A 576,716-nucleotide genomic window follows, 5' to 3' on the forward strand; every position below is an offset into this window, starting at 1 on the left:
ATCAAATGATTGGCTGGGTTAGATGCAGAGCGTCTGGGTTTGGTTGGGGGTCCCCACAGTCTGCCTAGGCTAGATGCAGTTAAAAATTCTCATTAGATTCCCAGGCGGTGCAGCTTGCTTCGCAGCTGGGCTAATACGCCCAAAGTATTGGTAGACTCTATACTAAATAAGGAAGGATTCACTGACTGTGGTAGAAAAAAGAGAGGGGTCGCTCACTGGTCTATTCGGGTGCTCTGAAGAAAATAGTAATCTCAATTGCAAAAAGAACTTCGGCACTCCATACATTAAAATATAAGAAATATTGTATCTGGACTAATGTCACTTTGAAAAATGAAGGTTTTTTGCGCATAATTTGGCCAATTTATGTGTGCCCATCAACCACGACAAGGTCACCTTCGTATGATGGGAAACTACGCTACACTACCACTGGATATGCCACTCTTGGGCTGTAAGCCTGTATGGACAATATGTCTCTGCTTGGGCTTTTAACCTACAATGTATGGGCTTGTAGAGCTAGTTAAAACCACCTGTGACTGAATGGGAGGGACACATGGTCAGAAAAAAGGCTGTCAAACTTCTAATAGTGTGAACACGTACCTGCTGCAATGCTCCAGGAGCGGGATCCCAAAAATGATTAATAGAAAAAAGAGAGGGGTCGCTCACTGGTCTATTCGGGTGCTCTGAAGAAAAAAGTAATCTCAATTGCAAAAAGAACTTCGGCACTCCATACATGAAAATATAAGAAATATTGTATCTGGACTAATGTCACTTTGAAAAATGAAGGTTTTTTGCGCATAATTTGGCCAATTTATGTGTGCCCATCAACCACGACAAGGTCACCTTCGTATGATGGGAAACTACGCTACACTACCACTGGATATGCCACTCTTGGGCTGTAAGCCTGTATGGACAATATGTCTCTGCTTGGGCTTTTAACCTACAATGTATGGGCTGGTAGAGCTAGTTAAAACCACCTGTGACTGAATGGGAGGGACACATGGTCAGAAAAAGGCTGTCAAACTTCTAATAGTGTGAACACGTACCTGCTGCAATGCTCCAGGAGCGGGATCCCAAAAGTGATTAATAGAAAAAAGAGAGGGGTCGCTCACTGGTCTATTCGGGTGCTCTGAAGAAAAAAGTAATCTCAATTGCAAAAAGAACTTCGGCACTCCATACATGAAAATATAGGAAATATTGTATCTGGACTAATGTCACTTTGAAAAATGAAGGTTTTTTGCGCATAATTTGGCCAATTTATGTGTGCCCATCAACCACGACAAGGTCACCTTCGTATGATGGGAAACTACGCTACACTACCACTGGATATGCCACTCTTGGGCTGTAAGCCTGTATGGACAATATGTCTCTGCTTGGGCTTTTAACCTACAATGTATGGGCTGGTAGAGCTAGTTAAAACCACCTGTGACTGAATGGGAGGGACACAGTTTCCCATCATACGAAGGTGACCTTGTCGTGGTTGATGGGCACACATAAATTTGCCAAATTATGCGCAAAAAACCTTCATTTTTCAAAGTGACATTAGTCCAGATACAATATTTCTTATATTTTCATGTATGGAGTGCCGAAGTTCTTTTTGCAATTGTCACTGACTGTGGTGACCCCTCCGTGGGCCGTGGCGATTGGTGGAGATTTGGTGGATGATTATAGGAGAAAGCTCTTTAATAGAGAAAGTTGGTGGATTTATACTTTAAATACACGTGTACCAGCGGGTTTAAACATCAGTCATGATTTGATGTATCATTATGTGTGATCATTTATAGATTATTATTATATATATATGTTCCTTTTTTCTTCTTTTCTTTTTCTAATTGGTTATTTACATTTATATGCATTGTTTCTATGCTATATGATTTTAACATGGTATGTGTGTTTAAATTTCTGATTAACTCAGCCTTGAACAGGTGCATAGCAGGACATGACATATAAATACCACTTCCTTGCTGTTTTTTTGCTATGCAAAGATTAAGAACTCTTATATATATTGTGCAGAAAGAAGGGTGAAAGTCCGCGCAGGTGAGAGGAAATTGGAGTTTCATAACACATATTTGAACTGGAGAGGTATTAGAGGCCTGCAATGGCCACAGGTACTAATGGAGGTAATCAAGGTACGGAGAGAGGCAAGAGGTCCGATCATCTTAGTTATACAGGCCGGGGAAAACTACATAGCTTATCACAAGAGCGCATAACTAATGGCAATAATGAAACTAGACACTGAGCGCTTCAGAGAATTTTTCACAAAACTAACTATAGTATGGTCAGAGATTGTGCCGAGAATGGTATGGCAAGGTGCGTGAGAAATCACGGCCATCGAATGGACAAGGCAGGTAATAAATATTCGGATGGCAAAATTTATAAGAAACAGAGGCTGTGTAGTGATACGACACCGACAACTGGAAGGAGATAAAGCAGGCCTCATACGGCCCGACCGTGTTCACTTAATGGATATTGGACTGGACATATTACTGTCAGGACTCCAGGATGGAGTGGAACAAGCGTTAAGAGTGATGGATGGGGGTCGGAGTCCTGCATACGAGTAAGCAGGATCCTCCGTGGCCTGGAAAAAGAAAGGACATGTTGGAGAGTTACACTTGTTGGCCAACTTGCCGTTGTGGAGACTGGAGACACAGGGCATGCTGCAACAAGCTGAATTATTTTAGAAATAAAATGCATTTCTAATGGAATGAGTATAAACAGTTAATAAAGCTGTGACTGATCCTCACCCATGCAGTTGGTAGAGTTACATGATTGTATTGTCAATGAAAGGGGGGGCATTAGGGGGCTGAGCATCTGGGTTTGGTTGGGGGTCCCCACAGTCTGTCTAGGCTAGATGCATTTAAAAATCATTATTAGATACACAGGCAGTGCAGCTTGCTTCGCAGCTGGGTTACTACGCTGACTAGCAGACACTGAAGCTTTGGAGCAGACCTCTGAGTAAACAGCTCTTCAGACTCAACCATCTGAGTTACCCCAAGCCATAGTGTATGTATTTTCTTACAGTTAAAAGGGGGGAGGGAGACCCAACCCACCTCTAATTGACGATGGCAACGTCACTTAAAACAAAGCAAGGGGACTCCAAAAAGAGTCTCCATTTTTTCCAAAAATTTGTGGCACAGACACCACTTAAGTGGCATCAATTGCCCCAGAGTTGCTTAAAACGGTTGGTTAGAATGAGTACCACACATTGCTACTATGCCCAAAATTATTTTCCAGACAAGATGCAGCTAAAAATTATTTGTAATTTGCAAGCTGGTGGAGCTTAGTATAGATGGCCTAATAGAATGAGTCCCACACACTGCTACAAGCCAAAAATTATTTTCCGAGCTAGATGCAGATAAAAATTATTTGTAATTTGCAAGCTGGTGGAGCTTAGTATAGATGGACTAATAGAATAAGTCCCACACACTGCTACAAGCCCAAAATTATTTTCCGAGCTAGGTGCAGCTAAAAATTATTAGCAATTTGCAAGCTGGTGGAGCTTAGTATAGATGGCCTAATAGAATGATGCTATGCCCAAAAGGTTTTACTTGGCTAGGTGCAGTAAAAAAAATTGTATTCTATACACAGGTGGTGTAGCTTGCAACACAGATACGCTACTCCACTGACTAACACACACTGCAAGAGGCCAAAAAGGATTTGCTTAGCTAGATTTAGCCAAATGCTGTGAAAAACACTTGCACAGCACTGGCACAGACCTGCCTGGCTAAAAGTCCTAGGAAATGCTGTAACCTAGTCCTCAAAAGGACAGCAATTACAACTAGTCCCTACTCCCAAGCTGTCTATTTAAGAGCACAGACCTGCCTGCTAAAAGTCGTAGGAAATGCTGGAACCTAGTCCTCTAAAGGACTGCAATCACAACTATTCCCTACTCCCCAGCTATCTGTATATTTCTGAGAAAATTGGCTTGAAATTAACACTGAAAGTATAGCGCACACAGCAACAGCAGTGCCGTCTAACACGCAGCTGCAGCAGGGAGAAAATGGTGGCAACGGGGAAAATGGCTGGGTTTTATAGGGCAAGGACATGTGACATACACAGCCAATGACACATGCCCTTGCTTGTGTGAAAAAAAGCCGTTCGCTCCGTGTGTGCGCTGCTGATAGGCTGACAGATTGCACCTCCCCACTGTAAATGCGGGAAAGAGAAAAAAAAATGGAGATCTTCATTATTCCTGCAGAGATCCATCCCCTGCCCCTCCCCCCGCCCCACTGTACACTCAAACTGCGTATTAACATTGATTATCAGCATTACTGTGAAAAAATCCAGTTATGATTTTGGTGCACGAACAGTTATCGAAGATAACCTCGAACAGCCGAATTTTTTTCAAATCGTTCGTGTTCGCCGAAAGGCTCGAACACCGCCCAAAACAGCTCGAATTTGAGATTGGTGAACAGTTCGAGTCGAACACCGCTCATCTCTACTGTGGAGGACCAAACCAATAGGCTGAACTTAAAGGGGTGGACCGAAACCAAAGGTGAATTTCATACTAAATGTCTTTCTATTTCATGTAATTATCCAATCTGCTTTTCTAATATACTTCAGTTAAAAACTTCCTAACGTATCCTCTCCAGTCTAACTTCCTGTCAGATTTTTATTTTTTTTTGTTTCCGATTGCATTTGTTTGAGAAACCCCAGTGCATGCTGGGATACTAAAATAAGCCGACATCAGGTTGCGATGCCTGCAGTCTCTGCCGCTGCCTCGGCTCCCTCCCTGAAACAAAGCGGCATCAGTGACATCAGTTTAAGGTGCTGGGAGAGTCCCTGCTCTACTGACCATGCGTCAATTGTAAATTCTGACTCATGCTCATTATGAGCCCCCTATGCTATATTCCTTTAAATGCACAATGACAGTGCACTCCCTTTCCGGCTCTAAAGAGAAGTGATGAGCCAGCAAGAGAGTGCACTACTCTGAAACCTGAAACAGACATCACTGATGACTAGTGTTGAGCCACCCCCGTAGTGTTCGAGTTCGGTGCGGTTCATCGAACACCCGTGTGTTCGCCGAACTGTTCGTCGAACACTAGAGATGAGCGTTGTTCTACTCGAACTGTTCGCCAATCTCAAATTCGAGCTGTTTTGGGCGGTGTTCGAGCCGTTCGGCGAACACGAACAATTTGAGAAAAATTCGGCTGTTCGAGGTTATGTTCGATAACTGTTCGTGCACCAAAATCATAACTGGATTTTTTCTCAGTAATGATGAAAATGAATGTTAATACGCAGTTTGAGTGTACAGCGGGGTGGGGGGAGGGGCAGGGGATGGATCTCTGCAGGAACAATGAAGATCTCCATTTTTTTTTCTCTTTCCCGCATTTGCAGTGGGGAGGTGCAATCTGTCAGCCTATCAGCAGCGCACACACGGAGCGAAGTGCTTTTTTTCACACAAGCAAGTGCATGTGTCATTGGCAGTGTATGTCACATGTCCTTGCCCTATAAGACCCAGCCATTTTCCCCGTCGCCACCATTTTCTCACTGCTGCAGCTGCGTGTTAGACGGCACCGCTGTTGCTGTGTGCGCTATATCTTGTTAATTTCAAGCCAATTTTCGCACAAATCTACAGATAGCTTGGGAGTAGGGAATAGTTGTGATTGCAGTCCTTTTAAGGACTAGATTACAGCATTTCCTACGACTTTTATCAGGCAGGTCTGTGCTCTTAAATAGATAGATTGTGGGAGTAAAGACTAATTGTAATTGGAGTCCTTTTCAGGACTAGGTTACATCAGTTCCTATCAGTTTTTGCCAGGCAGGTCTGTGCCAGTGCTGTGCAAGTTTTTTTCACAGCATTTGGCTGAATCTAGCAAAGCTAATCCTTTTTGGCCTATTGCAGAGTGTGTTAGTCAGTGGAGTAGCCTATCTGTGTTGCAAGATATACCACCTGTGTATAGAATACCAATTTTTTTACTGCACCTAGTGAAGTAAAATCTTTTGGGCATAGCATCATTCTATTAGTCCATCTATACTGACCTCCATCAGGTTGCAAACTGAATATATTTTTTTCTGCATCTACCTCTGAAAAAATATTGGGCTTCTAGCTGTGTGTGGGACTTGTTCTATTAATCCATCTATACAGACCTCCATCAGGTTGCAAACTGAATATATTTTTTTCTGCATCTAGCTCTGAAAAAATATTGGGCTTCTAGCTGTGTGTGGGACTTGTTCTATTAATCCATCTATACAGACCTCCATCAGGTTGCAAACTGAATATATATTTTTTTCTGCATCTACCTCTGAAAAAATATTGGGCTTCTAGCTGTGTGTGGGACTTGTTGTATTAGTCCATCTATACTGACCTCCATCAGGTTGCAAACTGAATATATTTTTTTCTGCATCTACCTCTGAAAAAATATTGGGCTTCTAGCTGTGTGTGGGACTTGTTCTATTAATCCATCTATACAGACCTCCATCAGGTTGCAAACTGAATATATTTTTTTATGCATCTACCTCTGAAAAAATATTGGGCTTCTAGCTGTGTGTGGGACTTGTTCTATTAATCCATCTATACAGACCTCCATCAGGTTGCAAACTGAATATATTTTTTTCTGCATCTACCTCTGAAAAAATATTGGGCTTCCAGCAGTGTGTGGGACTTGTTCTATTAATCCATCTATACAGACCTCCATCAGGTTGCAAACTGAATATATTTTTTTCTGCACCTACCTCTGAAAAAATATTGGGCTTCTAGCTGTGTGTGGGACTTGTTCTATTAATCCATCTATACAGACCTCCATCAGGTTGCAAACTGAATATATTTTTTTCTGCATCTACCTCTGAAAAAATATTGGGCTTCTAGCTGTGTGTGGGACTTGTTGTATTAGTCCATCTATACTGACCTCCATCAGGTTGCAAACTGAATATATTTTTTTCTGCATCTACCTCTGAAAAAATATTGGGCTTCTAGCTGTGTGTGGGACTTGTTCTATTAATCCATCTATACAGACCTCCATCAGGTTGCAAATTGAATATAATTTTTTTCTGCATCTAACCCAGCCAATAGTTTTGGCCTAATGCAACAGTTTGGCCACTCAGCTCTGCTCGGTTCCCATCCATTGTTTTTTTGTGCAAACAACTCCAGAGTTGTGAATTAGTTAACCACCAAAATTCGTGGAAAAAGGCCTGCTGCTGGTGGAAAGGGGAATAATCATGTTGGGAAGGGGAAAAAAGGTTGTGTCCGTGGGGTAGGTGTTAAAGCAACAGTAACATCTGCAGAAGAAAGACCATCTTCCAGCCAAACTAAAATGTCTACTTCTTTTAGCGGACAATGTGATAAGATCCCTTTCTTACGGCCATGCCAATCGCTACAAATTCCAGATGAGGCACAAAAACAGCAGGTGCTTCAACGGATATCAAGTGCTCCTTTAAGTGGGCTCTCCTCCACATCAACTTCAACATCACAAATGCTCCAGTCCTCAATGGTGTCACCCCAATCTCACTTGCTTCCTCACAGCTCCCAAATCTCCAGCTGCCCGTCTGAGTATGAGGTAGAACAGATGGTTGAGTCTGCAGAGCTGTTTACTCATACTATAGCCTGGGAATCAGAGGTCGAATCCAGCGCTTCTGTGAATCCAGACGAGGAAATGATCTGCACTGATGCCGAGAATCTTTATGAGTCGGATCCAGGACCAGACGCAGAAGGTTCTGACCATAATGTAGACCCTCATTCCCAAACTGTAACTCCTGTTGGTGGAGACAATGAGGAAGACGATGATAAGACTCAAATACCTGATTGGAGCAACAACTTTAGTTTTTTGTCAGGGCAGGAACAGGTTGGCTCTGAGGACGACGGGTGTAATAACGCACAGGGTGATGATGATGAGGTTGGAGATCCCACTTACTGTCAACCCACAGTCAGCCAAGAGATGACGTCAGCAGAGGAGGTGGAGGAAGATGCTAGTGACGACGAGGTCAGGTTGCGCCTTCCTGGACAGAGACGTAGTAGTGGAAGCACGTCAACAACTGCATCCTCAAACACAACTCTGCCTCTCACCACAAGTCGTGGTGGCTCTTCAGGTCGCATGGGTGCTAAGCCTTGCATAGCCTGGGCATTTTTTCAGATCGATAAAGATGACCCAACTCGTGTTATCTGTAACATTTGTCAGCAAAAGCTAAGTAGAGGCCAAAAAATCCATAGTTTGAGTACTTCATGCATGAACCGGCACATGGACATGAAGCATAAGTTGCAGTGGGAAGCTCAGTGTGCTACAATGCGGCCTAGCCGGCCGGGCCAACCACCGTCTGCCATATCTTGTGCATCCGCGGCCTCTTCATCCTCTGTGACTGGGGGGACAGCAGTCACACCTGTTTTGGGGCGCAGACCTGCCACCTCTTTACCCGCAACAGCCAGCGTGATTGGCAGGTCATCAATTTCTTTGGAGGTGGTAACACCAGCTGGTGTTGAGCGCTGTCCGACATCGATAGCACCACCTTTGGATCAAGGCAACCTAACATGTCCGCCTGCATCTTCCTCACAGACCGGCAGTTTGCCGGGGACACCCTTATCAACCCCGTCTAAGCACAATAGCCAGCCCTCGGTCGCTCAAATGTGGACAAGTAAAAGACCATTTCCTCCTAGCCATGAGAAAGCTAAGAGGTTGAATTTCACCATCTGCAAGCTCTTGGCTACAGAAATGCTGCCTTTCCGCCTGGTGGACACAGAGGATTTTCGAGACCTTATGTCCGTTGCAGTGCCCCAGTACCAGATGCCCAGTCGGCACTACTTCTCAAAGAAAGGTGTGCCTGCGCTCCACCAGCATGTCGCACACAACATCACCGCTTCTTTGAGAAACTCTGTGTGTGACAGGGTGCATTTCACCACAGACACTTGGACGAGTAGGCATGGACAGGGGCGTTACATGTCGCTGACTGGGCACTGGGTAACTATGGTGACAGCAGGACAAGGGGCTGCTGTCCAAGTCTTGCCGTCCCCACGAGTTGTGCGTCAATCCTCTTTATGTCAAAGTTCCTCCACTGCTTCTGCCTCCTCAACCTCCTCTCGGTCTTCCACCTGCACCCAAAGCCTGTCTGGTCATGCCACAAGCTTTCTAACTGCGCAGAAGGGATCCTGCACACCTCCTTACTATGCTGGCAGTAGGGCTCAATGTCATCAGGCGGTTTTTACATTGAAATGTCTGGGAAATGTGAGTCACACAGCTGAGGAGTTGTGGTCAGCTCTGGAGAACCAATTTCATGAATGGTTGTCTCCACTGGACCTGAAACCAGCGAAGGCCGTGTGCGACAATGCTGCAAACCTGGGTGCGGCCCTTCGCCGGGGCAATGTCACACACGTGCCTTGTATGGCTCACGTGTTGAACCTGGTTGTCCAGCAATTTTTAGCCCACTATCCCAGACTAGATGGCCTTCTGCAGAGGGCACGGTCGCTGTGTGCTCACTTCCGCCGTTCGCATCCCGCAGCTCAGCGACTTACATCTCTACAGAAGTCGTTGGGCCTGCCACTTCACCGGCTAAAATGCGATGTGCCTACCCGGTGGAATTCAACTCTGCACATGTTGCAGCGACTGTGGCAGCACCGACAAGCCCTGGTGCAATACGTTCTGACGTATAGCCTGGGCCAACGAGATTCAGAGGTGGGGCAAATCACGCTGGAGGAGTGGTCTCAGATCAGGGACCTATGCACCCTTCTGCACAGTTTTGAAATGGCGACGAAGATGTTTAGTGCTGACGATGCCATTATCAGCATGACTATTCCGGTGATTTACATGCTGGAGCACATGTTAAACAGAATTCGGAGTCAGGTGGTGGCACAAGAGGAGGTGGAGGAATTAGAGGAGGAGGAGTTGTATGCGGAAGGGCTAACATCTGCAAGGTCCAGACGGTCGGCAGCACCAAGGCGGCAGGCATGTGAGGGTGGGGGAGATGGTTTTACCAGGGCGCATGGTAGCAGCCAAACTAGTGAGGAAGGTGCAGGAGCCCAGGAAGAAGTGGAGGACGAACTGATGCAAGACTCATCAGATGAGGGAGACCTTGATCACATTTCTGTTGTGCGAGGTTGGGGGGAGAGGACAGAGGAAGGAAGCATGATTGTTACCTCGCCACCAACACAACAGGGACTTGGTGCTCATGGATGCGCAACACACATGAGTGCATTCTTGCTGCACTACCTGCAACATGACCCTCGAATTGTGAGAATTAGAAATAATCCTGACTACTGGGTTGCCACACTGTTAGATCCCCGGTACAAAAGTAAATTTGCAGAAATTATTCCTGCCATAGAAAGGGATGCACGCATGCAGGAGTATCAGCAGAGACTGTTGCAGAATCTTACATGTGCTTTTCCACAAAATACCAGTGGTGCACGTAGTGAATCTCACAGTTCCAACTTGCCAACCGTGGGACCGTCAAGTGTTCAGCACTCAAACCGCAACAGAACCACAGTATCTTCTGGTAACATCAATTTTGCGGAATCATTTCACCACTTTTTTAGCCCATCCTTTGCAAGGCCACAGGAGACAAGAAGTCTGACACATAGTCAACGCCTAGAGACGATGGTACAGGAGTATCTCCAAGTAAACATTGAAGCCACGACTGTGTCACTGGACCCTTGCTCTTTTTGGGCTTCCAATCTGGATAAATGGCCGGAGCTAGCCACTTACGCCTTGGAGATCTTGTCATGCCCCGCAGCCAGCGTTCTGTCTGAACGTGTGTTCAGCGCTGCTGGTGGTGTGCTGACAGACAAGCGCACGCGGCTCTCCACTGATAATGTAGACAGACTCACGTTCATAAAGATGAACAAATCATGGATCCGAAACTACTTTTCTACCCCTGTGTCATCCTGGGGAGAGTAAAAGCTTGATGATTGGTTAAAATCACCCTACCAACCATTTTAAGCTTTCAAATTACTAATCATGTTTATCTGTATCTTGGCTGGAAAATAATTTGGGCTTTGTAGCAGTGTGCAGCACTGATTCTATTAGGCCATCTATAATAAGCTCCACCAGATTTAAAATTACTAATCATGTTTATCTGTATCTTGACTGGAAAATAATTTGGGCTTTGTAGCAGTGTGCAGCACTGATCCTATTAGGCCATCTATACTAAAGCTTCATCAGATTTAAAATTAATAACAATTTTTAGCTGCATCTAGCCCGGAAAATAATTTTGGGGCTCCGAGATGCGCAAGACACATAAGTGCCTTCTTGCTGCACTACCTGCAGCATGACCCTCATATTGTCAGAATTCAAAGTAATCATGACTACTGGGTTGCCACACTCTTAGATCCCCCAAACTTTTCGATCAACCTTTTCATTTTAATAAAGACCAAAAAAATGGTCATTTTTGAAATTATAAGCATTAGCAGGTTGTTAGAAACTGAAATCAAACAGTTTTCAACTCAAAACTTTATTCTAGGTGATGTTACATTTTCACATAGGACCCCTTGTTCGAAAGGAGCTTCTGAACTCTCTCGTCCATTGAATTTGTCAGGTTTTGGATGGTTTCTGCTTCAATTGTTTTGCATGAGGACAGAATACCCTCCCAGAGCTGTTGCTTAGATGTGAACTGCCTCCCGCCATCATAGACACTCCTTTTAATGATGCTCCAAAGGTTCTGAATGGGGTAGAGGTCAGGGGAGCATGGGGGTCACACCATAAGTTTGTCCCCTTTTATGCCCATATCAGCCAGAGATGCAGATGTTTTATGTGCAGCATGGGATGGTGCATTATCATGCAGAAAAATGATCTTGCTGTGAAATACACGGTTCTTCTTCTTGAACCATGGCAGGAAATGGTGTTTGAGAAAATCCACATACATTATGGAGTTCATCTTTAGCGCCTTCAGGGATCCTAAAGGGGCCGACAATCTCTCTCCCCATGATTCCAGCCCAAAACATTACTCCACCTCCTCCTTGTTGGCGCTGTAGCCGTGTTTGCGTGGGGTGTCCATCAGCAAGCCATCCTCCACTCCATCCATCTGGACCATCGAGCGCTGCACGGCACTCATCCGTGAACAAAACAGTTTTGAAATCAGTCTTCATGTAATGTTTGGCCCACTGGAGCCGTTTCTGCTTGTGTGAAGTGGATAGAGGAGGTCGACAGGATGGCGTATGCACAGCTGCAAACCTCTGAAGGACCCTGCATCTTGTTGTTCGGGGGACGTTGGAGGCACAAGCAGCTTCAAAAACTTGTCTGCTGCTATGACAAGGCTTTTTTGCCGCTGCTCTTTCAACCTGACGTAATTGCCTGTAGGAAAGAGTCCTCAATTTGCCCTTATCAGCACGCACACGTGTGTACTGTGAATCAGCTACATACTTCTTGATTGCCAAGACACTTCATCCTGATCATCGCACAATGTTGATTGTAGTCATGCCTTGACCTAAACACTCCACAATTTGTTGCTTCTCAGCAGCCGACACATCCTTTTTCTTTCCCATTTTGGCAGAAAATGTAGGCTGCTTAATAATGTGAGACAACCTTCTTAAGTAGTCTTGCCTTTCATTGGACACACCTGCCAAACTAATTAGCACAGGTGTCTGCAATTGCTTACAGTGATATAAAGAGACCTGACACACATCACCATCAATGAGTTTAACTGACAAACAAACAAATTCTTCCCTTATCACTCCTAAACACTTTTTGCATAATAATTTCGAACGCAGTGTACATGTGCTTTTCCACAAAACACCAGTGGTTCACGTAGTGAATCTTACAGTTCTAACTTGCCAACCGTGGTCTGTATGGAGTTGTTCAATAAAGGGCCCAAAATTAAGATAACATAGATGGGAGAGGTCTCTATGAATAGGAATTCCTAAGTATTTGATACCCTGTGAGGGCCAGGCAAAGGGAAAGTTGGACTGGATGGAATCCTATATGGATTTGGGGAGGGAGACATCAAGGGACTCAGACTTCGCTGCATTGATTTTAAAATTTGACCATGTAACAAAGTGATCTATTTCAGCCATAACAGCATGGATGGATATATGTGATTGAGTGATATATACTAGGACATCATCAGCAAATAGAGAGCACTTGTACTCGGTGCCTCCCACCTCAATCCACCTAATATTGGGGTTATGGCGAATTGATGAGAGCAGGTGCTCCGTCACTAGGATGTATAAGAGAGGGGACAGAGGACATCCCTGCCTTGTCCCATTGGTGATTGTGAAAGGTGATGAAAATGTTCTGATGCACCCCCTGGGCCTTGGGACACCCGGAGCCGGACCCTTTTTGGTGGATGCTGGTGGTTGTAGTCTTCGTGGCGGCGACCCGGTTCCGTGGCTCAGGGTGGTCAAACCAGTGGCGGAACTATTTATGTGGTTTTGATGTTTAAATGTCCGACTACGCCACCCGTGGATTGCGGTCAGAGTGAACCGCCGCTGCAGGGCAGACCGCTGAGGCTGGTGTTGTGGGTGCAGCAGAGCGTAGCATAACTCCCCACGGGAGGAGTATAGCCTCAGGGCAGTGTATGCGGAGGATGGGGGTGATGGTGCAGGGCAGCAGCAGTAACGACACGGAGTCAGTGATGCAGTCCAGGGCCTTTACTCACAGTTCTTATTATCCAGACCACGTCTGCAGGTAACGGCTGCCCACGTCGTACTGTGCTCACCAGGTGAGGGGCTCAGACAACTCCCAGATAACTTTGGAGCACTTCACAGGACCCCCTTTGTGTGTCCTTTGTCTGGCCTTTCTTACCAACCCTTCTGTCTGGCTGCCTCGGGCCTCCTCTTGGTAAACTTGGCGCCAGTTTCCCTGACCCTATGTGGTGCCTTCCTAGCGGGTGTAGCGAGGGGCTGCGCCACATAAAATGTCACAGCCTCCGGTTTCTAGCTGAGGGTCGTTTCCTGCCTCTACTAGTTTCGGGGACCGGTCTCCCCCTTTGGCCTGACCCCTCCACGCAGGTGGATTCGGGCGTGCGGTGGCGACTCGCCCGTCCGCACCCCTGGGATCCCTTCATTCCTTGTTCCTGGAGCCTTCTCCGCTCCTCTTCCTTCCTTCTCCCTCTTCCAGGCCTGGGCCTCTGTTAATAGGCCCGCCTCCGGAGCAGAGCTCATGCAGAGCCCCTGCTCCCTGCCACTTCTGCTCAGACTTCTCTGCACTGAACTAAGATGGTGCCCACCTTTTATACTCCCTTCTCAATGCACCCAGGAACTGCTTCCTCCCTGCTCCTGCACTACAGGGTTCCCCTTCCTCAGTGTTCCCTCCCCCCACTCCAGCCAGGGACAGGGACTGTCATGCCAATCTCAGAGGCATATTGGTCGCCCTGCCCCACGGCAATGTGGTGTAATGCATGCAGGTGTCGGGTCCTGATCCACACTCCATCCTTACCTGAGAGTGAGATATCACACCTCTGGGTGAGGTGCAATACCTCTGTAGCAACCGAGCCCTCAGGGTGCTACAGTTCCATTTATCTTCAGCCAAGGTGACGTATTGTGATACAGGGCCGTGATTTTGGCTATAAAAGGGTCCCCTAGACCCCTACCCCAAGCTTTTTAAGAGAATCATATATGACGTGCCAGGAGACTCTATGGAATGCTTTCTCAGCATCCAACGAGAGTATCTAATTACAAATTTTTAACTGCATCTAGCCCAGGAAATACTTTGTGCCTAGTAGCAGTGTCTGCTAGTCAGCGGATTATCCCGGCTGTTAAGCAAGCTACACCACCTGTAGTTTAGACACTTAATTTTTTCAAAGGAAATGCTTCGGGACCATGGGATACTCAGTGAAGAGCATCAGGAGGCACCCCAAGGCATAGGGGCTGGGACTGGCAGTAGGATGCCTTGCGGTGGACAGCCGAGCTCGATCCTTATAAAAGCTTTTTAACTGCAGCAGCTTTAGTGGACGCTACTGGAGCTGGAATTACGTGGCTGCTGGCATGAGACTTGCCCTCCAATAGATCCTTGTAAATGGATTTAAAGTGTATTCATTCAAATTAGAGAGACAATTTAAATTAAAAAGCTTAGAGCTGCATCCACCACAGGGGGGCTCGCTCGACCCACCAGCAGACAGGCACCAGTATTGGGAGAGGGGGGCTGGCCATCAGGGTTCACCGCGGCTCTGGCACAAACCCGGCGACACGGAGGTGGCACGGGCAGGAGCGGACTGGCCGTGTCGGCTTCTCACTTTTTGGATTTTAGAAGGGCATGACATGCCTATATCTGTGTCTCCCCCTCCTTTTACTCCTCCACCTCTTTTATTTTCGCATGACTATATGTACTTGTCACTTTTCCATGTGTTAGTTATGTCTTCTGAGCAGTTTGTCAGCTTTTGGACACCTTTGAAGGTGTTTTCTATGTGTTTCTATGTGTTTTTGTTTGCCTGCCATTGGTTTTAACGGTGTTCGAAGGTGTTCGACGAACAGTTCGACGAACAGTTCGGCGAACACACGGGTGTTCGACGAACCGAACCGAACTCGAACACTACGGGGGTGGCTCAACACTATCGAACACCTTCGAACACCGTTAAAACCAATGGCAGGCAAACAAAAACACATAGAAACACATAGAAAACACCTTCAAAGGTGTCCAAAAGCTGACAAACTGCTCAGAAGACACAACTAACACATGGAAAAGTGACAAGTACATATAGTCATGCGAAAAGAAAAAAGGTGGAGGAGTAAAAGGAGGGGGAGACACAGATATAGGCATGTCATGCCCTTCTAAAATCCAAAAAGTGAGAAGCCGACACGGCCAGTCCGTTCCTGCCTGTGCCACCTCTGTGTCGCCGGGTTTGTGCCAGAGCCGCGGTGGACCCTGACGGCCAGCCCCCCTATCCCAATACTGGTGCCTGTCCGCCGGTGGGTCGAGGCCCCCCACGGTGGGGGGCGGAGTAACATCTGCAGAAGAAAGACCATCTTCCAGCCAAACTAAGATGTCGACTTCTTTTCGTGGACAATGTGATACGATCCCATTCTTACAGACACGCCCATCGCTACAAATTCTAGATGAGGCACAAAAACAGCAGGTGCTTCAACGGATATCAATTGCTCCTTCAAGTGGGCTCTCCATCACCTCAATTTCAACATCACAAATACTCCAGTCCTCAGAGGTGTCACCCCAATCGCACTTGCTTCCTCACAGCTCCCAAGTCTCCAGCTGCCCGTCTGATTATGGGGTAACACAGATGGCTGAGTCTGCCCAGCTGTTTACTCATACTATAGCCTGGGAAACGGAGGTCTGCTCCAGAGCTTCTGTTAATCCAGATGAGGAAATGATCTGATCCGATGCCCAGAATCTTTATAAGTTGGATCCAGGACCAGATGAAGAAGGTTCTGAGCATAATGTAGACCCTTGTTCCCAAACTGTAACTCCTGTTGGTGGAGACAATGATGAAGACGATGATGAGACTCAAATACCTGATTGGAGCGACAACTTGACTTTTCGGTCAGGGCAGGAAGAGGTTGGCTCTGAGGGCGACGGGTGTGATAACACACAGGGTCATGATGACGAGGTTGGAGATCCCACTTACTGTCAACCCACAGTCAGACAGTCGATGAGGTCAGCAGAGGAGGTGGAGGAGGATGTGACTAGCCCTGGGGATGGGGATAACTCGGTACCCGGGCATTTGCCTGGCCTTGGGGATGTCGCGGTGGTCGGCTCCCTGGCCCGTACCCTGGGGTCTCTCTTTAAAAGGGTGGATAATTGTTAATTTTATAAGAGTTCATGACGCCACCTGTGGTATCTGGTGACAAGCACCAGCGCTGCAGCAGTCCACTGAGGCCGGTGATAAGGCAGCTCGATGGTATAGCTCCCCACAGGTGGAGCTAGGTCTCAGGGCAGCGTATGCAGTTGGAATGCAGGACAGGAGAGACCCAGCTGGTTCAGAGCAAGAACGGGAACGGACACGGTAGTCACTTCAGTACCTTTTACTGGTGGAAATTCAGGCACATCCCGGAGCACTGTAGGGTGAAGGGTGCATATCAAGATCCTCCCCAATGAGCGGGTGTAGGGCCTCCTGTTTCTTGCCTCTGCGTAGTAAGTTTCTGACCTGCCTGGAGCTAGGCCTAACTTTGTCTCTGTCCTGCGCTGGCTGACCTTGTGGTAGGGCCTTCTCTTGGAGTTCACGCTCCCAGTATGCGGGGCCTAAGCGTCTCCTGGCTCTGTTACATATCAGCACCTTAGTGATCCTGGGACTTGTAGTTCTCCAGGGATTCCGGTTATGCCTTACTGGGTCATAGAGATACCGGTAAGCTCGGATCCTGTGTCCGGTAAATGCTTCGGGGTGAGCTGGTTAAGCTCCTCTGCCCCTTATGTACTAACTCGCCACTCGCCTTCGGCCTACTCGGGCCCTCACTAGGCTATACACACTAACGGCAGCTTGCCGCGCTTCACTGATCTTACGGCACCGGCACACCTTAAGCTCTATCTGGGCTCCCTGAATCTAGCAAGCAGGAGCCTCGTGCTCCACTGCTGAACTATTAACTGCGTTATCTAGACTAGACTGAGCTCCACTGCAGACTGACCTCTCTTAGGCTTCCCTACTGCAGGAACTCTTCAGAGGAACTGAACTGCCTAGCTCCATCTTCCCTATTTATATCCCTAACGGGCTCCCTCTGCTGGTCTGAGGTGGAAGGTGGAGATTTGTGAATGTTTTGGGGGCCTCTTGTGGAGGATTCCATCAATGCACTCTTGTAGGATCTGTGATACCAAGCGCAGTGGGGCATCACAGATGCTATTGACGACGAGGTTAGGTTGCGCCTTCCTGAACAGAGACGGAGTACTGGAAGCACGTCAACAACTGCATCCTCAACCACAACTCTGCCTCTGACCACAAGTCGTAGTGGCTCTTCAGGTCACATGGGCTCTAAGCCTTGCATAGCCTGGGCATTTATCCAGATCGATAAGGATGACCCAACTCGGGTTATCTGTAATATTTGTCAGCAAAAGCTAAGTAGAGGCCAAAAAATACATAGTTTGAGTACTTCATGCATGTACCGTCACATGGATATGAAGCATAAGTTGCAGAGGGAAGCTCACTGTGCTACAATGCGGCCTAGCCGGCTGGGCCAACCACCGTCTGCCCCATCTTGTGTATCCGCAGCCTCTTCATCCTCTGTGACTGGGGGGACAGCAGTCACACATGTTTTTGGACGCAGACCTGCCACCTCTTTACCCGCAACAGCCAGTGTGATTGGCAGGTCGTCAGTTCATTGGGAAGTGGAAACACCTGCTAGTGTTGAGCGCTCTCCGACATCGAGAGCACCACCTTTGGATCAAGGCAACCTAACATGTCCGCCTGCATCTTCCTCACAGACCGGCAGTTGCCGGGGACACCCTACTCAACACCGTCTAAGCACAACAGCCAGCCCTCGGTCCCTCAGATGTTGAAAAGTAAAAGACCATTTCCTCCTAGCCATGAGAAAGCTAAGAGGTTGAATTTCACCATCTGCAAGCTGTTGGCTACAGAAATGCTGCCTTTCCACCTGGAGGACACAGAGGATTTTCAAGACCTTATGTCCGTCACAGTGCCCCAGTACCAGATGCCCAGTCGGCTCTACTTCTCAAAGAAAGGTGTGCCTGCGCTCCACTAGCATGTCGCACACAACATCACCGCTTCTTTGAGAAACTCTGTGTGTGACAGGGTGCACTTCACCACAGACACTTGGACGAGAAGGCATGGACAGGGGCGTTACATGTCGCTGACTGGGCACTGGGTAACTATGGTGACAGCAGGACAAGGGGCTGCTGTCCAAGTCTTACCGTCCCCACGAGTTGTGTGTTAATCCTCTTTATCTTGAACTTCCTCCACTGCTTCTGCCTCCTCAACCTCCTCTCAGTCCTCCACCTGCACCCAAAGCCTGTCTGGTAATGCCACCTGCTTTCTAACTGCGCAGAAGGAATCCTGCACACCTCCTTACTATGCTGGCAGCAGGGCTCAACGCATCAGTGTTTACTTTGAAATGTCTGGGAAATGTGAGTCACACAGCTGAGGAGTTTTGGTCAGCTCTGGAGAACCAGTTTCATGAAAGGTTGTCTCCACTGGACCTGCAACCAGCGAAGGCCATGTGCGACAATGCTGCAAACCTGGGTGCGGCACTTCGCCGGGGCAATGTCACACACGTGCCTTGTATGGCTCACGTGTTGAACCTGGTTGTCCAGCAATTTTTAGCCCACTATCCCGGACTAGATGGCCTTCTGCAGAGTGCACGGTCGCTGTGTGCTCACTTCCGCTGTTCGCATCCCTCAGCTCAACGACTTACATCTCTACAGAAGTCGTTGGGCCTGCCAGTTCACCGGCTGAAATGCGATGTGCCGACACGTTGGAATTCAACTCTGCACATGTTGCAGCGACTGTGGCAGCACCGACAAGCCCTGGTGCAATACGTTCTGACGTATAGCCTGGGCCAACGAGATCCAGAGGTGGGGCAAATCACGCTGGAGGAGTGGTCTCAGATCAGGGACCTATGCACCCTTCTGCACAGTCTTGAAATGGCGACGAAGATGTTTAGTGCTGACGATGCCATTATCAGCATGACTATTCCGGTGATTTACATGCTGGAGCACATGTTAAACAGAATTCGGAGTCAGGTGGTGGGACAAGAGGAGGTGGAGGAAGTAGAGGAGGAGTCGTATGCGGAAGGGATAACATCTCCAAGGTCCAGACGGTTGGCAGCACCAAGGCGGCAGGCATGGGAGGGTGGGGGAGAGGGATTAACCAGGGCGCATGGTAGCAGCCAAACTGTTGAGGAAGGTGCAGGAGCCGAGGAAGAAGTGGAGGACGAACTGGCAATGGGCATGGAAGACTCATCAGATGAGGGAGACCTTGATCACATTTCTGTTGTGCGAGGTTGGAGGGAGAGGGCAGAGGAAGGAAGCATGATTCTTACCTCGCTACCAACACAACAGGGACTTGGTCCTTCTGGATGCGCAAGACACATGAGTGCCTTCTTGCTGCACTACCTGCAACATGACCCCCGGATTGTCAGAATTCGAAGTAATCCCGACTACTGGGTTGCCACACTCTTAGATCCCCGGTACAAAAGTATATTTGCCGAAATAATTCCTGCCATAAAAAGGTATTGACGAATGCAGGAGTATCTGTTGCAGAATCTTACATGTGCTTTTCCACAAAACACCAGTGGTGCACGTAGTGAATCTTACAGTTCTAACTTGCTAACGGTGGGACTGTCGAGTCTTCATCACTCAAACAGTAACAGTAACACAGTATCTGCTGGTAACAGCAATTTTGTGGAATCGTTTCACCACTTTTTTAGACCATCCTTTGCAAGGCCACAGGAGACAAGAAGTCTGACACATAGTCAATGCCTAGAGAGGATGGTACAGGAGAATCTCCAAGTGAACATCGAAGCCATGACTGTGTCACTGGACCCTTGCTCATTTTGGTATTCCAATCTTGAAAAATTGCCGGAGCTCGCCACTCACGCCTTGGAGATCTTGTCATGCCATGCAGCCAGCGTTCTTTCTGAACGTGTGTTCAGCGCTGCTGGTGGTGTGCTGACAGATAAGCGCACGCGGCTGTCCACTGAGAATGTAGACAGACTCATGTTCATAAAGATGATCAAATCATGGATTCGCAAGGACATTTCTACCCCTGTGTCATCCTTGGGAGACTAAAAGCTTGGGGATTTGGTAAAATCACCTCACCAACCGTTTTAAGCAACAGTGGGGCAATTGATGCCACTTAACCCTAGAACGCATGACCATAAAAATCTACACTTTCACATACCTGGGGCCCTTTAGGCCCGTGTGCAAATAACATGGAATAACTCAAACTCATATGACAAACAACTATATACATGAAGAATACCTAGAGTTTCAAAATTCTAACTAAAGCAATCTTGCAGAAAATAGAAAACAATTAACTGGGCGGGCCTGCAAGGCCACAGGTATGCGTTCTAGGGTTAAGTGGTGTCTGTGCCACAATTTTGGGAGTCCCCTTGCTGTGTCTTACGTGACGTTGGCATCATCAATTCCAGGTGGGTTGGGTCGCACCCCCCCTTTTAACTGTAAGAAACTACATACACTATTGCTTGGGGTAACACAGATGGTTGAGTCTGAAGAGCTGTTTACTCAGAGGTCTGCTCCAAATCTTCAGTGTCTGCTAGTCAGCGTAGAATTGTTAACTGCATCTAGCCTAGGCAATACTTTGGGCGTAGTAGCCCAGCTGCGAAGCAAGCTGCACCGCCTGTGTATCTAATAAGAATTTTTAAATTAATCTAGCCTAGGCAGACTGTGGGGACCCCCAACCAAACCCAGATGCTCAGCCCCCCTACCGCCCCCCTTTCATGGACAACCCAATAATGTAACTCTTACAACTGGATGGGTGAGGATCGGTCACAGCTTTATTAACTCTTTATACTCATTCCATTAGAAAGGCATTTTATTTCTAAAATAATTCAGCTTGTTGCAGCATGCCCTGGGTCCCCACTCCGGCAAGTTGGCCAACAAGTGTAACTCTCCAACATGTCCTTTCTATTTCCAGGCCACGGAGGATCCAGCGTACTCGTATGCAGGACTCTGACCCCCACCCATCACTCTTAACGCTTGTTCCACTCCGTCCTGGAGTCCTGACAGGAATATGTCCAGTCCAATATCTATTAAGTGAACACCGTCGGGCCGTATGAGGCCTGCTTTATCTCCTTCCAGTTGTCGGTGTCGTATCACTACACCGCCTCTGTCTCTTCTAAATTTTACCATCCGAATATTTATTACCCGCCTTGTCCATTCGATGGCCGTGATGTCTCGCGCACCTTGCCATACCGCTATCGGCACAATCTCTGACCATACAATAGCTAATTTTGTGAAAAATTCTCTGAAGCGCTCAGTGTCTAGTTTCATTATTGCCATTAGTTATGCGCTCTTGTGATGACCTAGGTTGTTTCCCCCGGCCTGTATAACTAAGATGACCGGACCTCTTGCCTCTCTCCCTACCTTGATTACCTCCATTAGTACCTGTGGCCATAGCAGGCCTCTAATACCTCTCCAGTTGAAATATGTGTTATGAAACTGTAATTTCCTCCCGCCTGGGCGGACTTTCGCCCTTTTTTGTGCCCAATATATATACGAGTGGCCTATCACTCACACTGTTGGCTTAGTGTCACCTGTAAAAGAAACAAACCACGTTAGGATAACAAGTCCGGTCTTATGTATCTCGCCAAACACGTGGATCGCCATCTCCCTATCCTCTGAACTTCCGTTTCTGACAGTCCTGCTCTTGCTGCTTCCGTGGCCGCACCTATGCGGAATGAGTGTGTCCCGTATTCTTTGGGGTGGTTCCCTGCCGATGTTATGCATTTATTAAATATAGCTTGGAACAGGTATCTTGATAATGGCGTTCCATCAATGTGTGATACGAAGAAATTACTTTGTGATCTGTTGGTTAGATATGTTTTTACTATTGTTACCCGACTCAGTGTACCGTTTGTGGGTTGTAGAAGTACCCAAGTACCCCTGCCCGCTGGAACCGTTTTCGATTGGTGTATGCGTACACGTATTGCATTATTGGCTATGACTACTTCCTGGTGTAATAAGCGTCCACTGGTGGTAATTTTGGATTGAGGGACTAATTCGCATATACATAGCGCCCCGAAGAAGGCGATCACAAATGCAGTAGACATTAGTGTTGCTTCAAATTGTGAGTGTCATGTTAATGGTGTTAGGGATAAGATGTGAGAAATCAGTTTTAGTGACACGGGACGGGACGTCTACATTCCTGACTTGGCTGACCCCTTTTCCACCCTTTTATGGATTGTCTGATGATGAATCTTTGTCACATCTCCCCAATTCAGTAGTTGGAAGTGAAATGCTACTCCGGTCAGACACCGCTGCGCTGACGCCCCTGATATGCCCCTCATCATTAGCTGGTGGAGAAATTCTATGGTGACTTGTGATCTGGCTTGTTCACATTGGTCAACCCGTCTGCCTGCTACTAGTCGTGTCCACTCTCCCCATGCCTTACCGTATGCTTGCCACGTTGACAGGGCAACTGACGCTCTGATTAATGGCATCAACTATTCGCCACTAGATCCCATAGGGAGGGTGGGCAACTGTTGCCCGATGGGTGGGCGTTGTGGAAGAGCTCTGTGAAAATCTGCCAATTGAATTGTTATAAAGCGTTAGCAGCAGCTTTATACCCCTCAGCATAGTGGCTAGCGCGGACCCATACATTGTGTTTTAGGCACAGGAATACTAGCCTGCGTAGTAGGCCTAGCACTGGGAGAGACGATGATGCCATCTTATTAATGCAGTGCGCTAGGCTGGTGTTTTGTGTTATGAAGCGTATATTTTTGTTAGCCAGGCGCTCGCCCCATATTTCTATTGCTACCACTATTGGGAAAAATTATTTTCAGGGCTAGATGCAGCTAAAAATTATTATTAATTTCAAAGCTGGTGGAGCTTTGTATAGATGGCCTAATACAATGAGTCCCACACACTGCTAGAAGCCCAAATATTTTTTCAGAGGTAGATGCAGATAAAAATTATTTTTAATTTGCAACCTGATGGAGGTCAGTATAGATGGACTAATAGAGAAAGTCCCACACACTGCTAGAAGGCCAAATATTTTTTCAGAGCTAGATGCAGATAAAAATTATATTCAATTTGCAACCTGATGGAGATCAGTATAGATGGACTAATAGAGAAAGTCCCACACACTGCTAGAAGGCCAAATATTTTTTCAGAGCTAGATGCAGATAAAAATTATATTCAATTTGCAACCTGATGGAGGTCAGTATAGATGGACTAATAGAGAAATTCCCACACACTGCTAGAAGGACAAATATTTTTTCAGAGCTAGATGCAGATAAAAATTATATTCAATTTGCAACCTGATGGAGGTCAGTATAGATGGACTAATAGAACAAGTCCCACACACAGCTAGAAGCCCAAATATTTTTTCAGAGGTACTGTAGATGCAGATAAAAATTATTTTTAATTTGCAACCTGATGGAGGTCAGTATAGATGGACTAATACAACAAGTCCCACACACAGCTATAAGCCCATTATTTTTTCAGAGCTAGATGCAGACAAAAAATTATTTTGAATTTGCAACCTGATGGAGGTCAGTATAGATGGACTAATAGAGAAAGTCCCACACACTGCTAGAAGGCCCAAAATTTTTTCAGAGGTAGATGCAGAAAAAAATATATTCAGTTTGCAACCTGATGGAGGTCTGTATAGATGGATTAATAGAACAAGTCCCACACACAGCTAGAAGCCCAATATTTTTTCAGAGGTAGATGCAGAAAAAAATATATTCAGTTTGCAACCTGACGGAGGTCAGTATAGATGGACTAATACAACAAGTCCCACACACAGCTAGAAGCCCAATATTTTTTCAGAGGTAGATGCAGAAAAAAATATATTCAGTTTGCAACCTGATGGAGGTCTGTATAGATGGATTAATAGAACAAGTCCCACACACAGCTAGAAGCCCAAATATTTTTTCAGAGGTAGATGCAGATAAAAATTATTTTTAATTTGCAACCTGATGGAGGTCAGTATAGATGGACTAATAGAGAAAGTCCCACACACTGCTAGAAGGCCAAATATTTTTTCAGAGCTAGATGCAGATAAAAATTATATTCAATTTGCAACCTGATGGAGGTCAGTATAGATGGACTAATAGAGAAAGTCCCACACACTGCTAGAAGGCCAAATATTTTTTCAGAGCTAGATGCAGAAAAAAAGTATATTCAGTTTGCATCCTGATGGAGGTCAGTATAGATGGACTAATAGAGAAAGTCCCACACACTGCTAGAAGGCCACATATTTTTTCAGAGGTAGATGCAGAAAAAAATATATTCAGTTTGCAACCTGATGGAGGTCTGTATAGATGGATTAATAGAACAAGTCCCACACACAGCTAGAAGCCCAATATTTTTTCAGAGGTAGATGCAGAAAAAAATATATTCAGTTTGCAACCTGATGGAGGTCAGTATAGATGGACTAATACAAGTCCCACACACAGCTAGAAGCCCAAATATTTTTTCAGAGGTACTGTAGATGCAGATAAAAATTATTTTTAATTTGCAACCTGATGGAGGTCAGTATAGATGGACTAATACAACAAGTCCCACACACAGCTAGAAGCCCAATATTTTTTCAGAGCTAGATGCAGACAAAAAATTATTTTGAATTTGCAACCTGATGGAGGTCAGTATAGATGGACTAATAGAGAAAGTCCCACACACTGCTAGAAGGCCAAATATTTTTTCAGAGCTAGATGCAGAAAAAAATTATATTCAGTTTGCATCCTGATGGAGGTCAGTATAGATGGACTAATAGAGAAAGTCCCACAAACTGCTAGAAGGCCACATATTTTTTCAGAGGTAGATGCAGAAAAAATATATTCAGTTTGCAACCTGATGGAGGTCTGTATAGATGGATTAATAGAACAAGTCCCACACACAGCTAGAAGCCAAATATTTTTTCAGAGGTAGATGCAGAAAAAAATATATTCAGTTTGCAACCTGATGGAGGTCAGTATAGATGGACTAATACAACAAGTCCCACACACAGCTAGAAGCCCAATATTTTTTCAGAGGTAGATGCAGAAAAAAATATATTCAGTTTGCAACCTGATGGAGGTCTGTATAGATGGATTAATAGAACAAGTCCCACACACAGCTAGAAGCCCAAATATTTTTTCAGAGGTACTGTAGATGCAGATAAAAATTATTTTTAATTTGCAACCTGATGGAGGTCAGTATAGATGGACTAATACAACAAGTCCCACACACAGCTAGAAGCCCAATATTTTTTCAGAGCTAGATGCAGACAAAAAATTATTTTGAATTTGCAACCTGATGGACGTCAGTATAGATGGACTAATAGAGAAAGTCCCACACACTGCTAGAAGGCCAAATATTTTTTCAGAGCTAGATGCAGAAAAAAATTATATTCAGTTTGCATCCTGATGGAGGTCAGTATAGATGGACTAATAGAGAAAGTCCCACAAACTGCTAGAAGGCCACATATTTTTTCAGAGGTAGATGCAGAAAAAAATATATTCAGTTTGCAACCTGATGGAGGTCTGTATAGATGGATTAATAGAACAAGTCCCACACACAGCTAGAAGCCCAATATTTTTTCAGAGGTAGATGCAGAAAAAAATATATTCAGTTTGCAACCTGATGGAGGTCAGTATAGATGGACTAATACAACAAGTCCCACACACAGCTAGAAGCCCAATATTTTTTCAGAGGTAGATGCAGAAAAAAATATATTCAGTTTGCAACCTGATGGAGGTCTGTATAGATGGATTAATAGAACAAGTCCCACACACAGCTAGAAGCCCAAATATTTTTTCAGAGGTAGATGCAGATAAAAATTATTTTTAATTTGCAACCTGATGGAGGTCAGTATAGATGGACTAATAGAGAAAGTCCCACACACTGCTAGAAGGCCAGATATTTTTTCAGAGCTAGATGCAGATAAAAATTATATTCAATTTGCAACCTGATGGAGGTCAGTATAGATGGACTAATACAACAAGTCCCACACACAGCTAGAAGCCCAAATATTTTTTCAGAGGTACTGTAGATGCAGATAAAAATTATTTTTAATTTGCAACCTGATGGAGGTCAGCATAGATGGACTAATACAACAAGTCCCACACACAGCTAGAAGCCCAATATTTTTTCAGAGCTAGATGCAGACAAAAAATTATTTTGAATTTGCAACCTGATGGAGGTCAGTATAGATGGACTAATAGAGAAAGTCCCACACACTGCTAGAAGGCCAAATATTTTTTCAGAGCTAGATGCAGAAACAAATTATATTCAGTTTGCATCCTGATGGAGGTCAGTATAGATGGACTAATAGAGAAAGTCCCACACACTGCTAGAAGGCCACATATTTTTTCAGAGGTAGATGCAGAAAAAAATATATTCAGTTTGCAACCTGATGGAGGTCTGTATAGATGGATTAATAGAAAAAGTCCCACACACAGCTAGAAGCCCAATATTTTTTCAGAGGTAGATGCAGAAAAAAATATATTCAGTTTGCAACCTGATGGAGGTCAGTATAGATGGACTAATACAACAAGTCCCACACACAGCTAGAAGCCCAATATTTTTTCAGAGGTAGATGCAGAAAAAAATATATTCAGTTTGCAACCTGATGGAGGTCTGTATAGATGGATTAATAGAACAAGTCCCACACACAGCTAGAAGCCCAAATATTTTTTCAGAGGTAGATGCAGATAAAAATTATTTTTAATTTGCAACCTGATGGAGGTCAGTATAGATGGACTAATAGAGAAAGTCCCACACACTGCTAGAAGGCCAAATATTTTTTCAGAGCTAGATGCAGATAAAAATTATATTCAATTTGCAACCTGATGGAGGTCAGTATAGATGGACTAATAGAACAAGTCCCACACACAGCTAGAAGCCCAAATATTTTTTCAGAGGTACTGTAGATGCAGATAAAAATTATTTTTAATTTGCAACCTGTTGGAGGTCAGTATAGATGGACTAATACAACAAGTCCCACACACAGCTAGAAGCCCAATATTTTTTCAGAGGTATATGCAGAAAAAAATATATTCAGTTTGCAACCTGATGGAGGTCTGTATAGATGGACTAATAGAATGATGCTATGCCCAAAAGATTTTATTTTACTAGGTGCAGTAAAAAAATTGGTATTCTATACACAGGTGGTATATCTTGCAACACAGATAGGCTACTCCACTGACTAACACACTCTGCAATAGGCCAAAAAGGATTAGCTTTGCTAGATTCAGCCAAATGCTGTGAAAAAATCTTGCACAGCACTGGCACAGACCTGCCTGGCAAAAACTGATAGGAACTGATGTAACCTAGTCCTGAAAAGGACTCCAATTACAATTAGTCTTTACTCCCACAATCTATCTATTTAAGAGCACAGACCTGCCTGATAAAAGTCATAGAAAATGCTGTAACCTAGTCCTTAAAAGGACTGCAATCACAACTATTCCCTACTCCCAAGCTATCTGTAGATTTGTGCGAAAATTGGCTTGAAATTAACAAGGTATATCGCACACAGCAACAGCGGTGCCGTCTAACACGCAGCTGCAGCAGTGAGAAAATGGTGGCGACGGGGAAAATGGCTTGGTCTTATAGGGCAAGGACATGTGACATACACTGCCAATGACACATGCCCTTGCTTGTGTGAAAAAAAGCACTTCACTCCGTGTGTGCGCTGCTGATAGGCTGACAGATTGCACCTCCCCACTGTAAATGCGGGAAAGAGAAAAAAAAAATGGAGATCTTCATTGTTCCTGCAGAGATCCATCCCCTGCCCCTCCCCCCACCCCGCTGTACACTCAAACTGCGTATTAACATTAATTTTCATCATTACTGAGAAAAAATCCAGTTATGATTTTGGTGCACGAACAGTTATCGAACATAACCTCGAACAGCCGAATTTTTCTCAAATTGTTCGTGTTCGCCGAACGGCTCGAACACCGCCCAAAACAGCTCGAATTTGAGATTGGCGAACAGTTCGAGTAGAACAACGCTCATCTCTACTGATGACGCTTTGTTTAAAGGTGGGGAAAGCAGCTGTGGCAGTGACTGCAGCCTTTAACCCTGAGAGTGAGTATATCAAAATGCAGTAGAATTGTCATACAAAATATCATTAGAAGTAAAAAAAAAACAAGCAAAAAACAAGCAGACAGGAAGTTAGAGTACAGATGAAATGGTAGGGAATTTATAATTGAAGTGTATTAGAAAAGTGATTTGATTATTGAATTAAATTGACATTAATTATGAAATTCTCCTTTGAATTTGGACCACCCCTTTAATTCTGCACAATACTAATTGTATCATTTTATAAAAACCAGTTGATTTTATGTTTAAGGGTATGTTCCGATGATCAATGTTTGTTCAGGCTTTCACACAGCTGAATTTTTGTGTGAATCCGGCACCCCAACTCACTTGTTTGTGTTTTTTCTTTCATTTTTGTATGTGTTTGTGCAGCATGTATTTTTGCCTCTCTTTGGTATGTTATTAGATGTGCACAGATATAGTAACATAGTAACATAGTTTTTAAGGTTGAAGGAAGACTAAGTCCATCTAGTTCAACCCATAGCCTAACTTGTTGATCCAGAGGAAGGCAAAAAAAACCCATGTGGCAAACACTAAGCTCCACATTGGGGAAAAAAATTCCTTCCCGACTCCATACGACAATCAGACTAGTTCCCTGGATCAACGCCCTATCAAGGAATCTAGTATTTATAACCTGTAATATTGTACTTTTCAAGAAAGGCATCCATGCCCTTCTTAAATTTTAACAGTGAATCACTCATTACAACATCATGCGGCAGAGAGTTCCATAGTCTCAGTGCTCTTACAGTAAAGAATCCCAGTCTGTGATTATGTTTAAACCTTCTTTCCTCCAGATGTAGAAGATGCCCCCTTGTCCCCGTCTCAGGCCTCAGAGTAAAAAGATCAGTAGAAAGGTCTTTGTACTGTCCCCTCATGTACTTGTACATAGTAATAAGATCACCCCTAAGCCTTCTTTTTTCCACAGTAAATAACCCCAAGTGTAATAACCTGTCTTGGTATTGCAGACCCCCCAGTCCTCTAATAACCTTGGTCGCTCTTCTCTGCACCCGCTCTAGTTCAGCTATGTCTTTCTTATACACCGGAGACCAGAACTGTACATAGCATTCTAAGTGTGGTCGCACTAATGACTTGTATAGACGTAAAATTATGTTCTCCTCATGAGCATCTATGCCTCTTTTAATGCATCCCATTATTTTATTTGCCTTTGCAGCAGCTGCCTGACTCTGGCCACTAAACATGAGCTTGTCGTCCACCAATACACCCAGGTCTTTTTCAGTTACAGTTATGCCCAGTGTTTTACAATTAAGCATATAATTATACATTTTATTTCCTCTGCCCAAGTGCATTACCTTACATTTATCCCCATTAAAGCTCATTTGCCATTTATCAGCCCAAGCTTCTAGTTTACATAGATCCTCCGATAATATAAAATTGTCCTCCTCTGTATTGATTACCCTGCAGAGTTTAGTGTCATCTGCAAATATTGAAATATTACTCTGTATGCCCCCTACAAGGTCATTAATAAATATGTTAAAAAGAAGGGGGCCCAATACTGACCCCTGTGCTACCCCACTGTTAACTGAGACCCAGTCTGAGTGTTTTCCATTGATAACCACCCTTTGTTTCCTATCACTGAGCCAATTCTTAACCCACATACATATATTTTCCCCTATCCCCATTGTTCTCATTTTATGTATCAACCTTTTGTGTGGAACCGTATCAAAAGCTTTTGAAAAGTCCATATACACAACATCCACTGCATTTCCTTGGTCCAGTCCAGAACTTGCCTCCTCATAAAAACTGATCAGATTAGTTTGACAGGAACGGTCCCTCGTAAACCCATGTTGATATTGGGTCGTGAGGATATTCTTCTTCAGATACTCTAGTATAGCATCTCTTAGGAAACCCTCCAGGATTTTACCCACAGTAGAGGTTAAGCTTACCAGCCTATAATTTCCAAGTTCAGTTTTTGTCCCCTTTTTGAATATTGGCACCACATTTGCTATACGCCAGTCCTGTGGTACAGACCCTGTTATTATGGAATCTTCAAAGATTAAAAATAATGGTCTATCTATGACTAGTGTTGAGCCACCCCCGTAGTGTTCGAGTTCGGTTCGGTTTGTCGAACACCCGTGTGTTCGCCGAACTCTTCGTCGAACTGTTCGTCGAACACCTTCGAACACCGTTAAAACCAATGGCAGGCAAACAAAAACACATAGAAACACATAGAAAACACCTTCAAATGTGTCCAAAAGCTGACAAACTGCTCAGAAGACACAACTAACACATGGAAAAGTGACAAGTACATATAGTCATGCGAAAAGAAAAGAGGTGGAGGAGTAAAAGGAGGGAGAGACACAGATATAGGCATGTCATGCCCTTCTAAAATCCAAAAAGTGAGAAGCCGACACGTTCAGTCCGCTCCTGCCCGTGCCACCTCCGTGTCGCCGGGTTTGTGCCAGAGCCGCGGTGAACCCTGACGGCCAGCCACCCTCTCCCAATACTGGTGCCTGTCCGCTGGTGGGTCGAGCGAGCCCCCCTGTGGTGGAGGCAGCTCTAAGCTTTTTAATTTAAATTGTCTCTCTAATTTGAATGAATACACTTTAAATCCATTTACAAGGATCTATTGGAGGGCAAGTCTCATGCCAGCAGCCGCGTAATTCCAGCTCCAGTAGCGTCCACTAAAGCTGCTGCAGTTAAAAAGCTTTTGTAAGGATCGAGCTCGGCTGTCCACCGCAAGGCATCCTACTGCCAGTCCCAGCCCCTATGCCTTGGGGTGCCTCCTGATGCTCTTCACTGAGTATCCCGTGGTCCCGAAGCATTTCCTTTGAAAAAATTAAGTGTCCAAACTACAGGTGGTGTAGCTTGCTTAACAGCCGGGATAATCCGCTGACTAGCAGATACTGCTACTAGGCACAAAGTATTTCCTGGGCTAGATGCAGTTAAAAATTTGTAATTAGATACTCTCGTTGAATGCTGAGAAAGCATTCCATAGAGTCTCCTGGCACGCCATATATGATTCTCTTAAAAAGCTTGGGGTAGGGGTCTAGGGGACCCTTTTATAGCCAAAATCACGGCCCTGTATCACAATACCTCACCTAGGCTGAAGATAAATGGAACTGTAGCACCCTGAGGGCTCGGTTGCTACAGAGGTATTGCACCTCACCCAGAGGTGTGATATCTCACTCTCAGGTAAGGATGGAGTGTGGATCAGGACCCGACACCTGCATGCATTACACCACATTGCCGTGGGGCAGGGCGACCAATATGCCTCTGAGATGGGCACGACAGTCCCTGTCCCTGGCTGGAGTGGGGGGAGGGAACACTGAGGAAGGGGAACCCTGTAGTGCAGGAGCAGGGAGGAAGCAGTTCCTGGGTGCATTGAGAAGGGAGTATAAAAGGTGGGCACCATCTTAGTTCAGTGCAGAGAAGTCTGAGCAGAAGTGACAGGGAGCAGGGGCTCTGCATGAGCTCTGCTCCGGAGGCGGGCCTAGTAACAGAGGCCCAGGCCTGGAAGAGGGAGAAGGAAGGAAGAGGAGCGGAGAAGGCTCCAGGAATGAGGAATGAAGGGATCCCAGGGGTGCGGACGGGCGAGTCGCCACCGCGCGCCCGAATCCACCTGCGTGGAGGGGTCAGGCCAAAGGGGGAGACCGGTCCCCGAAACTAGTGCAGGCAGGAAATGACCCTCAGCTAGAAACCGGAGGCTGTGACATTTTATGTGGCGCAGCCCCTCGCTACACCCGCTAGGAAGGCACCACATAGGGTCAGGGAAACTGGCGCCAAGTTTACCAAGAGGAGGCCCGAGGCAGCCGGACAGAAGGGTTGGTAAGAAAGGCCAGACAAAGGACACACAAAGGGGGTCCTGTGAAGCGCTCCAAAGTTATCTGGGAGTTGTCTGAGCCCCTCACCTGGTGAGCACAGTACGACGTGGGCAGCCGTTACCTGCAGACGTGGTCTGGATAATAAGAACTGTGAGTAAAGGCCCTGGACTGCATCACTGACTCCGTGTCGTTACTGCTGCTGCCCTGCACCATCACCCCCATCCTCCACATACACTGCCCTGAGGCTATACTCCTCCCGTGGTTATTTATGCTACGCTCTGCTGCACCCACAACACCAGCCTCAGCGGTCTGCCCTGCAGCGGCGGTTCACTCTGACCGCAATCCACGGGTGGCGTAGCCGGACATTTAAACATCAAAACCACATAAATAGTTCCGCCACTAGTTTGACCACCCTGAGCCACGGAACCGGGTCGCCGCCACGAAGACTACAACCACCAGCATCCACCAAAAAGGGTCCGGCTCAGGCTGTCCCAAGGCCCAGGGGATGCATCAGAACATTTTCATCACCTTTCACAATCACCAATGGGACAAGGCAGGGATGTCCTCTGTCCCCTCTCTTATACATCCTAGTGACGGATCACCTGCTCTCATCAATTCGCCATAACCCCAATATTAGGTGGATTGAGGTGGGAGGCACCGAGTACAAGTGCTTTCTATTTGCTGATGATGTCCTAGTATATATCACTCAATCACATATATCCATCCATGCTGTTATGGCTGAAATAGATCACTTTGTTACATGGTCAAATTTTAAAATCAATGCAGCGAAGTCTGAGGCCCTCGATGTCTCCCTCCCCAAATCCATATAGGATTCCATCCAGTCCAACTTTCCCTTTGCCTGGCCCTCACAGGGTATCAAATACTTAGGAATTCCTATTCATAGAGACCTCTCCCATCTATGTTATCTTAATTTTGGGCCCTTTATTGAACAACTCCATACAGACCACGGTTGGCAAGTTAGAACTGTAAGATTCACTACGTGAACCACTGGTGTTTTGTGGAAAAGCACATGTACACTGTGTTCCAAATTATTATGCAAAAAGTGTTTAGGAGTGATAAGGGAAGAATTTGTTTGTTTGTCAGTTAAACTCATTGATGGTGATGTGTGTCAGGGCTCTTTATATCACTGTAAGCAATTGCAGACACCTGTGCTAATTAGTTTGGCAGGTGTGTCCAATGAAAGGCAAGACTACTTAAGAAGGCTGTCTTACATTATTAAGCAGCCTACATTTTCTGCCAAAATGGGAAAGAAAAAGGATGTGTGGGCTGCTGAGAAGCAACAAATTGTGGAGTGTTTAGGTCAAGGCATGACTACAATCAACATTGTGCGATGATCAGGATGAAGTGTCTTGGCAATCAAGAAGTATGTAGCTGATTCACAGTACACACTGTGCGTGCTGATAAGGGCAATTTGAAGACTCTTTCCTACAGGCAATTACGTCAGGTTAAAAGAGCAGCGGCAAAAAAGCCTTGTCATAGCAGCAGACAAGTTTTTGAAGCTGCTGGTGCCTCCAACGTCCCCCGAACAACAAGATGCAGGGTCCTTCAGAGGTTTGCAGCTGTGCATACGCCATCCTGTCGACCTCCTCTATCCACTTCACACAAGCAGAAACGGCTCCAGTGGGCCAAACATTACATGAAGACTGATTTCAAAACTGTTTTGTTCATGGATGAGTGCCGTGCAGCGCTCGATGGTCCAGATGGATGGAGTGGAGGATGGCTGGTTGATGGACACCCCACACAAACATGGCTACAGCGCCAACAAGGAGGAGGTGGTTTAATGTTTTGGGCTGGAATCATGGGGAGAGAGATTGTCGGCCCCTTTAGGATCCCTGAAGGCGCTAAAGATGAACTCCATAATGTATGTGGATTTTCTCAAACAGCACTTCCTGCCATGGTTCAAGAAGAAGAACCGTGTATTTCACAGCAAGATCATTTTTTTGCATGATAATGCACCATCTCATGCTGCACATAAAACATCTGCATCTCTGGCTGATATGGGCATAAAAGGGGACAAACTTATGGCGTGACCCCCATGCTCCCCTGACCTCTACCCCATTCAGAACCTCTGGAGCATCATCAAAAGGAGTGTCTATGATGGCGGGATGCAGTTCACATCTAAGCAACAGCTCTGGGAGGGTATTCTGTCCTCATGCAAAACAATTGAAGCAGAAACCATCCAAAACCTGACAAATTCAATGGACGAGAGAGTTCAGAAGCTCCTTTCGAACAAGGGGTCCTATGTGAAAATGTAACATCACCTAGAATAAAGTTTTGAGTTGAAAACTGTTTGATTTCAGTTTCTAATAACCTGCTAATGCTTATAATTTCAAAAATGACCATTTTTTTGGTCTTTATTAAAATGAAAAGGTTGATCGAAAAGTTTGGGGGATCTAAGAGTGTGGCAACCCAGTAGTCATGATTACTTCGAATTCTGACAATATGAGGGTCATGTTGCAGGTAGTGCAGCAAGAAGGCACTTATGTGTCTTGCGCATCTCGGAGCCCCAAAATTATTTTCCGGGCTAGATGCAGCTAAAAATTATTATTAATTTTAAATCTGGTGGAGCTTAGTATAGATGGCCTAATAGGATCAGTGCTGCACACTGCTACAAAGCACAAATTATTTTCCAGTCAAGATACAGATAAACATGATTAGTAATTTTAAATCTGGTGGAGCTTATTATAGATGGCCTAATAGAATCAGTGCTGCACACTGCTACAAAGCAAAAATTATTTTCCAGCCAAGATACAGATAAACATGATTAGTAATTTGAAAGCTTAAAACGGTTGGTAGGGTGATTTTAACCAATCATCAAGCTTTTACTCTCCCCAGGATGACACAGGGGTAGAAAAGTAGTTTCGGATCCATGATTTGTTCATCTTTATGAACGTGAGTCTGTCTACATTATCAGTGGAGAGCCGCGTGACAAGATCTCCAAGGCATAAGTGGCTAGCTCCGGCCATTTATCCAGATTGGAAGCCCAAAAAGAGCAAGGGTCCAGTGACACAGTCATGGCTTCAATGTTTACTTGGAGATACTCCTGTACCATTGTCTCTAGGCGTTGACTATGTGTCAGACTTCCGCAAAATTGATGTTACCAGCAGATACTGTGGTTCTGTTACGGTTTGAGTGCTGAACACTTGACGGTCCCACGGTTGGCAAGTTGGAACTGTGAGATTCACTACGTGCACCACTGGTGTTTTGTGGAAAAGCACATGTAAGATTCTGCAACAGTCTCTGCTGATTCTCCTGCATGCGTGCATCCCTTTCTATGGCAGGAATAATTTCTGCAAATTTACTTTTGTACCGGGGATCTAACAGTGTGGCAACCCAGTAGTCAGGATTATTTCTAATCCTCACAATTCGAGGGTCATGTTGCAGGTAGTGCAGCAAGAAGGCACTCATGTGTGTTGCGCATCCAGGAGCACCAAGTCCCTGTTGTGTTGGTGGCGAGGTAACAATCATGCTTCCTTCCTCTGTCCTCTCCCCCCAACCTCGCACAACAGAAATGTGATCAAGGTCTCCCTCATCTGATGAGTCTTCCATCAGTTCGTCCTCCACTTCTTCCTGGGCTCCTGCACCTTCCTCACTAGTTTGGCTGCTACCATGCGCCCTGGTAAAACCATCTCCCCCACCCTCACATGCCTGCTGCCTTGGTGCTGCCGACCGTCTGGACCTTGCAGATGTTAGCCCTTCCGCATACAACTCCTCCTCCTCTACTTCCTCCACCTCCTCTTGTGCCACCACCTGACTCCGAATTCTGTTTAACATGTGCTCCAGCATGTAAATCACCGGAATAGTCATGCTGATAATGGCATCGTCAGCACTAAACATCTTCGCCGCCATTTCAAAACTGTGCAGAAGGGTGCATAGGTCCCTGATCTGAGACCACTCCTCCAGCGTGATTTGCCCCACCTCTGGATCTCGTTGGCCCAGGCAATACGTCAGAACGTATTGCACCAGGGCTTGTCGGTGCTGCCACAGTCGCTGCAACATGTGCAGAGTTGAATTCCACCGGGTAGGCACATCGCATTTTAGCCGGTGAAGTGGCAGGCCCAATGACTTCTGTAGAGATGTAAGTCGCTGAGCTGTGGGATGCGAACGGCGGAAGTGAGCACACAGCGACCGTGCCCTCTTCAGAAGGCCATCTAGTCTGGGATAGTGGGCTAAAAATTGCTGGACAACCAGGTTCAACACGTGAGCCATACAAGGCACGTGTGTGACATTGCCCCGGCGAAGGGCCGCACCCAGGTTTGCAGCATTGTCGCACACGGCCTTCCCTGGTTTCAGGTCCAGTGGAGACAACCATTCATGAAATTGGTTCTCCAGAGCTGACCACAACTCCTCAGCTGTGTGACTCACATTTCCCAGACATTTCAAAGTAAAAACCGCCTGATGTCTTTGAGCCCTACTGCCAGCATAGTATGGAGGTGTGCAGGATCCCTTCTGCGCAGTTAGAAAGCTTGTGGCATGACCAGACAGGCTTTGGGTGCAGGTGGAAGACCGAGAGGAGGTTGAGGAGGCAGAAGCAGTGGAGGAACTTTGACATAAAGAGGATTGACGCACAACTCGTGGGGACGGCAAGACTTGGACAGCAGCCCCTTGTCCTGCTGTCACCATAGTTACCCAGTGCCCAGTCAGCGACATGTAACGCCCCTGTCCATGCCTACTCGTCCAAGTGTCTGTGGTGAAATGCACCCTGTCACACACAGAGTTTCTCAAAGAAGCGGTGATGTTGTGTGCGACATGCTGGTGGAGCGCAGGCACACCTTTCTTTGAGAAGTAGTGCCGACTGGGCATCTGGTACTGGGGCACTGCGACGGGCATAAGGTCTCGAAAATCCTCTGTGTCCACCAGGCGGAAAGGCAGCATTTCTGTAGCCAAGAGCTTGCAGATGGTGAAATTCAACCTCTTAGCTTTCTCATGGCTAGGAGGAAATGGTCTTTTACTTGTCCACATCTGAGGGACCGAGGGCTGGCTATTGTGCTTAGACGGGGTTGATAAGGGTGTCCCCGGCAAACTGCCGGTCTGTGAGGAAGATGCAGGCGGACATGTTAGGTTGCCTTGATCCAAAGGTGGTGCTATCGATGTCGGACAGCGCTCAACACCAGCTGGTGTTACCACCTCCAAAGAAAATGATGACCTGCCAATCACGCTGGCTGTTGCGGGTAAAGAGGTGGCAGGTCTGCGCCCCAAAACAGGTGTGACTGCTGTCCCCCCAGTCACAGAGGATGAAGAGGCCGCGGATGCACAAGATATGGCAGACGGTGGTTGGCCCGGCCGGCTAGGCCGCATTGTAGCACACTGAGCTTCCCATTGCAACTTATGCTTCATGTCCATGTGCCGATTCATGCATGAAGCACTCAAACTATGTATTTTTTGGCCTCTACTTAGCTTTTGCTGACAAATGTTACAGATAACACGAGTTGCGTCATCTTTATCGATCTGAAAAAATGCCCAGGCTATGCAAGGCTTAGCACCCATGTGACCTGAAAAGCCACCACGACTTGTGGTGAGAGGCAGAGTTGTGTTTGAGGATGCAGTTGTTGACGTGCTTCCAGTACTACGTCTCTGTCCAGGAAGGCGCAACCTGACCTCGTCGTCACTAGCATCTTCCTCCACCTCCTCTGCTGACCTCATCTCTTGGCTGACTGTGGGTTGACAGTAAGTGGGATCTCCAACCTCATCATCATCACCCTGTGCGTTATCACACCCATCGTCCTCAGAGCCAACCTGTTCCTGCCCTGACAAAAAACTAAAGTTGTCGCTCCAATCAGGTATTTGAGTCTCATCATCGTCTTCCTCATTGTCTCCACCAACAGGAGTTACAGTTTGGGAATGAGGGTCTACATTATGGTCAGAACCTTCTGCGTCTGGTCCTGGATCTGACTCATAAAGATTCTGGGCATCAGTGCAGATCATTTCCTCGTCTGGATTCACAGAAGCGCTGGAGTCGACCTCTGATTCCCAGGCTATAGTATGAGTAAACAGCTCTGCAGACTCAACCATCTGTTCTACCTCATACTCAGACGGGCAGCTGGAGATTTGGGAGCTGTGAGGAAGCAAGTGCGATTGGGGTGACACTTTTGAGGACTGGAGTATTTGTGATGTTGAAGTTGATGTGGAGGAGAGCCCACTTAAAGGAGCACTTGATATCCGTTGAAGCACCTGCTGTTTTTGTGCCTCATCTGGAATTTGTAGCGATTGGCGTGGCCGTAAGAAAGGCATCTTATCACATTGTCCGCTAAAAGAAGTAGACATTGTAGTTTGGCTGGAAGATGGTCTTTCTTCTGCAGATGTTACTGTTGCTTTAACACCTACCCCACGGACACAACCTTTTTTCCCCTTCCCAACACGTCTATTCCCCTTTACACCAGCAGCAGGCCTTTTTCCACTCATTTTAGTGGTTAACTAATTCACAACTCTGGAGTTGTTTGCACAAAAAAACAATGGATGGGAACCGAGCAGAGCTGAGTGCCCAAACTGTGGTATTAGGCCAAAACTATTGGCTGGGTTAGATGCAGAAAAAAATTATATTCAATTTGCAACCCGATGGAGGTCAGTATAGATGGACTAATAGAACAACCCCACACACAGCTAGAAGCCCAAATATTTTTTCAGAGGTAGATGCAGAAAAAAATTGTATTCAGTTTGCAACCTGATGGAGGTCAGTATAGATGGACTTATAGAACAAGTCCTACACACAGCTAGAAGCCCAAATATTTTTTCAGAGGTAGATGCAGAAAAAAAATATATTCAATTTGCAACCTGATGGAGGTCAGTATAGATGGACTAATAGAGAAAGTCCCACACACTGCTAGAAGGCCAAATATTTTTTCAGAGGTAGATGCAGACAAAAAATTATTTTTAATTTGCAACCTGATGGAGGTCAGTATAGATGGACTAATAGAGAAAGTCCCACACACTGCTAGAAGGCCAAATATTTTTTCAGAGCTAGATGCAGAAAAAAATTATATTCAGTTTGCAACCTGATGGAGGTCAGTATAGATGGACTAATAGAACAAGTCCCACACACAGCTAGAAGGCCAAATATTTTTTCAGAGCTAGATGCAGATAAAAATAATTTTTAATTTGCAACCTGATGGAGGTCAGTATAGATGAACTAATAGAGAAAGTCCCACACACTGCTAGAAGGCCAAATATTTTTTCAGAGCTAGATGCAGAAAAAAATTATATTCAGTTTGCAACCTGATGGAGGTCTGTATAGATGGATTAATAGAACAAGTCCCACACACAGCTAGAAGCCCAAATATTTTTTCAGAGGTAGATGCAGAAAAAAATTATATTCAGTTTGCAACCTGATGGAGGTCGGTATAGATGGATTAATAGAACAAGTCCCACACACAGCTAGAAGCCCAATATTATTTCAGAGGTAGATGCAGAAAAAAAAATATATTCAGTTTGCAACCTGATGGAGGTCAGTATAGATGGACTAATAGAGAAAGTCCCACACACTGCTAGAAGGCCAAATATTTTTTCAGAGCTAGATGCAGACAAAAAATTATTTTTAATTTGCAACCTGATGGAGGTCAGTATAGATGGACTAATAGAGAAAGTCCCACACACTGCTAGAAGGCCAAATATTTTTTCAGAGCAAGATGCAGATATAAATTATTTTTAATTTGCAACCTGATGGAGGTCAGTATAGATGGACTAATAGAGAAAGTCCCACACACTGCTAGAAGGCCAAATATTTTTTCAGAGCTAGATGCAGAAAAAAATTATATTCAGTTTGCAACCTGATGGAGGTCAGTATAGATGGACTAATAGAACAAGTCCCACACACAGCCAGAAGGCCAAATATTTTTTCAGAGGTAGATGCAGATAAAAATTATTTTTAATTTGCAGCCTGATGGAGGTCAGTATAGATGGACTAATAGAGAAAGTCCCACACACTGCTAGAAGGCCAAATATTTTTTCAGAGCTAGATGCAGACAAAAAATTATTTTGAATTTGCAACCTGATGGAGGTCAGTATAGATGGACTAATAGAGAAAGTCCCACACACTGCTAGAAGGCCAAATATTTTTTCAGAGCTAGATGCAGACAAAAAATTATTTTTAATTTGCAACCTGATGGAGGTCAGTATAGATGGACTAATAGAGAAAGTCCCACACACTGCTAGAAGGCCAAATATTTTTTCAGAGCTAGATGCAGAAAAAAATTATATTCAGTTTGCAACCTGATGGAGGTCAGTATAGATGGACTAATAGAACAAGTCCCACACAAAGCTAGAAGCCCAAATATTTTTTCAGAGGTAGATGCAGATAAAAATTATTTTTAATTTGCAACCTGATGGAGGTCAGTATAGATGGACTAATAGAGAAAGTCCCACACACTGCTAGAAGGCCAAATATTTTTTCAGAGCTAGATGCAGACAAAAAATTATTTTGAATTTGCAGCGTGATGGAGGTCTGTATAGATGGACTAATAGAACAAGTCCCGCACACTGCTAGAAGGCCAAATATTTTTTCAGAGCTAGATGCAGAAAAAAATTATATTTAGTTTGCAACCTGATGGAGGTCAGTATAGATGGACTAATAGAACAAGTCCCACACACTGCTAGAAGCCCAAATATTTTTTCAGAGCTAGATGCAGAAAAAAATTATATTCAATTTGCTACCTGATGGAGGTCAGTATAGATGGACTAATAGAATGATGCAATGCCCAAAAGATTTTACTTCACTAGGTGCAGTAAAAAAATTGGTATTCTATACACATGTGGTATATCTTGCAACACAGATAGGCTACTCCACTGACTAACACACTCTGCAATAGGCCAAAAAGCATTAGCTTTGCTAGATTCAGCCAAATGCTGTGAAAAAAACTTGCACAGCACTGGCACAGACCTGCCTGGCAAAAAGTGATAGGAACTGATGTAACCTAGTCCTGAAAAGGACTGCAATTACAATTAGTCTTTACTCCCACAATCTATCTATTTAAGAGCACAGACCTGCCTGATAAAAGTCGTAGGAAATGCTGTAACCTAGTCCTTAAAAGGACTGCAATCATTTCTATTCCCTACTCCCAAGCTATCTGTAGATTTGTGCGAAAATTGGCTTGAAATTAACAAGGTATAGCGCACACAGCAACAGCGGTGCCGTCTAACACGCAGCTGCAGCAGTGAGAAAATGGTGGCGACGGGGAAAATGGCTTGGTCTTATAGGGCAAGGACATGTGACATACATTGCCAATGACACATGCCCTTGCTTGTGTGAAAAAAAGCACTTCGCTCCGTGTGTGCGCTGCTGATAGGCTGACAGATTGCACCTCCCAACTGTAAATGCAGGAAAGAGAAAAAAAAATGGAGATCTTCATTATTCCTGCAGAGATCCATCCCCTGCCCCTCCCCCCACCCCGCTGTACACTCAAACTGCGTATTAACATTAATTTTCATCATTACTGAGAAAAAATCCAGTTATGATTTTGGTGCACGAACAGTTATCGAACATAACCTCGAACAGCCGAATTTTTCTCAAGTCGTTCGTGTTCGCCGAACGGCTAGAACACCGCCCAAAACAGCTCGAATTTGAGATTGGCGAACAGTTCGAGTCGAACAACGCTCATCTCTATCTATGACGTTACTTAATTCCTGCAGTACTCGCGGGTGTATCCCATCCGGGCCCAGGGATTTGTCAACTTTAGTTATTTTTAGACGCCGCCGTTCTACCTGCTGGGTTAAGCAAGTGACATTTACTGGAGAATTTTTGTTATCACTAATCATGTTTTCTGTCATGCGATTTTCTTGTGTAACTACGGTTGAAAAAAAATCATTTAGCATATTGGCTTTTTCCTCATCCTCATCCACCATTTCACCCAGACTATTTTTAAGGGGGCCAACACTATCATCTTTTATTTTTTTACTATTTATGTAGTTAAAGAATATTTTGGGGTTATTTTTACTTTCTCTGGCAATGATTCTCTCTGCCTCAATCTTTGCTGCCTTGATTTGGTTTTTACATAATTTATTTGATTTTCTATATTTATTTAATACCTCATCACTACCTCCTTGCTTTAGTTCTCTAAATGCTTTCTTTTTGTCACTTATTGCGCCACTTACAGCTCTATTTAGCCATAGTGGTTTCCTCCTATTTCTAGCATGTTTATTCCCATAGGGTATATATTGTACACAGGTCCTATTCAGGATGTTAATAAATGTCTCCCATTTGCTTTGTGTAGTTTTATGTCTCAGGATATCGTCCCAGTTTATTGCACTAAGATCATCTCTTAACCTTTGGAAATTTGCCTTCCTGAAGATTAGTGTCCTTGTAACCCCTCTACTACACATCTTATTAAAGGTTACATGAAAACGTATTATTTTGTGATCACTATTACCCAAGTGACCCCCAACTCGTATATTTGATATGCGGTCTGGCCTATTGGTTAATATTAGGTCTACCAGTGCCCCCCTTCTTGTTGGGTCCTGAACCAGTTGTGAAAGGTAATTGTCTCTCATAGTAGTCAAAAACCTATTACCTTTGCTGGAACTACAGGTTTCTGTCCCCCAATGTATTTCAGGGTAGTTGAAGTCTCCCATAATAATGAGTCGCTGCTTCATCTATTTGCTTTACGAGGATATTCTCCGCTACTTCCATTATTTTTGGAGACTTATAACAAACTCCTATCAGTATTTTATTAATTTTTCCCCCTCCCCTTATCTCCACCCACAGGGACTCTATATTTTCATTAGATTCACATATATCCTTCCGCAAGACAGGTTTTAAGGATGATTTTACATATAAACACACACCCCCCCCTTGCTTGTTTGTACGGTCATTTCTGAACAGACTATAGCCCTGTAAATTAACTGCCCAGTCATGGCTCTCGCCCAGCCACGTCTCAGATATCCCTACCATGTCATAATTATTTTCCAACAAAATTAATTCTAATTCCTCCATTTTGTTGGTGAGGCTTCTGCCATTAGTGTACATGCATTTTATGTATCTCTCTGTACCTCTATTCCTTCTTACTTTATTGACTGTTCTAACCCCACCCCCAATTTCTTTATTTGTGCCCAGGTCACTATCTGCACTATCTTCCCCACCTATAAAATGAATACCCTCCCCCCCAATTCCTAGTTTAAACACTCCTCCAACCTTCTAGCCATTTTCTCCCCCAGCACAGCTGCACCCTCCCCATTAATGTGCAGCCGGTCCCTAGCGTAGAGTCTGTAGCCAACTGAGAAGTCGGCCCAGTTCTCCAGGAACCCAAATCCCTCCTTCCTACACCAGTTCTTGAGCCACTTATTTATCTCCCTAATCTCCCGTTGCCTCTCTGGTGTGGCTCGTGGTACCGGTAGTATTTCAGAGAATACCACCTTGGAGGTCCTTGCTTTCAGCTTGCAGCCTAATTCCCTGAAATCATCTGTAAGGACCTTCCACCTACCTCTAACTTTGTCATTTGTGCCAATGTGCACCATGACCCCTGGGTCCTCACCAGCCCCTCCCAGTAATCTGTCAACCCGATCAGCGATGTGCCGGACTCGAGCGCCAGGTAGGCAGCACACTGTTCAACGATCCCTGTCTTTGTGACAGATTGCCCTATCTGTTCCTCTAATAATTGAGTCCCCCACTACCAGCACCTGCCTGGCCTGCCCTACTCTCCTATTTCCCTCTTTACTGGAGCTGACACTCCTCCGGCTTTCAGGGGACATGCCTTGCTGCTGTAGTGCTACCCCTGTACCTTCACTCCCCTCATCTGCCAACTTTGCAAACTTATTGGGGTGTGCCAGATCAGGACTAGCCTCCCTGGCACTCTTTCCTCTACCACCCCTTCTAACTGTCACCCAACTAGCGACCTCACTGTCCTGCAGCTCCCGACTACCACCCTCCTCCACATCTACCCCAGTGAGCTGCTGCTCAGTGAGCAGCAGACTCCTTTCCATGTTGTCAATGGATCTCAGTGTTGCCAGCTGCTCATTTAGATCCAGTATCTGGGCTTCCAAACGCACAATGTGCACACATCTCGTGCAGCAGTAAGCAACCTCGACCGGCTGTTCAAGGAATACATACATGTGGCAAGATGTACACTGGATAGCATTGTCAATAATGGAGCTCATTTCCTAATGGTGATTGCAATATGCAGAATGTTAAGTAAAAAGTAAAGTAAAGAATTAATGAAATACAGACAGCAATTCAGTCCAAAGTCCTCCCTTCCAAACTCCCTGAATACAAAGTCACTGAAAAACAAGTCACACACTTACTTTCGTTCTCACTTAAGCTCCGGACACACGCAGCTCGTTCACACTCGCAAACTAAGAGATTTAAAGAGGTTTTTTTTTTTCCCTTTTCCAGCAATGCACCCTTCACCTCAATGCACTTCCCGATAGATAGATAGATAGATAGATATAGAGTAGATAGATTGATTTATTTCCATGAGATATATTAGTGCCTTGCGTGTGTAGTTTAATGTACTATAAATGTACTAACCTAATAAAGAAATAAATGAATTAATGAAAGAAATGACGTGGGGTCCCCCATATTTTTAATAGCCAGCCAAGGTAAAGCAGACAGCTGAGGGCTTATTTTATCAGTCTGGAAAGTTCCTTGGTTATTGGGCCCTTCCCAGCCAAAAAATACAAGCTTGAAGCCGACCTAGAATTGGTGCATCACATTATGCGTGGTAATTCTGGTGCTTTTCCCGACTCTTCCAGATGTGCCCTGGTGCGTTGGCAATCTGGATAATGGTAGTTGAGGTTGATGACAGCTGTGATTTGTCAAAAATCACAGCTGGTATCAAGCCCTGGGATTAATGATGGAGAGGTGTCTATCAAATGTAAGGTGCCCAAGAGAGTTAGTCATGGGTGAGCTGTAGCCCCTGCTCTCTTTGGCTCTTTGGCACCCTACAGACAAATTGTGTCCTCGTCCTGGTGTGCTACTGTGTATGTTGTGTCTCCCACTTACTTTTGGCCTACAGGCTCTTTTGACTCCAGGAATCCTTATTCTGGAACCAGGACCGCAATCAATTCAGAGGACACAGGGTTCATAAAAACAACCAGAACTTTACTTGGCAGCATTGACAGTATTTATAGGCAGGTATAAAGGATAAGACCCAATGGGTTGTCATCTTTCCCACAGGTACCGGATACAATTTCACCCCTGGTTCCCGATCTAGGTGAAGCATCTCTGTTGCTTTCTTCTCTACCCCTAGAGATTCTTCCTCACCAATGACAGTATATCTGGATCCCATTTCACTCAGCCTCTGAAAGTTTGAGTCCTAATTCGTCTGCCGCCTCGCAGACAGAATCTGCCCTCGGGCCTCGACTTCCACCTCGAGGTTCCCAGGCCAGCAAAGGGGACTCGTGCTGAGGGGTTCTCTGGCGATACACTGTCAGGGATTCTAGGCCCATGTCTACCCTAGCAGCCCTTAACAAGAGCCCGCTGTTTCCACTGTACTGCACAACACTGACTGATTAAACTCACTTCCTGCTTCTGGAAACTACCAAGAGAATCCTAAAGTGCCCACCCACTATGGGTTGTCCTCACACATAGTTAACTCTCACACTATCTAAATGCTTGCTATGTTACTGGCAAACTTCACCTTTCACCTACATTCTAGACAGTGACATCTTGTGGCCGTTTCTTAATACTTCAGCCCACAGAGAAACAAAATAGGAACAAAACATTATTCACATTCTGTATCACAATAGCATTGATGTCTTCAGGGAGAACAAGGCAGCTGGTCATCTCTTTACACAGACACCCCCATTACTAACCCAATAATAACAAATAAAAACACACATACCGGAAAAAATACTTTATTTCAATAATAAATAAATAATAATACTTCCTCACACGATCCCTCATTCAACAATTTATTGAAAAGAATCCCGTGCAGGTCCGCCTTAATCCACCGAATCTGGTGTAGTCCAGAAATGTAGTATTTGTAAGTCAAAACTAGGAGTGGGTGAAAAATGCAGAAGTTGTGACGTCTTTATTATACTTTTCCTGTGATTGTTCCACTCCTGGATTTGGCTTACAAATACTGATGTAAAATACTGACCAAATACTTAATGTGTGAACGTGGCCTAAGAAGAATAATTCACGTGTTAACTAGCAGCCCATTCTGCACGGGTACAGTACCACATGGAAAACCATCGTCAAGTTTGTACATCTCTACGACCTTCATCTAGTCATGTACAGTATATGAGGCTTAAGAATAATTAGGTAATTGCTAGTGATGAGTGAGTGTGCTCGTCACTGCACATTACTCGACCAAACATCATGGTGTTTGAGATGCTCTTTACTCGCCGAGTATTTTTTTAATGCTTGTGCACAAGCTCGAGTCCCCTCCCTGCATGTTTGGCGCTTTTTAGACAGCCAATAAACATGCGGGGATAGCCTGCCAGTCACTGTAATGCCATAGCCATGTTGGTAGTGGAATTATTGTGATTGGCTGGCCTCATAGCGTTATCATGTTTATATAAGACCCGGCACCCTATGCTCATCACAGTCAACCCTTTAACTAGGCAGAGTAGGGAGAGCTGAACGAGGGAGAAAATTTTAGCTACGTATAGTCAGGGACTCGATCATATTTATACTTCTTTCAACTTCAACAACAGTCCTTCTTAGGACTAATTCGAATCAAAATGAATACTGCTGTTATCAATAGTTAGGGAAAGATTGTCCCAGAGGCAGAGTGTTGGACAGGGTAGGGTTCATTGCACATCCTTTCTGCTGCTGGAACTCATATCAATAGCCCTTCTCAGAACTATTAATATTACTTTTGCTCTTAATCCTGCAAATTGTTGTAAAAATAGATATTATACAACGTTTAGACTGCTCAAGTTGTGCATTAAAAGCATACAACCAGACTTGGTTGATTGGAATAGCATTGCTATATAGTGCAATCAGTGGAAAAGTCCTTTTGAGGTGTAGTAAAATTGCTGCAATACAAATATTGCACAATTTTCTCAGCCTCAAAATATTATACGCCATTTGAACTTTGACAGTTGTGCGTTGAAAACACACATACAGACTTGGTTGGTAACCATTACCATCACTATATTGCTACTGCAGTGTAAGAAGCTCACCTGAGGTGGGCAAATTTCACTGCAATAAAAATCCTGAAAATTGTTTGAAGCAGCAAAATATTATACGCCATTTAAACTGTGATATTCGTGTAAAATCCTGTAAATTGTATGTAATTTAAAATGGTCAAGACGCGTGGTAAGGAACGGGGAAGTGGACGTGATGCTGATGGTGAGTCCAGAGGTCAAGGCCGTGGGAAAGGTGAAACTGTGCCTGCTGAGGGAGCACAACAAACACACACATCATGTTGACCTAGCTTTTTAAGGGGGCGCAGAATGCAACTCTTGAAGCCAGACCAGTGTGAAAGGTTGTTTGTTGGACAGTAGATATTGCTTCCAGTCAGTTTGCCTTCACTTACTTGTCTTCCACACGGTCCAGTCTCTATAGCCATGAGTCTGGACCGCATATTTCTCACCCTGATCCTCATTCCTCCCACCATGCCGAGTACCCGGGGACAAGTGATCTCACACTTGGACACTCCGAAGAGCTGTTCACATTTCCATTTATAGATTCTGGCCTCTTGCCCTGACCGCATCAAGCAGGGCAAGAGGAGATCACATGTAGTGATGCCCAAATATTTGAGCAGCCATGCTCACAAGAAGGTGACGATGGGAAAGTGTAATTACTGTCATAAGAGGTTGGTGATGATGAGACACAATTGCCAGCTAGACAGGTTGAATACCAGGGTGCAGAAGTGGAAGACGAGGTGGTGGACGATGAAACCACTGACCCAACCTGTGAATGTCACAGGCAGAGCAAGGACAACAGCACACAGGGGGAGGGATTCACCAAAACTATGAGGAACCGACCAAGATGGTGAGCTGCGAAGACGCCATAATGTCATAAATCTTCTCCATTCATGCAGTATGCTGTAACACTCATATTTCCACATTTCTTGTCACAGTTTTCTTTTTTTCTATGTGTGTTGAGCCAACACTATGAGTAGGAAGGAGCCTTGAGATCTGTGTCTGATTTCTAAAATAAACCAGTTGGTCTCCTGATGTACCATAATGTACATGAGCACCATAAACTGTCAAAAATATGTTTAGGAGTCAGATTGAAGGAATCTTCAGAAGTGTTTACATGTATGTGTTTAGCCCCATCTGTTCATGTATGAGGAGATCTAGATGTAGTTGGCATACAGAAGTGTTATAGAGGAGGAAAAGTCATGCTATAGGGATATCTCTTCAGTGAGTGCAATGTAAATAACTAAATAACAGTGAGCATTTTCATATAACTATAAAAATTTCACGAGTAAATATATAAACATGTTATAGTCCTATATTAATACATTATGTTCTTGATCGCTGACGCATTTTGGGCCTTCTAATGCAGTATAGTTGAAGGAAAAGAAACAATTTGGCTTAACTTCTATTACATTTTTGGACTCTTGTGTCTCCACAAAGACTTGGAAGTTTAAAGGGGTGATACAAAACTAATATTAATATTCATCTTAAATGTCTTTCTATTTATTTTAATAGTATAATATAGTTTTTCTAATATGGTTTAATTAAAAAGTCCCTACCCTTTGCTCTGTAATTTGCATTATTTTATATATTTTTTTACCTATTTACATTTTCATGATGCATTATTTGAGGACCCTCAGTGCATGCTGAGATACTCAAATGAGTCGTAATCAGGGGGCTGTAGCTGCAGTCACTACCACAGCATCTGTTCCAACCTTGAAACAAAGCATCATCAGTGACAACCTGCTGTAGTGAGGTTGCGACGCTTGTCAGTTCCAATGTATGTGCAGTATGAGCTCCCTTACTATGTAATATTTTTCTCAGTGCACAGTGACAGTGCACTTCCTCAGTGGCTCTAATTAAAAGCAGTGAACCGGCAACAGAGTGCACGGTAGATGCGCATTATAAGGAAAGAAAGTGAGAAGCAGAGATCAGTACCACCCCTGAAACAAACATCACTTGCAGGGGAGGGGCTTGTCTCTGCTTGCCACATTTCCTCCTTACAATGTGCACTGGAAGTGTGCTCTCCTTCCCGCAGGTCACTTCTAATTAGAGCCAGCGAGGGAGCCCACTGTCACTGTGCACTGAGAAGAATATTTCACAATAAGAAGGGAGCTCATACTGAGCATACATTGGAATTGACAACAGATGCATATGTTCAGTAAAGTAGGGACTAGCCCAGCTTCTAAAACGAACATCACTGATGATGTTTTATTTCAGGTTGGGGACAGAGGTCATGGCAGTGACCCCAGGATCTCTTCCCTGATGGCACCTTTTTTGAGAATTCCAGCATGCACTGGGGATTCTCAAACAAAGTGTCATCAAAATGGAAATGGGTGAAAAAAAATAAAGCAGTTAGATTACAGAAGGATATGGACTATTAATTAAATCCTATTTAAAAATCTAGTATAATATTAAAATAAATAGACGGACATATAAGATAAAAATCAATATTAGTTTCAGGTCACTCCTTTAAAAGAACATTTTTTTTTTTAATTCAAGAACAAGGCAAGGTTGGGATAATACAATTTAATATGACACACAGGGACAGACCTCCTGGGAAACTTCTCAGTTTGAAACCCCACCCCCCTTTTGTAGAACATGCCTTCTCCATGCTCTATTTTTTTCATACTAGGATGCGTACACATACTGGTATCAGAAGAGAGTTTTAGGTGATATCCGTGAGGTTTCACTACTTCTCCAGGAGTGTATACCTTTTTACAGGCAGAAGAGGGCCCCTGTGCAAAAACAGTATATGGGCCATTTACTGTGCAATAACTCATCATAATGTACCATTTATGTGTCTGTGACATAAACTGCTTGCAGCTATGGAGGCAGAAGTGGGCTTCCTTATCTCCTGGGCCCATGTGCGATTGCACAGACTGTATCACCATGTCCTGTATACGTCTGTGTGTGGTGGCTCTTAAAGCAATGACTCCAGCAGCAGTCCATTCCTCGTGAAAGTCCCCCAAATTTTTGAATGGCCTTTTCTTAACAATCCTTTCAAGGCTGCGGTTATTCCGGTTACTTGTGCACCTTTTTTCTACCACTCTTTTTCCTTCCACTAAACTTTCCATTAATATGCTTGGATACAGCACTCTGTGTACAGCTGGCTTCTTTAGCAATGACCTTTAGTGGCTTACTCTCCTTGTGGAGGGTGTCAATAACTGCCTTCTAGACATCTGTCAAGTCAGTAGTCTTCCTCATAATTGTGGAGCCTACTGAAACAGACTAAGGGACCTTTTTAAATGCGTAGGAAGCTTTTGCAGGTGTTTTTTATTAATTATTCTAATTTACTGAGATAATGACTTTTGTGTTTTCATTGGCTGTAAGCCATAATCATCAACATTAACAGAAATAAACACTTGAAATAGATTACTCTGTTTGTAATGACTATATAATATATGAATTTCACTTTTTGTATTGAAGAAATGAAATAAATTAACTTTTTGATGATATTCTAATTTTGTGAGAAGCACCTGTACTTCTGCCTTTTTTTTCTAGAATATTGTGTACATTTGTTAACTTATGTCAAGCAAGGTGATATTCTATTTATTTCAAAAGCCAGCCACAAGCAAATATACTATCAAATAGTGCACTGACTCTGAGAAGGAATGTTGTGCAGAGACCCATATGTTGTTTGAAAGCTTTCAACATTTTAGAGTTTTGTACTAATACATATACTTTGTAATGAGCTATTAGCAGTCTATATGACCTTACCATCTATTTACTGTACAATGCATAAATAAATGCACAAGGAAAAAAATCTGAAATTATTGGGGTTTATCGGGAGGTTGCAGAGGTAACAGTTCCACTTTTACCTTGATGCCCATTTGCATTTTACAAACAATTGCAAGCAGGGGTGGATTAAGAGTAGCCAGGGCCCCGGGCAGTTTAGAAGGTGTGGACCCCCCCCCCCCAGGTACACGATGTATCACGTGACATGTCACATGACCCCCTTTGATAGATCATGTGATAGGGCATGTGAGCAACACACAGATGTTCGGATCACATCTATAGACAGAGATTGGCGAAAAAAAAATTCTATTATGTACAGCTCTATACATAACATAGCGCTATATATAATAGAGCAGGGGTGGGAGATTAATGTTCCAGAGGGGCCATATGAGAGACCGTGACTGTTGTGGAGGCCGAATCAATAGGCTGAAATTAATTCTGTTTAATATTAATATTAACAAAATAATTACAAAAAATGATATTAATTGTATGACTTAATATTGATCAGATTTAAGTATGCTGACATCCCTCTATATACAGTATGAGCCTGCGCATAGCTCCCTAGATACAGTATGAGCCCCCGAATATCTCCCTAGATACAGTATGAGCCCCTGCATACCTCCCTAGATACAGTATGAGCCCTAGCATAGCATTGTTCACACAGTATGAGCCCACACACAACCCCCTACATACAGTATGAGCCCACACACTGCCACCTACATACAGTATGAGCTCCTACATAGCCCCTAGATACAGTATGAGCCCCCACATAGCCCCCTAGATATAATATGAGCCCCCACATAGCCTCCCAGATACAGCATGAGCCCACGCATAGCCTCCAAGATACAGTATGAGCCCCTACATAGCCTCCCAGATACAGTGAGCCCCCACATAGTCCCTCTATATACAGTATGAGCTCCCACATAACTCCCTATGCACAGTATGAGCTCCCACATAGCCTCCTATATACAAAATGAGCCCTCGCATAGCCTCCTATAAACAAAATGAGCCCCCACATAGCCTCCTATTTACAGTATGAGCCCTGCATAGCTCCCTAGATACAGTATTAGCCCCCATATAGACTCCAATATACAGTGTGAGCCCCCACATAGCCTCCTATATACAGTATGAGCCCCCACATAGCCTCCTATATACAGTATGAGCCCCGCATAGCTTCCTAGATACAGTATGAGCCCCAGCGTAGCCTTGTACATATAGTATTCGCCCACACACAGCCCCCTACATACAGTATGAGCCCCTACATAGCCTTGTGCATACAGTGTGAGCCCACACACTGCCACCTACATACAGTATGAGCCCCTACATAGCTACTTAGATACAATAAGAGCCAGAACATAGCTTCCTATATACAGTTTGAGCCTTCATATAGCCTATGTACAATAAGAGCATGCACATAGCTCCCTATATACAATATGAACCTGCACATACCTCCCTATATACAGTATGAGCCCTCACATAGCTCCCTATATACAGTATGAGCCCGCGCATAGCCCCCTATATACAGTATGAGCCCACACATAGCTCCCTATATACAGTTTGAGCCCTCATATAGCCTATGTACAATAAGAGCCTGCACATAGCTCCCTATACACAATATGAACCCGCGCATGCCTCCCTATATACAGTATGAGCTCTCACATAGCTCCCTATATACAGTATGAACCCTCACATACCTCCCTAAATACAGTATGAGCCCACGCATAGCCCCCTATATACAGTATGAGCCCACACATAGCTCGCTATATACAGTATGAGCCTGCACATAGCTCCCTATATACAGTATGAGTCCACACATAGCCTCCTGTATACAGTATGAGCCCACACATAGCTCCCTTCTCTGATCGACTGTCAGTTCCACAGCAAGCTCAGGGAACGGTTGAATCCCACTCTGGGGGTGGCAAAATGCAGCTGCCTGTGAGACACCTCTGACCACCATATGAGGTGGCCAGAAGGCACCCCCTGACGGCTGTACCCAGGTCACATGCCCCTCCTCTTCCCCTAGGTACGGCCCTGTACTGTCTATATGAGAATACATGACTGGTATCTACTATATAATCGGCTTATCCCATCTGTCTGTCCGTCCAGGAAATCCCGCGGCCAATCAGCGATGTGGGATTTCAGAACAAGATGGCGGCTCATCTTCCACACGGAGGTCAGCGGCAATGCAGCCGGGAGATGACCGGCGCTAGCTGGTCATCTCCCGGCTGCTCGCAGCAGAAAAGCAGCAGAAGAACCCCGACCGGCGGCCTAAGCGGCGCCGCTCCCCGGTCCTCCCTTCACACTTGTCATCGGGAGATCAGCGGCCCTAGCCGCTAATCTCCCAACGGTAGCCGCATGGGGGTCAGCGGCGATGCAGCCGCCGGGAGATGACCGGCTAGCGCATGTCATCTCCCGGCTGCTCACAGCGGAAGTACCCGCACAGGCAGCACCGCTCCCTGGTCCTCACTAACACGGTTCGCTGATTAGTCGCGCCCGGTCAGCCGCATACATATTCTAGAATACCCGATACGTTAGAATCGGGCCACCATCTAGTCTATAATATAATCGGAGATGTGTCCGTCCGAAGCCTCTATAGACTGTGCATGCAATGCGCCTGCGCTGTCTGGCCAGAGACAGAAGAACACATCAGACGTTACATGTGAATGAGAGAAGGACGAGGATAAAGGATTGTGATGCCCGAGATCATGGGGTGCGTAAGCACTGACCGCATACTGCCATCTTTGGAGCCATTAGGACAAATACCTTGTTTTCTGTTGAGGTTGAAGAAGTGTGGTGTCGTAGTTCATGCATGCGCAGGTGCGAACTCCGGCGCCACACTCCTCCAGCCAGTTCGAGGATGCACTGCAAGGGAGAGGGGAAAAGGCGAGTAGGAGTGTTTTTTTTTTTTGTATGGATGGAAGAATAGCAGAACAGGCAGGACGGGGAAGCATATACCAGGATGGGGGAGCATAAACCAGCAGGTCTGTAGAGTCGGAGTCTTAGAGTAGGTGCCCATTTTAGTGGAGTTGGAGTCGGTATAAAATGGACCGACTCCTAAAATATATAATAAATTGGGTACAATAGTTCAATGCAGTTTGTGGGGAATATTTTTTCATAAGAATTTGAGAAAGTTATGAAATGTCCTATAAATGTCTGTCCTATTCCTGATCTAATGGTCTAGAGTTTTAGCTGAGATGAATCTGTGCTACATTAAATTTATCAGTTACACATGAGCCATGTATGAGGGAGTCGGAGTCGTGGAGTCGGTGTCATGGAAATTGAGGATTCGGAGTCGGAGGTTTGGCTTACCGACTCCACAGCTCTGTATACCAGGATGGGAGAGCAATATACCAGGATGGGGGAGCATATCCCAGGATGGGGGGGACTGGGAGCATGTACCAGAATGGGGAACTAGGATGGTGGAGCATATACCAGGATGGGGAGAGGATATACCAGGATGGGGAGAGCATATACCAGGATGGGGAGAGCATAAACCAGGATGGGGAAGGAGCATATACCAGGATGGGGGAGCATTCGGTTTTAGTCATGGGGTCAGGCCCGGAACAGGTTCAGTCATTACTTTGAGTATACAAAGCAACTGCTATAATCCTGGCCCTGACTGACAGCCGACCTCAATGTAGAGCCAGTGTCAGTCAGTGCTGGGGGCTCGGTTACAGGGGACGCTCTGTATACTCAGAGCGGTGACCGAACCGGCACTGCCCCCATGACTGAAAACGAATGCTGAAGAGGAGAATAAAGTTCATTTTCTCCTCACTTCACTCAGCTGCTGGGAAGTATAATAACGCTTTTAACCTGCAGGTTAATAGCGTTATTTCTGATGAAAGGATCTCTTTCATTTTGTAGCACAATGCTTAAACGAAATGGTGCCGGAGTCAGTGCATGCACATACCACGCTATCCGGAGCCATTTTATTGAAGACACTGTATATGAGAATTCGCAGACACAGTGTCTTAAAAAAAAAAAATGGCCCAAGAAATGTACCACTAAAAATGCTCGTGACCCAGGTGTAGAACAAGTTCAATAGCTAGTATGATATACTGTGATACAGACATTAGACGTTATATACTATACACATTGTTATATCCCATCTGATGTCTGTACCACAGTATACCATACACTAATCTGTATACTGGATGTGACATTTTGTACAGGGATATACACTGTATCGATCAGACCTGGAACTCCACACAAGACCTCATATATTATACTGTATACGGAGCAGTATAGTATGTGATGTCCTGTAGGTTCAGGGTTGATCAGTCAGTGTAGGATCCTGTATGCGATGTCTGTGGTCACTCTGCTGGGGCTCAGTGTGATTTATTGCAGGACTCTGAATCTTCCTGATGATCTGGTGATGCTGGAGCCGATGACCCAGAGTGACCTGATCTGCAGCTAAGGTCAGAGTCCTGCAATAACTTATACAGAGCCCCAGCAGAGTGGCCGCTGAACTGACACTATGAAATCTTATGCAAACTCATCAGGAGGAGAGCAGCGTCCTGCAGCCCCCTCCTCACTCCAGACATCCTCTCCAGACCTCGAATTTACCACCATCCACTGAGGTCTGCTGCACCAGCTCCTCTCCGGCAGGATGATGCAGTTCCAGGCGCTGCTGTGTGATGTCAGTCCTGGTGACGCAGCACACAGCGTGCAGGGGGCGTGTCTGCCTCCCTGTGATGTGGCCACCCGGCCAGCGTCAGGTACTGTGTGGTCCCCCTGCCAAACCTGCCCCTGCCTCAGCACAAAACATTATAATGAGGGCAATCTGGCCATGGGCCCCTTGGGCCTCTCGGGCCCTGGATGGTAGCCCAGATTGCCCTCCTTATAATCCGCCTATGATTGCAAGCTTTCCAGTATTCAGAATCAAGTAAATTTATTTGCCACAAATCAATTTTTTGGGGGAAAATTCAGGGTAGTTGGCGAATTACAATTGCAAAAGATCCCTCATCGCTTATGCCACATTCACATATTCAGTATTTAGTCAGTTTTTTACATCAGTATTTGTTATCCAAAGCCAGGAGTGGAGCAATCAGAGGAAAAGTATAATAGAAACACGTCACCACTTCTGCATTTTTCACCCAATCCTAGTTTTGACTTACAAATACTGATGTAAAATACTGACCAAATACTGAATGTGTGAACATGGCCTTAAAGTAAGCACTAGTTGTATACAGTATGTATGTCTTTTGGACATGCTATTGTCCATTAATTAGAGTGTTGGGAGCGACTGAATAAAATGGAACATACAAATTGGAGGCCTATATCATATTTTTGTATTAGGGTCCCTGAGTTATCCCTTTGAGTCCCGCTATACTTGGCTAACGACAATGCCACTGTAACCTGAACAACTGGCTCATCTCTAATATCATGGATGCTCTGTACTTCAAAAACTGAATAACTGTAACCTATCTATATAGTAAAAATGACCTAATAATTGTCACTGACCTGTCATAAATAACTAATAAATGGAATATAATAGTATTAGTAGGCTTAATGTTTCATATTTTATTGCTTAATACCAGGAAAATGTTGACAAGCTTTTACCATTGTAACACATACTGTACGTATATAGGGGGTAATATACCCTCCATAAATCTGTATGCCATGAGTGAAATGTTGTTCGGGTTCTTTAGATTTATTTAAAAGTCGCTTGTCCCGTTGACCTCTGCTAAACCACGAGTGTTCTGCTCCTGTCTACCTCTTGTAGCTTACCCGAGACCACTAGGGACTTATGCAAGAGATGAATTAATGTTAGTATTTTTGGCAAAGCTGTTACATTCATATTCCCCATGGTGACTTGACTCAACTATAGTAAGAGGTTTATTTGTTGGAACACTTACAGCAATCTGAAAACTTGTATTGAAGGTTTTTATTATGCCGTTCCAGAGCTAAAGCTAAAAAAAAATGACACAATAGCAAAAAAGGTAAAAAAAAACATGGAGACCTCATAGTTGTAACTTTTACAATGAACATACTTGTGACCATACAATACCATTGCATTGGACTGGGTATTACTGAATGCATTTTTATCGGAAACCTACAGGTCTGTTAGGACATGAGTAGAAATTTCTTATATTTCAATTTCTTATCCTGTATTTAAAAGGGTTGTCTGATGGGGAAAAATTGATTTATTGTATATCAAATGTAACATATCAAACATGTATATCAAACATAGAAAAACAACTTACATAATTTATCAAAATTTGTCAAATTTTCTATTTCAGACTTTCTCTCCTGGTACAGAATAGAGATAAGAAAACTTGTTCGGTAAATGTTCGCCAATCTCAAAGTCAGCACGAACATTGCACATTCAGATTCGTGTTCGGATCCCCAAGCATTTTCCTCAAAATCAGCAAAAATCGGCCAGAGTTCGGTAAATGATTAGGACTCCTAGCAAAAGCATAAGTGAAAACTCTAGGAGCACTTTGGCTAGGATAGTGGTGTTGTATAATTAGCGGGGGTGATGTGTTTGATCACAATACTGATGCTGGGTAATCAATGGTACAGCTCGCACTGTTCCTCTGCGCTAGGTGCTGAAGTTAGAGGTAACAATGTTACCACCGGGCAGAGCACTGCGTGATTCATTACTAACCTGGGCTACATGTGAGCTGCCAATACAAGGCTGACATGGACTTCAATGCTATTACCTCACTTGCCACCGCTTAAGGGCGAGTGGGAAGAGTGAGGCTAAGCAACAGAATTGGCGCATCTTATTGATGCGCCATTTCTGGGGCCGCTGAGGGCTGATATTATTAGCCTTGAAGTGGAACAGTGTCCATGGCCCCTTCCCTGGCTATTAATATCAGCTCACGACTGTCTGTTAAGCCTTTTCTGGTTATATGTTATAGGAGGACCCTATGTTAATGTTTTTCTGGGGTCCCCATGTAATCTAGCCAGTAAACGTTAAGCAAACAGCTCTGGGCTGTTATTAATAGCCAGGGAAAATCTTTAGCTAATGGCCCCTTTCCCTGGCTAGTAATATCAGCCCCCAGTGGTCGGCTTTCTCTTTGCTGGTTATGAAAATTACACTGGAACCCACGCGTTTTTTTTTGTTTTTTTTTTTATTAACAAGTAGAGTATAATACACACCCAAGGTAACCTTAGTTCACAGTCTCCAGGCGTTTTAGCAGCTGGATACTCCAATGAACTTTAAATGTCCCTCAAAGTTTCCCATGAGTTTTGTGGGCCTTGCAGTTGCCGGGAGACCAGTTGGCTTTGAAGTCTGGTAATCTTAAAGGTTACTTGAGTTCAAGCCACTGGATCTCACGGTAACTCTAGTGCCAGACTGTTGAATGCCAGAGTGCCGAGTGCCGGACAGGCACCGGGTAACGAGTGCAGCTCACATCTTTGTCACCTGGTCTCCCTGAGATCAGCGCAACCAGGCGACACTGTTGGGAATTATATGCCTATTTATGTTCCTTGTCCCATTTGTAAAGCTTTTAACTTTTTTTTCAGCAGTTTTTTTCTCACATCTTTGTTTTCCTCCCAAAAAATGTTTTTTTATGTTTTTCAAAAAGAATAGAAATGTATTTCTATGTCGATGCGATAAATTTTAGCTTTCAAGACAATGGGAAGTTAATTAGATTGACATGTCTCTCATATAAAGGTCAGTTATTTCACCTACATTTTTTATGTAAAAAAAAAGCAGTGAATAATGCCGGATGAATTACTCCTCCTCTTCCTCTTTTGTATCTCCTACCTCTCTCACCTTGGGAAAGGCCTAAATAAGAAGGGCCAAATTCATTTTCTATATACACCTGAAGAAGGCTGCAAACAGCCGAAACGCGTTGTGTGTATAGTTTTTATTTGTTTTATGTCAGTGTGAATAAAAAATTTATTTTCAAGCAACCGGAAGTTCCAGCACCTTGATCTCACTCGGTGGCAAAGACAGTGCAATTCCCTGGTTCTCCATTTTAGCATCCACGCTGTGGGATACTCCTGTATCAGGGTTCAATCCCACCTCACTAAGTCGGTGTCAGTCTTTCGGAAATTCATCCATACTTACAGCGGGGGTTGCGTCTCTGTTTGCACAACTGCATCAGGTGAGCAATTTCTTATAGATACTCACCCTTTCAATTGATCAAATCTTACTACACCTTTTTTGTCCTTTAGAAAATGTATCTCTGTTATCATCAAGCTTGTTTATTCCCCGTAAAGTTGTTAAACTGTTAATTGTGTAAATTTACGTTCCTTCCACCATCACTGCTTGTATTTTTTGTATAATGTGCATGTATACCTACAGTTATGTGCCAACAAGCTGCTTTTCCTAATTATCTCAATGGTCACAGAAAAATTACAGTCCCAGCTTCATTGAGAGAAGCAGGTAGAGAATGCACCTTTCTCCCCCTCAGGTAACAAGCTCTGATGACCACTTCCACTGGAATTGTTACCTTTTTCACAAAAATACTAGCAAAAGTAAAAAGGTGGTGTAATTTAGGGGTGAGGCTCAACAGGGAGTGGATTTTCAAAGTTAGATATAGAATGAATTATTGTTTGCAGACCATTTACACAATACCACGGAAAAATAGTGAAATTCATCCCGGACATCCTATATTTTAAATGTCAATCCCAAGGACAGTAATAGAAGCTAATATAACGTAACTATAATGGGGGCAATTTGGTTTCATTTAAGATGTCCAGCATTTGATGGATACCCTACCCTAATGGAAACTGAACAGACCCTATTATAAATAAAGGGAAGCATATGATGGGTTTTACCATCAGGCAAAAAATACAGTTTGCAACAAAACTAATAGTGATTCTGGTGCAATATTCCTGTGCGAATGGTGGTTATGGTGACTTATTCATTAACTACTGATTGCTCTAGTGATATATTCATGTAGTGATGATGGTTCAGGTGCTGTATTCATCACCAGAACCAACATCAGTACATGAATAGGAAAACAAAATAATCATTGGTACATAAATAGAACAATAGAGTCATCAATAGTACATAAATACGGCCATCATCAGTAAATAAATAGTGCACTAGAACCACCATCAGTTTATGAATGTTATCAGAACCACCATCAGTAGATAAATGCATCACCAAACCATCATCAGAACATGAATACATCCCCAAGCTTAGTACAACAATCAATTGTAATGTCAAGTCAGCCCCATATACATTTGGATTTCATGAACCTACAACTCTCAAAATGTCCTTAAGAATGGTAAGGAGATGCCGGGAGTTTTTATCAGTCATTATCAGACTGTGTACCATACAGGAACACATAGTCAGTGTCACAAATAAACATGTGACATCCATGTGCCTTATATGTGACATCTTCTCTGATTGAGACTTTTTTTTTTAAATTTTCACCTCCATCTTGTCCAGATGCCATCATGATTTTTCACATACACAGCTCTTCTCTGCAGGCTTCCCTCTTCTCCGCTCTATCTGCAGCACATCCCCACATGGAGCTCTTAAAATTAAGAGTGTTATTACTGTTGTGTATAATGTGTGTGAATACTATACTATGTGTGAATAATGTGGTTCTCCTGAGGAAGAAGTTGATTCATCTTCGAAAAGCGCATAGAATAAACCGCATGAACCTTTCATTGCTATTTCTTGGTTTCTTGCCTTCTACATCGGCAGAGCAGACTATCAGCCTCATTCTCCTACCAATTGTTTGATACACAGGGATTCCCATTCTGTGGGTGCTGCAGCAGCTGATTCATCTTGATTCCTTCATTGTGGGTTAATACAACCCCGATAGGATAGCAGTTCCCTATTTTTGCCTAATATTTTATTCTTCCCTTGGATAAGACCCAATTGCGCTTGGTGTCCCCTACATTTTCTAGCTCCCCAATAACACTCCTGATTTTTCATCTCCATTGGGGAGATGAAACCTTATAACCTTATCTCCATTCAACTCCTCTGCAGGACAGGAGTGACATTAGTAGCTTGATTAGCTGACCTGGTTATGCTGCTGATGTCGTGATGACCCAAAAATGCTGTCAGTCAGAACTTCAATTGTACTCGCATCGGAAAGCTGTGAGTACAATTGAATGCTGGTACTCTTAGCCAGCTTTTATTTCACAACCGACTCGGAGAACAGTCGAATCCCACTCCTAATGGGGTGGCAAAATATTGACACCTAAGAGACATATCCGACCACCGCATTAGACGTACAATGGACATCCCTCTACTGGCTGCACCCAATGCCACACCTGCCCTCCCTAGATTCGCTGCTGCATTATTGCAACTAAAATGAATACAAGTTCAATGTCAAAAAGTGTCCATGAGCCAAACCAGCAAGGAAATAAATGCAGTCCTTTCCTTAGAGGAGCTCAATAGAAAACCCTATCTTGCATTATCTTGGAGTCTAGCATCAAAACGGAGTATCCATCTTTTATTCTGCCTATCCCGCTACATATGAAACTTTCAGTTTTCCAGTAGTTTGACACTTTTGTGGCATACTGTATTTTTTGGAAGTGTACTCATTATGTCTGTAGTTTACACCATGCCTCTTTAAATTGAATTTCTGACATGTTGTATCGAGACTTTTTTATTATACTGGACAAAAGAAAGACTTGAAAATAGAAAAATTGACTTTTCAAAGACTCTTTCAAAATGTGCCTGAAAAGATGACCATCCAAATGATGCTATTGTGTCATTTCAAAGTAACAACACTCCTCCTTTTTACCAATATGAAAAGAAAGAACGACAAAGCAAAAATAAAAGTCAATATCAATGACACTATGCTTTTGCTTCATCACAATGTTGGATACGCTTTGAAGTTACATGTGAGCTATTTCAATAAGTACTAGGAGATTAAATTAAAGAAGAACATGATCCAAAATGTATTATTTGACTTGTTAATCAAATAAATAAACTAACTCTTCCAATATCTTTCTAAGGCTATGTTCACATATCCAGTAATCATACGTTAGAAGAGATCCGGCAGGAATCCGTTGACAAAAAAAGTTGTGCAGACACAAATTTTTCGTCCAGTTTATAAAAACTGATTTCAGCCAGATCCGTTTTTTTTAACATTGAAGTCTATGGAAAACCATCCGTTATCTTTCATTTGAAACTGATCCACTAAGCAAAAAATGGATCATTTTCAAATGAAAGAAAAATGAATGGTTAACTGATCTGTTCAATGCTAAAAAAAAAACGGATCCAGCCGAGATCAGTTTTTTAAAAATGGACAAAAAAGTTGCGCCTGCACAACTTTTTTGCCAACAGATTGCTGCTGGATCCGTTCTAACAGATGATTACTGGACATATGAACATAGCCTTATTCATTACTGTATCTATGAGTGTCTGAAATAAGAGAAAAAGTTTTAACCATGCCTTTTTAATACTATTTTTCTTTCTGCTGCCTAACATATGGACTGTGCAATGACCTGGAATATATATGTTCAATACCTTAGCACTTTCCAACAAGTGTAAATAGAAGTTTCCTGACAGTAGCTGATACATTCAATGTTTTGTTGACAGATTGTAACACATAGAGTGACCTTTTTAATGTGAGAGAGAACAAGGGAACCAGTATGTACAATGCTACCATTTTGTGGACTCACTGGTAGGCATACTAAGCTGGTTTTAGGACAATATGTATTATTCAGATACTTATATCATCACTTCTAGTGATTAACGAGCACTAAAATGCTCGGGTACTCATTGCTCGGGTCGAGCAAATTGGAATACTCGGGTGCTCGACCCGAGCAACGAGCCCAATGTAAATCTATGGGAAACTCGAGTATTTTTCAGGCGGCTCACCCCGGCGGTCTGCAGAGGGCCTAAAAATTGCCCAAATCGATAGGAACAATGCTCAAATGACATGAGGACAGCATAGGGTAGACCCCTGGAAGCATCTCTGACTTCCAGATCACTGCTGTCAGCAACGTTGTCAGAGTATTACGTCACTTTTAAGGACTCACAATAAAACATACAAAAACAAAACCAAAATGGATTTTCCTGGGAAATATGTTAAGGAACATCCTTTTCAGGATAATGACTTGTATATAAGGCAAAATAAATAACCTAAACCAAAAATACTCCTCCACAACTTGGGCTATGTTCACACGTAGCGTTTTTGATGCGTTTTTGCACTTTTACATTGCTTCAACCAAGACAAATGCATTCACCAGGAAATGTAATTTTTACATTTTACAAACTTATCTGGCCATGTGGTGTGTGACACATCATCAGACACATGCATACAGTCCTGAAAAGACATGGGAACAGCATGGGGAAGACCTCAGGAAGCATCTCTGACTCTCAGGTCTCTGCCTAAAAGTGTGCCCATCATAAGTGATCCTTGGTGCATGCAAAGATGCCTCCCACCATGCACCTGTCATTGCAGACTTGCAATAATCACCGTCCACGTCCTTGTCCCTGTGCAGCGTTCAGTTGTCCCTACTCCATTCCTTGGAATGCAAGCGCAAGTATGCACGCAGACACCCACCCAGCTACAGGGTGCAATACTATACTGCCAAATTTTTGACAGCTGCTTGCACTTGAAATGTGGCCTTTTAGGCTCGTGGAGGCGGAAGCTTTTCACAACCTCATGACGGCGGCGGCCGGGTGTCCATACTTGGTCCCCTGCCGGCACTATATTTCCCAGAATCGCCTGCGCCTTCCACAAGCACGGGTCCCACAACATTACCCGTGCCCACCCCAGTGCACTTACTGGGAAGGACCACCTAACCACAAACATGTGGACAGGAGAATGTGGCCAGGGACGGTACGGAGCCAGTCCACAACTTTTTTTTGCTGAGAGTTGTATTTAGCTCGGTGAAAGGACTGGCATAGAGGGAAACCGTATCTACCCTGCATGTCATTTCTCCCAGAAAGTCCTCTAAAGCTGCTTGCACTTGAAATGTGGCCTGAACATTACTGCTGGTACTTTCTGTTGGAATTTGCTTGCTTCCTACCAGCCTGGAATATTTCCAGCAAACTATGGTACAACACCATGGTATTAGCACTGCCCCCAGTACCAGTAGAGTAGCCATCCCCAATTTCCTTCTCCGGAATTTTATTTGGTAGACTGAGTGGCTGCCCAAATACATTTTCTCATAAAGGAGGTGAAGATAGAGTGGCAGTAGGTGCAAGTTTCTCCAGCCTGTTAGATATTAGAGGGTGAACGGCAGCACATTGGATCAGTGGCTAGCACTGAAGACTTGCAGTGCTGGGATCCTGGGTTCAAATTCCAGCAAGGACAACATCTGCAAGGACTTTGTATGATCTCCGTGTTTGCGTGTGTTTCCTGCTCAGTAAAAAAGCAGCCATAGAGTGTCCGGGAACCTTCAAACACACTTTTTTTAGCAAGGACTACTTCTCTGCAGGGTTGGACGGTCCTACCAGAGAATCCTCTGGTGTGCCTTGGCTTCTACATCAGGAGAGTTTATGATAGCGCTAACTTTGCAGCTGCTATGGGGCTCTTGAGCGGGTGAGAAAGGTTAGCCCTCAGAATCAAATCCTATGGTGGGCACAATGTTTTTCAATCTGAAACATCTTCTCAGTGGGAGTTGTATTTCACCACAGCCATATTTTTTAGCTCGGTGAAAGGACTGGCATAGAGGGAAACCGTATCTACCCCGGCGGTCATTTCTCCGTCACCAGGTTCCGCCCATTGTCACACACGACCATGCCTGGCAGTATGTTCAGCGGTGAGAGCCACAGATCAGGCTGCTGTGTTACAGCTTTCAACAACTCTGCAGCGCTGGGCGGTTTGTCAATTAAGCATTAAGCATGTTATCTTCAGCACAGCCTGTTGTCGCTTGGTCAAGGCAGTGCTGCAGTGCTGTCAGGTTGTGACTGATGTGGTCATTTCGGAGATGGAAGAGGAGTTGAATGAGCTGAACAGTGTGATTACATTGAGATTAAATTGGTGATGCTGTTTTTTATACTAAAGAAAGATTTTATTGTTTTGTTTTTTTTGCGTTATTTTTTAAGACAAATGCATTCACCGGGAAATGTCATTTTAACATTTTAGAACCTTATCTGGCAATGTGGTGTGTGACACATAATCAGACACATACTTTTTTATTTATGATGGAGGGATTCTAAAAGTCATAAAGCCTATTTTTATACGGCCATCAGACGGCCCTTACTAATCTTAAAAGGCCAGCAGTCGGCCCTCTCTATTGTTAGAGAGCCATCAGCCGGCTATGCTTTGTTGTTCCCATAATTAACAAGTGGGTCTCCTCTACTGTTATTGCGTATCCAGTGACTGCAAGGGCTGCCAAAAATTTTGACGCAACCCAATACCCCTTTGAAGAGACAGAGGAGGGTCTCAGTAAAAAAAATGTTCCCATTATAAAGGAGCTGGTCTCCTATAGTGGTAATGCCCATGCTGTGACTGCAAGGGCTGCCAAAATTTGGGAAAAACCCCACTAAGAATTTAAAGACACACAGAGCAGGGCCACAGTAACATGGTACGACATGTTACCATTAGAAAGGAGAGGGTCTGCTATACAGTTATAGGGTATGCAGTGAGTCCAACAGCTGATGAATTTTAGGAAAAACCCCACTAAGAATTTAAAGTCACATAGAGCAGGGCCACAGTAACGGCAAATTCCCATTAGAAAGGAGAGAGTCGTCTCCCATACTGTTGGCCTATGCAGTGAATGCAAGGGCTGCCAAAAATTTGTAGGCACTTCAATGCCCCTTGGAAGAGAAGTGGAGGAGGGCCTCATAAAAAATTTTTCCATTAGAAAGGAGCGGGCCTCCTATACTTGTAATGCCCATGCACTAAGTGTATGGGCTGACAAACATTTACCCCGGGGGGGTATACATGAACATACTGCATAAAAATTTTTTTTACGGGCATCATAAACACCCTTTAAAAAAATTACGTGGGTGTTGCATCACGGACCATGGTCACCCTGGTGATATCGTGGTGGAGGATGAGGAGAAGGAGGAGGACAAGAGCAAATAGCCAAAATCAGGAAGCGTAAACCCATGTGTGGGTGTGAAAAGGTGCATGGGAATACACCTCCCAAGAAAAGACACTGGATTTGAGTTTATGTTACGCTGCGATCATTCAGTGGTGTTGAGAAGTCTGGCCCAATCCAGCCCTTGTTCATTTTTACAAGAGTCAGCCAGTCAGCATTTTCAGTTGACAGGTGGATGTGCTTCTCAGTTATAATTCCACCAGCAGCACTAAAAACCGGCTTCAATAAAACGCTGGTGGCAGGGCAGGCCAGGACCTCCAAGGCATAGAGAGACAGTTCATTCCACATATCCAGCTTGGATACCCAATAAGCATAAGGCACAGCGGAATCACGGAGGACGTTGGTACGGTCAACAAGGTAATCCCTCAGCATCTTCCCAAACTTTGCACTCCTTGTGAGAGTACCCTGCGCCTCAGGGCCTGTGCGATGGGAGGGTCTGAGAAAACTCTCCCAGAACTTTGACAGTGTTCCCCTGCCTCTGCTGGATTAAAGTTGTGTCTCTCTTGCCTGTACTCCTTGGTTGTCCAACGAAGTGTGCCCTCTGCCGCCAGCGTTTTCAGATGGGATTTTTTTTAATAGTTCCGCAACAAGGGCCTTCTGGTACTGCCCCATTTTTGTACACCTGTCCGCCTCAGGAATAAGAGATAGAAAGTTCTCCTTGTAGCGTGGGTCTAGAAGTGTCACCAACCAGTAATGACTGTCACCCAAAATTTTGAGAACGCGAGGGTGATGGCAAAGGCAGCTTAACATAAACTCAGCCATGCGTGCCAGACTACTAACAGACAAGACTTCCATGTCCTCAACAAGAGGATGACTGACCATGCTCTCCTCCTCCTCCCCCTCACGGTCCTTTGGCCATCCACGCTGAACAGACGGTATGACAGCTGTGCAGGTAGTACTGTCTATAGTGCATGAAACTAGCTCCTGTCCTTCCGCCTCCTCCTCCTCTTCCTCATTGTCACCCAATCCACGTTGGGATGAGATAAGGTTTGGCTGTGTGTAATCACCCTGTATGGTTCCTTGCTCCATCTCATTTTGCTCCTCCTGCAATGCATCCTCTTTGATTGTGAGCAGAAAGCGTTTCAGAAGACAGAGAAGCGGGATGGTGATGCTAATTATGGTATCATTGCCGCTCACCATCTTGGTGGAGTCCTCAAAGTTTTGGAGGATGTCTGACATCCATGTCCACTCCTGAGGTCTTATGTGTGGAGTCTGAACTGAATACCGAGAGCCTTGTTGATGCTAGTACTCAACAACTGCCCTCTTCTGCTCACAAATCCTTCCCAACATCTGCAGTGCAGAGTTCCAATGCGTGGGGACATCACACACCAATCTGTGAGCGGGAAGCTGCAAATGCAGCTGAAGCACGGCAAGGGCTGCGGAAGCTGTAGCTGACTTTCTAAAATGGGCACACAGGTGGCATACTTTAACAACCAGATCTGGCAACTCCGGGTAGGATTTGAGAAACCGCTGAACCACGAGGTTAAGCACATCGGCCAGGCATGGTACGTGTGTGAGCTCTCCTCTTCTCAGAGCCGCCACCAGGTTCGGGCCATTGTTACACATGACCATGCCAGGCTGTAGGTTCAGCGGTGTGAGCCACAGATCTGCCTGCTCTTTCAGAGCTCTGCACAACTCTTCAGCATTGTGTGGTTTTTCAGTTAAGCATATTAGCTTCAGAACAGCCTGTTGCCGCTTGACCGAGGCAGTGCTGCAGTGCTTCTACCTTGTGACTGATGTGGTCATTTCGGAGATGGAGGCTGAAGAGGAGGAGGAAGAGGCTGAGGAGGATGAGGTGTAGGAGCTGTAGACCATGGGGGAAACCCTGATTGACCTAGGGCCCGCATTCCTTGGCGTCGGGAGGACGTGTTACGTCCCAAGGTCCGACTGGGTCCCAGCTTCAACTAAGTTAACCCAGTGTGCCGTTAGCGAGATGTACTGTCCCTGCCCACAAGCACTTGTCCACGTGTCCGTGGTTAGGTGGACTTTACCGGTATCTGCGTTGCTGAGAGCACGGCTAATGTTTTGAGACACGTGCTTGTGTAATGCGGGGACGGCACACCGGGAGAAATAGTGGTGGCTGGGGAATGAGTACTGAGGGATGGCCACCGCCATCAGGTTGCGGAATGCTTCTGTCTCCACGAGCCTAAAAGGCAACATTTTGAGCGCAAGCAGTCGTGAAATGTGAGAATTTAGTAGTGTGGCCTGTGGGGCGTTGGCTGCATATTTGCGCTTGCGTTCCAATGACTGTGGTATGGACAACTGAACACTGCGCTGGGACAAGGACATGGACATGCTTCCTGATGCTGCTACTTAAGAGTGTGCAACGACAGGTGCAGGGCAGAATGCAACTTCGCATGCACCATGGACAGGGGATTGGCTTGAATGCACAACAGTGGAAGAAGCAAGTGTCTTTAAAAAACAACCAGACTCGGGAAGACCTAACAGTAGTACCGGCAACTTCCTTCGTGTTGGTGTTACAGGGAACGGTTGCCTGCCTTCTGTCTGCAGTCACCACACTGCTTCTTCCTGCCTGTTGGGGTGCTCTGCCTCCCTCCCCCTGTGTGCTGCTGTCCTCGCTCTGCTTGTCCTCCTGCCAGGTTGAGTCAGTTACTATATCATCCACCACCTCGTTTTCCACTTCCACACCCTGGTCCTCCTCCTGACTTTCTGGCAATTGTGTCTCATCATAGTCCACCTCTTGTGACACTTTCCCACTGTCGCCTTTGTGTGACCGTGGCTGCTCAAATGTTTGGGCATCGCTACACGTGACCTCCTATTGCCCCACTTCAAGTGGACCAGGTGAGAGGCCCGAATCTATAAATGGAAAAGTGAACAGCTCTTCAGTGTCCAAGTGTGGGATCTGTTGTCTCTGGATACTCAGCATGGTGGGAGGAAGGAGGATCAGGGTGAGGAATATGCGGTCCAGACTCATGGATACTGAGTAGTGTTGAGCCACCCCCGTAGTGTTCGAGTTCGGTTCGGTTCGTCGAACACCCGTGTGTTCGCCGAACTGTTCATCGAACTGTTCGTCGAACACCTTCGAACACCGTTAAAACCAATGGCAGGCAAACAAAAACACATAGAAACACATAGAAAACACCTTCAAAGGTGTCCAAAAGCTGACAAACTGCTCAGAAGACACAACTAACACATGGAAAAGTGACAAGTACATATAGTCATGCGAAAAGAAAAGAGGTGGAGGAGCAAAAGGAGGGGGAGACACAGATATAGGCATGTCATGCCCTTCTAAAATCCAAAAAGTGAGAAGCCGACACGGCCAGTCCGTTCCTGCCCGTGCCACCTCTGTGTCGCCGGGTTTGTGCCAGAGCCGCGGTGGACCCTGACGGCCAGCCCCCCTATCCCAATACTGGTGCCTGTCCGCTGGTGGGTCGAGGCCCCCCACGGTGGGGGGGGAGTAACATCTGCAGAAGAAAGACCATCTTCCAGCCAAACTAAGATGTTGACTTCTTTTCGTGGACAATGTGATACGATCCCATTCTTACGGACATGCCCATCGCTACAAATTCTAAATGAGGCACAAAAACAGCAGGTGCTTCAACGGATATCAAGTGCTCCTTCAAGTGGGCTCTCCATCACCTCAATTTCAACATCACAAATACTCCAGTCCTCACAGCTCCCAAGTCTCCAGCTGCCCGTCTGAGTATGGGGTAGCACAGATGGTTGAGTCTGCACAGCTGTTTACTCATACTATAGCCTGGGAAATGGAGGTCTGCTCCAGAGCTTCTGTTAATCCAGATGAGGAAATGATCTGATCTAATGCCCAGAATCTTTATAAGTCGGATCCAGGACCAGATGAAGAAGGTTCTGAGCATAATGTAGACCCTTGTTCCCAAACTGTAACTCTTGTTGGTGGAGACAATGATGAAGACGATGATGAGACTCAAATACCTGATTGGAGCGACAACCTGACTTTTCGGTCAGGGCAGGAAGAGGTTTGCTCTGAGGACGACGGGTTTGATAACACACAGGGTGATGATGACGAGGTTGGAGATCCCACTTACTGTCAACCCACAGTCAGCCAGTCGATGAGGTCAGCAGAGGAGGTGGAGGAGGATGTGACTAGCCCTGGGGATGGGGATGACTCGGTACCCGGGCATTTGCCTGGCCTTGGGGATGTCGCGGTGGTCGGCTCCCTGGCCCGTACCCTGGGGTCTCTCTGTAAAAGGGTGGATAATTGTTAATTTTATAAGAGTTCATGACGCCACCTGTGGTATCTGGTGACAAGCACCAGCGCTGCAGCAGTCCACTGAGGCCAGTGATAAGGCAGCTCGATGGTATAGCTCCCCACAGGTGGACCTAGGTCTCAGGGCAGCGTATGCAGGGGGAATGCAGGACAGGCGAGACCCAGCTAGGTCAAAGCAAGAACGGGAACGGACACGGTAGTCACTTCAGTACCTTTTACTGGTGGAAATTCAGGCACATCCCGGAGCACTGTAGGGTGAAGGGTGCATATCAGGATCCACCCCAATGAGCGGGTGTAGGGCCTCCTGTTTCTTGCCTCTGCGTAGTAAGTTTCTGACCTGCCTGGAGCTAGGCCTAACTTTGTCTCTGTCCTGCGCTGGCTGACCTTGTGGTAGGGCCTTCTCTTGGAGTTCACGCTCCCAGTATGCGGGGCCTAAGCGTCTCCTGGCTCTGTTACATATCAGCACCTTAGCGATCCTGGGACTTGTAGTTCTCCAGGGATTCCGGTTATGCCTTACTGAGTCATAGAGATACCGGTAAGCTCGGATCCTGTGTCCGGTAAATGCTTCGGGGTGAGCTGGTTAAGCTCCTCTGCCCCTTATGTACTAACTCGCCACTCGCCTTCGGCCTACTCGGGCCCTCACTAGGCTATACACACTAACGGCAGCTTGCCGCGTTTCACTGATCTTACGGCACCGGCACACCTTAAGCTCTATCTGGGCTCCCTGAATCTAGCAAGCAGGAGCCTCATGCTCCACTGCTGAACTATTAACTGCGTTCTCTAGACTAGACTGAGCTCCACTGTAGACTGACCTCTCTTAGGCTTCTCTACTGCAGGAACTCTTCAGAGGAACTGAACTGCTTAGCTCCACCTTCCCTATTTATATCCCTAATGGGCTCCCTCTGCTGGTCTGAGGTGGAAGGTGGAGATGTGTGAATGTTTATGGGGGCCTCTTGTGGAGGATTCCATCAATGCACTCTTCTAGGATCTGTGATACCAAGCGCAGCGGGGCATCCCAGATGCTATTGACGACGAGGTTAGGTTCCTGAACAGAGACGGAGTACTGGAAGCACGTCAACAACTGCATCCTCAACCACAACTCTGCCTCTGACCACAAGTCGTAGTGGCTCTTCAGGTCACATGGGCTCTAAGCCTTGCATAGCCTGGGCATTTATTCAGATCGATAAGGATGACCCAACTCGTGTTATCTGTAATATTTGTCAGCAAAAGCTAAGTAGAGGCCAAAAAATCCATAGTTTGAGTACTTCATGCATGTACCGTCACAAGGATATGAAGCATAAGTTGCAGTGGGAAGCTCACTGTGCTACAATGCGGCCTAGCCGGCTGGGCCAACCACCGTCTGCCCCATCTTGTGCATCCGCAGCCTCTTCATCCTCTGTGACTGGGGGGACAGCAGTCACACATGTTTTTGGACGCAGACCTGCCACCTCTTTACCCGCAACAGCCAGTGTGATTGGCAGGTCGTCAGTTCATTGGGAAGTGGAAACACCTGCTAGTGTTGAGCGCTCTCCGACATCGAGAGCACCACCTTTGGATCAAGGCAATCTAACATGTCCGCCTGCATCTTCCTCACAGACCGGCAGTTTGCCGGGGACACCCTACTCAACACCGTCTAAGCACAACAGCCAGCCCTCGGTCCCTCAGATGTGGAAAAGTAAAAGACCATTTCCTCCTAGCCATGAGAAAGCTAAGAGGTTGAATTTCACCATCTGCAAGCTGTTGGCTACAGAAATGCTGCCTTTCCACCTGGAGGACACAGAGGATTTTCAAGACCTTATGTCCGTCACAGTGCCCCAGTACCAGATGCCCAGTCGGCACTACTTCTCAAAGAAAGGTGTGCCTGCGCTCCACTAGCATGTCGCACACAACATCACCGCTTCTTTGAGAAACTCTGTGTGTGACAGGGTGCACTTCACCACAGACAATTGGACGAGAAGGCATGGACAGGGGCGTTACATGTCGCTGACTGGGCACTGGGTAACTATGGTGACAGCAGGACAAGGGGCTGCTGTCCAAGTCTTACCGTTGTGCGTCAATCCTCTTTATCTCGAAGTTCCTCCACTGCTTCTGCCTCCTCAACCTCCTCTCGGTCCTCCACCTGCACCCAAAGCCTGTCTGGTAATGCCACCTGCTTTCTAACTGCGCAGAAGGAATCCTGCACACCTCCTTACTATGCTGGCAGCAGGGCTCAACGGCATCAGTGTTTACTTTGAAATGTCTGGGAAATGTGAGTCACACATCTGAGGAGTTGTGGTCAGCTCTGGAGACCCAGTTTCATGAAAGGTTGTCTCCAATGGACCTGCAACCAGGGAAGGCCATGTGCGACAATGCTGCAAACCTGGGTGCGGCACTTCGCCGGGGCAATGTCACACACGTGCCTTGTATGGCTCACGTGTTGAACCTGGTTGTCCAGCAATTTTTAGCCCACTATCCCGGACTAGATGGCCTTCTGCAGAGGGCACTGTCGCTGTGTGCTCACTTCCGCCGTTCGCATCCCGCAGTTCAACGACTTACATCTCTACAGAAGTCGTTGGGCCTGCCAGTTCACCGGCTGAAATGCGATGTGCCGACACGGTGGAATTCAACTCTGCACATGTTGCAGCGACTGTGGCAGCACTGACAAGCCCTGGTGCAATACGTTCTGACGTATAGCCTGGGCCAACGAGATCCAGAGGTGGGGCAAATCACGCTGCAGGAGTGGTCTCAGATCAGGGACCTATGAAGTTGACGCGTCCCCTGGGCCATTGGGTACCCTGAGCCGGGCCGGTAGACGCTGGGGGTTGTAGTCACTGTGGCGGTGACCCAGTCCGTGACCCAGGGCGGTCAATCCAAGGGTAATTTGTATATATGGATTTTATAATGTCTGACTACGCCACCTGTGGAGTGCGGCCAAAGGGGCCGTCGCTGCGGAACAGTCCTCTGAAGCTGGTGGTTTTGCAGCAACGGTATTATTACTCACCACAGGAAGGGTGTAGCTTCAGGGCAGTGTGGGTGGATGATGGTGGTTGTAGTGCAGGGAGTCAGTAATGAACACAGAGTCCGTGTGATGCCGTCTCAAGATATTACTCACAGTTGTTGTAGTCCAGATTACAGGTACCAGAGCAATCTCCCCCGTTGTGCTGTGCATACTCAGTGAGGGGCTCAGTCCACCCCCAGATAGCTCCGGAGTACTTAGCAGGACCCCCTTCTGTGTGTCCTTTCTCTGGCCTTCTCCCTGCACCTCACACCCAGTGACACTTCTATCCGGTATCCTCGGGCCTTGGCGGGTGACGTGTGTTCCGTCCCCTGGGTCCTATGTGGCTACCTTCTTAGTGAGACTGGTGTGGACTTTGGCCTGCAGTACATGAAATGCAGCAGCCTCCGGTTTCTAGTTGAGCCTTGCTGTTTCTCCGCTAGTTGAGGGACCGGTTCCCCTTATCTGGCCTGACCCCTCTACCTCCTGGTAGCAGCGGGAGTACGGCTGGCCTTCTGCACGGCCCGTAGCCGTAGGGTCCCTTCGGTTCCTGGAGCCTTCCAGCTCCCACTCCTCTCTTCTCTCCTTCAGTCCTGGGCCTCCCAGGCTAGGCCCGCCTCCGGAGCAGAGCTCATGCCTAGTCTCTGCTCCTGTCACTTTTCCTCCTCTGTCTGGCTTGCTCTTTCTAAGATGGCTTCCTATTTATACTCTCCTTGTCATGTGCTCCCCTAAGCTGCTCCCCTAAGCACCCACTACATAGGACCCTCAAACCAGCTAGGGACCTGGGACTGTGCTCTCCCTTAAGAGCAATCTCGCCCTACCCCCACTGCGGGTATGTGTTGGATGCAGGAGTCAGGGTCCCGAGCCATACGCCTTCCTTACCTGAGGGTGAGATACCACACCTCTGGGTGAGATGCAGTAACTCTGTGGCGACTGAACCCTCAGGGGAGCCACACACCCTTCTGCACAGTTTTGAAATGGCGACGAAGATGTTTAGTGCTGACGACGATGCCATTATCAGCATGACTATTCCGGTGATTTACATGCTGGAGCACACATTAAACAGAATTCAGAGTCAGGTGGTGGGACAAGAGGAGGTGGAGGAAGTAGAGGAGGAGTCGTATGCAGAAGGGATAACATCTCCAAGGTCCAGACGGTTGGCAGCACCAAGGCGGCAGGCATGGGAGGGTGGGGGAGAGGGATTAACCAGTGCGCATGGTAGCAGCCAAACTGTTGAGGAAGGTGCAGGAGCCGAGGAAGAAGTGGAGGACGAACTGGCGATGGGCATGGAAGACTCATCAGATGAGGGAGACCTTGATCACATTTCTGTTGTGCGAGGTTGGAGGGAGAGGGCAGAGGAAGGAAGCATGATTCTTACCTCGCTACCAACACAACAAGGACTTGGTACTTCTGGATGCGCAAGACACATGAGTGCCTTCTTGCTGCACTACCTGCAACATGACCCCCGGATTGTCAGAATTCGAAGTAATCCCGACTACTGGGTTGCCACACTCTTAGATCCCCGGTACAAAAGTATATTTGCCGAAATAATTCCTGCCATAAAAAGGTATTGACGAATGCAGGAGTATCTGCAGACGCTGTTGCAGAATCTTACATGTGCTTTTCCACAAAACACCAGTGGTGCACGTAGTGAATCTCACAGTTCTAACTTGCCAACGGTGGGACTGTCGAGTCTTCATCACTCAAACAGTAACAGTAACACAGTATCTGCTGGTAACAGCAATTTTGTGGAATCGTTTCACCACTTTTTTAGACCATCCTTTGCAAGGCCACAGGAGACAAGAAGTCTGACACATAGTCAATACCTAGAGAGGATGGTACAGGAGAATCTCCAAGTGAACATCGAAGCCATGACTGTGTCACTGGACCCTTGCTCATTTTGGTATTCCAATCTGGAATAATCGCCGGAGCTCGCCACTCACGCCTTGGAGATCTTGTCATGCCATGCAGCCAGCGTTCTCTCTGAACGTGTGTTCAGCGCTTCTGGTGGTGTGCTGACAGATAAGCGCACGCGGCTGTCCACTGAGAATGTAGACAGACTCACGTTCATAAAGATGAACAAATCATGGATTCGCAAGGACATTTCTACCCCTGTGTCATCCTTGGGAGACTAAAAGCTTGGGGATTTGGTAAAATCACCTCACCAACCGTTTTAAGCAACAGTGGGGCAATTGATGCCACTTAACCCTAGAACGCATGACCATAAAAATCTACACTTTCACATACCTGGGGCCCTTTAGGCCCGTGTGCAAATAACATGGAATAACTCAAACTCAAATGACAAACAACTATATACATGAAGAATACCTAGAGTTTCAAAATTCTAACTAAAGTAATCTTGCAGAAAATAGAAAACAATTAACTGGGCGGGCCTGCAAGGCCACAGGTATGCGTTCTAGGGTTAAGTTATGTCTGTGCCACAATTTTGGGAGTCCCCTTGCTGTGTCTTACGTGACGTTGGCATCGTCAATTCCAGGTGGGTTGGGTCGCACCCCCCCCCTTTTAACTGTAAGAAACTACATACACTATGGCTTGGGGTAACACAGATGGTTGAGTCTGAAGAGCTGTTTACTCAGAGGTCTGCTCCAAATCTTCAGTGTCTGCTAGTCAGCGTAGAATTTTTAACTGCATCTAGCCTAGGCAATACTTTGGGCGTAGTAGCCCAGCTGCGAAGCAAGCTGCACCGCCTGTGTATCTAATAAGAATTTTTAAATGAATCTAGCCTAGGCAGACTGTGGGGACCCCCAACCAAACCCAGACGCTCAGCCCCCCTACCGCCCCCCTTTCCTTGACAATACAATAATGTAACTCTTACAACTGGATGGGTGAGGATCGGTCACAGCTTTATTAACTCTTTATACTCATTCCATTAGAAAGGCATTTTATTTCTAAAATAATTCAGCTTGTTGCAGCATGCCCTGGGTCCCCACTCCGGCAAGTTGGCCAACAAGTGTAACTCTCCAACATGTCCTTTCTATTTCCAGGCCACGGAGGATCCAGCGTACTCGTATGCAGGACTCTGACCCCCACCCATCACTCTTAACGCTTGTTCCACTCCGTCCTGGAGTCCTGACAGGAATATGTCCAGTCCAATATCTATTAAGTGAACACCGTCGGGCCGTATGAGGCCTGCTTTATCTCCTTCCAGTTGTCGGTGTCGTATCACTACACCGCCTCTGTCTCTTCTAAATTTTGCCATCCGAATATTTATTACCCGCCTTGTCCATTCGATGGCCGTGATGTCTCGCGCACCTTGCCATACCGCTATCGGCACAATCTCTGACCATACTATAGCTAATTTTGTGAAAAATTCTCTGAAGCGCTCAGTGTCTAGTTTCATTATTGCCATTAGTTATGCGCTCTTGTGATGACCTAGGTTGTTTCCCCCAGCCTGTATAACTAAGATGACCGGACCTCTTGCCTCTCTCCCTATCTTGATTACCTCCATTAGTACCTGTGGCCATAGCAGGCCTCTAATACCTCTCCAGTTGAAATATGTGTTATGAAACTCTAATTTCCTCCCGCCTGGGTGGACTTTTGCCCTTTTTTGTGCCCAATATATATACAAGTGGCCTATCACTCACACTGTTGGCTTAGCGTCACCTGTAAAAGAAACAAACCACGTTAGGATAACAAGTCCGGTCTTACGTATCTCGCCAAACACGTGGATCGCCATCTCCCTATCCTCTGAACTTCCGTTTCTGACAGTCCTGCTCTTGCTGCTTCCGTGGCCGCACCTATGCGGAATGAGTGTGTCCCGTAATCTTTGGGGTGGTTCCCTGCCGATGTTATGCATTTATTAAATATAGCTTGGAACAGGTATCTTGATAATGGCGTTCCATCAATGTGTGATAGGAAGAAATTACTTTGTGATCTGATGGTTAGATATGTTTTTACTATTGTTACCCGACTCAGTGTACCGTTTGTGGGTTGTAGAAGTACCCAAGTACCCCTGCCCGCTGGAACCGTTTTCGATTGGTGTATGCGTAGACGTATTGCATTATTGGCTATGACTGCGTCCTGGTGTAATAAGCCTCCACTGGTGGTAATTTTGGATTGAGGGACTAATTCGCTTATACATAGCGCCCCGAAGAAGGCGATCACAAATGCAGTAGACATTAGTGTTGCTTCAAATTGTGAGTGTCATGTTAATGGTGTTAGGGATATGATGTGAGAAATCAGTTTTAGTGACACGGGACGGGACGTCTACATTCCTGACTTGGCTGACCCCTTTTCCACCCTTTTATGGATTGTCTGATGATGAATCTTTGTTACATCTCCCCAATTCAGTAGTTGGAAGTGAAATGCTACTCCAGTCAGACACCGCTGCGCTGACGCTCCTGATATGCCCCTCATCATTAGCTGGTGGAGAAATTCTATGGTGACTTGTGATCTGACTTGTTCACATTGGTCAACCCGTCTGCCTGCTACTAGTCGTTTCCACTCTTCCCATGCCTTACCGTATGCTTGCCACGTTGACGGGGCAACTGACGCTCTGATTAATGGCATCAACTATTCGCCACTAGATCCCATAGGGAGGGTGGGCAACTGTTGCCCGATGGGTGGGTGTTGTGGAAGAGCTCTGTGAAAATCTGCCAATTGAATTGTTATAAAGCGTTAGCAGGAGCTTTATACCCCTCAGCATAGTGGCTATCGCGGACCCATACATTGTGTTTTAGGCACAGGAATGCTAGCCTGCGTAGTAGGCCTAGCACTGGGAGAGACGATGATGCCATCTTATTAATGCAGTGCGCTAGGCTGGTGTTTTGTGTTATGAAGCGTATATTTTTGTTAGCCAGGCACGCGCCCCATATTTCTATTGCTACCACTATTGGGAAAAATTATTTTCAGGGCTAGATGCAGCTAAAAATTATTATTAATTTCAAAGCTGGTGGAACTTGGTATAGATGGTCTAATACAATGAGTCCCACACACTGCTAGAAGCCCAAATATTTTTTCAGAGCTAGATGCAGATAAAAATTATTTTTAATTTGCAACCTGATGGAGGTCAGTAGAGATGAACAAATAGACCCAGTCCCACACACTGCTAGAAGCCCAAATATTTTTTCAGAGCTAGATGCAGAAAAAAATTATATTCAATTTGCAGGCTGATGGAGGTCAGTATAGATGGACTAATAGAACAAGTCCCACTCACTGCTAGAAGCCCAAATATTTTTTCAGCGCTAGATGCAGAAAAAAATGATATTCAATTTGCAACCTGATGGAGGTTAGTATAAATGGACTAATAGACCAAGTCCCACACACTGCTAGAAGCCCAAATACTTTTTCAGAGCTAGATGCAGATAAAAATTATTTTTAATTTGCAACCTGATGGAGATGAGTATAGATGGACTAATAGACCAAGTCCCACACACTGCTAGAAGCCCAAACATTTTTTCAGAAGTAGATGCAGAAAAAAATGATATTCAATTTGCAACCTGATGGAGGTCAGTATAGATGGACTAATAGAACAAGTCCCACACACTGCTAGAAGGCCAAATATTTTTTCAGAGGTAGATGCAGGTAAAAATTATTTTTAATTTGCAGCCTGATGGAGGTCAGTATAGATGGACTAATAGAGGAAGTCCCACACACTGCTAGAAGGCCAAATATTTTTTCAGAGCTAGATGCAGACAAAAAATTATTTTTAATTTGCAACCTGATGGAGGTCAGTATAGATGGACTAATAGAGAAAGTCCCACACACTGCTAGAAGGCCAAATATTTTTTCAGAGCTAGATGCAGATATAAATTATTTTTAATTTGCAACCTGATGGAGGTCAGTATAGATGGACTAATAGAGAAAGTCCCACACACTGCTAGAAGGCCAAATATTTTTTCAGAGGTAGATGCAGATAAAAATTATTTTTAATTTGCAGCCTGATAGAGGTCAGTATAGATGGACTAATAGAACAAGTCCCACACACTGCTAGAAGCCCAAATATTTTTTCAGAGCTAGATGCAGAAAAAAATTATATTCAATTTGCAACCTGATGGAGGTCAGTATAGATGGACTAATAGAATGATGCTATGCCCAAAAGATTTTACTTCACTAGGTGCAGTAAAAAAATTGGTATTCTATACACAGGTGGTATGTCTTGCAACACAGATAGGCTACTCCACTGACTAACACACTCTGCAATAGGCCAAAAAGGATTAGCTTTGCTAGATTCAGCCAAATGCTGTGAAAAAAACTTGCACAGCACTGGCACAGACCTGCCTGGCAAAAACTGATAGGAACTGATGTAACCTAGTCCTGAAGAGGACTGCAATTACAATTAGTCTTTACTCCCACAATCTATCTATTTAAGAGAACAGACCTGCCTGATAAAAGTCGTAGGAAATGCTGTAACCTAGTCCTTAAAAGGACTGCAATCACAACTATTCCCTACTCCCAAGCTATCTGTAGATTTGTGCGAAAATTGGCTTGGAATTAACAAGGTATAGCGCACACAGCAACAGCGGTGCCGTCTAACACGCAGCTGCAGCAGTGAGAAAATGGTGGCGACAGGGAAAATGGCTGGGTCTTATAGGGCAAGGACATGTGACATACACTGCCAATGACACATGCCCTTGCTTGTGTGAAAAAAAGCACTTCGCTCCGTGTGTGCGCTGCTGATAGGCTGACAGATTGCACCTCCCCACTGTAAATGCGGGAAAGAGAAAAAAAAATGGAGTTCTTCATTATTCCTGCAGAGATCCATCCCCTGCCCCTCCTCCCACCCCGCTGTACACTCAAACTGCGTATTAACATTAATTTTCATCATGACTGAGAAAAAATCCAGTTATGATTTTGGTGCACGAACAGTTATCGAACATAACCTCGAACAGCCGAATTTTTCTCAAATCGTTCGTGTTCGCCGAACGGCTTGAACACCGCCCAAAACAGCTCGAATTTGAGATTGGCGAACAGTTCGAGTAGAACAACGCTCATCTCTACTACTGAGACTTGACCATGTGGAAGACAGGGTGGTGGTTGCTAAGTGACTGGAAGCATTATCAGCTATCCAACCAACAACCTTTTGACACTGCTCTGGGTTCAATAGTGGTGTACTGCGGTCCCATAGAAATTGAGACAGGAAGGTCAGGCGAGAAGATGTGGGTGTTTGTTGTTGCAAAATTTTGGCTTGCCCACAGCCTTGTCCTCGGCCTCTGCATGCACCATTACCATCTCGTCCAGTTCCCCGTCCCTTGCCATGTGCCTTGCCCATTTGAAATGGATGACAGTATCTTCCACTCTCACTACAAATGACTGAGTTTGGAGCGAACTTATATGTGACCCGTCTGATAGAGAAAACAGAGTTTTAAATACCTGGCCTGTAGGTAAGTAGTTTGAACAGCAAACTGCGGTGAATTGCTTCAATGACACACTAAAGGAAATTTTTAATGGAGGCCAGAAATGGCAGCATTTTCTGACAACGTATATGTGATCCGTTTGACGGAGAAAACAGAGTTTTAAATACCTGGCCTGTGGGTAAGTAGTTTGAACAGCAAACTGCGGTGAATTGCTTCAATGACACAGTAAAGGAAATTTTTAATGGAGTCCAGAAATGGCAGTATTTTCTGACAACGTATATTTGATTCGTTTGACGGAGAAAACAGAGTTTTAAATAGCTGGATTTCTAGCGCTCTAATATGGAAAGGACCTGGCTGTATTCTGCAGTGCCAACAAGCAAAGGGCACAGAGAAAATGGTGTTCTCTGGATTGCTTTTTAAGCTAATAATGAGGATTAAGATCCAAAGAAAAGTATTCCTGGCCCCTGAGACCTGGGCCTTTGTATAGAAATATCTAACAGCAGCAGAAGGCAGAATTGGAATTGAGCCCTTGTGCTATATGCACTGCAGTCTGCTATATACACTGCCTATCAAAAGGGATATTAGAACCGAGTATCAGGTTGCTATGTATATATATCATAGATATCTGAATAATCTCCATACTACAACCTACTCTTAGGACCATATATCTAAGGCCATTCGTATACAGAACAATATATACCGAGGTGCCGAAGCAAGAAATACTACGAATGTATGGCCAATATCTTGAAAAAATAGAAAATCACTTTATTGAGAAAAACTTTTTGAGAAAGATAATTAATGTCATACAGGACTTCGGTGGCACAACAGATGTCTAAAAAAAAATACACATAGATAATTAAAACATACTTAAGAACAGACACCAGGTGTCACCACAGGGTGCAGATATCACATCCATCATTATATTCAATTGCATTTATATCACACAAGGGGACACTGTGAGGATTGTATGTATATTCATATATATTCATATATATGGGGGCTGGAGGGAGGTATCATAACAAGGTATACATGGCCACAAATAGAGCCTCACTTATGGACCTAAACCTAATATCCACCCGCCATAAATGTAAATAACTCACAGAACATATATCAAAAAGAGAGAGAAAACATGATTCACCTTGTGTTCACAAAGAAGCTGCACGCTTTGTGGCTCCCCGACGCGCGTTTCGGCGCTCCTGCCTTTGTCAAGGGGATGGCTGTGACAGAAGATGAGCAGTGCTTTAATACCCCCATTGAAATTAATAATTAGCTCGCATACACCTGTCACGGGGGCCGGAACTATGTAGTCATGTGACCATCACCATGGAAGCGCATGGTCACATGACCGTTACTATTGTAGTACCCGACGCTACCCACTATGCACCGCGACCCGGAAGTGACGCAGGATGCGTCCCTGCAGCCCGGCAACGGACCACATCGGCGTCGCAGCAGCAAAGCTGCCCAGGGACACCGAGGGAGTCAGAAGCCACGGAGCAGCGACGCATCCGCGTGCAGAGTCATAACGGTGAGTAGACATACTGCAAGAAGAGACTGAGAGAACTACGGGATGGTATCCTATTGATCTCAGAATGGTCTGCCAAAACACAGAAAGAGGAAGGGGGAAGGGGGAAGAAAAAAGGGGAAAGAAGGGAAAAAGAAACAAAGTTTCTTGGTATATATTGTTCTGTATACGAATGGCCTTAGATATATCGTCCTAAGAGTAGGTTGTAGTATGGAGATTATTCAGATATCTATGATATATACACATAGCAACCTGATACTCGGTTCTAATCTCCCTTTTGATACTTTGTTTGCTGTGTGCAGCACAGCGTCTCTGATTAGAAATATGGACTATAAAGCCAAAGAAAAAACTTGGCTAAACCAAGTGCAACAGGTTTTTGGGGCCGATGGTGGCACTCCTCGGCAGGATGGTGAACATATATGGGAAGATGATTTTTCAGCAATATAGGATTTGATTATAAAACGGACACGCTTCTGGTGGAATAGGACTTTCCTCGCTACCTACCTCAATAAAAAGATGATACCAAGGGGCCTACGTGTAAGAGTGATCCCTACTTTTCCAGTAGAGGATACCACGTTTGTATCTAAATGGGAAGCTACATGTGTTGAGTGTTCGTATAAATTAATGCAACAACTAAGTGAACTGAATACGGGCAAAATTATGGCCTTAGATCTATCTATTGATACTGCTCAGAAAGCATTTAGGGCAAATTGCCCTCCGGATAAATTGCCCATGTTTGATTCCAAATTGGAGAATTCTGTTGATGGTATTGTTAAGAAAATTCAGGAGGTCCATGTCAAAAAAATCAATAGAGATGTACGCGACTACAAGTTGAAAAGGGTCTATTGGTGGCGAAAAACATATGTTCAACAACCTCGTTCACCTCGTACATCATCATTCTCATTGGGATCGTCACTCAGTGAATCCTGCGATGAGGCATCTACTTCCAGAGTGACTAGGTCTGGCTCAATGACCCGGAAACATCGTGACCTCAACTATCACCCTTATAAACGGCAGAACTTTAGGCCTCCGACGAAAAAGAATTCTGACAACAAGGTAATCAATCTGAGTCAGCACTTGCTTTCTGAATCTGACCTCTCCCTTCTCAGTAGAGGCCTGTCTTTCTCACCAGTTATGGGTTTTGATGCGTTTACTCATATCAAGGACCTACATATTTTTGCTAGATCCCTGATTTTTAAACATCATTTCCATGATTCTCACCTATGGCAATTATTCCCCTCGGAGGAGGAGCAAAGAGCCGTGAGAACTCTGGAAGAACTGGGGATTGAACATACATCTACTGATAGTACCAAAATACCTCCATCTATTAGACAGGGCTCCAAGCGGTTCCCCCCTTTATCTAGCCATCCCAATGTAGAGATGTTTGTACAAATAGTCTCCAATGAATTATGTAAAATCTCCAGACATGTTTCCTGTGATAATCTTAATAGGGAGGAGAGACAGAGACTGTTAAAAAATCTGCCAGACATTGTAATCAAACTGGCTGACAAGGGTGGGAATCTTGTGATCTGGCCACAGCAGATGTACGAGGCCGAGGCATTTCGCCAGTTACGGGATAGAACATGCTGCAAAAAATTGACATACAACCCATTACATACTTTTCAGGAACAATTAAAGAATATTTTGGGTCAAGCTGTTAGCAAAGGTATTATTACTGGCGAATTGTCCTCGGCCTTGTGTGGTAGAACCAACAGTGCCCACCCTTTATCTCCTCCCTAAACTTCACAAGAATCTATGTAGACCTCCTGGATGCCCCATTATATCGGGCAGGGGTAACTACTTGGAGCCCGTCAATAGATGGATAGACTCTAAAATCAATCCATTAGTTGAAACTCTTCCATCCTTCCGTAGAGATACAGGGGACCTATTGAGAAGGATAGATGGACTATATCTTGATATTGACTCTTTAATGGTTACTGCGGATATAGAGTCGCTATATACCAGCATTAAACATAATGATGGGTTACGGGCCACCCAATATTTTCTGAGAGGGTCATCAATACCAATTGAGATACAAATACTAGTGATGGAGTTGCTAGAATTCACACTTACCCATAATTTCTTTGTTTTTAAGGGGTCCTTCTACCTACAGCTTCAGGGGACCACGATGGGGGCGGCTTTTGCCCCCTCATACGCCAATCTCTTCTTGGGGCTGTGGGAGAAGGACCTCTCTCTGCCAGATCAGGCGTCCTCTCTTGGACGCGGTACATCGATGACATATTCCTGATCTGGCAGGGGTCACGTGAACATCTAGAGATGTTTATTCGTGACCTAAATGTGAATGTCCTCAATATACGGCTCACATCCAACTGTGATCCAGATCGAGTTGAATTCCTTGATGTATGTTTAACTCGTGGTCCGGACAATGCCATTCAAACAAATATCTTCAGAAAACCCACCTCATCCAATACTTTGTTACATGCCTCCTCTTCCCATCCATCGCACATTATTCGGTCTGTTCCGGTGGGGCAGTTCCTGCGGCTTCGCAGTATTTGCTCCAGCGATCATGATTTTGAATTACAATCCCAGGAACTGAGTGAGTGCTTCTATGCACGTGGGTACAGCCATAGAAGTGTCAAGAAAGCGTATAATCGCGCTAGACATTCTTCTCGCCATGAACTCCTGTATAAATCTAGTGCTAGGATAGAAAATGACGTTGTGAGGTTCATTACCACCTTCCACACACAAATACCAGCAGTTAGGAAGGCCTTGAGTAAAGCCTGGCCAGTACTTAGAGCTGATCCTGTGTTAGCGAAATACATTACGATCAAACCCACTATTGTATTCCGCTGTAGCAAAAATCTTCGCGACCATCTAGTTCGGAGTCACTATGAAGGAGGAAGGGTTGGTACCTTTCTTGACAATTTTAATAGTCATCTTGGATGTACCTCATGTGGTAGGTGTGTGGCCTGTCCCAACATAGTGAGAAGTACTAATTTTGTAGACTCTACGGGGAGACATTCATATGAGATTAAAAAACATATAACATGTAATTCCCGGAACGTGATATATTATGCTACATGTCCTTGCAACCTCATCTATGTTGGGATGACCACACGCTGCCTAAAAACACGAGTGAGGGAACATGTTCTGGGTATAATAGCGGCTTCCAAACAGAATGAAATATCTACCTTAAAGACACTTCCAAGACACTTTAAAAGATACCACAATTGCAATCCCAAACTTTTAGAGGTAAAAGGGATTGACATGGTAGAGGTGGGTATACGTGGTGGTCCTATTTCACAAAGACTTGCCCGTATTGAGACAAGGTGGATTTGGACCCTCCAAACAATACATCCGAAAAGTCTGAACGAATATAATAGTTTCGCCCCATATTTGTGATCCTGTCCTGGGTTTCCATCTTACGTATGTATCAGTTATTGTATAGAGTGCATTCTATTTTTAATTGTATATAATATATATTTTTTACCAGGTGCTGTGAATTTTTGGCCTTGGCTGCATGTGTAGTTTGCCTCTTCACCTATTTTATGCACCGGACTATCTCTAGTATGGATGTGACGCCCTAGAACGTGATTCTATTCCAACCTTGCTGGGAAGCTTCGTAATACAAGGATTGAGAGAACGTATATATATAGCCATTTGGTCCTACGTAATTTAGCTGCAATCAATTGATGTAATCATGTCTTACATATATTCTCCTGATGATGATACCTTTTCCCTCTGTGATTCTCTGTGGTGTAATATATGTGCATTCTAAGAATCGATTTAACACTGCTAATAACATCATGACACAATGTTCTTTTTACAATGTATGTGTACCATATTGTACATTGGCGTTTGGCCCAATATGACATAATGTATATTAGTGTGATTCTATATATAATCATTTAGATAAATTGATGGGGCAAGATGCGATTTATAATAATAGGTAATCAATCTGGTACATCAAAATGTAGCAAGTGGTAATCTTGGGAGTTTATGACTAACGAGGCAGCTATTTAATACCTCCGTACACCGACACTATTCTCTGTATATGGGAGCTACTTATGGGATTAATATATGTATCTTGTGATAGACATTGGAGATATGGGATCTTTATCTATGTGATGATATATCAATTTGCAGTATGTGGTATATCTCCTTTATTTCCCTGTTTCTCCCCCCCCCCTTTTTTTCTCCCCCCTCCCCCCTTTATCCCTCTCTCCCTTTGGTCCCTTCCCCTTTCCTCTTCTTTTCTCCCTCTTTTCTCTCCTTTCACTTTGTTTCTTTTTCCCTTCTTTCCCCTTTTTTCTTCCCCCTTCCCCCTTCCTCTTTCTGTGTTTTGGCAGACCATTCTGAGATCAATAGGATACCATCCCGTAGTTCTCTCAGTCTCTTCTTGCAGTATGTATACTCACCGTTATGACTCTGCACACGGATGCGTCGCTGCTCCGTGGCTTCTGACTCCCTCGGTGTCCCTGGGCAGCTTTACTGCTGCGACGCCGATGTGGTCCATTGCCGGGCTGCAGGGACACATCCTGCGTCACTTCCGGGTCGCGGTGCATAGTGGGTAGCGTCGGGTACTACTAGAGTAACGGTCATGTGACCATGCGCTTCCATGGTGATGGTCACATGACTACATAGTTCTGGCCCCCGTGACAGGTGTATGCAAGCTAATTATTAATTTCAATGGGGGTATTAAAGCGCTGCTCATCTTCAGTCACAGCCATCCCCTTGACAAAGGCAGGAGCGCCGAAACGCGCGTCGGGGAGCCATACAGCGTGCAGCTTCTTTGTGTACACAAGGTGAATCATGTTTTCTCTCTCTTTTTGATATATGTTCTGTGAGTTATTTACATTTATGGCGGGTGGATTTTAGGTTTAGGTCCATAAGCGAGGCTCTATTTGTGGCCATGTATAGCTTGTTATGATACCTCCCTCCAGCCCCCATATATATGAATATATATGAATATACATACAATCCTCACAGTGTCCCCTTGTGTGATATAAATGCAATTGAATATAATGATGGATGTGATATCTGCACCCTGTGGTGACACCTGGTGTCTGTTCTTATGTATGTTTTAATTATCTACGTGTAATTTCTTTTTGACATATGTTGTGCCACCGAAGTCCTGTATGACTTTAATGATCATTCTAAAAAAGTTTTTCTCAATAAAGTGATTTTCTATTTTTTCAAGATATTGGCCATACATTCGTAGTATTTCTTGCTTCGGCACCACGGTATATATACACTGCCTGCCTATACACCCTGCCTGCCTGATATCTCTGCAGGTGGATTAGTCCTCAGAAGGACTGTTTGTTATGATGGATATGTGTAATGTACGGTTTTTCTCCCTACACTACCTAATACACAATCAAATCTGTCCCTGATGCATCAGCACCTCTCCCAAAACAAGCAAATGGCGCAGAAAAACGGTGTTCTCTAGATTGCTTTTTAAGCAAATAATGAGGATTAAGATCCAAAGAAAAGTATTCCCTGCCCCTGAGACCTGGGCCTTAGATATTTCTATACAAACAGCAGCAGAAGGCAGAATTGGAATGGAGCCTCTTGTGCTATATGCACTGCAGTCTGCTATATACGCTGCCTGCCTATACACCCTGCCTGCCTGATATCTCTGCAGATGGATTAGTCCTCAGAAGGACTGTTTGTTAAGATGGATATGTGTAATGTATGGTTTTGCTCCCTACACTACCTAATACACAAGCAAATCTCTCCCTGACACAGCAGCAGCTCTCCCTACACTGTCTGATCCGGAGTGACTGTGACGAGCATGGCGGCGCCAGGTCTGATATAGACCTGATGACGCTGTGCGGCCAGCCAATCACTGTAATGCCCACAACCAACATGGCTACGGCATTACAGTGCATGGCAGGCAATCTCTGCATGTTCATTGGCTCTCTAAAGAGCGCCAAACATGCAGGGAGGGGACCCTTGTTCCCGCTCGAGCAACCCAGAAATACTCGGCGAGTGCCGAGCATCTCGAGCAGTGAGATGCTCGGGCGAGCACCGCATGCTCGCTCATCACTAATCACTTCTAATCCTTGTAGCATGTCATTAATTCTCTAAGACTTGTTTGAATATTGCAATAGCATGGTACAGTTTTTGGATCATACAAACAGAAAACTTCCAAGTTAAGCCATGTAACCATAAAATTCAATCATTACTACTGAATGGGAGAAGATACAGATTAGATATTAGAAAACACTTTTTGACAGTGAGGATGAACAATGAGTGGAACAGGCTGCCACGAGAGGCGGTGAGTTCTCCTTCAATGGAAGTTTTCAAACAGAGGCTGGGCAGACATCTGTCTGAGATGGTTTGGTGAACCATCTTGGACACGATGACCCTGGAGGTCCCTTCCAACTCTAACATTCTATGATTCTATGATTCTGTGACACCCTGCTGCGCACAGGTACCACAGGACCCAGGGTGCATGGACGGACTTCTCCACAAGAGGCCCTCACTACATACAAACACCTCCACCCTTCCACCTCATACCACAAGAGGGAGCCCGTTAGGGATATATATATATATATATATATGGAGGGTGGAGCCAGGCAGTTAGTTGTTAGTAGTCAGACTGAGAGGGAGTCTGAGAGCATGCTGACGCTGAGAGCAGCGAAGACGGAGCACGTCTGCTGCCGAGTTCTGAGGGTCCCAAGTGTGGCCGACGGCAAGAGGAGAAAGGACAGAGGAGTTGAGGGGGCAGAGGAGCATCATAGGCTCACCCCAGTATACAAACCGGACACCGGGTCCGCGCCTACAGGGTCCCTTTATACCCAGTAGGGATCACCGGCATCCCAGGAGGACTACAAGTCCCTGGCTGACCTGAAGCTAGACCCATTACAGGACCAGGAACCACAAGGCCCCAGTGTCCAGGGAGAGTAGTTGCCAACAGAAGGTCCTACTACCGAGCGACAGGTTAAGGAAAAACACAACACATAAGCTAGGCCCAGTTGTAGGCTGGCCAGGAGCATACAGAGAGGCAGACACGAACCAGGAGGCCCTATAACTGCTCACTGGGAAGAAGTCCTGAAGTGCACCCATCCTACTGAGTACCCTGGACCGTACCTGACATCCGCACCAGTAAAGGTATTGAATCGAATCCCCTGTCTCTGTCAGTTACTCCTGCTGCGCCATCCGCCTGCACTACAAGTCCCAGCATCACCACCCACCAAACTCCACACTGCCCCGGGGGCCCGCTCCACCTGTGGGGAGCAGAAACACCTCAGCTGCCATCCCATCACCCCCCGGAGGTCTGCAGCAGCGCTGGTAAACCTTACCAGGTACCACAGGTGGCGTCACAAACTATTTATTTTTATCCAAGTTTCAATTCCCCCTTTTTAGTTGACCGCCCAGGGCCACGGACCGGGTCAGCCACCGTGATATCCCCCACCAGCATCCATAGGCCCGGCTGCCGAGTACCCCATTGCCCCGGGGGCCCGTCAATTCTACTTGTAAATATTTATTGCATAGACTCTTCACGGCTGGACGGTGTGATGGAGAAAGTCACCATGCCACATTGGCCACACTAGTCATGCCTTCTTTATACATGACCATGCTGCAGTCAGGTCTGGTTTTAGGCAAAGTGTAGCCCTGGGCAAAAAATAAAAGTGGGGCCCCCAATGCTAACATATTTGCACCATTGCAGAAATAATTAGGGTATGAGCTGATTTCAGACTATAAAGTCCTTTAGAGCTTGTTTACCGGCCTCTTTAAACAGACTAACAAAGAATGATGGGGTAAAACAATCACTAATATATCGCTCTGTCCCCATACATATCATGCTATTGGCAACACATCTCCTGTTTACACCAAGCGATGTGATGTGTTGCCAAGAACAATAATTTTTATTAAATGATATAGAAAAAACAAGACCAATATTACCATCATATGGAGACCGTACAGTGGTAGATACCAGTTCTGAAGAACATGTTAACTGATTATAGTGCAGTTATAGATGGTGATTTACAGGTCATGTTTTTTCTCATGGAGTCATTCACTCCTGTTTATTCCATCTGGCTTAGATCCTCATTACTTCTTCAGTTATTACTCATTTGTAGAGTTTACAACAAAGATATCTGACATCTCACTTTTCCAACATTGTCCAATTTTACACAAAGTTTCCATCCTACTGATACTACAATGCTGATCTACTGCTGCTGTATTAGTCCCTATTATTGTTTCTGTTGTGTAGCATTTTAACAGTGCTCATCTTACTGTCCCACTAATGTACACCCCTGTGGCCCTTATATATGCCCCCTTTGTGCCCTTTAGATGATAAATTTGGCTCCTATAAAATATTAAAGCCCTCTGTGAATGCTCTAGAAAGCCATAGTATCCACATTTTGCTGCTAGGAAGTAGAAATGCTTCTTATGTGCACCTTTGACAGTTATAAAACCTTGAGTGTTCCTTTAATATAATGATGCCTCTTAAGGCTATGTGCCCACAATGCAGAAATGCTCTGGATTTTTCCTGAGCGTTTCTGCTTCTCCCCTGGCAGAAAAAACGCATGCGGATTGTACATGCGGATTGTACATGCGTTTTTCCTCTGAGGCAGTTGTCAGGGCAGCTAAAGATGGTACGGCTCCCCACAGGTGGAGCGGGCCTCAGGGCAGTGTAAAATAGATGAATGGTGCGCTGGGCATTGTAGTGTGGGGGAGGAAGAATGGCGCCGGTGAAGAAACAGTCAGAGGCTGTTCGATGCAGTCGTCCAAGATTTTACTTACAGTTCTTAGGCAATTCACAAGTGCACTTTACAGGTGAAGGCCTCCCTCGTCGCGCCACGTTCACCGGACAGGGGTTCAATCCTTCTTCAAGCAGCTTAAGAATGCCTGGCGGAACCCCACTTTCTCGTGTTCCTACTTTGACCGTCTTCACACTTGGTCCTTCTCTCCGCTGCCCTACGCTGCCCACTCTCAATCCCGCTCGGGTATGCTGAAGTCCTTCCTGTATGTCGGATCCGGGACCAACCTGACCCCCTAGAGATTAGAATGAAGCAACCAATCCCTCCTGACACCTGGCAGGAGCGGGGCGTACGGGTGCCATCCTGCATGTGACGCGCCCCCTGGGCCTGTGCTGTGCAGGGGATACCCGGCGCCGGATCGCTGGGGGTTGTAGTCTCAGTGTGGCGGTGACCCGGTCCGTGCCCAGGGCGGTCAAACCAGTGGCAGTCTTAGTAAGGTGACAAATGTCCGACTACGCCACCCGTGGATTGCGGTCAGTGGGGACCGCCGCTGAGCTGCAGACCGCTGAGGCTGATGTTGTATGCGCAGCCAAGTATAGGATAACTCCCCACGGGAGAAGTATTGCCTCAGGGCAGCTAGTGTGGATGATGGGAGTGATGGTGTGAGCGTCCCAATACTGAAGGTGCTGGTGCGGCGATGAAACACAGAGACATGTGGTGCAGTTCAGGGTCTTTACTGATGGTATAACGCAGACCCTCCCGGTAGTACTGGTTAGCAGTAGGGGCCTGGTCAGTCTGTAAGCAAGTAGGATCTCCCCTGGCCAGGTGGAGTTGTAGGCCTCCCCGACTATCTGCACTCTTTCCTGGCTACCTTGCTCTATGCGGGTAGAAGTAGCCCACGTCCCTGAGTATACGGTGTGGTGCTCACCCGTATGGCCGGTGACTTGGGGCGTTCCGTTATCCTCCGCTTCACGATGGCGGTGCTGGTCCCTTGCTTGTGACCGTGACTCCGGGCTTCTAAGGCCAGAGGACATGGAATCCCCTGCCGGTTGGATTCTGCTGCTGGACCTGGATGTCCCCACAGCCTCGGACTCCGTGTCCGGGTTTAGTGTCTTCAGCCAAGGTGAGCTTTCTAGCTTCCAGCCTCTGGCAATCTCTCCTGCTCCTACAGAGCTCCTAATTCTTGCTTTCCCTGTGTCTGCTGTCCTCCAGACCTGACTGCGTCTCTGTCTGGGACTTCACTCTGACTCTGACTGCTCTGCTTGTTCTGCAGGCTCTGTCTGTCCTAATCCCGCCCCAGACCCAGTTTATAAGGGCAGATTCCTCCCCTCCCAGGTCTGGGTGGGCCGTGTTGCATTCTTAGGGCTCCTGACCAGAGAAACCTCCCACTTGCTCTCAGACATAATATTTCTATTACTGTGGCAACCAGACCCTGGGGTGCCACACATGCACTGTACCCCTGGGATCCTTTCCTTAGAACGGAGCCTACTCCCTGCTCCCCTCCGGGGCCTCTATCCTGGGCCCTAAGTTGTGGAGCAGAGCTCCTGATGAGCCTCTGCTCCCGGACTGTTCCTCTGAACAGCCCTCACTAAACTCCACTCACTCCACCACTGAACTCCCTCAAATGGCTTCCCTTTTATATCTACTGTATAAGTGCTTCCTGTATCTGCTTCCTCCACCCACACCCACTATTGGTTCCCCCTACCTTTGGGTTCCCCCCCACTCCAGCCAGGGCCAGGGCTCAGCAGAAAACTACATTGCGTCTTGCCCCTCCTGCTGGCCTGGAGCAGTGTGATGTTGGATGCGGGTGTTTTGGGGTTCCGTGCAGCACTCCCATCTTACCTGAGAGAAGGGAGACACCACACCTCAGGGTGAGGTGCAGTATCTCTGTGGCGACTGAACCCTCAGGGGCGCCACACCATCACATGACTATGACATCAGCGCAGGTACTTCAGTCCATCGCGAGCTGCCAGCATGGGAGGACGAGCGCAGCGGGGGCCATTAGAAGGTAAGTTTAATGTATATTTTTTATTTTATTCTTTTTTTTACAGGTTCTATGGTACCCGGATCCAGAGGAGAGTCTCCTGTCCTCCAGACCCAGGTACCATCCGCACATGGGAACGCATGGATTCCGCATGTACAGATCCAGTGATGCGGAATCCATGCGTTCCAATGAAAGTCAATGGCGGCGAAAATGCAGCGCTTCCGCAAAATAATTGGTAGTGCTGCGTTTTTTTCCCCAATGATAATCTGCAGCGGAAATTTTCGCAGCATGTGCACAGCACATGCGGATTGTCATTGGGGAACATGGCAGGTCTTTCACCATGCATTTTTCAAGCGTTTCTGCAGCGTTTTTGCCGCTGCGGAAACGCTTGAAAAACTCATCGTGGGCACACAGCCAAAGTGCTTAAGTGTCAAATTAATATTTAATATTCTCTCCTGAGTGCTCCTAATAAGTAAAAATGTCCACTAATGCTCCAACAGTCCCCCTAAATACAGTATGATGTCCCCCACAGCTCCCTATATACAGCATGATGTCCCCCACAGCTCCCTATATACAGAATGATGTTCCTGTCCGCTTTATATATGCAGTATGATGTCTCCCACAACTCTCTATATACAGAATGATGTCCCCTACAGCTCCCTATATACACTATAATGTTCCCCACTGCTCCCTATGTTCAGTCTTATGCCATAACAGCTCCATGTACACAGTATTGGGACCCCACAGTCTTCTATATACAGTATAATGGCCCAACAGCTCCTTATATACAGAAAAATGTCCCCACTTCCCCTGGTATATAAAATTACACCCATCCATATAGTGTATGGTGCCCTTACAGCTCCATATATACAGTATTTTAGCCCTCACAGAAATCTAAATACTTTACAGGGTCTCATACCTCTCTGTTTACAGTATGATAGCCCCTGTAGAGAGTATGATGTTCCCCACAGCTCCCTATATAGAATATGATGGATTTCACAGCTGACTATATACTGTACAGTATGATGACCCCCCTGCCCCCTATAAGCAGTATGTGGCCACCAAAGCTCTCTATATACAGTAATAGGCTCATACAGCTGACTACATACAGTATGCTGTCCCCACATTCCTGTACAAGTACTGATGAAAGAGTGATGGGCTGTTCTGCTGTGTTCCTACCCCTGAAGACAACAATCATGCTATGTGTACAGTGTCATGCTGTTTTATGTGTAATGTGAATAGTGATGTGCGTCTTTTATATTGTGTGATGGTAATGTACAGCGTATAAGTAATGTAAAGTGTTATGCTGCGTGCCCACTATGCGCTTTTCAAGCGTTTTTGCCGTGGAATTTCCACAGCAAAAACACTTAAAAAATGCTTGGTAATACGTGCCCCATGGTCCCCAACGATAATCCGTATGTGCTGTGCACATGCTGCGGAAATTTCCGCTGTGGATTATCATTGCGGAAAAATATGCAGCATGTCCATTAATTTTGCGGACACGCAGCGTAATTACCGCCATTGACTTGCATTGAAACGCATAATATCCGTGTCAGTACATTTGTTCACACACATATTATGCGTTTCTCTGTGCAGATGGTACCCGGGTTTGAAGAAGAAGAGACTCTCAACCAGACCCGGGTATCATAGAACCTGTTAAAAAAAGAATTTTAAATAAAAAATAAAGATTATACTTACCTTCTGATGTCCTCCCGGTGTTTTCTCCGCTCCGTCTGGTCTGCTGTATGGGTCGCGGTGTTGTGAAGGACCTGCCATGACGTCATTGAGTCATGTGACCTGACACATGACTCAATGACATCACCGCAGGTCCTTCACACCACCGCAGGTCCTTCACACCACCGCGAGCCGCCCAAGACACCGGACAGAGCGGAGAAAACACCGGGAGGACATTGGAAGGTAAGTATAAAATGTATTTTTTATTTTTTACCATTCTTATTCTTTTTTTTTAACTAACTTGGTCACACTACTATAAATCCATGCCAGTTGCATGGATTTATATAGTGTGAACAAGTTGTCAAGCACTTTCCAAGTGATGCTAAAATTGCTTGGAAAAGCGCTTGATAACCCTCATGCAGAAATGCATGCAAAAACGTTTGACAAACGCTTCTACCTGGCAGGAAAAACGCATATAAAATCCGCATGTGTTTTTCCTGCCAGGGAGAAGCGAAAAAAATATGCAGCATTTCTGCATCGTGGGCACATAGCCTTAATGTACAATGTGAGTAGTGTATAGTGCAGGGTAAGCACAGGGTTAGACTTGGGATAGTATAAGTATTGTTCATACAGTCAAGTGGCTAAGTAATGGTATAGGACATAAGATAAAGACAATAGCTTTAATCTATAGGATAAGATATAGTTAATGGATAGAACTGGCCCAGTGGGTGGGGACTAGTGTTATTAAAAAGTGGGCACTTCCTGGTAGTGACTCAGATAGGGAAGGTCAAGTTCAAGAACAGTGGGCTGCTAGTGCCAGCATGAGCCAATCATTTGAGGCAGTGGGTGGCCGTACTGATATCCCTTGCTGATATTCCTGCAACGTCCGGAGCCTAGGGTACGGTTCAGGTACTAGGGAGAGTGCCTGGTCTTCTGCCATACAGAGGTTGGTGGACCCGGAACCACGTGAAGGGCAGGTGGCTGGTTCAGGGTGCACTGCTGATGTGGACAGGAAATTCCTAAGGCTGTTGGAGTCAGTGGGCTTATGGATAGTTCAGGATGAACGAGTGGTGGGGCTGAAGATGCAGTGTACTAAACAGGTAAGAAACATGAAGTGCTGTGCCCTATCCCACATGTTACAACCTGATGAACTTGAACTGACCAGTAAACATTTCCTTATTGCAATGAACTTTGTGTCTCCTGAATTGTGTGTGGCTCCTGAGGATGGAGGCCTGGAGACAGCAGAGTCCTGCAGCCTACAAGTGAGTGTGATGCACCCCACACCCTACATCACTCTGGGACTGGAACACTGTATTTCTGTAAAGTGCCAAAGCACAACCGGACAGCAGCTTAGTCATGACTACCGCTCTCGGCCACTTTACACTAACTTAAAAATAAAAAATACATAAACACTATAACACTATATACTCATTGTTATGCACACGCCCGGGCTAAGCGGCGTGTGCGTGTGATTGGTAGTGATTCCACTGGACCGTGCCGGAGAGTGAATGCCTGGAGGGGCGTGACTAAGTATTCACCCGATCCGACCAGGGTCGCACGACGGCATACGACGCCAGTGCACCAAGGAGGAACCGAGCAGAGGGACCAGGCGCCACTCCAGGACAGACCCCGGACACGGCTGCTGACCCACACAGGGGAATACAGGAACAGGCTGGTAGGCTGGCACACAGACTGGTGGGTATAGGCAGGCACGACTGGCATGCAGGCAGGCGGGTATGCAGGCAGGGGGGTAAAGGCAAGCACAGCTAGAGTGCAGACAGGGAGGCACCAGCAGGCAGGAACACAGGCGGGATAGGACCCAGTACACACCGGGACTCAGGAACAATACAGGCAGAGGGTTACAGGCAAGCACAGCTAGAGTGCCGACAAGGCTGAGCAGGGAGGACAGGGCTCTGTTCACACGGAACAGACAGGAAGGGAAAGACAGAGCCAGATACTCACACAGTACTTGCAGAGACAACAAGCAGGAGTTAGGTACGAGTTCAGACTCTGCAGAAAAAGGAAGGGAACGGACGTAGAGGCAAAACAGGTAAAGGACAGGAGAGAGTTCAGACTGGAACTGAGTGTACGGAGGAGACCGACACTGCAGAGGGATACAGGAGCGGGTCTGGGAATACGGCCCCCAGAGAGGCGGAACGAACAGGCAAGGAGCGTGTTCAGACAGGACAGACCAGAAACAGGAGCGGGTCTAGGAAATCGGCCACTAGAAGGCGGAACGAACAGGCAAGGAGCGTGTTCAGACAGGACAGACAAGAGAACACAGAAAGGACTCAGTTCAGACACGGGAACTAATACCGCAAAGCAGGAGACATACAGGACTTAGTTCAGACACGGGAACTAATACCGCAAAGCAGGAGACATACAGGACACAGTTCAGACACGGGAGCTGATACCGCAAAGCAGGAGACATACAGGACTCAGTTCAGACACGGGAACTGATACAAAAAGCAGGAGACATACAGGACTCAGTTCAGACACGGGAACTGATACAAAAAGCAGGAGACATACAGGACTCAGTTCAGACACGGGAACTGATACAAAAAGCAGGAGACATACAGGACTTAGTTCAGACACGGGAACTGATACAAAAAGCAGGAGGCATACAGGACTCAGTTCAGACACGGGAACTGATACAAAAAGCAGGAGACATACAGGACTTAGTTCAGACACGGGAACTAATACCGCAAAGCAGGAGAAATACAGGACTAAGTTCAGACAGGCCTGGAAATACAGCCTCCAGGAAAGGCAGACAAGGAAACAAAGACGGGACCTGGCACCTTCAGAGTGCAAGCACACACTGAAGGAAAACACTTTGCTCAGGCAGGGATAGAAGGGAGCTGCTGAGCTATATACCAAGTGTCAGACAGCAATAGGCTGAGGACGCACAAGGGGCGTGACCCACAGCAGGTACAAAAAGCAGGAAGTGATCGGGCGCCGCCCTTAAGCAGCAGAAACAGACACAAACAGACAGCATGGAGGGAAGCCAGAGAGACATTCTGGACAGGAGATCAAGTGCGCTCTCTTGCACAGTGGGAGATGGACCACCATGCAAGGACGCCGCCAGGTATGTTACAGTACCTCCCCCCTTACGCCCCCTCTTCTACAGGCCTGCCAGAATCTTCCGCAGGGAATTCGAGGACCAGTCGTTCACTGGGTTGGAGGGGGACAGAGACTTGAGGGTAATCTCTGCTTCGAGGTACATCTTGTCAAGCTCACAGGAAAAAATAGACGGGTTATCAGGTACATAATGAGGAAAAGTCACTGTCTCTTTGTTATCTGGTGGTACCCCGGAGGATTCAGGAAACAACTGGAGGTCCTCCGCCGGGTCAGAAGAGTGCAGAGGCTCAGAGAAAACAACTGCTTCAGAGTACACTAGGTCGGACTCACTGGAGGAAGCAGGCGAGGTATCGGGTACCGAGTATAGGAAAGTCTCTGTCCATTCACCACCAGGTGGCACCCCGAAGGGTTCTGAACACAACTGGAGGTCCTCCGCCTGGTCGGAGGGGTGTAGAGACTCGGGAGTAACCTCTGCTTCGGAGTACACTAGGTTGGACTCACTGGAGGAAGCAGGCGAGGTATCGGGTACCGAGTATAGGAAAGTCTCTGTCCATTCACCACCAGGTGGCACCCCGAAGGGTTCTGAACACAACTGGAGGTCCTCCGCCTGGTCGGAGGGGTGTAGAGACTCGGGAGTAACTTCTGCTTCGGAGTACACTAGGTTGGACTCACTGGACGAAGCGAGCGAGGTATCAGGTACAGAGTATAGGAGAGTCTCTGTCCTTTCGTTACCAGGTAGCACCCCGAAGGGTTCAGGAGACAACTGGAGATCCTCCGCCTGGTCGGAGGGGTGTAGAGACTCGGAGGTAACTACCACTTTGGGGTACCCATTGTCAGGCTCACAGGACGAAGCGGACAAAGTATTGAGTACCGGGTGTAGAGAAGTCTCTCTCCATTTGTCATCGAGTGGTATCCCGGAGGGTTCAGGAGGCAACAGGGGATCCTCCGCCAGGTAGTAGAGGTGCACAGACTCAGAGGTAACCACAGCTTTGGAGCATCCTTGGACATGCACACCGGTTAAAGAGAGAGAAGCATCTGATGCCGGGTGCAGGAAGTTCTCCTGTGTGGAGTCTGGATGGGCAGAAGTCTCTTCGGGCAGGAGAACTGGTGCACTACCCACGCACATTACCCATTGGGGTTTCTCCGGGATACAGGGAGATGAAGCTTCAGTAGGGACTTCAAGGTTGGGGTCAGGAGGTCTCAGGGAGGACAGACCCTGGCGTGACGGCTTGCCTCTACGTCTAGCACGTCTGGACTGCCTCTTGAGGTTGAGAGAAGTATTCCGGAAAGCGTAGTCACCCTGTGAGGATTCTGGGTGGGCAGTAGTCTCATTGGGCTGGAGGACTATTGCGCTACCCACACACATTACCCATCGGGGCTGCTCCGGGATATTGGGAGGTGAAGCTTCAGCAGGAGCCTCCGGGTTAGGATCATCGAAGACCATTAGAAAGGCCACCAGGAAGGCCATTAGGTCCCGGAGGATCGGATCCTGTGTTTCATATAGGGGGTTGATCCATTCCAAGGCATCACCCGCCAGGTAAGACATCATAAAGGCCACTTTAGCCCAATCGGAAGGAAAATAAAGAGGGTAGGCCTTAAAGTGTAGCATGCATTGCTCCACAAATGCACGACACTGTCTTGGATCCCCATAGTAACGTGGCGGATCCGCAGGAACGAGAGCTGATAGATCCATCTGGACGGTGCGTAATTCGCCTGGAACTCAGCTAAGGGAAAAAAAATTTATTTATTTTATTTTAATGCATGTATTCGCTGGAAAAACTTCTCAAAGAGCGAAGGCCGTGGGGCTCAACGGGAACCATGGCCTGAGCATGCTGTTATGCACACGCCCGGGCTAAGCGGCGTGTGCGTGTGATTGGTAGTGATTCCACTGGACCGTGCCGGACAGTGAATGCCTGGAGGGGCGTGACTAAGTATTCACCCGATCCGACCAGGGTCACACGACGGCATACGACGCCAGTGCACCAAGGAGGAACCGAGCAGAGGGACCAGGCGCCACTCCAGGACAGACCCCGGACACGGCTGCTGACGCACACAGGGGAATACAGGAACAGGCTGGTAGGCTGGCACACAGACTAGTGGGTATAGGCAGGCACGACTGGCATGCAGGCAGGCGGGTATGCAGGCAGGGGGGTAAAGGCAAGCACAGCTAGAGTGCAGACAGGGAGGCACCAGCAGGCAGGAACACAGGCGGGATAGGACCCAGTACACACCGGGACTCAGGAACAATACAGGCAGAGGGTTACAGGCAAGCACAGCTAGAGTGCCGACAAGGCTGAGCAGGGAGGACAGGGCTCTGTTCACACGGAACAGACAGGAAGGGAAAGACAGAGCCAGATACTCACACAGTACTTGCAGAGACAACAAGCAGGAGTTAGGTACGAGTTCAGACTCTGCAGAAAAAGGAAGGGAACGGACGTAGAGGCAAAACAGGTAAAGGACAGGAGAGAGTTCAGACTGGAACTGAGTGTACGGAGGAGACCGACACTGCAGAGGGATACAGGAGCGGGTCTGGGAATACGGCCCCCAGAGAGGCGGAACGAACAGGCAAGGAGCGTGTTCAGACAGGACAGACCAGAAACAGGAGCGGGTCTAGGAAATCGGCCACTAGAAGGCGGAACGAACAGGCAAGGAGCGTGTTCAGACAGGACAGACAAGAGAACACAGAAAGGACTCAGTTCAGACACGGGAACTAATACCGCAAAGCAGGAGACATACAGGACTTAGTTCAGACACGGGAACTAATACCGCAAAGCAGGAGACATACAGGACACAGTTCAGACACGGGAGCTGATACCGCAAAGCAGGAGACATACAGGACTCAGTTCAGACACGGGAACTGATACAAAAAGCAGGAGACATACAGGACTCAGTTCAGACACGGGAACTGATACAAAAAGCAGGAGACATACAGGACTCAGTTCAGACACGGGAACTGATACAAAAAGCAGGAGACATACAGGACTTAGTTCAGACACGGGAACTGATACAAAAAGCAGGAGACATACAGGACTCAGTTCAGACACGGGAACTGATACAAAAAGCAGGAGACATACAGGACTTAGTTCAGACACGGGAACTAATACCGCAAAGCAGGAGAAATACAGGACTAAGTTCAGACAGGCCTGGAAATACAGCCTCCAGGAAAGGCAGACAAGGAAACAAAGACGGGACCTGGCACCTTCAGAGTGCAAGCACACACTGAAGGAAAACACTTTGCTCAGGCAGGGATAGAAGGGAGCTGCTGAGCTATATACCAAGTGTCAGACAGCAATAGGCTGAGGACGCACAAGGGGCGTGACCCACAGCAGGTACAAAAAGCAGGAAGTGATCGGGCGCCGCCCTTAAGCAGCAGAAACAGACACAAACAGACAGCATGGAGGGAAGCCAGAGAGACATTCTGGACAGGAGATCAAGTGCGCTCTCTTGCACAGTGGGAGATGGACCACCATGCAAGGACGCCGCCAGGTATGTTACACTCATCTAACCCTGAGTTTGCTGTCACAGTCAGAATCCAAGTGCAGTCAGAGCAACACAGTGGTTACATCACACCATATGCACAAGGATGCTGACGTCCTTTGCATGCCCCTGGTGTTAAGTAGGATGTCGAGGGCTGTCTTAGGGATTGTGGCCTGGGGAAATTGACTACTTTGTCCCTCTTCACTCAAGATCGGAAATGGGTGCAGCCCCCTTACTGTTTTATATATTTCAGTGCGTGCATGAGACCCACTCCAGATTCTTGACTTCTTGATTACAACATATTCTAGGATGTGTTCTATTAATAATTTTGGGGATCAATTTTCATAGACTTTCTTTATGTCTTGTTTGATTTTTTGGTTTATACTGCAGTTTATGTACAGAAGGATCGCACATCCTTTTGACTAACAAATGTTGAATATTAGTAGAGATGGGCAAATCTGATAAAATTCGAATTCAACAGATTTGCTCAAACTTGGCTTGGAAATTTGTAGGCATTGAAAATGCCTTATTATGAGCTGAGATCCTCACAGACCCCAGAGTATAATGAATGTAGAGTTTTAAAAAATATTTACATATGTCCTCTCCCTGACCGTTGCCTGTCCTTCAGCAGATCTCCCTGTTGAGTCCTCTGGTCCTCTTCTAAGTACTCTAGAAACTTTTCCAGCTTCACAATAGTGTTTTCCTCCTCTGGCATTAATTGGGTTTTGGGTGACATCATTATGTAATTTGCCCCTTGATGTTGTGATATTGCAAAGCTTAGTTATTGCTTGGGAAAAGATGGAAGAGAACCAGAGGCGCCTAAAAAAAGGACTGGAAAAAACTGGGAAAGCAGCTGTGCAAAGAGATATGTGAGGGCTGGAGAAAGTTGAGTGAGAAAAATAGCGACTGGCCAGAAGCAAATTGGAAAGAGATTGGATTCGGTCAAATTTAAATCTTGGGGAAATTTTGAAGCCAATTTTATTAGCCACAAATCGATTTTTTCATATGTAAATGTAATTATTAAATAAATGACTAAATAAAATGAAGCAAGGTAGAAAGTTCAAGAGAGAAATTAACAGAGAAATTAAAAGTTCAGCAACCTCGTCTTTTGCTTCCAGGTAAATAGCAGGGTTTCTTTAATTGGTTTGAGCTTCTGTTTCAGATGCAGCATTACTTTATCTATAGTAAAACACTCCCTTGTCAGCTTACCTGGAACTCACATTTCCAAGGCACCAGTGCCAAACAGCAAGCTGATGGACGTCTGCCAGGATGCACAGCAGTTATTGGCAGATGGGTAACCACCATGGTCCTCAGAAAACACAACAGCAGGCCAATATTAACCTTTTCCACTTGGAAGCATATGCAAAAATTTGATGGTATGGGAAAAAAATCTGACCTTTGAGAGGAATGAATTCAACCTGTTAATGGAATATGAGCATGCCTGGGAAGATTATTTATTATGGCTGCGGTGAGTAATTTATAGGTGAAGATCCATTAAAACGGAAATATCTATCTAGCCTCGTGTGCTAGATTGTTGATATCTATTCCAGACTTATGTATGATTTTCAAATCTTCATTAATAAGATGATGTAATGAACAAAATAAATATATTTTCGATGGATGTGTCGGCATATTTACCCTTGCAGAATGTTTAATATAAAAATCTATTTGCAAAATAGCTCAGGATCCGTAAAGATAAAACCTGTCTCTCTAGACCAATGTCAAACTCCTGAAATTAGAATGCTCACCTCAAACATCTGCTCTTTATCCATGCCATAAATTTGCCCAGGTGTTGAAAACAAGAGTCCTTTGACCCCTGTCCTGTTCAATGAAGTGGCCATCATACCAAGATGGACAAATAATGTAGATATAGCTACATATTTGCATTGGCTTTTTACATTCTTTTCTATCAGAGTTAAAAACATAGCCGAAGAAATATTCTTTCCTCAACTCCCATTGAAGTTAATGGAGAGACAAATGACGCGCCCCTTGGGGCCGTGGGGTACTTGGTAACTGGGCCGGTCAGTTCCACTGGGGTAGTCACGGTGGCAGTGTCCCGGTGCGTGGCCGAGGGCAGTCCTTAAAGAACAGTCAAATAACGGAATAAAGAAAAGGGGATAAAGTTTGTGACGCCACCCGTGGTATGCGGCTATAAGTGGCGGCTGCTGCTGTTCAGATCCACTGGGGCTGTTGGTGATGCAGCAGAGATGGTTCAGCTCTCCACGGGTAGAGTTAGGCCCCAGGGTAGTTAAATGGGAGAATTTGGGATGTGGGTGTTGTGGTGCAAGGCAGGTGACGCAGCAATTAAGACAAGGACACAGCGGGGTGCAGTCTTCAAGTTTTTACTCACAGTTGTTAAGTTGCTCCAGGTTACAACGGCCAGATTATAACCTCCCGCCGAGTCCTGTGTCCTCCGGAGAAGTGATCCAGCCAACTCTCAGATAATTTGGGTGCACTTGATCGGGACCCCCTTCTTGTGTACCTTTCCAGGTCGTCTCTCTGCGCTGGCTCTTGCCCTCCTGCCCTGCGCCTCACACAGAGTCCCGAGCCAGTGGCCCAGGGCCTTGTCGGGCGATGTCCTCTCTGTCCCCTTGGTCCTATATGGCCACCTTTTCAGCGAATGTGTGTGGATTTTGGCTATGGCACATGAAGATACCATAACCTCCGGTTTGCTAGCTGAGCCTTAAAGTACTCCACTAGTCTGGGGCCAGTCCCCTACTGCGCCTGATCCCTCCACGATCAGCATGAATTCGAGCGCACGGGTGGCATCCCGCACTCGCCGGGACCCTAGGATCCCTTCTATCTCTGGAGTCCCTCTCACTGCTCCGGTGTTCTCTCCTCACTCTCCCCCTGGGCCCCTTTTACTGGACCCTTTCACTGTCAGGACCTTACTCCTCACAGTCCTCTGAACAACCAACTGAACTCCTGCTCCAAGGACTGGAACCTGGAAAATGGACCCTTCTAGATGTTTCTACCCTTCTTTTTATACTCATCCTTCAGTGGTCCCCTAAACTACTTCCTCCACCGACCTCCTCTACTTAGTTCCACCCTCCAGTCAGGGACCGGGTCTGTGCTCTCCCTTAGGAGCTATCTTGTCCCTCCCTATGGAGTAGTGTAGTGTTGGATGTGAGTGTGTGGGTCCCGGGTAGTGCTCCCTCCTTACCGGAGAGTGGGGTACCACACCTCTGGCTGAGATGCAGTACCTCTGTGGCAACTGGACCCGCAGGGGCGCCACACAAAGCAACTACTTTTTTCCTCATGTATGCGGTGGCGAGAGTAAATCGCACAAGGAGAAATAGAGTTCTTATATTCTCAAGATAGGTTCAGTTTTCAGAAGTTTATGGCATATTCTATGGGGGTGAACAGATCTGCTCTCTGTCATCTTGTCACATGGTGGAACTGAGGGCCATGGTCCTCATCATTCTTAAAACCAATGCTGACAGAATGATCTCCTTGAAGCCCGAAGAACTGACTGGTGAGCTCATCAGCTTGGGTATTTGGGGTCACTGATCCTCAGACACTTCATGAAGTTTATTGCCAATGAGAAGAATCTGGACAGTCTTTTCTTCAGATCTAACCCATATTTTGGGGCAGTGAAGGACAATGAGCTTGCAGCTAGATGCCTACTGGCTCCATGTTATCTCCATACCATTCCCTGTCATCTGGGACTCCCATGATGGCACTAAGGAGAATCTAAGGAGAATCTTCCTACAATCCACCATCACCATCTTGGGCATCTCCCTGGCAGAGACTCTTGCTCTGTGAGCAAACATTTCCATACCCTGATGAAAATAAGCCAAAGTCCAAGAATGGCTACCACTTATTCCATGACCCTTTCAATTATCAAGTTATAGAGCTGAAATCTCTCAACATTGCCTGCTGGTTCATACTCTGCACACACCCTGAATTTTGGGAGGTGTAGCCTCTTCATTTTTGGTACTGTATCATAACAACTGTGTGTCAGTTGACTATGTGCCGTAAGAAGGAAATTACTTAATTAACAAAGCTACGCTCTGTAATAATTATTGTAAGTGGATGGAAATGTTTATTAATTGAAAGATGAGAAATCAGCATTTTCTAGAAATAAAGAATGTAAGAAATAGCTATGAAACACTATTTGGGTTTTTGACCAACCAGAAATTTTCTTTTTTTTTACACTAATTAAATTTAATATGCTCCTCATCAGTATAGGGTTCTGATTGGTGGTGTAAGATGCTATGTGGACATCATCTCATCACTGGGTCATGTACCACCTCCTTAGGTACTGCACTGAGTATTAGCATCAGTTTTGCTTTGAGTCCTCCCTTAAGATTTTGGCTGCCTTTACCTCTGCTCCATGTAGGTATTGCTATAATCAATGACTTTATTTGAGCATAATGTCTATGGGAAATCCACTTCCTAACTTATCACAGACTGCAGGTTTGCAAATATCTGCCCACAACCCTCCTCTCTGTCATTTACATTACCAGAAGCCAACCAAAGCTCAGCTGTCTCACCCCTTGGCCTCCATTTTATACAAGTTATAGTAGTGCTTACAAAACAGAGCAAAACCTGAAATGGAGTATTATGAGATATTGTTTTAATCAGCTTTTATCCCCTAAGAACAGTGCCACTTTTCTCAGTAGGTTGAATCTGGAATTGCAGCTCATTGTCATTATTATGTTTGTGTCTGAATTTCACCCTAACTATATCCAAAATCCTCCTCTTTGTGGGGAGATAACTAGGGATCAATACTGCTTTATTCTGGTTATTGGTGAAAGCATACCATATGGCCTCCATTGATGTACTGTTCATCTCTACAGATGAGTGAATAGATTCATAAGAAACTGAATTAATCATTCATTATGATTTCATCTGAGTGAATGCAGCACAATGGCACCCTACTGGAAACCATTTTGCTGATCTTTTTTAAGGGCTTGGAAAGTGTTTAAAAAATAATAGTTCCTTCACATGTCCACCTTCCACAGCTTCCCGATCAATCCTTTGGTCTTTGGTTCAGGATCTTCTGGCATCCTGTCTACAGGTCTTCTAGCACTGACTAGGCCTCACGAGGTCACGAAAGACGCATTGTTATCAACAATAAAAGAAAAAAATTCTGTGACAGGAAAGATGAGGGACTGGACCAAGAAAAATGCATTTAATGTTTTAATGGGTTTTTTTTAAACCCTTTCCCTCCTTTCCGTTAAGGCCACGGTCCCACTATCAGTATTGGGTCAGTATTTTTTCTCAGTGATGGGAGTCAAAACCAGGAGTGGGTGATAAATGCAGAATTGGTGACTTGTTTCTATTATTCAGTTTCTCTTATTGTTCCTCACTTGGTTTTGTCTCCCTTTCCTGAGGAAAAAATACTGACCAAATACTGATAGTGGGGTTGTGGCCTTATTATGATTTGTGGTCTGGAGAGACTTCAAAGCATAATAATATCTACTCTGGGCACTTTAGATTCGAGATTCTAATTTTCAAGATTCTAATTTTTTGAGTAATTCAGATTAATCAAACCCCAAAAAATGTTAAAAATTGTCTCATCTGTATGTTTTACCTACCTAGTGAATTTGTAACTGGCTTGAATACCCCTTTAGTCATCATAAGTGAAATGAGAAGCACTTGATTACATTGACATTGAGTGGTTTCAACAGGGTCTCGATGCCTAAAAGAGCCCCCCACCTTCTGGTATGAGGAAATCTATAAATTGACAGTGCATTTAAAGTACCTAAATCTGAAATCATACGATAATATAGATTTTGTTTTCAGGCCCAGCAGCTTCAAATGATGCTTATTGCTTATGCTTGAGCGCATGAGGTCAATGAGTTGAAATCCATTCAGTGTGGATATTTTTGTCCTTCTAAGAAAAGGATATATTTTTATAAATTTCCATGCCAATATTCTGAAGGGGAATCAACCTTCTATCTCCGATTTTGAGATCTTGCTCTTGACTTGAGTATTCTTGGCATCTGTTTCTCATCATACCTCTAATATCATCTGCCCTGAGTTTAGCATTAACATTTTTCTTTCCTAAACAAGTCTTCTCCACTTAGCGTTATCACCTTATCTGCTCCTCTATGGTTTTTCTGGTGATATTAATGCTCTTTGCATCCTCTGACTCCTATCAATCTTAAGTAGAAAGCACTTTAGACCCAGCATTTCCATTTTACAGCATTTCTATTTTCAGTGAACTGTCTCCCTTGTTTGGAGCACCTGTTCCTATTGACTTTGGACATTCTCATAACAGCAACATTTGAATTTCATTTCGTAAAGCTCTAACATGTAATCTGTGCCTATAATATCACCAGAATTAATAAAATAACATCTGTCCAGTCCGATATTCTTTTCCAGCCAAAAGAATAATTTGATTGGCCCATTGACTCATTTCAAGGTGACCTTTGATCATATCTCTACAAGATTTCACAACTGGCCTCCATAAGAACAAAACTCTCCTCAGGGTATGTGCCCACAATGCAGATTTGAAGCAGAAATATCCTGAGCATTTCTGCATCTCTTTAGCAGAAAAAATGCATGTGGATTTTACATGCGTTTTTTCAGCGTTTTTACATGCGTTTATGCATGCGTTTTTTTCAAGCGTTTTTCCAAGCGATTTTGGGCATCACTTGGAAAAGGGCTTGAGAAGTTGGTCACACAATATAAATCCATGCAACTGGCATGGATTTATATTGTATGACCAACTTAAAGCCAATTTCTACTTCAAATACTGCATCTAAAGTAAAAAAAAGAATTAAAAAGTAAAAAGAAATAAAAAAACCTTATATTCACCTCTCCGGCAGCCCCCGGTCTCCTCCCGGCAGCGTCCTCTCTCCTCAGCATCCCGTGGTGTACTGGCAGGACCTGCGGTGACGTCATTTAGTCAGCTGATGGTCACGCGACCATCACCTGACCGCTGACGTCAGCGGTCGCGTGACCATCAGCTGACTAAATGACGTCACCTCAAGTCCTGCAAGTACACCGCGGGTCTCTGAGGAAAGAAGACGTGGCCGGGAGGAGACCAAGGGCCGCCGGAGAGGTGTCTATGAATATATTTTTTTATTTTTTACTTTATAATTCTTTGTTAACTTGCAGGTACCATGGTACCCGGGTTGGAGGAGAGTCTCCTCTTCTCCAGACCGGGGTACCATCCGTGCATTGATCGGCATAACATCCGCATGTATACATGCAAATATTATGTGGTTCAATGCAAGTCAATGGGCGCTATTTCACAGTGAAATTGCGTCAAAATTGGTTGTGCTGCGGATTTTTCCACAATGATAATCCGCAGTGGAAATTTCCACATAATGTGCATAGCACATGCGGATTATCATTGGGATACATCCAAGACCTCTTACCAAGCGATTTTATTGCGTTTCCGTGGAGGAAATGACACCGCGGAAACGCATTAAATCCGCATCATGGGCACACAGCCTAATAGTGCCAGAGTGCCTCAATCAATTAGAATGCCACAATCCCCAGTTCCAAAGTTCCTTTACTGAAAAGGGTAATGGCTTGAGATGAGTCTATTAATTCAAAGTGATTCAAATTCACTAATTTTACAAAGAATTTAGATTCACCCAAACCCAATTTTTTTGTGAATCCCTTTGGATGAAACCAGAAGAATGGAGAGAGAGACTATTTTGCTGAATTATGAAGGGCTAAAAAAATAAAAATATAATACTTACCTATCTCTAACCTTCTCCTGTCAAGGAGCAGTATGTCTGATAAAAATGGTTAGGGTCCCATCAAAAGAAGGTTGCCTTGTCGTTGCTGGTGGGCACAAATGAACTGGCCAATGTGCGTGTAAGTACCTCAGCTTTTCAAGTAGATTCTATATGGCAGTAATCCAGTATAAATTTAAAGTATTTAACATTTGCATTTGTCTTGGCTCACACGGTGTACTTCTTGTTATATATGCTGTACATATAATAGAAATATAGATACACATATATATATATATATATATATATACATATACTTGTGTGTGTGTATATATATATGCATATATATATATATATATATATATATATATATTTGTATATAAATATATATATATATATATAGATATATAGATATATAGATATATATACAGTATATTGGTCCCTTTAAAATAGATTTACCTATAAAAATAGATTTACCTGTAAAAATGTTTACAATAACTGAAATTGAATACTATTTTATTGAATCACTTAATAAAGATTGTTTTAATTTCATCACTTTCGGTATATGTATTTCCCTCTTTTTGGCTGCTGTATTAAAAAGGGTTTATGGGGCAAATTAGATTAACGTCAACTGTAAATTAACTTTTTTCTACAGTACTGCGTGAACAACTTCCCATGATGCACTGTACTATCATTATTGATCAACTGGTTTCCAACCACCGAAGAGTATGGGGGGGGCTTTCCAACATCTGGTTGATGGAGAGAAGGATCCACCAGCTGAAATTCAATATTCCGATTTGTTTGTAAGAGAGGTAAGCTACACTTTTAAATTCAGAAAATACATAGAAAGGTTTTTAAAAGTTTGTGAACCCTTCAGAATTCTCCATGTTTCTTCATAAATTTGACCTTAAACTACATCAGATTTTCACATTTTTGGCATGATAAAGGCCGTTATTGCTTTTCCTGTGTGTACACTGTTGTCAATAAAACTTTTTTTGAAAGAGATTAACCAATGACTTGGATTTTTGGATTGGGTCTCTTTGCCTACATCATGGTGCTCTTGGATGAGTTAGCAAAAATCTGGTGACAGATTCCCTTTAAATGATTTGGGGGAATGAACTATATTTAAAGGTTTAAAGAATATGTATTCTAGTATATAATCCGTATGCTATATATCACTTCCTCACCTCTAACTTTCATATGCATTTTTGCATTTTTCAATTTCCAATGTTTTCATAGTTTACATTTTTGACTTATTCAAAAAATTGATACTTTATAGAAGTTAGAACATTAGAAAATAAAAATATCCCACCATCTGGTATTCAATTAAATATTTTTTACATGTTTGTTTTGACTTCAATATTTTCTCCTATGCTTTAGATTGTCATCTGCTGTTGTTTGTATTTATTTAGCCTCATGGAAATCATCAATTCAGGCTTTTGCATCCAATTTTTTGTTATAAACATCGACAGAAAATAAACAGCACGGCAATAGTTATGAAACAGTAATAGAACCGTAGCAATGTGTTTGACCCTTAGATTCTGTCATTTATGTAACTACATTTATACTATAATTAATACATTCTCCAATCAGCCATAGCGTTAAACTCACTGACAACTTCACTGACATGAAGTGAATAACATTGATTGTCTTGTTACAGTGGCACCTGTCAAGGGGTGGCATATATTTGACAGCAAGTGAACAGCCAATTCTTAAAGTTGATGTGTTAAAAGCAGGAAAAATGGCCAAGCATAAGAATCTAAGTGACTTTGACAGAGGTCAAAATGTGATGGTTAAATGACTAGGTCATAACATTTCCTAAACGACAGTTCTTGTGGAGTCTTCCAAGTATGTAAAGATTAATAAATATCAAACGTGTCCAAGGAAGGACAATTGGTGAACCTGCCAAAGATTAATGGGTGCCCTAGACTCATTAAATCATTGGATTTGGTCTGATCCTACAGAAGAACAACTTAACACAAATTACATAAAAAGATAAAGCTAGTTAGAATTAGATACAAATGTCATAATGTAAGGAGGTGGACGAGAGAGAATACGAGTACAGTTGATGCTTAACTGAGTCGCTGTAAGCGAACATTGCCATCTGCTGGTCAAAGGTAAAAGTGAAAGTAAAGAAGTAATTGTAGTGGTAAGAACCTAAAGAGTGGAAGTGCTTGTTTGCAGAGAAGAGATTGAAGACGATGCTGGGTCAGGTGACATCTGTGTCGCAGTAACTAATTATAAATCGCCTAACCAGGCCGAGAAGACGATCGTTGGTGCCAGAACCTTTACCAGGCAGGTCATGTGGCTGTTAGGTAGGCTTACAAGCCACCATTGCCACAGAAGGGTCCAAGCGGTCATATGCCTGAGAAGGCCTCAGCTGTGAGGAAGATCCGTGACCAGCGCCAGTAGAAGTCCATGATCGGAGACAGTAGGAGGCCGTAAGCAGCGCCAGTAGAAGTTCGTGACAAGATCCGAACCTAGCAATGGAAACGATCCAGCTGTAGCAGAGGACCATTCCTGTGGGCCATTAGTTCCAGCATAGACATACGGTACAGGATGTGGGCAGGGGCAGGGCTTTAGGGAACGAAGACAGATAGTGCAACACGCAAAATGTATATCTTGTTACTCGTATATAGAGATGAGCGGTGTTCGACTAGAACTGTTCGCCAATCTCAAATTCGAGTTGTTTTGTGCGGTGTTCGAGTTGTTCGATGAACCCAACGATTTGCAAAAAATTCGGCTGTTCGAGGTTATGTTCGATAACTGTTCGTGCACCAAAAGTGTGTCCTGCATGTCTGGCGCTATTTAGAGCACCAATCATGCAGGGATTGTCTGCCACTCACTGTAATGCCACAGCCATGGTGGTTGTGGCATTACAGTGATTGCCCAAATCGATGGGAACAGTGCTCACAGTGAAACATGAAAAGCCGGCAATTCATCAGCGGCATACACCGGTACCCGACAATTTAGAACCGAAAGAATAGAGTATCTCACATAGATTAGATAGATAGAAACATGTCAGTCACATATATAAGAAGTACAGTGACAGTGTTGGTTACTGTACTTGTCATTTAGTGTAAAGGATTTATTAAAAAAAATATTAGCGTTTTCATTCACCGTCTCTTTAAAAAAGCCGGCCGGCAATTCAGCAGCGGTACCCGACAATTTAGAATAGAAGGAATAGAGAATCACACATAGATTGGATAGATAGAAACATGTCAGTCACATATATAAGAAGTACAGTGACAGTGTTGATTACTGTACTTGTCATTTAGTGTTAAAATAAAGGATTTATCTAAAAAAAAATTGGCTTGGGCTTCCCCGTAATTTTAGTCTCTAGCGGAGGTTAAGCAGACAGCTGGGGCAGATGTTTGAAGCCTGGGAAGGGGGATAATACCCACGGAGCTTCCCAGGCTACTAATATCAGTCCCCAGCTGAATACCTAGCCTTTACTAGCTAATAAAATGGTTGACTCCCCAAAAAAATGACGTGGGGTCCCCCCTATTTTAATAGCTAGCAAAGGCTAGGCAGACAGCTGGGGGCTGATATTAATAGCCCAGGAAGGGTGCCATGAATATTGGCCCCCTCCCAGGCTAGAAACACCAGCCGTCAGCCACCCCAGAAATGGCGCATCCGTAGGATGCGCCAATTCTGGCACTTAGCCTCGCTCTTCCCACTGCCCTGTAGCGGTGGCAGTGGGGTAATAGGGCTGGGGTTGATGACAGCTGATGACAGCTTATAATGCCAGCTGACATCAAGCCCAGGTTAGTAATGGAGAGGCGTCTATAAGACACCCCCATTACTAACCCCATAGTCAAAGTTAAAAAAAAACACAAACACCCAGAATAAAGTCCTTTAATTGAAATAAAGACACAATTCTTTTTTGTTCTAAATTAAACTCTACTTACCATCACGCCCATTCCAGCTGAAGGCAATGTCTTCTGCAATAAAAATAAAAAAATAAAGCAACATCATCCTTACCTTTCCATGGTTCCCACGACGGCTTCAGGCCTGCTACATTCACATAACAGGCTGGATCGCAGCAGAACGCTGCCATCCAGCTTGCCATGCCGCACACACTGAGAAGCGCAGGCATGCTTGCGCTCCTCAGTGTCTGTCTGTGACGGCATCCAGATGTGCCGAGTTCATGTCCAATGAACACGGCTCACCTCATGCACGTCACTGACAGCGTGGGAAAATTCTCCTGCACTCAGCGCTTCAGCGTGAGAATTCTCCCACGCTGTCAGTGACGTACATGAGGTGAGTTGAGTTCATTGGACATGAGCTCACCTCATGCACGTCACTGACAGCGTGGGAAAATTCTCATGCTGAAGCGCTGAGTGCAGGAAAATTTTCCCACGCTGTCAGTGACGTGCATGAGGTGAGCTGAGTTCATTGGACATGAACTCACCCCATGCACGTCACTGACAGCGTGGGAAAATTCTCACGCTGAAGCGCTGAGTGCAGGAGAATTTTCCCACGCTGTCAGTGACGTGCATGAGGTGAGCGGAGTTCATTGGACATGATCTCGGCTCATCTGGATGCCGTCACAGCCTGACAATGAGGAGCGCAAGCAAGCCTGCGCTTCTCAGTGTCTGCGGGATGACAGGCTGGATGGCAGCGTTCTGCTGCGGTCCAGCCTGTCAACTCTATGTAGCAGAGCTGGAGCTGTCCTGGGAACCATCAAGAGGTAAGGATGATGTTGCTTTATTATTTTTCTTTTATTGCAGGAGATCGTTGGCTTCAGCTGGAATGGGCGTGATGGTAAGTATGGTTTAATTTAAAACAATTAAGAATTGTGTGTTTATTTCAATTAAAGGACTTTATTCTGGGTGTTTCTGTTTTTTTAACTTTGACTATGGGGTTAGTAATGGGGGTGACTTATAGACGCCTCTCCATTACTAACCTGGACTTGATGTCAGCTGGCATTATAAGCTGACATCAACCCCAACCCTATTACCCCACTGCCACCGCTACAGGGCAGTGGGAAGAGCGAGGCTAAGAGCCAGAATTGGCGCATCCTATGGATGCGCCATTTCTGGGACGGCTGACGGCTGGTGTTTCTAGCCTGGGAGGGGGCCAATATTCATGGCACCCTTCCTGGGCTATTAATATCAGCCCCCAGCTGTCTGCCTAGCCTTTGCTAGCTATTTAAATAAGGGGGACCCCATGTCATTTTTTGGGCGGGTCCCCCATTTTAATAGCTAGTAAAGGCTAGGTATTCAGCTGGGGCCTGATATTAGTAGCCTGGGAAGCTCCATGGGTACTATTACCCCCTTCCCAGGCTTCAAACATCTGCCCCAGCCGTCTGCTTAACCTCCGCTAGAGACTAAAATTATGGGGAACCCCACGCCAATTTTTTTTTTAGTAAATCCTTTATTTTAACACTAAATGACAAGTACAGTAAACAACACTCACTGTACTTCTTATATATGCGACTGACATGTTTCTATCTATCTAATCTATGTGTGATGCTCTATTCCTTCTTGTCTAAATAGTCGGGTACCAGTGTATGCCGCTGCTGAATTGCCGGCCGGCTTTTTTAAAGAGAGCGTCTTCTGAGCAGTTTGTCAGCTTTTGGACACCTTTGAAGGTGTTTTCTATGTGTTTCTATGTGTTTTTGTTTGCCTGCCATTGGTTTTAACGGTGTTCGACGGTGTTCTAAGGTGTTCGACGAACAGTTCGACGAACAGTTCCTCGAACATCCCGGTGTTCGACGAACCGAATCCGAACACTATGGGTGTGGTTCAACACTACTCGTATACAGTACAGACCAAAAGTTTGGACACACCTTCTCATTTAAAGATTTTTCTGTATTTTCATGACTATGAAAATTGTACATTCACACTGAAGGCATCAAAAATATGAATTAACACATGTGGAATTATATACTTAACAAAAAGGTGTGAAACAACTGAAATTATGTCTTATATTCTAGGTTCTTCAAAGTAGTCACCTTTTGCTTTGATGGCTGCTTTGCACATTCTTGGCATTCTCTTGATGAGCTTCAAGAGGTAGTCACCGCAAATGGTCTTACAACAATTTTGAAGGAGTTCCCAGAGATGCTTAGCACTTGTTGGCCCTTTTGTCTTCACTCTGTGGTCCAGCTCACCCCCAACCATCTCGATTGGGTACAGGTCTGGTGATTGTGGAGGCCAGGTCATCTGGCGTAGCACCCCATCACTCTCCGTCTTGGTCAAATAGCCCTTACACAGCCTGGAGGTCATTGTCCTCTTGAAAAATAAATGATTGTCCAACTAAACGCAAACCAGATGGAATAGCATGCCACTGCAAGATACTGTGGTAGCCATGCTGTTTCATTATGCCTTCAATTTTGAATAAATCCCCAACAGTGTCACCAGCAAAGCACCCCCACACCATCACACCTCCTCCTCCATGCTTCACGGTGGGAACCAGGCATGTAGAGTCCATCCATTCACTTTTTCTGCGTCGCACAAAGACACGGTGGTTGGAACCAAAGATCTCAAATTTGGACTCATCTGACCAAAGCACAGATTTCCACTGGTCTAAAGTCCATTCCTTGTGTTCATTAGCCCAAACAAGTCTCTTCTGCTTGTTGCCTGTCCTTAGCAGTGGTTTCCTAGAAACTATTTTACCATGAAGGCCTGCTGCACAAAGTCTCCTCTTAACAATTTTTGAAGAGATGTGTCTGCTGCTAGAACTCTGTGTGGCATTGACCTGGTCTCTAATCTGAGCTGCTGTTAACCTGCGATTTCTGAGGCTGGTGACTTGGATAAACTTATCCTCAGAAGCAGATGCAACTCTTGGTCTTCCTTTCCTGGGGCGGTCCTCATGTGAGCCAGTTTCTTTCTAGCGCTTGATGGTTTTTGGAACTGCACTTGGGGACACTTTCAAAGTTTTCCCAATTTTTCGGACTGACTGACCTTCATTTCTTAAAGTTATGATGGCCACTCGTTTTTCTTTACTTAGCTGCTTTTTTTTTTGCCATAATACAAATTCTAACAGTCTATTTAGTAGGACTATCAGCTGTGTATCCCCCGGACTTCTGCACAACACAACTCATGGTCCCAACCCCATTTATAAGGCAAGAAATCCCACTTATTAAACCTGACAGGGCACACCTGTGAAGTGAAAACCATTTCCGGTGACTACCTCTTGAAGCTCATCAAGAGAATGCCAAGAGTGTGCAAAGCAGTCATCAAAGCAAAAGGTGGCTACTTTGAAGAACCTAGAATATAAGACATATTTTCATTTGTTTCACACTTTTTTGTTAAGTATATAATTCCACATGTGTTAATTCATAGTTTTGATGCCTTCAGTGTGAATGTACAATTTTTATAGTCATGAAAATACATAAAAATCCTTAAATGAGGTGTGTCCAAACTTTTGGTCTGTACTGTATATATATCTATATATCTATATATATATATATATATATATATATACAGTGAAGGAAATAATTATTTGATCACTTTACTTACTGTTTTTATAAGTTTGCACACTGAAAAAGACATGAACTGCCTATTATTTTAAGGGGAGGTAAATTTTAACATTGAGAGATAGAATATCCCAAAAAAATCAAGAAAATCACATTGTATAAATTAGAGTCCAGAGTAAGGCCGGTTTCACACGCTCCTGATATTTCCAGTACTGGAAAAACCAGCACCGGAGATGTCCGTGTGTCCGTGTGCATCTGTGTGGTATATGTGTGGCAACCGTGTGCCGCCCGTGTGCTACATCAGGAGCACACGTATCAGCACCTGGGAATCAGCAGTACAGTTAGGGCTGTTACCAAGCGCCAGGTGCTGAACGCTGCCCTCATCATTGTCCCCATACAGCACTGCGATCAGCGCAAGCAAGGGACAATGTTGAGATTAGTATTCTTCTCCCGCTGTGCCCTGGTTTAATAATAAGAATAAAATAAAATAATCCTTATACTCACCTGTCCAAAGATGTCCCTTGCTGTAATCCATCTGACCAACCACGTCGAGGAGCCAGGGAGAATGACTCGCTCCAGTGAGTGAGCCTGAGAGCTGCATGCGGTGTCCTGTCACTCATTGAGCTCAGGGCAGCTCCGGTGCTCGGTCACTGGAGCAAGCCATTCTCCCCAGCTCCTCTGTGTGAACAGTCAGGTGGATTATAACGGGGGACATTTTCGGACAAGTATGAAGATTTTTTTATTTTATACTTATTTTTAAACCAGGACACAGCGGGAGCAGAATACTACTCTCATCATTGTCCCTTGCTCGCGCTGATTGCATAGCAAGCAAGGGACAATGATGAGGGCAGTGTTCAGCACCCGCCACTTGGGAACAGCACTAACTGTTCACTGATTCCTAGGAGCCGGTACTTGTCACACTGATGACATACGGAAGTCATCCGTGTGTCATCAGTGTGGGACGTTTTGCGGTCGATGCAGCACAAAAAATGGACATGTCAATGTATTTTTCCCATGGACACATGGTCCGTGGAAACACACTGACATATGCACAGACCTATTCATTTGAATGGGTCTGCATGTGTATGTGTCTCCAGTACATGTGGAAACTGTCACCACAAGTACCGGACACACTGATGTGCGAAAGAGGCCTAACTCTGCTGCTTCATTATAGTGAATGGATCCCTCAGGGGTTCATCTGAATGGCATAGGAGCTGTGTATATGGAGTCTGCATACTATTCTAGGAAAATCTGCGTTCCAGAAGATAGATAGCCCTTCGCCCTTCCCGAGTCTCACCGTGTGGCTAAGCAATACTGTACATATGGGGTATTTCTACATTCAGCAAAAATTGTGTGACAAATTTTGGTGCCATTTTACCCATTTCTCAGGGTGAAAAATGTAAAATCTGGGGCTAAAACAAAACTTTGGTGGTAAAAATGTAATTATTCTTTCATCGCCCAATGGTGTAAAATTCTGGGAGGCACATGTGGTTTCAACATGCTCACTGTAGTTTTCGAACACATATGGAGTGCTCAGGAAAAATTGCACATCAAATTTTGGGGTCTAATTTCTCCTGTTACCCTTGTGAAAATAAAAAATTTGGGGCTAAAAGATCTTTTTTTATTTTTTTTAAAAAAGTGATTTTTTTTTCACAAGTCAACGTTATCATTTTCTGTGAAGCACCTGGAGGTTCAAGGTGCTCACCACACATCTAGATAAATTCATTGGGGGGGGTCTAGTTTCCAGAAAAGGTGCACTTGTTGGGCATTTCCACTGTTTAATCACAACAGGGGCTCTGCAAACACAACATGATGCCTGCAAACCATTCCATCAAAGTCTGCATTCTAAAACGTCACTCCTTCCCTTCCGGGCCCTGACGTGTGCCAAAACAGTGGATTTCTCCCACATATGGTGCATCTGCGTACTCAGGTCCAATTTCTTCTGTTACCCTTGAGAAAATAAAAAAATTGGGGCTAAAAGATAATTTTTGTGGAAAAAAAGTGATTTTTTTATTTTCACAGCTCTACATTATAAACTTTTGTGAAACACTTGGGGGTTCAAAGTGCTCACCACACATCTAGATAGGTTCCTTAAGGGGTCTAGTTTCCAAAATGGTGTCACTTGTGGGGGGTTTCCACTGTTTAGGCACATCAGGGGCTCCCCAAATGCGACATGGCGTCTGCTAATTATTCAAGCAAATTTTACATTGAAAAAGTGAAAAGGCACTCCTTCCCTTCCGAGCCCTACTGTGCGCCCAAACAGTAGTTTTGCCCCACATATGGGGTATTGGCATACACAGGAGAAATTGCACAACAAATGTTTGGTCCACTTTTTCCTGTTACCCCTGCGAAAATAAAAAAATTTGAGTCTAAATAAACATTTTTGCGAAAAAAAGATAAATGTTCATTGTTTTCTTCCACAGTCCAAAAATTCCTGTGAAGCACCTGAAGGGTTAATAAACTTCATGAATGTGGTTTTGAGCACCATGAGGGGTGCAGTTTTTAGAATAGTGTCACTTTTGGCTATTTTTCATCATAAAGGCCCCTCAAAGTCACTTCAAATCTGATGTGGTCCCTAAAAAAGGGTTTTGCAAATTTTGTGGGAAAAATTAGAAATCGCTGGTCAACTTTTAACCCTAATAACGTCCTAACAAAAAATAATTTTGCTCCAAAATTGTGCTGATGAAAAGTAGACATGTGGTAAATGTTTTGTATTAACTATTTTGTGTGACATATCCCTCTGATTTAAGGGCATGAAAATTCAAATTTTAAAAATTGCAAAATTTTCAACATTTTCTCCAAATTTCAGATTTTTTCACAAATAAACACCAGTCATATCAAATAGATTTTACCATTATCATGAAGTACAATATGATATGTAAAACTGTCTAACAATCAGTGGGATCTGTTGAAGCGTTCCAGAGTTATTACCTCAAAAAGTGACAGAGGTCAGAATTGTAAAAATTGGCCTGGTCATTAACGTGCAAACAGCATTGGGGGGTAAAGGGGTTAATATTTATTTTCCTCATAACTTATTGGCACCTGTCCGATAACAACTAATGACATTGGCACAATCATTATGCTCACCTTCTTATGTAAGTACCAACAGCGTAACATGTTCCTTTGTAACAAAAGTTTACTGAGTCTTTTTTTTACACCACTATGAAAAAACTAAGGTTTTGGTATCAGAGGGATAAATCGTGACTTTTGGATTTACAAAATAGCCTGACAAATTTCCTATGATCCTGCCATAAACCTTAGGATCAAAGATTTGGAACTAAAGGCTTAGCTATGTTGGGGAGAGGAGAAAGGAGGAGGTTGAAAATAAAAGGTGAGAACTGATCCAGATTACTGATATAAAAAGAGATATACAAATTCTGTTTTTTTCTTTTGTATTGAATTTAACATTTTGTAAGAGAGATGTCAAATGAAGTAGAGGCCTAAAATGAAAAAGAGTAAAAATCAATCACTACAGTTTATATAAGCAACAAAGACTAATTATATATCAGTGGCTTGCGAAAGTATTCACCCCCACTACCACGCCCATCTCGTTTGGCATTTTTAGTGTTTTGCTACATCACAACCTGGAGTTTGTTTTGTTTTTTTTGAGGATTTGCATCAAACTTCACACGCTGAGGAGCAGAGGAGAATGACTCGATGCAGAGAGCAGGCCCCGGGACTGCGCTGAGTTTAGCGAGTGACAGGACACCCCTCTGTGAGCTCAGCGCACTTCTGGGGCCCACTCGCTGCAGCGAGTTATCATCCTCTGCTCCTCAGCGTGTGTGGTCACCTCAAGCCACCGCATAAGCTGATAAAGAAATGTTTGTCAGTTGGATTACAGAGTGAGACACTGGATTATTTCAAATTTGGACAGGTGAGGGATATTTTTTTTCTGTTTTTAGTTTGTTTACAGGAGACAACGACTTCAGGATATTAGGTATAAAGGTGAGTATAATGTTTTTTTTATTTTATTCTTATTTTTACACTTGATGTAGACAGTGGGAGCAGAATACTGCTCTCAACATTGTCCCTTGCTCACACTGATCACAGCGCAAGCAGGGGACAATGATGAGAGATTCCTTCAGCACCCGCAGCTTGGAAACAGCACAAAATGTACTGCTGATTCCCAGGCACCGATACGTGTGATTCTGATGCCGCACACGGGAGGCACACGGTTGCCACATGTATGCCACAGAGGTACACATGGACACACTGACACGCATATCTCCAGTACTTTTTTTTCCAGGACTGGAAATATCAGGACATGTGAAACAGTCCTAACACTGTGCTCCTTTGATAGGAGAGGTAGAACAGAGTGAGCAAGACAAACAACAGCTAGAGGCTGTGTGTGGTACTGGCATCTATGTTAGAAGCAGCATAGCCAGCTATGTAAAGGAGTAGCACATACATCAGCAAAATGGTAGGATATTTTTAAAAAGTCTATTACAAAAGTAGCTTGTTTTTGTATTTGATTTAGCAACTAAGAATTAAAACTATGCAACAGTAAGATAGGTCATTCACTTTTGTTTTATTTAAAGGGCGAAAAACATAATCAAATAATACATTTTCTAAAATAAATTTTATATTTATTTATAGCCTAGATTATTCATTGTTTTGATAATATCCTCTCTTTAAAAGTCTGATTGTTTCATTACAATAACCTCTTTCTATTCCCTTATTTAGTGAAATATGTTTCAATACCAGACACAGCCTACCAAGAAGAGTGGCACTGTCTGAAGAGAAAACAGTTCATTTTTTCTAATCCTGGCAAATCCCTTCAAACTGGTGGTAGCTTAAGAGTTTGGAGGTCAACCCAAATGCATTTCAGAACTATCACATTTATTCCCCAATGCAAATACCCTTTAAGGAAATCACTTATTTGATTGCAACAGTCACATATATTTTTTTGGGTTGGGGCACTCACATGGCTTCAAATACAATAGTAACTGGCAACAGCTAACACTTTCAGATTAATGGTGTGGGAATAATGCCAAATTAGAGACGAGAGACTCGATTAGGAGGACTCTGATTCATCGGACAGGTCAGTAATCTATGACCACTGGATTGGAGACCTGAGCATCTCCTTACCTTGACAACTCTTTTGATTAGCGTGATCTCTTCATAGCGACTTTGCGCCAGCTCTGTTAATTAAAACAACAGCCAGGAAATACCGGAAGGTAAGGGAGTTTCTCAGGATGTCTCGACAAGTGGTCATAGACTACTGAGCTGGCTAATGGACTGATCTCTTGAGATTCGATTCTCCCTTCTCACCACGATTGGTGCTAGGTCATTTAAAGCCCAGGCAAAAAATATATGAAACAGGTCCTAATTATTCAGCAACAACCAGAGGAAAAAAAGACCTCTAAAAACTAACTTTTATTAATTAAATCTAAAAAGGACTGAAAAAATCCATACATGAACAACAATGATACTCATAATAATGGGACATCAGATTCAGGTCTTATACCGATAGGAAGGAATACAGACTAATACTGTCCCTATTTTCCACCTAATTCCTCTCCCTTCCTGACAGCTGAGGTTGGCACCCTAATTTGTACTTCGAGCCGCCCCGGCTCCACATCGGTATCCCTTATGTCCCTACAAGGACCCTTTTCTTAATATTAAAAAACCACAATGGTGAGAAAAAGGTAGAAAATGAAGTGAACGTATAGGTTTAGAAGCCGATATATAATAATAAAAATGACCAAATCTGTTCTGTGGGACATAGACCAGCACCTGGAGACTAGAGATGAGCGTTGTTCGACTCGAACTGTTCGCCAATCTCAAATTCGAGCTGTTTTGGGCGGTGTTCGAGCCGTTCGGCGAACACGAACGATTTGAGAAAAATTCGGCTGTTCGAGGTTATGTTCGATAACTGTTCATGCACCAAAATCATAACTGGATTTTTTCTCAGTAATGATGAAAATTAATGTTAATATGCAGTTTGAGTGTACAGCGGGGTGGGGGGAGGGGCAGGGGATGGATCTCTGCAGGAATAATGAAGATCTCCATTTTTTTTTCTCTTTCCCGCATTTACAGTGGGGAGGTGCAATCTGTCAGCCTATCAGCAGCGCACACAAGGAACGAAGTGCTTTTTTTCACACAAGCAAGGGCATGTGTCATTGGCAGTGTATGTCACATGTCCTTGCCCTATAAGACCAAGCCATTTTCCCCGTCGCCACCATTTTCTCACTGCTGCAGCTGCGTGTTAGACGGCACCGCTGTTGCTGTGTGCGCTATACCTTGTTAATTCCAAGCCAATTTTCGCACAAATCTACGGATAGCTTGGGAGTAGGGAATAGTTGTGATTGCAGTCCTTTTAAGGACTAGGTTACAGCATTTCCTATGACTTTTATCAGGCAGGTCTGTGCTCTTAAATAGATAGATTGTGGGAGTAAAGACTAGTGTTGAGCCACCCCCGTAGTGTTCGAGTTCGGTTCGGTTCGTCGAACACCCGTGTGTTCGCCGAACTGTTCGTCGAACTGTTCGTCGAACACCTTCGAACACCGTTAAAACCAAAGGCAGGCAAACAAAAACACATAGAAACACATAGAAAACACCTTCAAAGGTGTCCAAAAGCTGACAAACTGCTCAGAAGACATAACTAACACATGGAAAAGTGACAAGTACATATAGTCATGCGAAAATAAAAGAGGTGGAGGAGTAAAAGGAGGGGGAGACACAGATATAGGCATGTCATGCTCTTCTAAAATCCAAAAAGTGAAAAGCCGACACGGCCAGTCCGCTCCTGCCCGTGCCACCTCCGTGTCGCCGGGTTTGTGCCAGAGCCGCGGTGAACCCTGACGGCCAGCCCCCCTCTCCCAATACTGGTGCCTGTCCGCTGGTGGGTCGAGCGAGCCCCCCTGTGGTGGAGGCAGCTCTAAGCTTTTTAATTTAAATTGTCTCTCTAATTTGAATGAATACACTTTAAATCCATTTACAAGGATCTATTGGAGGGCAAGTCTCATGCCAGCAGCCGCGGTAATTCCAGCTCCAGTAGCGTCCACTAAAGCTGCTGCAGTTAAAAAGCTTTTATAAGGATCGAGCTCGGCTGTCCACCGCAAGGCATCCTACTGCCAGTCCCAGCCCCTATGCCTTGGGGTGCCTCCTGATGCTCTTCACTAAGTATCCCATGGTCCCGAAGCATTTCCTTTGAAAAAATAAAGTGTCTAAACTACAGGTGGTGCAGCTTGCTTAACAGCCGGGATAATCCGCTCACTAGCAGACACTGCTACTAGGCACAAAGTATTTCCTGGGCTAGATGCAGTTAAAAATTTGTAATTAGATACTCTCGTTGGATGCTGAGAAAGCATTCCATAGAGTCTCCTGGCACGCCATATATGATTCTCTTAAAAAGCTTGGGGTAGGGGTCTAGGGGACCCTTTTATAGCCAAAATCACGGCCCTGTATCGCAATACGTCACCTAGGCTGAAGATAAATGGAACTGTAGCACCCTGAGGGCTCGGTTGCTACAGACGTATTGCACCTCACCCAGAGGTGTGATATCTCACTCTCAGGTAAGGATGGAGTGTGGATCAGGACCCGACACCTGCATGCATTACGCCACATTGCCGTGGGGCAGGGCGACCAATATGCCCCTGAGATGGGCACGACAGTCCCTGTCCCTGGCTGGAGTGGGGGGAGGGAACACTGAGGAAGGGGAACCCTGTAGTGCAGGAGCAGGGAGGAAGCAGTTCCTGGGTGCATTGAGAAGGGAGTATAAAAGGTGGGCACCATCTTAGTTCAGTGCAGAGAAGTCTGAGCAGAAGTGGCAGGGAGCAGGGGCTCTGCATGAGCTCTGCTCCCGAGGCGGGCCTAGTAACAGAGGCCCAGGCCTGGAAGAGGGAGAAGGAAGGAAGAGGAGCGGAGAAGGCTCCAGGAACGAGGAATGAAGGGATCCCAGGGGTGCGGACGGGCGAGTCGCCACCGCACGCCCGAATCCACCTGCGTGGAGGGGTCAGGCCAAAGGGGGAGACCGGTCCCCGAACTAGTGGAGGCAGGAAACGACCCTCAGCTAGAAACCGGAGGCTCTGACATTTTATGTGGCGCAGCCCCTCGCTACACCCGCTAGGAAGGCACCACATAGGGTCAGGGAAACTGGCGCCAAGTTTACCAAGAGGAGGCCCGAGGCAGCCGGAGAGAAGTGTTGGTAAGAAAGGCCAGACAAAGGACACACAAAGGGGGTCCTGTGAAGTGCTCCAAAGTTATCTGGGAGTTGTCTGAGCCCCTCACCTGGTGAGCACAGTACGACGTGGGCAGCCGTTACCTGCAGACGTGGTCTGGATAATAAGAACTGTGAGTAAAGGCCCTGAACTGCATCACTGACTCCGTGTCATTACTGCTGCTGCCCTGCACCATCACCCCCATCCTCCGCATACACTGCCCTGAGGCTATACTCCTCCCGTGGGGAGTTATGCTACGCTCTGCTGCACCCACAACACCAGCCTCAGTGGTCTGCCCTGTAGCGGCGGTTCACTCTGACCGCAATCCACGGGTGGCGTAGTCGGACATTTAAACATGAAAACCACATAAATAGTTCCGCCACTGGTTTGACCGCCCTGAGCCACGGAACTGGGTCGCCGCCACGAAGACTACAACCACCAGCATCCACCAAAAATGGTCCGGCTCCGGGTGTCCCAAGGCCCAGGGGGTGCGTCAGAACATTTTCATCACCTTTCACAATCACCAATGGGACAAGGCAGTGATGTCCTCTGTCCCCTCTCTTATACATCCTAGTGACGGAGCACCTGCTCTCATCAATTCGCCATAACCCCAATATTAGGTGGATTGAGGTGGGAGGCACCGAGTACAAGTGCTCTCTATTTGCTGATGATGTCCTAGTATATATCACTCAATCACATATATCCATCCATGCTGTTATGGCTGAAATAGATCACTTTGTTACATGGTAAAATTTTAAAATCAATGCAGCGAAGTCTGAGGCCCTCGATGTCTCCCTCCCCAAATCCATATAGGATTCCATCCAGTCCAACTTTCCCTTTGCCTGGCCCTCACAGGGTATCAAATACTTAGGAATTCCTATTCATAGAGACCTCTCCCATCTATGTTATCTTAATTTTGGGCCCTTTATTGAACAACTCCATACAGACCACGGTTGGCAAGTTAGAACTGTAAGATTCACTACGTGAACCACTGGTGTTTTGTGGAAAAGCACATGTACACTGCGTTCCAAATTATTATTCAAAAAGTGTTTAGGAGTGATAAGGGAAGAATTTGTTTGTTTGTCAGTTAAACTCATTGATGGTGATGTGTGTCAGGGCTCTTTATATCACTGTAAGCAATTGCAGACACCTGTGCTAATTAGTTTGGCAGGTGTGTCCAATGAAAGGCAAGACTACTTAAGAAGGCTCTCTCACATTATTAAGCAGCCTACATTTTCTGCCAAAATGGGAAAGAAAAAGGATGTGTCGGCTGCTGAGAAGCAACAAATTGTGGAGTGTTTAGGTCAAGGCATGACTACAATCAACATTGTGCGATGATCAGGATGAAGTGTCTTGGCAATCAAGAAGTATGTAGCTGATTCACAGTACACACGTGTGCGTGCTGATAAGGGCAAATTGAGGACTCTTTGCTACAGGCAATTACGTCAGGTTGAAAGAGCAGCGGCAAAAAAGCCTTATCATAGCAGAAGACAAGTTTTTGAAGCTGCTTGTGCCTCCAACGTCCCCCGAACAACAAGATGCAGGGTCCTTCAGAGGTTTGCAGCTGTGCATGCGCCATCCTGTCGACCTCCTCTATCCACTTCACACAAGCAGAAACGGCTCCAGTGGGCCAAACATTACATGAAGACTGATTTCAAAACTGTTTTGTTCACGGATGAGTGCCGTGCAGCGCTCGATGGTCCAGATGGATGGAGTGGAGGATGGCTGGTTGATGGACACCCCACGCAAACACGGCTACAGCGCCAACAAGGAGGAGGTGGAGTAATGTTTTGGGCTGGAATCATGGGGAGAGAGATTGTCGGCCCCTTTAGGATCCCTGAAGGCGCTAAAGATGAACTCCATAATGTATGTGGATTTTCTCAAACAGCACTTCCTGCCATGGTTCAAGAAGAAGAACCGTGTATTTCACAGCAAGATCATTTTTCTGCATGATAATGCACCATCTCATGCTGCACATAAAACATCTGCATCTCTGGCTGATATGGGCATAAAAGGGGACAAACTTATGGTGTGACCCCCATGCTCCCCTGACCTCTACCCCATTCAGAACCTTTGGAGCATCATTAAAAGGAGTGTCTATGATGGCGGGAGGCAGTTCACATCTAAGTAACAGCTCTCGGAGGGTATTCTGTCCTCATGCAAAACAATTGAAGCAGAAACCATCCAAAACCTGACAAATTCAATGGACGAGAGAGTTCAGAAGCTCCTTTCGAACAAGGGGTCCTATGTGAAAATGTAACATCACCTAGAATAAAGTTTTGAGTTGAAAACTGTTTGATTTCAGTTTCTAACAACCTGCTAATGCTTATAATTTCAAAAATGACCATTTTTTTGGTCTTTATTAAAATGAAAAGGTTGATCGAAAAGTTTGGGGGATCTAAGAGTGTGGCAACCCAGTAGTCATGATTACTTCGAATTCTGACAATATGAGGGTCATGCTGCAGGTAGTGCAGCAAGAAGGCACTTATGTGTCTTGCGCATCTCGGAGCCCCAAAATTATTTTCCGGGCTAGATGCAGCTAAAAATTATTTTTAATTTTAAATCTGGTGAAGCTTATTATAGATGGCCTAATAGGATCAGTGCTCCACACTGCTACAAAGCCCAAATTATTTTCCAGTCAAGATACAGATAAACATGATTAGTAATTTGAAAGCTTAAAACGGTTGGTAGGGTGATTTTAACCAATCATCAAGCTTTTACTCTCCCCAGGATGACACAGGGGTAGAAAAGTCGTTTCGGATCCATGATTTGTTCATCTTTATGAACGTGAGTCTGTCTACATTATCAGTGGAGAGCCGCGTGCGCTTATCTGTCAGCACACCACCAGCAGCGCTGAACACACGTTCAGACAGAACGCTGGCTGCGGGGCATGACAAGATCTCCAAGGCGTAAGTGGCTAGCTCCGGCCATTTATCCAGATTGGAAGCCCAAAAAGAGCAAGGGTCCAGTGACACAGTCATGGCTTCAATGTTTACTTGGAGATACTCCTATACCATCGTCTCTAGGCGTTGACTATGTGTCAGACTTCTTGTCTCCTGTGGCCTTGCAAAGGATGGGCTAAAAAAGTGGTGAAATGATTCCGCAAAATTGATGTTACTGGCAGATACTGTGGTTCTGTTACGGTTTGAGTGCTGAACACTTGACGGTCCCACGGTTGGCAAGTTGGAACTGTGAGATTCACTACGTGCACCACTGGTATTTTGTGGAAAAGCACATGTAAGATTCTGCAACAGTCTCTGCTGATACTCCTGCATGCGTGCATCCCTTTCTATGGCAGGAATAATTTCTGCAAATTTACTTTTGTACCGGGGATCTAACAGTGTGGCAACCCAGTAGTCAGGATTATTTCTAATTCTCACAATTCGAGGGTCATGTTGCAGGTAGTGCAGCAAGAAGGCACTCATGTGTGTTGCGCATCCAGGAGCACCAAGTCCCTGTTGTGTTGGTGGCGAGGTAACAATCATGCTTCCTTCCTCTGTCCTCTCCCCCCAACCTCGCACAACAGAAATGTGATCAAGGTCTCCCTCATCTGATGAGTCTTCCATCAGTTCGTCCTCCACTTCTTCCTGGGCTCCTGCACCTTCCTCACTAGTTTGGCTGCTACCATGCGCCCTGGTAAAACCATCTCTCCCACCCTCACATGCCTGCCGCCTTGGTGCTGCCGACCGTCTGGACCTTGCAGATGTTAGCCCTTCCGCATACAACTCCTCCTCCTCTACTTCCTCCACCTCCTCTTGTGCCACCACCTGACTCCGAATTCTGTTTAACATGTGCTCCAGCATGTAAATCACCGGAATAGTCATGCTGATAATGGCATCGTCAGCACTAAACATCTTCGTCGCCATTTCAAAACTGTGCAGAAGGGTGCATAGGTCCCTGATCTGAGACCACTCCTCCAGCGTGATTTGCCCCACCTCTGAATCTCGTTGGCCCAGGCTATACGTCAGAACGTATTGCACCAGGGCTTGTCGGTGCTGCCACAGTCGCTGCAACATGTGCAGAGTTGAATTCCACCGGGTAGGCACATCGCATTTTAGCCTGTGAAGTGGCAGGCCCAACGACTTCTGTAGAGATGTAAGTCGCTGAGCTGCGGGATGCGAACGGCGGAAGTGAGCACACAGCGACCGTGCCCTCTGCAGAAGGCCATCTAGTCTGGGATAGTGGGCTAAAAATTGCTGGACAACCAGGTTCAACACGTGAGCCATACAAGGCACGTGTGTGACATTGCCCCGGCGAAGGGCCGCACCCAGGTTTGCAGTATTGTCGCACACGGCCTTCCCTGGTTTCAGGTCCAGTGGAGACAACCATTCATGAAATTGGTTCTCCAGAGCTGACCACAACTCCTCAGCTGTGTGACTCACATTTCCCAGACATTTCAATGTAAAAACCGCCTGATGACGTTGAGCCCTACTGCCAGCATAGTAAGGAGGTGTGCAGGATCCCTTCTGCGCAGTTAGAAAGCTTGTGGCATGACCAGACAGGATTTGGGTGCAGGTGGAAGACCGAGAGGAGGTTGAGGAGGCAGAAGCAGTGGAGGAACTTTGACATAAAGAGGATTGACGCACAACTCGTGGGGACGGCAAGACTTGGACAGCAGCCCCTTGTCCTGCTGTCACCATAGTTACCCAGTGCCCAGTCAGCGACATGTAACGCCCCTGTCCATGCCTACTCGTCCAAGTGTCTGTGGTGAAATGCACCCTGTCACACACAGAGTTTCTCAAAGAAGCGGTGATGTTGTGTGCGACATGCTGGTGGAGCGCAGGCACACCTTTCTTTGAGAAGTAGTGCCGACTGGGCATCTGGTACTGGGGCACTGCGACGGACATAAGGTCTCGAAAATCCTCTGTGTCCACCAGGCGGAAAGGCAGCATTTCTGTAGCCAAGAGCTTGCAGATGGTGAAATTCAACCTCTTAGCTTTCTCATGGCTAGGAGGAAATGGTCTTTTACTTGTCCACATCTGAGGGACCGAGGGCTGGCTATTGTGCTTAGACGGGGTTGATAAGGGTGTCCCCGGCAAACTGCCGGTCTGTGAGGAAGATGCAGGCGGACATGTTAGGTTGCCTTGATCCAAAGGTGGTGCTATCGATGTCGGACAGCGCTCAACACCAGCTGGTGTTACCACCTCCAAAGAAAATGATGACCTGCCAATCACGCTGGCTGTTGCGGGTAAAGAGTTGGCAGGTCTGCGCCCCAAAACAGGTGTGACTGCTGTCCCCCCAGTCACAGAGGATGAAGAGGCCGCGGATGCACAAGATATGGCAGACGGTGATTGGCCCGGCCGGCTAGGCCGCATTGTAGCACACTGAGCTTCCCACTGCAACTTATGCTTCATGTCCATGTGCCGGTTCATGCATGAAGTACTCAAACTATGGATTTTTTGGCCTCTACTTAGCTTTTGCTGACAAATGTTACAGATAACCAACCTGTTCCTGCCCTGACAAAAAACTAAAGTTGTCGCTCCAATCAGGTATTTGAGTCTTATCATCGTCTTCCTCATTGTCTCCACCAACAGGAGTTACAGTTTGGGAATGAGGGTCTACATTATGGTCAGAACCTTCTGCGTCTGGTCCTGGATCCGACTCATAAAGATTCTGGGCATCAGTGCAGATCATTTCCTCGTCTGGATTCACAGAATCGCTGGAGTCGACCTCTGATTCCCAGGCTATAGTATGAATAAACAGCTCTGCAGACTCAACCATCTGTTCTACCTCATACTCAGACGGGCAGCTGGAGATTTGGGAGCTGTGAGGAAGCAAGTGCGATTTGGGTGACACCTTTGAGGACTGGAGTATTTGTGATGTTGAAGTTGATGTGGAGGAGAGCCCACTTAAAGGAGCACTTGATATCCGTTGAAGCACCTGCTGTTTTTGTGCCTCATCTGGAATTTGTAGCGATTGGCGTGGCCGTAAGAAAGGGATCTTATCACATTGTCCGCTAAAAGAAGTAGACATTTTAGTTTGGCTGGAAGATGGTCTTTCTTCTGCAGATGTTACTGTTGCTTTAACACCTACCCCACGGACACAACCTTTTTTCCCCTTCCCAACACGCCTATTCCCCTTTCCACCAGCAGCAGGCCTTTTTCCACTCATTTTGGTGGTTAACTAATTCACAACTCTGGAGTTGTTTGCACAAAAAAACAATGGATGGTAACCGAGCAGAGCTGAGTGGCCAAACTGTGGTATTAGGCCAAAACTATTGGCTGGGTTAGATGCAGAAAAAAATTATTTTGAATTTGCAACCTGATGGAGGTCAGTATAGTGGGACAGTGTGTGGGACTTGTTCTATTAGTCCTTCTATACTGACCTCCAGCAGGTTGCAAATTGAATATAATTTTTTTCTGCATCTAGCTCTGAAAAAATATTTGGGCTTCTAGCAGTGTGTGGGACTTGTTCTATTAGTCCATCTATACTGACCTCCATCACGCTGCAAATTCAAAATAATTTTTTGTCTGCATCTAGCTCTGAAAAAATATTTGGCCTTCTAGCAGTGTGTGGGACTTTCTCTATTAGTCCATCTATACTGACCTCCATCAGGTTGCAAAATAAAAATAATTTTTATCTGCATCTACCTCTGAAAAAATATTTGGGCTTCTAGCTGTGTGTGGGACTTGATCTATTAGTCCATCTATACTGACCTCCATCAGGTTGCAAATTAAAAATAATCTTTATCTGCATCTAGCGCTGAAAAAATATTTGGGCTTCTAGCAGTGTGTGGGACTTTCTCTATTAGTCCATCTATACTGACCTCCATCAGGTTGCAAATCAAAAATATTTTTTGTCTGCATCTAGCTCTGAAAAAATATTTGGCCTTCTAGCAGTGTGTGTGACTTTCTCTATTAGTCCATCTATACTGACCTCCATCAGGTTGCAAATTCAAAATAATTTTTTGTCTGCATCTAGCTCTGAAAAAATATTTGGCCTTCTAGCAGTGTGTGGGACTTTCTCTATTAGTCCATCTATACTGACCTCCATCAGGCTGCAAATTCAAAATAATTTTTTTCTGCATCTAGCTCTGAAAAAATATTTGGCCTTTTAGCTGTGTGTGGGACTTGTTCTATTAGTCCATCTATACTGACCTCCATCAGGTTGCAAACTGAATATAATTTTTTTCTGCATCTAGCTCTGAAAAAATATTTGGCCTTCTAGCAGTGTGTGGGACTTTCTCTATTAGTCCATCTATACTGACCTCCATCAGGTTGCAAATTAAAAATAATTTATATCTGCATCTAGCTCTGAAAAAATATTTGGCCTTCTAGCAGTGTGTGGTACTTTCTCTATTAGTCCAACTATACTGACCTCCATCAGGTTGCAAATTAAAAATATTTTTTTGTCTGCATCTAGCTCTGAAAAAATATTTGGCCTTCTAGGAGTGTGTGGGACTTTCTCTATTAGTCCATCTATACTGACCTCCATCAGGTTGCAAACTGAATATATTTTTTTTCTGCATCTACCTCTGAAAAAATATTGGGCTTCTAGCTGTGTGTGGGACTTGTTCTATTAATCCATCTATACAGACCTCCATCAGGTTGCAAACTGAATATAATTTTTTTCTGCATCTACCTCTGAAAAAATATTTGGGCTTCTAGCTGTGTGTGGGACTTGTTCTATTAGTCCATCTATACTGACCTCCATTAGGTTGCAAACTGAATATAATTTTTTTCTGCATCTAGCTCTGAAAAAACATTTGGCCTTCTAGCAGTGTGTGGGACTTTCTCTATTAGTCCATCTATACTGACCTCCATCAGGTTGCAAATTAAAAATAATTTATATCTGCATCTAGCTCTGAAAAAATATTTGGCCTTCTAGCAGTGTGTGGGACTTTCTCTATTAGTCCATCTATACTGACCTCCATCAGGTTGCAAATTAAAAATAATTTTTTGTCTGCATCTAGCTCTGAAAAAATATTTGGCCTTCTAGCAGTGTGTGGGACTTTCTCTATTAGTCCATCTATACTGACCTCCATCAGGTTGCAAACTGAATATATTTTTTTTCTGCATCTACCTCTGAAAAAATATTGGGCTTCTAGCTGTGTGTGGGACTTGTTCTATTAATCTATCTATACAGACCTTCATCAGGTTGCAAACTGAATATAATTTTTTTCTGCATCTACCTCTGAAAAAATATTTGGGCTTCTAGCTGTGTGTGGGACTTGTTCTATTAATCCATCTATACAGACCTCTATCAGGTTGCAAACTGAATATAATTTTTTTCTGCATCTACCTCTGAAAAAATATTTGGGCTTCTAGCTGTGTGTGGGACTTGTTCTATTAGTCCATCTATACTGACCTCCATCAGGTTGCAAACTGAATATAATTTTTTTCTGCATCTAGCTCTGAAAAAATATTTGGCCTTCTAGCAGTGTGTGGCACTTTCTCTATTAGTCCATCTATACTGACCTCCATCAGGTTGCAAACTGAATATATTTTTTTTCTGCATCTACCTCTGAAAAAATATTTGGGCTTCTAGCTGTGTGTAGGACTTGTTCTATTAGTCCATCTATACTGACCTCCATCAGGTTGCAAACTGAATACAATTTTTTTCTGCATCTACCTCTGAAAAAATATTTGGGCTTCTAGCTGTGTGTGGGATTTGTTCTATTAGTCCATCTATACTGACCTCCATCAGGTTGCAAATTGAATATAATTTTTTTCTGCATCTAACCCAGCCAATAGTTTTGGCCTAATACCACAGTTTGGCCACTCAGCTCTGCTCGGTTCCCATCCATTGTTTTTTTGTGCAAACAACTCCAGAGTTGTGAATTAGTTAACCACTAAAATGAGTGGAAAAAGGCCTGCTGCTGGTGTAAAGGGGAATAGGCGTGTTGGGAAGGGGAAAAAAGGTTGTGTCCGTGGGGTAGGTGTTAAAGCAACAGTAACATCTGCAAAAGAAAGACCATCTTCCAGCCAAACTAAAATGTCTACTTCTTTTAGCGGACAATGTGATAAGATCCCTTTCTTACGGCCACGCCAATCGCTACAAATTCCAGATGAGGCACAAAAAGAGCAGGTGCTTCAACGGATATCAAGTGCTCCTTTAAGTGGGCTCTCCTCCACATCAACTTCAACATCACAAATACTCCAGTCCTCAAAGGTGTCACCCCAATCGCACTTGCTTCCTCACAGCTCCCAAATCTCCAGCTGCCCGTCTGAGTATGAGGTAGAACAGATGGTTGAGTCTGCAGAGCTGTTTACTCATACTATAGCCTGGGAATCAGAGGTCGACTCCAGCGCTTCTTTGAATCCAGACGAGGAAATGATCTGCACTGATGCCCAGAATCTTTATGAGTCGGATCCAGGACCAGACGCAGAAGGTTCTGACCATAATGTAGACCCTCATTCCCAAACTGTAACTCCTGTTGGTGGAGACAATGAGGAAGACGATGATGAGACTCAAATACCTGATTGGAGCGACATCTTTAGTTTTTTGTCAGGGCAGGAACAGGTTGGCTCTGAGGACGACGGGTGTGATAACGCACAGGGTGATGATGATGAGGTTGGAGATCCCACTTACTGTCAACCCACAGTCAGCCAAGAGATGAGGTCAGCAGAGGAGGTGGAGGAAGATGCTAGTGACGACGAGGTCAGGTTGCGCTTTCCTGGACAGAGACGTAGTACTGGAAGCACGTCAACGACTGCATCCTCAAACACAACTCTGCCTCTCACCACAAGTCGTGGTGGCTCTTCAGGTCGCATGGGTGCTAAGCTTTGCATAGCCTGGGCATTTTTTCAGATCGATAAAGATGACCCAACTCGTGTTATCTGTAACATTTGTCAGCAAAAGCTAAGTAGAGGCCAAAAAATACATAGTTTGAGCACTTCATGCATGAACCGACACATGGACATGAAGCATAAGTTGCAGTGGGAAGCTCAGTGTGCTACAATGCCGCCTAGCCGGCCCGGCCAACCACCGTCTGCCATATCTTGTACATCCGCGGCCTCTTCATCCTCTGTGACTGGGGGGACAGCAGTCACACCTGTTTTGGGTGCAGACCTGGCACCTCTTTACCCGCAACAGCCAGCGTGATTGGCAGGTCATCATTTTCTTTGGAGGTGGTAACACCAGCTGGTGTTGAGCGCTGTCCGACATCGATAGCACCACCTTTGGATCAAGGCAACCTAACATGTCCGCCTGCATCTTCCTCACAGACCGGCAGTTTGCCGGGGACACCCTTATCAACCCCGTCTAAGCACAATAGCCAGCCCTTGGTCCCTCAGATGTGGACAAGTAAAAGACCATTTCCTCCTAGCCATGAGAAAGCTAAGAGGTTGAATTTCACCATCTGAAAGCTCTTGGCTACAGACATGCTGCCTTTCCGCCTGGTGGACACAGAGGATTTTCGAGACCTTATGTCCGTCGCAGTGCCCCAATACCAGATGCCCAGTCAGCACTACTTCTCAAAGAAAGGTGTGCCTGCGCTCCACCAGCATGTCGCACACAACATCACCGCTTCTTTGAGAAACTCTGTGTGTGACAGGGTGCATTTCACCACAGACACTTGGACGAGTAGGCATGGACAGGGGCGTTATATGTCGCTGACTGGGCACTGGGTAACTATGGTGACAGCAGGACAAGGGGCTGCTGTCCAAGTCTTGCCGTCCCCACGAGTTGTGCGTCAATCCTCTTTATGTCAAAGTTCCTCCACTGCTTCTGCCTCCTCAACCTTCTCTCGGTCTTCCACCTGCACCCAAAGCCTGTCTGGTCATGCCACAAGCTTTCTAACTGCGCAGAAGGGATCCTGCACACCTCCTTACTATGCTGGCAGTAGGGCTCAACGTCATCAGGCGGTTTTTACTTTGAAATGTCTGGGAAATGTGAGTCACACAGCTGAGGAGTTGTGGTCAGCTCTGGAGAACCAATTTCATGAATGGTTGTCTCCACTGGACCTGAAACCAGGGAAGGCCGTGTGCGACAATGCTGCAAACCTGGGTGCGGCCCTTTGCCGGGGCAATGTCACACACGTGCCTTGTATGGCTCACGTGTTGAACCTGGTTGTCCAGCAATTTTTAGCCCACTATCCCAGACTAGATGGCCTTCTGCAGAGGGCACGGTCGCTGTGTGCTCACTTCCGCCGTTCGCATCCCGCAGCTCAGCGACTTACATCTCTACAGAAGTCGTTGGGCCTGCCACTTCACCGGCTAAAATGCGATGTGCCTACCCGGTGGAATTCAACTCTGCACATGTTGCAGCGACTGTGGCAGCACCGACAAGCCCTGGTGCAATACGTTCTGACGTATAGCCTGGGCCAATGAGATCCAGAGGTGGGGCAAATCACGCTTGAGGAGTGGTCTCAGTTCAGGGACCTATGCACCCTTCTGCACAGTTTTGAAATGGCGACGAAGATGTTTAGTGCTGACGATGCCATTATCAGCATGACTATTCCGGTGATTTACATGCTGGAGCACATGTTAAACAGAATTCGGAGTCAGGTGGTGGCACAAGAGGAGGTGGAGGAAGTAGAGGAGGAGGAGTTGTATGCGGAAGGGCTAACATCTGCAAGGTCCAGACGGTCGGCAGCACCAAGGCGGCAGGCATGTTAGGGTGGGGGAGATGGTTTTACCAGGGCGCATGGTAGCAGCCAAACTAGTGAGGAAGGTGCAGGAGCCCAGGAAGAAGTGGAGGACGAACTGATGGAAGACTCATCAGATGAGGGAGACCTTGATCACATTTCTGTTGTGCGAGGTTGTGGGGAGAGGACAGAGGAAGGAAGCATGATTGTTACCTCGCCACCAACACAACAGGGACTTGGTGCTCCTGGATGCGCAACACTCATGAGTGCCTTCTTGCTGCACTACCTGCAACATGACCCTCGAATTGTGAGAATTAGAAATAATCCTGACTACTGGGTTGCCACACTGTTAGATCCCCGGTACAAAAGTAAATTTGCAGAAATTATTCCTGCCATAGAAAGGGATGCACGCATGCAGGAGTATCAGCAGAGACTGTTGCAGAATCTTACATGTGCTTTTCCACAAAACACCAGTGGTGCACGTAGTGAATCTCACAGTTCCAACTTGCCAACCGTGGGACCGTCAAGTGTTCAGGACTCAAACCGTAACAGAACCACAGTATCTGCTGGTAACATCAATTTTGCGGATTCATTTCACCACTTTTTTAGCCCATCCTTTGCAAGGCCACAGGACACAAGAAGTCTGACACATAGTCAACGCCTAGAGACGATGGTACAGGAGTATCTCCAAGTAAACATTGAAGCCATGACTGTGTCACTGGACCCTTGCTCTTTTTGGGCTTCCAATCTGGATAAATGGCCGGAGCTAGCCACTTACGCCTTGGAGATCTTGTCATGCCCCGCAGCCAGCGTTCTGTCTGAACATGTGTTCAGCGCTGCTGGTGGTGTGCTGACAGATAAGCGCACGCGGCTCTCCACTGATAATGTAGACAGACTCACGTTCATAAAGATGAACAAATCATGGATCCGAAACGACTTTTCTACCCCTGTGTCATCCTGGGGAGAGTAAAAGCTTGATGATTGGTTAAAATCACCCTACCAACCGTTTTAAGCTTTAAAATTACTAATCATGTTTATCTGTATCTTGGCTGGAAAATAATTTGGGCTTTGTAGCAGTGTGCAGCACTGATTCTATTAGGCCATCTATAATAAGCTCCACCAGATTTAAAATTACTAATCATGTTTATCTGTATCTTGACTGGAAAATAATTTGGGCTTTGTAGCAGTGTGCAGCACTGATCCTATTAGGCCATCTATACTAAGCTCCACCAGATTTAAAATTAGTAATAATTTTTAGCTGCATCTAGCCCGGAAAATAATTTTGGGGCTCCGAGATGCGCAAGACACATAAGTGCCTTCTTGCTGCACTACCTGCAACATGACCCTCATATTGTCAGAATTCGAAGTAATCATGACTACTGGGTTGCCACACTCTTAGATCTCCCAAACTTTTCGATCAACCTTTTCATTTTAATAAAGACCAAAAAAATGGTCATTTTTGAAATTATAAGCATTAGCAGGTTATTAGAAACTGAAATCAAACAGTTTTCAACTCAAAACTTTATTCTAGGTGATGTTACATTTTCACATAGGACCCCTTGTTCGAAAGGAGCTTCTGAACTCTCTCGTCCATTGAATTTGTCAGGTTTTGGATGATTTCTGCTTCAATTGTTTTGCATGAGGACAGAATACCCTCCCAGAGCTGTTGCTTAGATGTGAACTGCCTCCCGCCATCATAGACACTCCTTTTGATGATGCTCCAGAGGTTCTGAATGGGGTAGAGGTCAGGGGAGCATGGGGGTCACACCATAAGTTTGTCCCCTTTTATGCCCATATCAGCCAGAGATGCAGATGTCTTATGTGCAGCATGAGATGGTGCATTATCATGCAAAAAAATGATCTTGCTGTGAAATACACGGTTCTTCTTCTTGAACCATGGCAGGAAGTGCTGTTTGAGAAAATCCACATACATTATGGAGTTCATCTTTAGCGCCTTCAGGGATCCTAAAGGGGCTGACAATCTCTCTCCCCATGATTCCAGCCCAAAACATTACTCCACCTCCTCCTTGTTGGCGCTGTAGCCGTGTTTGCGTGGGGTGTCCATCAACCAGCCATCCTCCACTCCATCCATCTGGACCATCGAGCGCTGCATGGCACTCATCCGTGAACAAAACAGTTTTGAAATCAGTCTTCATGTAATGTTTGGCCCACTGGAGCCGTTTCTGTTTGTGTGAAGTGGATAGAGGAGGTCGACAGGATGGCGTATGCACAGCTGCAAACCTCTGAAGGACCCTGCATCTTGTTGTTCGGGGGACGTTAGAGGCACCAGCAGCTTCAAAAACTTGTCTGCTGCTATGACAAGGCTTTTTTGCCGCTGCTCTTTTAACCTGACGTAATTGCCTGTAGGAAAGAGTCCTCAATTTGCCCTTATCAGCACGCACACGTGTGTACTGTGAATCAGCTGCATACTTCTTGATTGCCAAGACACTTCATCCTGATCATCGCACAATGTTGATTGTAGTCATGCCTTGACCTAAACACTCTACAATTTGTTGCTTCTCAGCAGCCGACACATCCTTTTTCTTTCCCATTTTGGCAGAAAATGTAGGCTGCTTAATAATGTGAGACAGCCTTCTTAAGTAGTCTTGCCTTTCATTGGACACACCTGCCAAACTAATTAGCACAGGTGTCTGCAATTGCTTACAGTGATATAAAGAGCCCTGACACACATCACCATCAATGAGTTTAACTGACAAACAAACAAATTCTTCCCTTATCACTCCTAAACACTTTTTGCATAATAATTTGGAACACAGTGTACATGTGCTTTTCCACAAAACACCAGTGGTTCACGTAGTGAATCTTACAGTTCTAACTTGCCAACCGTGGTCTGTATGGAGTTGTTCAATAAAGGGCCCAAAATTAAGATAACATAGATGGGAGAGGTCTCTATGAATAGGAATTCCTAAGTATTTGATACCCTGTGAGGGCCAGGCAAAGGGAAATTTGGACTGGATGGAATCCTATATGGATTTGGGGAGGGAGACATCGAGGGCCTCAGACTTCGCTGCATTGATTTTAAAATTTGACCATGTAACAAAGTGATCTATTTCAGCCATAACAGCATGGATGGATATATGTGATTGAGTGATATATACTAGGACATCATCAGCAAATAGAGAGCACTTGTACTCGGTGCCTCCCACCTCAATCCACCTAATATTGGGGTTATGGCGAATTGATGAGAGCAGGCGCTCCGTCACTAGGATGTATAAGAGAGGGGACAGAGGACATCCCTGCCTTGTCCCATTGGTGATTGTGAAAGGTGATGAAAATGTTCTGATGCACCCCCTGGGCCTTGGGACACCCGGAGCCAGACCCTTTTTGGTGGATGCTGGTGGTTGTAGTCTTCGTGGCGGCGACCCGGTTCCGTGGCTCAGGGTGGTCAAACCAGTGGCGGAACTATTTATGTGGTTTTGATGTTTAAATGTCCGACTACGCCACCCGTGGATTGCGGTCAGAGTGAACCGACGCTGCAGGGCAGACCGCTGTGGCTGGTGTTGTGGGTGCAGCAGAGCATAGCATAACTCCCCACGGGAGGAGTATAGCCTCAGGGCAGTGTATGCGGAGGATGGGGGTGATGGTGCAGGGCAGCAGCAGTAACGACATGGAGTCAGTGATGCAGTCCAGGGCCTTTACTCACAGTTCTTATTATCCAGACCACGTCTGCAGGTAACGGCTGCCCACGTCGTACTGTGCTCACCAGGTGAGGGGCTCAGACAACTCCCAGATAACTTTGGAGCGCTTCACAGGACCCCCTTTGTGTGTACTTTGTCTGGCCTTTCTTACCAACCCTTCTATCCGGCTGCCTCGGGCCTCCTCTTGGTAAACTTGGCGCCAGTTTCCCTGACCCTATGTGGTGCCTTCCTAGCGGGTGTAGCGAGGGGCTGCGCCACATAAAATGTCACAGCCTCCGGTTTCTAGCTGAGGGTCGTTTCCTGCCTCCACTAGTTTCGGGGACCGGTCTCCCCCTTTGGCCTGACCCCTCCACGCAGGTGGATTCGGGCGTGCGGTGGCGACTCGCCCGTCCGCACCCCTAGGATCCCTTCATTCCTCGTTCCTGGAGCCTTCTCCGCTCCTCTTCCTTCCTTCTCCCTCTTCCAGGCCTGGGCCTCTGTTACTAGGCCCGCCTCCGGAGCAGAGCTCATGCAGAGCCCCTGCTCCCTGCCACTTCTGCTCAGACTTCTCTGCACTGAACTAAGATGGTGCCCACCTTTTATACTCCCTTCTCAATGCACCCAGGAACTGCTTCCTCCCTGCTCCTGCACTACAGGGTTCCCCTTCCTCAGTGTTCCCTCCCCCCACTCCAGCTAGGGACAGGGACTGTCGTGCCCATCTCAGAGGCATATTGGTCGCCCTGCCCCACGGCAATGTGGTGTAATGCATGCAGGTGTCGGGTCCTGATCCATACTCCATCCTTACCTGAGAGTGAGATATCACACCTCTGGGTGAGGTGCAATACCTCTGTAGCAACCGAGCCCTCAGGGTGCTACAGTTCCACTTATCTTCAGCCTAGGTGACGTATTGTGATACAGGGCCGTGATTTTGGCTATAAAAGGTTCCCCTAGACCCCTACCCCAAGCTTTTTAAGAGAATCATATATGGTGTGCCAGGAGACTCTATGGAATGCTTTCTCAGCATCCAACGAGAGTATCTAATTACAAATTTTTAACTGCATCTAGCCCAGGAAATACTTTGTGCCTAGTAGCAGTGTCTGCTAGTCAGCGGATTATCCCGGCTGTTAAGCAAGCTACACCACCTGTAGTTTGGACACTTAAATTTTTCAAAGGAAATGCTTCGGGACCACGGGATACTCAGTGAAGAACATCAGGAGGCACCCCAAGGCATAGGGGCTGGGACTGGCAGTAGGATGCCTTGCGGTGGACAGCCGAGCTCGATCCTTATAAAAGCTTTTTAGCTGCAGCAGCTTTAGTGGACGCTACTGGAGCTGGAATTACGCGGCTGCTGGCATGAGACTTGCCCTTCAATAGATCCTTGTAAATGGATTTAAAGTGTATTCATTCAAATTAGAGAGACAATTTAAATTAAAAAGCTTAGAGCTTCCTCCACCACAGGGGGGCTCACTCGACCCACCAGCGGACAGGCACCAGTATTGGGAGAGGGGGGCTGGCCGTCAGGGTTCACCGCGGCTCTGGCACAAACCCGGCGACACGGAGGTGGCATGGGCAGGAGCGGACTGAACGTGTCGGCTTCTCACTTTTTGGATTTTAGAAGGGCATGACATGCCTATATCTGTGTCTCCCCCTCCTTTTACTCCTCTTTTCTTTTCGCATGACTATATGTACTTGTCACTTTTCCATGTGTTAGTTGTGTCTTCTGAGCAGTTTGTCAGCTTTTGGACACCTTTGAAGGTGTTTTCTTTGTGTTTCTATGTGTTTTTGTTTGCCTGCCATTGGTTTTAATGGTGTTCGAAGGTGTTCGACGAACAGTTCGGCGAACACACGGGTGTTCGACGAACCGAACCGAACTCGAACACTACGGGGGTGGCTCAACACTACTGGAGACTTGAAAGCACGATCTTAGTATTACTTAAATAAATCAATTCATAGATAGTTGTACTTTAGTAACTAGTATCCATTGTAATGATCCAGTGCACAACTATCTTGATCAATCTCTCTTATCTTAGCTATACAACAATAAATCTCCAGTGTGGGTTCCACACAGATGGGTATCACATATACAGCATAATGTTAGATCAAAATTATTCATCAGCGCAAAAGATTATATATAGAGTGCTGCTTCACGCAAATGTCTATAGGTCTTCAGTCCACAATTTGAACAAACAGTCTGACAATTCATACAGACAGAGAATGGCACTTCAAACTTAATAGTCCCATATATATAGTCCCAAATGGAAATGACACTAGTAGAGATCTGAGGCTGTGGGTTGTAAGTAATCACCTAGGCAGGTTAACGATGCAACAATATTTTATTGATCACAGCCATGGTAATAAAGATAATTCCAGGTAAATGGCCAAAATACAGTTCTCTCAGTCCTCAAGTTCCCAATCTGAGTTCAGAAGTTCAACTGGCTTTGTATAAGGCCATGTCTCCCAACTCCCAACTTTTGGTTGGCCCACAGATTTCGTATCTCCAGCCAGTATAGTCTGTAGCCACAGTCCATGATCCTCTAGACGGCAGATAAAACGATGAAAGTACATGTATCCAGTAGCAACAGTCCTTTTAAGAAAGTTTAAATCCAACCAACATAATCATTAATGGTAACATGTTTATCCAACCATCCTTCCAAGTCCACGGTCTCCATCCTCTTCCTTTAATCCTTCCACACAACTTTGACTAAAACATGTCTCTCCTTTCTTTCACTGGGATCAGTCCCCTCCCAGGTCAGAAGTGATCACACACTCCCCCTTAAACATTTACTGTTAGCTAAAACAATGAAGAATAATTTAGGACCTTCATCTGAGACTGCATGTAAGACCCCCTGTAGTGTCGGCTTCACTGTGTATACAATCTACATACACATAATGAGATTATTGGCTGTTGGAATAATGGTTAGATACTTCTGAGATACAGATATCTTGAGATACAGATTAGTGGAATGCTTGACGTTTTACAAGTGAATCTAGTGCACATACTGACAAGTTAGCAGAACTATATAAAACATTACAAGTAAATCAATAATAAAACACTATAATAATATTGACAAAAATGGAGGTCCGTTGCTGGAAAAGTATCATAGTCTTCAGTAAGTGAGCAGCTCCTCACAACACTTATCATTAGTAGTCCCTTAGTCCCCCTGGTTTCCACCAGGGTTCATCAGAGGACCTGAGGAGGACATCAATCTCTCTCCTCAGATAACCAGTCAATGCTGCGTACACGGAAAGAAACATCCACATCCCATATACTGTATATATATAAGAAAAGAACCCCCACCCAAGTTTAATTAACATACCCCTTTTATGACTCCCATTGAGCACATGTCTCACGTTTGCAGCCGGATAACAAGTCTTTGGAACGCACAGTGCTCATGTTGAATGCACACCGGCGGAAATGACAACTCACTGATGACGAAAACCGAAAGTGAGATCACTGGAACGCATCTAGGGAGCGCACAGATGCAAAGTAAACAAGGCGGACAGCCTGACATCTAGTGGTACCTGCCAAAATGACAGAGGAGATGCCAATAACCACCCAGGAAGCCAATACTTTACAATAGACTGTCCTGCAATCTGCAACTAACAGTCTTCTTGAGTGGGGGAGTTTCCATCCTCCCCCTTTGAAGAGGGATATCCCTAAGAGACAGTTCCTCCGGGTTCGGAGGAACTGTTCCTCGTGGAATGATTTCCAATCTTAATCACACAATCTGGGTAATAGGTTTCGTGTGAGGGGATACCCTGAAGGGGTAATAGATAAGGCCTATCAACAAGCAAGGGCAGTAGATAGATCAGAGCCCATCACATGGTTGATAGGTACTTACAATGATCAGTCAAGAAGAGTCATGGAAATCCTTAAAAGACACTGGGATATCCTACAGGCAGATTCGGATGTGATGGGTCTGATTTCAAAGACACCCGCAGTCACTTATAGGAGGGGGAAGTCTGTGAAGGACATAGTTGTGCATAGCCATTTCGCTCCCTAGAGGAAGGAGGGTACATGGCTGCAGAACAGGTCCAAGGGTAATTTCAGGTGTGGCCACTGTTCTTTTTGTAAATTCATCACCCCATCAAAAAGTTTTGCGAGTACAGTGACTAAACGGGTGTATGACATGAGAGATTTTGCCAACTGTAGGACATCGCAGGTGGTGTATCTCTGCACGTGCACATGTCCGATGGACTATATCGGGAAAACAAAACGTGAATTACGTGTTCGGATTGGCAAACACCTTGGAGATGTGACATAGCAGAGATACACCACTCTCCAGACATGTAATCTCTAAACACGGGGGTGATGTTGGATGTATTTCATTTAGGGTCCTCGAGGTTGTGAAACAATCCATCAGAAAAGGAGATTGGAATAAGAAAATACTCCAACGGGAAGCCCGTTGGATCTTCTCGATGGAATCGATGGCCCCGTGGGGCCTGAATGAGCAGCTGAGTTTTTGAGCTTCATCTGATTTAAGAGTGTGCTATAAAGGGCCAAATAGAACCAACCTTAATGTGATACTGGCCTCTGGCCATTACTTATATGTACCTATTAGGGTTACTTCTACATCTATATTTTGGGACTATTCTACATATCCATTCTCTAACAACCTTGAATTTTTTGAAGGGCAAATGAGAGGATAAATGTGGACAACAATTACATTTTAATATAGGGAGATATCTGCATTCCTTTCTCTATTTTGTGATATGTTGACTTCTTTATTTCCCCTTATATTTATTATTCTCCTCCTTTGGGGAGAAATGTGAATACACTATTTGGGATGACTCTGAAATTGTGCCACCTGTATCGCTTCCAATGCACGGTCTTTAGGACAGTCTATTGTAAAGTATTGGCTTCCTGGGTGGTTATTGGCGTCTCCTCTGTCATTTTGGCAAGTACCACTAGTTGTCAGGCTGTCCGCAATGGGAGTCATAACAGGGGTATGTTAATTAGAGATGAGCGTTGTTCTACTCGAACTGTTCGCCAATCTCAAATTCGAGCTGTTTTGGGCGGTGTTCGAGCCGTTCGGCGAACACGAACGATTTGAGAAAAATTCGGCTGTTCGAGGTTATGTTCGATAACTGTTCGTGCACCAAAATCATAACTGGATTTTTTCTCAGTAATGATGAAAATTAATGTTAATACGCAGTTTGAGTGTACAGCGGGGTGGGGGGAGGGGCAGGGGATGGATCTCTGCAGGAATAATGAAGATCTCCATTTTTTTTTCTCTTTCCCGCATTTGCAGTGGGGAGGTGCAGTCTGTCAGCCTATCAGCAGCGCACACACGGAGTGAACTGCTGTTTTTCACACAAGCAAGGGCATGTGTCATCTAGCTCTGAAAAAATATTTGGGCTTCTAGCAGTGTGTGGGACTTTCTCTATTAGTCCATCTATACTGACCTCCATCAGGTTGCAAACTGAATATATTTTTTTTCTGCATCTACCTCTGAAAAAATATTGGGCTTCTAGCTGTGTGTGGGACTTGTTCTATTAATCCATCTATACAAACCTCCATCAGGTTGCAAACTGAATATAATTTTTTTCTGCATCTACCTCTGAAAAAATATTTGGGCTTCTAGCTGTGTGTGGGACTTGTTCTATTAGTTCATCTATACTGACCTCCATCAGGTTGCAAACTGAATATAATTTTTTTCTGCATCTAGCTCTGAAAAAATATTTGGCCTTCTAGCAGTGTGTGGGACTTTCTCTATTAGTCCATCTATACTGACCTCCATCAGGTTGCAAATTGAATATAATTTTTTTCTGCATCTAACCCAGCCAATAGTTTTGGCCTAATACCACAGTTTGGCCACTCAGCTCTGCTCGGTTCCCATCCATTGTTTTTTTGTGCAAACAACTCCAGAGTTGTGAATTAGTTAACCACCAAAATGAGTGGAAAAAAGGCCTGCTGCTGGTGGAAAGGGGAATAGGCGTGTTGGGAAGGGGAAAAAAGGTTGTGTCCGTGGGATAGGTGTTAAAGCAACAGTAACATCTGCAGAAGAAAGACCATCTTCCAGCCAAACTAAAATGTCTACTTCTTTTAGCGGACAATGTGATAAGATCCCTTTCTTACGGCCACGCCAATCGCTACAAATTCCAGATGAGGCACAAAAACAGCAGGTGCTTCAACGGATATCAAGTGCTCCTTTAAGTGGGCTCTCCTCCACATCAACTTCAACATCACAAATACTCCAGTCCTCAAAGGTGTCACCCCAATCGCACTTGCTTCCTCACAGCTCCCAAATCTCCAGCTGCCCGTCTGAGTATGAGGTAGAACAGATGGTTGAGTCTGCAGAGCTGTTTACTCATACTATAGCCTGGGAATCAGAGGTCAACTCCAGCGCTTCTGTGAATCCAGACGAGGAAATGATCTGCACTGATGCCCAGAATCTTTATGAGTCGGATCCAGGACCAGACGCAGAAGGTTCTGACCATAATGTAGACCCTCATTCCCAAACTGTAGCTCCTGTTGGTGGAGACAATGAGGAAGACGATGATGAGACTCAAATACCTGATTGGAGCGACAACTTTAGTTTTTTGTCAGGGCAGGAACAGGTTGGCTCTGAGGACGACGGGTGTGATAATGCACAGGGTGATGATGATGAGGTTGGAGATCCCACTTACTGTCAACCCACAGTCAGCCAAGAGATGAGGTCAGCAGAGGAGGTGGAGGAAGATGCTAGTGACGACGAGGTCAGGTTGCGCCTTCCTGGACAGAGACGTAGTACTGGAAGCACGTCAACAACTGCATCCTCAAACACAACTCTGCCTCTCACCACAAGTCGTGGTGGCTCTTCAGGTCGCATGGGTGCTAAGCCTTGCATAGCCTGGGCATTTTTTCAGATCGATAAAGATGACCCAACTCGTGTTATCTGTAACATTTGTCAGCAAAAGCTAAGTAGAGGCCAAAAAATACATAGTTTGAGTACTTCATGCATGAACCGGCACATGGACATGAAGCATAAGTTGCAGTGGGAAGCTCAGTGTGCTACAATGCGGCCTAGCCGGCCGGGCCAACCACCGTCTGCCATATCTTGTGCATCCGCGGCATATTCATCCTCTGTGACTGGGGGGACATCAGTCACACCTGTTTTGGGGCGCAGACCTGCCACCTCTTTACCTGCAACAGCCAGCGTGATTGGCAGGTCATCATTTTCTTTGGAGGTGTTGAGCGCTGTCCGACATCGATAGCACCACCTTTGGATCAAGGCAACCTAACATGTCTGCCTGCATCTTCCTCACAGACCGGCAGTTTGCCGGGGACACCCTTATCAACCCCGTCTAAGCACAATAGCCAGCCCTCGGTCCCTCAGATGTGGACAAGTAAAAGACCATTTCCTCCTAGCCATGAGAAAGCTAAGAGGTTGAATTTCACCATCTGCAAGCTCTTGGCTACAGAAATGCTGCCTTTCCGCCTGGTGGACACAGAGGATTTTCGAGACCTTATGTCCGTCGCAGTGCCCCAGTACCAGATGCCCAGTCGGCACTACTTCTCAAAGAAAGGTGTGCCTGCACTCCACCAGCATGTCGCACACAACATCACCGCTTCTTTGAGAAACTCTGTGTGTGACAGGGTGCATTTCACCACAGACACTTGGACGAGTAGGTATGGACAGGGGCGTTACATGTCGCTGACTGGGCACTGGGTAACTATGGTGACAGCAGGACAAGGGGCTGCTGTCCAAGTCTTGCCGTCCCCACGAGTCAATCCTCTTTATGTCAAAGTTCCTCCACTGCTTCTGCCTCCTCAACCTCCTCTCGGTCTTCCACCTGCACCCAAAGCCTGTCTGGTCATGCCACAAGCTTTCTAACTGCGCAGAAGGGATCCTGCACACCTCCTTACTATGCTGGCAGTAGGGCTCAACGTCATCAGGCGGTTTTTACTTTGAAATGTCTGGGAAATGTGAGTCACACAGCTGAGGAGTTGTGGTCAGCTCTGGAGAACCAATTTTATGATTGGTTGTCTCCACAGGACCTGAAACCAGGGAAGGCCGTGTGCGACAATGCTGCAAACCTGGGTGCGGCCCTTCGCCGGGGCAATGTCACACACGTGCCTTGTATGGCTCACGTGTTGAACCTGGTTGTCCAGCAATTTTTAGCCCACTATCCCAGACTAGATGGCCTTCTGCAGAGGGCACGGTCGCTGTGTGCTCACTTCCGCCGTTCGCATCCCGCAGCTCAGCGACTTACATCTCTACAGAAGTCGTTGGGCCTGCCACTTCACCGGCTAAAATGCGATGTGCCTACCCGGTGGAATTCAACTCTGCACATGTTGCAGCGACTGTGGCAGCACCGACAAGCCCTGGTGCAATACGTTCTGACGTATAGCCTGGGCCAACGAGATCCAGAGGTGGGGCAAATCACGCTTGAGGAGTGGTCTCAGATCAGGGACCTATGCACCCTTCTGCACAGTTTTGAAATGGCGACGAAGATGTTTAGTGCTGACGATGCCATTATCAGCATGACTATTCCGGTGATTTACATGCTGGAGCACATGTTAAACAGAATTCGGAGTCAGGTGGTGGCACAAGAGGAGGTGGAGGAAGTAGAGGAGGAGGAGTTGTATGCGGAAGGGCTAACATCTGAAAGGTCCAGACGGTCGGCAGCACCAAGGCGGCAGGCATGTGAGGGTGGGGGAGATGGTTTTACCAGGGCGTATGGTAGCAGCCAAACTAGTGAGGAAGGTGCAGGAGCCCAGGAAGAAGTGGAGGACGAACTGATGGAAGACTCATCAGATGAGGGAGACCTTGATCACATTTCTGTTGTGCGAGGATGGGGGGAGAGGACAGAGGAAGGAAGCATGATTGTTACCTCGCCACCAACACAACAGGGACTTGGTGCTCCTGGATGCGCAACACACATGAGTGCCTTCTTGCTGCACTACCTGCAACATGACCCTCGAATTGTGAGAATTAGAAATAATCCTGACTACTGGGTTGCCACACTGTTAGATCCCCGGTACAAAAGTAAATTTGCAGAAATTATTCCTGCCATAGAAAGGGATGCACGCATGCAGGAGTATCAGCAGAGACTGTTGCAGAATCTTACATGTGCTTTTCCACAAAACACCAGTGGTGCACGTAGTGAATCTCACAGTTCCAACTTGCCAACCGTGGGACCGTTAAGTGTTCAGCACTCAAACCGTAACAGAACCACAGTATCTGCTGGTAACATCAATTTTGCGAATCATTTCACCACTTTTTTAGCCCATCCTTTGCAAGGCCACAGGAGACAAGAAGTCTGACACATAGTCAACGCCTAGAGACGATGGTAGAGGAGTATCTCCAAGTAAACATTGAAGCCATGACTGTGTCACTCGACCCTTGCTCTTTTTGGGCTTCCAATCAGGATAAATGGCCGGAGCTAGCCACTTACGCCTTGGAGATCTTGTCATGCCCCGCAGCCAGCGTTCTGTCTGAACGTGTGTTCAGCGCTGCTGGTGGTGTGCTGACAGATAAGCGCACGCGGCTCTCCACTGATAATGTAGACAGATTCAAGTTCATAAAGATGAACAAATCATGGATCCGAAACGACTTTTCTACCCCTGTGTCATCCTGGGGAGAGTAAAAGCTTGATGATTGGTTAAAATCACCCTACCAACCATTTTAAGCTTTCAAATTACTAATCATGTTTATCTGTATCTTGGCTGGAAAATAATTTGGGCTTTGTAGCAGTGTGCAGCACTGATTCTATTAGGCCATCTATAATAAGCTCCACCAGATTTAAAATTACTAATCATGTTTATCTGTATCTTGACTGGAAAATAATTTGGGCTTTGTAGCAGTGTGCAGCACTGATCCTATTAGGCCATCTATACTAATCTCCACCAGATTTAAAATTAGTAATAATTTTTAGCTGCATCTAGCCCGGAAAATAATTTTGGGGCTCCGAGATGCGCAAGACACATAAGTGCCTTCTTGCTGCACTACCTGCAACATGACCCTCATATTGTCAGAATTCGAAGTAATCATAACTACTGGGTTGCCACACTCTTAGATCCCCCAAACTTTTCGATCAACCTTTTCATTTTAATAAAGACCAAAAAAATGGTCATTTTTGAAATTATAAGCATTAGCAGGTTATTAGAAACTGAAATCAAACAGTTTTCAACTCAAAACTTTATTCTAGGTGATGTTACATTTTCACATAGGACCCCTTGTTCGAAAGGAGCTTCTGAACTCTCTCGTCCATTGAATTTGTCAGGTTTTGGATGGTTTCTGCTTCAATTGTTTTGCATGAGGACAGAATACCCTCCCAGAGCTGTTGCTTAGATGTGAACTGCCTCCCGCCATCATAGACACTCCTTTTGATGATGCTCCAGAGGTTCTGAATGGGGTAGAGGTCAGGGGAGCATGGGGGTCACACCATAAGTTTGTCCCCTTTTATGCCCATATCAGCCAGAGATGCAGATGTTTTATGTGCAGCATGAGATGGTGCATTATCATGCAAAAAAATGATCTTGCTGTGAAATACACGGTTCTTCTTCTTGAACCATGGCAGGAAGTGCTGTTTGAGAAAATCCACATACATTATGGAGTTCATCTTTAGCGCCTTCAGGGATCCTAAAGGGGCCGACAATCTCTCTCCCCATGATTCCAGCCCAAAACATTACTCCACCTCCTCCTTGTTGGCGCTGTAGCCGTATTTGCGTGGGGTGTCCATCAACCAGCCATCCTCCACTCCATCCATCTGGACCATCGAGCGCTGCACGGCACTCATCCGTGAACAAAACAGTTTTGAAATCAGTCTTCATGTAATGTTTGGCCCACTGGAGCCATTTCTGCTTGTGTGAAGTGGATAGAGGAGGTCGACAGGATGGCCCGTGTTACTAGGCCCGTCTCTGGAGCAGAGCTCATGCAGAGCCCCTGCTCCCTGTCACTTCTGCTCAGACTTCTCTGCACTCAACTAATATGGTGCCCACCTTTTATACTCCCTTATCAATGCACCCAGGAACTGCTTCCTCCCTGCTCCTGCACTACAGGGTTCCCCTTCCTCAGTGTTCCCTCCCCCCACTCCAGCCAGGGTCAGTGACTGTCGTGCCCATCTCAGGGGCATATTGGTCGCCCTGCCCCACGGCAATGTGGTGTAATGCATGCAGGTGTCGGGGTCCTGATCCACACTCCATCCTTACCTGAGAGTGAGATATCACACCTCTGGGTGAGGTGCAATACCTCTGTAGCAACCGAGCCCTCAGGGTGCTACAGTTCCATTAATCTTCAGCCTAGGTGACGTATTGTGATATAGGGCCGTGATTTTGGCTATAAAAGGGTCCCCTAGACCCCTACCCCAAGCTTTTTAAGAGAATCATATATGGCGTGCCAGGAGACTCTATGGAATGCTTTCTCAGCATCCAATGAGAGTATCTAATTACAAATTTTAAACTGCATCTAGCCCAGGAAATACTTTGTGCCTAGTAGCAGTGTCTGCTAGTCAGCGGATTATCCCGGCTGTTAAGCAAGCTACACCACCTGTAGTTTGGACACTTAATTTTTTCAAAGGAAATGCTTCGGGACCACGGGATACTCAGTGAAGAGCATCAGGAGGCACCCCAAGGCATAGGGGCTGGGACTGGCAGTAGGATGCCTTGCGGTGGACAGCCGAGCTCGATCCTTATAAAAGCTTTTTAACTGCAGCAGCTTTAGTGGACGCTACTGGAGCTGGAATTACGCCGCTGCTGGCATGAGACTTGCCCTCCAGTAGATCCTTGTAAATGGATTTAAAGTGTATTCATTCAAATTAGAGAGACAATTTAAATTAAAAAGCTTAGAGCTGCCTACACCACAGGGGGGCTCGCTCGACCCACCAGCGGACAGGCACCAGTATTGGAAGAGGGGGGCTGGCCGTCAGGGTTCACCGTGGCTCTGGCACAAACCCGGCGACACGGAGGTGGCACGGGCAGGAGCGGACTGAACGTGACGGCTTCTCACTTTTTGGATTTTAGAAGGGCATGACATGCCTATATCTGTGTCTCCCCCTCCTTTTACTCCTCCACCTCTTTTCTTTTCGCATGACTATATGTACTTGTCACTTTTCCATGTGTTAGTTGTGTCTTCTGAGCAGTTTGTCAGCTTTTGGACACCTTTGAAGGTGTTTTCTATGTGTTTCTATGTGTTTTTTTTTGCCTGCAATTGGTTTTAACGGTGTTCGAAGGTGTTCGACGAACCGAACCGAACTCGAACACTACGGGGGTGGCTCAACACTAATGTTAATTAAACTTTGGTGGGGGTTCTTTTCTTATATACAGTACAGACCAAAAGTTTGGACACACCTTCTCATTTAAAGATTTTTCTGTATTTTCATGACTATGAAAATTGTACATTCACACTGAAGGCATCAAAACTATGAATTAACACATGTGGAATTATATACTTAACAAAAAAGTGTGAAACAACTGAAAATATGTCTTATATTCAAGAGAATGCCAAGAGTGTGCAAAGCAGTCATCAAAGCAAAAGGTGGCTACTTTGAAGAGCCTAGAATATAAGACATATTTTCAATTGTTTCACACTTTTTTGTTAAGTATATAATTCCACATGTGTTAATTCATAGTTTTGATGGCTTCAGTGTGAATGTACAATTTTCATAGTCATGAAAATACAGAAAAATCTTTAAATGAGAAGGGGTGTCCAAACTTTTGGTCTGTACTGTATATATATATGGGATGTGGATGTTTCTTTCCGTGTACTCATCATTGACAGGTTATCTGAGGAGAGAGATTGATGTCCTCCTCAGGTCTCCTGATGAACCCTGGTGGAAACCAGGGGGAAATGCGTTGGGGCTACTAATGATTAGTGTCATTTTCATTTGGGACTATATATATGGGACCATTAAGTTTTAAGTGCCATTCTCTGTCTGACTGTTGGTTCAAATTGTGGGCTGAAGACCTATAGACATTTGTGTGAAACAGCCCTCTATATATAATCTTTTGCTCTGATGAATAATTTTGATCTAACATTATGCTGTATATGTGATACCCATCTGTGTGGAACCCACACTGGAGATTTATTGTTATATAGCTAAGATAAGAGAGATTGATCAAGATAGTTGTGCACTGGATCGTTATAATGGATCATGATACTAGTTACTAAAGTACAGCTATCTATGAATTGATTTATTTAAGTAATACTAAGATTAATCGTGCTTTCAAGTCTCCAGATGCTGGTGTATGTCCCATTGAACAGATTTGTTCATTTTTATTATTATATATTGGCTTCTAAACCTATACGTTCACTTGTTTTTCTACCTTTTTCTCACCATTGTGTTTTTTTAATATTAGGAAAAGGGTCCTTGTAGGGACATAAGGGATACCGATGTGGAGCGAGGGTGCAACGAAGTATAAACTAGGGTGCCATCCTCCGCTGTCAGGAAGGGAGAGGAATTAGGGACAAAATAGAGACAGTATTAGTCTGTATTCCTTCCTATCGGTATAAGACCTGAATCTGATGTCCCATTATTATGAGTATCATTGTTGTTCGTGTATGGATTTTTTCAGCCCTTTTTAGATTTAATTAATAAAAGATATTTTTTAGGGGTCTTTTTTTTCCTCTGGTTGTTGCTGCTAGGTCATTTAAGGGTCTATTAGGCCTGCTGTCAGTGTAAAACTCACAAGTTCTGTAAAATTTAAAAGACAAAAAACAAATAAAATACAGAAAAGCATTTTGCCATTAAAAATGCAGCTTTTATATAAAATAAACAAAAACACCTACACATAATTTCTATCGGCATGTCCAGAATGACACCAGCTATACAATTGTGATATTAATTAGCCCCGATGTTGAGCACTGTAAAAAATTTAATTATACTATGTTTTTTCATTATACTGTCACACAAAACATGGTCTAAAAAGTCATCAAAGTTACATGTAACAAAAAAAATTATCACTGAAAATGTCAACTCATCCTACAAAAAAAAAGCGTGTTCTAGAACTTCCCAGGGCTTTGCATCTTGTACCTGCAAACTATGCCAGGAAAAGAAGGCTCATACTCTTCCAGTTCCTGCTATGTGTCCAAACGGTAATTTCCGACCAGATAATGAATATTATAAAATTTTGTGAAGAATTTGTGGGTTCAAAATTCTCTCTATACACCAAAATGAATTATTTTAAGGGAACCTGTCATGTAAAAAAATGGAATTAATCTGCAGGTATGGGGTTAACCTGCAAGTTAATAGCGTTCTGAAACCTCGGGCTCTCAGCTATAGGGATGCAGCCCGCGTGGCTTCAGTCACGCCTGTCAGTCAGTAGTGGGCGCGATTACAGTTGCCACTCACTATGTATTGAGTGATGACTGAAGCTGCACCGACCGCACCCCTATGACTGAAAGCCCAAGGAATAAAGTTCATTTCCTCCTGCCAATGGGGCTCTTAGTGTGGGGGCGCAGAGTAGCTTCAGAATTCTATTAACCTGCAGATTAACCTCATGTCAGTAGGTTAATAGCGTTTTTCACATGACAGGTTTCCTTTAAAGGGTGTAGTTTCTAAAATGGGGTCATTTGCCAGCAACATTTTAGTAGAAAAAAATGAAATTTTTCATTCCATTCATTCCAAAGTGCATCAATTCCTGTGAAGCACCTGAAGGATTGAAGAACTTCCTGACAGCAGTTCGGGAGAGTGGACTTTTTTTAAAATGATGTCATTTTAGTGTCTTTTACACCGATGGGTAGAGAGAATGACATGCCCCCATGCCGACCTGTGCGAAATGTCGCTGTCAGAGATTGACAATGGCATTTAACAGATTAACATTTGCAGCAGGTCCTGGCTGTAATACACAGCCATCACCTGCCGGGTATTGTGCAGGCTCACTGCGTGAGCCCGCTCCATACGCCCGCTTCAGACTTGCACCATACATGGACGGCGGATGTCGTAAAGGGGTTAAACCTAAATAGGTCCATAAAAAAGGTTTTGAAAATTTACTTGAAGTAAATGAAAATTTCAGATATTTTCATAAGTAAGCGCATAACATTTCCACCTAAATTTAGATCTATCATAAAGTACAATGTGTCACGAAAAATGAAGAATCACTGTGATTTGTGGAAGCGTCCGAGAGCTATATCCACATAAAGTGATTAAAGTGACACATGGCAAATATGAAAAATGAGACTTGGTCACCGAGAACAATATTGGCTGTTATTAAGGAGTTAAAAGACATTCAGTCAATATTCCTCAATGCCAAGACTAGAGATGAGCGGTGTTCGACTAGAACTGTTCGCCAATCTCAAATTCGAGCTGTTTTGGGCGGTGTTCGAGTTGTTCGACGAACCCGAACGATTTGCAAAAAATTCGGCTGTTCGAGGTTATGTTCGATAACTGTTCGTGCACCAAAAGCGTGTCCTGCATGTCTGGCGCTATTTAGAGCACCAATCATGCAGGGATTGTCTGCCTCTCACTGTAATGCCACAGCCATGGTGGTTGTGGCATTACAGTGATTGCCCAAATCGATGGGAACAGTGCCAACAGTGAAACATGAAAAGCCGGCAATTCAGCAGCGGCATACACCTGTACCCGACAATTTAGAACCGAAAGAATAGAGCTTCACACATAGATTAGATAGATAGAAACATGTCAGCCACATATATACGAAGTACAGTGAAAGTGCTGCTTACTGTACTTGTCATTTAGCGTAAAGGATTTATCAAAAAAAATAATAGTGTTTTCATGCACCGTCTCTTTAAAAAAGCTGGCCGGCAATTCAGCAGCGGTACCCGACAATTTATAACAGACAGAATAGAGCTTCACACATAGATTAGATAGATAGAAACATGTCAGTCACATATATATGAAGTACAGTGATAGTGTTGGTTACTGTACTTGTCATTTAGTATTAAAATAAAGGATTTATTATTAAAAAAATTGGCGTGGGGTTCCCCTTAATTTTAGGCTCTAGCGGAGGTTAAGCAGACGGCTGGGGCAGATGTTTGAAGCCTGGGAAGGGGGTAATACCCACGGAGCTTCCCAGGCTACTAATATCAGCCCCCAGCTGAATACATAGCCTTTACTAGCTATTAAAATGGGGGACCCCCCAAAAAAAATGACGTGGGGTCCCCCCTAATTTAATAGCTAGCAAAGGCTAGGCAGACAGCTGGGGGCTGATATTAATAGCCCAGGAAGGGAGCCATGAATATTGGCCCCCTCCCAGGCTAGAAACACCAGCCGTCAGCCGCCCCAGAAATGGCGCATTCATAGGATGCGCCAATTCTGGCACTTAGCCTCGCTCTTCCACGCTGCCCTGGTGCGGTGGCAGGGGGTAATAGGGTTGGGGTTGATGTCAGCTTATAATGCCAGCTGACATCAAGCCCAGGTTAGTAATGGAGAGGCGTCTATAAGACACCCCCATTACTAACCCCATAGTCAAAGTTAAAAAAAACACAAACACCCAGAATAAAGTCCTTTAATTGAAATAAAGACACAATCCTTTATTGTTCTAAATTAATCCATACTTACCGTGACGCCCATTCCAGCTGAAGCCAACGATCTCCTGCAATAAAAGAAAAATAATAAAGCAACCTCATCCTTACCTTTCCATGGTTCCCACGACAGCTTCAGCTCTGCTACATCGAGATGACAGGCTGGACCGCATCAGAACGCTGCCATCCAGCCTCTCATCCCGCAGACACTGAGAAGCGCAGGCTTGCTTGCGCTGCTCAGCGTCTCTCTGTGACGACATACAGATGAGCCGAGTTCATGTCCAATGAACTCGGCTCACCTCATGCACATCACTGACAGCGTGGGAAAATTCTCACGCTGAAGCAGTGAGTGCAGGAGAATTCTCCCACGCTGTCAGTGACGTGCATAAGGTGAGCTCATGTCCAATGAACTCAGCTCACCTCCTGCACGTCACTGACAGCGTGGGAGAATTCTCCTGCACTCAGCGCTTCAGCGTGAGAATTCTCCCACGCTGAAGCGCTGAGTGCAGGAGAATTTTCCCACGCTGTCAGTGTCGTGCATAAGGTGAGCTCATGTCCAATGAACTCAGCTCACCTCCTGCACGTCACTGACAGCGTGGGAGAATTCTCCTGCACTCAGCGCTTCAGTGTGAGAATTCTCCCACGCTGAAGCGCTGAGTGCAGGAGAATTTTCCCACGCTGTCAGTGACGTGCATGAGGTGAGCCGAGTTCATTGGACATTAACTCGGCTCATCTGGATGCCCTCACAGAGAGACACTGTGGAGCGCAAGCAAGCCTGCGCTTCTCAGTGTCTGCGGGATGACAGGCTGGATGGCAGCGTTCTGCTGCGGTCCAGCCTGTCATCTCGATGTAGCAGAGCTGAAGCTGTCATGGGAACCATGGAAAGGTAAGGATGATGTTGCTTTATTATTTTTCTTTTATTTCAGGAGATCGTTGGCTTCAGCTGGAATGGGCGTGATGGTAAGTATGGTTTAATTTAGAACAATAAAGAATTGTGTGTTTATTTCAATTAAAGGACTTTTTTCTGGGTGTTGTGTTTTTTTTAAATACTTTACTAGAAATTCATGGTGGTCATGTCTAATATTGGCGTGACCCCATGAATTTCGGGCTTAGGGCCAGCTGATAATGCCAAGCTGGCCCTAACCCCTTTATTACCCAGTGAGCCACCGCATCAGGGCCCTGGTTGAGTTGGGTACAGCGCCAGAAGATGGCGCTTCTATGAACGCGCCATTTTCCGGGGTGGCTGCGGACTGCAATTTGCAGCGGGGGTGGCCCAGAAAGCTTGGGCCTCCCTGCGCTGCGGATTCCAGCCCCCAGCTGCCTAGTTGTACCTGGCTGGACACAAAAACAGGGCGAAGCCCCACGTCAATTTTCTTTAAATTATTTCATGAAATAATTAAGAAAAAAAGGGCTTCCCTATATTGTTGTGTCCGGCCAGGTACAAATAGGCAGCTGGTGGTTGGGGGCAGCCCGTTCCTGCCTGCTGTACCTGGCTGGACACAAATATAGTGCGAAGCCCCACGTCAATTTTTTTTAAATTATTTCATGAATTTCCTGAAATAATTTAAAAAAAATTGAAGTGGGGCTTCGCACTATATTTGTGTCCAGCCAGGTACAGCAGGCAGGAACGGGCTGCCCCCATCCACCAGCTGCCTATTTGTACCTGGCCGGACACAACAATATAGGGAAGCCCTTTTTTTCTTAATTATTTCATGAATTTCATGAAATAATTAAAAAAAATTGAAGTGGGGCTTCGCACTATATTTGTGTCCAGCCAGGTACAGCAGGCAGGAACGGGCTGCCCCCAACCACCAGCTGCCTATTTGTACCTGGCCGGACACAACAATATAGGGAAGGCCTTTTTTTCTTAATTATTTCATGAATTTCATTAAATAATTAAAAAAAAAGTATGTGGGGCTTCGCCCTATTTTTGTGTCCAGCCAGGTACAACTAGGCAGCTGGGGGCTGGAATCTGCAGCGCAGGGAGGCCCAAGCTTTCTGGGCCCCCGCCGCTACAAATTGCAGTCCGCAGCCACCCCGGAAAATGGCGCGTTCATAGAAGCGCCATCTTCTGGCGCTGTACCCAACTCATCCAGGGCCCTGGTGCGGTGGCTCACTGGGTAATAAAGGGGTTAGGGCCAGCTTGGTATTATCAGCTGGCCCCAAGCCCAAAATTCATGGGGTCACGCCAGTATTAGACATGACCGCCATGAATTTCTAGTAAAGTATTTAAAAAAAACACAACACCCAGAATAAAGTCCTTTAATTGAAATAAAGACACAATTCTTTATTGTTCTAAATTAAACCATACTTACCATCACACCCATTCCAGCTGAAGCCAAGGATCTCCTGCAATAAAAGAAAAATAATAAACCAACCTCATCCTTACCTTTCCATGGTTCCCACGACAGCTTCAGCTCTGCTACATCGAGATGACAGGCTGGACCGCAGCAGAACGCTGCCATCCAGTCTGTCATCCCGCAGACACTGAGAAGCACAGGCATGCTTGCGCTCCTCACTGTCTCGCTGTGACGGCATCCAGATGAGCCGAGGTCATGTCCAATGAACTCGGCTCACCTCATGCACGTCACTGACAGCGTGGGAAAATTCTCACGCTGAAGTGCTGAGTGCAGGAGAATTCTCCCACGCTGTCAGTGATGTGCATGAGGTGAGCTCATGTCCAATGAACTCAGCTCACCTCCTGCACGTCACTGACAGCGTGGGAAAATTCTCCTGCAATCAGCGCTTCAGCGTGAGAATTTTCCCACGCTGTCAGTGACGTGCATGAGGTGAGCCGAGTTCATTGGACATGAACTCGGCTCATCTGGATGTCGTCACAGAGAGACGCTGAGCAGCGCAAGCAAGCCTGCGCTTCTCAGTGTCTGCGGGATGACAGGCTGGATGGCAGCGTTCTGCTGCGGTCCAGCCTGTCATCTCGATGTAGCAGAGCTGAAGCTGTCGTGGGAACCATGGAAAGGTAAGGATGAGGTTGCTTTATTATTTTTCTTTTATTGCAGGAGATCGTTGGCTTCAGCTGGAATGGGCGTGATGGTAAGTATGGTTTAATTTAGAACAATAAAGGATTGTATCTTTATTTCAATTAAAGGACTTTATTCTGGGTGTTTGTGTTTTTTTTAACTTTGACTATGGGGTTAGTAATGGGGGTGTCTTATAGACGCCTCTCCATTACTAACCTGGGCTTGATGTCAGCTGGCATTATAAGCTGACATCAACCCCAACCCTATTACCCCCAGCCACTGCACCAGGGCAGCGTGGAAGAGCGAGGCTAAGTGCCAGAATTGGCGCATCCTATGAATGCGCCATTTCTGGGGCGGCTGACGGCAGGTGTTTCTAGCCTGGGAGGGGGCCAATATTCATGGCTCCCTTCCTGGGCTATTAATATCAGCCCCCAGCTGTCTGCCTAGCCTTTGCTAGCTATTAAATTAGGGGGGACCCCACGTCATTTTTTTTGGGGGGTCCCCCATTTTAATAGCTAGTAAAGGCTATGTATTCAGCTGGGGGCTGATATTAGTAGCCTGGGAAGCTCCGTGGGTATTACCCCCTTCCCAGGCTTCAAACATCTGCCCCAGCCGTCTGCTTAACCTCCGCTAGAGCCTAAAATTAAGGGGAACCCCACGCCAATTTTTTTAATAATAAATCCTTTATTTTAATACTAAATGACAAGTACAGTAACCAACACTATCACTGTACTTCATATATATGTGACTGACATGTGTTATGCACACGCCCGGGCTAAGCGGCGTGTGCGTGTGATTGTAGTGATTCCACTGGACCGTGCCGGAGAGTGAATGCCTGGAGGGGCGTGACTAAGTATTCACCTGATCCGACCAGGGTCGCACGACGGCATACGACGCCAGTGCACCAAGGAGGAACCGAGCAGAGGGACCAGGTGCTACTCCAGGACAGACCCCGGACACGGCTGTTGACCCACACAGGGGAATACAGGAACAGGCTGGTAGGCTGGCACACCGACTGGTGGGTATAGGCAGGCACGACTGGTATGCAGGCAGGCGGGTATGCAGGCAGGGGGGTAAAGACAAGCACAGCTAGAGTGCAGACAGGGAGGCACTAGCAGGTAGGAACACAGGCGGGATAGGACCCAGTACACACCGGGACTCAGGAACAATACAGGCAGAGGGTTACAGGCAAGCACAGCTAGAGTGCAGACAAGGCTGAGCAGGGAGGACAGGGCTCTGTTCACACGGAACAGACAGGAAGGGAAAGACAGAGCCAGATACTCACACAGTACTTGCAGAGACAACAAGCAGGAGTTAGGTACGAGTTCAGACTCTGCAGAAAAAGGAAGGGAACGGACATAGAGGCAAAACAGGTAAAGGACAGGAGAGAGTTCAGACTGGAACTGAGTGTACGGAGGAGACCGACACTGCAGAGGGATACAGGAGCGGGTCTGGGAATACGGCCCCCAGAGAGGCGGGACGAACAGGCAAGGAGCGTGTTCAGACAGGACAGACCAGACACAGGAGCGGGTCTAGGAAATCGGCCACTAGAAGGCGGAACGAACAGGCAAGGAGCGTGTTCAGACAGGACAGACCAGACACAGGAGCGGGTCTAGGAAATCGGCCACTAAAAGGCGGAACGAACAGGCAAGGAGCGTGTTCAGACAGGACAGACCAGACACAGGAGCGGGTCTAGGAAATCGGCCACTAAAAGGCGGAACGAACAGGCAAGGAGCGTGTTCAGACAGGACAGACCAGACAACACAGAAAGGACTCAGTTCAGACACGGGAGCTGATACCGCAAAGCAGGAGACATACAGGACTCAGTTCAGACACGGGAACTGATACAAAAAGCAGGAGACAAGAGACGGGACCTGGCACCTTCAGAGTGCAAGCACACACTGAAGGAAACACTATGCTCAGGCAGGGATAGAAGGGAGCTGCTGAGCTATATACCAAGTGACAGACAGCAATAGGCTGAGGACGCACAAGGGGTGTGACCCACAGCAGGTACAAAAGGCAGGAAGTGATCGGGCGCCGCCCTTAAGCAGCAGAAACAGACACAAACAGACAGCATGGAGGGAAGCCAGAGAGACATTCTGGACAGGAGATCAAGTGCGCCCTCTTGCACAGTGGGAGATGGACCACCATGCAAGGACGCCGCCAGGTATGTTACAACATGTTTCTATCTATCTAATCTATGTGTGATGCTCTATCTTTCTGTTCTAAATTGTCGGGTACCGCTGCTGAATTGCCGGCCGGCTTTTTTAAAGAGACAGTGCATGAAAACACTATTATTTTTTTAAATAAATCCTTTACACTAAATGACAAGTACAGTAAGCAACACTATCACTGTACTTATTATATATGTGACTGACATGTTTCTATCTATCTAATCTATGTGTGAAGCTCTATTCTTTCTGTTCTAAATTGTCGGGTACAGATGCTGAATTGCCGGCCGGCTTTTTTAAAGAGACGGTGCATGAAAACACTAATATTTTTTTTAATAAATCCTTTACACTAAATGACAAGTGCAGTAACCAACACTGTCACTGTGCTTCTTATATGTGTGACTGACATGTTTCTATCTATCTAATCTATGTGTGATGCTCTATTCCTTCTTGTCTAAATTGTCGGGTACCGGTGTATGCCGCTGCTGAATTTGCCGGCCGGCTTTTTTAAAGAGAGTGTCTTCTGAGCAGTTTGTCAGCTTTTGGACACCTTTGCAGGTGTTTTCTATGTGTTTCTATGTGTTTTTGTTTGCCTGCCATTGGTTTTAACGGTGTTTGACGGTGTTCTAAGGTGTTCGACGAACAGTTCGACGAACAGTTCCTGGAACATCCCAGTGTTCGACGAACCGAACCGAACCCGAACACTACGGGGGTGGCTCAACACTAGCCAAGACACATTTTGATATTTCTTACACGAATAAACTCCAGTGGTATTTTTGGTTGATCAGTTTCTCTTTTTTAACATTTACAATTAGTGTTGGTGTTTTCACAATGTTTTTATAGCTGCAGGCTATCAATATAAAACCAGTTTTGTGCGTTATAATATAATTTATATGACTAGCGGGTGAAATCTGTTTAATATTATGAAAATTTGTTAATGATGCTGCTTGTTTAATTGAAGTGTGAAGTTGTAAAAAGGCTTTAAAGCCTCTTGTAAATCATCATCTACAATGTTCTCTTAAAAATTTATGTTCACCTGCTGAAAAAAAAAGACCTGTGGTTATTTGTTAGGGATACAAATTGAATCAGATGGCTTTATAATAACTAAAATGCATTTAGCCTGTTTACCATTTTACTTTGTTATCTCCCTTTGATATTTAAATGATGGTTAATTACAAAACAAACTTTCCTGCTACAGTCCGTAGAATATAATATAGGAAAATTTGTGATATCCCTACAACAAAACACTGATCAGATGTGAAATTAATGCTAGCAATAGGTGAGATGAATAATACTGATGATCTTGTGACAATACAATGGTGTGAAAAATGTTTGCCCCCTTCCGCATTTCTTATTATCATGCATGTTTGTCACACTTAAATGTTTCAGATCACAAAACAAATTTAAATATTAGACAAAGATAACACAAGTAAACACAACTGTTCTCGGAATTGCCGGGGTGCACAAAGGTCGTAGAGCATGAAGTTCCGACGGAGCCACATGTGCGCGTAAACGTGAAGCCCTATGGAATTCCAGAGGCCCGACAAAAATTGATCTCAAGGAGGTGGAGCGTATGTTGAAACTTGGGGTCATTGAGGAATCCAAGAGAGGTTTGTCGAGCCCCATTGTCCTGGACCCAAAGCCCTATGGTGAATGGAGGTTCTGCAACGACTATCGGAAGTTGAATGAGGTCTCCAAGTACGACACCCATCCCATGCGTCGATGAGCTGATTGAGAGACTTGGGCCAGCAAGGTACATAACCACCTTGGATTTGGCGAAGGGATATTGGCAGATCCCCATGGCACAGGGAGCGAAGGAGAAGACTGTGTTTTCTACTCCAGACAGATGCTTCCAGTATTTCCGGATGCCTCTTGGATTGAAGGGGCCCCTGCAACCTTCCAGAGAGCTATGGATCGAATGCTTCCACCCCATAAGCTATACGCCGCGGCATACCTGGACAATATTGCTATGTTCAGCCCGGACTGGGAGAGTCATCTGGAAAAGGTTAAGGCGGTGTTTGATGCTCTAAGGAAGGCAGGGTTTTCAATAAACCTAAAGAAATGTGCTATGGGGAAAGAAGAAGCCAAATACCTAGGTTATGTTGTGTGTAGAAGCGAGATCAAACCCCAAATCAGTAAAGTGGAGGCAATCCAAACCTGGCTGAGACTGATGTCAAAAAAGCAAGTTATAGCCTTCCAAGGGATCGTGGGATACTACAGGAGGTTCATCCCAAACTTCACCATGAAGGCCGCACCCCTGACTGATCTCCTTAAGGGGACGAAATCGGCAATGGCCAAATGTTCTGAAGAAGCAGAGACGACCTTTGAAAAAATGAAAGGGGCTCTGTGTAAACAACCGGTTCTGGTGGCCCCCGACTTTAAGAAAGAGTTTATATTCCAAACGGATGCCTCAGATGTCGGTTTATGAGCAGTACTTTCTCAGTAGATACATTATTATTATTATTTCGACAACTCAGGACATCATATATAAAAAGAAAAAATCACCCATACAATTTCAGGGAAAAGAAAATAAAGAACATCTAAAGGTAATTAATTTATCTAAATATGATTTATCTAAGTCACAAATTGAGGTGTTATATAAGGGCCTCTCTTTTTCACCAGTAGAGGGGTATGATTACTTTACTACTATTAAAGATCTGGAGCTATTTGCCCATAAGCTCATTTTTAAAAAATACTTTAGCCCCTTATCACATAGGCCAGACACGCTCTCTTCGGCTGCCGAAATCCAGGCCCTACAGGACCTTGAATCACTGGCAGCAGAAAAGAACAATGATGATGCAGTGGAATTTCCTACACACCTGTATAAACATTCATGTGTGTTCCCGCCCCTGTCCGCCTGTTCCCAGGTTGATATTTTTGTTGAACTTGTAAAAAAGGACCTCCTTAAATTGAAGGAAGGTGTTGCTGGTGATAATTTATCTCGATCACATAGACAAGCCATTTATGAACTTAAAAATCTTAGAGATATCATAATTAAAAGGGCGGACAAGGGCGGGAACGTCATACTATGGCCTGTTCAAGCATAAGAACTAGAGGCTTTCAAACAGCTTAATAATGCTGGATGCTACAGGAGGCTGGAAGTCATCCCCATCGTAGCCTTTATGAGAGAACTCTCACATCTGTTTGATGATGCTGTGGAATATTCAGTTATCTCGCCAAAAATGAAAGAGGCCTTGCTACCAGAATACCCAATTGTACCGACTTTCTATCTGCTGCCAAATGTTCATAAAGACCCCCTCTGCCCGCCCGGTAGACCTATCATGTCGGGCATCGGGGGTCTTTGTGAACCTGTGTGTAAATTTGTGGATTTCTATCTACAGAGATGTGTGGAGACTCTTCCATCCTTTCTAAAAGACACCACTGATGTCCTGAGACGTTTAGATGGGATTACCCTTGAGGAGGACATGTGGCTTGTCACCAGCGACGTGGAGTCCCTATACACCTCAATACGTCACGACCAGGGCATGACGGCTGTGAAATTTTTTCTGACCATGACTAAGTTAGACCCAGATCTTGTATCCTTCATTCTCCCTCTTCTGGATTTCATTCTCAGACATAATTATTTTGTGTTTAAGGACTGCCCCTTCCTACAGCTCCAGGGCACGGAGATGGGGACATCTTGTGCGCCATCATACGCCAATTGGTTCCGGGGGCTGTGGGAGAGGGAAACGGTCCTTAACACATCGGGTCATGAAGCTGTTGTGTCCTGGTCGAGATATATTGACGATGTATTTTTTATCTGGCAGGGCTCTACGTCGTGACTAGATGCATTCCTTAATAGTCTGAATAACAACGCTTTAAACATTCGTCTTACATGGAAATACAGTCAGACATCAGTTGACTTCTTAGACCTACTCATTACTAAATCTAGAGACAACAAGATCGAGACTGATATTTTTCAGAAAGAGACTTCTACTAATGCTCTGTTACACTATTCATCTTCACATCCACCCAAACTCAAGAGTTCCATTCCCGTAGGTCAATTCCTACGAGCGCGACGTATTTGCTCTAGTAATGATAAATTTCACAAACAAGCATATGATTTATATCGTAGGTTCCATGATAGGGGCTATCCAAACCAGGACATTAAACGTGGCTTCTTGAGAGCCAAAACTACTAACAGACAACATTTATTATCTGGCCCTAAAAATAAATTAAGTACTACTGATCTTAAACCAATATTTATTACAACATTTAATGCTAATTGGATCAACATCAAAAAAATTCTTTCTAAACATTGGCCTATCTTGCTCTCGGATCGTGACCTACGTCACCAACTTACCAAACAACCACTGGTAACGTGGCATAAAGCCAAAACCTTAGGAAACATGGTCTCCAGCAGCCATTATGTCCCCCCTAAGAATCAATTTCTTTTTGGTAGCAGGGGTCCACCATGGGGCTGTTTCCCCTGTGGTAGATGCTCAATATGTAAATACATCACTAAAACAGCGGAATTTTCAAGTTCTGATAAAGAAAAAAAATTTAAAATTCTGCATCACATCACTTGTCAAACAGAAGCGGTCATTTACCACATTAGATGTCCTTGTGGTCTTGTCTATGTAGGCATGACCACAAGACTCCTAAAAATCCGCATTCAAGAGCATATTAGGGACATAAAAAAATGCTACTACCTGTCTGGAACCCCAACAACTTAAAACTATCCCCAGACACTTTTTCGATGTCCACAACTGTAGCCCTAAGGGTCTTTCAGTTTGTGGCATCGACAGAGTGTATATGGGGATAAGGGGAGGTAATGTTAAACAAAAACTTCTCCAAAAAGAGACATGCTGGATTATTGTGTTGGATACGGTTACGCCCTCTGGTTTGAATGAGTCTGTTAGCTTCAAGTCTTTCTTATAATCTTTTAATATCAACGCTGTTTTTATGATGCGATCATGGATGTGTGTTTTTATCATTTTTTGTTTTCTGTATTGTTAATTGATTATTAATCACTAATGATGTGCCTTTTGATATCTCTAGCACCTTGTTATATCACGGCTGCTGCCATATTGTTACGACTCCCCATCTCTTTATGGAGATCTGACGTCTCATCAAGTCTTAGAGAATGTGTCACACATTATTTGAGGGAACAATATCCGCATGATCTCCTCTATCAAGATCTATATCTGATGAAGATACTTATTTCTATGTTATTGTAATTATTACATTGTGATCCTGTTTGGAGCTGTTATTTATGTAGTCATTATATTATACCTGATGATTTCAAACTCTTTGCCATTTTATGGCCTATTATTTATAACTAGATGGTGGCCCGATTCTAATGCATCGGGTATTCTAGAATAGGTATGCGGCCAACCGGGCGCAATCAGCAGAGCGGTATTTAAATTTGGCGCCAAAATCGCTGATTGGTCGAGGCCGGCAACCGCGGCCAATTAGCAAAGCGGTGTGAAAATTTGGCGCCTATATCGCAGATTGGTCACGGCCGGCGGTCGCGACTGATCAGCAGAGCGGGGTTTAAATTTGGCGCCAATAATGCTGATTGCTCGCGGCCAGCGAACGCGACCAATCAGCAGAGCGTTATTTAAATTTAGCGTCAATAATGGTGATTGGTCACGGCCGCGACTAATCAGCAGAGCGGTGTTTAAATTTGTCTCCAATAATGCTGGTTATTCGTGACTGGTAACCGCGACCAATGAGCAGAGCGGTGTTTAAATATGGCGCCAATATCGCTGATTGGTCGCGGCCGCCCACAACAACCAATCAGCAAAGCGGTGTTTAAATTTGGCGCCAGTATCGCTGATTGGTCACGGCCGGTGGTTGCGACTAATCAGCAGAGCGAGGTTTAAATTTGGTGCCAATATTGCTGATTGGTCGCGGCCGGAGACCGCGACTAATCAGCAGAGCGGGGTTTAAATTTGGCGCCAATACTGCTTATTGGTCGCGGCTGGCAGCTGCGTCCAATCAGCAGAGCGTTGTTTAAATTTGGCGCCAATCTGGCTGATTGGTCGCGTCTGCTGTCCGAGACAAATCAGCAGAGCGTTGTTTAAATTTGGCGCCAATCTCGCTGATTGGTCGCGTCTGGCGTCCGCGACCAATCAGCAGAGCGTTGTTTCAATTTGGCGCCAATCTGGCTGATTGGTCACGTCTGGCGTCCGCGACCAATCAGCAGAGCGTTGTTTAAATTTGCAGGCCATCTCGCTGATTGGTCGTGGTGGCCGGCTGCGACCAATCAGCAGAGCGTTGTTTAAATTTGCCGCCCATCTCGCTGATTGGTCGCGGCCGGCTACCGCGACCAATCAGCAGAGCGGCGTTTAAATTTGCCGCCCATCTCGCTGATTGGTCACGGCCGGCCACCGCGACCAATCAGCACAGCGGCGTTTAAATTTCCCGCCCATCTCGCTGATTGGTCACGGCCGGCCACCGTGACAAATCAGCACAGCAGCGTTTACATTTGCTGCCCATCTCGCTGATTGGTCGCTGTCGTCCTCCGCGACCAATCAGCACAGCGGCATTTAAATTTGCCGCCCATCTCGCTGATTGGTCACGGCCGGCCACCGCGACCAATCAGCAGAGCGGCGTTTAAATTTGCCGCCCATCTCGCTGATTGGTCGCGGCCGGCCACCGCGACCAATCAGCACAGCGGCGTTTAAATTGCCGCCCATCTCGCTGATTGGTCGCGGCCGGCTACCGCGACCAATCAGCAGAGCGGCGTTTAAATTTGCCGCCCATCTCGCTGATTGGTCAAGGCCGGCCACCGCGACCAATCAGCACAGCGGCGTTTAAATTTCCCGCACATCTCACTGATTGGTCACGGCCGGCCACCGCGACCAATCAGCACAGCGGCATTTAAATTGCCGCCCATCTCGCTGATTGGTCGCGGCCGGCCACCGCGACCAATCAGCAGAGCGGTGTTTAAATTTGCCGCCCATCTCGCTGATTGGTCGCGGTCGGCCGGCCACCGCGACCAATCAGCACAGCGGCATTTAAATTTGCCGCCCATGTCCCTGATTGGTCGCGGCCGGCCACCGCGACCAATCAGCGTCGTATTAGTGTGGGCCCGGGAGCGGCGCTGCTTGTGCGGCTCCGTATTAGCGAGGACCGGGGAGCGACGCTGCCTCTGCTGCTCCTTCTGCTGCGAGAAGCCGGGAGATGAGCGGCTGCTCGCAGCAGAAGCATCCCGACCGGCGGCGCCGCTCCCCGGTCCTCCGTTCACACTTGCTGTCGGGAGATCAGCGGGCCAAGCCGCTGATCTTCCAACGTTAGCCGCATGGAGGTCAGCCAAATGAGCCGCTAACGGTCGCCATCTTTTTTCAGAAATCCCGCGGCGCTGATTGGCCGCTGCCGGACCAATGAGCGACGTGGGATTTCCAGGACAGACAGACAGACAGAAAGACAGACAGACAGACAGACAGACGGGATAAGACAATTATATAGTAGATGCGATGTACTTATGATTACTACTTGATGATGAATTATAATTGTTTTGTATCCCCCTCTTTCCTCTTTTCTCCCCCCTCTCTTCCCTCCCAACCTTCATATGGAGAGGGTATACCCTTTAGGGTGGTAATTAGGATATGTTAGATCCAATGAGCATTTATATATTCCCAACACCCTTATCAAACAGCTATATGGGATGTCCTCCTCTACTATGTTATACTTACCTAATATTCTATCTTGACTTGTCCTCGTTGATGACGGGGGACTGGCCACCCCCCGTCCGCAATGATGCCATGTAAGAAATGGGGCAAATCCTTCTCGTAGCCTTTAATCTTTTACACATGGACGCGCTTTCACTCGTGCACTGTGGCGCCCCAGTGGCATCGTGGTCCGTGCGTCGCTGCCGGGGTGATGGGGGGGTGACGTTGTTCCTCCTCCTCATCTCGCTGGCTGCATGCCGGGCCATGGTGTCACGGGGGCGTGGCATCGTGACTGACTACGCGCCGATTGGTGACCTATACACCTGCTCCACATAAATGGGACCCACCTTTTATTCTAACCACGCCTCCTGACGAAGCTGAGGCAAAACGCGCGTTGAGACGTTTGGTCTAAAGCTCTCACAAGTCCCAGGCTCTTCATCATGACTCAAGGTATTCATATCTAGCTTACATCTACTCTATTGCTTAGCATGCCAGAACATCACCACTAGATGGCCACATGGCACGCCAGCCATTATTTCACATGTACTACAAACAGCTCCATATATATGATGGATCGAGCTGAATTATCATGTGACATTTGTTGATCCCTTATATCTATAGCTGTTACGCGATATTTATGTATTGACATTTACTGAATCATATTTGAACTTGTTGGTCTTTCTGGTATCAGCTGTAATTGATATGCCTATAGAGTGTTTGCAATGACCTGGGACTGTCAGTGCAGTGCTTTTTGTCACTTACTGGGATTCTGAACCCTGTATCCCCCTACTGTTTTAGCTGTCCTTCTCCCAACACTTACTATGTGATGTTTTTTATATATAAAAATATTTGTATCTAAAAAAATGATGGCATATTTCTCATATCTCTGATGTGTCTGAGGTATTCCTTATATAGTTATCACTGACATAATCACCTTTGTAATACCTATTAGACTTTTAGTTAGGCTTTTGATTATTATTATTATTTATTATTATAGTGCCATTTATTCCATGGCGCTTTACATGTGAAAAAGGGGTATACATACACGAACTACGCTGCTCAAAAAAATAAAGGGAACACTCAAATAACACATCCTAGATCTGAATGAATGAAATATTCTCATTGAATACTTGTGCTGACAACAAAGTCACACAAAAATTATCAATGGAAATCAAATTTATTAACCAATGGAGGCCTGGATTTGGAGTCACCCCCAAAATTATAGTGGAAAAACACACTACAGGCTGATCCAACTTTGATGTAATGTCCTTAAAACAAGTCAAAATGAGGCTCAGTATTGTGTGTGGCCTCCACGTGCCTGTATGACCTCCCTACAATGCCTGGGCATGCTCCTGATGAGGTTGTGGATGGTCTCCTGTGGGATCTCCTCCCAGACCTGGACTAAAGCAACTGCCAACTCCTGGACAGTCTGTGGTGCAACGTGACATTGGTGGATGGAGCGAGACATGAGGTCCCAGATGTGCTCAATCGGATTTAGGTCTGGGGAACGGGCGGGCCAGTCCATAGCTTCAATGCCTTCATCTTGCAGGAACTGCTGACACACTCCAGCCACATGAGGAATGGCATTGTCCTGCATTAGGAGGAACCCAGGGCCAACCGCACCAGCATATGGTCTCACAAGGGGTCTGAGGATCTCATCTCGGTACCTAATGGCAGTCAGGCTACCTCTGGCGAGCACATGGAGGGCTGTGCGTCCCTCCAAAGAAATGCCACCTCACACCATTACTGACCCACTGCCAAACCGGTCATGCTGAAGGATGTTGCAGGCAGCAGATCACTCTCCACGGCGTCTCCAGAGTCTGTCACATGTGCTCAGTGTGAACTTGCTTTCATTTGTGAAGAGCCCAGGGCGCCAGTGGCGACTTTGCCAATCCTGGTGATCTGTGACAAATGCCAAGCGTCCTGCACGGTGTTGGGCTGTGAGCACAACCCCCATCTGTGGACGTCAGGCCCTCATACCACCCTCATGGAGTCAGTTTCTAACCATTTGTGCAGACATATGCACATTTGTGGCCTCCTAGAGGTCATTTTGCAGGGCTCTGGCAGTGCTCCTCCTGTTCCTCCTTGCTCCTTGCTGGGTTGTTGCTCTCCTTTGACTCCCTCCACATCTCCTGGTATCTACTCCATGCTCTGGACACTGTGGTGACACACACAGCTACCCTTCTTGCCACAGCTTGCACTGATGTGCCATCCTGGATGAACTGCACTACCTGAGCAACTTCTGTGGGTTGTACTGTAAACATCGCCTCATGCTTCTGTACCTCAAAGGTGAGAGCAATGGCAAAATGAAAAAGTGACCAAAACAACAGCCAAAAAGGATGAGAACAGAGAAATGGTCTGTGGTCACCACCTGCAGAACCACTCCTTTATAGGGGGTATCTTGCTAATTGCCTATCATTTCTACCAGCTGTCTGTTCCATTTGCTCAACAGCAGGAGAAATTGATTCACAATCAGTGTTGCTTCATAACTGGATAGGTAGATTTCACAGAAGTGTTATTGACTTGGAGTTACATTGAGTTGCTTAAGTGTTCCCTTTATTTTTTTGAGCAGTGTGTTACAAAGATCTATAACAAAACGTGATGATGACTGGTACAGGAGGAGAGAGGACCCTGGCCGCAAGGGCTCACAATCTACAAGGGATAGGTGATGATACAGTAGGTGAGGGTAGAGCTGGTCGTGCAGCAGTATGGTGGAGCAATGGTTACTGCAGGTTGTAGGCTTGTCAGAAGAGGTTAGTCTTCAGGTTCTTTTGAAGGTTTCCATGGTAGGCGAGAGTCTGATATGTTGGGGTAGAGAATTCCAGAGTAGGGGGGATGCACGGGAGAAATCTTGTATGCAATTTTGGGAAGAGGAGATAAGAGGGGAGTAGAGAAGGAGATCTTGTGAGGATCGGAGGTTGCGAGTAGGTATGTACCGGGAGACTAGGTCAGAGATATAAGGTTGTGGATGGCTTTGTATGCCAGAGTTAGGGTTTTGAACTGGATTCTCTGGGCAATGGGGAGCCAGTGAAGGGATTGACAGAGGGGAGAGGCTGGGGAATAGCATGGGGACAGGTGGATTAGTCGGGCAGTAGAGTTTAGGATAGATTAGAGGGGTGCGAGAGTGTTTGAGGGGAGGCCACAGAGCAGGAGGTTGCAATAGTCGAGGCAGGAGATGGGGAGGAGCACCCTGGTCTCTACCTGAGTGGGAAGCTGTCCTCATGTGAGAGGAATTATTTGGTCATAGAGAAGGAGTCCTTGGCCATAAAGTGGGAGGTGGACACATTACGATACTATCTTGTAGGATATAAGTTTGGATTGTTATCCGATCATGCCCCACTCAGATGGTTGAGGGAAACAAAGGGTAAAAATGCTAGGGTCACCCGCTGGTTCTTAGCCCTGCAAGATTTCAACTTCCAAGTAGAGCATAGAGCAGGAAAGCTACATGGTAATGCCGATGCCCTATCGAGAACCCCCTGTCTGGTAGTGGAAAGTGCCAAGCCCCACGGCTTTAGGCAGAGGGGGGTGGTATGTGAGGTGGTTATTGGTTGCATAGTCGATGGGAGGTATGTGTCTCAGAGATGGTGATGTAACCCGGAGTGTTTCTCTAGTGCACGTAAGCGCTAAGAGGTTCATTTCGTGCACCTGGGAGTCGGGTTATGGGTAGTTTAGAGAGTTGGGCGGGTCTAGCTACCCACATACCTCACCTCTGTGTGTGGTTAACAGCCTATACAATGTAGGCTGTAGTATGGCACATGGTCTGTGTGTCTGGAGGGAGAAGGACTCCTGTGTGTGGTCGTCTCCAGTTTGGGCTGTGTGCTGGATGCCTGCCAGCCTGTGTAACCACAGGGCTGGCTAACGAGAGTATTTGTTAAGCGGACTGTTTTCTTTGTTTTTGCCTGAACTAAAGGCTGTTTGTTTGCATTTTGCTTTTGATCGGTTTATGAAGCCAATAAACCATTATGGACACTTACAGGAACATGCCTCCAGTTTGCCTCCTATCGCACCCAAGTGAGAACGATCCCTACAGTGATTATATTCACATTTTAAAGTAGTTGAATGAAAATGGATCACACACTGAAGTAAAAAAAAACAGACACATAGATGGCACATGGATTAAAACCTGATGTAAAAAATCGTCCAAGTTTTCTGGTTGAAATTCAGGTGATTTCTCATACATTTGTCTGAAGGCGCCCTTAGACTGTCAGCCGAACCTAGTGATACTGGCGAGTTTTTGAGACATTAGTCAGGTATGCATGGGGGACTTTAACTACTATCTAAAGGGTATGGGAACTTTTTGTCTGACTTATCAGTAGGGGGTGTCACAACTTAGAGTGCCTAGGGCAGCATGAACACCAAATATGGCCCTGACCCTCGGTGCTGTCTCTCCCAATATATTAAACAAGAAAGCTATTTTAGAATAGTACAAGTACAAAAATCCAATCGTTTTTTATGTCTTTTTTCACTTTGTAAGTCAAATAACCTTCATATATACTTTTTCTGATATTTTACAAACACTCATAAACAAATACCAAAATGCATTGTTGCCTTGTAAATTACAGCATTTAGGACGCTGAGAACTAGTTCTCACTGTTTAAAAATCTTCTCTTTAATCCATTGAAGTCTGTTGTTCATTGCAGCTTTTCCAGAATCCCACTGTTCATAAATTACTGCTCTGAAAACCCTTATTAATGGGTTTTTATCTGATTAAGACAATATTTACCAAAATTACATTGGAAATTAATACACTGCAAGATCGTGTAAGACAGGTCTCTGTCTCATATCTCATTATCTCCGGCTGAGTCAGCACCAGCAATGGAGAAGGAGAAATCTTGGTTGTAATTTGCCGGCAGAAACATTCTCCCGCTGTCTTAATGACTATTGCGAACTAGTCCATTTTAAACAACAGATTAAGAGCACCCATGTCGCCTAGTAGGGTAATTACCTGTGAGTCTTCATTTTAGAAATCAAATCCTTTTTGTTTATTTATACAGGGAAGGCTGTAATTGGAACAGTGGAGGGCAATTAATGTTATCGTTTTTAATTTGCATTCTTCCTACTGTATATCGTCTGCATCAGTGTTCCCAAATGGTATCTCAGAAGCTACAAGTGAATCTTGCCTCCTTGCAGGTGGCTATCTTGGTCAGTCCTATAGACAATGAATTAAGTTGTGGTACTTTTATTGGTATTAGTGAGGGTTGCATTAGTTGAATAAGTTATAAATTTGCACTATTTAATATTGTTGAGGAAACCCCTTTAATGGAGCATAGTTTTTCAAACCACATGATTGTCCATTAACACTAATGCCAAAGACACAATCCCTTGGCGAACCTCCGGTTTCTTTCCTGAGAGCGGAGCGACATCGCCCCAACCTCCATCCGTTCTCTGCCGTCTGAGCAGAATTTCTGGGGACTAGTACCTGGCATTAGAGGAGTCTTTATCTCATTCTGCCTAGATCTCAGCCTCCAATCCACACGAACAGCTAATTGCATGGCATCCTGCAGAGTCTCAGGTGCGGGGAATGCAATTAGCAAATCCTTAACCCTTTCACTCAGACCAGAAAGAAATAAATATTTCAGAGCAGAATCATTCCATTTGACTTCTGAAGCCCATCTTCTAAAGTGTGTGCAATAATTTCCATCATCTCCTGACCCCTGATTCAAAGGCCTGAGTTCTGCCTCAGCAGATGAGATTCGATCAGGATCGTCTTATAATAGACCCATAGCAGAAAAAAATTCTTCTACCGACCTTAAGCATGGATCATTAGGTTGGAGAGAAAAGGCCCACCCTTGTGGTTCATTGCGCAAAAGTGACATAATAAAACCAATGCGCTGTGATTCATTCCAAGAGGACCTTGGCTTCAAACGAAAATATAACAAACAAGCAAAAACAAGAAAAAAAAAATCTTGCTGTTCACCATAAAAAACATCAGGCAGTCCTACCTTGGGTTCCACAAAATGCGCTCCAGTACAGCTACTCACGTGTTGCTGGAGCTCGGCCACCTCCAGAGACAATTCCTGCTGGCATTGAGCCAAATCCTGGACGGAAGCCATACTGATCCCCGAATTTCTTTCCTTTTAGTTTTTTTGGGCTGGACTTACTGTTATGATCTGCAATAAGTACTAAGGAAAGAAAGGGGAAACCTATTACTACAGTAAGACTAAGTTGAATCCCTGCAATGTAGCGGGCTGCCTGTTCCTTGCGAACAGACCCGCCTTAGTCCTCGGCTAGTCTGAACGAAGACCTATAGCATAAAGGAAGGGGTCCCTAAAAGAACTAAGGACTGGAACAAAAACGGGACACCTCCTGAACAGAGAAGGTTGTTGCAGAACACAAAAAGATAAACTAACAAAAAGGTACTAGAGGTCCCAGAAGGACCAAGCAAACTGACAGAGATAGGCACAGAAGCACCTGGCTAGCAAAACAGTCAAACAACACTGAAGTCCAGCACTGTCAAAAGGGCAGAGCTGGAATATATAGGCAGATGGTCACGTGACCGCAACACAAGATGGAAAAAACAAACAGGATGGTTCTAACAATATGGGGGCCAGTATTCTGTATGGAGCATTATATGGTGGCCAGAATCCTGTATGGAGTGCTATAAGGGGGTCAGTATTCTGTATGGAGCATTTTATGGGGGCCAGTTGTTAGAACCCTCCTGTTAGTTTTTTCTATCTTGTGTTTTGCGGTCACGTAACCATCTGCCTTTATGTTCCAGCTCCGCCCTTCTGGCTGTGCTGGACTTCAGTGTTCTACTGTCTCTCTAGCCTGGTGCTTCTCTGCCTTTCTCTGTCAAGTTCGCTTGGTCCTCTGGGACCTCTAGTATTTTTTGTCAGTTTGTCTTTTTGTGTTCTGCAATAACTTCTGTTTAGGAGGTGTCCCTTTTGTCCCAGTCCTTAGTTCTTTTAGGGACTCCTCCCCTTAATTCTACAGGCCATCGTTCAGACTAGCCGAGGACTAAGGCGGGTCGGTTCACTAGGAACAGGCAGCCCGCTACATTGTAGGGATTCAGCTTAGTCTTACTGTAGGGACAGCTTTCCCCTGTCTTTCCTTAGTACATGTTGCAGATCATAACACCAGCATTCTGTATGGAGCGATTCGCCGATTTCTGAGCTATTGTGGAATTTACAATAGATATCGCTCATGTAATGTAAGAAGTAAAAACTTTGGCCTTGTACTACATATATATTTCTCTGCGGTATCTGTGCATCATGAATCGTGGCATGTGTTAAAGGGGCCCACTGAGACTCTTTCGCCAAGGACACAAAAACCTGGAGCCGGCCTGCCCCATGCCTCCATACATAAAAAAAAAAAAATCAAATACTCACCTCATTTCTCACCTGCTGCCGCTGCTCTGGACTCCAGCGTCGCCGGTGTCCTCCCGCTCTGAGCTGTGACAGCTCTGGAGAGAGCTCGGTGTAAAGACGTCACCGCACCCTCTGACCTGAGAAGTCACAGTCCGAGGACACAGAAGACGCAGGGGAGGCACGGGGAGAGGTGAGTATTGTGCCGGCTGCTGGGGCCCTGAGCAAGTGGGGGGTAGCGGGCGCTGACACCGCTTTCCTCCGCTCACGGTTCCCATAGTGCGGTGAGCTGCTCAGGGCCCCGGCACTTGCCCGGGTGCATCGAGTCCTGACGCCGGTCCTGCTCTTGAGTTTTATTAAGCGTTGTGGAAGTTCTGAAAACAGATAAGCCTAGAATACCTCTCCAGAAGTGTCATATTGATGCCACAGTGCTGCACCAAGTACCAACCAAATAGTGTCACATGTCACAGCGTAGTGCAAAATACCTCACCCAGCAGCACCAAGTACCGCAATGCAGCATTAAACACTTCCCCAGAAGAGGCCAATACCACAGTGCAGCACAAAATACCTCCTCGGAAGAGGTAAAAAAATCACAATGAAGCACTAAATATCTTTGCAACAGTTCCACGTACCATTGTGCAGCACTAAATACCTCCCCAGAAGATCCAAACAAATACCATAATGCAACACTAAGTAACGCCCCAGAAGATCCAAACAAATACCATAGAGCAACACTAAATACCACCCCAGAAGATCAAAACAAATACCATATTGCAACACTAAATACCACCCCAGAAGATCCAAGCAAATACCATTGAGCAACACTAAGTACCACCCCAGAAGCACCAAATACCACAGTGCTGCACCAATATCTTTCAAGCAGAAGCAAATACCACAGTGCAACATTATATACTTTCCCAGCATCACCAGATGCTAAATAGAGCCAAATACCACAACAAAGCACAAGGTACATCCCATTAGCATAAAAATACTACAGTGCATCACAATATATTACCCTGGCAGAGCTAAATATCTTCCCAGAAGGGATGAATGTGACAATGCAGCAATAAATACCTTCCAAAAAGAGGCAAATAGCATTGTGCATGACTAAATACCTTACCAGCAGTGTCAAAAAATTGACAACAGCCCTTGCACAAGTCCCCTTCCTCCTCCCAGCAGGGGCACTTACCCATCCGCGCTCCCTCGGCATCTGTTTCCTCCTAGGACATGCGCACAGAATGCACGTCTCCTGGAATTGTGCTTAAGGCTCACACGCTCTTTGCCTCTTAAAAGGGCAGCACGTGCTTCCGAAAACATCCCCAGACAATAGTTGTGAGACATCTGATATTTATGGCACCCTCCTCTAATGGTAGCTGCCTTTGCAACTTTAGTATTCAGTGAGTTTCCTGCTATCTAGTTGTAAGGTTCCTGCACCTCTCCTCTCTGAACCTGATCCTGTCCGTCCTGTCTGCACCTGATCCTGTCCGCCCTGTTGTAACCTATTCCTGAGCCCTTCCTGCCTCTACCAAGTTCAGAACCTGATCCGTCTTTTCTGCACCTATTCCGCTACCCTCACTAGTCCAGTCTGAACCTGCATCTGTGATCCTGTACCTAGTCTGTCCTGTGTTCCTGAACTTATCCTGTCCATTCCTGACTCAGTACTTGTTCTGTCTACCAGCCATATGTCTTCCTATTAATCCATTTCTTGCCGGTCTTGCTACTCTGCCCTTTGGGGGTCAGATGCCATAGCTCCGGGGTCTGACCTGGAGTAGCACCTGTCATCCAACTTGGTTCAAATCTAACCACTCCATCAGGGACCCTAGTGAAGAACCAGGTGGTCACTCAGTTATGCCTCACCAGGCTTTCACCGGACCGCAGCACATTGGTCCCACAACCCCGTGTGTAGCACTAATGAAACAGCATGGATGGATCAAACAGCTAATACTACACATATGTGATCCTAATTCCTACTGTGTTTCTAAGAACTAAGCATTAGGCGTAGACAGAAGAGATTTTATGAATCTTGACAGGCCTGACGCGTTTTGCAGCATTTGATTATAAAATTTTCCTGTTTGTTTCCATTGGTTTAATTATTCTGAGCTTCCGATGCATGGAATTTATTCTCTAAGCTTTGGAACTTAGATTCTAAGCCCGTGGACAAATGCACTAAACATTATACAATTATATAATGGCTGTGTCTATTATGTGTTTTATTGTTTGGGGGCCTTAGAGCAGCTGTATAAAGGAGGACATATTGTCTTACTGACTCACTCTTCAGGCCAATAGAATATTATACAGTAGAATGTAATTAAAACAAATCTCTTAAGCACACAAAGAACTATTACATTAGAATTGGAAATATATGCATATCCTGTAGAATAGCATTATGTAGCAGTATTTCCATATGAAATTGCAGCCTGATGATTCTCGATAGGAAGTCCTTGCAGCCATTATTTGTCATATGCCTATCTGACCTTGCTCCAGCGCCGATCCTCTCTATGAACTACTTCCAAGCACTCTGGGTGGTATATGTGCAATGTGTGTGGGCATCTGACTCGCCCCCTGGTCCATGGGGCACGCGGATCCGGGCGATAGGGGAACGATGGGGGTAGTAGTAGTGGCGGCCCGGTCCCGTGGCTCAGGGTGGTCAGGCCAATGGTAGTCTGCTATGCGCTCCAAATAATGTCCGACTACGCCACCCGTGGATTGCGGTTATTAGGAACCGCCGCTGCAAGGCAGTCCGCTGGGGCTGATGATGGGTGCAGCTGAGGTGATGTGACTCCCCACGGGAAGAGTGCAGCCCCAGGGCAGTGTAGTGGATGTTGGGAGTGATGGTAGTGCGGGTCCCTGTGCTGATAGTGCTGGAGGCGCGAAGGAGCACACAGACAACAAGTTACAGTCCATGGTCTTTACTCACAGTTCGTTTGTTCCAGGTCACTTCGGCCAGCAGTGACCGCCCGAGCCGTGCTGCGCCCACCAGGTGAGGGGCTCGGTCAACTCCCAGGCAGTTCAGGAGCATGGCACAGGACCCCCTTTTATCCTTTCTCTGGCCTGCCTCACCAGTGACCCACTTTTGTCCAGCTGCCGCGGACCTGTGCGGTTAAACGTGGGCCCCGTCCTCCGCTGTCCTATATGGTGCCTTCCTAGCAGGTTTGATGAGGTGTCGCACCAATATATGATCACGACGACCGGTCTTTGGCTGATTGTTGTTTCTCCTCCACCAACTTGGGATCCGGTACCCTTAATCTGCCTGACCCTGCACCCTGGATTCTCGTGGGTTCTTAGGGTCCCTTCCACCTTCTTGTTCCTGAGCCCTTCTGTTTCTCTGTCTCTCCTTCTTTGCAGTTCCTTTCTGTTTCTGTTCCTTTCTCTTGGAGCTGAGATGAGCCAGAATCTCAGCTCCCCTTCACCTCCTCCTTGGCCTCTTCTCCAGGCTCACTTCTCCTTCTCCTCTCAGGCCCCGGCCTCTTCCCTAGGCCTGCCTCTGGAGCAGAACTCAGCCTGAGCTGCTGCTCCCTGTCTTCTCCTCTCCACAGAACGAACCTAGATCTAAGATGGTGCCCACCTTTTATACCTCCCTCTAGCCATGAGCCCAGGTGACCAGCAACCAATGGGCTCCTTCCTACGCTCAGGAACCGCCCCCTATCTGCCCCTACAGCACTGGGTGTTCCACCCCTCCCTCCCCACTCCAGCAGGGACATGGTCGGTCGTGCCTGCACTTATGTCTAGTGGGAGCACCGTTGAGGTGTCCCTCGGAAATGGGGTGTGTGTGCTGTATGCAGCTAACTGAGCCTTGGTCCATACTCCATCCTTACCCGGGAGTGGAATATCACACCTCCGGTCTGAGGTGCAATACCCCTGTAGCGGCCGAACCCTCTGGGCGCTACCTTCCCCCCTGGTAAAGCACAGCACGTCCTCGGGCTGGAAGAGAGCAAAAACAGTTGATTACAGGACATGCAAAGACTTTTTCAATAACTTTTTACATTAGAAACAGACATTACGGTTCAACTCCCTTTATGGGACACACTTTTCTTTTCACTAGACATTATAGAAAACTTTTCCAATACTTCCGGAACTCTTTTGTATGAAACATTATAGAAAACTTTCACATGACTATTTAGCAGCATATAAAACCTTTTCACATAAAACATTTTTTTAAGTAAAGCACATTCTTGGATTCTTGGATCTCGACCAGGTAAAGGTGCAACAGTCCAGTAAATCTTGAGGTAGACGTTGCGGTTTTTGTATAAAACCAGTAGGGGGCTCTTTAAGAAGCGCAACTATATACATGGAATTGGCCGTTCCCAGTCCTCGGCCGGTGGGGATAGGGGAATGGCTGCTCACAGTCCTCAGCCTGTTAGGGGAAGAGGGATGGCTGTTCTCAGTCCTCAGCCAGGTTACTTAGGGGATAGGGCATAACGTTCACACAGTCCTATATCAGTCCCAACGGGGACCACACGCAATTTGAAACAGTCCCACACAGTTCCTTTGCACCCTTACGGGTAACTATTTACAATGCCACTTGACCGTTCACTGGTAACGGTGTCTTCGTGACACTCCTTCTTCCTCCTCATACGGATCTTCAGGCCCGTCCGGGCCCTCCTGGTACTCAACGTCCGAGTAGTGCTGTTCCTCCTCCTCTACTACTCGGCGGACGTGTAGGGCGTACCACCCCTTCACGCCTTGGTGTCGGGTGTAAGACACCACGTCGCCTGGGAATAGATCCCGCCCACGATGGCCTTCCGGTAGGTGACTCTCCACATCTCTCCTTGTCACAAACACGTCACTGATGGTCTCGGGGTCTCGGATGAAGCCCCAGCCGCGCTCCATCTGGAACTTCACCACAGTCCCGGTGACTCGGGGTCTGCGGGCAGTTCGGGGATCTCGTCGCGCCTTAATTTTCTGCTCCGCGCTCTGGACCTGCAGCTTCTCTTGCTTCACCCGCCGCTCTCGCTGCTCCTTCTCGAACATCTCCAGCTGTTGGCGGCAGGCCTCCCGCCGCTCAGCTGCGCCCGCTCGCGTTTCTTTCGTGAACCCCATCAGGGCCTCCCCTGTGGGGTCCCATTCAAACTGGGCATCTTCCAATGGCAGCTGGGGGATTTCCTGAGGCGCCGGAGCAGGTATGAGGGGCTCAGAGGGTACTTCGACCTCCGCGGATGGGCTCCTCCGGAAGCGGGGGTTGACAAACTCGGGGGGCCAGATGAAAGGCAGCCCATCCGGAGTGGTGTATTGGGCGAAGAGATCTGCGCCCAGTGGTGGTACTGCAGCAGCAGGGGGCGCAGGTGGGTTGGCGGCGCCCGGGGGCACGTGACCTTGCGACCAGGCCCGCGCTGGTTGTTTCCTGGTTGCTCCCAAGGGCGGTACAGCAGGTGCAGGGGGTTCCGTCGGGGCAGCGGCGCCCGGGGGCGCAGGGCCTTGCGGCCGGGCCTGCGATGGTGGTTGGCTGAGCACGCCTGGGGTCAGAGGGCACAGCGTGGGGCGGGGCTCACCGGCAGCGTCGATGGCCTGGGGGCCGGTTGATGGCAGCAGGGGCACGGTGTCGACGGCGGGTCCCGGTGCGTTGGGCTCCGTGACGGGGTGCAGGGGCAGGTCGGCGGCCTCAGGATTCAGTGCAGGGGCGTCTCTGTTACCTGCCTCTGCTGTCGCGGCCTCCTCCGCGGCGTCGTCCTCGGCCTCCGCTCGGCCTTCACTGCCCTCGGTGGCTGGTGCGCTGCTCGTCGATGGTGCCTTCGGCTGCAGGATCACAGCCCGCCGGGCCACTTTCTTCTTCCATCCGGCGATCACGTCCTTCTGCCCCCGGACCATCCTCCGGTCCAGCTCTTCCAACGCCGCCCGTGTATATTCGGGGTCCTCCTTGGGGAGATGGGCTAACAGCTCGGTGAGGCTGCATGGTGGTGTAGCTTGCAGCAGGCCCTTTGCCAGGGTACCGGAACTGGTTTCTCCCTCCATCTCTGGGTGCGGCCTGGCCAGACTGATCCAGACTGCGCCCTGCCCCACAGTTTTCTTCTCTCTCCGTCCCCAGAGGGGGTGGTCCTGGGGCATTCTGCTGACAATCACTTTCAGGGGCAGCCCCCCCATGTTGATGGACATCTCCACTTCTGCATTCATGGCTGGTGGGGGCGGGCTCCTTCTTTGGCGCCATTCTGGGACCTGGCCCACGATGGGAGGTGGCTTCCTGCTGTCTTTTGGTGCGCACATAATGGCGTCCGCTCTGCCAGGGCGGGAAAGACGGATGAAGATGGCGGGAAACGGTCCAAGATGGCGTCTGATGGCGGGAATCGGCTCCGGATGGCGGGAAACGACTCCGGACAGTGGGAAACTTCTTTTTAAGGTACATGTGCAATTTTCTTCAGGCACGCAATACCCGCTTGTGGCGGGTTGGTAATGATCCTGCCGACTGCACCAAAGCTGACTCGCCCCCTGGTCTATGGGGCACGCGGATCCGGGCGATAGGGGAACGATGGGGGTAGTAGTAGTGGCGGCCCGGTCCCGCAGCTCAGGGTGGTCAGGCCAATGGTAGTCTGCTATGCGCTCCAAATAATGTCCGACTACGCCACCCGTGGATTGCGGTTATTAGGAACCGCCGCTGCAAGGCAGTCCGCTGGGGCTGATGATGGGTGCAGCTGAGGTGATGTGACTCCCCACGGGAAGAGTGCAGCCCCAGGGCAGTGTAGTGGATGTTGTGAGTGATGGTAGTGCGAGTCCCGGTGCTGATAGTGCTGGAGGCGCGAAGGAGCACACAGACAACAAGTTACAGTCCAGGGTCTTTACTCACAGTTCGTTTGTTCCAGGTCACTTCGGCCAGCAATGACCGCCCGAGCCGTGCTGCGTCCACCAGGTGAGGGGCTCGGTCAACTCCCAGGCAGTTCAGGAGCATGTCACAGGACCCCCTTTTATCCTTTCTCTGGCCTGCCTCACCAGTGACCCACTTTTGTCCAGCTGCCGCGGACCTGTGCGGTTAAACGTGGGCCCCGTCCTCCGCTGTCCTATATGGTGCCTTCCTAGCAGGTTTGATGAGGTGTCGCACCAATATATGATCACGACGACCGGTCTTTGGCTGATTGTTGTTTCTCCTCCACCAACTTGGGATCCGGTACCCTTAATCTGCTTGACCCTGCACCCTGGATTCTCGTGGGTTCTTAGGGTCCCTTCCACCTTCTTGTTCCTGAGCCCTTCTGTTTCTCTGTCTCTCCTTTTTTGCAGTTCCTTTCTGTTTCTGTTCCTTTCTCTTGGAGCTGAGATGAGCCAGAATCTCAGCTCCCCTTCACCTCCTCCTTGGCCTCTTCTCCAGGCTCACTTCTCCTTCTCCTCTCAGGCCCCGGCCTCTTCCCTAGGCCTGCCTCTGGAGCAGCACTCAGCCTGAGCTGCTGCTCCCTGTCTTCTCCTCTCCACAGAACGAATCTAGATCTAAGATGGTGCCCACCTTTTATACCTCCCTCTAGCCATGAGCCCAGGTGACCAGCAACCAATGGGCTCCTTCCTACGCTCAGGAACCGCCCCCTATCTGCCCCTACAGCACTGGGTGTTCCACTCCTCCCTCCCCACTCCAGCAGGGACATGGTCGGTCGTGCCTGCACTTATGTCTAGTGGGAGCACCGTTGAGCTGTCCCTCGGAAATGGGGTGTGTGTGCTGTATGCAGCTAACTGAGCCCTGGTCCATACTCCATCCTTACCCGGGAGTGGAATATCACACCTCCGGTCTGAGGTGCAATACCCCTGTAGCGGCCGAACCCTCGGGGCGCTACACATCCAGCCAGAATTACTACCCCCTGGCTAATGACAGCATCGAGTCAGAGGAACTTGTCAACTGAGCAATAACAGGGCAGTTTGGGCAGCCAATCAGGGTTTTGGGTAAACTAAGTAGCTTCTCCAAGCTAAAATACTACACTGGTTTTCTTATTGTCTTGATATTCAAGCATTCTCAATGGGCTCTCTGTCTATTTTTCTGGAGTGATCCCTGAATGCCCATTGTGTTATAACCTAAGAGTGTCTGAGTCGTATCTTGGACTACATTTTTGGATGTGATTTGGTCCTTTTCATTCTCTAGTCAGAAGTTGGCTTGTTTGCTCCACTGGTTGGTGGCTTCTCTGCAGACGCAGCCTAGGGGCCCCTTTCAGAAAGTGAGAAATCCAGGGTACTTCTGACTCTGACAATGTTAAGCTTAACTGTGAACGTTTGCTGTGAATTGACAGATTTGTTACTAAAAGTAAATATTGACCCTTTAATGAGCTTTTCCACTGGAATATTTGTTTTGCAGACACATGTTTTGCAGTGTTGCCCCTCGTCAGTGGAAAGCATGAGATCTGATTTGGCAGATTTTCTCCTTATCCCTTAGACTAAAGAGGAGAGAGAAATGCCCACCTGATACCTCCGTCGTCCCCTGGATCTCCTGATCCATCCCCCACCCCGCTGTCATCTTCCTTGGGAAAAAAATTGTGAGCGCATGCACATGCGTCTGATGAGATCTTCCGGCTGGTGCTCGGCAACAATAGGGAATTTTTCCTATTGGTTCCTTTTGATGACTGTGATAGACCCAATCAATTCCCCTTTTGTCATCCTCTTAGTTAGATAAAATAAAAAATATATATTTTTTCCATACCATGCCATTAGAGTTAGGGTTGGGGTTAGGGTTAGGATTAGGACTGTGTCAGGGTTAGGATTAGGGTTGCGTTAGGGTTAGGGCTGTGTTAGAGTTACAGTTGTGTTAGGGTTGGGGTTGGGGTTAGGGTTGGGGTTGAGTTAGGGTTGTGTTAGGGTTTGGGTTAGGGTTGTGTTAGGGCTGGAGTTAGCGCTGTGTTAGGGTTGGGATTTTTTCAAAAGTGAAGAAGAAATAATTGATCACAATATGACGACTAGTGTTGATCGCAAGTGCTCGCTACTTGAATTTGCATCGGGTGCTCGGGTATACACCGAGTATTGAGTGACATGCCCGAGTCCCCGTCCCACATGTTTCGCAGCTGTTATACAGCCAAAATAAACACGTGGGGATTACCTGCCATACTCAAGCAATCCCAGCATGATTTTTTAGGGTGTCTAACAGCCACAAAACATGCAGGGCGGAGACTCAAGCATCTAACTCGAGCGCCCGTGATACTCAGTGCTTTCCCAAGCACCTTATGCAAACTGAAGTAGAGAGCAGTTGCGCTCAACACTAATGATAACATATTCAATATGACGACCTAATGTTATAAACTTCTGTGTCGTATCTCTGGGTTCAAAATGCTCACTATACACCTTGATAAAATCCTTGACGGTTGTAGTTTCCAAACTGGGGTCACTTGTGGGGGTTTCCACTGTTTAGACACATCAGGGGCTCTCCAAACTCAACATGGCGTCCGCTCTCATTTTCAGCCAATTTCGTTTTCAAAAGGTCACACAGTGCTCCTTCCCTTCCTAGAACTGCCTTGCGCCCAAACTATTGTTCCCTACATATGGGGTATCAGCGTACTCTGGAGAAACTGTACAATAATTTTTGCAGTCCATTTTCTCCTCTTACCCTTGTGAAAATAAAAAAATTGGGGCTAAAAGATAATTTTTGTGGAAAAAGTTATAATTTTTTATTTTCACGGCTCTATATTAAAAACTTCTGTAACGTACCTGTGGGTGCAAGGTTCTTACGCCACATTTAGATAAGTTTCTTGAGAGGTCTACTGAAATAGCCATGTATCAATTAAAATATAACTTTTATTATTATTTATAAAATGATTAAAGTGCAAGTGCTCACAAACTAACATGAATACAAAATATAGGAGAGTGATCCACTCATACACTCCTTTTCTCCAATGTCACACCTGATATGAAGACATCAAATGTTCAAGTGACCTCTCATGTGTTACTGGTCATCCAAAATACACAAATTTCCAGTATTAACAGGAGAGTATGTATTGAATAGGATAGTCCTGCTTACAAGAGTCAATAGTCACTCAGCAAAAAGCACCTGATGATACAAAGCAATGACCATACGGAACCTTAATAACCTCAACATTAAATGAGCATAGAGGTCAGAGTCAAATATAATATGAGATGCCGATTGGACAGGAGAAATACAAAGGTAACATGAATATTTATCAGACACGCAGCAAATCATAGTGTTGGGATTTTCCCATTGTTAGCCCTCCTTCCCGGTTTGATACTCAATTTACACAAACAAACCAATAGGCAGGGAATTGACCCATACACTTCTTAATAACCCTTCAACAAATATCCCCAGTTAATTAGATATGGGAAAAATAGTAGGAAGACATAAGTTTATCTATGTAAATGGGACAATCTCACCCATATTTCTGGAAACGTCTATTGTCCAATCTCCATTCTGGTGAGCATCACCTTATACAAACCGCCTCGACGTGTTTCTTCATATTGATTCTTCAGGGGGATAGGGTTCATAAATTTCCATTCATGCAGGGGTGACAAAAAATTTTCCCCTAATCTGCGCTGCTCAGATTTGGCGCTTTAAAAAATTTTCAGTTTTTTTCACAAATGAACACAAGTCATTTCAAAGAAATTTGCCACTATCATGAAGTACATTACGTCACGAAAAACAGTCTCAGAATCCGTGGGATCCCTTGGAGCGTTCCAGAGTGACTCTGAATTGTAAAATTTGGCTTAGTCATTAATGACATAATTGGCTCCGTCACTAAGGGGTTAACTGTTCAAGCAAAGTGGATGTGATTTCATGCAAACTGTGCCCCCTGTGCGTCTAAAGACGCTGCTGAACTATGCATTTTTGGTGCTTTTTTTCTTTCGTGTCTTCTATGTGGAGCCTAAAAAAACGCATGTAAAAAACTGCAATTACTTTAAGTGCAGAATCAAAACTTTTCTGTACTATAAAAACACATTAAAAATGCGGCTTCACATCTAAAGCAAGAATGCATCAAATAAGGTGGAAAAAGCATAAAAAATTCTGCAATAAATACAGAAAATTGTTTGGTGTGGATACTGCAGAAAACAAAAAACAAAGTATTTCTGCAACATGTGAACACGGCCTACAGACATAAAAAAGCCGGATGTCGTGTAGTGAATCTACATAAAGATGAGAGCTTTTTATTCATTCACAGAGCTGTCGGCTCTGTGAATGAATAAACAAAAATTAAATCCACATGTCCCAACTAGAGATGAGCAGGACGCACAGATGACGTTCCTCCAGCCCTGGCTAATCAGAAGCCGTGCCGGGGACAATGGAAAGTTAAAGATCTGTGGCCTCCCATCAAGCTGTCAAGTAGCACTGACCTGAAACCCATGAATCGATCCTCTCATCTCTAGTCCCAACTGTCCCGGATACAGCAGACAGTCCTGGATTTGGGTCTACGCCCTGCATCTTCTGAATTGTCCTCACTACCACCGCCCCATTGACAAATCCGCCTGCCAGGGGAGAAAGAAATGGTAAATGGGTGTGGATTTGGGTGTGGCCAGGGGTGTGGCCAAAATTTGCTGCAGTGCCCTACGTGCGACACATGATCTGTCCCTCTTTCTGTTCTTCAAAAGTTAGGAGATTTGCTGAAAGTACAAACAATGGATAAATAGCAGTTATTAGGGAAACTGTATGGAGAACAATTGTTTAGTCCTTATACAGTTTGCATCAGCCAATGTAAAAGATCCTTAAACCAAGCATGATTGACTTGTTATTGTAAGTCACTTGTCCCAGTCCATTTGATTTTCTTGTGCTTCACGTCGGGCATTGCAAGTAGCCCGATGGTCTCCCATGTGTTATATTTCCTGGGCCTATATAATTCCTCCCAAGTCATATACCTTTGTCTTGATATTGCTCTAAGCTCAATTGCTCTTGCTGGTAACTTTTTTAGCTGTCTGTGCACAGTCCCAGTCCACAGTCATCAGGACGTCTCCTGGCTGTCTGTGGTTTCCAGTCCCTAATTTATTTGTCTGCGTTTTCCAGTTACCTTGCTACTTGGAGGACCTCATCCAGGGGTGGAATTCAGCCAATTCTCCCCGGTTCGATGAAACTGCTTGCTAGAAGAGCAGCCGGTTCCCCAAACCGGGGAGTTCCAGAGCCGCGATCCGGTTAAGTGACACAGTGGCGTACCACCAATAACGGCAGGCCACGCCACTGCTATGGGGCCCATGAGCCGGGGAGCTCCATAGCAGCGGGGGAGGGAGGTTGCGGCGTGGGAAGAGCGTGGCACACGCTGTAGCCGGCTTCTGCAGCTACCACGTGTGCCCGCTGCTAAAGGGAAATGAATATTCCCTCTTCTCCATGCCCATGGGCATAAAGAAAAGGGAATATTAATTTCTCTTTAGTAGCGGGCATGGAGGAGTGCTGATCAGCGGCTCCTGCTGTCAGTGCCCACTGCTAAAGAGAAAGTGTATTCACTCTTCTCCACGCCCATAGGCCTGGCATGGAGAAGAGTGAATGTGCTGGCGGCAGCTCACCTCAGCGTCTGAGAGCGCACGCTGCTCAGATGCCGACATGAGCTGCTGGCAGACAGGACACAGCAGTGCTGGAGCAGAGGTGAGGAAGAAAGGTGAGTATAAGTGTTTTTATTTTTATGTGTGCAGTGAGGGGACCATACTATGGGGGATGAAGAGGCCATACATACCAGGATTGGGGGATGAGGGGGCCCATACATACCAGGATTGGGGGATGAGGGGGCCCACACATACAAGGATTGGGGGATGAGGAGGCCATACATACTAGGATTGGGGGATGAGCGGTGCCATACATGCCAGGATTGGGGGATAAGGGGGGTATACGTACCAGGATTTGGGGATGAGGGGGCCACATGTACCAGGATTGGGGGATGAGGGGGGCCACACATACCAAGATTGAGGGATGAGGGGGCCATGCATACCAGGATTGGGGGATGAGGGGGCCATACATACCAGGATTGGGGGATGAGGGGCTCATACATACCATGATTGGGGGATGAGGGGGTCCACACATACCAGGATTGAGGGATAAGGGGGTCCACACATACCAGGAATGAAGGATGAGGGGGTCCACACATACCAGGATTGCGGGATGAGGGGTCCCACACATACCAGGATTGAGGGATGAGGGGGTCCACACATACCAGGATTGGGTGATGAGGGGGCCCACACATACCAGGATTGGGGGATGAGGCGGCCCACACATACCAGGATTGGGAGATGAGGGGGCTATACATACCAGGATTGGAGGGATGAGAGGGCCCACACATACCAGGATTGGGGGATGAGGGGACCCACACATACCAGGATTGGGGAATGAGGGGGCCCACACATACCAGGATTGGCGGATGTGGGGGACCACACATATTAGGATGGAGGATGAGGGGGTCCACATATACCAGGATTGGGAGATGAGGGGGCCCACACATACCAGGATTGGGGGATGAGGGGGCCCACACGTACCAGGATTGGAGGATGAGGGGTGCCATACATACCAGGATTGGGGCATGAGTGGTGCTATACACACCAGGATGGGGAAATTTACCAGTAGGTGCTGCATTTCCCACCCTAGGCTTATACTCGAGTCAATACGTTTTCCCAGTTTTTTGTGGTAATATTAGGTACCTCGGCTTACAGTTTGACTGCGCCCCTACTTGTATATGTTTGAGGAAAGGGTGTGTGTAAATGGGTGTGGCTTAAAAAGGGTGTGGCTTTAAAATGGGTGTGGTTTTCCTACACACAAACACAGAACCTGTTGTTATAAATTTGAATCCCACCCCTGACCTCACCTACTTCTCCACCTGTCAGTGGAGGACCTCACCTACTTGTCTGTGGTTTCCAGTAACCTTGCTACCTGTTAGTGGTCTTCAGGACTATACCTACCTGCTTGCGGTTTCCAATATTGCTACCTACTTGCCTGTGATTTCCTGCATCACAACCTGCCTGCAAATTCCAGGATGTCTTCCTAGCTGTCTGTGGCTTCCAAGGTATTCAGACTTTCTAGTTTCTCTGGAGTTCTGTCTGCTATCTGTCCCTGGTCTTCTATGGCCCTTCTACGTGTCCGCCTGTGGTTTTAAAGATGCTTTCCTGGCAGTGTGTGGCTTTCATGGCATTAGACTTTCTAAATACTCCAGAGTTTTGTCTGCTACCTGTGTCTCCATGATGCCTCCTGTCTATTCGAGGTTTTCAGTAACTCTACAGTCTGTCTGAGGTCTTTAATGACTCTGCAATCTATCGAAGGTCTCCAGTAACTCTACTATCTGCCCGATGTCTTCAGTAATTCTGCTATCTGTCCAAGGTCTTCAGTAACTCAGCTATCTGTCTGAATTCATCAATAACTCTGCTATTTGTCCAAGGTCTTCAGTAAGGCTATGTGCCCACGATGCAAAAATGCTCCGGAATGCTCCTGAGCGTTTCTGCATCTCCCTAGCGAAAAAAACGCATGCGGATTGTACATGCGGATTGTACATGCGGATTGTACATGCGTTTTTCCTGCCAGGGACAAGCGGAAGTGAAGCGTTTTTCACATGCATTTCTGCATGCGGGTTGTCAAACGCTTTCCAAGCGATTTTAGCATCACTTGGAAAGTGCTTGACAACTTGGTCACACTATATAAATCCATGCAACCGGCATGCATTTATATAGTTTGACCGAAAGAATGGTAAAAAATAAAAAATAAATATTATACTTACCTTCTGATGGCCCCAGTGTCCTTGTCTGGACTTGCCGACGTCAGCGGTTGCGTGACCCGTCACATGACTAAATGACATCACCGCAGGTCCTTTTAGTCCACCGCGTGCTGCCGGCAAGCCAGGACGCATCACTATGGAGACCGGGGGCCATCAGAAGGTAAGTATAATGTATATTTTTTATTTTATTCTTTTGGTACCCGGGTCTGGAGGAGAGTCTCCTCTCCTCCACATCCAGGTACCATCCGCACATTGAACCGCATGTTATCCGCATGTACAGATGCAGTGATGCAGATGATATGCGGTCCAATGCAAGTCAATGGCGGCGAAAACGCCGCGATTCCGCAAAATAATTGCTAGTGCTGCGGATTTTTCCGCAATGATAATACGCAGCGGAAATTTCTGCAGCATGTACACAGCACATGCGGATTATCATTGGGGAACATGGCAGGCCTTCTACCAATAATTTTTTAAGCGTTTCTGCAGCGGAATTGCCGTTGCGGAAAAGCTTAAAAAACGCATAGTGGGCACACAGCCTAACTCTGCTTTCTGCCCATGGTCTTCAGTAACTCTGCTATCTGTCTGAATTCATCAATAACTCTGCTGTTTGTCCGAGGTCTTCAGTAACTGTTATCTGGCCGAGGTCTTTAGTAACTCTGCAATCTGCCTGTGGTCTCCTGTGTGTCTCCCGCCTGCCTGATGAGAAGCCTAGCAGTCAAAATCCCACCAATGAGAAAGCTTAGAGACATGCCACTAAAGATTTTTTTATTTCGTTAATAACTTTAGGTATATGAACGTCTTCATTGTGAATAATGCTCTCTGACCTGCAGTTAGGCTGTTTAGTCCCTAAATGCACTACTACTTCTAAGTGTGCAATCTGTCAGCACTCAGCTTTTTTTTTTACCTAAGGCACCACACCTACTTACCTAAGGCAATCCGAACCTGTCAATCTAAGTTTTTAAAAAGAACAGACATATGTAGGAACAGGGAGTAGTGTATGCTTTTCCATCCATAACCAATAAAACTCTCTGTATGACTTGTCCTCCGGTGTCTTCCCTTCCTTTAAATATTTTAAATTTGGAGCACAGCAGACAAAGTTTACAACAGCGATAACATAGCGAGTAGTAAATCATATACGTTAACAATAAAACCCAAGCAAACAGTAACTCTTGGAACCAAATGAATAAAGAATGCCAGCTGGTGGTCTCTCCCTGACAAAAGCAATAACCGTAACAAAACATGTGTTAGAAATATTCTTCCAATGTAAATTGATATTTTCAATGTTGATCTATTGTTTGTTTGTTTTTTTGTGTCATTTCCAGGTGATTTTTTTTTTTAATGTTTCAAATTGAAATTTACTTGAAATGCTTAAAGCGTAACATAGTTGCAAAAAATGTGAATATACTTGTAAAAATCTTCCGCACCTACTTATAGTATGAATTTGCATATATGCTCCTTGTAAATGTTAAATAGCAATTAAACTTTATTTTATTCAGTAATTTAGTCCGGCATAGAAAGTTAGGACATTTTGCAAATTACTTTATTAAGAAAGTTCTCATTTGGAGTACAGATGATGGCAGTGAAAGGGCCATATCAGAACCTGTGTCTCACTAACCCTGGAAATGAGATGCTATAGGAGATTGTACTGTTAAGCACAGCACTTTGAGGAGAAGACAGATGCTGACCATTTCACTGCCATCATCTGTACTCCAAATAAGAATGTTCTAATATCAATGTAGTGAATACAGGCAAACAGAAGAAAAACAAGGGTTTGGAAGCCACTTACATGCATTTTTTTAACAGGAATGGAGACAAATTTACAATAAAGTGATTTGCAAAGTTTCAAATCTTCCCATGCTGGACTAAATTATTTAAAAAAATTGAAAGTTTAGATCATTTTTAAGAAATCTTCTCAGTCATCCAAAATAACCCATCTTGTGTGAACTCATGCTTTTTATCTGCCTCTGACTTTATCCTACTTGAAGAACAGATGCCTATATGTGAATTTCTGAGCGCGCATTTACTTATGTTTTAAAATTTCCACCTATTCTGACCTCAGCTTTCATACTGTTAGTTATGTATTTGCCTGTTGTCCTGATACAGGGCTTAGGCATATGTTCCAATATTTGAAACTCTATTTGCAGGAATACAGTGCTGATCACCATTATTGGCACCCCTTCATTTTTTTCATAGACTGTACAATATCTTCAGAAATAAATGGAAATGTACCAAAGTTTTATCCTCAGGATTTTTTAATTAGTGGTCCAAAGTAATACAACAATAAAGCATTGTTTTTCAACTTCCATGTTGCAATTTCAAAGAAGAAATAGAATAAACAGCATGTGCAGCAATAAATGCCCCCCTAATTAATACTTGGTTGCACACCCTTTGGCATTGCTGACAACCTCCAAATGTTTCTTGTAGCCATCTATAAGCTTCTTGCACTTCTCACCTGTAATTTTCTCCCACTCTTCCTTTGCAGTTTGTTCAAGCTCTTGAATGTTCGCAGGGTTCTTTTTCCCAGTGGCAGATTTCAGCACACCCCAAAGATTTTTAATGGGATTGTGGTTAGGACTAGTGTTGAGCCACCCCCGTAGTGTTCGAGTTCGGTTCGGTTCGTCGAACACCCGTGTGTTCGCCGAACTGTTCGTCGAACTGTTCGTCGAACACCTTCGAACACCGTTAAAACCAATGGCAGGCAAACAAAAACACATAGAGACACATAGAAAACACCTTCAAAGGTGTCCAAAAGCTGACAAACTGCTCAGAAGACATAACTAACACATGGAAAAGTGACAAGTACATATAGTCATGCGAAAATAAAAGAGGTGGAGGAGTAAAAGGAGGGGGAGACACAGATATAGGCATGTCATGCCCTTCTAAAATCCAAAAAGTGAGAAGCCGACACGGCCAGTCCGCTCCTGCCCGTGCCACCTCCGTGTCGCCGGGTTTGTGCCAGAGCCGCGGTGAACCCTGACGGCAAGCCCCCCTCTCCCAATACTGGTGCCTGTCCGCTGGTGGGTCGAGCGAGCCCCCCTGTGGTGGAGGCAGCTCTAAGCTTTTTAATTTAAATTGTCTCTCTAATTTGAATGAATACACTTTAAATCCATTTACAAGGATCTATTGGAGGGCAAGTCTCATGCCAGCAGCCGCGGTAATTCCAGCTCCAGTAGCGTCCACTAAAGCTGCTGCAGTTAAAAAGCTTTTATAAGGATCGAGCTCGGCTGTCCACCGCAAGGCATCCTACTGCCAGTCCCAGTCCCTATGCCTTGGGGTGCCTCCTGATGCTCTTCACTAAGTATCCCATGGTCCCGAAGCATTTCCTTTGAAAAAATTAAGTGTCTAAACTACAGGTGGTGCAGCTTGCTTAACAGCCGGGATAATCCGCTGACTAGCAGACACTGCTACTAGGCACAAAGTATTTCCTGGGCTAGATGCAGTTAAAAATTTGTAATTAGATACTCTCGTTGGATGCTGAGAAAGCATTCCATAGAGTCTCCTGGCACGCCATATATGATTCTCTTAAAAAGCTTGAGGTAGGGGTCTAGGGGACCCTTTTATAGCCAAAATCACGGCCCTGTATCGCAATACGTCACCTAGGCTGAAGATAAATGGAACTGTAGCACCCTGAGGGCTCGGTTGCTACAGACGTATTGCACCTCACCCAGAGGTGTGATATCTCACTCTCAGGTAAGGATGGAGTGTGGATCAGGACCCGACACCTGCATGCATTACACCACATTGCCGTGGGGCACGGCGACCAATATGCCCCTGAGATGGGCACGACAGTCCCTGTCCCTGGCTGGAGTGGTGGGAGGGAACACTGAGGAAGGGGAACCCTGTAGTGCAGGAGCAGGGAGGAAGCAGTTCCTGGGTGCATTGAGAAGGGAGTATAAAAGGTGGGCACCATCTTAGTTCAGTGCAGAGAAGTCTGAGCAGAAGTGGCAGGGAGCAGGGGCTCTGCATGAGCTCTGCTCCGGAGGCGGGCCTAGTAACAGAGGCCCAGGCCTGGAAGAGGGAGAAGGAAGGAGGAGGAGCGGAGAAGGCTCCAGGAACGAGGAATGAAGGGAACCCAGGGGTGCGGACGGGCGAGTCGCCACCGCACGCCCGAATCCACCTGCGTGGAGGGGTCAGGCCAAAGGGGGAGACCGGTCCCCGAACTAGTGGAGGCAGGAAACGACCCTCAGCTAGAAACCGGAGGCTCTGACATTTTATGTGGCGCAGCCCCTCGCTACACCCGCTAGGAAGGCACCACATAGGGTCAGGGAAACTGGCGCCAAGTTTACCAAGAGGAGGCCCGAGGCAGCCGGACAGAAGTGTTGGTAAGAAAGGCCAGACAAAGGACACACAAAGGGGGTCCTGTGAAGTGCTCCAAAGTTATCTGGGAGTTGTCTGAGCCCCTCACCTGGTGAGCACAGTACGACGTGGGCAGCCGTTACCTGCAGACGTGGTCTGGATAATAAGAACTGTGAGTAAAGGCCCTGAACTGCATCACTGACTCCGTGTCGTTACTGCTGCTGCCCTGCACCATCACCCCCATCCTCCGCATACACTGCCCTGAGGCTATACTCCTCCCGTGGGGAGTTATGCTACGCTCTGCTGCACCCACAACACCAGCCTCAGCGGTCTGCCCTGTAGCGGCGGTTCACTCTGACCGCAATCCACGGGTGGCGTAGTCGGACATTTAAACATCAAAACCACATAAATAGTTCCGCCACTGGTTTGACCGCCCTGAGCCACGGAACCGGGTCGCCGCCACGAAGACTACAACCACCAGCATCCACCAAAAAGGGTCCGGCTCCGGGTGTCCCAAGGCCCAGGGGGTGAGTCAGAACATTTTCATCACCTTTCACAATCACCAATGGGACAAGGCAGTGATGTCCTCTGTCCCCTCTCTTATACATCCTAGTGACGGAGCACCTGCTCTCATCAATTCGCCATAACCCCAATATTAGGTGGATTGAGGTGGGAGGCACAGAGTACAAGTGCTCTCTATTTGCTGATGATGTCCTAGTATATATCACTCAATCACATATATCCATCCATGCTGTTATGGCTGAAATAGATCACTTTGTTACATGGTAAAATTTTAAAATCAATGCAGCGAAGTCTGAGGCCCTCGATGTCTCCCTCCCCAAATCCATATAGGATTCCATCCAGTCCAACTTTCCCTTTGCCTGGCCCTCACAGGGTATCAAATACTTAGGAATTCCTATTCATAGAGACCTCTCCCATCTATGTTATCTTAATTTTGGGCCCTTTATTGAACAACTCCATACAGACCACGGTTGGCAAGTTAGAACTGTAAGATTCAGTACGTGAACCGCTGGTGTTTTGTGGAAAAGCACATGTACACTGCGTTCCAAATTATTATGCAAAAAGTGTTTAGGAGTGATAAGGGAAGAATTTGTTTGTTTGTCAGTTAAACTCATTGATGGTGATGTGTGTCAGGGCTCTTTATATCACTGTAAGCAATTGCAGACACCTGTGCTAATTAGTTTGGCAGGTGTGTCCAATGAAAGGCAAGACTACTTAAGAAGGCTCTCTCACATTATTAAGCAGCCTACATTTTCTGCCAAAATGGGAAAGAAAAAGGATGTGTCGGCTGCTGAGAAGCAACAAATTGTGGAGTGTTTAGGTCAAGGCATGACTACAATCAACATTGTGCGATGATCAGGATGAAGTGTCTTGGCAATCAAGAAGTATGTAGCTGATTCACAGTACACACGTGTGCGTGCTGATAAGGGCAAATTGAGGACTCTTTCCTACAGGCAATTACGTCAGGTTGAAAGAGCAGCGGCAAAAAAGCCTTGTCATAGCAGCAGACAAGTTTTTGAAGCTGCTTGTGCCTCCAACGTCCCCCGAACAACAAGATGCAGGGTCCTTCAGAGGTTTGCAGCTGTGCATGCGCCATCCTGTCGACCTCCTCTATCCACTTCACACAAGCAGAAATGGCTCCAGTGGGCCAAACATTACATGAAGACTGATTTCAAAACTGTTTTGTTCACGGATGAGTGCCGTGCAGCGCTCGATGGTCCAGATGGATGGAGTGGAGGATGGCTGGTTGATGGACACCCCACGCAAACACGGCTACAGCGCCAACAAGGAGGAGGTGGAGTAATGTTTTGGGCTGGAATCATGGGGAGAGAGATTGTCGGCCCCTTTAGGATCCCTGAAGGCGCTAAAGATGAACTCCATAATGTATGTGGATTTTCTCAAACAGCACTTCCTGCCATGGTTCAAGAAGAAGAACCGTGTATTTCACAGCAAGATCATTTTTCTGCATGATAATGCACCATCTCATGCTGCACATAAAACATCTGCATCTCTGGCTGATATGGGCATAAAAGGGGACAAACTTATGGTGTGACCCCCATGCTCCCCTGACCTCTACCCCATTCAGAACCTTTGGAGCATCATTAAAAGGAGTGTCTATGATGGCGGGAGGCAGTTCACATCTAAGCAACAGCTCTGGGAGGGTATTCTGTCCTCATGCAAAACAATTGAAGCAGAAACCATCCAAAACCTGACAAATTCAATGGACGAGAGAGTTCAGAAGCTCCTTTCGAACAAGGGGTCCTATGTGAAAATGTAACATCACCTAGAATAAAGTTTTGAGTTGAAAACTGTTTGATTTCAGTTTCTAACAACCTGCTAATGCTTATAATTTCAAAAATGACCATTTTTTTGGTCTTTATTAAAATGAAAAGGTTGATCGAAAAGTTTGGGGGATCTAAGGGTGTGGCAACCCAGTAGTCATGATTACTTCGAATTCTGACAATATGAGGGTCATGCTGCAGGTAGTGCAGCAAGAAGGCACTTATGTGCCTTGCGCATCTCGGAGCCCCAAAATTATTTTCCGGGCTAGATGCAGCTAAAAATTATTTTTAATTTTAAATCTGGTGAAGCTTTAGTATAGATGGCCTAATAGGATCAGTGCTGCACACTGCTACAAAGCCCAAATTATTTTCCAGTCAAGATACAGATAAACATGATTAGTAATTTGAAAGCTTAAAACGGTTGGTAGGTAGTGTTGAGCATTCCGATACTGAAATATCGGGTATCGGCCGATATTCGCGGTATCGGAATTCCGATACTTAATTCCGATACTATTGCAATATCGTATACCGGAATCGGAAGTTCCCATAATGCAATGAGACATTTTCATTTTATTCAGCCAATGAGGATCCTAAGAAGTGTGGGCACATCCTGTTAGGCATGTAGGCATCTTAACTAATGGCATGGCTGTGATTGGCTGCTGAAATGATGTCATGATGCACTATAAAAGCCACCGCCGCCATTTTGAGCTCACTCTGCTGTGAATTCAGTTAGGGATAGGACGCTGTTGTTCTGAGGGACAGTTTTAGCTACCTATTTGCTCTATACTGCTTTACCCAAGCTACTTTCTAAATCACTGTGCCTTGCAGTGCTAGTGCACAGTTCCCTGTGCTGTTCACCGCTATCTGCAAGGTCTGTGTGTGTGAGTGCAGCTCACCCTGTAGTGTGTGCTTCAGCCAAGTCTGGTTGTAGTGCACTCAGTGTGTGTCACTGCCTCATACATTGTCCTTTTTTGCCAATTCATAATTTTTCCTGATATCTCCTATTAGTGTGGTGGTTCCATCTGTATTCAGCTAAATTGGTTCCAAACACACTATATAGGAGTAGATAGAGAAATTTTTTTCCGTCTTGCAGCACTAGTGCACAGTGCTCTGCATCTGTACTGTTCACCGCTGTCTGCAAGGTCTGGTGTGTGAGTGCAGCTCACCCTGTAGTGTGTGCTTCAACCCCGTCTGGTTGTAGTGCACTCAGTGTGTGTCACTGCCTCATACATTGTCCTTTATTGCCAATTCATAATTTTTCCTGATATCTCCTATTAGTGTGGTGGTTCCATCTGTATTCAGCTAAATTGGTTCCAAACACACTATATAGGAGTAGATAGAGAATTTTTTTCCGTCTTGCAGCACTAGTGCACAGTGCTCTGCATCTGTACTGTTCACCGCTGTCTGCAAGGTCTGGTGTGTGAGTGCAGCTCACCCTGTAGTGTGTGCTTCAACCCCGTCTGGTTGTAGTGCACTCAGTGTGTGTCACTGCCTCATACATTGTCCTTTATTGCCAATTCATAATTTTTCCTGATATCTCCTATTAGTGTGGTGGTTCCATCCATATTCAGCTAAATTGATTCCAAACACACTATATAGGAGTAGATAGAGGAGCCTTTCTGCAGCATTGGGCCCTGCAGCCCCAGCCAGATTAGTATTAGCCTATTTTTTGCAGCCTCATCTATTGCATTGTAGGTTACCTTCCTACATTGTAATAGCTACAAAAAGTTTGTGATACTATCGTTATTACATCTTTAGGCACATCCAGTGTCTTTTTGTGACAAAAAAAACCTAAATAAAGTTCACCAAACACTCCACTTTACAGTTGTGTAGGCCACATTAGCTCATATTAAAGTCTAGTCCACACTTTATAAAATTAGTGTTTCTTATACCTGTTAGCAGCTGTTCAGGAATAAGCACACTAAGCCCTTAGTAGTTTTCTGCCTATCTTTATCAGTCTACCAAGATGAAGAAGGCAGGGAGTAAGGCATGTGGTCGTGGTCGTGGGCGTGGGCGTGGAGTTTCTGCAGGGAGAGGACGTGAGGATTCTGTGCCTGCAGGGAGAGGACGTGGGGATTCTGTGCCTGCTGCGGGCACCAGTGACTCAGCATCCCCCAGTTTTACCAGGGAACAGTCCTTTATGCGCAGCTTTGTAGGAGCTAGCCGTACCCCACTGCTGCGCGAGGACCAAATTGAAGCCGTTGTCGGATGGATGGCAGCTAACGCATCGACTTCAATTAGTTCCAGATCCTCTCAGGTCCTGAGCACTGAAGAGCACCCATCTGTCTCTTCACCACCTGCCAAATTGCCCAGGCAGTCAGAGAGCCCTGGACAGGAGCCATCTCTACTTCTGTTCTCTGAATCTCTTGGCTTGGAAAGAGGGGGCCAGCCAAGCAGAATTCGAGAATTTGAAGAAGAGGTAGTATGCAGTGATGCGCAACCGTTTTGTCTCTCTGAATCTGAAGAGGCGGGTGGGCCAGTGCCTATGGTCAGCAGCACACCTCAGTACGCATCTGATGATGAGACTCAGGTGCCACTTTCTGGTGCGTACTGTGCTGTCGAGACTACCCAGGAGAAGCAGTTGTTTGAAGAGGGTGGTGTAGATGATGAGGTCCTTGACCCATCATGGCATGAGGGACAGGAAGGTGGTGGGAGCAGCTCTGAGGAAGAGATTCCCCGAACGGCCCAAAAAGGAGGGAGAGGGAGGGGGCAGACTTGGTTGCCTGTAGCCTCCACTTCGGCACCCATTAGGAGCATGGCTCTTCCAAAATCCAAAGCGGGCGCTCCCAAGACTTGCAGTGCCTGGTCCTTTTTTGACACAGTTGCAGATGACATTTGCTTTGTCAAATGCAAGCTGTGTAATCAGAAGGTGAAAAGAGGGAAAAGTGTCAGCAACCTCAATACCACAAATATGTGGAAACATGTGCGGACCAAGCACGTGGTGGAGTTACACAAACACACTGAAGACCTAGGCCAACCTACAGCGCCACCTACCACCTCTTCAGCTCGTGTTGTAGCCTCTTCCTCCAGCTCACACACAGCTGGTTCGGCTTCCTCACAGGATCGCCATGGAAGAATCTCTGGCACTGTTGTACAGAGACACAGTGTAATTCCACCCACAGCACCACTTTCCCAGTCATCCTCACACTCCCAGGCCAGTCTACAGCCATCGTTAGCACAGGCATGGGAGAAAAGGCGCCCATACTCGGCAAACCACCCCCGAGCACAGGCTCTGAATGCTGGCATTGCTAAACTACTGGCCCTTGAAATGCTATCATTCAGGCTGGTGGAGACTGACACATTCCGTAACTTTATGGCATTGGCAGTCCCACAATACAACGTGCCCAGCCGCTTTTATTTCAGCAGGCAAGCCGTCCCTGCCCTGCAACATCATGTGGAGGGAAAAATTAAACATGCGCTACAAAACGCCGTCAGTAGCAAGGTCCACCTGACCACTGATGCGTGGACCAGTAAGCATGGACAGGGACGATACCTTTCCCTCACTGCCCATTGGGTAAATGTTGTGGAGCCGGGTACAGATCTTGAGAGTGGCGCTGTACGTGTTCTGCCAACTCCAAGGATTGCAGGAATCCAGTCTGTACACATTGACTCCTCCTCATACTCCAGTTCCTCTGAATCAGCGCTGCAGGAGCCGTCACGGTCTACCTCCACATCGACCCGTGAACGGTTACCTGTTATGATGACCGATATGAGCACAGCCGTGGCCAAACGTCAACAGGCCGTATTAAAATTAATTTCTTTGGGGAATCGAAGCCACACAGCGCAGGAGCTCTGGAATGCCATCAAGCAGCAGAGTGACGTGTGGTTTGTGCCAGCGAATCTCCAGCCAGGCATGGTAGTGTGTGACAATGGCCGAAATCTGGTGGCAGCTCTGGGCCTAGGCAACCTCACTCACATCCCATGTCTGGCACATGTGCTCAACTTGGTCGTGCAGAGTTTTTTGAGGGACTATCCGGATCTTGATGCACTGCTTCACAAGGTCCGCATAGAGTGCGCTCACTTGCGGCGTTCCAGCAATGCAAGATCACGCATTGCAGCTCTGCAGCGCCGATTATGTCTTCCGGAACATCGCATCATATGTGACCTACCCACCAGGTGGAATTCAACGTTACATATGTTGGAGAGGTTGTGTGAGCAGCAGGCAGCAGTAATGGAGTACCAGCTGCAGCAGGCGCAAACAAGTCGCAGTGCGCGCCGTTCACACTTCACCACCACTGAGTGGGCCTCTATGAAGGACATTTGCCACGTTTTGCGTGCCTTCGATTATTCCACGCGGATGGCGAGTGCAGATGATGCACTAGTCAGCATGACTATCCCCCTTATCTGCCTGCTTGAAAAAACACTGCAAGCACTAAGGGACGAGGTTTTGGAAGAGGTGGAGGATGAGGAGTCACAAATGCCATCTGCTTCTCTACAGTCTGCGCAACGTGGTTCCTCACAAAGGCCTAGGCAGGGGACACTTTGTGAGGAGGATGAGGAGGAGTCAATGGATGAGGAAGACATCTGTCCAGAGGAGGGAGGTACACAATGCTCTAGTAGTCAGTATCTAGAGCGAGGGTGGGGTGATGCAGAGCAGGCAGAGATCACGCCTCAAGCAGGGGACAGCGTTTCTTGGCCAGTTGGCAGTCTGCAGCACATGGTTGATTTCATGCTGCAGTGCCTCAGAAACGACCGCCGCATCGCCCACATTCTCAACACGGCTGATTATTGGGTGTCCACCCTCCTAGATCCTCGCTACCGGGACAACTTACAAAGCCTCATAACACCATTGAACCGGGAGCGTAAAATGCGGGAGTACCAAGACGCACTGGTGCATTCCATCATGTTCTCCATTCCAACCGAGAGCAGTGCTGCTAGTGCTTTACAAAGCAGCTCAGTGCGTCGAGGCAGTGGAGGAAGCTCTGCACAAAGAGGGAGCAGAAGCAGCGCCTCAGCACAAGGCAAGACCAGTATGGCCGAAATGTGGCAAAGTTTTGTGTCCCCGCCGCCACAAATGTCTACACCATCACAGACAGCTCCAGTCAGCAGGAGGCAACGTTTCCGTCAGATGGTGACAGACTACATGTCTTGCCCTCTTAGTGTACTCCCAGACGGCTCTTCTCCCTTCAAGTTTTGGGTCTGTAAGCTGGATACATGGCCAGAGCTTAGTCAGTATGCACTGGAGGTGCTAGCTTGCCCTGCTGCTAGTGTATTATCGGAACGCGTCTTTAGTGCCGCAGGTGGTGTACTAACAGACCGTCGCATGCGACTATCCTCCGATAACGTTGACCGGCTTACTTTTCTCAAAATGAACAAGGCCTGGATCTCTCATGAATTTGCCAGTCCTCTTCCAGAATAAATAATTGGTTGGCAACAGTATCCAGGTCTCCTGTTCTGTTCATGTTTCTACCACCTGAACTGTAATCCCTGAGCTCCAACACCGCCAGTTGGCGCTCGGAAGTGCCGTCTGCACAGTCAACACTTGCTGCCGTGTTATTGGGGTTCAGTAACGTCAGCTGTTCTCCTGCTGTGCGGACGGCAATTTCTCCTGATTTGTCCACATCCACTGTACTACACATTTTAAAGTTGCTCCAATTACTCCTCTGGCTCCTCTGTTTTCATTCTTATCCCTGGGCTCCAGCACCGCCAGTTGGCGCTCGGAAGTGCTGTCTGCACAGTCAACACTTGCTACCATGTTATTGGGGTTCAGTAACGTCAGCTGTTCCCCTGCTGTGCGGATGGCAATTTCTCCTGCTCTGTCCACATTCTCACTACTACAGATTTTAAAGTTGCTCCAATTACACCTCTGGCTCCTCTGTTTTCAGTATTATCCCTGAGCTCCAACACCGCCAGTTGGCGCACGGAAGTGCCGTCTGCACAGTCAACACTTGCTGCCGTGTTATTGGGGTTCAGTAACGTCAGCTGTTCTCCTGCTGTGCGGACGGCAATTTCTCCTGCTCTGTCCACATTCTCACTACTACAGATTTTAAAGTTGCTCCAATTACACCTCTGGCTCCTCTGTTTTCATTCTTATCCCTGGGCTCCAGCACCGCCAGTTGGCGCTCGGAAGTGCTGTCTGCACAGTCAACACTTGCTACCATGTTATTGGGGTTCAGTAACGTCAGCTGTTCCCCTGCTGTGCGGACGGCAATTTCTCCTGCTCTGTCCACATTCTCACTACTACAGATTTTAAAGTTGCTCCAATTACACCTCTGGCTCCTCTGTTTTCATTCTTATCCCTGGGCTCCAGCACCGCCAGTTGGCGCTCGGAAGTGCCGTCTGCACAGTCAACACTTGCTGCCGTGTTATTGGGGTTCAGTAACGTCAGCTGTTCTCCTGCTGTGCGGACGGCAATTTCTCCTGATTTGTCCACATCCACTGTACTACACATTTTAAAGTTGCTCCAATTACTCCTCTGGCTCCTCTGTTTTCATTCTTATCCCTGGGCTCCAGCACCGCCAGTTGGCGCTCGGAAGTGCTGTCTGCACAGTCAACACTTGCTACCATGTTATTGGGGTTCAGTAACGTCAGCTGTTCCCCTGCTGTGCGGACGGCAATTTCTCCTGCTCTGTCCACATTCTCACTACTACAGATTTTAAAGTTGCTCCAATTACACCTCTGGCTCCTCTGTTTTCAGTATTATCCCTGAGCTCCAACACCGCCAGTTGGCGCACGGAAGTGCCGTCTGCACAGTCAACACTTGCTGCCGTGTTATTGGGGTTCAGTAACGTCAGCTGTTCTCCTGCTGTGCGGACGGCAATTTCTCCTGCTTTGTCCAAATCCACTGTACTACACATTTTAAAGTTGCTCGAATTACACCTCTGGCTCCTCTGTTTTCATTCTTATCCCTGGGCTCCAGCACCGCCAGTTGGCGCTCGGAAGTGCCGTCTGCACAGTCAACACTTGCTGCCGTGTTATTGGGGTTCAGTAACGTCAGCTGTTCTCCTGCTGTGCGGACGGCAATTTCTCCTGCTTTGTCCACATCCACTGTACTACACATTTTAAAGTTGCTCGAATTACACCTCTGGCTCCTCTGTTTTCATTCTTATCCCTGGGCTCCAGCACTGCCAGTTGGCGCTCGGAAGTGCCGTCTGCACAGTCAACACTTGCTACCATGTTATTGGGGTTCAGTAACGTCAGCTGTTCCCCTGCTGTGTTCACGGCAATTTCTCCTGCTCTGTCCATATTCACTGTGCTACTTATTTAAAACTTGCTCCAATTACACCTCTGGCTCCTCCGTTTTTAGTATTTACCCTGGGCTCCAACACCGCCAGTTGGCGCTCGGAAGTGCTGTCTGCACAGTCAACACTTGCTGCCGTGTTATTGGGGTTCAGTAACGTCAGCTGTTCCCCTGCTGTGTGGACGGCAATTTCTCCTGCTCTGTCCACATTCTCACTACTACAGATTTTAAAGTTGCTCCAATTACACCTCTGGCTCCTCTGTTTTCATTCTTATCCCTGGGCTCCAGCACCGCCAGTTGGCGCTCGGAAGTGCTGTCTGCACAGTCAACACTTGCTACCATGTTATTGGGGTTCAGTAACGTCAGCTGTTCCCCTGCTGTGCGGACGGCAATTTCTCCTGCTCTGTCCACATTCTCACTACTACAGATTTTAAAGTTGCTCCAATTACACCTCTGGCTCCTCTGTTTTCATTCTTATCCCTGGGCTCCAGCACTGCCAGTTGGCGCTCGGAAGTGCCGTCTGCACAGTCAACACTTGCTGCCGTGTTATTGGGGTTCAGTAACGTCAGCTGTTCTCCTGCTGTGCGGACGGCAATTTCTCCTGATTTGTCCAAATCCACTGTACTACACATTTTAAAGTTGCTCCAATTACTCCTCTGGCTCCTCTGTTTTCATTCTTATCCCTGGGCTCCAGCACCGCCAGTTGGCGCTCGGAAGTGCTGTCTGCACAGTCAACACTTGCTACCATGTTATTGGGGTTCAGTAACGTCAGCTGTTCCCCTGCTGTGCGGACGGCAATTTCTCCTGCTCTGTCCACATTCTCACTACTACAGATTTTAAAGTTGCTCCAATTACACCTCTGGCTCCTCTGTTTTCAGTATTATCCCTGAGCTCCAACACCGCCAGTTGGCGCACGGAAGTGCCGTCTGCACAGTCAACACTTGCTGCCGTGTTATTGGGGTTCAGTAACGTCAGCTGTTCTCCTGCTGTGCGGACGGCAATTTCTCCTGCTTTGTCCAAATCCACTGTACTACACATTTTAAAGTTGCTCGAATTACACCTCTGGCTCCTCTGTTTTCATTCTTATCCCTGGGCTCCAGCACCGCCAGTTGGCGCTCGGAAGTGCCGTCTGCACAGTCAACACTTGCTACCATGTTATTGGGGTTCAGTAACGTCAGCTGTTCCCCTGCTGTGTTCACGGCAATTTCTCCTGCTCTGTCCATATTCACTGTGCTACTTATTTAAAACTTGCTCCAATTACACCTCTGGCTCCTCCGTTTTTAGTATTTACCCTGGGCTCCAACACCGCCAGTTGGCGCTCGGAAGTGCTGTCTGCACAGTCAACACTTGCTGCCGTGTTATTGGGGTTCAGTAACGTCAGCTGTTCCCCTGCTGTGCGGACGGCAATTTCTCCTGCTCTGTCCACATTCTCACTACTACAGATTTTAAAGTTGCTCCAATTACACCTCTGGCTCCTCTGTTTTCATTCTTATCCCTGGGCTCCAGCACCGCCAGTTGGCGCTCGGAAGTGCTGTCTGCACAGTCAACACTTGCTACCATGTTATTGGGGTTCAGTAACGTCAGCTGTTCCCCTGCTGTGCGGACGGCAATTTCTCCTGCTCTGTCCACATTCTCACTACTACAGATTTTAAAGTTGCTCCAATTACACCTCTGGCTCCTCTGTTTTCATTCTTATCCCTGGGCTCCAGCACCGCCAGTTGGCGCTCGGAAGTGCCGTCTGCACAGTCAACACTTGCTGCCGTGTTATTGGGGTTCAGTAACGTCAGCTGTTCTCCTGCTGTGCGGACGGCAATTTCTCCTGATTTGTCCACATCCACTGTACTACACATTTTAAAGTTGCTCCAATTACTCCTCTGGCTCCTCTGTTTTCATTCTTATCCCTGGGCTCCAGCACCGCCAGTTGGCGCTCGGAAGTGCTGTCTGCACAGTCAACACTTGCTACCATGTTATTGGGGTTCAGTAACGTCAGCTGTTCCCCTGCTGTGCGGACGGCAATTTCTCCTGCTCTGTCCACATTCTCACTACTACAGATTTTAAAGTTGCTCCAATTACACCTCTGGCTCCTCTGTTTTCAGTATTATCCCTGAGCTCCAACACCGCCAGTTGGCGCACGGAAGTGCCGTCTGCACAGTCAACACTTGCTGCCGTGTTATTGGGGTTCAGTAACGTCAGCTGTTCTCCTGCTGTGCGGACGGCAATTTCTCCTGCTTTGTCCAAATCCACTGTACTACACATTTTAAAGTTGCTCGAATTACACCTCTGGCTCCTCTGTTTTCATTCTTATCCCTGGGCTCCAGCACCGCCAGTTGGCGCTCGGAAGTGCCGTCTGCACAGTCAACACTTGCTACCATGTTATTGGGGTTCAGTAACGTCAGCTGTTCCCCTGCTGTGTTCACGGCAATTTCTCCTGCTCTGTCCATATTCACTGTGCTACTTATTTAAAACTTGCTCCAATTACACCTCTGGCTCCTCCGTTTTTAGTATTTACCCTGGGCTCCAGCACCGCCAGTTGGCGCTCGGAAGTGCTGTCTGCACAGTCAACACTTGCTACCATGTTATTGGGGTTCAGTAACGTCAGCTGTTCCCCTGCTGTGCGGACGGCAATTTCTCCTGCTCTGTCCACATTCTCACTACTACAGATTTTAAAGTTGCTCCAATTACACCTCTGGCTCCTCTGTTTTCATTCTTATCCCTGGGCTCCAGCACCGCCAGTTGGCGCTCGGAAGTGCCGTCTGCACAGTCAACACTTGCTGCGGTGTTATTGGGGTTCGGTAACGTCAGCTGTTCCCCTGCTGTGTTCACTGCAATTTCTCCTGCTCTGTCCATATTCACTGTGCTACTTATTTAAAACTTGCTCCAATTACACCTCTGGCTCCTCCGTTTTTAGTATTTACCCTGGGCTCCAATACCGCTAGTTGCTGCTCAGAAGTGCCGTCTGCACAGTCAACGCTTGCTCCAGTGTTATTGGGATTCAGTAACGTCAGCTGATCCCCAGCTGTGTGTTCGGCAAATTCTCCTGCTTTGTCCACATCCACTGTAGTACGGATTTAAAACCTCCTCCAAATACACCTCTGGCTCTTCTGTTTTTAGTATTTACCCTGGGCTCCAGCACCGCCAGCTGGTTCTCGGCAGTTCCATTGGCTCTTGTACCTTCTGCTACCATCCGGGTTCCAGTACCGTCAGCTGGTTCTCGGCAGTGTCTTTGGCACGGGTACTCCCTCCTGCCCAGCCTGGTTCCAGCACGCCAGCTGTTTCCGGGTAGTGTCAACGTCACTTTGCCTCCAATGCGTTGTCCTGTCGTGTTGCGGTCGGGTTAGCCGACTCTATGGTGCCTGCAGTTTAGGTGACTCCTATGTGGGCTGCGGGATCTGGCAATGAAGGCTGGTTCCATAGTGCCAATAGGACAAGCACCCTCTGTAGGACTGTGGGTTTTGGTAACTGCGGCCGGCTCGCGGCCTTGAACTTTTTTTTTACATGGGTACCTTCTGCTACCCATCCGGGTTCCAGTACCGTCAGCTGGTTCTCGGCAGTGCCTTTGGATTAGGTGCCTCCTTCTCGGTATCCAAGTTCCACCAACGTCTGCTGGTCCTTGGTAGTGCTTTCTGGCACAGGTACCTCCTGCTTAGTAACCGAGTTCCAGTAACATCAGCTGGTCCTCGGTAGTTCCATTGGCTCTTGTACCTTCTGCTACCCATCCGGGTTCCAGTACCGTCAGCTGGTCCTCGGTAGTTCCATTTGCTCTTGTATCTTCTGCTACCCATCCGGGTTCCAGTACCGTCAGCTGGTTCTCGGCAGTGCCTTTGGATTAGGTGCCTCCTTCTCGGTATCCAAGTTCCACCAACGTCTGCTGGTCCTTGGTAGTGCTTTCTGGCACAGGTACCTCCTGCTTAGTAACCGAGTTCCAGTAACATCAGCTGGTCCTCGGTAGTTCCATTGGCTCTTGTACCTTCTGCTACCCATCCGGGTTCCAGTAACATCAGCTGGTCCTCGGTAGTTCCATTGGCTCTTGTACCTTCTGCTACCCATCCGGGTTCCAGTACCGTCAGCTGGTTCTCGGCAGTGCCTTTGGATTAGGTGCCTCCTTCTCGGTATCCAAGTTCCACCAACGTCTGCTGGTCCTTGGTAGTGCTTTCTGGCACAGGTACCTCCTGCTTAGTAACCGAGTTCCAGTAACATCAGCTGGTCCTCGGTAGTTCCATTGGCTCTTGTACCTTCTGCTACCCATCCGGGTTCCAGTAACATCAGCTGGTCCTCGGTAGTTCCATTGGCTCTTGTACCTTCTGCTACCCATCCGGGTTCCAGTACCGTCAGCTGGTTCTCGGCAGTGCCTTTGGATTAGGTGCCTCCTTCTCGGTATCCAAGTTCCACCAACGTCTGCTGGTCCTTGGTAGTGCTTTCTGGCACAGGTACCTCCTGCTTAGTAACCGAGTTCCAGTAACATCAGCTGGTCCTCGGTAGTTCCATTGGCTCTTGTACCTTCTGCTATCCATCCGGGTTCCAGTACCGTCAGCTGGTCCTCGGTAGTTCCTCAGCTTTCTTGTACCTTCTGCTACATTTCCAAGTTCAAGCTTTTTGAAATGGTTCTTGGTAATCACTCTGGATCTCCCTGACGAGGACCCTGAAGACGAGGACCCTGAAGACCAACCCTAAGAAGACGAGGACCCCGAAGACAAGGACCCTGAAGACCAACCCTAAGAAGACGAGGACCCCGAAGACAATGACCCTGAAGACGAGGACCCTGAAGACCACCCCGAAGAAGACGAGGACCCTGAAGACCACCCCGAAGAAGACGAGGACCCTGAAGACCACCCCGAAGAAGACGAGGACCCCGAAGACGAGGACCCAGAAGACCAACCCGAAGAAGACGAGGACCCCGAAGACGAGGACCCCCGAAGACGACGACCCTGAAGACCACCCCGAAGAAGACCAAGAAGATGACCCTGAAGAAGTTGACCAAGAAGACAAAGAAGAGAAGACAAGCACCAAGATACAGAAAAACAAGAGACAGAAAACCAAGAAGCAGAAATACAAGAAGCTGCAGAACAAAAAGCGGAAGAACATTAAGCATAAGACTAAAAATCAGAGCAAAAGATAATATCTAAATTATAAGCAGAAGATGACTAAGCAGTGTATGGGGGTGAGTCCGTTCCTCCTCGTGGTGCCCCTGGAAAAGACCTGCTGCTGCAGGCCAAACTGAACGCGGACAAATCCTGTTGTAAATCTTTTGTGACGGGCAGAACGAAAGGTGTAATGTCCAACCTTTTATAGATAACAACTACAGGAATGCCTGTCACAAATAAGAATATGATGAAGAAGAAGAATATGAAGAAGATGAAGAAGTAGAATATGAAGAATGTAAAAAAAAGAATAATACGAAGAAGGTGAAGAAGAAGAAGGTGAAGAAGAAGTGGATGAAAAAGATGCTGAGGATGATGAAGGAGAAAGTGTGGGAGAAGTAAAAAAGAAGGTGAAGAGCATGGAAGTAGTGAAACATAAATATCTGACAAAATATAAAAATACTTAACATAGTTAATATTTCCGTAACTCAGAACATAATAAAAAAATATTAATTCCTGCTATTCCATTTGACTGGGCTAAACCTCTATGCCTTTATTGTCTCCCCCACCTCCCCCAATACATTCTACATTATTCTTAGTTGTTTTCCTTCATGTAGAAATAACCTACAAGGAAAGAAAGGGTTTATTTTAATTCCGATATTTATGTCCCATTGACTTGCATTGGTTTCCGGTATCGGAATCGGCGATATCCGATACTTTTTCGGTATCGGTCCGATCCAATCCGATCCGATATTTCCCGATATCGGAAGGTATCGCTCAACACTATTGGTAGGGTGATTTTAACCAATCATCAAGCTTTTACTCTCCCCAGGATGACACAGGGGTAGAAAAGTCGTTTCGGATCCATGATTTGTTCATATTTATGAACGTGAGTCTGTCTACATTATCAGTGGAGAGCCGCGTGCGCTTATCTGTCAGCACACCACCAGCAGCGCTGAACACACGTTCAGACAGAACGCTGGCTGCGGGGCATGACAAGATCTCCAAGGCGTAAGTGGCTAGCTCCGGCCATTTATCCAGATTGGAAGCCCAAAAAGAGCAAGGGTCCAGTGACACAGTCGTGGCTTCAATGTTTACTTGGAGATACTCCTGTATGTAACATACCTGGCGGCGTCCTTGCATAGTGGTCCATCTCCCACTGTGCAAGAGCGCGCACTTGATCTCCTGTCCAGAATGTCTCTCTGGCTTCCCTCCATGCTGTCTGTTTGTGTCTGTTTCTGCTGCTTAAGGGCGGCGCCCGATCACTTCCTGCTTTTTGTACCTGCTGTGGGTCACACCCCTTGTGCGTCCTCAGCCTATTGCTGTCTGTCACCTGGTATATAGCTCAGCTGCGCCCATCTATCCCTGCCTGAGCATAGTGTTTCTTTCAGTGTGTGCTTGCACTCTGAGGGTGCCAGGTCCCGTTCTGTGTTCTCTTGTCTGCCTATCCTGGAGGCTGTATTTCCAGGCCTGTCTGAACACGCTCCTAGCCTGTTCCTCCTGCCTTCTAGGGGCCGATTACCTAGACCTGTTCCTGTATCTTGTCTGACCTGTCTGAACACGCTCCTAGCCTGTTCCTCTCGCCTTCTAGGGGCTGATTACCTAGACCCGCTCCTGTATCTTGTCTGTCCTGTCTGAACACGCTCCTTGCCTGTTCGTCCTGCCTCTCTGGGGGCCGTATTCCCAGACCCGCTCCTGTATTCCGCTGCAGTGTCGGTCTCCTCCGTACACTCAGTTCCAGTCTGAACTCTCTCCTATCCTTTACCTGTTTTGCCTCTATGTCCGTTCCCTTCCTTTTTCTGCAGAGTCTGAACTCGTACCTAACTCCTGCTTGTTGTCTCTGTACTCCCGTTTGTGAGTTTGTGGTCCACTCGCTACTTCACTGCAAGTACCCTGTGGGTGTCTGGCTCTGCTTTTCCCTTCCTGTCTGTTCCGTGTGAACAGAGCCCTGTCCCCCCTACTCAGCCTAGCCTGCTCTGACTCCTTTGCTCACCGCTGCGGCGGTTCTAGCCTGCTCTGACTCCTTTGCTCACCGCTCCGGCGGTTCTAGCCTGCTCTGACTCCTTTGCTCACCGCTCCGGCGGTTCTAGTCTGCTCTGACTCCTTTGCTTACCGCTCCGGCGGTTCTAGCCTGCTCTGACTCCTTGCTCACTGCTCCGGCAGTCCTGTCCTGCCCTGCTTCTGCCCGCTGCTCCGGCAGTCCTGTCCTGCCCTGCTTCTGCCCGCTGCTCCGGCAGTCCTGTCCTGCCCTGCTTCTGCCCGCTGCTCCGGCAGTCCTGTCCTGCCCTGCTTCTGCCCGCTGCTCCGGCAGTCCTGTCCTGCCCTGCTTCTGCCCGCTGCTCCGGCAGTCCTGTCCTGCCCTGCTTCTGCCCGCTGCTCCGGCAGTCCTGTCCTGCCCTGCTTCTGCCCGCTGCTCCGGCAGTCCTGTCCTGCCCTGCTTCTGCCCGCTGCTCCGGCAGTCCTGTCCTGCCCTGCTTGTGCTCGCTGCTCCTGCAGCCCCGTCCTGCTCTGTTCTTGCCCACCGCTTCGGGCGTTCCCTCTCTGCTGTGGTTGTCTACCGCATCTGCGGTTCTGTGACCCAGTCTGTACTGGGTCTTAACCTTTCTGTGCTCCAGCCCGTCCTTTCGGCCAGTACCTCCCTGCCTGCATACTCGCCTGTATCCACCCATCTGCATACCTGCCGTGTTTGCTTATATCCACCAGTCTGTGCCAGCCTAACCTGCCTGTTCCTGAGTCCCAGTGTGTACTGGGTCCTATCCCGCCTGTGTTCCTACCTGCTAGTGCCTCCCTGTCTGCACTCTAGCTGTGCTTGCCTGTACCCCTCTGCCTGTATTGTTCCTGAGTCCCAGTGTGTACTGGGTCCTATCCCGCCTGTGTTCCTACCTGCTAGTGCCTCCCTGTCTGCACTCTAGCTGTGCTTGCCTGTACCCCCCGGCCTGCATACCCACCTGCCTGCATACCAGTCGTGCCTGCCTATACCCACCAGTCTGTGTGCCAGCCTACCAGTCTGTTCCTGTATTCCCCTGTGTGGGTCAACAGCCGTGTCCGGGGTCTGTCCTGGAGTAGCACCTGGTCCCTCTGCTCGGTTCCTCCTTGGTGCACTGGCGTCGTATGCCGTCGTGCGACCCTGGTCGGATCGGGTGAATACCTAGTTACGCCCCTCCAGGCATTCACTCTCCGGCACGGTCCAGTGGAATCACTACAATCACACGCACACGCCGCTCAGCCCGGGCGTGTGCATAACACTGTACCATCGTCTCTAGGCGTTGACTATGTGTCAGACTTCTTGTCTCGTGTGGCCTTGCAAAGGATGGGCTAAAAAAGTGGTGAAATGATTCCGCAAAATTGATGTTACCAGCAGATACTGTGGTTCTGTTACGGTTTGAGTGCTGAACACTTGACGGTCCCACGGTTGGCAAGTTGGAACTGTGAGATTCACTACGTGCACCACTGGTATTTTGTGGAAAAGCACATGTAAGATTCTGCAACAGTCTCTGCTGATACTCCTGCATGCGTGCATCCCTTTCTATGGCAGGAATAATTTCTGCAAATTTACTTTTGTACCGGGGATCTAACAGTGTGGCAACCCAGTAGTCAGGATTATTTCTAATTCTCACAATTCGAGGGTCATGTTGCAGGTAGTGCAGCAAGAAGGCACTCATGTGTGTTGCGCATCCAGGAGCACCAAGTCCCTGTTGTGTTGGTGGCGAGGTAACAATCATGCTTCCTTCCTCTGTCCTCTCCCCCCAACCTCGCACAACAGAAATGTGATCAAGGTCTCCCTCATCTGATGAGTCTTCCATCAGTTCGTCCTCCACTTCTTCCTGGGCTCCTGCACCTTCCTCACTAGTTTGGCTGCTGCCATGCGCCCTGATAAAACCATCTCCCCCACCCTCACATGCCTGCTGCCTTGGTGCTGCCGACCGTCTGGACCTTGCAGATGTTAGCCCTTCCGCATACAACTCCTCCTCCTCTACTTCCTCCACCTCCTCTTGTGCCACCACCTGACTCCGAATTCTGTTTAACATGTGCTCCAGCATGTAAATCACCGGAATAGTCATGCTGATAATGGCATCGTCAGCACTAAACATCTTCGTCGCCATTTCAAAACTGTGCAGAAGGGTGCATAGGTCCCTGATCTGAGACCACTCCTCCAGCGTGATTTGCCCCACCTCTGAATCTCGTTGTCCCAGGCTATACATCAGAACGTATTGCACCAGGGCTTGTCGGTGCTGCCACAGTCGCTGCAACATGTTCAGAGTTGAATTCCACCGGGTAGGCACATCGCATTTTAGCCGGTGAAGTGGCAGGCCCAACGACTTCTGTAGAGATGTAAGTCGCTGAGCTGCGGGATGCGAACGTCGGAAGTGAGCACACAGCGACCGTGCCCTCTGCAGAAGGCCATCTAGTCTGGGATAGTGGGCTAAAAATTGCTGGATAACCAGGTTCAACACGTGAGCCATACAAGGCACGTGTGTGACATTGCCCCGGCGAAGGGCCGCACCCAGGTTTGCAGCATTGTCGCACACGGCCTTCCCTGGTTTCAGGTCCAGTAGAGACAACCATTCATGAAATTGGTTCTCCAGAGCTGACCACAACTCCTCAGCTGTGTGACTCACATTTCCCAGACATTTCAATGTAAAAACCGCCTGATGACGTTGAGCCCTACTGCCAGCATAGTAAGGAGGTGTGCAGGATCCCTTCTGCGCAGTTAGAAAGCTTGTGGCATGACCAGACAGGCTTTGGGTGCAGGTGGAAGACCGAGAGGAGGTTGAGGAGGCAGAAGCAGTGGAGGAACTTTGACATAAAGAGGATTGACGCACAACTCGTGGGGACGGCAAGACTTGGACAGCAGCCCCTTGTCCTGCTGTCACCATAGTTACCCAGTGCCCAGTCAGCGACATGTAACGCCCCTGTCCATGCCTACTCGTCCAAGTGTCTGTGGTGAAATGCACCCTGTCACACACAGAGTTTCTCAAAGAAGCGGTGATGTTATGTGCGACATGCTGGTGGAGCGCAGGCACACCTTTCTTTGAGAAGTAGTGCCGACTGGGCATCTGGTACTGGGGCACTGCGACGGACATAAGGTCTCGAAAATCCTCTGTGTCCACCAGGCGGAAAGGCAGCATTTCTGTAGCCAATAGCTTGCAGATGGTGAAATTCAACCTCTTAGCTTTCTCATGGCTAGGAGGAAATGGTCTTTTACTTGTCCACATCTGAGGGACCGAGGGCTGGCTATTGTGCTTAGACGGGGTTGATAAGAGTGTCCCCGGCAAACTGCCGGTCTGTGAGGAAGATGCAGGCGGACATGTTAGGTTGCCTTGATCCAAAGGTGGTGCTATCGATGTCGGACAGCGCTCAACACCAGCTGGTGTTACCACCTCCAAAGAAAATGATGACCTGCCAATCACGCTGGCTGTTGCGGGTAAAGAGGTGGCAGGTCTGCGCCCCAAAACAGGTGTGACTGCTGTCCCCCCAGTCACAGAGGATGAAGAGGCCGCGGATGCACAAGATATGGCAGACGGTGGTTGGCCCGGCCGGCTAGGCCGCATTGTAGCACACTGAGCTTCCCACTGCAACTTATGCTTCATGTCCATGTGCCGGTTCATGCATGAAGTACTCAAACTATGTATTTTTTGGCCTCTACTTAGCTTTTGCTGACAAATGTTACAGATAACACGAGTTGGGTCATCTTTATCGATCTGAAAAAATGCCCAGGCTATGCAAGGCTTAGCACCCATGCGACCTGAAGAGCCACCACGACTTGTGGTGAGAGGCAGAGTTGTGTTTGAGGATGCAGTTGTTGACGTGCTTCCAGTACTACGTCTCTGTCCAGGAAGGCGCAACCTGACCTCGTCGTCACTAGCATCTTCCTCCACCTCCTCTGCTGACCTCATCTCTTGGCTGACTGTGGGTTGACAGTAAGTGGGATCTCCGACCTCATCATCATCACCCTGTGCGTTATCACACCCGTCGTCCTCAGAGCCAACCTGTTCCTGCCCTGACAAAAAACTAAAGTTGTCGCTCCAATCAGGTATTTGAGTCTTATCATCGTCTTCCTCATTGTCTCCACCAACATGAGTTACAGTTTGGGAATGAGGGTCTACATTATGGTCAGAACCTTCTGCGTCTGGTCCTGGATCCGACTCATAAAGATTCTGGGCATCAGTGCAGATCATTTCCTCGTCTGGATTCACAGAAGCGCTGGAGTCGACCTCTGATTCCCAGGCTATAGTATGAGTAAACAGCTCTGCAGACTCAACCATCTGTTCTACCTCATACTCAGACGGGCAGCTGGAGATTTGGGAGCTGTGAGGAAGCAAGTGCGATTTGGGTGACACCTTTGATGACTGGAGTATTTGTGATGTTGAAGTTGATGTGGAGGAGAGCCCACTTAAAGGAGCACTTGATATCCGTTGAAGCACCTGCTGTTTTTGTGCCTCATCTGGAATTTGTAGCGATTGGCGTGGCCGTAAGAAAGGGATCTTATCACATTGTTCACTAAAAGAAGTAGACATTTTAGTTTGGCTGGAAGATGGTCTTTCTTCTGCAGATGTTACTGTTGCTTTAACACCTACCCCACGGACACAACCTTTTTTCCCCTTCCCAACATGCCTATTCCCCTTTCCACCAGCAGCAGGCCTTTTTCCACTCATTTTGGTGGTTAACTAATTCACAACACTAGAGTTGTTTGCACAAAAAAACAATGGATGGTAACCGAGCAGAGCTGAGTGGCCAAACTGTGGTATTAGGCCAAAACTATTGGCTGGGTTAGATGCAGAAAAAAATTATTTTGAATTTGCAACCTGATGGAGGTCAGTATAGATGGATTAATAGAACAAGACCCACACACAGCTAGAAGCCCAATATTTTTTCAGAGGTAGATGCAGGAAAAAAATATATTCAGTTTGCAACCTGATGGAGGTCAGTATAGATGGACTAATACAACAAGTCCCACACACAGCTAGAAGCCCAAATATATTTTCAGAGGTACTGTAGATGCAGATAAAAATTAGTTTTAATTTGCAACCTGATGGAGGTCAGTATAGATGGACTAATAGAGAAAGTCCGACACACTACTAGAAGGCCAAATATTTTTTCAGAGCTAGATGCAGAAAAAAATTATATTCAGTTTGCAACCTGATGGAGGTCAGTATAGATGGACTAATAGAGAAAGTCCGACATACTACTAGAAGGCCAAATATTTTTTCAGAGCTAGATGCAGAAAAAAATTATATTCAGTTTGCAACCTGATGGAGGTCAGTATAGATGGATTAATAGAACAAGACCCACACACAGCTAGAAGCCCAATATTTTTTTCAGAGCTAGATGCAGAAAAACATATATTCAGTTTGCAACCTGATGGAGGTCAGTATAGATGGACTAATACAACAAGTCCCACACACAGCTAGAAGCCCAATATTTTTTCAGAGGTAGAAGCAGAAAAAAATATATTCAGTTTGCAACCTGATGGAGGTCAGTATAGATGGACTAATACAACAAGTCCCACACACAGCTAGAAGCCCAAATATTTTTTCAGAGGTAGATGCAGAAAAAAATATATTCAGTTTGCAACCTGATGGAGGTCAGTATAGATGGACTAATACAACAAGTCCCACACACAGCTAGAAGCCCAAATATTTTTTCAGAGGTACTGTAGATGCAGATAAAAATTAGTTTTAATTTGCAACCTGATGGAGGTCAGTATAGATGGACTAATAGAGAAAGTCCGACACACTACTAGAAGGCCAAATATTCTTTCAGAGCTAGATGCAGAAAAAAATTATATTCAGTTTGCAACCTGATGGAGGTCAGTATAGATGGACTAATAGAGAAAGTCCGACACACTATTAGAAGGCCAAATATTTTTTCAGAGCTAGATGCAGAAAAAAATTATATTCAGTTTGCAACCTGATGGAGGTCAGTATAGATGGATTAAAAGAACAAGACCCACACACAGCTAGAAGCCCAATATTTTTTCAGAGGTAGATGCAGGAAAATAATATATTCAGTTTGCAACCTGATGGAGGTCAGTATAGATGGACTAATACAACAAGTCCCACACACAGGTAGAAGCCCAAATATTTTTTCAGAGGTACTGTAGATGCAGATAAAAATTAGTTTTAATTTGCAACCTGATGGAGGTCAGTATAGATGGACTAATAGAATGATGCTATGCCCAAAAGATTTTACTTCACTAGGTGCAGTAAAAAAATTGGTATTCTATACACAGGTGGTATATCTTGCAACACAGATAGGCTACTCCACTGACTAACACACTCTGCAATAGGCCAAAAAGGATTAGCTTTGCTAGATTCAGCCAAATGCTGTGAAAAAAACTTGCACAGCACTGGCACAGACCTGCCTGGCAAAAAATGATAGGAACTGATGTAACCTAGTCCTGAAAAGGACTCCAATTACAATTAGTCTTTACTCCCACAACCTATCTATTTAAGAGCACAGACCTCCCTGATAAAAGTCGTAGGAAATGCTGTAACCTAGTCCTTAAAAGGACTGCAATCACAACTATTCCCTACTCCCAAGCTATCTGTATATTTGTGCGAAAATTGGCTTGAAATTAACAAGGTATAGCGCACACAGCAACAGCGGTGCCGTCTAACACGCAGCTGCAGCAGTGAGAAAATGGTGGCGACGGGGAAAATGGCTTGGTCTTATAGGGCAAGGACATGTGACATACACTGCCAATGACACATGCCCTTGCTTGTGTGAAAAAAGCACTTCGCTCCGTGTGTGCGCTGCTGATAGGCTGACAGATTGCACCTCCCCACTGCAAATGCGGGAAAGAGAAAAAAAAATGGAGATCTTCATTGTTCCTGCAGAGATCCATCCCCTGCCCCTCCCCCCACCCCGCTGTACACTCAAACTGCGTATTAACATTAATTTTCATCATTACTGAGAAAAAATCCAGTTATGATTTTGGTGCACGAACAGTTATCGAACATAACCTCGAACAGCCGAATTTTTCTCAAATTGTTCGTGTTCGCCGAACGGCTCGAACACCGCCCAAAACAGCTCGAATTTGAGATTGGCGAACAGTTCGAGTAGAACAACGCTCATCTCTAGTTAGGACTCATTGCTGGCCATTTTAAAACAGTCCTTTCCCAGAAGGATTGTGATTTATCAAGGTACTCTTCGCCAAAGATCAGTCTTTTCTTTTTATGTCTTTTCTTCAGCAATGGTTTCTTCCTTGGCCTTCACCCATAAAGCTCTGCTTGGTTTAGTATGCGGCGTATGGTACCTGTTGAAACCATGACCCCAGACTGTTCCAGGTTGACCTTCAGGTCTTTGGATGTTTGACATGGTGTTTTTGTCACCATTCACATCAACCTTCAAAGACATCTCTTGTCAATTTTCCTCTTTCCCCCAAATCCAGGGAGGTTCTTGATGGTTCAATGCTTGGCAAACTTCTTAATAACATTGTGCAGTGTTGAAACTGGGATACCAAAGTCTTTGGAGATGGCCTTATACACTTTGGAAGTCTTGTGTTTGCTAATAATAGCAATTCTGATGTCCTCAGACAGCTCCTTTGTTTTCACCATTGTGACAAAGGAACAGGGCCTACCATGTGGCTTTCTAACACAGTGAAGTGATCATTCATTGGCAAATTCATGTCACATCTTTTGTGATTTACCACAGGCGAGTCATAATGTGTTTCCATAGTAAATTAATATAAAGGGTGCCGATACCAGTGACACAGCAAGCTTTAGGTTTTTCATTTTCTCCCTCTCATTGTTTTTTGTTTTAAATTATTGTTTATCATTTGTTCTTTTGTATTTAACACGATGGCTCTGTACAAAAAATCTGTTTCACTTGATTCATTTTTTTCAGGAGATATTTCACATTATGTACTTAAACTTCATGGGTGTCAATACCAATAAGCAGGACTGTATTTTGAGCCCTGGCTGAGCAGGTCTGGAATATTCCTGAAACCTCTAAGAACGTTGACTGCAAGAAAACATATAGGGGCCAATTCATCAAAAGCTTTTATGCCACAAAAGTGGCGTAAAAGCTTTGAAAACTAGCAACATTTTTTAATCACTCAAAAGTTATACGACTTTTGGCATTTCTTGCCAGTCTGAATCAGCTCTGTCAAAATTAGCAGTGATAGAGATTAGCCAATTCATTAAAAGTGGTGGCGTTTTACACGGCAGAAATCCTACTCCAGTCACTCTCTGCAGTAGCATTGCTGGGGCGGTGAACGGAGGTGCCTGCCACTCAGGAGAAGTGCTGATTTAGTTAAGTGCCATGTACCTCTTAATAATTTTGGTGCCTTTTGTACTCTATCGAGACTGGGATAGTGTTAGCCTGCCCTATGCCAGTCTTAGTGAATGAGTTCCAAAGTTTTTTCTGGCATGAAAAATTAACTGTGACATTCTAGCTGGTTACCACCCGCTTTCAAACTTTATTAATGGCCATCTATAAAGTTCGCCTTGCCGTAGGAAAGCATGAATGTCCATTTATACTCTCCAATTATAATCATGATTTACACATATTATAGGGGATGTCTGGTCTTAAACTAAAAGGATTCACAAGTCTACAGTCACATACTGTGACTGCAGACTTGTGAATTCTCACACCGTGCGCACTGCACTATTATAATATGCATATAATATGCATATAATTATGTATAATTCTGCATATTGCATATTTGTTGTCACATAACCACCATTCCCGGCACACCGAAGAATCGTCACAGCACGCGATGTAAGGATGCACAAGTCTGCAGTCACATGGAGTGACTGCAGACTTGTAGTTTTAGACCAGAAAACCCCATTTAATAATTGGTCAGAATTAAAAGGGCTTTCAATGACAGTGCAAAACTAAATAAAAAATGATTCCCAGGACAGGGACATTTCTCTAATGTCGGCGATGTGTCTCTCAGTGGTCACGTGATATTGTTTATGTCACATGACCGCTGTAGTCAATTCAATGATGACCATTAATTTACTGAAGTGGTCACACAACATACAATTTTTAAGTGATCCATCTGAGTTAGGAGTTTTCTTTTGTATTCTGGATTTGCATGTGAAAGATTATATACACTTACCATATGCTATGTAACCATTGTCCTGTCTCTATTTATATGTATGTTTATTATTAATATTTTCCTTGGCTATATTGTATTTTCTATAATCATCAAAACAAATATTTTTGTGGTTTTCACCTAGCCCAATTTACCTGTATTGTATCAGGGGGACCTTAAGATGTATTTTAATTTATTTTAATTTAACACCAATAAAATATTTTGTTTTAATATATACAGTGGGGAAAAAAAGTATTTAGTCAGCCACCAATTGTGCAAGTTCTCCCACTTAAAAAGATGAGAGAGGCCTGTAATTGACATCATAGGTAGACCTCAACTATGAGAGACAAAATGAGAAAACAAATCCTGAAAATCAAATTTGTCTGCTTTGGAAAGAATTTTTTTTCAAATTTTGGTGGAAAATAAAGTATTTGGTCAATAAGAAACAAGCAAGATTTCTGGCTCTCACAGACCTGTAACTTCTTCTTTATGAGGCTCCTCTGTCCTCCACTCATTACCTGTAGTACTGGCACCTGTTTGAACTTGTTATCAGTATAAAATATACCTGTCCTCAACCTCAAACAGTCACACTCCAAACTCCACTATGGTGAAGACCAAAGAGCTGTCGAAGGACACCAGAAACAAAATTGTAGCCCTGCACCAGGCTGGGAAGACTGAATCTGCAATAGGCAAGCAGCTTGGTGTGAAGAAATCAACTGTGGGAGCAATAATTAGAAAATGAAAGACATACAATGCCACTGATAATCTACCTTGATCTGGGGCTCCACACTTCATCTGATCCCATGGGGTCAAAATGATCTCAAGAACAGTGAGCAAAAATCCCAGAACCACATGGGGGGACCTAGTGAATGACCTGCAGAGAACTTGGAACATCGTTACACAGGCTACAGTAACACACTACGCCGCCAGGACCTCAGATCCTGCAGTGCCAGACTGTTTCCCTGCTTAAGGCATTACATGTCTGGGCCCGTCTGAAGTTTGCTAGAGAGCATTTGGATGATCCAGAAGAGTACTGGAAGAATGTCATATGGTCAGATGAAACTAAAGTAGAACTGTTTGGTAGAAAAACAGCTCGGCATGTTTGGAGGAGAAAGAATGCTGAGTTGCATCCAAAGAACACCATACCTACTGTGAGTCATGGGGGTGGCAACATCATGCTTTGGGGCTGTTTCTCTGCTAAGGGACCAGGATGACTGATCCGTGTACATGAGAGAATGAATGGGGCCATGTATCGTGAGATTTTGAGTGCAAACCTCCTTCCATCAGCACTTGCATTGAAGATGAAACGTGGCTGGGTCTTTCAGCATGACAATGATCTCAAGCACACCACCAGGGCAATGAAGGAGTGGCTTTCTCTGGTATGTCCCCGCCCACACCAGTGATTGGCAGCTTTCTGTGCGCACTGTATATTTACAGCAAGCTGCTAATCAGTGCTGGGGTCTTAGTTGGGCAAGGAGGCATGAGACACCTAATCCTCTTATATTAATCTCCTGCTGATAAAACACTGAATTTAACAAAACAGGAAAACCCAGCTCAGTAAGTGACACAGTGCTGGAGTCAGAGTCTTAGCTCCTACATGATGCTGTTCTCAGGTTACATAGCAAAAACCTGCTTACATATTCCCTTAAACAACTCATTTAGATATTAATAAAAACATGGATTTATCTGGAATAAGACATTGGATTGCATATGGCAAGGCTTGTCAAAGGGTCGATATTGACTTTTAGGATTGCTGCTTCCAACAGGTGGCATTAGAGTTCAAGTCCTCTTCCGCTCTGAAGAGGCAATTTACATATTTAATTTCTCAGAGGAGCATGCATGGCATATATGTCTCCTCACTCTTACATGCCAGGCCTGGCTTGTCACTCTACACAAGGAGAAACGTTACCCCTTAGATCCCAGATGTTAAAGTATAATTTTATTCAGCTGCCTATGACCTGCACGCCCATATAAACGGCTTCGGAGGGTTGATCCTGCTGACAGATTCCCTTTAAGAATAGCACTGTTATAGTGATAGACTATTATAATATACACTAGATGGTGGCCCGATTCTAACGCATCGGGTATTCTAGAATATGTATGCGGCCAACCGGGTGCAATCAGCAGAGCGGCGTTTAAATTTGGCGCCAAAATCGCTGATTGGTCGAGGCCGGCAACCGTGACCAATCAGCAAAGCGGTGTTAAAATTTGGCGCCTATATCAGATTGGTCACGGCCGGCGGTCGCGACTAATCAGCAGAGCGGGGTTTAAATTTGGCGTCAATAATGCTAATTGGTCGCGGCCAGCGAACACGACCAATCAGCAGAGCGGGGTTTAAATTTGGCGCCAATAATGCTGATTGGTTGCGGCCGCGACCAATCAGCAGAGCGGTTTTTAAATTTGGCGCCAATAATGGTGATTGGTCACGGCCGCGACCAATCAGCAGAGCGGTTTTTAAATTTGGCGCCAATAATGCTGATTATTCGCGACCGGTAATCGCGACCAATCAGCAGAGCGTTGTTTAAATTTGGCACCAAAATCACTGATTGGTCGCCCACCGCGACCAATCAGCACAGCAGGGTTTTAAATTTGCCGCCCATATCGCTGATTGGTCGCGGCCGGCGGCCACAACCAATCAGCATCGTATTAGTGAGGACCGGGGAGCGGCGCTGCCTGTGCGGGTACTTCCCGACGGTCGCGACCAATCAGCAGAGCGGGGTTTAAAAGTGGCGCCAATACTGCTAATTGGTCGCGGCCGGCGACCGCGACCAATCAGCAGAGCGGTGTTTCAATTTGGCACCAAAATCGCTGATTGGTCGTGGCCGGCCACCGCGACCAATCAGCAGAGCGGGGTTTTAAATTTGCCGCCCATATCGCTGATTGGTCGTGGCTGGCGGCCGCAACCAATCAGCTTCGTATTAGTGAGGACCGGGGAGTGGCGCTGCCTGTGCGGTGACTTCCCGACCGGCGGCGACGCTCCTCGGTCCTCCTTTCACACTTGCAGTCGGGAGATCAGAGCGTTGTTTAAATTTGGCGTCAATCTCGCTGATTGTTTGCGGTCGGCTGGCGGCAGATGGCTCCGGCGGTCGAGGTCCTTCTGCTGCTACCGGCCGGGAGATGAGCGCCTCGCTCCGGCCATGTCCCTGCTGCATCTCCATCCCGCAGATGGCGCCGGCGGTCAAGGTCCTTCTGCTGCTACCGAACGGGAGATGAGCGCCTCGCGCCGGTCATGTCCCGGTTGCATCTCCGTCCCGCAGATGGCTCCGGCGGTCGAGGTCCTTCTGTTGCTACCGGCCGGGAGATGAGCGGCCGCTCGTAGCAGAAGTATCCCGACCCGCAGCGCCGCTCCCCGGTCCTCCCTTGACACCCTAGACGCATGGAGGTCAGCGGCACCGGCGGTCGAGGTCCTTCTGCTGCTACCGGCCGGGAGATGAGCGCCTCGCGCCGGTCATCTCCCGGCTGCATCTCCGTCCCGCAGATGAGCCGCTAACGGCCGCCATGTTTTTTCAGAAATCCCGCAGCGCTGATTGGCCGCTGCCGGACCAATGAGCGACGTGGGATTTCCAGGACAGACAGACAGACAGACAGGCGGGATAAGACGATTATATATATAGATAGTAAAATACGATGTACTTATCAATATTAGAAAGAAAAAAACATCAGGAACGTCATATATGAACAATGCTCTATAATTGGTATGTAACGAGTCACGACCATGTGGAAAGACAATGAAAGGAATTCCTGAAAGAATTCCACTAAAAATATCACTACCTTATAATTAGTAAATAATATTAGTATTTATACTCTATTTACGGTATTGAAATTAGGACAGTACACCCATTATGTAAAATTATATAACTTAGTATGGGTTTTATTGCATAAAGTGTAATTGATTAAAAAAATATCTACCACACATCATGATTTTTTTTTCCTTTATACTATTTTTTATTTACAAATGGATTTAATATTTTTTCTTTAAATATTTTTAAACTTTCTTGACTTCCACTGTACATGAAATACTATATATATATATATATATATATATATATATATATATATGTAATATATATAAGGGAATGGCTGTATATTGTGTCTTGCTTAAAATATCTACCTGTTATAACATACCACAGTGTCGAGTAACGATCATTTATAAAGGACATCTCGGGGGACCTTTGTCAGTTCCAAGGCTGCATTCATGGTGAGATTTTCTTTGACCTTTGCATTTGTAAAGGTGCCCATATGTCAAGGTGCCCAAAGTACCTCCGGCCCTTGATGTAGCATTATAATCAAAAGATAGATCAGATCTGAACGCAAGAAAGCAGGAGAACATTCCCTAAGGAAATGTTAAGGAATGTTTTCGTTCTCCCTTATGTTAAGACCCGACCGCCCTTCTGATAGGAGAACAGAGTTCCAGAATGTGATGCGAAAGTCGCCTTATTTGCTCAAAATAACAAAATAGAAAAAAAAATTAAATCTGTTATCCACCCTACGATTAGATTGCAGTGAAATTCAGAATAAAAAAAATTGGAAACATTTTACGTTCCATTATTGCAGTACATGGCTGCGGAGCTGACAGTTTTCTAAAAATTAGACATTGTTGATGTGTGCCTCACACGACCATCTCATAAATGACCATCATCAGGAGTAAATATACAGATTTGGCACAGCTGAGAGGGAACGTAATTGCAATTTAACCCATTAGATAAATCATGGCTTGGGTTTTGACTTCATCCTTTAAGTAACTTCACTTTTAATGTTTTTCAATAAAATATTCCCTTTAATCTAACTGTGAAAAAGATTAAAACAGCAGAGAGAGAAGAAAAGTAAAAGGTGAGAGGACTTGAAAGCACCGGATAATGTCACATCCCAAGGAGCTTAGAAGCAGAAAAACATTGATCTGATGGACCCATTTCACACCTTTCCCTGCAGAGACTAACGACGTTGGCTTTCATAGAAAAAGTAAATGTAACTTGATAGGATTTGACATCGTTCATTAACCAACTTAAAGGGAATGCATCATCAAAAAAAATTAAAAAAAAATTAAAAAATTAAAAAAATATAAAAAAAAAATACTTTACATTTTTTTAATGACGTAGAATATGAAAAATGATCTAAAAAGTTTTGAGACTTTTAACTTTTAAACTCTAGGGGGAGCAGCTGCTGACATTTGTCATAAAAACCAGGTGTAATCTTAGCTCGCTTTACAACTGCAGAAAATGTGGGCGGGATTTTCTCATATGTGTCTGATGTCACTCTTCCTCTCCTCCTCTAAAGTTTAGGATTGCAGTGCAGTGCCATATTGTTGGTATTGACGTGTTGACAGTGTCACTGAGAACCACTAACAGGGCCAATTCTAGCTTTCCTGCTAACTGAGGTGAAAATTAAAATGGCGATCCTTCACATGATGAAATAAAAACATGCGGTGAATAAACACAATTTTTCAATTTTGGGGAGGGGGTTGTTTATAATGACCATTGTGTTGTAAAAATGACCAAGTAACATGATTGTCCAGGTCAGAATAATTAAAATGGTGACAAATTTTACTTATTTAAAAAAAATAATTTTAATGTTGAGAAAAAATTTCTAAATTAAAATAAAATTGTATTGTGTCACCATTTTCCGAAACCCATAACATTTTTATGTTTTCATTGATGGAGAATTGTGTTAGGTCATATTGTTTGTGTAGTGAGCTGACACTTCCACTGGAACCCTTTTTGGGGTATCTACAATGTTTTGATCATTTTTGTTACAATTTTTAGGGAGATTTGGTGACCCAAAAGCCACAATTCTGGCATTTCAGTATTTCTAAGTTTAGGACATTTACCCTAGTAGTTAATTCATTATATATAATATAAATGAGGGGTCGCTTACTGCTTAAAAAACAAGGAAAGGGTGCTCTGAAGGAAAAAATTCAATATGTAGAGAGAAAACTTCGGCACTCCAATTTGAAAATCAAATAGAACAGTTTATTCTTATACAGATCCTTGACGGCAAAAAATCATTGAATATGCATGTGCAAAAAGATTCTTAATTGTCATGAACCATAAACCAAACGTTTTTGACGTATATATGTTCTTTGTCAAGGTTTCTCTAAGAGAAAAAAAGCAAGTATCAAAGTCAAGATAAATCTACAAACTTCAGTAATATATGAATATTTTGCAGAGAGAATACATATTATACACAATTGATCATATGAAAATATTCGATTGTTATAGGAAGAGAACAATAACAGCATAAATATATTGCATAGACTGTAACAATAGGAATCGTATATAATGGGTATAAGACTCACTTGCTAGGAGACTTGGATTCAGTATAGGTAAGTATCAGACGTTTAAGTAAATCAATGGGATTCTCTAAAAGGTAAAGAAAAAGAAAAGAAAAAGCCAAAGGAAAAAAGAGGGAAACCCTCAATAAAAATCCAATAATAAATCCATGTGGCTGATGTACATACCTGGTTCATGGAAAAAGTGCCCCTAGGTGAAAGTGCCGACAACGGAGGGTCTGTGCGAGGTAGTGGGGAGAAATCTGCCCCTTTTATATGCCCCCTATGCTGCATAATCAATTTGAGTAGCGCGTGTTTATCTGCATAGTCCCGGACATGCGCAGTAGGCGAAACGCATCATGTCAGTGCTATGTACCGCATGTGACTTCCGGGTGCGTACTTCCTGTTGAGAGCTAGTGCGTATAATGAAGCATGAGAAACTACCGGACATGTGCATTACACAATCTCAATGGAACGCATATGTGGAACGCAAGGTATATCCGGTCATGCGCAAAGTTGATCAACAGCATGGAAAAAATAGATATTAGAAGAGTAATATATCCAATCTGCCTAGGTAATGTAAAAATAGAATAATCACTCCAGAGGTATCATAAATTAAACATCACATCAGAAGAAAAGAAAAGGGAAAAAAAGGGGGGGGGGAAGGAAAAGGGAATATATAGTCCCCTAGAATCCCTGGAACTTTACGGAGGTATTAATTGCTGACCTATGAAAGACAGGGAAGAAAACAATCAGAACACAACAAAATCAGCTTTACATTGTCAAAAATACATAGAAAAAGATTTTTTTAAACATCTTTCGTATACCATATATTTAAAAGGGTTATCAAATCCATGAACAATACTACAGTAAACATTGCAGTTCATACTCCTTATTAAGACCCCTAGGTGTCAAAGTTTGTAATGTGTGAATCCAATACGCTTCACGTTTTTTTAGTCTCAATATTCGACTCCCCCCCCTCTCCTACTAGGGGGAACATAGACCTTAAAACGTAACTGAGAGACCGAGAGGTACTTTTCCCTGTTTGGGATGTTTACAATGTTCCCATATCATCAAAGGTGACTCTTTCACACATCCTCAATCAGGAAGAAGATATCCCATTAAAGGTTATTACACACTAGATGGTGGCCCGATTCGAATGCATCGGGTAATCTAGAATATGCATGCGGCTGACCGGGCGCCACTAAGCAGCGAAGCAGTGTTTAAATGGGTTGTGCACTACTTTTAATTAACTTCACAATGTATCCTCTCGGTGCCCCTAATGAATTTTGTCATTACGTCATGTTGTCAATCCTGCTTGTGACAACATCGCTGACGACGCACAGCCAGCACGTAATTCTCCCGCCTGCAGCCGGATCTTGCTTCCGTTTACATCACGACTATTTGCGTCTGCAGCCAGGGGTCTGCTGTTCTGCGCACCACAGTGAATGACGGGCTGTGGGCGGGGTTATCCCCCATCGTGTCACATCCAGCATCCACAGCGCAGTCTGTCAATGTGGTTTCTATGGCTCCGTCATTCCTATAATCCTGGTTTGTATGGCTGACTTATTTTGGATTGTATGGCTTCCTCATCTTACCTTGTATGGCCCCCTTATCCTGGTTTTGTATGACCTACTCATTCCCCCATCTCCACAGCACAGTTAAAAAAACTAAACCCTAATACTCACCTTGTTTCCTTTTTTCTGCTCCAGCGCTGTCTGTCCTGTTTTCAGCAGCTCCTCGCAGGATCGGAGGCACAGCACGCGCTCTCAGATACTGCTGTGATTAGCTGCTGTCTGTAGATTCGCTGCTTTCCACGCCGGGACTAAGTGTGTGGAGAGGCACAAATCTGCATTCACTTTAGTAGCAGATGCTGCAGATGTCGCTATGAAGATTTAAGAATAATACAATGAATACACAGAATTTTCTGTGTAAAATAATACATTATTATTAAATATTATTGGTTATACAACTTAATAGAACTGAACAAAATTATTAAACAGATGATCAAAATATATAAACTATTCCATGGATATCTAACAATATTTTAAAATAAATCATCGGACAAAAGAAGTACGACCCTAGAATATATTTCTTAACAATATCAACCTAAAATATTTTTGTACACGACATTTTTGGTGAATACTTTTGGACTATCTGTAAGCAACTTTCCTTGTAAATGTGTATCCAAAACTTGCACCTTGACATTGGATCTCATTTTAACTCTTGAAAACGCAACATAGAGTTGTCCATGACCAAAAACGGGCTCCGGTAAATATATGCCAACACGTTGTAGAGTTTGACCTTGTGACTTGTTTATTGTCATGGCAAATGCTGGTTTGACTGGAAACTGTCGACGTCGAGGCCTAAATGGAAGACCGGTGTCTGAAGGACATAAATCAATGCGTGGAATGAACACTTCCTCTCCTTTTGCAGATCCAGTGATCACTCTTGATTGAATTATGTGGGAGTGGAGTCCAGCAACAATAAGGCGAGTTCCATTACATAGACCAATTCTTGTATTTAGATTCTGCAGCAACATTACGATTGCTCCAACTTTAAGTTGTAGTCTGTGGGATGGCATTCCTGATGGCGCAACACCATTTAAAAATTCAACTGGATAATGCTCTCGTTCATCTTCATTGTCGACATCCACCGAATCATCACTTTTGCACAATTTATACTCTCCAGGCATTCTATCCATCACATGGGAATTTAGCAGAGCTACGTCATCGTTCTTGGGACAGAGAATTTCATAGGAAGAGGCCCTCTCAACACTGCTTTGGTCGTTCACATCTATTTCAACGCGTTGTCCAAAAACATCACTTACGATGCAGTCAGTGCACAACATGTCTTCTAGTATTTCAATAATATCTTCTCCAAGGTTATATTCATTACTAAGTTCACCATTACCAAGTTTAAGAAGCCAGTTGCTGTACTCTGGGTCAGAAGATCGCATGTTGTTAATTAGTTGGAGTTTATTAAACTCTTTCCAAAGGTCTGACATTTTTAAGGTGGACTCGATAATATTTGTTCTTGTTCCATTTGGTACAACTGGAAGGCATTGCCTAAAATCTCCGCCAACGACAAAAACTTTACCTCCAAAAGAAATTTCATATTTTTCTGCAATATTTGTAGTCATAACTTCACGCAGAAGTCTGTCAATTAAGCTCAAAGCATATTTGGGTGCCATGGTGCACTCATCAAGTATGGAAAGATTTGCACTGTTTAACTGTTTTCCTGCAAATGTGTCTTGTTTGATTCTGGAAACGGAGATTTCATTGACTGGATCTGGTATCCCAAAGAGTGAATGCATAGTGCGATCTCCTCGTAAAAGGTTTGCTGCAATACCTGTTGTAGCCGATGGCAATACGACTTTTCCCAACCTTCTAACGTGATGCATTAAAACTTCATAGAGGTATGTTTTACCGCTGCCTCCAGGACTGTCAATAAAGAAACATTTTGGCGTTGGATCGGCTTGGTTTTCTACAGCGCTCACAATAGTGTTATATGCAATCCGTTGTTGTTGATTTAAGGACTTTTTCTTCTCTGTTGCCAACAATAATTCATAAGTAGTGTTGAGCCACCCCCGTAGTGTTCGGGTTCGGTTCGTCGAACACCGGGATGTTCGAGGAACTGTTCGTCGAACTGTTCGTCGAACACCTTAGAACACCGTCGAACACCGTTAAAACCAATGGCAGGCAAACAAAAACACATAGAAACACATAGAAAACACCTTCAAAGGTGTCCAAAAGCTGACAAACTGCTCAGAAGACGCTTTCTTTAAAAAAGCCGGCCGGCAATTCAGCAGCGGCATACACCGGTACCCGACAATTTAGACAAAAAGGAATAGAGCCTCACACATAGATTAGATAGATAGAAACATGTCAGTCACATATATATGAAGTACAGTGACAGTGTTGCTTACTGTACTTGTCATTTAGTGTAAAGGATTTATTAAAAAATATAATAGTGTTTTCATGCACTGTCTCTTTAAAAAAGCTGGCCGGCAATTCAGCAGCGGTATCCGACAATTTATTACAGACAGAATAGAGCTTCACACATAGATTAGATAGATAGAAACATGTCAGTCACATATATATGAAGTACAGTGACAATGTTGCTTACTGTACTTGTCATTTAGTGTAAAGGATTTATTAAAAAAAGTAATAGTGTTTTCATGCACCGTCTCTTTAAAAAAGCCGGCCGGCAATTCAGCATCTGTACCCGACAATTTATAACAGACAGAATAGAGCTTCACACATAGATTAGATAGATAGAAACATGTCAGTCACATATATATGAAGTACAGTGATAGTGTTGGTTACTGTACTTGTCATTTAGTATTAAAATAAAGGATTTATTATTAAAAAAAATTGGCGTGGGGTTCCCCTTAATTTTAGGCTCTAGCGGAGGTTAAGCAGACAGCTGGGGCAGATGTTTGAAGCCTGGGAAGGGGGTAATACCCACGGAGCTTCCCAGGCTACTAATATGAGCCCCCAGCTGAATACATAGCCTTTACTAGCTTTAAAAATGGGGGACCCCCCCAAAAAAAATGACGTGGGGTCCCCCCTAATTTAATAGCTAGCAAAGGCTAGGCAGACAGCTGGGGGCTGATATTAATAGCCCAGGAAGGGTGCCATGAATATTGGCCCCCTCCCAGGCTAGAAACACCAGCCGTCAGCCGCCCCAGAAATGGCGCATTCATAGGATGCGCCAATTCTGGCACTTAGCCTCGCTCTTCCACGCTGCCCTGGTGCGGTGGCAGGGGGTAATAGGGCTGGGGTTGATGTCAGCTTATAATGCCAGCTGACATCAAGCCCAGGTTAGTAATGGAGAGGCGTCTATATGACACCCCCATTACTAACCCCATAGTCAAAGTTAAAAGAAAACACAAACACCCAGAATAAAGTCCTTTAATTGAAATAAAGACACAATCCTTTATTGTTCTAAATTAAACCATACTTACCATCACGCCCATTCCAGCTGAAGCCAACGATCTCCTGCAATAAAAGAAAAATAATAAAGCAACATCATCCTTACCTTTCCATGGTTCCCACGACTGCTTCAGCTCTGCTACATCGAGATGACAGGCTGGACCGCAGCAGAACGCCGCCATCCAGCCTGTCATCCCGCAGACACTGAGAAGCGCAGGCTTGCTTGCGCTCTGCAGTGTCTGGCTGTGACGGCATAAAGATGAGACAAGTTCATGTCCAATGAACTCGGCGCACCTCATGCACGTCACTGACAGCGTGGGAAAATTCTCACGCTGAAGTGCTGAGTGCAGGAGAATTCTCCCACGCTGTCAGTGACGTGCATAAGGTGAGCTCATGTCCAATGAACTCAGCTCACCTCCTGCACGTCACTGACAGCGTGGGAGAATTCTCCTGCACTCAGCGCTTCAGCGTGAGAATTCTCCCACGCTGAAGCGCTGAGTGCAGGAGAATTTTCCCACGCTGTCAGTGACGTGCATGAGGTGAGCCGAGTTCATTGGACATTAACTCGGTTCATCTGGATGCCCTCACAGAGAGACACTGTGGAGCGCAAGCAAGCCTGCGCTTCTCAGTGTCTGCGGGATGACAGGCTGGATGGCAGCGTTCTGCTGCGGTCCAGCCTGTCATCTCGATGTAGAAGAGCTGAAGCTGTCATGGGAACCACGGAAAGGTAAGGATGAGGTTGCTTTATTATTTTATTTTTATTACAGGAGATCGTTGGCTTCAGCTGGAATGGGCATGATGGTAAGTATGGTTTAATTTAGAACAATAAAGAATTGTGTCTTTATTTCAATTAAAGGACTTTATTCTGGGTGTTTGTGCTTTTTTTAACTTTGACTATGGGGTTAGTAATGGGGGTGTCTTATAGACGCCTCTCCATTACTAACCTGGGCTTGATGTCAGCTGGCATTATAAGCTGACATCAACCCCAGCCCTATTACCCCCTGCCACCGCACCAGGGCAGCGTGGAAGAGCGAGGCTAAGTGCCAGAATTGGCGCATCCTATGAATGCGCCATTTCTGGGGCGGCTGACGGCTGGTGTTTCTAGCCTGGGAGGGGGCCAATATTCATGGCTCCCTTCCTGGGCTATTAATATCAGCCCCCAGCTGTCTGCCTAGCCTTTGCTAGCTATTAAATTAGGGGGGACCCCACGTCATTTTTTTTGGGGGGGTCCCCCATTTTTAAAGCTAGTAAAGGCTATGTATTCAGCTGGGGGCTCATATTAGTAGCCTGGGAAGCTCCGTGGGTATTACCCCCTTCCCAGGCTTCAAACATCTGCCCCAGCTGTCTGCTTAACCTCCGCTAGAGCCTAAAATTAAGGGGAACCCCACGCCAATTTTTTTAATAATAAATCCTTTATTTTAATACTAAATGACAAGTACAGTAACCAACACTGTCACTGTACTTCATATATATGTGACTGACATGTTTCTATCTATCTAATCTATGTGTGAAGCTCTATTCTGTCTGTTATAAATTGTCGGGTACAGATGCTGAATTGCCGGCCGGCTTTCTTAAAGAGACGGTGCATGAAAACACTATTATTTTTTTTAATAAATCCTTTACACTAAATGACAAGTACAGTAAGCAACACTGTCACTGTACTTCATATATATGTGACTGACATGTTTCTATCTATCTAATCTATGTGTGATTCTCTATTCCTTCTATTCTAAATTGTTGGGTACAGATGCTGAATTGCCGGCCGGCTTTTTTAAAGAGACGGTGCATGAAAACACTATTATTTTTTTTGATAAATCCTTTACACTAAATGACAAGTACAGTAATCAACACTGTCACTGTACTTCATATATATGTGACTGACATGTTTCTATCTATCTAATCTATGTGTAATTCTCTATTCCTTCTATTCTAAATTGTCGGGTACCGCTGCTGAATTGCCGGCCGGCTTTTTTAAAGAGACGGTGCATGAAAACACTATTATTTTTTTTGATAAATCCTTTACGCTAAATGACAAGTACAGTAAGCAGCACTTTCACTGTACTTCGTATATATGTGGCTGACATGTTTATATCTATCTAATCTATGTGTGAAGCTCTATTCTTTCGGTTCTAAATTGTCGGGTACCGGTGTATGCCGCTGCTGAATTGCCGGCTTTTCATGTTTCACTGTTGGCACTGTTCCCATCGATTTGGGCAATCACTGTAATGCCACAACCACCATGGCTGTGGCATTACAGTGAGTGGCAGACAATCCCTGCATGATTGGTGCTCTAAATAGCACCAGACATGCAGGACACGCTTTTGGTGCACGAACAGTTATCGAACATAACCTCGAACAGCCGAATTTTTTGCAAATCGTTCGGGTTCGTCGAACAACTCGAACACCGTCCAAAACAGCTCGAATTTGAGATTGGCGAACAGTTCTAGTCGAACACCGCTCATCTCTATTCATAAGCTTCGTCATACTCTTGAATTTGTGCAACTTGACTTGCAGGCTGTGGCAAATTAATGTCTGAAGACGTTTTTCCATGCAGTAGTAGGACATTTTGGACATCTTGTATGGCATAAGCTTCGCAATTTTGACAATTTCCACTTTTGTTGTGAAGACGTAAGCAGTAATCTTCAATTATATGTTCTTTGAAATTTGTCCAAAGTTGAGCCAGATTTGTAGGTGGTCCAAAGACACACTTCGGCACTCCAATTTGAAAATCAAATAGAACAGTTTATTCTTATACAGATCCTTGACGGCAAAAATTCATTGAATATGCATGTGCAAAAAAATTCCTGTCCAAATAAGGAAAATATCGTCTATAAATCGTTTCCAATACAATACATTTGTTTGAAAAGAAACGTAGGGGTAGACGTAAACATTCTCAAAGTCCGCCATGAAAATGTTTGCATGGGGGGGGCACATTAGACCCCATAGCAGTTCCCCTTTTTTGTAAGTAAAATTGATCCTCAAAGAGAAAAAATTTTTTGTTAAGATAACAGTGAGTAAATCGACATTTCTTTTCAAACAAATGTATTTTATTGGAAAAGATTTATAGACGATATTTTCCTTATTTGGACAGGATCAGAAATTGAACTCACAGCGTTTTTTGATTACTGGAATACAAGGGTACCTAATTTGACTTTCACTAAACACTGTGACCAGCATTCTATACATTTCTTAGATACAATGATAAAGGTGTCCAATACAGGAATACTTGTAAGCGACCAGTACATAAAATCGACTGACAAAAATAGCCTTCTTATGTACACTAGTTGTCATCCACGACACATTAAAAAATCTCTTCCTAAATCCCAGCATTGTAGGGTGGACAGGATTGTATCAGACGATATAGTGAGACGTATGAGACACATTGAGATGAATGAGAAATTCCGATTGAGAGGTTATCCCAATAAGACATTTGAGAAACAGAATAGTTCGACCCAGGCTATTGATAAAATCCCCCGATTGGATTTTATTAATACATACCACCCCTTCAGTGGGTTAATTTACAAGTGCATCCAATGCAACTGGTCTCTCCTGACACGCTCTTACCCTAAGATACCAGAATTTACAGTTACACCGTTACATTGTCATAAAAGGACACAAAATATTCAGGATTTTCTTGTTAAGGCTGATGTGGGTTCCATGAGGACTGGACCTATTCAACGTACCTTGATTACTCCCCGCAGAGGTACTTTTCCCTGTTTGGGATGTTTACAATGTTCCCATATCATCAAAGGTGACTCTTTCACACATCCTCAATCAGGAAGAAGATATCCCATTAAAGGTTATTGCACACTAGATGGTGGCCCGATTTTAATGCATCGGGTATTCTAGAATATGCATGTGGCTGACCGGGCGCGACTAAGCAGCGAAGCAGTGTTTAAATGGGTTGCGCACTACTTTTAATTAACTTCACAATGTATCCTCTCGGTGCCCCTAATGAATTTTGTCATTACGTTATGTTGTCAATCCTGCTTGTGACAACATCGCTGGCGACGCACAGCCAGCACGTAATTCTCCCGCCTGCAGCCGGATCTTGCTTCCGTTTACATCACGACTATTTGCGTCTGCAGCCAGGGGTCTGCTGTTCCGCACACCACAGTGAATGACGGGCTGTGGGCGGGGTTATCCCCCATCGTGTCACATCCAGCATTCACAGCGCGGTCTGTCAATGTGGTTTGTATGGCTCCGTCATTCCTATAATCCTGGTTTGTATGGCTGACTTATTTTGGATTGTACGGCTTCCTCATCTTACCTTGTATGGCCCCCTTATCCTGGTTTTGTATGACCTACTCATTCCCCCATCTCCACAGCACAGGTAAAAAACTAAACCCTAATACTCACCTTGTTTCCTTTCTCTGCTCCAGCGCTGTCAGTCCTGTTTTCAGCAGCTCCTCGCAGGATGTGAGGCACAGCACGCGCTCTCAGATACTGCTGAGATTTGCTGCTGTCTGTAGATTCGCTGCTTTCCACGCCGGGACTAAGTGTGTGGAGAGGCACAAATCTGCATTCACTTTAGTAGCAGATGCTGCAGTTGTCGCTATGAAGATTTAAGAATAATACAATGAATACACAGAATTTTCTGTGTAAAATAATATATTATTATTAAATATTATTGGTTATACAACTTAATAGAACTGAACAAAATTATTAAACAGATTATCAAAATATATAAACTATTCCATGAATATCTAACAATATTTTAAAATAAATCATCGGACAAAAGAAGTACGACTAGTGTTGAGCATTCCGATACTGAAATATCGGGTATCGGCCGATATTCGCGGTATCGGAATTCCGATACTTAATTCCGATACTATTGCAATATCGTATACCGGAATCGGAAGTTCCCATAATGCAATGAGACATTTTCATTTTATTCAGCCAATGAGGATCCTAAGAAGTGTGGGCACATCCTGTTAGGCATGTAGGCATCTTAACTAATGGCATGGCTGTGATTGGCTGCTGAAATGATGTCATGATGCACTATAAAAGCCACCGCCGCCATTTTGAGCTCACTCTGCTGTGAATTCAGTTAGGGATAGGACGCTGTTGTTCTGAGGGACAGTTTTAGCTACCTATTTGCTCTATACTGCTTTACCCAAGCTACTTTCTAAATCACTGTGCCTTGCAGTGCTAGTGCACAGTTCCCTGTGCTGTTCACCGCTATCTGCAAGGTCTGTGTGTGTGAGTGCAGCTCACCCTGTAGTGTGTGCTTCAGCCAAGTCTGGTTGTAGTGCACTCAGTGTGTGTCACTGCCTCATACATTGTCCTTTATTGCCAATTCATAATTTTTCCTGATATCTCCTATTAGTGTGGTGGTTCCATCTGTATTCAGCTAAATTGGTTCCAAACACACTATATAGGAGTAGATAGAGAAATTTTTTTCCGTCTTGCAGCACTAGTGCACAGTGCTCTGCATCTGTACTGTTCACCGCTGTCTGCAAGGTCTGGTGTGTGAGTGCAGCTCACCCTGTAGTGTGTGCTTCAACCCCGTCTGGTTGTAGTGCACTCAGTGTGTGTCACTGCCTCATACATTGTCCTTTATTGCCAATTCATAATTTTTCCTGATATCTCCTATTAGTGTGGTGGTTCCATCTGTATTCAGCTAAATTGGTTCCAAACACACTATATAGGAGTAGATAGAGAAATTTTTTTCCGTCTTGCAGCACTAGTGCACAGTGCTCTGCATCTGTACTGTTCACCGCTGTCTGCAAGGTCTGGTGTGTGAGTGCAGCTCACCCTGTAGTGTGTGCTTCAACCCCGTCTGGTTGTAGTGCACTCAGTGTGTGTCACTGCCTCATACATTGTCCTTTATTGACAATTCATAATTTTTCCTGATATCTCCTATTAGTGTGGTGGTTCCATCTGTATTCAGCTAAATTGGTTCCAAACACACTATATAGGAGTAGATAGAGAATTTTTTTTCCGTCTTGCAGCACTAGTGCACAGTGCTCTGCATCTGTACTGTTCACCGCTGTCTGCAAGGTCTGGTGTGTGAGTGCAGCTCACCCTGTAGTGTGTGCTTCAACCCCGTCTGGTTGTAGTGCACTCAGTGTGTGTCACTGCCTCATACATTGTCCTTTATTGCCAATTCATAATTTTTCCTGATATCTCCTATTAGTGTGGTGGTTCCATCCATATTCAGCTAAATTGATTCCAAACACACTATATAGGAGTAGATAGAGGAGCCTTTCTGCAGCATTGGGCCCTGCAGCCCCAGCCAGATTAGTATTAGCCTATTTTTTGCAGCCTCATCTATTGCATTGTAGGTTACCTTCCTACATTGTAATAGCTACAAAAAGTTTGTGATACTATCGTTATTACATCTTTAGGCACATCCAGTGTCTTTTTGTGACAAAAAAAACCTAAATAAAGTTCACCAAACACTCCACTTTACAGTTGTGTAGGCCACATTAGCTCATATTAAAGTCTAGTCCACACTTTATAAAATTAGTGTTTCTTATACCTGTTAGCAGCTGTTCAGGAATAAGCACACTAAGCCCTTAGTACTTTTCTGCCTATCTTTATCAGTCTACCAAGATGAAGAAGGCAGGGAGTAAGGCATGTGGTCGTGGTCGTGGGCGTGGGCGTGGAGTTTCTGCAGGGAGAGGACGTGAGGATTCTGTGCCTGCAGGGAGAGGACGTGGGGATTCTGTGCCTGCTGCGGGCACCAGTGACTCAGCATCCCCCAGTTTTACCAGGGAACAGTCCTTTATGCGCAGCTTTGTAGGAGCTAGCCGTACCCCACTGCTGCGCGAGGACCAAATTGAAGCCGTTGTCGGATGGATGGCAGCTAACGCATCGACTTCAATTAGTTCCAGATCCTCTCAGGTCCTGAGCACTGAAGAGCACCCATCTGTCTCTTCACCACCTGCCAAATTGCCCAGGCAGTCAGAGAGCCCTGGACAGGAGCCATCTCTACTTCTGTTCTCTGAATCTCTTGGCTTGGAAAGAGGGGGCCAGCCAAGCAGAATTCGAGAATTTGAAGAAGAGGTAGTATGCAGTGATGCGCAACCGTTTTGTCTCTCTGAATCTGAAGAGGCGGGTGGGCCAGTGCCTATGGTCAGCAGCACACCTCAGTACGCATCTGATGATGAGACTCAGGTGCCACTTTCTGGTGCGTACTGTGCTGTCGAGACTACCCAGGAGAAGCAGTTGTTTGAAGAGGGTGGTGTAGATGATGAGGTCCTTGACCCATCATGGCGTGAGGGACAGGAAGGTGGTGGGAGCAGCTCTGAGGAAGAGATTCCCCGAACGGCCCAAAAAGGAGGGAGAGGGAGGGGGCAGACTTGGTTGCCTGTAGCCTCCACTTCGGCACCCATTAGGAGCATGGCTCTTCCAAAATCCAAAGCGGGCGCTCCCAAGACTTGCAGTGCCTGGTCCTTTTTTGACACAGTTGCAGATGACATTTGCTTTGTCAAATGCAAGCTGTGTAATCAGAAGGTGAAAAGAGGGAAAAGTGTCAGCAACCTCAATACCACAAATATGTGGAAACATGTGCGGACCAAGCACGTGGTGGAGTTACACAAACACACTGAAGACCTAGGCCAACCTACAGCGCCACCTACCACCTCTTCAGCTCGTGTTGTAGCCTCTTCCTCCAGCTCACACACAGCTGGTTCGGCTTCCTCACAGGATCGCCATGGAAGAATCTCTGGCACTGTTGTACAGAGACACAGTGTAATTCCACCCACAGCACCACTTTCCCAGTCATCCTCACACTCCCAGGCCAGTCTACAGCCATCGTTAGCACAGGCATGGGAGAAAAGGCGCCCATTCTCGGCAAACCACCCCCGAGCACAGGCTCTGAATGCTGGCATTGCTAAACTACTGGCCCTTGAAATGCTATCATTCAGGCTGGTGGAGACTGACACATTCCGTAACTTTATGGCATTGGCAGTCCCACAATACAACGTGCCCAGCCGCTTTTATTTCAGCAGGCAAGCCGTCCCTGCCCTGCAACATCATGTGGAGGGAAAAATTAAACATGCGCTACAAAACGCCGTCAGTAGCAAGGTCCACCTGACCACTGATGCGTGGACCAGTAAGCATGGACAGGGACGATACCTTTCCCTCACTGCCCATTAGGTAAATGTTGTGGAGCCGGGTACAGATCTTGAGAGTGGCGCTGTACGTGTTCTGCCAACTCCAAGGATTGCAGGAATCCAGTCTGTACACATTGACTCCTCCTCATACTCCAGTTCCTCTGAATCAGCGCTGCAGGAGCCGTCACGGTCTACCTCCACATCGACCCGTGAACGGTTACCTGTTATGATGACCGATATGAGCACAGCCGTGGCCAAACGTCAACAGGCCGTATTAAAATTAATTTCTTTGGGGAATCGAAGCCACACAGCGCAGGAGCTCTGGAATGCCATCAAGCAGCAGAGTGACGTGTGGTTTGTGCCAGCGAATCTCCAGCCAGGCATGGTAGTGTGTGACAATGGCCGAAATCTGGTGGCAGCTCTGGGCCTAGGCAACCTCACTCACATCCCATGTCTGGCACATGTGCTCAACTTGGTCGTGCAGAGTTTTTTGAGGGACTATCCGGATCTTGATGCACTGCTTCACAAGGTCCGCATAGAGTGCGCTCACTTGCGGCGTTCCAGCAATGCAAGATCACGCATTGCAGCTCTGCAGCGCCGATTATGTCTTCCGGAACATCGCATCATATGTGACCTACCCACCAGGTGGAATTCAACGTTACATATGTTGGAGAGGTTGTGTGAGCAGCAGGCAGCAGTAATGGAGTACCAGCTGCAGCAGGCGCAAACAAGTCGCAGTGCGCGCCGTTCACACTTCACCACCACTGAGTGGGCCTCTATGAAGGACATTTGCCACGTTTTGCGTGCCTTCGATTATTCCACGCAGATGGCGAGTGCAGATGATGCACTAGTCAGCATGACTATCCCCCTTATCTGCCTGCTTGAAAAAACACTGCAAGCACTAAGGGACGAGGTTTTGGAAGAGGTGGAGGATGAGGAGTCACAAATGCCATCTGCTTCTCTACAGTCTGCGCAACGTGGTTCCTCACAAAGGCCTAGGCAGGGGACACTTTGTGAGGAGGATGAGGAGGAGTCAATGGATGAGGAAGACATCTGTCCAGAGGAGGGAGGTACACAATGCTCTAGTAGTCAGTATCTAGAGCGAGGGTGGGGTGATGCAGAGCAGGCAGAGATCACGCCTCAAGCAGGGGACAGCGTTTCTTGGCCAGTTGGCAGTCTGCAGCACATGGTTGATTTCATGCTGCAGTGCCTCAGAAACGACCGCCGCATCGCCCACATTCTCAACACGGCTGATTATTGGGTGTCCACCCTCCTAGATCCTCGCTACCGGGACAACTTACAAAGCCTCATAACACCATTGAACCGGGAGCGTAAAATGCGGGAGTACCAAGACGCACTGGTGCATTCCATCATGTTCTCCATTCCAACCGAGAGCAGTGCTGCTAGTGCTTTACAAAGCAGCTCAGTGCGTCGAGGCAGTGGAGGAAGCTCTGCACAAAGAGGGAGCAGAAGCAGCGCCTCAGCACAAGGCAAGACCAGTATGGCCGAAATGTGGCAAAGTTTTGTGTCCCCGCCGCCACAAATGTCTACACCATCACAGACAGCTCCAGTCAGCAGGAGGCAACGTTTCCGTCAGATGGTGACAGACTACATGTCTTGCCCTCTTAGTGTACTCCCAGACGGCTCTTCTCCCTTCAAGTTTTGGGTCTGTAAGCTGGATACATGGCCAGAGCTTAGTCAGTATGCACTGGAGGTGCTAGCTTGCCCTGCTGCTAGTGTATTATCGGAACGCGTCTTTAGTGCCGCAGGTGGTGTACTAACAGACCGTCGCATGCGACTATCCTCCGATAACGTTGACCGGCTTACTTTTCTCAAAATGAACAAGGCCTGGATCTCTCATGAATTTGCCAGTCCTCTTCCAGAATAAATAATTGGTTGGCAACAGTATCCAGGTCTCCTGTTCTGTTCATGTTTCTACCACCTGAACTGTAATCCCTGAGCTCCAACACCGCCAGTTGGCGCTCGGAAGTGCCGTCTGCACAGTCAACACTTGCTGCCGTGTTATTGGGGTTCAGTAACGTCAGCTGTTCTCCTGCTGTGCGGACGGCAATTTCTCCTGATTTGTCCACATCCACTGTACTACACATTTTAAAGTTGCTCCAATTACTCCTCTGGCTCCTCTGTTTTCATTCTTATCCCTGGGCTCCAGCACCGCCAGTTGGCGCTCGGAAGTGCTGTCTGCACAGTCAACACTTGCTACCATGTTATTGGGGTTCAGTAACGTCAGCTGTTCCCCTGCTGTGCGGACGGCAATTTCTCCTGCTCTGTCCACATTCTCACTACTACAGATTTTAAAGTTGCTCCAATTACACCTCTGGCTCCTCTGTTTTCAGTATTATCCCTGAGCTCCAACACCGCCAGTTGGCGCACGGAAGTGCCGTCTGCACAGTCAACACTTGCTGCCGTGTTATTGGGGTTCAGTAACGTCAGCTGTTCTCCTGCTGTGCGGACGGCAATTTCTCCTGCTTTGTCCAAATCCACTGTACTACACATTTTAAAGTTGCTCGAATTACACCTCTGGCTCCTCTGTTTTCATTCTTATCCCTGGGCTCCAGCACCGCCAGTTGGCGCTCGGAAGTGCCGTCTGCACAGTCAACACTTGCTGCCGTGTTATTGGGGTTCAGTAACGTCAGCTGTTCTCCTGCTGTGCGGACGGCAATTTCTCCTGCTTTGTCCACATCCACTGTACTACACATTTTAAAGTTGCTCGAATTACACCTCTGGCTCCTCTGTTTTCATTCTTATCCCTGGGCTCCAGCACCGCCAGTTGGCGCTCGGAAGTGCCGTCTGCACAGTCAACACTTGCTACCATGTTATTGGGGTTCAGTAACGTCAGCTGTTCCCCTGCTGTGTTCACGGCAATTTCTCCTGCTCTGTCCATATTCACTGTGCTACTTATTTAAAACTTGCTCCAATTACACCTCTGGCTCCTCCGTTTTTAGTATTTACCCTGGGCTCCAACACCGCCAGTTGGCGCTCGGAAGTGCTGTCTGCACAGTCAACACTTGCTGCCGTGTTATTGGGGTTCAGTAACGTCAGCTGTTCCCCTGCTGTGCGGACGGCAATTTCTCCTGCTCTGTCCACATTCTCACTACTACAGATTTTAAAGTTGCTCCAATTACACCTCTGGCTCCTCTGTTTTCATTCTTATCCCTGGGCTCCAGCACCGCCAGTTGGCGCTCGGAAGTGCTGTCTGCACAGTCAACACTTGCTACCATGTTATTGGGGTTCAGTAACGTCAGCTGTTCCCCTGCTGTGCGGACGGCAATTTCTCCTGCTCTGTCCACATTCTCACTACTACAGATTTTAAAGTTGCTCCAATTACACCTCTGGCTCCTCTGTTTTCATTCTTATCCCTGGGCTCCAGCACCGCCAGTTGGCGCTCGGAAGTGCCGTCTGCACAGTCAACACTTGCTGCCGTGTTATTGGGGTTCAGTAACGTCAGCTGTTCTCCTGCTGTGCGGACGGCAATTTCTCCTGATTTGTCCACATCCACTGTACTACACATTTTAAAGTTGCTCCAATTACTCCTCTGGCTCCTCTGTTTTCATTCTTATCCCTGGGCTCCAGCACCGCCAGTTGGCGCTCGGAAGTGCTGTCTGCACAGTCAACACTTGCTACCATGTTATTGGGGTTCAGTAACGTCAGCTGTTCCCCTGCTGTGCGGACGGCAATTTCTCCTGCTCTGTCCACATTCTCACTACTACAGATTTTAAAGTTGCTCCAATTACACCTCTGGCTCCTCTGTTTTCAGTATTATCCCTGAGCTCCAACACCGCCAGTTGGCGCACGGAAGTGCCGTCTGCACAGTCAACACTTGCTGCCGTGTTATTGGGGTTCAGTAACGTCAGCTGTTCTCCTGCTGTGCGGACGGCAATTTCTCCTGCTTTGTCCAAATCCACTGTACTACACATTTTAAAGTTGCTCGAATTACACCTCTGGCTCCTCTGTTTTCATTCTTATCCCTGGGCTCCAGCACCGCCAGTTGGCGCTCGGAAGTGCCGTCTGCACAGTCAACACTTGCTACCATGTTATTGGGGTTCAGTAACGTCAGCTGTTCCCCTGCTGTGTTCACGGCAATTTCTCCTGCTCTGTCCATATTCACTGTGCTACTTATTTAAAACTTGCTCCAATTACACCTCTGGCTCCTCCGTTTTTAGTATTTACCCTGGGCTCCAACACCGCCAGTTGGCGCTCGGAAGTGCTGTCTGCACAGTCAACACTTGCTGCCGTGTTATTGGGGTTCAGTAACGTCAGCTGTTCCCCTGCTGTGCGGACGGCAATTTCTCCTGCTCTGTCCACATTCTCACTACTACAGATTTTAAAGTTGCTCGAATTACACCTCTGGCTCCTCTGTTTTCATTCTTATCCCTGGGCTCCAGCACCGCCAGTTGGCGCTCGGAAGTGCTGTCTGCACAGTCAACACTTGCTACCATGTTATTGGGGTTCAGTAACGTCAGCTGTTCCCCTGCTGTGCGGACGGCAATTTCTCCTGCTCTGTCCACATTCTCACTACTACAGATTTTAAAGTTGCTCCAATTACACCTCTGGCTCCTCTGTTTTCATTCTTATCCCTGGGCTCCAGCACCGCCAGTTGGCGCTCGGAAGTGCCGTCTGCACAGTCAACACTTGCTGCGGTGTTATTGGGGTTCGGTAACGTCAGCTGTTCCCCTGCTGTGTTCACGGCAATTTCTCCTGCTCTGTCCATATTCACTGTGCTACTTATTTAAAACTTGCTCCAATTACACCTCTGGCTCCTCCGTTTTTAGTATTTACCCTGGGCTCCAATACCGCTAGTTGCTGCTCAGAAGTGCCGTCTGCACAGTCAACGCTTGCTCCAGTGTTATTGGGATTCAGTAACGTCAGCTGATCCCCAGCTGTGTGTCCGGCAAATTCTCCTGCTTTGTCCACATCCACTGTAGTACGGATTTAAAACCTCCTCCAAATACACCTCTGGCTCTTCTGTTTTTAGTATTTACCCTGGGCTCCAGCACCGCCAGCTGGTTCTCGGCAGTTCCATTGGCTCTTGTACCTTCTGCTACCCATCCGGGTTCCAGTACCGTCAGCTGGTCCTCGGTAGTTCCATTTGCTCTTGTATCTTCTGCTACCCATCCGGGTTCCAGTACCGTCAGCTGGTTCTCGGCAGTGTCTTTGGCACGGGTACTCCCTCCTGCCCAGCCTGGTTCCAGCACGCCAGCTGTTTCCGGGTAGTGTCAACGTCACTTTGCCTCCAATGCGTTGTCCTGTCGTGTTGCGGTCGGGTTAGCCGACTCTATGGTGCCTGCAGTTTAGGTGACTCCTATGTGGGCTGCGGGATCTGGCAATGAAGGCTGGTTCCATAGTGCCAATAGGACAAGCACCCTCTGTAGGACTGTGGGTTTTGGTAACTGCGGCCGGCTCGCGGCCTTGAACTTTTTTTTTACATGGGTACCTTCTGCTACCCATCCGGGTTCCAGTACCGTCAGCTGGTTCTCGGCAGTGCCTTTGGATTAGGTGCCTCCTTCTCGGTATCCAAGTTCCACCAACGTCTGCTGGTCCTTGGTAGTGCTTTCTGGCACAGGTACCTCCTGCTTAGTAACCGAGTTCCAGTAACATCAGCTGGTCCTCGGTAGTTCCATTGGCTCTTGTACCTTCTGCTACCCATCCGGGTTCCAGTACCGTCAGCTGGTCCTCGGTAGTTCCATTTGCTCTTGTATCTTCTGCTACCCATCCGGGTTCCAGTACCGTCAGCTGGTTCTCGGCAGTGCCTTTGGATTAGGTGCCTCCTTCTCGGTATCCAAGTTCCACCAACGTCTGCTGGTCCTTGGTAGTGCTTTCTGGCACAGGTACCTCCTGCTTAGTAACCGAGTTCCAGTAACATCAGCTGGTCCTCGGTAGTTCCATTGGCTCTTGTACCTTCTGCTACCCATCCGGGTTCCAGTACCGTCAGCTGGTCCTCGGTAGTTCCATTTGCTCTTGTATCTTCTGCTACCCATCCGGGTTCCAGTACCGTCAGCTGGTTCTCGGCAGTGTCTTTGGCACGGGTACTCCCTCCTGCCCAGCCTGGTTCCAGCACGCCAGCTGTTTCCGGGTAGTGTCAACGTCACTTTGCCTCCAATGCGTTGTCCTGTCGTGTTGCGGTCGGGTTAGCCGACTCTATGGTGCCTGCAGTTTAGGTGACTCCTATGTGGGCTGCGGGATCTGGCAATGAAGGCTGGTTCCATAGTGCCAATAGGACAAGCACCCTCTGTAGGACTGTGGGTTTTGGTAACTGCGGCCGGCTCGCGGCCTTGAACTTTTTTTTTACATGGGTACCTTCTGCTACCCATCCGGGTTCCAGTACCGTCAGCTGGTTCTCGGCAGTGCCTTTGGATTAGGTGCCTCCTTCTCGGTATCCAAGTTCCACCAACGTCTGCTGGTCCTTGGTAGTGCTTTCTGGCACAGGTACCTCCTGCTTAGTAACCGAGTTCCAGTAACATCAGCTGGTCCTCGGTAGTTCCATTGGCTCTTGTACCTTCTGCTACCCATCCGGGTTCCAGTACCGTCAGCTGGTCCTCGGTAGTTCCATTTGCTCTTGTATCTTCTGCTACCCATCCGGGTTCCAGTACCGTCAGCTGGTTCTCGGCAGTGTCTTTGGCACGGGTACTCCCTCCTGCCCAGCCTGGTTCCAGCACGCCAGCTGTTTCCGGGTAGTGTCAACGTCACTTTGCCTCCAATGCGTTGTCCTGTCGTGTTGCGGTCGGGTTAGCCGACTCTATGGTGCCTGCAGTTTAGGTGACTCCTATGTGGGCTGCGGGATCTGGCAATGAAGGCTGGTTCCATAGTGCCAATAGGACAAGCACCCTCTGTAGGACTGTGGGTTTTGGTAACTGCGGCCGGCTCGCGGCCTTGAACTTTTTTTTTACATGGGTACCTTCTGCTACCCATCCGGGTTCCAGTACCGTCAGCTGGTTCTCGGCAGTGCCTTTGGATTAGGTGCCTCCTTCTCGGTATCCAAGTTCCACCAACGTCTGCTGGTCCTTGGTAGTGCTTTCTGGCACAGGTACCTCCTGCTTAGTAACCGAGTTCCAGTAACATCAGCTGGTCCTCGGTAGTTCCATTGGCTCTTGTACCTTCTGCTACCCATCCGGGTTCCAGTAACATCAGCTGGTCCTCGGTAGTTCCATTGGCTCTTGTACCTTCTGCTACCCATCCGGGTTCCAGTACCGTCAGCTGGTTCTCGGCAGTGCCTTTGGATTAGGTGCCTCCTTCTCGGTATCCAAGTTCCACCAACGTCTGCTGGTCCTTGGTAGTGCTTTCTGGCACAGGTACCTCCTGCTTAGTAACCGAGTTCCAGTAACATCAGCTGGTCCTCGGTAGTTCCATTGGCTCTTGTACCTTCTGCTATCCATCCGGGTTCCAGTACCGTCAGCTGGTCCTCGGTAGTTCCTCAGCTTTCTTGTACCTTCTGCTACATTTCCAAGTTCAAGCTTTTTGAAATGGTTCTTGGTAATCACTCTGGATCTCCCTGACGAGGACCCTGAAGACGAGGACCCTGAAGACCAACCCTAAGAAGACGAGGACCCCGAATACAATGACCCTGAAGACGAGGACCCTGAAGACCACCCCGAAGAAGACGAGGACCCTGAAGACCACCCCGAAGAAGACGAGGACCCTGAAGACCACCCCGAAGAAGACGAGGACCCCGAAGACGAGGACCCAGAAGACCAACCCGAAGAAGACGAGGACCCCGAAGACGAGGACCCCCGAAGACGACGACCCTGAAGACCACCCCGAAGAAGACCAAGAAGATGACCCTGAAGAAGTTGACCAAGAAGACAAAGAAGAGAAGACAAGCACCAAGATACAGAAAAACAAGAGACAGAAAACCAAGAAGCAGAAATACAAGAAGCTGCAGAACAAAAAGCGGAAGAACATTAAGCATAAGACTAAAAATCAGAGCAAAAGATAATATCTAAATTATAAGCAGAAGATGACTAAGCAGTGTATGGGGGTGAGTCCGTTCCTCCTCGTGGTGCCCCTGGAAAAGACCTGCTGCTGCAGGCCAAACTGAACGCGGACAAATCCTGTTGTAAATCTTTTGTGACGGGCAGAACGAAAGGTGTAATGTCCAACCTTTTATAGATAACAACTACAGGAATGCCTGTCACAAATAAGAATATGATGAAGAAGAAGAATATGAAGAAGATGAAGAAGTAGAATATGAAGAATGTAAAAAAAAGAATAATACGAAGAAGGTGAAGAAGAAGAAGGTGAAGAAGAAGTGGATGAAAAAGATGCTGAGGATGATGAAGGAGAAAGTGTGGGGGAAGTAAAAAAGAAGGTGAAGAGCATGGAAGTAGTGAAACATAAATATCTGACAAAATATAAAAATACTTAACATAGTTAATATTTCCGTAACTCAGAACATAATAAAAAAATATTAATTCCTGCTATTCCATTTGACTGGGCTAAACCTCTATGCCTTTATTGTCTCCCCCACCTCCCCCAATACATTCTACATTATTCTTAGTTGTTTTCCTTCATGTAGAAATAACCTACAAGGAAAGAAAGGGTTTATTTTAATTCCGATATTTATGTCCCATTGACTTGCATTGGTTTCCGGTATCGGAATCGGCGATATCCGATACTTTTTCGGTATCGGTCCGATCCAATCCGATCCGATATTTCCCGATATCGGAAGGTATCGCTCAACACTAAGTACGACCCTAGAATATATTTCTTAACAATATCAACCTAAAATATTTTTGTCCACGACATTTTTGGTGAATACTTTTGGACTATCTGTAAGCAACTTTCCTTGTAAATGTGTATCCAAAACTTGCACCGTGACATTGGATCTCATTTTAACTCTTGAAAATGCAACATAGAGTTGTCCATGACCAAAAACGGGCTCCGGTAAATATATGCCAACGCGGTGTAGAGTTTGACCTTGTGACTTGTTTATTGTCATGGCAAATGCTGGTTTTACTGGAAACTGTCGACGTCGAAGCCTAAATGGAAGACCGGTGTCTGAAGGACATAAATCAATGCGTGGAATCAACATTTTGTCTCCTTTTGCAGATCCAGTGATCACTCTTGATTGAATTATGTGGGAATGGAGTCCAGTAACAATAAGGCGAGTTCCATTACATAGACCAATTCTTGTATTTAGATTCCGCAGCAACATTACGATTGCTCCAACTTTAAGTTGTAGTCTGTGGGATGGCATTCCTGATGGCGTAACACTATTTAAAAATTCAACTGGATAATGCTCTCGTTCATCTTCATTGTCGACATCCACCGAATCATCACTTTTGTACAATTTATACTCTCCAGGCATTCTATCCATCACACGGGAATTTAGCAGAGCTACGTCATCGTTCTTGGGACAGAGAATTGCAAGGAATAGGCCCTCTCAACACTGCTTTGGTCGTTCACATCTATTTCAACGCGTTGTCCAAAAACATCACTTACGATGCAGTCAGTGCACAACATGTCTTCTGGTATTTCAATAATGTCTTCTCCAAGGTTATATTCATTGCTAAGTTCACCATTACCAAGTTTAAGAAGCCAGTTGCTGTACTCTGGGTCAGAAGATCGCATGTTGTTAATTAGTTGGAGTTTATTAAACTCTTTCCAAAGGTCTGACATTTTTAAGGTGGACTCGATAATATTTGTTCTTGTTCCATTTGGTACAACTGGAAGGCATTGCCTAAAATTTCCGCCAAGGACAAAAACTTTACCTCCAAAAGGAATTTCATTTTTTTCTACAATATTTGTAGTCATAACTTCACGCAGAAGTCTGTCAATTAAGCTCAAAGCATATTTGGGTGCCATGGTGCACTCATCAAGTATGAAAAGATTTGCACTGTTTAACTGTTTTCCTGCAAATGTGTCTTGTTTGATTCTGGAAACGGAGATTTCATTGACTGGAACTGGTATCCCAAAGAGTGAATGCATAGTGCGACCTCCTCGTAAAAGGTTTGCTGCAATACCTGTTGTAGCCGATGGCGATACGACTTTTCCCAACCCTCTAACGTGATGCATTAAAACTTCATAGAGGTATGTTTAACCGCTGCCTCCAGGACCGTCAATAAAGAAACATTTTGGCGTTGGATCGGCTTCGTTTTCTACAGCGCTCACAATAGTGTCATATGCAATCCGTTGTTGTTGATTTAAGGACTTTTTCTTCTCTGTTTCCAACAATAATTCATAAGCTTCGTCATACTCTTGAATTTGTGCAACTTGACTTGCAGGCTGTGGCAAATTAAAGTCTGAAAACGTTTTTCCATGCAGTAGTAGGACATTTTGGACATCTTGTATGGCATAAGCTTCGCAATTTTGACAATTTCCACTTTTGTTGTGAAGACGTAAGCAGTAATCTTCAATTATATGTTCTTTGAAATTTGTCCAAAGTTGAGCCGGATTTGTAGGCAGTCCAAAGACACAAATGTAGGGAAACAATTCACGAAGTTTCATAGGCATATGTAGGATAACTGCGTCTTCTAACGTAAGTGTCCACATAGTATCATCCAATAGAAGTCCTAAAGCCAAAGCTGCAGCTTTAAATGTATCGGGCAATACTCCATTAACTGTTTTCAAATCTTCGTAACTTCGAGCTCCTTTGACATGCTGTAGTAACAGCCGAAGGCAATATCTTTCTTAATCCTTGACACAAACAGTATACATGCGTCCAATTATTCTGCTAAGTCCTCGTTTTCTTGGCTTCCAAGTTTTATTCCAAACGTAATGCTCTGGAATCTCTCGATACAAATACTGCCTTGCGTTTTCGTCACGTTGGTTTAGCAAAAACCATTCCATTATTGTTGATGTTGTGCTTAAATTTTTTGAGACATCTTCGACTTGAGCATTTTCAAATAAATAAAGCTGCTGTTGATTTGGTAAATGAATAGCTAAATGTATAATGGCATGGGACTGTGAATGCATTGGAAACGCAAATATTCTCCAAGCAGCTTCTGGAGCACTGACATATCTTGAGTCAACAAACCATGATGATTCATCGTGATTGACTGTTTTTTGTTGTATTTCGACATTAGCTTTGTCATGCCCCTTGTAGATGTACTTGAAAAGATATTTAACACTTTTTATTGAAGCGCAGATTTCAACGTTGATGTGACAGTTGTAGCGTTTTAATAAGTACGGGTTGTATGGAACTATCCATGAGTTATTTATAATCTTTTTGTTGTGTACAATGTTATCAATCAGTTGTCTCTGGTAGGATGGGTAGCCATCAAAATATTTAACAGTGTGCTGTATCAACTGCTTTGGAAACCCTTTTGTACACTTTCCGTTTTCCATGCATGGACTTTTTGGATTTGCTACACCGCATGGGCCATGAACCATATTACAGATTACAATATTATGCAATTCAGGATACTTTTCTTGGTTAGGAATTTCAGCCCACACTATGTTGTCAATTTCGTCCTCCGTGCGAAACTTGTAATCCGCGTCTAAAATAATTAGTATATGCGCATGTGGGAGACCTCGTTTCTGAAACTCTATGACGTGTACCATTGCTACGACTGTTCCAAAAAGTAAATTTTTGATGTCTTTAAAAAGGCTGCTGAGTTTTATTCGAAATACGCGTGCATCTAAGTCTGGCCTGTGTTCAACTTGCTGCCAGGGTTGTAGATTTTCGGTAATTTCCGGCCATTTAGGATTACAGGTTATTGTTAAAAAAATGTCAGATTTTCCATACTTTGTTACTATTGCCATTGCATCTTGATAACGCTGTTGCATGTTGCGGGGGCTACCTTCAAGGGACGACGGGAAAATTACTGTTTTTCCAATTGGAATTCCTTTTTGAATGGATTGTTTTTGCAAATGTTCTTGAAGAACGCAGTAGTCTTCAACTTTTAGTTGTTTTTGGTTCATTCGTATGAAATTGAGCTGATTAGCTTCAATTTTAACGTATGCGTCTACTAAGTACTGTTGTGTCAGTTTCCCACCGTTTAAAATGGGATTGAAGTAATTTCGGACAGACAGAAAAAAACTGTAGCACTGTAGTTGTGTAATTCTTCTTGAAGTTCCTTGCTGGTGTAAGTTTTCATGCCACCCTTGATCACCGCTTGGAAAGAATAGCGGATACAGAACAGCATCAAGGTTGCTGTGCAAAATGCTAATTCGTTGTGTTTTAGGAACGAAAGGGTTGTTTTTGTCTGTCTTAAGATGGACTAATATATGTCTTTGAAAAGGAGGCTCTCCATCATCGTTTTGAAAAACAACTGCGACCTCACTTACACGTGGTTTGTTGTAACATCGGGGATCTTGTTGACGTTCTTGTTTAATGGCCATGATAATAGAAGGCATTTCCGTCCCATTTTGTATAGCTCTCTGTTCCTCCTCAGCTTCGACGTCTTTTAGCATGCGATATGCGGCAGAAAATGGGCTGATTGTTTGTAAATGTACGGCAATTAGGTCCATCCGTTCTGCATTACACTTTTCATTTTCTTTTAGGTTCATCCTTTGTTCTGTAGCCTCATTTGGATCAAAGATGTATAATTGTGCAAATGTTGGTGGTTGTCCTAGTTCTGGGTGAAGTGTTCCAGTGCGGTGGTAGATCTGGCCATGAATTTTAAAACAATACGTTCCGAATCTAGGGGGCGGCGCAATGTTGGCACCAAATGAAGCAAACGCATGAGAACTGTTGATACTTCTGATATTTTCCATAAAATTTCTACTGTGTTCATGCATTCCTTTCATCAACTGCTCAAACAGATCTGAGTATTGACATCTTGGTAGCATCACTTTTCCTTTTTGGCAGCATTGAGTAAACAGATTGTCAGATGGCTTTTCCTTTATGAAATTCAGAGAGTCGAATTTAGAACAAACTACATTCATCTTCCCACAGTAGTGTTGAATAATTATAGTTTCATTGTCTGTTACGTAACGTGCAAGTTGTTGAATGTTCTGCTGGGTTTGCCTTAGTTGGTAGAGCATTCGTTTTTGATAAATTTGGCGATCGTGTTGTTCTCGTTTTGTCCTTGATTCTGGAGATTCATTCTTCCGACATTGTCTATGGGATTCCGCATCGTGTTCCTGTCTAGCCGCAGTGTGTTGCGGTGTTTCCCATTCCCGACGTTGTCTGTGAGATTCCGCATCCTGGGCTTGTCTGGTGGCAGTGTGTTGTGGTGTCTCCTGTTTCCGACGTTGTCTGTGAGATTCCACATCCTGGGCTTGTCTGGCGCCAGTGTGCTGTGGTGTCTCTTGTTCCCGATGTTGTCTGTGATATTCCGCATCCTGGGCTTGTCTGGCAACAGTGTGTTGTGGTGTCTCCTGTTCCTGACATTTTCTGTGAGATTCCGCATCCTGGGCTTGTCTTCCGGCAGTGTGTTGTGGTGTCTCCTGGTCCCGAAGTTTTCCGTGAGCTTCCGCATCCTGGGCTTGTCTGCCAGCAGTGTGTCGTGGTGTCTTCTGTTGCCGAATTTTTCTGTGAGCTTCCTCATCCTGGGCTTGTCTGGCGGCAGTGTGTCGTGGTGTCTCCTGCTTCCGAAGTTTTCTGTGAGCTTCCGCATCCTGGGCTTGTCTGCTGGCAGTGTGTTGTAGTGTCTCCTGTTCCCGGCGTTTTTGGTGAGCTTCCGCATCCTGGGCTTGTCTGGTGGCAGTGTGTTGCGGTGTCTCCTGTTCCCGGCGTTTTTGGTGAGCTTCCGCATCCTGGGCTTGTCTGGCGGCAGTGTGTTGCGGTGTCTCCTGTTGCCGGCGTTTTTGTTGAGCTTCTGCATCCTGGGCTTGTCTGGCGGCAGTGTGTTGCGGTGTCTCCTCTTCCTGGCGTTTTTTGTGAGATTCCGCATCCTGGGCTTGTCTGGCAGCAGTGTGTTGCGGTGTCTCCTGTTCTCGGCATGTTTTTTGAGATTCCGCATCCTGGGCTTGTCTGGCGGCAGTGTGTTGCGGTGTATCCTCTTCTCTGCGTTTTTGGTGAGATTCCGCATCCTGGGCTTGTCTTGCGTCATTGTGTTGTGGTGTCTCCTGTTGCCTGCGTTTTTGGTGAGCTTCCGTATCCTTGGCTTGTCTGGCGGTAGTGTGTTGCGGTGTCTCCCGTTTCCGACATTGTCTGTGAGATTCCGCATCCCGGGCTTGTCTGGCGGCAGTATGTTGCGTTGTCTGTTGTTCTCGACGTTGTCGTTTTCTTGCTGCTTCTGCTGCTTTTCTGTCTTCCTCCTTGGCATATTTTCGCTTAAGTCCCATTATAAAACAGGAAGCGTAAAGAAGTATCTCTTCAGCGCACTTTCTCTGGCAGAACGTGTTCAGTAAACCTGACTGAAGTCCCTCACACAGTGTGACTGAAGTCCCTCGCACAGTGTGACTGAGAAAACCTGCTCAGTACGTTATGAGCAGTTTGTGAGTCACATGACCACATGGGAGGAGTTAGCCCTGCTATCTCCTGAAGGTGGCATAGCTATTTGAAATCCTAATTGGCCGGAGAACGTGTTTAAATTTGGCGCGAAAATCTGTGATTGCTTGCGGCCGGCGTCCGCGACCAATCATAGAAGCGGGTTTTTAATCTCACGCGCCGTGTTACTAAGGAGCGGACAGCGTGTTTGAATTTAGCGTTAAAATCTCTGATTGGTCTCGGCAGGAGGGCGCGACCAATCAGCGAATTGTATTAGTGAGGACCGGGGAGCGGCTGCCTGTGCGGCTACTTCCGCTGCGAGAATCCGGGAGATGAGCGACTGCTCGTAGCAGAAGTATCCCGACCAGCAGCGCCGCTCCCCGTTCCTCCCTTGACACCCTAGCCGCATCGATGTCAGTGCCGCTGCCTGTGCGGCTACTTCCGCTACGAGAAGCCGGGAGATGAGCGACTGCTCGCAGCAGAAGTATTCCAACCCGCAGCGCCGCTCCCCGGTCCTCCCTTGACACGCTAGCCGCTGATCTCCCGACAGTAGCCGCATGGTGTTACTAAGGACGAGACATTTGTGTCCAAAATCGCTGATTGTTCGCGGTCAGAGTCCGCGAACAATCAGCACAGCAATGTTTAAATTTGTCGGCAAGATCGCTGATTGGTGGCGGGCAGCGTCCGCGACCAATCAGCACAGCAGTGTTTAAATGTGGCGCCAAAATGGCTGATTGGTCGCGTGCAGCATCCGCGACCAATCAGCACAGCAGTGTTTAAATGTGTCGGCAAGAACGGTGATTGGTCGCGGCCGCTATTTAAATGTGGTGCCCAAATCGGTGATTGGTCGTGAGCAGCGTCCACGACCAATCAGCACAGCAGTGTTTAAATGTGTCTGCAAGATCGGTGATTGGTCACCGCCGCTATTTAAATGTAGAACCCAAATCGGTGATTGGTCACTGGCAGTGTCTGTGACCAATCAGAACAGCAGTGTTTAAATGTGTCTGCAAGATCAGTGATTGGTCGAGGGCAATTTTTACATTACCTAGGCAGATTGGATATATTACTCTTCTAATATCCATTTTTTCCATGCTGTTGATCAACTTTGCCCATGACCGGATATACCTTGCGTTCCACATATGCGTTCCATTGAGATTGTGTAATGCACATGTCCGGTAGTTTCTCGTGCTTCATTATACGCACTAGCTCTCAACACAACAGGAAGTACGCACCCGGAAGTCACATGCGGTCCATAGCGCTGACATCATGCGTTTCACCTACTGAGCATGTCCGGGACTATGCAGGTAAACACGCGCTTCTCAAATTGATTATGCGACATAGGGGGCATATAAAAGGGGCGGATTTCTCCCCACTACCTCGCACAGACCCTCCGTTGTCGGCACTTTCACCTAGGGGCACTTTTTCCATGAACCAGGTATGTACATCAGCAACATGGATTTATTATTGGATTTTTATTGAGGGTTTGCCTCTTTATTCCTTTGGCTTTTTCTTTTCTTTTTCTTTACCTTTTAGAGAATCCCATTGATTTACTTAAACGTCTGATACTTACCTATACTGAATCCAAATCTTCTGGCAAGTGAGTCCTATACCCATTATATACGATTCCTATTGTTACAGTCTATGCAATATATTTATGCTGTTATTGTTCTCTTCCTATAACAATCTAATATTTTCATATGATCAATTGTGCATAATATGTATTCTCTCTGCGAAATATTTGTATATTACTGAAGTTTGTAGATTTATCTTGATTTTGATACTTGTTTTTTTTCTTTTAGAGAAACCTTAACAAAGAACATATATACGTCAAAAACGTTTGGTTTATGGTTCATGACAATTAAGAATCTTTTTGCACATGCATATTCAATGATTTTTTGCCGTCAAGGATCTGTATAAGAATAAACTGTTCTATTTGATATTCAAATTGGAGTGCCGAAGTTTTCTCTCTACATAGTTAATTCATTATAGTCAAGACTTATGGATGTGGTGATACCAACTATGTTACTTTTTATTTTTTTAAATTTCTGTTTATGGGAGAGAAAAGGGGACAGTTTGATTGTTTTGTCCATGTAAAAACGTTGCAAATTCCTATATATTGAAATATATGTATTGAAAAGAAACTGATTAGTTAAAGGATTTATGACAAGTTTGAAAATGATCCCCTTTTCATAGGATAGGGGATAATTTCAAATTCACTGGGGGTCAAAATCTCTGGAACCTGAACCAATCCCTGCATAAGATAGTTGTCTTTGGCTGTTTCCAGCAGTCCCATGGAGAATGAACTGAGGTGCAGATGCGAGACCTCCAGTCAGATGGGGCTCTGCAGAGCCCTGTTGAAAGGATCGGTGGGAGTTTGACCTGTCTGACCATATGAAATTTTATCTTATTCTGTGAAGAAGGAATAACTTCAAAACTTGGCACAAACCCTTTTAGTACACCTGAATTTCTTGTAAAAACATGAAAAAAAGTAGAAATGGTGCCCCCTCCTGATGGAACTCTATGGTCACATATGCAAACAGATCCTGTGTCCATAGGATTCTCCATAAATGTCTGACAGGTGCAGGTCCCACCTCTGGGACTCATATGTATCTCGAAATCTTGGCACCCCCAATCCTTCATTCCAGCTTGTGGCGAAAGACACAGATGAGCAAGTATCCTTGGCTGTACTCTGAATTCCGGTAACAATGAAGGGAAACACTAGGCTGTATGGGGGACCCGAGGTTTTAAGATATCTGTGATTTGGTGAGATGGGACTCACATCTATCAGATATTTATGACATATTCCATGGCTATGCCATAAAAGTGTCTTGTTAGACAAACCCTTTAAGGCTGATAATAAAACTTTAAAGAAAATTATAACAGCATGTGATATGGTGATACAAGGCTAGACTTTCCTTCAACCAGGTCAAACACTCAAGTTTATGCCTTGACTAGGATCTTTAGATAGCAGAGTGCTTTGTTAGTGCTTGAAGCACAAGCCCTACTGCACTCACTGAGACTTGTAGTCCATAAACACTCATCACAAGCACTGCACTATAGGGTTCTTAATGGGAGCCTATCACCAGGTTGTAACCTTAAAAAATCTTCCCACCACAGTCTATGATACAATAAGACCTTTAATAAGCCAGCCTCAGTTTTCCTGATTGACGTGTATGGTGCCTATAACGTCATCCACAGGCAACTCCAGCAGAAAACCGGCGCAATTGTTCTGCTCTTTTGGGGCCAGAGGAATCATTGTTGTCCTGGCTATGCACAGGTCTCTATCAATAAGAAAGCCAATGGCCAGTAAAGTGACCAGTAGTGTTGAGCGAGCATGCTCGACACTGCTCGGTACTTGCCAGAGCATCACGCTACTCGGGATGTTCGGCGAGCACCGAGCATTTCCGAGTTACTCGGGCGGAAGCTCGGGTCTCCGCCCTGCATGTTTGGCGCTCTTTACAGAGCCAATGAACATGCAGGGAATGCCAGCCAGTCACTGTAATGCCGCAGCCATGTTGGTTGTGGGCATTGCATTGATTGGCTGGCCGCACAGCGTCACCTCGAGTATTTAAAACCGGGCGCCACCATCTTGGACACAGACGGCTGGGATCAGACAGTGTAGGGACAGCGCTGCTGATTTAGGGAGAGATATATATTGAGAAATAGTTAGTATAGGGTCTGTAATGGCTGCCAGATCAAACAAACAGTCCTTCTCAGGACTAATATCCATCCCAGATATCAAGCAGGCAGGCAGGCAGGCTGTATAGGAGACGTAGTGGTTATACCAGCAAACGCTGCATTACAGTCCTGTGTGTTCCTGTTGCTGAAATTGCTGGACTTAGCTCCTGGTCTCGGGGGCCAGGATAAATCCTTTTATTTTCATCTAAATCCTCTTTTTTTTTCCTCCTTCACACTGTACAAATACCCGTCTTATTAACGTTTTGGTGTCCCCCCCCCCCCCAAAAAAAAAAAAAAAGTGTGTCTGTGACAGTTCAGACACAAATATATCTGTTGAAAATAGTCTGGTGCAGGCCAGAGAAACAGAAGTGTGGTTTTGCAGTTCCACGGTTCAAATCTCTGTATTATCCACTTTTGGGCCATTTGTATCTATAAAAAAACAGTTTGAGTGTGTCGCTCACTGTTCAGCTGCAAATATATATATTTTAAAAAGTCTGGTATACACCAGTAAATTATAACTGTGGTTTTGCTGTTCCACGGTAAAAAATCTCTATTATCCTGCCTTTGCCATCTTTTACCGTAAAAAAAAAACTAATAGTTTCTCCCTGATTTTTCAGACACAAATATATCTGTTGAAAATAGTCTGGTGTAGGCCAAAGAGACAGTAGTGTGGTTTCGCTGTTCCACGGTAAAAAATCTCTATCATCCTGGTTTTGGCATTTTTTGCCATAAAAAAAAAATAATAGTGTCTCCCTGATTGTTCAGACACAAATATATCTGTAGAAAATAGTCTGGTGTAGGCCCAAGAAATAGAAGTCTGGTTTTGCAGTTCCACGGGTCAAATCTCTGTGTTATCCTGCTTTTGGCATTTTTTGTCGTAAAGAAAAACTAATAGCGTCTCCCTGATTTTTCAGACACAAATATATCTGTTGAAAATAGTCTGGTGTAGGCCCGAGAAATAGAAGTGTGGTTTTGCTGTTCCATGGGTCAAATCTCTGTATTATCCTGCTTTTGGCATTTTTTGCCGTAAAGAAAAACTAATAGTGTCTCCCTGATTTTTCAGACACAAATATATCTGTTGAAAATAGTCTGGTGTAGGCCAGAGAACTAGAAGTTTGGTTTTGCAGTCCCACGGGTCAAATCTCTGCATTATCCACTTTTGGGCCATTTGTATCTAAAAAAAAACAGTTTGAGTGTGTCGCTCACTGTTCAGCCGCAAATATATCTATTTAAAATTGTCTGGTATACCCCAGTAAACAATAACTGTGGTTTTGCCATTCCACGGTAAAAAATCTCTATTATTCAGCTTTTGGTATTTTTTCCGTAAAAAAAAACAGTAATAGTTTCTCCCTGATTGTTCAGATTGTTTAAAAGAGTTGGGTGTAGGCCAGAGAAATAGAACTGTGGTTTTCCTCTTCCACCGTTCTAATCTACTTTTTATTTCCCTTTTTCCATTGATAGTTCGAGTGTAAGATATTTTACTTCCTTTACAATGGGCAAGGTGAGTGGCAAGGGACGTGGAAGTGGACGTTCTGGTGATGGTGTGTGCAGAGGACGGGGCCGTGGCAAGGTGAAAATGTGCCACAACCAACAACCACATCTTCTCGCTCCCACTTCTTGACCGAATTACTAGGGGAGCACAGAACAACACCAGTATTGCGAACTGATCAGTGTGAACAGGTTATTAATTGGATAGCAGATAATACTTCCAGTTACCTGGGCACCACCACCTCCGGTCTGTCTTCCACACGGTCAACTCTTAATAGCCGAGAGTCTCGACCGCATACTCCTCCTCACCCTGATGCTCCTTCCTCCCACCATGCCGAGTGTTGCCAGACAGCAACTGATCCCACACTTGGACACTCTGAAGAGCTGTTCACTTGTCCATTTCCAGATTTGTGCCCCTCGCCTGCTCCGCTTGAAGTGGTTGAAGAGGAGATCTCATGTAGCGATGCCCAAATATTTGAACAGCCACGGCCACAGGAAGTCGATGCTGGCAATTTGTCACAAGAGGTGGACGATGACGAGACATAATTGCCAGGAAGTGAGGAGGAGGATCGTGGTGCGCAAGTGGAAGAGGAGGAGGTGGTGGATGATCTACTAACTGACCCAACATGGCAGGAGGACACGCAGAGCGAGGCCAGCAGCACACAGGGTGAGGGAGGCAGAGTACCCCAACAGGCAGGAAGAAGCAGTGTGATGGCCACACACAGAAGGCAGGCAACAGTTCCCCGTAACACCAACACGAGGGACGTTGCCAGTACAACCTGTAGGTCTTCCAGAGTCTGGAATTTATTTAAAGACTCTGCTGATAACCCCAAAAAGGCCATTTGTACCACCTACCATGCCAGCATCAGCAGGGGTGACAAAAATACCAGCCTGACCACCACCAGCATGATCAGGCACATGGCAGCAAAGCACCCGACTTTGTGGGGTGAACCCCAGGGTCCACGACCAATGTCAGCGGGTGTCACCACTGCTTCTTCCACTGTTGTAAGTGCAATAGAACCCCTTGTTGTGTGTGCAAGGCAATCCCCTGTCCATACTGCATGCAAAGATGCCCACTCCTCTCAGTCTTCACTTGCTATGGCAGTTTCTCAAGAAACAGCATCAACGTCCACGTCCACGTCCCACCGCAGCATTCAATTGTCCATATCCCAGACCTTTGAACGAAAGTGGAAATTCGTGGCCAACGCCCCACAGGCCACAGTCCTAAATTCGCACATTTCATGACTGCTTGCGTTGGAAATGCTGCCTTTTAGGTTGGTGGAGATGGAATCCTTCCGCAACCTTATGGCGGTGGCCATCCCTTGGTACTCGGTCCCCAGCCGACACTATTTTGCCTGGTGTGCCATCCCCGCATTACGCAAGCACGTGTCCCAAAACATCTACCATGCCCTCAACAACGCAGTTACTGGGAGAGTCCACCTGACAACGGACACGTGGACAAGTGCTTGTGGCCACGGACGGTACATCTCCCTGACGGCACACTGGGTAAACATGGTGGAAGCCGGGACCCAGTCGGACCTTGGGACGGAACACATCCTCCCCACACCGAGGATTGCGGGCCCTATGTCAGTCAGAGTTGCCCCCACAGTGTACAGCTCCTGCACATCATCCTCCCCCTCCTCATGTTCAGCCTCCATCTCAGATATCACCACATCAGTTACAAGCTGGAAGCACTGCAGTACTGCCTCCGCCAAGCGGCAACAGGCTGTGCTGAAACTCATTAGCTTAGGTGAGAAACCTCACACTGCTTGTGAGTTGTGGACAGCTGTGAAAGAGCAGGCAGATCTGTGGCTGAGACCGCTGAACCTACATCCAGGCATGGTCGTGTGTGACAATGGCCGTAACCTGGTGGCGGCTCTGAGGCGAGGCGAGATCACACACGTACCATGCCTGGCTCATGTGCTTAACCTCGTGGTTCATCGGTTCCTTAAATCATACCCCGAGTTGCCAGATCTGCTCGTCAAAGTACGCCGCCTCTCAGCTCATTTTCGCAAGTCGGCTACAGCTTCCGCCACCCTTGCTGTGTTGCAGCAGCTTTTGCAGCTTCCATCACACAGACTGGTGTGTGTTGTCCCCACACATTGGAACTCTACCCTACACATGTTGCAAAGGATTTGTGAGCAGATGAGAGCAGTTGTGGAGTACCAGCTGCAACAAGGCCATTGATATTCAGTTCAGACTCCACACATAAGACCTCAGGAGTGGACCTGGATATCTGACATATGTACCATCTTGACAAACTTTGAGGAGTCCACCAAGATGGTGAGTGGCGATGACGCCGTCAATAGAGTCAGCATTCCACTTGTCTGTCTTTTGCAATGCTCTCTGCAGAGAATTAAAGAGAAGGCATTGCAGCCAGAGTATGATGAGATGGATCAAGAAGCTGTAGCGGTCGATTACACACAGCCCAACCTCATCTCATCCCAATGAGCATTGGGGGACAATGAGGGAGAGGAGGAGGAGGAGGAAGAACAGGAGCTTGTATCATGCGCTGAAGAAGGTAGTACCTGTACAACTTTCATACCGTCGGTTCAGCGTGGGTGGCCTGAGGACAGGGGGGAGGAGGAGGAGGAGGAGAGCATGGTCAGTCGTCATCTTGGTGAGGACACGGAAGTCTTGCCCGTTACCAGCCTAGCACGCATGGCTGACTTTATGTTACACTGCCTTAACCGTGACCCTCGCGTTGTCAAAATGTTGGGTGACAGTCATTACTGGTTGGTGACATTTTTAGACCCCCGCTACAAGGAGAACTTTCACTCTCTTATTCCTGAGGTGGAGGGGTCTACAAAAATGGGGCAGAACCAGAAGGCCCTTGCTGCAGAACTGTTAAAAAAATTCCCATCTGAAGACGCTAGCGGCAGAGGTCACAGTTCGTTGCCCAACCAAGGCGTACATGCGAGAGAGACACAACTCCAATCCAGCAGAGGCAGGGGAACACTGTCAATGTTCTGGGACAGTTTTCTCAGACCCTTCCTTTGGACAGACCCTGAGGCGCGGGGTACACTCACAAGGAGTGTAAAGTTTCAAAAGATGGTGAGGGAGTACCTTGCCGACCGTACCAGCGTCCTCCGTGATTCCTCTGTGCCTTTTAATTATTGGGTATCCAGTTGGACACTTGGAATGGACTCGCTCTGTACTCCTTGGAGGTCCTGGCCTGCCCAGCCGCTAGCGTGTTATTGGAGCGTGTTTTTAGCGCCCCTGGGGGAATTATTACTGATAAGCACACTCGCCTGTCAACTGACAATGCTGAAAAGCTGACCCTTATCAAAATGAACAAGGGCAGGACTGGGCCAGACTTCTCATCACCACCAAATGACATCAGAGTAACATAATGTCAAATCCACTGTGTTATTTCGGGAGGTGTATTCACATTCACGGCTTCACACCCACACATGGGTATACGCTTCCTCATTTCAGCTGTTTAATGTTCTTCTTATCCTCAGCCTCCACCACCACTATACCACCAGGGTGACCGTGGTCCATGTTGCCATTATTGAAAGTTCCTCCATCCTTATTGTTGTCAGCTTTTGCTTGGAAGGCATAAGCAAAGACTGTGGGAGTCCCACTCCCCAATAATGAAAATAATATTTTTAAGATGCTGTATTGTAGGCCTCCTGTATGGGGCATTAAAACCGTCTTATTAAGCTACTGTGACCTCCACCACTTTTCCAAGGAGCATTAAAACCGTCTTGTTGAGCTACTGGGACCTCCATGTCTCTTCAAAGGTGCATTCAAACTGTCTTGTTAAGCTATTGGGACCTCCACGTCTCTTCCAAGGGGCATTCAAACTGTCTTGTTAAGCTTCTGCAACCTCCACCACTTTTCCAAGGGGCATTCAAACCATCTTGTTAAGCTACTGGGACCTCCACGTCTCTTCCACAGGGCATTCAAAGTCTTGTTAAGCTACTGCGACCTCCACCACTTTTCCAAGGGCCATTCAAACCGTCTTGTTAAGCTACTGGGACCTCACGTCAATTCCAAGGTGCATTCAAACCGTCTTGTTAAGCTACTGCGACCTCCACCACTTTGCCAAGGGGCATTAAAGCCGTCTTATTAAGCTACTGTGACCTCCACCACTTTTCCAAGGGGCATTGAAACCGTCTTGTTAAGCTACTGGGACCTCCACGTCTCTTCCAAGGGGCATTCAAACCATCTTGTTAAGCTACTGGGACCTCCACGTCTCTTCCAAGGGGCATTCAAACCATCTTATTAAGCTACTGCGACCTCCATCACTTTTCCAAGGGGCATTCAAACTGTCTTGTTAAGCTACTGGGACCTCCACGTCTCTTCCAAGGAGCATTCAAACCGTCTTGTTAAGCTACTGGTACCTCATCACTTTTCCAAGGGGCATTCAAACCATCTTGTTAAGCTACTGGGACCTCCACGTCTCTTCCAAGGGGCATTCAAACCGTCTTGTTAAGTTACTGGGACCTCCACATCTATTCCAAGGGGCATTCAAATCATCTTCTTAAGCTACTGCGACCTCCACCACTTTTCCAAGGGGCATTCAAACCATCTTGTTAAGCTACTGTGACCTCCACCACTTTTCCAAAGGGTATTCAAGCCGTCTTGTTAAGCTACTGGGACCTCCACGTCTCTTCTGAGGGGCATTAAAAGCGTCTTGTTAAGCTACTGCAACCTCCACCACTTTTCCGAGGGGCATTAAAACCGTCTTGTTAAGCTACTGGGACCTCCACGTCTCTTCCAAGGGGCATTCAAACCTTCTTGTTAAGCTACTGGGACCTCCACGTCTCTTCTGAGGGGCATTAAAAGCGTCTTGTTAAGCTACTGCGACCTCCACCACTTTTCCAAGGGGTATTCAAACCGTCTTGTTAAGCTACTGGGACCTCCACGTCTCTTCTGAGGAACATTAAAAGCGTCTTGTTAAGCTACTGCTACCTCCACCACTTTTCCGAGGGGCATTAAAACCGACTTGTTAAGCTACTGAGACCTCTACGTCTCTTCCAAGGGGCATTCAAACCATCTTGTTAAGCTATTCGGACCTCCACGTCTCTTCGTCTCTTCCAAGGGGCATTCAAACCGTCTTGTTAAGCTACTTCGACCTCCACCACTTTTCCAAGGGGCATTCAAACCATCTTGTTAAGCTACTGGGACCTCCACGTCTCTTCCAAGGGGCATTCAAACCGTCTTGTTAAGCTACTGGGACCTCCACCACTTTCCCAAGGGGCATTCAATCCATCTTGTTAAGCTACTGGGACCTCCACATCTCTTCCAAGGGGTATTCAAACCGTCTTGTTAAGCTACTGGGACCTCCACGTCTATTCCAAGGGGCATTCAAACCATCTTGTTAAGCTACTGTGACCTCCACCACTTTTCCAAGGGGCATTCAAACCATCTTGTTAAGCTACTGGGACCTCCACGTCTCTTCTGAGGGGCATTAATAGCGTCTTGTTAAGCTACTGCAACCTCCACCACTTTTCCGAGGGGTATTCAAACAGTCTTGTTAAGCTACTGAGACTTCCACGTGTCTTCTGAGGGGCATTAAATGTGTCTTGTTAAGCTACTGGGACCTCCACCACTTTTCCGAGGGGCATTAAAACCATCTTGTTAAGCTACTGGGACCTCCACGTCTCTTCCAAGGGGCATTCAAACTGTCTTGTTAAGCTACTGGGACCTCCACGTCTCTTCCAAGGGGCATTCAAACCGTTTGTTAAGCTACTGCGACCTCCACCACTTTTCCAAGAGGCATTCAAAGCGTCCTGTTAAGCTACTGGGACCTCCACATCTCTTACAAGGGGCATTCAAACCGTCTGTTAAGCTACTGGGACCTCCACCACTTTCCCAAGGGGCATTCAATCCATCTTGTTAAGCTACTGGGACCTCCACATCTCTTCCAAGGGGTATTCAAACCGTCTTGTTAAGCTACTGGGACCTCCACGTCTATTCCAAGGGGCATTCAAACCATCTTGTTAAGCTACTGTGACCTCCACCACTTTTCCAAGGGGCATTCAAACCATCTTGTTAAGCTACTGGGACCTCCACGTCTCTTCTGAGGGGCATTAATAGCGTCTTGTTAAGCTACTGCAACCTCCACCACTTTTCCGAGGGGTATTCAAACAGTCTTGTTAAGCTACTGAGACTTCCACGTGTCTTCTGAGGGGCATTAAATGTGTCTTGTTAAGCTACTGGGACCTCCACCACTTTTCCGAGGGGCATTAAAACCATCTTGTTAAGCTACTGGGACCTCCACGTCTCTTCCAAGGGGCATTCAAACCATCTTGTTAAGCTACTGCGACCTCCACCACTTTTCCAAGAGGCATTCAAAGCGTCTTGTTAAGCTACTGTGACCTCCACCACTTTTCCAAGGGGCATTAAAACCATCTTGTTATGCTACTGGGACCTCCACGTCTCTTCCAAGGGGCATTAAAACCGTCTTGTTAAGCTACTGGGACCTCAACGTCTCTTCAAAGGGGCATTAAAAGCGTCTTCTTAAGCCACTCTGAACTCCACAGCTCTTCCAAGGGGCATTGAAATGTTGTTTTTACTTACCTCTAATCTCCACGACTCTTCCAACGGGCATTGCATTTCCTCCTAATTTTAGTCAGCTTTTGATTTTCAATGCAAAGGCGAAAACTAAGGGAGACCCACTCCCCAATAATCGGTAGAAGGTTTTTAGTACGCTGTAATCCACGGCTGTTTCAAGGGGCATTGCAGTTCCTCATAATTTTTGGAAAGCCTTCCATTCACTGCTTACGCCAACAGTATACAGAAGACCCAGTTGCTATAAATGGAAAAAATGGTTTAGTTAAGGCCCTCTGACCTCCATTTCATTTCCAAGGGGCATTGGAGTGCCTCGAAATTTTTGGTAGGCATTGCACTCTCTGTATGCCCTATAACTGTGTAGCCGAACCGCTCCTTTTGTTACAGAAACATATCCTACAAGACATATGTGGTTGACTGGCCTGATATTGATGTGAATGGTCCCTGTTCCTCCTGCTCTTTCTCCTTTGCCACCACCTCATCCATCATTTATCATCTGAAGCTTTGTTTTAACGGGAGTCATAGAACTGGGATAGTAGCAGGAAAACATCCAGCAATCCTCGGAGGAGGTAGGATATGAGCCAAAACGCTGACCACCTCAGGCCTAGCCTCTACTACATACATGCACTTGCATTCCAAGAAAACAAATCAGATGCTAACTTCTATCATCATCATCATGCTCCTCACCTTGGCACTCTCAACTTCCCTGATGGAGAAGCCAGGGCCCACCGGAGGAGTGTGGTTCTCTGGTGGGCTCGTCCAATGCTGCCCTAAAGCAGGCCGGGCTAAGAAAAGTGTGCGGGGGGAAGTTGACAGGAGAAATATGGGTGGCTGGGGACCGTTTATGGACACCCGGCTGCCCCCAGGCGGCTGGCGACCGTGTGTGGACACCCGGCCGCGGGGCGGCTGGGGACCGAGTATGGACACCCGGCCGCCCCCTGGCGGCTGGGGACCGTGTGTGGACACCCGGCCGCGGGGCGGCTGGGGACCGAGCGTGGACACCCGGCTGCCGGGCAGCTGGGGACTGAGTATGTATACCAGGCCGCCAGCGCAGCCATGACGTGGTGGAGAGATTCTGCCTCCACATGCCTAAAAGGCCCAATTTCAAGTGCAAACAAGCAGTATGGCATTGCAGCCTGGGGGTGGGTGGGTGGCAGGCTGCATACTTGCGCTTGCATTGCAAGGAATGGGAGAGGTACAATTGAACACTGCCCTGGGACAAGGACTTGAACGGGGATAATTGCAAGTCTGCAACGACAGGTGCAGGGTGGGAGGCATCTTCGCATGTACCATGAACAGGGGTTTTGCATGCACACACTACAGTGGAATAGGCTGTCCTTCCCACTAAATGCACTGGGGAGGGCACAGGTAATGTTTTGGTATGCGCTCTTAATCTTATGTATAAGGCACACCAGGACAAATAGTGGCGGCTGGGGACTGAGTATGGATACCTCGCTGCCGAAGCAGCCATGAGGTAGTGGCCAGCTTCGGCCTCCTCCAAACTAAAAGGCCCCATTTCAAGTGCAAGCTAGCAGTATGGTATTGCAGCCTGGGGGTGGGTGTGTGGCAGGCTGTACAATTACGCTTGCATTCCAAGAAAACAAAGCAGATGCTAACTTCTATCATCATCATCATGCTCCTCACCTTGGCACTCTCAACTCCCCTGATGGAGAAGCCAGGGCCTACTGGAGGTGTTTGGCTCTCTGTTAGGCTCGTTTAATGCTGCACTAAAGCAGGCCAGGCTAAGAAAAGTGTGTGAGATGGTGACAGGAGAAATAGGGGCGGCTTGCGACCGTTTATGGACACCCGGCTGCCCCCAGGCAGCTGGGGACCGTGTTTGGACACCCGTCCGTTGGGAAGCTGGGGACCGAGTATGGATACCTCGCTGCCGAAGCAGCCATGAAGTAGTGGCCAGCTTCGGCCTCCTCCAAACTAAAAGGCCCCTTTTCAAGTGCAAGCTTGCAGTATGATATTGCAGCCTGGGGGTGGGTGGGTGGCAGGCTGCATACTTGCGCTTGCATTGCAAGGAATGAGGGAGGTACAATTGAACACTGCTCTGGGACAAGGACTTGCATGGGGATAGTTGCAAGTCTGCATCTTCTGATGCGGCAAGGATGACTTCTGATGGGCACACTTTTAGGCAGTGACCTCGGTGTCAAAGATGCTTCCAGGGGTCTTCCCCATGCTGTTCCCATGTCTTTTCAGCACTGTATGCATGTGTCACACAGCGCATGGCCAGATAAGGTTGTAAAATGTTAAAATTACATTTCCCGGTGAATGCATTTGTCACGGTTGAAAGCAATACAAAAGTGCAAAAATGCATAAAAAATGCTACTTATGAACATAGACCAAGGTGTTGAGGAGTATTTCTTGGGGGGTTATTTATTTTACCTTATACACAAGTCTTTACCCTGGAAAGGAACTTCCTTAATATATTTCACAGCAAAGCAGTTTCAGTTTTGTTTTTGAACGTTTTATTGTGAGCCCTTAAAAGTGGCTTAATACCTCTGACCACGTTGTTGACAGCAGTGACCTGGCGGTCAGAAATGCTTCCTGGAGCGATCTTCATGCTGTCCTCATGTCATTTGAGCACTGTCACTATCGTTTTTGGCACTTGTTAGGCTTTTAAAAGACCGCCGGGGGTTCCGTCGCAAAAATGCTCGGGTCTCCCATAGACTATCATTGGGCTCGTTGCTCGGGTCGAGCACCCAAGTATCACTGCGAGCTTGGCCCGAGCTTCGAGCACCCGGGCATTTTAGTGCTCGCTCAACACTAGTGACCAGGTAATGTGCAGAACTACAATAATTCCTCTGCACAAGCTAAAACCCATTGTGTTTGTGTCACTTCTCTGCTGAAGCGGCCTGTTGACGACATTAGATTTTCTGACAGAGAAAAGTGAATCTTTTGGTGTGTCACTCTCCATAAGGAGAAACACTACCCCTTATACCTCAGTCCAGAGCCTCTCACCTAGTCCAATCAGTTCTCATACTTTGCACTGACGAGTGCCAACATCCCAAAACACTGTGTCTGCAAATTGAGATTCTGATTTGGCTTTTATCCTAAGTCATATTGCACGACTCGTTAAAGGGTTGATTGTGACTTGTAGGATTGCTGCTTCCAATAGGTGGCGCTATAGAGTACAAGTCCTCTTTTTCTTTGAAGAGGCAATTTGCATATTAAATTTCCCATAGGAGCATTGCACGGCGAATAAGCCTCCTTACCTTGACGTGCCAGAGCTGGTGTGTCACTCTCCATAAGGAGAAGCGCTACCCCTTAGACCTCAGTCCAGAGCCTCTCACCTAGCCAATTCAGTTCTCATACTTTGCACTGACGAGGGCCAACAGCCCGAAACACCGTGTCTGCAAATTGAGATTCTGATTTGGCTTTTATACTAAGTCATTTTGCACTTCTCGTTAAAGGGTTGATTGTGACTTGTAGGATTGCTGCTTCCAATAGGTGGCGCTATAGAGTACAAGTCCTCTTTTTCTCTGAAGAGGCAATTTGCATATTTTGAAATTCGAAATTCATCAGCTTTGGAGAACTTTTCAAATACATTTTATTTGCAGCCAACTGCTTCTTTGCAAAGCAAAAGAACTTCAAAGCCTCCAGTTGCTTTGAAAACATGTGTATGTAATACTTTTCAAGCTCTTTAATGCAAGTACAATGTTAGTGTTAGGAATTGTGGTTCTGTGCTCCCACCTGGATCAGGTCCGCTGCTACGCTACTCCGGTTGCAAGCGCTGCAATTGTTCTGCAGGCCCCGAGTGGGTATACTGTCAGCCTTCCCTGGTTATCAGGAAGGGGTCTGTTCACCCTGGAGGCTGAGCTACCATGCACAAAGGAAAACCATCCCAATCTTATAGAGCGGGCCTTCCGAAGTAGTAGGATGTGTGGGGATGTGGGACGCTATATTTCCCATGGATTTCACTGCCCGGGGAACATGGCACGCTGTGTTCTCCGTTTGCCAGGCAACGCAGGACGCTGCTGTGTCTGGTATTAGGCAGTGGTGGGATTGTGTCCATTCTGCTGTGCAGGTTAGTTGGAAGTGGTTGTCTGGGAGTAATTGGGACGTATTCAACATCTGATCATTTCTTTCAGCATCAGGCAGACTATTTATTCCTGTTTCCATCCCAGATCTTTGATGTTTATTGCAGTTCCTATGTGCTGTGGTGGTGAGTGGTGCTTGCAGTATTGGTTGCTCTCTCTTCAGGGTAGATCTTAGGGTTCTTCTCCTTGTCTCTTTGTGCTACACTTCCATGGTTTCTCGCAAAGGTACCTACCTGGTTTTTGACTAGACACAAGCCACATCACCAGATGCCAGCTGCCCGGTAACAGTGGGCCTGGGAAGGCCCCTGCCAAAGTCCCCCTGCGATCTACTGGGAGCTGGTTGTAGAGTATCCTGGCCCTTTAAGGCTCGCCTAGCTGGGGCAGCTTGCGCCAAATGCGTCTGTGGCTACACCTTTGCTGGTTTGGTGCCAGTCTTGTTGGGTCTCTCTGTGTTAGCACATAACAGTAGTGTCCAAATGATTTCAACATATATGGCTATGGGTAAATGAATGTTAGTTGCTTGTCACTGCTTTCCCATCACGCAAACTATCTGTAATTTTTACTCAGTGTTTTAAAGCTTTTTTTCCTTATGTCTATTGTCACGCTGTAACCGGTGAGTTCTCACATTTCAGATTCACTACAAAATGACTGCTGCATTCCTTGCCACTGCTTTTATACAGTCTATCATAGTCCCTCCTGATTGGCTGTGTTATAACAAGTAATAAGATAGCTGCAAGGCATTATGGGGAAAACCGAGGCGCTGCACCTGAGGTTATGTGAGTTTTCCCTGGTTCAAGCAATCTTCTGGTTTGTGTAAAATGGCAGTGGTCATTTTTGTGTCAATTCACATGAATAGAATTGCAAATTGTTTGAATTTGCTGCATTCAGCAAATTTTTTAAATCTCTATACAAATTTGATTTGCATTGAATCGATTTGCTCATCTCTAAGGACAATTCATAGCAAGTAAAGAAGGAACTCATTTCAATCCGGTGATGCAGCATTTTGGCGGTCAAGAATTTCTAAACAATAAATTAGCTGGTCACTTAGACGGTCTAGATACGCCAAAATAGACACTTGATTACTATGCGGTGCAAAGTTTTTCAGACTTTCTTTTTGATGTTATGCTGCACTATACTGTTCACGTTATTGCAGAAAGAAAGGTTTATTAGTATACTATCTAGTGATAAATTTCCTTTTAATGTATATTAATTGACCTCCTACTTGGAGATTGATGTCAAAAGCCCATTTTCATACAAAACTGGATGCTCACTTTAACATTATGTTAGATCTGACTTTATACTTTCTGTTTGCAACACTACATTCACTGTATTCAGTTTCAATTTCCGAATTGCAGAAATACTTTGAGAAGATTCCAATAGGCTTGTGTTAATGATTTGTCTTGAAAAGGAATTTTGCCCCTCGCATACAATTGCCAAATTCTACTTCTCATCCCCAAATAGAAACATTTGACCAGGACGAGAAGAAATGCGACATTTTTTCCTGACTTTTCCCATTAGTAAAAAGTCAATAAACAAGAATACCCTCCTTTTGAAATCAACATTTGGCCTTCACTAAATGGGGGGTCTTTATTATGTAATGAAATGATGAGCTCGAACTGCAGCCTCATGACACAATGGAGCATTTTGATATAGAAGGAAATATCAATGACCCATTCATAGCGGAACAACAGGGCACAAAGGGTAGAGATGTCATCTTGATCACAGCCAGAAAGCTAAATGGTTTGTTCACTGTTATCTGCCTGATGTCATCTCTCTGACCCATCTTGTTAATATTGTTAAATGGGCTCTGCAGCTTAAGAGAACTTTAAAATTCTGCAAAATTGGCCAGAAAAGTGCAGTTATATTTGTCCTCTTAGGTCAAATATAACATGCTGTAATGTGAAGCTAAATAAGAGCAAGCAAGAATAGAAACTTACCATCAAAAATATTTCTACTTAAAAAAATGCCCTATTCTGTCTAAAAACTTATTTTTGAGAATGCTATGCAAGTTCCAATACTAAAGCTTTCTCAGACTCCTCGCATGGAAAAAAATGTGTAACCTGTATGGTGAATTCAAATATTGCTATTAGAGATGAGCGTTGTTCGACTCGAACTGTTCGCCAATCTCAAATTCGAGCTGTTTTGGGCGGTGTTCGAGCCGTTCGGCGAACACGAACGATTTGAGAAAAATTCGGCTGTTCGAGGTTATGTTCGATAACTGTTCGTGCACCAAAATCATAACTGGATTTTTTCTCAGTAATGATGAAAATTAATGTTAATACGCAGTTTGAGTGTACAGCGGGGTGGGGGGAGGGGCAGGGGATGGATCTCTGCAGGAATAATGAAGATCTCCATTTTTTTTTCTCTTTCCCGCATTTACAGTGGGGAGGTGCAATCTGTCAGCCTATCAGCAGCGCACACACGGAGCGAAGTGCTTTTTTCACACAAGCAAGGGCATGTGTCATTGGCAGTGTATGTCACATGTCCTTGCCCTATAAGACCAAGCCATTTTCCCCGTCGCCACCATTTTCTCACTGCTGCAGCTGCGTGTTAGACGGCACCGCTGTTGCTGTGTGCACTATACCTTGTTAATTTCAAGCCAATTTTCGCACAAATCTACAGATAGCTTGGGAGTAGGGAATAGTTGTGATTGCAGTCCTTTTAAGGACTAGGTTACAGCATTTCCTACGACTTTTATCAGGCAGGTCTGTGCTCTTAAATAGATAGATTGTGGGAGTAAAGACTAATTGTAATTGCAGTCCTTTTCAGGACTAGGTTACCTCAGTTCCTATCAGTTTTTGCCAGGCAGGTCTGTGCCAGTGCTGTGCAAGTTTTTTTCACAGCATTTGGCTGAATCTAGCAAAGCTAATCCTTTTTGGCCTGTTGCAGAGTGTGTTAGTCAGTGGAGTAGCCTATCTGTGTTGCAAGATATACCAGCTGTGTATAGAATACCAATTTTTTTACTGCACCTAGTGAAGTAAAATCTTTTGGGCATAGCATCATTCTATTAGTCCATCTATACTGACCTCCATCAGGTTGCAAATTGAATATAATTTTTTTCTGCATCTAGTTCTGAAAAAATATTTGCGCTTCTATCAGTGTGTGGGACTTTCTCTATTAGTCCATCTATACTGACCTCCATCAGGTTGCAAACTGAATATATTTTTTTTCTGCATCTACCTCTGAAAAAATATTGGGCTTCTAGCTGTGTGTGGGACTTGTTCTATTAATCCATCTATACAGACCTCCATCAGGTTGCAAACTGAATATAATTTTTTTCTGCATCTACCTATGAAAAAATATTTGGGCTTCTAGCAGTGTGTGGGACTTGTTCTATTAGTCCATCTATACTGACCTCCATCAGGTTGCAAACTGAATATATTTTTTTTCTGCATCTACCTCTGAAAAAATATTGGGCTTCTAGCTGTGTGTGGGACCTGTTCTATTAATCCATCTATACAGACCTCCATCAGGTTGCAAACTGAATATAATTTTTTTCTGCATCTACCTATGAAAAAATATTTGGGCTTCTAGCAGTGTGTGGGACTTGTTCTATTAGTCCATCTATACTGACCTCCATCAGGTTGCAAATTGAATATAATTTTTTTCTGCATCTAGCTCTGAAAAAATATTTGCGCTTCTAGCAGTGTGTGGGACTTTCTCTATTAGTCCATCTATACTGACCTCCACCAGGTTGCAAACTGAATTTATTTTTTTTCTGCATCTACCTCTGAAAAAATATTGGGCTTCTAGCTGTGTGTGGGACTTGTTCTATTAATCCATCTATACAGACCTCCATCAGGTTGCAAACTGAATATAATTTTTTTCTGCATCTAGCTCTGAAAAAATATTTGGGCTTCTAGCTGTTTGTGGGACTTGTTCTATTAGTCCATCTATACTGACCTCCATCAGGTTGCAAACTGAAAATAATTTTTTGTATGCATCTAGCTCTGAAAAAATATTTGGCCTTCTAGCAGTGTGTGGGACTTTCTCTATTAGTCCATCTATACTGACCTCCATCAGGTTGCAAACTGAATATATTTTTTTTCTGCATCTACCTCTGAAAAAATATTGGGCTTCTAGCTGTGTGTGGGACTTGTTCTATTAATCCATCTATACAGACCTCCATCAGGTTGCAAACTGAATATAATTTTTTTCTACATCTACCTCTGAAAAAATATTTGGGCTCCTAGCTGTGTGTGGGACTTGTTCTATTAGTCCATCTATACTGACCTCCATCAGGTTGCAAACTGAAAATAATATTTTGTCTGCATCTAGCTCTGAAAAAATATTTGGCCTTCTAGAAGTGTGTGGGACTTTCTCTATTAGTCCATCTATACTGACCTCCATCAGGTTGCAAATTAAAAATAATTTTTATCTGCATCTACCTCTGAAAAAATATTTGGGCTTCTAGCTGTGTGTGGGACTTGTTCTATTAGTCCATCTATACTGACCTCCATCAGGTTGCAATCTGAATATAATTTTTTTCTGCATCTAGCTCTGAAAAAATATTTGGCCTTCTAGCAGTGTGTGGGACTTTCTCTATTAGTCCATCTATACTGACCTCCATCAGGTTGCAAATTAAAAATAATTTTTATCTGCATCCAGCTCTGAAAAAATATTTGGCCTTCTAGCAGTGTGTGGGACTTTCTCTATTAGTCCATCTATACTGACCTCCATCAGGTTGCAAATTAAAAATCATTTTTTGTCTGCATCTAGCTCTGAAAAAATATTTGGGCTTCTAGCAGTGTGTGGGACTTTCTCTATTAGTCCATCTATACTGACCTCCATCAGGTTGCAAACTGAATATATTTTTTTTCTGCATCTACCTCTGAAAAAATATTTGGGCTTCTAGCTGTGTGTGGGACTTTCTCTATTAGTCCATCTATACTGACCTCCATCAGGTTGCAAATTGAATATAATTTTTTTCTGCATCTAACCCAGCCAATAGTTTTGGCCTAATACCACAGTTTGGCCACTCAGCTCTGCTCGGTTCCCATCCATTGTTTTTTTGTGCAAACAACTCCAGAGTTGTGAATTAGTTAACCACCAAAATGAGTGGAAAAAGGCCTGCTGCTGGTGGAAAGGGGAATAGGCGTGTTGGGAAGGGGAAAAAAGGTTGTGTCCGTGGGGTAGGTGTTAAAGCAACAGTAACATCTGCAGAAGAAAGACCATCTTCCAGCCAAACTAAAATGTCTACTTCTTTTAGCGGACAATGTGATAAGATCCGTTTCTTACGGCCACGCCAATCGCTACAAATTCCAGATGAGGCACAAAAACAGCAGGTGCTTCAACGGATATCAAGTGCTCCTTTAAGTGGGCTCTCCTCCACATCAACTTCAACATCACAAATACTCCAGTCCTCAAAGGTGTCACCCCAATCGCACTTGCTTCCTCACAGCTCCCAAATCTCCAGCTGCCCGTCTGAGTATGAGGTAGAACAGATGGTTGAGTCTGCAGAGCTGTTTACTCATACTATAGCCTGGGAATCAGAGGTCGACTCCAGCGCTTCTGTGAATCCAGACGAGGAAATGATCTGCACTGATGCCCAGAATCTTTATGAATCGGATCCAGGACCAGACGCAGAAGGTTCTGACCATAATGTAGACCCTCATTCCCAAACTGTAACTCCTGTTGGTGGAGACAATGAGGAAGACGATGATGAGACTCAAATACCTGATTGGAGCGACAACTTTAGTTTTTTGTCAGGGCAGGAACAGGTTGGCTCTGAGGACGATGGGTGTGATAACGCACAGGGTGATGATGATGAGGTTGGAGATCCCACTTACTGTCAACCCACAGTCAGCCAAGAGATGAGGTCAGCAGAGGAGGTGGAGGAAGATGCTAGTGACGACGAGGTCAGGTTGCGCCTTCCTGAACAGAGACGTAGTACTGAAAGCACGTCAACAACTGCATCCTCAAACACAAGTCTGCCTCTCACCACAAGTCGTGGTGGCTCTTCAGGTCGCATGGGTACTAAGCCTTGCATAGCCTGGGCATTTTTTCAGATCGATAAAGATGACCCAACTCGTGTTATCTGTAACATTTGTCAGCAAAAGCTAAGTAGAGGCCAAAAAATACATAGTTTGAGTACTTCATGCATGAACCGGCACATGGACATGAAGCATAAGTTGCAGTGGGAAGCTCAGTGTGCTACAATGCGGCCTAGCCGGCCGGGCCAACCACCGTCTGCCATATCTTGTGCATCCGCGGCCTCTACATCCTCTGTGACTGGGGGGACACCAGTCACACCTGTTTTGGGGCGCAGTCCTGCCACCTCTTTACCCGCAACAGCCAGCGTGATTGGCAGGTCATCATTTTCTTTGGAGGTGGTAACACCAGCTGGTGTTGAGCGCTGTCCGACATCGATAGCACCACCTTTGGATCAAGGCAACCTAACATGTCCGCCTGCATCTTCCTCCCAGACCGGCAGTTTGCCGGGGACACTCTTATCAACCCCGTCTAAGCACAATAGCCAGCCCTCGGTCCCTCAGATGTGGACAAGTAAAAGACCATTTCCTCCTAGCCATGAGAAAGCTAAGAGGTTGAATTTCACCATCTGCAAGCTCTTGGCTACAGAAATGCTGCCTTTCCGCCTGGTGGACACAGAGGATTTTCGAGACCTTATGTCCGTCGCAGTGCCCCAGTACCAGATGCCCAGTCGGCACTACTTCTCAAAGAAAGGTGTGCCTGCGCTGCACCAGCATGTCGCACACAACATCACCGCTTCTTTGAGAAACTCTGTGTGTGACAGGGTGCATTTCACCACAGACACTTGGACGAGTAGGCATGGACAGGGGCGTTACATGTCGCTGACTGGGCACTGGGTAACTATGGTGACAGCAGGACAAGGGGCTGCTGTCCAAGTCTTGCCGTCCCCACGAGTTGTGCGTCAATCATCTTTATGTCAAAGTTCCTCCACTGCTTCTGCCTCCTCAACCTCCTCTCGGTCTTCCACCTGCACCCAAAGCCTGTCTGGTCATGCCACAAGCTTTCTAACTGCGCAGAAGGGATCCTGCACACCTCCTTACTATGCTGGCAGTAGGGCTCAACGTCATCAGGCGGTTTTTACTTTGAAATGTCTGGGAAATGTGAGTCACACAGCTGAGGAGTTGTGGTCAGCTCTGGAGAACCAATTTCATGAATGGTTGTCTCTACTGGACCTGAAACCAGGGAAGGCCGTGTGCGACAATGCTGCAAACCTGGGTGCGGCCCTTCGCCGGGGCAATGTCACACACGTGCCTTGTATGGCTCACGTGTTGAACCTGGTTGTCCAGCAATTTTTAGCCCTCTATCCCAGACTAGATGGCCTTCTGCAGAGGGCACGGTCGCTGTGTGCTCACTTCCGCCGTTCGCATCCCGCAGCTCAGCGACTTACATCTCTACAGAAGTCGTTGGGCCTGCCACTTCACCGGCTAAAATGCGATGTGCCTACCCGGTGGAATTCAACTCTGCACATGTTGCAGCGACTGTGGCAGCACCGACAAGCCCTGGTGCAATACGTTCTGACGTATAGCCTGGGCCAACGAGATCCGGAGGTGGGGCAAATCACGCTGGAGGAGTGGTCTCAGATCAGGGACCTATGCACCCTTCTGCACAGTTTTGAAATGGCGACGAAGATGTTTAGTGCTGACGATGCCATTATCAGCATGACTATTCCGGTGATTTACATGCTGGAGCACATGTTAAACAGAATTCGGAGTCAGGTGGTGGCACAAGAGGAGGTGGAGGAAGTAGAGGAGGAGGAGTTGTATGCGGAAGGGCTAACATCTGCAAGGTCCAGACGGTCGGCAGCACCAAGGCGGCAGGCATGTGAGGGTGGGGGAGATGGTTTTACCAGGGCGCGTGGTAGCAGCCAAACTAGTGAGGAAGGTGCAGGAGCCCAGGAAGAAGTGGAGGACGAACTGATGGAAGACTCATCAGATGAGGGAGACCTTGATCACATTTCTGTTGTGCGAGGTTGGGGGGAGAGGACAGAGGAAGGAAGCATGATTGTTACCTCGCCACCAACACAACAGGGACTTGGTGCTCCTGGATGCGCAACACACATGAGTGCCTTCTTGCTGCACTACCTGCAACATGACCCTCGAATTGTGAGAATTAGAAATAATCCTGACTACTGGGTTGCCACACTGTTAGATCCCCGGTACAAAAGTAAATTTGCAGAAATTATTCCTGCCATAGAAAGGGATGCACGCATGCAGGAGTATCAGCAGAGACTGTTGCAGAATCTTACATTTGCTTTTCCACAAAACACCAGTGGTGCACGTAATGAATCTCACAGTTCCAACTTGCCAACCGTGGGACCGTCAAGTGTTCAGCACTCAAACCGTAACAGAACCACAGTATCTGCTGGTAACATCAATTTTGCGGAATCATTTCACCACTTTTTTAGCCCATCCTTTGCAAGGCCACAGGAGACAAGAAGTCTGACACATAGTCAACGCCTAGAGACGATGGTACAGGAGTATCTCCAAGTAAACATTGAAGCCATGACTGTGTCACTGGAACCTTGCTCTTTTTGGGCTTCCAATCTGGATAAATGGCCGGAGCTAGCCACTTACGCCTTGGAGATCTTGTCATGCCCCGCAGCCAGCATTCTGTCTGAACGTGTGTTCAGCGCTGCTGGTGGTGTGCTGACAGATAAGCGCACGCGGCTCTCCACTGATAATGTAGACAGACTCACGTTCATAAAGATGAACAAATCATGGATCCGAAACGACTTTTCTACCCCTGTGTCATCCTGGGGAGAGTAAAAGCTTGATGATTGGTTAAAATCACCCTACCAACCGTTTTAAGCTTTCAAATTACTAATCATGTTTATCTGTATCTTGACTGGAAAATAATTTGGGCTTTGTAGCAGTGTGCAGCACTGATCCTATTAGCCCATCTATACTAAGCTCCACCAGATTTAAAAATAATAATAATTTTTAGCTGCATCTAGCCCAGAAAATAATTTTGGGGCTCCGAGATGCGCAAGACACATAAGTGCCTTCTCGCTGCACTACCTGCAACATGACCCTCATATTGTCAGAATTCGAAGTAATCATGACTACTGGGTTGCCACACTCTTAGATCCCCCAAACTTTTCGATCAACCTTTTCATTTTAATAAAGACCAAAAAAATGGTCATTTTTGAAATTATAAGCATTAGCAGGTTATTAGAAACTGAAATCAAACAGTTTTCAACTCAAAACTTTATTCTAGGTGATGTTACATTTTCACATAGGACCCCTTGTTCGAAAGGAGCTTCTGAACTCTCTCGTCCATTGAATTTGTCAGGTTTTGGATGGTTTCTGCTTCAATTGTTTTGCATGAGGACAGAATACCCTCCCAGAGCTGTTGCTTAGATGTGAACTGCCTCCCGCCATCATAGACACTCCTTTTGATGATGCTCCAGAGGTTCTGAATGGGGTAGAGGTCAGGGGAGCATGGGGGTCACACCATAAGTTTGTCCCCTTTTATGCCCATATCAGCCAGAAATGCAGATGTTTTATGTGCAGCATGAGATGGTGCATTATCATGCAAAAAAATGATCTTGCTGTGAAATACATGGTTCTTCTTCTTGAACCATGGCAGGAAGTGCTGTTTGAGAAAATCCACATACATTATGGAGTTCATCTTTAGCGCCTTCAGGGATCCTAAAGGGGCCGACAATCTCTCTCCCCATGATTCCAGCCCAAAACATTACTCCACCTCCTCCTTGGTGTAGCCGTGTTTGCGTGGGGTGTCCATCAACCAGCCATCCTCCACTCCATCCATCTGGACCATCGAGCGCTGCACGGCACTCATCCGTGAACAAAACAGTTTTGAAATCAGTCTTCATGTAATGTTTGGCCCACTGGAGCCGTTTCTGCTTGTGTGAAGTGGATAGAGGAGGTCGACAGGATGGCATATGCACAGCTGCAAACCTCTGAAGGACCCTGCATCTTGTTGTTCGGGGGACGTTGGAGGCACCAGCAGCTTCAAAAACTTGTCTGCTGCTATGACAAGGCTTTTTTGCCGCTGCTCTTTTAACCTGACGTAATTGCCTGTAGGAAAGAGTCCTCAATTTGCCCTTATCAGCACGCACACGTGTGTACTGTGAATCAGCTACATACTTCTTGATTGCCAAGACACTTCATCCTGATCATCGCACAATGTTGATTGTAGTCATGCCTTGACCTAAACACTCCACAATTTGTTGCTTCTCAGCAGCCGACACATCCTTTTTCTTTCCCATTTTGGCAGAAAATGTAGGCTGCTTAATAATGTGAGACAGCCTTCTTAAGTAGTCTTGCCTTTCATTGGACACACCTGCCAAACTAATTAGCACAGGTGTCTGCAATTGCTTACAGTGATATAAAGAGCCCTGACACACATCACCATCAATGAGTTTAACTGACAAACAAACAAATTCTTCCCTTATCACTCCTAAACACTTTTTGCATAATAATTTGGAACACAGTGTACATGTGCTTTTCCACAAAACACCAGTGGTTCACGTAGTGAATCTTACAGTTCTAACTTGCCAACCGTGGTCTGTATGGAGTTGTTCAATAAAGGGCCCAAAATTAAGATAACATAGATGGGAGAGGTCTCTATGAATAGGAATTCCTAAGTATTTGATACCCTGTGAGGGCCAGGCAAAGGGAAAGTTGGACTGGATGGAATCCTATATGGATTTGGGGAGGGAGACATCGAGGGCCTCAGACTTCGCTGCATTGATTTTAAAATTTGACCATGTAACAAAGTGATTGTAGCGCTGGCGTCCCTGCCCTCTGCTAGGCAGGGACGCTGCTCCCCTCACCGCTCTGCTCCGTGCCCGGCGTCCTCTCCCCGCTCTGCTGTCAGCGCGCGCTCCTGCCCGGCGTCCTCTCCTCGCTCTGCTGTCAGCGCGCGCTCCGTCCCGGCGTCCTCCTCCTGCTCTGCTCTCGGCGCGCGCTCCTTCCCGGCCCCTGTGCTTAGGGCGCGCGCGCGCGCGCTCCCCTCCTCTTAAAGGGGCCGCGCGCGCCGCCCTAAAGAGTCCCCGGCCAATGGCCGGAGGACTTCATCATATAAAAGGCACCTCCTCCAAAATGGAGGTGCCCGAGCAATGTTGTTTGCACCTGTGTCTCACCTGTGCTTCAGCCCTCAGGTCCCGTTGCCAGTTACCTGCCAGTTACCTGCCAGTTACCTGCCTGATTCCTGCCTGAATACTTGTTACCTGTCTGCCAGTCTGAGGTCCGACGGTCTGCCTTACTACTCCTGTCAGTCTGTCTAAGGACCAGCCTGCCCGCTCACCTGGGAGCGCATATCAGCTACCTGCCTGCTTGCCTGAGGTCCGACGGTCTGCTTTACTACTCCGGTCAGTCTGTCTATGGACCAGCTTGCCCGCTCACCTGGGAGCGCTTCTCCGTTACCTGCCTGCTTGCCAGCCCGGAGGCTCCGTTGTCACGTGCTGTGACCACCAGCTATTCCAGAGACTCTTGCCCGCTCACCTGGGAGCGCTTCTCCGTTACCTGCCTGCCTGCCAGCCCGGAGGCCCCGCCGTCACGTGCCGTGACCACCTGCTATTCCAGAGACTCTCGCTTGCTCACCTGGGAGCACCCATCTACCATCTGCCTGCTAGCCTACCCGGAGGCTCTGCCATCACAGGTCGTACCTACCCCTTACCCAGAGACTGCCCTGATCACTTGCCGTATCTCCCTGTCCGTTCACCCAGAGACTGCCCTGATCACTTGCCGTATCTCCCTGTCCATTCATCCAGAGACTGCCACCCGCTCCCTTACAAGGGCCGCCCCCTTGTATAGTAGCTTAGAGGTTCCGCCTCCCGGACCCGTTACAGTTTGCTCGGGCCATGGAACCCGGTGGCACCCAAGCTCCCTCGCTCTCGGACCTCTGTCTTGAACTGTCCCGTCAGAGGTCCCAACAGGAGACCATCCTGGGTCACCTGCGGAATGTTAATACTCGCCTGAACACTCTGTCTGATCCACCAACAACCTCCGCCAGTACCATGGTATCCTTTTCCGGACCCCGGCTCTCTGCACCTCCTCGCTTCGGAGGCGACTCCGTCCTGGCTCGGGGCTTCATAAATCAGTGCACCCTGCATTTTGAACTATTATCCCACCAGTTTAACTCCGACCGAGCCAAAATTGCCTTTATCATGTCCCATCTCACCGGGGAGGCCCTGGCCTGGCTAAATCCTCTATGGGAGAGAGGAGATCCCCTGGTGTCCGACTTGCCTGCCTTTCTCATGGCTTTCCGGAAAGCCTTCGACGAACCCGGACGGAGGACCTCATCCGCATCTTCTCTGCTTCGCCTCCGTCAGGGAAGCCTCACCGTGGGCCAATATGCCATACGGTTCCGTACCCTTGCCTCGGAGCTGGCCTGGGATAACGAAGCCCTGGTATCCGTCTTTTGGGAGGGTCTGTCCGGCCGTATTAAAGATGAACTTGCTGGTCGGGACATTCCTACCACTCTCGATGATCTAATAACCCTTGCCACCCGGATTGACCTACGGTTCCAGGAGCGTGCCAAAGAGGTCACCCGTGAGAGAAGGATTCCACGTCTAGCTCCTACTTTCCAGGAACCCGTCATTCCTTCCGTTTCTCCACAGGTACACTCTCCTGAGCCTATGCAGGTCGACCAGACCAAGATGGTCAAATCCCGTCAGGATTTCCGCCGTGCCGAGGGGAGCTGCTTCTACTGTGGCAGTAAGGAGCATCTGATCCGTGCCTGCCCGGAGAGGTCGGGAGAACGCCTGTATCTAGGTTCACTCAGAGGGGTCGATCTAGACAAAAATAAATCCTCTCCATCCCTGCTGTTGTCAGTCTCAATCATCTGCGGGGAGAATCGTTATTCCGAACTAGCCCAACTTGACTCTGGAGCAGCCGGAAATCTTATTTCACAGTCCCTGGTGGAGAAATTCCGCATCCCCACCAAACCTCTGGCTGTACCCTTGTCTGTTGTTGCCGTGGATGGGGGCCTCTTACCTCGCCCCATCCAATTCATCACCGAATCCATTACTCTGCAGGTGGGAATGCTGCATTCAGAGAGTATCTCCTTTCACGTTCTGCCTGGTCTCCCTCACGCCCTCTTGCTAGGTCTGCCTTGGCTCCAGAGACATGCACCCGTGTTTGACTGGCAAACCGGAGAAGTCCTTCACTGGGGACAGGCCTGTCATAAAACCTGCCTGGTTCCCGTCCATTCCGTCCGTCCCTCTCCTATCCCAGCTAATCTACCTGGACTTCCGATTCCTTATTGGTCTAGTGCTGATGTCTTTGTTAAGGAGGAGGCAGAGACATCACCACCTCATAGACCATGTGACTGCCCCATCGATCCCGCCAGAGTAATGCAGGTGGCTCCCGTGAGTCTAAATTGTCTCCCTCCTGGTAAGACGTTCGTATCGGTACCTGATCGGGAGAGAATCCTACACTGGGGTCATTCGTCTAAACTAGCTGACCACGCCGGTCGGAAAAAGACCCTCCAGCTTATTACCCGACACTACTGGTGGCCTAACCTGCACAAGGATGTTATGGACTTTGTTTCTGCCTGTGTGTCCTGCGCCCGCAACAAAGTTCCGAGACACCTGTCGGCCGGTCGCCTTCTTCCTCTGCCAGTACCTGCTGCCCCCTGGCAGCATTTAGCGATGGACCCTCCTCAATTCCGTCCTGGGGATAAAGTCTGGCTCTCGTCCAAATATGTCCGACTCAAGATCCCTTCCTATAAGTTAGGGTCTCGGTTCATCGGCCCACTGGTGGTCATCGGTCAGATCAACCCGGTAACCTATAAATTGAAACTCCCGGCCAACTTACGGATCCCTAACTCCTTCCATGTATCTCTCCTCAAACCTGTGGTACTTAACTCTTTTTCTAAGTCTACAGGTACGCCTCCTGCTCTGGTTTCTGCTGAGGACAAGTTTGAGGTAGAGAACATTCTTGCCAGCAAAAGGGTAAGAGGAAAGACCTTTTTTCTGGTAGATTGGAGGGGGTTTGGTCCTGAGGAGAGAACGTGGGAGCCCCGGGAGAACATCCATGCCCCTCTCATCCTAGCTAAATTTCTGTCTGGCCTAAAAAAGGGGGGGCCTAAAGGGGGGGGTACTGTAGCGCTGGCGTCCCTGCCCTCTGCTAGGCAGGGACGCTGCTCCCCTCACCGCTCTGCTCCGTGCCCGGCGTCCTCTCCCCGCTCTGCTGTCAGCGCGCGCTCCTGCCCGGCGTCCTCTCCTCGCTCTGCTGTCAGCGCGCGCTCCGTCCCGGCGTCCTCCTCCTGCTCTGCTCTCGGCGCGCGCTCCTTCCCGGCCCCTGTGCTTAGGGCGCGCGCGCGCGCGCTCCCCTCCTCTTAAAGGGGCCGCGCGCGCCGCCCTAAAGAGTCCCCGGCCAATGGCCGGAGGACTTCATCATATAAAAGGCACCTCCTCCAAAATGGAGGTGCCCGAGCAATGTTGTTTGCACCTGTGTCTCACCTGTGCTTCAGCCCTCAGGTCCCGTTGCCAGTTACCTGCCAGTTACCTGCCAGTTACCTGCCTGATTCCTGCCTGAATACTTGTTACCTGTCTGCCAGTCTGAGGTCCGACGGTCTGCCTTACTACTCCTGTCAGTCTGTCTAAGGACCAGCCTGCCCGCTCACCTGGGAGCGCATATCAGCTACCTGCCTGCTTGCCTGAGGTCCGACGGTCTGCTTTACTACTCCGGTCAGTCTGTCTATGGACCAGCTTGCCCGCTCACCTGGGAGCGCTTCTCCGTTACCTGCCTGCTTGCCAGCCCGGAGGCTCCGTTGTCACGTGCTGTGACCACCAGCTATTCCAGAGACTCTTGCCCGCTCACCTGGGAGCGCTTCTCCGTTACCTGCCTGCCTGCCAGCCCGGAGGCCCCGCCGTCACGTGCCGTGACCACCTGCTATTCCAGAGACTCTCGCTTGCTCACCTGGGAGCACCCATCTACCATCTGCCTGCTAGCCTACCCGGAGGCTCTGCCATCACAGGTCGTACCTACCCCTTACCCAGAGACTGCCCTGATCACTTGCCGTATCTCCCTGTCCGTTCACCCAGAGACTGCCCTGATCACTTGCCGTATCTCCCTGTCCATTCATCCAGAGACTGCCACCCGCTCCCTTACAAGGGCCGCCCCCTTGTATAGTAGCTCAGAGGTTCCGCCTCCCGGACCCGTTACAGTGATCTATTTCAGCCATAACAGCATGGATGGATATATGTGATTGAGTGATATATACTAGTACATCATCAGCAAATAGAGAGCACTTGTACTCGGTGCCTCCCATCTCAATCCACCTAATATTGGGGTTATGGCAAATTGATGAGAGCAGGTGCTCCGTCACTAGGATGTATAAGAGAGGGGACAGAGGACATCCCTGCCTTGTCCCATTGGTGATTGTGAAAGGTGATGAAAATGTTCTGATGCACCCCCTGGGCCTTGGGACACCCGGAGCCGGACCCTTTTTGGTGGATGCTGGTTGTTGTAGTCTTCGTGGCAGCGACCCGGTTCCGTGGCTCAGGGTGGTCAAACCAGTGGCGGAACTATTTATGTGGTTTTGATGTTTAAATGTCCGACTACGCCACCCGTGGATTACGGTCAGAGTGAACCGCCGCTGCAGGGCAGACCACTGAGGCTGGTGTTGTGGGTGCAGCAGAGCGTAGCATAACTCCCCACGGGAGGAGTATAGCCTCAGGGCAGTGTATGCGGAGGATGGGGGTGATGGTGCAGGGCAGCAGCAGTAACGACACGGAGTCAGTGATGCAGTCCAGGGCCTTTACTCACAGTTCTTATTATCCAGACCACGTCTGCAGGTAACGGCTGCCCACGTCGTACTGTGCTCACCAGGTGAGGGGCTCAGACAACTCCCAGATAACTTTGGAGCGCTTCACAGGACCCCCTTTGTGTGTCCTTTGTCTGGCCTTTCTTACCAACCCTTCTGTCCGGCTGCCTCGGGCCTCCTCTTGGTAAACTTGGCGCCAGTTTCCCTGACCCTATGTGCTGCCCTCCTAGCGGGTGTAGCAAGGGGCTGCGCCACATAAAATGTCACAGCCTCGGGTTTCTAGCTGAGGGTCGTTTCCTGCCTCCACTAGTTTCGGGGACCGATCTCCCCCTTTGGCCTGACCCCTCCATGCAGGTGGATTCGGGCGTGCGGTGGCGACTCGCCCGTCCGCACCCCTGGGATCCCTTCGTTCCTCGTTCCTGGAGACTTCTCCACTCCTCTTCCTTCCTTCTCCCTCTTCCAGGCCTGGGCCTCTGTTACTAGGCCCGCCTCCGGAGCAGAGCTCATGCAGAGCCCCTGCTCCCTGCCACTTCTGCTCAGACTTCTCTGCACTGAACTAAGATGGTGCCCACCTTTTATACTCCCTTCTCAATGCACCCAGGAACTGCTTCCTCCCTGCTCCTGCACTACAGGGTTCCCCTTCCTCAGTGTTCCCTCCCCCCACTCCAGCCAGGGACAGGGACTGTCGTGCCCATCTCAGGGGCATATTGGTCGCCCTGCCCAACGGCAATGTGGTGTAATGCATGCAGGTGTCGGGTCCTGATCCACACTCCATCCTTACCTGAGAGTGAGATATCACACCTCTGGGTGAGGTGCAATACCTCTGTAGCAACCGAGCCCTCAGGGTGCTACAGTTCCATTTATCTTCAGCCTAGGTGACGTATTGCGATACAGGGCCATGATTTGGGCTATAAAAGGGTCCCCTAGACCCCTACCCCAAGCTTTTTAAGAGAATCATATATGGCGTGCCAGGAGACTCTATGGAATGCTTTCTCAGCATCCAACGAGAGTATCTAATTACAAATTTTTAACTGCATCTAGCCCAGGAAATACTTTGTGCCTAGTAGCAGTGTCTGCTAGTCAGCGGATTATCCCGGCTGTTAAGCAAGCTACACCACCTGTAGTTTGGACACTTAATTTTTTCAAAGGAAATGCTTCGGAACCATGGGATACTCAGTGAAGAGCATCAGGAGGCACCCCAAGGCATAGGGGCTGGGACTGGCAGTAGGATGCCTTTTGCGGTGGACAGCCGAGCTCGATCCTTATAAAAGCTTTTTAACTGCAGCAGCTTTAGTGGACGCTACTGGAGCTGGAATTACGCGGCTGCTGGCATGAGACTTGCCCTCCAATAGATCCTTGTAAATGGATTTAAAGTGTATTCATTCAAATTAGAGAGACAATTTAAATTAAAAAGCTTAGAGCTGCCTCCACCACAGGGGGGCTCGCTCGACCCACCAGCGGACAGGCACCAGTATTGGGAGAGGGGGGCTGGCCGTCAGGGTTCACCGCGGCTCTGGCACAAACCCGGCGACACGGAGGTGGCACGGGCAGGAGCGGACTGAACGTGTCGGCTTCTCACTTTTTGGATTTTAGAAGGGCATGACATGCCTATATCTGTGTCTCCCCCTCCTTTTACTCCTCCACCTCTTTTCTTTTCTCATGACTATATGTACTTGTCACTTTTCCATGTGTTAGTTGTGTCTTCTGAGCAGTTTGTCAGCTTTTGGACACCTTTGAAGGTGTTTTCTATGTGTTTCTATGTGTTTTTGATTGCCTGCCATTGGTTTTAACGGTGTTCGAAGGTGTTCGACGAACAGTTCGACGAACAGTTCGGCGAACACACGGGTGTTCGACGAACCGAACCGAACTCGAACACTACGGGGGTGGCTCAACACTAATTGCTATATGTGTAAAAATTAGAGGTTCTTTCTACACACTTGATCAAATTGCAAATGACTAAGCATCCACTGTTTAGATAGGACCCTTATCTACAGACTCATCCCTAATCTACAGACTCACGCCTAATCTATAGACTCACCCCTAATCTACAGACTCACCCTTAATCTACAGACTACAGACTGAACATGAGTCAACAGTGTGATGTAGCAGCAAAAAAGGCAAACACAATTCTGGGTTGCATTAACAGAAGCATACAGACTAGATCATGTGAAGTAACTATCCCCTCCTCTTTGGTCAGGCCTCGTCTGGAATTCTGTGCCCTGTTCTGGACACCACATATTAAAAAAGATATGAAGAAACTGGAGCAAGTTCAGAGAAGAGCTACCAGAATGGTGACCGGTCTGCGAACAATGTCCTATGAGGAACGGTTAGAGGATTTGGGAATGTTTAGCTTGCAAAAGAGAAGAATGAGAGGAGACTTAATAGCTGTCTACAAATATCTCAAGGGCTGTCGCACTGTAGAGGGATCAGCTTTATTCTCATTTGCACAAAGACTAGAAACAATGGGATGAAACTGAATGGGAGAAGATACAGATTAGATATGAGAAAAACTTTTTGACAGTGAGGGTGATCAATGAGTGGAACAGGTTGCCACGAGAGGTGGCGAGTTCTCCTTCACTAGAAGTCTTCAAACAGAGGCTGGAAAGACATCTGTCTGAGATGATATAATGAATCCTGCATTGAGCAGGGGGTTGGACCAGATGACCCTGGAGGTCCCCTCCAACTCTAACATTCTATGATTCTATGACTCACCCTTAATCTGTAGACTCATCCCTAGTCTGCAGACTCACCCCTCTTTGTGCCTAAAACTCAAATGGAATGAGGAAGAAAGATATTCTATGATCAATTGAACAGTCTTGGAAAGATGGGTGAATAGTATGTGTGTGGTAAAGTTGAGCAAATCTCTTAAATTCGATTCTGGCTGATTCTGTGGAGAAATTTGATTTGCATTGAATAAATTCTAAATTAATTACCAAAGAAGTGTTTTAAAAAATCTGATACTCACCCGTCTTCAGCCCAGTCCTCCTCACACCTGTCCCATTACTTCTAGTCCTCCAATGGTCTCTTCTATCTTTCTTTTGGCTGGGTCTTCCATTTGTTTCTTAACATAAACTAGCCCTTAAAACTTTGCTTTTATTATAAATATTAAAATGTAAATTCTCAACTAACACAGCGCCAGTGTGCCCAATAAAATACAAACTCCATTTCTAATGTCCTCCTTGATGTGAAAGAGATATTATGATTGACATTATTGCTTTACTAGACTTTTGCCTACTTGCACCCGCAACAGATGTCCTTGACAAAGAACGCCCCTGGTCGAAATGTTGAACCACATCTGTTTTTGACTCCTTGCTGCATCAAAATACCTACAGTCTCATTTTCTTCTGTGGTGCTGAGGTTCCTACCTCAAAAAACGTGGACCAAGAGACCATTCCTCAAGCACACAATTTTTTTAAAAGGACAGTGTGCCGGTCTTTCTCCTTCTAATTTGTAAATTCCCAACCAACACAGCGCAAGTGTGCAAATATGTAGATATAAACAGAGTACCCTATAGATATAAAAACCTAAAGAGAGGAACTGGAATATAAGTTGGTATGGAGGCACATGTGCACATTGGCCACTAAACAGACAAAAATCTAAGATAAAAACAAAATAAGCAAATACCCTGCAGTAAATAAAATAAATAGCAATAATGCATGAAAATAACATAGGTTGCTTAGTTAACATAATTTTGATCAAAAAATGTAAAAGCCATCCTACTACGTCACGATAACCCTATTCGGGACAGTCCTAACCTTTAATATTAAAATCTTACCATATGTCAAGTGACGTAATGTGAATAGGGGCAGAGAAAGTGTTTTTTTTTTCACATTTTGATTTTGCACGTCAGGAGACAGGTGTCAACAAAATCTGACAACTAGCACTTTAATATTCTAATTTTCTAAATTTGTTTTACTACACAGGAAAAGTTAATGAAATTAGCTGATTTGACAAATTTTAGACTTTTATGAAATTAAATAGCCTGAAACAATAAGTTACTGATGGCTTATTGATAGGAATCACCATCACTAAAATTTGACTTTCTCTATTGATCCCTAAATTAAAGGGGCCGCGGCGCATAAAGTGTTGTAGCTCCTTTGGTGTGATTCTCTACACTAAGTCTTGTTCTTGGTCCCCCGCTGGGCAGTAAAAATTGCAACATAGCCCCATTTATTTAAATAGAACTGCATTGTTATTTCTTGCTCCAGGTCTTACCAATGGTAATAATGATTGAAATTGCAACCATAAAGGACTTCATTAACTTTAAGATGAAAATTAGCGGTAATGCAAAACAAACTGTAATGCACAGGCTGGCCATAGGTGACCCGACCTGAACATGGCAGCTCCAGATACTTCTATGAAGGTGTCATGCTCAGGTCAGTAGGCCCATGGACAGTCCATGTGGTCTGTAATCAGACCAAGATCCACATGCGTCTGCATGGGCACTTACAAATAATATGCAATTTTTTTTTTCTGCATCACTCTTCTTTATTTGCAGAGTCATGTATATCGAATCATCACCATTTAAGGAGTTGTCCGGCCTTAGGGTACAAGTCTGCAGTCACTCTATGTGCGCACTGCGCGCTGTAAGGATTCTCCGATGCTGGCACCAGACTAGACGTGTCCAGCCTCACTAAATTCACTTGCATTGAGCGAGCGGTGCACATTTAGTTGGCATGTGACCGCATGTATGCAACTCGCTTACTTGCGGTCGCACGACTGTCCACTCGTGCCACCGGAGAAACTTCACAGCACATAGTGCCCCCAATGTGAGTATTTACAAGTCTGCAGTCACTCTATGTGAACACTGTGCGCTGTAAGGATTCTTCTATGCTGGCACCAGACTAGATGTGTTCAGCCTCTCTAATTTCCCTTGCATTGAGAGAGCCGAGCACTTCTAGTTGGCACGTAACAGCATGTATGCAAATCGCCTACTTGCGGTCACACAACCTAGCACCGGAGAAACCTCACAGCACACAGTGCCCGCAATGTAAGGATTTTCAAGTCAACAGTCACATAGAATGACTGCAGACTTTTACCCTAAGGCCAGACAACCCCTTTAAGTGAAAGAAGCCAAGCTGATATGCTGTACGCATCCCATGGGCAGCAGTGGTGCAATCATCCTCTTAAAGCTATAGTAGTCACCTGTAATTATATGTACTGGTAGTTCTAGGTAATTAACAAAACTGTAAAATTCTGCAAACTGATTGGCCGTATCAAAGGAAGCATTATGTAAACAGCATAGTCAGAAGACTAGGAAATTAAAAATCATTATAAAAATGTGTTATAATAGCACATATACATGTTTTAATAGAGAATATTGTTATTTATTATTATAGCGCCATTTATCCCATGGTGCTTTACATGCGAATATCCAGCTTTTCTCTTATTTCCAGAAACATCTTTTGTGCAATCACAGTGCACATGAATGACATTGATCTTTGTAGATCACCTGGTGTGAGAAGATACAAAAAACATTAATCTGTGCAAACCTAACGATCCATAGAGATCAATGACGTTCACGTGCCCACCAGTTTCCCAGCTACTGCAGCTATGGAATAATATTGCTTTCTAGTAAGCAGCCATGGCGATTTTACACGTTCTGCTGACCTGCACATTGGCTTTATCCAAGTACATAAAAATGTCACGTACCGATGACATGACTACATCAAGAGTCCAGTCCTTTGCAATTACATCTTATGCCGCTCTGCTTATCCTCAAGCCTGACTTATATTTTACAGACCACCCATTGCTCATTCTGTTGTAGCAAAGAACCGTGACCATAAACTGGTTCATCCATTAGAGCTATGATTAGCAGGCTACAAAAAGTCCTTTCATCAAGCAAAATTAATTAGTAACAGGGCGCATAGCTTCAGCCTGGAAAACGTCCGGCAAACGTTGACTTCCTAATTAGGCTACAGTTGAAAGAGGCCTTTATTTCCAGGAAACTTCCCGCTCTCTGTTAATGATTTGCAGGTATATAGTTTGTGGATATTATGTTTATTTCATTTTATTTCTAAAAAAAAATCAAAACAGGGTACTGGTGGGCTGAGGGACGAAATGGCAGGAACCAGTGATATCAATATGCTCTGCACACTGGCATCACTTAGGTTCAGCTGATATATCGGTTGTTGAAAGTTGGCACTGCATCCACAAGTCTGTGTTGTCTTGTTGAGTTGACTATGGGCCATCACAGCTCTTCAGACACTACACAAAGGCTGACTTCCCAATTAGTGATGAGCAGACCCATGGAAGTTGGGGTTCGTCAAGTTCAACCAAACTTCAGTCCAAACTTCAGCTCGGGTACCAGTACTGTGCTCAAACTTGAACCTGAACCCGAACCCCAAAGAAATCAAAGGGGATCCAAAATTTGGAGCTTGAAAATCTCTTTCTTCTCCCTGGACTCCCGAATGTAAAACGGACTTCCAGCAGAAGTTCGTGTTCAAAGTTCAGCACTGAACACTAGGTGTCTGGTTCAAATCCTAAAATTTACAGTTCGGGTTTGCTCATCTCTATTCCCAATGAACCCCATTACGCTATTGTAAAATGATGTTTGACCCCGATTCATGAAAGTTTTTACATCATAAAACTAATGTAAAAACTTTCTAAAGTTGCAACTTGCAGTTGCACAAAGATCTAGTGACTTTTGGTGTTTTCACACCAGTTTTGCCCAGCTGTGCCAAAACGGATAAAGCCAGGGTTTGACGGGGGCATGACACCACAGTTCTTCTATTTCATGATGAGCTATGGCATTCCATATGCCAGGAATCTTACTCCAGTCACTGACAAGAGTAACATTTGTGACGCGGCACACCAAGGTGCAAGACACTTGTTAGACGCTTCTGATTATTTAAGAATCAGGAGCATCTGACTCCACCATGCCCCTTCACCAAGAGTGATGTGAAAATCAACGGTCTTCATAATTCAGGGCTTTCATGTTTACAAAGTTACAGAACATATTGATTTTATGGATGAATATAGTGCCACACAGACATGGTGAGGTAACAAAAGCATGGTGAACTATGTCAGAGGCATATAGAAGGTCCAGAGGTGGTAGTTGCACCTTAGTAGTGGTCACTCATGAGCCTCAAGGACCCTTCCACCACATAAAGTTGGCACTAGGTCGAGAAGGTCCAATCTGCCAAGATTTGAATTCAGCAAATCAAGCAAATGTACAAGGGGCATTAGATTTTTCATCAAAGTCATTAAATGCAAATTGAAATGTTCCTTATGTGCTGGGTGTCTCTCCCGCCATCCAATCCTCTGTGCCTCTTCTTCACACCTACCCTCATGGCACGCTTCCTCTTTGGCTTGCTTCATTCTAAATCTTGGTTTCCAGTAGTTCTCTGACGTCACTGGATAGGCCTCGGGTGAGGCATGTTATCACATTGCGATGTCACATTGTCCACCGCAATGGCACGGCACACAGTGACATCTAAAGTCTACTTGGAAGCCCCAGCATAGAATTAAGTAGTCTGAAGTAGATGCACACTCCCGAATCAAAGTGAAAAGAGGCACGATGGATCGGATGACATGCTGCAGAAGTGCAACCTTTGGGACCCACTTCCACCCTTAAAACAGGTTGAATTGTAAATTATGATGAGTTATTGGATTGCATAGGGCCCATATACCGTTCTTATTTTTCTTGCTGTGTCCGTCATTGCTGGACAAGCGGAAAAGACTCCGCACTGAACTCAGGAAGGGGCAGAAAAAGCTAATTCTAATATTTTTAATACAGAGAAGGAAATGTTGGATAGAAAGTGAAAAGGGAATAAGCCCTTTAAACTATATATCACTTCTATAAGATAAAAATATGATAAAGTTTAATATCCTCTAATAACAGCTCATTATTACAATGTATACTCTGCACCGCTGAATTTTCTAAATCCTCACTTGTAATAAATCATAAGATGCTTTATCTTATTCCTGGTAATATCCTCCAAGGACTTCCCAAGATGGAGCCGAAATATGTGCATCTGAGACAGAGTGAAACTTGGTTTTACTGAATACGTTGATTTAGTAGTTTTTACCCTGCAAATTCCTTGCTTGCCTGAGGCAAGCACTGCATGTTCTGTATGTGTCATATCGCGTTGTCACTGCAGTCTGTGTTGTTCCCTGTCAGAAAATGACCATTTAACACAGCATGGGCAGACGTGGAAGAGACGGAAAGAGAAATATTCTATCTTGCTTTTTTTTTTTTAAATATAGATGGACCAAGATATGGTAAAACTTTTTAAAACTATTTTATTTTCACCAGTTCTATAAAGTTTCATTGTTTTTGTTATTTTCCGTAAGGCAATATGGTTTCTGCTTCTCTTCCTTGTCAAATTCCTGACTCTGTCTGAAGGATTTGCAGCAGTAAGTGGGCAATGGTGAGCATCAGCAATTAACATATGGTTATCAATCACTGAGAAAGGAATTTGGCAGAAGTGACATCTTTACTCATTATAATATTGCTTGCTTCCAGAGAGGCCTCTGCAGCTGACTTCATTAGCAGTATGCAATACAAACCTTTCATTGAAATGTGTAATTACAAAAAAAAAAGAAACAACACAGTCCAGGTAAAATTTGGCCAAGTGATATCTGTAACGTAAGCTTTACTTGGGAATTGGATGTTTCGCCCCCAGCATTTCACCCCCAGCAATTCGCCCCCAGCAATTCGCCCCCGGGTACATTTTGCCCCCGCACATTTCGTCCCCAGCATTTGGCCCCCAGGATGTTTTGCCCCCACATATTTCACCCCCGCACATATTGCCCCCCAGATTGCCCCAGTCCGGGGGCGAAACCTGCGGGGGCGAAATGATAGGGGCGAAATGTGCGGGGCGAAATGTACCTGGGGGCGCACTGATGGGGCTGAACTGCTGGGGGCAAATTGCTGGGGGCGAACTGCTGGGGGCGAAACTTCCTATAACCGCTTTACTTAAAAATGATGTTAAAGTGAAACTAGTTTGTAGTTGCTTTGAGCTCTGGCCATATGGAGACCTTTGGTCACTTGGTGTAAAACCTTGGTATTATAGTCTTTACCAATAGGAACCTTGATCGGTAAGGTTTAAAAGGAAATGTTTTATGCCCATAAGGCGTGATAGATCCACATCCGTAATATCTGTGCCGGTTTCTACTTAGGCCACGCATCAATCCCATATTATTCCTTGGGCCTGTGGCTCTAGCCAGTCCAGAAGTTACGTAGATAATCCTGTTCGTTTGGGTTTCTATCTGCTGTCAGTACTTTGCAGGGCTGTTACCAATGCCGGACTGGGGTGCCAAGGGCCCACCAGTAACCAACTCCAGGACCCCACTTTTTAACTACATGCAAATGTGACATTATCCTCAATCACAAATTTATATAACAATCAACTGGGCAGATTATTAAATCAATAAGATGCCGCCTTTGTCTGTACATAGTGATTCAAGTATATAGTGCCAAGTACTGCTCATATAAGAGGGTGGTGGCCCACCGGAGGATTCTCCTGCTCTCCTGTGGGCCAGCCCAAGCCTGGCTTTTACCATACAAACCCCTGAGTGCCAGTTCCCACTGCCAGTCAATGTTTGTGCTTCCAGGCTTTATCCGCGGGCTGTGATTTTGGTGTTTTTTCCTGATTTATCCTGTTCCCTGACCTCGGCTAGTTTATTCATGTTTCTCCTACCTGACAATTATGTATCCCCCTAAAATCCTGGATCTGACCTGGTTTCCTGATTATACTTCTTGGCAGCTCGCGCCACTGGACAGCAGCTGACTCTGTGGCTATAACCCTGGGACCCCTGCGTAAGTACTGATCTCTGTAAATGGGTTTAGGGTGAAGGCATGGGCAACCCCTGGGTTCTAGGAAATGGAGTAGCTTGGGCCATTTAGTCATTATGGAACTGCCAGGTGATTACGAACCTTGCTTGCATGAGAACAACCCACTGACTATGATCAACAAATTGCATACAAAAAAAGTAAATGTTTTGTTGTCCCGTTTCAACAGGTGGCAAAGTTTTGGCTAAAAAACATCTGAGCCTTTGTCAAAGCTTGACAAAGGCCCAGTTATAGAGAAAGACTGATTGATTTGCAAAACTTCATTGGATGGGAGGCTTGCAAATTTCTTACCTTCCTGGATCAACGACTCATCTTTTGATTAGCCAGGGCTGGCGCGACAACCTCTGTGCATCACATCGCACAAATGACATTGCACCAGCCAGGCTAATCAAAACCCGCGCTGGGGAATCCCAAATCAAAAAATTCTCGAGTCTCCTGACAAGCAGATAGAAACTACTGACCTTTTCGATGGACCGGAATCCTGCTAATCGATCAGCCCATATCTACCCATTTGTTTTTGAGCAGTAACATTGCCACTAGTGATGATCGAGTATGTATCATTAACCCTTTCCGGCTAGCACTCTCGGTTGCTGGCCGAGTATTTCGGCGTGCTCGGGATTTCTTTTATTGTGGCAGCAGCTGCAAGTGACAGATAGTCAATCTCTGCGCGTGTCACAGCTGTCTAACTGTCTAACATTCTCTTGAAACTAATGAAGAGAATGCCAAGAGTGTGCAAAGCAGTCATCAAAGCAAAAGGTGGCTACTTTGAAGAACCTAGAATATAAAACATGTTTTCAGTTATTTCACACTTTTTGTTAAGTATATAATTCCACATGTGTTAATTCATAGTTGTGATGCCTTCAGTGTGAATGTACAATTTTCATAGTCATGAAAATACAGAAAAATCTTTAAATGAGAAGGTGTGTCCAAACTTTTGGTCTGTACTGTATATCTCACTCCTCTGCTATGTGTTACCCCTTCTGAAATCTGCATTGTACCTCAATGTTACTTGCAATGCTCTGCAGCTAATAACTGGTATATATATATCTCACTCCACTACTATGTGTTCCCCTTCTGAAATCTGCATTGTACCTCCATGTTACTTGCAATGCTCTGCAGCTAATCACTGGTATATATATCTCACTCCTCTGCTATGTGTTACCGCTTCTGAAATCTGTATTGTACCTCCATTTTATTTGCAATGCTTTGCAGCTAATCACTGGTATATACATTTCATTCATCTACGTTGTTTAATCCATGATACATTAAGGTCATCACACTTACTTTAACAGTTTATCATCTATGTTGAGTTGCCAGTCTGTTTTTTTTCTGCAGTTTTATTGTCTCCTGTTGTCTTAAGTTAGTTGATTGATTGCTTATGAGTTAAATCTGTGTAGATCTAAGCAGATACGTCCATATATATTGAGACATAGTCAAGGGGCAGCATTTTTGCGGGGGCATTTATGCATATAGCATTTATGCATACTTTATCGAAGTGCCATAGTTTATCAAAGTGCCTCAGCAGTAGAGATGAGCGTTGTTCTACTCGAACTGTTCGCCAATCTCAAATTCGAGCTGTTTTGGGCGGTGTTCGAGCCGTTCGGCGATCACGAACAATTTGAGAAAAATTCGGCTGTTCGAGGTTATGTTCGATAACTGTTCGTGCACCAAAATCATAACTGGATTTTTTCTCAGTAATGATGAAAATTAATGTTAATACGCAGTTTGAGTGTACAGCGGGGTGGGGGGAGGGGCAGGGGATGGATCTCTGCAGGAACAATGAAGATCTCCATTTTTTTTTCTCTTTCCCGCATTTACAGTGGGGAGGTGCAATCTGTCAGCCTATCAGCAGCGCACACACGGAGCGAAGTGCTTTTTTTCACACAAGCAAGGGCATGTGTCATTGGCAGTGTATGTCACATGTCCTTGCCCTATAAGACCAAGCCATTTTCCCCGTCGCCACCATTTTCTCACTGCTGCAGCTGCGTGTTAGACGGCACCGCTGTTGCTGTGTGCGCTATACCTTGTTAATTTCAAGCCAATTTTCGCACAAATATACAGATAGCTTGGGAGTAGGGAATAGTTGTGATTGCAGTCCTTTTAAGGACTAGGTTACAGCATTTCCTACGACTTTTATCAGGCAGGTCTGTGCTCTTAAATAGATAGGTTGTGGGAGTAAAGACTAATTGTAATTGGAGTCCTTTTCAGGACTAGGTTACATCAGTTCCTATCAGTTTTTGCCAGGCAGGTCTGTGCCAGTGCTGTGCAAGTTTTTTTCACAGCATTTGGCTGAATCTAGCAAAGCTAATCCTTTTTGGCCTATTGCAGAGTGTGTTAGTCAGTGGAGTAGCCTATCTGTGTTGCAAGATATACCACCTGTGTATAGAATACCAATTTTTTTACTGCACCTAGTGAAGTAAAATCTTTTGGGCATAGCATCATTCTATTAGTCCATCTATACTGACCTCCATCAGGTTGCAAACTGAATCTAATTTTTTTCTGCATCTAGCTCTGAAAAAATATTTGGCCTTCTAGCAGTGTGTGGGACTTGTTCTATTAGTCCACCTATACTGACCTCCATCAGGTTGCAAACTGAATATATTTTTTTCTGCATCTACCTCTGAAAAAATATTGGGCTTCTAGCTGTGTGTGGGACTTGTTGTATTAGTCCATCTATACTGACCTCCATCAGGTTGCAAACTGAATATATTTTTTTCTGCATCTACCTCTGAAAAAATATTGGGCTTCTAGCTGTGTGTGGGTCTTGTTCTATTAATCCATCTATACAGACCTCCATCAGGTTGCAAACTGAATATAATTTTTTTCTGCATCTAGCTCTGAAAAAATATTTGGCCTTCTAGTAGTGTGTGGGACTTTCTCTGTTAGTCCATCTATACTGACCTCCATCAGGTTGCAAACTGAATATATTTTTTTCTGCATCTACCTCTGAAAAAATATTGGGCTTCTAGCTGTGTGTGGGTCTTGTTCTATTAATCCATCTATACTGACCTCCATCAGGTTGCAAACTGAATATAATTTTTTTCTGCATCTAGCTCTGAAAAAATATTTGGCCTTCTAGTAGTGTGTTGGACTTTTTCTATTAGTCCACCTATACTGACCTCCATCAGGTTGCAAATTAAAAATAATTTTTATCTGCATCTACAGTACCTCTGAAAAAATATTTGGGCTTCTAGCTGTGTGTGGGACTTGCTGTATTAGTCCATCTATACTGACCTCCATCAGGTTGCAAACTGAATATATTTTTTTCTGCATCTACCTCTGAAAAAATATTGGGCTTCTAGCTGTGTGTGGGTCTTGTTCTATTAATCCATCTATACAGACCTCCATCAGGTTGCAAACTGAATATAATTTTTTTCTGCATCTAGCTCTGAAAAAATATTTGGCCTTCTAGCAGTGTGTGGGACTTGTTCTATTAGTCCACCTATACTGACCTCCATCAGGTTGCAAATTAAAAATAATTTTTATCTGCATCTACGGTACCTCTGAAAAAATATTTGGGCTTCTAGCTGTGTGTGGGACTTGTTGTATTAGTCCATCTATACTGACCTCCATCAGGTTGCAAACTGAATATATTTTTTTCTGCATCTACCTCTGAAAAAATATTGGGCTTCTAGCTGTGTGTGGGTCTTGTTCTATTAATCCATCTATACAGACCTCCATCAGGTTGCAAACTGAATATAATTTTTTTCTGCATCTAGCTCTGAAAAAATATTTGGCCTTCTAGTAGTGTGTGGGACTTTCTCTGTTAGTCCATCTATACTGACCTCCATCAGGTTGCAAACTGAATATATTTTTTTCTGCATCTACCTCTGAAAAAATATTGGGCTTCTAGCTGTGTGTGGGTCTTGTTCTATTAATCCATCTATACTGACCTCCATCAGGTTGCAAACTGAATATAATTTTTTTCTGCATCTAGCTCTGAAAAAATATTTGGCCTTCTAGTAGTGTGTCGGACTTTCTCTATTAGTCCATCTATACTGACCTCCATCAGGTTGCAAATTAAAAATAATTTTTATCTGCATCTACAGTACCTCTGAAAAATATTTGGGCTTCTAGCTGTGTGTGGGACTTGTTGTATTAGTCCATCTATACTGACCTCCATCAGGTTGCAAACTGAATATATTTTTTTCTGCATCTACCTCCGAAAAAATATTGGGCTTCTAGCTGTGTGTGGGTCTTGTTCTATTAATCCATCTATACAGACCTCCATCAGGTTGCAAACTGAATATAATTTTTTTCTGCATCTAGCTCTGAAAAAATATTTGGCCTTCTAGCAGTGTGTTGGACTTTTTCTATTAGTCCACCTATACTGACCTCCATCAGGTTGCAAATTCAAAATAATTTTTTGTATGCATCTAGCTCTGAAAAAATATTTGGCCTTCTAGCAGTGTGTGGGACTTTCTCTGTTAGTCCATCTATACTGACCTCCATCAGGTTGCAAACTGAATCTAATTTTTTTCTGCATCTAGCTCTGAAAAAATATTTGGCCTTCTAGCAGTGTGTCGGACTTTCTCTATTAGTCCATCTATACTGACCTCCATCAGGTTGCAAATTAAAAATAATTTTTATCTGCATCTACAGTACCTCTGAAAAAATATTTGGGCTTCTAGATGTGTGTGGGACTTGCTGTATTAGTCCATCTATACTGACCTCCATCAGGTTGCAAACTGAATATATTTTTTTCTGCATCTACCTCTGAAAAAATATTGGGCTTCTAGCTGTGTGTGGGTCTTGTTCTATTAATCCATCTATACAGACCTCCATCAGGTTGCAAACTGAATATAATTTTTTTCTGCATCTAGCTCTGAAAAAATATTTGGCCTTCTAGCAGTGTGTGGGACTTGTTCTATTAGTCCACCTATACTGACCTCCATCAGGTTGCAAATTAAAAATAATTTTTATCTTCATCTACAGTACCTCTGAAAAAATATTTGGGCTTCTAGCTGTGTGTGGGACTTGTTGTATTAGTCCATCTATACTGACCTCCATCAGGTTGCAAACTGAATATATTTTTTTCTGCATCTACCTCTGAAAAAATATTGGGCTTCTAGCTGTGTGTGGGTCTTGTTCTATTAATCCATCTATACAGACCTCCATCAGGTTGCAAACTGAATATAATTTTTTTCTGCATCTACCTCTGAAAAAATATTGGGCTTCTAGCTGTGTGTGGGACTTGTTGTATTAGTCCATCTATACTGACCTCCATCAGGTTGCAAACTGAATATATTTTTTTCTGCATCTACCTCTGAAAAAATATTGGGCTTCTAGCTTTGTGTGGGACTTGCTCTATTAATCCATCAATACAGACCTCCATCAGGTTGCAAACTGAATATATTTTTTTCTGCATCTACCTCTGAAAAAATATTGGGCTTCTAGCTGTGTGTGGGACTTGTTGTATTAGTCCATCTATACTGACCTCCATCAGGTTGCAAACTGAATATATTTTTTTCTGCATCTACCTCTGAAAAAATATTGGGCTTCTAGCTGTGTGTGGGACTTGTTGTATTAGTCCATCTATACTGACCTCCATCAGGTTGCAAATTGAATATAATTTTTTTCTGCATCTAACCCAGCCAATAGTTTTGGCCTAATACCACAGTTTGGCCACTCAGCTCTGCTCGGTTACCATCCATTGTTTTTTTGTGCAAACAACTCCAGAGTTGTGAATTAGTTAACCACCAAAATGAGTGGAAAATGGCCTGCTGCTGGTGGAAAGGGGAATAGGCGTGTTGGGAAGGGGAAAAAAGGTTGTGTCCGTGGGGTAGGTGTTAAAGCAACAGTAACATCTGCAGAAGAAAGACCATCTTCCAGCCAAACTAAAATGTCTACTTCTTTTAGCGGACAATGTGATAAGATCCCTTTCTTACGGCCACGCCAATCGCTACAAATTCCAGATGAGGCACAAAAACAGCAGGTGCTTCAACGGATATCAAGTGCTCCTTTAAGTGGGCTCTCCTCCACATCAACTTCAACATCACAAATACTCCAGTCCTCAAAGGTGTCACCCAAATCACATTTGCTTCCTCACAGCTCCCAAATCTCCAGCTGCCCGTCTGAGTATGAGGTAGAACAGATGGTTGAGTCTGCAGAGCTGTTTACTCATACTATAGCCTGGGAATCAGAGGTCGACTCCAGTGCTTCTGTGAATCCAGACGAGGAAATGATCTGCACTGATGCCCAGAATCTTTATGAGTCGGATCCAGGACCAGACGCAGAAGGTTCTGACCATAATGTAGACCCTCATTCCCAAACTGTAACTCCTGTTGGTGGAGACAATGAGGAAGACGATGATAAGACTCAAATACCTGATTGGAGCGACAACTTTAGTTTTTTGTCAGGGCAGGAACAGGTTGGCTCTGAGGACGACGGGTGTGATAACACACAGGGTGATGATGATGAGTGTAGTGCCGGCGTCCCTGCCCTCTGCTAGGCAGGGACGCTGTTCCCCTCACCGCTCTGCTCCGTGCCCGGCGTCCCTCTCCCGCTCTGCTGGCAGCGCGCGCTCCTTCCCGGCCACTGTGCTTAGGGCGCGCGCGCGCGCCCTCCCTCCCTCTTAAAGGGGCCGCGCGCGCCATCCTAAGGAGTCCCCGGCCAATGGCCGGAGGACTTTACCATATATAAGGCACCTCCTCCAAAATGGAGGTGCCCGAGCAATGTTGTTGCACCGTTCTACTCTGCTTCAGCCCTCAGGTCCCGTTGCCAGTTACCTGCCAGTTACCTGCCAGATTCCTGCCAGCTTGCTGTCCTAATCCTGCCTGATTTCCTGTTACCTGCCTGCCTGCCTGAGGTCCGACGGTCTGCCTTACAACTCCGGTCAGTCTGTCTATGGACCAGCTTGCCCGCTCACCTGGGAGCGCTTCTCCGCTACCTGCCTGCTTGCCTGCCCGGAGGCTCCGCTGTCACGTGCTGTGACCACCAGCTATTCCAGACTCTTGCCCGCTCACCTGGGAGCGCTTCTCCGCTACCTGCCTGATTGCCTACCTGGAGGCTCCGCCGTCACGTGCTGTGACCACCTGCTATTCCAGAGACTCTCGCTTGCTCACCTGGGAGCACACATCCTCCATCTGCCTTGCTAGCCTACCTGGAGGTTCAGCCATCACAGGTCGTACCTACCCCTTACCTAGAGACTGCCCCGGTCACTTGCCGTGACCTCCAGCCCGTTCTTCCAGAGACTGCCCCGGTCACTTGCCGTGACCTCCAGCCCGTTCTTCCAGAGACTGCCCTGATCACTTGCCGTGACCTCCTGCCCGTACACCCAGAGACTGTCCCGGTCACCTGCTGTGACTGCCTGCCTGGTCGCCACCCGCTCCCTTACAAGGACCGCTCCCTTGTATAGTAGCCCAGAGGTTCCGCCTCCCAGACCCGTTACAATGAGGTTGGAGATCCCACTTACTGTCAACCCACAGTCAGCCAAGAGATGAGGTCAGCAGAGGAGGTGGAGGAAGATGCTAGTGACGACGAGGTCAGGTTGCGCCTTCCTGGACAGAGACGTAGTACTGGAAGCACGTCAACAACTGCATCCTCAAACACAACTCTGCCTCTCACCACAAGTCGTGGTGGCTCTTCAGGTCGCATGGGTGCTAAGCCTTGCATAGCCTGGGCATTTTTTCAGATCGATAAAGATGACCCAACTCGTGTTATCTGTAACATTTGTCAGCAAAAGCTAAGTAGAGGCCAAAAAATACATAGTTTGAGTACTTCATGCATGAACCGGCACATGGACATGAAGCATAAGTTGCAGTGGGAAGCTCAGTGTGCTACAATGCGGCCTAGCCGGCCGGGCCAACCACCGTCTGCCATATCTTGTGCATCCGCGGCCTCTTCATCCTCTGTGACTGGGGGGACAGCAGTCACACCTGTTTTGGGGCGCAGACCTGCCACCTCTTTACCCGCAACAGCCAGCGTGATTGGCAGGTCATCATTTTCTTTGGAGGTGGTAACACCAGCTGGTGTTGAGCGCTGTCCGACATCGATAGCACCACCTTTGGATCAAGGCAACCTAACATGTCCGCCTGCATCTTCCTCACAGACCGGCAGTTTGCCGGGGACACCCTTATCAACCCCGTCTATGCACAATAGCCAGCCCTCGGTCCCTCAGATGTGGACAAGTAAAAGACCATTTCCTCCTAGCCATGAGAAAGCTAAGAGGTTGAATTTCACCATCTGCAAGCTCTTGGCTACAGAAATGCTGCCTTTCTGCCTGGTGGACACAGAGGATTTTCGAGACCTTATGTCCGTCGCAGTGCCCCAGTACCAGATGCCCAGTCGGCACTACTTCTCAAAGAAAGGTGTGCCTGCGCTCCACCAGCATGTCGCACACAACATCACCGCTTCTTTGAGAAACTCTGTGTGTGACAGGGTGCATTTCACCAGAGACACTTGGACGAGTAGGCATGGACAGGGGCATTACATGTCGCTGACTGGGCACTGGGTAACTATGGTGACAGCAGGACAAGGGGCTGCTGTCCAAGTCTTGCCGTCCCCACGAGTTGTGCGTCAATCCTCTTTATGTCAAAGTTCCTCCACTGCTTCTGCCTCCTCAACCTCCTCTCGGTCTTCCACCTGCACCCAAAGCCTGTCTGGTCATGCCACAAGCTTTCTAACTGTGCAGAAGGGATCCTGCACACCTCCTTACTATGCTGGCAGTAGGGCTCAACGTCATCAGGCGGTTTTTACTTTGAAATGTCTGGGAAATGTGAGTCACACAGCTGAGGAGTTGTGGTCAGCTCTGGAGAACCAATTTCATGAATGGCTGTCTCCACTGGACCTGAAACCAGGGAAGGCCGTGTGCGACAATGCTGCAAACCTGGGTGCGGCCCTTCGCCGGGGCAATGTCACACACGTGCCTTGTATGTCTCACGTGTTGAACCTGGTTGTCCAGCAATTTTTAGCCCACTATCCCAGACTAGATGGCCTTCTGCAGAGGGCACGGTCGCTGTGTGCTCACTTCCGCCGTTTGCATCCCGCAGCTCAGCGACTTACATCTCTACAGAAGTCGTTGGGCCTGCCACTTCACCGGCTAAAATGCGATGTGCCTACCCGGTGGAATTCAACTCTGCACATGTTGCAGCGACTGTGGCAGCACCGACAAGCCCTGGTGCAATACGTTCTGACGTATAGCCTGGGCCAACGAGATCCAGAGGTGGGGCAAATCACGCTGGAGGAGTGGTCTCAGATCAGGGACCTATGCACCCTTCTGCACAGTTTTGAAATGGCGACGAAGATGTTTAGTGCTGATGATGCCATTATCAGCATGACTATTCCGGTGATTTACATGCTGGAGCACATGTTAAACAGAATTCGGAGTCAGGTGGTGGCACAAGAGGAGGTGGAGGAAGTAGAGGAGGAGGAGTTGTATGCGGAAGGGCTAACATCTGCAAGGTCCAGACGGTCGGCAGCACCAAGGCGGCAGGCATGTGAGGGTGGGGGAGATGGTTTTACCAGGGCGCATGGTAGCAGCCAAACTAGTGAGGAAGGTGCAGGAGCCCAGGAAGAAGTGGAGGACGAACTGATGGAAGACTCATCAGATGAGGGAGACCTTGATCACATTTCTGTTGTGCGAGGTTGGGGGGAGAGGACAGAGGAAGGAAGCATGATTGTTACCTCGCCACCAACACAACAGGGACTTGGTGCTCCTGGATGCGCAACACACATGAGTGCCTTCTTGCTGCACTACCTGCAACATGACCCTCGAATTGTGAGAATTAGAAATAATCCTGACTACTGTGTTGCCACACTGTTAGATCCCCGGTACAAAAGTAAATTTGCCGAAATTATTCCTGCCATAGAAAGGGATGCACGCATGCAGGAGTATCAGCAGAGACTGTTGCAGAATCTTACATGTGCTTTTCCACAAAACACCAGTGGTGCACGTAGTGAATCTCACAGTTCCAACTTGCCAACCGTGGGACCGTCAAGTGTTCAGCACTCAAACCGTAACAGAACCACAGTATCTGCTGGTAACTAGTGTTGAGCCACCCCCGTAGTGTTCGAGTTCGGTTCGGTTCGTCGAACACCCGTGTGTTCGCCGAACTGTTCGTCGAACTGTTCGTCGAACACCTTCGAACACCGTTAAAACCAATGGCAGGCAAACAAAAACACATAGAAACACATAGAAAACACCTTCAAAGGTGTCCAAAAGCTGACAAACTGCTCAGAAGACACAACTAACACATGGAAAAGTGACAAGTACATATAGTCATGCGAAAAGAAAAGAGGTGGAGGAGTAAAAGGAAGGGGAGACACAGATATAGGCATGTCATGCCCTTCTAAAATCCAAAAAGTGAGAAGCCGAGACGGCCAGTCCGCTCCTGCCCGTGCCACCTCCGTGTCGCCGGGTTTGTGCCAGAGCCGCGGTGAACCCTGACGGCCAGCCCCCCTCTCCCAATACTGGTGCCTGTCCGCTGGTGGGTCGAGAGAGCCCCCCTGTGGTGGAGGCAGCTCTAAGCTTTTTAATTTAAATTGTCCCTCTAATTTGAATGAATACACTTTAAATCCATTTACAAGGATCTATTGGAGGGCAAGTCTCATGCCAGCAGCCGCGTAATTCCAGCTCCAGTAGCGTCCACTAAAGCTGCTGCAGTTAAAAAGCTTTTATAAGGATCGAGCTCGGCTGTCCACCGCAAGGCATCCTAGTGCCAGTCCCAGCCCCTATGCCTTGGGGTGCCTCCTGATGCTCTTCACTAAGTATCCCGTGGTCCCGAAGCATTTCCTTTGAAAAAATTAAGTATCCAAACTACAGGTGGTGTAGCTTGCTTAACAGCCGGGATAATCCGCTGACTAGCAGACACTGCTACTAGGCACAAAGTATTTCCTGGGCTGGATGCAGTTAAAAATTTGTAAGTAGATACTCTCGTTGGATGCTGAGAAAGCATTCCATAGAGTCTCCTGGCACGCCATATATGATTCTCTTAAAAAGCTTGGGGTAGGGGTCTAGGGGACCCTTTTATAGCCAAAATCACGGCCCTGTATCACAATACATCACCTAGGCTGAAGATAAATGGAACTGTAGCACCGAGGGCTCAATTGCTACAGACGTATTGCACCTCACCCAGAGGTGTGATATCTCACTCTCAGATAAGGATGGAGTGTGGATCAGGACCCGACACCTGCATGCATTACACCACATTGCCGTGGGGCAGGGCGACCAATATGCCCCTGAGATGGGCACGACAGTCCCTGTCCCTGGCTGGAGTGGGGGGAGGGAACACTGAGGAAGGGGAACCCTGCAGTGCAGGAGCAGGGAGGAAGCAGTTCCTGGGTGCATTGAGAAGGGAGTATAAAAGGTGGGCACCATCTTAGTTCAGTGCAGAGAAGTCTGAGCAGAAGTGGCAGGGAGCAGGGGCTCTGCATGAGCTCTGCTCCGGAGGCGGGCCTAGTAACAGAGGCCCAGGCCTGCAAGAGGGAGAAGGAAGGAAGAGGAGCGGAGAAGGCTCCAGGAACGAGGAATGAAGGGATCCCAGGGGTGCGGACGGGCGAGTCGCCACCGCACGCCCGAATCCACCTGCGTGGAGGGGTCAGGCCAAAGGGGGAGACCGGTCCCCGAACTAGTGGAGGCAGGAAACGACCCTCAGCTAGAAAACGGAGGCTCTGACATTTTATGTGGCGCAGCCCCTTGCTCCACCCGCTAGGAAGGCACCACATAGGGTCAGGGAAACTGGCGCCAAGTTTACCAAGAGGAGGCCCGAGGCAGCCGGACAGAAGTGTTGGTAAGAAAGGCCAGACAAAGGACACACAAAGGGGGTCCTGTGAAGCGCTCCAAAGTTATCTGGGAGTTGTCTGAGCCCCTCACCTGGTGAGCACAGTACGACGTGGGCAGCCGTTACCTGCAGACGTGGTCTGGATAATAAGAACTGTGAGTAAAGGCCCTGAACTGCATCACTGACTCCGTGTCGTTACTGCTGCTGCCCTGCACCATCACCCCCATCCTCCGCATACACTGCCCTGAGGCTATACTCCTCCCGTGGGGAGTTATGCTACGCTCTGCTGCACCCACAACACCAGCCTTAGCGGTCTGCCCTGTAGCGGCGGTTCACTCTGACCGCAATCCACGGGTGGCGTAGTCGGACATTTAAACATCAAAACCACATAAATAGTTCCGCCACTGGTTTGAGCCACGGAACCGGATCGCCGCCACGAAGACTACAACCACCAGCATCCACCAAAAAGGGTCAGGCTCCGGGTGTCCCAAGGCCCAGGGGGTGCGTCAGAACATTTTCATCACCTTTCACAATCACCAATGGGACAAGGCAGGGATGTCCTCTGTCCCCTCTCTTATACATCCTAGTGACGGAGCACCTGCTCTCATCAATTCGCCATAACCCCAATATTAGGTGGATTGAGGTGGGAGGCACCGAGTACAAGTGCTCTCTATTTGCTGATGATGTCCTAGTATATATCACTCAATCACATATATCCATCCCTGCTGTTATGGCTGAAATAGATCACTTTGTTACATGGTAAAATTTTAAAATCAATGCAGCGAAGTCTGAGGCCCTCGATGTCTCCCTCCCTAAATCCATATAGGATTCCATCCAGTCCAACTTTCCCTTTGCCTGGCCCTCACAGGGTATCAAATACTTAGGAATTCCTATTCATAGAGACCTCTCCCATCTATGTTATCTTAATTTTGGGCCCTTTATTGAACAATTCCATACAGACCACGGTTGGCAAGTTAGAACTGTAAGATTCACTACGTGAACCACTGGTGTTTTGTGGAAAAGCACATGTACACCGCGTTCCAAATTATTATGCAAAAAGTGTTTAGGAGTGATAAGGGAAGAATTTGTTTGTTTGTCAGTTAAACTCATTGATGGTGATGTGTGTCAGGGCTCTTTATATCACTGTAAGCAATTGCAGACACCTGTGCTAATTAGTTTGGCAGGTGTGTCCAATGAAAGGCAAGACTACTTAAGAAGGCTCTCTCACATTATTAAGCAGCCTACATTTTCTGCCAAAATGGGAAAGAAAAAGGATGTGTCGGCTGCTGAGAAGCAACAAATTGTGGAGTGTTTAGGTCAAGGCATGACTACAATCAACATTGTGCGATGATCAGGATGAAGTGTCTTGGCAATCAAGAAGTATGTAGCTGATTCACAGTACACACGTGTGCGTGCTGATAAGGGCAAATTGAGGACTCTTTCCTACAGGCAATTACGTCAGGTTGAAACAGCAGTGGCAAAAAAGCCTTGTCATAGCAGCAGACAAGTTTTTGAAGCTGCTTGTGCCTCCAACGTCCCCCGAACAACAAGATGCAGGGTCCTTCAGAGGTTTTCAGCTGTGCATATGCCATCCTGTCGACCTCCTCTATCCACTTCACACAAGCAGAAACGGCTCCAGTGGGCCAAACATTACATGAAGACTGATTTCAAAACTGTTTTGTTCACGGATGAGTGCCGTGCAGCGCTCGATGGTCCAGATGAATGGAGTGGAGGATGGCTGGTTGATGGACACCCCACGCAAACACGGCTACAGCGCCAACAAGGAGGAGGTGGAGTAATGTTTTGGGCTGGAATCATGGGGAGAGAGATTGTCGGCCCCTTTAGGATCCCTGAAGGCGCTAAAGATGAACTCCATAATGTATGTGGATTTTCTCAAACAGCACTTCCTGCCATGGTTCAAGAAGAAGAACCGTGTATTTCACAGCAAGATCATTTTTCTGCATGATAATGCACCATCTCATGCTGCACATAAAACATCTGCATCTCTGGCTGATATGGGCATAAAAGGGGACAAACTTATGGTGTGACCCCCATGCTCCCCTGACCTCTACCCCATTCAGAACCTTTGGAGCATCATTAAAAGGAGTGTCTATGATGGCGGGAGGCAGTTCACATCTAAGCAACAGCTCTGGGAGGGTATTCTGTCCTCATGCAAAACAATTGAAGCAGAAACCATCCAAAACCTGACAAATTCAATGGACGAGAGAGTTCAGAAGCTCCTTTCGAACAAGGGGTCCTATGTGAAAATGTAACATCACCTAGAATAAAGTTTTGAGTTGAAAACTGTTTGATTTCAGTTTCTAACAACCTGCTAATGCTTATAATTTCAAAAATGACCATTTTTTTGGTCTTTATTAAAATGAAAAGGTTGATCGAAAAGTTTGGGGGATCTAAGAGTGTGGCAACCCAGTAGTCATGATTACTTCGAATTCTGACAATATGAGGGTCATGCTGCAGGTAGTGCAGCAAGAACGCACTTATGTGTCTTGCGCATCTCGGAGCCCCAAAATTATTTTCCGGGCTAGATGCAGCTAAAAATTATTTTTAATTTTAAATCTGGTGAAGCTTATTATAGATGGCCTAATAGGATCAGTGCTGCACACTGCTACAAAGCCCAAATTATTTTCCAGTCAAGATACAGATAAACATGATTAGTAATTTGAAAGCTTAAAACGGTTGGTAGGGTGATTTTAACCAATCATCAAGCTTTTACTCTCCCCAGGATGACACAGGGGTAGAAAAGTCGTTTCGGATCCATGATTTGTTCATCTTTATGAACGTGAGTCTGTCTACATTATCAGTGGAGAGCCGCGTGCGCTTATCTGTCAGCACACCACCAGCAGCGCTGAACACACGTTCAGACAGAACGCTGTCTGCGGGGCATGACAAGATCTCCAAGGCGTAAGTGGCTAGCTCCGGCCATTTATCCAGATTGGAAGCCCAAAAAGAGCAAGGGTCCAGTGACACAGTCGTGGCTTCAATGTTTACTTGGAGATACTCCTGTACCATCGTCTCTAGGCGTTGACTATGTGTCAGACTTCTTGTCTCCTGTGGCCTTGCAAAGGATGGGCTAAAAAAGTGGTGAAATGATTCCGCAAAATTGATGTTACCAGCAGATACTGTGGTTCTGTTACGGTTTGAGTGCTGAACACTTGACGGTCCCACGGTTGGCAAGTTGGAACTGTGAGATTCACTACGTGCACCACTGGTATTTTGTGGAAAAGCACATGTAAGATTCTGCAACAGTCTCTGCTGATACTCCTGCATGCGTGCATCCCTTTCTATGGCAGGAATAATTTCTGCAAATTTACTTTTGTACCGGGGATCTAACAGTGTGGCAACCCAGTAGTCAGGATTATTTCTAATTCTCACAATTCGAGGGTCATGTTGCAGGTAGTGCAGCAAGAAGGCACTCATGTGTGTTGCGCATCCAGGAGCACCAAGCCCCTGTTGTGTTGGTGGCGAGGTAGCAATCATGCTTCCTTCCTCTGTCCTCTCCCCCCAACCTCGCACAACAGAAATGTGATCAAGGTCTCCCTCATCTGATGAGTCTTCCATCAGTTCGTCCTCCACTTCTTCCTGGGCTCCTGCACCTTCCTCACTAGTTTGGCTGCTACCATGGGCCCTGGTAAAATCATCTCCCCCACCCTCACATGCCTGCCGCCTTGGTGCTGCCGACCGTCTGGACCTTGCAGATGTTAGCCCTTCCGCATACAACTCCTCCTCCTCTACTTCCTCCACCTCCTCTTGTGCCACCACCTGACTCCGAATTCTGTTTAACATGTGCTCCAGCATGTAAATCACCGGAATAGTCATGCTGATAATGGCATCGTCAGCACTAAACATCTTCGTCGCCATTTCAAAACTGTGCAGAAGGGTGCATAGGTCCCTGATCTGAGACCACTCCTCCAGCGTGATTTGCCCCACCTCTGAATCTCGTTGGCCCAGGCTATACGTCAGAACGTATTGCACCAGGGCTTGTCGGTGCTGCCACAGTCGCTGCAACATGTGCAGAGTTGAATTCCACCGGGTAGACACATCGCATTTTAGCCGGTGAAGTGGCAGGCCCAACGACTTCTGTAGAGATGTAAGTCGCTGAGCTGCGGGATGCGAACGGCGGAAGTGAGCACACAGCGACCGTGCCCTCTGCAGAAGGCCATCTAGTCTGGGATAGTGGGCTAAAAATTGCTGGACAACCAGGTTCAACACGTTAGCCATACAAGGCACGTGTGTGACATTGCCCCGGCGAAGGGCCGCACCCAGGTTTGCAGCATTGTCGCACACGGCCTTCCCTGGTTTCAGGTCCAGTGGAGACAACCATTCATGAAATTGGTTCTCCAGAGCTGACCACAACTCCTCAGCTGTGTGACTCACATTTCCCAGACATTTCAATGTAAAAACCGCCTGATGACGTTGAGCCCTACTGCCAGCATAGTAAGGAGGTGTGCAGGATCCCTTCTGCGCAGTTAGAAAGCTTGTGGCATGACCAGACAGGCTTTGGGTGCAGGTGGAAGACCGAGAGGAGGTTGAGGAGGCAGAAGCAGGGGAGGAAAAATGACATAAAGAGGATTGACGCACAACTCGTGGGGACGGCAAGACTTGGACAGCAGCCCCTTGTCCTGCTGTCACCATAGTTACCCAGTGCCCAGTCAGCGACATGTAACGCCCCTGTCCATGCCTACTCGTCCAAGTGTCTGTGGTGAAATGCACCCTGTCACACACAGAGTTTCTCAAAGAAGCGGTGATGTTGTGTGCGACATGCTGGTGGAGCGCAGGCACACCTTTCTTTGAGAAGTAGTGCCGACTGGGCATCTGGTACTGGGGCACTGCGACGGACATAAGGTCTCGAAAATCCTCTGTGTCCACCAGGCGGAAAGGCAGCATTTCTGTAGCCAAGAGCTTGCAGATGGTGAAATTCAACCTCTTAGCTTTCTCATGGCTAGGAGGAAATGGTCTTTTACTTGTCCACATCTGAGGGACCGAGGGCTGGCTATTGTGCTTAGACGGGGTTGATAAGGGTGTCCCCGGCAAACTGCCGGTCTGTGAGGAAGATGCAGGCGGACATGTTAGGTTGCCTTGATCCAAAGGTGGTGCTATCGATGTCGGACAGTGCTCAAGACCAGCTGGTGTTACCACCTCCAAAGAAAATGATGACCTGCCAATCACGCTGGCTGTTGCGGGTAAAGAGGTGGCAGGTCTGCGCCCCAAAACAGGTGTGACTGCTGTCCCCCCAGTCACAGAGGATGAAGAGGCCGCGGATGCACAAGATATGGCAGACGGTGGTTGGCCCGGCCGGCTAGACCGCATTGTAGCACACTGAGCTTCCCACTGCAACTTATGCTTCATGTCCATGTGCCGGTTCATGCATGAAGTACTCAAATTATGTATTTTTTGGCCTCTACTTAGCTTTTGCTGACAAATGTTACAGATAACACGAGTTGGGTCATCTTTATCGATCTGAAAAAATGCCCAGGCTATGCAAGGCTTAGCACCCATGCGACCTGAAGAGCCACCACGACTTGTGGTGAGAGGCAGAGTTGTGTTTGAGGATGCAGTTGTTGACGTGCTTCCAGTACTACGTCTCTGTCCAGGAAGGCGCAACCTGACCTCGTCGTCACTAGCATCTTCCTCCACCTCCTCTGCTGACCTCATCTCTTGGCTGACTGTGGGTTGACAGTAAGTCGGATCTCCGACCTCATCATCATCACCCTGTGCGTTATCACACCCGTCGTCCTCAGAGCCAACCTGTTCCTGCCCTGACTAAAAACTAAAGTTGTCGCTCCAATCAGGTATTTGAGTCTTATCATCGTCTTCCTCATTGTCTCCACCAACAGGAGTTACAGTTTGGGAATGAGGGTCTACATTATGGTCAGAACCTTCTGCGTCTGGTCCTGGATCCGACTCATAAAGATTCTGGGCATCAGTGCAGATCATTTCCTCGTCTGGATTCACAGAAGCGCTGGAGTCGACCTCTGATTCCCAGGCTATAGTATGAGTAAACAGCTCTGCAGACTCAACCATCTGTTCTACCTCATACTCAGACGGGCAGCTGGAGATTTGGGAGCTGTGAGGAAGCAAGTGCGATTTGGGTGACACCTTTGAGGACTGGAGTATTTGTGATGTTGAAGTTGATGTGGAGGAGAGCCCACTTAAAGGAGCACTTGATATCCGTTGAAGCACCTGCTGTTTTTGTGCCTCATCTGGAATTTGTAGCGATTGGCGTGGCCGTAAGAAAGGGATCTTATCACATTGTCCGCTAAAAGAAGTAGACATTTTAGTTTGGCTGGAAGATGGTCTTTCTTCTGCACCTACCCCACGGACACAACCTTTTTTCCCCTTCCCAACACGCCTATTCCCCTTTCCACCAGCAGCAGGCCTTTTTCCACTCATTTTGGTGGTTAACTAATTCACAACTCTGGAGTTGTTTGCACAAAAAAACAATGGATGGTAACCGAGCAGAGCTGAGTGGCCAAACTGTGGTATTAGGCCAAAACTATTGGCTGGGTTAGATGCAGAAAAAAATTATTTTTAATTTGCAACCTGATGGAGGTCAGTATAGATGGACTAATAGACCAAGTCCCACACACCGCTAGAAGCCCAAATATTTTTTCAGAGCTAGATGCAGAAAAAAATTATATTCAATTTGCAACCTGCTGGACGTCAGTATAGAAGGACTAATAGAACAAGTCCCACACACTGCTAGAAGCCCAAATATTTTTTCAGAGCTAAATGAAGAAAAAAATTATTTTTAATTTGCAACCTGATGGAGGTCAGTATAGATGGACTAATACACCAAGTCTCACACACTGCTAGAAGCCCAAATATTTTTTCAGAGCTAGATGCAGAAAAAAATTATTTTTAATTTGCAACCAGATGGAGGTCAGTATAGATGGACTAATAGACCAAGTCCCACACACCGCTAGAAGCCCAAATATTTTTTCAGAGCTAGATGCAGAAAATTTTTTTATTCAATTTGCAACCTGATGGAGGTCAGTATAGATGGACTAATAGACCAAGTCCCACACACTGCTAGAAGCCCAAATATTTTTTCAGAGCTAGATGCAGAAAAAAATTATTTTTAATTTGCAACCTGATGGAGGTCAGTATAGATGGACTAATAGACCAAGTCCCACACACTGCTAGAAGCCCAAATATTTTTTCAGAGCTAGATGCAGAAAAAAATTATTTTTAATTTGCAACCTGATGGAGGTCAGTATAGATGGACTAATAGAACAAGTCCCACACGCTGCTAGAAGCCCAAATATTTTTTCAGAGATAAATGAAGAAAAAAATTATTTTTAATTTGCAACCTGATGGAGGTCAGTATAGATGGACTAATAGACCAAGTCCCACACACTGCTAGAAGCCCAAATATTTTTTCAGAGCTAGATGCAGAAAAAAAATATTTTTAATTTGCAACCTGATGGAGGTCAGTATAGATGGACTAATAGACCAAGTCCCACACACCGCTAGAAGCCCAAATATTTTTTCAGAGCTAGATGCAGAAAAAAATTATATTCAATTTGCAACCTGCTGGAGGTCAGTATAGAAGGACTAATAGAACAAGTCCCACACACTGCTAGAAGCCCAAATATTTTTTCAGAGCTAAATGAAGAAAAAAATTATTTTTAATTTGCAACCTGATGGAGGTCAGTATAGATGGACTAATAGACCAAGTCCCACACACTGCTAGAAGCCCAAATATTTTTTCAGAGCTAGATGCAGAAAAAAATTATATTCAGTTTGCAACCTGATGGAGGTCAGTATAGATGGACTAATAGAATGATGCTATGCCCAAAAGATTTTACTTCACTAGGTGCAGTAAAAAAATTGGTATTCTATACACAGGTGGTATATCTTGCAACACAGATAGGCTACTCCACTGACTAACACACTCTGCAATAGGCCAAAAAGGATTAGCTTTGCTAGATTCAGCCAAATGCTGTGAAAAAAACTTGCACAGCACTGGCACAGACCTGCCTGGCAAAAACTGATAGGAATTGATGTAACCTAGTCCTGAAAAGGACTCCAATTACAATTAGTCTTTACTCCCACAATCTATCTATTTAAGAGCACAGACCTGCCTGATAAAAGTCGTAGGAAATGCTGTAACCTAGTCCTTAAAAGGACTGCAATCACAACTATTCCCTACTCCCAAGCTATCTGTATATTTGTGCGAAAATTGGCTTGAAATTAACAAGGTATAGCGCACACAGCAACAGCGGTGCCGTCTAACACGCAGCTGCAGCAGTGAGAAAATGGTGGCGACGGGGAAAATGGCTTGGTCTTATAGGGCAAGGACATGTGACATACACTGCCAATCACACATGCCCTTGCTTGTGTGAAAAAAAGCACTTCGCTCCGTGTGTGCGCTGCTGATAGGCTGACAGATTGCACCTCCCCACTGCAAATGCGGGAAAGAGAAAAAAAAATGGAGATCTTCATTGTTCCTGCAGAGATCCATCCCCTGCCCCTCCCCCCGCCCCGCTGTACACTCAAACTGCGTATTAACATTAATTTTCATCATTACTGAGAAAAAATCCAGTTATGATTTTGGTGCACGAACAGTTATCGAACATAACCTCGAACAGCCGAATTTTTCTCAAATTGTTCGTGTTCGCCGACCGGCTCGAACACCGCCCAAAACAGCTCGAATTTGAGATTGGCGAACAGTTCGAGTAGAACAACGCTCATCTCTACTGGTAACATCAATTTTGCGGAATCATTTCACCACTTTTTTAGCCCATCCTTTGCAAGGCCACAGGAGACAAGAAGTCTGACACATAGTCAACGCCTAGAGACGATGGTACAGGAGTATCTCCAAGTAAACATTGAAGCCACGACTGTGTCACTGGACCCTTGCTCTTTTTGGGCTTCCAATCTGGATAAATGGCCGGAGCTAGCCACTTACGCCTTGGAGATCTTGTCATGCCCCGCAGCCAGCGTTCTGTCTGAACGTGTGTTCAGCGCTGCTGGTGGTGTGCTGACAGATAAGTGCACGCGGCTCTCCACTGATAATGTAGACAGACTCACGTTCATAAAGATGAACAAATCATGGATCCAAAACGACTTTTCTACCCCTGTGTCATCCTGGGGAGAGTAAAAGCTTTATGATTGGTTAAAATCACCCTACCAACCATTTTAAGCTTTCAAATTACTAATCATGTTTATCTGTATCTTGACTGGAAAATAATTTGGGCTTTGTAGCAGTGTGCAGCACTGATCCTATTAGGCCATCTATAATAAGCTCCACCAGATTTAAAATTAAAAATAATTTTTAGCTGCATCTAGCGCGGAAAATAATTTTGGGGCTCCGAGATGCGCAAGACACATAAGTGCCTTCTTGCTGCACTACCTGCAGCATGACCCTCATATTGTCAGAATTCGAAGTAATCATGACTACTGGGTTGCCACACTCTTAGATCCCCCAAACTTTTCGATCAACCTTTTCATTTTAATAAAGACCAAAAAAATGGTCATTTTTGAAATTATAAGCATTAGCAGGTTGTTAGAAACTGAAATCAAACAGTTTTCAACTCAAAACTTTATTCTAGGTGATGTTACATTTTCACATTGGACCCCTAGTTCGAAAGGAGCTTCTGAACTCTCTCGTCCATTGAATTTGTCAGGTTTTGGATGGTTTCTCATTCAATTGTTTTGCATGAGGACAGAATACCCTCCCAGAGCTGTTGCTTAGATGTGAACTGCCTCCCGCCATCATAGACACTCCTTTTAATGATGCTCCAAAGGTTCTGAATGGGGTAGAGGTCAGGGGAGCATGGGGGTCACACCATAAGTTTGTCCCCTTTTATGCCCATATCAGCCAGAGATGCAGATGTTTTATGTGCAGCATGAGATGGTGCATTATCATGCAGAAAAATGATCTTGCTGTGAAATACACGGTTCTTCTTCTTGAACCATGGCAGGAAGTGCTGTTTGAGAAAATCCACATACATTATGGAGTTCATCTTTAGCGCCTTCAGGGATCCTAAAGGGGCCGACAATCTCTCTCCCCATGATTTCAGCCCAAAACATTACTCCACCTCCTCCTTGTTGGCGCTGTAGCCGTGTTTGCGTGGGGTGTCCATCAAGCAGCCATCCTCCACTCCATCCATCTGGACCATCGAGCGCTGCACGGCACTCATCCGTGAACAAAACAGTTTTGAAATCAGTCTTCATGTAATGTTTGGCCCACTGGAGCCGTTTCTGCTTGTGTGAAGTGGATAGAGGAGGTCGACAGGATGGCGTATGCACAGCTGCAAACCTCTGAAGGACCCTGCATCTTGTTGTTCGGGGGACGTTGGAGGCACAAGCAGCTTCAAAAACTTGTCTGCTGCTATGACAAGGCTTTTTTGCCGCTGCTCTTTCAACCTGACGTAATTGCCTGTAGGAAAGAGTCCTCAATTTGCCCTTATCAGCACGCACACGTGTGTACTGTGAATCAGCTACATACTTCTTGATTGCCAAGACACTTCATCCTGATCATCACACAATGTTGATTGTAGTCATGCCTTGACCTAAACACTCCACAATTTGTTGCTTCTCAGCAGCCGACACATCCTTTTTCTTTCCCATTTTGGCAGAAAATGTAGGCTGCTTAATAATGTGAGAGAGCCTTCTTAAGTAGTCTTGCCTTTCATTGGACACACCTGCCAAACTAATTAGCACAGGTGTCTGCAATTGCTTACAGTGATATAAAGAGCCCTGACACACATCACCATCAATGAGTTTAACTGACAAACAAACAAATTCTTCCCTTATCACTCCTAAACACTTTTTGCATAATAATTTGGAACGCAGTGTACATGTGCTTTTCCACAAAACACCAGGGGTTCACGTAGTGAATCTTACAGTTCTAACTTGCCAACCGTGGTCTGTATGGAATTGTTCAATAAAGGGCCCAAAATTAAGATAACATAGATGGGAGAGGTCTCTATGAATAGGAATTCCTAAGTATTTGATACCCTGTGAGGGCCAGGCAAAGGGAAAGTTGGACTGGATGGAATCCTATATGGATTTGGGGAGGGAGACATCGAGGGCCTCAGACTTCGCTGCATTGATTTTAAAATTTTACCATGTAACAAAGTGATCTATTTCAGCCATAACAGCAGGGATGGATATATGTGATTGAGTGATATATACTAGGACATCATCAGCAAATAGAGAGCACTTGTACTCGGTGCCTCCCACCTCAATCCACCTAATATTGGGGTTATGGCGAATTGATGAGAGTAGGTGCTCCGTCACTAGGATGTATAAGAGAGGGGACAGAGGACATCCCTGCCTTGTCCCATTGGTGATTGTGAAAGGTGATGAAAATTTTCTGACGCACCCCCTGGACCTTGGGACACCCGGAGCCGGACCCTTTTTGGTGGATGCTGGTGGTTGTAGTCTTCGTGGCTGCGACCCGGTTCCGTGGCTCAGGGCGGTCAAACCAGTGGCGGAACTATTTATGTGGTTTTGATGTTTAAATGTCCGACTACGCCACCCGTGGATTGCGGTCAGAGTGAACCGCCGCTACAGGGCAGACCGCTGAGGCTGGTGTTGTGGGTGCAGCAGAGCGTACCATAACTCCCCACGGGAGGAGTATAGCCTCAGGGCAGTGTATGCGGAGGATGGGGGTGATGGTGCAGGGCAGCAGCAGTAACGACACGGAGTCAGTGATGCAGTCCAGGGCCTTTACTCACAGTTCTTATTATCCAGACCACGTCTGCAGGTAACGGCTGCCCACGTCATACTGTGCTCACCAGGTGAGGGGCTCAGACAACTCCCAGATAACTTTGGAGCACTTCACAGGACCCCCTTTGTGTGTCCTTTGTCTGGCCTTTCTTACCAACACTTCTGTCCGGCTGCCTCGGGCCTCCTCTTGGTAAACTTGGCGCCAGTTTCCCTGACCCTATGTGGTGCCTTCCTAGCGGGTGTAGCGAGGGGTTGCGCCACATAAAATGTCAGAGCCTCCGGTTTCTAGCTGAGGGTCGTTTCCTGCCTCCACTAGTTCGGGGACCGGTCTCCCCCTTTGGCCTGACCCCTCCACGCAGGTGGATTCGGGCGTGCGGTGGCGACTTGCCCGTCCGCACCCCTGGGATCCCTTCATTCCTCGTTCCTGGAGCCTTCTCCGCTCCTCTTCCTTCCTTCTCCCTCTTCCAGGCCTGGGCCTCTGTTACTAGGCCCGCCTCCGGAGCAGAGCTCATGAAGCAGCCCCTGCTCCCTGCCACTTCTGCTCAGACTTCTCTGCACTGAACTAAGATGGTGCCCACCTTTTATACTCCCTTCTCAATGCACCCAGGAACTGCTTCCTCCCTGCTCCTGCACTACAGGGTTCCCCTTCCTCAGTGTTCCCTCCCCCCACTCCAGCCAGGGACAGGGACTGTCGTGCCCATCTCAGGGGCATATTGGTCGCCCTGCCCCACAGCAATGTGGTGTAATGCATGCAGGTGTCGGGTCCTGATCCACACTCCATCCTTACCTGAGAGTGAGATATCACACCTCTGGGTGAGGTGCAATACGTCTGTAGCAACCGAGCCCTCAGGGTGCTACAGTTCCATTTATCTTCAGCCTAGGTGACGTATTGCGATACAGGGCCGTGATTTTGGCTATAAAAGGGTCCCCTAGACCCCTACCCCAAGCTTTTTAAGAGAATCATATATGGCGTGCCAGGAGACTCTATGGAATGCTTTCTCAGCATTCAAAGAGAGTATCTAATTACAAATTTTTAACTACATCTAGCCCAGGAAATACTTTGTGCCTAGTAGCAGTGTCTGCTAGTCAGCGGATTATCCCGGCTGTTAAGCAAGCTACACCACCTGTAGTTTAGACTCTTAATTTTTTCAAAGGAAATGCTTCGGGACCATGGGATACTTAGTGAAGAGCATCAGGAGGCACCCCAAGGCATAGGGGCTGGGACTGGCAGTAGGATGCCTTGCGGTGGACAGCCGAGCTCGATCCTTATAAAAGCTTTTTAACTGCAGCAGCTTTAGTGGACGCTACTGGAGCTGGAATTACCGCGGCTGCTGGCATGAGACTTGCCCTCCAATAGAACCTTGTAAATGGATTTAAAGTGTATTCATTCAAATTAGAGAGACAATTTAAATTAAAAAGCTTAGAGCTGCCTCCACCACAGGGGGGCTCGCTCGACCCACCAGCGGACAGGCACCAGTATTGGGAGAGGGGGGCTGGCCGTCAGGGTTCACCGCGGCTCTGGCACAAACCCGGCGACACGGAGGTGGCACGGGCAGGAGCGGTGTTTTCTATGTGTTTCTATGTGTTTTTGTTTGCCTGCCATTGGTTTTAACGGTGTTCGAAGGTGTTCGACGAACAGTTCGACGAACAGTTCGGCGAACACACGGGTGTTCGACGAACCGAACCGAACTCGAACACTACGGGTGTGGCTCAACACTACTCAGCAGTTAGATATGGCAAATCTAATATTCATCTATCTTCTCTTCTTACAGGTATATATATCTCACTCCTCTGCTATGTGTTACCCCTTCTGAAATCAGCATTGTACCTCCATGTTATTTGCAATGCTCTGCAGCTAATCACTGGTATATATATCTCATTCATCTACGTTGTTTAATCAATGATACTTTAAGGTCATCACACTTACTTTAACAGTTTATGATCCATGTTGAGTTGCCAGTCTGTTTTTTTTCTGCAGTTTTATTGTCTCCTTTTGTCTTAAGCTAGTTGATTGATTGCTAACAAGTTAAATCTGTGTAGATCTAAGCAGATACGTCCATATATATTGAGACATAGTCAAGGGGCAGCATTTATGCGGGGGCGTTTATGCATATAGCATTGATGCATACTTTATCAAAGTGCCATAGTTAATTAATGTGCCACGGCAGTTAGATATGGCAGTTGGACAGGGCAGGAGACAGGTAAGACATGCAAGACAATTAAACAAACTTGCTTCCAGGTCATCTGTTTTGCAAACAGTGTTCACCATTTGTATTTGTGCCACTTATGTTCTGGCTGCTACAATCATCCACATTCACCGTTCTCTCACAAATTCTGAACACCTCATCCATATTAACCCCTCTCTCCTCTCTTCTCCTATGTACAGCTGTCATGCTCTCTTCACAATGTTATACCACACAGATCCATTCATTCCCACCATACAACACAGGAAACTGCTCACTCTCTGTATCTTCCTTCTCTTAGTCGTAGGTGATATTTCTCCTAATACAGGACCCTCCAGTAATAATAACACTAACTCCTTCCCTGTTACATTCAGAAACCCTGCTAATCTCATTAATATTCCCTGCATATCTTCTGTCTCATTCAACTGTGCCCTTTGGAATGTGCGCTCAGCATGTAATAAACTCTCTTACATACATGACTTTTTCCTCTCTAATTCCCTCGACCTTCTGGCTCTCACTGAAACCTGGATCCAGCAGTCGGACACCACTGCTGCTGCAGCTCTCTCCTATGGTGGCTTACACTTCTCTCATACAACGCGATCTGACAACAGATCAGGGGGAGGTGTTGGTCTGCTTCTTTCAACAAAATATACTTTTCAGGTTATCCCCCCAGTACCCTCCCGTATCTTCCCTTCTTTTGAGGCCCACACAGTCAGACTCTACCAGCCCTTCTCCCTGCGAGTGGCGGTTGTCTATCGCCCTCCAGGTCCCTCCCGTCAGTTCTTGGATCACTTTGCTGCCTGGCTTCCAAATTTTCTATCCTGCGACATCCCCACAATAATCATGGGAGATTTTAACATCCCAATTGGCGATTCTCTTTCCCGATCTGCTGCTCATCTTTTATCATTAACCTCCTCCTTCGGCCTTTCACAGCTTGCTAATTCTCCTACACATGAAGACGGGAACACATTGGACCTGATCTTCTCCCAGCTTTGCTCAGTACATGACTTTACTAACCCTCCCCTTCCACTCTCTGACCATAATCTTCTTTCATTCTCTCTCAAGAACTGTGACTCTACTCAAGACACCCCCACTCTCCACACTTATAGAAATATACGTGCCATTAACACCCAGAAATTTATGAAAAAGTTGCAATCATCATTGGCCCCAAACTCCTACCTCTCATGTCCCGACTCTGCATTGAAGTATTATAACGAAATAATGCTATGCGCCCTGGATGAAGCCGCACCTCCTACACAAAGAACAATTCGGCATAGACAGCCACAACCCTGGCACACGCCTCAAACACGTCTTCTCCAGCGGTGCTCCAGGTGCGCTGAACGGCTGTGGAGAAAATCTAATCTGCCCAAAGATTTCCTCCATTATAAATTTATGCTGAAAACATATAACTCTGCCATTCACCTCTCCAAACAAACCTACTTTAACAACCTCATCATCTCACTTTCCAATAATCCTAAACGACTCTATGACACGTTTCATTCTCTCCTCAATCAAACAGCACAGGCCCCGACCACCGACCTCAGCGCTGACGATCTGGCCAATTATTTTAAAGAAAAAATTGACCATATCCGACAGGAAATTTTCTCCCAATCCCCAAACATTATGCATGCTCTCCCCCGCCCCATTGTATCTTGCTCACTGTCTGACTTCGAACCAGTCACGGAAGATAAAGTGATCAGGCTCCTTGCATCTTATCGCTCTACCACCTGCACCAGTAACCCTATTCCCTCACATCTCCTTCAGTCCCTTTCTCCAGCTGTCACCACTCACCTAACTAAAATTTTCAACCTCTCCCTCTCATCTGGTATCTTTCCCTCTTCCTTTAAACATGCCAGCATACATCCATTAATGAAAAAAACATCCCTTGACGAGAACTGCACGGCCAACTACAGACCTGTTTCCAATCTTCCCTTTATCTCTAAACTCTTGGAACGCCTGGTCCATTCCCGTCTAATCCTCTATCTCTCCGACAACTCTCTTCTTGACCCTTTACATTCTGGTTTCCGCTCTCTACATTCTACTGAAACTGCCCTCACTAAAGTCTCTAATGATCTATTAACAACTAAATCTAATGGTCACTACTCCCTGCTGATTCTCCTGGATCTCTCTGCAGCAATCGACACTGTGGATCACCAGCTCCTCCTCACCATGCTCCTCACTATTGGCCTCAAGGACACTGTTCTCTCCTGGCTCACCTCCTATCTCTCTGACCGCTCCTTCTCTGTGTCTTTTGCTGGCTCCTCCTCTCTCCTTCCCCTTACTGTCGGTGTTCCTCAAGGATCAGTCCTAAGCCCCCTTCTTTTCTCCTTATACACTGCTCCTACTGGACAAACAATCAGCAGATTCGGTTTTCAGTACCATCTCTATGCTGATGACACCCAATTATACATCTCTGCTCCAGACATCACCCCTGCATTACTACAAAAGACCAGTGATTGTCATTCTGCTGTGTCTAATATTATGTCCTCCCTCTGTCTAAAACTGAATCTGTTCAAAACTGAACTACTCGCATTTCCTCCCTCCACTAACCTACCTGCACCCGATATTGCCATTTCCGTTTGTGGCTCAACCATTACTCCCCAGCAACAAGCCCGCTGTCTTGGGGTCATTTTTGATTCAGATCTTTCCTTCACTCCTCACATCAAATCACTCGCTCGTTCATGTCATCTACACCTCAAAAACATCTCAAGAATCATTACTTTTCTCACCTTTGACTCAGCAAAAACTCTTACTGTAGCTCTTATTCATTCTCGTCTCGACTATTGCAACTCTCTACTAATCGGTCTCCCTCTTACTAAACTTTCCCCTCTCCAATCCGTCCTTAACGCAGCAGCCAGGATCATATTCCTAGCTAACCTCTACACCGATGCCTCTTCCCTGTGCCAGTCATTGCATTGGTTGCCCATCCAATATAGAGTTCAATTTAAATTTATCACGCTTACCCACAAAGCGCTCCATGCTTCAGTACCCGGCTACATCTCCTCCCTTGTCTAAGTCTACCACCCTACACGTGCTCTCCGTTCTGCCAATGACTTAAAGCTAAAATCCTTCATAATCCGAGCTTCCCACTTCCGTCTCCAAGATTTCTCGCGTGCTGCGCCAATTCTTTGGAATGCACTACCCAGGACAGTTCGATTAATTCCCAATACCCACAGTTTCAAGCGAACCCAAAAAAACCTATTTCTTTAAACTGGCGTATCGCCTCCATACACCATCTGTCCATCCCAGTTTTCCCCCATATTAAAATCTTCTTCAATTTCAGATTCATACCAACCATGCACTTAATAGCCTCCATCAGGACTGTACACATACTGGATGGCGACCAGTCCATGTATTATTATTTATCCTATTTAGTATATCAAGGCTGCATTATACAATATATGTACACTTTACTTTTTGTGTCTCCCCCATTTCCTCATAGACTGTAAGCTTGGGAGCAGGGCTCTCACTCCTTTCGACATGAGATATGCTTATTCTGTATTGTCTGTATAAGTTCCCCCTAAAATTGTAGAGTGCTGCGGAATATGTTGGCGCTATAAAAATTAAAAATTATTAATTATTAGTGTTGAGCGAGCACTAAAATGCTCGGGTGCTCAAAGCTCGGGCCAAGCTCGCCGTGATACTCGGGTGCTCGACCCGAGCAACGAGCCCAATGTTAGTCTATGGGAGACTCGAGCATTTTTGCGGTGGCACCCCCGGCAGTCTTTTAAAAGCCTAACAAGTGCCCAAAACGATAGTGACAGTGCTCAAATGACATGGGGACAGCATGGGGATCGCCCCAGAAAGCATTTCTGACCCCCAGGTCACTGCTGTCAACAACGTGGTCAAAGGTATTAAGCCACTTTTACAGGCTTACAATAAAACGTTCAAAAACGAAAGTGAAACTTTTTTCCTGTGAAATATGTTAAGGAACATCCTTTCCAGGGTAAAGACTTGTGTATAAGCTAAAATAAATGACCAAAAACAAAAATACTCCTCCACACCTTCGGCTATGTTCACAAGTAGCATTTTTTATGCGTTTTTGCACTTTTGTATTGCTTTCAACTATGACAAATGCATTCACCGTGAAATGTCATTTTAACATTTTACAACCTTATCTGGCCATGTGCTGTGTGACACATGCATAAAGTGCTGAAAAGACAAGGGAACAGCATGGGGAAGACCCCTGGAAGCATCTCTGACTCCCAGGTCACTGTCTAAAAGTGTGCCCATCATAAGTGATCCTTACCGCATCAGAAGATGCAGATTTGCAACTATCCCCATGCAAGTTCTAGTCCCAGGGCAGTGTTCAATTGTACCTCCCCCATTCCTTGCAATACAAGCTCAAGTATGCAGCCTGCCACCCACCAACCCCCAAGCTGCAATACCATACTGCTTGCTTGCTTGAACTTGAAATTGGGCCTTTTAGGCATGTGGAGGCGGAATCTGGCCACCACGTCATGGCTGTGTTGGCGGCCTGGAATCCATACTCAGTCCCCAGCCGCCCGGCGGCCGGGTGTCCATACTCGGTCCCCAGCCGCCCCGTGGCCGGGTGTCCACACACGGTCCCCAGACGCCTGGGGGCAGCCGGGTGTCCATAAACGGTCCCCAGCCGCCCCTATTTCTCCTTGGAACATCCCCCCACACACCTTTCTTAGCCCGGCCTGCTTTAGGCAGCATTGGACGAGCCCACCAGAGAACCAGACTCCTCCGGTGGGCCCTGACTTCTCCATCGGTGGAGTTGAGAGTGCCAAGGTGAGGAGCATGATGATGATGACAGAAGTTAGCATCTGCTATGTTTTCTTTTAATGCAAGTGTAAGTGTGCAGCCTGCCACCCACCACCCCCAGACTGCAATTCCATACTGCTAGTTTGCACTTGAAATGGTGCCTTTTAATTTGGAGGAGGCCGAAGCTGGCCACTACCTCATGGCTGCTTCGGGAGCGAGGTATCCATACTCAGTCCCCAGCCGCCCATATTTGTCCTGGTGTGCCTTATACATAAGATTAAGCGTGTATACCAAAACATTACCTGTGCCCTCCCCAGTGCATTTAGTGGGAAGGAGAGCCTATTCCGCTGTAGTGTGTGCATGCCAAACCCCTGTTCATGGTACATGCGAAGAGGCCTCCCACCTTGCACCTGTCATTGCAGACTTGCAACTATCCCCATTCAAGTCCTTGTCCCAGGGCAGTGTTTAATTGTACCTCTCCCATTCCTTGCAATGCAAGCGCAAGTATGCAGCCTGCCACCCACCCACCCCCAGGCTGCAATACCATACTGCTTGCTTGCTTGCACTTTAAATTGGGCCTTTTAGGCAGGTGGAGGCGGAATCTGGCCACCACGCCATGGCTGTGTCGGCGGCCTGGTATCCATACTCAGTCCCCAGCCGCCTGGTGGCCGGGTGTCCCCGCTTGCTCCCCAGCCTCCAGGGGGTGGCCGGGTGTCCATACTCGGTCCCCAGCCACCCCTATTTGACCCGGTAACCTTTCGCACACTTTTCTTAGCCTGGCCTGCTTTAGGGCAGCATTGGCCGAGCCCACCGGACTATCAGACTCCTCCGGTGGGCCCTGGCTTCTCCATCAGGGGAGTTGAGAGTGCCAAGGTGAGGAGCATGATGAGGATGATAGAAGTTAGCATCTGCTTTGTTTTGTTGTAATGCAAGCGCATGTATGTAGTAGCGGCTAGGCCTGAGGTGGTCAGCGTTTTGGCGCATATCCTACCTCCTCCGAGGATTGCTGGATGTTTTCCTGCTACTATCCAAGTTCTATGACTCCCGTTAAAACAAAGCTTCAGGTGATAAATGATGGATGAGGTAGTGGCAAAGGAGAAAGAGCAGGAGGAACAGGGACCATTCACATCTATTTCAGGCCAGTCAACCAGATATGTCTTGTAGGATATGTTTCTGTAACAAAAGGAGCGGTTCGGCTACACAGTTATAGGGCATACAGTGAGTGCAATGCCTACCAAAAATTTCGAGCCACTCCAATGCCCCTTGGAAATGACATGGAGGTCAGAGGGTGTTAACTAAACCTTTTTTTCCATTTATAGCAACTGGGCCTCCCGTGCACTGTTGGCCTAAGCAGTGAATGGAAGGCTTTCCAAAAATTATGAGGAACTGCAATGCCCCTTACAAGAGCCATGTGTGGCACCCCAGGAGTCTGGTCACCACAGTAATAGAGATATTACGACGGAGAGCAAGTGGGAGGCTTCCTGGTAAGGATCCCTTAAACATGCAACATCCTCCTGCCCCAATCCTGGGAGGGGAGAATTCTGCCCTTATAAACTGGATCTGGGGCGGGGTTGAGTGAGTCAGAGAACAGTCAGAGTCAGAGTGAGAGCAAGGGAAAGTAACAGCAAGGAGCTCTGTAGGAGCTAGGAGCTAAAGACCAGGGGCTGGAAGCTGAGCAGAGTTCGCCCTGGCAGAAGACAATAGGAACCGGACACAGGATTCCGAAGCTGTGAGGACTTATATATCCAGCAGCAGAAACCAGCCGGCAGGGGATTTCAGGTCCTCTGGCCATAGAAGCCCGGAGGCTCAGTCACAAGCAAGGGACCAGCACCGCCGTCGTGGAGCGGAGGCTAACAGAAGGCCCCAAGTCACCAGCCATACGGGTGAGCACTACACGGTACACTCAGGGACGTGGGCTACTTCTACCCGCTTACAGCAAGGTAGCCAGGAAGAGTGCAGACAGACGGGGAGGCCTACAACTCCACCTGGCCAGGGGAACTCCTGCTTGCTCACAGACTGACCAGGCCTCTTATGCTAGCCAGTACTCCCGGGAGGGTCTACCTTATAATCATCAGTACTGCAAAGACTCTGAGTCATTCCTGCTGCAATCATGCACCATCACCCCCATCATCCACACTCACTGCCTTGAGGCTATACTCCTCCCGAGGGGAGTTATCCCATTCTATGCTGCGCACACAACACCAACCTCAGCGGTCTGCCTCGCAGCGGTGGTACTCCCTGACCGCAATCCAATGGTGGCGCAGTCGGACAATTAACCTCAAAACCTAAGAAAGACTTGCACTGGTTTGATCAGCCTGAGCCACGGGACCAGGTCACCGCCACGGAGACTACAGACCCCAGAGACCCGGCACCGGGTATCCCACACACGTGTACACACGGCCCAGGGGGCGCGTCACATGCAGTACAGCATATTACAAATATAAGTCCCATTATTGGGGAGTGGGTGTCCCATGGTATTTGCTTATGCTTTCCCAGCAAAAGCTGCCAAAAATTAGGACGGAGCAACTTGCAATGCCCCTTACAAGAGCCATGCAGTACAGCATATTACAAACATAAGTCCCATTATTGGGGAGTGGGTGTCCCATAGTATTTGCTTATGCTTTCCCAGCACAAGCTGCCAAAAATTAGGATGGAGCAACTTGCAATGCCCCTTACAAGAGCCATGCAGTACAGCATATTACAAACATAAGTCCCATTATTTGGCAGTGGGTGTCCCATAGTATTTGCTTATGCTTTCCCAGCAAAAGCTGCAAAAAATTAGGACGGAGCAACTTGCAATGCCCCTTACAAGAGCCATGCAGTACAGCATATTACAAACATAAGTCCCATTATTGGGGAGTGGGTGTCCCATAGTATTTGCTTATGCTTTCCCAGCAAAAGCTGCCAAAAATTAGGACGGAGCAACTTGCAATGCCCCTTACAAGAGCCATGCTGTACAGCATATTGCAAACATAAGTCCCATGATTGGGGAGTGGGTGTCCCATAGCATTTGCTTATGCTTTCCCAGCAAAAGCTGCCAAAAATTAGGACGGAGCAACTTGCAATGCCCCTTACAAGAGCCATGCAGTATAGCATATTACAAACATAAGTCCCATTATTGGGGAGTGGGTGTCCCATAGTATTTGCTTATGCTTTCCCAGCAAAAGCTGCCAAAAATTAGGGTGGAGCAACTTGCAATGCCCCTTACAAGAGCCATGCAGTACAGCATATTACAAACATAAGTCCCATTATTGGGGAGTGGGTGTCCCATAGTATTTGCTTATGCTTTCCCAGCAAAAGCTGCCAAAAATTAGGACAGAGCAACTTGCAATGCCCCTTACAAGAGCCATGCAGTACAGCATATTACAAACATAAGTCCCATTATTGGGGAGTGGGTGTCCCATAGTATTTGCTTATGCTTTCCAAGCAAAAGCTGCCAAAAATTAGGACGGAACAACTTGCAATGTCCCTTACAAGAGCCATGCAGTACAGCATATTACAAACATAAGTCCCATTATTGGGGAGTGGGTGTCCCATAGTATTTGCTTATGCCTTGCAAGCAAAAGCTGCCAAAAATAAGGACGGAGGAACTTGCAATGCTGGCACCCTGGTGGTATAGTGGTGGTGGAGGCTGAGGATAAGAAGAAGATTAAACAGCCGAAACGAGGAAGCGTATACCCATGTGTGGGTGTGAAGCGGTGCATGCGAATACACCTCCCGAAATAACACAGTGGATTTGACTTTATGTTACTCTGCTGTCATTTGGTGGTGATGAGAAGTCTGGCCCAATCCAGCCCTTGTTCATTTTGATAAGGGTCAGCTTGTCAGCATTGTCAGTTGACAGGCGAGTGCGCTTATCAGTTATAATTCCCCCAGCGGCACTAAAAACACGCTCCGATAACACGCTAGCGGCAGGGCAGGCCAGGACCTCCAAGGCGTACAGAGCGAGTTCATTCAAAGTGTTCAGCTTGGATACCCAATAATTAAAAGACACAGAGGAATCACGGAGGACGCTGGTACGATCGGCAAGGTACTCCCTCACCATCTTTTGAAACTTTCCACTCCTTGTGAGAGTACCCCGCGCCTCAGGGCCTGTAAGCTGGGCGGTTGTCAGAAAACTGTCCGAGAACGTTGACAGTGTTCCCCTGCCTCTGCTGGATTGGAGTTGCATCTCTCTCGCCTGTACGCCTTGGTTGGGCAACGAACTGTGACCTCTGCCGCTAGCGTGTTCAGATGGAAATTTTTTTAAGAGTTCTGCAGCAAGGGCCTTCTGGTATTGCCCCATTTTTGTAGACCTCTCCACCTCAGGAATAAGAGAGTGAAAGTTCTCCTTGTAGCGGGGGTCTACAAGTGTCACCAACCAGTAATGACAGTCACCCAACATTTTGACAACGCGAGGGTCACGGTTAAGGCAGCGTAACATAAAGTCAGCCATGCGTGCCAGACTGGTAACGGGCAAGATTTCCGTGTCCTCACCAAGATGACGACTGACCAAGCTCTCCTCCTCCTCCTCCTCTTCCTCCTCCGCCCTGTCCTCAGGCCACCCACGCTGTACCGACGGTATGACACTGGTACAGGTACCACCGTCTACAATGCATGATAGCAGCTCCTGTTCTTCCTCCTCCTCCTCCTCCTCCTCTCCCTCATTGTCCCCCAATGCACGTTGGGATGAGATGAGGCTCGGCTGTGTGTAATCGCCCGCTACGGCTTCTTGATCCATCTCATCATACTCTGGCTGCAATGCCTCCTCTTTAATTCTCTGCAGAGAGCATTGCAAAAGACAGACAAGTGGGATGCTGACACTAATGATGGCGTCATCGCCACTCACCATCTTGGTGGCCTCCTCAAAGTTTGTCAGGATGGTACATATGTCAGACATCCAGGTCCACTCCTGAGATCTTATGTGTGGAGTCTGACCTGAATATCGACGGCCTTGTTGCAGCTGGTACTCCACAACTGCTCTCTTCTGCTCACAAATCCTTTGAAACGTGTGGAGGGTAGAGTTCCAACGTGTGGGGACATCACACACCAGTCGGTGTGCCGGAAGCTGCAAACGCTGCTGCAACACAGCAAGAGCGGCGGAAGCTGTAGCCGACTTGTGAAAATGAGCTGACAGGTGGCGTACTTTCACGAGCAAATCTGGCAACTCGGGGTACGATTTAAGAAACCGCTGAACCACGAGGTTAAGCACATGAGCCAGGCATGGTACGTGTGTGATCTCACCTCGCCTTAGAGCCGCCACCAAGTTACGGCCATTGTCACACACGACGATGCCGGGATGTAGGTTCAGCGTTCTCAGCCACAGATCTGCCTGCTCTTTCACAGCTGTCCATAACTCACAAGCAGTGTGAGGTTTATCACCTAAGCTTATGAGTTTCAGCACAGCCTGTTGCCGCTTGGCGGAGGCAGTACTGCAATGCTTCCAGCTTGTAACTGATGTGGTGATATCTGAGATGGAGGCTGAACATGAGGAGGAGGAGGAGGAGGAGGATGCGCATGAGCTGTACACTGTGGGGGCAACTCTGACTGACATAGGGCCCGCAATCCTCGGTGTGGGGAGGATGTGTTCCGTCCCAAGGTCCGACTGGGTCCCGGCTTCCACTATGTTTACCCAGTGTGCCGTCAGAGAGATGTACCGTCCCTGGCCACAAGCACTTGTCCACGTGTCCGTTGTCAGGTGGACTCTCCCAGTAACTACCTTGTTGAGGGCACGGCAGATGCTTTGGGACACGTGCTTGTGTAGTGCGGGGATGGCACACTGGGCAAAATAGTGTCGGCTGGGAACCGAGTACCGAGGGACGGCCTCCGCCATAAGATTGCGGAAGGATTCCGTCTCCACCAGCCTAAAAGGCAGCATTTCCAATGCAAGCAGTCGTGAAATGTGCGAATTTAGGACTGTGGCCTGTGGGGCGTTAGCTGCGAATTTCCGATTTCGTTCAAAGGTCTGGGATATGGACAATTGAACGCTGCGGTGGGACGTGGACGTGGTCGTTGATGCTGTTTCTTGAGAAACTGCCATAACAAGTGAAGACTGAGAGGAGGGGGCATCTTTACATGCAGTATGGACAGGGGATTGCCTTGCACACACAACAGGGGGTTCTATTGCACGCACAGCAGTGGAAGAAGCAGTGGTGACACCCGCTGACACTGGTCGTGGACCCTGGGTTTCGCCCCACAAAGTCGGGTGCTTTGCTGCCATGTGCCTGATCATGCTCGTGGTGGTCAGGCTGGTAGTTTTGTCACCCCTGCTGATGCTGGCATGGCAGGTGGAACATATGGCCTTTTTGGTGTTATCAGCAGAGTCTTTAAAAAAATTCCAGACTCTGGAAGACCTACCGCTTGTACTGGCAACGTCCCTCGTGTTGGTGTTACGGGGAACGGTTGCCTGCCTTCTGTCTGCGGCCACCACACTGCTTCTTCCTGACTGTTGGGGTGCTCTGCCTCCCTCCCCCTGTGTGCTGCTGGCCTCACTCTGCATGTCCTCCTTCCACGTTGGGTCAGTTACTAGATCATCCACCACCTCCTCCTCTTCCACTTGCGCACCACGATCCTCCTCCTCACTTCCTGGCAATTGTGTCTCGTCATCGTCCACCTCTTGTGACAGATTGCCAACGTCGACTTCCTGTGGCCGTGGCTGTTCAAATATTTGGGCATCGCAACATGGGATCTCCTCTTCCACCACTTCAAGCGTATCAGGCGAGGGGCCCAAATATGGAAATGGACCAGTGAACAGCTCTTCAGAGTGTCCAAGTGTGGGATCACTTGCTGTCTGACGACACTCGGCATGGTGGGAGGAAGGAGCATCAGGGTGAGGAGGAGTATGCGGTCGAGACTCACGGCTACTAAGAGTTGACCATGTGGAAGACAGACCGGAGGTGGTGGTGCCCAGGTAACTGGAAGTATTATCTGCTATCCAATTAATAACCTGTTCACACTGATCAGTTCTCAATACAGGTGTTGTTCTGTGCTTCCCAATAATTCGGTCAAGGAGTGGGAGCGAGAAGATGTGGCTGTTGGTTGTGGCACATTTTCACCTTGGCCACGGCCCCGTCCACTGCACGAACCATAACCAGAACGACCACTTCCACGTCCCTTGCCTTGCGCCTTGCCCATTGTAAATGAAGTAAAATAGCTTACACTTGCACTATCAATGGAAAAATGGTAAGAAAGAGTAGATTAGAACCGTGGAAGAGGAAAACCACAGTTATTGTTTACTGGGGTATACCACACTATTTTAAATAGAGATATTTGCGGCTGAACAGTGAGCGACACACTCAAACTGCTTTTTTTTTAGATACCAAAGGCCCAAAACTGGATAGTACAGCGATTTGACCCGTGGAACTGCGAAACCACACTGGGATGTCGGGCCTACACAAGACTATTTTCAACAGATATATTTTTGTGTCACAACAGTCAGGAGACACTACTGTTTTTCTTTACGGAAAAAACTACCAAAACCTGAATAATAGAGATTTTTTACCGTGGGATGGCAAAACCACAGTTATTGTTTACTGGGGTATACCACACTTTTTTAAATAGAGATATTTGCGGCTGAACAGTGAGCGACACACTCAAACTGCTTTTTTTTTAGATACCAAAGGCCCAAAACTGGATAGTACAGCGATTTGAGCCGTGGAACTGCAAAACCACACTGGGATATCGGGCCTACACAAGACTATTTTCAACAGATATATTTTTGTGTCACAACAGTCAGGAGACACTACTGTTTTTCTTTACGGAAAAAACTACCAAAAGCTGAATAATAGAGATTTTTTACCGTGGGATGGCAAAACCACAGTTATTGTTTACTGGGGTATACCACACTTTTTTAAATAGAGATATTTGCGGCTGAACAGTGAGCGACACACTCAAACTGCTTTTTTTTTAGATACCAAAGGCCCAAAACTGGATAGTACAGCGATTTGACCCGTGGAACTGCGAAACCACACTGGGATGTCAGGCCTACACAAGACTATTTTCAACAGATATATTTTTGTGTCACAACAGTCAGGAGACACTACTGTTTTTCTTTACGGAAAAAACTACCAAAAGCTGAATAATAGAGATTTTTTACTGTGGGATGGCAAAACCACAGTTATTGTTTACTGGGGTATACCACACTTTATTAAATAGAGATATTTTTGGCTGAACAGTGAGTGACACACTCAAACTGCTTTTTTTTTAGATACCAAAGGCCCAAAACTGGATAGTACAGCGATTTGACCCGTGGAACTGCGAACCACACTGGGATGTCGGGCCTACACAAGACTATTTTCAACAGATGTATTTTTGTGTCACAACAGTCAGGAGACACTACTGTTTTTCTTTACGGAAAAAACTACCAAAACCTGAATAATAGAGATTTTTTACCATGGGATGGCAAAACCACAGTTATTGTTTACTGGGGTATACCACACTTTTTTAAATAGAGATATTTGCGGCTGAACAGTGAGCGACACACTCAAACTGCTTTTTTTTTAGATACCAAAGGCCCAAAACTGGATAGTACAGCGATTTGACCCGTGGAACTGCGAAACCACACTGAGATGTCGGGCCTACACAAGACTATTTTCAACAGATATATTTTTGTGTCACAACAGTCAGGAGACACTACTGTTTTTCTTTACGGAAAAAACTACCAAAACCTGAATAATAGAGATTTTTTACCGTGGGATGGCAAAACCACAGTTATTGTTTACTGGGGTATACCACACATTTTTAAATAGAGATATTTGCGGCTGAACAGTGAGCGACACACTCAAACTGCTTTTTTTTTAGATACCAAAGGCCCAAAACTGGATAGTACAGCGATTTGACCCGTGGAACTGCGAAACCACACTGGGATGTCGGGCCTACACAAGACTATTTTCAACAGATATATTTTTGTGTCACAACAGTCAGGAGACACTACTGTTTTTCTTTACGGAAAAAACTACCAAAAGCTGAATAATAGAGATTTTTTACCGTGGGATGGCAAAACCACAGTTATTGTTTACTGGGGTATACCACACTTTATTAAATAGAGATATTTGCGGCTGAACAGTGAGTGACACACTCAAACTGCTTTTTTTTTAGATACCAAAGGCCCAAAACTGGATAGTACAGCGATTTGACCAGTGGAACTGCGAAACCACACTGGGATGTCGGGCCTACACAAGACTATTTTCAACAGATATATTTTTGTGTCACAACAGTCAGGAGACACTACTGTTTTTCTTTACGGAAAAAACTACCAAAAGCTGAATAATAGAGATTTTTTACCGTGAGATGGCAAAACCACAGTTATTGTTTACTGGGGTATACCACACTTTTTTAAATAGAGATATTTGCGGCTGAACAGTGAGCGACACACTCAAACTGTTTTTTTTTTTAGATACAAGTGGCCCAAAATGGATAATACAGAGGTTTGAACCGTGGAAGTGCAGAACAACACTTCTGTTTCTCTAGCCTACACCAGACTATTTTCAACAGTTATATTTGTGTCTTAAAAATCAGAGACACGTATTTTTTTTTGGGGGGGGGGGACACACCAAAAGGTTAATAAGACGGGTATTTGTACAGTGTGAAGGAGGAAAAAAAAAGAAGGATTTAGATGAAAAAAAAGGATTTTTCCTGGCCCCCAACACCTGGTGCTAAGTCCAGCAATTTCAGCAACAGGAGCACACAGGACTGTAATGCAGCGTTTGCTGGTATAACCACTGTGTCTCCTATACAGCCTTCCTGCCTGGTATCTGGGATGGATATTAGTCCTGAAAAGGACTGTTTGTTTGTTACTGCAGCCTTTACAGACCCTGCTCTAACTATTTCGCAGTTTATATCTCTCCCTAAATCAGCAGCGCTGTCCCTACACTGTCTAATCAGGAGCGACTGTGTCCAAGATGGCGGCGCCCCGTTTTAAATACTCGAGGTGACGCTGTACAGCCAGCCAATCACTGTAATGCCCACAACCAACATGGCTGCAGCATTACAGTGACTGGCTGGCAATCCCTGCATGTTTATTGGCTCTGTAAAGAGCGCCAAACATGCATGGTGGAGACCCGAGCTCCCGCCCGAGTAACCCGGAAATGCTCGGTGCTCGCCGAACATCCCGAGTAGCGTGATGCTCGGGTGAGTACCGAGCAGTGTCGAACATGTTCACTCAACACTATTAATTATCATTATAAAGCACAGATGGTACCCTGGTCTGGAGAAGAGGAGACTCTCCTCCAGCCCCAGGAACCATAGTACCTGTAAAAAAAGAATTAAAATAAAAAATAACCTTATACTCACCTTCTGATGGCCCCCTGTCTGCTCCCGGCATTGCTGCTTTCTCCGTGGTGGGTACTGGTAATTTAAAAGGACCTTCCATGACGTCAGTGGTCTTGTGACAGGTCACGCGACTGCTGACGTCATGGAAGGTCCTTTTAAATTACCGGTACGTACAACGGAGCCAGCAGAGCAGAGCGAGGGCCATCAGAAGGTGAGTATAAGGTTATTTTTCATTTTTTACTTTCTAATTCTTTTTTTTTTAACATTATGTTGGTCACAAAATATAAACGCATGCCGGTTGCATGGATTTATATTGTGTGACCCACTTTCAAGCTCTTTTCCAAGTGATGCTAAAATCGCTTGGAAAAGCGCTTGACAAATGCTTGTCCCTGGCAGAAAAAACGCATGTAAAACATGCATGCGTTTTTTCTGCCAGGGAGATGCAAAAACGCTCAGGAAAAATCCGGAGCATTTCTGCATCGTGGGCACATAGCCTTAAGATGTGTCCAATCAAGAGGAAAGACAAGGAAGGGCATACCTGTTAAGTACAACTGTTTCGCTGAGCAGCATAAATGTCTGTGAATCACATTAACAAAAGATTCCACCAAGGACAACCTCTACAAGGAGTTTGTATGTTCTCCCCAGGTTTGTCTAGGTTTCCTCCTCAATTCCAAAGACATACAGATAAGGAATGAAAATTGTGAGCCCCACAGGGACTGCAATGATGATGTCAGTAAAACACTGTGGAATATGCTGGCAATATAAAAGCAAATATAATTAAATGTGTAGTTTTATAGCTTAACAGATTGACAATTCCAAAATACTATAGCAAAATAACACTTGTTGGTCTCTAAGAGTAAAGACATACATAGAAGCACAAAGAGTATTGTACAACAAGCTGACACCTAAGCCAAGAACATAACAGTATGTTCCATTAGTCAGAGAATTTATTTGACATGTTTTGATTTTATTCTTTATTGTACATGCTTAAAATATTTCCACCACTGGTATTACTCACACAACACAACAATTTCTCATACACTGCCCTACAGTACTGTTCTTCTCACAGCAAGCAATTCTAAAACCAGATATATAAAAAAAAAATTCTAGATACTTGAAGAATAAAAAATTAAATTAAAAAAAGCAAAATTAATTGAGGGGATAAAAAGAAAATACTAAATTCAGTAATTTTGTTTGTGAATTTCTAGACATTTACTAGATTTGCAGACATGGGGTTGTGTTAGGTCCCCCCATAAACTCATTTAAGGAATGGTTCACTTAACCAAATGTAATTCTTTTGGGGTTTAGTTCAACTTTAAGTGGAAAGGAAACAACACTGACAATTCCCTGAATTTGACAAACTCTAAAGTTTTTTTGTAAAACAGCTATGGAAATTGGAAAAACGGAGAGGGGCCAAGTGATGTCATCTGTCAAATTTTGCATGAAGGGAAAACTACCAGAGACAGATTGAAATAACACAAATAACATAAGGGATGGAAAAACAGAAGGGGGATGTGGAAAAATAAAACAAATTGCAGAACAAATTACAACACTTCTAAAAGGTTTTTATACTAATTTAAGAATGTGATTATCTGTTATAACATGGTATTTTTATTACACTGGTTTATACTACCGTTCAATAAGGTTTTTACTAGAGTTGAGCGGATCGATCCATGGACCCGAGGATCAAGTTCAAGTAGAATTTGCTGTAATTCATGGTTTTGCGTGAATTCAAACACTTTAAGCTTTGATTGTTGGTTTATTAAAAAAGAAAAAAACAGTTTTTTTTTAAATATTACATGCTCATAAGTATTCAGACCCTTTGCTCAGTATTGACTAGAAGCACCCTATTGAGCCAGTACAGCCATGAGTCTTCATGGGAATGATGCAACATGTTTTTCACACCTGGATTTGGGGATCCTCTGCCATTCTTCCGTGCAGATTCTCTCCAGTTCCGTCAGGTTGGATGGTGAACGTTGGTGGACAGCCATTCTCAGGTCTCTCCAGAGATTCTCAATTGGGTTTAGGTCAGGGCTCTGGCTGGGCCAGTCAAGAATGGTCACAGAGTTGTTCTGAAGCCACTCCTTTGTTATTTTAGCTGTGTGCTTAGGGTCATTGTCTTGTTGGAAGGTGAACCTTCAGCCAAGTATGAGGTCCAGAGCACTCTGGCGAGGTTTTCATCCAGGATATCTCTGTACTTGGCCGCATTCATGTTTCCTTCAATTGCAACCAGTCGCCCTGTCCCTGCTGCTGAAAAACACCCCCATAGCATGATGCTACCACCATCATGTGTCACTGTTGGGATTGTATTGGGCAGGTGATAAGCAGTGCCTGGTTTTCTCCACACATACCACTTAGAATTATCACCAAAAAGTTCTATCTTCGCTTCAACAGACCAGAGAATCATATTTCTCATAGTCTGGGAGTCCTTCACATGTTTTTGAGCAAACTCTATTCAGGCTTTCATATGTCTTGCACCGAGGAGAGGCTTCGGTCTGGCCACTCTGCCATAAAGACCCGACTGGTGGAGGGCTGCAGTGATAGTTGACTTTGTGGAACTTTCTCCCATCTCCCTACTGCATCTCTGGAGCTCAGCCCCAGTGATCTTGGGGTTCTTCTTTACCTCTCTCACCAAGGCTCTTCTCTCACGATTGCTCAGTTTGGCTCGACGGCCAGGTCTAGGAAGACTTCTGGTGGTCCCAAACTTCTTCCATTTAAGGATTATGGAGGTCACTGTGCCCTTAGGAGCCTTCAATAATGCAGAAATTCTTTTGTAACCTTGCCCAGATCTGTGCCTTGCCACAATTCTGTCTCTGAGCTCCTTGGGCAGTTCCTTTGAGCTCATGATTCTCATTTGGTCTAACATGCACTGTGAGCTGTGAGGTCTTATATAGACAGGTATGTGCCTTTCCAAATCAAGTCCTATCAGTTAGTTAAACACAGCTGGACTTCCATGAAGGAGTAGAACCATCTCAAGGTGACTTAAATATGAGTGTCTGAGCAAAGGGTCTGAATAATTATGACCATGTGATCAAATCATAGAATGGTAGAGTTGGAAGGGACCTCCTGGGTCATCTGGTCCAACCCCCTGCTCAAAGCAGGATTCACTAAATCATCTCAGACAGATGTCTGTCCAGCCTCTGTTTGAAGACGTCCATTGAAGGGGAACTCACCACCTCTCGTGGCAGCCTGTTCCACTCATTAATCACCCTAACTGTCAAAAAGTTTTTTCTAATATCTAATCTGTGTCTCCTCCCATTTAGTTTCATCCCATTGCTTCTAGTCTTTCCTTGTGCAAATGAGAATAAAGATGATCCTTCTACAATGTGACAGCCCTTGACATATTTGTAGACAGTTATTAAGTCTCCTCTCAGTCTTCTTTTTTGCAAGCTAAACATTCCCAAATCCTGCAACCGTTCCTCATAGTACATGGTTTGCAGACCAGTCACCATTCTGGTCGCTCTTCTCTGAACTTGCTCCAGTTTGTCTATGTCTTTTTTAAAATGTGGTGCCCAAAACTGTACACAGTATTCCAGATGCGGTCTGACCAAAGAGGAGTAAAGACCGATAATGACTTCACGTGATCTAGACTGTATGCTTCTGTTAATACATCCCAGAATTGTATTTGCCTTTTTTGCTGCTGCATCACACTGTTGACTCATGTTCAGTCTATGATCTATTAGTATACCTAAGTCTTTTTCACATGTACTGTGGCTTAGCTCTATTCCTCCCATTCTGTATATGCTTTTTTCATTTTTATTGCCCAGATGTAGTACTTTGCATTTTTCCCTGTTAAAAACCATTCTGTTGGTTGCTGCCCACTGCTCCAGTTTATTTAGGTCTTTTTGAATCCTCTCTCTCTCTTCTCTAGTATTAGCTATCCCTCCTAGCTTTGTGTCATCAGCAAATTTAATCAGTTTACCCTCAATTCCTTCATCTAAATCATTGATAAAGATGTTGAACAATACAGGTTCCAGGACGGAGCCCTGTGGCACCCCACTTGAGACATTCATCCAGCTGGATGTGAAGCCATTTACAACCACCCTTTGAGTCCGATCACTAAGCCAGTTATGAATCCACCTAACAGTTGTCTGGTCCATTGCATACTTGGTCATTTTTTCAATAAGGATGGTGTGAGATACTTTGTCAAATGCTTTGCTGAAGTCAAGATATACTATATCTACAGCATTTCCCTGATCCACCCAGTCAGTGATTCTGTCATAGAAGGAAATTAAGTTAGTCTGACATGACTTGTTAGTTACAAACCCATGCTGACTCTGGTTAATCACTTCATTCTTATCCATGTACTTACATACATGTTGTTTAATAATTTGTTCAAAGATCTTTCCTGGTATAGAAGTCAGACTCACCGGCCTATAGTTCCCTGGGTCCACATTCTTCCCCTTTTTGAAGATAGGAACAACATTTGCTCTTCTCCAGTCTTCTGGGACTTCTCCTGTTCTCCAAGAATTTTCAAAGATTATGGAAAGTGGTTCTAAAATTTCTTCTACGATCTCCTTCAGTACTCTGGGGTGTAATTCATCTGGACCTGGAGACTTGAACTCATTTATGTTAGCTAAATATTCCCTCACAATCTTTCTGTTTACAGATAACTTGGATTCCTCTATTCCTTTAAAAGGACAGTGAAGATCAGTTGATGTTACATTTTCTTTCTGAGAGAAAACAGATGCAAAATAGGAGTTAAAAAGTTCGGCCTTCTCAACATCCTCTCTTACCATTTCTCCATTTTCATCCTGTAAAAATCCTATAGCATCTTTGACTTTTCTTTTACTTTTGACATACCCCCAAAATCCTTTTTTATTGATTTTGACATCTCTTGCAAGCCTTAATTCATTGTCAGCTTTAGCTAACCTGATACGTGCCCTGCAGGATCTGCAGACTGCATTATAATCTTCTTTAGATATGCCTCCCTCTTTCCATTTAATGAACATTTCTTTCTTTTTAGCATGTGTTTAAGTTCTGTGTTAATCCATCCTGGTTTCCTTAAATGCTTCCCATTCTTCCTACTTTTCGGGATTGTTAACGATTGTGCTATGAGAATCTCATTTTTAAAAATTTCCCATCCTTCCTGGACATTTTTGTCCTTAAGGACATCCAGCCATTGGATCCCTCCTATTCTCTTTCTGAGTCTCTTAAAATCTGCCTTTCTAAAATCTAACCTTGAAGTTTGAGTCTTCACATGTCTTCCTCCTCTAGTTATCCAAAATTCTATAATAGCATGATCGCTGCCTCCTAGGGTCCCAGCCACCTTTACCTCCTCAACCATTTCCTCCCTGTTTATAAGGATTAGATCCAAAGTAGCAGATCCCCTTGTTTTCTCCCCTACCTTTTGGAAGATAAAGTTGTCAGCAAGAGAGGATAAGAATTTGCTTGACCTGTTAGTTTTACTTGAGAGAGATTCCCAACAAATGTCTGGATAGTTGAAATCTCCCATGACCACTACGTCATATTTTTTGGAGAACTTGGTCATTTGATACATAAAGAGTTCATCCATATCTTCAGCTTGCCCAGGTGGCCTGTAGTAAATGCCTACAATCGTGTCCTTTCCGTTGTTCTCTCCTTGTATTCTTACCCAGTTTCCACAGAACTCCCAGTCTCTGAAGCTTCAATCTCTGTGCAGATATACGCTTTTCTAACATACAATGCGACACCTCCTCCTCGTTTATCAAGTCTGTTTCTTGCAAATAAGTTGTATCCTTTTAGCCTTTTATTCCAATCACGTGTATCGTCCCACCAAGTCTCAGTGATTCCAGTGATATTTAAGTTTTTATTTTTTAATAAATTTGCAAACATTTCTACATTTCAGGGTTTTTTCAGTCAAGATGGGATGCAAAGTGTACATTAATGAGAAAAAAATAAACTTTTTAGAATTTACCAAATGGCTGCAATGAAACAAAGAGTGAAAAATACTTTCCGTACCCACTGCATTCACTAATTCGCCCAAAGTTTTTCAATCCTTGGGGAGGTCCACTATAAACCACAAAGAAGAGAGAAGAGTGTGTAATGTGTATTTCTCTTGTATCAGTTTTGAATAGGGCCACCATTTCTGTTTCCAACACAGAATGTCTGTGTTTTATTCTGTGCCAAATAGGTTTATGACCTCCTGAGTTATGGAGGTTGGGAGAGCAGGAAAAGAGACAAGTTGTAAAGTCTTTGGTGTTATGGTACTTGTTAAGAAGGTTGGCGATTCCACAGCTGTTGCTGGGTCACTTTTGATTTATTTTTGACTAGGCACATGACATCAGTACAAGGCATACTGCCTGTCACGGGGATACCGCAACAGAGAGTAGCTCTCTTTATTTCAGGGGTCAGAAGATCGCAGCGTTTGGCTACATGCATGCCTGCACTGGTTGGATCTGCTTTGCTTTCCAGGTATCAATGTATAATTCCCTTGTTTGTTAGTTGCAAGGGCTAACCTCTACTGCTTGTCTCCTAAAGCCTTCTGTCCTCAGTTATGTCAGCTGTTCTGATTTCCCCACTCCCCTGTGGTATAAGTACTCACCTCGTAGCTTGGGTAGTTGCCAGTGATAGCTTACTATACCTTGGATTTGGTTTGGAGCTGTGTGCTGTGGAAAAAGAAGCCATTTAGGAGTCGTTTCCGGAGATTGCTCTTTGAAAGTTTGTCTGGTGTTTTCATTCTCCTTATCTCCCTTTTCGGTTTGCCTCACCCTTCTGTCTGGGTGCACTTTGAGTGAGAGCTGTTTTCTTTTACCTTTGTCTGTTTCCCTGTGCGTCTGTATTATAGAGCAGCACTAGCGTTTCTGCTGCCCCACAGATTATCCAGGACTGTGCTTAGGGCAAGACAGGGATTGGGAATGTGATCGCCGCACTGGGTGAAAGAACCCATCTAGGGACATCAGGGAGCTCAGAGTTATACAGGGCAAGATTCAGGGGTGTTCCTCTAATCTTTCCTTAGTTGCAGTGCTTCCCTTCCCATTCGTCTAGTCATGTGCCGTCTGGCTCCTTAATGGAGCGTGGCACTGCTTTGATGGTAGTCTTTTATTCAATATGAGGTTACAAAAGCTCAGAGTTACAGCTAGACTTTCTTTTCACTTGAGCAAAGTCTCAGCTCATAAAATTACCCTGTATCAGAATACCCATGCCCAGACAAAGTGTCTTGTTTGTGCCCCTCCATCATCCAGAACATGGGAGACATTACCCAGGTTGCTCGCATTAGCTATGCCCCCATAACAAACAGCTAACATGGCTAGACCCAAGAATATCAGTTGGATGGATATATTAAAGAATAGGGGCAACCCCTTTATCCAAACCTAGTCTTTATATCCAGGGTGCGGCTTTATAGCAATGGTTGTTCCAGACAATATTAAGATTTGACAAGAACTTGTCCACAGTTTGAAGTTATTTTGTTCACAGATAAACATTCTATTTTATATTAAAACTTGAAATAAACTGGAAAAATGACATGCTAGGGCCAAAGTTTAAACGTGATGTCATATATAGTACATATATTTATGGTTCACAACATATGCATAAACACACACAACAATATAGAGTCAAACAGAAGTGCAAAGGGTGCAAATGCCAAAAGATAAAAGGGGTTAAAATCGAAACTATGAAAAATTTTAATCTTGAAATTTCTTCTAAAGCAGCTCAATATATATTATGGTTCATCAGAGCATTTATTGCTAAAACCCTTTCTCTCAGTTGCCTGTAACATTAACAAAAAAAAATGTCAGATACAGATGGAACTTGGCAGCTCTACAGTAATACCAGTTCAGAGTTTCTCAGAAAGTTTTGCTTTCTGAACTTTTCAGTTTCTCAGCGATCAGATCTTACTTCAGGGCTTGATCAGACTATTGGCAAACTTGGCAGAACATAAGAAAATAATCTGGTTCAATCTGCCCTTTTTAACATTTTCACTGTTATTCACACTCGGAGTCATCTTCCAAGGATTATTAAAATGCTCATACGTGGCACAGATCTCTCTTGACGATTAATGGACAAAATAAGAGTAACTTTATCATTTTTCTTTTTTTTTAAATTGGGTAACTTTTATTCAAACAATTCTTAGAATTCAGAACAGTTGATCATAACAGGTGATTTATAGTACATACAAACGAATTGCAGAAGTATATACCCACTGTTTGCCCACATATTTGAACCATTCCCATTTACCCCCTCTAATACCCTCTTCCCCACTGATACAACACCCTTTTCCCCCTCCACGCGCGCCCCGTCCCTATTTGGTGCACCCACAACAACTCAGGACTGATTAAAGAAATAACAGTACATTAGAATTCAATACTATCTATCTTGTAATCCTGGCACTAAAGTAGCTTAGACTTCTCAGAGAACTCATAAATTGAAAATCACATTGTTTGCCAACACTTCAGATGCTACCGTTGGGCATTTAATCTATTCTACCCATTGTTTTCCAAATAACATAGTAATTTTTTAATTCTTTGTATATTTCTCTGGATTCCCCTTTGATCCTGAAAATGAAGGAACAACTGCTCTGCTATCCTGTAGCCCCTGAAGACACTATGTACCACCATATAGCACATTCATATGGTATGGTGCAGTGCCCTGCAGGAGTCAATGTATCGAGCTGATGTGTTTCGCTACATTTGTTGCTTATATTCAGCAACCACCAGAGCAGATAACAACTAACCAGTGGAGGTGTCAGGTGTTGGACCCACACTTATCTCATATTGATAGCCTACCCTGTATATAGGTCAACAATTGTTTAGTCCCTGTTAATTCACCTGACAGCATGGAGGTTGTACACAGTCACAATTCAGTTGTGTATACCAATGCTAACAGAAAGAAAATTAGTATAATTAAAGTAATTTCATTTATTAGCAGTAAGAGTTTGGGCTTCTAATGTTTTTATCCAAAGTCCTCCCTTCACTAAGAATGTAAAATTGAAGGAGAAGTTAATTTTTGACTAAGGTATTAGTGCTATTTTTGAAGGCCTGAAATCAGTCAATGGACATTATGAACCTTATGGATGATGAAGCTCCGCAATCTTCTGTTTGAACCAAGTCTCCATGCAAAAAGCATCATTTAAAATTAAAGAGGTTGTTCACTACTTTATCATTGATGAGCTATCCTCAGGATAGGTCATCAAAGTCTGATCGGTCAGGGTCCAACACCAGGCACCCCCACTGATCAGCCTCTCTCAGTGGCGGCGGCCGCCAGCAGAATGTACTCAACTGCGGAGCTGCTCCATCTTCTAATAGTGGCCACGGCTGGGTACTGCACTTCTGCCTCCTATACAAATCAATAGGAGACAGATGTGCATAAGACAGAGCAGCTCTGCAATTGAGTATTTCCAGCCGGCCATCGCTGCCGTAGCCTGGAGAAGCAGATCGGCAGGGGTGCCGGGTGTCAGACCCCGAAAGATCAGACATTGATGACCTATCCTAAGGATAGGTTATCAATGTTAAAGTAATGGACCACCTTTTTAAAATACTGCTAGAGAATGGCTTTGAATGGGATTACAAACATAAAACTGGAATTGGATCCTATTGTGACCTGATATATGTAGCATCGGCGTCTCTGCCCCATGCCAGGCAGAGACTCCGTCCCCCTTACCGCCGCGCTCCTGGTCCGGCGTCTTCCAGCCTCCCTTCTGCTGCTGGTGCACGCAGCTTCCCGGGCACTGGGCTTAGGGCGCACGCGTGCACTCCCTCCCTCTTAAAGTGGCCGCGCGCGCCGTCCTAAAAAGTCCCCGGCCAATGGCCGGAGGACTTTCCCTATTTAAGGCACCTCCTCCAATATGGAGGTGTCCGTGCAAGGTTGCTGCTCTGAGATTCTTACTGTTGCTTTAGCCCTCAGGTCCTCTGCAAGTCAGTCCTGTCCGCCAGATTGTTCTTCAGTCCAGTCCGCCAGTCTGACTACTATTCAGCCCGACATGGAAGCACCTGCCTGTTACCTGCCGTGCCCGTCAGCCTGCTTACCAGGAAGCACCTGTCTGTTACCTGCCGTGCCCGCCAGCCTGCTTACCTGGAAGCACCTGCCCATTACCCGTTGTGCCCGCCAGCCTGCCTACCCAGAGCACCCATCTGGCTATCAGCCGAATGAGCCTGCTTGTCTACCCGGAAGACCTGTCAGCCTTCCTGCCATGCTCATCCACTATATCAGTCAGTTCCTGCCATCTGACCCGTGGGAGTCACCTGCTCTCATACAAGGTCGGGTCCCAGAGTGGCACCTGGTCCTTCTGCTCGGTCCCTCCCTGGTTCACGGAGTCGATTGAGCCGCCGTGCGACCTTGGTCAGGCCGAGTAGGTACTTAGTCACGCCCCTCTGGTCCCTCCTTGCACCGCAGCACAGAAGTTCCTTCACCCGTTTCCGTAACAATATATACTAAAAGACTGTAAAGGGTGGCATTTTTTTTAATGCAAATAAGTCCTGAAAAATGAGCCTACGAGGCATGATATATGGAATGGCATGATATATCTGAAGACATCCATGGTTTATGAAAATGAACAAACGAAGAAAGATCACATCAGCTCATCAGATCCAGACTTGAATCAATCTACTGTATTAGGGCGCAGTGCGTGGAGAGAAATCTTGTGTGGACTCCTGAGTAGGAATAGCTGAGTAGAAGGCAGGCATCCAGCAACCACAGTGAAAAACTTTATAAAATCATCTTTTATTAAGTGTTCTTAAAAAACTCCGTAAATTGAGAATAAAAAAAGATATAAAACACATGTCCTACACATTTCGAGCACTACAATTATGACTAAGAGCGTAGCTTGTGGGTTTCATCTAAAGGCTCTTAGTCATAGCCTTATTGCTGGAAATGCATAGACAATGTGTTTTATCCCTTTTTTATTCCCCCTTTATGGAATTTTTTAAAAGTAATTAATGACACATTTTTAAAAGTAATTAATAACACATTATTTTATAAAGTTTTTCACTATGGTTGCTGGATGCCTGTCTTCTACTCAGCTATCCAGGGTTTATGCAATGAATGTTTAGCCTGGTGCCCCATCCATAGGACAGTCGCCATACTATATTGTATCTGCATCTACTAAACATGGATTTAGTTGCATATTTCGAGGGAACAGACAGTCTTCAATTTCCTGAACTAAAATTCACATTAGTGGGCCACTGGTCATTTTATTCCGGGAACTTACAAAATGCCAGACTGTGACAAGAAGACATTTGCACCAACCTCATTTTGCTGTCTGCGCCAAGCCAACTGCGCAAAGGGTGCACTATTATTATGTAGTGAATACAAGAGACTAATATAGAAAAATGTGTTTGTGTATGAACGGGCTATTAGTGTGGGGCACAAAGGAGTGTTATTACCCTGGGGGGCACAGGGAAAGTACTATTACTTTGTAGAAGCATAAAAGAGGCACTATTACTTTGTGGGGGCAATATTACTATGTGACTATGCAAAAAACATTATTTGGATAATGCACAAAAAGGGGCACTACTATTTGTTGAAGCACAGAGGAGGCACTATTTCTTCGTGGGGGGCACTATTATTATGTGGATACACAAAGAGGATATTATTATTTAGGGTAGGCACAAAGTGGGCACTATTTTGTAGAACCACAAAGGAGGTACTATTACTTTGTGGGGCACAAAAGCAGTGTTATTACTTTGTGAGGGGAACTTACAGGCACTATTACTTTTGTAAGGACACAAAAAGGATATTATTATTGGGTGTGGAGAAACAGGATTGCTTTGTGGGGGAACTTTTTAAAGACGACAATAGGAATAAAATGTTACACTTTTACCAATTGATACTACTTTGTAATTTACACAATTTTATGCATTAGCAATCCACAAAAAGCAGATTGGAATGATTGTATTGTGATTATATTGTGATAGACCAATGTTTAAATATTCACAAATTTTTCAAAGTATACCCAAGCTTTACCCTTAATTTAGCTATAAAATAATTTATGCCTTGGAAAAGCTTTTATACAGGGCAGAAAATTAGAGAAAATTACTGATCTGGTTTTTAGCTTTTGAAATATGCAAAATCCTCTCTCAGAAGAAAAAAAAATACGTCTAGTGCCACCTTAAGATGCCTACCTTATAAGGGGCCCTATACACAATAGATAGTTGTCAGACAAACGATAGCTTAGCGATCATTCAGTCATCAGCTGTCTCTTCTGACACCTCCATACACAGGATTGCTCGTTCTGGTAAGCACTCCGGTGTTGTGTTCTCTATGAAAGAGTTGCTGCCAGACTTCTCTGACAGTGACTTATCTGAACGAGAACAAAAAGATTGGTATTCCAAAATTGGACATGCCAGATCGACATCTTCTCCAACATCATCTTTCAAAGGGGTTGGAAGCTCCTCATAAACATTAGTCTGTCGGCCAAACCCACCAATGTCGTCAAGATCAGTTGATGTTAGTCGAATGTGTATGGGGGCCCTAAGTCAATGTCTGACGCCTTAGAGAGTTTGTTTCAAGGAATTAAACATTGACTTACACAATAGACACCTGTAAGTGGGTGGGGGTGGATATCACTGAGAGGGAGACTTATTTTGTATGTGTTTACCATTAAGAATTAAAGAGGACCTATTACCAGGTCACAAATGGTCAGCTTTTGCTCTTATTCTATTGAAGCTGTTTTCCTGAGTAGTCCACTATCTTAATCTGCCACAAGTTTCAACACACATGGGCCTTTTTATCCAGTGCTGATTTTATGGCCTTTACAAAGGGGCAGTGCTCACAAAGTAATATTACAGAGAAGCCTAAAAACACGCCCCAGAAGATCCTGTGAGCCACACTCGCATATGATCCCATGAACCACGCACCCTTCATAAAGAACTTAAAAATTGACACTAAAGAATAAGGTCCATATCTCTCTAACTGTAGGGTGGATTAAAAAAAAAGTGGAATACTCATGGGAGCAACAGGAATAAAATAAGAGCAGAAACTGACCACTTTTGACCTGGTTAACAGGTCCTGTTTAAAGCCTCCTTTCTAGCTGGACGAGAACATAAAAACCTGTTTTATTTTCTCATATATATTTTTCTATTTAGAAGAATTTTTTTCTGTCTCAGTCCAGTCTTGTCCGATACTTGCCTGATGTGCCATTATTATAGAGCACAGCATTTAATTCCAACTCAACATTCTTGAAAACAACCATGATTATATCAGTAATAAGCTTTTTGGCAAAGTCTGCAAAGTTCATGAAGGTTCTCCTGTCATCAAGCCTTACATTTATGTCTGGAAATGTTAATAATAATTGATGACCCCTGCCACATTAAATGAGCTATAAATACTCCTGCAAGCACTTTCAAACACTGATGTACTGTATAATAATTGTCCGGGTCATCGGGGAATGGGGACTTTCCTGTGACAATATCACCTAGTGCTGACATCGGAGACACCGCTATCAGATCAACATTAGCTACACAGGTCACTTTGTCTCCCTACGCCGTAGGCATTCAGCATTTCTATAGAGAACGTAAAATTATTATGTATGGCTGAATTTACTCTGTCACCACTATATAGACAAAGAAGCTAATTATGACTTTATGTCAATCCATCTGTTGGCAACATGCCCAAATAACTTTCAAAGATGGTCAGTGTTTGAAGAACGGGAATGTAATTTTACTAGTGCAATAAAAAATTGATTTTATTATTAAAATTTGATGATAGCTCTCCTTTAAACATCAGATAAGATACATATCTGTCATTTAAGGTCTGGCAAGACAACCAGCCATACCTCTGGAGTTTCACCGAGGTCTAGAGGGACAGTTAGATCTTTAATGAAATACATTTCTTTGTCTGCTGACGTTGGTAGAAATTCTCTAAAGAGGTTGGAAGGAGGCACAGCTTCTGTCAACACCACCAATCTTGTCATCAAGAGTCCTTTGAGACCCTTAATCCATGAGAATTTTTATTTGTACTTAATAAGATTCTAAGGGAGCGTCTTATGTCTAAATCTATTCTCGGAATTTATAAGATGGCTAAAAAAGTTTATTAGTATCCCAAGAACTAAGTGTCAATCATTACCTTCTTTGATTGGAGCTCAAAACCTACAGTTTAACAGTATTTTAGGCACCCTCTTCCTCCATGGCCAATTTTTTAATTTTCACTTTCTTTTTTTCCAAGAGTTTTTTTTTTCTTTTTATTCAAGACAACATTGTCATACTGAGTTTGGCATTTGTAGAAAGAGATGTAATTTTTAATGTCCATCTTTAAGTCACGACACCCCGCCTCACCACAAAAAAACAATATAAAGCAATTAAATAGTTATATGTAAATCAAGATGCCACCAAAAAAACTTTAGCTCTTCCATCAAAACAAAAGATCAATCAATGGAAAAATATAAAAAAAATGAAGCAGTAAAACAAACTAAAGATTTGTTCCTGTATTCAAGCACACCTCATTCTTACCAAATAGTGTATTTATGGAATAAAGCAACTTTGTTGACATTTTATTCCTGTTTGAAGCACTGATGGGACTTTCAATCTTCTAAAAGTCGAGTACCACCCAAAGTGACGGGGATCTTGGTGTCCCGGATGACCTTTTTTATCTGTTCAGCCAGAATGGAACTGTTGCACATTGCAATCTTCTGTTTGTCACAAGTTAAACATTTGTCACATACTTACCTAGCCCTGATAGTGTTTAATCGACCTACACCATCAAACAGTCTTGTCCTTACTCAATGATCGATGGTGAGAGGGAGGGGGAAGAAGAAAGTTCAGTGCTGACTAGTGATGGGCGAGCTGGTTCGGCACTGCTCGATATTTAATTGAGCATGGGGGTGCTCGATCAAGTAGCGAGCAGTGCCGAATATCACATGGTGCTCGAGTGCTTCCCGTAAGTGAATCATCTTAGCCGGAGAGAGAGAATCTTTCATTCCTATGAAAAAAAAAAGCTTGAGTTTGTCATTCACTTCTATTATGCACTCTAGTCGGGCACGTCCAAGCGGCCAACGTGCTCGATTCAAGTACCAATCGCTCGAGAATTTCACTGCTCGATCAACAATAGTGCTGACCTCATTGCTGGTCATTTCAGTATCCGATCACTCAGATCTGGTGGTGGGCATTGCATATGCCACCCAGCCATATTGTCATTACAATCACACCATTTCTGCTTGTATTGTTACTCAATGGGTGTTATAAAGATCAGGTCTTGCTGATCAGCCAAAAATTACAGTGAAATGTGCCTTATTTAAACCACTCAGTCCTTTGCTCGTAATAGGTTGTATACTGAGTTTTACCTGTTAAATGTTATTCCTATCTCTGCCTTTCTTGGCTAGCAGCATCAAGCTATGTCGTTTCCACAGTTCAGGAGTTACGTTTCTGGTGGCCCAGAGTCCGGGACCTAGAACCCGTTATTTCCATCTTAGCAATGAACAGTCTCTACCTTTGACCACGTAACCCTTGCCAGACGATTTTGGTTCTGATACCTTGTTCCTGGTTCTAACTTGAGTTATCCTTCTAATAATGTCCTTACCTGCTGATTTTAACCTCATCCTAGTCCGTGTGGTTCTGATCTAACTACTTCATTGTCAAATTGCTCCACCAGTCAGCAGCTACTCAATGGATATAATTAAGAAGTCTTTGCAGCAAAGGCCAGATCTTGGTACACGAGTGACACGGTGAAAATTAGGTATTCTGTAGGATCTGATAGAGTGGCAAGTGCAAAGATTAACCATGGAAACTCTTTTAAGACTTGCCAGATCTCTACAACAGTCCTTGCAATAAAAGTGTATCCCAAGCAACAATGTTGGAATTTTGTTTATTTTTCACCTTTTAGCTCCAAATATAATTTTTCCCTCTTTTTTTATATTATATAGTACATTCAAAACTATAGCTCATCCCAGTAGCCTACAAGCCCTCATATTGCTATGTGAATGCAAAAAAGGAAAAAAAAATGACGAGAAAGAAAGAATAAAAGAACAAAAATAAAAATTGTCTGAGATTAAAGGGTTGTCCATTACTTAGACAACCCCTTCTCAATCCTCATGTTTCCTCCTTGTAAAATAATAAAACTTATTTTCACCTATGGTGTCAGCGCCCCTTCCAACAGTGTCAGCATTTGCTTTCCCGTGGATTGCGTAGCATTGTTATGTCATGCGATCCCTGTGGCCAATCAACGGTCACCTTACTCTTCCTGCCCTCGGAAGTATCATAGTCATCTGGAGTAAATGAGAGAGCAGCAGCTTCATTTCCTTTGGATGCATGTGATTTGTGCAAAGACAGGGAGAATGAAGCCAGCTCTGATTGGCCGCAGGGATCTTGTGAAATAACAATGTTTGCGCAATCCCCGGGACAGATAGTGACGACACCACTGGGACAATGCCGGCAACGGAGGTGAGCATAAGTGTTATAATTTTATAAGGGGTAAACATGAGGATTTAGAAGGAGTTATCCGAGTAGTGAACAACCCTTTTAACATTTTTTTTTTCTATTTTACACAAATTCAGAGTGACATGACCCTTTTGTTTTTGAAAGTAGACAATCCCTTTATAAGTTAAATGGTATTTCGAGACCCATTTCCTAAAACGACCCTCCATCTAACCCTTTTCTTAGCCCTTTGTTTTTATACAGATTCTTAGAGATGAAAAATAAAGTGCTGAAAAGCCAAGACCCCACCACTATAACATGTCATTTGTAGCTTTGTGTCTTCTTATTCAGATGAGACTTTTGGGGCTGGCACAGGTATTATTACAACCCTTACTACGCCACAGTGGGACAGCTCTCAGGCTCCTCTGATTTGTACAAACATCATTAAATCATGAAAAATCCTTTATTAACTTTAGAATATCACAAAAAAATAAATGGATAAAGCTCCACTTCATGGCCACGTAAAAATTAGCTTCTTATGCCATCCCGACTCTGACAGGTTCTCATTAATCAGCACAGGGTTTTAGTGATGTTGTAAGATTTATTGCAGTCATCAATCAGGATGTCCTCATACATTTCTTATATTTTTTATATTAATATATTTAACATGATTTTTTTTTTAAATTCTACATGAAGCTCTAAGTAGGACAGGAGGCAGCGGGCTATTCTACAAAGAGTGCAGCGGGGAATTTCGAGCGGTACAGATGCTCAGCACTACACACACAATTGTAGATGTAATAATGGCTTGCTGATTTGCTCATGAATCAGGTAAAAGCTGCGGGATGAAGTGTCAGACAACAGGTTTCCATCAATGTTATATTGTAGTTTCTTTTCTCCTTGTGTTCCCCAACAAACAAATGACTACAAATAATCTGAACCAGGTCACTTTTTCTTGAGTGGATAGGGCAGAATTTGTCTTGTAAAACATGGGTTGGTGTCTCGTTTTTCTGGCTATAGCCCATGTTTTGATTGGGTTCCCCATAGTTTTCTTTTGATCTTGGTTTTCAGCTTATTTTTTCTTCTTTCGACATAAATACCCAGGCTCACTGTAATACAGGCAAGATCTTTTTTTGTGATATCTGTAATGTGTAGAATAGAAGCAAATTATCCATCTCCCTGATTATTTTCACCCTGCGTCTTTTGTTGTTGGTTGCTCTTTGCTGTTCGTCCCGCTGTAGCTATTACTTTCTTACTTCATCTTTGTAGTTGGGATTCTTTTTGAAACTTTTGATGTTATTTTTTGTTTCCTCAGAGTTTTGGCTACCAGTGGCACCTTCGGCATTACTTATTAATATCCTGCAGATGCTTTCTCTTTACGCTGGCAGTATCTAATTAAATAGCACAGTAGTTAGCATTGTTACTTATCACTACTGGTTCCTTGGGTTTTTATTATAGCCAAAGACTGACTTGCTCATAATTTCTGTTCCATGTTTGCTTAGGATTCCTGTGGAAGGTTATCCAGTAATAAAAGGCAGTGCCATATCATTATGTATATCTTATACTGGCATGTTTCAGTACAAAATTGTATGTGCATATAATGAATGATATAGCATATGATGAAGTATTACACAATAGATACATGCATCCTGCACTGTATTTTGACCTTGGCATAAAAGGTCCAGTGCCTAGGGTGGCACATAGTGTCAGAATGTCCGGTCTGCAAACAATGTCCTATGAGTAACAGTTAGAGGATTTGGGAATGTTTAGCTTGTAAAAGAGAAGACTGAGAGGAGACTTAATAGCTGTCTACAAATATTTCAAGGGCTGTCACGCTGTAGAGGGGTCAGCTTTATTCTCATTTGCACAAAGACTAGAAGCAATGGGATGAAACTGAATGGGAGAAGATACAGATTAGATATGAGAAAAAACTTTTGACAGTGAGGGTGATTAACGAGTGGATCAGGCTACCATTAGAGGTAGTGAGTTCCCCTTCAATGGAAGTCTTCATACAGAGGCTGGTCAGACATCTGTCTGAGATGGTTTAGTGAATCCTGCATTGAGCAGGGAGTTTGACCAGATGACCCTGGAGGTCCCCTCCAACGCTAACATTCTATGGTTCTATGACTCACCGCTAATCTATAGACTCACCCCTAGGCTACAGACTCACCCCTCTTTGTGCTAAATATGCAAATGGAATGAGAAGGAAAGATATTCTTTGATCAAGTGAACAGTCTTGGAAAAATGGGTGAATGGTATGTGTGTGGTAAAATTGAAGTCCCCTCCAACTCTAACACAGCCTCTTATACAGCCTCAACATATGTGAGAACTCCGTAACAAGCAGGCAATCCCTGTATGTGTTGAACCTGTCTAACAGCCATAAATCATGCAGATGCAGTGACTCGAACATAATATACGAGCACGCCAAAGATACTCAGAAAGCACCCGAGAATACTCGGTGAAAGGGTTAAACAAGCACATTCGCTCATCACTAGTGTGCACACATTGCGTTTTTGTTGAGTTTTGTTGCGTTTTTCTGCACAGTTTTGTCATAAAACCTGATGCCAGCAAAGTGAATAAGAATCCTGAAGTCTCATGCTTGCTTACTTTTGACTTGCAGATTTGGTGCAAATTTAAATTTGCTGCATGTTAATTCTTTCAGCATTTTTGCTGGCGATTTCACTCACACTAATGATTGGGGGTAAAGTCTACATCAAAACACATGTAAAAAAAAGTGTCAAAAAAGCATCAAAACCTCGGCAAAAAGGCGCGTATTTTACGCTGTGTTTTTCCTGCCTAGAGATGCAGAAATTCTGCACCAAATACTTAAAGTGTGGACATACCCTACAGTGTAAGCTTTTATAAACAGTGAGGTCCTCTCTCACTCTCTTGAATGAGAAGTGTAAGCTTTTATGCTCAGCAGGGTCCGCTCTCTCTCTCTCCCCTGTATAGGCTCTTGTCGTCAGTGGGATTTCCTATCCATCATTTGTATTTACTTAGGATTTACAAGCTTTCTAGTATTGAAATGCACACAAATTTATTGATTGCAAATCAAATTTGGGGGGAAAATTCAGCAAAGTTAGGGAATTCGAATTTCGAAAGATCAGCTCATCCCTAATAGTGAAATAAAAAAAAAATAGTAATAATAACTCTCAGCACAGAACAAGGAAAGTAAAGTATTTTTCGGACTATAAGACGCACCGGACCATAAGACGCACCCCAAATTTCAGGGTGGAAAATAGGAAAAAAAAAATTTTTTATAAGATGGGGGTCCATTGAGATGTCAATATGTGCTACAATTACATCTGCAAACTGACATTTAGGCCAGCCTAGCTACACAAATCTGTATGGGGTGTCACAATTAATGAGGGGACACAAACCCCTTCAGGAAAGAGAGTAAGGGGGACAGCATCCTGCCCGGGTCTCTGCACATTCCAAATTTACGGCTCATCTCCTTATTCAGTCTGGTTCAGGTATATGATTTTACTTCTATCAATCATGACATTCTCTTTATACATTTCAAATACTGATTTCACTATGATTGGTTAAACTAATTTTGCTGCTCTAAATATTCACTGCATATACTAATTTTATATTCACTAAGCTGTTTTTCATGTATTGGGGCTTACTCTCTTTCCTGAAGGGGTTTGTGTCCCCTCATTAATTGTGACACCCCATACAGACTTGTGTAGCTAGGCTGGCCTAAATGTCAGTTTGCAGATGTAATTGTAGCACATATTGACATCTCATCACTATCATTATTAGTTATTTCTATTGATTTTTTTGAGCCCACTATATGCGATACTATTGTTATATTCTGGGCAGGAGCTATTCCCCTTATACTGGGCACTCTGTTCCTCTATTTTAATTATATGTTGTATTTTAGTCTGGTTTGATATTTTAATTGATTGACTAAATAAAACCTTGTTTTTATATTAATGGATCTCTTTAATTTTTTCTGCACTTAAACGCAGTGTGGATGTGGTGATTAATATATAGAGATAGTCTGTCACATTGGTGTCCAGTGGGCAAGGAGGCTAAGAAAAAAAATAGGTCCCATACTGGAAATTAAACACTCGCCATGTTTATTTCAACATCTTTAGAAATTCATGGTGCAGGATGGATGGATTTCTAAACATATGGAAATGGCAAGTTTTAAATTCCCAAAGCTGGAACTGCTTTTTGTATTTCACCTCTGTTTTGTAAACCTTTTACATAAATACATAAAAATGGTCACTTTAGTGGGTAAACAGCCAAGAAGCTTTGTGCAGAAGATATTTTTTTACATGTGTAGCGCAGCGCGAGGCGGTAGCCGCGGACAAGGAGCTTGCCTCCTCCTTTTACGCCCCGCCGCACTACATGAAAGTGTGGGTCCTGGAAGGGTGTTGGTGTTAGCGCTGTGAGGGCCTTACACTCGTGCAGGCCGCCTGTAGCCAGTAGTGTTCTCTGGACAGGACAATAGGTTCCGCAGTTCAATAAAGGAGACTTCCGTCTCATGGACGTTTCCTTTGCAGTATAAAGCATTTTCACACACAGTATCCTACCACTGTAGTCTACTCCAGAGCTAGTAAGGCACACTGTTTCGCCATTCTTCGTCACAGCCTAGCTTGTCACCACAGTCCTGATCAGCAAGTCTCTCTACTCACTCAGCGGTTCCGTGTCCTATTTCTTTCACTATTGGTGCCCGGGATCTACCATTTGGGACCCCTACTTGTCCCATGAACTCAGCCCTATTTAGGTCCATTACCTTTGGCATTTTGCAAGCTCAGGCATCCTCATGACACGCCGTCCTATTCAAGGGCCCCTTTTCTGGAGGGCCACTCTGTCTCATCTGTCACTTCAAGGTCTCGCTATTCCATTGTCCTTTAGTCTCCTTTTCCTGTAGTTCACCCAATATGGCAGCACTGCTCACCTAACACTTCTTACTTCTACTTGAACTGAACTCTAGTTTACTAACTACAGGAAGCAATACGCCCTTTCTGAGTAAGCAATACATGTGAAACAAACCTTAGAGGACCATTGCTGGTAACTATTATGTGCACCCCATTCATATGCATGATATGTGTTCGTTTTTTTAGGAGGGTCTTGTGTTTCCCTGGGTGGGTTCTGGCTTATGCACTTGCACTTTATTGAACTACTGTTTCCTGAGGCAAACGCGTCACCCCTCCAATAGAAATGGACACAGCAACATAGTGATACAGTTGACATAGTTGATCTATTGTGTTTCTCCAATTGAGTCACTACTTCTTTTGCAAATGGATATTATGCTGTAAATACTTTCTTATGTGGATTGGATACTGTTTTTCTGAGGTTAATATATCACCTTTCTTGAGAAACGGACATAGTAATATAGCGATACATTTGACATAATTGATTCATTTTGTTTCTCCAATTATGCAAATGGATACTATGTTGTAAAGACTCTTTGATGGGGATTGAATACTATAAACAATATCTGCATTGTGGCATTGTCCGGTAAGGGACTTTTTTCAGACATATCTCTCTGCATATAATCCAACATATGTATTTATTTTCATCTATTGCATGTTGCATATGATACACATGTATTTTGATTTCCAGCCTTTCCATTCTGCAGTATATCTCTTTTTATCTTGTTTTTATGTATCTTTTTGTAATTGGGAATAAAGATTTACTATTTTATTTACTTCTGCATGGGAGTGTCTTTCTATAGGTTGTTTATGTATTTTTCACTTCCGTAAACGTATACGACCTCTTTAGGTTATCTAAATGCAGGAAGTAGTCACTTGCCCTAACACTAAACTCCTCCCACTATGGGCTAGTCCCAAACATTTACTCTATCTTATCGTAATGTCATTACCTAACTACAGTCAACTATCTTATCCTACCTATCTTATGTCCTAAGCCCTAAAATAAGTGTTACTCTACACTTATCCTATAATGTACACTACCAACATTACTTATACACTATACATATTACACTTCACATGACACAATATATATATAAAAGAGACGCAAAACATATTTCACACAACGCGATTGGTGTCTTCAGGGGTAGTCAATGTCCACCACCTTTACACATGCACAATACTGTCTCTTTATCATTTGTGTGTATTTATTCTTTATATATTGGGAATGACGAGTTATATTAAGGCTATTACATAAATAATGTTTGGTGTATAACCCATATATTATAAGTAGATATTGGAAGAAATCTTACCGTGATTTGCAACTTAATCAATACTAAGCTTGTATTCCCTTACAATTCAACAAATGCAAAACACAAGACCATCAACACGTCAGGAATTCAAACACAATTTTTATTATAATGAATTTGATATTATTGATCTCCTGCCACTAGATTCTGCTTTAAACATTCAATATGGCTGACGATAAATATTACACTTCGACAGCAGATGGCATTTTCTCAAGCTCATACATGATAATTCAATAAAATGTGCAAAGGTCACTTACCAGGGGGAAACCCGTTGGCTGCCGGACATCCTACGCAGGCCAGTATTCATTTTTTTCATTTACCCTATATTGTAATCTGACTTCTGAATGTTACAGATATGTATGTATTGTCCTGAATTTAAAAGTAGTGCGAGTATTAAAAATAGTCATTTTTAAAGAGCTACACCATATACTGATTGATTTATCATAGAATCATAGAATAATAAAATGGTAGAGTTGGAAGGGACCTCCTGGGTCATCTGGTACAACCCCCTGCTCAAATCAGGATTCACTAAATCATCTCAGACAGATATCTGTCCATTCTCTGTTTGAAGACTTCCACTGAAGGGGAATTCACCACCTCTCGTGGCCGCCTGTTCCACTCATTGATCACCCTAACTGTCAAAAAGTTTTTTCTAATATCTAATCTGTGTCTCCTCCCATTCAGCTTCATGATATTGCTTCTAGTCTTTCCTTGTGCAAATGAGAATAAAGATGATCCTTCTACAATGTGACAACCCTTGAGATATTTGTAGACAGCTATTAAATCTCCTCTCAGTGTTCTTTTTTGCAAGCTAAACATTCCCAAATCCTGCAACCGTTCCTCATAGGATATGGTTTGCAGACCGGTCACCATTCTGGTCGCTCTTCTCTGAACTTACTCCAGTTTGTAGATGTCTTTTTTAAAATGTGGTGCCCAAAACTGTACACAGTATTCGAGATCAGGTCTGACCAAAGAGGAGTAAAGTGCGATAATGACTTCACGTGATCTAGACTGTATGCTTCTGTTAATACATCCCAGAGTTGTATTTGCCTTTTTTGCTGCTGCATCACACTGTTGACTCATGTTCAGTCTATGATCTATTAGTATACCTAAGTCTTTTTCACATGTACTGTTTCTTAGCTCTATTCCTCCCATTTTGTATATGCTTTTTTCATTTTTATTGCCCAGATGTAGTACTTTGCATTTTTCCCTGTTAAAAAACATTTTGTTAGTTACTGCCCACTGCTCCAGTTTATTTAGGTCTATTTGAATCCTCTCTCTCTCTTCTCTAGTATTAGCTATCCCTCCTATCTTTGTGTCATCAGCAAATTTAATCAGTTTACCCTCAATTCTTTCATCTAAATCATTGATAAAGATGTTGAACAATACAGGTCCCAGGACAGAGCCCTGTGATACCCCACTTGAGACATTCATCCAGCTGGATATGAAGCCATTTACGACCACTCTTTAAGTCCGATCACTAAGCCAGTTATGAATCCACCTAATAGTTGCCTTGTCCATTCCATACTTGGTCATTTTTTCAATAAGGATGGTGTGAGATACTTTGTCAAATGCATTACTGAAGTCAAACTTTATCTTTTACTTTATCTTGTTTAAAGTTTATCACCTCCAAAACTCTTACTAAGCCACTTATACAGCTATATAGGGACTTGCAGTAGCTCCTGTAAAAATCATATACAGTTATATGAAAAAGTTTGGGCACCCCTATTAATCTTAAGCTTAATGTTTTATAAAAATTGGTGTTTTTGCAACAGCTAATTCAGTTTGATATATGTAATAACTGTTGGACACAGTAATGTTTCTGCCTTGAAATGAGGTTTATTGTACTAACAGAAAATGTGCAATCTGCATTCAAACAAAATTTGACAGGTGCATAAGTATGGGCACCTCACCAGAAAAGTGACATTAATATTTAGTAGATCCTCCTTTTGCAAAAATAACAGCCTCTAGTCACTTCCTGTAGCTTTTAATGAGTTCCTGGATCCTGGATGAAGGTATGTTTGACCATTCCTCTTTACAAAACAATTCCAGTTCAGTTAAGTTTTATGGTCGCCGAGCATGGACAGCCCTCTTCAAATGATTCCACAGATGTTCAATGATATTCAGGTCTGGGGACTGGGATGGCCATTCCAGAACATTGTAATTGTTCCTCTGCATGAATGCCTGAGTAGATTTGGAGCCGTGTTTTGGATCATTGTCTTGCTGAAAGATCCATCCCCTGCGTAACTTCAACTTTATCACTAATTCTTGAACATTATTGTCAAGAATCTGCTGATACTGAGTGGAATCCATGCGTCCCTCAACTTTAACAAGATTCCCGGTGCCGGCATTGGCCACACAGCCCCAAAGCATGATGGAACCTCCACCAAATTTTACTGTGGGTAGCAAGTGTTTTTCTTGGAATGCTGTGTTTTTTTGCCGCCATGCATAACGCCTTTTTGTATGGCCAAACAACTCAATCTTGGTTTCATCAGTCCACAGGACCTTTTTCCAAAAAGAAATTGGCTTCTCCAAATGTGCTTTTGCATACCTCAGCCGATTCTGTTTGTAGCGTGCTTGCAGAAACGGCTTCTTTCGCATCACTGTCCCATACAGCTTCTCCTTGTGCAAAGTGCGTTGTATAGTTGACCGATGCACAGTGACACCATCTGCAGCAAGTTGATGCTGCAGCTCTCTGGAGGTGGTCTGAGGATTGTCCTTGACTGATCTGACCATTCTTCTTCTCTGCCTTTCTGATGTTTTTCTTGGCCTGCCACTTCTGGCCTTAACAAGAACTGTCCCTGTGCTCTTCCATTTCCTTACTATGTTCCTCACAGTGGAAACTGACAGGTTAAATCTCTGAGACAGCTTTTTGTATCCTTCCCCTGAACAATTATGTTGAATAATCTTTGTTTTCAGATCATTTGACAGTTGTTTTGAGGAGCCCATGATGCCACTCTTCAGAGGAGATTCAAACAGGAGAACAACTTGCAAGTGGCCACTTTAAGTAGCTTTTCTCATGATTGCATACACCTGGCTATGAAGTTCAAAGCTCAATGAGGTTACAAAACCAAAAAAAGTGCTTTAGTAAGTCAGTAAAAAGTAGGTAGGAGTATTTAAAACAAGAAAATGATATGGCTGCCCATACTTATGCACCTGTCAAATTTTGTTTGAATGCAGATTGCACATTTTCTGTTAGTACAATAAACCTCATTTCAAGGCAGAAACATTACTGTGTCCAACAGTTATTACATATATCAAACTGAAATCGCTGTTGCAAAAACACCAATTTTTATAAAACATTAAGCTTAAGATTAATAGGGGTGCCCAAATTTTTTCACATAACAGTATTAGGGGAAAAATTCCTTCCCGTCTCCACATACGGCAATCAGACTAGTTCCCTGGATCAACGCCCCATCACAGAATCTAGTGTGTAATATTAGATTTTTCAAGAAAGGCATCCAAACCTGGCTAGAACATTTGTAGTGAATCAACCATTAGAACATCAGGTGGCAGAGAGTTCCAAATTCTCACTGCTCTTACAGTAAAGAATCTGTGTCTGTGATGATAATTAAACCTTCTTTCCATTAGACGTAGCAGATGCCCCCTTGTCATAATTGCAAGCCTAGGTGTAAAAAAAAAATCATTAGAAAGATTTGTGTTTTGTCACTTAATATTTTAAAACATTATATAAGAAGTTTTCAGATAGCTCCCAAGGTGGGATGAGGGTGATGCTGTTGTTACCAGGGTATTCCCATGAAAATCTAGACCGTGCCCTTATAGAAAATGACATATACAGTTCTCCATTTTTGTGACACCAATAGCATCCCTATAAAGGAATCTGTTACTCTACCCTCACACAGTTGAATAGTGCTAGCATCCACATAGCAATAACAGTGCTCATATTCCAGTGGCTGTCACAGTGCCTCTTAACAATAATATCCATCATCCTAACAATATACAACCTTATGGCAGAGCGAGCCACAGTGGAGGTATGAGCAGCCAACTGCTTCAGTCTGGGGTGCTACTGAAATAGTCATTATCAACTGCTCCTTCCAGACTACACTCTCACAGTCTTCCATGAGCTTAACATGTATCAGGCTCTCCTGCCCTAAGATGGAGATGGTTATGGAAGAATGAGCTATCAAAGTTTCCATCTTCTATAATCACACACTTAAATTTTATCTTAATGGAGTTCTGTGGTATGTTTTGAAACTTGACAGGGGAAGTATGAAATCCGTCCCGGTGTCTGTCCTTTCTGTGTCTACTTCAAATGGTGTCCGACGTAAGGCAACAAAACAGTAGCCCCTTTGGCCTAACTAGAGCATGCTGGGCCCATATGCAAAATTTGGACTTGGAACCCCACCTGCATGTTGGTCAGATGTATGGACCCTTATAGCGTTCTAAATCCTTTAAAGACTTTCGTGTTTGCCCACCATGTAATCATTTCCCCATCCTGTCCCCGTCCTGTAATAATGTCACCATCCTGTTCACTTCCAATAATGATGCCCACATCCTGGGCTGTTCCCCTAAAAATGTTCCCCATCCTGGGCCCCATTGTAACGGGTCTGGGAGGCGGAACCTTTGAGCTACTATACAAGGGGGCGGTCCTTGTAAGGGAGCGGGTGGCAACCAGGCAGGCAGTCACAGCAGGTGACCGGGACAGTCTCTAGAAGAACGGGCAGGAGGTCACGACAAGTGACCGGGGCAGTCTCTGGATGAACGGGCAGATGGTCACGGCAAGTGACCGGGGCAGTCTCTGGGTGAACGGGCAGATGGTCACGGCAAGTGACCGGGGCAGTCTCTGGGTGAACGGGCAGATGGTCATGGCAAGTGACCGGGGCAGTCTCTGGGTGAACGGGCAGATGGTCACGGCAAGTGACCGGGGCAGTCTCTGGGTGAACGGGCAGATGGTCACGGCAAGTGACCAGGGCAGTCTCTGGGTAAAGGGTTGGTACGACCTGTGGCGGCTGATGGTAGACGTGAGCTCCCAGGTGAGCAGGCGAGAGTCTCTGGATAAACGGGTGGTCACAGCATGTGACGGCGGAGCCTCCAGGAAGACCAACAGACAGGCGGCAGATGAGCGCTCCCAGGTGAACGGGCAGAAGTCTCTGGACAGTCGGGTGGTCACAGCACGTGACGGCAGAGCCTCCAGGTAGGCTAGTAGACAGGCAGCAGATGAGCGCTCCCAGGTGAGCGGGCAGGAGTCACTGGACAGGCAGGTGGTCACAGCACGTGACGGCAGAGCCTCCAGGTAGGCTAGCAGGCAGGTAGCAGATGTGCGCTCCCAGGTGAGCGGGCAAGCTGGTCCATAGACAGACTGACAAGAGTTGGAAGGCAGACCGTCGGACCTCAGGCAAGCAGGCAGGTAGTTGATGTGCGCTCCCAGGTGAGCGGGCAAGCTGGTCCTTAGACAGACTGACAGGAGTAGTAAGGCAGACCGTCGGACCTCAGGCTAGCAGGCAGGTAGCAGAATATCAGGCAGGAATAAGACAGCAAGCTGGCAGGTATCTGGCAGGTAACTGGCAACGGGACCTGAGGGCTGAAGCAGAGTAGTGAACAGTGCAACAACATTGCTCGGGCACCTCCATTTTGGAGGAGGTGCCTTATATATGGTGAAGTCCTCCGGCCATTGGCCGGGGACTCCTTAGGACGGCGCGCGCGGCCCCTTTAAGAGGGAGGGAGAGCACGCGCGCCCTAAGCACAGTGGCCGGGAAGGAGCGCGCGCTGCCAGCAGAGCGGGAGGAGGACGCCGGGCACGGAGCAGAGAGGTGAGGGGAACAGCGTCCCTGCCTAGCAGAGGGCAGGGACGCCGGCGCTACAGTACCCCCCCTTTAGACCCCCCCTTTTTTAGGCCAGACAGAAATTTAGCAAGGATGTTCTCCCGGGGCTCCCACGTTCTCTCCTCAGGACCAAACCCCTTCCAATCTACTAGAAAAAAGGTCTTTCCTCTTACCCTTTTGGTGGCAAGAATGTTCTCTACCTCAAACTCGTCCTCAGCAGAAACCGGAGCAGGAGGCGTACCTGTAGACTTGGAAAAAGAGTTAAGTACCACAGGTTTGAGGAGAGATACATGGAAGGAGTTAGGGATCCGTAAGTTGGCCGGGAGTTTCAATTTATAGGCCACCGGGTTGATCTGACTGATGACCTCCAGAGGACCGATGAACCGAGGCCCTAACTTGTAAAAGGTGTCTTGAGTCGGACTTATTTAGATGAGAGCCAGACTTTATCTCCAGGACGAAATTGTGGAGGATCCAGGCGTTTTTTGTCAGCGTGTCTTTTCATCCGTTCGGACGACTGAAGGAGTGCGGATCGGGTACTCTCCCAAATGGAGGAAAATTTGCTAACGAGAGATTCCGCAGCCGGGTTGTCCACAGAGGTGGAGACAGGAAAAGGAATCCGAGGATGCTGACCAAAGACTACAAAAAACGGGGATTTGGAGGAGGATTCGCTCTCGTGATTGTTATAAGAGAACTCGGCCCATGGTAGGAGATCCACCCAGTCTGAATGATGGGCATTAACGAAGTGCCGGAGGTAACTGGTCAGGTTCTGATTGATCTACTCCACTTGACCATTGGACTGTGGGTGGTAAGTGGAAGAGAAGTCCAGGGTGACGTCTAGCAGTTTACAAGTGGCTCTCCAGAAGCGTGAGGTGAACTGTACCCCACGATCCGACACGATGTGGAGGGGCAGGCCATGAAGACGAAAGATGTGACGAATAAAGTCTTTAGCTAGCTCGGGTGCAGACGGGAGGCCTGGCAGGGGAACGAAATGAGCCATCTTGGAGAAGCGGTCAGCGACCACCCAAATGATCGTACAACCGGCAGAGACTGGGAGGTCAGTTATAAAGTCCATTGCTATATGCTGCCAGGGGGCAGCAGGTACAGAAAGCGGAAGGAGGCGACCGGCTGGCAGATGTCTCGGAACCTTGTTGCGGGCGCAGGACACACAGGCAGAAACAAAGTCTATTACGTCCTTGTGCAGGGTAGACCACCAGTAGTGCCGGGTAATAAGCTGGAGGGTCTTTTTCTGACCGGCATGGCCAGCCAGTTTAGACGAGTGACCCCAGTGAAGGATCTTCTCCCGATCAGGTACTGATACGAACGTCTTTCCGGGAGGGAGACGATTTAGACTCACGGGAGCCACCTGCATTACTCTGGCGGCATCGATGATGTGTTTCGGATCTTCCTCGAGATCAGACACCAGAAAGGATCGAGACAAGGCGTCCGCCTTGACGTTTTTGTCAGCCGGGCGAAAATGAAGAACAAAATCAAAGCGAGCAAAAAACAAGGACCACCGGGCTTGGCGCGGGTTAAGTCTCTGGGCATGCTGGATGTAAGCCAAGTTCTTGTGGTCAGTGTAAATTATTACCGGGTGAAGAGCCCCCTCGAGCAGGTAACGCCACTCCTCCAATGCCAGTTTGATGGCCAATAACTCTCGGTCTCCTATGGAATAATTGCACTCTGAGGAGGAGAAGAGTTTAGAGAAGAAGCCGCAAGTTACCATCCTCCCGGAAGATGATTTTTGAGTAAGTACCGCTCCGGCTCCAGAGGAGGAGGCGTCAACTTCCAGGAAGAACTGCTTGTTGCCGTCCGGGCGATGCAGCACCGGGGCGGAAGAGAAGGCCTGTTTTAAGGAAAGAAAGGCCTCCTCTGCTTCGGGCGGCCACTCTTTGGGATTAGTACCCTTACGGGTGAGCGCGGAAATTGGGGCAGTCCGGGAAGAGAAGTGTGGTATGAAGAGGCGGTAGTAGTTGGCGAAGCCCAGGAACCGCTGAATGGCCTTCAACCCCTCCGGTCGAGGCCATTTCTCGATGGCAGACAGTTTCTCTGGATCCATTCGTAGGCCGGTCTGAGAAATAATGTAGCACAAAAACGGAAGCGAGGTCTGCTCAAAGAGGCACTTCTCGTATTTAGCGAAGAGGTGATTCTGCCTGAGCCTGAGCAGGACCTGACGAACGTCCCTCCGGTGAGTCTGGAGATCCGGAGAGAAGACCAAGATGTCGTCCAGGTACACCACTACGCAGGAGTAGAGAAGGTCCTGGAAGATGTCATTGACCAACTCTTGAAAGACGGCAGGAGCGTTACAGAGACCAAAGGGCATTACCAGATATTCATAGTGGCCGTCCCGGGTGTTGAATGCCGTCTTCCATTCATCCCCCTGACGGATACGAACCAGGTTGTACGCCCCACGGAGGTCCAGTTTGGTGAAGATTTTAGCCCCCCTCAGACGATCAAATAACTCCGGAATGAGCGGAAGGGGGTACTTATTCTTCACCGTGATCTGGTTAAGGCCTCTATAGTCTATACAGGGACGGAGAGAGCCGTCCTTCTTTTTGACGAAAAAGAAGCCTGCTCCCGCCGGGGAGGTAGATTTCCGGATGAAACCCCTGGCCAGATTCTCCTCAATAAATTCGGACATCGACCGGGTCTCAGCAGCGGATAATGGATAAATACGCCCACGGGGAGGAGTAGTACCGGGTAACAGGTCGATAGGGCAGTCGTATGGTCTATGAGGGGGTAGTGTCTCTGCCTCCTTTTTATTAAAGACATCAGCATAAGACCAATAAGGAATCGGAAGTCCAGGTAGATTAGCTGGGGTAGGAGAAGGACGGACGGGATGGACGGGAACCAGACAGGTCTTATGGCAGTCCTGTCCCCAGCGAAGGACCTCTCCGGTCTGCCAGTCAAGCACGGGTGCATGTCTCTGGAGCCAAGGTAGACCTAGCAAGAGGGCGTGAGAGAGTCCAGGTAGAACATGAAAGGAGATACTCTCAGAATGCAGCATTCCCACCTGCAGAGTAATGGATTCGGTGATGAGTTGGATGGGGCGTGGTAAGAGACCCCCATCCACGGCAGCAACAGACAAGGGTACAGCCAGAGGTTTGGTGGGGATGCGGTATTTCTCTACCAGGGACTGTGAAATAAGATTCCCGGCTGCTCCAGAGTCAAGTTGGGCTAGTTCGAAATAACGGTTCTCAACGCAGATGATTGAGACTGACAGCAGCAGAGATGGAGAGGATTTATTCTTGTCTAGGTCGACCTCTCTGAGCGAACCTAGACACAGGCGTTTCCCGACCTCTCCGGGCAGGCACGGATCCGGTGCTCCTTACTGCCACAGTAGAAGCAGCTCCCCTCGGCACGGCGTAAGTCCTGACGGGTTTTGACCATCTTGGTCTGGTCGACCTGCATAGGCACAGGAGAGTGTACCTGGGGAGAGATGGAGGGAGTGACGGGTTTCTGAAAAGTAGGAGCTAGACGTGGAAACCTCCTCTCACGGGTGACCTCTTTGGCACGCTCCTGGAACCGTAGGTCAATCCGGGTGGCAAGAGTTATTAGGTCATCGAGAGTGGTAGGAATGTCCCGACCGGCAAGTTCATCTTTAATACGGCCGGACAGACCCTCCCAGAAGACAGATACCAGAGCGTCGTTATCCCAGGCCAGCTCCGAGGCAAGGGTACGGAACCGTATGGCATATTGGCCCACGGTGAGACTTCCCTGACGGAGGCGTAGCAGAGATGATGCGGATGAGGTCTTCCGTCCGGGTTCGTCGAAGACTTTCCGGAAAGCCGTGAGAAAGGCAGGCAAGTCGGACACCAGGGGGTCTCCTCTCTCCCATAGAGGATTTAGCCAGGCCAGGGCCTCTCCGGTGAGATGGGACATGATGAAGGCAATTTTGGCCCGGTCAAAGTTAAACTGGTGGGACAATAGTTCAAAGTGCAGGGTGCACTGATTTATGAAGCCCCGACCCTGGGCGGAGTCGCCTCCGAAGCGAGGAGGTGCAGAAAGCCGGGGTCCGGGGTAGGATACCATGGTATTAGTGGGCAGCGGAGCTGCCGGATTGCGAGTCATGGCACTGGCGGAGGTTGCTGGCGGAGCAGTCAGAGTGTCCAGGCGAGAATTGACATTCCGCAGGTGACCCAGGATGGACTCCTGTTGGGACCTCTGACGGGACAGTTCATGACACAGGTCCGAGAGCGAGGGAGCTTGGGTGCCACCGGGTTCCATGGCCCAAGCAAACTGTAACGGGTCTGGGAGGCGGAACCTCTGAGCTACTATACAAGGGGGCGGTCCTTGTAAGGGAGCGGGTGGCAACCAGGCAGGCAGTCACAGCAGGTGACCGGGACAGTCTCTAGAAGAACGGGCAGGAGGTCACGGCAAGTGACCGGGGCAGTCTCTGGATGAACGGGCAGATGGTCACGGCAAGTGACCGGGGCAGTCTCTGGGTGAACGGGCAGATGGTCACGGCAAGTGACCGGGGCAGTCTCTGGGTGAACGGGCAGATGGTCACTGCAAGTGACCGGGGCAGTCTCTGGGTGAACGGGCAGATGGTCACGGCAAGTGACCGGGGCAGTCTCTGGGTAAAGGGTTGGTACGACCTGTGGCGGCTGATGGTAGACGTGAGCTCCCAGGTGAGCAGGCGAGAGTCTCTGGATAAACGGGTGGTCACAGCATGTGACGGCGGAGCCTCCAGGAAGACCAACAGACAGGCGGCAGATGAGCGCTCCCAGGTGAGCGGGCAGAAGTCTCTGGACAGGCGGGTGGTCACAGCACGTGAGGGCAGAGCCTCCAGGTAGGCTAGCAGGCAGGTAGCAGATGTGCGCTCCCAGGTGAGCGGGCAAGCTGGTCCATAGACAGACTGACAAGAGTTGGAAGGCAGACCGTCGGACCTCAGGCAAGCAGGCAGGTAGTTGATGTGCGCTCCCAGGTGAGCGGGCAAGCTGGTCCTTAGACAGACTGACAGGAGTAGTAAGGCAGACCGTCGGACCTCAGGCTAGCAGGCAGGTAGCAGAATATCAGGCAGGAATAAGACAGCAAGCTGGCAGGAATCTGGCAGGTATCTGGCAGGTAACTGGCAACGGGACCTGAGGGCTGAAGCAGAGTAGTGAACAGTGCAACAACATTGCTCGGGCACCTCCATTTTGGAGGAGGTGCCTTATATAGCAGGCAGGTAGCGGAGAAGCGCTCCCAGGTGAGCGGGCAAGCTGGTCCATAGACAGACTGACCGGAGTTGTAAGGCAGACCGTCGGACCTCAGGCAAGCAGGCAGGTAGCTGATGTGCGCTCCCAGGTGAGCGGGCAAGTTGGTCCTTAGACAGACTGACCGGAGTTGTAAGGCAGACCGTCGGACCTCAGGCAGGCAGGCAGGTAACAGGAAATCAGGCAGGATTAGGACAGCAAGCTGGCAGGAATCTGGCAGGTAACTGGCAGGTAACTGGCAACGGGACCTGAGGGCTGAAGCAGAGTAGAACGGTGCAACAACATTGCTCGGGCACCTCCATTTTGGAGGAGGTGCCTTATATATGGTGAAGTCCTCCGGCCATTGGCCGGGGACTCCTTAGGACGGCGCGCGCGGCCCCTTTAAGAGGGAGGGAGAGCGCGCGCGCGCGCCCTAAGCACAGTGGCCGGGAAGGAGCGCGCGCTGCCAGCAGAGCGGGAGGAGGACGCCGGGCACGGAGCAGAGAGGTGAGGGGAACAGCGTCCCTGCCTAGCAGAGGGCAGGGACGCCGGCGCTACACCCATGCTACAACAATGTCCCCCATCCAGGGCTAATTCCTGGTATAATGTCCCCCATCCTGGGCTCTTTCCTGGTATAATATTCCGCATCATGTAATAATGTCCCTGGACCCCTGTCATCCTGAGCAACTTCCAGTAAATAATGTCCCATTCTGGCCCCTTTCAATAATAATGTCCCCCATTCTGGGCCCCTTCCTGGAATAATGCCCGCCATCCTGGACCCCTTCCTGTTATAATGCCAATCATCCTGGGCCATCTTTGTTCTTCTCTGACACATTTTAAAAAGAAATAGATGATTATTCTTACCTTCACCCGCTCCCACAACATGCAGTGCCTTTGGTGTGCCTGCATGGACAGCGCATGACGTTACTGTCATGCCCTCTCGTCATGGGCAAGGAAACGTCTTCTGCTGGCACCCAGGTGAAATTGGAGCTGGCTTCAGCAGGCCCTTCTGCTGCACCCTCTGCGACCATGATTGTTAAGCCCCTGGGTAGCCTTGTTTCACTCTTGAGACTTGTGGTTCAGCCCAGCCTGGAAAGATTTGGGGTTAATTCCTGGCAAGTTAATGTTTCTCCCTACGGTCATTTTTAGGTGGTGGCTGCTCTCTATTTAAACTCCTGAGTCAGTTTCCAGTGCCAGTTATATTGAATGCGCATGTTGTTATCTGCCGTATGCTTATTCTGAATTTGCCTGTATTTACCTTGTTCTGATCTCTGCCTGTTTTCTGAGGATTTTTTTGGCTAAATATTCTGCCTCTGACTTTGACCTCCTGGTATCGACCTTGCATGATGACCATTTTTGCCGCCAACTTGCTCCACCAGCTAGCAGTCAACCGGGTGTCCCCCCAATCCAAGGGCTTCTATGTAAGTCTATATCCTTGTACAGGGTTTTAAAGGGTGAAGGCCAGGGTAATCCCTGGGATCTGGTAGATGGAGTGACTTGCGCTAAGACTTTCTGAGAAAGCACTATTAACAGCTACCAGACTGCCATGAACAGTGCCTTCATCAAAGGAAACCAGCTTGGAGAAAGAAAAATTAACTTCTGGAATGTGCTCCCTGCCCCAATGTCACCACTTCAACAGTTTCCACAAGACCGGGATCCAAGATGTCCCCATCACCAGCCTCCTGGCCCTACAGGCCATCAGAGTCTGCAGCGGTCAGGTGACTGTCGGTCTTGGCATCATCTAGACCTGCAGAAAATGTTGGAGCCACAGTACTGGAGCGGAAAGCAGAATCCAGAAGTGATTATTTCTTCTTTTTTCCTTTCATCAGTATGGCTTCTCCCTTTCAAGTTTAATAACATACCAGAGAACCCCAATAAAATAATAGGAGTTGGCAGCAGTATGAAGTTTATGTTGCTTAAATGTCAAAAGTAATGATATCATCCCTATATAGACAGACTTGATATAACTAAATAGTTCTAAATTATCAGAAGGAACTTGACAATTACAATGAAAACTTTTCCAATTTCATAACTTTCTTTCTGCAGTACACATGGGGCTGGATTACTAAAGCCCTGTACTATTAAAAACAATATATGCTGGCTGCTTTTATACTTTGCACTCCATCGTAGCTGTGTTTCTGCCAGCAAGGTTATCGATCTAAGGGTGCTGTTCTCTGTAATAGTGCTGGAATAAACTGCAAACAGAACAATGGTAAACACTGCCACAAGCCATTATTTTCGGGCAATAATTTACTCCCTAGCAGAACAAAGTTAATAACACTTGCGTCATTATCTTGAATTGAAATGTGTAGTGCAAGATGTCCTTTCTAGATGTCGTAATGCAAAATCTAATCTTCCCCATAGATAAGCTTCAGTGGGCTTAACAATACCTGGATGGATCTCCAATGAACATACAGTACAGACCAAAAGTTTGGACACACCATCTCATTTAAAGATTTTTCTGTATTTTCATGACTATGAAAATTGTACATTCACACTGAAGGCATCAAAACTATGAATTAACACATGTGGAATTATATACTTAACAAAAAAGTGTGAAACAACTGAAAACATGTCATATTCTAGGTTCTTCAAAGTAGCCACCTTTTGCTTTGATGACTGCTTTGCACACTCTTGGCATTCTCTTGATGAGCTTCAAGAGGTAGTCACCAGAAATGGTCTTCCAACAATCTTGAAGGAGTTCCCAGAGATGCTTAGCACTTGTTGGCCCTTTTGCCTTCACTCTTCGGTCCAGCTCACCCCAAACCATCTCGATTGGGTTCAGGTCTGGTGACTGTGGAGGCCAGATCATATGGCGTAGCACCCCATCACTCTCCTTCTTGGTCAAATAGCCTTAACACAGCCTGGAGGTGTGTTTGGGGTCATCGTCCTGTTGAAAAATAAATGATGGTCCAACTAAACACAAACCGGATGGAATAGCATGCCGCTGCAAGGTGCTGTGGTAGCCATGCTGGTTCAGTATGCCTACAATTTTCAATAAATCCCCAACAGTGTCACCAGCAAAGCACTCCCACACCATCACACCTCCTAATTCATGCTTCACGGTGGGAACCAGGCATGTCGAGTCCATCCGTTCACCTTTTCTGCGTTGCACAAAGACACAGTGGTTGGAACCAAAGATCTCAAATTTGGACTCATCAGACCAAAGCACAGATTTCCACTGGTCTAATGTCCATTCCTTGGGTTCTTTAGCCCAAACAAGTCTCTTCTGCTTGTTGCCTGTCCTTAGCAGTGGTTTCCTAGCAGCTATTTTACCATGAAGGCCTGCTGCACAAAGTCTCCTCTTAACAGTTGTTGAAGAGATGTGTCTGCTGCTAGAACTTTGTGTGGCATTGACCTGGTCTCTAATCTGAGCTGCTGTTAACCAGCAAATTCTGAGGCTGGTGACTCGGATAAACTTATCCTCAGAAGCAGAGGTGACTCTTGGTCTTCCTTTCCTGGGGCGGTCCTCATGTGAGCCAGTTTCTTTGTAGCGCTTGATGGTATTTGCAACTGCACTTGGGGACACTTTCAAAGTTTTCCCAATTTTTCGCACTGACTGGCCTTCATTTCTTAAAGTAATGATGGCCATTCGTTTTTCTTTACTTAGCTGCTTTTTTCTTGCCATAAAACAAATTCTAACAGTCTATTCAGTAGGACTATCAGCTGTGTATCCACCAGACTTCTGCACAACACAACTGATGGTCCCAACCCCATTTATAAGTCAAGAAATCCCACCTATTAAACCTGACAGGGCACACCTGTGAAGTGAAAACCATTTCCAGTGAATACCTCTTGAAGCTCATCAAGAGAATGCCAAGAGTGTGCAAAGCAGTCATCAAAGCAAAAGGTGGCTACTTTGAAGAACCAAGAAAATGAGACATATTTTCAGTTGTTTCACACTTTTTTGTTAAGTATATAATTCCACATGTGTTAATTCATAGTTTTGATGCCTTCAGTGTGAATGTACAATTTTCATAGTCATGAAAATACAGAAAAATCTTTAAATGAGAAGGTGTGTCCAAACTTTTGGTCTGTACTGTATATATGGTACAGAGATTTAGTTCAGAAGTGGATCAGTTGTGAGACAGTCTACAAAGAAGAATTTTCTGGTACACATGGGAAACAGAGGACACTTGTGCAAATGTTTGAATACCTCTTTTTATGATGCCCAGGTGCCCCCATGTCAGCTATAGCAGTCACAGGTACATATTAATCTTAGATTACATTCATGATTAAGAGTATATCTCACCTTTCAGGGGGTGTATGAGCATTTTTCATTGTATGATGCATTGAGGAGGTATTCTTCCCTAAAAGCTTTATTGCAAAAGAATGTTAAGTAAGTTGCCTATTTTCCATACCTATGAGGAAATCTTGGTCATTAGGCACTTGATGGAGGACCTCTCTCTTCAATAGTGGTGTCATTAGGTTCTGTTATCTCACACCTTCGCATTTTAGGTAACTCCTTTTCAGGTTGACCCTCCTCAAATACACCAGGACTGGGCAGCAGTTTGGCTAAAATGCCACTCTAAACTGCCAACTACGATACGATGAAAGGGCAATTTTACTCAAGAGGTTCTCCTTCAAATAGACAATTACAGACCCAAGTAAAACCAGTTTTGAAATGCACATCCCTGTAGTCAAAATGAGACGAGTTTATTGGTTACTGTCACTTTAGGAGGGCTCACCGATTTCAGATGAGATGTAAAGCGAAATAGTAGAAATAATCACAAAATGGCGATTTACCTGAACAGAGTGATACAAATGTAACGGGGCTCTGGGCGGTAGCTTCAGGTTAAATACTCGTATCCTGCGCCCCGGCTCGCTACAGGAAATGGGGATTTGCTTTACTGTGTGTGTGTGGGCATGTTACTGCAATGGTTACCTCCCAGCTCTTCTGTTCTGCCACGCATTGCACAGCTTCGATTCCCTGTGACCCAGCGAACGGGAAACCACCCCAGTCCATAAAAACAAAATCCTCTTTACTGACAGTTTGACTTACACACAAAGAACAGCAGGAGATGCAGATGTCTTTATCTTGATTACAATACAGTGGCATGTCTTCAATAACCATTTTTCAGCAGCAGGGTTAGTGAATTACAGAACAAGTTAGGAACCTTCAACCTTTCTAAATATAGTGCCACTTTAGCTGAGCTTTTCCAGTGACCACTATCCTGTAGCCCACTTTTCAAGAACCAAGTAATGATGCACATGTGGCTGCCACCTTATTGAGTGTGCCATCAGACTTGCTGACTCGTCTCTTCTCTAACCGCAGCTTCCAAGTCCTGGCTGACACTTATCCGTTCCACAGAGAAAATTAGGGACTCTGACAAAGTTCCTGGCCATACGTCCCCTTCCTTAACTTGTCTGCTAAAAGTATTACACTGCCACCAATTAAGTTCTTCTTAGACGCTTCCTCTCATTCGCTCCTTTTCTGCTCTCTTCATCCAAACACGCACCCCAGGTGATGATTAGTGTTGAGCCACCCCCGTAGTGTTCGAGTTCGGTTCGGTTCGTCGAACACCCGTGTGTTCGCCGAACTGTTCGTCGAACACCTTTGAACACCATTAAAACCAATGGCAGGCAAACACAAACACATAGAAACACATAGAAAACACCTTCAAAGGTGTCCAAAAGCTGACAAACTGCTCAGAAGACATAACTAACACATGGAAAAGTGACAAGTACATATAGTCATGCGAAAAGAAAAGAGGTGGAGGAGTAAATGGAGGGGGAGACACAGATATAGGCATGTCATGCCCTTCTAAAATCCAAAAAGTGAGAAGCTGACATGGCCAGTCCGCTCCTGCCCGTGCCACCTCCGTGTCGCCGGGTTTGTGCCAGAGCCGCGGCGAACCCTGACGGCCAGCCCCCCTCTTCCAATACTGGTGCCTGTCCACTGGTGGGTCGAGCGAGCCCCCCTGTGGTGGAGGCAGCTCTAAGCTTTTTAATTTAAATTGTCTCTCTAATTTGAATGAATGCACTTTAAATCCATTTACAAGGATCTATTGGAGGGCAAGTCTCATGCCAGCAGCCGCATAATTCCAGCTCCAGTAGCGTCCACTAAAGCTGCTGCAGTTAAAAAGCTTTTATAAGGATCGAGCTCGGCTGTCCACCGCAAGGCATCCTACTGCCAGTCCCAGCCCCTATGCCTTGGGGTGCCTCCTGATGCTCTTCACTGAGTATCCCGTGGTCCCGAAGCATTTCCTTTGAAAAAATTAAGTGTCCAAACTACAGGTGGTGTAGCTTGCTTAACAGCCGGGATAATCCACTGACTAGCAGACACTGCTACTAGGCACAAAGTATTTCCTGGGCTAGATGCAGTTAAAAAATTGTAATTAGATACTCTCGTTGGATGCTGATAAAGCATTCCATAGAGTCTCCTGGCATGCCATATATGATTCTCTTAAAAAGTTTGGGGTAGGGGTCTAGGGGACCCTTTTATAGCCAAAATCACGGCCCTGTATCGCAATACGTCACCTAGGCTGAAGATAAATGGAACTGTAGCACCCTGAGGGCTCGGTTGCTGCAGAGGTATTGCACCTCACCCAGAGGTGTGATATCTCACTCTCAGGTAACGATGGAGTGTGGATCAAGACCCGACACCTGCATGCATTACACCACATTGCCGTGGGGCAGGGCGACCAATATGCCCCTGAGATGGGCACGACAGTCCCTGTCCCTGGCTGGAGTGGGGGGAGGGAACACTGAGGAAGGGGAACCCTGTAGTGCAGGAGCAGGGAGGAAGCAGTTCCTGGGTGCATTGAGAAGGGAGTATAAAAGGTGGGCACCATCTTAGTTCAGTGCAGAGAAGTCTGAGCAGAAGTGACAGGGAGCAGGGGCTCTGCATGAGCTCTGCTCCGGAGGCGGGACTAGTAACAGAGGCCCAGGCCTGGTAGAGGGAGAAGGAAGGAAGAGGAGCGGAGTAGGCTCCAGGAACGAGGAACGAAGGGATCCCAGGGGTGCGGACGGGCGAGTCGCCACCGCACGCCCGAATCCACCTGCGTGGAGGGGTCAGGCTAGAGGGGGAGACCGGTCCCCGAAACTAGTGGAGGCGGGAAACGACCCTCAGCTAGAAACTGGAGGCTGTGACATTTTATGTGGCGCAGCCTCTCGCTACACCCGCTAGGAAGGCACCACATAGGGTCAGGGAAACTGGCGCCAAGTATACCAAGAGGAGGCCCGAGGCAGCCGGACAGAAGGGTTGGTAAGAAAGGCCAGACAAAGGACACACAAAGGGGGTGCTGTGAAGCGCTTCAAAGTTATCTGGGAGGTGTCTGAGCCCCTCACCTGGTGAGCACAGTACGATGTGGGCAGCCGTTACCTGCAGACGTGGTCTGGATAATAAGAACTGTGAGTAAAGGCCCTGGACTGCATCACTGACTCCGTGTCGTTACTGCTGCTGCCCTGCACCATCACCCCCATCCTCCGCATACACAGCCCTGAGGCTATACTCCTCCCGTGGGGAGTTATGCTACGCTCTGCTGCACCCACAACACCAGCCTCAGCGGTCTGCCCTACAGCGGCGGTTCACTCTGACCGCAATCCACGGGTGGCGTAGTCAAACATTTAAACATCAAAACCACATAAATAGTTCCGCCACTGGTTTGACCGCGCTGAGATACGGAACCGGGTCGCCGCCACGGAGACTACAACCACCAGCATCCACCAAAAAGGGTCCGGCTCCGGGTGTCCCAAGGCCCAGGGGGCATGTCAGAACATTTTCATCACCTTTCATAATCACCAATGGGACAAGGCAGGGATGTCCTCTGTCCCCTCTCTTATACATCCTAGTGACGGAGCAACTGCTCTCATCAATTCGCCATAACCCCAATATTAGGTGGATTGAGGTGGGAGGCACCGAGTACAAGTGCTCTCTATTTGCTGATGATGTCCTAGTATATATCACTCAATCACATATATCCATCCTTGCTGTTAAGGCTGAAATAGATCACTTTGTTACATGGTCAAATTTTAAAATCAATGCAGCGAAGTCTGAGGCCCTCGATGTCTCCCTCCCCAAATCCATACAGGATTCCATCCAGTCCAACTTTCCCTTTGCCTGGCCCTCACAGGGTATCAAATACTTAGGAATTCCTATTCATAGAGACCTCTCCCATCTATGTTATCTTAATTTTGGGCCCTTTATTGAACTACTCCATACAGACCACGGTTGGCAAGTTAGAACTGTAAGATTCACTACGTGAACCACTGGTGTTTTGTGGAAAAGCACATGTACGCTGTGTTCCAAATTATTATGCAAAAAGTGTTTAGGAGTGATAAGGGAAGAATTTGTTTGTTTGTCAGTTAAACTCATTGATGGTGATGTGTGTCAGGGTTCTCTATATCACTGTAAGCAATTGCAGACACCTGTGCTAATTAGTTTGTCAGGTGTGTCCAATGAAAGGCAAGACTACTTAAGAAGGCTGTCCCACATTATTAAGCAGCCTACATTTTCTGCCAAAATGGGAAAGAAAAAGGATGTGTCGGCTGCTGAGAAGCAACAAATTGTGAAGTGTTTAGGTCAAGGCATGACTACAATCAACATTGTGCGATGATCAGGATGAAGTGTCTTGGCAATCAAGAAGTATGTAGCTGATTCACAGTACACACGTGTGCGTGCTGACAAGGGCAAATTGAGGACTCTTTCCTACAGGCAATTACGTCAGGTTAAAAGAGCAGCGGCAAAAATGCCTTGTCATAGCAGCAGACAAGTTTTTGAAGCTGCTGGTGCCTCCAACGTCCCCCGAACAACAAGATGCAGGGTCCTTCAGAGGTTTGCAGCTGTGCATACGCCATCCTGTCGACCTCCTCTATCCACTTCACACAAGCAGAAATGGCTCCAGTGGGCCAAACATTACATGAAGACTGATTTCAAAACTGTTTTGTTCACGGATGAGTGCCGTGCAACGCTCGATGGTCCAGATGGATGGAGTGGAGGATGGCTGGTTGATGGACACCCCACGCAAACACGGCTACAGCGTCAACAAGGAGGAGGTGGAGTAATGTTTTGGGCTGGAATCATGGGGAGAGAGATTGTCGGCCCCTTTAGGATCCCTGAAGGGGTAAAGATGAACTCCATAATGTATGTGGAGTTTCTCAAACAGCACTTCCTGACATGGTTCAAGAAGAAGAACCGTGTATTCCACAGCAAGATCATTTTTATGCATGATAATGCACCGTCTCATGCTGCACATAACACATCTGCATCTCTGGCTGATATAGGCATAAAAGGGGACAAACTTATGGTGTGACCCCCATGCTCCCCTGATCTCTACCCCATTCAGAACCTCTGGATTATCATCAAAAGTAGTGTCTATGATGGCGGGAGGCAGTTCACATCTAAGCAACAGCTCTGGGAGGGTATTCTGTCCTCATGCAAAACAATTGAAGCAGAAACCATCCAAAACCTGACAAATTCAATGGACGAGAGAGTTCAGAAGCTCCTTTCGAACAAGGGGTCCTATGTGCAAATGTAACATCACCTAGAATAAAGTTTTGAGTTGAAAACTGTTTGATTTCAGTTTCTAATAACCTGCTAATGCTTATAATTTCAAAAATTACCATTTTTTTGGTCTTTATTAAAATGATAAGGTTGATCGAAGAGTGTGGGGGATCTAAGAGTGTGGCAACCCAGTAGTCAGGATTACTTCGAATTCTGACAATCTGAAGGTCATGTTGCAGGTAGTGCAGCAAGAAGGCACTTATGTGTCTTGCGCATCTCGGAGCCCCAAAATTATTTTCCGGGCTAGATGCAGCTAAAAATTATTATTTAATTTTAAATCTGGTGGAGCTTAGTATAGATGGCCTAATAGAATCAGTACTGCACACTGCTACAAAGCCCAAATTATTTTCCAGCCAAGATACAGATAAACATGATTAGTAATTTGAAAGCTTAAAATGGTTGGTGAGGTGATTTTAACCAATCATCAAGCTTTTACCCTCCCCAGAATGACACAGGGGTAGAAAAGTCGTTTCGGATCCATGATTTGTTCATCTTTATAAACATGAGTCTGACTACATTATCAGTGGAGAGCCGCGTGCGCTTATCTGTCAGCACACCACCAGCAGCGCTGAACACACGTTCAGACAGAACGCTGGCTGCGGGGCATGACAAGATCTCCAAGGCGTAAGTGGCTAGCTCCGGCCATTTATCCAGATTGGAAGCCCAAAAAGAGCAAGGGTCCAGTGACACAGTCATGGATTCAATGTTAACTTGGAGATACTCCTATACCATCGTCTCTAGGCGTTGACTATGTGTCAGACTTCTTGTCTCCTGTGGCCTTGCAAAGGATGGGCTAAAAAAGTGGTGAAATGATTCCGCAAAATTGATGTTACCAGCAGATACTCTGTTTCTGTTACGGTTTGAGTGCTGAACACTCGACGGTCCCGCGGTTGGCAAGTTGGAACTGTGAGATTCAGTACGTGCACCTCTGGTGCTTTGTGGAAAAGCACATGTAAGATTCTGCAACAATCTCTGCTGATACTCCTGCATGCGTGCATCCCTTTCTATGGCAGGAATAATTTCGGCAAATTTACTTTTGTACCGGGCATCTAACATTGTGGCAACCCAGTAGTCAGGATTATTTCTAATTCTCACAATTCGAGGGTCATGTTGCAGGTAGTGCAGCAAGAAGGCACTCATGTGTGTTGCGCATCCAGGAGCACCAAGTCCCTGTTGTGTTGGTGGCGAGGTAACAATCATGCTTCCTTCGTCTGTCCTCTCCCCCCAACCTCGCACAACAGAAATGTGATCAAGGTCTCCCTCATCTGATGAGTTTTCCATCAGTTCGTCCTCCACTTCTTCCTGGGCTCCTGCACCTTCCTCACTAGTTAGGCTGCTACCATGCGCCCTGGTAAAACCATCTCCCCCACCCTCACATGCTGACCGTCTGGACCTTGCAGATGTTAGCCCTTCCGCATACAACTCCTCCTCCTCTACTTCCTCCACCTCCTCTTGTGCCACCACCTGACTCGGAATTCTGTTTAACATGTGCTCCAGCATGTAAATCACCGGAATAGTCATGCTGATAATGGCATCGTCAGCACTAAACATCTTCGTTGCCATTTCAAAACTGTGCAGAAGGGTTCATAGGTCCCTGATCTGAGACCACTCCTCCAGCGTGATTTGCCCCACCTCTGGATCTCGTTGGCCCAGGCTATACATCAGAACGTATTGCACCAGGGCTTGTCGGTGCTGCCACAGTCGCTGCAACATGTGCAGAGTTGAATTCCACCGGGTAGGCACATCGCATTTTAGCCGGTGAAGTGGCAGGCCCAACGACTTCTGTAGAGATGTAAGTCGCTGAGCTGCGGGATGCGAACGGCGGAAGTGAGCACACAGCGACCGTGCCCTCTGCAGAAGGCCATCTAGTCTGGGATAGTGGGCTAAAAATTGCTGGACAACCAGGTTCAACACATGAGCCATACAAGGCACGTGTGTGACATTGCCCCGGCGAAGGGCCGCACCCAGTTTTGCAGCATTGTCGCACACGGCCTTCCCTGCTTTCAGGTCCAGTGGAGACAACCATTCATGAAATTGGTTCTCCAGAGCTGACTACAACTCCTCAGCTGTGTGACTCACATTTCCCAGACATTTCAAAGTAAAAACCGCCTGATGACATTGAGCCCTACTGCCAGCAAAGTAAGGCGGTGTGCAGGATCCCTTCTGCGCAGTTAGAAAGCTTGTGGCATGACCAGACAGGCTTTGGGTGCAGGTGGAGGACCGAGAGGAGGTTGAGGAGGCAGAAGCAGTGGAGGAACTTTGAGATAAAGAGGATTGACGCACAACTCGTGGGGACGGCAAGACTTGGACAACAGCCCCTTGTCCTGCTGTCACCATAGTTACCCAGTGCCCAGTAAGCGACATGTAACGCCCCTGTCCATGCCTACTCGTCCAAGTGTCTGTGGTGAAATGCACCCTGTCACACACAGAGTTTCTCAAAGAAGCGGTGATGTTGTGTGCGACATGCTGGTGGAGCGCAGGCACACCTTTCTTTGAGAAGTAGTGCCGACTGGGCATCTGGTACTGGGGCACTGCGACGGACATAAGGTCTCGAAAATCCTCTGTGTCCAACAGATGGAAAGGCAGCATTTCTGTAGCCAAGAGCTTGCAGATGGTGAAATTCAACCTCTTAGCTTTCTCATGGCTAGGAGGAAATGGTCTTTTACTTGTCCACATCTGAGGGACCGAGGGCTGGCTATTGTGCTTAGACGGGGTTGATAAGGGTGTCCCCGGCAAACTGCTGGTCTGTGAGGAAGATGCAGGCGGACATGTTAGGTTGCCTTGATCCAAAGGTGGTGCTATCGATGTCGGACAGCGCTCAACACCAGCTGGTGTTACCACCTCCAAAGAAAATGATGACCTTCCAATCACGCTGGCTGTTGCGGGTAAAGATGTGGCAGGTCTGCGCCCCAATACAGGTGTGACTGCTGTCCCCCCAGTCACAGAGGATGAAGAGGCCGCGGATGCTCAAGATATGGCAGACGGTGGTTGGCCCGGCCGGCTAGGCCGAATTGTAGCACAGTGAGCTTCCCACTGCAACTTATGCTTCATGTCCATGTGCCGGTTCATGCATGAAGTACTCAAACTATGTATTTTTTGGCCTCTACTTAGCTTTTGCTGACAAATGTTACAGATAACACGAGTTGGGTCATCTTTATCGATCTGAAAAAATGCCCAGGCTATGCAAGGCTTAGCAACCATGCGACCTGAAGAGCCACCACGACTTCTGGTGAGAGGCATAGTTGTGTTTGAGGATGCAGTTGTTGACGTGCTTCCAGTACTACGTCTCTATCCAGGAAGGCGCAACCTGACCTCGTCGTCACTAGCATTCTCCTCCACCTCCTCTGCTGACCTCATCTCTTGGCTGACTGTGGGTTGACAGTAAGTGGGATCTCCAACCTCATCATCATCACCCTGTGCATTATCACACCCATCGTCCTCAGAGCCAACCTGTTCCTGCCCTGACAAAAAACTAAAGTTGTCGCTCCAATCAGGTATTTGAGTCTCATCATCGTCTTCCTCATTGTCTCCACCAACAGGAGTTACAGTTTGGGAATGAGGGTCTACATTATGGTCAGAACCTTCAGCGTCAGGTCCTGGATCCGACTCATAAAGATTCTGGGCATCAGTGCAGATCATTTCCTCATCTGGATTCACAGAAGCGCTGGAGCCCACCCCTGATTCCCAGGCTATAGTATGAGTAAACAGCTCTGCAGACTCAACCATCTGTTCTACCTCATACTCAGACGGGCAGCTGGAGATTTGGGAGCTGTGAGGAAGCAAGTGCGATTGGGGTGACACCTTTGAGGACTGGAGTATTTGTGATGTTGAAGTTGATGTGGAGGAGAGCCCACTTAAAGGAACACTTGATATCCGTTGAAGCACCTGCTGTTTTTGTGCCTCATCTGGAATTTGTAGCAATTGGCATGGCCGTAAGAAAGGGATCTTATCACATTGTCCGCTAAAAGAAGTAGACATTTTAGTTTGGCTGGAAGATGGTCTTTCTTCTGCAGATGTTACTGTTGCTTTAACACCTACCACACGGACACAACCTTTTTTCCCCTTCCCAACATGCCTATTCCCCTTTCCACCAGCAGCAGGCCTTTTTCCACTCATTTTGGTGGTTAACTAATTCACAACTCTGGAGTTGTTTGCACAAAAAAACAATGGATGGGAACCGAGCAGAGCTGAGTGGCCAAACTGTGGTATTAGGCCAAAACTATTGGCTTGGTTAGATGCAGAAAAAAATTATATTCAATTTGCAACCTGATGGAGGTCAGTATAGATGGACTAATAGAACAAGTCCCACACACTGCTAGAAGCCCAAATATTTTTTCAGAACTAGATGCAGAAAAAAATTATATTCAATTTGCAACCTGATGGAGGTCAGTATAGATGGACTAATAGAACAAGTCCCACACACTGCTAGAAGGCCAAATATTTTTTCAGAGCTAGATGCAGACAAAATATTATTTTGAATTTGCAACCTGATGTAGGTCAGTATAGATGGACTAGTAGAACAAGTCCCACACACTGCTAGAAGGACAAATATTTTTTCAGAGCTAGATGCAGAAAAAAATTATATTCAATTTGCAACCTGATGGAGGTCAGTATAGATGGACTAATAGAACAAGTCCCACACACTGCTAGAAGGCCAAATATTTTTTCAGAGCTAGATGCAGACAAAAAAATATTTTTAATTTGCAACCTGATGTAGGTTAGTATAGATGGACTAATAGAACAAGTCCCACACACTGCTAGAAGGCCAAATATTTTTTCAGAGCTAGATGCAGATAAAAATTATTTTTAACTTGCAAACTGATGGAGGTCATTATAGATGGACTAATAAAACAAGTCCCACACACTGCTAGAAGCCCAAATATTTTTTCAGAGGTAGATGCAGAAAAAAATTATATTCAGTTTGCAACCTGATGGAGGTCAGTATAGATGGACTAATAGATCAAGTCCAACACACTGCTAGAAGGCCAAATATTTTTTCAGAGCTAGATGCAGACAAAAAATTATTTTGAATTTGCAACCTGATGGAGGTCAATATAGATGGACTAGTTGAACAAGTCCCACACACTGCTAGAAGGACAAATATTTTTTCAGAGCTAGATGCAGATAAAAAAAAAATTTAATTTGCAACCTGATGGAGGTCAGTATAGATGCACTAATAAAACAAGTCCCACACACTGCTAGAAGGCCAAATATTTTTTCAGAGCTAGATGCAGACAAAAAAATATTTTTAATTTGCAACCTGATGGAGGTCAGTATAGATGGACTAATAGAACAAGTCCCACACACTGCTAGAAGGCCAAATATTTTTTCAGAGCTAGATGCAGATAAAAATTATTTTTAATTTGCAACCTGATGGAGGTCAGTATAGATGCACTAATAAAACAAGTCCCACACACTGCTAGAAGCCCAAATATTTTTTCAGAGGTAGATGCAGAAAAAAATTATATTCAGTTTGCAACCTGATGGAGGTCAGTATAGATGGACTAATAGATCAAGTCCAACACACTGCTAGAGGGCCAAATATTTTTTCAGAGCTAGATGCAGACAAAAAATTATTTTGAATTTGCAACCTGATGGAGGTCAGTATAGATGGACTAGTTGAACAAGTCCCACACACTGCTAGAAGGCCAAATATTTTTTCAGAGCTAGATGCAGAAAAAAATTATATTCAATTTGCAACCTGATGGAGGTCAGTTTAGATGGACTAATAGAACAAGTACCACACACTGCTAGAAGCCCAAATATTTTTTCAGAGCTAGATGCAGATAAAAATTATTTTTTATTTGCAACCTGATGGAGGTCAGTATAGATGGATTAATAAAACAAGTCCCACACACTGCTAGAAGCCCAAATATTTTTTCAGAGGTAGATGCAGAAAAAAATTATATTCAGTTTGTAACCTGATGGAGGTCAGTATAGATGGACTAGTAGAACAAGACCCACACACTGCTAGAAGGACAAATATATTTTCAGAGCTAGATGCAGAAAAAAAATTATTTTGAATTTGCAACCTGATGGAGGTCAGTATAGATGGACTAGTAGAACAAGTCCCACACACTGCTAGAAGGACAAATATTTTTTCAGAGCTAGATGCAGAAAAAAATTATATTCAATTTGCAACCTGATGGAGGTCAGTATAGATGGACTAATAGAACAGTCCCACACAATGCTAGAAGACCAAATATTTTTTCAGAGCTAGATGCAGATAAAAATTATTTTTAATTTGCAACCTGATGGAGGCCGGTAGAGATGGACTAATAGAACAAGTCCCACACACTGCTAGAAGCCCAAATATTTTTTCAGAGGTAGATGCAGAAAAAAATTATTTTTAATTTGCAACCTGATGGAGGTCAGTATAGATGGACTAATAGAACAAGTCCCACACACTGCTAGAAGGCCAAATATTTTTTCAGAGCTAGATGCAGATAAAAATTATTTTGAATTTGCAACCTGATGGAGGTCAGTATAGATGGACTAATAGAACAAGTCCCACACACTGCTTGAAGCCCAAATATTTTTTCAGGGTTAGATGCAGAAAAAAATTATATTCAGTTTACAACCTGATGGAGGTCAGTATAGATGGACTAATAGAACAAGTCCCACACACTGCTAGAAGGCCAAATATTTTTTCAGAGCTAGAAGCAGATAAAAATTATTTTTAATTTGCAACCTGATGGAGGTCAGTATAGATGGACTAATAAAACTAGTCCCACACACTGATAGAAGCCCAAATATTTTTTCAGAGGTAGATGAAGAAAAAAATTATATTCAGTTTGCAACCTGATGGAGGTCAGTATAGATGGACTAGTAGAACAAGTCCCACACACTGTTAGACGGACAAATATTTTTTCAGAGCTAGATGCAGATAAAAATTATTTTTAATTTGCAACCTGATGGAGGTCAGTATAGATGGACTAATAGAACAAGTCCCACACACTGCTAGAAGGCCAAATATTTTTTCAGAGCTAGATGCAGACAAAAAAATATTTTTAATTTGCAACCTGATGGAGGTCAGTATAGATGGACTAATAGACCAAGTCCCACACACTGCTAGAAGGCCAAATATTTTTTCAGAGCTAGATGCAGACAAAAAAATATTTTTAATTTGCAACCTGATGGAGGTCAGTATAGATGGACTAATAGAACAAGTCCCAAGCACTGCTAGAAGCCCAAATATTTTTTCAGAGGTAGATGCAGAAAAAAATTATATTCAGTTTGCAACCTGATGGAGGTCAGTATAGATGGACTAATAGAACAAGTCCCACACACTGCTAGAAGGCCACATATTTTTTCAGAGCTAGATGCAAATAAAAATTATTTTTAATTTTCAACCTGATGGAGGTCAGTATAGATGGACTAATAAAACAAGTCCCACACCCTGCTAGAAGCCCAAATTTTTTAAGAGGTAGATGCAGAAAAAAATTATATTCAGTTTGCAACCTGATGGAGGTCAGTATAGATTGACTAGTAGAACAAGTCCCACACACTGCTAGAAGGACAAATATTTTTTCAGAGCTAGATGCAGATAAAAATTATTTTTAATTTGCAACCTGATGGAGGTCAGTATAGATGGGCTAATAAAACAAGTCCCACACACTGCTAGAACCCGAAATAATTTTTCAGAGGTAGATGCAGAAAAAAATTATATTCAGATTGCAACCTGATGGAGGTCAGTATAGATGGACTAGTAGAACAAGTCCCACACACTCCTAGAAGGACAAATATTTTTTCAGAGCTAGATGCAGAAAAAAATTATATTCAATTTGCAACCTGATGGAGGTCAGTATAGATGGACTAATAGAACAAGTCCCACACACTGCTAGAAGGCCAAATATTTTTTCAGAGCTAGATGCAGATGAAAATTATTTTTAATTTGCAACCTGATGGAGGTCAGTATAGATGGACTAATAGAACAAGTCCCACACATTGCTAGAAGCCCAAATATTTTTTCAGAGCTAGATGCAGATAAAAATTATTTTTAATTTTCAACCTGATGGAGGTCAGTATAGATGGACTAATAGAACAAGTCCCACACACTGCTAGAAGGCCAAATATTTTTACAGAGCTAGATGCAGACAAAAAAATATTTTTAATTTGCAACCTGATGGAGGTCAGTATAGATGGACTAATAGAACAAGTCCCACACAGTGCTAGAAGGCCAAATATTTTTTCAGAGCTAGATGCAGACAAAAAATTTTTTGAATTTGCAACCTGATGGAGGTCAGTATAGATGGACTAATAGAACAAGTCCCACACACTGCTAGAAGCCCAAATATTTTTTCAGAGGTAGATGTAGAAAAAAATTATATTCAGTTGGCAACCTGATGGAGGTCAGTATAGATGGACTAATAGAACAAGTCCCACACACTGCTAGAAGGCCAAATATTTTTTCAGAGCTAGATGCAGATAAAAATTATTTTGAATTTGCAACCTGATGGAGGTCAGTATAGATGGACTAGTAGAACAAGTCCCACACACTGCTAGAAGGACAAATATTTTTTCAGAGCTAGTTGCAGAAAAAAATTATATTCAATTTGCAACCTGATGGAGGTCAGTATAGATGGACTAATAGAACAGTCCCACACAATGCTAGAAGACCAAATATTTTTTCAGAGCTAGATGCAGATAAAAATTATTTTTAATTTGCAACCTGATGGAGGTCAGTAGAGATGGACTAATAGAACAAGTCCCACACACTGCTAGAAGCCCAAATATTTTTTCAGAGGTAGATGCAGAAAAAAATTATTTTTAATTTGCAACCTGATGGAGGTCAGTATAGATGGACTAATAGAACAAGTCCCACACACTGCTAGAAGGCCAAATATTTTTTCAGAGCTAGATGCAGATAAAAATTATTTTGAATTTGCAACCTGATGGAGGTCAGTATAGATGGACTAATAGAACAAGTCCCACACACTGCTAGAAGCCCAAATATTTTTTCAGAGGCAGATGCAGAAAAAAATTATATTCAGTTTACAACCTGATGGAGGTCAGTATAGATGGACTAATAGAACAAGTCCCACACACTGCTAGAAGGCCAAATATTTTTTCAGAGCTAGAAGAGGATAAAAATTATTTTTAATTTGCAACCTGATGGAGGTCAGTATAGATGGACTAATAAAACAAGTCCCACACACTGATAGAAGCCCAAATATTTTTTCAGAGGTAGATGAAGAAAAAAATTATATTCAGTTTGCAACCTGATGGAGGTCAGTATAGATGGACTAGTAGAACAAGTCCCACACACTGCTAGACGGACAAATATTTTTTCAGAGCTAGATGCAGATAAAAATTATTTTTAATTTGCAACCTGATGGAGGTCAGTATAGATGGACTAATAGAACAAGTCCCACACACTGCTAGAAGGCCAAATATTTTTTCAGAGCTAGATGCAGACAAAAAAATATTTTTAATTTGCAACCTGATGGAGGTCAGTATAGATGGACTAATAGACCAAGTCCCACACACTGCTAGAAGGCCAAATATTTTTTCAGAGCTAGATGCAGACAAAAAAATATTTTTAATTTGCAACCTGATGGAGGTCAGTATAGATGGACTAATAGAACAAGTCCCACACACTGCAAGAAGGCCACATATTTTTTCAGAGCTAGATGCAAATAAAAATTATTTTTAATTTGCAACCTGATGGAGGTCAGTACAGATGGACTAATAAAACAAGTCCCACACACTGCTAGAAGCCCAAATTTTTTAAGAGGTACATGCAGAAAAAAATTATATTCAGTTTGCAACCTGATGGAGGTCAGTATAGATTGACTAGTAGAACAAGTCCCACACACTGCCAGAAGGACAAATATTTTTTCAGAGCTAGATGCAGATAAAAATTATTTTTAATTTGCAACCTGATGGAGGTCAGTATAGATGGACTAGTAGAACAAGTCCCACACACTGCTAGAAGGACAAATATTTTTTCAGAGCTAGATGCAGAAAAAAAACTATTTTGAATTTGCAACCTGATGGAGGTCAGTATAGATGGAATAATAGAACAAGTCCCACACACTGCTAGAAGGACAAATATTTTTTCAGAGCTAGATGCAGATAAAAATTATTTTTAATTTGCAACCTGATGGAGGTCAGTATAGATGGACTAATAGAAAAAGTCTCACACACTGCTAGAAGGTCAAATATTTTTTCAGAGCTAGATGCAGACAAAAAAATATATTTAATTTGCAATCTGATGGAGGTCAGTATAGATGGACTAATAGAACAAGTCCCACACACTGCTAGAAGGCCAAATATTTTTTCAGAGCTAGATGCAGATGAAAATTATTTTCAATTTGCAACCTGATGGAGGTCAGTATAGATGGACTAATAGAACAAGTCCCACACACTGCTAGAAGCCCAAATATTTTTCAGAGGTAGATGCAGAAAAAAATTATATTCAGTTGGCAACCTGATGGAGGTCAGTATAGATGGACTAATAGAACAAGTCCCACACACTGCTAGAAGGCCAAATATTTTTTCAGAGCTAGATGCAGATAAAAATTATTTTGAATTTGCAACCTGATGGAGGTCAGTATAGATGGACTAGTAGAACAAGTCCCACACACTGCTGGAAGGACAAATATTTTTTCAGAGCTAGATGCAGAAAAAAATTATTTTCAATTTTCAACCTGATGGAGGTCAGTATAGATGGACTAATAGAACAAGTCCCACACAATGCTAGAAGACCAAATATTTTTTCAGAGCTAGATGCAGATAAAAATTATTTTTAATTTGCAACCTGATGGAGGTCAGTAGAGATGGACTAATAGAACAAGTCCCACACACTGCTAGAAGCCCAAATATTTTTTAAGAGGTAGATGCAGAAAAAAATTATATTCAGTTTGCAACCTGATGGAGGTCAGTATAGATTGACTAGTAGAACAAGTCCCACACACTGCTAGAAGGACAAATATTTTTTCAGAGCTAGATGCAGATAAAAATTATTTTTAATTTGAAACCTGATGGAGGTCAGTATAGATGGACTAATAGAACAAGTCCCACACACTGCTAGAAGGCCAAATATTTTTTCAGAGCTAGATGCAGACAAAAAATTTCTTTGAATTTGCAACCTGATGGAGGTCAGTATAGATGGACTAATAGAACAAGTCCCACACACTGCTGGAAGGACAAATATTTTTTCAGAGCTAGATGCAGAAAAAAATTATATTCAATTTGCAACCTGATGGAGGTCAGAATAGATGGACTAATAGAACAAGTCCCACACACTGCTAGAAGGCCAAATATTTTTTCAGAGCTAGATGCAGATGAAAATTATTTTTAATTTGCAACCTGATGGAGGACAGTATAGATGGACTAATAGAACAAGCCCCACACATTGCTAGAAGCCCAAATATTTTTTCAGAGCTAGATGCAGCTAAAAATTATTTTTAATTTGCAACCTGATGGAGGTCAGTATAGATGGACTAATAGAACAAGTCCCACACACTGCTAGAAGGCCAAATATTTTTTCAGAGCTAGATGCAGACAAAAAAATATTTTTAATTTGCAACCTGATGGAGGTCAGTATAGATGGACTAATAGAACAAGTCCCACACAGTGCTAGAAGGCCAAATATTTTTTCAGAGCTAGATGCAGACAAAAAATTATTTTGAATTTGCAACCTGATGGAGGTCAGTATAGATGGACTAATAGAACAAGTCCCACACACTGCTAGAAGCCCAAATATTTTTTCAGAGGTAGATGCAGAAAAAAATTATATTCAGTTTGCAACCTGATGGAGGTCAGTATAGATGGTCTAATAGAACAAGTCCCACACACTGCTAGAAGGCCAAATATTTTTTCAGAGCTATATGCAGATAAAAATTATTTTTAATTTGCAACCTGATGGAGGTCAGTATAGATGGACTAATAAAACAAGTCCCACACACTGCTAGAAGCCCAAATATTTTTTCAGAGGTACATGAAGAAAAAAATTATATTCAGTTTGCAACCTGATGGAGGTCAGTATAGATGGACTAGTAGAACAAGTCCCACACACTGCTAGAAGGACAAATATTTTTTCAGAGCTAGATGCAGACAAAAAAATATTTTTAATTTGCAACCTGATGGAGGTCAGTATAGATGGACTAATAGACCAAGTCCCACACACTGCTAGAAGGCCAAACGTTTATTCAGAGCTAGATGCAGACAAAAAAATATTTTTAATTTGCAACCTGATGGAGGTCAGTATAGATGGACTAATAGAACAAGTCCCACACACTGCTAGAAGCTCAAATATTTTTTCAGAGATAGATGCAGAAAAAAATTATATTCAGTTTGCAACCTGATGGAGGTCAGTATAGATGGACTAATAGAACAAGTCCCACACACTGGTAGATGGACAAATATTTTTTCAGAGGTAGATGCAGAAAAAAAATATTTTAAATTTACAACCTGATGGAGGTCAGTATAGATGGACTAATAGAACAAGTCCCACACATTGCTAGAAGCCCAAATATTTTTTCAGAGCTAGATGCAGATAAAAATTATTTTTAATTTGCAACCTGATGGAGGTGAGTATAGATGGAATAGTAGAACAAGTCCCACACACTGCTAGAAGGACAAATATTTTTTCAGAGGTGGATGCAGAAAAAAATTATATTCAGTTTGCAACCTGATGGAGGTCAGTATAGATGGACTAGTAGAACAAGTCCCACACACTGCTAGAAGGACAAATATTTTTTTCAGAGCTAGATGCAGATAAAAATTATTTTTAATTTGCAACCTGATGGAGGTCAGTATAGATGGACTAGTAGAACAAGTCCCACACACTGCTAGAAGGCCAAATATTTTTTCAGAGCTAAATGCAGACAAAAAATATTTTTAATTTGCAACCTGATGGAGGTCAGTATAGATGGACTAATAGAAAAAGTCCCACACACTGCTAGAAGGTTAAATATTTTTTCAGAGCTAGATGCAGCAAAAAAATATTTTTAATTTGCAATCTGATGGAGGTCAGTATAGATGGACTAATAGAACAAGTCCCACACACTGCTAGAAGGTCAAATATTTTTTCAGAGCTAGATGCAGACAAAAAATTATTTTGAATTTGCAACCTGATGGAGGTCAATATAGATGGACTAATAGAACAAGTCCCACACACTGCTTGAAGGCCAAATATTTTTTCAGAGCTAGATGCAGATAAAAATTATTTTTAATTTGCAACCTGATGGAGGTCAGTATAGATGGGCTAATAAAACAAGTCCCACACACTGCTAGAAGCCGAAATAATTTTTCAGAGGTAGATGCAGAAAAAAATTATATTCAGTTTGCAACCTGATGGAGGTCAGTATAGATGGACTAGTAGAACAAGTCTCACACACTCCTAGAAGGACAAATATTTTTTCAGAGCTAGATGCAGAAAAAAATTATATTCAATTCGCAACCTGATGGAGGTCAGTATAGATGGACTAATAGAACAAGTCCCACACACTGCTAGAAGGCCAAATATTTTTTCAAAGCTAGATGCAGATGAAAATTATTTTTAATTTGCAACCTGATGGAGGTCAGTATAGATGGACTAATAGAACAAGCCCCACACATTGCTAGAAGCCAAAATATTTTTTCAGAGCTAGATGCAGATAAAAATTATTTTTAATTTGCAACCTGATGGAGGTCAGTATAGATGGACTAATAGAACAAGTCCCACACACTGCTAGAAGGCCAAATATTTTTTCAGAGCTAGATGCAGACAAAAAAATATTTTTAATTTGCAACCTGATGGAGGTCAGTATAGATGGACTAATAGAACAAGTCCCACACAGTGCTAGAAGGCCAAATATTTTTTCAGAGCTAGATGCAGACAAAAAATTATTTTGAATTTGCAACCTGATGGAGGTCAGTATAGATGGACTAATAGAACAAGTCCCACACACTGCTAGAAGCCCAAATATTTTTTCAGAGGTAGATGCAGAAAAAAATTATATTCAGTTTGCAACCTGATGGAGGTCAGTATAGATGGACTAATAGAACAAGTCCCACACACTGCTAGAAGGCCAAATATTTTTTTAGAGCTAGATGCAGATAAAAATTATTTTTAATTTGCAACCTGATGGAGGTCATTATAGATGGACTAATAAAACAAGTCCCACACACTGCTAGAAGCCCAAATATTTTTTCAGAGGTACATGAAGAAAAAAATTATATTCAGTTTGCAACCTGATGGAGGTCAGTATAGATGGACTAGTAGAACAAGTCCCACACACTGCTAGAAGGACAAATATTTTTTCAGAGCTAGATGCAGATAAAAATTATTTTTAATTTGCAACCTGATGGAGGTCAGTATAGATGGACTAATAGAACAAGTCCCACACACTGCTAGAAGGATAAATATTTTTTCAGAGCTAGATGCAGACAAAAAAATATTTTTAATTTGCAACCTGATGGAGGTCAGTATAGATGGACTAATAGACCAAGTCCCACACACTGCTAGAAGGCCAAACATTTATTCAGAGCTAGATGCAGACAAAAAAATATTTTTAATTTGCAACCTGACGGAGGTCAGTATAGATGGACTAATAGAACAAGTCCCACACACTGCTAGAAGCTCAAATATTTTTTCAGAGGTAGATGCAGAAAAAAATTATATTCAGTTTGCAACCTGATGGAGGTCAGTATAGATGGACTAATAGAACAAGTCCCACACACTGCTAGAAGGCCAAATATTTTTTCAGAGCTAGATGCAGATAAAAATTATTTTTAATTTGCAACCTGATGGAGGTCAGTATAGATGGACTAATAGAACAAGTCCCACACACTGCTAGAAGGCCAAATATTTTTTCAGAGCTAGATGCAGACAAAAAAATATTTTGAATTTTTCAACCTGATGGAGGTCAGTATAGATGGACTAATAGAACAAGTCCCACACACTGCTAGAAGCCCAAATATTTTATCAGAGGTAGATGCAGAAAAAAATTATATTCAGTTTGCAACCTGATGGAGGTCAGTATAGATGGACTAATAGAACAAGTCCCACACACTGCTAGAAGGCCAAATATTTTTTCAGAGCTAGATGCAGATAAAAATTATTTTTAATTTGCAACCTGATGGAGGTCAGTATAGATGGACTAATAAAACAAGTCCCACACACTGCTAGAAGCCCAAATATTTTTTCAGAGGTACATGAAGAAAAAAATTATATTCAGTTTGCAACCTGTTGGAGGTCAGTATAGATGGACTAGTAGAACAAGTCCCACACACTGCTAGAAGGACAAATATTTTTTCAGAGCTAGATGCAGATAAAAATTATTTTTAATTTGCAACCTGATGGAGGTCAGTATAGATGGACTAATAGAACAAGCCCCACACATTGCTAGAAGCCAAAATATTTTTTCAGAGCTAGATGCAGATAAAAATTATTTTTAATTTGCAACCTGATGGAGGTCAGTATAGATGGACTAATAGAACAAGCCCCACACATTGCTAGAAGCCAAAATATTTTTTCAGAGCTAGATGCAGATAAAAATTATTTTTAATTTGCAACCTGATGGAGGTCAGTATAGATGGACTAATAGAACAAGTCCCACAAACTGCTAGAAGGCCAAATATTTTTTCAGAGCTAGATGCAGACAAAAAATTATTTTTAATTTGCAACCTGATGGAGGTCAGTATAGATGGACGAATAGAACAAGTCCCACACAGTGCTAGAAGGCCAAATATTTTTTCAGAGCTAGATGCAGACAAAAAATTATTTTGAATTTGCAACCTGATGGAGGTCAGTATAGATGGACTAATAGAACAAGTCCCACACACTGCTAGAAGCCCAAATATTTTTTCAGAGGTAGATGCAGAAAAAAATTATATTCAGTTTGCAACCTGATGGAGGTCAGTATAGATGGACTAATAGAACAAGTCCCACACACTGCTAGAAGGCCAAATATTTTTTCAGAGCTAGATGCAGATAAAAATTATTTTTAATTTGCAACCTGATGGAGGTCATTATAGATGGACTAATAAAACAAGTCCCACACACTGCTAGAAGCCCAAATATTTTTTCAGAGGTACATGAAGAAAAAAATTATATTCAGTTTGCAACCTGATGGAGGTCAGTATAGATGGACTAGTAGAACAAGTCCCACACACTGCTAGAAGGACAAATATTTTTTCAGAGCTAGATGCAGATAAAAATTATTTTTAATTTGCAACCTGATGGAGGTCAGTATAGATGGACTAATAGAACAAGTCCCACACACTGCTAGAAGGCCAAATATTTTTTCAGAGCTAGATGCAGACAAAAAAATATTTTTAATTTGCAACCTGATGGAGGTCAGTATAGATGGACTAATAGACCAAGTCCCACACACTGCTAGAAGGCCAAACATTTATTCAGAGCTAGATGCAGACAAAAAAATATTTTTAATTTGCAACCTGATGGAGGTCAGTATAGATGGACTAATAGAACAAGTCCCACACACTGCTAGAAGCTCAAATATTTTTTCAGAGGTAGATGCAGAAAAAAATTATATTCAGTTTGCAACCTGATGGAGGTCAGTATAGATGGACTAATAGAACAAGTCCCACACACTGCTAGAAGGCCAAATATTTTTTCAGAGCTAGATGCAGATAAAAATTATTTTTAATTTGCAACCTGATGGAGGTCAGTATAGATGGACTAATAGAACAAGTCCCACACACTGCTAGAAGGCCAAATATTTTTTCAGAGCTAGATGCAGACAAAAAAATATTTTGAATTTGCAACCTGATGGAGGTCTGTATAGATGGACTAATAGAACAAGTCCCACACACTGCTAGAAGCCCAAATATTTTTTCAGAGGTAGATGCAGAAAAATATTATATTCAGTTTGCAACCTGATGGAGGTCAGTATAGATGGACTAATAGAACAAGTTCCACACACTGCTAGAAGGCCAAATATTTTTTCAGAGCTAGATGCAGATAAAAATTATTTTTAATTTGCAACCTGATGGAGGTCAGTATAGATGGACTAATAAAACAAGTCCCACACACTGCTAGAAGCCCAAATATTTTTTCAGAGGTACATGAAGAAAAAAATTATATTCAGTTTGCAACCTGTTGGAGGTCAGTATAGATGGACTAGTAGAACAAGTCCCACACACTGCTAGAAGGACAAATATTTTTTCAGAGCTAGATGCAGATAAAAATTATTTTTAATTTGCAACCTGATGGAGGTCAGTATAGATGGACTAATAGAACAAGTCCCACACACTGCTAGAAGGCCAAATATTTTTTCAGAGCTAGATGCAGACAAAAAAATATTTTTAATTTGCAACCTGATGGAGGTCAGTATAGATGGACTAATATACCAAGTCCCACACACTGCTAGAAGGCCAAATATTTATTCAGAGCTAGATGCAGACAAAAAAATATTTTTAATTTGCAACCTGATGGAGGTCAGTATAGATGGACTAATAGAACAAGTCCCATACACTGCTAGAAGCTCAAATATTTTTTCAGAGCTAGATGCAGAAAAAAATTATATTCAGTTTGCAACCTGATGGAGGTCAGTATAGATGGACTAATAGAACAAGTCCCACACACTGCTAGAAGGCCAAATATTTTTTCAGAGCTAGATGCAGATAAAAATTATTTTTAATTTGCAACCTGATGGAGGTCAGTATAGATGGACTAATAAAACAAGTACCACACACTGCTAGAAGCCCAAATATTTTTTCAGAGGTAGATGCAGAAAAAAATTATATTCAGTTTGCAACCTGATGGAGGTCAGTATAGATGGACTAGTAGAACAAGTCCCACACACTGCTAGAAGGACAAATATTTTTTTCAGAGCTAGATGCAGATAAAAATTATTTTTAATTTGCAACCTGACGGAGGTCAGTATAGATGGACTAGTAGAACAAGTCCCACACACTGCTAGAAGGACAAATATTTTTTCAGAGCTAGATGCAGAAAAAAAATTATTTTGAATTTGCAACCTGATGGAGGTCAGTATAGATGCACTAGTAGAAAAAGTCCCACACACTGCTAGAAGGACAAATATTTTTTCAGGGCTAGATGCAGAAAAAAATGATATTCAATTTGCAACCTGATGGAGGTCAGTATAGATGGACAAATAGAACAAGTCCCACACACTGCTAGAATGCCAAATATTTTTTCAGAGCTAGATGCAGAAAAAAATTATATTCAATTTGCAACCTGATGGAGGTCAGTATAGATGGACTAATAGAAGAAAACCCAAACACTGCTAGAAGGCCAAATATTTTTTCAGAGCTAGATGCAGACAAAAAATTATTTTTAATTTGCAACCTGATGGAGGTCAATATAGATGGACTAATAGAACAAGTCCCACACACTGCTAGAAGGCCAAATATTTTTTCAGAGCTAGATGCAGATAAAAATTATTTTAATTTGAAACCTGATGGAGGTCAGTATAGATGGACTAATAAAACAAGTCCCACACACTGCTAGAAGCCCAAATATTTTTTCAGAGGTAGATGAAGAAAAAAATTATATTCAGTTTGCAACCTGATGGAGGTCAATATAGATGGACTAGTAGAACAAGTCCCACACACTGCTAGAAGGACAAATATTTTTTCAGAGCTACATGCAGATAAAAATAATTTTTAATTTGCAACCTGATGGAGGTCAGTATAGATGGACTAATAGAACAAGTCGCACACACTGCTAGAAGGCCAAATATTTTTTCAGAGCTAGATGCAGACGAAAAAATATTTTTAATTTGCAACCTGATGGAGGTCAGTATAGATGGACTAATAGACCAAGTCCCACACACTGCTAGAAGGCCAAATATTTTTTCAGAGCAAGATGCAGACAAAAAAATATTTTTAATTTGCAACCTGATGGAGGTCAGTATAGATGGACTAATAGAACAAGTCCCACACACTGCTAGAAGCCCAAATATTTTTTCAGAGGTAGATGTAGAAAAAAATTATATTTTGTTTGCAACCTGATGGAGGTCAGTATAGATGGACTAATAGAACAAGTCCCACACAAGTCTGTGTATTGGCCACCCACCCCTCGGCAGGAGATCCGCTCATGATCGCAACTTTCCTACTCACATTTCTCTCCTGTCTTCTCTGATCCTTTACCTGCTGCTCGGGCGTCGTGGGCGTGTCCTTGGTTGCCTAGACAGTGGAGGGGACGTCTCTTCCTCCCTTCCTGCTGTGTCTGGCGGCACGGGACTCGCTCGGGTGCCTGAGGGGGCGGGATGTTATGACGGGCTGTGTGTCCATTGGACAGACGCTGCTATCAGTTCCTATATATATACACCCTCCGACGGACCTTAGCCACGCCTCCTGACGAAGCCATTCCGGTGAAACGCGCGTCGAGGCGCGCTATTCATTCCCTCTTGCAGACTCCCGTTACCCGGTCATCATTATGTCACAAGGTAATGTGCGGCTATTCTGATTATTACTAGCAGATCATCTCAGATACCTTATCTGCTATATTATTCTATTTAACTCAGATTTATAGCCTAGCTGGACCCATACCACATTGCCTGACTATGTATTATACCTGGTCATTCATTATGGAGTTACACCTGCAACTGGGCTAAGGTTTCCCTCTCACTCTTATGGGGTTTTCTCCATCTTAACCCCCATTGGGGTCTTTCATCCTAGTCACTCCTTTTTGTCCTTTACGGTTATATATTATATGTTGTATTTTAACTAATAAAGATACTGTATTTTATAACAACAGCTATATCTCTGGCTGCTTATTATTGAGGGCGATGCTCTTTCTATATATTGGTATTATTTCTATAATATTCCTCTCCCTCCTTTCTTGGATGTTCTAATTGTGATTGCTAGCTTTTCTTATAGGCTTACAAAAAATTATTTTTAATTTGCAACCTGATGGAGGTCAGTATAGATGGACTAATAGAACAAGTCCCACACACTTCTAGAAGGCCAAATATTTTTTCAGAGCTAGATGCAGATAAAAATTATTTTTAATTTGCAACATGATGGAGGTCAGTATAGATGGACTAATAGAACAAGTCCCACACACTGCTAGAAGCCCAAATATTTTTTCAGAGCTAGATGCAGATAAAAATTATTTTTAATTTGCAACCTGATGGAGGTCAGTATAGATGGACTAATAGAACAAGTCCCACACACTGCTAGAAGGCCAAATATTTTTTCAGAGCTAGATGCAGACAAAAAATTATTTTTAATTTGCAACCTGATGGAGGTCAGTATAGATGGACTAATAGAACAAGTCCCACACACTTCTAGAAGGCCAAATATTTTTTCAGAGCTAGATGCAGACAAAAAAATATTTTTAATTTGCAACCTGATGGAGGTCAGTATAGATGGACTAGTAGAACAAGTCCCATACACTGCTAGAAGCCCAAATATTTTTTCAGAGGTAGATGCAGAAAAAAATTATATTCAGTTTGCAACCTGATGGAGGTCAGTATAGATGGACTAATAGAACAAGTCCAACACACTGCTAGAAGGCCAAATATTTTTTCAGAGCTAGATGCAGATAAAAATTATTTTTAATTTGCAACCTGATGGAGGTCAGTATAGATGGACTAATAAAACAAGTCCCACACACTGCTAGAAGCCCAAATATTTTTTCAGAGGTAGATGAAGAAAAAAATTATATTCAGTTTGCAACCTGATGGAGGTCAGTGTAGATGGACTAGTAGAACAAGTCCCACACACTGCTAGAAGGCCAAATATTTTTTCAGAGCTAGATGCAGACAAAAATTATTTTTAAGTTGCAACCTGATGGAGGTCAGTATAGATGGACTAATAGAACAAGTCCCACACACTGCTAGAAGGCCAAATATTTTTTCAGAGCTAGATGCAGACAAAAATATATTTTTAATTTGCAACCTGATGGAGGTCAGTATAGATGGACTAATAGACCAAGTCCCACACACTGCTAGAATCCCAAATATTTTTTCAGAGCTAGATGCAGACAAAAAAATATTTTTAATTTGCAACCTGATGGAGGTCAGTATAGATGGACTAATGGAACAAGTCCCACACACTGCTAGAAGCCCAAATATTTTTTCAGAGGTAGATGCAGAAAAAAATTATATTCAGTTTGCAACCTGATGGAGGTCAGTATAGATTGACTAATAGAACAAGTCCCACAGACTACTAGAAGGCCAAATATTTTTTCAGATCTAGATGCAGAGAAAAATTATTTTTAATTTGCAACCTGATGGAGGTCAGTATAGATGGACTAATAAAACAAGTTCCACACACTGCTAGAAGCCCAAATATTTTTTCAGAGGTAGATGCAGAAAAAAATTATATTCAGTTTGCAACCTGATGGAGGTCAGTATAGATGGACTAGTAGAACAAGTCCCACACACTGCTAGAAGGACAAATATTTTTTCAGAGCTAGATGCAGATAAAAATTATTTTTAATTTGCAACCTGATGGAGGTCAGTATAGATGGACTAGTAGAACAAGTCCCACACACTGCTAGAAGGACAAATATTTTTTCAGGGCTAGATGCAGAAAAAAATGATATTCAATTTGTGACCTGATGGAGGTCAGTATAGATGGACTAATAGATCAAGTCCCACACACTGCTAGAAGGCCAAATATTTTTTCAGAGCTAGATGCAGACAAAAAATTATTTTTAATTTGCAACCTGATGGAGGTCAGTATAGATGGACTAATAGAACAAGTCCCACACAATGCTAGAAGGCCAAATATTTTTTCAGAGCTAGATGCAGATAAAAATTATTTTTAATTTGCAACCTGATGGAGGTCAGTATAGATGGACTAATAGAACAAGTCCCACACACTGCTAGAAGGCCAAATATTTTTTCAGAGCTAGATGCAGATAAAAATTATTTTTAATTTGCAACCTGATGGAGGTCAGTATAGATGGACTAATAGAACAAGTCCCACACACTGCTTGAAGGCCAAATATTTTTTCAGAGCTAGATGCAGACAAAAAAATATTTTTAATTTGCAACCTGATGGAGGTCAGTATAGATGGACTAATAGAACAAGTCCCACACACTGCTAGAAGGGCAAATATTTTTTCAGAGCTAGATGCAGACAAAAAAATATTTTTAATTTGCAACCTGATGGAGGTCAGTATAGATGGACTAATAGAACAAGTCCCACACACTGCTAGATGGCCAAATATTTTTTCAGAGCTAGATGCAGACAAAAAAATATTTTTAATTTGCAACCTGATGGAGGTCAGTATAAATGGACTAATAGAACAAGTCCCACACACTGCTAGAAGGCCAAATATTTTTTCAGAGCTAGATGCAGACAAAAAAATATTTTTAATTTGCAACCTGATGGAAGTCAGTATAGATGGACTAATAGACCAAGTCCCACACACTGCTAGAAGGCCAAATATTTTTTCAGAGTTAGATGCAGACAAACAAATATTTTGAATTTGCAACCTGATGGAGGTCAGTATAGATGTACTAATTGAACAAGTCCCACACACTGCTAGAAGCCCAAATATTTTTTCAGAGCTAGATGCAGACAAAAAATTATTTTGAATTTGCAACCTGATGGAGGTCAGTATAGATGGACTAGTAGAACAAGTCCCACACACTGCTAGAAGGACAAATATTTTTTCAGAGCTAGATGCAGAAAAAAATTATATTCAATTTGCAACCTGATGGAGGTCAGTATAGATGGACTAATAGAATGATACTATGCCCAAAAGGTTTTACTTCACTAGGTGCAGTAAAAAAATTGGTATTCTATACACAGGTGGTGTATCTTGCAACACAGATAGGCTACTCCACTGACTAACACACTCTGCAATAGGGCAAAAAGGATTAGCTTTGCTAGATTCAGCCAAATGCTGTGAAAAAAACTTGCACAGCACTGGCACAGACCTGCCTGGCAAAAACTGATAGGAACTTATGTAACTTAGTCCTGAAAAGGACTGCAATTACAATTAGTCTTTACTCCCACAACCTATCTATTTAAGAGCACAGACCAGCCTGATAAAAGTCGTAGGAAATGCTGTAACCTAGTCCTTAAAAGGAATGCAATCACAACTATTCCCTACTCCCAAGCTATCTGTAGATTTGTGCGAAAATTGGCTTGAAATTAACAAGGTATAGCGCACACAGCAACAGCGGTGCCGTCTAACACGCAGCTGCAGCAGTGAGAAAATGGTGGCGACGGGGAAAATGGCTGGGTCTTATAGGGCAAGGACATGTGACATACACTGCCAATGACACATGCCCTTGCTTGTGTGAAAAAAAGCACTTCGCTCCGTGTGTGCGCTGCTGATAGGCTGACAGATTGCACCTCCCCACTGTAAATGCGGGAAAGAGAAAAAAAATGGAGATCTTCATTATTCCTGCAGAGATCCATCCCCTGCCCCTCCCCCCGCCCAGCTTTACACTCAAACTGCGTATTAACATTAATTTTCATCATTACTGAGAAAAAATCCAGTTATGATTTTGGTGCACGAACAGTTATCGAACATAACCTCGAACAGCCGAATTTTTCTCAAATCGTTCCTGTTCGCCGAACAGCTCGAACACCGCCCAAAACAGCTCGAATTTGAGATTGGCGAACAGTTCGAGTGGAACAATGCTCATCTCTAGTGATGATCACCTTGAACAGTGGGTGTCTTTTTTTCTTCACTTTCTATTTCTAAACTAACTATACTAACCCTGCAACTCAGCCACAGATTCCCAATCCTCCTCCCTACTATGGGCCAGCCCTACAGTTAACCTTGTCATACCTAACTAACTAGGAACTGCAGCCTACAGGAGGATAAAAATAGAATGCAATACACTGAAATACATTTCCTAACATATAAAACAAGAGGGGTTGTCAGGCAGGTGGAACGCCATTCTCTCCACCCTCACACAAGAGCAATGAATCCCTGATTGTGCTTTTTTTACTGAAGTTTTGCATGATCATTGTGTTATTTCACCCAGGATCATTTATGCCCCAAAGTCTGATCAACTTTACAGTAGTATTAATACACCCCCAATATAGACCCTGAACTCCAAGGAGTATGCTCCCTCTTCCCCAACTTTCCTCTAAAAAAACAGGTATGCAAGTGAGCTAGTTTGCTCCTAAGGCCTCCATGCAATCAGTCCTATGCTTGAATGGCATAAGGAGGTTCATCAGAGGCACATAAATTACTGTGATCAGTATATTTTACATGCCCTCTACACTTGTGTTTAATACCTATTTTTTTTATAAAGTATGCTGCCAAATCTTAAAAATTCAGCTTTTATCAGAGTTAGCTGCTCAAAAGTTATACAGTTGTGCTCAAAAGTTTACATACCCCAGCAGAATTTTTCCTTTCTTAGCCTTGTTTCAGAGAATATGAATGATAACATAAAAACGTTTCCTCCACTCATAGTTATTGGATGGGTGAAGCCATTTATTGTCAAACTACTGTGTTTTCTATTCATGGCACCTGTAAAACCCCACCCTCATCATTGATTGACAGCTTTTTGCCAATACAAAGTGTAAACAGAAATCTGCCTGCTGTCTTTTTGATACAATCAGTGTTTTCTGTGCTGTAGATCTGGCAGTGCTCAGAATACTGAGCCTTGTATAACCCCACCCACACCACTGATTGGCCGCTTTCTGTGTACACTGTCCATTGACAGTAAGCTGCTAATCGTGGATGGGGTGGAGTTACACAGGGCAGTTGACTAGGAGGCATGAGACACCTAGTCCTGTAGTTATAATCTTCTGCTGATAAAACACTGATTTTGTTTCACCCCAATTTGTACTGCTTTTTATTTTCATGCACTGACACAGAGAAGAATATAGACACAGTAGGTAAATGTTGATGTCTTTACTAAAAGTAGTCAGGATCACAAACTGATATTAGGCTCCGTACTGAAACATTCTTCAGGATATCACCTGATGAAGGTTCCGGTCCAGAGGCGAAAACTTTATGTTCCATTCCTGAACGGACATAGTTAGGTACTGCTCCTCACTCCTTTCTTTGTGTGTGTCTTAACCCCACACCACCACATTGATTCGCCAGTTAAGCGCCACGATAACCTCACTATTGTTTATATTTGTTGAAACAGCAACCCACAGCCTAGTAAGTAACACATTGGTGGAATTAGATTCTCGGCCCCAACATCATGCTGCTCTCAGATTAGATAGCAGAAACCTGCTAACTAGTGATGAGCGAGCATGCTCGCTACTGCCCAGTGTTCGCCCGAGCACCTCACTGCTCGAGATGCTCAGAGCTCGCCTAGTATTTCCAGGGTTGCTCGGCGGGAGCTCGGATCTCCTCCCTGCATGTTTGCCGCTCTTTACAGAGCCAATGAACGTGCAGGGATTGCCTGCCACTCACTGTAATGCCGCAGCCATGTTGGTTGTAACATTACAGTGATTGGCTGGTCGAACTGCATCATCAGGTCTATATCAGACCTGGCACCGCCATGCTCGTCACAGTCACTCCGGAATCAGACAGTGTAGAAAGAGGTGCTGCTGAGATACTGAGAGATTTGCTTGTTTCTAGTTAGTGTAGGTGTACCAAACTATATTAGAGACACATATCCATCTCAACAAACGGTCCTACTGAGGACTAATCCATCTGCAGAGATATCAGGCAGGCAGTGTATATAGGCAGGCAGGCAGGGAATATAGCAGACTGCAGTGCACATGGCACAAGAGGCTCCATTTCAGTTTTGTCTGCTACTGCTGCTGTTAGATATTTCTAGAAATAGACCCAGGTCTCAACGGCCAGGAATAATTTTTTTGGGGATCTTAATACTCATTATTTGCTTAAAAAGCAATCCAGAGAACAACGTTTTTCTGCCCCATTTGCTTGTTGGCACTGCAGATAACAGCCAGGTCAAGTCTCAGTAGCTGTGAGTCTGGACCGCATATTCCTCACCCTGAACCTCCTTCCTCCCACCATGCCGAGTGCCCAGAGACAACTGATCCCACACTTGGACACTCTGAAGAGCTGCTCACTTTTTCATTTATAGATTCGGGCCTCTTGCCCGGTGCACTTGAAATGGGGCAAGAGAAGATCGCATGTAGCGATTCCCAAATATTTGAGCAGCCACGGTCACACGAAGGCGACGGTGGGAAAGTGTCACAAGAGGTGGACGATGATGAGACACAATTGCCAGAAAGTCAGGAGGAGGACCTGGGTGCGGAAGTGGAAGACGAGGTGGTGGATGATATAGTAACTGACCCAACCTGGCAGAAGGACATGCAGAGCGAGGACAGCAGCACACAGGGGGAGGGAGGCAGAGTACCCCAACAGGCAGGAAGAAGCAGTGTAGTGGCCACAGAGAGAAGGCAGGCAACCATTCCCCGTAAGATCCCCGTAAGATCTACATGAAGGAAGTTGCCAGTACAACTGTTAGGTCTTCTCGAGTCTGGTTGTTTTTTAAAGGCTCTGCTGATATTCCCAAAAAGGCCATTTTCACCACCTGCCAGGCCAGCATCAACAGGGGTGGAAAAACGACCAGCCTGACCACCACCAGCATGATCAGGTACATGGCAGGAAAGCACCTGACTTTGTGGGCCGAACCCCAGGGTCCAGGAACAGTGTTTGCGTGTGGCACCACTGCTTCTTACGCTGTTGTGCATGCAAGCCAATCCCATGTCCATGGTGCATGCGAAGATGCCTAATGCACTGCACCGTCATTGCACACTCTCAAGTAGTAGAATCAGGAAGCACATCCACGTCCTTGTCCCAGCGCAGTGTTCAGTTGTCCATATCCCATTCCTTGGAATGCAAATACACAGCCAACACCCCACAGGCCACACTAATAAATTCCCACATTTCGCGACTGCTTGCTTTCGTGGAGATGGAAGCATTCCGCATCCTGATGGCAGCGGCCGTTCCTTGGTACTCATTCCCCAGCCGCCACTATTTCTCCCGGTGTGCCGTCGCCGCATTACACAAGCACTTATCCGAAAACATTAGCCGTTACCGGGAAAGTCCACCTAACCACGGACTCGTGGACAAGTGCTAGTGGGTAGGGACGGTACATCTTGCTGACGGCACACTGGGTTAACATAGTGGAAGCCGGGACCCAGTCGGACCTTGGGACGGAACACGTTCTCCCGACGGCAAGGATCGCAGGCCCTAGGTCAATCACGGTTGCCCCCACAGCCTATAGCTCCTGCACCTCATCCTCCTCAGCCTCCTCCTCCTCTTCAGCCTCCATCTCCGAAATGACCACATCAGTCACAAGCTGGAAGCACTGCAGCACTACCTCGGCCAAGCGGCAACAGGCTGTGTTGAAGCTAATATGCTTAGTTGACAAACCGCACAATGCTGAAGAGTTGTGGACAGCTCTGAAAGAGCAGGCAGATCTGTGACCCACACCGCTGAACCTACAGCAGGCATGGTCATGTGTGACAATGGCCGGAACCTGGTGGCGGCTCTGAGGCGAGGCGAGCTCACAAAAGTACCATGCCTGGCCCATGTGCTTAACCTTGTGATTCAGAGATTTCTCAAATCCTACCCAGAGCTGCCGGATCTGCTTGTTAAAGTATGCCGTCTGTGTGCCCATTTTAGAAAGTCACCTACAGCTTCCGCCGCCCTTGCTGTGTTTACAAGGCCTTCGGTATTCTGTTCTGACACCACACATAAGACCTCAGGAGTGGACATGGATGTCAGGCATATGTACCATCCTCCAAAGCTTTGAGGACTCCACCAAGATGGTGAGAGGCGATGACGCCATAATTAGCGTTACCATCCCGCTTCTCTGTCTTCTGAAACTCTCTCTGCTCACAATAAAAGAGGATGCATTGCAGGCGGAGCACAATGAGATGGAGCAAACAACCATACAGGGTGATTACACACAGCGCCACCTCATCTCATCCCAATGTGGATTGGGTGACAATGGTGAAGAGGAGGAGGAGGAAGAACAGGAGCTAGTTTCATGCGCTATAGACGGGACTACCTGCACAACTGTCATATCGTCTGTTCAGCGTGGATGGCCTGAGGACAGAGAGGAGGAGGAGGAGGAGAAAATGGTTACTCGTCCTCTTGGTGAGGACATGGAAGCCTTGCCTGCTAGCAGATTGACATGCATGTCTGCGTTTATGCTACGCTGCCTTTCCCATGAGCCTCGCGTTCTCAAAATTTTGGATGACAGTCATTACTGGTTGGTGACATTTCTAGACCCATGCTACAAGGAAAACTTTATATCTCTTATTCTTGAGGTGGACAGGTGTACAAAAATGGGGCAGTACCATAAGGCCCTTGTTGCTCAGCTATAAAAAAAATTCCCATCTGAAAACTCTGGCGGCAGAGGTCATAGTTCGTTGAACAACAAAGGACTACAGGCGAGAGAGACACAACTCCAATCCAGCAGAAGCAGGGGAACACTGTCAAAGTTCTGGGAGAATTTTCTCAGCCCCTCCCATCGCACAAGCCCTGAGGCGCGGGATACTCTCACAAAGAGTGCAAAGTTTGGGAAGATGCTGAGGGAGTACCTTGCCGACCGTACCAAAGTCCTCCGTGATTCCTCTGTGCCTTATAATTTTTGGGTATCCAAGGTACAATGACCTGGCTCTCTACACTTTGGAGGTCCTTGCTGGCCCTGCCACTAGCGTTTTATCAGAGAGGGTTTTTAGTGCTGCTGGTGGAATTATAACTGATAAGGCATCCGCCTGTCAACTGAAAATGCTGACAGGCTGACTCTTGGAAAAATGAACAAGGGCTAGATTGGGCCAGACTTCTCAACACCACCGAATGATAGCAGCTTAACATAAACTCAAATCGAGTGTCTTTTTTTGGGAGGTGTATTCCCATGCACCTTTTCACATCCACGCATGGGATTACGCTTCCTGACTTTTGCTATTTGCTCTTGTCCTCCTCCTTCTCTTCATCCTCATCCTCCACCACCATATCACCAGGGTGACCGTGGTCCGTGATGCAACACCCACATCATTTTTTTAAAGGGTGTTTATGAAGCCAATAAAAAAAATTTTTATACAGTATGTTCATGTATACCCCCCCGGGGTAATTGTTTATCAGCCCATACACTTAGTGCATGGGCATTACAAGTATAGGAGACCCACTCCTTTCTAATGGGAACATTTTTTGTGAAGCTCTCTAAGTCTCTTCCAAGGGGAATTGGCGTGCCTACCCAATTTTTGGCAGCCCTTGCATTCATTGCATAGGCCAAAACTATGGGAGACCCTCTCCTTTCTAATGAGAATTTGTCGTTACTGTGGCCCTGCTCTATGTGTCTTTAAATTGTTAGTAGGGTTTTTCGTAAATTTGGTCAGCTGTTGGACTCACTGCATACCCTATAACTGTATAGCAGACCCTCTCCTTTCTAATGGGAACATGTCGTACTCATTACTGTGGCCCTGCTCTATGTATCTTTAAATTCTTAGTGGGGTTTTTCCTAAATTTGGTCAACCGTTGGACTCACTGCATACCCTATAACTGTATAGCAGACCCTCTCCTTTCTAATGGGAACATGTCATAGTCGTTACTGTGGCCATGCTCTATGTGTCTTTAAATTCTTAGTGAGGTTTTTCCTAAATTTGGTCAGCCGTTGGACTCACTGCATACCCTATAACTGTATAGCAGACCCTCTCCTTTCTAATGGGAACATGTCATACTCGTTACTGTGGCCATGCTCTATGTGTCTTTAAATTCTTAGTGAGGTTTTTCCTAAATTTGGTCAGCTGTTGGACTCACTGCATACCCTATAACTGTATATCAGACCCTCTCCTTTCTAATGGGAACATGTCGTACTCATTACTGTGGCCCTGCTCTATGTATCTTTAAATTCTTAGTGGGGTTTTTCCTAATTTTGGTCAGCCGTTGGACTCACTGCATACCCTTTAACTTTATAGCAGACCCTCTCCTTTCAAATGGGAACATGTCGTACTAATTACTGTGGCCCTGCTCTATGTATCTTTAAATTCTTAGTGGGGTTTTTCCTAAATTTGGTCAACCGTTAGACTCACTGCATACCCTATAACTGTATAGCAGACCCTCTTCTTTCTAATGGAAACATGTCGTACTCGTTACTCTGGCCCTGCTCTATGTGTCTTTAAATTGTTAGTGGGGTTTTTCCCAAATTTTGGCAGCCCATGCAGTCACAGCATTGGAATTACCACTATCGGAGGCTCGCTCCTTTATAATGGGAACATTTCTTTTACTGAGACCCTCCTCTATGTCTCTTCAAACGGGTATTCGGTTGCGTCCGAATTTTTGGCAGCCTTTGCAGTCACTGCATACGCAATAACAGTATAGGAGACCCACTTGTAAATAATGGGAACAACAAAGCATAGCCGGCTGATGGCTCTCTAACAATAGGGAGGGCTGAATGCTGGCCTTTTAATAATAGATGGCCCTATAGAAATAGGCTTTATGACTTTCAGAATCCCTCCATCATAAATGAAACAGGATGTGTCTGATGATGTGTCACACACCACATTGCCAGATAAGGTTGTAAAATGTTAAAATGACATTTCCTGGTGAATGCATTTGTCTTAAAAAATAACTTAAAAAAAAAAACAGTAGGATCTCTCTTTAGTATAAAAAACAGAGTTGCCAATGTAACCTCAATGTAATCACATTGTTCAGCTCCTGCACCTCCTCTTCCATCTCCGAAATGACCACATCAATCACAAGCTGAAATCATTGCAGCACTGCCTTGACCAAGCGGCAGCAGGCTGTGCTGAACATAGCATGCTTAATGCTTACGTGACAAACCGCGCTGCAGAGTTGTTGAAAGCTGTAACACAGCAGCCTGATCTATGGCTCTCACCGCTGACCATACAGCCAGGCATGGTCGTGTGTGACAAGAACCTGGTGATGGAGAAACGACAGCCAGAGTACATACGGTTTCCCTCTATGCCAGTCCTTTCACCAAGCTAAAGAATATGGCTGTTGTGAAATACAACTCCCACTGAGAAGCTGTTTCAGATTGAAAAACATTGGGCCTACCAGAGGATTTGATTCTGAGGGTTCACCTTTCTCCCCCGCTCAATAGCGCCATAGCAGCTGAAAAGTTAGTGCTATCATGAACTCTCCTGATGTAGAAGCCAGGGCACACGAGAGGATTCTCTGGTGGGACCGTCCAACCCTGCTGAGAAGCAGTCCTGGCTAAGAAAAGTGCGTGGGAGGGTTCCCGGACACTCTATGGCTGCTTTTTTACAGAAGTGGAAACACACGCAAACACGGGGAGAACATACAAAATCCTTGCAGATGTTGTCCTTGCTGGGATTTGAACCCAGGATCCCAGCGCTGCAAGGCTTCAGTGCTAACCACTGATCCAATGTGCTGCCGTTCACCCTTTGATATCTAACAGGCTGGAGAATCTTGCACCTACTGCTACTCTATATTCAGCTCCTTTGTGAGAAACTAAAGTATTTGGGCAGCCACTCAGTCTACCAAATAAAATTCCTGAGAATGAAATTGGGGATGGCTTCGCTACTTGTATTGGGGGCAGTGCTGATACCATGACGTCGTACTATAGTTTACTGGAAATATTCCAGACTGGTAGGAGGCAAGCAGATTCCCACAGAAAAGTACCAGCAGTAATGTTCAGGGACCCACGCTTGTGGAAGGCGGAGACGATACCGGGAGAAATAGCGGCGGCATGGGAACCGAGTATTGACACCCGGCCGCCGCCGGCATGAGGTTGTGAAAAGGTTCCGCCTCCGCGAGCCTAAAAGGCCACATTTCAAGTGCAAGCAGCTGCCCAGAAATCTGGCAGTTTAGAATTGCGGCCTGTCGGTGGGTGGCTGGCTGGCTGCATACTTGCGCTTGCAATCCAAGTAACAGAAAACTAAGGAGATGGTGGCCTCGATCATCATCATGGCCTCATCTCGGCACTATGAACTCTCCTGAAGGAGAAGCCAGGGCCCACCGGAGGAGTCTTCAGTTCTCTGGTGGGCCTGTCCAACCCTGCCGAGAAGCAGCCCTGGCTAAGAAAAGTGTGGGGGAAGGTTCCTGGACACTCTGTGGCTGCTTTTTTAATGTGGATCGGACATGCTTATGCATGTTATTTCTTAAACCGCATTGCAGATCAGGCCATTGTCCAACTCTGTATTCATGAAATTAAATGCGCAAAGAAAGATGTTTGTGTGTCAAAGCACCACTGACAAGTGCGAGTTGATGTTGGACAGGCTGCCATTGCTTCTGCAACAAGCTGCATTAGAGGACTTCCTGGGAAAAATGACACCCAGGGTAGATATGGTTTCCCTCTATGCCAGTCCTTCGCAGTAAGTGCACTGGGGAGTGCACGGGTAATGTTGTGGGACCCATGCTTGTGGAAGGCGAAGACGATACCGGGAGAAACAGTGGCGGCTGGGGACCGAGTATGGACACCTGGCCGCCGCCAGCATGAGGTCGTGAAAAGCTTCCGCCTCCACGAGCATAAAAGGCCACAATTCAAGTGCAAGCGGCTGTCAAAAATTTGGCAGTATAGTATTGCAGCCTGTGGGTGGGTGAGTGGCTGGCTGCATACTTGCACTTGCATTCCAAGGAATAGGGTAGGGACAACAGAACGCTGCACTGGGACAAGGACGTGGACGGTGATTGTTGCAAATATGCAATGACAGGTGCATGGTGAATGCATCACTTATAATGGGCACACTTTTAGGCAGTGACCTGGGAGTCAGAGATGCTTCCAGGGGTCTTTTCCATGCTGTTCCCATGTTTTTTCAGCACTGTATGCATGTGTCTGATGTGTCACACACCACATGGTCAGATAAGGTTGTAAAATTTTAAAATGACATTTCCCAGTGAATGCATTTGTCTTGGTTGAAAGCAATGCAAAAGTGCAAAAGCACATCAAAAACGCTATGTGTGACCATAGCCCAAGTTGTGGAGGAATATTTTTGGTTTTGGTTATTTATTTAGCCTCATATACAAGTCATTTTTCTGGATTTGCTTTTGTATGTTTTATTGTGAGTCCGTAAAAGTGGCGTAAAACCTCTGACAACGTTGTTGACAGCAGTGACCTGGGAGTCAGAAATGCTTCCAGGGGTCTTCCCCATGCTGTTCCCATGTCATTTGAGCACTGTTCCCATCGATTTGGGCAATTTTTAGGCCCCCTGCAGACCGCCGGGGGAGCCGCCTGAAAAATGCTTGTGTTTCCCATAGACTTACATTGGGCTTATTGCTCAGGTCGAGCACCCGAGTATTCCAATTTGCTCCACCTGAGCATCGAGCACCCGAACATTTAAGTGCTCGCCCATCACTACTGCTAACATATTCCCTTTAGTAGTTGCAATGGATTTGTAAAAAATGCATTGCATATAGATGGTAACCTGTATGTGATCCGTATTTTGCCATTAACTTATATTGGGCGAGTCTGATCAGTGTGGTAGATCGACTCACTCGGCTTCTTAAAGTGGCTGACACAGGAACCATTTCTATTTAAAGTTCGGCTGATTTATTGCAGTCCTAATAAATCGCGCCACCAGAAAACGTAAATATGGCCTTTGTCCGGCAGAAGGTAAAACATAAAATAACAAGTCCGTATAATAGTGCTGGTTAGCCCACCTAGCTTCCATGTCCAGCTTCCATGTCCTTTAACAAAATAATTCACACCAGGAGACCTACAATCTCCATACATCCAGCATGTGTGAAACAAACAACTCAGAGCTTTCACCTCCAGCCCACTCCCACACCAAATGCTCTCCAGGCTGGGATTTTATCCTCTGACCTCCTCCCTCTCTACAGGTTTTCAATCACCCTACCACCCAAGATGACTTTTTAAGCCACTCGTGTTCTGGAACCTTTTTCCTATTTTAATTACTGGAGCTAACAACCTCATTGCTACATATCTCCCCTCCAGTACTTTGCCAGTGACTTTTTCACATCAGATATGCGGACACAAGTACGGCATGCTACCCGCTTGACCGGTCCTTAAGTAAAACTGTTCATGCAGTGTGGTTCATGCCCCATTGACTTACATTGGTCAATTGGTTGTCCATATGTTAACCATTTTGCATATGGACAGCACACGTAGGAATGTACGCTCGTCTGAAGGAGTCCTTTCTCTCTTTTCCTGATATGATTCACGTTAGTCCAAGTTACACTTTATCTCTGTACACGTACTATATCTAATGGTTGTTTGCATTAGTCGTGGATATATTCCTTCTCATTTTTTCTATTATGGCTTCTACCTTTTCTGAATCAACTTACTGAAAACGGCAGAGAAACCATTAAATGGCTCAGTGCTTGTAACTTACTGTAACTGCAGCTCGCGCAATGTTCGGTGTTTTGCCAAGTCTGTTCCATTAATTGAAGTCACAACTTCCTTGGTTTCATCTATTCATTTTACGACACATAGCGTGAGGGGTGAGCGAAAGAAAAAATACAGTCAGGTGGGATGTAATTTCAACATTTTTCTACAGATAGAGTTCTTAATAACTATTCATCCCTTTTTCATACTGTTATTTCTTACCAAAATAGTGACACCGTATATTATTAGACTTTTTTGACAACTATCAGCAAAAATATTCAATATTTAATTTGGGGCAACAAATCTTCAAAAAACATAACGGAAAAAGAACCAGACTTACCAATACCAGGTCAGATTACCAATGCACTAGCAGGATGTAGTGCAAAAAACTGATGAAACAACCACTCACAAACCTACCAATTCCTGGAGAGGGTGGTTGCCTAGTATTAAAAATGCACACAGATGAAGCTTACATAGGGCGCCAGTCACAGGTGATGCACACTGTCTGGCTTGCAGCTTATTGATGATGTCCATATTATTAGATCAGGTGGGCTGCCCAGCACTATATAAGTGCACCCCACAAGGCCTGGCGGCATCCTGCAGGAAAATGTGCAATAAAAAGATGATAAATTATGTATAAAATACATGAGGTATTGGTCGATATTGTGACCAAAATACACAAGCAGTATCGTGATAGACAGCTCAACTGTCCAATCTGAGGCTTGGATATGCTGATCTGTCAATGTGGTGAGTGACAGTCTAGTCACCTAATCAGGGCGGGGCCATGCTAGGTTTCCTACAGGTGTCTCTTGTTCGGAATGATTCTCAGGCTATTTAGCTGGCTGTCTGCCTCTGATCTCTGCCAGTTGTAGCTCGGCTCAAGTGGTGCATGTTACTCTGTGCTATGGGTTCTAGTATTCTTATTTTTGTTGCCCGATCTTGGGTTTGCCTTTGACCATCTGTTTCCCTAGCTTCTTTGCCTTATCTGCTACCTTTTTGGAATTCTGACCCCGGACTGTGACCTGACTACACCTTTGCCTCACCCCTCTGATTATGACGTACCCTTCTAGCTTTTGACCTCAGATTCCTTGACTTCCCCAACTCACGGCTAGTCCATGAGTAGTGACTAGCGTCACAAGATGATATCATATAAGCTGCAGCAACTCAAAAACAGAATAACAGAGGAGATTGACCGCTGGAAAGAGTGTATGCAGCAAACGCCACTGGAGCCCAGAAAGGCAAAAAGGATGACACTTATAATACAAACATTTAAAATTGCATGGAAATATAAAACCTTTACTACCTAAAGTAAATAGTTCTATAGAGCGAGGACAAGACTTACATTGGTCACTAAGTTGGGCAGAGTTCATCTAATAGGTTTAAAAATACAATACTTTTTGTTTAGTGACAGTATGATGACATTATCTAGTCACTTTTCAATTGTAATATCTATTATTAATTAGAGAAATCACCATTCTATGGATATATTTTGGTGCAGTATTTTATGTTCTTTATTTTACCAAAAAAAGTCTTGGAGATAACAGTCCCACCACTGAACTCTAGGACTTGCCTCTGTGCTAAGCATCAATGGGCGATAGTTACACTTATCTATAGCTATTATTTCCAATGTATCACATCTAGTGATGATCGAGCACTAAAATGCTTGGGTACTCGTTGCTTGGGTCGAGCAAATTGGAATACTCGGGTGCTCGACCCGAGAAACGAGCACAATGTAAGTCTATGGGAAACTCGAGCATTTTTCAGGTGGCTTTACCCCGCGGTCTGCAGAGGGCCTAAAATTTGCCCAAATCAATGGGAACAGTGCTCAAATGACATGAGAACAGCATGGAGAAGACTCCTGGAAGCATTTCTGACTCCCAGGTCACTGCTGTCAACAACGTTGTCAGAGTATTACGTCACTTTAACGGACTCACAATAAAACATACAAAAACAAAACCAAAATGGATTTTCCTGGGAAATATATTAAGGAACATCCTTTCCAGGGTGATGACTTGTATATAAAGCAAAATAAATAACCAAAACCAAAAACACTCCTCCACACCTTGGGCTATGTTGACACGTAGTGTTTTTGATGCGTTTTTGCACTTTTGCATTGCTTTAAGCCTAGACAAATGCAACCTTATCTGGCCATGTGGTGTGTGACACATCATCAGACACATGCATACAGTGCTGAAAAGTCATGGGAACAGCATAGGGAAGACCTCTAGAAGCATTTCTGACTCCCAGGTCACTGCCTAATAGTGTGCCCATCATAAGTGATCCTTGGCACATGCGAAGATGCCTCCCGCCATGCACCTGTCGTTGTAGACTTGCAACAATCACAGTTCATGTCCTTGTCCCAGTGCAGCATTCAGTTGTCCCTACCCCATTCCTTGGAATGCAAGCACAAGCATGCAGGCAGCCACCCACCCACCCACAGGCCGCAATATTATACTGCCAAATTCTTGACAGCTGCTTGCACTTGAAATGTGGCCTTTTAGGCTCGTGGAGGCGGAAGCTTTTCATAATCTCATGCTGGCGGCGGTCAGGTGTCCATACTTGGTCCCCACCCACCACTGCTTCTCCCGGTGTCATCTCCGCCTTCCAAATGCACGGGTCCCACAACATTGCCCGTGCCCTCCCCAGTGCACTTACTGGGAGGACCGCCTAACCACAACACGTGGACAGGTTAATGTGGTCAGGGACGGTACGGAGCCAGTCCACAGCTTTTTTTGCTGAGAGTTGTATTTAGCTCGGTGAAAGGACTGGCATGGAGGGAAACCGTATCTACCCTGGGTGTAATTTTTCCCAGGAAGTCCTCTAATGCAGCTTGTTGCAGAAGCAATGGCAGCCCATCCAACATCAACTCACACTTGTCAGTGGTGCTTTGACACAGAAACATCTTTCTTTGCGCATTTAATTTCATGAATACAGAGATGGACAATGGCCTGATCTGCAATGCGGTTTAAGAAATAACATGCATAAGCATGTCCGATCCACATTAAAAGAGCAGCCACAGAGTGTCCGGGAACTTTCCCCTACACTTTTTTCAGCCAGTGCTGCTTCTCGGCAGGGTTGGACGGGCCCACCTGAGAACCGGAGACTCCTCCGGTGGGCCCTTGCTTCTCCTTCAGCAGAGTTAATAGTGCTGAGGTGAGACCATGATGATGATAGAGGCCATCATCTGCTTAGTTTTCTGTTCCTTTCAATGCAAGCGCAAGTATGCAGTCAGCCACCCACGCACCCACAGGCCGCAACACTAAACTGCCAAATTTCTGGGCAGCTGCTTGCACTTGAAATGTGGCATTTTAGGCTCATGGAAGCTAAAGCTTTTCACAACCTCATGCCGGCGGCGGCCGGGTGTTCATACTCGGTCCCCAGCCGCCACTATTTCTACCGGTATCATTTCCGCCTTCCACAAGCACGAGTCCAACAACATTACCCATGCCTTCCCCAGTGCTCTTACTGGGAAGGACCGCCTAACCACAAACATGTGGACTGGTGAATGTGGCCAGGGACGGTACGGAGCCAGTCCACAGCTTTTTTTGCTGAGAGTAGTATTTAGCTCGGTGAAAGGACTGGCATAGAGGGAAACCGTATCTACTCTGGGTGTTATTTCAAAACAAAACGAGCGTCGGGGTGAGCTGTCCGCATACATAGGAGTACAAGCTGAGCCAGCGTCTTAAGCCCCCACTTTGATATAAGGTAATTTATCCATATATTTTGTATCAGCTTAGCTATACATCATTGATCTATTTTGGCATATCCAGATCTATCAGGTTTCACATTTAACCTTTGTACCTTCTATATATATATATCTTTAATACTGCTGCCAATAATATTTCTTGGTGCTTTTCACATATTGGATGAGCTATTAAGTTACCTTATATACTCTGACATCTTTATACCCTCTTGTATTAGAACTGATTTGGGGTTTTTGTACAACGCTTTGGCTCTGTTATATACTATTATATACTTTTTATTCACTTATGCTATGTAGTGGATGCTCCTTCCTGTGCCACCAAATATCATGTTTTAATGTTTCAATAAAGGTTTCCTTTTTAGAGTTGGGCAATGGCCTGATCTCCAATGCGGTTTCGGAAATAACATGCATAAGCACGTCTGATCCGCATTAAAAAAGCAGCCATAGAGTGTCCGGGAACCTTCCCCCACAGTTTTCTTAGCCAGGACTGCTTCTCGGCAGGGTTGGACGGTCCCACCAGAGAATCCTCTGGTGTGCATTGGCTTCTACCTCAGGAGAGTTCATGACAGCGCTTACTTTGCAGCTGCTATCATGAAAAAAATTGTGCCCACCAGAGGATTTGATTCTGAGGGCTCTTCAGCGGGGGAGAAAGGTGAGCCCTCAGAATCAAATCCTCTGGTGGGCACAATGTTTTTCAATCTAAAATAGCTTCTCAGTAAAAGTTGTATTTCACCACAGCCATATTATTTAGCTCAGTGAAAGGACTGGCATAGAGGGAAACCGTATCTACTCCGGCTGTCATTTCTCCGTCACCAGGTTCCGCCCATTGTCACACACGACCATGCCTGGCTGTATGTTCAGCGGTGAGAGCCACAGATCAGGCTGCTGTGTTACAGCTTTCAACAACTCTGCAGCGCTGGGCGGTTTGTCAATTAAGCATTAAGCATCTTATCTTCAGCACAGCCTGTTGCCGCTTGGCCAAGGCAGTGCTGCAGTGCTGTTAGCTTGTGACTGATGTGGTCATTTCGGAGATGGAGGAGGAGGTGCAGGAGCTGAACAATGTGATTACATTGAGGTTAAATTGGTGGCGCTGTTTTTTATACTAAAGAAAGATCCTATTGTTTTGGGGTTTTTTTACGTTATTTTTTAAGACAAATGCATTCACCGGGAAATGTAATTTTAACATTTTACAACCTTATCTGGCAATGTGGTGTGTGACACATCATCAGACACATCCTGATTTATTAATGATGAAGGGACTCTGAAAGTCATAAAGCCTATTTTTATAGGGCCATCAGACGGCCCTTACTATTCTTAAAAGTCCAGCAGTCGGACCTCGCTATTGTTAGAGAGCCAACAGCCGGCTATGCTTTGTTGTTCCCATTATCAACAAGTGGGTCTCCTATATTCTTATTGCGTAACCAGTGACTGCAAGGGCTGCCAAAAATTTGGATGCAACCCAATACCCCTTTGAAGAGACATAGAGGAGGGTCTCAGTAAAAAAAATGTTCAAAATATAAAGGAGTGGCTCTCCTATAGTGGTAATGCCCATTCTGTGACTGCAAGGGCTGCCAAAATTTGGGAAAAACCCCACTAAGAATTTAAAGAAATACATAGCAGGGCCACAATAATGACAAATTCCCATTAGAAAGGAGAGAGTCTGCTATATAGTTATAGGGTATGCAGTGAGTCCAACAGCTGACCAATTTAAGGAAAAACCCCACTAAGAATCTAAAGACACATAAAGCAGAGCCACAGTAACATGGTACGACAAATTCCCATTAAAAAGGAGAAAATCTGCTGTACAGTTATAGGGTATGCAGTGAGTCCAACGGCTCACCAATTTTAGGAAAAACCCCACTAAGAATTTAAAGACACCCAGAGCAGGGCCACAGTAACAAGTACGACATGTTCCCATTAGAAAGGAGAGGGTCTGCTAAACAGTTATAGGATATGCAGTGAGTGCAATGGTGGACCAATTTCAGGAAATACCCCACTGTAGCGCCGGCGTCCCTGCCCTCTGCTAGGCAGGGACGCTGTTCCCCTCACCTCTCTGCTCCGTGCCCGGCGTCCTCCTCCCGCTCTGCTGGCAGCGCGCGCTCCTTCCCGGCCACTGTGCTTAGGGCGCGCGCGCTCTCCCTCCCTCTTAAAGGGGCCGCGCGCGCCGTCCTAAGGAGTCCCCGGCCAATGGCCGGAGGACTTCACCATATATAAGGCATCTCCTCCAAAATGGAGGTGCCAGAGAAATGTTGTTGCACTGTTCACTACTCTGCTTCAGCCCTCAGGTCCCGTTGCCAGTTACCTGCCAGATACCTGCCAGATTCCTGCCAGCTTGCTGTCTTATTCCTGCCTGATATTCTGCTACCTGCCTGCTAGCCTGAGGTCCGACGGTCTGCCTTACAACTCCTGTCAGTCTGTCTAAGGACCAGCTTGCCCGCTCACCTGGGAGCGCACATCAGCTACCTGCCTGCTTGCCTGAGGTCCGACGGTCTGCCTTCCAACTCCTGTCAGTCTGTCTATGGACCAGCTTGCCCGCTCACCTGGGAGCGCACATCTGCTACCTGCCTGCTAGCCTACCTGGAGGCTCCGCCGTCACGTGCTGTGACCACCTGCCTGTCCAGTGACTCCTGCCCGCTCACCTGGGAGTGCTCATCTGCTGCCTGTCTGCTAGCCTACCTGGAGGCTCTGCCGTCACGTGCTGTGACCACCCGCCTGTCCAGAGACTTCTGCCCGCTCACCTGGGAGCGCTCATCTGCCACCTGTCTGTTGGTCTTCCTGGAGGCTCCGCCGTCACATGCTGTGACCACCCGTTTATCCAGAGACTCTCGCCTGCTCACCTGGGAGCTCACGTCTACCATCAGCCGCCACAGGTCGTACCAACCCTTTACCCAGAGACTGCCCCGGTCACTTGCCGTGACCATCTGCCCGTTCATCCAGAGACTGCCCCGGTCACTTGCCGTGACCTCCTGCCCCTTCTTCCAGAGACTGTCCCGGTCACCTGCTGTGACTGCATGCCTGGTCGCCACCCGCTCCCTTACAAGGACCGCCCCCTTGTATAGTAGCTCAGAGGTTCCGCCTCCCAGACCCGTTACACCCACTAAGAATTTAAAGACGCATAGAGCAGGGCCACAGTAACAAGGTACAACATGTTCCCACTAGAAAGGAGAAGGTCTGCTAAACAGTTATAGGGTATGCAGTGAGTTCAACGGCTGAACAATTTTAGGAAATGCCCCACTAAGAATTTAAAGACACATAGAGCAGAGCCACAGTAACGACAAATTCCTATTAGAAAGGAGAGGGTCTGCTATACAGTTATAGGGTATGCAGTGAGTCCAATGGCTGACCAAATTTAGGAAAAACCCCCCTAAGAAATTAAAGACAAAAAGAACAGGTCCACAGTAACAAAGTACGACAAATTCCCATTAAAAAGGAGAGAGTCTGCTATACAGTTATAGGGTATGCAGTGAGTCCAACGGCTGACCAAATTTAGGAATAACCCCACTAAGAATTTAAAGACACCCAGAGCAGGGCCACAGTAACAAGTATGACATGTTCCCATTAGAAAGGAGAGGGTCTGCTAAACAGTTATAGGGTATGCAGTGAGTCCAACGGCTGAACAATTTTAGGAAAAGCCCCACTAAGAATTTAAAGACACATAGAGCAGGGCCACAGTAACAAGGTACGACAAATTCCCATTAGAAAAGAGAGGGTCTGCTATACAGTTATAGGGTATGCAGTGAGTCCAACGGCTGACCAAATTAAGGAAAAACCCCACTAAGAATTTAAAGACACCCAGAGAAGGGCCACAGTAAGGAGTACGACATGTTCCCATTAGAAAGGAGAAGGTCTGCTAAACAGTTATAGGGTATGCAGTGAGTCCAACGGCTGAACAATTTTAGGAAATACCCCACTAAGAATTTAAAGACACATAGAGCAGGGTCACAGTAACGACAAATTCCTATTAGAAAGGAGAGGGTCTGCTATACAGTTATAGGGTATGCAGTGAGTCCAATGGCTGACCAAATTTAGGAAAATCCCCACAAAGAAATTAAAGACACATAGAGCAGGGCCACAGTAACAAGGTACGACATCTTCCCATTAGAAAGGAGAGGGTCGGCTATACAGTTATAGGGTATGCAGTGAGTCCAACGGCTGACCAAGTTTAGGAAAAACCCCACTAAGAAATTAAAGACAAATAGAACAGGGCCACAGTAACAAGGTACGACAAATTCCCGTTAAAAAGGAGAGAGTCTGCTATACAGTTATATGGTATGCAGTAAGTCCAACGGCTGACCAAATTTAGGAAAAACCCCACTAAGAATTTAAAGAAACCCAGAGCAGGGCCACAGTAACAAGTACGACTTGTTCCCATTAGAAAGGAGAGGGTCTGCTAAACAGTTATAGGGTATGCAGTGAGTCCAACGGCTGAACAATTTTAGGAAAAACACCACTAAGAATTTAAAGACACATAGAGAATGGCCACAGTAACGACAAATTCCCATTAGAAAGCAGAAGGTCTGCTATACAGTTATAGTGTATGCAGTGAGTCCAACGGCTGACCAAATTTAGGAAAAAACCCACAAAGAAATTAAAGACACATAGAGCAGGGCCACAGTAGCAAGGTACGACATCTTCCCATTAGAAAGGAGAGGGTCTGCTATACAGTTATAGGGTATGCAGTGCGTCCAACGGCTGACCAAATTTAGGAAAAAACCCACAAAGAAATTAAAGACACATAGAGCAGGGCCACAGTAACAAGATACGACATCTTCCCATTAGAAAGGAGAGGGTCTGCCATACAGTTACATATATATATATATTTAGTAAAAACCCCACTAAGAATTTAAAGACAAATAGAGCAGGGCGACAGTAACAACAAATTCCCATTAGAAAGGAGAGAGTCTGCTGTGCAGTTATAGGGTATGCAGTAAGTCCAACGGCTGACCAAATTTAGGAAAAACCCCACAAACAATTTAAAGAGACCTAGAGCAGGGCCACAGTAACGAAAAATTCCCATTAGAAAGTAGAGAGTCTCCCATAGTGTTGGCATATGCAGTGAATGCAAGGGCTGCCAAAAATTTGGAGGCACTTCAATGCCCCTTTTAAGAGACGTGGAGGATGGCCTCATAAAAAAATGTTCGCATTAGAAAGGAGCTGGCCTCCTATACTTGTAATGCCCATGCACTAAGTGTATGGGCTGCCAAACATTTACCTCTGACATTTACCTCTGGGGGATATACTGTACATGAACATACTGTATAAAAAAAAAAATTACGGGCATCATAAACACCCTTTAAAAAAATTATGTGGGTGTTGCATCACGGACCACGGTCACCCTGGTGATATGGTGGTGGAGGATGAGGAGAAGGAGGAGGACAAGAGCAAATAGCCAAAATCAGGAAGCATATACCCAATTGTGGGTGTGAAAAGGTGCATGGGAATACACCTCCCAAGAAAAGACACTGGATTTGGGTTTATGTTACGCTGCTATTAGTGTTGAGCGAGCACTAAAATGCTCGGGTGCTCGAAGCTCGGGCCGAGCTCGCCGTGATACTCGGGTGCTCGACCCGAGCAACGAGCCCAATGTTAGTTTATGGGAGACTCGAGTATTTTTGCGGTGGCACCCCCAGAAGTCTTTTAAAAGCCTAACAAGTGCAGAAAACGATAGTGACAGTGCTCAAATGACATGGGGACAGCATGGGGATCGCCCCAGGAAGCATTTCTGACCCCCAGGTCACTGCTGTCAACAACGTGGTCTGAGGTATTAAGCCACTTTTACAGGCTCACAATAAAATGAAAGTGAAACGTTTTTCCTGTGAAATATGTTAAGGAACATTCTTTCCAGGGAAAAGACTTGTGTATAAGTTAAAATAAATGACCAAAAACAAAAATACTCCTCCACACCTTCGGCTATGTTCACAAGTAGCATTTTTTATGCGTTTTTGCACTTTTGTATTGCTTTCAACTATGACAAATGCATTCACCGTGAAATGTCATTTTAACATTTTACAACCTTATCTGGCCATGTGCTGTGTGACACATGCATAAAGTGCTGAAAAGACATGGGAACAGCATGGGGAAGACCCCTGGAAGCATCTCTGACTCCCAGGTCACTGTCTAAAAGTGTGCCCATCATAAGTGATCCTTGCCGCATCAGAAGATGCAGACTTGCAACTATCCCCATGCAAGTTCTAGTCCCAGGGCAGTGTTCAATTGTACCTCCCCCATTCCTTGTAGTACAAGCGCAAGTATGCAGCCTGCCACCCACCCACCCCCAAGCTGCAATACCATACTGCTTGCGTGCTTGAACTTGAAATTGGGCCTTTTAGGCATGTGGAGGCGGAATCTGGCCACCACGTCATGGCTGTGTTGGCGGCTTGGAATCCATACTCAGTCCCCAGCTGCCCGGCGGAGGGTGTCCATACTCAGTCCCCAGCCGCCCCACGGCCGAGTGTCCACACAGTCCCCAGCTGCCTGGGGGCAGTCGGGTGTCCATAAACGGTCCCAAGCCGCCCCCATTTCTCCTTGGAACATCCCCCCACACACTTTTCTTAGCCCGGCCTGCTTTAGGCAGCATTGGACGAGCCCACCAGAGAACCAGACTCCTCCGGTGGGCCCTGACTTCTCCATCGGTGGAGTTGAGAGTGCCAAGGTGAGGAGCATGATGATGATGACAGAAGTTAGCATCTGCTATGTTTTCTTTTAATGCAAGTGTAAGTGTGCAGCCTGCCACCCACCCACCCCCAGACTGCAATTCATACTGCTAGCTTGCACTTGAAATGGGGCCTTTTAGTTTAGAGGAGGCCGAAGCTGGCCACTACCTCATGGCTGCTTCGGCAGCGAGGTATCCATACTCAGTCCCCAGCCGCCCCTATTTGTCCTGGTGTGCCTTATACATAAGATTAAGCGCGTATACCAAAACATTACCTGTGCCCTCCCCAGTGCATTTAGTGGGAAGGAGAGCCTATTCCGCTATAGTGTGTGCATGCCAAACCCCTGTTCATGGTACATGCGAAGATGCCTCCCACCTTGCACCTGTCGTTGCAGACTTGCAACTATCCCCATTCAAGTCCTTGTCCCAGGGCAGTGTTCAATTTTACCTCTCCCATTCCTTGCAATGCAAGCGCAAGTATGCAGCCTGCCACCCACCCACCCCCAGGCTGCAATACCATACTGCTTGCTTGCACTTTAAATTGGGCCTTTTAGGCATGTGGAGGCTGAATCTGGCCACCACGCCATGGCTGTGTCGGCGGCCTGGTATCCATACTCAGTCCCCAGCCGCCTGGTGGCCGGGTGTCCCCGCTTGCTCCCCAGCCTCCAGGGGGTGGCCGGGTGTCCATACTCGGTCCCCAGCCACCCCTATTTGTACCGGTAACCTTTCCCACACTTTTCTTAGCCTGGCCTGCTTTAGGGCAGCATTGGCCGAGCCCACCGGACTATCAGACTCCTCCGGTGGGCCCTGGCTTCTCCATCAGGGGAGTTGAGAGTGCCAAGGTGAGGAGCATGATGAGGATGATAGAAGTTAGCATCTGCTTTGTTTTGTTGTAATGCAAGCGCATGTATGTAGTAGCGGCTAGGCCTGAGGAGGTCAGCGTTTTGGCGCATATCCTACCTCCTCCGAGGATTGCTGGATGTTTTCCTGCTACTATTCAAGTTCTGTGACTCCCGTTAAAACAAAGCTTCAGGTGATAAATGATGGATGAGGTAGTGGCAAAGGAGAAAGAGCTGGAGGAACAGGGACCATTCACGTCAATATCAGGCCAGTCAACCAGATATGTCTTGTAGGATATGTTTCTGTAACAAAAGGAGCGGTTCGGCTACACAGTTATAGGGCATACAGTGAGTGCAATGCCTACCAAAAATTTCGAGGCACTCCAATGCCCCTTGGAAATGATATGGAGGTCAGAGGGCGTTAACTAAACCTTTTTTTCCATTTATAGCAACTGGGTCTCCTGTGCACTGTTGGCCTAAGCAGTGAATGGAATGCTTTCCAAAAATTTTGAGGTACTGCAATGCCCCTTACAAGAGCCATGTGTGGCACCCCAGGGGTCTGGTCACCACAGTAATAGAGATTACGTCGGAGAGCAAGTGGGAGGTTTCCTGGTCAGGATCCCTTAAACATGCAACATCCTCCTGCCCCAGTCCTGGGAGGGGAGAATTCTGGCTTATAAACTGGATCTGGGGTGGGGTTGAGTGAGTCAGAGAACAGTCAGAGTCAGAGTGAGAGCAAGGGAAAGTAACAGCAAGGAGCTCTGTAGGAGCTAGGAGCTAAAGACCAGGGGCTGGAAGCTGAGCAGAGCTCGCCCTGGCAGAAGACAATAGGAACCGGACACAGGAGTCCGAAGCTGTGAGGACTTATATATCCAGCAGCAGAAACCAGCCGGCAGGGGATTTCAGGTCCTCTGGCCATAGAAGCCCGGAGGCTCAGTCACAAGCAAGGGACCAGCACCGCCGTCGTGGAGCGGAGGCCAACAGAAGGCCCCAAGTCACCAGCCATACGGGTGAGCACTACACGGTACACTCAGGGACGTGGGCTACTTCTACCCGCTTACAGCAAGGTAGCCAGGAAGAGTGCAGACAGACGGGGAGGCCTACAACTCCACCTGGCCAGTGGAACTCCTGCTTGCTCACAGACTGTTCAGGCCTCTTATGCTAGCCAGTACTCCCAGGAGGGTCTACCTTATAATCATCAGTAAAGACCCTGAACTGCACTGCAAAGACTCTGAGTCATTCCTGCTGTGCTCGTGCACCATCACCCCCATCATCCACACTCACTGCCCTGAGGCTATACTCCTTCCGAGGGGAGTTATCCTATTTTATGCTGCGCACACAACACCAGCCTCAGCGGTCTGCCTAGCAGCGGTGGTACTCCCTGACCGCAATCCACGGGTGGCGCAGTCGGACAATTAACCTCAAAACCTAAGAAAGATTGCCACTGGTTTGACCAGCCTGAGCCACGGGACCGGGTCACTGCCACGGAGACTACAGACCCCAGAGACCCGGCACCAGGTATCCCACACACGTGTACACATGGCCCAGGGGGCGCGTCACATGCAGCACAGCATATTACAAACATAAGTCCCAATAATGGGGAGTGGGTGTCCCATAGTATTTGCTTATGCCTTGCAAGCAAAAGCTGCCAAAAATTAGGACGGAGCAACTTGCAATGCCCCTTACAAGACCCATGCAGTACAGCATATTACAAACATAAGTCCCATTATTGGGGAGTGGGTCTCCCATAGTATTTGCTTATGCTTTCCCAGCAAAAGCTGCCAAAAATTAGGACGGAGCAACTTGCAATGCCCCTTACAAGAGCCATGCAGTACAGCATATTACAAACATAAGTCCCATTATTGGGGAGTGGGTGTCCCATGGTATTTGCTTATGCTTTCCCAGCAAAAGCTGCCAAAAATTAGGACTGAGGAACTTGCAATGCTGGCACCCTGGTGGTATAGTGGTGGTGGAGGCTGAGGATAAGGAGAAGAAGATTAAACAGCCGAAACGAGGAAGCGTATACCCATGTGTGGGTGTGAAGCGGTGCATGTGAATACACCTCCCGAAATAACACAGTGGATTTGACTTTATGTTACTCTGCTGTCATTTGGTGGTGATGAGAAGTCTGGCCCAATCCAGCACTTGTTCATTTTGATAAGGGTCAGCTTGTCAGCATTGTCAGTTGACAGGCGAGTGCGCTTATCAGTTAAAATTCCCCCAGCGGCACTAAAAACACGCTCCGATAACACGCTAGCGGCAGGGCAGGCCAGGACCTCCAAGGCGTACAGAGCGAGTTCATTCCAAGTGTCCAGCTTGGATACCCAATAATTAAAAGGCACAGAGGAATCACGGAGGACGCTGGTACGATCGGCAAGGTACTCCCTCACCATCTTTTGAAACTTTCCACTCCTTGTGAGAGTACCCCGCGCCTCAGGGCCTGTAAGCTGGGCGGGTGTCAGAAAACTGTCCCAGAACGTTGACAGTGTTACCCTGCCTCTGCTGGATTGGAGTTGCATCTCTCTCGCCTGTACGCCTTGGTTGGGCAACGAACTGTGACCTCTGCCGCTAGCGTGTTCAGATGGGAATTTTTTTAAGAGTTCTGCAGCAAGGGCCTTCTGGTATTGCCCCATTTTTGTAGACCTCTCTACCTCAGGAATAAGAGAGTGAAAGTTCTCCTTGTAGCGGGGGTCTACAAGTGTCACCAACCAGTAATGACTGTCACCCAACATTTTGACAACGCGAGGGTCACGGTTAAGGCAGCGTAACATAAAGTCAGCCATGCATGCCAGACAGGTAACGGGCAAGAATTCCGTTTCCTCACCAAGATGACGACTGACCATGTTCTCCTCCTCCTCCTCTTCCTCCTCCCCCCTGTCCTCAGGCCACCCACGCTGAACCGACGGTATGACACTTGTACAGGTACCACCGTCTACAACGCATGATAGCAGCTCCTGTTCTTCCTCCTCCTCCTCCTCCTCCTCTCCCTCATTGTCCCCCAATGCACGTTGGGATGAGATGAGGCTGGGCTGTGTGTAATCGCCCGCTTCGGCTTCTTGAACCATCTCATCATACTCTGGCTGCAATGCCTCCTGTTTAATTCTCTGCAGAGAGCATTGCAAGAGACAGACAAGTGGGATGCTGACACTAATGATGGCGTCATCGCCACTCACCATCTTGGTGGCCTCCTCAAAGTTTGTCAGGATGGTACATATGTCAGACATCCAGGTCCACTCCTGAGGTCTTATGTGTGGAGTCTAACCTGAATATCGACGGCCTTGTTGCAGCTGGTACTCCACAACTGCTCTCTTCTGCTCACAAATCCTTTGCAACATGTGGAGAGTAGAGTTCCAACGTGTGGGGACATCACACACCAGTCGGTGTACTGGAAGCTGCAAACGCTGCTGCAACACAGCAAGGGCGACGGAAGCTGTAGCCGACTTGCGAAAATGAGCTGACAGGCGGTGTACTTTCACGAGCAGATCTGGCAACTCGGGGTACGATTTAAGAAACCGCTGAACCACGAGGTTAAGCACATGAGCCAGGTATGGTACGTGTGTGATTTCACCTCACCTCAGAGCCGCCACCAGGTTACAGCCATTGTCACACACGACCATGCCGGGATGTAGGTTCAGCGGTCTCAGCCACAGATCTGCCTGCTCTTTCACAGCTGTCCACAACTCACAAGCAGTGTGAGGTTTATCACCTAAGCTTATGAGTTTCAGCACAGCCTGTTGCCGCTTGGCGGAGGCAGTACTGCAATGCTTCCAGCTTGTAACTGATGTGGTGATATCTGAGATGGAGGCTGAACATGAGGAGGAGGAGGAGGAGGATGCGCAGGAGCTGTACACTGTGGGGGCAACTCTGACTGACATAGGGCCCGCAATCCTCGGTGTGGGGAGGATGTGTTCCATCCCAAGGTCCGACTGGGTCCCGGCTTCCACTATGTTTACCCAGTGTGCCGTCAGAGAGATGTACCGTCCCTGGCCACAAGCACTTGTCCACGTGTCCGTTGTCAGGTGGACTCTCCCAGTAACTGCGTTGTTGAGGGCACGGCAGATGCTTTGGGACACGTGCTTGTGTAGTGCGGGGATGGCACACCGGGCAAAATAGTGTCGGCTGGGGACCGAGTACCGAGGGACGGCCACCGCCATAAGATTGCGGAAGGATTCCGTCTCCACCAACCTAAAAGGCAGCATTTTCAATGCAAGCAGTCGTGAAATGTGCGAATTTAGGACTGTGGCCTGTGGGGCATTAGCTGCGAATTTCCGCTTTCGTTCAAAGGTCTGGGATATGGACAATTGAACGCTGCGGTGGGACGTGGACGTGGACGTTGATGCTGTTTCTTGAGAAACTGCCATAACAAGTGAAGACTGAGAGGAGGGGGCATCTTTACATGCAGTATGGACAGGGGATTGCCTTGCACACACAACAGGGGGTTCTATTGCACGCACAACAGTGGAAGAAGCAGTGGTGACACCCGCTGACACTGGTCGTGGACCCTGGGTTTCACCCCAAAAAGTCGGGTGCTTTGCTGCCATGTGCCTGATCATGCTGGTGGTGGTCAGGCTGGTAGTTTTGTCACCCCTGCTGATGCTGGCATGGCAGGTGGAACATAAGGCCTTTTTGGGGTTATCAGCAGAGTCTTTAAAAAAATTCCAGACTCTGGAAGACCTACCACTTGTACTGGCAACGTTCCTTGTGTTGGTGTTACTGGGAACGGTTGCCTGCCTTCTGTCTGCGGCCACCACACTGCTTCTTCCTGCCTGTTGGGGTACTCTGCCTCCCTCCCCCTGTGTGCTGCTGGCCTCACTCTGCATGTCCTCCTTCCACGTTGGGTCAGTTACTAGATCATCCACCACCTCCTCCTCTTCCATTTGCGCACCACGATCCTCCTCCTCACTTCCTGGCAATTGTGTCTCGTCATCGTCCACCTCTTGTGACAGATTGCCAACGTCGACTTCCTGTGGCCGTGGCTGTTCAAATATTTGGGCATCGCAACATGGGATCTCCTCTTCCACCACTTCAAGCGTATCAGGCGAGAGGCCCAAATATGGAAATGGACCAGTGAACAGCTCTTCAGAGTGTCCAAGTGTGGGATCACTTGCTGTCTGACGACACTCGGCATGGTGGGAGGAAGGAGCATCAGGGTGAGGAGGAGTATGCGGTCGAGACTCACGGCTACTAAGAGTTGACCGTGTGGAAGACAGACCGGAGGTGGTGGTGCCCAGGTAACTGGAAGTATTGTCTGCTATCCAATTAATAACCTGTTCACACTGATCAGTTCTCAATACTGGTGTTGTTCTGTGCTTCCCTAGTAATTCGGTCAAGAAGTGGGAGCGAGAAGACGTGGCTGTTGGTTGTGGCACATTTTCACCTTGGCCACGGCCCCGTCCTCTGCACGAACCATCACCAGAACGTCCACTTCCACGTCCCTTGCCACGCGCCTTGCCCATTGTAAATGAAGTAAAATAGCTTACACTTGCACTATCAATGGAAAAAGGGTAATAAAGAGTAGATTAGAACCGTGGAAGAGGAAAACCACAGTTATTGTTTACTGGGGTATACCACACTTTTTTAAATAGAGATATTTGCGGCTGAACAGTGAGCGACACACTCAAACTGCTTTTTTTTTAGATACCAAAGGCCCAAAACTGGATAGTACAGCGATTTGACCCGTGGAACTGCGAAACCACACTGGGATGTCGGGCCTACACAAGACTATTTTCAACAGATATATTTTTGTGTCACAACAGTCAGGAGACACTACTGTTTTTCTTTACGGAAAAAACTACCAAAACCTAAATAATAGAGATTTTTTACCGTGGAACAGCAAAACCACAGTTATAATTTACTGGTGTATACCAGGCTTTTTAAAATATATATATATTTGCGGCTGAACAGTGAGCGACACACTCAAACTGTTTTTTTTAGATACAAATGGCCCATAAAACTGCAAAACCACGCTTCTATTTCTCTGCCCTACACCAGACTATTTTCAACAGATATATTTGTGTCTGAAAAATCAGAGGCACACTTTTTTTTGGGGGGGGGGGGGGCACCAAAAGGTTAATAAGATGGGTATTTGTACATTCTGAAGGAGGAAAAAAAGAAGAGGATTTAGATTAAAAAAAAAAGGATTTTTCCTGGCCCCCGGGACCTGGAGCTAAGTCCAGCAATTTCAGCAACAGGAGCAGCACACAGGACTGTAATGCAGCGTTTGCTGGTATAACCACTGCGTCTCCTATACAGCCTGCCTGCCTGCCTGCCTGATATACCTGGGAGTCCTGAGAACGACTGTTTGTTTGATCTGGCAGCCTTTACAGAACCTACACTAACTATTTTGCAGGATATATCTCTCCCTAAATCAGCAGCGCTGTCCCTACACTGTCTGATCCGGAGCGACTGTGTCCAAGATGGCGGCGCCCGGTTTTAAATACTCGAGGTGACGCTGTGCGGCCAGCCAATCACTGTAATGCCCAGAAACAACATGGCTGCGGCATTACAGTGACTGGCTGGCAATCCCTGCATGTTCATTGGCTCTGTAAAGAGCGCCAAACATGCAGGGCGGAGACCCGAGCTCCCGCCTGAGTAACCCGGAAATGCTCGGTGCTCGCCGAACATCCCGAGTAGCGTGATGCTCGGACGAGTACCGAGCAGTGTCTAGCATGTTCGCTCAACACTAGCTGCTATTAGTGTTGAGCGAGTAGGTTCTATTAACCCTTTCGCCGAGTATGCTCGGGCCGAGCTCCGAGTATTTACGACTGCTCGGTGATATGGTTAAATCGCTCCCGTGTGCATGATTTGCAACTGTTTGACAGCTTAATTACATGTGAGGAATATGTAAGAAATAGACATTCCTCACATGTAATAAAACTGTCAAACAGTTGCAAATCATGCACACGGGAGCGATTCAACCATATCACCGAGCAGCTGTAAATACTCAGAGCTCGGCCCGAGCATGCTCGGCGAAAGGGTTAATAGAACATACTCGCTCAACACTAGCTGCTATCATTCGGTTGTGTTGAGAAGTCTGGCCCAATCCAGCCCTTGTTCATTTTTCTAAGAGTCAGCCTGTCAGCATTTTCAGTTGACAGGCGGATGCGCTTATCAGTTATAATTCCACCAGCGGCACTAGAAACCCGCTCTGATAAAACGCTGGCGGCAGGGCAGGCCAGGACCTCCAAGGAATAGAGAGCCAGTTCATTCCACGTATAAAGCTTGGATACCCAATAATTATAAAGCACAGCGGAATCACGGAGGACGTTGGTACAGTACTCCTTCAGCATCTTCCCAAACTTTGCACTCCTTGTGAGAGTACTCCGTGCCTCAGGGTCTGTGCTATGGGAGGGTCTGAGAAAACTCTCCCAGAACTTTGACAGTGTTCCCCTGCCTCTGCTGGACTGAAGTTGTATCTCTCTCGCCTGTACTCCTTGGTTGTCCAACGAAGTGTGCCCTCTGCCGCCAGCGTTTTCAGATGGGAATTTTTTTAATAGTTCTGTGTGGCGCCCCTGAGGGTTCAGTCGCCACAGAGGTACTGCACCTCACCACCTCACCCAGAGGTGTGGTGTCTCCCTTCTCTCAGGTAAGGAGTTAGTGCTGCCCGGAACCCCAAACACCTGCATCCAACACTACACTGCTCCAGGCCGGCTGGAGGGGCAACATGCAAAGCGTAGCTGCTGAGCCCTGACCCTGGCTGGAGTGGGGGGAACCCAAAGGTAAGGGGAACCAGTAGTGGGTGTGGGTGGAGGAAGTAGTTAGAGGGAGCACTTTAGTAGGAGGATAAATAGGGAAGCCATCTTCGGGTGGCAGTTCAGTAGATCAGAGTCAGGGAGCAGTTCAGAAGAACAGCTCGGGACAGTACAGAAGAACAGTCCGGAGCAGAGTCTCATTAGGAGATCTGCTCCACCAGTAGGGCCAGGTCAGAAGGCCCCGGAGGGGAGCAGAGAGTAGGCTCCGTTCTACAGAACGAATCACAGGGGGTACAGCGCGTGCAGGACGGCACCCGTACGCCCCGCATCTGTCAGAAGACAGAATGATTGCTGCAGCATTCTAATCCCCAGAAGGGTCAAGAAGGTCCCGGATCCGACGTACAGGAAGGACTTCAGAGCACCCGAGCGGGAATGAGAGTGGGCAGCGCAGAGCAGGAGGGAGAAGGACCAGAGTAAAGACGGTCAAAATAGGAACATGTGAAAGTGAGGTTCTGCCAGGTATTCCCAAGTTGTCTGAGGAAGGATTGAACCTCTGCCCGGTGAACGCAGCACGACGCGGGAGGCCTTTACCTGTATAGTGCACCTGTGAAGTGACTAAAGAACTGTGAGTAAAATCTTGGATGACTGCACTGCACTGCCTCTGTCCATTCTTCATCGGCACTATCATTCCCCCTGCACTACAATGCCCAACACGACCCACTCTCTTCTACTACTCTGCCCTGAGGCCTGCTCCACCTGTGGGGAGCCGTCCCATCTCAAGCTGCCCTAACATCTGCCTCAGAGGAATGTTGCAGTGCTGGTGATCTTCACCAGGTACCACAGGTGGCATCACAAACTTTCCCAAATCCCCCATATATACATATCCCCCCCCTTTTGAGTGACCGCCCTGGGCCACGGACCGGGCCAGCCACTGTGATATCCCCCAGCTATCGGAGGCCCGGCTGCCGAGCACCCCACGGCCCTGGGGGCGCGTCATCTGCAACAAGGGCCTTCTGGTACAGCCCCATTTTTGGAGACCTGTCCGCCTCAGGAATAAGAGATATAAAGTTCTCCTTGTAGTGTGGGTTTAGACATGTCACCAACCAGAAATGACTGTCACCCAAAATTTTGAGAACGCGAGGGTCATGGGAGAGGCAGCGTAACATAAACTCAGCCATGCGTGCCAGACAACTAACAGGCAAGACTTCCGTGTCCTCACCAAGAGGTTGACTGACCATGCTCTCCTCCTCCTCTCTGTTCTCTGGCCATACACGCTGAACAGACGGTATGACAGCTGTGCAGGTAGTACCGTCTATAGTGCATGAAACCAGTTCCTGTCTTTCCTCCTCCTCCTCTTCCTCATTGTCACCCAATCCACATTGGGATGAGATGAGGCTTGGCTGTGTGTAATCACTCTGTATGGTTCCTTGCTCCATCTCATCATGCTCTGCCTGCAATGCATCCTCTTTGATTGTGAGCAGAGAGCATTTCAGAAGACAGAGAAGTGGGATGGTGACGATAATTATGGAGTCATCGCCGCTCACCATCTTGGTGGAGTTCTCAAAAATTTGGAGGATGGTACATATGTCTGACATCCATGTCCACTCCTGAGGTCTTATGTGTGGAGTCTGAACTGAATACCGACGGCCTTGTTGATGCTGGTACTCAACAACTGCCCTCTTCTGCTCACAAATCCTTCCCAACATCTGCAGTGTAGAGTTACAATGCGAGGGGAAATCACACACCAGTCTGTGAGCTGGAAGCTGTAAATGCTGCTGAAACACGGCAAGGGCAGCGGAAGCTGTGGCTGACTTTCTAAAATGGGCAAACAGACGGCGTAGTTTAACAAGCCTTTCTGGCAGCTCCAGGTAGGATTTGAGAAACCGCTGAACGATAAGGAAAAGCACATGGGCCAGGCATGGTACGTGTGTGAGCTCGCCTCGCCTCAGGGCCACCACCAGGATCCGGCCATTGTCACACACGACCATGCCTGGCTGTAGGTTCAGCGGTGTGAGCCACAGATCTGCCTGCTCTTTCAGAGCAGTCCATAACTCTTCAGCATTGTGCGGTTTGTCACCTAAGCATATTAGCTGCAGCACAGCCTGTTGCCACATTGCCAAGGTAGTGCTGCAGTGCTTCCAGCTTGTGACTAATGTGGTCATTTCAGAGATGGAGGCTGAAGAGGATGAGGATCCTGAGGAGGATGAGGTGCAGGAACTGTTGACCATGGGGGCAACCCTGATTGACCTAGGGCCCGCAATCCTTTGCATCGGGAGGACTTGTTTCATCCCAAGGTCTGACTGGGTCCCGGCTTCCTCTATGTTAACCCAGTGTGCCATCAGCGTGATGTACCGTCCCTGCCCACAAGCACTTGTCCATGTGTCCGTGGTTAGGTGGACTTTCCCAGTAACTGCGTTGTTGAGGGCACGGATAATGTTTTGGGACACCTGCTTGTGTAATGCGGGAACGACACACCAGGAGAAATATTGGCGGCTGGGGACCGAGTACCGAGGGACAGCCGCCACGATCAGGTTGCGGAATGCTTCAGTCTCCACGAGACTAAAAGGCAACATCTCGAGCACAAGCAGTCGTGAAATGTGAGGATTTAGTAGTGTGGCCTGTGGGGCGTCGTCTGCATATTTCTGCTTGCGTTCCAAGGACTGGGGTATAGACAACTGAATGCTGCGCTTGGACAAAGACACGAACGTGCTTCCTGATGCTGCTACTTGACAGTGCGCAACGACAGATGCAGGGCAGGAGGCATCTTCACATGCACCATGGACAGGGGATTGGCTTGCATGCACAACAGCGGAAGAAGCAATGGTGCCACCTGCAGACACTATTCCTGGTCCATGGGGTTCGGCCCACAAAGTCGGGTGCTTTGCTGCTATGTGCCTGATCATGCTGGTGGTGGTCAGGCTGGTCGTTTTGCCACCCCTGCTGATGCTGGCCTGGCAGGTTGTGCAAATGGCCTTTTTGGGGTTATCGGCAGAGTCTTTAAAAAACAACCAGACTCGGGAAGACCTAACAGTTGTACTGGCAACTTCCTTTGTGTTGGTGTTATGGGGAACGGTTGCCTGCCCTCTGTCTGTGGCCACCACACTGCTTCTTCCTGCATTTTGTGGTGCTCTGCCTCCCTTCCCCTGTGTGCTCTGTCCTCGCTCTGCATGTCCTCCTGCCAGGTTGGGTCAGTTACTACATCATCCACCACCTCGTTTCCACTTTTGTACCCTGGTCCTCCTCCTAACTTTCTGGACATTTGTGTCTCATCATTGTCTACCTCTTGTGACACTTTCCCACCTTTGCTTTCATGTGACCGTGGCTGCTCAAATATTTGGGCATCTCCTCTTGCCCCATTTCAAGTGGACCGGGCGAGAGGCCCGAATCTATATATGGAAAAGTGAACAGCTCTTCACAGTGTCCAAGTGTGGGATCAGTTGTCTCCAGGCACTTGGCATGATGGGAGGAAGGAGGATCAGGGTGAGAAATATGCAGTCCAGACTCACGGCTACTGAGACTTGACTGTGTGGAAGACAAGGTGGTGGTGGTGGTTAAGTGACTGGAAGCATTATCAGCTATCCAACCAACAAGCTTTTGACACTGCTCTAGGTTCAATAGTGGTGTGCTGCGGTCCCCTAAGAATTGGGACAGGAATGTCAGGCGAGAATATGTGGGTGTTTGTTGTGGCACAATTTCGGCTTGCCCACGGCCTTGTCCTCGGCCTCTGCATCCACGATCACCATCACGTCCAGTTCCCAGTCCCTTGCCATGTGCCTTGCCATTTTAAATGGAGGACAGTATCTTCCACGCTCACTACAAATGACTGAGTTTGGAGCAAATTTATATGTCATCCGTGTGATGGAGAAAACAGAGTTTTAAACACCTGGCCTGTAGGTAAGTAGTTTGAGCAGCAAACTGCTGTGAATTGTTTCTCTGACACACTGAAAGAAATTTTTAATGGAGGCCAGAAATGGCAGCATTTTTTGACAATGTATATGTGATCCGTGTGACAGAGAAAACAGAGTTTTAAATACCTGGCCTGTAGGTAAGTAGTTTGAACAGCAAACTGCTGTGAATAGCTTCACTGACACACTAAAGGAAATTTTTAATGGAGGCCAGAAATGGAAGTATTTTCTGACAATGTGTATGTGATCCGTGTGATGGAGAAAACAGAGTTTTAAATACCTGGCCTGTAGGTAACTAGTTTGAAAAGCAAACTTGTGGGAATTGCTTCACTGACACACTGAAAGAAATTTTTAATGGAGGCCAGAAATGGCAGTATTTTCTGACAACGTACATGTGATCCGTGTGACGGAGAAAACAGAGTTTTAGATAGCTGGATTTCTAGCGCTCTAATATGGAAAGGACCTGGCTGTATTCTGCAATGCCAACAAGCAAATGGTGCAGAAAATCGGTGTTCTTTGGATTGCTTTTTCAACAAATAATGAGGATTAAGATCCAAAAAAAAGAATTCCTGGCCCCTGAGACCTGGGCCTTTGTATAGAAATATCTAACAGCAGCAGAAGGCAGAATTGGAATGGAGCCTCTTGTGCTCTATGCACTGCAGTCTGCTATATACCCTGCCTGTCTGCCTATATACACTGCCTGCCTGATATCTCTGCAGATGGATGTTAGTCCTCAAAAGGACTGTTTGTTAAGATGGATATGTGTAATGTGCGGTTTTTCTCCCTACACTACCTAATACACAAGCAAATCTCTCCCTGACGCAGCAGCACCACTCCCTACACTGTCTGATCCGGAGTGACTGTGACGAGCATGGCGGCACCAGGTCTGATATAGACCCAATGATGCTATGCGGCCAGCCAATCACTATAATGCCCACAACCAACATGGCTACGGCAATACAGTGAGTGGCAGGCAATCTCTGCATGTTGATTGGCGCTCTAAAGAGCGCCAAACATGCAGGGAGGGGACCCGAGCTCCCGCGAGCAACCCCGGAAATACTCGGCGAGCACCGAGCAGTAGCGAGCATGCTCGCTCATCACTAATCACATCTCATGATAAATTATAGTTTAAGCATTGTTCTTTTCCTTTATTAACTGAGTAATTATTATTATTACTAGATGGTGGCCCGATTCTATTGCATTGGGTATTCTAGAATAGGTATGCGGCCGACCGGGTGCAATCAGCAGAGCTGTGTTTACATTTGGCGCCAAAATCGCTGATTGGTCACGTTCGGCAACCGCGATCAATCAGCAGAGCGGTGTTTAAATTTGGCGCCAATACTGCTGACTGGTCGCGGCTGCCGACCACAACCAATCAGCAGAGCGATGCAGAGCGGGGTTTAAATTTGGCGCCAAAATCGCTGATTAGTCGCCGGCCGCGACCAAACAGCAGAGCGTTGTTTAAATTTGGCGCCAAAATCGCTGATTGGTCGAGGCCGGCGACCGCGACCAATCAGCAGAGCGTTGTTTAAATTTGGCGCCAATCTCGCTGATTTGTCGCGGATGGCGGCCGCGACCAATCAGCAGTGCGGTGTTTAAATTTGGCACCAAAATCGCTGATTAGTCACGACCGCGACCAATCAGCAAAGAGGTGTTTAAATTTGGCGACAATAGTGCTGATTGGTCGCAGCCGGCGACCGCGACCAATCAGCAGAGCAATGCAGAGCGGTGTTTAAATTTGGCACAAAAAGCGCAGATTGGTCGCGGCCGGTGGTTGCGACCAATCAGAAGAGTGAGGTTTAAATTTGGCGCCAATACTGCTGATTGGTCACAGCCGACAACCGCGACCAATCAGCAGAGCGGTGTTTAAATTTGGCGCCAATCTTGCTGATTGTTTGCGGCTGGCGGCCGCGACCAATCAGCAGAGCAGGGTTTAAATTTGGCACCAATAATGCTGATTAGTGTTGAGCCACCCCCGTAGTGTTCGAGTTCGGTTCGGTTCGTCGAACACCCGTGTGTTCGCCGAACTGTTCGTCGAATTGTTCGTCGAACACCTTCGAACACCGTTAAAACCAATGGCAGGCAAACAAAAACACATAGAAACACATAGAAAACACCTTCAAAGGTGTCCAAAAGCTGACAAACTGCTCTGAAGACACAACTAACACATGGAAAAGTGACAAGTACATATAGTCATGCGAAAAGAAAAGAGGTGGAGGAGTAAAAGGAGGGGGAGACACAGATATAGGCATGTCATGCCCTTCTAAAATCCAAAAAGTGAGAAGCCGACACGTTCAGTCCGCTCCTGCCCGTGCCACCTCCGTGTCGCCGGGTTTGTGCCAGAGCCGCGGTGAACCCTGACGGCCAGCCCCCCTCTCCCAATACTGGTGCCTGTCCGCTGGTGGGTCGAGCGAGCCCCCCTGTGGTGGAGGCAGCTCTAAGCTTTTTAATTTAAACTGTCTCTCTAATTTGAATGAATACACTTTAAATCCATTTACAAGGATCTATTGGAGGGCAAGTCTCATGCCAGCAGCCGCGTAATTCCAGCTCCAGTAGCGTCCACTAAAGCTGCTGCAGTTAAAAAGCTTTTATAAGGATCGAGCTCGGCTGTCCACCGCAAGGCATCCTACTGCCAGTCCCAGCCCCTATGCCTTGGGGTGCCTCCTGATGCTCGTCACTGAGTATCCCGTGGTCCCGAAGCATTTCCTTTGAAAAAATTAAGTGTCAAAACTACAGGTGGTGTAGCTTGCTTAACAGCCGGGATAATCCGCTGACTAGCAGACACTGCTACTAGGCACAAAGTATTTCCTGGGCTAGATGCAGTTAAAAATTTGTAATTAGATACTCTCGTTGGATGCTGAGAAAGCATTCCATAGAGTCTCCTGGCACACCATATATGATTCTCTTAAAAATCTTGGGGTAGGGGTCTAGGGGACCCTTTTATAGCCAAAATCACGGCCCTGTATCGCAATACGTCAGCTAGGCTGAAGATAAATGGAACTGTATTACCCTGAGGGCTCGGTTGCTACAGAGGTATTGCACCTCACCCAGAGGTGTGATATCTCACTCTCAGGTAAGGATGGAGTGTGGATCAGGACCCGACACCTGCATGCATTACACCAAATTGCCGTGGGGCAGGGCGACCAATATGCCCCTGAGATGGGCATGACAGTCCCTGTCCCTGGCTGGAGTGGGGGGAGGGAACACTGAGGAAGGGGAACCCTGTAGTGCAGGAGCAGGGAGGAAGCAGTTCCTGGGTGCATTGAGAAGGGAGTATAAAAGGTGGGCACCATCTTAGTTCAGTGCAGAGAAGTCTGAGCAGAAGTGGCAGGGAGCAGGGGCTCTGCATGAGCTCTGCTCCGGAGGCGGGCCTAGTAACAGAGGCCCAGGCCTGGAAGAGGGAGAAGGAAGGAAGAGGAGCAGAGAAAGCTCCAGGAATGAGGAATGAAGGGATTCCAGGTCTGGACGGGTGAGTCGCCACCGCACGCCCGAATCCACCTGCGTGGAGGGGTCAGGCCAAAGGGGGAGACCGGTCCCCGAAACTAGTGGAGGCAGGAATCGACCCTCAGCTAGAAACCGGAGGCTGTGACATTTTATGTGGCGCAGCCCCTCGCTACACCCACTAGGAAGGCACCACATAGGGTCAGGGAAACTGGCGCCAAGTTTACCAAGAGGAGGCCCGAGGCAGCCGAACAGAAGGGTTGGTAAGAAAGGCCAGACAAAGGACACACAAAGGGTGTCCTGTGAAGCGCTCCAAAGTTATCTGGGAGTTGTCTGAGCCCCTCACCTGGTGAGCACAGTACGACGTGGGCAGCCGTTACCTGCAGACGTGGTCTGGATAATAAGAACTGTGAGTAAAGGCCCTGGACTGCATCACTGACTCCGTGTCATTACTGCTGCTGCCCTGCACCATCACCCGCATCCTCCGCATACACTGCCCTGAGGCTATACTCCTCCCGTGGGGAGTTATGCTACGCTCTGCTGCACCCACAACACCAGCCTCAGCGGTCTGCCCTGGAGCGGCGGTTCACTCTGACCGCAATCCACGGGTGGCGTAGTCGGACATTTAAACATCAAAACCACATAAATAGTTCCGCCACTGGTTTGACCGCCCTGAGCCACGGAACCGGGTCGCCGCCACGGAGACTACAACCACCAGCATCCACCAAAAAGGGTCCGGCTCCGGGTGTCCCAAGGCCCAGGGGGCGCTTCAGAACATTTTCATCACCTTTCACAATCACCAATGGGACAAGGCAGGGATGTTCTCTGTCCCCTCTCTTATACATCCTAGTGACGGAGCACCTGCTCTCATCAATTCGCCATAACCCCAATATTAGGTGGACTGAGGTGGGAGGCACCGAGTACAAGTGCTCTCTATTTGCTGATGATGTCCTAGTATATATCACTCAATCACATATATCCATCCATGCTGTTATGGCTGAAATAGATCACTTTGTTACATGGTCAAATTTTAAAATCAATGCAGCGAAGTCTGAGGCCCTCGATGTCTCCCTCCCCAAATCCATATAGGATTCCATCCAGTCCAGCTTTCCCTTTGCCTGGCCCTCACAGGGTATCAAATACTTAGGAATTCCTATTCATAGAGACCTCTCCCATCTATGTTATCTTAATTTTGGGCCCTTTATTGAACAACTCCATACAGACCACGGTTGGCAAGTTAGAACTGTAAGATTCACTACATGAACCACTGGTGTTTTGTGGAAAAGCACATGTACACTGTGTTCCAAATTATTATGCAAAAAGTGTTTAGGAGTGATAAGGGAAGAATTTGTTTGTCAGTTAAACTCATTGATGGTGATGTGTGTCAGGGCTCTTTATATCACTGTAAGCAATTGCAGACACCTGTGCTAATTAGCTTAGCAGGTGTGTCCAATGAAAGGCAAGACTACTTAAGAAGGCTATCTCACATTATTAAGCAGCCTACATTTTCTGCCAAAATGGGAAAGAAAAAAGATGTGTCGGCTGCTGAGAAGCAACAAATTGTGGAGTGTTTAGGTCAAGGCATGACTACAATCAACATTGTGCGATGATCAGGATGAAGTGTCTTGGCAATCAAGAAGTATGTAGCTGATTCACAGTACACACGTGTGCGTGCTGATAAGGGCAAATTGAGGACTCTTTCCTACAAGCAATTACGTCAGGTTAAAAGAGCAGCGGCAAAAAAGCCTTGTCATAGCAGCAGACAAGTTTTTGAAGCTGCTGGTGCCTCCAACGTCCCCCGAACAACAAGATGCAGGGTCCTTCAGAGGTTTGCAGCTGTGCATACGCCATCCTGTCGACCTCCTCTATCCACTTCACACAAGCAGAAACGGCTCCAGTGGGCCAAACATTACATGAAGACTGATTTCAAAACTGTTTTGTTCACGGATGAGTGCCGTGCAGCGCTCGATGGTCCAGATGGATGGAGTGGAGGATGGCTGGTTGATGGACACCCCACGCAAACACGGCTACAGCGCCAACAAGGAGGAGGTGGAGTAATGTTTTGGGCTGGAATCATGGGGAGAGAGATTGTCGGCCCCTTTAGGATCCCTGAAGGTGCTAAAGATGAACTCCATAATGTATGTGGATTTTCTCAAACAGCACTTCCTGCCATGGTTCAAGAAGAAGAACCGTGTATTTCACAGCAAGATCATTTTTTTGCATGATAATGCACCATCTCATGCTGCACATAAAACATCTGCATCTCTGGCTGATATGGGCATAAAAGGGGACAAACTTATGGTGTGATCCCCATGCTCCCCTGACCTCTACCCCATTCAGAACCTCTGGAGCATCATCAAAAGGAGTGTCTATGATGGCGGGAGGCAGTTCACATCTAAGCAACAGCTCTGGGAGGGTATTCTGTCCTCATGCAAAACAATTGAAGCAGAAACCATCCAAAACCTGACAAATTCAATGGACGAGAGAGTTCAGAAGCTTCTTTCGAACAAGGGGTCCTATGTGAAAATGTAACATCACCTAGAATAAAGTTTTGAGTTGAAAACTGTTTGATTTCAGTTTCTAATAACCTGCTAATGCTTATAATTTCAAAAATGACCATTTTTTTGGTCTTTATTAAAATGAAAAGGTTGATCGAAAAGTTTGGCGGATCTAAGAGTGTGGCAACCCAGTAGTCATGATTACTTCGAATTCTGACAATATGAGGGTCATGTTGCAGGTAGTGCAGCAAAAAGGCACTTATGTGTCTTGCGCATCTCGGAGCCCCAAAATTATTTTCCGGGCTAGATGCAGCTAAAAATTATTATTAATTTTAAATCTGGTGGAGCTTAGTATAGATGGCCTAATAGGATCAGTGCTGCACACTGCTACAAAGCCCAAATTATTTTCCAGCCAAGATACAGATAAACATGATTAGTAATTTTAAATCTGGTGGAGCTTATTATAGATGGCCTAATAGAATCAGTGCTGCACACTGCTACAAAGCCCAAATTATTTTCCAGCCAAGATACAGATAAACATGATTAGTAATTTGAAAGCTTAAAACGGTTGGTAGGGTGATTTTAACCAATCATCCATCTTTTACTCTCCCCAGGATGACACAGGGGTAGAAAAGTCGTTTCGGATCCATGATTTGTTCATCTTTATGAACGTGAGTCTGTCTACATTATCAGTGGAGAGCCGCGTGCGCTTATCTGTCAGCACACCACCAGCAGCGCTGAACACACGTTCAGACAGAACGCTGGCTACGGGGCATGACAAGATCTCCAAGGCGTAAGTGGCTAGCTCCGGCCATTTATCCAGATTGGAAGCCCAAAAAGAGCAAGGGTCCAGTGACACAGTCATGGCTTCAATGTTTACTTGGAGATACTCCTGTATCATCGTCTCTAGGCGTTGACTATGTGTCAGACTTCTTGTCTCCTGTGGCCTTGCAAAGGATGGGCTAAAAAAGTGGTGAAATGATTGCGCAAAATTGATGTTACCAGCAGATACTGTGGTTCTGTTATGGTTTGAGTGCTGAACACTTGACGGTCCCGCGGTTGGCAAGTTGGAACTGTGAGATTCACTACGTGCACCACTGGTGTTTTGTGGAAAAGCACATGTAAGATTCTGCAACAGTCTCTGCTGATACTCCTGCATGCGTGCATCCGTTTCTATGGCAGGAATAATTTCTGCAAATTTACTTTTGTACCGGGGATCTAACAGTGTGGCAACCCAGTAGTCAGGATTATTTCTAATTCTCCCAATTCGAGGGTCATGTTGCAGGTAGTGCAGCAAGAAGGCACTCATGTTTGTTGCGCATCCAGGAGCACCAAGTCCCTGTTGTGTTGGTGGCGAGGTAACAATCATACTTCCTTCCTCTGTCCTCTCCCCCCAACCTCGCACAACAGAAATGTGATCAAGGTCTCCCTCATCTGATGAGTCTTCCATCAGTTCGTCCTCCACTTCTTCCTGGGCTCCTGCACCTTCCTCACTAGTTTGGCTGCTACCATGCGCCCTGGTAAAACCATCTCCCCCACCCTCACATGCCTGCCGCCTTGGTGCTGCCCACCGTCTGGACCATGCAGATGTTAGCCCTTCCGCATACAACTCCTCCTCCTCTACTTCCTCCACCTCTTCTTGTGCCACCACCTGACTCCGAATTCTGTTTAACATGTGCTCCAGCATGTAAATCACCGGAATAGTCATGCTGATAATGGCATCGTCAGCACTAAACATCTTCATCGCCATTTCAAAACTGTGCAGAAGGGTGCATAGGTCCCTGATCTGAGACCACTCCTCCAGCGTGATTTGCCCCACCTCTGGATCTCGTTGGCCCAGGCTATACGTCAGAACGTATTGCACCAGGGCTTGTCGGTGCTGCCACAGTCGCTGCAACATGTGCAGAGTTGAATTCCACCGGGTAGGCACATCGCATTTTAGCCGGTGAAGTGGCAGGCCCAACGACTTCTGTAGAGATGTTAGTCGCTGAGCTGCGGGATGCGAACGCCGGAAGTGAGCACACAGCGACCGTGCCCTCTGCAGAAGGCCATCTAGTCTGGGATAGTGGGCTAAAAATTGCTGGACAACCAGGTTCAACACGTGAGCCATACAAGGCACGTGTGTGACATTGCCCCGGCGAAGGGCCGCACCCAGGTTTGCAGCATTGTCGCACACGGCCTTCCCTGGTTTCAGGTCCAGTGGAGACAACCATTCATGAAATTGGTTCTCCAGAGCTGACCACAACTCCTCAGCTGTGTGACTCACATTTCCCAGACATTTCAAAGTAAAAACCGCCTGATGACGTTGAGCCCTACTGCCAGCTTAGTAAGGAGGTGTGCAGGATCCCTTCTGCGCAGTTAGAAAGCTTGTGGCATGACCAGACAGGCTTTGGGTGCAGGTGGAAGACCGAGAGGAGGTTGAGGAGGCAGAAGCAGTGGAGGAGCTTTGACATAAAGAGGATTGACGCACAACTCGTGGGGACGGCAAGACTTGGACAGCAGCCCCTTGTCCTGCTGTCACCATAGTTACCCAGTGCCCAGTCAGCGACATGTAACGCCCCTGTCCATGCCTACTTGTCCAAGTGTCTGTGGTGAAATGCACCCTGTCACACACAGAGTTTCTCAAAGAAGCGGTGATGTTGTGTGCGACATGCTGGTGGAGCGCAGGCACACCTTTCTTTGAGAAGTAGTGCCGACTGGGCATCTGGTACTGGGGCACTGCGACGGACATAAGGTCTCGAAAATCCTCTGTGTCCACCAGGCGGAAAGGCAGCATTTCTGTAGCCAAGAGCTTGCAGATGGTGAAATTCAACCTCTTAGCTTTCTCATGGCTAGGAAGAAATGGTCTTTTACTTGTCCACATCTGAGGGACCGAGGGCTGGCTATTGTGCTTAGACGGGGTTGATAAGGGTGTCCCCGGCAAACTGCCGGTCTGTGAGAAAGATGCAGGCGGACATGTTAGGTTGCCTTGATCCAAAGGTGGTGCTATCGATGTCAGACAGCGCTCAACACCAGCTGGTGTTACCACCTCCAAAGAAAATGATGACCTGCCAATCATGCTGGCTGTTGCGGGTAAAGACGTGGCAGGTCTGCGCCCCAAAACAGGTGTGACTGCTGTCCCCCCAGTCACAGAGGATGAAGAGGCCGCGGATGCACGATGCACAAGATATGGCAGACGGTGGCTGGCCCGGCCGGCTAGGCCGCATTGTAGCACACTGAGCTTCCCACTGCAACTTATGCTTCATGTCCATGTGCCGGTTCATGCATGAAGTACTCAAACTATGTATTTTTTGGCCTCTACTTAGCTTTTGCTGACAAATGTTACAGATAACACGAGTTGGGTCATCTTTATCGATCTGAAAAAATGCCCAGGCTATGCAAGGCTTAGCAACCATGCGACCTGAAGAGCCACCACGACTTGTGGTGAGAGGCAGAGTTGTGTTTGAGGATGCAGTTGTTGACGTGCTTCCAGTACTACGTCTCTGTCCAGGAAGGCGCAACCTGACCTCGTCGTCACTAGCATCTTCCTCCACCTCCTCTGCTGACCTCATCTCTTGGCTGACTGTGGGTTGACAGTAAATGGGATCTCCAACCTCATCATCATCACTCTGTGCGTTATCACACCCACCGTCCTCAGAGCCAACCTGTTCCTGCCCTGACAAAAAACTAAAGTTGTCGCTCCAATCAGGTATTTGAGTCTCATCATCGTCTTCCTCATTGTCTCCACCAACAGGAGTTACAGTTTGGGAATGAGGGTCTACATTATGGTCAGAACCTTCTGCGTCTGGTCCTGGATCCGACTCATAAAGATTCTGGGCATCAGTGCAGATCATTTTCTCGTCTGGATTCACAGAAGCGCTGGAGTCGACCTCTGATTCCCAGGCTACAGTATGAGTAAACAGCTCTGCAGACTCAACCATCTGTTCTACCTCATACTCAGACGGGCAGCTGGAGATTTGGGAGCTGTGAGGAAGGAAGTGCGATTGGGGTGACACCTTTGAGGACTGGAGTATTTGTGATGTTGAAGTTGATGTGGAGGAGAGCCCACTTAAAGGAGCACTTGATATCCGTTGAAGCACCTGCTGCTTTGTGCCTCATCTGGAATTTGTAGCGATTGGCGTGGCCGTAAGAAAGGGATCTTATCACATTGTCCGCTAAAAGAAGTAGACATTTTAGTTTCGCTGGAAGATGGTCTTTCTTTTGCAGATGTTACTGTTGCTTTAACACCTACCCCACGGACACAACCTTTTTTGCCCTTCCCAACACGCCTATTCCCCTTTCCACCAGCAGCAGGCCTTTTTCCACTCATTTTGGTGGTTAACTAATTCACAACTCTGGATGGGAACCGAGCAGAGCTGAGTGGCCAAACTGTGGTATTAGGCCAAAACTATTGGCTGGGTTAGATGCAGAAAAAAATTATATTCAATTTGCAACCTGATGGAGGTCAGTATAGATGGACTAATAAAACAAGTCCCACACACAGCTAGAAGCCCAAATATTTTTTCAGAGCTAGATGCAGATAAAAATTATATTCAGTTTGCAACCTGATGGAGGTCAGTATAGATGGACTAATAGAGAAAATCCCACACACTGCTAGAAGGCCAAATATTTTTTCAGAGCTAGATGCAGAAAAAAATTATATTCAGTTTGCAACCTGATGGAGGTCTGTATAGATGGATTAATAGAACAAGTCCCACACACAGCTAGAAGCCCAATATTTTTTCAGAGGTAGATGCAGAAAAAAATATATTCAGTTTGCAACCTGATGGAGGTCAGTATAGATAGACTAATACAACAAGTCCCACACACAGCTAGAAGCCCAATATTTTTTCAGAGCTAGATGCAGAAAAAAATTATATTCAATTTGCAACCTGATGGAGGTCAGTATAGATGGAGTAATAGAACAAGTCCCACACACAGCTAGAAGCCCAAATATTTTTTCAGAGCTAGATGCAGATAAAAATTATTTTTAATTTGCAACCTGATGGAGGTCAGTATAGATGGACTAATAGAGAAAGTCCCACACACTGCTATAAGGCCAAATATTTTTTCAGAGCTAGATGCAGAAAAAAATTATATTCAGTTTGCAACCTGATGGAGGTCTGTATAGATGGATTAATAGAACAAGTCCCACACACAGCTAGAAGCCCAATATTTTTTCAGAGCTAGATGCAGAAAAAAATTATATTCAATTTGCAACCTGATGGAGGTCAGTATAGATGGAGTAATAGAACAAGTCCCACACACAGCTAGAAGCCCAAATATTTTTTCAGAGCTAGATGCAGATAAAAATTATTTTTAATTTGCAACCTGATGGAGGTCAGTATAGATGGACTAATAGAGAAAGTCCCACACACTGCTAGATGGCCAAATATTTTTTCAGAGCTAGATGAAGAAAAAAATTATATTCAGCTTGCAACCTGATGGAGGTCAGTATAGATGGACTAATAGAGAAAGTCCCACACACTGCTAGAAGGCCACATATTTTTTCATGGCTAGATGCAGAAAAAAATTATATTCAGTTTGCAACCTGATGGAGGTCAGTATAGATGGACTAATAGAGAAAGTCCCACACACTGCTATAAGGCCAAATATTTTTTCAGAGCTAGATGCAGAAAAAAATTATATTCAGTTTGCAACCTGATGGAGGTCTGTATAGATGGATTAATAGAACAAGTCCCACACACAGCTAGAAGCCCAATATTTTTTCAGAGCTAGATGAAGAAAAAAATTATATTCAGCTTGCAACCTGATGGAGGTCAGTATAGATGGACTAATAGAGAAAGTCCCACACACTGCTAGAAGGCCACATATTTTTTCATGGCTAGATGCAGAAAAAAATTATATTCAGTTTGCAACCTGATGGAGGTCAGTATAGATGGACTAATAGAGAAAGTCCCACACACTGCTAGAAGGCCAAATATTTTTTCAGAGCTAGATGAAGAAAAAAATTATATTCAGCTTGCAACCTGATGGAGGTCAGTATAGATGGACTAATAGAACAAGTCCCACACACAGCTAGAAGCCCAAATATTTTTTCAGAGCTAGATGCAGATAAAAATTATTTTTAATTTGCAACCTGATGGAGGTCAGTATAGATGGACTAATAGAGAAAGTCCCACACACTGCTAGAAGGCCAAATATTTTTTCAGAGCTAGATGCAGAAAAAAATTATATTCAGTTTGCAACCTGATGGAGGTCTGTATAGATGGATTAATAGAACAAGTCCGACACACAGCTAGAAGCCCAATAATTTTTCAGAGGTAGATGCAGAAAAAAAATATATTCAGTTTGCAACCTGATGGAGGTCAGTATAGATGGACTAATACAACAAGTCCCACACACAGCTAGAAGCCCAAATATTTTTTCAGAGCTAGATGCAGAAAAAAATTATATTCAATTTGCAACCTGATGGAGGTCAGTATAGATGGAGTAATAGAACAAGTCCCACACACAGCTAGAAGCCCAAATATTTTTTCAGAGGTAGATGCAGAAAAAAATTATATTCAGATTGCAACCTGATGGAGGTCTGTATAGATGGATTAATAGAACAAGTCCCACACACAGCTACAAGCCCAATATTTTTTCAGAGGTAGATGCAGAAAAAAATATATTCAGTTTGCAACCTGATGGAGGTCAGTATAGATGGACTAATAGAGAAAGTCCCACACACTGCTAGAAGGCCAAATATTTTTTCAGAGCTAGATGCAGAAAAAAATTATATTCAATTTGCAACCTGATGGAGGTCAGTATAGATGGACTAATAGAATGATGCTATGCCCAAAAGATTTTACTTCATTAGGTGCAGTAAAAAAATTGGTATTCTATACACAGGTGGTATATCTTGCAACACAGATAGGCTACTCCACTGACTAACATACTCTGCAATAGGCCAAAAAGGATTAGCTTTGCTAGATTCAGCCAAATGCTGTGAAAAAAACTTGCACAGCACTGGCACAGACCTGCCTGGCAAAAACTGATAGGAACTGATGTAACCTAGTCCTGAAAAGGACTCCAATTACAATTAGTCTTTACTCCCAGAATCTATCTATTTAAGAGCACAGACCTGCCTGATAAAAGTCGTAGGAAATGCTGTAAACTAGTCCTTAAAAGGACTGCAATCACAACTATTCCCTACTAGTGTTGAACCACCCCCGTAGTGTTCGAGTTCGGTTCGGTTCGTCGAACACCCGTGTGTTCACCGAACTGTTCGTCGAACTGTTCGTCGAACACCTTCGAACACCGTTAAAACCAATGGCAGGCAAACAAAAATGTAGCGCCGGCGTCCCTGCCCTCTGCTAGGCAGGGACGCTGTTCCCCTCACCCCTCTGCTCCGTGCCCGGCGTCCTCCTCCCGCTCTGCTGGCAGCGCGCGCTCCTTCCCGGCCACTGTGCTTAGGGCGCGCGCGCGCGCTCTCCCTCCCTCTTAAAGGGGCCGCGCGCGCCGTCCTAAGGAGTCCCCGGCCAATGGCCGGAGGACTTCACCATATATAAGGCACCTCCTCCAAAATGGAGGTGCCCGAGCAATGTTGTTGCACCGTTCTACTCTGCTTCAGCCCTCAGGTCCCGTTGCCAGTTACCTGCCAGTTACCTGCCAGATTCCTGCCAGCTTGCTGTCCTAATCCTGCCTGATTTCCTGTTACCTGCCTGCCTGCCTGAGGTCCGACGGTCTGCCTTACAACTCCGGTCAGTCTGTCTAAGGACCAACTTGCCCGCTCACCTGGGAGCGCACATCAGCTACCTGCCTGCTTGCCTGAGGTCCGACGGTCTGCCTTACAACTCCGGTCAGTCTGTCTATGGACCAGCTTGCCCGCTCACCTGGGAGCGCTTCTCCGCTACCTGCCTGCTTGCCTGCCCGGAGGCTCCGCTGTCACGTGCTGTGACCACCAGCTATTCCAGACTCTTGCCCGCTCACCTGGGAGCGCTTCTCCGCTACCTGCCTGCTTGCCTGCCCGGGGGTTCCGCTGTCACGTGCTGGGACCACCAGCTATTCCAGAGACTCTTGCCCGCTCACCTGGGAGCGCTTCTCGGCTACCTGCCTGCTTGCCTACCTGGAGGCTCCGCCGTCACGTGCTGTGACCACCTGCTATTCCAGAGACTCTCGCTTGCTCACCTGGGAGCACACATCCTCCATCTGCCTTGCTAGCCTACCTGGAGGTTCAGCCATCACAGGTCGTACCTACCCTTTACCTAGAGACTGCCCCGGTCACTTGCCGTGACCTCCAGCCCGTTTTTCCAGAGACTGCCCCGGTCACTTGCCGTGACCTCCAGCCCGTTCTTCCAGAGACTGCCCTGATCACTTGCCTTGACCTCCTGCCCGTACACCCAGAGTCTGTCCCGGTCACCTGCTGTGACTGCCTGCCTGGTCGCCACCCGCTCCCTTACAAGAACCGCTACCTTGTATAGTAGCCCAGAGGTTCCGCCTCCCAGACCCGTTACAGTTTGCTCGGGCCATGGAACACGGTGGCACCCAAGCTCCCTCGCTTTCGGACCTACGTCATGAACTGTCCCGTCAGAGGTCCCAACAGGAGTCCATCCTGAGTCATCTGCGGAATGTCAACTCTTTCCTGGACACTCTGACTGCTCCACCAGCAACCACCGCTAGTGTCATGACTCGCAGCCCGGCAGCGCCGCTGCCCACCAATACCATCTCATCCTGTCCCGGACCCCGGCTTTCTACACCTCTACGCTTCGGAGGCGACCCCGCTCAAGCTAGGGGCTTCATAAACCAGTGCACCCTGCACTTTGAACTATTGTCCCACCAGTTTAACTCCGACCGGGCCAAAATTGCCTTCATCATGTCCCATCTCACCGGGGAGGCCCTGGCCTGGCTAAATCCTCTACGGGAGAGAGGAGACCCCCTGGTGTCCGACTTGCCTGCCTTTCTCACGGCTTTCCGGAAAGTCTTCGACGAACCCGGACGGAAGACCTCATCCGCATCATCTCTGCTACGCCTCCGTCAGGGAAATCTCACCGTGGGCCAATATGCCATACGGTTCCGTACCCTTGCCTCGGAGCTGGCCTGGGATAATGACGCTCTGGTATCCGTCTTCTGGGAGGGTCTGTCCGGCTGTATTAAAGATGAACTTGCCGGTCGGGACATTCCTACCACTCTCGATGACCTAATAACTCTTGCCACCCGGATTGACCTACGGTTCCAGGAGCGTTCCAAAGAGGTCACCCGTGAGAGGAGGTTTCCACATCTAGCTCCTACTCTTCAGAAACCCGTCACTCCCTCCGTCTCTCCCCAGGTACACTCTCCTGAGCCTACGCAGGTCGACCAGACCAAGATGGTCAAAACCCGTCAGGACTTACGCCGTGCCGAGGGGAGCTGCTTCTACTGTGGCAGTAAGGAGCACCGGATCCGTACCTGTCCGGAGAGGTCGGGAAACGCCTGTGTCTAGGTTCGCTCAGAGAGGTCGACCTAGACAAGAATAAATCCTCTCCATCTCTGCTGCTGTCAGTCTCAATTATCTGCGGGGAGAATTGTTATTTCGAACTAGCCCAACTTGACTCTGGAGCGGCCGGGAATCTTATTTCACAGGCCCTGGTAGAAAAATACCGCATTCCCACCAAACCTCTGGCTATACCATTATCTGTCGCTACTGTGGATGGGGGCCTCTTACCACGTCCCATCCAACTCATCACCGAATCCGTAACTCTGCAGGTGGGAATGCTGCATTCTGAGAGCATCTCTTTTCATGTTCTGCCTGGACTCTCTCACGCCCTCTTACTAGGTCTACCTTGGCTCCAGAGACATGCACCCATGCTTGACTGGCAGACCGGAGAAGTCCTTCGCTGGGGACAGGACTGTCATAAGACTTGTTTGGTTCCTGTTCATCCCGCCCGTCCTTCTCCTACCCCAGCTAATCTACCTGGACTTCCGATTCCTTATTGGTCTTTTGCTGATGTCTTTAATAAAAAGGAAGCAGAGACACTACCCCCTCATAGACCATACGACTGCCCTATCGACCTGTTACCTGGTACTACTCCTCCCCGTGGGCGTATTTATCCATTATCCGCTGCTGAGACCCGGTCGATGTCCGAATATATTGAGGAGAATCTGGCCAGGGGATTCATCCGGAAATCTACCTCCCCGGCGGGAGCAGGCTTCTTTTTCGTCAAAAAGAAGGACGGCTCTCTCCGTCCCTGTATAGACTATAGAGGCCTTAACCAGATCACGGTGAAGAATAAGTACCCCCTTCCGCTCATTCCGGAGTTATTTGATCGTCTGAGGGGGGCTAGAATCTTCACCAAACTGGACCTCCGTGGGGCGTACAACCTGGTTCGTATCCGTCAGGGGGATGAATGGAAGACGGCATTCAACACCCGGGACGGCCACTATGAATATCTGGTAATGCCCTTTGGTCTCTGTAACGCTCCTGCCGTCTTTCAAGAGTTGGTCAATGACATCTTCCGGGACCTTCTCTACTCCTGCGTAGTGGTGTACCTGGACGACATCTTGGTCTTCTCTCCGGATCTCCAGACTCACCGGAGGGACGTTCGTCAGGTCCTGCTCAGGCTCAGGCAGAATCACCTCTTCGCTAAATACGAGAAGTGCCTCTTTGAGCAGACCTCGCTTCCGTTTTTGGGCTACATTATTTCTCAGACCGGCCTACGAATGGATCCAGAGAAACTGTCTGCCATCGAGAAATGGCCTCGACCGGAGGGGTTGAAGGCCATTCAGCGATTCCTGGGCTTCGCTAACTACTACCGCCTCTTCATACCGCACTTCTCTTCCCGGACTGCCCCAATTTCCGCGCTCACCCGTAAGGGTACTAATCCCAAAGACTGGCCGCCAGAAGCAGAGGAGGCCTTTCTTTCCCTAAAACAGGCCTTCTCTTCCGCCCCGGTGCTGCATCGCCCGGACGGCAACAAGCAGTTCTTCCTGGAAGTTGACGCCTCCTCCTCTGGAGCCGGAGCGGTACTTACTCAAAAATCATCTTCCGGGAGAATGGTAACTTGTGGCTTCTTCTCCAAACTCTTCTCCTCTTCTGAGCGCAACTATTCCATAGGAGACCGAGAGTTATTGGCCATCAAGCTGGCGTTGGAGGAGTGGCGCTACCTACTCGAGGGGGCTCTTCACCCGGTAATAATTTACACTGACCACAAGAACTTGGCTTACCTCCAGCATGCCCAGAGACTTAACCCGCGCCAAGCCCGGTGGTCCTTGTTTTTTGCTCGCTTTGATTTTGTTCTTCATTTTCGCCCGGCTGACAAAAACGTCAAAGCAGACGCCTTGTCCCGATCCTTTCTGGTTTCCGATCTCGAGGAAGAACCTAAACATATCATCAATCCCGCCAGAGTAATGCAGGTGGCTCCCGTGAGTCTAAATCGTCTCCCTCCCAGTAAGACGTTTGTTTCAGTACCTGATCGGAAGAAGATCCTACACTGAGGCCATTCGTCTAAACTAGCTGGCCACGCCGGTCAGAAAAAGACCCTCCAGCTTATTGCCCGGCACTACTGGTGCCTACCCTGCACAAGGACGTAATAGACTTTGTTTCTGCCTGTGTGTCCTGCGCCCGCAACAAAGTCCCGAGACACCTGCCAGCCGGTCGCCTCCTTCCGCTTCCTGTGCCTGCTGCCCCCTGGCAGCATATTGCTATGGACTTCATAACTGATCTCCCCGTCTCCGCCGGTTGTACGGTCATTTGGGTGGTCGCGGATCGCTTTTCCAAGATGGCTCACTTTATTCCCCTGCCAGCCCTCCCGTCTGCACCCGAGCTGGCTAAAGACTTTATCCGCCACATCTTCCGTCTTCATGGCCTGCCCCTCCACATCGTGTCGGATCGTGGGGTACAGTTCACCTCACGTTTCTGGAGAGCCACTTGTAAACTGCTAGACGTCACCCTGGACTTCTCTTCCGCTTACCACCCACAGTCCAATGGTCAAGTGGAGCGGATCAATCAGAACCTGACCAGTTACCTCCGGCACTTCGTTAATGCCCATCATTCAGACTGGGTGGATCTCCTACCATGGGCCGAGTTCTCTTATAACAATCACGAGAGCGAATCCTCCTCCAAATCCCCATTTTTTGTAGTCTTCGGTCAGCATCCTCGGATTCCTTTTCCTGTCTCCACCTCTGTGGACAACCCGGCTGCGGAATCTCTCGTTAGCAAATTTTCCTCCATTTGGGAGAGTACCCGATCCGCACTCCTTCAGTCGTCCGAACGGATGAAAAGACACGCTGACAAAAAACGCCTGGATCCTCCACAATTTCGTCCTGGAGATAAAGTCTGGCTCTCATCTAAATATGTCCGACTCAAGATACCTTCTTACAAGTTAGGGCCTCGGTTCATCGGTCCTCTGGAGGTCATCAGTCAGATCAACCCGGTGGCCTATAAATTGAAACTCCCGGCCAACTTACGGATCCCTAACTCCTTCCATGTATCTCTCCTCAAACCTGTGGTACTTAACTCTTTTTCCAAGTCTACAGGTACGCCTCCTGCTCCGGTTTCTGCTGAGGACGAGTTTGAGGTAGAGAACATTCTTGCCACCAAAAGGGTAAGAGGAAAGACCTTTTTTCTAGTAGATTGGAAGGGGTTTGGTCCTGAGGAGAGAACGTGGGAGCCCCAGGAGAACATCCTTGCCCCTCTTATCCTAGCTAAATTTCTGTCTGGCCTAAAAAAGGGGGGGCCTAAAGGGGGGGGTACTGTAGCGCTGGCGTCCCTGCCCTCTGCTAGGCAGGGACGCTGTTCCCCTCACCCCTCTGCTCCGTGCCCGGCGTCCTCCTCCCGCTCTGCTGGCAGCGCGCGCTCCTTCCCGGCCACTGTGCTTAGGGCGCGCGCGCGCGCTCTCCCTCCCTCTTAAAGGGGCCGCGCGCGCCGTCCTAAGGAGTCTCCGGCCAATGGCCGGAGGACTTCACCATATATAAGGCACCTCCTCCAAAATGGAGGTGCCCGAGCAATGTTGTTGCACCGTTCTACTCTGCTTCAGCCCTCAGGTCCCGTTGCCAGTTACCTGCCAGTTACCTGCCAGATTCCTGCCAGCTTGCTGTCCTAATCCTGCCTGATTTCCTGTTACCTGCCTGCCTGCCTGAGGTCCGACGGTCTGCCTTACAACTCCGGTCAGTCTGTCTAAGGACCAACTTGCCCGCTCACCTGGGAGCGCACATCAGCTACCTGCCTGCTTGCCTGAGGTCCGACGGTCTGCCTTACAACTCCGGTCAGTCTGTCTATGGACCAGCTTGCCCACTCACCTGGGAGCGCTTCTCCGCTACCTGCCTGCTTGCCTGCCCGGAGGCTCCGCTGTCACGTGCTGTGACCACCAGCTATTCCAGACTCTTGCCCGCTCACCTGGGAGCGCTTCTCCGCTACCTGCCTGCTTGCCTGCCCGGGGGTTCCGCTGTCACGTGCTGGGACCACCAGCTATTCCAGAGACTCTTGCCCGCTCACCTGGGAGCGCTTCTCGGCTACCTGCCTGCTTGCCTACCTGGAGGCTCCGCCGTCACGTGCTGTGACCACCTGCTATTCCAGAGACTCTCGCTTGCTCACCTGGGAGCACACATCCTCCATCTGCCTTGCTAGCCTACCTGGAGGTTCAGCCATCACAGGTCGTACCTACCCTTTACCTAGAGACTGCCCCGGTCACTTGCCGTGACCTCCAGCCCGTTCTTCCAGAGACTGCCCCGGTCACTTGCCGTGACCTCCAGCCCGTTCTTCCAGAGACTGCCCTGATCACTTGCCTTGACCTCCTGCCCGTACACCCAGAGACTGTCCCGGTCACCTGCTGTGACTGCCTGCCTGGTCGCCACCCACTCCCTTACAAGGACCGCTCCCTTGTATAGTAGCCCAGAGGTTCCGCCTCCCAGACCCGTTACAAAAAACACATAGAAACACATAGAAAACACCTTCAAAGGTGTCCAAAAGCTGACAAACTGCTCAGAAGACACAACTAACACATGGAAAAGTGACAAGTACATATAGTCATGCAAAAAGAAAAGAGGTGGAGGAGTAAAAGGAGGGGGAGACACAGATATAGGCATGTCATGCCCTTCTAAAATCCAAAAAGTGAGAAGCCGACACGGCCAGTCCGTTCCTGCCTGTGCCACCTCTGTGTCGCCGGGTTTGTGCCAGAGCCGCGGTGGACCCTGACGGCCAGCCCCCCTATCCCAATACTGGTGCCTGTCCGCCGGTGGGTCGAGGCCCCCCACGGTGGGGGGGGGAGTAACATCTGCAGAAGAAAGACCATCTTCCAGCCAAACTAAGATGTCGACTTCTTTTCGTGGACAATGTGATACGATCCCATTCTTACGGACACGCCCATCGCTACAAATTCTAGATGAGGCACAAAAACAGCAGGTGCTTCAACGGATATCAAGTGCTCCTTCAAGTGGGCTCTCCATCACCTCAATTTCAACATCACAAATACTCCAGTCCTCAGAGGTGTCACCCCAATCGCACTTGCTTCCTCACAGCTCCCAAGTCTCCAGCTGCCCGTCTGAGTATAGGGTAACACAGATGGCTGAGTCTGCCCAGCTGTTTACTCATACTATAGCCTGGGAAACGGAGGTCTGCTCCAGAGCTTCTGTTAATCCAGATGAGGAAATGACCTGATCCGATGCCCAGAATCTTTATAAGTTGGATCCAGGACCAGATGAAGAAGGTTCTGAGCATAATGTAGACCCTTGTTCCCAAACTGTAACTCCTGTTGGTGGAGACAATGATGAAGACGATGATGAGACTCAAATACCTGATTGGAGCGACAACTTGACTTTTCGGTCAGGGCAGGAAGAGGATGGCTCTGAGGGCGACGGGTGTGATAACACACAGGGTGATGATGACGAGGTTGGAGATCCCACTTACAGTCAACCCACAGTCAGAGAGTCGATGAGGTCAGCAGAGGAGGTGGAGGAGGATGTGACTAGCCCTGGGGATGGGGATGACTCAGTACCCGGGCATTTGCCTGGCCTTGGGGATGTCGCGGTGGTCGGCTCCCTGGCCCGTACCCTTTGGTCTCTCTTTAAAAGGGTGGATAATTGTTAATTTTATAATAGTTCATGACGCCACCTGTGGTATCTGGTGACAAGCACCAGCGCTGCAGCAGTCCACTGAGGCCGGTGATAAGGCAGCTCGATGGTATAGCTCCCCACAGGTGGAGCTAGGTCTCAGGGCAGCGTATGCAGGGGGAATGCAGGACAGGCGAGACCCAGCTGGGTCAGAGCAAGAACGGGAACGGACACGGTAGTCACTTCAGTACCTTTTACTGGTGGAAATTCAGGCACATCCCGGAGCACTGTAGGGTGAAGGGTGCATATCAGGATCCTCCCCAATGAGCGGGTGTAGGGCCTCCTGTTTCTTGCCTCTGCGTAGTAAGTTTCTGACCTGCCTGGAGCTAGGCCTAACTTTGTCTCTGTCCTGCGCTGGCTGACCTTGTGGTAGGGCCTTCTCTTGAAGTTCACGCTCCCAGTATGCGGGGCCTAAGCGTCTCCTGGCTCTGTTACATATCAGCACCTTAGCGATCCTGGGACTTGTAGTTCTCCAGGGATTCCGGTTATGCCTTACTGGGTCATAGAGATACCAGTAAGCTCGGATCCTGTGTCCGGTAAATGCTTCGGGGTGAGCTGGTTAAGCTCCTCTGCCACTTATGTACTAACTCGCCACTCGCCTTCGGCCTACTCGGGCCCTCACTAGGCTATACACACTAACGGCAGCTTGCCGCGCTTCACTGATCTTACGGCACCGGCACACCTTAAGCTCTATCTGGGCTCCCTGAATCTAGCAAGCAGGAGCCTCGTGCTCCACTGCTGAACTATTTACTGCGTTCTCTAGACTAGACTGAGCTCCACTGCAGACTGACCTCTCTTAGGCTTCTCTACTGCAGGAACTCTTCAGAGGAACTGAACTGCCTAGCTCCACCTTCCCTATTTATATCCCTAACGGGCTCCCTCTGCTGGTCTGAGGTGGAAGGTGGAGATGTGTGAATGTTTATGGGGGCCTCTTGTGGAGGATTCCATCAATGCACTCTTGTAGGATCTGTGATACCAAGCGCAGCAGGGCATCACAGATGCTATTGACGACGAGGTTAGGTTGCGCCTTCCTGAACAGAGACGGAGTACTGGAAGCACGTCAACAACTGCATCCACAACTCTGCCTCTGCCTCTGACCACAAGTCGTAGTGGCTCTTCAGGTCACATGGGCTCTAAGCCTTGCATAGCCTGGGCATTTATTCAGATCGATAAGGATGACCCAACTCGTGTTATCTGTAATATTTGTCAGCAAAAGCTAAGTAGAGGCCAAAAAATACATAGTTTGAGTACTTCATGCATGTACCGTCACATTGATATGAAGCATAAGTTGCAGTGGGAAGCTCACTGTGCTACAATGCGGCCTAGCCGGCTGGGCCAACCACCGTCTGCCCCATCTTGTGCATCCGCAGCCTCTTCATCCTCTGTGACTGGGGGGACAGCAGTCACACATGTTTTTGGATGCAGACCTGCCACCTCTTTACCCGCAACAGCCAGTGTGATTGGCAGGTCGTCAGTTCATTGGGAAGTGGAAACACCTGCTAGTGTTGAGCGCTCTCCGACATCGAGAGCACCACCTTTGGATCAAGGCAACCTAACATGTCCGCCTGCATCTTCCTCACAGACCGGCAGTTGCCGGGGACACCCTACTCAACACCGTCTAAGCACAACAGCCAGCCCTCGGTCCGTCAGATGTGGAAAAGTAAAAGACCATTTCCTCCTAGCCATGAGAAAGCTAAGAGGTTGAATTTCACCATCTGCAAGCTGTTGGCTACAGAAATGCTGCCTTTCCACCTGGAGGACACAGAGGATTTTCAAGACCTTATGTCCGTCACAGTGCCCCAGTATCAGATGACCAGTCGGCACTACTTCTCAAAGAAAGGTGTGCCTGCGCTCCACTAGCATGTCGCACACAACATCACCGCTTCTTTGAGAAACTCTGTGTGTGACAGGGTGCACTTCACCACAGACACTTGGACGAGAAGGCATGGACAGGGGCGTTACATGTCGCTGACTGGGCACTGGGTAACTATGGTGACAGCAGGACAAGGGGCTGCTGTCCAAGTCATACCATCCCCACGAGTTGTGTGTTAATCCTCTTTATCTCGAACTTCCTCCACTGCTTCTGCCTCCTCAACCTCCTCTCGGTCCTCTACCTGCACCCAAAGCCTGTCTGGTAATGCCACCTGCTTTCTAACTGCGCAGAAGGAATCCTGCACACCTCCTTACTATGCTGGCAGCAGGGCTCAACGCATCAGTGTTTACTTTGAAATGTCTGGGAAATGTGAGTCACACAGCTGAGGAGTTTTGGTCAGCTCTGGAGACCCAGTTTCATGAAAGGTTGTCTCCACTGGACCTGCAACCAGGGAAGGCCATGTGCGACAATGCTGCAAACCTGGGTGCGGCACTTCGCCGGGGCAATGTCACACACGTGCCTTGTATGGCTCACGTGTTGAACCTGGTTGTCCAGCAATTTTTAGCCCACTATCCCGGACTAGATGGTCTTCTGCAGAGTGCACGGTCGCTGTGTGCTCACTTCCGCCGTTCGCATCCCGCAGTTCAACGACTTACATCTCTACAGAAGTCTTTGGGCCTGCCAGTTCACCGGCTGAAATGCGATGTGCCGACACGGTGGAATTCAACTCTGCACATGTTGCAGCGACTGTGGCAGCACCGACAAGCCCTGGTGCAATACATTCTGACGTATAGCCTGGGCCAACGAAATCCAGAGGTGGGGCAAATCACGCTGGAGGAGTGGTCTCAGATCAGGGACCTATGCACCCTTCTGCACAGTCTTGAAATGGCGACGAAGATGTTTAGTGCTGACGATGCCATTATCAGCATGACTATTACGGTGATTTACATGCTGGAGCACATGTTAAACAGAATTCGGAGTCAGGTGGTGGGACAAGAGGAGGTAGAGGAAGTAGAGGAGGAGTCGTATGCGGAAGGGATAACATCTTCAAGGTCCAGACGGTTGGCAGCACCAAGGTGGCAGGCATGGGAGGGTGGGGGAGAGGGATTAACCAGGGCGCATGGTAGCAGCCAAACTGTTGAGGAAGGTGCAGGAGCCGAGGAAGAAGTGGAGGACGTACTGGCAATGGGCATGGAAGGCTCATCAGATGAGGGAGACCTTGATCACATTTCTGTTGTGCGAGGTTGGAGGGAGAGGGCAGAGGAAGGAAGCATGATTCTTACCTCGCTACCAACACAACAAGGACTTGGTCCTTCTGGATGCGCAAGACACATGAGTGCCTTCTTGCTGCACTACCTGCAACATGAACCCCGGATTGTCAGAATTCGAAGTAATCCCGACTACTGGGTTGCCACACTCTTAGATCCCCGGTACAAAAGTATATTTGCCAAAATAATTCCTGCCATAAAAAGGTATTGACGAATGCAGGAGTATCTGTTGCAGAATCTTACATGTGCTTTTCCACAAAACACCAGTGGTGCACGTAGTGAATCTCACAGTTCTAACTTGCCAACGGTGGGACTGTCGAGTCTTCATCACTCAAACAGTAACAGTAACACAGTATCTGCTGGTAACAGCAATTTTGTGGAATCGTTTCACCACTTTTTTAGACCATCCTTTGCAAGGCCACAGGAGACAAGAAGTCTGACACATAGTCAATGCCTAAAGAGGATGGTACAGGAGAATCTCCAAGTGAACATCGAAGCCATGACTGTGTCACTGGACCCTTGCTCATTTTGGTATTCCAATCTTGAAAAATCGCCGGAGCTCGCCACTCACGCCTTGGAGATCTTGTCATGCCATGCAGCCAGCGTTCTCTCTGAACGTGTGTTCAGCGCTGCTGGTGGTGTGATGACAGATAAGCGCACGCGGCTGTCCACTGAGAATGTAGACAGACTCACGTTCATAAAGATGATCAAATCATGGATTCGCAAGGACATTTCTACCCCTGTGTCATCCTTGGGAGACTAAAAGCTTGGGGATTTGGTAAAATCACCTCACCAACCGTTTTAAGCAACAGTGGGGCAATTGATGCCACTTAACCCTAGAACGCATGACCATAAAAATCTACACTTTCACATACCTGGGGCCCTTTAGGCCCGTGTGCAAATAACATGGAATAACTCAAACTCAAATGACAAACAACTATATACATGAAGAATACCTAGAGTTTCAAAATTCTAACTAAAGCAATCTTGCAGAAAATAGAAAACAATTAACTGGGCGGGCCTGCAAGGCCACAGGTATGCGTTCTAGGGTTAAGTGGTGTCTGTGCCACAATTTTGGGAGTCCCCTTGCTGTGTCTTACGTGACGTTGGCATCGTCAATTCCAGGTGGGTTGGGTCGCACCCCCCCCTTTTAACTGTAAGAAACTACATACACTATGGCTTGGGGTAACACAGATGGTTGAGTCTGAAGAGCTGTTTACTCAGAGGTCTGCTCCAAATCTTCAGTGTCTGCCAGTCAGCGTAGAATTTTTAACTGCATCTAGCCTAGGCAATACTTTGGGCGTAGTAGCCCAGCTGCAAAGCAAGCTGCACCGCCTGTGTATCTAATAAGAATTTTTAAATTAATCTAGCCTAGGCAGACTGTGGGGACCCCCAACCAAACCCAGATGCTCAGCCCCCCTACCGACCCCTTTCATGGACAACCCAATAATGTAACTCTTACAACTGGATGGGTGAGGATCGGTCACAGCTTTATTAACTCTTTATACTCATTCCATTAGAAAGGCATTTTATTTCTAAAATAATTCAGCTTGTTGCAGCATGCCCTGGGTCCCCACTCCGGCAAGTTGGCCAACAAGTGTAACTCTCCAACATGTCCTTTCTATTTCCAGGCCACGGAGGATCCAGCATACTCGTATGCAGGACTCTGACCCCCACCCATCACTCTTAACGCTTGTTCCACTCCGTCCTGGAGTCCTGACAGGAATATGTCCAGTCCAATATCCATTAAGTGAACACCGTCGGGCCGTATGAGGCCTGCTTTATCTCCTTCCAGTTGTCGGTGTCGTATCACTACACCGCCTCTGTCTCTTCTAAATTTTGCCATCCGAATATTTATTACCCGCCTTGTCCATTCGATGGCCGTGATGTCTCGTGCACCTTGCCATACCGCTATCGGCACAATCTCTGACCATACTATAGCTAATTTTGTGAAAAATTCTCTGAAGCGCTCAGTGTCTAGTTTCATTATTGCCATTAGTTATGCGCTCTTGTGATGACCTAGGTTGTTTCCGCCGGCCTGTATAACTAAGATGACCGGACCTCTTGCCTCTCTCCCTACCTTGATTACCTCCATTAGTACCTGTGGCCATAGCAGGCCTCTAATACCTCTCCAGTTGAAATATGTGTTATGAAACTCTAATTTCCTCCCGCCTGGGCGGACTTTCGCCCTTTTTTGTGCCCAATATATATACGAGTGGCCTATCACTCACACTGTTGGCTTAGCGTCACCTGTAAAAGAAACAAACCATGTTAGGATAACAAGTCCGGTCTTATGTATCTCGCCAAACACGTGGATCGCCATCTCCCTATCCTCTGAACTTCCGTTTCTGACAGTCCTGCTCTTGCGCCTTCCGTGGCCGCACCTATGCGGAATGAGTGTGTCCCGTAATCTTTGGGGTGGTTCCCTGCCGATGTTATGCATTTATTAAATATAGCTTGGAACAGGTATCTTGATAATGGCGTTCCATCAATGTGTGATACGAAGAAATTACTTTGTGATCTGATGGTTAGATATGTTTTTACTATTGTTACCCGACTCAGTGTACCGTTTGTGGGTTGTAGAAGTACCCAAGTACCCCTGCCCGCTGGAACCGTTTTCGATTGGTGTATGCGTACACGTATTGCATTATTGGCTATGACTACTTCCTGGTGTAATAAGCGTCCACTGGTGGTAATTTTGGATTGAGGGACTAATTCGCTTATACATAGCGCCCCGAAGAAGGCGATCACAAATGCAGTAGACATTAGTGTTGCTTCAAATTGTGAGTGTCATGTTAATGGTGTTAGGGATAAGATGTGAGAAATCAGTTTTAGTGACACGGGACGGGACGTCTACATTCCTGACTTGGCTGACCCCTTTTCCACCCTTTTATGGATTGTCTGATGATGAATCTTTGTCACATCTCCCCAATTCAGTAGTTGGAAGTGAAATGCTACTCCGGTCAGACACCGTTGCGCTGACGCCCCTGATATGCCCCTCATCATTAGCTGGTGGAGAAATTCTATGGTGACTTGTGATCTGGCTTGTTCACATTGGTCAACCCGTCTGCCTGCTACTAGTCGTGTCCACTCTTCCCATGCCTTACCGTATGCTTGCCACGTTGACGGGGCAACTGACGCTCTGATTAATGGCATCAACTATTCGCCACTAGATCCCATAGGGAGGGTGAGCAACTGTTGCCCGATGGGTGGGCGTTGTGGAAGAGCTCTGTGAAAATCTGCCAATTGAATTGTTATAAAGCGTTAGCAGCAGCTTTATACCCCTCAGCATAGTGGCTAGCGCGGGCCCATACATTGTGTTTTAGGCACAGGAATACTAGCCTGCGTAGTAGGCCTAGCACTGGGAGAGACGATGATGCCATCTTATTAATGCAGTGCGCTAGGCTGGTGTTTTGTGTTATGAAGCGTATATTTTTGTTAGCCAGGCGCGCGCCCCATATTTCTATTGCTACCACTATTGGGAAAAATTATTTTCAGGGCTAGATGCAGCTAAAAATTATTATTAATTCCAAAATGGTGGAGCTTGGTATAGATGGCCTAATACAATGAGTCCCACACACTGCTAGAAGCCCAAATATTTTTTCAGAGGTAGATGCAGATAAAAATTATTTTTAATTTGCAACCTGATGGAGGTCAGTATAGATGGACTAATAGAGAAAGTCCCACACACTGCTAGAAGGCCAAATATTTTTTCAGAGCTAGATGCAGATAAAAATTATATTCAATTTGCAACCTGATGGAGGTCAGTATAGATAGACTAATAGAGAAAGTCCCACACACTGCTAGAAGGCCAAATATTTTTTCAGAGCTAGATGCAGATAAAAATTATATTCAATTTGCAACCTGATGGAGGTCAGTATAGATGGACTAATAGAACAAGTCCCACACACAGCTAGAAGCCCAAATATTTTTTCAGAGGTACTGGAGATGCAGATAAAAATTATTTTTAATTTGCAACCTGATGGAGGTCAGTATAGATGGACTAATACAACAAGTCCCACACACAGCTAGAAGCCCAATATTTTTTCAGAGCTAGATGCAGACAAAAAATTATTTTGAATTTGCAACCTGATGGAGGTCAGTATAGATGGACTAATAGAGAAAGTCCCACACACTGCTAGAAGGCCCAATATTTTTTCAGAGGTAGATGCAGAAAAAAATATATTCAGTTTGCAACCTGATGGAGGTCTGTATAGATGGACTAATACAACAAGTCCCACACACAGCTAGAAGCCCAATATTTTTTCAGAGGTAGATGCAGAAAAAAATATATTCAGTTTGCAACCTGATGGAGGTCAGTATAGATGGACAAATACAACAAGTCCCACACACAGCTAGAAGCCCAAATATTTTTTCAGAGGTAGATGCAGATAAAAATTATTTTTAATTTGCAACCTGATGGAGGTCAGTATAGATGGACTAATAGAGAAAGTCCCACACACTGCTAGAAGGCCAAATATTTTTTCAGAGCTAGATGCAGATAAAAATTATATTCAATTTGCAACCTGATGGAGGTCAGTATAGATGGACTAATAGAACAAGTCCCACACACAGCTAGAAGCCCAAATATTTTTTCAGAGGTAGATGCAGATAAAAATTATTTTTAATTTGCAACCTGATGGAGGTCAGTATAGATGGACTAATAGAGAAAGTCCCACACACTGCTAGAAGGCCAAATATTTTTTCAGAGCTAGATGCAGATAAAAATTATATTCAATTTGCAACCTGATGGAGGTCAGTATAGATGGACTAATAGAACAAGTCCCACACACAGCTAGAAGCCCAAATATTTTTTCAGAGGTACTGTAGATGCAGATAAAAATTATTTTTAATTTGCAACCTGATGGAGGTCAGTATAGATGGACTAATACAACAAGTCCCACACACAGCTAGAAGCCCAATATTTTTTCAGAGCTAGATGCAGACAAAAAATTATTTTGAATTTGCAACCTGATGGAGGTCAGTATAGATGGACTAATAGAGAAAGTCCCACACACTGCTAGAAGGCCAAATATTTTTTCAGAGCTAGATGCAGAAAAAAATTATATTCAGTTTGCAACCTGATGGAGGTCAGTATAGATGGACTAATAGAGAAAGTCCCATACACTGCTAGAAGGCCACATATTTTTTCAGAGGTAGATGCAGAAAAAAATATATTCAGTTTGCAACCTGATGGAGGTCTGTATAGATGGATTAATAGAACAAGTCCCACACACAGCTAGAAGCCCAATATTTTTTCAGAGGTAGATGCAGAAAAAAATATATTCAGTTTGCAACCTGATGGAGGTCAGTATAGATGGACTAATACAACAAGTCCCACACACAGCTAGAAGCCCAATATTTTTTCAGAGGTAGATGCAGAAAAAAATATATTCAGTTTGCAACCTGATGGAGGTCTGTATAGATGGATTAATAGAACAAGTCCCACACACAGCTAGAAGCCCAAATATTTTTTCAGAGGTAGATGCAGATAAAAATTATTTTTAATTTGCAACCTGATGGAGGTCAGTATAGATGGACTAATACAACAAGTCCCACACACAGCTAGAAGCCCAATATTTTTTCAGAGGTAGATGCAGAAAAAAATATATTCAGTTTGCAACCTGATGGAGGTCTGTATAGATGGATTAATAGAACAAGTCCCACACACAGCTAGAAGCCCAATATTTTTTCAGAGGTAGATGCAGAAAAAAATATATTCAGTTTGCAACCTGATGGAGGTCAGTATAGATGGACTAATACAACAAGTCCCACACACAGCTAGAAGCCCAATATTTTTTCAGAGCTAGATGCAGCCTAGATGGAGGTCAGTATAGATGGACTAATAGAATGATGCTATGCCCAAAAGATTTTACTTCACTAGGTGCAGTAAAAAAATTGGTATTCTATACACAGGTGGTATATCTTGCAACACAGATAGGCTACTCCACTGACTAACACACTCTGCAATAGGCCAAAAAGGATTAGCTTTGCAAGATTCAGCCAAATGCTGTGAAAAAAACTTGCACAGCACTGGCACAGACCTGCCTGGCAAAAACTGATAGGAACTGATGTAACCTAGTCCTGAAAAGGACTCCAATTACAATTAGTCTTTACTCCCACAACCTATCTATTTAAGAGCACAGACCTGCCTGATAAAAGTCATAGGAAATGCTGTAACCTAGTCCTTAAAAGGACTGCAATCACAACTATTCCCTACTCCCAAGCTATCTGTAGATTTGTGCGAAAATTGGCTTGAAATTAACAAGGTATAGCGCACACAGCAACAGCGGTGCCGTCTAACACGCAGCTGCAGCAGTGAGAAAATGGTGGCGACGGGAAAAATGGCTTGGTCTTATAGGGCAAGGACATGTGACATACACTGCCAATGACACATGCCCTTGCTTGTGTGAAAAAAAGCACTTCGCTCCGTGTGTGCGCTGCTGATAGGCTGACAGATTGCACCTCCCCACTGTAAATGCGGGAAAGAGAAAAAAAAAATGGAGATCTTCATTGTTCCTGCAGAGATCCATCCCCTGCCCCTCCCCCCACCCCGCTGTACACTCAAACTGCGTATTAACATTAATTTTCATCATTACTGAGAAAAAATCCAGTTATGATTTTGGTGCACGAACAGTTATCGAACATAACCTCGAACAGCCGAATTTTTCTCAAATTGTTCGTGTTCGCCGAACGGCTCGAACACCGCCCAAAACAGCTCGAATTTGAGATTGGCGAACAGTTCGAGTAGAACAACGCTCATCTCTATTCCCTACTCCCAAGCTATCTGTAGATTTGTGCGAAAATTGGCTTGAAATTAACAAGGTATAGCGCACACAGCAACAGCGGTGCCGTCTAACACGCAGCTGCAGCAGTGAGAAAATGGTGGCGACGGGGAAAATGGCTTGGTCTTATAGGGCAAGGACATGTGACATACACTGCCAATGACACATGCCCTTGCTTGTGTGAAAAAAAGCACTTCGCTCCGTGTGTGCGCTGCTGATAGGCTGACAGATTGCACCTCCCCACTGTAAATGCGGGAAAGAGAAAAAAAAATGGAGATCTTCATTATTCCTGCAGAGATCCATCCCCTGCCCCTCCCCCCACCCCGCTGTACACTCAAACTGCGTATTAACATTAATTTTCATCATTACTGAGAAAAAATCCAGTTATGATTTTGGTGCACGAACAGTTATCGAACATAACCTCGAACAGCCGAATTTTTCTCAAATCGTTCGTGTTCGCCGAACGGCTCGAACACCGCCGAAAACAGCTCGAATTTGAGATTGGCGAACAGTTCGAGTAGAACAACGCTCATCTCTAATGCTGATGGGTCGAGGCCAGCGACCGCGACCAATCAGCAGAGCGGGGTTTACATTTGGCCCCAATGCTGCTGATTGGTCGCGGCTGGCGGCCGCGACCAATCAGCAGAGCAGGGTTTAAATTTGGCACCAATAATGCTGATGGGTCGAGGCCGGCGACCGCGACCAATCAGCAGAGCGGGGTTTACATTTCCCCCCAATGCTGCTGATTGGTCGCGGCCGGCGACCGTGACCAATCAGCAGAGCGTTGTTTAAATTTGGCACAAAAAACGCAGATCGGTCGCGTCCGGTGGTTGCGACCAATCAGCAGAGTGAGGTTTAAATTTGGCGCCAATCTCGTTGATTGGTCGCGGCTGGAGTCTGCAACCAATCAGCAAAGTGTTGTTTAAATTTGGCACCAATCTCGCTGATTGGACGCGTCCGGCGTCCGCGTCCAATCAGCACAGCAGTGTTTAAATGTGGCGGCAAGATCGGTGATTGGTCGCGGCCGCTATTTAAATGTGGCGCCCAAATCGGTGATTGGTTGCGGGCAGCGGCCGCGACCAATCAGCAGAGCGGTGTTTAACTTTAGCGCCAAGATCACTGATTGGTCGGGTGTGGAGAGTGCGACCAATCAGCGAATCGTATTGGTGAGGAGCGGGGAGCGGAATCGTATTAGTGAGGACCGGGGAGCGGCGCTGCCTGTGCGGATACTTCCGCTGCGAGAACCCGGGACATGAGCGGGCGCTCGCAGCAGAAGTATCCCGACCTGCAGCGCCGCTCCCCGGTCCTCCCTTCACACCCTAGCCGCTGATGTCCCCACAGTATCCGCATGGTGTTACAAAGGTCCGGACATTTGTGTTAAAAATCGCTGATTGATTGCTGGCACTCACGCGACCAATCACCGATTTGGGCGCCAAATTTAAATATCGGCCGCGACCAATCACCAATCTTGGCTCCACATTTAAACACCGCTGTGCTGATTGGTCGCCAACGCTGGGCGCGACCAATCACCGATTTTGGCGCCACATTTAAATTTAAATAGCGGCCGCGACCAATTGGATGTCAGCGCCGCTCCCCGGTCCTCGATTCACACCCTAGCCACATGGATGTCAGCGCCGCTGTCTGTGCGGATAGTTCCGCTGCAAGAACCTGGGACATGAGCGGGCGCTCGCACCAGAAGTATCCCGACCCGCAGCGCCACTCCCCGGTCCTCCCTTCACACCCTAGCCGCTGATGTCCCCACAGTATCCGCATGGTGTTACAAAGATCCAGACATTTGTGTTAAAAATCGCTGATTGGTCTCTGGCGCTGGCCGCGACCAATCACCGATCTTGGCGGCAAATTCAAACACCGCTGTGCTGATTGGTCGCCGACGCTGTGCGCGACCAATCACCTATTTTGGCGGCACATTTAAATAGCGTCCGCGACCAATCATTACAGCGGTGTTTAAATGTGGAGCCAAGATCGGTGATTGGTCGCGGCCGATATTTAAATTTGGCGCCCAAATCGGTGATTGGTCGCGGGCAGCGCCAGCGACCAATCAGCGATTTTTAACACAAATGTCCGGACCTTTGTAACACCATGCGGATACTGTGGGGACATCAGCGGTTAGGGTGTGAAGGGAGGACCGGGGAGCGGCGCTGCGGGTCGGGATACTTCTGCTCCGAGCGCCCGCTCATGTCCCGGGTTCTCGGAGCGGAAGTATCCGCACAGGCAGCGGCGCTGACATCCATGCGGCTAGGGCGTGAAGGGAGTACCGGGGAGCGGCGCTGACCTCCAATTGGTCGCGGCCGCTATTTAAATGTGCCGCACAAATCAGTGATTGGTCGCCGACTTGACCCGCGACCAATCACTGATCTAGCGGCCAAAGTAAAACAGTACTGTGCTGATTGGTCGCGGACGCTGCCCGCGACCAGTCACCGATTTGGGTGCCAAATTTAAATATCGGCCGCGACTAATCACGATCTTGGCTCCACATTTAAACACCGCTGTGCTGATTGGTCGCCGACGCTGGGCGCGACCAATCACCGATTTTGGCGCCACATTTAAATAGCGTCCGCGACCAATCCGCACAGCGATGTTTAAATGTGGAGCCAATATCGGTGATTGGTCGCGGCCGCTATTTGAATGTGGCGCCCAAATCGGTGATTGGTCGCGGGCAGCGTCCGCGACCAATCAGCACCGTAGTATTTAACTTTTGCGGCAAGATCCGTGATTGGTCGTGGGCCAAGACTGCGACCCATCACCGATTTGTGCGGCACTTTTAAATAGCGTCCGCGACCAATTGGATGTCAGCGCCGCTCCCCGGTCCTCCCTTCACACCCTAGCCACTGATCTCCCCACAGTATCCGCAAGGTGTTACAAAGGTCCGGACATTTGTGTTAAAAATCGCTGATTGGTCGCTGGCGCTGCCCGCGACCAATCACCGATTTGGGCGCCAAATTTAAATATCAGCCGCGACCAATCACCGATCTTGACTCCACATTTAAACACCGCTGTGCTGATTGGTCGCGGCCGATATTTAAATTTGGCGCCCAAATAGGTGATTGGTCGCGGGCAGTGCCCGCGACCAATCAGCGATTTTTAACACAAATTTCCGGACCTTTGTAACACCATGCAGATACAGTGGGGACATCAGCGGCTAGGGTGTGAAGGGAGGACCGGGGAGCGGCGCTGCGAGTCGGGATACTTCTGCTGCGAGCGCCCGCTCATGTCCCTGGTTCTTGCAGCGGAAGTATCCGCACAGGCAGCGGCGCTGACATCCAATTGGTCGCGGATGCTATTTAAAAGTGCCGCACAAATCGGTGATTGGTCGCTGTCTTGGCCCGCGACCAATGACTGATCTTGGCGCCAAAGTTAAACACTATTGTGCTGATTGGTCGCGGACGCTGACCGCGACCAATCACCGATTTGGGCACCAAATTTAAATATCGGCCGCGACCAATTACCGATTTGGGTGCCAAATTTAAACATCGGCCGCGACCAATCACTGATCTTGGCTCCACATTTAAACACCGCTGTGGTGATTGGTCGCGGCCGATATTTAAATTTGGCGCCCAAGAAGAAAATAATTAGTAAAATCATATATTCGTCTCTCTTCGGCCCTCCCCACATCACTCCCACTACCACTGACCCTCCAATCTGCTCCTCTGTCTTCTATCCTTTATCTTCTTTTCGTTTTGGCTAACTAGTATTGCTGTTGTTCACTAGGCCCCATTCCTTCGCATTGGGCGCTAGGCACGCAATTTAAATCAATGACATGCATGAAGAATCACAGGGTACATGCAATAAGATGGCCAAAAAGAAGTGAGCAGAGAACAGAACAATGAGAGGGCAAGTATGGGGAGAGCCATGGAAAAGTATAATAATTTATTTAACTCTTTACAGTGTCCAGTAAAATTGTTGATCATCTCTAGTAAGAAGCTAATCCAAAATCCATAATAATACATATGACATATAATAATGCTACTATATTAGAATTACACAGCTATATTAGAATTACAAGTTATTCTGTGTTTCCATCTGCTATAGGGATGATCAAATGCCACTAATATGCAGTACCATCTGCGTAACATTGCTGACTTTGTTACTCATAAGATTGTGTCAAGGTCATAGGTTTTCGACACAAAGGAAGCACAACCTCAGCAGCTGTAATGTGCAGGTGGGTTTGAGAAATGGCCTTAGCTAAAATCCTTTAAATTAGGGTATAAACAAGCATATGAAGAAAATCGCAGAATATTCCATCATTTGTGCCATATGTATTACTTGACTTCGGCTGAGCTAAGCTAAACCGTAATACAACATATATATCACCTTTCTCATTATAAGCTTTAGTCTTTGATTGTAGAAGCTAAATTAGCGACTAAGCCTTCTGTAATATTTAATTTACAGCTAAAGCAAAATGCTGTATAGGATATTATTCTAACACATCCAGGCATAAGTCAGCTGTACCTTCTAAAAGGTTTCCAATTATCAGAATATACTAAGCTGTTACAGTCTGCGCAATGATTCACTTATACATTTTTTATGTAAGTGTACAATTTACTCCTGTCTTCGCTCTGCTGATAGTGTAGGTGGAATATACAGTAGCTAAAGCTGGTTGTTTTCAATGGTGCGGCAAGAAGTGCTAGGTTGTGTGGGTATCATATGAAAGTCCATGCGAACAATGAGCACCATCTAATAAAGGCAAAAAATGCAAATCTGTCTCAAAATACAAAAAAGTAATATTAAAAAGCAGTGGTCATGTTCCAGTGGAACCTCCCAGATTCAAAAAAGGAAAAGGGCTGAACGTTTATTGTAATATGCAGATAGGAAATCCTCAAGAGGAACTCTTTTTCTATTTCTGCTCAAAATGGTTAGAAAGCTTTAGCTGGATGTGTTTCCATACATTTGGACTATTATGCATTGTGACAAAGTCACTGGCAAAGTACTGGAGAGGAGATATGTATCACTGAGGTTGTTAGCTTCAGTGATATGAACCTAGGAAAATGCTCCAGCACACTAAATGCTGATAGGTGTTAATCGGCCATGTTTTGGGCTAGGTTGAGTGAACAGCAACAGAGACAGTGGAAGGCTGTTCACTATATCTCCACCCCAGGGTGGAGTTCAGAGAATAAATACACAGCCTTCTGGCTCATTCAATGTTCGGTGTCTCTGGAGACGAGATCTCCAAAGCTGTGTTCATGTTAAAGAAATTTGAAACCTGTGTATGTTTATGGATCCCTGCAGCAACACGGACTGTGATATTTGTTATGCTTTGTTTTTTACATTAGGCCAGAAAGGCCGTGTTCATTTTGCTAACTCTGCGCTGGTTTATGCAGTACCTCAATAAACCAGTGGAAGATTTAAAGAGAAAGCATTCATGTGTCTACCTCTATATGAAAGAGATGCAAACAGCCACTTCAGAGAAGAAGAGGACTGGAACTCTACTACCACCTATTGGATGTTGCAATCTCAAAAGTCAATATTGACCCTTTTAGGGCTTTGCCTCATGAATTAGGATAAGAATCCAAACCAGAAATTCTATTTGCCGTTTTTGTCCTCATCAGTACAAAGCAGGAGAGCTGGTTTGGCTGGGTGAGATGCATCTGTCAGGTCATCTAAGTGGAAAAATGTCTCCTTTTGGAGAGCACCAATTCAGTATAAGCAGACTTATAGGCAGGGCTGTACTGGCCATCTGGCAATTCTGTCAAATGCCAGATAGGCTGCATCAATTGAGACACTGCTAAAAAGATCGCTGGAACCATACATTATGCTGCTCTCCGATGAGCTACAAAAAAACAGATGACAGATTGCCTTTAACAGCTATTATGCTATTGACAGAGAATATCTGTTAACACAGGCTTTTACACAAAAATGAGCCTCAGTGGTCAAAGAAATGATAGCCTCATTTGGAATGAATTTGGAGCCAATCACTTGTTTCAAGGATCTATTTCTCGTTGATGTATAAAATAATTTACTGGACTTTGTTGATTATATGTCTACTGCATACAAATGAAAATGGACATGCTCATGGTCTGGATAAATGGAGGGAAGCCCTTGGAATCGTTTTGTTCACTGGGTCCATGGAAGTTGTTAGCCTTAGAGATGAGAGGTTCTTTTGACATTTAAATTTGCCAACTTTGCAGAATTTTTCTCCCAAAATTTGCATAAATCTCTATACTGACAAGCTTATATAGCACAAGTGAGGGAGGGAAGAGAGACAGAATCCTGCTGACCATAACAGCCTACACTCTATAGGAAAAAGAGAGCGAGGAGCCTGCTGACCATAAGAGTTTATACTCTACAGGCAAGAGACAGAAGACCCAACTGACCATAAGAGCTTACACCCTATAGGAGAAAGAGAGAACCCTGCTGACCATAAGAGCTTACACTCTACAGGAGAGAGAGGACCCTGCTGACCATAAAAACTTACACTCTATAGGAGAGAGAAAGGACCTCACTGACCATAAGAGCTAACACTATATGGGAGAAAGAGCAAGGAGCCTTCTGACCATAAGAGAGAGAAGACCCTACTGAGCATAAGAGTTTACATTATACTCTACAGAAGTGAGAAAGCGGACAAAGCTGACTATAAGAGTTTACATTCTACAGGAGAGAGATAGAGGACCGCACTGATCAAAAGAGCTTACACTCTACAGGAGGGAGAGAGGAACCCACTGACCATAAGATTTTGCACTCTACAGGCAAGAGAGAGAGCGATGATCCCACTGACCATAAGAGCTTAAACTCTATAAGAGAGAGAGGACCCTACTGACCAAAAGAGATTACCCTCTACTCTACAGAAAAGAGAAAAAGGACCTTGCTGACCATAGGAGCTTACACTCTACAGGCAAGAGAGAGAGAAAGAGAGATGATCCTGCCGACCATCAGAGCTTACACAATACATGAGAGAGAGACTCTGCTGTACAAACTGTGCTCCACTGACAACCGCTGATCTGTGATGGCTCGGTACTGACCAACACTGTACAAGGTATGATGTTCCGCAAGATGTCATAGCTGCAGTGCATTATGGGGAGGCCGGTGCAGTAATGTAAAATGACATTAGTCCACTCTCTGATGCTTCAACAGTATGGGAAATTGTGCCAGGCAATTTTTTTTTTGCAAACCACAAATCGAATCTCAAAATGTTTGAATTTGCATGAAGCCAAGAATTTTAGCTCAAACTCTATAATCTGCGAATCAATCGGCTCTTATCTAATTAGCCTCAATTAAATGCATAGCGTCATCTAATACTGGTCTTTTTCTTACGTTATTACATATACAGCTGAGAAAATTGTAGATATTTTCTTGAGAGAATAATAAAAGTACTGTGAAGTTGAGTTAGTTAATTTTAGAATGCAGAACTTTAGGGGTCCTACACTAATGTCCCGGTTCTTTTCTTCTATTTCTTAATGTACAGATGTTCTCTTGTCACCATCGTGTCACATTGATGATTTTAATTAGGATAATGACTCACACCTGGGTGATCTACAGGAACAAAACTAGGCTAACAATAACTGTTTTAATTAGTTTTCACTACAAATCTAAAGAACACTCATTAAGTTTTTGTTTCACTACAAACAATCAGACGCCAAGTGGACCAACAAAAACTATATATAGTGTATGCAGTGTAATCATATATTAAAGTTAGGAGGATACTGGTATTATGGACTGGTTAGTTAAGTTTTCAAATATCAAGAACAATCAGTTGCAAAATAGGAAAAGAAAGTACATTTCTGGAATAAGACTACATCATTTTTTCTCCATAACTTGGAAAAATGTGGAAAAATTTTGGAAAAATTGGCCATGTAAAAGTGCTAAATTACGGAATTTTTCTTTATTCCTATGAAAGCCAGATTTCAGATTTTATACGTTTTTTGTCATACAACTACCTGGACACAATTAATATAAATTAACTAAATTTGGGATACATCATAAGAAAAACATTACCTAAAAATATTTCATAAAAATAGGAGAAACCGTAACTCCAACAGAAAAAAATTATTAGTGATACTAAAGTTTCATAGTTCTTAAAGTTGGCAGTAGTCCATTGAGCTCAACCAATAACCTAATATGTTGAAACAGAGGAAGGCAAAAAACCCATGAGGCAGATGATAATTGCCCAATTATAAGGGGAAAAATTCATTCCACACTCTATATGTACCAATCACACTAGTTTACTAGTTCGGTGTATGACTTACTGGGCTGTTTGATGCAATTTTGATGAAATCACTCTTTTATTTGCTGCAGATCTACCAGTTCTCTGAATGCTTAGCTCTGTATAACCCTGCCCCCACCACTGATTGGCAGTTGTCTGTGTACACTGTGCATAGGCAGAAAGCTGCCAATCAGTGTTGGGGGTGGGGTTATACTTAGCTCATGATTATGGATTACTATATGGAAACAGGCAAAATAGTCCTCCAGTGATAATTTCCTGCTGATAAAACAGTGATTTTATTAAAACTTCGAAAGCTTTTATTTTAGTGTAGGGGATCGGAGGACTATGAGGACCCTTGACGTGGGTTGCAAGCTTGTGTATTTTGACCCAAGTATTGACCAATATCTCATGCATTATTTACATCTTTTTCATTTTTCTTTTTGTTGCACAATTTTTTCTTTTTGTACAGGATACAGCTGGCCCTTTAGTGTTGGGTAGGGGAACTTGGGGTGTACTTACATAGTGTTGGGCAGATTGCCTGATCTAAAACTATGAGTGTCACTAATAGGCTGTTAGCCAGACACTCTGCACTACACTTATTTGTGTGACTAGCGCCCTCTACAAGCCTTATCCTTGTCTAATACTAGCCAGCCACCCCTTCCATGAATGGTAGGTCTGTGAGTCATTGTTTTATCAATATTTTGCACTTATGCTACCTCTGCCTTTGACATGGGCCTGCTGCTACATGTAGTGCATTAGTATTGTGACCTGGTGTTTATATGTAGGGGGCTGAGGGGTGATGAAGACGTTGGGTCAAGAAGTAGTTAAGTGTTTTATATTCATTATATGTTTGTGTGATTTAAGATAAAGTGTTTGCTGTGATATCCCTATGGCCTCTATTGTATCCGGTTCTCCATAGGCTTTGCCTAAGGCCGTCCCTGGGATGCAGGAGGTCTGCCCAGAAGGGAACTATACAATAGATTGGGATTCAGCTGCACTACACTGCTTAGATACCAGAGGGTTAGGACAAGGGTTACATCAGCAGCTGGAAAGAGTTACAGCATAAGAGCAGTTTATATAGAAAATAATTTCCTGGTTACAGTCTAGGAGGAGAGAGTGAGCAGTGAGGAGCATTAGGCAGAGTACACCTGCCATTAGGGGAGGCCTGTGTCAGGCCACCTCAGTCCTGGGATCAAGATCTGAGTGCACAGAACCGGGGTAGGTTCTGTTCCCATACACAGAGAGAGACGGAGTGTGGAGGATGACTGGGCAGATAGGAAAGCAGACTCCATCAGCAGTATCAGAAGTGAAGAAGTGTTTTACTTGTGCAAGTTATCAGAACAGAATGAGGACACATTTGAGACAGAATCTGGACTCTGGCAATGTCCTAGGCTCATGACCTGTTAGAGGTGCTCAGTGAGAGGCCTCTGTTTCCCTAAGGGGAGTTTCTCAGCCGGGTCCCAGAAGATGTGGAAGATATTGAGTCTCAGGAAGGGACGAGAACAAACACTGGAAAGACACATTACCAATGTAGCTTCACTAACCAAAGAACTTGTCTTGATCTGTATACTGCAGCCGTGTATGGAAGAATTGCATAGTAAAAGTGAGTTTGTTAACCCGGTTCTACGATCTCCTGTCTTGCTTGAAGTCTGTGTCGGTTCCATGAACGGTGTAACAGTGAGTACAGCAAATTCTCCATTGCAGCACACACTCCGGTCTCAGCCCTTAATAGTAGAGGGGGCATTGGGCGAATAAAAGATAGTTCCGCCACACAGTGTGATGGTAGCAGCCCCTTGTGTCACCCTCTACAGGTAAATATGGCTGCCTTTTTTCTGTGATTTATTTATTTTTATATCATGTCTATTTGGGGTAGAGTGGCAGCAAGATTGCACTCCATAGTTTGCCAACGAAGCTTAAATGGCCATTTACACAGACTGGTGTCAGGTCATTGAAAAGTGCCAATCAACCATATTCAAGTCGTTCCAAGCTTGTTTACTGGCCTGTTTTCACAAGCCAATGAGCAATGATGGTGACAGAATGATTGCTGATATGAGCATTCTGTCTACATATAGGCCCCAATTCATCAAAGCTTTTACCCCCATATAGTGGCGTAAAAGTTTTTAAAAGTCGCTAAATAAAAAAATGTGGTCATGATGCACTGTTATGGGGGTCAGCTTCTGACACTGTTATAGGGGTAATGTCCCCCAATTCTGTACTAATATCCCCCATCCTGGTATATACAACCCCTGGCAAAAATTATGGAATCACCGGGCTCGGAGGATGTTCATTCAGTTGTTTAATGTTGTTGAAAAAAAGCAGATCACAGACATGGCACAAAACTAAAGTCATTTCAAATGGCAACTTTAGGGCTTTAAGAAATACTAAAAGAAATCAAGATTAAAAATGTGGTACTCAGTAAAGGTAATTTTTTTCAGACCAAGCAGAGAGAAAAAATTATGGAATCACTCAATTCTGAGGGAAAAAATATGGGATTACCCTGTAAATTTTCATTTCCAAAACTAACACCTGCATCAAATTAGATCTGCTCGTTAGTCTGCATCTAAAAAGGAGTGATCACAACTTGGAGAGCTGTTGCACCAAGTGGACTGACATGAATCATGGCTCCAACACGAGAGATGTCAATTAAAACAAAGGAGAGGATTATCAAACTCTTAAAAGAAGGTAAATCATCACGCAATGTTGCAAAAGATGTTGGTTGTTCACAGTCAGCTGTGTCTAAAATCTGGACCAAATACAAACAACATGGGAAGGTTGTTAAAGGCAAACATACTGGTAGACCAAGGAAGACATCAATGCGTCAAGACCGGAAACTTAAAGCAATATGACTCCAAAACAGGAAATGTACCACAAAACAAATGAGGAACGAATGGGAGGAAACTGGAGTCAATTTCTGTGACCGAACTGAAGGAAATGGGATTTACATACAAACAGCTAAACAAAAGTCATCATTAACACCTAAACAGAACAAAACAAGGTTACAATGGGCTAAGGAAGAGTAATCAAGGACTGTGGATGACTGGATGAAAGTCATATTCAGTGATGAATCGCGAATCTGCATTGGCCAAGGTGATGATGCTGGAACTTTTGTTTGGTGCCGTTCCAATGAGATTTATAAAGATGACTGCATGAAGAGAACATGCAAATTTCCACAGTCATTGATGATATGGGGCTGCATGTCAGGTAAAGGCACTGGGGAGATGGCTGTCATTACATCTTCAATAATTGCCCAAGTTTACATTGATATTTTGGACAATTTTCTTATCCCATCAATTGAAAGGATGTTTGGGGATGATGACATCATTTTTCAAGATGATAATGCATCCTGCCATAGAGCAAAAAATGTGAAAACATTCCTTGAAAGAAGACACATAAGGTCAATGTCATGGCCTGCAAATAGTCCGGATCTCAATCCAATTGAAAATCTTTGGTGGAAGTTGAAGAAAATGGTCCATGACAAGGCTCCAACCAGCAAAGCTGATCTGGCTACAGCAATCAGAGAAAGTTGGAGCCAGATTGATGAAGAGTACTGTTTGTCACTCATTAAGTCCATGCCTCAGAGACTGCAAGCTGTTATTAAAGCCAGAGGTGGAGCAACAAAATACTAGTGATGCATTGGAGTGTTCTTTTGTGTGTTTGTTTTTCATGATTCCATAATTTTTTCCTCAGAATTGAGTGATTCCAGAATTTTTTCCCTCTGCTTGGTCTGAAAAAAATTACCTTAACCCAGTACCACATTTTGTATCTTGATTTCTTTTAGTGTTTCTTAAAGCCCTAAAATTGCCATTTGAAATGACTTTAGTTTTGTGTTATGTCTGTGATCTGCTTTATTTCAACAACATTAAACAACTGAATGAACATCCTCCGAGCCCGGTGATTCCATAATTTTTGCCAGGGGTTGTATATGCCCCCCCCCCCTTCCTGTTATACGTAGCCCCCATCCCCATCCTGGTATACATGGTCCCCCATCCTGGTATGTATGGCACACCCAGCCCTATCCTGGCATGCATGGCACCCCCATCCCCATCACGCTGCACCCGTAAAAAAAATAAACGATTCTACTCACCTGCCCTCTGCTCCAGTGCTGTGTCCTGTTCTGCTGCTAGCAGCTGATCAAACTGTGTGAGCAGCACATGTTGTCACTGCCATGTGCCCTCACATGCTAAGGCCAGCTGCCGGAATATTCATTGCTCCTCACGCCCGGACTGTGACCTGTGGAGCACTCAATATTCATTTTCATTAATAGCGTGCAGTGTCAGCCACAGCTGCTGGCTCCTGCAGCGGCTGCGTCTAACAGTGTGCCCACTATTAAAGAGAATGAATACTCACTACTACCCATGCCCATGGGAGTGGAGAACAGTTAATATTCATGCTCTTTAAAAGCGGGTACACTTTTAGCCGTAGCCGCTGCTGGAAGCTGACTGTGGCTGACACTGTGCCCACTATTAAGGAAAATGAATTTACAGTGCTCCACACGCCCATGGGCGTGGGTAGCATTGAATATTCATTTTCTTTCACAGCGGGCACAGTGTTAGCTGCAGCAGGCGGCTCCTGCCTCTTGTGACCCGTTCCTCTGCTGCTGCCGCTCCCCCACACTCCCCACTATCCACAGCCGAACCGTACATTCAGATTATAAGACGCACCCCCCCCTCTTTCCTCCATTAGAGAAAAAAAGTCCGTCTTATAGTCTGAAGAATATAGTAAGTGTTTTTCTCATTCGTCAAGTGATTGCCAGCATGTTTATACTGGCAGATAATCCTGCGAGTGCTAATTCATCAATTATTGGCTGATCTGAAAGGGCAATTACAGTACAAGGGGATTTATAGGACTCAGCCAGCATTTCCTAATTTCATGGAGCTCATGCAGACTGAAACATGAGCGAGGGACTGCCACAGGACGAGGGGCACAGCGTCAATCAGCAGACAAATTTTAAATAATACATTATAAATATTTACTTAAGGGTATGTGCACATGATGCAGAAATGCTCAGGATTTTTTCCTGAGCGTTTCTGCATCTCTCTGGCAGGAAAAAACGCATGCGGATTGTACATGCGGTTTCCTGCCAGGGACATGCGGAAATGAAGCGGTCTTCACTTTCATTTCCGCATGCGGGTTGACAAGCGCTTTCCAGGCGATTTTAGCATCACTTGGAAAGTGCTTGTCAACTTCACACTATATAAATCCATGCAGCCGGCATGGATTTATATAGTGTGTGAATGTCAAAAAATAAAAAATAAATCTATACTTTACCCTCTGATGGCCCCCGGTGTCCTGCTTCATCGGTCCCGGCTGCCGGCAGTGAAGACTTTAGGACCTTCCGACGTCAGCGTCACGTGACCCGTCACATGACTCTGACGTCAGCGAAGGTCCTTCATTCAACCGCGAAGTGCCCGGGAAGCCAGCAGGACGCAGCGCGGGCCGTCAGAAGGTGAGAATATATATATTTTTTATTTTATTCTTTTTTTTTTAATGGTACCTGGGTCTGGATGAGAGTCCTCTCATCCACACCCGGGTACCATCCGCACATTAGACCGCATGAAAAGCGCATCAACATATACAGTGATGCGGATTCCATGCGGTCTAATGCAAGTCAATGGCGGCAAAAGAGCAGCGTTTCCGCAAAATTAATTGACATGCTGCGGATTTTTGACCGCAGCGTTTACGCTGCGGAAAAATCCGCATCATGGGCACAGCACATGCGGATTTCCATTGGGGAACATTGCTGCCCTTCTACCATGCGTTTTTCATGCGTTTCCGCGGCGTTTCCGCAACTGCAAAAACGCCGTGGAAACGCATGAAAAACGCATCGTGTGAACTCAGCCTTACAGTTTATAAAAAGACAAAGGAAAGGATGGTAGGTAAATACTGACATATGGGGTGGGAAGAACTGAGACATCCGACAAACATCCCTTTGTATAGGTCACCAGAAGAGACCCGGGACCGCATGGCCCCAGCGCGGACTGACCCACTCCCAAATACAATCTTGTCCAAATCAGAACTAAACCCGAGAACACTTGAACACTCTCTAACCTGGGGCCCAATATGCTGGAGGTGCCAAGAAAGAGAGCATATCTCCAGGAGCTTCCTTCAGTTCAGACAACGGAGCGCAAGTCAGGACATTTAATCAAGAATCACCTCCAGTGGTAGGGTGCACTTGAGTGAATGACCCGTGAAGGCAAGGTCTGAAATGCCCTAAGAACCTGGTGTCCCGAAGTCCAGTGATAGACATACTGATTGAAGAGAAGACCATGCGCGACCTAGTGGATACAGGAGCTGAAGTCTCCACAATGCCCTGGAGTACTTCGAAACCAATTAAGGTCACTTTATCAAAGCCGAGTGAGTAAAACATATTAAGCTGACGGGCGTTAACCAGATGAAGATTCCAGTCCACAGGATAGCGTGGATGCACGTAAAGATTGAAGACCTAGATGTAGGTCAAAAAGGTGGATGGGTATTCATGGTCAGAAACCTCGATTATATTAGGAATGAATATCCTGCGTGCTTTATGCATAGAAAGGGTTAATCACATGTATTTCTGCTGGCATATAACTGAAAGTCTGGGGACATCTGATCCCAGGGCTCTTCTGGTGACCTATATGAAGGGATGTTTGTCGGATGTCTCAGTTCTTCCCACCCCATCTGTCAGGGCGACAGGTCATACATCAAATGGACTGGCTTTCCCCACTCCACTTGATGGGGCAACGGGGCATAAGACCTTCTTAGTTGATCCACTTACCGGGTCGGTTTCTGGATTGCGGCCCGGAACAAACTGTTCTTTCGGGATGGTGTCAGGATCCATGAATATAGAGGCACCAGCCTTGCATTTTTTGGCAGGTCTGTAACATTTTCTGTAAAGCATTTATATACTGGGAGATGCTTTCATCTTCTTGCTGACACCGATTAAAGAAGTGCGTCTGGAAACTAGCGACCGAACCTCTCTCTGTAAACATTCTCTAAAATGGCCACAATGTCTTCTAGAGTTTTTCTTGTTGATGCGGGACACAGTGTCACCGATTCTCAGGTTTCTCCCACTAGTGCGTGCAGCGCGACGTCAGAGTGCAGCTCCTCAGCTAGGTTATACAGTCTGTGTGTACTTCGCATTCGATCGACCCATTCTTTGATTGACATGTTATCTTCATCAAATTTTGCAAGTTTTCCCAGCATGGACCATGCTGACAAATTCAGTGTCGGAGTGCTTAGAGTCGGCGGGGGAACGACTGGAACATGTGCTCCTGTAGACCCTGCGTCCTGTACTGCACTAGCATCTCCGGTCGCATTCTGCAATGTGATGCTGCACCTTGCAGCGCCAAATGAAACGTGGGAGAGGGACTGCCACAGGATGAGGGGTACAGCAGCAATCAGCAGACATGTACAAAATATTAAATAATAAATTGTAAATATTTGCTAAACAGTTTAGAAAAAAAAACAATGGATCGTAGGTAAACAGTGAATAAATAACAAATATGATGACTCTCTATAACACCGAATAAGAGTATACACAGGTAAAGTTAACAGAATTAACAGTTATATGCCAGCAAAAATACATGCAATTAACCCTTTTTATGCATAAAGGCATAAAATGACAGTGTTATGCCAGTATTCTAGTAATCGCCTACTCGGAGCAGTTTTTGAAATGTCTCTTACAAAAGAAGCCTTTTCTCCTAACTAACTAGACCTCCATAAAGTTATTTATATATGTTACTGTAAAAGTCAGAAGGCCGGTAAAACCTAGGATTTACCGGTCAATCTGGACATTTACCGAGGTCGTCGGTAAAAGCTCAAAATGAAAAGTAAAATTGGACTTTTACCGGTGAAATTTTGGTAAATCTTAACATTTCTCAACAGCGTTGATAAAAGTCAGATGTATTCCATATAAACGAACGATTTTTGACTTTTACCTGGGCGAATTGGTAAATCTTTACATTTACCAGCATGTGTTGGTAAAAGTAACTACCAGCATGTGCTGGTAAAAGTAACTTTGAGTCACAGAATCCTGACTCTTACCAGCAGATGATGGTGGTAAAAGTTTACTAAACGCAATTTCCGACTCTGATGAAGGCCTTAATCGTTAGAAATATTTTTATTCTTCAAAATGCAAATGCAAATGCAAATGAACAAATACAAATAGGAAAATGCAAATAGAAAACATTTATGTAGGAAAATACTTCTCAAAAATGACAAATTATCGCAAATACAAGAATAACGCAACTTCAAAACTATGTAATTCTGTAATTGTGACTATGGATAAGCGGATAGATCCGTCCAGACCCGTTATCCGAGCGGATAACGGGCTGTACGGATACGGATAATCCCGATATCTGTCGGATATATCCGTGCCTTCCGATAATGCATGTTTCATGCATCATCGGAAGGCATGGATGGTGCGAGTGTGCAGGGCAGACAGGTATAAAGCTAAATTGCTACTTACCGGAGGTTTCCCAGGTCTCGTCGTCCGCGTTCTCCTTCCGGGTCACATGGCTGCATACGTCACCACGCAAGTGACGCATGTGTAAGTCATGTGACACAACTCGTGTCACATGATTTATGCACCTGTCACTTTCGTGGTGACGTATGCAGTCATGTGACCCGGAAGAAGGAGGATGCGGCCGGCCGACGAGACCTGGGAAGCCTCTGGTAGCATCCGGTAAGTAGTGATCTTTAAGTGGCGGAGAAGGGGGGTCTGGCCAGAGGGCGGGATGACCCTAGTGGGTGGGGAGTTCCTACTGCATTTAGGATCCCAGCAGTAGTCCCCACTTGGTAGAAGTCATCTTCTTTTTTTATAATAATCGCAATGATAAACTTAGGGTCCATTTTTGAACGGTCGACGTCTGGAATTCTGATTCTGATGTTCTGTCCAATGTTAGGTTCGGGTAATTTTTGACTGGAACATTTCAACATTTTCTTGGCCTGTGTTTCAAGTCCTTCTCTTGCAGCTTTTCTAACTCTTCTGACCGCACCAATTCTTCTATTGATTGTATGCGAAATCAAAACGTCAGGTTGCTGATCATCATGAAGTTCTCCATCTTTCTTAGAAGGCTTTGACTCGACACTTTTTTCTTTTAGGTCTTCATTATTCTTGGTTTACCATGCACTATTTTCATAACAGGCCACATCGCGCACAAACTCTGTATGACCTTGTTACAAAATTCCCTCCCATTATCAGAATGCAGAATACATGGGGCACCAAAAGTGGAAAAAATGTCAAGGAGGTGGTACGCAACCTCTTCTGCTCTTTTAGTGCTCAAAGCACGTAGAAGAACAAATTTAGTGACGTGGTCTTGATAGACGAATATGAACTTGAAATTATTATCACAATTGGATTGCATGTCAATGAGATCGACTTGAGCACGAGAATTCATTTCACTGTGTAGGATGGGTTTCACAACAAGGCGTTTTTTGGTAATCTTTTTTTTTTTCTGGCATGGCTGGCAGAGTCGCAGATAAATAACTATTGACTCCGTTGTGACATTTTTGAACTTACGTTTCACCTCCTTTAGGATCCTGGTCCGCCCTCCGTGGCCTCTACTGATGTGCGCATTATGAATGACACTAAAGAGTTCCGCACACCGAACGTAATGCAACACGTTGTCTTTTTCACACGAGATTGGTGCAATTAACTTTTCATCACTTCCGACGGTCATGATGTCGTACCTCTTCAAACGCCTGTAGTGAATACTCTGTTTAGGTACCGCCACCTTAGCCTCCTTCACTTCTTTCAATATATTCTTGTATTTATCGTCCGTGAGATAAAAATTATTATCTCGCTTTTTCTCCACCACTTCATTCAAGAGCTCCGAAAAATGATCTTTCATTTCCTCACTCATGATCTGACAATCAGCTAGTGCCTGTGCAGCTTTGACAGGCAGTCGGCTATGCAGCTTTGAGCAGTATGTGCAGCTTGCAAAACACTCAGGCAGTCGTCCAGCATGAGGACACAAACAGGAAGTATGCCCATTTACCCACACTGCTTGGCAAGAATCCCATGTTCTTTTGTAATAGGGTTACTCAGCATTGTGTGAAAGACTGTACAACAGCACCATCTACTGGTGTAACACTGCCATTGATGAGTTAGTGATTTTCTTCAGGCAGTGATTGGGCAGCAATCTAAGAAGAGAACTAGGACTTGAGGCAGGAGCTATTTTAGGGTGAGTGAGAGGACTGGTGCTGTGCTGACTAGACTGAGCCCAGACAGGGCTGTTGCGCTGTTTCCTTCCAGCCTTTTCTCTGAATGCGCTGTCTTCTGATTCCCCTGATCAGAGACTATGGTGCTCAGGTGGAACAGACCGTTCATGGCACCCAGCAACTCCGGCTCAGAGCTTATCTGCATATCTTCTGGTTCTACCACATTGGGCACGGCAACGGTAAATCGTGTGAGCGGTGTTAGCGTCCACCTTGCAAGGGGCCCTTGGAAAGACTTTGGACTCTGCGCTCTACAGGAAGCTAAGTACAGGACAATTTATACACTACTACACCGGCAGCGTGTGTACTTCTTGTAACTTTTTGTGAGAGGGTGCTGCGGAACACTGATACCCTAAGATTCATAGGACGTTCTCTTTTGCATATTTTAGTGTGGAGTTAGTGGTTGTATGTTAGCGGGAAGTGGGCACTTTTTGTATGATTGCAACAATAATCATAGGATAGTCAGGATTGACATCTGTATATATAGAACGTACATACGTTAAGGATAGTCAGGATTGACATCTGTATATATAGAACATATATACGTTACAGGGTAGCAGATACCTTACAGGGTAGCAGATTTTGTTCATTGTTATTACCATATTTTCCCCATTTACTCTTATTACATTTATAAAAACTTTGAACACTGTGTCCTCCATTTCCTCGCCGTATCTGCCTAATCAGACACCTCTCCCACTGTGTCCTCCATTTTCTCGCTGTATCTGCCTAATCAGAAACCTTTCCCGCGGTGGCTTACACTTTTTATTACACCCTTCTCAGCTACATTTACCAAGAAGCCGTGGTAAATGTGCACATTTACCAACTGCGCTTGGTTAAAGTCAGATGTTCCATCTTCACACCTGATATTTCTGACTTTTGCCACGCTCGACGGTAAATGTGAACATTTACCAAGACTTCACAGGTAAAAGTCCAATTTAACTTTTCATTTTGAGCTTTTACCGACGGCCTCGGTAAATGTCCAGATTGACCGGTAAATCCTAGGTTTTACCGGCATTCTGACTTTTATAGTAACATATATACGCATATATATATTCAGATGTAAGATAGTACCGGTACATCCTGAAACTGAAGTGGACATTTCCTTGCTTGACTGAGTCCCGAATAAATCAGAACCTCTGACTGGAATCTTTTAGAGAATGCTGATCTCTCTAATGCAGGGCTTCTCTAAGTCCTTAGAAATAAGGCCTCATGTGGCCTAGCCCAAGATGCTGTTTACTTGGTTGGCCTCACCAATTCGGCTCATGTCAAGCCAAACAACGCATCCCAGAGTCACCAAAAAAACTTCCAGAGTTCCACCGCTCTATCCAGACCTTTTTCCAAGGATGCATCGCTTCACTGTCCTTGAAGTCCCCTAGCAACAGTCACCAACTGCCAAACCCCTGCACTGCAACTCTGGCCTCGTCGTTGCCCTCTACTGGCCAGATCATATATTACGTCAAAAATTTCCAACAATACAGTAAACAGTGATTAACCCTTACACAGACGTCAGTGGATTTCAGTCCGATCTCAGACTGCAATACAAGGACTGGCAGCGGGTCTCCCAACGTGACTATGATGGCCTCATAGAAAATACATGAAGTGGTGATGCTTCAATAGGGAGAATCCCACTAGAGAGTCTGTGCATTGTGGACCAATATCGGACCAAAATCCACTGAGCTTTGCATGAACTCTTAGGGTTGTTTTATAGAAGTTGTATAAATCAAAAGAAGCTATGCAGGCACCAGTCCCAACCTGTAATAGTGTGATTTACCCTCACTTGTACAGCGATATGCCGTATACAGCAGCTATTGGTGGTGCTCACTTTCGAAAACGCAATATGAAATTAAAAGTGGCACTCACCTGATTCTGCAGTTAAAAGTCCTTTAATCCAGGGAACAAAACAAGCAGAGCGGTAGGCAGGGGATGTGTGGGAGAGGGGATGAGAGGACAAAGGCCGTTTTGCGCTGCAACAGCACTTCTACGGGTCCAGCTAAATAGCAGAATCTGGTGAGCGCCACTTTTAATTTTTTCTTTGATGGAATGTTGTTTCCTAGAAGGTTTGCTGGAAATCACTGACAATCCATGTTACATGTTTGCAGGGCTGTTATGTTATTGGATTATTTTTTCAAATGGCAGCAAGTTTTGAGAACTTTTGTTTTCCTCGACTATTTCATGTATTCTTTATCAAAATTCACTCTTTTAGTGTAGATGTTATGAATTAAATAGATGCTTTTTTCTCAACCATACTCAACGTCCCGGTGTGAACTCAACTTGATAGTGGTAAAAATACAGGTCAATATTCTCTTAATGATCTTATTCTGCCTTTGTGGTTTCCTTTTTCTCATGCTTACTCTTAGAAACGTATTAAAGAGTATAAAATGAGCCTAAATACTGTGCACAACCATTATAACGCTATTGACTTGGAGTTATTTGGCAGCCGTGCATTAACAATGTATTTAGGCCCTACTATGGGCTGAGGACAAATATATTTCTGGTGGCTCTTAAATTATATCTTGTATACGTCTTCCTGATTGCACTGCCAAGAATGTCTGCTAGCAGAGTCCTAAAAGCAGTTCTATACCCACACAAATCACCTCTGTCTTGCTTTTAATATCCTGGTCACATACTTCATAGTTAAACTCTCCGGTAGTTCTTTGTCAGGGGGAAAATGTGATGGAAAATTATATTTCCAGACCTCATTAAAGATGGCCTCCATTGTGCGTTTACACCAGGCTGGTTTATGGAGCTAATTTATGACCACATCCCAATAGGGCCCACTGTGCTTTTATCTAAAGTTCCAGCGAGAGCTATTCAGATCGGATATGTCTTTGTGCATGCAGTTTTCCCCGCTGCAAAATATCTGTCCCACGGCCAAACTTTTGAAACAGCAATCATACAAATCTTAAATAATGAATCAAACTCTGGCACGGAACACTGCGTTCACTCCGTATCTAATTCTGTGGACATATCTGAGCGAAAGTGAAGACCTCATTACTTCACAAGGCCACCGGGAAGAATATTATTTGCCACAATGGCTTTGAGAATAGCCCACACAATTTAACTAGGACTTTCGGAGCGAGATGTTAACTTCACCTTCTGGACCTCTTCCAAAAAAGCATGGTTGAAAAAACTCAAACAAGAATGATTACCTTAAAATCCATCCTACAACTTTGTACAATCTTTATACCTTTGCTGCCAGGGTCAGTAAAAGCTGACAGTGTGTGACTATACACCACCAGTCCTTTACCAGTAGAGAAAAAATATCAAGAGCTCCAGTGGATCACAAAGAATGGCATCTATGTCATGCAGAGACCCACAAAAGGTCAAACTGCTGCTTAAAGGGTAAGTAGTTTCCTTTAAACATATTAGTTGTGGTTTACTACAGCTCTCTATGTTTTGACATTGACCATACGTGTCTGCAGTCACTTAGACTTTGCTCCTCTGGATGTAGCTCATCTTCTACTCATTTAGTGAACAAGGAAAAAAGGTAGTAGACCGACATGTTAGGATCTAAAATGAATCAGGCCTGATCCTTTGAGGAATCTACTGCTGGCTAGATCTTCTCTGTAGAAATTGCAACCAATCATGCAATATCTTTGAAGCAGAGAAAAAGCTGCCATTGTTTAGCCCCCTTGCACAATGCTTTTAATACAATATGTCTCATTTAGTGACAATTTTGTCACTAAATTATCTATAGCCCACAATGTTATGTGTGTCGTGGAAATCGTCCAGCCCTTTTTCGAAAGCTGTTATGGTGTCGGCCATCACTACCTCTTGTGGACCGGCATTCCACAGTCTGACTGCTCTGACTGTAAAGAACCCTTTCCTGTTTAGGTGCCGGAATAGCCTTTCTTCCACCCGTAATGAGTGCCCCCTGGTCCTTAGTAAGGTCTTTGGAAGGAATAAGTCATGTTCCAGTCCTTTGTACTGACCACACATATATTTATACACGGAAATTAGATCCCCTCTGAGGTGTTGTTTTTCTAAGCTGAACAAGCTCAACTTTTTCAACCTCTTATCATATGAGAGGCCTTCATCACTTATATAATCTAGTTGAACTGACTCTAAATTCTCAATATCCTTTTTAAAATGTGTAGCCCAAAACTGGATCCCATATTCTAGATTTGGCCTCACCAGTGATTTATAAAGGGGTAACAGTACATTGGGATCGCAGGATTTTATTTCTCTTTTTATCTGTCCTAAAATCTTGTTTGCTTTTGCGGCTGCTGCTTGACATTGAGTACTGCTGCTCAGCTTACTTGCAACCAGAATACCCAAGACCTTCTCCTGTTCTGTAGTCCGGAGAATACTCCCATTTAATGTGTATGCAGCAATAGGATTACTCAGTCCTAGGTGCATTACTCTACATTTATGTACATTAAACCTCATCTGCCAAGTGTTTGCCCATTCAGACATCTTTATACAGACTGTTCTGCAATATTGTAATGTCAAGATCAGATTTTAATATCCTACATAGTTTGGTATCGTCAGAAAAGACTGCCACTTTACTCGCAATCCCACCCCCAAGGTCATTAATAAAGAGGTTAAAAAGAATCGGTCCTAGCACAGATCCCTGCGACCCCCACTGCTGACTAAATCCCATTTAGAGAACGTAAGATTTATGACGACTCTTTGTTTCCCCCCAGTCCTTGCTTCTGTAGCTTCAGTATAAGGCTGTTATGTGGTACAGTATCAAATGCCTTTGCAAAGTCCAGATAAATCACATCAGCAGCATTACCAACATCCAAATTTGCACTTACCTCCTCATAGAAACCCAACATGTTGGTTAGACACGACGTTTCTTCAGGTTCAGGTTTCTAAAGATGGCAGGAGATTAAAAAAGTGAGCAGACCATTCTTCAGGGATTTTCCTTTACAATGCAAGTCTATGGAAATGCTCAAAAGCCTGTAAGATGCCCTTTTTGCCAACATTTATGTAACATACCTGGCGGCGTCCTTGCATAGTGGTCCATCTCCCACTGTGCAAGAGCGCGCACTTGATCTCCAGTCCAGACTGCCACTCTGGCTTCTTTCCATGTTGTCTGCTTTGCTTTGCTCTTGCTGTTTAGGGCGACGCCCGCCGAACTTCCTGATTCTTGTAGCTGCTGCAGACACACCCCTAATGCGTCCTCAGCCTATTGCTGTCTGTTATCTGGTATTTAAACCAGCTCCTTCTTGGAATCCATGCCTGAGCATCTTGTTCTGTCAGTTGGCTTCTGGTCGCTGACATGCCAGGTCCTGTCTATGTTTCCTGCCTTACGGCATCAGTTCCCGTGTCTGAACTGTGTCCTGTCTGTGCACTCTAGCAAGCTGTCTCTCTGCCTTCCTGTGGGCTGTATTTCCAGGCTTGTCTGAACACGCTCCTGGCCTGTTTGTCTCGCCCTCTGGAGGCCGCGTGCCCAGACTCGCTCCTGTATTGGTTGCGGTGCAGTTCCTGTCTGAACTGTCTCCTAGCTTCCTACCTGTTTTGTCTTTATGTCCGTTTGTTCCCTTTTTCTGCAGTGTCTGAACCAGCGCTTGGCTTTACCTAGGCTCGTTCCTGCATTTTGTTGCAGTAACTGTTCTTGTCTGAACTGTCTCCTAGTTTCTTACCTGTTTTGTCTTTATGTCCGTTTGCTCCCTTTTTCTGTAGAGTTTGAACCTGCACCTAACTTCTACTCATTGTCATTTCCGTTTGAGTAGGAGTCCTTTCGCTACTTCTTTGCAAGTACATTGTGTGTATCTGGTTCTGCTTTTCTTTTCCAGTCTGTTCCGTGTGAACAGAGCCCTATCCCTTGTGCTTCGTCTTTGTTTACCTCTTCGGCGATTTATCTCCGCCTTGTCCACCGCGTCTGCGGTTTCGCTCTGCTCAGCTTTGTCCACCGCATCTGTGGTTTTGCTCTGCTCAGCCTTGTCCACCGCGTCTGCGTTTTCGCTCTGTTCAGCCTTGTCCACCGCGTCTGCGGTTTCGCCCTGCTCAGCCTTGTCAACCGCGTCTGCGGTTTCGTTCTGCTCAGCCTTGTCCACCACGTCTGTGGTTTCGCTCTGCTCAGCCTTGTCCACCGCATCTGCGGTTTCGCTCTGCTCAGCCTTGTCCACCGCGTCTGCGGTTTCGCTCTGCTCAGCCTTGTCCACCGCGTCTGCGGTTTCGCTCTGCTCAGCCTTGTCCACCGCATCTGCGGTTTCGCTCTGCTCAGTCTTGTCCACCGCGTCTGCGGTTTCGCTCTGCTCAGCCTTGTCCACCGCATCTGCGGTTTCGCTCTGCTCATTCTTGTCTACCGCATCTGCGGTTTCGCTCTGCTCAGCCTTGTCCACCGCGTCTGCGGTTTCGTTCTGCTCAGCCTTGTCCACCACGTCTGTGGTTTCGCTCTGCTCAGCCTTGTCCACCGCGTCTGCGGTTTCGCTCTGCTCAGCCTTGTCCACCGCGTCTGCGGTTTCGCTCTGCTCAGCCTTGTCCACCGCGTCTGCGGTTTCGCTCTGCTCAGCCTTGTCCACCGCATCTGCGGTTTCGCTCTGCTCAGTCATGTCCACCGCGTCTGCAGTTTCGCTCTGCTCAGCCTTGTCCACCGCGTCTGCGGTTTCGCTCTGCTCATTCTTGTCCACCGCATCTGCGGTTTCGCTCTGCTTAGCCTTATCCACCGCGTCTGCGGTTTCGCTCTGCTCAACCTTGTCCACCGCGTCAGCGGTTTCGCTCTGCTCAGCCTTATCCACCGCGTCTGCGGTTTCGCTCTGCTCAGCCCTGTCCACCGCATCTGCGGTTTCGCTCTGCTTAGCCTTGTCCACCGCGTCTGCTGTTTCGCTCTGCTCAGCCTTGTCCACCGCGTCTGCGGTTTCGCTCTGCTCAGCCTTGTCCACTGCGTCTGCGGTTTCGCTCTGCTCAGCCTTGTCCACCGCGTCTGCGGTTTTGCTCTGCTCAGCCTTGTCTACCACGTCTGCGGTTTCGCTCTGCTCAGCCTTGTCTTCCACATCTGCGGTTTCGCTCTGCTCAGTCTTGTCCACCGCGTCTGCGGTTTCGCTTTACTCTGTTTGTTTACTGCATCTGCGGCTCGGAACTCGTCTCCCAGTCTGTACTGGACCCTACCCAGCCTGCGCTCTAGTCTGCCTGTTCCTGTATGCCCTGTTGTGGGTCAAGAGTCGTGTCCGGAGTCTGACCTGGAGTAGACCCTGGTCCCTCTGCTCGGTTCCTCCCTGGTGCACTGGCGTCGTATGCCGTCGTGCGACCTTGGTCGGATCGAGCAGATACTTAGTTATGCCCCTCCAGGCACTCTCCGGTTCATGGCACAGTGGAACCACTAAACACGCTCACGCCAGTCAGTCCGGGCGAGTGCATTACAATTTATACCAGTGGTTCCTTCCTTGTTGAATGGAGAGAAAAAAATGAACATTAAATGCCAGTGAAAAACACAACCCAAATTTAAAAGAAAAAATACTAAAAAAAACGCCAACAGTCAAAAACAATAAAATATGCAACAATGAAACAAGTAAAAACCGCTGATTTGTCCTGAAACATCTTCCTCTTGGAAGAACATCTATTGTACCTTTTTTGCACATACATTAGAAGTGCATAATCCTCTAGTATATAAAGTACAGTACCTGTAATTACTAGCCTATAAGTTGTCTTTTTTTTGGGCAAGTTGCAAAATAATCAAAAACATATTTTTCCATTATGATACCTTGTTGGACACCAATGCTGTCCCTTCAATAACCCCTCAAGTGTCCCATTTTACCATCAATTTAGAGAGTGTGCCCTGAATCTCTTAATTACCGATGTACAGTCACTTCTTTAGTCTGTAAATTAGCTGCAGTATGAACCATTTTACCGTTATCTACTGATTACCATGGAGAAGAGGCTCTTTTTATCCCAGTGATCTCTTTGATCACTGATTAAAGCCCCAGTGTACCTCAAACCATTAAACCTTCCAGCAATCCTGTGATGCTCAATAATTAAAGTTTTATTACCTACATAAACCTTATTTCAGAAAGTTCTGATTTCAGTGAAATTGAATTTTTTTTAAGATTTTCCTTTAATATCAGTGATCACTATAATGTTTCATTTATAATCTGCTCGATGCTATTATTTTATTTATGCATTATTTCTTTATTGTTGCCAAAGTCCCTTTTTTTTCGAAGATAGGTCATGAAAAGAATAATACATATCTTTCATAAAAATTATTTCCGTAACTCTTGAGCATTTATAATTAAAGTTACAGCTGTACAGTCTTCATGAAAATCCTGCTAAAAGGGGTTGTTCAGTTTAGAAAACTAATTTTAAAATTACTTAAGACTTCTGAGTTAATAGAATCCCAAAAGAAATATAGGCAAACCTGGCAAGAACGTACAAACTCTATTTTGTCACAAATCACAATGCCTCTTCGCTGAGGACCAGAAGTCAGTTTCTCTATGCTTTTCAAGGAGACTTACGTTGAGGATCTCATACAAATACATAAAGAAACTGATTTCCAGTTGACTCCATTGTAGAAGGCCGTGTAGGATCTTAGTTATGAGGAAAGTTTAAAAGAGGAACTTGATTATCCTGTATAAACATATTAATGGTCCTTGCAAAAATATCATGACAACCTGTGTCATTTAAACCTCTCTGAAAAGAATATGGGACATGCCCTCATTCTGGAGAAACATCCTTATTTTGAATGTTGATACATTTAATCTTTAGAATGTGCAAATACCTGTTAACCACTGGATTGGCACTTCTGAAACGCATATATGTAACCACAGACCTCACCGGGTATTCTATTTTCCCTGGAGATAACTAGAAGTGAATTCAAATAAAAAAATGTATTTTATTAAATATCTCAAAATTGTTAAATAACAGACAATGTGCAGGAAAAAAGGTACAGGAACTGTAATATCCAAAATGAAAGCTATCTTGTAAAAATTCAACACTAATTGTAGTTCCAAATCAAGTAAAAATATATATGCACGATTAGATTTTGCATGTAGCCCAATTTATTCAAATGCTATGTTCTTACACCCTGTGTTTCAATAAACCAAGCAATGTGAACTGAGGTCTAAGATGGTACACATGCAAGAAATAGGAGCATGTTCACACTAGCAAAAAGATGCAAAACCTACAAAAGACAAAAAATATATCTCATACCCTACCATCATTATATATAAATGTAAAGCAAAGTTGCATATGAAATATAGGGTACTTAGTGAACTATTTTTGATCAAAAAAAGTATACATATTGGGACCCGGTTCTATTTGTCTACCCTTTTATATGCATTACTTTAACTTTGATATACAGTAAGGTTTTTAATATAGACAGTGTAGGACCGTCCCAATTTAGGGTCACCTTGTCGCTGGTGGGACGGCTTGTATACTTTTTTTGATCAAAAATAGTTCACTAAGTACCCTATATTTCATATGCAACTTTGCTTTAAATTTATATATAATGATGGTAGGGTATGAGATATATTTTTTGTGTTTTGTAGGTTTTGCATCCTCCCGCTCACCATAGCAGAGTGGTAACTATGATAAACAGCGGGTTACTAGGTGCGCGTGTGCCCCTAGTAACCCGCTGTTTATCATGGTTGCCAGCCTGCTCCTGCTTCAGCTGACTGGCAACCAGGAGCAGGACATCGTGGAAAGATTCTTTCCACGATGTCGCTGCTCCCCTGATCGTTGGTTTGACAGCTCAACAGCGACCACATAGCGATGCAGAAACGATCCCTGACAGGTCGTATCGTTGTCGGGATCGCTGCAGCATTGCTAAGTGTGACGGGGCCTTTAGTAGTAGACAGAGTTAACTATTGGGGCCAGCCCAGGATGGGAGGAGCTAAGTGGGCATAGGAAATGCAGTTTCCTGTTGTTAAGCAGATAGGGAACAGTACTGAGAAGGAAAAGAACCTATGGTCCTGTTGCTTACAGACCTGCCTGGAAATGGGTGTTTATGAGTGATTAGCGAGCACTAAAATGCTCAGGTACTCGTTTCTCGGGTCGAGCAAATTGGGATGCTCGGGTGCTCGACCTGAGCAATGAGCCCAATGTAAGTCTATGGGAAACTCAAGCATTTTTCAGGTGGCTCCCCTCGGCAGTCTGCAGAGGGCCTAAAAATTTCCCAAATCGATGGGAACAGTGCTCAAATGACATGGGAACAGCATGGGGAAGACCCCTGGAAGCATTTTTCACTCCCAGGTCACTGCTGTCTACAACTTTGTCAGAGGTATTACGCCACTTTAACGGACTCACAATAATACATACAGAAACGAAACCAAAATGCATTTTCCTGGGAAATATGTTAAGGAACATCCTTTCCAGGGTAATGACTTGTGTACAAGGCAAAATAATTAACCAAAACCAAAAATACTCCTCCACACCTTGGGCTATGGTCACACGTAGCGTTTTTGATGCATTTTTGCACTTTTGCATTGCTTTCAACCTAGACAAATGCATTCACTGGGAAATGTCATTTTAACATTTTACAACCTTATCTGGCCATGTGGTGTGTGACACATCATCAGACACATGCATACAGTGCTGAAAAGACATGGGAACAGCATGGGGAAGACCCCTGCAAGCATCTCTGACTCACAGATCACAGGCCTAAAAGTGTGCCCATTATAAGTGATCCTTGGCACATGCGAACATGCCTCCCGCCATGCACCTGTCATTGCAGACTTGCAACAATCACCATTCACGTCCTTGTCCCAGTGCAGCGTTCAGTTGTCCCTACCCCATTCCTTGGAATGCAAGCGCAAATATGCAGCCAGACACCCACCCACCCACAGGCTGCAATACTATACTGCCAAATTTTTGACAGCTGCTGGTGGGCCCTGGCTTCTCCTTCAGGAGAGTTCCAAGTGCCAAGGTGAGGCCATGATGATGATAGAGGCCACCATCTGGTTAGCTTTATGTTACTTGGAATGCAAGCGTAAGCATTCAGTCAGACACCCACCCACAGGCTGCAATACTAAACAGCCAGATTTCTGGGCAGCTGCTTGCACTTGAAATGTGGCCTTTTAGGCTCATAGAGACGGAAGCTGGCCACAATCTTATGGTGGTGGGACCGGGTATCCATACTCGGTCCCCAGCTGCCACTATTTGTCCCGGTGTCGTCTCCGCCTTCCTCAAGCACGGGTCCCACAACATTACCCGTGCCCTCCCCAGTGAACTTACTGGGAAGGACCACCTACCCACAAACACGTGGTCAAGTCAATGTGGCCAGGAACGGTACGGAGCCAGTCCACAGCTTTTTTTGCTGAGTTGTATTTCACCACAGCCATATTCTTTAGCTTGTTGAAAGGACTTGGGAAACCATATCTACTCCAGCTATCATTTCTCCCAGGAAGTCCTATAAAGCTGCTTTCACTTGAAATGTGGCCTTTTAGGCTCGTGGAGGCAGAAACTTTTCACAACCTCATGCCGGCGGCGGCCGGGTGTCCATACTTGGTCCCCAGCCGCCACTATTTCTCCCAGTATCGTCTCTGCGTTCCACAAGCATGGGTCCCACAACATTACCCATGCCCTTCCCAGTGCACTTACTGGGAAGGACCCCTAACCACAAACACATGGACAGGTGAATGTAGCCAGGGATGATACAGAGCCAGTCCACAGCTTTTTTTTGCTGAGAGTTGTTTTTCACCACAGCCATATTCTTTAGTTCGGTGAAAGGACTGGCTGGAATAGAGGAAAACTGACTACAGAATTGGGCAATGGCCTGATCTGCAATGCGGTTTGAGGAATAACATGCATAAGCACGTCCAATCCACATTAAAAAAGCAGCCATAGAGTGTCTGCGAACCTTCCCCCACACTTTTCTTAGACAGGGCTGCTTCTTGGTAGGGATGGACGAGCCCACCAGAAAACCGAAGACTCCTCTGGTGGACCCTGTCTACTCCTTCAGGAGAGTTCATAGTGCCGAGATGAGGCCATGATGATGATAGAGGCCACCATCTTCTTAGTTTTCTGTTACTTGGAATGCAAGTGCAAGTATGCAGCCTGCCACCCACCCACAGGCCGCAATACTAAACTGCCAGATTTCTGGGCAGCTGCTTGCACTTGAAATATTGCCTTTTAGGCTCGCGGAGGCGGAAGCTTTTCACAACCTCATGCTGGCGGCAGCCGCCACTATTTCTTGGATATTGGTTGGATAGAAGATAATGCTTCCAGTCACTTAGCCACCACCACCACCACCTTGTCTTCCACCCGCTCAAGCCTAAGTAGTTGTGAATCTGGACCGCATATTCCTCACCCTGAGCCTCCTTCCTCCCACCATGCCGAGAGCCCGGAGACAACTGATCCCATTTGGACACTCTGAAGAGCTGTTCACTTTTCCATTTATAGATTCGGGCCTCTCGCCCAGTCCACTTGAAGGTGCAAATGGCCTTTCTGGGATTATCAGCAGAGTCTTTAAAAAACAACCAGACTTGGGAAGACCTAACACTTGTACTGGCAACTTCCTTCGTGTTGGTGTTATGGGGAATGGTTTCCTGCCTTCTTTCTGCGGCCACCACACTGCGTCTTTGTGGGTTTTACTTGTTTTTAGTTGTCTGTGTTGTGGCTTGCTTGTATAATAAAAATAAAAATATTTTTTGTATTGAGATCCCGTTATGTTGCATTTCTTCTATCTTTTTTGCACATGTTTCTTCATGCAACAGGTTGATCTCTACTAAGTATATTACATCCAATGGTGCCTGCCTCCCTTTCTTTTTTGCTCACCACACTGCTTCTTCCTGCCTGTTGGAGTGCTCTGCCTTTCTACCCCTGTGTGCTGCTCTCCTCGCTCTGCATGTCCTCCTGCCAGGTTGGGTCAGTTAATATATCATCCACCACCTCGTTTTCCACTTCCCCACTCTGGTCCTCCTCCTGACTTTATGGCAATTGTGTCTCATAATCGTTCACCTCTTGTGACACTTTCCCACCGTCGCCTTCATGTGACCATGGCTGCTCAAATATTTGGGCATCGCTACATGCGATCTCCTCTTACCCCTGCTTCAAGTGGACCAGGCGAGAGGCCCGAATCTATAAATGGAAAAGTGAACAGCTCTTCAGAGTGTCTAAGTGTGGGATCACTTGTCTCCGGGCACTCAACATGGTGGGAGGAAGGAGGCTCAGGGTGAGGAATATGAGGTCCAGACTCACAGCTACTGAGACTTGACCGTGTGGAAGACAAGGTGGTGGTGGTGGTGGCTAAGTGACTGGAAGCATTATCTGCTATTCAACCAAAAACCTTTTCACACTGCTCTGTGTTCAATAGTGGTGTTCTGCGGTCCCCTATTAATTGGGACAGCGAGAAGAAGTGGATGTTTGTTGTGGCACAATTTCAGCTTGCCTCGGCCTCGGCCTCGGCCTCTGTATACACCATCACCATATTGTCCCGTTCCCCGTCCCTTGCCTCGTGCCTTGCCCATTTTAAATGGAGGACAATATCTTCCACGCTCCCTACAAATGACTGAATTTGGAGTGAACTTATATATGATCTGTGTGACGGACAAACCAGTTTTAAGTACCTGGTGTGTAGGTAACTATTTTAAACAGCAAACTGGTGTCAATTGCTTCACTGACACACTGAAAAAAAATTAAATTGAGGCCAGAAATGGCAGTATTTTCTGAAAACGTATATGTGATCCGTGTGACGGAGAAAACACAGTTTTACATAGCTGGCCTCTAGGTAACTATGAACAGCAAACTGGTGTCAATTGCTTCACTGACATACTGAAAATTTTTTAATGGAGGCCAGAAATGGCAGTATTTTCAGCGCTAATATATGTGATCTGTGTGAAGGACAAACCACAGTTTTAAATAGCTGGATTTTTAGCGGTGCAATATGGAAAGGACCTGGCAAAATTCTGCAGTGCCAACAAGCAAATGGTGCAGAACAACGTTGTTCTCTGGATTGCTTTTTAAGCAAATAATGAGGATTAAGATCCAAAAAAATTATTCCTAGCCCCTGAGACCTGGGCCTATTTCCAGAAATTTCTAACAGCAGCAGCAGACAAAACTGGAATGGAGCCTCTATTGCTATATGCACTGCAGTCTGCTATAAATCCTGCCTGCATATATACGCTGCCTGCCTGACATCTCTGCAGATGGATTAGTCCTCAGAATGACTGTTTGTTGAGATGGATATGTGTATCTAAAATAGTTTGATACATCTACACTAACTAGAAACAAGCAAATCTCTCCCTAGCTCAGCAGCACCTCTCCCTACACTGTCTGATTCCAGAGTGACTGTGACGAGCATGGCGGCGCCAGGTCTGATACAGAACAGATGACGCTGTGCGGCCAGCCAATCACTGTAATGCCACAACCAACATGGCTACGGCATTACAGTGAGTGTCAGACAATCCCTGCATGTTCGTTGGCTTTGTAAAGGGCGCCAAAGATGCAGGGACGAGACCCAAGCTCCCGTCGAGCAACCCTGGAAATACTCGGCGAACAGTGAAATGCTCAGACGAGTAACCAGCATGCTCACCCATCACTAGTGTTTATGTGTGAAGAAGGGAGAACATAATAGGATATCTGACATGCAGAAGTAGTGCTGTTGCAGAGTGTGACATGTAGAAGTACTGCTGTTGCTTTAAAAGCATTCAGCAACTATTAGAAGCAACACAAGCACATAAGACAGGAAGTGTTGTGCTCCAGAAGCATCCAGCAACTAGAAGGGTTAACACAGTCACAGGAGAAGGGGAGTGTTTTAGCAGAGCCCCAGGGGGATTGTGGGGAAGTTGTTTACTGTCTGGCCAGAGCCAAGAGAAAGGTGGCTTATGATCTGTATCTCACAGAAGGCAAGGGAACAGAATTCAGTTCAGGAGGGAAGCTAAACAAAGGTCAGTTAAACTCCATGAGCTAACAGTGTGTATTATTGGCCAGGAAGATAAGGACTGGAAGGAAGCCTGTCAAAGAGATCATCTCTCTCATCACACCCTTCCCTCCTCCATCTCCATCAAGGATAAAGAATGCTGTGTACTATTGAGTCCTTGTGAAGGAAAAGCCTGTGGTTGTGTATGCATTAAATCTGTGCTGTACTGTGTAGACTGTGTACTACTGTGCTGCAAAGGAGACTGTACTGTTATTACTGGAGCCTGTTGCTCAAAGAGAAATTTGCATTGCACTAGCCATGCCTCATTAAATGTTACTGTTCTACAGTTTGCGAAGACTCTTGTCAGATGTGTCTGGTCAGCAACTGAATCTATTGTGTGCCTGAGAGAAGCTGGAGCCTATGGTCACGCTGAGTAATGGTTCCCCGAGGATTCCAACAAATTCATGTAACCGGTCTCACCCCTATCTGAACTTAGGCAGCACGCATGTAACATTGGTGAGCCGTACGAGGAATCCTGAGCGGGAATTAGAGTGTAGAAGGAGATGAAGAAAAGTGTCTGGAAAAACACAGCAACACAGCACCTCATCTCAACTCTGCTACACCAGTTAAAGGGGACCAACCCTAAAGAAAATCTCACTAGCAGCAATGGATGTGGAAATACAAATGGAAAGAATTAGTGAGCTGCTTCTTCAGTTAACCTGTGAAGAATTGAGAACAGTAGCAGAACATATAAAGATGTCAGTAGAACAGATTTCCAAAGTACACAACCGCAGGCAACTTTTAGCTGCCTTTAATCAAAAAATGGATGAGCTGGGAGAAAAAGAAGCTGAAGACGTCATGGACACATTCCTCCAGGAGCTAATACAGTTTCTAACCAGGTTGAAGTTGGAGGATGAAGGGGCGGCACCAATTACCAAAAGCGGAAATCTCCGTCCACAGACAGAACTACAGGAATTGAAAGAACAATTCAAAGCCCTAACAACAACCCTGCAGGAATTGACTAAAACCTCTGAACGAGTGACTCAGACAGGACCTTTAACCTGCTCGGGTTAGATAAATGACGGAGACAGTCCTCTCTAACACCACAAATCACCATAAGGAAAGAATTCAAGATCCTGGGACAGACTGGAGAGTTTGAACAGAAAAAGAGACTGTCTTATAGGAACTTGTTGCACCAGATCGATGCAGGCTTACAGAAAAGCTACCAGCCAGAGGAGATCGTTGACAGGATGGTGAAAGTGATCAGCCCAGGACTGAACCTTCGTAGTATGCTAGAAATGAAAAGTCAATTGACCTTGCAGCAGCTGAAGATGATTTTAAAAGGGCACTATAAAGAAGAGAGTACTTCAGAATTGTTCCACCGACTCATTAACCTCTCACAGAAAAATAATGAATCACCCCAAAGTTTCTTGTTCAGAGCAATTGAACTGAAGGATAGACTGTTGTTGGCATCCAGAGATGTGGAAGCGGAAGAGAAATTTGATGCTGGACTAGTCCAGAAGAAGTTCTTGAGATAAGTGGGAACGGGATTAATCAGCAAAGATATCAAGTTGCAGCTGAAACAGTATCTAGAAGATCCTGACATTTTGGTTGAAGTCCTAATTGAAAAAATGAATGAGGACACTAGTTTGGAGTCAGAAAGCAAACAGAAGTTAAAGAACCTGCTCCTAAAATCACCAAAATGAGTCAGCTGAATTGGAGATCCCCAGTGGCCAGTCCAAAGATCATCGTAGAGACCCTCCACTGCCACCTCCAAGAGGGAACCTTAAATCACCAACAAAAGAGAGGTCTGCCAGCTCTGACTGGGAGGAAGTAATAGGAGAACTGGGAGCCGAGTTGATTGAGGTGAAAAAGTTGATTGGTTCTAAGCCAGAACTGGTATCCCTCAGACCCAGGGTTGGGTTCCAAAACAGAAGATACCTTGCTTGTGAAGCGTGCCGTTCATCAAATCAGAGTATGGTGTGTGTCCACTGTACAAGATGTGGTGAGGAAGGATATTATGCCAAGGAATGCCAATGGTCACAGTTTTTTGGGTTAAAAGACAGGAGGTTACCAGTGCGGGGCGACTGGTAACCACCACACGGAGGAGGCCCCAGAAGCAAATGCAAATCTCACCAAACTCCAGAACTGCGCATGAGGTAAAATGGCTGTGTGTCAATACTATCCCGAAGTGTGTTCCCGTCTACAACAGCTGCAAGGGAGACAGGTGTATCAGTTACTTAATGCCCAGTGCGGAGGTCAAACAATGTACCCCTGGGAGGAGGATTCCTCTGTCAGTAAAGATAGCCTCATCAGCCTAACCGGTGAAAGGTGCTTTATACAGTGCCAGCTAGATGGACTTCTAGTAAAAGCACTGTGGGACACTGGAGCCCAAGCGAGCCTTTTAAATGAAGAATGGAGAAAGCGCTACCTGTCACACACTTGCCTTTGGTCACTAAATGAACTCTTGGGACCAGTGGAACTCCACTGCAAAGCCATCAACCAGACCAAAATCCCTTTCATAGGCTGGGTGGAAGTGACTTTCGAACTCAGGGCCACGAAAAACAGCAACACCATTGAGCTTTTGGTACCTTTTCTCGTGACCAGTGATCAGAACGTGGCAGAGGATCCTATACTGGGTTATAATTTAGTCAGTGATGTCATCACGAAACACAAGGCAGGGGCTTCGGTGGTGGATGCAATCGCCACATCGCTCGCCATACCCAACGCCGTAGCGGAAAACGTGATTCATAAAGTAAAGAAAGCACAGAATACAATGGACCTAAAAGAAGTCAAGGTAGGCTTGCGCCCAACCATAATCCCTGCAAACCAAATGGTGGGGGTGAGGTGTGGAGTCCGGCTAGAACCGGGAAGAAAAGTCCAGAAAAGACTGTTCGTGCCAAGAGACTCCTCAGAACTTCCGGAAGGCCTAGTTCAAGGTGAGACTGCTCGAGTGACTATACCAGTGATGAATACTATGAAACACGAAATAAGACTGGATCCAAAGACTGTGTTAGATCACATCAAAACCATTAAAACGGTATATCCAGCCAGTGTGGGACTAGCCCAGGGGTCTACAGTGAATTACATCTCCCCACCAAGGAACAGGAGTTGCCCAGGGGAGGAAATTGTGCAACCTACCTCGGGGTCCTAGGATCCCCCAGTACCCCTGGAACACTAATGTGCTGAAGATCTAGCGGTAGCAAAACAGATGCTGAGAGAAGAATGTCATGCTTTCTCTAAAGATGACTCTGATATAGGCTGTATACCGTCGTTGCATTTGAAAATCAATTTGAAAGACACGAACCCAGTAACCAGAAATTACGTGTCTGTGCCAAAACCATTACATCGTGAAGTGAAAGAATATTTACAAGATCTCACCAACAGAGGTTGGGTCCAAAAGTCGAAGTCATCTTATTCCTCTCCTATTGTCTGTGTTAGGAAGAAGAACGGTACGTTGAGACTCTGTTGTGATTACCGGGAACTAAACCGAAAGTCAGTACCTGATCGGCACCTGATACCAAAGATCCAAGATACGCTGGATAGCCTATCAGGAAGCACCTGGTTCTCTGTCTTCGATCAGTGTAAGGCATACCACCAAGGGTTTGTTGAAGAGTCCAGTAGACCCTTGACAGCATTCACCACACCGTGGGGATTATATGAGTGGATCCGCATACCGTTTGGGCTCAGTTCAGCTCTAGTAGAATTCCAGAGAAGCATGGAGACATGTTTAGAAGGATTGAGGGACGATATCTGCCAGCCGTACTTGGATGACAATGCAGTACACAGCAAAACCTTCTGGGAGCATGTTGAACATGTCAACACGGAGTTAAGTTGACCCCAAAGTAGTGTGAACTATTCAAAAGACAAGTCTGATTTCTAGGGAAAATTGTATCCGGAGAAGGATATACCATGGACCCAGGAGAAATTGCTCCGGTACTGGCCTTAAAAGACAAGCGGCCCTCTACCGTCGGGGAGTTGAGGCAGATATTAGGATTCTTCTCCTACTATCGCACTTACGTTCGGAACTACTCCAAGATTGCAGCCCCACTTTACTTCCTCTTGGGGGGGACAACAGAGACAACAACACCCATGGAAAAAAAGAAGAACGTGGGTTGGACCGGGCTTAAAAGAAACAATGCCATTTCTCCCCAACAGCCCATTCTCTGGACAGAAGACCGCCAGGAGGTACTGGAAGAACTAGTAGACTACCTGGTAAAACCACCCATCTTGGGATATCCTAATTTCAATTTACCATTTGTTCTTCATTGTGACGCTACTCAAGTTGGACTGGGAGCTGCCCAGTATCAGCATCAAGATGGAAAAATGAGAGTCATCGGTTACGGTTCTAGAACGTTGACTGACGCCGAGAAGAATTACTAACTACTTTCTGGAAAATTGGAGTTCCTGGCATTGAAATGGGCTATCTGTGAACGATTTAGAGATTATCTCTACTACAGCAAAGAATTTGAGGCATACACTGACAACAACCCTTTGACCTATGTCCTTACTACAGCCAAACTGAATGCAACAGGTTAGAGATGGGTCTCTGAACTAGGTGACTTTAATTTCAGCATCAAGTACAGGCCAGGAAAATGCAATGCAGTTGCTGACGGATTGTCAAGAATGCCACTAGAGCCTGAGAAGTTCATGCAAGAATGGTCGTAGGAAGTCAGTCTGGAAGCAATTGAGAGCACTACCCAAGCAGTGCAAGCTTATCAGGAGGAAGATACCATTCTGGTGTCCGTTGACGGTGGAACCACCATAAAAGAGAGAGAACAAGATCACCCCCGGTCTATTCAACAACTGCCAAAAGGGAAAATCTGTAGAGCACAACGGGAAGATCAGATAATTGGTAGAATACTACTTTATGTGGACCAAAATCGGTTTCCAAGTAAATGGGAGAGAGATAACGAGTCACCAGCCGTATCTGTTTTAATTAAAGAATGGACAAAGCTCTACTTCAGTGAAGACGGTATCCTGTATCATGAAGGAGGACAAAACTGGCAGTTGATGCTACCTAGAGTATACCGTAGGTTGGTCTTCAAAGAACTCCATGAAAACATGGGACACCTGGGAGTGGAAAGGACAACAAATTTGATCCGTGAACGTTTCTTCTGGTCGTACATGCAGAGAGATATTGAGAGGTACGTGACCAGGGAGTGTGGGTGTCTGAAAGATAAACGTCCCAACACATCAACCCGGGCACCTATGGGCAACATCCAAACTACGCATCCATTTGAGATGGTCTCAAAAGACTTTCTACATCTCGAGACGTGCAAGGGTGGCTACGAATACATCTTGGTGGTGATGGACCATTTCACTCGATTTCCTCAAGCATATGCCACCACCAATAAATCGGGTCGCACAGCGTTAGAGAACAACTTCAATGATTTTGCTTTGAGTTTTGGACGATCGCCAAGACTGACAATTGACATCATGTTCGATACTCCAGTGTCAGAGACTTACTGAACCTATCCGGAGTACGTTGGAAAATAGAAGCAACAGATGACAGAGGCATACAACATAGCGTCCAAAGTGGTTACACAAGGACAGAGTAAGAGTAAGGAGTACTATGATCGAAAATGTTATGGAGCAGAATTGGCACCGGGAAGCCAGGTGCTAGTCAAGAACATACGTGAGAAAGGCGATCCAGGAAAACATTGTTCGTACTGGGAAGGAGGAAAGCTGATGTCAGCCCAGTGTATGAAATCCGATTGGAAATGGGAGACTAGAAATCCAGGATAGTCCTTTGAAATTTACTACTACACTGTGATTATCTCCCACCACAATAAGACTTCCCAGAAGTAGACCGACATCGTTAGAGATTGACTAGGGAACCACCACAGACTGAAGCTCCGGAGGTGGATAGTGACCTTTATGTTCCGATGGAGAAGAACACACCGTTGTATTTCTCAGACTGGCAAGGAGAGGGATGTACCATCCTCAGGAGAGTGAACTAAGTCCTGAGGCTCCAGAGTTAGTACCAAGGAGTACAGATGAAGTTCAATTCAGATCTGATGATCGAACACTGGCCCCTGAAGAGACCGATCGATTCTCAGGAGGAGCGGAATTACCAGACCGTGCGGAAACAAGCGACTCAGGAGAAGTACAGGAACTTACAGAGGCAGCTCCAAGAGCATCTGAGGAAGCACGGAAAATAAGTGTGGCAGAAGAAACTTCTGCGACCGAAGAACCCGTTGTCTCTGAGGAACAACCCACCAGGAGGATGTCAACTCGAGAGTGAGGAGGCCCGTGATGCTGATGTATGAGGCACTTAGTGAACCGAGTCAATTGCCAAGGACTGTCGACTGGAAACAGGTATCTTTGCCTGCGGACCAGGTAAGCCCACTTGAGTGGTATTCACCACCGAGAGGCAGTATGGAAAGACTTGTTTTCATGCTTTGATTTTCCTTAAAAGACTTTCTAGAAACAAAGAACTGTTAAAGCATAGAGAGAGAAAGAGCTGGTTGAAGACATACGGAAAGCTCCAGCTGAAGAGATGCTGATTGTTGTAATTGTGTTAATTGTTTATTTCTTGCAGGCATCCTACAGGAAAAAGGTCGTAAGATTAGGTTGTTATCAATGTTTATGAACGTTATACCAATTTCACAATGCCAATTTGTATATAAAGTTATCCAACTTTCACCACTGTCTCAGAATTGGTCAGATTGACCTACTGAGACGAATGTCGAGGATGACATTCGAAGAGGAGGGAAGAGTGTGACATGCAGAAGTAGTGCTGTTGCAGAGTGTGACATGCAGAAGTAGTGCTGTTGCTTTAAAAGCATTCAGCAACTACAGAGGTTAACACAGTCACAGGAGACAGGGAGTGTTTTAGCAGAGCCCCAGGGGGATTGTGGGGAAGTTGTTTACTGTCTGGCAAGAGCCAAGAGAAAGGTGGCTTTTGATATGTATCTCACAGAAGGCAAGGGAACAGAATTCAGGTCAGGAGGGAAGCTAAACAAAGGTCAGTTGGACTCCCTGAGCTAACAGTGTGGAGTATTATCGGCCAGGAAGATAAGGACTGGAAGGAAGCCTGTCAAAGAGATCATCTCTCTCATCACACCCTTCTCCCCCTCCATCTCCATGCAGGATAAAGAATGCTGTGTACTATTGAGTCCTTGTAAAGGAAAAGCCTGTGGTTGTGTATGCATCAAAACTGTGCTGTACTGTGCTACCGGATAATAGACTGTGTACTGTTGTGCTGCAAAGGAGACTGTACTGTTATTACTGGAGCCTGTTGCTCAAAGAGGCATTTGCATTGGACAGTCCATGCCTCATGTTATTGTTCTACCGTTTATGAAAACTCTTGTCAGATGTGTCTGGGCAGCAACTGAATCTATCGTGTGCCTGAGAGAAGCTGCAGCTTATAGTCGCCCTGAGTAATGGTTCCCCCAAGATTCCAACGAATTCATGTAACCGGTCTCGCCCCTATCTGAACTTAGGCGGCGTGCGTGTAACAGATAGCATGTTCTGAAACAAGGACTAAGTGGCAGAGGAGTTTTTTATATCAGGCAAGGGGCATAAATAAGGACTAAGTGGAAGGAGGATTTCCTTATCTCAAACAAGTGGGTCTAAAGGAAATTTATCTATCTCTATATATAATCGTCTTATACCGTCTGTCAGTCTGTCTGTCTGTCTGTCTGTCCTGGAAATCCCGCGTCGCTCATTGGTCCGGCAGCGACCAATCAGCGCCGCGGGATTTCTGAATAAAGATGACGGCCGTTAGCGGCTCTTCTGCGGGACGGAGTTGCAGCCGGGAGATGACCGGCGCGAGGCGCTCATCTCCCGGCCGCTAGCAGCAGAAGAACCTCGACTGCCGGCGCCGCTGACCTCCATGCGGCTAGGGTGTCAAGGGAGGACCAGGGAGCGGCGCTGCGGGTCAGGATACTTCTGCTGCGAGCGACCGCTCATCTCCCGGCTGGTAGCAACAGAAGGACCTTGACCGCCGGAGCCATCTGCAGGACGGAGATGCAGCCAGGAGATGACCGGCGCGAGGCGCTCATCTCCCGGCCGCTAGCAGCAGAAGGACCCCTACCGCCGGCGCCGCTGACCTCCATGCGGCTAGGGTGCCAAGGGAGGACCAGGGTGCGGCACTGCGAGTCGGGATACTTCTGCTGCGAGCAGCCTCTCATCTCCCGGCTTCTCGCAGCGGAAGTAGCCGCACAGGCAGCGGCGCTGACCTCCATGCGGCTAGGGTGTCAAGGGAGGACCGGGGAGCGGCGCCGCCGGTCGGGATGCTTCTGCTGCGAGCAGTCGCTCATCTCCCGGCTTCTCGCAGCGGAAGTAGCCGCACAGGCAGCGGCGCTCCCCGGTCCTCACTAATACGATTCCGCTCCCCGGTCCTCACCAATACGATTCCGCTCCCCGGTACTCACCAATGCGATTCGCTGATTGGTCGCGGTCTCCAGCCCGCGACCAATCACCGATTTGGGCGCCACATTTAATTAGCGGCCGCGACCAATCACCGATCTTGGCGCCACATTTAAACACTGCTGTGCTGATTTGTCGCGGACGCTGCCCGCGACCAATCAGCGATCTTGCTGACACATTTAAACCCTGCTGTGCTGATTGGTCGCAGACGCCAGCCGCGACCAATCAGCGATTTTGGCGCCAAATTTAAACAACGCTCTGCTGATTGGTTGCGGACTCCAGCCGCAACCAATCAGCGAGATTGACGCCAAATTTAAACAACGCTCTGCTGATTGGTCGTGGACTCCAGCCGCAACCAATCAGCGAAATTGGCGCCAAATTTAAACAACGCTCTGCTGATTGGTTGCGGCCGCCAGCTGACCGTGACCAATCAGCGAGATTGGCGCCAAATTTAAACAACGCTCTGATCTCCCGACGGCAAGTGTGAATGGAGGACCGAGGAGCAGCGCCGCCGGTCGGGATGCTTCTGCTGCGACCAGCCGCTCATCTCCCAGCTGCTCGCAGCGGAAGTACCCGCACAGGCAGCGCCGCTCCCCGGTCCTCACTAATACGACGCTGATTGGTTGCGGCCGCCGGCCGCGACCAATCAGCGATATGGGCGGCAAATTTAAACCCCGCTCTGCTGATTGGTCGCGGTGGCTGGCCGCGACCAATCAGCGATTTTGGTGCCAAATTGAAACACCGCTCTGCTGATTGGTCGCGGTCCCCGGCCGCGATCAATCAGCATTATTGGCGCAAAATCTAAACCCCGCTCTGCTGATTGATCGCGCTGGCCGGCCGCGACCGATCAGCGATTTTTGTGCCAAATTTAAACCCCGCTCTGCTGATTGGTCTCGGTGGCCGGCCGCGACCAATCAGCGATATTGGTGCCAAATTTAAACACCGCTCTGCTGATTGGTCTCGGTGGCCAGCCGCGACCAATCAGCATTATTTGCGCCAAATTGAAACACCGCTTTACTGATTTGTCGCGGCCGTGACCAATCACCATTATTGGCGCCAAATTTAAATACCGCTCTGCTGATTGATCGCGACCGCCGGCCGCAACCAATCAGCATTATTGGCGCCAATTTTAAACCCCGCTCTGCTGATTGGTCGCGACCGCGGGCCATGACCCATCTGTGATATAGGCGCAAAATTTTAACACCGCTTTGCTGATTGGTCACGGTTGCCGGTCTCGACCAATCAGCGATTTTGGCACCAAATTTAAACACCGCTCTGCTGCTTGCACCTCGTCGGCCGCATACATATTCTAGAATACCCGATGCGTATGAATCGGGCCACCATCTAGTACTAGATAAGAAGCTAGAGTGCAGTCAGATCTGAAGGTCATAGAGGAGAAGATGGCCAGGTTGGAATACGGGTTCTCCTATGGGAAATTGAGGATGTGTTGCCCTCATCAAATGCACTTTGAGAATAGTAGTGAGGAGTCATAACGACGCCAGTGAAGTTCTTACAAATTAACTAGAAGTTGAGACTAGCCATAGCGACACACCTCGACCCATGCGGTCCTCACTGGGGAAGATGTAGAATCCCGTAATGGTTTGCTGGACTAATATAATGTAATGGAATTAATGTATCACCACGTGTAACTTTTATGTTCCTGCCTCTGGATTATGCAGAAGATATATTTGTAAAATATTGTGCCTGCTATCTGATGTATATGCTTCTCATCCGTTTGTTCAGTAAACAAAAGGTTTTTTTGGACTTCGGTTTCCCTCATTCATATCTGCCTCATCAGGTCCAGACCTGCCATGTCAAGTGGCAACATACGGTCTGTAATGGCATATTGCCAAAGTAATAGCATATACAACTAGCCAGGATCCCCCTTTTTCTGTATCGTGACGGATGCAACCCTCCGCCACAGCCACCTTGCTTGTTACACTCAGAATCAAAAAAGGAAAGTTTCTCTTTCCCATTTAAGACAGCTTGGTCGGGTGATTTTTTTTCTTTGCAAACCTCTAGATCAGTAGAAGGTCCAAATTTGAAAAGTTTTTCTATATCCTTTTTCTCCTTTAACATTCATTCATTGGTTGAACTTAACAGACATGTAAGAGTTGGTTTGGTTGATGTTGCGTTATAAATAAGTTAAAGGATGACATGCCCCTTTAACCCCTTTCTGATGTGGAGGGTAAAAGTACGCACCACGTCATAAACCCCTGTTTCGTGCGGGCTCCGGCACTGAGCCCGCACCTTTCCGGGCACATGTCAACTGATCTATACAGCAGACATGTGCCCGCAACAGCTGTGGGTGGATCCACCCGCGGCTGTTAACCAGTTAAATGCCACTGTCAGTCTCTGACAGCGGCATTTAACTCGCGCTTCAGGGAAGCGTGTCATTGGCCCCGCCCATCGGTGACCCCATCACATGATCGCGGGTTGTCGATGGGTTGGCATGACAACCCGGGGTCTGCAGGAGACCCCTGTGGTTGTCACTGCCAGATTGCTATGAGCTCCACCCAGGGGTCGGCGCTCATAGCAAGTGAGCAAATCTGCTACAAACAGGCAATCTGATCATTGCCTTTGTGTAACAGAGGCAATCAGATAATTGCAGCTTTAAGTCTCCCATGGAGACTATCGAAGCATGCAATAAGTGTAAAAAAAAGTTTTTAAAAATATAAAAAAATATATATATATATAAAATTTTAAGTCACCCCCCTTTCGCCCCATTCAAAATAAAACAGTAAAAAAAAACTCACACATACGCATATTTGGTTTTGCCGCGTTCAGAATCACCAGATCTATGAATATAAAAAAAGAATTAATTCAATCGGTAAACCGCGTAACGAGAAAAAAATCTGTTGAATTGCACTTTTTTTGCAATTTCACCGCACTTGGATTTTTTTTCCAATTTTCCAGTACACGATAAGTTAAAATCAGTGATGTCGTTCAAAAGTAAAACTTATCCCGCACAAAATGAGCCTTCACATGGCCATATTGACAAAAAAATAAAAAAGTTATGGCTCTGGGAAGAAGGGGAGCAAAACACGAAAACGCAAAAACGGAAAATGCTCCGGTCATGAAGGGGTTTAATATTCTTTGATGCAGTGGCCTTTGTTGGTAAGGCAGTTCCACACTCTGGAGAGATGAAGACACACAGATACCAGTTGTAACTACTCACAGGGAGGCAATAAGCTTGATGGTTGCATAGTCTCAAAAGTAAACAGTTAGACTTGAATAGAGGTAGACAATTGGCACTTGCAACAGTGGATTTCAACTCGCATCAGTTTGCTGAGAATTTGCAACTATTGGCTGCCACTTGCAATTATCTGCTAGTAATGTCATTCTTCACTCTATAGCAGTCTGTGTGTCTCAACCTCTGCTGGACAGCACACACCCACAGTGCCGGTATCAACGTCTCCCACAGTCAACACACCTCTGTCATTGCACTGGCAGTTGCATTGCTAAAAGTGAATGTTACTGAATTACATTATATGTTCCAAAAGCTTAGACACCAGTTGATCCTAAGAGTCATATATACAGATTATGGCCTTATCAATAAAGGGGCAGTCCTAATCAGAGAGGTCATGACTGGATGCATTTTAGACTTCATCAGTTTTTGGTCCGTGTGTCAGATTTTACCATCAGAGTTGGATCAGCGATTTTCTAATATGTAACAAAAAATACAAACTTGCAAACGTTCTTCAACTCATTGCAGTGTTAAAAACGGACCACGCACGGATTGCACACGGATGGCAATGTGCTCTGTGCATGATTTTCACAAATCCGTAGATTTGTATGGATGATTACTTGGATCAAAAATGGACGTCTCCATGATATTTTTGGGAACACACAGTCCACAAATAAGTACAGACATGTGAAGAGCCTAATAGACTATAATGGCTAAAAAACACTGTTAGAACATGTACATGAAAATTGGATGTCTGAATGAGGCCTTATACTGAATAATTTCCAAATGCCTATTAGAGATGGGAGAAACAATTGTCAAACTCAGTAATCTATGACTTCTGGGAGGGAGCCCTTTCCCTTGCTTTTCTTTTGATTAGCCAGGTTGATGCAACGTTGTGTGTGCATCACACTTTAATTATGATGTCGCATCCCAGGGGTCCGGTCACAGTGTAATTTTTGCTTTTAAAACTTTGTAAACTATTTGTAATGTGAATTGTTATTGTTAATTGTTAATTCAAAAAGCTAACCTCAGTCCGGGAGTACTGAATTTAACTAGGGGGGAATGGGGCACCCCAGGGGTCAGGTTGCCACAGTGGCATTGCCTCCCTCACAGGGGGTGATGCCATGCCTGGAAGCAAGGAGGGGTCCCCTAATCAGGTTTACTATCATACAACACTTTCCTGACTCCAGACCAGAAAGGGGAGCTCCTCACCTTATCAACTAGACTCTGGAGGCGGGATTAGTAAGAGTAAGTGGAGAGGAGTTGAAGACAGGACAGTGACGAGGAAAGACCTGGGGAGTGGAGCTGTGAATAAGCTCACCCCAGAGGGAAGCGTAGAAGAACCGGACACCGGAGTCCAAGGTTGTGGGGCACTGAAGGCCCAGCAGCAGAAACCAGAGGGCAGGACTGCAGGTCTCCTGGCCCCATCAGACGCCCGGAGAGTAGAAGAAGGAGCTCTGAAGACATTGTCTCCGAGAGGCCCATTATCTGGGCTGAATTCAATGGGCAGCGGATCCGCTGTTTGATGGACACCAGGTCTCAAGTGACCACTATGCCTGAGACGTACTTCCAAAGTCACTTTCCTGAAGTCGCTCGTTCCTGCTGGGAACCCACTGTCAAACTGGTGGCGGCTAATCAACTACCTATCCCAGTAGCGGGAGTAGTATGGATGTCCGTGCGGGCATGTGGAAAGGACCTCGGTCGAAAAGGGATTGTACTGACCACCGGGCCCAGAGGCGAGGGGCCCATTGTAACCCTGGGCATGAATGTGCTGAAAGAAGTCGGACAGTTCCTGGCTGAGGGCTGTAGCAAAAACAACTGGACCCGCGCCACTCGAGACCCAGCTAACAAGAGAGTGTTACAGCACCTCGTGCGGGTCAGTCAGATTAAAAAGTTGCCCACTACCTCCCAGTACCTTGGTAAGGTATCGATACCGCCCAAAGCCACAATGACACTGCCGGTGGGACAGACTGTACTCACTTTGCCGGTGCTGGCACATGTGTCCTTAGAGGGCGTGGACATTCAAGTTGAACCAATGGAGGGAGAAGAAGCGCCCTCTGGACTCCTGATTGCTCGAACTCTGGCCACCCTGCGGCACGGTCGAGTACCCTTGCGCTGCATCAATTTAAGTGGCACCAGTTTACAGTTGTTGCCCCGACAAGAGGTGGCGCGAGTGTGCGTAATGCCGGAGGCCCTTACTAGAGCTGACGCTATAGGGCTGGCACCTGTGGAAGGAAAACCAAGGACCCTAGAGGTGTCCCTCAATAGCCAGGAACATGGAAGAGAACCGTTGGCTGGACGCCACCTCCTGGAAGAAATGGAAGCTAACCTGATTGAGTTTTCTGCTGGACATGTAAGGCAGATCGAACAACTTCTACAGCGATATCAGGGAGTGTTTGCACAGCATGAAGATGATTTCGGGTGCACTCGGGACATTCAGCACGAAATACCCACCGGAAATACTGCTCCCATCCGAGAGAGATATCGGCAGATCCCGCCTCAAATGTACCAGGAGGTGAAAGAGCTGTTGGCCCACATGTTGCGGAACGGTGTGATCCGTGAAAGCCAGAGCCCCTGGGCGGCTCCGATCGTGAGGTCCGAAAGAAGGACGGTACCCTGAGATTCTGCGTAGACTATCGGAAGCTGAATGCCTGTACAGTACGGGACCCCTATCCACTCCCCCGAATCGAAGAGTCTCTATCTGCACTAGGGAGCACCAAATTCTTCTCCTCCCTCGACCAGGCCAGTGGCTATTGGCAGGTCCCAGTAGCTGAGAAGGATTGTCCGAAGACAGCTTTTGTTCTCCCTATGGGCCTGTTTGAGTTCAATCGAATGCCGTTCGGACTAACAAATGCGCCAGGAACCTTCCAACGGCTGATGGAGAGATGCTTGGGGGACCTCAACTTTGAAGCCACTTTAATATATCTGGACGATATAATTATCTATTCCGCAACGTTTGAGGATCATCTCCGCAGATTGTAACAAGTGTTAGAACGGCTTCAAAGGCACGGCCTGAAAATTAAGCCTCGTAAGTGTCGTCTCTTCAAACGAGAAATTGAATATCTGGGGCACACTGTGTCCAGTGCAGGGGTGCACCCCACTGCGGAGAAAGTAGCTGCCGTGCAGAAGTGGCCCACGCCCGCCAATCTAAGGGAACTAAGGGCATTCCTGGGGCTCGCTGGATACTACCGCAGATTCATTAAAGACTTCGCTAAGATTGCGAACCTGCTCAATGAATTGCTGAGAGGAACAGCCGGGGGAGCCAAGCGGCAGCCCATTCAGTGGGGCCCACGACAAGAAGAGGCATTCCGAGCATTGAAAATGGCGCTAACAGATGCCCCGATTCTGGCCTACGCTGACTTTTCGCAGCCGTTCATGTTGTATACTGATGGAAGCTTGCATGTGCTGGGAGCAGTGCTGGCTCAAGTCCAAGGAGGGAAAGAGCGAGTGATCGCGTATGCCAGCAGGTCACTCCGAGATACGGAGAAGAATCCGGACAACTACAGTTCGTTTAAGCTGGAGCTACTGGCACTGGTGTGGGCCATGACCGAGAAGTTTGCTGAGTACCTGTCAGGGTCAGAAGTGCAAGTGCGGACAGATAACAACCCTTTGGCCCACTTGGAGAACGCCAAACTGGGCGCGTTAGAACAGCGGTGGGTCGCAAGAATGTCCAAATTCCAGTATAAAATCGCCTATCGGTCCAAGGCCCTGAACACACATGCAGATGCCCTGTCCAGGGTCAGTCAGGCGGGGCCGAAGAAGGACAGAGATGAGGAGCTCGAAGGCGACGAGATCCCGGATTTCAGCCAGTTCGCCGCTGCTGTGGTCGACGCCCAAGAGACCAAAGGGGAGCCGAGGCCCACTCAGATTCTGGGCCGTTCAAGAGACGAATGGATACATCTGCAGCAATCCGACCTGGAGCTAGCAAAGTTGAGAGAATGGGTCGCCCTTAATCAGAGACCCGACCAGGAAACCAGAGCTGCTTCACTTCCAACTACCCTACAAATCCTAGGCCAGTGGGAGAGGCTCCTCCTGAAGGACGGCTTGCTATGCCGAAGAATCCAGCTGCCTCGAGAGTTTGATGTTACCTGGCAAGTGGTAGTTCCAGGAGCGCTAGTAACACAGCTAGCCCAAGAAGCTCATAGAAGAGGTGCTCACTTCGGAGTAGAAAAGACCTTCCGGTGGTTGCAACGGCTGGTGTATTGGCCTCAACTGCGACAAGAAGTCGAGGGGGTCTGCCGAACATGTCGCCAGTGTGAGTTGAACAAGCCCCCGGAGCAAAGAGCTCCCATTCAGACCATCCGCACTTCTGCCCCCTTGGAAGTCTTGATGATTGACTACTTGATGGTACGAACTTCATACAACGGTTATGGACACTGTTTAGTCATGGCTGATCACTTCACCAAGTTTGCAGTAGCGACGCCCACTAAAGATCAGACGGCAGAAGCCGCAGCCAAGGCCATCTGTCAAGATTTCATCCGGATTTATGGGTGCCCGAAGCGAATACATTCTGACCAGGGGGTCTGCTTCAAAGGACGAGTAATGGATGAGCTATACCGCATCTATGGGATCGACCGTTCCCGGACAACGCCCTACCACCCGCAAGAGAACGGTGCATGCAAGCGCTTTAACCGAACCCTGTTGCAAATGTTGCGAACACTGGAAGCGGACAAAAAGATGAAATGGCCCGAATTCGTGTCCGAGCTGGTGTGGGTGTATAATAATCGAGTTCATGCAACCACCGGCTACACCCCCTACATGTTGCTGTTTGGAAGAAGTGGCCGAGAAATCACCGAACTGGAGCTAGACTCAGAAGACCCCGGTCCGGGCAGTAGCCCAAGCACCTGGATTCGAGAACACCAGCGTCGACTCCATACCGTGAGAAGACTGGTTGCTCAGAAGTTTCAGGAAATAGAGCATGCAGTTCGGCCCCCGACCACAGATGGATCGCTTCAGCCAGGAGACCGAGTGCTGGTGAGGGCTAAACGATTTGGGAGTAAGCTGGACCATCGTTGGGAGGCAATACCATATCGGGTGGTGAAGAAGGTTCACCCAGACAACCCCGTCTACGAGGTTAGGCCCGAAGGGGATGACGCCGCGACATCCAGGGTGTTGCACCGTAATATGTTGCGACCTTGCTCCTCTGAAGCAGAAGTCTGTAACAGGGCTGGGCCCTCAGACGTGTTGGCTGAAGTGCCACATACAGAAACCTTGGGGGATGAAGAAGGGTGGGCCACAATGCAGTTGGGCCCGTCAGAACCGTTGGTGCCACTCCCGAGTGGAAGTCAGAATGAGTCAGGAAATGATTTGCAATCCCCAGTAGTTGATTCCTCGGATCTCCCAGAGTCTCCTCCGCAAGAAGAGCCCCGCAGAACTGAGCGGGCTAATGCCGGAATTCCTCCTAACCGGTATGCTCAGGAAGAGTTTAGCTGGTCTCGAATCCAACAGAAAACGCAGGAGTGTGCCCAACTCCTGTTTGAGCTTGCACTGCCTCGAAGGAGACATCAATTCTGCGAGGAGTCCCCTCGCCCGAGGACTGGCGAGCAAAAAGGAGGGAGGAATGTAGAACGAGCAAAAAAGCATGTAAAAGAACTTCAACATGACGTTTCAAGGATGGAGCGAGACTGCCATCTACTGGCCAGAGACAGTCAAGCGGAACCAAAATATACAAAGGAAGTTGCAGGGAGGGCAGATTCAGAGGCTGGACCCGATCAGGTGACTTACAGGAAGGAGTTCAGAGAGATAAGAGGCTAGCGCGCCAAACCTGAGGGGTCTTTGGCGCCAAGCAGCTGAGAGGAGCAGACGTGCTCCCTGCGTCCTGAGAAACCCCGCGTGACAGACCAAATCCAGAGGCCTGAGAGGTGCTCCAGCCGGGCACCGGTAAAAGAGCTCCGGATCCCTCACAGTTGTGACTCGAGTGCTGTGCCTGCTGAGGATACTAGGAACCTGATCGCGGTGCTGAGTGAGTTCGCGGAACCCGACGTCAGCCGCCGACAGACGAGGCCTGGACCCCCCTATCCAAGGCTCGAGAGACTGCCCCCAACAGCCAAGCAGACAGGAGCTGCATACGTGAGCAGGGCCGTCACTTCCACTGCTCACCCATGGTACCGGGGACAATTGGGTTTAAGTACTCAGGTTGGGAGGGGGGCGGTTGGAGATAAAGTAGCACAACATGATTTAATTGAATTCATCCGGAAAGAGACTCACGGCCTAGCGGGAATAACCGGTGACCCCCGCTAGGGCTAAATTCACGGTTAAAGAACTTGTGTGGTGCTTCTCATGCTTGAGGGCATCACCTTACTTTAAAAGACTGCGCCTTATTTTAAGAGACTGCGCCTTACTTTGAGAAATTTCGTATTTTTCTGATATTTCAAATCACTGTTCATTACCCTTGTTGCTAATCCCTTGTTTCAGTATAGCCGTTGTATAAAACTGTTTACAAACATCTCTGACTGTTCTCGCCTTGTGTCTCTGTGCGTTGCATTCCGGTACCGCATTACACTCGCCCGAGCATCTCACTGCTCGATATGCTCAGCGTTCGCCGAGTATTTCTGGGTTTCTCGGGCGGGAACTCGGGTCCCCTCCCTGCATGTTTGTCGCTCTTTAGAGAGCCAATGAACATGCAGGGATTGCCTGCCATGCACTGTAATGCCGTAGCCATGTTGGTTGTGGGCATTACAGGGATTGGCTGGCCGCACAGCGACATCAGGTCTATATCAGACCTGGCGCCGCCATGCTCGTCACAGTGACTCCGGATTAGACAGTGTAGGGAGAGCTGCTCCTGTGTCAGGGAGAGATTTGATTGTGTATTAGGTAGTGTAGGGAGAAAAACCTTACATTACACATATCCATATTAACAAACAGTTCTTTTGAGGACTAATCCATCTGCAGAGATATCAGGTAGGCAGGGTGTATAGGCAGGCAGTGTATATAGAAGACTGCAGTGCATATAGCACTAGAGGCTCCATTCCAATTCTGCCTTCTGCTGCTGTTAGATATTTATATACAAAGGCACAGGTCTCAGGGTCCAGGAATACTTTTCTTTGGATCTTAATTCTCATTATTTGCTTAAAAAGCAATCCAGAGAACACCGTTTTTTTCTGCGCCATTAGCTTGTTGGCACTGCAGAATACAGCCAGGTCCTTTCCATATTACAGTGCTAGAAATCCAGCTATTTAAAACTCTGTTTTCTCCATCACACGGATCACATATACATTGTCATAAAATACTGCCATTTCTGGCCTCCATTAAAAATTTCCTTTAGTGTGTCAGTGAAGCAATTCACCGCAGTTTGCTGTTCAAACTACTTACCTACAGGCCAGGTATTTAAACTCTGCTTTCTCCATCACACGGATCACATATACGTTGTCAGAAAATACTGCCATTTCTGGCCTCCATTAAAAATTTCCTTTAGTGTGTCAGTGAAGCAATTCACGGCAGTTTGCTGGTCAAACTACTTACCTACAGGCCTATAGGTATTTAAACTCTGCTTTCTCCATCACACGGATCACATATACGTTCGCTCCAAACTCAGTCATTTGTAGTTAGCGTGGAAGATACTGTCCTCCATTTAAAATGGCCAAGGCACGTGGCAAGGGATGTGGAACTGGACGTGATGGTGCATGCAGAGGCCGAGGACAAGCTCGTGGGCAAGCCGAAATTGTGCCACAGCAAACACCTTCATCTTATCGCCTGACCTTTCTGTCCCAATTTCTAGGGGACCGCAGCACACCACTATTTAACACAGAGCAGTGTCAAAAGGTTGTTGGTTGGATAGCGGATAATGCTTCCAGTCACTTAGGCACCACCACCACCCTGTCTTCCACACGGTCAATGCTCAGTAGCCGTGAGTCTGGACCGCATATTCCTTACCCTGATCCTCCTTCCTCCCACCATGCCGAGTACCCAGAGACATCTGATCCCACACTTGGACACTCTGAAGAGCTGTTCACATTTCCATTTATAGATTTGGGCCTCTCGCCTGGTCCACTTGAAGTGGGGCAAGAGGAGATAGCGTGTAGCGATGCCCAAATATTTGAACACACGAAGGCGACGGTGGGAAAGTGTCACAAGAGGTGGACGATTATGAGACACAATTGCCAGAAAGTCAGGAGGAGTACCAGGGTGCGGAAGTGGAAGACGAGGTGGTGGATGATATAGTAACTGACCTAACCTGGCAGGAGGACATGCAGAGCGAGGACAGCAGCACACAGGGGGAGGGAAGCAGAGTACCCCAACAGGACTTCTCGAGTCTGGTTGTTTTTTAAAGACTGTGACGATAACCCAAAAAAGGCCATTTGCACCACGTGCCTGGCCAGCATCAGCAGAGGTGGCAAAACGACCAGCCTGACCACCACCAGCATGATCAGGCACATGGCAACAAAGCACCCGACTTTGTGGGCCGAACCCCAGGGGCCAGGAACAGTGTCTGCGAGTGGAACCATTGCTTCTTCCGCTGTTGTGCATGCAAGCCAATACCCTGTCCATGGTGCATGCGAAGATGCCTCCTGCCCTGCACCTGTCATTGCACACTCTCAAGTAGCAGCATCAGGAAGCACATCCATGTCCTTGTTCCAGCGTTCAGTTGTCCATACCCCAGTCCTTGGAAAGCAAGCGGAAATATGCAGCCAACGCCCCACAGGCCACACTGCTTGCGCTCGAAATGTTGCCTTTTAGGCTCATGAAGACGGAAGCATTCCACAACCTGATGTCAGCAGCCATCCCTCGGTACTCGGTCCCCAGCTGCCACTATTTCTCCCGGTGTGCAGTCCCCGCATTACATAAACACGTGTCCCAAAACATTAGCCGTGCTCTCAACAACGCAGTTACCGTTAAAGTCCACATAACCACGGACACGTGGGCAAGTGCTTGTGGGCAGGGACAGTACATCTCGCTGACGGCACACTGGGTTAACATAGTGGAAGCCGGGACCCAGTCGGACCTTGGGAAGGAACACATTCTCCCGACACCAAGGATTGCGGGCCCTAGGTCAATCAGGGTTGCCCCCACAGTCTACAGCTCCTGCACCTCAGCCTCCTCAGCCTCCTCCTCCTCTTCAGCCTCCATCTCCAAAATGACCACATCAGTCACAAGCTGGAAGCACTGCAGCACTGCCTTGGTCAAGTAGCAACAGGCTGTGCTGAAGCTAATATGCTTAAGTGAAAAATCGCACAATGCTGAAGAGTTGTGTACAGCTCTGAAATAGCAGGCAGATCTTTGGCTCACACCACTGAACCTACATGGCCGGAACCTGGTGGCGGCTCTGAGGCGAGGCGAGCTCACACACGTACCATGCCGGGCCCATGTGCTTTACCTCATGGCTCAGCGGTTTCTCAAATCCTACCCGGAGATGCCGGATCTGCTTGTTAAAGTATACTGCCTGTGTGCCCATTTTAGAAAGTCAGCTACAGCTTCCACCACCCTTGCAGTGTTTCAGCAGCGCTTGCAGCTTCCAGCTCAAAGACTGTTGTGTGATGTCCCCACGCATTGGAACTCTACACTGCAGATGTTGGGAAGGATTTGTGAGCAGAAGAGGGCAGTTGTTGAGTACCAGCTTCAACAAGGCCGTCGGTATTCAGTTCAGAATCCACACATAAGACCTCAGGAGTGGACATGGATGTCAGATATATGTACCATCCTCCAAAACTATGAGGACTCCACCAAGATGGTGAGCGGCGATGATGCCATAATTAGCGTCACCATCCCGCTTCTCTGTCTTCTGAAACGCTCTCTGCTCACAATCAAAGAGGATGCATTGGAGGCGGAGCACGATGAGATGGAGCAAGGAACCATACAGGGTGATTACACACAGCCAAGCCTCATCTCATCCCAACGTGGATTGGGTGACAATGAGGAAGAGGAGGAAGAGCAAGGACAGGAGCTAGTTTCATGCACTATAGACAGTAATACCTGCACAGCTGTCATACCGTCTGTTCAGCGTGGATGGCCAGAGGTCAGAGAGGAGGAGGAGGAGAGCATGGTCAGTCATCCTCTTGGTGAGGACACGGAAGTCTTGCCTGTTAGTAACCTGGCACGAATGGCTGAGTTTATGTTACGCTGCCTTTCCCATGACCCTCGCATTCTCAAAATTTTAGGTGAGAGTCATTACTGTTTGGTGACACTTCTAGACCCACGCTACAAGGAGAACTTTATATCTCTTATTCCTGAGGCGGACAGGTCTACAAAAATGGGGCAGCACCAAAAGGCCCTTGTTGCGGAACTATAAAAAAATTTCTCATCTGAAAACGCTGGTGGCAGAGGGCATACTTCGTAGGACAACCAAGGAGTACAGGCGAGAGAGACACAACTTCAATCCAGCAGAGGCAGGGGAACACTGTCAAAGTTCTGGGAGAGTTTTCTCAGACCCTCCCATCGCACATGCCCTGAGGCGCGGGGTACTCTCACAAGGAGTGCAAAGTTTGGGAAGATGCTGAGGGAGTACCTTGCCCACCGTACCAACACCCTCCGTGATTCCGCTGTGCCTTATAATTATTGGTTATCCAAGCTCGAAACGTGGAATGAACTGGCTCTCTAAGCCTTGGAGGTCCTGGCCTGCCCTGCCGCCAGCGTTTTATCAGAGTGGGTTTTTAGAGCCGCTGGTGGAATTATAACTGATAAGCGCATCCGCCTGTCAACTGAAAATGCTGACAGGCTGACTGTTATAAAAATGAACAAGGGCTGGATTGGGCCAGACTTCTCAGCACCACCGAATGATAGCAGCCTAACATAACTCAAATCCAGTGTCTTTTCTTGGGAAGTGTATTCCCATGCACCTTTTCACACCCACACATGGGTATACGCTTCCTGATTTTGGCAATTTGCTCTTGTCCACCTCCTTCTCCTCATCCTCCACCACCATATCACCAGGGAGACCATGGTCCATGATGCAACACCCACATAATTTTTTTAATTGGTGTTTATGATGCCGATAAAAAAATATTTTTATACAGTATGTTCATGTATACCCCCCAGGGGTAAATGTTTGCCAGCCCATACACTTAGTGCATGGACATTACAAGTATAGGAGGCCCGCTCCTTTCTAATGGGAACATTTTTTTATGAGGCCCTCCTCCACGTCTCTTCCAAGGGGCATTGAAGTGCCTCCAAATTTTTGGCAGCCCTTGCATTCACTGCATAGGCCAACACTGTGGGAGACTCTCTCCTTTCTAATAGGAATTTGTCATTACTGTGGCCCTGCTCTATGTGTCTTTAAATTCTTAGTGGGGTTTTTCCAAAAATTGGTCAGCCGTTGGACTCACTGCATACCCTATAACTGTATAGCAGACCCTCTCCTTTCTAATGGGAACATGTGGTATCTTGTTTCTGTGGCCCTGCTCTATGTGTCTTTAAATTCTTAGTGGTGTTTTTCCTAAAATTGGTCAGCCGTTGAACTCACTGCATACCCTATAACTGGATAGCATACCTTCTCCTTTCTAATGGGAACATGTTGTACCTTGTTACTGTGGCCCTGCTCCATGTGTCTTTAAATTCTTAGTGGGTTTTTTCCTAAAATTGGTCAGCCGTTGGACTCACTTCATACGCTATAACTGTATAGCAGACCCTCTCCTTTCTAATGGGAACATGTCATGCCTTGTTACTGTGGCCCTGCTCCATGTGTCTTTAAATTATTATTGGGGTTTTTCCTAAAATTGGTCAGCCATTGGACTCGCTGCATACCCTATAACTTTATAGCAGACCCTCTCCATGCTAATGGAAACATGTTGTACCTTGTTACTGTGGCCCTGCTCCATGTGTCTTTAAATTCTTAGTGGGGTTTTTCCTAAAATTGGTCAGCAATTGAACTCACTGCATACCCTATAACTTTATAGCAGACCCTCTCCTTTCTAATTAGAACATGTTGTACCTTGCTACTCTGGACTTGATCTGTGTGTCTTTAAATTCTTAGTGGGGTTTTTTCCTAAAATTGGTCAGCCGTTGGACTCACTGCATACCCTATAACTTTATAGCAGACCCTCTCCTTTCTAATGGGAACATGTTGTACCTTGTTACTGTGGCCCTGCTCAATGTGTCTTTCAATTCTTAGTGGGGTTTTTCCTAAAATTGGTCAGTCATTGGACTCACTGCATACCCTATAACTGTATAGCAGACCCTCTCCTTTCTAATGGGAACATGTTGTACCTTTTTACTGTGGCCCTGCTCCATGTGTCTTTAAATTCTTACTGGCGTTTTTCCTAAAATTGGTCAGCCGTTGGACTCACTGCATACCCTATAACTGTATAGCAGACCCTCTCCTTTCTAATGGGAACATGTCGTACCTTGTTACTGTGGCCCTGCTCCATGTGTCATTAAATTCTTAGTAGGGTTTTTCCTAAAATTGGTCATCCGTTGGACTCACTTCATACCCTATAACTGTATAGCAGACCCTCTCCTTTCTAATGGGAACATGTCGTACTTTGTTACTGTGGCCCTGCTTTGTGTGTCTTTAAATTATTAGTGGGGTTTTTCCTAAAATTGGTCAGCCGTTGGACTCACTGCATACCCTATAACTGTATATATACAGTAATGTTCAGGCCACATTTCAAGTGCAAGCAGCTTTAGAGGCCTTCCTGGGAGAAATGACACGCAGGGTAGATACGGTTTCCCTCTATGACAGTCCTTTAACAGAGCTAAATACAACTCTCAGCAAAAAAAAGTTGTGGACTGTCTCCGTACCGTCCCTGTCCACGTGTTTGTGGTTAGGCGGTCGTTCCCAGTAAGTGCACTGGGGAGGGCACGGGTAATGTTGTGGGACCCGTGCTTGTGGAAGGCGGAGGCCATACCGGGAAATATAGTGGCGGCTGGGGACCGAGTATGGACACCCGGCCGCCGCCAGCATGAGGTTGTGAAAAGCTTCCACCTCCACGAGCTTAAAGGGCCATATTTCAAGTGCAAAGAGCTGCCCAGAAATCTGGCAGTTTAGTGTTGCGGCCTGTGGGTGGGTGGGTGGCTGGCTACATACTTGCACTTGCTTTCCAAGTAACAGAAAACTAAGCAGATGGTGGCTTCTATCATCATCATGGCCTCACCTCGGCACTATGAACTCTCCTGAAGGAGAAGCCAGGGCACGCCGGAGGAGTCTCCAGTTCTCTGGTGGGCCCATCCAACCCTGCCGAAAAGCAGCCCTGGCTTTGAAAAGTGTGGGGGAAGGTTCCCGGACACTCTATGGTTGCTTTTTTAATGTGGATCGGCCATGCTTATGCATGTTATTTCTCAAAACGCATTTCAGATCAGGCCATTGTCCAACTCTGTATTCAAGAAATCAAATGCCCAAAGAAATATGTGTGTGTGTCAAAGCACCACCGAAAAGTGCGAGTTGATGTTGGATGGGCTGCCATTGCTTCTGCAACAAGCTCAATTACAGAACTTCCTGGGAGGAATGACACGCAGGGTAGATACGGTTTCCCTCTATGCCAGTCCTTTCACCGAGCCAAATACAACTCTTAGCAAAAAAAAGTTGTGGACTGGCTCTGTACCGTCCCTGGCCACATTCACCTGTCCACATGTTTGTGGTTAGGCGGCCCTTCACAGTAAGTGCACTGGGGAGGGCATGGGTAATGTTGTGGGACCAGTGCTTGTGGAAGGCGGAGGCGATATCGGGATATATAGTGGCGGCTGGGGACCGAGTATGGACACCCGGCCGCCGCCAGCATGAGGTTATGAAAAGCTTCTGCCTCCACGAGCCTAAAAGGCCACATTTCAAGTGCAAGCTACTGTCAAAAATTTGGCAGTATAGTATTGCAGCCTGTGGGTGGGTGGGTGGCTGCCTGCATACTTACACTTGCATTCCAAGGAATGGGGTAGGGACAACTGAACACTGCACTGGGGCAAGGACGTGGACGGTGATTGTTGCAAGTCTGCAATGACAGGTGCATGGCGGAAGGCATCTTCGCATGCGCCAAGGATCACTTATGATGGGCACACTTTTAGGCAGTGACCTGGGAGTCAGAGATGCTTCCAGAGGTCTTCCCCATGCTGTTCCCATGTCTATTCAGCACTGTATGCATGTGTCTGATGATGTGTCACACACCACATGGCCAGATAAGGTTGTAAAATGTTAAAATTACAGTTCCTGGTGAATGCACTTGTCTTGGTTGAAAGCAATGCAAAAGTGCAAAAACGCAACAAAAACGCTACGTGTGAACAGAACCTAAGGTGTGGAGGATTATTTTTGTTTTTGTATATTTATTTTGCCTTATATACAAGTCATTACCCTGGAAAGGATGTTCCTTAACATATTTCCCAGGAAAATCCAATTTGGTTTTGGTTCTTTATGTTTTATTGTGAGTCCGTAAAAGTCGCGTAATACCTCAGACAACGTTGTTGATAACAGTGATCTGGGAGTCAGAGATGCTTCCAGGCGTCTTCCCCATGCTCTTCCCATGTCATTTGAACACTATTCCCATCGATTTGGGCAATTTTTAGGCCCTCTGCAGACCGCCGGGGGGAGCCGCCTGAAAAATGCTCGAGTTTCCCATAGACTTACATTGGGCTCGTCGCTCTGGTCGAGCACCCGAATATTCCAATTTGCTCTACCCGAGCAACGAGTACCCAAGCATTTTAGTGATTGCTCATCACTAGCGCAGACCCTAGATAATGACCCGTCTGCAGACCTACGCCTTCAGGTCCAGGAGCTGACCAAAAGTGTGGCTACACTAACCAAAACTGTGCAGGCCATGCAAGTGTCTCCAAATGAAAAGATCCAGCTGGCTTCCAGTCCAGATGACATCCCATGGCGACGGCAGAGAAGAATTTCACCGACCAGAGGGAGAAACAGCGATCGCTACGACCAGAACGGACAACCCATCTGTCGCCACTGACAAAAGGCGGACACCTCTCAAGATTATGTAATTTAAACGAGCAACCCCTGGGGCAGAGGGCCAACCCCCAGGAGTCAGACGACCAGGCCCACAAAGATGGCGAGACAAGTACGTGGGAGGACGACCGGTCCTACCTGTTGTGCTTGATGCCATCCCATTGAATGCGTTGCTGGACACGGGTTCCCAGGCGACAATGATGAAATATATCCTTTATAAACAATACTGGACTGACTCGGATATTACCCACAGTCCAGATGAACATCATAGCATCTATGCCAGCAATGGTCAGCCCTTGCCTCAGGTGGGGTATAAAGAGGTGACCATAAAAGTTGGCTGAGTAGAATTGCCATCACAAGGAATGATTATTGTTGATATTGATCGCCGAGAAAGTCATCCTATAATAACTATAGGCACCAATGTGATAGAGAATTGTTTGGGGGAAATTATTGTTTTGTTGCAACAGGTCGCAGAGACTGCCTGTTCCAGTCAGCAGCAAGTTCTGCAGAAGGAGATCAAAGCACTGATGCAAAGAAAACAGATAGAGCTGTCTGGAGGAGAAGTCGGCAGTGTCAGAATGAGTGATCCGTTCCCCCCTTGGAGTGAAATGATAATATGGTGTCGGGCAGCAATAGGTCTCGGGTCAAGATTATCAGTACCTGGTAGAACCCGTGTACTCTGATAGTAGGCCCACCATCTTGACAGCCAGAGGTGTAGTCGATGACCCCAAGGGGAGAGTACCGATACGTATCCTGAATTGTGGGGAGAAAGAGGTCCATTTACCACTGTATGCTAACCTTGCTAAGCTGTTCACTGTCAGTAACAACGCAATAAAGGCAGTGGAACCCTTGCCTCCGTCCAAACCAGCGGAGGATAATGGCTCCAAGGGGCAGATGGAGGATTGGTGTCAGAAGCTACAAGTGGGCACTCACTCCACCCCTTTGCACCAAAGCATGGAGTATACTGGGTGGTCCAATAATATGAGCGAGTCTTCAGCAAACACCCACTAGACTTTGGGCAGGTAAAAGGGGTCCAACATCATATCCCCACAGGAGATCATCCGCCCATTAAAGAGAGGTACCGGCCTGTACCCCCAGCTCACTATCAATGTGCCAAAAGAATGTTACGGGAGATGAAGGAGGCTGGGGTGATCAGAGATAGTTGTAGCCCCTGGATAGCTCCATTAGTTCTCATTAGAAAGAAAGATGGTACAATGAGGATGTGTGTTGATTACAGGCAGATTAACCACATTACACATAAGGACACCTACCCATTAGCCAGAATTGAGGAATCATTAGCTGCACTAAGATCCCCTAATTATTTCTCCACTTTGGATCTCACCAGTGGGTATTGGCAGGTTCCCGTGGCAGAGGCGGACAGAGAGAAGACCGTGTTTACAACCCCAATGGGCCTCAGTGAATTCAACTGCATGCCATTCGGGCTCTGCAATGCCCAAGGAACCTTCCAGCAGTTAATGGAGTGTTGCCTGGGACACAAAAACTTCGAAACCGTACTGCTGTACCTAGACGACATATTCGTCTACTCAAAAACATGTGAAGACCACCTGGAGCACCTGGCCAAAGTGTTCGAAGCCCTATGTGGTTATGGCCTGAAAGTAAAGCCGTCCAAGTGCCACCTGTTGAAGCCCAAGGTGCAGTACCTAGGTCATGTGGTAAGCGCCGAAGGTGTAGCACCAGACCCTGAAAAAGTCATCGCGATAAAGGACTGGCCAAGACCCTCCACTATCAAAGAAGTGCGGCAGTTCCTCGGGCTGGTAGGCTACTACAGGGGATTCATCAAGGGTTTCACCAAGATAACAGCACTGATGCAAGACCTCTTAGTGGGCCAGTCCAAGAAGGCTAAGAATTAGAATCCTCCGTTCAAGTGGAGTAAAACAGAAGAAGAATCCTTCACTCGACTGAAAGTGGCTCTTACGGGAGACGAAGTCCTGGCCTACCCCAACTGTGGCCAACCCTTTATACTCCATACGGATGCCAGCAATGTGGGATTGGGGGCGGTGCTGTCCCAGGTAGAGCAGGGCAGAGAGAGAGAGTGATTGCCTACACCAGCAGGAAGCTCCGGCCCACGGAAAGGAACTCCGACAACTATAGTTCCTCAAGTTGGAGTTTTTAGCCATAGCCTGGGCTGTAACAGAGCGCTTCAAACATTACCTTGCCTCCTCCAGATTTACAGTCTTCACGGATAAAAACCCGCTGACGCACCTGGAGGCTGCGAAGCTTGGTGCCCTAGAACAACGATGGATGGCAGGACTGTCTAACTACGAGTTTACCAACAAGTATCGCGCGGGGCATAAAAACACTAAAGCTGATGCGCTATCCAGGATGCCCAACTTGCCAGATAGGGGAGAAGAGCTTTCCATCATCACGGGGTGACCCACCATGGATGGGCAGATACGCAGGATAGCGACCAAGCTGTTCGCCTTGTAAAGGAGTTGCTGGCACAAGCTGACTCGCACCATGATCCAGATGCTCCACAGGAGACCCAACAGTTTTGGAAGGAGAAGGGCAAGCTGTTCATCTACGAGGGAAAGCTGTGTCGAAGAAGTATCAACTCCCGGACGCACAAACTGGTCTGGCAGGTGGTAGTCCCGAGGCGGGATGCGCCAATGGTCTTAGAAGCGTACCACGATGGGGCAGGACACTTCGGGTGGAAGAAGTTGGAAGTCCTGCTACGTGAGCGATTCTACTGGGCTGGCATGAGGAAAGCAATAGAGAGATGGTGTCGAGAATGTGGTCCATGCAACCTGAGACGTAAGGACCGTGACAGCCAGAGGACTCCCCTTCAGCCCATAATCACCAAACAACCACTTGAACTGGTAGCCTTGGACCATGTGAAGCTAGCCCCAAGCTGGTCAGGCTATGTCTACGTTCTCACCATAGTAGACCACTACTCCCGGTTCTTGGTACTAGTGCCAGTGAAAGATCAGACGGCTCAGACGGCAGCCAAAGCGTTTCAACAACACTTTTGTCGCCCGCACGGTTACCCTGAACGAGTGCTGACAGACCAAGGTCCAGCCTTCGAAGCAGAAGTGTTCCATGAATTCTGTAACTTGTACGGCTGCAAAAAAATAAGGATGACACTGTATCATCCCCAGACCAATGGGTTGTGCGAGAAGATGAACCAGGTGGTAATAGACCTCTTGAAGACGTTGACCCTTGAAGAAAGTAGCCTGTGGCCAGAGAAGTTACCAGATTTGGTGGACCTATATAACCACATCCCGGTGAACTCCACCAAATGTACACCCGCTTACCTGATGAGAGCAAGACCTGGTAAGCTACCTATTGACTTAGACATGGGAGTTTTAACACCAGTGATGACATTACCAGATGCAGACTGGGATACGGAGCGGCAGCAACAATACCGCAAGGTGCAAGAATGTGTGGAGAGAAGTTTGTCCCAGGCGAGACAGAGGCAGTAGAAAACTTACACAGCATGCACCTGCAGTTCCCTTGTCACCTGGAGAACAAGTACTCAAAAGGAAGAGAAGAGTCCACAAATTAGATGACCAGTGGGAGGTTGAGCCATACACCGTCTTACCTTCAAATTTCGATAACACCAAGGTGTGCCTCATCAGCAAAGATGGAGAGGAAACTTCATGCAGTCTCAAGAGACCACTTGAAGATATGCCCTGATCAGTTGAAACACAAAGAAGAAGACCAAGACAGTCCCCAGCACACAGGAAAGGTGGAAGAAACGTTCCAAACAATCCTCGGAGAATTACCCCAGTCTTGGACACAGGTGAACAGAGCAATCGTGGTACCTATCCTGACCTTTCTCAAAGTGGCCTCACCGGAAGCTGCAGAGGCTCCAGAACATCTGGAAGACCAATCGGTCTTCAGCATCAGCAGCAGATCAGGAGAATCTACCCTCTGCTAGCGGTGAACCTGTCATACCCATGGTGAGTCAAAGAATTCGTAGAAGACTACCCAATCTACCGGTATTACCTCAGACTAACCGTAGTGTAATCCACACTGAGCCCACCACACCAGCGGTAGACACTTGGGACCAGGGTAGGTCAGTGGTAACAAATGTACTGTGTAGATCAACCTGTAGTACTAAAGGTCTTCTCCCTGCTCGCTGGAGAAACTAAAGTGTAAGAGAATAAAAATGTAAAGTATATAGTTGTTAAATTTATGGACAATTGGACCACAGGACTAGGTGTGGTGAGGACCATGTTGAATATAGTTAAAAATTGGCCTTGAAAATAAACAAAAGGTGTGGCCGAAAACGAAGCCCACCGACAGAGTGCCCTGAAGCCACGCCCAGGGACGATACACTAAGTGGGTTGATGTGGTTCCCACCAATCAAACTTCAGTTATCCAGAAAAAGACAATTCCCGGGTTGTGGCGTTAAGACTAAGCGCCGCAGTGACTGCTACAAATTTTTGTTGGGTTTTTGTGATTTTTGCTATTGAGACTTTTTAAACTATTTGCAATGTGAATTGTTGTTGTTTTTTTTAAATCAGATACTTTTTATTAAAAGACTTTTTTAACATTACACATAAACAACATTGAGGCATCACCCAACTGGCAATGCCCTTCAAAACCCACCCGTTCCCCCTCCCCCCGCCCATTACACCCCCAAAAACCGTGAATTGTTATTTTTAATTGTTAATTCAAAAAGGTAACCTCAGTCCGGGAGTACTGAATTTAACTAGGGGGGAATGTGGCACTCCAGGAGTCCGGTTGCCACAGTGGCATTGCCTCACTCAAAGGGGGTGATGCCATGCCTGGAAGCAAGGAGGGGTCCCCTAATCAGGTATACCAGCATACAACACTTTTCTGGCTCCAGACCAACAAGAGGACAGCGACGAGGAAAGACCTGCGGAGTGGAGTTGTGAATAAGCTCACCCCAGAGGGAAGAATAGAAGAACCGGACACCGGAGTCCGAGGTTGTGGGGCACTGAAGGCCCAGCAGCAGAAACCGGAGGGCAGAAGACTACAGGTCACCTGGCCCATCAGACTCCTGGAGGCTCAGCAGAACCATAGGGCCCAGCACCGCCATGTGGGAGTGACATTCCAGGAAGGCCCGAGCTGTGGAGAGCTGAATCAACTCTGCTGCATCATAATCAGCTCCAGTGGATCTGCACCGCAGAGGCGGTTTCATATAGCCGCATACCACAGGTGGCATCACGAACATTATATATAAAAACTTCATTCCCTTTTCACTGCCCCTTTAATTGACCACCCTGGGTCACGGACCAGGTCACTGCCACCATGACATCCCCCAGCATCGACCAGCCCTGCAACCGAGTACCCCACAGCCCAGGGGGCGCGTCAATGACATTACACCAGCCCAACTAACCAAGAGAAGATCTGGGAATAGCAGGAGGTAAAGATATTCGCAGGGCTCCCATCAAGCTGTCACAGGTTTCTCACCTGGCTGATGGACCTGAGTCCTGAAAATCGATTTAACCAACTCTAATGCCTATACAGTACATCAGGCTGTTCAGGTCCTCCTGCTCTATGACTTGCTGGCCATAGACTGGACTGCATTGCCAAGTTGATAGATTCCCTTCAATTTGTAGGTTTTTAAGTGCTGCACAGTTCACAATAAATGGCTTTAAAGCCCTTTTCACATCCATATTGTTTTTAGACCAAATGGATCTCAAAAATAGTGTAACTGTCAACATTGCAAACAGTCTCAAAAATCATGTAACTATTTAATAAATATATATCTCACCTAGAGATGAGCAGATAACTTCACTCAACCTGAGTCAATGGTCTGGTTCTGTGTTTCTGGCTGTGGACACACGCTGCACAAATTTTTATGAGCTTCTGAATTCCCACAAGTGTTTTTAGTTTCGCAGGCCAGGCGGGACGTCATCTGTGTGGCATGCGGCACAGAGGAGACATCTCGCCAGCCCGGCTAATCATAAGCTAAGCCTAGGGTTCTGGAGGGTATTTAAATTCATTCAGCTCCTGTTCATAGCCAAAGACTAGTGACCTGGACCATGGATCAGGGTTGCACAAATCGATCCACTCACAGCCAATCTCACCACTTTTCTATATCCACTAAGAATTTTCAGGATCCTCCAAAAGTTCTTGTGGGTTACATTTTCAAGCAGACAGGAGCTCCAGTATATTTCTAAGATCCTAGATTTTTTTTTTTTTCAATTAATATCACTTTGCTTTGTATTAGCAACATTCTCAATATCTCTTGATTACAAGCATGGTCCATAGCACATACTATCTATCTAGATTTTTATGCAATGTTTTGTCTGGATTTCAGTTCCAGGTGAGTATGATATCAATATTTTCTATATCCCACTGACACCCTCATCTACTTATGCGCCAGACTTTCTTAAAAAGTGTCTGCGATCCAATTGAAACCCACAGTGGGTTTTTTTTTTCATGTAAAGGTTAAAGCTTTTACCAGCTGCACACACCAGATCAATAATTATCTCAGCATGATAAACCTTAAAGGGGGACGCGCAGGGACCTGTTCTGCTACCCCACAGGTGCAAGGGCTATTTTAGGAGCTAGACGTGTTTGTCACACTCTGCTCATAATTTCAATCCTCTCCCCGGATGCGTTAATGACATCCAGAGGCTGTTAGCAATCAGCTGGCATATTCTCAAATTCTGTCAGAGAAAGGAGGGTGCAGAGGATCTAAACATGGGGTGAGGTGAAAGTGATAGTACGAGCTTCTGTGAGCTGTACAGATGTAGATGTGCATGTGCTTCGGCATAAAACAATGATATAATATATTTCTGAATAATGTCTTATAGGAATCTTAAAATCCATAACTAGCTAACCATTAACTTAAAGGATCTCACTAAATGGGTGGTAGAACTTCTTCAAAGATAATTTTTTGACTTGTCTATCTCCTACTCATTGAACTTGACTCCACTACCAAAAAAATGCTAACAATGAAGCATACAGTTAGGTCCATATATATTTGGACAGAGACAACATTTTTCTAATTTTGGTTCTAGACATTACCACAATGAATTTTAAACAAAACAATTCAGATGCAGTTGAAGTTCAGACTTTCAGCTTTCATTTGAGGGTATCCACATTAGAGATGAGCGGTGTTCGACTAGAACTGTTCGCCAATCTCAAATTCGAGCTGTTTTGGGCGGTGTTCGAGTTGTTCGACGAACCCGAACGATTTGCAAAAAATTCGGCTGTTCGAGGTTATGTTCGATAACTGTTCGTGCACCAAAAGCGTGTCCTGCATGTCTGGCGCTATTTAGAGCACCAATCATGCAGGGATTGCCTGCCACTCACTGTAATGCCACAGCCATGGTGGTTGTGGCATTACAGTGGTTGCCCAAATCGATGGGAACAGTGCTCACAGTGAAACATGAAAAGCCGGCAATTCAGCAGCGGTATACACCCGTACCCAACAATTTATAACAGACAGAAGAGAGCATCACACATAGATTAGATAGATAGAAACATATCAGTCACATATATATGAAGTACAGTGACAGTGTTGCTTACTGTACTTGTCATTTAGTGTAAAGGATTTATCAAAAAAAATAATAGTGTTTTCATGCACCGTCTCTTTAAAAAAGCCGGCCGGCAATTCAGCATCTGTACCCGACAATTTAGAATAGAAGGAATAGAGAATCACACATAGATTAGATAGATAGAAACATGTCAGCCACATATATACGAAGTACAGTGACAGTGTTGCTTACTGTACTTGTCATTTAGTGTAAAGGATTTATTAAAAAATATAATAGTGTTTTCGTGCACCGTCTCTTTAAAAAAGCCGGCCGGCAATTCAGCAGCGGTACCCGACAATTTATAACAGACAGAATAGAGCTTCACACATAGATTAGATACATAGAAACATGTCAGTCACATATATATGAAGTACTGTGACAGTGTTGCTTACTGTACTTGTCATTTACTGCAAAGGATTTATTAAAAAAAAATAATAGTGTTTTCATGCACTGTCTCTTTAAAAAAGCCGGCCGGCAATTCAGCATCTGTACCCGACAATTTATAACAGACAGAATAGAGCTTCACACATAGATTAGATAGATAGAAACATGTCAGTCACATATATATGAAGTACAGTGATAATGTTGGTTACTGTACTTGTCATTTAGTATTAAAATAAAGGATTTATTATTAAAAAAAATTGGCGTGGGGTTCCCCGTAATTTTAGTCTCTAGCGGAGGTTAAGCAGACAGCTGGGGCAGATGTTTGAAGCCTGGGAAGTGGGTAATACCCACGGAGCTTCCCAGGCTACTAATATCAGCCCCCAGCTGAATACCTAGCCTTTACTAGCTATTAAAATGGAGGACCCCCCCAAAAAAATGACGTGGGGTCCCCCCTAATTTAATAGCTAGCAAAGGCTAGGCAGACAGCTGGGGGCTGATATTAATAGCCCAGGAAGGGAGCCATGAATATTGGCCCCCTCCCAGGCTAGAAACACCAGCCGTCAGCCGCCCCAGAAATGGCGCATCCATAGGATGCGCCAATTCTGGCACTTAGCCTCGCTCTTCCACGCTGCCCTGGTGCGGTGGCAGGGGGTAATAGGGTTGGGGTTGATGTCAGCTTATAATGCCAGCTGACATCAAGCCCAGGTTAGTAATGGAGAGGCGTCTATAAGACACCCCCATTACTAACCCCATAGTCAAAGTTAAAAGAAAACACAAACACCCAGAATAAAGTCCTTTAATTGAAATAAAGACACAATTCTTTATTGTTCTAAATTAAACCATACTTACAGTCACGCCCATTCCAGCTGAAGCCAACGATCTCCTGCAATAAAAGAAAAATAATAAAGCAACCTCATCCTTACCTTTCCATGGTTCCCACGACAGCTTCAGCTCTGCTACATCGAGATAACAGGCTGGACCGCAGCAGAACGCTGCCATCCAGCCTGTCATCCCGCAGACACTGAGAAGCGCAGGCATGCTTGCGCTCTGCAGTGTCTGGCTGTGACGGCATAAAGATGAGACGAGTTCATGTCCAATGAACTCGGCACACCTCATGCACGTCACTGACAGCGTGGGAGAATTCTCACGCTGTAGCGCTGAGTGCAGGAGAATTTTCCCGCGCTGTCAGTGACGTGCATGAGGTGAGCTGAGATCATTGGACATGAATGAGCTCACCTCATGCACGTCACTGACAGCGTGGGAAAATTCTCCTGCACTCAGCGCTTCAGCGTGAGAATTTTCCCACGCTGTCAGTGACGTGCATGAGGTGAGCTCATTCATGTCCAATGAACTCAGCTGACCTCATGTACGTCACTGACAGCGTGGGAGAATTTTCACGCTGAAGCGCTGAGTGCAGGAGAATTCTCCCACGCTGTCAGTGACGTGCATGAGGTGAGCCGAGTTCATTGAACATGAACTCGTCTCATCTTTATGCCGTCACAGCGAGACACTGAGGAGCGCAAGCATGCCTGCGCTTCTGAGTGTCCGCGGGATGACAGGCTGGATGGCAGCGTTCTGCTGCGGTCCAGCCTGTCATCTCGATGTAGCAGAGCTGAAGCTGTCGTGGGAACCATGGAAAGGTAAGGATGAGGTTGCTTAATTATTTTACTTTTATTGCAGAAGACATTGGCTTCAGCTGGAATGGGCGTGATGGTAAGTATGGTTTAATTTAGAACAATAAAGAATTGTGTGTTTATTTCAATTAAAGGACTTTATTCTGGGTGTTGTGTTTTTTAAAATACTTTACTAGAAATTCACGGTGGTCATGTCTAATATTGGCGTGACCCCATGAATTTCGGGCTTAGGGCCAGCTGATAATGCCAAGCTGGCCTTAACCCCTTTATTACCCAGTGAGCCACCGCACCAGGGCCCTGGATGAGTTGGGTACAGCGCCAGAAGATGGCGCTTCTATGAACGCGCCATTTTCTGGGGCGGCTGCGGACTGCAATTTGCAGCGGGTGGGGCCCAGAAAGCTTGGGCCTCCCTGCGCTGCGGATTCCAGCTCCCAGCTGCCTAGTTGTACCTGGCTGGGCACAAAAATAGGGCGAAGCCCCACGCATTTTTTTTTTTAAATATTTCATGAAATTCATGGAATAATTAAGAAAAAAAGGGCTTCCCTATATTGTTGTGTCCAACCAGGTACAAATAGGCAGCTGGTGGTTGGGGGCAGCCCGTCCCTGCCTGCTGTACCTGGCTGGACACAAATATAGTGCGAAGCCCCACGTCAATTTTTTTTTAATTATTTCATGAAATAATTTTTTTAAAAAAGGGCTTCCCTATATTGTTGTGTCTGGCCAGGTACAAATAGGCAGCTGGTGGTTGAGGGCAGCCCGTTCCTGCCTGCTGTACCTGACTGGACACAAATATAGGGCGAAGCCCCACATCAATTTTTTTTAAATTATTTCAGGAAATTCATGAAATAATGAAAAAAAAATTGATGTGGGGCTTCGCCCTATATTTGTGTCCAGTCAGGTACAGCAGGCAGGAACGGGCTGCTCCCAACCACCAGCTGCCTATTTGTACCTAGCCGGACACAACAATATAGGGAAGCCCTTTTTTTCTTAATTATTCCATGAATTTCATGAATTTAAAAAAAAAATACGTGGGGCTTCGCCCTATTTTTGTGTCCAGCCAGGTACAACTAGGCAGCTGGGGGCTGGAATCTGCAGCGCAGGGAGGCCCAAGCTTTCTGAGCCCCACCCGCTGCAAATTGCAGTCCGCAGCCGCCCCGGAAAATGGCGCGTTCATAGAAGCGCCATCTTCTGGCGCTGTACCCAACTCATCCAGGGCCCTGGTGCGGTGGCTCACTGGGTAATTAAGGGGTTAAGGCCAGCTTGGCATTATCAGCTGGCCCTAAGCCCGAAATTCATGGGGTCACGCCAATATTAGACATGACCACCATGAATTTCTAGTAAAGTTTTTTAAAAAAACACAAACACCCAGAAAAAAGTCCTTTAATTGAAATAAACACACAATTCTTTATTGTTCTAAATTAAACCATACTTACCGCCACACCCATTCCAGCTGAAGCCAATGATCTCCTGCAATAAAAGTAAAATAATAAAGCAACATCATCCTTACCTTTCCATGGCTCCCACGACAGCTTCAGCTCTGCTACATCGAGATGACAGGCTGGACCGCAGCAGAACGCTGCCATCCAGTCTGTCATCCCGCAGACACTGAGAAGCGCAGGCTTGCTTGCGCTACTCAGTGTCTGGCTGTGACGGCATCCAGATGAGCCGAGGTCATGTCCAATGAACTCGGCTCACCTCATACACGTCACTGACAGCGTGGGAGAATTCTCACGCTGAAGCGCTGAGTGCAGGAGAATTTTCCCACGCTGTCAGTGACGTACATGAGGTGAGCCGAGTTCATTGTCGGCTCATCTGGATGCCGTCACAGTCAGACACTGAGGAGTGCAAGCATGCCTGCGCTTCTCAGTGTCTGCGGGATGACAGGCTGGATGGCAGCGTTCTGCTGCGGTCCAGCCTGTCATCTCGATGTAGCAGAGCTGAAGCTGTCGTGGGAGCCATGGAAAGGTAAGGATGATGTTGCTTTATTATTTTACTAATTTTTTGACTATGGGGTTAGTAATGGGGGTGTCTTATAGACGCCTCTCCATTACTAACCTGGGCTTGATGTCAGCTGGCATTATAAGCTGACATCAACCCCAACCCTATTACCCCCTGCCACCGCACCAGGGCAGCGTGGAAGAGCGAGGCTAAGTGCCAGAATTGGCGCATCCTATGGATGCGCCATTTCTGGGGCGGCTGACGGCTGGTGTTTCTAGCCTGGGAGGGGGCCAATATTCATGGCTCCCTTCCTGGGCTATTAATATCAGCCCCCAGCTGTCTGCCTAGCCTTTGCTAGCTATTAAATTAGGGGGGACCCCACGTCATTTTTTTTGGGAGGGTCCTCCATTTTAATAGCTAGTAAAGGCTAGGTATTCAGCTGGGGGCTGATATTAGTAGCCTGGGAAGCTCCGTGGGTATTACCCCCTTCCCAGGCTTCAAACATCTGCCCCAGCTGTCTGCTTAACCTCCGCTAGAGACTAAAATAACGGGGAACCCCACGCCAATTTTTTTTAATAATAAATCCTTTATTTTAATACTAAATGACAAGTACAGTAACCAACACTGTCACTGTACTTATTATATATGTGACTGACATGTTTCTATCTATCTAATCTATGTGTGAAGCTCTATTCTGTCTGTTATAAATTGTCGGGTACAGATGCTGAATTGCCGGCCGGCTTTTTTAAAGAGACGGTGCATGAAAACACTATTATTTTTTTTAATAAATCCTTTACACTAAATGACAAGTACAGTAACCAACACTGTCACAGTACTTCATATATATGTGACTGACATGTTTCTATCTATCTAATCTATGTGTGAAGCTCTATTCTGTCTGTTATAAATTGTTGGGTACCGCTGCTGAATTGCCGGCCGGCTTTTTTAAAGAGACGGTGCACGAAAACACTATTATATTTTTTAATAAATCCTTTACACTAAATGACAAGTACAGTAAGCAACACTGTCACTGTACTTCATATATATGTGACTGACATGTTTCTATCTATCTAATCTATGTGTGATGCTCTATTCCTTCTTGTCTAAATTGTCGGGTACCGGTGTATGCCGCTGCTGAATTGCCGGCCGGCTTTTTTAAAGAAAGCGTCTTCTGAGCAGTTTGTCAGCTTTTGGACACCTTTGAAGGTGTTTTCTATGTGTTCCTATGTGTTTTTGTTTGCCTGCCATTGGTTTTAACGGTGTTCGACGGTGTTCTAAGGTGTTCGACGAACAGTTCGACGAACAGTTCCTCGAACATCCCGGTGTTCGACGAACCGAACCGAACCCGAACACTACGGGGTGGCTCAACACTAATCCACATTAAAATTGGATGAAGGGTTTAGGAGTTTCAGCTCCTTAACATGTGCCACCCTGTTTTTAAAGGGACCAAAAGTAATTGGACAGAATAAATAATTGTAAATAAAATGTTCATTTCTAGTACTTGGTTGAAAACCCTTTGTTGGCAATGACTGCCTGAAGTCTTGAACTCATGGACATCACCAGACGCTGTTTTTCCTCCTTTTTGATGCTCTGCCAGGCCTTCACTGCGGTGGTTTTCAGTTGCTGTTTGTTTGTGGGCCTTTCTGTCTGAGGTTGAGTCTTTAACAAGTGAAATGCATGCTCAATTGGGTTGAGATCTGGTGACTGACTTGGCCATTCAAGAATATTCCACTTCTTTGCTTTAATAAACTCCTGGGTTGCTTTGGCTTTATGTTTTGGATCATTGTCCATCTGTAGTATGAAACGACGACCAATCAGTTTGGCTGCATTTGGCTGGATCTGAGCGGTATGGCTCTGAATACATCAGAATTCATTCGGCTGCTTCTGTCCTGTGTCACATCATCAATAAACACTAGTGACCCAGTGCCACTGGCAGCCATGCATGCCCAAGCCATAACACTGCCTCCGCCGTGTTTTACAGATGATGTGGTATGCTTTGGATCATGAGCTGTGCAGGCTGTACCTTTTAATTTGCAGTTGTCTCTGAGCTGGTGAAAGGAGACTAGCTGCTCTGATGACTTTGATATATGGTACACGTAAAACAGGAAGATGCATTCCTATAATGCTGAGTCTTTGTAGCACATGTTCAGAAGCAGCAGCATAAAGAACATTATACAGCAGTACTGAGCAGGGTAACTGTGAATTCAGCACTGTGATGAAATAAACACTGTAAAGGCATGTGTGTGTGTGTGTGTGTGTGTGTGTGTGTGTGTGTGCACTCGAGCACTTCTCTCTTTCTTTCCACCCCTACTCCCTACTCTAAAATTAGGAAACTATATTCTGGCACCTCAGACAGCTGTCAGTCTGTTTTGCTTTGACCAAGATAGATTTTAGCTGTTTTTTAAAGTGTATTATGACTAGAGATGAGCGTTGTTCTACTCGAACTGTTCGCCAATCTCAAATTCGAGCTGTTTTGGGCGGTGTTCGAGCCGTTCGGCGAACACGAACGATTTGAGAAAAATTCGGCTGTTCGAGGTTATGTTCGATAACTGTTCGTGCACCAAAATCATAACTGGATTTTTTCTCAGTAATGATGAAAATTAATGTTAATACGCAGTTTGAGTGTACAGCGGGGTGGGGGGAGGGGCAGGGGATGGATCTCTGCAGGAATAATGAATCTCCATTTTTTTTTCTCTTTCCCGCATTTACAGTGGGGAGGTGCAATCTGTCAGCCTATCAGCAGCGCACACACGGAGCGAAGTGCTTTTTTTCACACAAGCAAGGGCATGTGTCATTGGCAGTGTATGTCACATGTCCTTGCCCTATAAGACCAAGCCATTTTCCCCGTCGCCACCATTTTCTCACTGCTGCAGCTGCGTGTTAGACGGCACCGCTGTTGCTGTGTGCGCTATACCTTGTTAATTTCAAGCCAATTTTCGAACAACTCTACAGATAGCTTGGGAGTAGGGAATAGTTGTGATTGCAGTCCTTTTAAGGACTAGGTTACAGCATTTCCTACGACTTTTATCAGGCAGGTCTGTGCTCTTAAATAGATAGGTTGTGGGAGTAAAGCCAAATTGTAATTGGAGTCCTTTTCAGGACTAGGTTACATCAGTTCCTATCAGTTTTTGCCAGGCAGGTCTGTGCCAGTGCTGTGCAAGTTTTTTTCACAGCATTTGGCTGAATCTAGCAAAGCTAATCCTTTTTGGCCTATTGCAGAGTGTGTTAGTCAGTGGAGTAGTCTATCTGTGTTGCAAGATATACCAGCTGTGTATAGAATACCAATTTTTTTACTGCACCTAGTGAAGTTAAATCTTTAGGGCATAGCATCATTCTATTAGTCCATCTATACTGACCTCCATCAGGTTGCAAATTAAAAATAATTTTTATCTGCATCTAGCTCTGAAAAAATATTTGGGCTTCTAGCTGTGTGTGGGACTTGTTCTATTACTCCATCTATACTGACCTCCATCAGGTTGCAAATTGAATATAATTTTTTTCTGCATCTAGCTCTGAAAAAATATTGGGCTTCTAGCTGTGTGTGGGACTTGTTCTATTAATCCATCTATACAGACCTCCATCAGGTTGCAAACTGAATATAATTTTTTTCTGCATCTAGCTCTGAAAAAATATTTGGCCTTCTAGCAGTGTGTGGGACTTTCTCTATTAGTCCATCTATACTGACCTCCATCAGGTTGCAAATTAAAAATAATTTTTATCTGCATCTACCTCTGAAAAAATATTTGGGCTTCTAGCTGTGTGTGGGACTTGTTCTATTAGTCCATCTATACTGACCTCCATCACGCTGAAAATTCAAAATAATTTTTTGTCTGCATCTAGCTCTGAAAAAATATTTGGCCTTCTAGCAGTGTGTGGGACTTTCTCTATTAGTCCATCTATACTGACCTCCATCAGGTTGCAAATTAAAAATAATTTTTATCTGCATCTAGCTCTGAAAAAATATTTGGGCTTCTAGCTGTGTGTGGGACTTGTTCTATTACTACATCTATACTGACCTCCATCAGGTTGCAAATTGAATATAATTTTTTTCTGCATCTAGCTCTGAAAAAATATTGGGCTTCTAGCTGTGTGTGGGACTTGTTGTATTAGTCCATCTATACTGACCTCCATCAGGTTGCAAACTGAATATATTTTTTTCTGCATCTACCTCTGAAAAAATATTGGGCTTGTAGCTGTGTGTGGGACTTGTTCTATTAATCCATCTATACAGACCTCCATCAGGTTGCAAACTGAATATAATTTTTTTCTGCATCTACCTCTGAAAAAATATTTGGGCTTCTAGCTGTGTGTGGGACTTGTTCTATTACTCCATCTATACTGACCTCCATCAGGTTGCAAATTGAATATATTTTTTTTCTGCATCTAGCTCTGAAAAAATATTGGGCTTCTAGCTGTGTGTGGGACTTGTTGTATAAGTCCATCTATACTGACCTCCATCAGGTTGCAAACTGAATATATTTTTTTCTGCATCTACCTCTGAAAAAATATTGGGCTTCTAGCTGAGTGTGGGACTTGTTCTATTAATCCATCTATACAGACCTCCATCAGGTTGCAAACTGAATATAATTTATTTCTGCATCTAGCTCTGAAAAAATATTTGGCCTTCTAGCAGTGTGTGGGACTTTCTCTATTAGTCCATCTATACTGACCTCCATCAGGTTGCAAATTAAAAATAATTTATATCTGCATCTAGCTCTGAAAAAATATTTGGCCTTCTAGCAGTGTGTGGGACTTTCTCTATTAGTCCATCTATACTGACCTCTATCAGGTTGCAAATTAAAAATAATTTTTTGTCTGCATCTAGCTCTGAAAAAATATTTGGCCTTCTAGCAGTGTGTGGGACTTTCTCTATTAGTCCATCTATACTGACCTCCATCAGGTTGCAAACTGAATATATTTTTTTTCTGCATCTACCTCTGAAAAAATATTTGGGCTTCTAGCTGTGTGTAGGACTTGTTCTATTAGTCCATCTATACTGACCTCCATCAGGTTGCAAACTGAATATAATTTTTTTCTGCATCTAGCTCTGAAAAAATATTTGGCCTTCTAGCAGTGTGTGGGACTTTCTCTATTAGTCCATCTATACTGACCTCCATCAGGTTGCAAATTAAAAATAATTTATATCTGCATCTAGCTCTGAAAAAATATTTGGCCTTCTAGCAGTGTGTGGGACTTTCTCTATTAGTCCATCTATACTGACCTCTATCAGGTTGCAAATTAAAAATAATTTTTTGTCTGCATCTAGCTCTGAAAAAATATTTGGCCTTCTAGCAGTGTGTGGGACTTTCTCTATTAGTCCATCTATACTGACCTCCATCAGGTTGCAAACTGAATATATTTTTTTTCTGCATCTACCTCTGAAAAAATATTTGGGCTTCTAGCTGTGTGTAGGACTTGTTCTATTAGTCCATCTATACTGACCTCCATCAGGTTGCAAACTGAATACAATTTTTTTCTGCATCTACCTCTGAAAAAATATTTGGGCTTCTAGCTGTGTGTGGGACTTGTTCTATTAGTCCATCTATACTGACCTCCATCAGGTTGGAAATTGAATATAATTTTTTTCTGCATCTAACCCAGCCAATAGTTTTGGCCTAATACCACAGTTTGGCCACTCAGCTCTGCTCGGTTCCCATCCATTGTTTTTTTTTGCAAACAACTCCAGAGTTGTGAATTAGTTAACCACCAAAATGAGTGGAAAAAGGCCTGCTGCTGGTGGAAAGGGGAATAGGCGTGTTGGGAAGGGGAAAAAAGGTTGTGTCCGTGGGGTAGGTGTTAAAGCAACAGTAACATCTGCAGAAGAAAGACCATCTTCCAGCCAAACTAAAATGTCTACTTCTTTTAGCGGACAATGTGATAAGATCCCTTTCTTACGGCTACGCCAATTGCTACAAATTCAAGATGAGGCACAAAAACAGCAGGTGCTTCAACGGATATCAAGTGCTCCTTTAAGTGGGCTCTCCTCCACATCAACTTCAACATCACAAATACTCCAGTCCTCAAAGGTGTCACCCCAATCGCACTTGCTTCCTCACAGCTCCCAAATCTCCAGCTGCCCGTCTGAGTATGAGGTAGAACAGATGGTTGAGTCTGCAGAGCTGTTTACTCATACTATAGCCTGGGAATCAGAGGTCGACTCCAGCGCTTCTGTGAATCCAGATGAGAAAATGATCTGCACTGATGCCCAGAATCTTTATGAGTCGGATCCAGGACCAGACGCAGAAGGTTCTGACCATAATGTAGACCCTCATTCCCAAACTGTAACTCCTGTTGGTGGAGACAATGAGGAAGACGATGATGAGACTCAAATACCTGATTGGAGCGACAACTTTAGTTTTTTGTCAGGGCAGGAACAGGTTGGCTCTGAGGACGACAGGTGTGATAACGCACAGGGTGATGATGATGAGGTTGGAGATCCCACTTACTGTCAACCCACAGTCAGCCAAGAGATGAGGTCAGCAGAGGAGGTGGAGGAAGATGCTAGTGACGACGAGGTCAGGTTGCGCCTTCCTGGACAGAGACGTAGTACTGGAAGCACGTCAACAACTGCATCCTCAAACACAACTCTGCCTCTCACCACAAGTCGTGGTGGCTCTTCAGGTCTCATGGGTGCTAAGCCTTGCATAGCCTGGGCATTTTTTCAGATCGATAAAGATGACCCAACTCGTGTTATCTGTAACATTTGTCAGCAAAAGCTAAGTAGAGGCCAAAAAATACATAGTTTGAGTACTTCATGCATGAACCGGCACATGGACATGAAGCATAAGTTGCAGTGGGACGCTCAGTGTGCTACAATGCGGCCTAGCCAGCCGGGCCAACCACCGTCTGCCATATCTTGTGCATCCGCGGCCTCTTCATCCTCTGTGACTGGGGGGACAGCAGTCACACCTATTTTGGGGCGCAGACCTGCCACCTCTTTACCCGCAACAGCCAGCGTGATTGGCAGGTCATCATTTTCTTTGGAGGTGGCAACACCAGCTGGTGTTGAGCACTGTCCGACATCGATAGCACCACCTTTGGATCAAGGCAACCTAACATGTCCGCCTGCATCTTCCTCACAGACCGGCAGTTTGCCGGGGGCACCCTTATCAACCCCGTCTAAGCACAATAGCCAGCCCTCGGTCCCTCAGATGTGGACAAGTAAAAGACCATTTCCTCCTAGCCATGAGAAAGCTAAGAGGTTGAATTTCACCATCTGCAAGCTCTTGGCTACAGAAATGCTGCCTTTCCGCCTGGTGGACACAGAGGATTTTCGAGACCTTATGTCCGTCGCAGTGCCCCAGTACCAGATGCCCAGTCGGCACTACTTCTCAAAGAAAGGTGTGCCTGCGCTCCACCAGCATGTCGCACACAACATCACCGCTTCTTTGAGAAACTTTGTGTGTGACAGGGTGCATTTCACCACAGACACTTGGACGAGTAGGCATGGACAGGGGCGTTACATGTCGCTGACTGGGCACTGGGTAACTATGGTGACAGCAGAACAAGGGGCTGCTGTCCAAGTCTTGCCGTCCCCACGAGTTGTGCGTCAATCCTCTTTATGTCAAAGTTCCTCCACTGCTTCTGCCTCCTCAACCTCCTCTCGGTCTTCCACCTGCACCCAAAGTCTGTCTGGTCATGCCACAAGCTTCCTAACTGCGCAGAAGGGATCCTGCACACCTCCTTACTATGCTGGCAGTAGGGCTCAACGTCATCAGGCGGTTTTTACTTTGAAATGTCTGGGAAATGTGAGTCACACAGCTGAGGAGTTGTGGTCAGCTCTGGAGAACCAATTTCATGAATGGTTGTCTCCACTGGACCTGAAACCAGGGAAGGCTGTGTGCGACAATGCTGAAAACCTGGGTGCGGCTCTTCGCCGGGGCAATGTCACACACGTGCCTTGTATGGCTCACGTGTTGAACCTGGTTGTCCAGCAATTTTTAGCCCACTATCCCAGACTAGATGGCCTTCTGCAGAGGGCACGGTCGCTGTGTGCTCACTTCCGCCATTCGCATCCCGCAGCTCAGCGACTTACATCTCTACAGAAGTCGTTGGGCCTGCCACTTCACCGGCTAAAATGCAATGTGCCTACCCGGTGGAATTCAACTCTGCACATGTTGCAGCGACTGTGGCAGCACCGACAAGCCCTGGTGCAATACGTTCTGACGTATAGCCTGGGCCAACGAGATCTAGACGTGGGGCAAATCACGCTGGAGGAGTGGTCTCAGATCAGGGACCTATGCACCCTTCTGCACAGTTTTGAAATGGCGACGAAGATGTTTAGTGCTGACGATGCCATTATCAGCATGACTATTCCGGTGATTTACATGCTGGAGCACATGTTAAACAGAATTCGGAGTCAGGTGGTGGCACAAGAGGAGGTGGAGGAAGTAGAGGAGGAGGAGTTGTATGCGGAAGGGCTAACATCTGCAAGGTCCAGACGGTCGGCAGCACCAAGGCGGCAGGCATGTGAGGGTGGGGGAGATGGTTTTACCAGGGCGCATGGTAGCAGCCAAACTAGTGAGGAAGGTGCAGGAGCCCAGGAAGAAGTGGAGGACGAACTGATGGAAGACTCATCAGTAGTGTTGAGCCACCCCCGTAGTGTTCGGGTTCGGTTCGGTTCGTCGAACACCGGGATGTTCGAGGAACTGTTCGTCGAACTGTTCGTCGAACACCTTAGAACACCGTCGAACACCGTTAAAACCAATGGCAGGCAAACAAAAACACATAGGAACACATAGAAAACACCTTCAAAGGTGTCCAAAAGCTGACAAACTGCTCAGAAGACGCTTTCTTTAAAAAAGCCGGCCGGCAATTCAGCAGCGGCATACACCGGTACCCGACAATTTAGACATGAAGGAATAGAGCATCACACATAGATTAGATAGATAGAAACATGTCAGTCACATATATATGAAGTACAGTGACAGTGTTGCTTACTGTACTTGTCATTTACTGCAAAGGATTTATTAAAAAAAATAATAGTGTTTTCGTGCACCGTCTCTTTAAAAAAGCCGGCCAGCAATTCAGCAGCGGTACCCGACAATTTATAACAGACAGAATAGAGCTTCACACATAGATTAGATAGATAGAAACATGTCAGTCACATATATATGAAGTACTGTGACAGTGTTGCTTACTGTACTTGTCATTTACTGCAAAGGATTTATTAAAAAAAATAATAGTGTTTTCATGCACTGTCTCTTTAAAAAAGCCGGCCGGCAATTCAGCATCTGTACCCGACAATTTATAACAGAAAGAATAGAGAATCACACATAGATTAGGTAGATAGAAACATGTCAGTCACATATATATGAAGTACTGTGACAGTGTTGCTTACTGTACTTGTCATTTACTGCAAAGGATTTATTAAAAAAAATAATAGTGTTTTCATGCACCGTCTCTTTAAAAAAGCCGGCCGGCAATTCAGCATCTGTACCCGACAATTTATAACAGAAAGAATAGAGAATCACACATAGATTAGATAGATAGAAACATGTCAGTCACATATATAATAAGTACAGTGATAGTGTTGGTTACTGTACTTGTCATTTAGTATTAAAATAAAGGATTTATTATTAAAAAAAATTGGCGTGGGGTTCCCCGTAATTTTAGTCTCTAGCGGAGGTTAAGCAGACAGCTGGGGCAGATGTTTGAAGCCTGGGTAGGGGGTAATACCCACGGAGCTTCCCAGGCTACTAATATCAGCCCCCAGCTGAATACCTAGCCTTTACTAGCTATTAAAATGGAGGACCCCCCCAAAAAAAATGACGTGGGGTCCCCCCTAATTTAATAGCTAGCAAAGGCTAGGCAGACAGCTGGGGGCTGATATTAATAGCCCAGGAAGGGAGCCATGAATATTGGCCCCCTCCCAGGCTAGAAACACCAGCCGTCAGCCGCCCCAGAAATGGCGCATCCATAGGATGCGCCAATTCTGGCACTTAGCCTCGCTCTTCCACGCTGCCCTGGTGCGGTGGCAGGGGGTAATAGGGTTGGGGTTGATGTCAGCTTATAATGCCAGCTGACATCAAGCCCAGGTTAGTAATGGAGAGGCGTCTATAAGACACCCCCATTACTAACCCCATAGTCAAAGTTAAAAGAAAACACAAACACCCAGAATAAAGTCCTTTAATTGAAATAAAGACACAATTCTTTATTGTTCTAAATTAAACCATACTTACCATCACGCCCATTCCAGCTGAAGCCAACGATCTCCTGCAATAAAAGAAAAATAATAAAGCAACCTCATCCTTACCTTTCCATGGTTCCCAGGACAGCTTCAGCTCTGCTACATCGAGATGACAGGCTGGACCGCAGCAGAACGCTGCCATCCAGCCTGTCATCCCGCAGACACTGAGAAGCGCAGGCATGCTTGCGCTCCTCAGTGTCTCTCTGTGACGGCATCCAGATGAGCCGAGTTCATGTTCAATGAACTCGGCTCACCTCATGCACGTCACTGACAGGGTGGGAAAATTCTCCTGCACTCAGCGCTTCAGCGTGAGAATTTTCCCACGCTGTCAGTGACGTGCATGAGGTGAGCCGAGTTCATTGGACATGACCTCGGCTCATCTGGATGCCGTCACAGCCAGACACTGAGTAGCGCAAGCATGCCTGCGCTTCTCAGTGTCTGCGGGATGACAGGCTGGATGGCAGCGTTCTGCTGCGGTCCAGCCTGTCATCTCGATGTAGCAGAGCTGAAGCTGTCGTGGGAGCCATGGAAAGGTAAGGATGATGTTGCTTTATTATTTTACTTTTATTGCAGGAGATCATTGGCTTCAGCTGGATTGGGCGTGACGGTTAGAGATGAGCGTTGTTCTACTCGAACTGTTCGCCAATCTCAAATTCGAGCTGTTTTGGGCGGTGTTCGAGCCGGTCGGCGAACACGAACAATTTGAGAAAAATTCGGCTGTTCGAGGTTATGTTCGATAACTGTTCGTGCACCAAAATCATAACTGGATTTTTTCTCAGTAATGATGAAAATTAATGTTAATACGCAGTTTGAGTGTACAGCGGGGCGGGGGGAGGGGCAGGGGATGGATCTCTGCAGGAACAATGAAGATCTCCATTTTTTTTTCTCTTTCCTGCATTTGCAGTGGGGAGGTGCAATCTGTCAGCCTATCAGCAGCGCACACACGGAGCGAAGTGCTTTTTTTCACACAAGCAAGGGCATGTGTGATTGGCAGTGTATGTCACATGTCCTTGCCCTATAAGACCAAGCCATTTTCCCCGTCGCCACCATTTTCTCACTGCTGCAGCTGCGTGTTAGACGGCACCGCTGTTGCTGTGTGCGCTTTACCTTGTTAATTTCAAGCCAATTTTCGCACAAATATACAGATAGCTTGGGAGTAGGGAATAGTTGTGATTGCAGTCCTTTTAAGGACTAGGTTACAGCATTTCCTAAGACTTTTATCAGGCAGGTCTGTGCTCTTAAATAGATAGATTGTGGGAGTAAAGACTAATTGTAATTGGAGTCCTTTTCAGGACTAGGTTACATCAGTTCCTATCAGTTTTTGCCAGGCAGGTCTGTGCCAGTGCTGTGCAAGTTTTTTTCACAGCATTTGGCTGAATCTAGCAAAGCTAATCCTTTTTGGCCTATTGCAGAGTGTGTTAGTCAGTGGAGTAGCCTATCTGTGTTGCAAGATATACCACCTGTGTATAGAATACCAATTTTTTTACTGCACCTAGTGAAGTAAAATCTTTTGGGCATAGCATCATTCTATTAGTCCATCTATACTGACCTCCATCAGGTTGCAAACTGAATATAATTTTTTTCTGCATCTAGCTCTGAAAAAATATTTGGGCTTCTAGCAGTGTGTGGGACTTGGTCTATTAGTCCATCTATACTGACCTCCATCAGGTTGCAAATTAAAAATAATTTTTTTCTTCATTTAGCTCTGAAAAAATATTTGGGCTTCTAGCAGTGTGTGGGACTTGTTCTATTAGTCCTTCTATACTGACCTCCAGCAGGTTGCAAATTGAATATAATTTTTTTCTGCATCTAGCTCTGAAAAAATATTTGGGCTTCTAGCGGTGTGTGGGACTTGGTCTATTAGTCCATCTATACTGACCTCCATCAGGTTGCAAATTAAAAATAATTTTTTTCTGCATCTAGCTCTGAAAAAATATTTGGGCTTCTAGCAGTGTGTGGGACTTGGTCTATTAGTCCATCTATACTGACCTCCATCAGGTTGCAAATTAAAAATAATTTTTTTCTTCATTTATCTCTGAAAAAATATTTGGGCTTCTAGCAGCGTGTGGGACTTGTTCTATTAGTCCATCTATACTGACCTCCATCAGGTTGCAAATTAAAAATAATTTTTTTCTGCATCTAGCTCTGAAAAAATATTTGGGCTTCTAGCAGTGTGTGGGACTTGGTCTATTAGTCCATCTATACTGACCTCCATCAGGTTGCAAATTGAATAAAAAAATTTTCTGCATCTAGCTCTGAAAAAATATTTGGGCTTCTAGCGGTGTGTGGGACTTGGTCTATTAGTCCATCTATACTGACCTCCATCAGGTTGCAAATTAAAAATAATTTTTTTCTACATCTAGCTCTGAAAAAATATTTGGGCTTCTAGCAGTGTGTGGGACTTGGTCTATTAGTCCATCTATACTGACCTCCATCAGGTTGCAAATTAAAAATAATTTTTTTCTGCATCTAGCTCTGAAAAAATATTTGGGCTTCTAGCAGTGTGTGGGACTTGGTCTATTAGTCCATCTATACTGACCTCCATCAGGTTGCAAATTGAATAAAAAAATTTTCTGCATCTAGCTCTGAAAAAATATTTGGGCTTCTAGCGGTGTGTGGGACTTGGTCTATTAGTCCATCTATACTGACCTCCATCAGGTTGCAAATTAAAAATAATTTTTTTCTGCATCTAGCTCTGAAAAAATATTTGGGCTTCTAGCAGTGTGTGGGACTTGGTCTATTAGTCCATCTATACTGACCTCCATCAGGTTGCAAATTAAAAATAATTTTTTTCTTCATTTAGCCCTGAAAAAATATTTGGGCTTCTAGCAGTGTGTGGGACTTGTTCTATTAGTCCTTCTATACTGACGTCCAGCAGGTTGCAAATTGAATATAATTTTTTTCTGCATCTAGCTCTGAAAAAATATTTGGGCTTCTAGCGGTGTGTGGGACTTGGTCTATTAGTCCATCTATACTGACCTCCATCAGGTTGCAAATTAAAAATAATTTTTTTCTGCATCTAACCCAGCCAATAGTTTTGGCCTAATACCACAGTTTGGCCACTCAGCTCTGCTCGGTTACCATCCATTGTTTTTTTGTGCAAACAACTCCAGAGTTGTGAATTAGTTAACCACCAAAATGAGTGGAAAAAGGCCTGCTGCTGGTGGAAAGGGGAATAGGCGTGTTGGGAAGGGGAAAAAAGGTTGTGTCCGTGGGGTAGGTGCAGAAGAAAGACCATCTTCCAGCCAAACTAAAATGTCTACTTCTTTTAGCGGACAATGTGATAAGATCCCTTTCTTACGGCCACGCCAATCGCTACAAATTCCAGATGAGGCACAAAAACAGCAGGTGCTTCAACGGATATCAAGTGCTCCTTTAAGTGGGCTCTCCTCCACATCAACTTCAACATCACAAATACTCCAGTCCTCAAAGGTGTCACCCAAATCGCACTTGCTTCCTCACAGCTCCCAAATCTCCAGCTGCCCATCTGAGTATGAGGTAGAACAGATGGTTGAGTCTGCAGAGCTGTTTACTCATACTATAGCCTGGGAATCAGAGGTCGACTCCAGCGCTTCTGTGAATCCAGACGAGGAAATGATCTGCACTGATGCCCAGAATCTTTATGAGTCGGATCCAGGACCAGACGCAGAAGGTTCTGACCATAATGTAGACCCTCATTCCCAAACTGTAACTCCTGTTGGTGGAGACAATGAGGAAGACGATGATAAGACTCAAATACCTGATTGGAGCGACAACTTTAGTTTTTTGTCAGGGCAGGAACAGGTTGGCTCTGAGGACGACGGGTGTGATAACGCACAGGGTGATGATGATGAGGTCGGAGATCCCACTTACTGTCAACCCACAGTCAGCCAAGAGATGAGGTCAGCAGAGGAGGTGGAGGAAGATGCTAGTGACGACGAGGTCAGGTTGCGCCTTCCTGGACAGAGACGTAGTACTGGAAGCACGTCAACAACTGCATCCTCAAACACAACTCTGCCTCTCACCACAAGTCGTGGTGGCTCTTCAGGTCGCATGGGTGCTAAGCCTTGCATAGCCTGGGCATTTTTTCAGATCGATAAAGATGACCCAACTCGTGTTATCTGTAACATTTGTCAGCAAAAGCTAAGTAGAGGCCAAAAAATACATAGTTTGAGTACTTCATGCATGAACCGGCACATGGACATGAAGCATAAGTTGCAGTGGGAAGCTCAGTGTGCTACAATGCGGTCTAGCCGGCCGGGCCAACCACCGTCTGCCATATCTTGTGCATCCGCGGCCTCTTCATCCTCTGTGACTGGGGGGACAGCAGTCACACCTGTTTTGGGGCGCAGACCTGCCACCTCTTTACCCGCAACAGCCAGCGTGATTGGCAGGTCATCATTTTCTTTGGAGGTGGTAACACCAGCTGATCTTGAGCGCTGTCCGACATCGATAGCACCACCTTTGGATCAAGGCAACCTAACATGTCCGTCTGCATCTTCCTCACAGACCGGCAGTTTGCCGGGGACACCCTTATCAACCCCGTCTAAGCACAATAGCCAGCCCTCGGTCCCTCAGATGTGGACAAGTAAAAGACCATTTCCTCCTAGCCATGAGAAAGCTAAGAGGTTGAATTTCACCATCTGCAAGCTCTTGGCTACAGAAATGCTGCCTTTCCGCCTGGTGGACACAGAGGATTTTCGAGACCTTATGTCCGTCGCAGTGCCCCAGTACCAGATGCCCAGTCGGCACTACTTCTCAAAGAAAGGTGTGCCTGCGCTCCACCAGCATGTCGCACACAACATCACCGCTTCTTTGAGAAACTCTGTGTGTGACAGGGTGCATTTCACCACAGACACTTGGACGAGTAGGCATGGACAGGAGCGTTACATGTCGCTGACTGGGCACTGGGTAACTATGGTGACAGCAGGACAAGGGGCTGCTGTCCAAGTCTTGCTGTCCCCACGAGTTGTGCGTCAATCCTCTTTATGTCATTTTTCCTCCACTGCTTCTGCCTCCTCAACCTCCTCTCGGTCTTCCACCTGCACCCAAAGCCTGTCTGGTCATGCCACAAGCTTTTTAACTGCGCAGAAGGGATCCTGCACACCTCCTTACTATGCTGGCAGTAGGGCTCAACGTCATCAGGCGGTTTTTACATTGAAATGTCTGGGAAATGTGAGTCACACAGCTGAGGAGTTGTGGTCAGCTCTGGAGAACCAATTTCATGAATGGTTGTCTCCACTGGACCTGAAACCAGGGAAGGCCGTGTGCGACAATGCTGCAAACCTGGGTGCGGCCCTTCGCCGGGGCAATGTCACACACGTGCCTTGTATGGCTCACGTGTTGAACCTGGTTGTCCAGCAATTTTTAGCCCACTATCCCAGACTAGATGGCCTTCTGCAGAGGGCACGGTCGCTGTGTGCTCACTTCCGCCGTTCGCATCCCGCAGCTCAGCGACTTACATCTCTACAGAAGTCGTTGGGCCTGCCACTTCACCGGCTAAAATGCGATGTGCCTACCCGGTGGAATTCAACTCTGCACATGTTGCAGCGACTGTGGCAGCACCGACAAGCCCTGGTGCATTACGTTCTGACGTATAGCCTGGGCCAACGAGATTCAGAGGTGGGGCAAATCACGCTGGAGGAGTGGTCTCAGATCAGGGACCTATGCACCCATCTGCACAGTTTTGAAATGGCGACGAAGATGTTTAGTGCTGACGATGCCATTATCAGCATGACTATTCCGGTGATTTACATGCTGGAGCACATGTTAAACAGAATTCGGAGTCAGGTGGTGGCACAAGAGGAGGTGGAGGAAGTAGAGGAGGAGGAGTTGTATGCGGAAGGGCTAACATCTGCAAGGTCCAGACGGTCGGCAGCACCAGGGCGACAGGCATGTGAGGGTGGGGGAGATGATTTTACCAGGGCGCATGGTAGCAGCCAAACTAGTGAGGAAGGTGCAGGAGCCCAGGAAGAAGTGGAGGACGAACTGATGGAAGACTCATCAGATGAGGGAGACCTTGATCACATTTCTGTTGTGCGAGGTTGGGGGGAGAGGACAGAGGAAGGAAGCATGATTGTTACCTCGCCACCAACACAACAGGGACTTGGTGCTCCTGGATGCGCAACACACATGAGTGCCTTCTTGCTGCACTACCTGCAACATGACCCTCGAATTGTGAGAATTAGAAATAATCCTGACTACTGGGTTGCCACACTGTTAGATCCCCGGTACAAAAGTAAATTTGCAGAAATTATTCCTGCCATAGAAAGGGATGCACGCATGCAGGAGTATCAGCAGAGACTGTTGCAGAATCTTACATGTGCTTTTCCACAAAATACCAGTGGTGCACGTAGTGAATCTCACAGTTCTAACTTGCCAACCGTGGTCTGTATGGAATTGTTCAATAAAGGGCCCAAAATTAAGATAACATAGATGGGAGAGGTCTCTATGAATAGGAATTCCTAAGTATTTGATACCCTGTGAGGGCCAGGCAAAGGGAAAGTTGGACTGGATGGAATCCTATATGGATTTAGGGAGGGAGACATCGAGGGCCTCAGACTTCGCTGCATTGATTTTAAAATTTTACCATGTAACAAAGTGATCTATTTCAGCCATAACAGCAAGGATGGATATATGTGATTGAGTGATATATACTAGGACATCATCAGCAAATAGAGAGCACTTGTACTCGGTGCCTCCCACCTCAATCCACCTAATATTGGGGTTATGGCGAATTGATGAGAACAGGTGCTCCGTCACTAGGATGTATAAGAGTGGGGACAGAGGACATCCCTGCCTTGTCCCATTGGTGATTGTGAAAGATGATGAAAATGTTCTGACGCACCCCCTGGGCCTTGGGACACCCGGAGCCGGACCCTTTTTGGTGGATGCTGGTGGTTGTAGTCTTTGTGGCGGCGATCCGGTTCCGTGGCTCAGGGCGGTCAAACCAGTGGCGGAACTATTTATGTGGTTTTGATGTTTAAATGTCCGACTACGCCACCCGTGGATTGCGGTCAGAGTGAACCGCCGCTACAGGGCAGACCGCTAAGGCTGGTGTTGTGGGTGCAGCAGAGCGTAGCATAACTCCCCACGGGAGGAGTATAGCCTCAGGGCAGTGTATGCGGAGGATGGGGGTGATGGTGCAGGGCAGCAGCAGTAACGACACGGAGTCAGTGATGCAGTTCAGGGCCTTTACTCACAGTTCTTATTATCCAGACCACGTCTGCAGGTAACGGCTGCCCACGTCGTACTGTGCTCACCAGGTGAGGGGCTCAGACAACTCCCAGATAACTTTGGAGCGCTTCACAGGACCCCCTTTGTGTGTCCTTTGTCTGGCCTTTCTTACCAACACTTCTGTCCGGCTGCCTCGGGCCTCCTCTTGGTAAACTTGGCGCCAGTTTCCCTGACCCTATGTGGTGCCTTCCTAGCGGGTGGAGCAAGGGGCTGCGCCACATAAAATGTCAGAGCCTCCGGTTTCTAGCTGAGGGTCGTTTCCTGCCTCCACTAGTTCGGGGACCGGTCTCCCCCTTTGGCCTGACCCCTCCACGCAGGTGGATTCGGGCGTGCGGTGGCGACTCGCCCGTCCGCACCCCTGGGATCCCTTCATTCCTCGTTCCTGGAGCCTTCTCCGCTCCTCTTCCTTCCTTCTCCCTCTTGCAGGCCTGGGCCTCTGTTACTAGGCCCGCCTCCGGAGCAGAGCTCATGCAGAGCCCCTGCTCCCTGCCACTTCTGCTCAGACTTCTCTGCACTGAACTAAGATGGTGCCCACCTTTTATACTCCCTTCTCAATGCACCCAGGAACTGCTTCCTCCCTGCTCCTGCACTGCAGGGTTCCCCTTCCTCAGTGTTCCCCCCCCCCACTCCAGCCAGGGACAGGGACTGTCGTGCCCATCTCAGGGGCATATTGGTCGCCCTGCCCCACGGCAATGTGGTGTAATGCATGCAGGTGTCGGGTCCTGATCCACACTCCATCCTTATCTGAGAGTGAGATATCACACCTCTGGGTGAGGTGCAATACGTCTGTAGCAACCGAGCCCTCGGTGCTACAGTTCCATTTATCTTCAGCCTAGGTGACGTATTGTGATACAGGGCCGTGATTTTGGCTATAAAAGGGTCCCCTAGACCCCTACCCCAAGCTTTTTAAGAGAATCATATATGGCGTGCCAGGAGACTCTATGGAATGCTTTCTCAGCATCCAACGAGAGTATCTACTTACAAATTTTTAACTGCATCTAGCCCAGGAAATACTTTGTGCCTAGTAGCAGTGTCTGCTAGTCAACGGATTATCCCGGCTGTTAAGCAAGCTACACCACCTGTAGTTTGGACACTTAATTTTTTCAAAGGAAATGCTTCGGGACCACGGGATACTTAGTGAAGAGCATCAGGAGGCACCCCAAGGCATAGGGGCTGGGACTGGCACTAGGATGCCTTGCGGTGGACAGCCGAGCTCGATCCTTATAAAAGCTTTTTAACTGCAGCAGCTTTAGTGGACGCTACTGGAGCTGGAATTACGCGGCTGCTGGCATGAGACTTGCCCTCCAATAGATCCTTGTAAATGGATTTAAAGTGTATTCATTCAAATTAGAGGGACAATTTAAATTAAAAAGCTTAGAGCTGCCTCCACCACAGGGGGGCTCTCTCGACCCACCAGCGGACAGGCACCAGTATTGGGAGAGGGGGGCTGGCCGTCAGGGTTCACCGCGGCTTTGGCACAAACCCGGCGACACGGAGGTGGCACGGGCAGGAGCGGACTGGCCGTCTCGGCTTCTCACTTTTTGGATTTTAGAAGGGCATGACATGCCTATATCTGTGTCTCCCCCTCCTTTTACTCCTCCACCTCTTTTCTTTTCGCATGACTATATGTACTTGTCACTTTTCCATGTGTTAGTTGTGTCTTCTGAGCAGTTTGTCAGCTTTTGGACACCTTTGAAGGTGTTTTCTATGTGTTTCTATGTGTTTTTGTTTGCCTGCCATTGGTTTTAACGGTGTTCGAAGGTGTTCGACGAACAGTTCGACGAACAGTTCGGCGAACACACGGGTGTTCGACGAACCGAACCGAACTCGAACACTACGGGGGTGGCTCAACACTAGTGACGGTAAGTATGGTTTAATTTAGAACAATAAAGAATTGTGTGTTTATTTCAATTAAAGGACTTTTTTCTGGGTGTTTGTGTTTTTTTTAAATACTTTACTAGAAATTCATGGTGGTCATGTCTAATATTGGCGTGACCCCATGAATTTCGGGCTTAGGGCCAGCTGATAATGCCAAGCTGGCCTTAACCCCTTTATTACCCAGTGAGCCACCGCACCAGGGCCCTGGATGAGTTGGGTACAGCGCCAGAAGATGGCGCTTCTATGAACGCGCCATTTTCCGGGGCTGCTGCGGACTGCAATTTGCAGCGGGTGGGGCCCAGAAAGCTTGGGCCTCCCTGCGCTGCAGATTCCAGCCCCCAGCTGCCTAGTTGTACCTGGCTGGACACAAAAATAGGGCGAAGCTCCACGTATTTTTTTTTTTAATTCATGAAATTCATGGAATAATTAAGAAAAAAAGGGCTTCCCTATATTGTTGTGTCCGGCTAGGTACAAATAGGCAGCTGGTGGTTGGGAGCAGCCCGTTCCTGCCTGCTGTACCTGACTGGACACAAATATAGGGCGAAGCCCCACATCAATTTTTTTTTCATTATTTCATGAATTTCCTGAAATAATTTAAAAAAAATTGACGTGGGGCTTCGCCCTATATTTGTGTCCAGTCAGGTACAGCAGGCAGGAACGGGCTGCCCCCAACCACCAGCTGCCTATTTGTACCTGGCCAGACACAACAATATAGGGAAGCCCTTTTTTTCTTAATTATTCCATGAATTTCATGAAATAATTTAAAAAAAAAATGCGTGGGGCTTCGCCTTATTTTTGTGCCCAGCCAGGTACAACTAGGCAGCTGGGAGCTGGAATCCGCAGCGCAGGGAGGCCCAAGCTTTCTGGGCCCCACCCGCTGCAAATTGCAGTCCGCAGCCGCCCCAGAAAATGGCGCGTTCATAGAAGCGCCATCTTCTGGCGCTGTACCCAACTCATCCAGGGCCCTGGTGCGGTGGCTCACTGGGTAATAAAGGGGTTAAGGCCAGCTTGGCATTATCAGCTGGCCCTAAGCCCGAAATTCATGGGGTCACGCCAATATTAGACATGACCACCATGAATTTCTAGTAAAGTATTTAAAAAAACACAACACCCAGAAAAAAGTCCTTTAATTGAAATAAACACACAATTCTTTATTGTTCTAAATTAAACCATACTTACCGTCACGCCCATTCCAGCTGAAGCCAATGATCTCCTGCAATAAAAGAAAAATAATAAAGCAACATCATCCTTACCTTTCCATGGTTCCCAGGACAGCTCCAGCTCTGCTACATCGAGATGACAGGCTGGACCGCAGCAGAAAGCTGCCATCCAGCCTGTCATCCCGCAGACACTGAGAAGCGCAGGCATGCTTGCGCTCCTCAGTGTCTCGCTGTGACGGCATAAAGATGAGACAAGCTCATGTCCAATGAACTCGGCGCACCTCATGCACGTCACTGACAGCGTGGGAGAATTCTCCTGCACTCAGCACTTCAGCGTGAAAATTCTCCCACGCTGTCAGTGACGTACATGAGGTCAGCTGAGTTCATTGGACATGAATGAGCTCACCTCATGCACGTCACTGACAGCGTGGGAAAATTCTCACGCTGAAGCGCTGAGTGCAGGAGAATTTTCCCACGCTGTCAGTGACGTGCATGAGGTGAGCTCATTCATGTCCAATGATCTCAGCTCACCTCATGAACGTCACTGACAGCGTGGGAAAATTCTCCTGCACTCAGCGCTACAGCGTGAGAATTCTCCCACGCTGTCAGTGACGTGCATGAGGTGAGCTCATTCATGTCCAATGAACTCAGCTGACCTCATGCACGTCACTGACAGCGTGGGAGAATTCTCACGCTGAAGTGCTAAGTGCAGGAGAATTCTCCCACGCTGTCAGTGACGTGCATGAGGTGCGCCGAGTTCATTGGACATGAACTCGTCTCATCTTTATGCCGTCACAGCCAGACACTGCAGAGCGCAAGCATGCCTGCGCTTCTCAGTGTCTGCGGGATGACAGGCTGGATGGCAGCGTTCTGCTGCGGTCCAGCCTGTCATCTCGATGTAGCAGAGCTGAAGCTGTCGTGGGAACCATGGAAAAGTATGGATGAGGTTGCTTTATTATTTTTCTTTTATTGCAGGAGATCGTTGGCTTCAGCTGGAATGGGCGTGACGGTAAGTATGGTTTAATTTAGAACAATAAAGAATTGTGTCTTTATTTCAATTAAAGGACTTTATTCTGGGTGTTTGTGTTTTCTTTTAACTTTGACTATGGGGTTAGTAATGGGGGTGTCTTATAGACGCCTCTCCATTACTAACCTGGGCTTGATGTCAGCTGGCATTATAAGCTGACATCAACCCCAACCCTATTACCCCCTGCCACCGCACCAGGGCAGCGTGGAAGAGCGAGGCTAAGTGCCAGAATTGGCGCATCCTATGGATGCGCCATTTCTGGGGCGGCTGACGGCTGGTGTTTCTAGCCTGGGAGGGGGCCAATATTCATGGCTCCCTTCCTGGGCTATTAATATCAGCCCCCAGCTGTCTGCCTAGCCTTTGCTAGCTATTAAATTAGGGGGGACCCCACGTCATTTTTTTGGGGGGGTTCTCCATTTTAATAGCTAGTAAAGGCTAGGTATTCAGCTGGGGGCTGATATTAGTAGCCTGGGAAGCTCCGTGGGTATTACCCCCTTCACAGGCTTCAAATATCTGCCCCAGCTGTCTGCTTAACCTCCGCTAGAGACTAAAATTACGGGGAACCCCACGCCAATTTTTTTTAATAATAAATCCTTTATTTTAATACTAAATGACAAGTACAGTAACCAACACTATCACTGTACTTATTATATATGTGACTGACATGTTTCTATCTATCTAATCTATGTGTGATTCTCTATTCTTTCTGTTATAAATTGTCGGGTACAGATGCTGAATTGCCAGCCGGCTTTTTTAAAGAGACGGTGCATGAAAACACTATTATTTTTTTAAATAAATCCTTTGCAGTAAATGACAAGTACAGTAAGCAACACTGTCACAGTACTTCATATATATGTGACTGACATGTTTCTATCTATCTAATCTATGTGTGAAGCTCTATTCTGTCTGTTATAAATTGTCGGGTACCGCTGCTGAATTGCCGGCCGGCTTTTTTAAAGAGACGGTGCACGAAAACACTATAATATTTTTTAATAAATCCTTTACACTAAATGACAAGTACAGTAAGCAACACTGTCACTGTGCTTCGTATATATGTGGCTGACATGTTTCTATCTATCTAATCTATGTGTGAAGCTCTATTCTTTCGGTTCTAAATTGTCGGGTGCCGGTGTATGCCGCTGCTGAATTGCCGGCTTTTCGTGTTTCACTGTGAGCACTGTTCCCATCGATTTGGGCAATCACTGTAATGCCACAACCACCATGGCTGTGGCATTACAGTGAGTGGCAGACAATCCCTGCATGATTGGTGCTCTAAATAGCGCCAGACATGCAGGACAAGCCTTTGGTGCACGAACAGTTATCGAACATAACCTCGAACAGCCGAATTTTTTGCAAATCGTTCGGGTTCGTCGAACAACTCGAACACCGCCCAAAACAGCTCGAATTTGAGATTGGCGAACAGTTCTAGTCGAACACCGCTCATCTCTACTCATCAGATGAGGGAGACCTTGATCACATTTCTGTTGTGCGAGGTTGGGGGGAGAGGACAGAGGAAGGAAGCATGATTGTTACCTCGCCACCAACACAACAGGGACTTGGTGCTCCTGGATGTGCAACACACATGAGTGCCTTCTTGCTGCACTACCTGCAACCTGACCCTCGAATTGGGAGAATTAGAAATAATCCTGACTACTGGGTTGCCACACTGTTAGATCCCCGGTACAAAAGTAAATTTGCAGAAATTATTCCTGCCATAGAAAGGGATGCACGCATGCAGGAGTATCAGCAGAGACTGTTGCAGAATCTTACATGTGCTTTTCCACAAAACACCAGTGGTGCACGTAGTGAATCTCACAGTTCCAACTTGCCAACCGTGGGACCGTCAAGTGTTCAGCACTCAAACCGTAACAGAACCACAGTATCTGCTGGTAACATCAATTTTGCGGAATCATTTCACCACTTTTTTAGCCCATCCTTTGCAAGGCCACAGGAGACAAGAAGTCTGACACATAGTCAACGCCTAGAGACGATGGTACAGGAGTATCTCCAAGTAAACATTGAAGCCATGACTGTGTCACTGGGCCCTTGCTCTTTTTGGGCTTCCAATCTGGATAAATGGCCGGAGCTAGCCACTTACGCCTTGGAGATCTTGTCATGCCCCGCAGCCAGCGTTCTGTCTGAACGTGTGTTCAGCGCTGCTGGTGGTGTGCTGACAGATAAGCGCACGCGGCTCTCCACTGATAATGTAGACTGACTCACGTTCATAAAGATGAACAAATCATGGATCTGAAACGACTTTTCTACCCCTGTGTCATCCTGGGGAGAGTAAAAGATGGATGATTGGTTAAAATCACCCTACCAACCGTTTTAAGCTTTCAAATTACTAATCATGTTTATCTGTATCTTGGCTGGAAAATATTTTGGGCTTTGTAGCAGTGTGCAGCACTGATTCTATTAGGCCATCTATAATAAGCTCCACCAGATTTAAAATTACTAATCATGTTTATCTGTATCTTGGCTGGAAAATAATTTGGGCTTTGTAGCAGTGTGCAGCACTGATCCTTTTAGGCCATCTATACTAAGCTCCACCAGATTTAAAATTAATAATAATTTTTAGCTGCATCTAGCCCGGAAAATAATTTTGGGGCTCCGAGATGCGCAAGACACATAAGTGCCTTCTTGCTGCACTACCTGCAACATGACCCTCATATTGTCAGAATTCGAAGTAATCATGACTACTGGGTTGCCACACTCTTAGATCCGAAAAACTTTTCGATCAACCTTTTCATTTTAATAAAGACAAAAAAAATGGTCATTTTTGAAATTATAAGCATTAGCAGGTTATTAGAAACTGAAATCAAACAGTTTTCAACTCAAAACTTTATTCTAGGTGATGTTACATTTTCACATAGGACCCCTTGTTCGAAAGGAGCTTCTGAACTCTCTCGTCCATTGAATTTGTCAGGTTTTGGATGGTTTCTGCTTCAATTGTTTTGCATGAGGACAGAATACCCTCCCAGAGCTGTTGCTTAGATGTGAACTGCCTCCCGCCATCATAGACACTCCTTTTGATGATGCTCCAGAGGTTCTGAATGGGGTAGAGGTCAGGGGAGCATGGGGGTCACACCATAAGTTTGTCCCCTTTTATGCCCATATCAGCCAGAGATGCAGATGTTTTATGTGCAGCATGAGATGGTGCATTATCATGCAAAAAAATGATCTTGCTGTGAAATACACGGTTCTTCTTCTTGAACCATGGCAGGAAGTGCTGTTTGAGAAAATCCACATACATTATGGAGTTCATCTTTAGCGCCTTCAGGGATCCTAAAGGGGCCGACATTCTCTCTCCCCATGATTCCAGCCCAAAACATTACTCCACCTCCTCCTTGTTGGTGATGTAGCCGTGTTTGCGTGGGGTGTCCATCAACCAGCCATCCTCCACTCCATCCATCTGGACCATCGAGCGCTGCACGGCACTCATCCGTGAACAAAACAGTTTTGAAATCAGTCTTCATGTAATGTTTGGCCCACTGGAGCCGTTTCTGCTTGTGTGAAGTGGATAGAGGAGGTCGACAAGATGGCATATGCACAGCTGCAAACCTCTGAAGGACCCTGCATCTTGTTGTTCGGGGGACGTTGGAGGCACCAGCAGCTTCAAAAACTTGTCTGCTGCTATGACAAGGCTTTTTTGCCGCTGCTCTTTTAACCTGACTTAATTGCCTGTAGGAAAGAGTCCTCAATTTGCCCTTATCAGCACGCACACGTGTGTACTGTGAATCAGCTACATACTTCTTGATTGCCAAGACACTTCATCCTGATCATCGCACAATGTTGATTGTAGTCATGCCTTGACCTAAACACTCCACAATTTGTTGCTTCTCAGCAGCCGACACATCCTTTTTCTTTCCCATTTTGGCAAAAAATGTAGGCTGCCTAATAATGTGAGACAGCCTTCTTAAGTAGTCTTGCCTTTCATTGGACACACCTGCCAAACTAATTAGCACAGGTGTCTGCAATTGCTTACAGTGATATAAAGAGCCCTGACACACATCACCATCAATGAGTTTAACTGACAAACAAACAAATTCTTCCCTTATCACTCATAAACACTTTTTGCATAATAATTTGGAACACAGTGTACATGTGCTATTCCACAAAACACCAGTGGTTCACGTAGTGAATCTTACAGTTCTAACTTGCCAACCGTGGTCTGTATGGAGTTGTTCAATAAAGGGCCCAAAATTAAGATAACATAGATGGGAGAGGTCTCTATGAATAGGAATTCCTAAGTATTTGATACCCTGTGAGGGCCAGGTAAAGGGAAAGCTGGACTGGATGGAATCCTATATGGATTTGGGGAGGGAGACATCGAGGGCCTCAGACTTCGCTGCATTGATTTTAAAATTTGACCATGTAACAAAGTGATCTATTTCAGCCATAACAGCATGGATGGATATATGTGATTGAGTGATATATACTAGGACATCATCAGCAAATAGAGAGCACTTGTACTCGGTGCCTCCCACCTCAATCCACCTAATATTGGGGTTATGGCGAATTGATGAGAGCAGGTGCTCCGTCACTAGGATGTATAAGAGAGGGGACAGAGAACATCCCTGCCTTGTCCCATTGGTGATTGTGAAAGGGAGGAGTATAGCCTCAGGGCAGTGTATGCGGAGGATGGGGTTGATGGTGCAGGGCAGCAGCAGTAACGACACGGAGTCAGTGATGCAGTCCAGGGCATTTACTCACAGTTCTTATTATCCAGACCACGTCTGCAGGTAACGGCTGCCCACGTCGTACTGTGCTCACCAGGTGAGGGGCTCAGACAACTCCCAGATAACTTTGGAGCGCTTCACAGGACCCCCTTTGTGTGTCCTTTGTCTGGCCTTTCTTACCAACCCTTCTGTCCAGCTGCCTCGGGCCTCCTCTTGGTAAACTTGGCGCCAGTTTCCCTGACCCTATGTGGTGCCTTCCTAGCGGGTGTAGCGAGGGGCTGCGCCACATAAAATGTCACAGCCTCCTGTTTCTAGCTGAGGGTCGTTTCCTGCCTCCACTAGTTTCAGGGACCGGTCTCCCCCTTTGGCCTGACCCCTCCACGCAGGTGGATTCGGGCGTGCGGTGGCGACTCGCCCGTCCGCACCCCTGGGATCCCTTCGTTCCTCGTTCCTGGAGCCTTCTCCGCTCCTCTTCCTTCCTTCTCCCTCTTCCAGGCCTGGGCCTCTGTTACTAGGCCCGCCTCCGGAGCAGAGCTCATGCAGAGCCCCTGCTCCCTGCCACTTCTGCTCAGACTTCTCTGCACTGAACTAAGATGGTGCCCACCTTTTATACTCCCTTCTCAATGCACCCAGGAACTGCTTCCTCCCTGCTCCTGCACTACAGGGTTCCTCTTCCTCAGTGTTCCCTCCCCCCACTCCAGCCAGGGACAGGGACTGTCGTGCCCATCTCAGGGGCATATTGGTCGCCCTGCCCCACGGCAATGTGGTGTAATGCATGCAGGTGTTGGGTCCTGATCCACACTCCATCCTTACCTGAGAGTGAGATATCACACCTCTGGGTGAGGTGCAATACCTCTGTAGCAACCGAGCCCTCAGGGTAATACAGTTCCATTTATCTTCAGCCTAGGTGACGTATTGCGATACAGGGCCGTGATTTTGGCTATAAAAGGGTCCCCTAGACCCCTACCCCAAGCTTTTTAAGAGAATCATATATGGCGTGCCAGGAGACTCTATGGAATGCTTTCTCAGCATCCAACGAGAGTATCTAATTACAAATTTTTAACTGCATCTAGCCCAGGAAATACTTTGTGCCTAGTAGCAGTATCTGCTAGTCAGCGGATTATCCCGGCTGTTAAGCAAGCTACACCACCTGTAGTTTTGACACTTAATTTTTTCAAAGGAAATGCTTCGGGACCACGGGATACTCAGTGAAGAGCATCAGGAGGCACCCCAAGGCATAGGGGCTGGGACTGGCAGTAGGATGCCTTGCGGTGGACAGCCGAGCTCGATCCTTATAAAAGCTTTTTAACTGCAGCAGCTTTAGTGGACGCTACTGGAGCTGGAATTACGCGGCTGCTGGCATGAGACTTGCCCTCCAATAGATCCTTGTAAATGGATTTAAAGTGTATTCATTCAAATTAGAGAGACAATTTAAATTAAAAAGCTTAGAGCTGCCTCCACCACAGGGGGGCTCACTCGACCCACCAGCGGACAGGCACCAGTATTGGGAGAGGGGGGCTGGCCGTCAGGGTTCACCGCGGCTCTGGCACAAACCCGGCGACACGGAGGTGGCACGGGCAGGAGCGGACTGAACGTGTCAGCTTCTCACTTTTTGGATTTTAGAAGGGCATGACATGCCTATATCTGTGTCTCCCCCTCCTTTTACTCCTCCACCTCTTTTCTTTTCGCATGACTATATGTACTTGTCACTTTTCCATGTGTTAGTTGTGTCTTCAGAGCAGTTTGTCAGCTTTTGGACACCTTTGAAGGTGTTTTCTATGTGTTTCTATGTGTTTTTGTTTGCCTGCCATTGGTTTTAACGGTGTTCGAAGGTGTTCGACGAACAGTTCGACGAACAGTTCGGCGAACACACGGGTGTTCGACGAACCGAACCGAACTCGAACACTACGGGGGTGGCTCAACACTAATTATGACTTTATGAAGCTCTGTGGGGAAGCCAGTACAATGCACCTTGGAGTTGGCAGTCAAAAACTTAAAAGTTCCAAAATTGGGAGTGGGACCTGTAAACAACTGGTGTGGCAGTAGAGGACATTCGGATACAGAGGACCTAACAAGAAAAAAAGTAAACATTGTTGGATTGCCAGCATTATTTTTATTACATACAAAGTAGCAGTAGGAGTGTTTTTAAAAATTATTTTGGAGTTGAAAAATCACTTAAGGCTATGTGCATATAACATCTTTTCAGGAGGATTCCCACAGTATTCCGACTGAAACAGGGCTGTAAACCTGACCCTAAAAATGAACATAGTGCACAGCAATGTAAAAACGACATTGCTGTGCACATGTTCAGTCTTTTGTCACTTCTTTAACCGCGTCAGGGTTCAAAAAACGTGAAATGGTTAAAAGAAGTAAAATGCTCATTGAGGCAGCTAGGAAGCTGCTTGATAGTACAGGTTAAATAATTACAAAAAGATGCCAGCGACGGAGCACCTGCAGAAACCTCAGTAATGCTGCAAGCAAATATGCTTCATGAAAATCACCACTGGCATTTTCACCTTGAAAAACTCAGTGGGCAGTTTTAAAATGCTGGTGTGCACATAGCCTAGCTAAATGTTTCCATTCAGCAGCCATGAAGAGCCTATCGGGAGTAAAACTCATCGGCTAAGGCCACGGCCCCACTAACAGTATTTGGTCAATATTCGGTCAGTAATTTTTCTCAGGAGTGGGAGCGAAAGCCAGAAATGGGTGATAAATGCAGAATTGGTGACTTGTTTCTATTATACCTTTTCTCTGATTGTTCCACGCCAGGTTTTGGCTCCCACTCATGAGAAAAAATATTGACCGAATATTGACCAAATACGGATAGTGGGGCCATGGTCTTAGCTTTACCATCCTTGGTATTTTAGCAGCACCAACTAAGTTCACATTACAACCAAAATAACTTTTAGAACCTTACTTTTGCCAAGTCCATCAGCTTGTCCTGTGTGCCATCTTAGAGTTATCAAGTCGCTAAATAAAGATATTTATTTTAGACTTTCATAAGTGCATTGCTGAGGCATTCAGTGTGATTGTACCCATTAGGATGCCGGTATTAGGATATTTTTAAAAATTGTATTTAGCCAAAAAAAGTTTTTACACCACAGAGCATAAACATGTTAAAAGGTTTCTCCTGTGGGGGGTCCTTGAGCCTGGATTTCCACCTGGATGTTGTGAGCCTCCATAGAGTTCCCAAACCACTGTTAGCTCAACATAGCTGTCAATGAAATAGTACAGTGTTCATCAAACAGTAACTTTAGCAAATTGAGGTAGTGGGAGCCCTATCTATACATCTTGTAAACATTACGTCATTGATTTTTATTTAGTACATTGAGAGGATCATATCAAATATGTATAGGTTTTTTTTTATTAGGGTGTTTTTTTTACTATTTCCAGGCCCTAAATGTTTCACCAAAATGGTGTCAGGACATAATTTATTTTGCGAATCGGAATTGCAAAGTATTCACATTCAAATGGAATCATAAATTTCAATAAATTCTAATTAATCTAGGTCATCAACAGATCGATCCGCTCATCTCTGCCTGATGGCAAAAGACTAAGAGGTAAAGTTTTCTGTCACTGCCTGTAAATCCAGGAGAACTATTGAAAATTCCTGTGCAGGACCTACTAAGAATTCAAGAGTCCAAGCCTGTGGTCCACGTCAAACCTGCTTTGACAATGAATGAAGGGACTTGATGATGACAATTCATTCCTGTGTCTTGTGATGGTTGCATGAACTTTGAATGTTGCTCTCTTTTTCAACCATTGAGTCCAGACCACGCGAAACATAAAGTCAGGGTTCAATTCCTGGTTTGATAATCCTCTTCATTTCAGCTTTCTATGTTCCGAATGCTAGCCAGGGATCTACCAGGGAAATTCACCAGTCAAAATGATGACGATGATGATGATGTTAATCACAGATGCCAATGAATTATTCTTTGAAAAAACAAATTCACCCTTTGTGTCCAGTCCAGCACGTCATTCTACTAAGAGACTTCACACAAGTCCAATACTCAAATTCCTCATGTTTACAATAAATGATAATGATGGCAAAGAAAATTGTAGTCATGTAAGCCCATGAATTTTTGTTTGGAATCAAAATTGCCAATTGTTCCCAACCGTACGCAGGGGCCAAATTCTACCCAGAAACATACACCTTGGCAGAACCAAGCTGACCCCATTATAAGTCAGTGATGAACTGCTGGTGTCTATTAAGCAATGGATCCGGTACTGGGTCATTGATTTTGATTATAGTGGAAATGAGAGCGCAGATGTGAATGGAGCACATTCCCCTTTAGAGTCAACCAGCTGGCTTAAAGGACATAGTTGCTGACTTTCCATACTTTTAAACAATTATAATTTATTTATATAAGGATTTTTATGCTAGTTGTCCTTTAAAATGAAAAAGCTATTTTTATACTAAGATTTTAAAGCTAACATATTCTGCGCTGCAAGCATTAGACTTGTGACTATATAACTCTATACACACTTATACAAAGGGATTTAAAGGCCCATCTCATGAGAACAGAAAGCTGCTGAGAAGAATTCTGCAAAGGTCAGTGATTATCCTCTATTCTCAGAATATTAGACACCATATTTTAGAAATGTCCACAGAATAAATGACCATTAAAATTCAGTTAGAGATCTCAGTCACTGGGGAAACATAGCGGTAAGGATTGGTGGCTATGGATTAAAAAATGAAATTTAATCGGAAAGTTCTACTTTAGCAGCAGTTGAGTTTTTACCACTAAGGTTAACTGGCCTACATCTCCCATCATCCAACTGCTGAAAAATGCTTCTACAGTTTTTAACAATGTTAAGCTAATAAATTCTCAATATTAAAATATCTATATACAGTATTATTTAGTTTATTTCTATGTTAATAACATGAAATGTTTGAAATGTTCTACTCTAAATATAAATACAAATATATATATATACAGTACAGACCAAAAGTTTGGACACACCTTCTCATTTAAAGATTTTTCTGTATTTTCATGACTATGAAAATTGTACATTCACACTGAAGGCATCAAAACTATGAATTAACACATGTGGAATTACATCCTTAACAAAAAAAGTGTGAAACAACTGAAAATATGTCTTATATTCTAGGTTCTTCTTTTGCTTTGATGACTGCTTTGCACACTCTTGGCATTCTCTTGATGAGCTTCAAGAGGTAGTCACCTGAAATGGTCTTCCAACAATCTTGAAGGAGTTTCCAGAGATGCTTAGCACTTGTTGGCCCTTTTGCCTTCACTCTGCGGTCCAGCTCACCCCAAACCACCTCGATTGGGTTCAGGTCTGGTGACTGTGGAGGCTAGGTCATCTGGCGTAGCACCCCATCACTCTCCCTCTTGGTCAAATAGCCCTTACACAGCCTGGAGGTGTGTTTGGGGTCATTGTCCTGTTGAAAAATAAATGATGGTCCAACTAAACGCAAACCGGATGGAATAGCATGCCGCTGCAAGATGCTGTGGTAGCCATACTGGTTCAGTATGCCTTCAATTTTGAATAAATCCCCAACAGTGTCACCAGCAAAGCACCCCCACACCATCACACCTCCTCCTCCATGCTTCACGGTGGGAACCAGGCATGTAGAGTCCATCCGTTCACATTTTCTGAGTCGCACAAAGACACGGTGGTTGGAACCAAAGATCTCAAATTTGGACTCATCAGACCAAAGCACAGATTTCCACTGGTCTAATGTCCATTCCTTGTGTTCTTTAGCCCAAACAAGTCTCTTCTGCTTGTTGCCTGTCCTTAGCAGTGGTTTCCTAGCTGCTATTTTACCATGAAGGCCTGCTGCACAAAGTCTCCTCTTAACAGTTGTTGTAGAGATGTGTCTGCTGCTAGAACTCTGTGTGGCATTGACCTGGTCTCTAATCTGAGCTGCTGTTAACCTGCGATTTCTGAGGCTGGTGACTCGGATAAACTTATCCTCAGAAGCAGAGGTGACTCTTGGTCTTCCTTTCCTGGGGCGGTCCTCATGTGAGCCAGTTTCTTTGTAGCGCTTGATGGTTTTTGCAACTGCACTTGGGGACATTTTCAAAGTTTGCCCAATTTTTCAGACTGACTGACCTTCATTTCTTAAAGTAATGATGGCCACTCGTTTTTCTTTACTTAGCTGCTTTTTTCTTGCCATAATACAAATTCTAACAGTCTATTCAGTAGGACTATCAGCTGTGAATCCATCTTACTTCTGCACAACACAACTGATGGTCCCAATCCCATTTCTAAGGCAAGAAATCCCACTTATTAAACCTGACAGGGCACACCTGTGAAGTGAAAAACATTTCCGGTGACTACCTCTTGAAGCTCTTCAAGAGAATGCCAAGAGTGTGCAAAGCAGTCATCAAAGCAAAAGGTGGCTACTTTGAAGAACCTAGAATATAAGACATTTTTTCAGTTGTTTCACACTTTTTTGTTAAGTGTATAATTCCACATGTGTTAATTCATAGTTTTGATGCCTTCAGTGTGAATGTACAATTTTCATAGTCATGAAAATACAGAAAAATCTTTAAAAGAGAAGGTGTGTCCAAACTTTTGGTCTGTACTGTATATACAGTATATATATATATATATATACATATATATATACAGTGGGTACCGAAAGTATTCAGACCCCTTTAAATTTTTCACTCTTTGTTTCATTGCAGTTATTTGGTAAATTCTGAAAAGTTCATTTTTTTCTCATTAAAGTGCACTCTGCACCCCATCTTGACTGAAAAAAACAGAAATGTAGACATTTTTGCAAATTTATTAAAAAAGAAAAACTGAAATATCACATGGTCATAAGTATTCAGACCCTTTGCTTAAACACTCATATTTAAGTCACATGCTGTCCATTTTCTTGTGATCCTCCTTGAGATGGTTCTACTCCTTCATTGGAGTCCAGCTGTGTTTAATTAAACAGATAGGACTTGATTTGGAAAGGCACACATCTGTCTATATAAGACCTCACAGCTCATAGTGCATGTCAGACCAAATGAGAACCATGAGCTCAAAGGAACTGCCCAAGGAGATCAGAGACAGAATTGTGGCAAGGCACAGATCTGGCCAAGATTACAAATGAATTTCTGCATTACTCAAGGTTCCTAAGAACACAGTGGCCTCCATAATCCTTAAATGGAAGAAGTTTGTGACCACCAGAAGTTTCCCTAGACCTGGCCATCCAGCCAAACTGAGCAATCGTGGGAGAAGAGCCTTGGTGAGAGAGGTAAAGAAGAACCTCAAGATCACTGTGGCTGAGCTCCAGATATGCAGTAGGGAGATGTGAGAAAGTTCCACAAAGTCAACTATCACTGCAGTCCTCCACTAGTCGGCCCTTATGGCAGAGTGGCCCGATGGAAGCCTCTCCTCAGTGCAAGACATATGAAAACCAGCATAGAGTTTGCTCAAAACACATGAAGGACTCCCAGACTATGAGAAATAAGATTCTCTGGTCTGATGAGATGAAGATAGAACTTTTTGGTGCTAATTCTAAGCGGTATGTGTGGAGAAAACCAGGCACTGCTCATCACCTGCCCAATACAATCCCAACAGTGAAACATAGTGGTGGCAGCATCATGCTATGGGGGTGTTTTTCAGCTGCAGGGACAGGATGACTGATTGCAATTGAAGGAAGCATGAATGCGGCCAAGTACAGAGATATCCTGGATGAAAACCTCTTCCAGAGTGCTCTGGACTACAGACTTGGCCGAAGGTTCACCTTCCAACAAGACAATGACCCTAAGCACATAGCTAAAATAACAAAGGAGTGGCTTCAGAACAACTCTGTGACCATTCTTGACTGGCCCAGCCAGAGCTCTGACATAAACCCAATTGAGCATCTCTGGAGAGACCTGAAAATGGCTGTCAACCAACGTTCACCATCCAACCTGACAGAACTGGAGAGGATCTGCAAGAAAGAATGGCAGAGGATCCCCAAATACAGGTGTTAAAAACTAGTTGCATCATTCCCAAGAAGACTCATGGCTGTACTAGCTCAAAAGGGTGCTTCTACTCAATAGTGAGCAAAGGGTCAGAATACTTATGACCATGTGATATTTCAGTTTTTCTTTTTTAATAAAGTTGCAAAAATTTCTACATTTCTGTTTTTTTTTTCAGTCAAGATGGGGTACAGAGTGTACTTTAATGAGAAAAAAATGAACTTTTTAGAATTTACCAAATAGCTGCAACGAAACAAAGAGTGAAAAATTTAAAGGGGTCTGAATACTTTCTGTACCCACTGTATATACAGCGGGGAAAATAAGTATTTGATACACTGAAGATTTTGCAGTTTTCCCACCTACAAAGAATGGAGAGGTCTGTAGTTTTTATTGTAGGTACACTTCACTTGTGAGAGACAGAATCTCAAAAAAAAATATGTATGATTTTTACATAATTAATGTGCATTTATTGCATGAAATAAGTATTTGATACAATAGAAAACAGAACTTAATATTTGGTACAGAAACATTTGTTTGCAATTACAGAGATCAAACGTTTCTTGTAGTTATTGACCAAGTTTGCACACAGTGCAGCAGGGATTTTGGCCCACTCCTCCATACAGATCTTCTCCAGATCTTTCAGGTTTCGGGGCTGTCACTGGGAAACATTGAGTTTCAGCTCCCTCTAAAGATTCTCTATTGGGCTCAGGTCTGGAGACTGGCTAGCCCACTCCAGAACCTTGAAATGCTTCTTACGGAGCCACTCCTTAGTTGCCCTGGCTGTGTGTTTCAGGTCATTGTCATGCTGGAAGACCCAGCCATGACCCATTTTCAATGCTCTTACTGAGGGAAGGAGATTTTTGGACAAAATCTCATGATACATGACCCCATCATCCTCCCTTCAATACAATGCAGTCATCCTGTACCCTTTGCAGAAAAGCACCCCCAAAGTATGATGTTTCCCCACCAAGCTTCATGGTTGAGACAGTGTTCTTGGGGTTGTACTCATGCTTCTTCTTCTTCCAAACAAGGCGAGTTTAGTTGGTACCAAAAAGTTCTATTTTGATCTCATCTGACCACATGACCTTCTCCCATGCATCCTCTAGATCATACAGATCATCATTGGCAAACTTCAAACAGGCCTGAACATGTGCTGCTTGAGCAGGGGGACCTGGCGTGCCCTGCAGGATTTTAATCCATGACGGCATAGTGTGTTACTAATGGTAATGTTTCAGACTGTGGTACCAGCTCTCTTCAGGTCATTGACCAGGTCCTCCCATGTAGTTCTGGGTTGATTCCTGACCTTTCTCAGAATCATCCTTACCTCACGAGGAGAGCTCTTTCATAGAGCCCCAGACCTTGGAAGATTGACAGTCATCTTGTGTTTCTTCCATTTTCTAATAATTGTGCCAACAGTTGTTGCCTTGTCAACAAGCTACTTGCCTATGGTCCTATAGCCCATCCCAGCCTTGTGCAGGTCTATAATTTTGTCATTGGTGTTCTTAAACAGCTTTTTAGTCTTGGTCATGGTGGAGAGGTTGGAGTGTGATTGATTGTGTGAACAGGTGTCTTTTATACAGGTAATGAGTGCAGAGTAGGAGGGCTTCTTAAAGAAAAACTAACAGGTCTAAGAAAGCCAGAATTCTTGCTGGTTGGTAGGTGATCAAATACTTATTTCATGCAGTAAAATGCAATTTAGTTATTTAAAAATCATACAATGTGATTTTCTGGATTTTATTTTTAGATTCTGCCTCTCACAGTTGAAGTGTACCTATGATAAAAATAACAGACCTTCTTTGTAGGTGGGAAAACTTGGAAAATCGGCAGTGTATCAAATACTTATTTTCCCCATCTATTGTCTATTCCATTTGCACAACAGCATGTGAAATTGATTGTCAATCAGTGTTGCTTCCTAAGTGGACAGTTTGATTTCACAGAAGTTTGATTTACTTGGAGTTATATTCTGTTGTTTAAGTGTTCCCTTTACTTTTTTGAGCAGTGTATATATATGTACAGCCCTCCATGTGCTCGCCAGAGGTAGCCTGACTGCCATTAGGTACCGAGATGAGATCCTCAGACCCCTTGTGAGACCATATGCTGGTGCGGTTGGCCCTGGGTTCCTCCTAATGCAGGACAATGCCAGACCTCATGTGGCTGGAGTGAGTCAGCAGTTCCTGCAAGATGAAGGCATTCCCTAGACCTGAATCTGATTGAGCACATCTGGGACATCATGTCTTGCTCCATCCACCAACGTCACGTTTCACCACAGACTGTCCAAGAGTTGGCGGATGCTTTAGTCCAGGTCTGGGAGGAGATCCCACAGGAGACCATCTGCAACCTCATCAGGAGCATGTCCAGGCATTGTAGGGAGGTCATACAGGCACGTGGAGGCCACACACAATACTGAGACTCATTTTGACTTGTTTTAAGGACATTAAATCAAAGTTGGATCAGCCTGTAGTGTATTTTTCCACCTTAATTTTGGGGATGACTCCAAATCCAGGCCTCTATTGGTTAATAAATTTTATTTTCATTGATGATTTTTGTGTGATTTTGTTGTCAGCACATTCAACTTTGTACAGAAAAAAGTATTCAGTGAGAATATTTCTTTCATTCAGATCTAGGATGTGTTATTTGAGTGTTCCCGTTATTTTTTTGAGCAGTGTATATATATACACATATATACACAATATATATTGTAGCAAAGTCATGTAGGCTAGAATTAAATTAAGTACAGGTTCTGATTTGGGACACCTAGCTAGTTCTGCATATAACCAGGCTAGGTGTTCACATTAGTCAGTCTGCTGGGGGAAGCTGAGTTGACTGGATTTTGTTGGAGCAGAAGAGAGAGACTCTCTCTTAGAAGAGACTGCATAGGTCATGTGCACCAAATTGCAAGTATCACTGGTTGCTATGGACAATAGCTCTTTTGTGGAACCAAACTGGAACTAGCTCAGCAGTGTCTGAAGTAGCCATGATCTATATTGTTTAGTTCATGACTGGCAAGGCAAGCGATTTATGTTTATAGTTTTGTTTTTGGTACTGTGCAACCAGTTGAAATAAGCATCACATTGTTTTGACACAAAAAAACAGTGCCTGTACGGACACTATCTACTGCTGAGCGTGAATACCACAATAGATATACTGTATATATCTTGTAATAATGTCAATAATAGCCAATCAAATGTTTGTTTTTTTCCTTAACCTCTTTTAACCGGTTCCCGACCGCCCACTGTACATAAACGTCGGCGCTGTCTGGGCTCTGTGCAGCGCCGATGTTTAAAAACGGTGGGTGGTCCCGCAGCGCTCAGGACCCCCAGGGTCCTGCTAGCGCTGCGGTACTGGTTACTGACATGTGGCATCATGGGGACCTGATTGGATCAGGTCCCCATGATGTTAACCTGTTCCTATCTTCTAGATGCCGTGATCCATAGCGATCGCGGCATTTAAAAGATAGTGACAGCCGGTGGTCGGCGATCGGGACCCCCCACATACCTGCCAGCGGCGGGGATCCCGGTGCTGTGACCTCTGACATCATCGAGACCTGATTGGCTCAGGTCTCGATGATGTCAGCGTCACACCAGCCAATCAGAGAGATCACCAGGAAAGTTTGTTTTAGCAACAAACTTTCCCGGGCGATCTGCCTGATAAATACACTGTTTCTCCTCCAATCTCAGTGAGAGAGCAGAGGAGAAACACTGTGACAAGAGCTGTCAGCCTTGCCACAGTAAAAGTGAAAAAAATAAAATAAAAAGAAAGTAAGAGTTAGGGTTAGTCAGTCCTGTCAGATCAGTCAGTCAGTCCTGTCAGATCAGTCAGTCAGTCCAGTCAGTCAGTCCTGTCAGATCTGTCAGTCAGTCAGTCCTGTCAGTCAGTCAGTCCTGTCAGATCTATCAGTCAGTCAGTCCTGTCAGATCTGTCAGTCAGTCAGTCCTGTCAGATCTGTCAGTCAGTCAGTCCTGTCAGATCTGTCAGTCAGTCAGTCCTGTCAGATCTGTCAGTCCAGTCAGTCAGTCAGTCAGTCCTGTCAGATCAGTCAGTCCAGTCAGTCAGTCAGTCCTGTCAGATCAGTCCTGTCAGTCAGTCCTGTCAGATCTGTCAGTCAGTCAGTCCTGTCAGATCAGTCAGTCCTGTCAGATCAGTCCAGTCAGTCCTGTCAGATCAGTCAGTCGTGTCAGGTCAGTCAGTCGTGTCAGTCCAGTCCAGTCAGTCCAGTCCGGTCAGTCCAGTCCGGTTCCATCCTTTCAGTCTGGTCCGTTTAGTCCGGTCCGTTCAGTCCAGTCAAAAAATATAAAAATAAAATGGCCCGTCAGACTTATACCGCAGAAGAGGTGTATGCCCTGCTATGTTCTGACACTGATGACAGTGCAATCTCAGATGGAGATATGGATTTTGAGGGCTTTAGTAGCGGCGACACTGAGAGCTCAGAAATGAGCAGTGATTCTGTTCCATCCTCAAGCCCAAGGACCAGTACAGCAATAGGGGCAAATAGCGCTACTGGAGAAACGTCTCCAAATCAGGGAACACTGCCCAGTACAAGCGCTGTCCCTGCTACTAGTGAATTGGCGCACGCCAGTGTACAAGGGGCTTTGCCACATGATCTAGCATTTCCCAGATGGGAGGCTTCGGAATCGGCTGCTCCATTCAGCCCTGATTTCAATGCCATTCCTGGTATAAATGTGGAGGTGGAAGATTTTGGACCAATTCATTTTTTTAATTTGTTTTTTACAGACAGCTTGCTAGAGCATATTGTCGTGCAAACAAATTTATATGCATCCCAATTCATAAGCCAGAATCCCCGATCTTACTATGCTAGGGCAAATTTATGGACACCAACTAATGTCCCGGAAATTAAAAAATTTTTAGGACTTACATTTGCCATGGGGCTTGTTAAAAAACTGAGCATTCGATCCTACTGGTCCAACCACCCTGTTCAAGCCACCCCTATGTTTTCAGTCGTTCTGCCTAGGACCCGTTATGAAATGCTCATGCGGTTTTGGCATTTTAACGACAATAGTCAATGCCTGCCCAGAAATGCCCCAGAACATGACAGGTTATATAAAATTAGACCCATCATTGAAAATTTGTCAGAAAAATTCTTAAGCCTCTACACCCCAACACAAAATATTTCTATAGATGAGTCCCTTGTAAAATTCAAAGGAAGACTGCACCTCAAGCAATTTATCCCATCTAAAAGGGCAAGGTTTGGAATAAAGATCTATAAAATGTGCGAAAGTTCAACCGGATACACATCCGCTTTCCGCATATATGAGGTGAAAGATAGCCAGCTAAACCCACCAGGATGCCCTACTTATCTGGGGACATCTGGAAAAATTGTTTGGGAGCTGATAAGTCCATTTTTTCAAAAAG

This window comes from Phyllobates terribilis, unplaced genomic scaffold (assembly GCF_046119375.1).
Source record: "Phyllobates terribilis strain yellow unplaced genomic scaffold, ASM4611937v1 Scaffold_10__3_contigs__length_209671492, whole genome shotgun sequence".
NCBI lineage: Eukaryota > Metazoa > Chordata > Amphibia > Anura > Dendrobatidae > Phyllobates > Phyllobates terribilis.